The 576,716-nt window shown below is 36.4% G+C and overlaps 26 protein-coding genes, 6 long non-coding RNA genes and 1 pseudogene across 44 annotated transcripts; 15 read left to right on the top strand and 18 right to left on the bottom strand.

Annotated features, from left to right (window-relative positions):
- Positions 1-1,700: 1,700 nt before the first annotated feature.
- On the bottom strand, positions 1,701-2,096 carry LOC123702264 (tigger transposable element-derived protein 2-like). Its single transcript, XM_045649956.1, has one exon. It carries the CDS (start codon positions 2,094-2,096, stop codon positions 1,701-1,703), a length of 396 nt encoding a protein of 131 aa, XP_045505912.1.
- An 18,848-nt stretch (positions 2,097-20,944) lies between these two features.
- LOC123702195 (piggyBac transposable element-derived protein 3-like) lies at positions 20,945-23,486 on the bottom strand. The gene is made up of 2 exons (XM_045649878.1): positions 23,291-23,486; positions 20,945-23,025 (listed from the first exon to the last, which is right to left on the bottom strand). The coding sequence occupies exons 1-2, from the start codon at positions 23,322-23,324 to the stop codon at positions 21,107-21,109; spliced, it is 1,953 nt and encodes a 650-aa protein (XP_045505834.1). The 5' UTR covers positions 23,325-23,486; the 3' UTR covers positions 20,945-21,106.
- Positions 23,487-28,502: 5,016 nt separating this feature from the next.
- On the top strand, positions 28,503-29,278 carry LOC123702206. Of its 2 annotated transcripts, none has more exons than XR_006752835.1 (2): positions 28,503-28,793; positions 29,179-29,278. It is a non-coding gene; the product is annotated as an uncharacterized LOC123702206 (long non-coding RNA). The 2 variants fall into 2 exon arrangements; XR_006752836.1 differs by having other exon boundaries at positions 28,503-28,862.
- Positions 29,279-39,746: 10,468 nt separating this feature from the next.
- On the bottom strand, positions 39,747-40,390 carry LOC123702201. The gene is made up of 2 exons (XR_006752830.1): positions 39,916-40,390; positions 39,747-39,820 (listed from the first exon to the last, which is right to left on the bottom strand). It is a non-coding gene; the product is annotated as an uncharacterized LOC123702201 (long non-coding RNA).
- A 788-nt stretch (positions 40,391-41,178) lies between these two features.
- LOC123702263 lies at positions 41,179-42,723 on the bottom strand. Its single transcript, XM_045649955.1, has 2 exons — positions 42,513-42,723; positions 41,179-42,417 (listed from the first exon to the last, which is right to left on the bottom strand). The coding sequence occupies exon 2, from the start codon at positions 42,304-42,306 to the stop codon at positions 41,179-41,181; it is 1,128 nt and encodes a 375-aa protein (XP_045505911.1). The 5' UTR covers positions 42,307-42,417; positions 42,513-42,723.
- Positions 42,724-43,872: 1,149 nt separating this feature from the next.
- On the top strand, positions 43,873-52,549 carry LOC123702196 (protein ALP1-like). Of its 2 annotated transcripts, none has more exons than XM_045649879.1 (2): positions 43,873-44,398; positions 51,256-52,549. In XM_045649879.1, the coding sequence occupies exons 1-2, from the start codon at positions 44,079-44,081 to the stop codon at positions 52,175-52,177; spliced, it is 1,242 nt and encodes a 413-aa protein (XP_045505835.1). In that variant the 5' UTR covers positions 43,873-44,078; the 3' UTR covers positions 52,178-52,549. The 2 variants fall into 2 exon arrangements, with proteins under 2 accessions (XP_045505835.1, XP_045505837.1); XM_045649881.1 differs by lacking the exon at positions 51,256-52,549 and adding an exon at positions 50,974-51,070.
- Positions 44,395-51,059, bottom strand: LOC123702199. 2 transcript variants are annotated; one of them, XM_045649885.1, is made up of 2 exons: positions 50,942-51,059; positions 44,395-45,130 (listed from the first exon to the last, which is right to left on the bottom strand). In XM_045649885.1, the coding sequence occupies exon 2, from the start codon at positions 45,077-45,079 to the stop codon at positions 44,486-44,488; it is 594 nt and encodes a 197-aa protein (XP_045505841.1). In that variant the 5' UTR covers positions 45,080-45,130; positions 50,942-51,059; the 3' UTR covers positions 44,395-44,485. The 2 variants fall into 2 exon arrangements, with proteins under 2 accessions (XP_045505841.1, XP_045505840.1); XM_045649884.1 differs by having other exon boundaries at positions 50,939-51,044.
- LOC123702197 lies at positions 45,485-47,487 on the bottom strand. Its single transcript, XM_045649882.1, has one exon. It carries the CDS (start codon positions 47,370-47,372, stop codon positions 46,263-46,265), a length of 1,110 nt encoding a protein of 369 aa, XP_045505838.1. The 5' UTR covers positions 47,373-47,487; the 3' UTR covers positions 45,485-46,262.
- An 81-nt stretch (positions 52,550-52,630) lies between the features above and the next one.
- LOC123702262 lies at positions 52,631-57,303 on the bottom strand (annotated as a pseudogene).
- Positions 57,304-80,476: 23,173 nt separating this feature from the next.
- Positions 80,477-82,102, bottom strand: LOC123702448. Its single transcript, XR_006752875.1, has 2 exons — positions 81,112-82,102; positions 80,477-80,870 (listed from the first exon to the last, which is right to left on the bottom strand). It is a non-coding gene; the product is annotated as an uncharacterized LOC123702448 (long non-coding RNA).
- On the top strand, positions 81,983-82,525 carry LOC123702447. Of its 2 annotated transcripts, XR_006752874.1 has the most exons (3): positions 81,983-82,047; positions 82,184-82,318; positions 82,455-82,525. It is a non-coding gene; the product is annotated as an uncharacterized LOC123702447 (long non-coding RNA). The 2 variants fall into 2 exon arrangements; XR_006752873.1 differs by lacking the exon at positions 81,983-82,047 and having other exon boundaries at positions 82,178-82,318.
- Positions 82,526-129,981: 47,456 nt separating this feature from the next.
- On the top strand, positions 129,982-131,041 carry LOC123702261. The gene is made up of 3 exons (XM_045649954.1): positions 129,982-130,229; positions 130,310-130,566; positions 131,030-131,041. Exons 1-3 carry the CDS (start codon positions 130,184-130,186, stop codon positions 131,039-131,041), a joined length of 315 nt encoding a protein of 104 aa, XP_045505910.1. The 5' UTR covers positions 129,982-130,183.
- A 10,159-nt stretch (positions 131,042-141,200) lies between these two features.
- On the top strand, positions 141,201-144,100 carry LOC123702260. Its single transcript, XM_045649953.1, has 4 exons — positions 141,201-142,293; positions 142,911-143,022; positions 143,335-143,456; positions 143,647-144,100. The coding sequence occupies exons 2-4, from the start codon at positions 142,912-142,914 to the stop codon at positions 144,098-144,100; spliced, it is 687 nt and encodes a 228-aa protein (XP_045505909.1). The 5' UTR covers positions 141,201-142,293; position 142,911.
- Positions 144,101-149,255: 5,155 nt separating this feature from the next.
- LOC123702259 lies at positions 149,256-154,078 on the top strand. The gene is made up of 2 exons (XM_045649952.1): positions 149,256-149,881; positions 153,943-154,078. Exons 1-2 carry the CDS (start codon positions 149,256-149,258, stop codon positions 154,076-154,078), a joined length of 762 nt encoding a protein of 253 aa, XP_045505908.1.
- A 9,341-nt stretch (positions 154,079-163,419) lies between these two features.
- Positions 163,420-164,127, top strand: LOC123702258 (piggyBac transposable element-derived protein 4-like). The gene has a single exon (XM_045649951.1). It carries the CDS (start codon positions 163,420-163,422, stop codon positions 164,125-164,127), a length of 708 nt encoding a protein of 235 aa, XP_045505907.1.
- Positions 164,128-168,053: 3,926 nt separating this feature from the next.
- LOC123702320 lies at positions 168,054-168,890 on the bottom strand. Its single transcript, XR_006752853.1, has 2 exons — positions 168,543-168,890; positions 168,054-168,122 (listed from the first exon to the last, which is right to left on the bottom strand). It is a non-coding gene; the product is annotated as an uncharacterized LOC123702320 (long non-coding RNA).
- A 6,689-nt stretch (positions 168,891-175,579) lies between these two features.
- On the bottom strand, positions 175,580-180,544 carry LOC123702425. Its single transcript, XM_045650174.1, has 3 exons — positions 180,092-180,544; positions 179,619-179,817; positions 175,580-175,967 (listed from the first exon to the last, which is right to left on the bottom strand). Exons 2-3 carry the CDS (start codon positions 179,668-179,670, stop codon positions 175,597-175,599), a joined length of 423 nt encoding a protein of 140 aa, XP_045506130.1. The 5' UTR covers positions 179,671-179,817; positions 180,092-180,544; the 3' UTR covers positions 175,580-175,596.
- A 6,681-nt stretch (positions 180,545-187,225) lies between these two features.
- On the bottom strand, positions 187,226-382,622 carry LOC123702232 (protein slit). The gene is made up of 38 exons (XM_045649928.1): positions 382,521-382,622; positions 313,228-313,384; positions 254,952-255,023; positions 254,628-254,699; positions 254,391-254,462; positions 227,653-227,796; positions 226,609-226,770; positions 225,878-225,948; positions 224,430-224,574; positions 223,118-223,261; positions 222,783-222,854; positions 222,497-222,568; positions 222,267-222,338; positions 221,025-221,188; positions 220,006-220,162; positions 219,431-219,522; positions 218,454-218,580; positions 218,063-218,134; positions 215,405-215,565; positions 214,501-214,630; positions 213,613-213,790; positions 212,902-213,011; positions 211,548-211,714; positions 210,462-210,675; positions 209,810-209,949; positions 209,097-209,266; positions 208,259-208,426; positions 205,957-206,032; positions 205,104-205,205; positions 204,233-204,365; positions 203,604-203,713; positions 195,050-195,163; positions 192,397-192,542; positions 190,701-190,830; positions 189,326-189,400; positions 188,685-188,749; positions 187,834-188,061; positions 187,226-187,618 (listed from the first exon to the last, which is right to left on the bottom strand). Exons 2-38 carry the CDS (start codon positions 313,371-313,373, stop codon positions 187,514-187,516), a joined length of 4,578 nt encoding a protein of 1,525 aa, XP_045505884.1. The 5' UTR covers positions 313,374-313,384; positions 382,521-382,622; the 3' UTR covers positions 187,226-187,513.
- Positions 278,611-304,669, top strand: LOC123702234. Of its 4 annotated transcripts, none has more exons than XR_006752842.1 (4): positions 278,611-279,083; positions 302,611-303,051; positions 303,658-303,797; positions 304,194-304,669. It is a non-coding gene; the product is annotated as an uncharacterized LOC123702234 (long non-coding RNA). The 4 variants fall into 4 exon arrangements; XR_006752844.1 differs by lacking the exon at positions 278,611-279,083 and adding an exon at positions 302,213-302,534; XR_006752841.1 differs by lacking the exon at positions 278,611-279,083 and having other exon boundaries at positions 302,229-303,051.
- LOC123702257 lies at positions 325,293-327,038 on the top strand. Its single transcript, XM_045649950.1, has one exon. It carries the CDS (start codon positions 325,293-325,295, stop codon positions 327,036-327,038), a length of 1,746 nt encoding a protein of 581 aa, XP_045505906.1.
- On the top strand, positions 327,152-331,355 carry LOC123702256. Its single transcript, XM_045649949.1, has 4 exons — positions 327,152-329,090; positions 329,355-330,532; positions 330,954-331,039; positions 331,232-331,355. The coding sequence occupies exons 1-4, from the start codon at positions 327,152-327,154 to the stop codon at positions 331,353-331,355; spliced, it is 3,327 nt and encodes a 1,108-aa protein (XP_045505905.1).
- Positions 346,011-347,520, top strand: LOC123702231. Its single transcript, XM_045649927.1, has 2 exons — positions 346,011-346,729; positions 347,154-347,520. Exons 1-2 carry the CDS (start codon positions 346,276-346,278, stop codon positions 347,207-347,209), a joined length of 510 nt encoding a protein of 169 aa, XP_045505883.1. The 5' UTR covers positions 346,011-346,275; the 3' UTR covers positions 347,210-347,520.
- Positions 382,623-396,884: 14,262 nt separating the features above from the next.
- Positions 396,885-446,065, bottom strand: LOC123702141 (insulin-degrading enzyme). 3 transcript variants are annotated; one of them, XM_045649800.1, is made up of 26 exons: positions 445,806-446,065; positions 443,809-444,030; positions 443,496-443,584; positions 443,042-443,127; positions 442,274-442,395; positions 441,445-441,614; positions 440,726-440,848; positions 439,677-439,879; positions 438,604-438,689; positions 437,995-438,109; positions 435,005-435,142; positions 433,814-433,935; positions 433,015-433,099; positions 432,404-432,532; positions 431,480-431,562; positions 429,002-429,146; positions 427,982-428,137; positions 427,481-427,556; positions 412,894-413,020; positions 407,106-407,176; positions 406,584-406,741; positions 405,823-405,957; positions 403,658-403,786; positions 402,739-402,819; positions 397,706-397,861; positions 396,885-397,013 (listed from the first exon to the last, which is right to left on the bottom strand). In XM_045649800.1, exons 2-26 carry the CDS (start codon positions 444,003-444,005, stop codon positions 396,906-396,908), a joined length of 3,090 nt encoding a protein of 1,029 aa, XP_045505756.1. In that variant the 5' UTR covers positions 444,006-444,030; positions 445,806-446,065; the 3' UTR covers positions 396,885-396,905. The 3 variants fall into 3 exon arrangements, with proteins under 3 accessions (XP_045505756.1, XP_045505757.1, XP_045505759.1); XM_045649801.1 differs by having other exon boundaries at positions 445,928-446,065; XM_045649803.1 differs by having other exon boundaries at positions 443,809-444,027; positions 445,928-446,065.
- A 9,396-nt stretch (positions 446,066-455,461) lies between these two features.
- LOC123702230 (suppressor of cytokine signaling 5-like) lies at positions 455,462-465,117 on the bottom strand. Its single transcript, XM_045649926.1, has 12 exons — positions 464,833-465,117; positions 462,734-462,807; positions 462,253-462,349; positions 461,447-461,548; positions 460,212-460,282; positions 459,373-459,442; positions 458,827-458,902; positions 458,216-458,311; positions 457,749-457,863; positions 456,937-457,115; positions 456,116-456,233; positions 455,462-455,696 (listed from the first exon to the last, which is right to left on the bottom strand). The coding sequence occupies exons 2-12, from the start codon at positions 462,756-462,758 to the stop codon at positions 455,590-455,592; spliced, it is 1,056 nt and encodes a 351-aa protein (XP_045505882.1). The 5' UTR covers positions 462,759-462,807; positions 464,833-465,117; the 3' UTR covers positions 455,462-455,589.
- Positions 465,118-466,695: 1,578 nt separating this feature from the next.
- On the top strand, positions 466,696-477,775 carry LOC123702267 (putative pre-mRNA-splicing factor ATP-dependent RNA helicase PRP1). Its single transcript, XM_045649959.1, has 10 exons — positions 466,696-466,849; positions 468,914-469,041; positions 469,677-470,829; positions 471,318-471,454; positions 471,792-471,929; positions 472,879-473,001; positions 473,655-473,754; positions 474,822-474,912; positions 475,567-475,729; positions 476,521-477,775. The coding sequence occupies exons 1-10, from the start codon at positions 466,800-466,802 to the stop codon at positions 476,646-476,648; spliced, it is 2,211 nt and encodes a 736-aa protein (XP_045505915.1). The 5' UTR covers positions 466,696-466,799; the 3' UTR covers positions 476,649-477,775.
- A 2,678-nt stretch (positions 477,776-480,453) lies between these two features.
- Positions 480,454-487,237, bottom strand: LOC123702446 (grpE protein homolog, mitochondrial). 2 transcript variants are annotated; one of them, XR_006752872.1, is made up of 7 exons: positions 487,082-487,237; positions 486,230-486,395; positions 485,759-485,872; positions 485,025-485,153; positions 481,860-481,943; positions 481,200-481,401; positions 480,454-480,806 (listed from the first exon to the last, which is right to left on the bottom strand). XR_006752872.1 is itself a non-coding variant. In XM_045650197.1 (6 exons), exons 1-6 carry the CDS (start codon positions 487,168-487,170, stop codon positions 481,297-481,299), a joined length of 687 nt encoding a protein of 228 aa, XP_045506153.1. In that variant the 5' UTR covers positions 487,171-487,237; the 3' UTR covers positions 481,109-481,296. The 2 variants fall into 2 exon arrangements, 1 of the variants encoding a protein (XP_045506153.1); XM_045650197.1 differs by lacking the exon at positions 480,454-480,806 and having other exon boundaries at positions 481,109-481,401.
- Positions 487,238-487,579: 342 nt separating this feature from the next.
- Positions 487,580-494,902, top strand: LOC123702491 (pyridoxal phosphate phosphatase PHOSPHO2-like). Its single transcript, XM_045650267.1, has 4 exons — positions 487,580-487,904; positions 491,201-491,389; positions 494,030-494,248; positions 494,729-494,902. Exons 1-4 carry the CDS (start codon positions 487,761-487,763, stop codon positions 494,870-494,872), a joined length of 696 nt encoding a protein of 231 aa, XP_045506223.1. The 5' UTR covers positions 487,580-487,760; the 3' UTR covers positions 494,873-494,902.
- Positions 494,903-499,857: 4,955 nt separating this feature from the next.
- Positions 499,858-509,072, bottom strand: LOC123702470 (sorting nexin-30-like). The gene is made up of 10 exons (XM_045650230.1): positions 508,707-509,072; positions 507,594-507,732; positions 506,797-506,916; positions 505,365-505,506; positions 504,883-504,965; positions 503,940-504,031; positions 503,309-503,437; positions 501,706-501,905; positions 500,626-500,671; positions 499,858-500,481 (listed from the first exon to the last, which is right to left on the bottom strand). Exons 2-10 carry the CDS (start codon positions 507,726-507,728, stop codon positions 499,947-499,949), a joined length of 1,482 nt encoding a protein of 493 aa, XP_045506186.1. The 5' UTR covers positions 507,729-507,732; positions 508,707-509,072; the 3' UTR covers positions 499,858-499,946.
- A 1,186-nt stretch (positions 509,073-510,258) lies between these two features.
- On the top strand, positions 510,259-515,288 carry LOC123702309 (cyclin-dependent kinase 9). The gene is made up of 5 exons (XM_045650021.1): positions 510,259-511,144; positions 511,772-511,857; positions 512,540-512,677; positions 513,341-513,420; positions 514,332-515,288. Exons 1-5 carry the CDS (start codon positions 510,463-510,465, stop codon positions 514,549-514,551), a joined length of 1,206 nt encoding a protein of 401 aa, XP_045505977.1. The 5' UTR covers positions 510,259-510,462; the 3' UTR covers positions 514,552-515,288.
- A 1,540-nt stretch (positions 515,289-516,828) lies between these two features.
- On the bottom strand, positions 516,829-518,965 carry LOC123702308 (zinc finger protein 436-like). Its single transcript, XM_045650020.1, has 2 exons — positions 518,650-518,965; positions 516,829-517,922 (listed from the first exon to the last, which is right to left on the bottom strand). Exons 1-2 carry the CDS (start codon positions 518,856-518,858, stop codon positions 516,875-516,877), a joined length of 1,257 nt encoding a protein of 418 aa, XP_045505976.1. The 5' UTR covers positions 518,859-518,965; the 3' UTR covers positions 516,829-516,874.
- Positions 518,966-523,409: 4,444 nt separating this feature from the next.
- Positions 523,410-528,194, top strand: LOC123702473 (zinc finger Y-chromosomal protein 1-like). Its single transcript, XM_045650235.1, has 6 exons — positions 523,410-523,494; positions 524,098-524,266; positions 524,663-524,928; positions 525,700-525,887; positions 526,514-526,661; positions 527,376-528,194. Exons 1-6 carry the CDS (start codon positions 523,433-523,435, stop codon positions 528,049-528,051), a joined length of 1,509 nt encoding a protein of 502 aa, XP_045506191.1. The 5' UTR covers positions 523,410-523,432; the 3' UTR covers positions 528,052-528,194.
- Positions 528,195-531,154: 2,960 nt separating this feature from the next.
- Positions 531,155-544,377, bottom strand: LOC123702311 (gamma-interferon-inducible lysosomal thiol reductase-like). Of its 2 annotated transcripts, none has more exons than XM_045650025.1 (7): positions 544,221-544,377; positions 536,400-536,483; positions 533,450-533,581; positions 532,822-532,890; positions 532,260-532,364; positions 531,742-531,894; positions 531,155-531,273 (listed from the first exon to the last, which is right to left on the bottom strand). In XM_045650025.1, exons 2-7 carry the CDS (start codon positions 536,475-536,477, stop codon positions 531,181-531,183), a joined length of 630 nt encoding a protein of 209 aa, XP_045505981.1. In that variant the 5' UTR covers positions 536,478-536,483; positions 544,221-544,377; the 3' UTR covers positions 531,155-531,180. The 2 variants fall into 2 exon arrangements, with proteins under 2 accessions (XP_045505981.1, XP_045505980.1); XM_045650024.1 differs by lacking the exon at positions 544,221-544,377 and adding an exon at positions 540,684-540,742.
- Positions 544,378-545,709: 1,332 nt separating this feature from the next.
- On the bottom strand, positions 545,710-556,474 carry LOC123702310 (probable proline--tRNA ligase, mitochondrial). 2 transcript variants are annotated; one of them, XM_045650022.1, is made up of 9 exons: positions 556,281-556,474; positions 555,368-555,619; positions 554,573-554,653; positions 553,856-554,036; positions 548,803-548,972; positions 548,229-548,347; positions 547,206-547,302; positions 546,112-546,251; positions 545,710-545,891 (listed from the first exon to the last, which is right to left on the bottom strand). In XM_045650022.1, the coding sequence occupies exons 1-9, from the start codon at positions 556,371-556,373 to the stop codon at positions 545,723-545,725; spliced, it is 1,302 nt and encodes a 433-aa protein (XP_045505978.1). In that variant the 5' UTR covers positions 556,374-556,474; the 3' UTR covers positions 545,710-545,722. The 2 variants fall into 2 exon arrangements, with proteins under 2 accessions (XP_045505978.1, XP_045505979.1); XM_045650023.1 differs by lacking the exon at positions 555,368-555,619 and having other exon boundaries at positions 556,281-556,471.
- Positions 556,475-576,716: the final 20,242 nt, after the last annotated feature.

Genomic DNA, 576,716 nt, shown 5'->3' with positions numbered 1-576,716 from the left:
GCAAAATGTCGTTACTAGCGTTATTTTCCTTTGCCCAGCGAATACTGACATCTATTGATTTCAGGCCATCTTCAGCCTTCACTGAGGGGCTCGTGGGACTAAGCAAGGTCATTTCCAAATCATCTTGTTCAGTGCTAGAAACAGTATCATTTATTATTTCTTCATCGGTCATTGCAGGCAAAGAATCCGAGTTTTCAGCAAACCATTCCTCAACATCTTGTTCAGTCAACTCTGTCTGATTTTTTGGGAACAACATTTGCTTTAGTTCTGCAAGAGTTAATTCATCTTCTGATTTCCACTCTTCTTCTTCCTCAGGATTGTGGTTTAGTGAAGGCCATAATTTTTTCCAGGACGATTGAATCGCTTTTTGAGGTACCATGTGCCACGCTTCAGTTACGTTAAAGACCGCATCTTTAAGGTTCATGTCCTTCAGTGTTTTAGTGGCATCATCATCCCGGATAACAGCATTCAATAACAGTTTCTTATCATCTGAATTACATTCTGGTCCATAGGTTGAAGTAACGGTGTGCAATTTTATATACAGGGTGGCCCGTTTTCAGTGGTCCAAAAATTTTTTTCAGCTTGAGAGCATCATGAGTAATCATTTAAAACAAACTTTAGTTAAGCGAAAACTTATGGTTTAGAAATTATGAATTTTTTTTTAAATAATCTGAAGTTTCAATGTTTTTGACACAAAACTACTCTGTTATGAAAACTACTGGACCGAATTGAATGAAATTTGGTATAGATATAGCGCAATAACCTACCTATCGCGCTATAGGCTCATCTTGTGTAAATAATTACACTGAATTTTTTTAATTTAACTTTTTCTGTAGTTTTTTGAATTTCTCGGCAAAATGTCGATTTTTCGAAAAAATCCTGTGAAAAAAAAAATGTACCACCAAGGTTTTGCTGGTATTGCTAAAAACTTCCTTAACATAAGGTTATTCTTTACACAAAAAATCATAGTTGTCCTTCGATTGTAACATCTTCAAAAACAATATCATGTGCATTCAACACATGAAAATCGAAAAATTACGAAATTTACCATAATTCAATTTTAATCATTTGGAACGGCCAATTTTTGGTTAAAGAACCATTTATTGCCATAAAAGTCGTTACAAATCAGTATTCACATGGCTATAAAAGTTAAAATGAATGAAATAAATTTTTTACCTGCTAGCCAAGATAACTTTACTTTATTCTAATGTCAATTTATAGAGTTTTTTTTTGTTATTTAGTTTTTAGGTTTAAATCTTAATAAAAGGTTTGGAGAATCAATAAAACAACATAAATATTAATTAACATATTGTTTATTTTTTACAAAAGGTTTTCGAAATGCCGTCCGCCTTTCGCTAAACATAATCTGCATCTGCGTAAGAAATTTCTTCGCAGCCTATTAAATGGCTGCCGGCTTTCTTTAATGGCTGTTATAGCCACTTGAATTTTCCTTTAAGTGCCACTAGCATTTGCACAGGGCATAATAGTGACCCTGTCTTTTGACACTTTCCTACCTGGAGCTTCTGACTCCTTTCTATAAACATAAGTTTTGTTAGGTAAAACTCTCCAAAACAGGCCGCTTTCGTCAGCGTTATAAACTTGGTCTGGTGTTAAACCAAGATCGTCAACTTTTTTCTTAAATTTCTCAACTAATGGAGCGACGGTTGATGTGTCACCGGATAATTTTTCGCCGGTTATAGTCATCTTGACTTGAAACTCTGGAACCATCCATCACTAGCTTTGAAGTTGGCATTCTTGTATATTTTTTCATAAAAAGTTAAAGCTTTTTGACGAATAATATCTCCAGTAAGAGGCGTATGACGAGCTTGTTCTTGAAGAAACCACGTATACAACGCGTCCTCCATAACAGGATACTCTCCAATCTTCACAGTCTGTCGTGAACTCGTCCCGGCATCAGCAGTGTTGGCGAAGTTTTCAATCTTCTCACGATTCTTTTTTATATCATAAATTATTGCACGGCCTACACCATATTCACCAGCCAACTTCATCTGATTTTCACCACTATTCAACTTTCGCAAAATTTCCATCTTTTTAACTAAACTCAATGTTTCGTGTTTACGTTTTTTGTCCGCCATTTTGTCAAAGCGACGCTGCGCTACGAGTAAAACAAACAGGTGGCTTCACTATTGAGGTTAGGCCCGGACTGCCGAGCGAAAGAAACTACTGGAACACCGCCGGCCGCGCCGCTCAGTAGGCCGGCGTTCAGCTATGTAAAATGCCGGATTATAGACCGGGCTGTCTGAGTCCCGAAGTGCCGGACTACTGAGTGTGCCGGATCGGCGAGCGCCGGATTATCGAGCGCCTACTGTATTTAAATTATAGTTATTAGTTTTATATTTAAAACTGCTTACCTAGGGCCTGAGGACTTGACTGCGATCAAAATTTGCACAACAAAGTTGGCGATCGCACTAATAACAAGATGGCTACCGCGGCTTGGGTTGTGTTTGCAACTAACTTTACGTCGATGCTATCGTATTGAATGAGTTATGAAAAAGCCATACGATTGGATTGTATTTATGAATTTCGTAAGTGACTAGGGCCTGATATTTTTTATCGCTTACACTTTTTGACTTGAAATATTATAATGTGATGAAATAATATGTCATTTTAAATTAAATTGTAATGACAATGTTAGTAAAGTATTATACAAGTATAAAGTGTAGTTCAATCAAATTATTCTTAAATAATTATAATTACACTGATATTAATACTAAATTCGGGATATCTTACATGGCTGTAGTTCTCGTATGTTTGGAGTAAGATGTGGCAATTTTTGGAAATAAATAATATTATGATATATATCAAAATGAGTAACCGAATTTAAAATTGGAGCTAACACCAAGTTAACCAAATTTCAAATAATTACTCATATTATCTTGTTGTTATGGTCGTGGGATAAACGAGATCGAGTCATAAAACGGATGATAATCTTTATCAATCACACTTTTTAACTCTTGCAAATATTTGTATTTGCTTTCTGTGATTTTGAGGGGCTGTTGATATAGTTGCTTTGGTAGTAAAGGTCCCAGACTAGCTCTTGTGGTAAGATGGTCCATTCATCAGGATGTCGCAATTTACACAAAACAGATCCATCTGGCAAGTATTTCAGTCCTCGTATATCGACCACAACTGGATCACCTTTTTTCTTCCCTGGTCTAATAGACTTGAAGTTGGATTCTAGTTCTTCATAATTAAGAAAGAAGTTGTGGTGGATTGATTTTACATCGTAAGAATTTCTTCATCGAGCTTGCTGCATTCAAGCTACATAGTCACTCGGTGCATAAATAGGGGGTTTAATGTACTGTTCAATTGTTGAATGGACACTATCAACTTCCATCATGGTATGGCCTTTTTCGAAGTACAACTGTTCAACACTAAGATTCATTCTTTGCGAGAGATCGCTAAAAGCACCTGACAAAATCCGGTTTCGATTTTGATGGCCACATTCATCAGAAAGGCGCTTGAACTCAATGGGCGGCCCTTCCCTCTTTTTGAGGTGGTCTTAATAAATGGGGATGTAAAAACCCCTGTGCCATCTTCTGTGTCGGAACCAGAACAGCTGGTGTCCAGTGTCCGCTTCCGCTACAGCCTGTCTTTTACATCCATTTCTATAATGCTGTTGACAGAGCTGGAGCTTGAACGCAGCACAGCCCTGCCCCGCCTTGTCTCGACACGCGCCGGAGACATACTTCCGTCATTATCTTCCAAATCGTAAAAGTTTTCAGTGTCCATAATTGTGTGTTTGCCAGAGTCGTCGTTGATCAGTTCGGAGTTTAAAGACATGACATTTTTGTTCCCACGAGTATGGGGGATATAAAACGTCCATCCGGGCGGTGCCCCCTGCACCCGGATAACCCTTTTACACCATGGAGGTCGGGCGGTATCCATGGGTGACAGGAAATCCACGCCGCTGGACTACAACGCGGATTTGAGGGTTTTTGATGAGGTGTCCTTCCTCTCAGGCCAGCCGATTAAGGCAAGCCTCATTATAAATGCGAAGGGGACAGCGGGTATGCAGTTAACAATGTGCTACTGACACCATTTTTATCACCCAATTCAACTCCCCAAGAAAATGATAACAAAAGCCAAATTAAAACTAGAAATACTGTGGAAAGATGTTTTGGTATTTGGAAGAGAAGATTGTCTTCAAGTGGGAATGGGTATCAAGGTGGATACAGTTGTGGCTGTCATATGTGCATGTGCATCACTGCATAACATCGCATTATTAGTAGACGATTTGGTGAAAATGATGATGTTGTACCAATTAGTGAAAACTCTAACAGCACTGGCTTTATGGTGCGACAATCTTTGGTTTTTCTCTTAAAATTATTTTTTAATAAATAAAAATCCATAAAAAAAAACAATACTTTTATTTTAATTCTTGTAGAGACTAATCAAATCAATCAGTTAAAACTTGTTTTGCAACAACTTTCTTTACTTCCTCTAATTCTATTTTCGCTTTTTCTAATAAACATAGTTTTATTTGTTCCTCAACCAATGCTGCCCTTTTAGCTTTTTCGAACAAACATTTGTTTGTCTCTTCCTGTATCAACGCTGCCCTTTTTTTTATTTGTTTAGCTTCCAACTGCAAAGAAATGGTATATAAGTTAATCTGGCTATAAACTAAAAAAACAAAGTTACAAACTATTACATTGATACTAGTTTTTAATATTTGTATTTCAATCTTTTTCTTATTGTCTAATTTTCGTAGCATCTCTCCCGAATATATTCTATAGGTCTACGCACTTGTTCTGTTGTGGTTTTGATTACTGCATCATTTTTCTTATCACTTAAATCTGAAAGGTAAATAAAAGATATTAGTATATTACAGCAAATAAAACAATATAGTTTATATAATAAAACAATACATATAAAGGTACATTTTATGATATCTAATATCTATGCTATTTTGTTCATGTTCAATTTGAGGGCTGTTCATTTGATTAGTCTCCCTGACTTCAACTTATGTTGTTGAGTCCATTTTGTACTACTCCAAAATATCTGAAAACAACAGGTTGATTTGTAGACACCATAGAAAAGCTGTATATGTAGTTTATTGATTGTTTCTTACTTTAACACAAAATGGCTATGTGCCAATTACATTATTTAAAGAAAATAAGTACACAATTCAGACATTCATCTCACAAAACTCCAAACATGCTGACATGATCTTCTTCCAGTCATTCACAATCACAGCACAGTCAAAATTCCCTTCTAAGAAAGTGTTGAGTGCAGAGGGTGCGATAAGCATATAAGTTTATGGATCATTGGTTCTTAATTACATACTTCCCAAGTTATTATTTGATTCAGTTATAATTGGTTCGTCATTCAAGCCAAGGTTTTGATTGCTATCAATAGCCAGTAAAATGGCACCGTCACTATCAGTACCCAGTACCCAAAAAAAAGAATTACTGATTTCAGTTATAACCACAGGTGCAGCCTGATAAACAAAAAAAAAAAAAAAATGTAAATTAGAGGAGAGTACAGAAATAATTAGTATGAGACAACCCATACAGTGGTTACCAATGATTTCAGAGGATATTATTATACAAACCTCTTCAACCATGCTTATTACGGCTCCATGTTGAGGTAGCGGAGGTGCATGTCACCACAAGTTCTGATCAAATTTCTCCTTTTTGTAGCACGAGCTTTCCATGTAACGGCTTTCGTGTTGTCCCTCACCCTTTTTAAAGTGATAGTTTCACGCTGAAATAACAAGTATATAACACAGTAAGTATGTAAGTTATCATAACAAATCATGCACTAATAGTGGCCATAATACCTTGTGTACATTTGCATAACAATCGCCATCTCAAATTGTTCCTGAACTTTGCCAAGCCTTCATTGATGTTTTGAAGGATACTATTAAGGTAATTAAATGAAACATTCACATATTTTTATTAATTTTTAATTACACAAAAATTGGTTATGAAACATATAAGATAGCATATATTTAAAAAAAAAATTCTGGTTTATCACAAACTGCTCTAAAATGCTTTACGCAAAATTGGATTGAGTTGTGTCGCATCAATGACTCATCAGATAAAATTTGGACTTGATTAGTTGGTTGGTCAAATGTTGGTTGTTGTTGCTGTTTCTGTTGTGGTGTCATCATGTCAATATCATGTTTTAAGAAAATATATGATTTTGCTGTGGCATATTATGTGACAGTGGATAACAGCTATGAGACGAACATGGCCTTTGTGGTATTTGTACAGGTGAATCCGGAAGAACATAAAAAGTTTGAGAGGAAGAAGGACGATGCATTTCAGCCGGTGATGTACTATGAAAAGTACCACTAGAGCTCATCAAGCTAAATGATGAAGTGGGAAGTTGTTCGAGGCGGTGACTAATTGTTTTTGAATAATGACTAATTTTTTTTTTCTCGCATAGATCCCGTTTCCGTGGGATTTCTGGGATAAAGCCGGATGTCCTTCCAATGTCCTTCCTCACGTCTCAAGCTATCTCTGTATCAAATTTGAAGTGAAAACATTTTGTTTTTAAAAGGAACTATTTCAGTTGGTACTAGTTTTACATTAATGAATATTAGAAATTGTAACCGGGGGGCGAGGGTTAACGGAAAATGCAGGCTTGTCTCGACAGTGTTTATTTAGTAAACGTACTACAGACTATTTGACAATAATTGTGAAACAGGAATTTTTATTGGTCAGGCGAGTGACTGGTTCGGCAATCTTAGCGAAAGCAGGAATGAACGAACAAAACTTATTATGTCTTTGACTGGCCTACCATTGACAAGGAAAATTTTAATATCTCTTACATCGATCGATTATATTGATGTGTTTGGGAAGAGATTACTCTCGAATTCACTTAGATCATTGTCTTCATAATAATGCTGCAGATTCGTCGTTGCATCTGCGTAAATTGCATCTAAAAATGTAGAAGATCCTCCAGGGGACTCATCGAAGCGTCTTTTCTTAGGAGGGGGTGTCGGAATGGCTAATTTTATCAAAGGATCATATGGGCATGCAGTCTTCGGTGTTACTTTTTTCGTGTAACGAGGGCAGGGTTGTGAGGATTGTGCGGTCATTAATTTTTATTGGACTGTGTTACTAAAACGTTTTGCCTTTTATGGACACCATCAGCCAACGTTATTCCAACTCCTTACTCCTTGAACACATATATATCCTTTCCTCCTAAGCTCGCAATACAACTAGTAGGACGCTATGCTGGATTTGGCACAGCTATCAAGAAAAAGAGCGCCGGTGATGCCGTCAATGTCGAGTGTCGACATATACTACTGTCGGCCAGTAGTATATGTCGACACTCGACATTGACATTCCCCTGGTGTCAGCAGAGGTAGTTGTGGCGCAGAATCCAACATTCTGGTAGGGGCGTTGAGCTTTACTGGCATGGCACGTCGGACAGTTGCTTCGCACCACTCCGGGAGCACCACAGCCATACCATTTGAATTTGAGTGGTGAAGGAAACGGGGTAACTGCTTCAATGGTATCTTCTCTTCGGGCACTCAACTTTTTACAGTTCTCTGTAGTATGGCGAAATTTTTGCAGAACCTGCATTTCGTTTTACGCATGGGGACTAGTCGGGCATCTAGCTTGTGTTAGCTAGGTTTAAATTCATTTGAACGAGAAACACCGACTTTCTCCTCAAGTACATGTTCAAGCGCTTTAAAGTTGATTGAAGTTTTGGACTTCAGCTCGAGGGATCTTTTCATGAATATCAAGGCGTAGCAAATGATAAATCATATCCAACTGCTGAGATTTTGGATGGCCTGGACTAGGTAATTGAGAAAAGAGCAGCCGCTTGCGTCGCACCGCAATTTTTGTGTTCAGAAAAACATGTCGATTGAGTAGATATCAGTAGGTCGTACGGCGGAGATATGTCTCACGAAAATGAATTTTATTTCAGTCCTGGAACTTCTCTCTTTTGTTTTTATTTATACTATATCTCTAAAACAGTGCGTCGCATGACATCAATCGATGAAATCGAATTTTTTACTCATCTGGCTTTCCTCTAGCCATTTTCGCTTTGTTTTTTTTTTCTGTTTGGACTATTTTTTTAATTCCTATAACTCGATAACGGAGTGTCTGACGACATCGATCTATAGGACATTTTTAACGCATCTTGCACTCCTCTAGTCATTCCCGTTAAAAAAAGTAACCTTATGAGGAATGAAAAAACGCCTTGTTTTTTTTTTAAATTAACGAGATATCACAAGTATGAAAGTAAAGCCCAGCGGCGCAATTGTCAAGCCAAAGATACAGTGTACAGATCACGATTTTGTAAAAAAATCATCTAAAGCAACTTAAAAAATATGATGAAATCACAATGATAATTATGTTCAGACATTTTCTCACAGACTTCTGTACAATTTTTATAAGGTGACGGTAAATTTTCTTTATTTTCGATCATAGTCACATCAACTGCTGAACATTGTTTCAAATCATGTTGTTCAATGTTGTTGCTAATTAGCGGAAAACCACCTCTGATGTTTCTATTCTGCATTTGACTCAGTGGTATCCATTCGTGGTCTGATTGATCTACTTCAGTTTCAACACAATTTGGTGTATTTGAATCTGGACCATGTGTTACCGTAGTTGTCGTATTCAATAAATTTAAATCGAACGAACAATGGAACACGTAAAAATGATGTAATTAATTAACAGCGATGACAAAAATAAATACGTAACATTCCTTATTTTACGTACGTTCGATGAACCAGGAGTGTGAGGGCGCGCGGCATGACGCGCCATGGGCGGTACTGAATTGAGTATTTGAATAAAAAATTTTTTTGTGCTAAATGGATAGATTATATCGAGGGTATTCTGGGAGAATCGGATAAGTAGCGATACTGTTATATTGAAAAAAACTCATTTAAAATTTTGGATGATTATAGGTCAACGACGAAGCATAAAGACAGAAAATTTTCATTACTTGTACTTAGAAACATTATTTAAGTTTATTTTGATACATTAATTTATGCAATAATTGTCGAAATAAGTAAAAAAATGGGGAAAGTTGGCGTGAAGGTATCGCAGTTATTTTGTTTTACCTGAAATACGTAAATAAGCTGTAAATCTCTTAAACACACATTAATCTTTACGTACTATATTAGGAACAGTTCACTGTCTCGTATTGAATAAGTTGATGTTAAAATTAATTGAAATAATATTCCAATTCAGGCGGTAGAATAATTTTTTTCTCACTTTTCTGTTTCTACCTGTAAATTTTTTGGGAATTACTGCATTAAAAACAAAATAGGCGATATTTATTTTATTTAATGTAAGCTTTCTTAAGTTTAAACAGTTAAATCCTTTAGATAAAATAGCACTTAAAAATATTATCAGGAAAAATTAACACGAGTAAAGAAAATTACACAATAGTTTCCTCGCAAGACATCTCATCCTCCTCTTCAGCCTCTTCAGGAACACTAACCGTCTTCAGATTTTTATACCAAGGCTCCAATTCTTCTGGTATTATATTTTTTTTAACCAAATTTAGTAAATCCTTTTTTTTTGCTTCGGATATAGGTAATGATTCTTACATTTTTGTCAACTCAGTTGGGAATTCATCCTGTTCCTTTCTTTTTGTTCGTGTAGCTCTAGTTTTTCCTTCTTTACCGGAAACGTCAAAGTAATTAAAAGTCTCACTCATGTCATAATTGAAGTAAATTCTTTTCTCCCCCTTTACAAACCTCAGTCTTTTGATTTTAAGCCACTGTACTTTATTTCCTTCCTTGTCCTTATCTTTGTTATGAATAATCTTAGAAGCCAGATCTTTTAAATCATAAAACTCATGGTATTTAAACTCTTTTGTTTTGTATGGCTCCTTGACTATCTTCTTCTGTTGAACAGTTTGTATTTTCCTACGCCTTGCACGTTCGCATATTGAAATCCAGTCTTGCATTGAATATACTGATGTTTCTTTCTTTTGTGATTCAATAGCACTGTGCATAGAATCGGCCTCCATGTATGTATGTCCGGATTCTAAAAATTTTTGTTCTATAATTTGTAAATGTTCAATATTCTGAACAGCCCACATAAGAATTGCTGCCACATATTGATTCCTATTTTGACCTGAGCAAGTATCAGAAAAAAGGCTTATTTCAGTTACATTTGCTGAAATACATTTAGTTAAATAATGTAATAAAATCGTTCCAATTTCGCAACTACCTTTTTTACCGTTCAGTTCAGACCATAGAAAACAGTATGCATTATTGGGCAAACTTGCTTCATAAACAGTGAGATTAAACACGCACAGCTTTCGAGAATAATATAACAGGCTCACTTTGCAGTGAGGGATCTGAAGTACAGCCTGCAGATCGAATGAAACCGAAAGAAACTTAGGATCTTTGTTAGCTCTTTCCTTGTCTTTTTCCTTTTCCGCATTACAAACATTTTTCCTGTGGATATGTTCTTTATAATTTTCTTCTAATAATCCTTTTTTCTCTTCGTCAGACTTTTCGTAATTTGTACAAATTGCACATTGATCTTTTTTCGGCACAAAAAAACTAAAATTGTATTCCATAGCAAATACTCTTCGATAAGTGAGCTCATTTGCTGCCTCTTGGTTTTTTTCTTGGCATAACTCTTTGTACAATATGTACATTTTTCTTATATTAAGATCTGCGCTCAAATACTTTCTGTTAGTATCTTTTCTTGTATAGTGAGATTCCATACACGGGAATGATTCTATGTGGCGACGAATTCCTTCCAAGATTTAGTTTTGTTAGCTGGCTCGTGTTTTCCTCTACTGTCAATTGCATCAAAAGCACCAATATTATTGCGTTTGTTTACAGCGTCAAAGATCACAGATGGCCCTATGTTAAGAGTTTTCGTAAAAAACTTTTGACAAACTTGTACTTTTGCGTCATTGTTTCTAAAGTAGCATTTTTTTTGTGTAAGCTCTTTTTTCACGTTTATTTCTTACAGCAAGTACTCGCTTAGGACGGTTTACTTCTATATGGGATAGAATGAAATTTTTTCTACCGACGAAATCAAGCTGCCAATCTTCAGACAAACATTTTCTTGCGATTGCAAGTCTACGCTGAAATGATAATTCGGACATATGGAAAACACTACTTAAACGTAGGTTTGAATCACCTGTTCTGTATTTAGCCAAGAGGATTCCTAAGCATGTTTCAGGGCGTGAACGACTTCTCAAACGAGGAGTTTGTTGCAAAATTGAATCAAACTGCACTTGAGACAAACCAGTCCAGTAATAAAAGTCTGTTTCGTTTATTAACGTAGGATTATCAAAGTCTAAGAATCGCTGTCTTTCATCTTTGAATAAATTGATAATACCATCAAGGAATGCTCCACTGATGTCTGACCGCAGATTTGGTGCCTCCATCAACTGCTCCCAACTATTGCTTGATAAGTGATCACTGCAGATTCGAACATCTCGTTGTAAATACACGCTGTACTTGCACAAAATGTTACCTCGTAATGACTTTGTTATTCGACGACGATCATCATTTGGGCAATGGAGAAACAAACAGTTTGAACTCGTATTAGGAAGACGCTTATTATATTGGTTACTGAAGACATTATTTGCCAGGGCTCTATTATGAATATGGCTATAATATATGAAGTGTTAACGGATTACACTGTTATGCCTCTCATAGATCAGCCTGGGTTATATTTTTTGAAAAAGATCTTTGAATTCATTGAGATAACGTCCATTACACATTACTTTCAAATCGGCAGATTTTGTGAAATTCCGGCGATCCCAAATACGTTAAAGAATTTTTTTCGAAAAAAAAAAAAAATATTCCTTATAATGTAAACTTTTAACATACTAAGAATCAGATGTGGCCGCAGATTTTTTAATTTAGCCCGAAAGTGGGTGATGTCCTTTGTTCGTAGGGAATTATTTTTTTTCTTTACTTCTCTCGTGCTATTTGGTTTGATTTTTTTATAAATATCGAGCAACTTATCAAGCGTATTATTTTTCTTAACTGTATCGCGATATGATTTGCAGGATGTATTCCATAATTCTGGATAAGTTTCCCATGTTTTAATAAATAAATAAATAAATTACTATTTCGGGACAATTTTCACACACGGCACGATCTGATCCCATACTAAGCTTTCGCTTGTGTTATGGAAACCAGATGGCTGATAAACATACATATATAATTTTAAATAAATACTTATATAGATAATTAACACCCAGACACAGAGCAAACATCTATGTTCACCACACAAATATTTGCCCTGAGGGGGGATCGAACCCACGACCTCTGGTTTGGAAGGCAGGGCCACTACCAACCAAGCCATCCGGCCAGTCGAATAAACATTGACAAATAGTGTTTTTCCGTGAGACTGCTATCATCAACAATATTAACATTATTTTCGCCTTGGATACTGTTTTCGTCCTCCATTTTGAACAAAAAACACGAACGTCCGCCTGCCTTGAAGTCTTTTTCTCAACTAAAATATTGCCGCGCGCCCGCGCACGTCAATATTATTGTCAATACCCCTGCCTCCCCCCGATATTGACGTGACAAAATCTGAATTTCTGGATAATCCACAATAATATTGAACAATACCGCAATACAGGCCGCACACACACAATAATATTGACAAATGACAATACGTACTTTATTGTCAATATTATTTTGTGTGTGCGGCTAGCCTAATGAAGTATTATTTCAGCTCCTGATCTTACAGTAAATACAAAATAAAAAGAAATATACAGTGGTAATGTAGATTCTAAACAAACTACTACCAAAATACAATTAGATCAAAAATCATTTGATATGAATTGTTGATTATTTTCACCCTCTGCCTTGAAACTTCCTGTCTTGAAACCACTGCCACAGTTGGTGATTGGTGCTGCAAAGAAAACATACTAAGTATATTTGTTACTTTTTGACAAATATTCTTTGCCATTCATTTCAAAATGCTAGTACCGTCAATTTCCAAAGTTGCTCTAAAATAAAAATCGACTTCTATTCTTTGCTCGAATTTTCAATTGATGTTGCAGGAGCATTTTTCACTGTGTAAGTGTTGTGTACATACCATTCAAACTATCTATACATTTCGCATTTTTTGAACGCGTTTCAGTATTATTTCAGGCAGAATACAGTTTTTAAAAAAATCTGATTATTTGGGTGTCATATTACTGATAAATTCGTTATCTCGACAAACAACAGCTATAACAGTCGAAATTTTAGTGACTGAAATAAAGCATATGAAGTAGGACTTATCCATTTTGCATCTTTTTTCAGGCCAAGTACAAACACGCGTTTGTTCTTGGCCTGAAATAAAATTTGAATATAGTAAGCAATGTTCACATTATACCTATTACAGTGTCTTGTTTAGAATTTTAATGTGTCATGTAATAGAATTCATGTAATAGAAAGTTCTTCTTTTCTAGCGCAGCTGCTTCTAAGCTTTGATCGGTCCTAGCTAATGAAAGGAATGCACTTGATCTCAACAACAGCTCTGTCATTTTCAATTATACCTGTAACACATTTCTAGTACCGTTTTTTTTTCTCGCAATTATAACTACATAGTTATTATGTTTGGCCAACTTTGCTAAACACGAAGTTTAAATTGAAGTTTGATAAATAAAAACATACCATCTGGACTGCCCGCTAAAAATTCAAATTCTTCACCAATAAAAAGACCTGAAGGTCTGATAATTTTATAATATTGTTGCATGAACATGCTTTTTGCTACATTCCCATATTGCTGCGCATATAACATATCTTTCGTGCAAATATTATTATTATACAGAATATCCTTTACCTGATTGTGGCATGGGGTGGTGGTACGACGTTTGCAAATCTGTGAAGAGAAAAAGTCCAGATAAACTAAATGCATGTTATGGTTTGCTTTACAAATGTTTATTCTCCAAATTGACTAGCAGTGAAACGGTCAATCTTATGAGTATATAAATCATTATCATACAGATTTCAATCAAATTCTGTTAGCCGTTCTTGACACTGTATTTTCAACTGTGCTTCGTCAATAGGATCACAAGCTTCGTGTCCATAGTGCTTATTCGGTTGGGATTTCTCTCTTGGAGCAAATAATCGTTTGCGTGTCAAAGATTGCTGTCGTATTCTGCTCTGTTCCTTCCGTTTTATGTACTTTTTAAAATGTATCCCTGGGCTCTGTGTGGTTTGTTTTTTCCATGCAGTTTCATGACAGTTTATCAGGGAATAAAAAAAAGTTAAATTTTATTTTATCAGCAAAAATTACAACAAAGTCCTTATAAACAACTTAAAACCTAGTGTTACCCCCCTAGCCCTGATGACTGCTTCCATGCGTTCTGTCATGGACCTAATTAATGTGACAACAGTCTCTTGAGGAATGTTGTCCCATTCTGCAACGACGGCATCTTGGAGGTCTTGGAGAGTGGTAGGGGCAGGATCACGTGCCCGTACTCGCCGTTTCAATTCATCCCAAAGGTGCTCAATAGGGTTCAGGGCTGGACTTCGCGCCGGCCAGCGCATAACAGGGATCCCAACTTCTTGCAGGTAGTCTGTTACAATTAAAGCGGTGTGACAGCGGGCGTTATCGTGCATTAACGTGAACCCACTGCCAACAAAACCCGCATAAGGGACAACCTGCTCCTCTAAGATCTCTGTTATGTACCGAGGAGCAGTCAGCGACCCTTGCCCGCGAGCACTTCCAGTCCGAGAAACACAGACAAGGTTCGTTTTGCCGTCGATTGACATGCCGCCCCAGAACATGCACGAGCCACCCCCGTATTCCGCTGTCTCTTGAATACAGGCTTGTGCATATATTTTGTGTCGCTTATTTTTATTGTATTGACTAAAAATAACGCGGCCACGAAATTTAATTAGACTTTCGTCAACACACATTTCTGGATTAGGTGTATAATGACATTTAAAATTAGCATTTAGCATGTCTAATAAGTGTCTAACTTTAAACAATCGGTCGTCCATATTGTGTATTATTTCATTATTGGCAAAGTGCATCATCCTCAAAATGAGTTCAAATCGATTTCGGCTCATAATGGACTTGACAAATTGCTGTTCAAAACATTTGTTAGTGCTCCAGTACGAAGATAGTTGAGGTAGTTTCACTATCCCCATCCAAATTAAAATGCCAAAGAACCGTTTAATTTCATGGCAATTTGTTGGCATCCATTTCTGCATTCGGTATGATTTTGTTGCACTTTTGTTCAAGGTTTGTAAAGCAAAGCGATTTGTTTCTTCGGCTATGTACTCGAATATACTATCAGGTACTAGCAATGAATAAAATTCTGCTGGTTTAGCTGAACTCATGCTGGAGCGCAATGAAAATGGCTTAAATGTTATATTTCAAAAAAGAAATGTTGCATATTGCATGTAAAATTGGAATAAATAAAGGCTGGAGAATGATGATATTCCATAGCCACAATCAAAGAATTTCTTACTGTTTCTAATAATTTCTGACTGTTAGTACTGTATATTTACGTGCCACAGGAACAAGCCCCGCTGGTAAGAACCCCCTTGTCCTAAATTTATTCGTTTTCCACGGATGAAGTTATTATTACGCTAATATAAAGTTTTTTGCCACATTTGTTGTGTCATTAGACAAACAAAGCCTTCAAACTAATATTTTCATTGGCTGCATAAATTTTTGAGTCATGACTCATGGGGCAAGAGACAATGCAAAGTTTACATCTTCATCAACATTAGTCTCTCGTTTGTCTCACATTGCTTTTAATAATGCTTCAGACAAATCCGTATTCTTCGAAACACCAGTTTTTTTTCTGGCGAGAAGGTGCGGAAGCGGATGGAGCACTTTCTTCATCATCTTCCTCATTTCCTGAAGTATCCTAGCCTCGTAACGCCCAAGTTTTAAAAGCAAAGATCAGATAAACGCCCAATGTTAAAAGTAATATACCAATATATTTTCACATAGTATCCGCCCACGGAGCAAACAGGTTAATTTTTTGTATTAAATAGTTCTAGGATTTTTTAAACTATTTTTTGCGTTATTAGCAGATAAAAAGGAATAGGATGCATCTTATGTTCTGTTGAATACATGATGTCAATTTTATTATACATTGGGCGTTTACATGACCATAAAATATATGAAACAAATTATTTATTGAAAAATTATTTCTATTGAAATATAAAGTATATTACAAACTTCTTACACTAAGTGAGATCAGTTGTTAAGTACTATAAATTCTTAACCATTTATTAATTATAGACTACTTTTAGTCTACGTACTGCTTTAAATAATCAACTTTGGTATATTCTGTAGAGTCAATCAATAAATATGATGGCTGTAATAATTCTGGAAATCGAGGATCAAACTCTCTCACACTCCAATTTCCTGATGATACGGATCCCGCAGTAGAGGGATTGTCTTCATTATCAACGCTTGTTTGGTTATATGGCCTGATAGTTGTTTTGTACGGTACAATTTATCATGCGTAAATGCTGGTGTATGTCACAATAGCGGGTGTATGAGTATAAAATTTCTTACCAAACGATTCTGACATCAGGTTGGCGACTCACTTATCATTGTAAATAACTCCGATTTTAAAGAGGTACATTGAATTTATTTACAGGTACTAACTAGTACATTAAAGGTATATTTATAATATAATTACTGAATCTATTTTTATACTCATACACCCGCCATTCTGACGTACACAAATGCTGGCTGTAAAATAATAATCTGAAACTGAAACCATAACTCTTCACATCTGATGATTAAATAAACTTACATTCAGAATATTTTCATTACCTAATTCTTTCTTACACTTTATTAGAAAAGCAAGTAAATAATTTAAAACCAAAACAAAATACCACACCAGTAAAGTAAGTAGACTTAGACCACACCAACCTTTAATATTATTCTTATGCATAATAGATTCCGCATGCTTTGTCAAAACTCTTTTACCTCCACCACATTTCAAGTCACACTTGCAGACATTACAATAACAATAGTAATCTCCTTTGTTACTTTTTTTAATCCAACTGGAATAATTTTTGTCTTTTTCCCATAATTGTAAGTATTTTTGTTCATAATGCAGCTTTCTTTTTTTAGTAGGAGTAACATTCTGCTCTTCCTCACTGTCACTGCTTATTTCCATAATTGAATCCAATTAAATTGAGCAGGAAGTTGAAAAATAATATTTTTTTAGGTTATGAAGATTCACTTTGACACTTTGACGGTCACGCGGGTCACGTCACATTTCATTTTTTTTTTAATTTATGGCTCCTCCGTTTCAAATGAATGGCGCGACGTGTTGAGTGACGAGGCGAGGGGTGTGCGTTAGTATGAAACGGAACGTTTATTAATTTTTTTTTGCGAAAGTAAAGGTAATTATGCCCATTCAGTCTATTTTGCAAATTTGAACAATTTTGATAGAAAATACGTAGATTCTGGGACTAAAATTCGTAGGTTTGCAAGAAAGGTTTAAAGTACGTAGATCTACGTAAAAAGACGTAGAGTTGGTACCACTGTTTGTACCTCTAGCGCTAGATTCCTATTTCTTCCTCGTCCCCTTCCACGTACTCTCCTGCGTCTATTCCCTCTTACTCTCACACTAGTCCTCCCAAGCCTCCTTCCTCTACCACGCACAGGTTCTTCTACTTCACTATCAGTACTGTCCGTTGGTGTCGCCGACCTTTCATTGGGTTGAAATTCTGGGTCACCAACATCTTCATTGGATGGAATGAAGTCTTCTATTTCAGAATGGTCGAGGTATTCCTCTATTTCTCTGTCTGTCACACCTGTAAATTAAAGAGTTTTTATTTACTCATAAATGAATAAGCATAATATGCATAAAAATAGTTGTAAAAATATCTATAATTAACAATGTGTTGAACTTCGTCTTTTTTTTTCAATTTTACTTTCGCTAACGCTAACGCCCAATGTTAATTTGAATTAACACACATTTCTGAGATACAAAATAAAATGGAATTTACTATGATAAATTTAACCTAATTAATTTTCCTGAAGAATTAAACATTGTTTATTGAATTTATCAAATTTTCATAAAGAAACACATAAGGATGTAATGAATTATTTAAGATTTAAACTCACGTGTACGCTCTCTTGATGACATGGTTTACAAAATGGCGGAGTTTGACTGATTTCCTAAATATGTCGGCCACATGTCACCTGTCAAAATCCCTTGATAGAGTTCACCAATCACAACACTCGAAAGAAAAGACAACTAAACTTAAAGATTTTATTCACAACCCGCGCTTTTCAAAAATGTATATTGAAATATACAATGGGCGTTTTAATATGAGATGTACATTTTTAAATGTCTATTCTGTTCCTTAAAACTTAAAAAGATAGGTAATTTTATTGCAATGGTTTTAATTGAAACTCAAAAATAAAACAAAATCGTACTTATTTATTTAAACAAAATGCTCGAAATGTCTACCACCATCATAAATACACGCCCTACATCGTTTTAAAAATGAGCGGGAGATATGGCGGGCAAATCTTCTATTGTTTATTGATTCCGCGGCCTCTGTAATCCTCGCCCTCAAGTCAGCCAAGTCCCTGATGGGTTTTCCGTAAACTTTTTCTTTTATAGCACCCCAGTAAAAAAAGTCTAACGGGTTTAAGTCCAGTGAACGAGCTGGCCACGCTATAGCACCGGCCCTTCCCATCCGCCTACCAGGGTATTCTTCATCTAGGAAATCCCTTACAGGACGTGCATAATGTGCTGGGCACCCATCATGCTGGAACCACATATTCCTCATTGTTTCTAGCGGCACATCTTCCAATAGATTTGGTAATTCGTTTTGTAAGAAGTGTAAGTTTCCAGTCAGTGCCTCAGGTAGCTCAAAGGGTCCTATTATTTTACCATTTAGTATTCCGGTCCACATGTTCACTTTAAAACGATATTGGGACCGATCTTCTCTAAGTAGGTGGGGATTTTCTACGTGCCAGTCGTGCAAATTGTGTAGGTTCATGTATCCGTCCTTTTTAAAAGTAGACTCGTCGGACCACAGTATTTTATTAAAAAATTGAGGGTCCTCCTATGCATGCGCAACATCCTACGACAAAATGCAAGTCTCGCAGGATAATCGCGTGGTAACAGACCCTGTACGCGTTGCACGTGGTACGGGTGAAATTTCTCAGCTTTTAATATGCGATGAGCAGTACTTTTTGGTACACCTGTACTTGCTTCAATTGCCCGAACTGAAATACTCGGATCGTCTGCGACGGCTTGAAACACTTCATCTTCGACATCGAACCGAGGTCTGCCTTCATTAACCGCTTGATGTGGAAATCGACCCTCAGACAATAGTCGGTGGATATTGACGAAAACACGGCTATCCGGGTGACGTGCGGCGTTCGGATATCTTTCGCGATAGAGTCTTGCTGCAGCACCGGCATTACATCTACATTCGCCGTAAATGAGATGCATGTTCGCATATTCTTGTGCAGTGTACGTGGGTGGCATGGTGGTACAGTATCACACACTTAAGTCCTTGAGAAAGCCGGGTCGTTGGAAGAAATCACAAACAATGTTCAAATCACAAAGAAATAATCAAGTCCAGAAAGCGAAGCAAAGTTGTTAGTACAAAATGAACACAAACGAATACAAAGGATGCGCAGTAAACGTGAGAGCGTAATGTACTGACCGACTAACGCTCGCTGCCCGCGGTGCCATAAAACAGTGGAAGCAGGACGCAATGATGCGCTCTCTGTTGCACTTACGGGGCTTACGGGCGACCATAGTGACATTTTGCTAATGTAATTACCTATTGCGCGCTAGCGCACTATTCTGGATTCTTTTAGGAATCGATAAGAGGTTATCGATAAGTGACGCACACCACGCGTCCGTCCCTAGCGCACCGATGATTTATGTCACCGAGCGTTTGATTTGAGTTATAACCAGAGATGGCATACCTACTTTTTCTCTTTCTTAATGTATCTCCTGTCTCTCTCACTCACCAAACGTGTTTAATTGGTTACATTGTTATTGGTATGTTTTGTTCTGCTGGGGTATTGTTCCCGAAAATTATCTTTACATATCCTAATAAGAATTTTTCAAGTAAGTGTTATACCATTTTGGAATTGCAATAAAATTATCTATCTTTTTAAGTTACTCGCCGGAGTTGCATAGTACTTTTTTTTTTCAGTAAACTTAGAGGAAGTTGAGTGAAATCGTAATTACTAAGTCCTTGATTGGACAACAACTTAACTTTCTTTAAAATATTGGTTAGATATGTATTGTTTTTCTTATTTCAATTTGAAAAAGGGTTATTGACGATAGCATAACAGCAATTTTTTTTTAATATACCAATAATTGTAGGTCATCGGGGGCAAAATCGCCTCACAAGGTATAAAATTTTAATTTTTTTTTTTATAAATGCCTTTTATTTTTTTAATACCCATTTTTTTTTTCTGGTGACTCTCATGACCACCCCTATCACCCCTCTTCCTAGCTACGTAACCTTTTGGGACACCCTGTATATGTATATTTTTATAAAGCCTATTTATTAGGCTATAGGTAAGATTATTATATTATTCTTATGTTTTATAACAAAAAAATTTTTTTGCGAAAATAAAATTTTATTTATAAAAAGACAAAAGGTGAAGTAATGGCAAAACTAACGACGTATGTGTTTTTTGAGAAAAAAAGTTAAAAGTAAAGAAAATTATGCCAGTTTTTGCAATAATTCAGAAAATCAATAACCCTTTACAACCGGGAGCAAAAATTTTGTCAAAACCAGTTAAAATCTTATTCTGTCCTTTCCTTATGGTCCTTATAATGTAAGAAAAATATTTAAAAAAATCCTGTTCGTGCTGGTCTCCAGCAATCAGACCCTCACAATCGTGAGTCTCAGGAATAATTTGTAAGTAGCATGATCGTGAGTGTTTCTTCTCATCGATTTATTTACATTTATTTATAGATTAATAAAAGAAAATTTCATATTTTAATATATTTATTTTAATAAAAAAACACATATTCAACATACTTTTATAATTTTAATCAGTCTTCAAGACTCAATAACGAGTAAAATCAAACTTAATAATAAATATTAACTTCTAGGAGATCAAAGTATGTAATTGTAATGTCAAGTACAGACAGTACAGTAGGAACCATAATTATAACAATAATCAGCCTTAGTAGATACTAATAAAGATAAAGACTACATATTTTTAACATGATAGGACATAAAACAATTTTTGTCACGAGACAAACATAAATACCCATCACATTTGGCACATTTAATTTTAGAGCGACTTCCACAACCTTCCATTCGACAACATCTGGGTGCTTTTATGTCATCAAAGACAGGATAGTGTTCATATCCGTCATACCTCTTTGCTTCTGATGGAGCATTAGCTGGTCTGAATATTTTATAATGCCGGCGAGGGACAGATGGTAAATCATCCTCATTTTCTTCTCTACGAAGACGATCTGGTATGCAGGATAAGCTATCGGCAACATTCAAACGAAAATCAAGCAGAGCCAGTGATTCTTTTCTAGGTAACTTATTGGCTAAACAATCGTTTCTGTAAAGCCTCCAAGAGTTGACCAGCGCAAGATCCAAGAAGTGTATGAGAACTTTCAACGTCCACTTTTTGGTTTTAATAAAAGCTCGGTAATATTCCATCTGCTGATCAAGTACGTCGACTCCACCCATGTATTGATTATAATTTCTCACAACTTTTGGGGCTGGAACATCGACGTATGTTTTTTGTTGTTTATTCCATCTCTTAACGTTTGATTGGTCTTCGCCAGCAGTACAGTTTGACGCTAGTAAAACGGATTTATTATCTTTCCATTTTACTATTGCGGTGGGCTCACAAACAAATTGCTGTGTCTCTCCTCGTTGCATCTCCGAATCTTTTTTAAATTTTAGTGTTGTTCGATCGGGAATCCGGTTCTGCATTATAGTTCCAGTTGAATGCAGACCTAACCTGTCCATTTCCTCAATCAAAGCAACAGTGGTGAAATATCGGTCATGGTACACACAACTGCCGGGAGGAATCTTTTGTACTAAGTGTAAGATCACAGAGGGACCGAGGCCGAGACTTGAATCACCAATTGTAGATCTAGCACCTCTGTAGATCTCAAAATCTAACATGAGTCCTTCAGATGTAGTCAAAACAAAGTTTTTCAGGCCTACAGGTCGCGGCTTATTTTTTACCACTTGACGTAGTTGACAGCGCCCTGTAAACGGGATCATTTGTTCGTCAATAGAGTAAAATCCCGGCACTCTTTCCAACTTGTTACAGGTTTGTTTTACCTTGTCGATCATAGGTTGTACCTTCCATAGCGGATTACCTGTATCATTTGCAGCCGGAATGTCAGAATCAATAACATGGAGTGCATTACGAAGGACAAGGAACCTGTCTCGTGACATAAGACGAGATACCAGCTCTAACCTAGTACCAGCTCTCCAATACATCGGCAGTCGAGGAAAAGAAATGCAGCCCATGATGATATGTGCTGCAAATAATTTAGCGATCTCTGCACTTGTACATTTGAGTTCACGGCCTGTAGTGCGTAGGAAATATACGTTTGTGCAACGCGATACCTCTTCTAGAAACTCAGTGTCAAAATAGTCATTAAAATAATCAATTGGACGCCTTACCGGCTTTATTTGCAGAGCAGGATAGTCGTGCGCTTTCTCTGCGAATGTAGTCTGCTTCCAGACTCTCTTTCTCGTTGCCCTGGGTGCTGATGCTGAAACTCTTCCTCGAACAGCTTCCGGAACAACTTCTGATAAGCTGGATCTATCATGTGTAGCAGAAGTTGAATTGCCTTGGCGTGATCTTTTAGATGCCCGAACAGTGTTTCTTGGTGTCGGCGGGATTTGTATCTCATTCAACGGAGAAGGTTGTGGCACTACTGGAGTAGCTGACGTCGAAGGAGACATAAAGGAACTCTCAGGGACAACTTCATCGACCTGCTCCCCTTCAAAGTGATTTTCATCATTAGTTTGCCTAAATAAGACATCTTGATCGAATAATTCCAGGTCGTCTTCGTCAAAATCTTCTAACTCTGAATTATTTCCATCATTTAAAAGGTCTGCTATCATGTCATCAGTAAGCTTAAGCCCTAAAATAAAAAATAAAACCATATTTAGGAAGCATAATACTCAAAACCAACTTAAAAATGCACCACAACAAAACAGATTAATTGTACGTACTACGACCGGTATCACACGACCGTGAGTGTTTAAATTTCGAAGAAGATTCTAATAAAACTATCGATGTAAAGTACAAAAAACGCTTGATATACTTTACAGAAACTCATAAACAAACGATACACATAGAAAGTTGTTTAAATATCTGTTTAAATTACGTAAATATTAGGTACTTACGCGAGCGGGAATCGTTGTCGAAGAAAGCAGCCATCCTTCCTGCGGCCTCTGGGCTACTGACAAGTTATGACTTGTGTCTACACTAATAAACCAGTTTTTCGCGCGCTCTCAGATAGACTCACTAACGATCGGCACAGGTTGCGTTCGCAAAAGTTGATTTGATTTTGGTCCAGATTTTTTTAAAGTCAAGACTCACGATCTTATCAGACCGGTTGTAAAGGGATAAACAGTAAAACCACCCATGACGTTAACAACCGTCCAAATAACTTCGACCGTATTCCGTATAAATAACGGTTTTTCATGCTTTGAATCAAGTTGTCAAAGTCATGCTGTGGGATATTGTCCCAGGTCCTGCTAAGATGTAAAAAAAGTTGCTCCTCAGTCACAGTGTTTTCAGGAAAATGCCTCAAATGCCTTAACTTTTTTGTAACAACACCGTATGACTTTCAAACTTGTTATTTAAACTAAAACACTAAAAAAGAATGGAAACAAACAAATTTAATCCACTTCAGGAAAATCTGCCTGACTCAGAATGTTTTAATTTTTTATAATAGGTGTGGAATTCCTGTGGAATCCACTGCGAAAGACTCATCAAATCATTGTATTTCGCCGTTGATATGGGCTTTTCAGTTTGACACTAAGTAAATATTCAGAGAACTGAATTCGCTTAGAAGCATTTCGGATGAAAGATATTTTGGTAAAATCTTCTTCAAATGTATTTTTATAATATAACATTTCGGGCTGGTCTTGTTTAACCTGAAGCCAAACACATTCTGAAAGGAGATTTGCCATTATTATTATGCCGACCCCAGCTCAAGTACTAGACATTCGTCATAACATGGGCACAGCAACCTAATGTTCGATTGCCCACTACGTTACAATAGTATACTGAAATAGCATTTAATTCGGTTTCATTTCTTTTCATTAAAATATGTGTAAAGTATTTTCGACTACTAACGTGGCGAGATTGTATTCTGCCACGGAGAAGATATACATGAACACCCAAAAATAATTGGTATGTCGTCAGCTATAATATTGCATATTCCTGCTTCATATAATCCGTTTGTTCTTATATGTTCCTCATATCATCGTGCCTCTTTTAATTGGTACGTTCCAACAGCCAACCTCCTCAAATCATCTATAATTAACCTCGGAAAGTCATTCAGGTCAGGGTGGTCCTCATCGATATTTTTGAAAGCCGAATAACGTCTGTTTAAATTCTGAGCTTCCACTACGCCCGCCAAATGATTTGGCATACTTACATCGTTGCCTCGCTATTTCCAAATATTCAAAATATTCTACTTTGTCCTCAATAACAGGATGAAACTCATTAATTAAAGCACAACCTATTCTAAAATCGGCCATCAGATGCCTGGCAGATCTATTGATATATTCCTGCCTGAATAATTTATAGTCACGCTTTAGACGACCATTTACGATTTCAACCAACCATCTGCACATTGTGACACATCTGGACCGATTTGCTTGTTCAGTTGTTAACTGGTGGTGGTCTTCTAATAAGGATTCAGGCATGTGAGTATCATAGCCATATCCGTGTAGCTCATTGACTACATCCCTGAATCCTCTGCCGGGGATAAACACATCTCCGCGTCGGAAATATGACTGCATAGCACCATCTGACCTATTAAATTCCTTACTCATAATAGTGGCATCATTCATTGTAGCTTTGTAAGGCCCCAAGCAGTCTAAAATATGTCCCTCACAACATACTATCATGAAAGTTTTCACTAAATTGGCATGTTTATGTAAGCTATATGTTTGTTTTTGGAATATCACTACTTGCGAAGAGATCAAGAGTCCTCTCATAGGTTGACTTCCCCGGGATCATTCGATGCCAAGGCTGAAGGAACGGGCGATGGCGGCTGGATACAGGAATGTCATCAATGCTACCTATTCAAGCTATTCCACGGCGAGGGCCAACAGATACACATTTATTACAAATGGAGCAATTGCTTGGCAGAATAATTATTATCAGTAAATAATCACTTCTTCATGTAAAGAATCTTGCGTATTTCATGGGTGGTTTCTTAAGCCCAGGAAACTGAAAGCTATATAGGCGTAGGTACCAATGTGATTTATATATGTCACCACGACCTGTCATATCATTGTTTTTATTTTTCAAATATAAAAAAAAAATTTAGAGTGTATGTTCATAGTCTATAGTTTTCTCTGTCTACGATCCAAAGTGTGGTCGGCTAAATACACTGAAGTGTAGTTTAAATTAAAGGCATTAACGTAATAATAAACATAAACATACCTGATCCTGTGATACGGCTTTTCTTTTCACGTGACCTTTCCCGCCTATAGGATCCTAACAAAGACTCATTAAGTCATTTATTGGAATGTTCATTTCCCGGTTTATATTTCTCCACGCATCTTCTCTTAGTCTCCTGTTGGTATAATCAGGACATAGCGCATCCCAGAGTTGTCTAAATTCGCCATATAATTGTATTAATTTGAGACACTGTTCTTTATTCATGGTGTTCTTCGAAGAAGCGAGGCAAAACACAACCGTATAGTGCGCATCGCAAAGTTACTGAGACGCTTAGGAGCATGGACGAAAACGGCAGTGTTTGGCTCGGACCGCGGCACGCTCGGGCGAGGCAGCGCGTGGGTTTGCATCGGGCGAGGCTCGTGTTGACCGACTGAGGATTTGCCTCACACGGCTGCCTCACGAGTCTGCTCGCTCAGTCAGTACGCGGCTAATAAGGAAGACTTTTTTTAAATGACAGCAATACTAGTGCTATTACTATTATAATATAGGTACCTACCTAAGTACAATAAAAATGAAACTTACCGTCAGGCAATTCACATTCCCTAGTCACCTCTCTATATGCTGCTTCTTTCAAATCATTTAGTTTGTACTAGGTTTCCGCCCGCGGCTTCGCCCGCGCAGTCAAAGAAACTCCCGCATAGTTCCCGTTCCCGTGGGATTGTGTCATTTTCCCGGGATAAAAAGTAGCCTATGTCCTTTCTCGGGTCATCAAAATATCTCTTTACCAAATTTCATGCAAATTAGTTCAGTAGTTAAGGCGTGATTGAGTAACAGACAGACAGACAGAGTTACTTTCGCATTTATAATACTAGTATGTATTCCTCCGAGTCAATTTTCCACAAACAAGGGTATTTGCGGACGCTTTCTATTAAACGCGCCATTGTTCAACTTCCTTGAGCATGGACGTTACGAGCGACCATCTGGCGGGTGACAGCGTGGATAACTAGCTTAGACAGAGAACAACTATCGTGTGAAATTTCCTCCTCTTTCCTTTGGATGGAGCACCCCGCACAGCCAGGGCCGTCTTAGACTATGCCGGGGCCCTTGGGCACACAAGAATTGGGGGCCCCTTTGAAATATAAAGAAATCAAACTAGGTACGCAAATTTTTTCCCACAATTATATATGTTTTTGCCCTAAATTGAAACTTAAAGAAGTAATAAGAAAACTTAAAGAAAATTTCTATGTAAAATTTTTGCTCCATTTTTTTATACATTTTACAAAAAAGTTACTTATGACCAATCTTGTATTATAATATGGTCTTTTGAGGAAACTTTTTTTCCTTATTTTTTTTTATATAATTCATTTGAAACGCTGCTGCTGTAATGGCGCTCCAAAGTTGACTTTAATTAAATTTAATTAAGAAATATTTTAAGAATTACTTTTTCAAATTACCTTTCTCTTTGAATTTATATTTTAGGTTTTATGGCAGTCAAATGCTTTATAAATAAAATATAAATTCAACAAAAAAGGTCGTGTTCCATCGTTACAATATTGTATTCACTGAAAAGTGCTTCATATTGGTTGAGATGGTTGTTAAATCATCTCAATAGATGGCGTGCGGTGTGTCCCTTAAGACACATAAAACTGAACGAATAGAATAAATTCGGTTGCTCCGGCGGGTCACGAGTGGCTGAGTTGGTCAAGCATCCGCCCCGGAATGGCGCGAAGGATGCGGGTTCGAGTCCCGCCTCGTGATCGAATTTTTTCTATTTTTTATAAATTTATAACTTTCTCTTTTTCAAATTTATCTTTTTAATTTGCATCTGGATTTTTTCTTTCGTAGCCGTTTCATATTGATCAAAATTATTGCGTGCGTTATTAACATAATTTATTCAAAGCCTAGGCAAATGGCAAAAGTCAAAACGCTTGTCATCTATTCGTATAGAAATGGTCCGGTGTGAACAGAGTTCACTAAATTCTAGGACCTTCAAAACTACAAAATTTCATATCCAGCAGAAAATTAGTAAAATTGTTCAAAGGAATAAGGATTACTAAAAATAAAATTCAAAATTAACTGTCATTCCGGTACGTGAATTAAAAAACATAATCCAGGTTATAAATAAATAAAAAAATAGGTGATTTCGCGATTTATACTGAAACGATAAGTTTTATCATAAAATCATTTAGGTGTGAAGTGATTTAAGAAACGTGTGCATATTATAAGGATGGGATGAGTTTATAAATCGTTATATCTTAGAAAATGGTAGGAAGCTACATCTTAGGAAAATAATGTATTGATTCTTTTGTATAGATAATTTTATGATCTACAATTTGGGTAAAAGTGGTTATATGATAAAACTTACCGTTTCGGTAAAAATCACGAAAAACCTATATCTGTTGACTTTTAGGAAAAAATTTTTTCGTAGTAATAGAAGGTCGGGAAATTTTAATATATTTTTGAAGTGAAACTTCTTTAGGCGCGTTGAGAGTAAAATTTCAAGGTCGCATCATAACAATACCGTAACGTCATGGAGTAATTCAACGATTTTGGTATCTTATAATCTTGCCAAAGAAGTGGGCTATTTAGCACCGAAATAATTTTTCAAATCGGACCAGTAGTTCCCGAGATTAGCGCGTTCAAACAAAAAAACAAACTCTTCAGCTTTATTATATTAAGTATAGATTGTGTTTTTAATAATTTCACCAAATTTCGACTGGATGGGAATTTTGGTCGTGGTCGTCGTCGTCCTCGGTAATGTGACCGAAACATTAGCAAAACGTCATAAGCTTATATCAATTAGTATCAATAGTCGATTCTATTCTCTAGCGTTTCTGCCACTTGTCTAGAGGCCCAGAGATTAAAGTTTTGTCACAACGCCCTTGTATGCTATTCTGTAAACTTAGACTTGTTAGTAATTTTCATAAATCTCAAAATAATTCAAGTACAGTGCGACATAAAAGAGATGAAATTAATTAATTTGGAACTAATTTTTTTTTCATTATCTGGCAACCCTAAATTTTCAATGCAGCTGTCAAATTGAATAAAAATTTGTTGTTTTTTTGGTGAAGTTGAGAATTCTTAAGATAAAATTGTAATTTTGAACAAGAAATTTACTCAAAAAAGGAGAAATCATGAAAAAGGTTAAACGTAGCGGTGTCCGTGATGCCATGTATAAAGTTTTAATTCGGTGTTTCTCATAATTTCAAGCTGAAAAACGAGAAAAATATTTGGAAAACGTTTTAAAACGTACAGCAGATTATACCGGTGAGATTCCATTTGTTTTTGCTCAGTACTACGTAAAATAGAATATTCTATTAGTGACGAGTGTTTAATGTACGTATCTAGGGCGATTATTACGTTTTTGAAATTTAATTTGAGGTTATTTGTATGTAAACAAAAACTAGTTTTTATAGTGCGACCAGCACAATTTGAGTCAAGAAGTTATATCCAATCCAACCAGCCTTAAATAGTATAGTGATAACTATTTTCATACAACTACCTATGAATCCTTACTTACTACTCTAGAGTGGCGCAGGGACCCAAAGTGACTCTTGGCCTCCGACATAAAAAAAATATTTTTAAGCTACTAAATAAATATGTTCAATGCACTATGTATTTGATTTTATTCATCTTAATTCGTTTGTTATAGGGGTTTCTGAAAGCACAGTACGCAGGATAGTGGAGCAATGGAGTAAAAATGAGTGAGAATATCTACAAAAAATAAATAAAAATATGTAGTTTTCAAATCACCTTGTTTTTTTTTTACCTGACGGACCCAGAAGGAGGGTAATGTGTTTGAGCCTAAGGTTTGAGCTGTATGTATGTATGTTTGTTTGTTCGTATGTTTGATTCTATGTGCGCCTCTGCAGTCTAAATGGCTTGACCGATTTCTATAAACTAATTCCAAATACATTTAAGTAAAATTTGACCTAGGTAGGTTATTTAAAATACTAATGTATTTTTGTCTTAAATTTACACGATGATCAATGAAACAACTTTAAATCGCGGTATTTATTACTTTTAATATTTTGATTTTTATTCTATAGTATCAAGATCGCTTGCGTCGCAGTATCAGTGTTGCTATATGAGCGACGGTGGCGCCCTCATTTTTTTTCATCTCTTTTGTGTCGCACTGTAAAAATATATTATATTACGTTAATAAGTAAATAAATAATTCGAGTAAATGTCTGATAAGTTAATTATAATGGTGTTCGAATCACTCGAATTATTCCATGCCTTGTAATAACATAGATGTTTTGATTCGAATAAATCTGAAAATGATCTGACGTTCTGGCAATAAAAAGCTGTATTGCTTTTTAATAAAATATTTTGAGATTTATGTGAGAAAAATTGTCAGTCCTACATCTCCTCCAGGGGGGCCCCCTGACGATGGGGGGCCCTGGGCACTGGCCCCCTGTGCCCCTATGGTAAAGACGGCACTGCGCACAGCCCGACACAAAAACACCATGTATTTATTTTAAGATGTGTATGTTAAATATGTACCTACTACTATTATAAAGGTGAAAGTTTGTAAGTATGGAAGTATGGATGTTTGTTACTCTTTCACGTAAAAACTACTGAACCGATTACAATGAAATTTAGCACACATATAGAGGGTAACTTGGATTAACACATAGGATAGGTTTTATCCCGGAAATCCCACGGGAACGGGAACTATACGGGTTTTTCTTTGAAAACGCGGGCGAAGCCGCGGGCGGAAAGCTAGTATATACATATATCGCTCGGTATCTTTAGATATTGAAGGTAAAATATATATTTAGGAACAGTGGGAATAAAAAAAAAACACAACGTTACAATTATTATCAAAACTCGTTAATTACTTTATTAACAATAATATGGTTTAAATTTAAACCCGAGAACACGAAACACGAAATACAAAATAATGACATAATTTCACACTAAACATTACAATTAAAAAAAATTATATGAAGGAAAATAATAAGCCAGTTGACTCCACAAACGGGCAGAATTGTAGTGTGTCAATTGACTCGTGACGAATGATTTCAAGATGTTTTAATTCTTTCTTTTCGTTTTAACTTTTTTTATATTTGGCAGCGCCAGTTTTTGGGGACTTATACATCTTTGGTACATATTTATCTTCAATGCTCCCTATGAAAATCTTGTTAATAATGTTGTAACAATTGTGCACCTAGAGCCTTATTAAAAATTTGAAAAACAAAGATTTTACAATATGTCTATGTTTCTCGCATCCCTGCCAAGTATAAATTAATTTTGTTTTCATGTGGTGACACAAATTATGACCAACGCCTGATGTATGACAATACATATTATTTAAATAATCATGAATAACATGAGCACCATCCCTGTACAATATAACAAATTTTGATGTTGGATAGCACAAATTACTGTAAATTAAAAGCTTATATTCGCTTAGTTTAATATAATTATGAATGTTACTGTGGTCTGGACTGGTAATTAATGAATTTAAGCAATTTTTGCATTTTACACCATTGGAAAGTTTTTAAGTTTTCTACATCACTTGCTCTGCTAATGTCTCTTTCTCTTGTGATGAGGTCGATGGGAGACTGACATTTAATGTTGGAATATTTTCCTTATTTGAAAAATTTTCTTGAAAAAGAAAATTCAGGTCTAGACATGTCTCCCCATTGTCCTCTTCGCAATTTAAAAATTTTGGTTGAGAACTTAAAACATTTGACAAGAGAAGAGACTTGAAAGCATGAATAAAATATGTATTTGGATCCGGGTCCACATTTCTAGAGGTTATAGTTAATTGCTCTGACCCTCCCAAAAAAGTTTTCAAGAGGGTCTTGATTTAAGATATTTCACAATAAATAAACATAGACTGACCTTGTTCTTTTCTTTCATTTACACTGAGTTCTGCCCAATTGCTTATTAAAACTTCGCAGACTTCCTCCCATAATCTTTTCTTAACATTTGTATCAGAGTATTGTTTCAAGTCTTTTTTGTACAACGCTGGCCTTTTTTGAACTTCGTCTATGAGCTCTTCTATTTTTTTCGTTTGCAACAAGCGATCGGAAGGTAGACGTTGTACCCGTTAACGAAGATGCGAGCGCCGGGAAATCACGCGCACGCGTGTGGTCGTCTTGCATCCTGACGTGCGACTGCCCAACAAAGTTGGATAGTCTACGAACTTGCATACGGTAACCGTGGTAACTCGCAGTTGACCAATAGTTGGACAACTTTTTAATTGTGCGTAATCGGAAGGGAATCTCGTTTATGATACGATTGGTATCCAATAAGTTAGATGGACGATTTAGTTGGACAAGATGTGGGGGCTTGCATATGTCATTATACTATTGGTATTGTGAGGGACTGTAAGACTCACATTCGGTGGAGGCTTCCACCCTATAATGATGCCGGGGTTGGTGAAGAAAGAAGCCAGAATGCCGCTTATTACTATACGAAGTTTTCCACCGCGATGTGTACTATGTGGTTATGCGAGCGTGCGTCCGTGTTTTGGCGCGAAAAAGTGGTTATATTTGTGTGTCGACTATGGGTGTTAGTGCGTGCGGTAGGTAAACTCCCGTGTAGTACTCGTTTATTTCTCATAATCTCTCTTATATCTATCACATTACATTATTTACTTATATCTATTACATTATATACTATTTATTTATGCTATTTAAATAACAACACCAATAATCATAAACTTTATTTGTTAAACAATCTATAAAGTATATGAATTATACGAACACTATTCTTACTATTTGCTATGTATCACACGGTTTTTTCTTATATATTATTACAATTTACGAACATAACATATTTAAATCAGTCTTAAAACATTCTATACAGGTTTCTACAACTAATTACACTTAAAAGAACATTACACATACATTATAAACGACCAAACTTGCTATGTAAAACAAATGAACTTATAACACGATTAAACTATTATGAAACGAAATAAACATTTTATATAAATGAAACTTAACTCAATAATTTTACATACACTTTTATATCGTCGCGAACAGGTATACTCTGCGATTTAGTCGGCCAACTTATAATTATTGTATGTCTGCGAGCTCTCTTAATAGTCCGACCAACTCCTTTTTAACAGTTAACTGTCAGCCACCACTCCATTGCGTAGCAACCACTCTAGTATTTCACCTTCAATTGTTGCTGGTAGGTGGTTTGTTCATTTGAGCAGAATGGTCTGGGGCGTCGTCCATCCAAATAAGATGGAGCTCATGTAAATTCTCTAATAGTTTCATGAACCATTTCTTAAAGTTTTCAACATTGATTTTCGATGAACAAGAGATCAATCTCTTCGTGATAATTTGGATCGATTTCACTGATTTGAAGGCCCACAATTAGGCACGAAACCTTTGGCTGTATCAGATAATCAAAGGCATGCCCTTGCCTTCCGAAGATTTGGTACAGGATTTCTCTGTATTGCCTGTCCATGCTTTGGGCACAGTATGATTGGCGTTAAGCCACGTTTCGTCGAGGAAGAAAATCACACCTCATCAATGATATATCCATACGCTCCATTAATACTTTTCTTTTATCACACTTCCCATATAGAGATCGGCATTTTATGACTACGCTGAGGGAAGTCATACCACCATTGTTAATGTAAATTTCACCTCGTAAGTAGTAAACTGCTGACGGGAATGGACCTGCATTACCTAGTTTATCGAGATTTCCAGTAGCAATTGCAAAACTTCGAGTTCTTCCACGCTCAAGCTTCAAATCCTCTTTATCAAATATTATCAAAGTTACATTTTTCATTAATATCCAGTTATTTTGTAGGAATGAGGAAAGTAAATTTCTCCCGATTACATCCATCGGAAGATCAACTGAAACAGTATTTCTTAATAAAAAAAATTAATTGGTTTCTTATAAAAAAGAATACTAGTAGTTTAGAGTGTAAACAGCTATTTTTTATCTATGTAGGCACCTACATATTGTAAACGACGTTGCAAAAAAATTTGGTACAGGCGACCACACATCACGTGTCTCCATCTATTAATTCCAAAATAAATAATTCACTAATTTATACTTATAGTCGAATCATTCTCGCCAAAGTCCGAAATGTTAGATCGCGGGCTGCGAGGAATATCTTGATCTCCAATACAATCAAATAATTATTCAAAGTACCACAGTGTTGGTTTATAAATGTCATCAGATGATGCTCCAGACTTCACAGATTCATCGTTTTTTTTTCTCTCGTCTAACATTACTGCGCAACGTATTATTTTTTTTAATCACATCATCTTTTGTGGCAGTTGGCTCTTATTCCACGAGCTTAGTTATCATTTTCTCGTATGGTGTCGATCGTTTGTCTCTGTCGTGATATTCTTTGCTCTTGACGCTCCAAAGATAAGGCTCCGACTTATAAATTTCTATAAATTCTTCTAATGTGGGATTGCACTTGTGACTCGCCATTTTCGCGATGATGTGCGCGCGCGAACTTCCGTCGTCGCAAACAATTAAAAACTGAGAACTGTGGCAGGCAAGCTCGCGGAACGCCACACACGCTCGGTTATACTCCCGCGCAAACATAACCGAACGGCATAAAATATCAAATTTGATAATTGCTCGGTTGCAACTTGCATGTACATGCACTTAATAACATAAGATAACTGTGCAGTTTAATCACATACACGCTAGGGCTTGCCTGTCGGCTATGCATGCACGGCTAAAAACATCATGCAAAACCTAGCGTGTATGGCCTCCATAAGTCGCGGGCAAAACATCACAGTTTTGAACTCTTCCATTCGGTAACATTATTATTTTATCTAGATCTACGGCAAAAATTAGAGTGTCTGTGTCATTTTCTTCTGTGTTTGATTATTAGCATGATTTTCATATTTTTGACGATAATGTACAGGGTGGCCCGTTTACAGTGTTATTTATTAATTTTACGAGAGAACCCTCGTATCATCAAATACAGGGAAAGTTGCGTGGGGATGGCCGTTAAAATATTCAATCATCTGCCAAATAACTTATAGACGTGTAATGATTATAAATTTAGAAAACATCTTCTTATTTGGCTTAATGAAAAAAACTTCTATACCATAAAGGAGTTCATGGAAAGTTCAACCCGAACGGACCACTAACTCCTTTATGGTAATTATTTTTGCATGCTTGTATTGGCTGAACATGTTTGTGCTTTATTAATATAAATTTATAAAGAATAGAAAAAATTCATAAAGCATTTGAATGCCATAAAACCAAAAAATATAAATTCAACAAAATAGGTCGTGTTCCACCGTTACAATATTGTATTTACTTAAAAATGCTTCATATTGGTTGAAATGGTTGTTAATCATCTCAATAGTTGGCGCGCGGTGTGTACCTTCAGACACATAAAACTGAAAGAATAGAATAAATTCGATCGCTCGGGCGGGTCACGAGTGGCTGAGTTGGTGAGGCATCCGCCCCAGAATGGCGCGAAAGGATGCGGGTTCGAGTCCCGCGTCGTGATCGAATTTTTTCTATTCTTTATAAATTTATAAACATAAATATTAATTAACATATTGTTTATTTTTTACAAAAGGTTTTCGAAATGTCGTCCGCCTTTCGCTAAACATAATCTGCATCTGCGTAAGAAATTTCTTCGCAGCCTATTAAATGGCTGCCGGTTTTCTTTAATGGCTGTTATAGCCACTTGATTTTTCCTCCTTAATTCTTGCTCCGATGTGCTCTCCCGCGCGATGTATCTCCTTAAAGTATCCCCAAATGAAAAAATCAACGGGAATCACGTCGGGTGAACGGGCTGGCCAGTGGATGGTGCCACCGCGACCGATCCACCTCTCCGGATAGGTAACGTTTAATTGATTTCTTACCCGTAGAGCAAAGTGGCAGGTGGCTCCGTCGTGTTGTAGCCCCATGCGCTCCCTTAAATTTTCTGACAGATTTCTCAACAGACCGGGCAATTCATTTTGAATGGAATTTAAATAAATGTCAGTATTTTCTTGAACCGCTTTACAGTCATAACTTAAGCTATCTCATCAACTCTGAAACCAGGGTCAGATGACTTATGAAGATCAATGGACGGAAGAATATTGTATCCCACAACTATTATAATCCCTAAGACGCATTTTAGTTCCTTTTTGTCCAAGGCTGTAAATCCTTCCGCATTGCTTTGCTCGAATCACAAATCCGATAGCTTCTTTTATTTATTTTTTTACATTGGCAATTATATTGTTTTAAAAATATTCCCTCTGCCTTGGTTATCTGCTGACTCAACATCTAATGTCACATATATCATAAGAACATCAAATAGCGCTCTTTTAGCCTGTAATTTCTGTAAAGGTTTCATTTTTCGTAAAACTGCTTTAACGTGTTCGGAAAAAGTCGACAAATCATCATCATCATTATTTCTTAAAAAAAAAAACTTTTTGGCGAGATACTGCAGGTACGTTCCGTACGTACGCCTCTTTTCTGCAGGTACGTTAGAATATAATCTTTTTTGTACGTGTTTTGTTACTCTTTGGAAAAGATGATGAAGCTGGTGAGGATGTTCGTGAAACATTACTTAGGGATACTGACGAATCATAAATGAAGTTTGTTTCAGTTTGTAAAAGGGAGCTTTCTTGGGTACGTTTGACTACTTTTAGACTCTTGTGAAGTGATGTCAGTGGGGTCAACAGTGCAAATGCTCGATCATTTTTTAGGTACCGAATCCAAAAAGAACATCAACTTAACATACGCGTTAAATTTAGACCTTGAATTTTTAGGTGCTGCAGATCCAGTTCCGCTCTTGTTTTAGCGCTTCTGACGTAAATATGCGTCTTTTAGGTTTTCCAGTGCTTTTTGCAGCTGTCACCAGCAAGTAAATTTAAATGTATTAAATGTATTTTTTTTTCGGGTCAGCACTGACTTGCCTCGAATTTGTAGTCAGTTACTGAACCTGTGTAAATCAGCTTTCATGTCAGACTTGTAAATTAGAGGCGCAATCACATTTCTCTGCTTATTAAGTTTACATATATCACATTCAATGGTTATTTTAACGCTCGGCGTTTGTTGAAATGTTTTCGTTACGATTGTTTCGACATTTGTGACACATTCCAATAAAATTGAACCATCAGGTTGTTTTCTGTGTTCAATAAAGTCGCACGATTTCTATAAGTAGCTATAGTAATTAATACCTTTTTCTAATGTCTTCAGAGCAAAATTAAACATTATGTTTGATTTTATTTGTTGCTGAATCTGTCGGAAACGAGTTTATATTAGAATTTTTTTTAATTACATAACCTTCAATTCAACACTTACTTTATATCGGAGCTCCGATCAATCAAAAATCGAGGCAACTACTATTTGATAAACGCTATCGAAGGGACAAGAATTATGTTTCACACAGCCGGAGGCCCCAAAAAAAACTACGAATTCACTTAGAAATACTTTAATATAAAATTATTACAATGTGTCTTGCTCGATGCAAGTCTTAAAAATTAATGAATATAATGCTAATTGAATTTAAAAGGAAAACTTAAAATTACGTTGCGCTAAAGGAATTCGCCTCGTTCGTACAACACGTTCCCGTGCGAACCGTCGACTCAGCGATATCTTAGGGATCCGTTGGCGTAACTCTTCCCCCCGAATACCAGCAACTATTTGAGCACGGTGTGATAAAATGTTGCTGGAAACTGTGGTCCTGGCGAAGATTCAGCACAATTTTGGCTGTCCTGATCTTCCGTCTTTGTATGAGGGTCGTCTTGATTCTTACAGCACGTAACGCTCTTATAACGGATTACTTTGTAAGTTTCGAAAAGTAACAAAGTGCCCAAAAGTAATGTATAAATTGGGACAGTTGTATGGTATATCGTCGATGTATCCTTTTCTAGTTCAATCGGTGTTTGCATCAGTACCTTAGTATGAATCTTATGCAGATCTTCCAAATTTATTGAATTCAACTTTACATGATTTTCAGGGCTGAGGTTGAAGTGTCATTTAAGTCGATATTACTTATTTTCAGTGGTTGTCCTCGAATTCTATCTTGAACGTTATTGACCTTAAATTTATCTGATTCCAGGATACAATTTTCAGGAACGGTTATGAGGAAGCTGCCATTCATTCATCATCAGCCCATATACGTTCCCACTGCTGGGACACGGGCCTCCTATGAGGGTACAGGCCATAATCCACCACGCTGGCCAAGTGCGTGTTGGCGGATGACACATGTCGTCGAACTTTTTAATTCTTCGACATGTCGGTTTCCTCACGATGTTTTCCTTCACCGTTCGAGCAGTGGTGATGTTACAACATGCGCAGATAAATTGAAAAATCAATTTAATTCCTGCGCGCTCGCCTGGTCTCGAACCCCCGGACTTATCGATTCGAAGTCCGAGGTCTCACCACTGAGCCACCACTTAACAGTCATGAAATCGTCCTGTTTGCATTTTAAATGTATTTTCGTCTGGTGTGGCATAGATGTAGTGTCTGTCATCCAGTCCCAGTATCATTTCTTGAGAAAGGATTACTTCCGTCATCCAGCATCCTTGGCCCAAGACTTGACTTTGAATAAAATCCTGTATGCAGTCTGCTTTCGTCTGAATCTGATTCGTTTTTATCTCACAAAGATACCCGTTACCGTACTTCGGGCATTCAGCCTCCATGTACAAGAAAGACTGTGTACTTGTGGCGATGAAAGTATAAGGAGGGATGAGAGCCTGCATGAACTTATTAGGAAAAACAGCTAATTTATAAAAAGTAAATGAATCCTTAGACACTATCGGAAATTTAAGAACAATTATAATTTTTTCCCATTAAAATAATATCCTGGTTTTATTATATCGTAATATTGTCTTAAGTCTAACTCTAAAATTCTATCCTTACCATATATAGTATTTAATTTTATTAATATATCCTTTAACACATTTGAACTTAACATAGAATGATGTGTTGAGGACGTACGAATGAAAGCTAATGTATTTTCAATTCTAATCAATTCTTGCAATATATCATCTAAATTTTCTGTCATTATGCTAAGAATTTGGGCAAATTTAGCATATTTTATCAAACGGGATATTTTATAGTCTTGTTGCGTCATAAAAAATAATAAAGTAGAATTTATCTTTACCTGATTTTCGACAATTTTGGATATAAGTTCAGAATGACGTTTCATCCATTCTTTGCTTATACTAATATGACTATTGGATTCATTAACTATTTATTGCGTCTGTATAATCTAAATTACCAGTTATGCCTTTTATTACCGATCCTAGCCCATCAATGTCTCTTTTTACACGGCTTGGCTCAAGCGATTTAAGCTGTTCTAAAACTTGCACTAATTTAGAAGAAAGGTGCTCAATTTGATTTTCGTACAAACTTAAAGCTTCACTGTCTAGAGTCTTTTTATAGTGTATAAGTTGGTCCTGTAATGTCCTTAATTTAATGTCAATGTCATTAAGTTCTATGTATTCTAAAAACGTATGATAATGCTTCAAAAGTCTCGTTTGCCCAAATTTAAACGGCAGAAGTCCTGGTCCATTTCCTAAGTCGTCAAGTTTTATCTCCTGTGTCATTACTACGGGGATCGTGAGAAGCATCAGTATCCTGTAACAATTTGGCGGTCTTAGGCACACGTTTAAGTCTGTGTTTTGTAACGGGGTCCTTTTTACGAGAGGTATATAATATATATAAAGGCAAGTTAGTTAAAACATTCGGGTTCCCGTCGAATTCGGGAACCGGGCGTAAGGCCTTATATATAACGTCAGGGTCATGAACAGCCATCTCTTCAAAAATACTTTCTAAGCTACTTAAATTCCTACAATTATTATCTAAATACGATCTACGAGATAACCTACTCGATGCAGGCTCCCGGGAAAATAAAAAACAAAATGGTTGCCAGACCTATTTATTAACACCAGTGCTTCGGACTACAACAGTGCAGGAAGAAAATTATAACAAATCTCACATTAAAACAAGAAACACTGTTGTAAGAACTATAGGAGTTTCGAAAAGAATGTTTTCTTGCTTATAAAAAAAAAAAAATGTCAACCAAGTTAACAACCACATGTCACGTCATAGTAGCTACTAGCAGTAGCTACTATGACGTACTAGTAGTATTATAATATAATATTTGTAGACACCATGGCATTCCTGATTCTACTGATGCAGAAAGAAGCTACGGGCAGTTACATCACTCAACTCAAAGGAGACAACACTACATGATTGTTGTTTAGAAGAATGTATATAATACGTCACTTGAAATGAAATAAAACATAATTATGTACATAAACATATAATGTTCTTATTTAATTTAGGTGGTAATGACTACCTGATGATGAAAAGAAAAACAATAGAAGCGTGTTGCTCTGAAAGAGAGAATTTTTTATTACATCAATATTACAGTTACATATTATAGTTTAAAATTACACTTCTAAGACTTTAATCTTAAAAATAAACTCACCTGAAAGAGAGAAACAACATTTAAAGCTATTGTTTTACAATTTTAATTCAATTGGTATAACCTCCTTATTTCTTAGTCGCACGTGACGCAGCAAGTGATCTTTTTAATTATAGAGTAATGTCAAACCATAGTGTACAAACACCCACAGAGTAAGTAATGACAATTGACAGCCAATTTTAAAGGAAGTCTCACATGAGAACTTCATTTACATCTCCCCCCCCGAATCGAATAAATGAAATTTAAAAGGTTTGCTTGTTTTATTCTACTACTGGAATAAGCTTTGTAATATGAAAATAATTCGACTCTAACTTTTTGTGACCCGTATTTACTTTGTAAATTGAATTTGAAATTTTGTCTATAATTTGATATGGTCCTATTTTCAATTCATGCAGTTTTTTTCGATTTAGCCTATTTCCGTTTTCTACATATACAGAATCTCCGACTTTTAGTTCACAATGTTTTCTATTTTTATCTAATTTTTGTTTATTATAGTTGTGCGACTCCTCGATTAAATTTTTTTCTAGTAATTTGGAAATTTGTATTTCTATTTCTTTCATATCTTCAATGGAGCACCTATATGGTCTCTTACTACAGTATTTATCTATGATCAAATCTATATGAGCTTCATAACCTTTTACAGTGCCTACGTCATATTTGTCTCTAGCAAAAATTGAACTATATTTGGATATAAGATTATGAATAGCTGATTTTTCCTGATGTTGTAAATTATTTACTGAAATATCAAAATTATCTACTGGCATATTTTCATTAAAGTTTATTTTATATTCATCAATAGTTTCTTTTTTATCTTTATAATATAATGTATTATCTTGATTTTTCCCTATGTCACTACCCAAATATCCAGCAATTTTTTTGTGTTTATAGATTGGTTTTCTTTATCTTTTATGTATTTTTTATAATGGTTATTTTGGGTGATATCTAAATTTTCATTTTGGGTTAAGTGAAATTTTTGTATACAGTCTAGTCCAAGTAGGAAGTTATAATCAAAGTTTTCTTCGTCTATAACAAAAATGTTAACATATTTTTCAATTTCAAAAATTTTAATTTTTAATTTTACCATTCCTAATGTTTTTTTTACGCCATTAATTGTTTTTAAACCTGTATTTGTATTATAAGTAGGTATTTTTTTTATAGATAATAATCTAGAATTTATTAAGGACACATTAGAACCTGAATCATAGATTCCTGATGTTTCCAAAGTGTCATTAATTAGTAATTTAACTTTTATTAATGGCGGCACAATCAGTTTTTTGGGTTAATTTCATTTAATTCGGTCTCTAATTCTGAATTATTAACGCTCCTTATATAATCTTTCTTTGGCCTGTCATTATTTTTAATTTTGAACCAACATTGGGATTCAGGGTGGTAACGTATGCCTTTATTCTCTTTTTCACAAATTTTACATGGACTAATCATAGGTTTTACATTTTTCTCTTTTAGTTTATTTTCCAGAGGTCCTATCTTTTTATCAAATGATTTTATGTTTACCTTATTGTCTAATCTTCTTATACTATTAAATAGGTCTTTAATTTCTTTTAAACTATTCCTATCAATATTATCCGCAATAAAACTAGGTGATCCAGTGGCAATCAGATCAATTAGAGTGATTTTATCTATGGATTTATTTATTTCTAACAGTAGTTTTTCTTTTTTTAACGCATATTCCAGTAACGAGCCCTGCCTGTATTTATATAACATTGCATACCTGATCGGTGACCAACCCCTATCTGCAAAAGTATCACAAAAGTTTATTTTCCACACTGCCCATTCTGAATTTATGGTGTGCTTTATAAGCATGGAACTATACCAGTCTAAACAAGAATCTTCTATAAATAACCTAAAAATTTCAATTTTTCTGCTATCTTCTATTTCCATTCGTGCACATTCCGCTTCAAAAGTATTCATCCACTGAGACACATTAGTTATTTTGCTATTGAATTTTTCAATAACAAATTTTTCTGCCAATCTGTTAACTGGTTTTGGTTTATCTTTTTTCATTTCAGCGAAGCCCTCAATGATCCTTGATAGTGATTCTTCGGAAATTCCTGATGTAGCAGATGGTGGTTCTGTTTGCTCCTCCAGTAAATATCCCATAAATTGTTTATTACCATCTTCATCACAATAAACCATCTTCATCTCCGGTTTCATGGATACCCATACTTGTCGTTTCTCATGTCGTCTTTGTAATGTAGCCTTCACTTTTTGAAATATTTGGGTCTGTGCTATAGCCTCATGCAGTCTAACAGGTTGTAATTTATCTGGGATGGCAAAGGTTCTGCCCTCTAAATCCGTTATTTTCGTTACACAAATTATATTTGTTTTAATATCTTCACTGGCCTTGACCATGAATTCAAATTTTAATTTATCCATTATTTATGATTGAACACTAGCTGTACAAATGTTGTTTTATAATGTTCTTATTTAATTTAGGTGGTAATGACTACCTGATGATGAAAAGAAAAACAATAGAAGCGTGTTGCTCTGAAAGAGAGAATTTTTTATTACATCAATATTACAGTTACATATTATAGTTTAAAATTACACTTCTAAGACTTTAATCTTAAAAATAAACTCACCTGAAAGAGAGAAACAACATTTAAAGCTATTGTTTTACAATTTTAATTCAATTGGTATAACCTCCTTATTTCTTAGTCGCACGTGACGCAGCAAGTGATCTTTTTAATTATAGAGTAATGTCAAACCATAGTGTACAAACACCCACAGAGTAAGTAATGACAATTGACAGCCAATTTTAAAGGAAGTCTCACATGAGAACTTCATTTACAAACATTTTATTGCTTTTGTTTCAAATTACTTATTTCTAACTCTAATTTCTCTATTTGCAACTTATGCATAAAGCCACAGACATGTATCAAGATAGACTAAGCGAGTGTATGTACTTCCCGTGTCCAAACTAAGCTTATGAATCTTACTTGACGCTGGCCTACACTCAGTCCGCGCTTGCAGTTCGCCAAGGAAAGACGTGAAGCTGAATAAAGTAAAATGCCGAATTGCGCCGTTATAAACTGTAGAAACTCCACAGCTGTGAGTTGCCGAGTTAGCAGAGATGTTTCCTTCCACCGGTAAGTAATTTTCTAATCAGAATATGCACTATTTATTTTAAAATCAAATAAAGAATATCTGTGGAAAACGATCGTGACAAACACGGATACCAAATCATACGAAAAGATTCGGAATACATTGCGGCTTTTACTTGGCACGGTAAAGATCGCGTCGTATGATAACAAGCAATGAATAGCGTTTTCTCATTTTTCTGTTCTCATTTTTCTGTCCAATTTTGTGGTTAGTGATGTTCATTTGATGCAACAGTTCTCGATTCTAATCGATTTTATAATCGGACAGAAAAATGATAATTTGAAGGAGCAATTTTTCAGAAAAAAAGGCATAGATTTTTTTTGTCATTTAATACGACTTGACCTAGAACTTTTAAGTATTTTAATACAAAGGTACTAAAAATAAATATGGACATGGACGCCATTAGTTAAAGTGTCATCTTGGGAGTTTTTTAAGAAAACTCCTTATTGCTTAGACTATGTTTGTTTTTTCAGTTTTCCAAGTAACCCGAACATAAAAGAAAAATGGATCGATGCAACGGGACATAAAGATTGGTTTCCAACAAAATATAGCACAATTTGCTCTAAACATTTTAATGAAGCCAGCTTTGTTGAAGTAAAAAAGCTTCGACTATTGACAAAAACAGCCTATCCGACAATTGATATACTGAAAACGATATATACTAGAATCGCCGCGCGAGTGTCGTCCCTAATCGATTTAGCGTAAAATGAAATTCCCATCACTAAAAAGCACTCGTGACGTCATAACGCGTCAAGGTCAGTACAAAAAATATGACACGCTTGGTTTTCATACAGATCGCGGTACTTGCGTTGTCTACTTAATATACATGTCTGTGCATAAAGCGCTTCACACACAGCAGCTATAATGTATATTAATGTACATTACATCCCGGGATGTATAGCTTTAAATTATCTTAATGTATCACACACACAACAGGTAATGTAATGTATCTTTCCCTTCATTTCATTGGCATACGTCCCGATTGACATACTCTCCAGCTGCTAAAGTGTTATAAAGGGTGTTCTTATTTTTAATGTTATAATACTATGGACCCGTCGAGTTACTTACTATTAGATCTACTAGATAGTTCATCAGAAGATGATTTGGATTGTGATTTTGACGCGCGTATTGCCACATGTGCCAAAAACAGAACGATGTGGATTGAAGATCACATAAAGTATAAGGAAATTTCCGGAGAGTTTAAAATATTTGATGAATTATCTGACGGAAAATTTTGTGATTATTTCCGGGAGTCAAGATCAACCTTTTCCGAACTTCATGATCTAATTAAAGAAGATATTAAGAAAAATGATACCCACATGCGAAAAAGTATATCTTCTGAAGAACGACTTGCTGTGTGCTTAAGGTAAGAATGAAATGAAAGTATAAAATATTCATTAAATTTTTAATCGCTTATTCCAATGACAGTAAAGTGCTTATTGTAATCATTACACTATTGATTATATTTTGTCAACTCAAAGTTCACAAGATAGGAACGGATGTCTTCATGAGTAGAAATGTCAGTTGTGTTCTGCGGTGTCATTAAAGAATTAGATTCCGGTGATGGATTTTGTACTGAATAAACATGATGTCCAGAAGAATGTGCGTCGGTAGACATATCTGTGTTTTGTTGTGAAAACTGACGAATCAAGTCCGAATCATTAGTGTTTGGTGGCATCATTGGAGTACTGGATTCCGTCGGTGGACTTTGTAATGAATAATGGACAGGCGAATTTAAATAATCAGAGGTTGCTGAGTTCGAGCGCAATGAACTAGGGCTAACAGCACGCATCGGCAAATTCACAGAGCTGGCCGGCGACATATTGTAATTAGTAGCATGTCCTGGACTCGGGTAACTTGGTGTTTGCATCAAATGTTGCTCTCGAGCTTCCATTACTATATTGAATAGTTGTCTCTGAATCCTCATTTGAAGATGCTCAGGTAGCTCACATGTGGCATCACACATGCTCATGAAAAACTTTTCCATGCTTTTGTTGCTCGATGATACATTTTTATAATTACTCTCCAGGATTTGTTTTCTCAACATATCTCTCTCAACTGCTCTTTTTTCTCTTCTCTTTATGTCCTGTTCTAATATCGTCGCAGGAAAATTTACTGAAGCTCCAAATGGCCATTTCGAGAAAAAGCCGTTTTAATTTTTTTTTTCGTTTTTAATTCATAACTTTTTTCCCCGCACACGAATTTCGATGACGTCAAGGTAAACTTTTATTAATTTGTCATTTTCTATGTCCAGAAGTACAAACTATAATAATTGGACTGCTGGTTTGTGATATAGTGGCGCTTAAGTAAAAATGACTTCAATTTACAGTAAAGCAAAATTTCTTAACCGCCATTTGATTCAAATATTTATAGCAATCAAAATTACTTATAACTCTTACGTATATATTTTGGAAAACGACAAATTTTCTGGAACTATATCAATAATGTTATGTTCGTAATCTTAAATTACTGAAAGGACTTTTACAAGTCTGGTTTCATCGTGTTAAAACAACTTAAAAAGTGATCGGCTCATTATGTTGAATCAGTAAAAATCCTTAGAGGTAGGTTATTGTTATAGTTTTTTCGAGTAAAAAGACGTAAGGGATAATTAATTTTATCTAATCACACCTTTAACTACTTATAACTTCAGTTAATACACAATACATAAATACTGTAGTGCCGAAAATTAAAGTTACTTGAACCATAAATAATAACGTATACTCCATTACTAATGTGTAAGAGTAAAGTCTTAATTGCTTATGATTATGAAAATTCCTATCTTTTTTTTTTAATAAATAATCTTACGTAATTAGTCTGGCATTGAGATGGGCTTGAGCTGGGCTGCCTCCTCTGATTAGAGCTCAGCTCTTAAATTGGATAGATAGCTGGGCAAAGGCCTCCTATTTGAATTAAGAGGGAAATTGTTTCGAGAAATAAATTAAAATACAGCTGTTAATTTTTATTTTATTTAATCCTATTATTAAGTTATAAACTTTAGGTATAATTCTACTCCTTTTAAACAAAAAGTCTCTTTGGCAAAAATAATAATAGTAATAAGCTTACGAAATAAAAAAAATGAGAATCAACGTTTCTTTCAGTCTTTGACATTTAAAAATAAAATAAATTTGTAATCAAAACAATCTTCATTAACTAACACGTCATGTTTTCGACGGTATTTAAAAAAAAAACGAGTATAAAATAGCAAAAGGTGCGTTGGATCCACTTCTATCTTAGGCCAATACATCATCATCTTCCTCGTCTGTTTCAGCCAAGCAGTTTTGAACTTTGGGATCATTATTCATATTTTGATATTCCGTATGATACACAGTAATTGGTATCACATTATTGGAGCACAATTTGTTCAGATCCGTGTATTTCTTCTTGCAAATAGGCAGCATCGCTTTGTAGCATCGTTTAAGCTGTGGGTTATTAATTTTCTTCACTACCTCGATTTGTTCCGTTTGCGCATCCGGATTCATGGAGCATTTCACCAAAGCCATATTTGCCACCGATTTTTTAAATGTAACTGTTCTTAAATTGCTAATTTTTCCGGCTAAATTAGCTTTGAAATATTTTTCAGCAACTGTGTCCCATTTGTTAAAATCTGCATAATTAAGGACCTCTACTTCATATGGTCTTGGTGACTTCCTAGACATAGTAAAAATTGTGCTCCACTGCGACGGTGCCCACACTATAATGCCTTTTAAGCTTTTATCTATAACGGAGTGCATGGAGTCAACCGGCATATAGGTATGCCCTGGGAGCAAATAATTTATTTGAATTGATAGGAGAGTGTTACACTTCTTAAGTATTTCATTTAAACATGTTAATACTATCTTATTTTTATTTTGCCCCGGACATGAGTCACAATATAGTAATAAATGTTTCACTGTACCCCTTAGATCCACATTTTTGATGTACTTCTCCAAAATTGATGATATCTCATTGGCACCCCTTTTTCCATTATTTTCTGACCATGTGTAGCAGAACCCGTTTCTAGTGCCTGATTCATAGAATGTTAAATTATATACAGCCACTTTGCGCGAATAATACAGCATCATGTTTTCACCGTGGGGCGTATTCAACACCTTTTGAAGGTCAAATGATGTGCATAAAACACTATTGTCTTTATTGTAAATACTTTGATGTGCTTTAAACCTTTCAGCAGATTCTTCTTTGTCAATTAAGTGCTTCCGTTTTGCTTCTTCATCAAAACTCTTATTATTCTCATATTGTGTACATTTCAGACACTTATCCTTGCGGGGGAAATGGAATCCAATATTAAATTCAGTGTTGAATATTTTTTTTGAAAAGTTTTTCTCCAGCGTAGACGTTGCCATTTGCAAGCTGAGTCTCTTTATAAATTCTATACAAATTTGAAATATTACGAAATTCTGTCGGTAAATATGTTCTTGTGCTATTTTTTCTGCAGTAGTGTGAAGGCAAAGCTGGTAATTCCTTTATGTATGTTCGTACCTTTTCGGTTATTAAATTTGGGGTTTTATTTCGGGGTTCGTGTTTTCCACGCATATCTTCTTTTGCACTGCCAAATGATGCGTTGTTTACTGTATTGTACAATGTTTTTTGCTTGAGATCTAGTGTACAAGTCAAAAATTGTTGACACACTTGGGCTTGCCCTTCATTATCGTTAATAAAGTAATTAAAAGTGTTGGTACGCTTAGCCGTATCTGCTCGCTTTCTTTTTATACCCATCTTTTTAGAATGGCTTACCAACCAGTCTTTACGTCTTTCAGACGATAAACCCCAAAAATGTAAAAATATAGCTTTTCTCTTTTCATCGGTTATTTCGTAACATGCGTTAGAGCAATTTTGTGGCTTACAGGGATTTTGTTTCATTTCGTTGGCTGGAATAACTTTTCCTTTAGAATTTACATACTCATGCCCGGAATCTTTTTTTGCTTTGTTTTCTTTTCTTTTGTTCTTCTGTTTCTTCTTTTCTCTACCATCAACTTCAAAAACTTCATTCTCTTCTTCTTGAACCTTCGATTTCATAGTCTTCTCAGATCTCTCATTTTTCTTCTTTGATTTCTTACTTTTCTTAGTTTTCTTCGTACCATCGGATACCGATCCAGATGATGAATGTTCCCATGATGAAGAACTCCAAACAAAATCTTCATTATCTGACAAAAAGTCTACGTACTTCTCTCTTGTTTGTTGTCTCAACCGCTTAATTTTTATGTAATCATCACGATCATTTTTTGTAACATTTTCATGCTTCTCTTGGTTACCTTTATCATTGTCAGTTCTTATCTCTTCTTTTTCATCTCCACTTATCTTACTACCCAAATTGACGTTTTTGCTTATATGCATTCATTTTGCACCGATTCATTTATTTCAGGTATTTTCTTATCATTACAAATCTCTCCTTCATAGCTTTTTTGGTCTTCCTGTATATTCATTCCTATGTTAGTAAAATTAATTTCAGCGGATACTTTTTCATTTTCCTGTAAATTAATATCTATTTCTTTGAAATCTTTCATGCATTTAAAATCTATGTCATTGTTGTGCTCCATGTTGTTTCGAAGACATAACAATATGCCATCGGTAGCATCATTTTCAGATTCTATATTTTCATTAGTAAATTTTACAATTTCTCCTTTGCTTTCTTCTGTCTCAAAAAACTGCTTGCTATCACATCGCTTCAGTATGCTGTCTGGTACTATCTCAGGTGTTTCAGTGTTGTAATCTTCCATTATAATTTTACTGTCTGTCAGTTCAAGTTGTTTAGATTCAATTTGTACAAATTTTGATCCTGTCTTCAAAGTGTTCTCGTCGGATTTGTTCACAAGCCTCCTCAATTTCGTGTTGTCGTTCAATTTCTCTGAAAATGTCTAATTCTTTTTGTATTACTTTTTCTGTAAGATTTTGTTCCTGGTATGGTTCTCTTATGTCATCTGTCAAATCGCAAACTGTTAAATCAATGGATGGTGATTCAGCTTCTGTATTTTCACTGCGCATAACAACTGGTTTTGATATCAATAGCTTCTTGTTCAAGTTTTTTGATTTGTACTTCTGTGTTTCTTTTTTAGATGTTTTAAATATCAGTCTTTTAACTACTGCTGGCTTTGAGACTGTTTCCATCAGTGGTGTCTTTGATGTTCCAGCTACAGGTTCCTGTTCATCCTTCAGTCTTGCTGCGTACCTTTTGTAAAAACTCTGTTTCTTACTTTCCATTATGAGCTGAAAATATAGAAAGGAATAGTAAGTCTCATGTAAATTAAAAAAAAAAACGTTTAGTATACCAGTTTTTAAAATTATAATATAAAGAATGCCCATTCTTGTATTAGACACCTTCCTTGAAGACTGGCCGGATTGTTCACTAGATCATAAAGAGTGGATGAATTTTGGGGAGACCTTTGCCCAGCCGTGGGATATTATAGGTTAAAAAATAAGTCTTGACCACAATTTTGCCCAAAGGAATCAACTGAGGTCGGCATGTGGTTGTCCACACGGTCAGTTTTGTAAATGGGGTGGTACTACTTCTCGGCCGACACCACGAGGTAACAAGCCAGTCTCGACCAAAACCAACATTATACACTCTTCAAAAAAAAAGGTATCTAGAGATTTAATATGAGAGAGTGCAAGTTTCATAATAATCGGTTAAGTAAATAATTTATACTAGGTATATTACTCAAGCTAGATGGCAGGCTAAAATATCCGACACAAATTGGGAACTTATGGCTCGTGCCGAATATCTGCCGTGCTGGTCTAGACCTGACAAACCTGTTAAAAACTATTTAGAATTCTAAAATGCCTTGCTCAATCTAAAACAATAACGTACATACTCGTATCTAAAGATTAGGTATACACAAAAACAGAACCAGCGTCAAATGACATTTCGGTATATTTCTTTATAAATTATTAGGTACTAGTGGTCCGCCCCGGCTTCGCCCGTGGTACATATTTTGCAATAAAAGGTAGCCTATGTCCTTTCTCGGGTATCAAAATATCTCCATACCAAATTTCATGCAAATTGGTTCAGTAGTTTAAGCGTGATTGAGTAACAGACAGACAGACAGAGTTACTTTAGCATTTATAATATTAGTATGGATTTAGGTACTTACCGAAGCTGACTTTACTAATAATTATTGCTTCTTATGTAAATTATTATAATTTTTATACTAATAAATAGCTAACTTACCGATTGAGGAGTCCGTTATTGCATTATTATCATTTATCACCAATATTCCCTTATTTTCTCGATCTATTTGAGCGGCAACAAATACCGACACACGTGTACTCTCAGTGGCTCTGTCGAGCAGACTGACTGATACGCGGCGTACGCGCGGGTTATAATCAGGTTTTGCAGTATTGCAGCTCCATATTTATTACTTTAGCGACGTAAATGACGTATTGACCAGCTTTCAATTTTACTTCTATTACTTTTGCTAAAATATTACTTCATAGTAAAGATACTGAAAGTCAAAAACTTGCTCAATAACAGTAAGGCAAAATTACTTATACGCCATTTCCGGCATAAAAATCGAAAGACTAATTTTCTTACAAGCCTAACTTATTATAAATACTTCAATTCAAAATTACTTATACCAACTTTTATGTTTGTTTCGAGTAGTCCAAAAATGCTTATAAACTATTAGCTTTTAAATTGCCGGATGCCAAATTTACTTAAAATTTACTTGTAATTTATTGCAGGAAAACAAAATTACATAAGTGACAGGCACGAATAAAATGCCAAAAAAGTGTCGCTTAAGGACTCTGTCTGATGAAAACTCCCCTTTTTTCCATTTACTGAAACGCCAAAATAGTGCTCGTATCTCCGTGGAACCCAGACTGATCGACGCAGAAAAAAACGCTGATTCCGAATATCTATATAACTCAATATGCCTATTTTGGCGCTTTAGTAATTTTGCCTTTCTTGCGACGATATGTTTACAATAGATTTGTTATTTCTTTTTCTAGGCTGAGAATTTTCATTGCCAATGAGAGAAGCAGTTTGCTGTTCTCCACTGGTTGATGCATTAAGTAGTTCCGAGTCATTACTTGCTTCACTACCTTCTCTTGGTAGTGAAGCAAGGTCTCTCTGGTCTTCATATTTCCATTTTGAGGTGCTATTTGACGCTTGACCTGAAGTTGTTTTCTTTCTAGTACCCGTGGCTTGACGATGTCCATCCCTAAGCTTCTTCCATAAAGTTTTTGCTTCTTTAACTGCAACAAAAGTAAATAGAATTGTTTGTGTTACAGGTACTTGTCAACTGGAGAATCATTCAGGAATATAGCCTTCAGTTACAGAATTGGAGAATCTACTGTGGCTAATATTATAACAGAAGTATGCGATGCTTTATGGAAGTACCTTCAGCCCAAAGTCTTATCAGAGTCAACGCAAGAAACATGGAAAGATATCGCAACCGACTTTAAAGAAATGTGTCAATTCGATCATTGTTGCGGCGCGATCGATGGGAAGCATGTGACTGTGAAGGCCCCACCTAATTCTGGATCTGATTATTTTAATTACAAAAAAACTTTTTCAATAGTGCTACTCGCAGTAGCCGACGCAAGGCGAAAATTTACAATTATAGATGTGGGATCCAAGGGACGATTCAGCGACGGTGGAATTTTTTCGCAAAGCGAATTTGGAAAAAGATTACATAATGGTCAATTACGATTGCCTGAAGAGGAGCCCTTGACTTCTGGCGGACTAAATATGCCTTACGTTTTTATTGGCGACGAAGCTTTTCCGCTGTTGCCGAATTTAATGCGCGTATATCCTAAAGATATGCTGTCAAAGAGTCGTAGAATTTTTAACTACAGACTTTGTAGAGCACGTAGGATTGTAGAAAACGCATTTGGTGTGCTATCATCTCGTTGGAGAGTATACAAGAGACCATTAGAAGGTAAGATTGATATGGTTGATAAAATCATTAAAGCAACTTGTGTCCTACATAACTACTTTATCGAAAAACGAATAGATAGGTATTTCAATGTTTCAACAGACAGGAACTTAAGACAAGTGGCAAACAATCAGTTAACGCTATTAGAGTCAACTGAAATGACGTATTTAAATGAAAGTTTCTTTATTAGAGAAGAATTTTGCAGATACTTTAATACAGTTGGAGCCGTCTCTTGGCAAGATACACGAATTGAAAACAGATTAAATGTAAGATAATTAATATAAGAAACTTAGGTTAAAAAAACGTGTTTTATTGCCTACCTACGAGACATTCGCCTAAATATTGCCGCTCTCTTCTAACGCGTAAAAACTATTCTTAATTTCTTCAAATCTCCTAAGTGCGTAAACCGATTAACATGATTCAAACGGATAAAATAGTTTTAGACCTAGACCTTTCATTTAGTACCAAATCCGTTAAATAATCTCAACAAACAAAAAGTCACATTTTCAAGTTGCTCTCGTAATTATAAAAAATCAAATTCCTTAATTCAGACATGAGGCCATATTGTTAGTATGAACAAAGTAACTAATTAGTGTTAGTAATATGTGAAGGTTTATAGTTTCATAGTTTTTAAATGATAAAGTGTATAATAATATATTTACAGACAATGTGAATCGTTTGAAATAAAATTGGTAGGTACTTACTGTTTGGCAAATCACAATCCTTTATTACTTCTCGCCACGCAGCTTCTTTTAACTCATTGTCTTTGTAATCACGTGAATCCACTTTCCATAAGCATGGATACTTACGCACGCTTTCTATTAAATGTTCCATGATTTTACGACACGTCCGCTCTTCGAAGGCTCTGGATGGGAACAGTACCCTATATATTATATTACTTTGCTCTGTGGGGAACAGGCAACTGTCAATCAACAGACTTATTGACTGAGTGACTGAAACAGACTATACTGTGTGTGTCTCTGTCTAACTTTTTGAACATCCTTTTCAAAGAGAGATATAATGGAAATGTATTGGGATGTATTGCGATGTATTAGGATGTATCGAAATATAAATGTATATTTTCGTATCGCTCTGTATTTTAAGATTCGAAGATGTAAAAATATACATTATAGCTGTCGTGTGTGGTCTCCTGACGATTTCTATGGAAACATGTAATGAGATGTATCGTGCTATAATGTACATCTTTACATTATAGCTGTCGTGTGTGGTCTCCTGACGATTTCTATGGAAAGATGTAATGAGATGTATCGTGCTATAATGTACATCTTTACATTATAGCTGCTGTGTGTGAAGACCTTAATATTTTCAAATTCAAGTGTGTTCTTTTCTCGTTGAATCAAAATTCTTTCTCTCTCCAAGCGCTGCTCAAATAATGCCTGGTCATGTTGGATGTTGATTTCTGTTCTTGTTATCCGAGCCTGTGTTTCAGACATTATTTTTTTACTACCTGAAATATAAATAAAAATAGGTAAGTTCTTACCTATAATAAAATACCATAGTATATATGTATATACTAAAAAAATAAAATATTTTGGGACATCTGATCCCAAACTAAGCTTTCATTTTTGCTATGGTAACCAGACAGCCAAAAAATATAAGTACATAAATATTTTTCAAAACATACTTATATTAAGTGACAACACCCAGGTCCCAGACACAGAACAAACATCCAAATTAATCACACAAATGCTCAAACATTCAATCAGGTCAACCTGGGTGGGAATCAAACTCTGGCTTGGCAGTCAACATCACTAACCGCTACTTCACCAAGCCAGTATGAATTACATATTACTCACTTGATGGTCTGAAGTGGTTAATATTCTGTCTTTGTAGAGAACGGAGATCATTTTGCTCTTCATTACTTGTAATGTCTTCCACCATACTTTCTTTGCAATTCTTTTTACGTAGAACATACATATAGTACATGAATATCAATCAAATCAAGTAAACATAACAAGTAACATTTAGAGGAGACTAGTAGACTGGTTTTTTGATTCTTACTTGTGCCATCCATGTCGTTTAATTTCCTTTTTAATGAAGGCGGAATGTTTTCACTCTTCAAACACCACAGTCAAAATATCTGCAACAAAACATTTTTTTGACTATAAAAATACCTATACCCGGCGCGGCCTAAGATGATCCCTATGACAGTTCGTCTTAGTGATTGCTCGTATGATGGATCGTGTCGATACTTTACTATTTTATAGGCAAAGGCGTGGTTTGCATTCAGCCACCTCGGTAAACATGTTTTTACAAATACTATAAAATGAATTTTTAACGTCTATTATGTAAACGAAACGGTAAGTAAAACGAAAGTTTTCCAAAACATAAAAATACACCTTATCATTTTCTCGTAATTTTTAACCCGTTTAACACAGTGTATATTATTTTATCATGAAAATGGAATCCCCCATTTAATTTTTCTAAAAAACTTATATTATCATAGGTAAGTAAATTAACGCGAACGGTAATTATTAATTAAGTATGCTGCGAGCTTCTGTTCCATTCAATAGTGAATGAACTATAGCTTAAGCATGGAAAAAATGTGAACTCGTTTCCATTATCGAAATTTGTTTATCGATACTTTCCGCACTAGTCGATAAATGCCAACGATGTAAGTTTTGAAGGACGTAAACGTAAAGTCAGATTGATATAATTTCTCGTAAATGATAAGGATTGTTATAATTCCAACGGAATATCATTGTAATAGGATAAAGCTACGTAAAAATTAATAAATGCCATTTTTAGACGCCTCCATTAAGTTTCTAATTTAATGGTGACGCCATTACAAGTTTGTCTCTTGAGAATAACTGTCAGTGTCATAGGGATCATCTTAGGCCGCGCCGGGTATAGCTACAAATCACACACTTGCTGTGTAAATGCTGTGTGTTTAAAACTGTTATCTTGGCTGTTAGGTACGTAGAATGTACCTGTACAGTAGCACAGTGTTATCACACAGATACATGACATATCTGCTGCCCTAGACAATATGATTATGAAAACAAAAAGTAAAAGATTACATACCATGTTGAGACATGTTTTCTATCTCTACATTCAAGTCGCTCAATACTGAATTCGTAGAACAAATGTTGTTACATATGATGTTAGCTATCTTGTCCTGCGAGGTTGCTGGTGTTTTACAAGTAACCCTGTATAGTGAGGATTTATTAAAGAAATATTGGTAGTATTTCCATACAAAAGTGTTTTAACAGAATATTGCCCGAAAATATAAATCAAATACATATGTTTATTTACACACTATTTGTTATATACATTTTTGATTGATTAAGCAGATGACCAGAAAAGATTGGTTAAGCAGGTTAGCCATTTAAATCGAAACAATGTTTATTACAATGGCAATAGGTTATGTAGGTAAATATTGTGGCATAAATAAATATATACAGTCTTATAATAATTTTAAAGTAAACTTACTTTCAATAGAATTGGAGTCGATGACATTTGGTACTTTTAAATCTATAAAGGGATAGATGATGTCAATTGTCAACCAAGTTGTCAGAATTTGGTCCTGCATCAGGAGGCCCACCCCCGGTAAGTCGCATGCTTGAAGCTTCTTGGTTAAGCTCCTTCTTTCTGAGGGTTTTTATGTTTTCCCTGCATCTCTTCAACTGAATGTTATTTCTTTGTGAAACATAATATGGCTGTGAGTTGAAGGCAGCAGTCAAGTCGTCCCAAGCTTGCTTTTTTAATTCAATATTTTTGAATTAGTACGCTTGTCTTCAATAATGGGTCGGTCTCGTACTAGAGCCACGATTAGTTCCCTTTCCGATGGTGATTGGTATTTTCTTAGAACTGGAATACAATTAGGTATATACGTCACTCTAAATTTTCGTTTAAGTTTTCCTTAGTTTGCCCGTCAATATGCCATATCAAACCAAGTTAAAATTACATACATAATAGCAAAGTAATAACATAACAATGTTTATACTTAGATAATTTGTAGGGATGGGCCGAAGTTCGGCACATTAAACCGAATTTCGTCAATCGGCCGAAATTCGTTACATCATCGTCATAGTAGTAGGTGGACCAGCATACATACATATCACGCCGATATCCCTTGCGAGAGAGAATGAGCATCGATAGTAATTATGTTCAATTAAAATAATTTATTTAATTATAGGTTTAGTTAGGTGAAATGTATTATGAAGTCACAAACTTTATAATTTCTTGAGTATTCAAAGTCAATGAAATTATATTATTTTAATGAAATAAAGCGCAGAATTAGGTATGAAAAGGAAATAATTATTTATTTTTAATCATACATAATGTTAGGTAATCATAACATGTTACCAAATCCATCATTTATTTTTAACATAGGGAACACGAAAAATAATCATAAGAGCGACTAGGTATATCTGTAGGTAGGTTAAATTAAATTGAAAACGTTGAAAAAGTTGTCATATTAGTTGTTACTATGAGTAGCAGTCTTAGTATTGGAAATTAACTTTAGGCAAATTATGATGCATGAACACTAGCGCCTCTGCTCTTTCTGGCAAAAGACGGTTTCTCTTTTTTCATACAAATTACCACCCTCAGAAAACAATCGTTCAGAGTAAACAGAACTTCCAAGGAAAGACAAAACTATACGTGTTAGGATGCCAAGACTTGGATATTTTTCTTTGTTCTTTCACCACTCATCGTAAGGGCATTGTTCTATAGGAAGCAAAGATTCGCTAAGATATCTGTCCAGTAAGATATCTGTCCAGTAAGATATCTGTATCTGAGATTATTATCTGACATATCTTCATTATGAGATGTTGTTTTTTCGTGAATTTCTGTACATCCATCTTTTACAGCGTTTTGTTCTGCTGCAATTAAATCTACATCACTAAATATGTTTTTATTTAATGGCCAAAGTCCTGTAACACGAAATCCATTAGATGCAATTTCACCAGTTTGAACTTTCATATAAGCTCTCCCAAATAGCTCCATAATGTCAAAAGGACTCAGTGTTCTGTTGTTGTTCCTGATCCACATTCGTATTTCTTCACTATAATATGCTCTTAATGGTCCCATAAATGTTTTGTCTAGTGGCTGCATCTTGTGCGTTGTGCGTTGTATGAGGTGGTAAAGATATAATGTCAACGTTATTGTCTCTAGCTGGGTCTATTACATCAATGTTCCTGGTATGGCTGAAGTGTCCATCTAAAATCAGTAAAACTCTTGATTCTGGTGTTGGATTTGTGTGGATTATAAAATGTTTGAACCAATCGGTAAATATATTCATTTGAATCCAGCCCGATGGATGGGCAACTCCTTCTGCTCCAGGAGGGCCTCCATCATTTAATAAATAAATTTCTAACTCCTCTCCAGGAACCCCAACATCAAAAGTCTCCATGGACCTCCATACTGCAGTGCCCATTTTTACTCTACCACCTCTTTTTCTGTTTCTTTACCACTTCTTTATCTGTTGGTGTATTTCCTCCAGTGTTGCAGTTAAGCCATTCACTATCTGCTGTAGATTTTTGCCTCCTGAGCCAACAACCCGCCTCTTCTCGATATGTTCGAAGAAGTCTTCCCCGAATGTCTGAACTCTAGGTCCGCTAAAACAGGGAAGACAGCTAACTTGGTTGTACACTCCAGACAACATTCCTGTTTGATTAGCACAAGACATCTTAGCGTACATGGTCTGGAAAGGGAGTTTAAGCATCACAGCATTTCCTAATGTCATCCCGCGGTATGCGTTGCCCGTTTCCTCCCTCGTATACCAATTCCCTGTCTTAGTTATTTGGGATAAGATGCTTAGATCCTCTTTATAGGTTCCAAATATACTATGATAGGCTATTTGGGACGCAACTTCTTCAGTCATTTGGCCTTAAATTATCCAGCTTCTTTTCATGCATAGTTTGTACAACATCCATCCTCCTGAACCGGTATATGTATAATAATAATAAGCTTTATTTATTTCCACCTTACAATCCATACTAATATTATAAATGCGAAAGTAACTCTGTCTGTCTGTCTGTCTGTTACTCAATCACGCCTAAACTACTGAACCAATTTGCATGAAATTTGGTATCTCCATATTTTGATACTCGAGAATGGACATAGGCTACTTTTTATTGCGAAATATGTACCACGGGCGAAGCCGGGGCGGACCACTAGTTATTAATAAATACATATTCATATGACATTTCAGTTATTTTTTCCTTTTATTATTATAATAAGTATATATACATATACATTTTTTTTATTTTTATTTTTTATTTATCTATTCCTTGTTAGGTGGCCCCTTATGGGTAAAAGCCTCCTCCATCTTGTACCAAAGATCCCTATCTTGGGCCATACGCATCCAGTTTTTGCCTGCTATGTTCTCTATATCGTCCACCCACCTCTTCTTCTGCCTACCCACTTTCCTTTTGCCGATTGGGCCCTTCCATTTAGTGGTATGGTATGTCCACCTGCCATCTTTATATCTAGAGAGGTGTCCTGCCCATTTCCACTTTTGTTTTAAACCAAAATTAAGTGCGTCTGTTAGTTTGGTTTTCTTGCGAATGTCCACGTTCCTTTGTTTTTCTATTCTTCTTAGTTTCAGTATACTTCGTTCCATAGCATGTTGGCATGATGAAATTTTGTTTTTGACTTGTTTTGTGAAGACCCATGTCTGGCTTGCATAAGTAAGGCTTGGGAGAATATAGGAATCCATTATTGTCTTTTTTATTTTAAGACAATAATTACCTTTTAGATATATGTATAGCTGCATGTAAATATTCATGAACCTCGATCTCATATATTCTTGCAAAAAAGAAAGTTCTGTTGTGAGAGCTATTTGAAACACACTGTCATGCGAGAGGAATGTTGTTCAACACGATATTGATCTTGCAGTACATAATGCGAAGATAGAATAAGGAAATTGGATTCTCGGCCAATTCGAGAAATATATGTGGGAATAGGATAAAATATTAAGATGTATTTCATGATTACTAGTTTTATTTTTAATTTTTTTTTTTTCTATTATTTAATCTGTGGATATGTTATCTGTAGACTGTAGATTTTTGGTTGTCTATGACTTGACTGTGTTTTTTGGTACGATGTAATTGTAATGGAGGATTGTTGAAATGTATTTTTGACATGTAACCGGTGTCTGGGAAATAAATCGATTGGGCGATTTTGGCTTTTTATTTACACCATCCCCACATATATGATAAATATTTTTGTCCCTTAACACGTTAAACGCTTTAAGAAAAATCGAGTATTTCCATTCAGGCCACAAGGCTCATCGGTGAGCCTTATCATACCGGACCATTCGAGCCATGGTGGTCACCCGTGAGCCGCGTGACAGGTCCAACGTAAACGCTTCCCACAAGCCACAGACTGCAGCTATGAAACAAAACGCGTATGGAAGTGAGCCGCGAGGCCCAGTAGCCGGTACGGACTGCGTGGTTTTCAAATCCGATGGAAACTTACTAGTTTATCCGGGTTTTTGTAAGAATGCTAGGGTTGTTGTTGTTTGCGATGCTTTCTAACTGCGTTAGCTCCTCTTGAGTTAGTTCAAAATCATCAAAATCATCCATTTTTAGGGTTCCGTACCTCAAAAGGAAAAAACGGAACCCTTATAGGATCACTTTGTTGTCCGTCCGTCCGTCTGTCAAGACCCTTTTTCTCAGGAACGCGTGGAGGTATGAAGCTGAAATTTATATCAATTACTCAGGTCTACTGTCCCTTGAAGCTGTGAAAAAATCAAACTTCTAAGCCAACGCAATCAAAAGATACAGCCGTTTATGCCGCAAATTTTCGACACTTGCAAGGGAATCAAAACCTACAGGGTGCTTCCCATGAACACAGAATCTTGAAATTTAGTACGAAGCAACGTCTTATAGCATAGATAAAGGAAAAATTACGAAAACCATAAATTTTTAGTTACATCACATAATATATTTTTTTTAATAATTTTAAACTTACTACCCATTTCCTCATAAACGCTTAGAGGTATTAAATTGAAATTCATACCAAATACTCAGGTCTATAATACCTTTAAGCTGTAACAAAATCAAACTTCTATGTCAACGCAATCAAAAGAAACAGCAATTTAAGCTGCATATTTTGAAACTCGCAAGTACTCGCAAGGGAATCAAAACCTAAAGGGGCAAATCCAGTCGACCTAGAATCTTGAAATTTGGCATGAAGCAACGTTTTATAGCACACATAAAAGAAAAATTCCGAAAACCTTAAATGTTACGGAACCCTCGATGCGCGAGTCGACTCGCACTTGGCCGGTTTTGAAGAAAAAAGCGTAACCGATCCTCACTACTCGACGTAGCGTGCGGCGCCGTGGGCCGTGCGGTGACCCCGCGGCCCCCCGCCAACGGAAAATACAAAATCCTTTGCATGAGGCCACGGGACTCACCCGTGAGCCTTTTACAATATCTTAAAAACTAGACGGTAAAAGTCGCTAGTTTTGATTTATCATACGAATTACTTAATTTTATGAACATTGGGATTAAAATTTTAAGTTGATGAAAATTACCGATTATCTGATTAAGGCTTGGCTCGAATGGAAAAGTAAGCTGGGCTCACCGGTGGGTCGTAAAGCGTGCAACGTGTTAAAGAACAAATGAATAGATTTGACGGCAAAGGTACCATCACTGAAATCACTAAAAAGTGCGTTATACAAAGTTAAGAATGAAACTGCAGATGTTCCGAAAATGTGCTTTGGTAAAGTGAATGAAGTTGAAACTCCTAAATCACATTTGGACTTCGTCATGTTTGATTATCTAAATGTTCATGAATCGGAAAAACCGTCGCCTCGTATAATAATTTTCTGTTTAAACGAAAACAAAGAAATGTTATCTGCAATAAAACATATATTTTGTGATGGAACCTTCCAGTGTTGCCCTCCACCCTTTGACCAATTATATGTGATGTACGGAGATGTTGGCAGCTCTCAAAGTACAACAAATGTAGTGCCTTGTACTGCCCTGCCTGTACAACAAACTTTACGCATTGTTGAGTGATAGAGAAACGGAAACATATGATTTATTTTGCAAATTAGTTTCATCTCAAATAGATAACTTTTGCTCGAAAAAAATAACAATGGATATGGAGCAAGTGGCTGTTAATGCTTTCAAGAACAACTTCCCTGATGCTGAAATAAAACTATGCTATTTCCATGTCAAGCGGAATATTCGTAAAAAGGGGAAAAAAAACGTAATTTACTTAACAACAAATTTACTATTAGAGTGGTTGTGCTGTGCGGTGCTATGGCATTGTTATCTACGGAATATATGACTGAAGGGTGGAACTACATTTTAAAAAACGTATTAAGTATGAGTAAAGATTATCCAAACATGCTGAAGTTAGTAAATTACATGAAATACTGTCTTAAAAATGACGATACCAGAAAAATGATGTCAGTTTTCAGCGAAAGACATCGCACCAATAATTGTTGCGAATGTTGGAACTCGGGTTTATTAAAAATGTTTGGTCGAAATCGCCCTAACCCTCTATAACTCAATAACATGTTTTTTATTTTTTTAGTTGTTATTGGGTAATTAAACCAAAATAAAAATACACGTGTTTCATAGTTTTTATTTATTGTAATTATTTTCCGAAAAAAATGGAAAAATAGGGAGCGTTGCCTAGGGGCAACACTGAGTTGTAATCTTAAAAACTATACATATAAAAGGAAGTTATGAGAGATGGAAGTTCCTGAAGCAGTTCATGGTTTTGGTATAGCATAGAGCAACCCCGCATTTTTCGCATGTATTGTGAGTAAATCCAGTACACTTTGGAAACTTGCACCTAATTTTTTTGTCAGACCATTGGGGCCAGTGCCCAATCTGGTCTTGCCGTACTGCCATAGGAGGTGCATGCTGTGCAGGTCCTTTATGTTTTTTGGCTTGTATCTCGTTTTCCAGCGAACGGCGACTAGACATACTAGGCTTTGTACCCAATTTACAAAGAGTAACTGCAACATCTAGACGAAAATCTGCTGATGATAAACGACACGAAAGGCCGTTGTCTTTACAGACTCTTTTATAAAGCAACCATGCGTTTGCCATTGTGAGATCCAAGTAATGATAAAATAGACGAATTTGCCATCGTTTGTTACGCAACTGTATCTTGTATATCGCCATGATGCTGTCAATGAGGTCAACACCACCCATGTGGCGATTGTACTCTCCTACAACGTTCAGACGTTTTATGCTCACGTACCTAGAGTTTTGTTTGTCCCATCTGCGAACATCAGTTTCAGGCTGTATTCCAGCAAAAGTAGAAACCAGAGTGAAAATTTTGTTATCTTTCCATGCCACATTAGAAATGTCGGTGCCATTGACGTCAGCTACATATTCTTCTGAATGTCCTCTGGGTTTTTTCAATAGTATCTTTTCTGGTTGAAACTTACAGTCTGGGATTCTATTTCTTCTAATCGTACCAAGACTGTGAATGCCTTCTTTGGCCAAATATTCCAACAGACGAAGAGAGGTACAGTAATTGTCAAAATACAATTGGTAATTTTGATGCCTTGGAATTAAACGCGCTAACCTCATGACGACGTTGTATGCTGCGCCCAAATCTGGCTCTTCTGGAAGAGTAATGTTTTCCTTACCAGTTTCAATTTCTGTTTTATAGGCATAACCAGAAACGCCACTCAACACATAAATTTTATAACCCCATTTATGTGGCTTTTGAGGGTTGTATCGCTTCAACACATTCCGTGCCTTAGTGGAACACATTTGCTCGTCAACACAGAGGTGTTCTTCCAAAGGAACCTTTTTGTAAGCTGCATTTAGAGATTCAACCACTGGTCTTATTTTGAAAATTCTATCATAACCAGGATCGTTTCTAGGTAGATTTTTACTATGGTACAGAGAGATGTCAAAATATTTCGATTGTTCATCATGTTTTGCTTAGTCTAAAGCATGCAAATACTGTCTCAATTTATATTAAATACAATATTGAAATTAATCACTTTGCAATTGACAAATATCATTCCACAATAATTACATTTAAAGGCTATACATACAATTATAATAATTAACATTTATGGTCAAAAAATTCTTTTAAGCTATAAAAACAATTTAAGATCAACCATTTCTTTAGTTTATTTTTATATACATTAAATGTTTGGTTTCGTATACATTTAGGAATACGGTTAAATATTTTTATGAGCATGATAGGCCCACTTTTAGAGTAAAGCGCAGTTTTACAACGTGGCATACTAAGTTTATCAGGGTCTCTAGAGGGAATAATGCTCACGTTAGCCGCCCTTGTGAAATATTGGGGGTGTTTTTTTACGAAGATACAGCTCTCCAGTATGTACATGGAAGTCAGAGTCAGGACGTTTAATTTTCGAAATAGTGGCCGACAGCTTTCTAACGGTCCAACCCCGCAAATGGCTCTAATACATTTTTTTTGAGCTAGGAATGCTCTGTTAACACTTGTCGAATTGCCCCATAATATTAGTCCATATCTTAAAATAGATGACACATAACCATGGTATGCAGTAAGAGCAGTTTTTTCAGAACTTATGGCCCTTAAACGACGTAAGGCGAACACAAATTTGTTGATACGCGAACATAAATGATTTATATGGGATTTCCAATTGCAACTGCTGTCTAACATTATACCTAAAAATTTTATTTCATCGACTTCTCCCAATATAATGTCTTTGTAAATTAAATTAATGTTATACTTTCTTTGTTTATAATTATGAAACTGCATTACTTTCGTCTTTGCTAAGTTAGCCGTCAAGTTGTTTATTTTTAGCCAGTCAATTATTCTATTCAATGTCAAATTTAAATTATAATTACATGTCAGATCCGAAGTCACATTAGGTATAGTCACAGAAATGTCATCAGCATAAAGTGTGCATTTGTAGTTTGTTACGTTTGGTAAGTCGTTAATATAGAGTAAGAAGAGAAGCGGTCCAAGCACGCTTCCCTGAGGGACACCTGTACTGTTGAGCCTGGAGTTTGATCGTACAGTTTTTATGTCAGAACCATGTCCACTATATGCAATCTCGACGCACTGCACACGATTGGCGAGGTAGGATTTTATCCAATTTAATGATGGTCCTCTTATTCCATACATATCACACTTATTTAGAAGGATATTATGGTTTACACAATCAAAGGCTCTACTCATATCAAAGAATATGACCGTTGCGCTAGTACCACTATCAATATTTTCTAAAATGCTCCGTATAAGTTGGTATGCTGCTAGTGTTGTAGACTTTCCCTTTTGAAAGCCGTTTTGTTCATGCTTCAATATCGAGAACTTACATAAATAATAATTTAGATAAAATAAATAAATAAATAATAATTAGATAAGAGACATTAGATAAACCACGCCCATAAATTGCCTGATATCCATTTCTGTCACACGAAAAGTGCTATTAGGATCATTCTGAACTTGGTAAAGATTGGTCTCTTCTGATATCATCTTGATAAGCTCTTGTGGAAAGAGGTAAAAGAAAAACTGGATAGGGGTTTCTAGTTCTAAAAGTTCAGTGCCTAAGTTCATGTTACCCTTGAATCTAAGCTGCTCAGAATTTACCTGTAGGCTCTACTTCTTCCAGCGTAAATTCAATTTAGTAGGTTTCGTTGCAGTTTTATTTGATTGATTGCTTTGAGCTGATGAAGGAAGAGGACCGTGTGATGCAGTTTCAGCGCTTGGAGGTGATGGAACTGAGCTTTCGTGGTTACTTTCTAAGGTTTCTATTATAGAATCAACGTCGATATCTAAGGTGGAAGTATTGTCTTCAAAAGTTTCTAATTCGGGGGAAAAATCTGGGTCGGCGAGGCTGTCATCGTCGAAATCCAAACCGTCCTCACTGTCATCATCATCCTGCAGCATCGAGGTAATATCCTCTTCTAAAAGGACTCGATGAGGACGCTTACGAGCTGCCCTGAAACATGATATCGAGTGATCATGATATAATCTATACACACACAAAATAATACCCCTATCTGTCAATGTAGCTTACGGGCAACAAACACAAATTCAAAAAAAAAGATCAATACACCACTATTTTTTAATCAGTACAAAAACTTTAAGGACATGTTAGCGAATACTTTATTATCATATATATGATGTAAGAATTACATAATATCGATAAATAGCAAAGATATAATCATTTGTTTATTTATGAAAGTCTCACTAAAATCATAGACACATTGCAGAGTTCATTCACTTATTCACTGATAGTATTACCTAACCTTGGGCAATAGAATGAAACAAGAGATGTAGTTACTAACTTTATTTATTTTAATTTCCTAAATTCAAATCTCCCCTTCATACTTCATCCGGGCTTAGGACCGGCATAATTACTTTTTTACAATAAAATATTAGGTACGTAGGTATGTAATTACAAAACAAACAATATCAAAATCGAATTTTGGCGTATTTAAGAAGTTAGAATCAGCTGTTTTTACAATACCTAATCTGTATGAGAGAAAAAACGATTTTGGCGTGTTTAAGAAGTTAGAATCAGCTGTTTTTACAATACCTAACCTGTATTGAAAGAAAAAACGATTTTAGCGTATTTAAGAAGTTAGCATCAGCTGGTATTTATAATTATCTTAACTAACCTTACAAGTATTTCAATAATTGTCCTTCAAAATTTCCACCACCATTATCAATACACAGACGTGCACGTTTTATTAAATTGTTTTTAACGAGAGAAGTTGGTACGTTTTTTTGTCTTTTCACCTCATCCAATATGCGCTGTTTTAATTGTTCGACACTAACCGGCTCACTTTTGTTCACTTAATTTCACTCCACAAAAAGAAGTCCAAGGGTGTGAGATCAGGTGAGCGAGGAGGCTAAGCAGCAGGCCCGCCTCGACCGATCCACTGACTTCCAAACTCCGCTGTGAGAAATTCATGAACCGCAGCGTTATTTGACATTCGTACTACGTCGAGTCGAGGATCCTCTTCAAAATACGCTAGTACATTACACGTTAACATTTTGTGACAACGCCTGCTGGTAAGCATTTACCACGGTTCGTACATTTGGCGATCGAGCATTCGGGACTCAGGTACTCTTTAACTGTACATACGTACTGCTGCACTCGCATTTTCTCCACTCAAAAAGAACGCACGAAGCATAAGTACATAATCCCGTGATATGAATTGATATGATATTGTACCGGGAAAAACGTAAACAAACGCGACGAAAAAAAGCAAGTTTTCACTTCCGCTAACAATTAGGCTCTGTTTAGTGTTTGTCGCAACGCGTTCGGCCTTCGGCGTTGGGGTGCGAAGTGCGAACTGCGACGCGGGCGCAGGCAACAGAGGGAAAGGGGGTGGCGGGGTGAAGGATGGCGAGCTTCGACGCGAGTTTGCCGGAATTTATCAATGGAGCTGTGCAGCGGACCTATTCGAAATCGTACGCTAGAAAATTACAACACAATACCTAGTGTGGGTCATTGACTAAGAATAGGTTTAACAATTTTTACGTATTTATGTGGACAATTTTGGGACATTTCTGTTTGTTAGTGTTTTTAATTATTTCTTACACAAATATGATTGGTTAAAGGTACTTAACACCCTGTAAAATTTTTTGTACTGATTAAAAAATAGTGGTGTATAATGAAAATAAATGTTATTGATAACGTCAAATATTAAATATTCAAACACTTACCTGTTCATGTTATTGAAAATAAAGCCTCGAAATAACTATATGGAGGAATCCCACCTTCCTTCCTCCACAATATATTGACAAGTGGTCTCTTTTTGCATATACAATGTCTATTGAGGGTGGCATGTATTTCAACAAAATGGTTGTTTTCGTTAACCCTATTTTATAAGACTCATCTTTTTCATCCACTAGTTTGTATAGCCCTTTACAATTGTTTTTGTTACACACGTACCCAGATTTTCCCATTTTTCAAAATGAAATTAAAAGGAAAGTCAACGACGGTAAGCATAGACCGCCTGAAGCCAGCCTATTTACTGTCGTCTTCTCCTGAAAACCTTCCTTCTCCCGCTCTTCCACCTCCCAGTCCTCCCCTACCTCTTCCCAGTGCTCCTGTGGCATATACCACTCGCGCTGGGAGGAGAGTTCACTTCCCAGACTTTTATCGCCCTTAACCCGGTCTCTGGAGGGGAGTGATGTGGCTAACACACAATATTTTAGTGTATGTATTTTATCATACGTATTTATTACACACAACAAGTATTTAAATATTTTATTTCATATTTATATTCGTATTTAATTATAACACAAACATTCATCACACAAAAACACAAGAAATACAGACATGCATTACACTTATACAAAATAATTATAATATTTATTATTTCATGACATAGTCGCGGTATTTGCGTAGTATGCGTGCCGCGACTAAATTATCACGGTCCCAGCGGGTAGATCGGAATACTTCTTCAAGTTTCTTCACAATTGTAATATTAACAGTTCGATCTTAGTTACCGAATGCGCATCTAGTCAGTGTCTTTTTTGTTCTTGTATTTTCATGTCCAAAGTTTTGCTTGTATCTGATAATTGTCTCTCTCCTTCTATGTGGAGTAATAAACGTTAAAACTGTGAGTGTGTGGTTATTTGTGCATCACCCAAAGGTACTGTACCTAGTGTAATTAACCTTCATTATCACGCACCCCACACTATATTTAAATAATTTTCAATTCGGAGCACGCGCGCACTTGTTCAAACCACTAACGACTTTGTAAAAAAACTTCAATTGGTGACAAGTAACGCCATCTAGTGATTAGTTTTTAAACTTGTTCGTTACTTCTGTTTGTAGACTACAGTATACAGTGCGATGTATTGTCAGAAAACAAGTTGTATGGATGTAGTGATAGATCGGACGGTATGTTGCTTACAGTCTACATCATAATATAGAGGGCTAACATTCTACAGTTATTGAACGCATTAAAAAGAGATTCTGAACAAAAGCGAAGGCAACAAAAAAAATACGTAAGGTAGATCAAATAGCAACTGATAAGTTTATACAAGAAACACAAATGGAATTAATAAGCAGCGGCATGGGTTTAGAGCAACAGGAATATCCCTTTGCAGATGATCTGTTTGACGAAACTGAGTTTGCGCCCTCTTCTGTAACAGATCAAAATGAGTCCACGACATCAAATGACAACGCAATTACTTTAAAACATCAAGATATGATTAGGGAACCATCAGCCTTCCAAGTACAATTACTACCTATGACGAAGACATAGACCAAGTAGTTCTTTCGGGTGCTACAACTGAAACGACCAAATAGATTTCGTTACCCGCAAGTCCATCTATACAGGGTTACAGGAAAAGTCGACCTAGATCCGTTAAGGGCGTGTAGTATACATCATTTCTGAATGATTTCACTATGCAACCCCCCCTCCTAAGCTTAACCGTTTTCGAGATATTCGAGTTTCAATTTTTTTTTATGAAAATGCCCAATTTTTCGGCTATTCAATTGAATATTTTGAATTTTTTTGACTCTTATGATTATTTATTTGGTTTTTTACATGAAGAATGAGATGCTTAATGACCTCAATGACTAAAATTGCACGTAAGTTAACTAAATAGGTCATTGTAGACGATCGAAACTTAAGAAAATAAGTACAAATTATAAAAAAATATTTTTCTTTTCTGGATATCTCAAAAAATTATTATGGCACTTGCTCTGCAGATGTGCTTAAAAACATCTACATTTTATCAGCTATCCAACGAGGTATAACACTCTAGGGTATTTATTAACCTCAAAGGTGAAACTTAGTTTCTAAGGCTACATGGCAGTCAGAATAAATAGCGCTTATTTAATCTAATTAATTTGACTTATGTTCAGCATCATCATTTCAGCCTACTGGCTTCCACTATTGAACATAGGCCTCCCTTGGCTAGCTACTACCTTCATGCATCCATCGATATCCCGCTATCCTGACCTAGGATCATTCAGTTTTATAGCATTTTTTTTGTTCAGATCGTCGATCGTACAAATAATGACCGTACGCCAACTATTACTTGAGCGTAAAAAGTGACTAGTTACTGGCTTTTGTTTGGAAAATAACGTTTTTGAATACCTACTACTAGATGATCTCCCATTACAATTACTGCGAGACATGTGGTTTCAACATGATGGCTGCCTTGCTCATTTCAGAAAAAGCGTTAGGGAATGGTTGGACACTAACTATCCTAACAAATGGATTGGTCGAGGTGGGCCTTTACCCTGGCCAGCCAGATGTCCCGACCTGACCCCCATGGATTTTTATGTATGGGGGCACATGAAGAGCCTCGTTTACAGTGAGCCCAACCCCATATCGTCAGTGGAAATTCTCAAAGAAAGGATAATTAATGCTGCTAACGACATAAGAAGAACATTAACCACTGGTGTAGTGAAAAGTGGACTACTTACGTGAAAGAATGAGAAAATGTGTGTGAAATAGAGGTGGACACGTAGAACATGAACTATAAAGTTTTATTCAAAAACGTTATTCTCCTACAAAAGCCAGTAACTAGTCACTTACGCTCAAGTAATAGTTGGCGTACGGTCATTATTTGTACGATCGACGATCTGAACAAAAAAAATGCTATAAAACTGAATGATCCTAGGTCAGGATAGCAGGATATCGATGGATGCATGAAGGTAGTAGCTAGCCGAGGGAGGCCTATGTTCAATAGTGGAAGCCAGTAGGCTGAAATGATGATGTTGAACTTAAGTCAAATTAATTAGATTAAATAAGCGCTATTTATTTTGACTGCCATGTAGCCTTAGAAACTAAGTTTCACCTTTGAGGTCAATAAATACCCTAGAGTGTTATACCTCGTTGGATAGGTGATAAAATGTAGATGTTTTTAAGCACATCTGCAGAGCAAGTGCCATAATAATTTTTTGAGATATCCAGAAAAGAAAAATATTTTTTTATAATTTGTACTTATTTTCTTAAGTTTCGATCGTCTACAATGACAATGACCTATTATTCTAGGAGGTAGCAACGTTGACAAGTGAGCATTTTAGTATAGTTGGTTCTTTGATATGCTGTTCCTCTTGCTATTTCGGTTACAGTCCGGGCTGTCTGGCTGGCCGCATTGGTTGCGTTTATTAGTGCGCATCTTATCTGCACAGGAAAATATCCTTAATTTAAAGTCATTTTTTAACGCGTAATTTTTAATCGTTTGCCTTTAGATAGATCCATTAGACATACTTTTTTTATTGCAAGACGTTTTTTTCGTTGTTAAATAGGTGCCAGACGCAATTTTTATTTCAAAATAATTAAAATATCATCGAAATAAGTGAAATTACATCAACATGAGTCCCAGTGAAGGATAAGTAATCACTGTGTTACTTATACTATATATAATATTCATTTTACTATTTACAGTTTTTTTGCAACAATCTACCATATCGCCTCGTTTTTCCCAACGAACCTCAAATAGGACGTTAATGTAAACTTGATAAAAACCAAATATCATCAAGAAATTAAAGACTTTTTAACGGATTTTAAACGCGATTTATTCATTGTATTATTTTCCCAAGTCTTTAATTTCAAAATGTATAATACTCGCGTAAAATCAAACACTAGAAAATACAAATATCATCAAATTCATATTTATACCCAAAAGTGTAATAAATATGAAACCATCTATTAAAAATATTAGTTTACTAATTATTCAATATAAGTATTAAAAAAGGATAATATAATATAAATAATAAAGTTATTACTTACCTTTTAAGCGGACTCATGTTGATGTAATTTCACTTATTTCGATGACATTTTAGTTATTTTGAAATAAAAATTGCGTATGGCACCTATTTTACAACGAAAAAAACGTCTTGCAATAAAAAATTATGTCTGATGGATCTATCTAAAGGCAAAAGATTAAAAATTACGCGTTAAAAAATGACTTTAAATTAAGGATATTTTCCTGTGCAGATAAGATGCGCACTAATAAACGCAACCACTGCGGCCAGCCAGACAGCCCGGACTCTAACCGAAATAGCAAGAGAAACAGTATATCAAAAACCCAACTATACTAAAATGACTTTTTTTTAAACGTTGCTAGCTCCCGTACTATATTTAGTTAACTTACGTGCAATTTTAGTCATTGAGGTCATTAAGCATCTCATTCTTCATGTAAAAAACCATAAAAATAATCATAAGAGTCAAAAAAATTCAAAATATTCAATTGAATAGCCGAAAAATTGGGCATTTTTATAAAAAAAATTAAAACTCGAATATCTCCAAAACGGTTAAGTTTAGGAGGGGGGGTTTCATAGTGAAATCATTCAGAAATGATGTGTACTACACGCCCTTAACGGATCTAGGTCGACTTTTCCTGTAACCCTGTATTTACCATCTGTGATGAAATTGGAAACCTAACTGATTCTGATGCTACTAATATTGATAGTGACTTGAAGATACCGCTGCAATCGACAAAGAAAACATATCTGTAAATAAAGACTTGGCTGAAAAAGCTTCAGATAAACAATTAATGATCTCACCACACGATAACTTAATTTGTCCAAATGTAATAACGGATGACTCTGCAGAAAAAAAGAAAATCATGCAAAATTTTCATGTATCTAAATCAGCTCATTCATCACAAATTTATGAAAAACCAGTTGCTTTTCCAAATACCAAACCTTTTCCGCCAGAAGATCAAATTATAACGGTAGCCCAGCTAAGCTCATTTCCAAAAATTACTCAGAGGAAATAAAGAACAAGACCTAGGAAATCTGAAGTTATAACTTCTAGCCCTTACATGACACAGTTAGAAGAGAAACAAAAAATAGAAGAACAAAAGCGACTGAAAAATAGCAAGAAAGTCAGTAAGAAAATGTCGTTTGACCCAAAACCGGGACCATCTAACAAAAAATGCAAGAAACCAAAAAAGAAACGGGATGAAAAGAATAGCGAAAAGGATCAATTAATAAACAGTTCAATTTATGGCGAAAGAAACGAAGAACCACTAAAAGAAGATTGGATCCAATGTTCAATTTGCGATGACTGGTTTCATGAGTACAAGAAAATAAAACGAATAAATAAAATTACATAAAATGACCGTTTATTCATAAGAACAATAGTAGATATGCAATAAAAATTACGCTCAGTTATACCTAGGTTCACGTTATAGAATTAATCTTCTGATTTTGGAGTAGGGGAGGTGAGAGTCATAGCTGCTTTCCACACTTCAAGTTCTGCTTTGACGACAGATGTACTTTTTTCAGGCAGCACTTCCGAATACATACAAAATGCCTCTTCAATTACACAACCGTTCGCAAAAGACGGTAACACACCAGACGGTGACTTTACGGTGTTTTGTAAATCTCTCAATTAATTGTTGAAATGTATGGTCGAGAAAAGGGATGAATAAATTTATTTTGTAATATGTGGATATATCCGACGCAGGAATGTTAGAGCGATTTAACTGCCTCCCGACGATACGTGGCATAAGCAGTATACCACCATTTTCTTCTATTGAAAATGCACCTTTGCTTTCTCATAGAGATTTTAATTTCATCTTCGTCAACTTTATCTCTCAAAAGTTGCAAAGCATTAATAACATTATCCACGTGGCTGAATGCTGTTATGAGGTCTGTGTTAATTGCTTGCAGTTGCTTTGATAGCGACAATGTATAGCTCATGACTTTTTGAAGAATCACTAGGCACATAACGAAATTCTAAGATCGAAGTGTGTTTAGACCCAACCCCCAAAACCCTCCACCTGGCTACGCCCGTGGTACCTTTACCCCGTGTGCGTAATTATACTCTAATGCATGCGCAATTTACATATCGGGTCAAGAGAACGCATTCGGCTTTTTTTTTCCATTCAATCGTGTTTTTAGCACAAACTTAAGCTGAATTTGATGAAAAATTTGCTTTAATAGTGTAAGTATATTAAATATTCTACCAATTTTATATATAAGGTCAGAAATTTTATTTCGAATAGACTTTAACGCTGTCAAAAATAAAGTGCGTCCTCTTGACCCGAATGACTCGATGATATATTTACCTATTATTTTACTTTTTACCTGCTTCTACTATTTCATATTATTAAATCGTACAGTGTTATTATTACGTATTAACTTCTCACCTCAAATTCTTTTATTGTTCTTACTGTCACATTACTTACGACTTATTCCGAGACATTTGCTAATTTCCTCCCATGCATTGTCTTTCATTACCCGATCGCTATATGATGACTTGGTTAAGTCAAATAAACACTCATATTTTGACACGAGTATTATTAATTTTTCTTCACTCATGTTTTCGTACAAGTGCACACAACTGTTCCCTTTTAAATTGTGCTATCAAAATAATGGTCGGTGTGGGGCGACGCGCACGCAATCGAAGCCACTTGGTACTTTCTTCGCACGGGTCAACGACAACACTTCCTGCTTTATCCAGATTAGAAATTTTGGGATCCTGGCCAGTATACACTTTGTATTTCCAAGCATATCCGTCATCAGTTGTGTCCTTGTAAATCTTTAGGCCGTACTTGTGGATTTTGTTGGGGTTATACTGACGAAACAGTATTCGCCCTTGAAAGGGTACCATTGACTCATCCACTACAAGAAGGTCTGTTGGCGTAAGTAGTTTTCTTCAGTTTCTCATTGCAATGTCTACAATTGGTTTGAATTTATACAAGCGAACATTTCTTTCCGCCGTATTGTCTGCAAAATGCCAGCAACGCAATATTGAAACAAAACAATTGTATGACACTTTTATCATGTGCATCAGTGGATAATAATAAATAGGGTCTCGTTTCCAGTAACTTTCTTATGTTGGAAATCTAATTATGCCTGTCTCCAAGTAAATGCCCATAAATTTGTCAATATCTTCCCTTTCCCTATAAATATAAATTTATAAAGAATAGAAAAAATTCGATCACGATATGGGACTCGAACCCGCATCCTTTCGCGCCATTCCGGGGCAGTTGCCTGACCAACTCAGCCACTCGTGACCCGCCAGAGCGATCGAATTTATTCTATTCTTTCAGTTTTATGTGTCTAAGGGACACACCGCGCGCCATCTATTGGGATGATTAACAACCACCTCAACCAGTATGAAACACGTTCCAGTGAATACAATACTGTAATGATGGAACGCGACCTGGTGCACGTAGCAGTTATTTCCGCAATAACTGCAACGTGCACCAACCACTGCGCCATGAGTCCTGAGCTCTCGCACAGTGGTTGATATTCGCTTGCAAACATCGTAGAGCCATCTTAAGTGAGATGTTCTGTATCCATCTCCGCATCCAACTGCGGCATTATCAAAGGAAGGGATTGTGGGTCTTTTATTAACATAGTCGGGTCAGACTTCTTCATTCTCACTGTTGCTATTCTTATGATGTGCTCTCTGAACCGAGGAGACTTCATTAGGGTCTTCACCATGTGTAGAGAACACGTGAGAGGATCCTGTACAGCCCTAGTACAAAAATTAGGGAACAATGTTATAGGCCAGCCACCGAGAGTACGAGGTACCATGAGCAGACATACCAAGTATTCGACGGGATACCTCCTAAGCATCGGGAACCTGTCATGGGCCATTATGGACGCCTCTAAGATGGTGCACCAGTAGGATGGTATGGGAATGTGGTCCTTCTGTGCAGCCCCCGTACCAGCTGAATACTCCTTATATATAATAACTCCAGCTATGTCCCCATTGAAAGACGGTATAGTCTGGTTGGCCTCGCTTGCCATTCGAGACACTCGTTTGAGAGAGGAGCTGACTTGAGCCCCCTTAAAAAATAAATTTCTCCCGTAGTCCAAGAGAGAGTTTGAGACCCAAGTCTCCTCCAACTTCAAGGTTATACCAGCCTTTGTACACAAATCTAGCAGGGTCTCTTGGAACCAGCAAATGTACTGCTTCCTCGTCATCCTGAAACCCTCCAGTGTTACCTTGTTGGGTAGTCTGAGGTATATAACCTGGTTGTCTCCCTGGTCTGTGAGGGTTGCAATGGTTCCACATCTCCATGAAGCCACTAGTTCTAGTATTAGCAGCAAGGTAGCCAGAGTCCACCCTTTCTGCCGCAGACCCTACATCCAGGCTTCAGGACCATGGAAGCAACGAGGTCTGCTGGTTGGCATTCCGTCCAGGCCCTGTTTAAGAGGACAGAACCTGTCCTGGAATAAAAGTATTGACTCCAATGGGAATTTCTGGGTATAGGAGAACACATTTTCTATTCCTAGTAACCGATCTAGCTCTTCAAACAGAGGTGTTACTCCTTCATACCGGAAGCTGGTGCACCAGCTGGAGAAGTCCATAGACATGAACACGGCCCCTCCTTTCTCTATAGAGGAAGTCTCTGATATCTTTAGTAGGTGCTTAAAGAGGTCGTCCTAGGACTTGGTCATTGTCTGATGGGGTATATACTTGAAGATGTGTTTGATGTTGTTCTCGGTGGCCACCTGGAAGAGTCGCATCGCCAATACCAACTTACCAAAGAATCGGGCTTTCCTCTTCTTCATTTCCCGTTCTTTGGCAACTCCTACAGTTACTTTCCAGTTAGAGGGGTTTCTACCAGAGGATATTGTCTGGATAATATCTCTAACATTTACCTCTTCTCTGCTGATGTACTGCATAATTACGTTGTTGCTCTCACGGGGAGGTGCCAAAGGGAATCTTCCGTACAGGGTCCTATGTGCTTGCCCATCATACTCTTAGGGCCAATGGTCCAGTCCAGGGATTATAGCCTTGTCGGCTAGGAGATCTGCTGTATATATCTGATACTCAAATTCAGAGTTTCATACTGGTTGAGGTGGTTGTTAATCATCCCAATAGATGGCGCGCGGTGTGTCCCTTAGACACATAAAACTGAAAGAATAGATTAAATCCGATCGCTCTGGCGGGTCACGAGTGGCTGAGTTGGTCAGGCATCCGCCCCGGAATGGCGCGAAAGGATGCGGGTTCGAGTCCCGCCTCGTGATCGAATTTTTTCTATTCTTTATAAATTTATAGCAATAGATTGTTCAGTGTACAAGTTTGTCTGTTGTACCATCAAGTCTAAGACTTCTTCTCTTAACTCACGAGGTGATTATTACCGTTCTGGAAGCGCTACGAGTCCACAGACCATATTATGTGGTCTGTGTAACAAAAATCTTTTTCAGGAGAGTATAAATATTTTTTAACACACAAATATACATTTTAACCACAAATATAGCTAATTTTAATAAAAACACAACTGGACTTATGGACCATTCCCACTCTGGAATTTGGACAGAGAACCTGTTAAAGAATTAATGATAAAGATTACATGAATATAAACTATAAAAAATAACAAGAACTATTTAAAATAATTTTAATGTACTTATATATTTATGTATATCTTCCTGTATATTGGTTAGTGAAACAGCAAATTTTTCTACAGCAGCTGTACGCTTTTCCTCAACAGCCAATCGCTTCCTTTCCAACTAAACCCCAACAAGGCACTCTCATCTTGGCTTACTGAAATAACAATAGCATAATAATTCACTTTCATGTTCAAAATTAGGTACTGTACTCAGTAGTTTCTTTGAGCAACTAGAGCAACTTGGTTCATTTTCAAACTTGGTTCATTAGATCCATAGATTATCCTGTACGACCTCACAAACCAACAAACATTAGTACAGACGAAAAAAAAATTTACTTCCCTTTTTGGTCTTCCTCTTTTGTGCTTTTTCGCAAATGGTCTGCTGCTGCTCCTCTGAAATATGACGAATAATATTAAAACCTTTTTCATACCATAAATTACAAACAAATAAAATACCTACTTTCTTCAAAAAATCTTACCTCCAAAGACAAGTTTTGAATGTTCCGGGGTGGCTCGTAGATCCCACATATGTCCTTTCAAATTTTGAATTTTGTAAGGAGGGAGTACTGCTGTCATTTCTGTGTGGTCTTTGCTGACATATCTCGGTACTACTGCAGAATGTTTGCTTGCAAAAAGGTCGATTTCTGATTTGCCCATTTTTAGAAAAATTGACTTCTGCGCCGAGTAATCGAGATGCCATTCCTGAAGAGTTTTCAAGCGTGATGAGCTGTCTGCCCGGGAGGTATTTCGGGATTGTAGTGATTCTGTGTTGCTGTGCAAGATTTAGAATCTTATTGGTATTAATGTGCCATCTCAGCTGTTGAGAATATCTATGGTTACCAGATTGCTTGTTCGGCTAGTCTATCAGCCTTTTGATTCATTAGCAAGAAATCGTCTAAGTAGTTAGTAGACAATTACCCTGACCCCTTTATCACGCAATAGTAAATAAATAAATAAATAAATAAATAACTTTATTGAAATTAAAAATAGGTACAGCTTATATATATGAATCCATAGGCTCCTGAATTAGTAAAATACTGTGTCTCAGGAGCCAGTGGCTTCTCCCATTAATTTCGAAACAGTATACCTACGTTATACAAAAGAAACGAAAGATAGTGACGCTACCCAGTTAGTAACTTTACTGAAAATTGAAGGAACACTAGATAACCCAAAAGGTAAGCAGTTCATATTGTATATTTGCCCATTAAATGTGGAAATAGGCATTTGAGATATCAATTTTTACTAAGTAATCCCCCTGTCTTTTTGAAGTTGCTGTTTGAGCTGAGCATATGTTCGTCGATTTCTGCTCTGATTTTAAGGTCCATTTTCTCCATTTTCGCAGACTATGAAAAACCGAGAGTATTGGTGGAGGGGAGTGTTTCTCGAAGATAGCTCGGTTTCCAGTTAAATATACTAGATGGCGCTGATGTTCAAGAGGGTTATCTCACAGTGAGTCAAGCCAAAAGGCTCGAACATCTAAATATTAATATATTTTGTTTTATAAAAATTTCAAAATATTTACCCGGCGCCATTGATCTGGTGTTTTAGTAGAACCTTCGGCAAGTGAATTGAGTTTGACCGCTACCTCTTGCCAAGCTTGTCTCGTTGCCTGATGGTTGAAAGCTATTTCACGATGAGACTGCAAATTCTCCTACTATTTCTACTTGCCTGGGTGAAAGCTTTCTACGTGCAGGCATCTAAAGTTTATAGACAGGTAAAACACATTATTAATACAAGCATATTTAAAAATAATATTTATTTTAATGGGAATTAAATAATATTGAATTCTCCTCAATTACTGTTTCCCGACAAATCTATCTAATTTAGAAGCGCTCATGAATAGTCATTATCAAAAAAAGATTAGTTAAAGATATAAAAATCATATTTGTGCTTGAAATAAATAAGCTACATTTTATTATTTAAAATGCTCATATTTATATTAGTTAAATTAAATAATTAGTATAAGACTTACCTCAGTTTTATCTATTTGTTACTGCTTCTAACTTTCAAATACACTTGCGGGGTATAGAATCAAAGTCCGCTAAATCCATACCAAATCAAATTCTAAGTAACGAATGCCATTTTAATCATTGAGCAAATTTGAAATTGATTCCAAAGACATTCAGTATCATGCTTAACTAGATCCCTAGAAAATCCACTTCAAAATACTGTATTAGTATAGCTATATCCGATATGGTTGGAAAAAAAACAGCTAAAATCGCGACCAGCCAATTACAGCGTCCTGTTTTTTCAAGATTCAAGATGGTTTCCATAGTAAAGAGCGTGTCCGCATCATCAGTTTTCGTTAAGTTTTTATGGTAAGTAAGCTGATTATATATTTGCAGACTAGTGCTGTACAGATGACTCAAATTTTCAATGAAAGTATGGCGCGAACCGCTGCTTGTCTTTTTTTCTTTTTACATATACAGACGATACGAGTACAGATACTCGCCAAAGTCATTGCCTGAAGCAGTTTCATGTAATCATGATAATAAAACATACGCCTGTAAAAAATTAAAAATACGCGATTTGCTGAATTTTCATCGTTCGTTTTACGCAACACCCATAGAGTAACTTATATAGGGGGGGAGGAGGGGGTAAAAAGTCTTCAGCTTTGTCTGGGTAGAGCCCCATGCCTAGGGTTTGGGAATTCTCGACAATTTCAACGTCCCGGGACACGAGACAGGCTACGATCAAAGTCCCGGGACTTCCCGGGACTTCGAGACTTTTTTTAATTATAAAATTTGAACTTTGATTTCTGGTGAAACGTATTAATAAATAGGGATTTTTTTTAAAATCAACATTAATTATCGGTTAAATCAACATTTATTAAACATAAAATATAATCACAATAGTTTTAACTTTAATATGTCAAATAATTGGTATGTTTATTCCTATAATCACAGATTAACTTTTAATTTAAAACAATTATTAAATATTAATATAATAAAAGAAACTTAGTAACAATCATACTAACTTTAATATCATGTCATAATCATATTAATCATAATTTGGTAATTTTTATAATCACAGATTTGTTTCCTTATCTGTAAAACGGACTTTTGAATCAGTCTTTCAAATTATTAATCAGTTAAAAAAATAAAATTACTTTGATTTTATAAAATAGGCTTTTAAAAAAATCAGAGCATTAACAGCTTTGTCCGACAATCTGCTTCTGATTTTTGTAATAACGCCACCGGACAAGGAAAACACTCTCTCATTTTCAACAGAAGTCGGTTTAATTGAGTTTAAGCCTTAAACTCAATTAAACCGGCATGGGCCATGCCCCATGGTACAATATTTTCCCATATGCATAGGTATAATATACTCGTATGTATATTTATACCTCCCTAGGTTAGGATCAGTATAGTTTGATTCAGTTGAGTAGAAATAAATAAAACGACAATAACTTAATGTAGTCATTTCTTTAAAATATAAAATATAAATTAGGTACATGTCAAAATTACAATCTAAATAAATAAAATTATAACCTTAATATTAACATAAATAATAACAAATAATTAAGGGGAATTCTAACCACTGACTTTGGCGATAAATTCACATTTTTCTTATCCTTATCAATTGGAAATAGTGTCCCGGCAATCGGACATTTTCTTCTACGAATCCCATAACAATTTGTCTAAAATAACTTGATGTGATATGTCCTTGAAAATGTGTTGGAAATAAAAATGCATAAGGATTAGAATTGAATCCGTTAATGACGAAAAACCTCTAAAAAATTAAATTAGGCGCCGCATTGGTCAGCAATCACCTTATGTAAATGCCAATTACAATAAAACTGAATAATATGAAATAATAATTGTCCAAGTGTGAGTCTGGTTCTGTTTGTTTTGTGAATATCACATTGAATAAAATTCGTATTCATATTCACATACAAAATAGTTTTCATATAGGTACATTTTTAAATTATCAATGCTACTTTTATACCTTAGTATATTATGTGCAGAGTATCTTGTATATCAGAGCAATATCTTGTCAATTCTTCGCTAGGGTACCAGCTAGATAAACCATCGTTTTCCAGTAACATTCTGGCTAAAAAGCTGCGAAGCATATTTTACTTTCATTTTAAGTATTTTATCTTTGTCGCATTGATATTCCGTTAAGTTTTTTATTGAAAAATAGAAAAAGTCTTTATTGAAAAAGTTTAATAATTGTAGCGGGTTTGGAGGAGTATTTAGGTATAGTTTGGTAATTATAAATGAAGAGCACAGGTTAGGTCGACACGTCTTTAATAGTGAATAAACACCTTACAAAAAAGAGTAGCAAACATGCTAAACATGAAATATTATTTTAACCCTTTAATGCGCAAACAATTTGTTTCTTTAACTTCAATATTTTATTCACTAAAATGGTTTATTGGTGATCTAAATACCCCAGGAAAAATAAATAAAAAAATCTGAAAATTACAGTTTTCGCGAAAATATATGTCAGTGAGGAACAACACTGCGAAACTCTGAGCAAATTACGTGACGAAAATAATGTTGTTCACAGATAACACAGCGCCTTAAGGGGGTAAAAATCATAAGGCACAAAAAGTTTAGAACATGCTCCCCGCGTTGAAAGATATTCTTTCAAGATCCATCAACAACCTCAGGAAGTGGACATATTCTGGAGAAGGAACGCCGAAGCACGCGCGCCGGTGGACGTCTTCACATCAGCAACTCGATTGATTCCATCAGAGCCTGGATGCACAGCCACAATCCTCCCAAGTCTCCACTTAAAACAAACAGAACAAAAAAAGAACACATTAAAAAAGGGACTTCTATTTCGTAGCGATAAATAAAACCTGCATTTAAAAAAAAAACACGTTTTTATTAAAAACTGAACAAGAATTTGAAACCATCAGGCTGACATGACATGGTAGTTATAAAAACAATTTCTTTTAACGTTTCGTTTTTTCTTAAAACAAATATTTTGCTTAGCCATCGATATGCTTTCGGTCCAACTTTATACATACTCAGTGCCATAATATTCTCCTCTTTGGTGAATCTACGTCCCATTTTTGGTTTATTTATTTCACGAAATTGCATCACAGTGAAGATAGCAGCCAAGGTTTTGAATTTATTTAGTGTTTGTTGAAATGCAGAATTTGTGGAGTTTCTTGGCTGTCTTCAATCTTTGTTTGAAAGAGTCATTTTCGTTTTTCAAGAAATCTTTCCTTTTTTAACAATTAATCTTCGCATTTTGTTATAAGTATTATACATATTATAAATTATCCAGGCGTTCAGAACAGAAGTACCAAATAAAAATTTTGTCATAACTTTTCGATACCATTTTAGTCCCCGTTTTAAAGTCGTGTAATAAGATGACATTTAGTCACTGTAGTCAATACCTTTCTTGTTTTCATTATACAAGAGAACGCATGAAGGTTTTTTAATGTCTTCGTAAGTGGTATTGCTTGTGTTTACTAAAATAGCATTGTGTCCTTTGCAGGTATTAAAACTTGGCGTTTATCACACCATTTTTTTTTTTCGCCATTAAGATTCATTTTTCCTGTAGTCTGACCTTTTTAATTTTGTACCTATAATTTTCTTAGGAAGTCCTCTACGGTTGGATCGGAGGGTACCACAATAAAATTTTTCTTTACTAAAATGCTCTACTGTCACAGTCATCCTCACCTAAAACGGCTTCGAATTTGAAATTTCGTATTGTAAAAACTGTGATAATGGAGAGGTAGGACGTCAATCCTCCAAAGACTTGATGGGTCTTCGTGTATAGCTTTAGAAATTGGAACTGGACCGTTATAAGCTGGCTGCAATGTCACGTCATCAGCGATAGACGAAGTTGCTGCGGTAGAGGCAGATTTTCGTTTTCTAGTGTTTTTAGTAGTAGTTGACCTCCGGGAAGTTGGCACCGCACTTTGAAGTTAGAAACATTTTAAAGGTTGTTCCAGGTTGTTCTAGGTTTGTTCTACATTGTTCCAGAATTTCATACAGCTGAGATTAAAACTTTTCGAGAAAAGTCAAAAAACCCGATTTTTGAGCTGGCACCGCACTTTTTAGATATCGCGATTCTGGCGGTTGTTCCAGGTTGTTCTAGGTTTGTTCTATATTGTTCCAAAATATCGCGTCCGAAAAAAATTTATTTTCCACAAAATTCGTAAAAAACCAAAAAGAAGTTGGCACCGCACTTTGAAGTTAGAAAAATTTTAAAGGTTGTTCCAGGTTGTTCTAGGTTTGTTCTACATTGTTCCAGAATTTCATACAGCTGAGATTAAAACTTTTCGAGAAAAGTCAAAAAACCCGATTTTTGAGCTGGCATCGCACTTTTTAGATATCGCGATTCTGGCGGTTGTTCCAGGTTGTTCTAGGTTTGTTCTATATTGTTCCAAAATATCGCGTCCGAAAAAAATTTATTTTCCACAAAATTCGTAAAAAACCAAAAAGAAGTTGGCACCGCACTTTGAAGTTAGAAAAATTTTAAAGGTTGTTCTAGGTTTGTTCTACATTGTTGTTTGTTGATTTTGCCACTTTCAACTCAGGGCACGCATCTAAGTACACTCTTTTCGGTTTTTTCGGGTCATTTTTATTGCGCCAGTTATGTTCCGTACCCAGTTCATTGTTCTTGTCAAGAGTATAATCTTTGTCGGTGTCAGATTCAACTATGTGACTTTCCTGTAGTGAATTTTCCTCCGTTTGGTCTGGTGATATTGGTGGTGATTTTTTTTCAGCGGACAACACATTGTCAATTTCCACTCGAGCTTCTGTTTCAGATGTTTGTATGGGAGCCACGCTGTTTGAAATTTCCAGGGTTTCATTTTCCCAAAAGCCCAATTTTTAAAGATATTACTGTCACTGTCTCTGCCAAAAGCACCCACGTCAATAGCTATGAACCGTAGGTCTGAGTCTACTACTGCCATCAAAACAATAGAGAAATAGTTTTTATAGTTATAAAAAGCAGACCCACTGCGCTGCGGAGAAATCAAACAAATATGTTCCCCATCTACTGCCCCTACACAATTTGGGAAGTTGGCATTTCTATAATAATTGTTCGCAATTTCCATCCAACGTTCTGTTGATGACGGTGGTCTCATTTCTAAACGTTGGTGCACCTCCCAAATAGCTTCACAGGTTTCTTTAACTAGTGCAGACACAGTTCGGCTTCCCACCAGAAAATCTGTTTTTATTACTTCAAAATTGCAACCAGTTGCCAGAAATCTGAAATAAAAAGCAATATAGTTTTATTTTTAACTTAATTCAGGTGCCGAATTGAAGAAAAAATGAAACAACATTCGAGACTATTATCGCAAAGAAATACAGAAAACCAAAAATCTTCCTGCTGGCAGTGATGCCAAAAAGCCCAAAACTTATGTTGCAAGCCCTGTACAGGACAATTTATTTCACCTATCTTTACAGTTCTAAAACCAAACGGAACGCATAGGTTTATTTTAAATTTAAAGGAGTTAAATAGATTCGTTGAAAAATAACATTTTAAAATGGAAGACTACCGCACGGCATTAAAACTATTAAATAAAAATTATTTTATGGCGCCGATAGATCTGAAAGATGCATACTTTTTAGTTTCAATTCGTTCACAAGATCGCAAAAGGTTTCGTTTTCAATGGCAGTCACAAACTTACGAATTTAATGTGCTTCCTTTTGGTTTATGTACTGCTCCTTATCTTTTTACAAAAATATTAAAGCCCGTTCTGCATTCCCTCAGGGAAATGGGTTATATTTCAGTTAATTATTAAGATGATTTTCTTTGCATAGGCGCCTCTTATAAGGAATGTGCTGATAACGTTAAAGCGACACAGGATTTACTTTTGTCCTTAGGCTTTATAATAAATTGGGAGAAAAGTCAATGCATACCTAATAAACGCTGCAAATTTCTGGGTTTCGTATTTAATACCATTGATATGAGCTTGGATCTCCCACAAGAAAAGAAATATCGTATAAAGAGCATGGCTGAATCGTTTTTAAAGATTATAATACTTGTACTGTTAGGAAACTAGCGGAGTTTATTGGACTTCTTACTTCAGCATGTCCAGCCGTAAGTTACGGTTGGATGTACACTAAATTATTTGATAGGGAAAAATTTTTAGCGCTTAATTACTCGTTAAATTATAACAAGAGAATGAATTTAGGCGCGCACCTGAAAAAAGATTTTAAATGGTGGATAGATAAAATTGATTCTAGTTCATCACCAATTAATAGGCAAGACTATGTTTTAGAAATTTATAGTGACGCTTCAGGTACTGGTTGGGGTGTAGCATGCAACGATAGAACTGCTAGTGGTAACTGGAACTCTTTCGAGTTACGTAAGCACATAAACTTTCTTGAACTTAAGGTATCTTTCTATGGCCTAAAAATCTTTGCACGTCATCTATCTAATTGTAGTGTTTTATTGCGAATAGATAATACCACTGCTATATCCTATATTAACAGAATGGGAGGCATACAAATTGTACATTTAAATGAACTTTCACGTGAGATATCCTCGATCCAACAATTAGGTGATACTCTTGGTTTGGAAACTCGAATAAACGAATCAGAGATACGTGACATATATCGTTTAAAATCAGAGGCTGTAGTTGTTGAGTTCACTACTAGTAATAGGAAAGAATCAATTTTGTACAAATTCAAATCTCTGAATAAATCTTGGCCCTTGTACAACATCCCATGATTGTATTTCACGATTGTTAAAAGGGGCTTATAGAACTACTTCTTGGAAAATACTGGAAGTTGTTTGATTTGAAACAATTATGCAAGGTCTATAAAAAAGTACCTGAAATTAGAAATTTAAAAAGAATACGCATTTATAAAGAATTAAAAGAAACTCGAGCTGGGCAAAGAATAGTTTACTTGACCAAATTATTTGAAAAATTTAAATATGAGATTGACAACGACACCGGAGTAATATTAGGTACTGAAAAAAGGTAAAAATCATCCTAAACTGCTGCCACTTAGAGATAGGTTTTCCATTAGTCCGCAGAGATCAGTATGCACAATATGTAGCAACTCAGTACTAAATGGGCGTTTTTCCATTACCCGGCCCGGCTCCGGCACGGCAACGGCATGGTCGGGGACCGGTACCGGCACCGGGACTTCGTTTTTCCATTGCGCCGGTGTCGATGCCGGTTTACGCCCGGTGAGTGGTACAGTACTGATATGACAATTCATATAAATATGCAATACATATGCAATTTTGCCGGCCGGCACAAGTGGGAAGCTTGCTACCCCGGCGACGGCGACGGCGCCGGCAGGACTCAATGCCGTGCCGGCGCCGGCGCCGGTAAATGAAAAAGCGAGCCATACATTTTCATACATTTTTGCTTCCCCGGCAACGGCACGGCGCCGGCGCCGGCGCCGGTGCCGGTGCCGGGCCGGGTAATGGAAAAACGCCCAATCAGAGTTTATGGGTCTATCTGAAGCATGTAGAGAAGCATTATATCTTAAGGAATTACAATATGAAATAACCAATAAGATGTACACTATTAGCATATTTAATGATAACCAAGGTGCGCAGAAGCTGTGTGCAAACCCAGCATTTCATAAACGTACAAAGCATATCGATATTAAATATCATTTTTGTTGTGATCTAGTAAGAGATAAAATTGTTAAGGTGCTGTATTTGCCAACAGCTGATATGCCAGCTGATATTCTTACTAAAAGTTTATGTTCAGCAAAACATTATAAATTTATCTTGCTTTTTGGCATAGTTTGTTTTAGTGAATATTGCGATAAGTAGGGGTGTTATTTTATGTCAATTTTGTATCGACAATATCACTCATTACGAACTAGTAGCAACATCTAGGGAGAAGTGTGTAAGGCTCAGGTATTTTAAAAAATAAAGTTTAGTTCTAATAATAATAATAATAGATATTTATTTCAGATACCAGAATCCATATTTATGTATTAAAATTACATTTAAAATTTTGAATATTTTAGGAACACTTAAAAACTGTTTCATTTTAAAAACAAAAAAAAACATCAAAATACAACTATTTACGGTTCTTATTCAGATGGACACATAACCAATACTTAAGAATGGGACTGTTCAAGTACTCTGACAGCGTATATATAATTTTGTTATTAGAGGAGCGTATACGCGACCAAAAAGATGCTATTCGCAATCTAATAGTTGCGAAGAAGTCATTGATGCCGCCATCTGCAAACATGCTAGACGCACTGCAGTACCTAGGCAATTTCATTAGGATGCGGTATGCATCATTATACTGCACCCTAATGGTGCTTAAAGCTTTTCTAGAGAAATTTGACCATAATTGACAGGTATACAAATTTTGACAGTATGTTTTGAATAGAATGGATTTTACATTACATTTAGAAAATCTGCGTGCTAGCATGTTGCATCTGACGGCAAGCGCTCGACGCTCACGTTCAATATCCTCATCATCATTCAGATTTTCTGTGAGAAAGTGTCCCAGGTACTTGAACCGTCCCACCCGTTCAACGGGTGTGCTATTCAAGCAAACGTTAGGAACCATATCCGGCCCGCGACCTGCCTTAAAAACCATCACTTGTGATTTCCCAACATTATACTTCAGACCATGCTCAAGCGCATAGCGCTCACAGATTGAGAGCATGCGCCTCAGACCATTGATTGAGAAGAACCATGTCGTCGGCGTAGCTGAGGTTGTGAACACAAGTACTGCCAATATATAGCTGCTTCCCTGGTGTATCGAAAACTTGTTTTGAAAATGTGAAAAAAAAATTGAACATTCTTCAATTAAAGAGAAAGCATGAGTGGTTTGTTTTGATGAGATGTCCATAATGACATGTTTGGAGTTTAATGAAGAACACGACCAAAGAGGGGGGTTAAAAGATTATGGGAAAGGCCACAGGACCGATAAAAAGGCTAAAAAGTGTTTTAATTTTTGTGGCCAGGGGATTATTCGAATTATGATATGAAAGCACGGACAATCCCGTCAAAGTATTAATTATTTATTAGAAGAAGTAAGCTGATTGCAGTAGAAAATTCTATGATTCTTGATAATGAGGATGGGTGGTCAAACACTACGATACCAATTCCTGATTTCAATTTTGATGAGTCTTCAGCAGGAACAAAATTTGACAACTCTTATTCACTCACCATTAGATATGTTCAAATTGTTTTTTCCTGAAAGGCTTATTGAACACATGGTGAATTGTACTAACAAATACGGAAAAAATCTCGTAAATCAAAACAGACCACTTACAAGCAATAGTCGACACCGCAGCTTTCGACCCGTTATAGGCCTATGTATGAAATTATAATATATGTATAAGGTTTATGCCTTCTTCAAGGACAAAGAATTTTCCTGTAAGACGTAACTGTTTTTCCAATTTATCCGTTCTTCCAATACGTAATATCTGGAAATTGGTTCGAGCAAATCATAAGATGTCTTTGTGTAGCAGATGATCAAGCAAAAGGTGAACACAAAGTTCTTGATTTCATAAAAATATTGAATACTAACTTTCAGCATATTTACAGTCCGCCAAAAGAACTTTCAATCGATGAATCCCTTATTTTGTTTCGAGGTAGGATTTACTTTCGGCAAAAAACCAGGAATAGATATCTTATTGTTTTTTTTTTTCTCCTGAATAAAGCGATTAATAATTTCTAAATATTGTTTACTTACCTTCATGTATAAATATTTATCACTAAATAAATATATTTCGATGTTTCCGGGATAATTATACCCAGACATTGAGGAGAAATTCCTGTAGGAAATTTTAAATCCTCAAAGCTTTGTCCTGTTACCAAATACTGCTATTAGTCTCTCTTCTGCGCTTATAGACTGACGCATTTTTGTATTCATTTTGCTGATGTATGGTTTAACCAAGGTCAATAACATGTGAAACACACACAGTGTGTGTGTGTCTCTGAACACATTCGCAAGTAATTAAATATATCTTCCTGATGCGATTGCCTCAGTTCACGTACTAACGTCATATGAGATTTTGATTCTCTTCCACGCAACCACTTTTTCATCCAATATCTTCTTTCTGATGATGATAATAAACGAAATATTAAAATAGCACATCGTTTTTACGTAACATTATCACTTGATGTTTTCAAAACAGCTGTCAACAACTAAAAAATTACAGAAAATAAAGTTACATCTTTCGCTCTTTCTATGCTTACCAAATCTATGATTAAAGAGATGTTTGAATTAACCGGACCCAGAGCAGTATTTTCAAAAAACTTAGAGGTTTATAAATCTAGCATGCGTCCTTATGTAAACAATCATAGGTTAAGTTATAGTTATAAAAATAATTAAGCGTATTTGTGTTTTGGTCCTTTACAAGCTTCCTTTTATTTTATGTATGGTTTGCTTGCAGTTTGGTGATGAGTTTTCTATAGGTGACCTACTAACCTTCCGCTTGATGACAACTCTTTGAGTTTTAGTTCGGAAAATAGACATCACACACCACACCACACAAGCACTGACTGGACACGGTGGATTCGCCTTCTACTTGAACAGATTCAAGCTGAAGGAGAATCCATCGTGTCTGTGTCAGCCTGGATTCGACGAGACGGTTTCTCACCTGCTACTCGAGTGTCCGATTTTTGCAAGAGCAAATTATTGAACAAAAATTGCGCATCGCGATACGTGTGAGAATCTGCCTGCGGCCCTGGGGGATAAGACGAGGAAATTTTGTAAATATATTGTTGGGGTGGTGAACAAAAGACACTGTGATATTAGGGTTAAGTTTTATTGTTGTGCCATGTTGATCTGTATTGTTTTATTTTTATTGTAATGTTTTAAATAATGTAAATTTTAAATGTGATCTATAATTATTGTATTTTATTATTATTTTGAGAATTTTATTGGAATCTGTATTGTATTTGTAGGTTTAATTATTGTATTTTAATTTAGGCCCAAATTGAAATTTAAGAATGTTTTGTTTTATTATGATTGAAAATAAAGGTCTCTGGACAATACTCCAGAGGAAAGCAGACAACACCCTGTGATGGCGGGTTTAAAAAAAACCCTTTGAGTTTCAAAGCATTTACGCCTAGCACTTCTGCTGCAAGTTCATCGGTCACTATTCCTGACTCACCGGTCACTATTTCTATCTCTCCGGTCATTAAGTTACCTAAAGAATCGACGTCCTTAGAAATAAGTGTTTGTATCTTTTTATTTTGCGTGCTTGTATGTATTACGTATAATAATCTATGTATCTTTTTCTCTTAAACTTAAATATACCTATTGTCGTATTTCAGGACTTACGGTTGCTGTTGAACAGTACTTTAGAAGGGAAAAGACTGTTGAATCTGGATAAAACTATTCCACTAAATAATGTGGTACGTCTATCTTTAGTGAGAATTATCGGAACCTGTATCAAAACCACTTGTCAGATCTTCTGTTTATGCGAATTGGGCGCGTGCCAACGTGCTTATTTCCCCAAGAAAAATCATCTGCATATTTTCACACCAAAATCGTTGAATCTACACGTGGCATTATAACGAGATTGGCTGGTAAATTACCAGACTTAATTCATAACCTAAAACCAAAAAAAAAGGGATACTGGCGTAGTGGAGAAACGCAGAACTTCAAAATCAGGGTTTTCACCTCAACAATCTTCAAATCTTCGTTTGCCTAACGGACTTCAGTTAGAAGAGAAAGATGCAGAAGACAAACTATTATGGCTCAAAAACTCCTCTGGGCCATGGACAGCCGTAGAACTAAAGTGGCAAGAAACTACAGAGACGAGGCTAAGAGGCGAGGCGAGTTAGGCATTGATGGTTACCTATTACTTTAATTTGTAAATAACATTAGGTACGATATAGTTCCGATATAATATCTACACATCAAACATGTCTATGATCCTAGATGTTGACAATTTTTTCGATAAAAATCATTTTCAGTTACTGGAATACTTAAAATGGCCTTGGGTGACACATTTCATTTTATCTAAAAAGTGTTTTGGGTGTGGTTTTGCACCAACAACGAAGCTCAACCAGAACACTTTATAATAGAAAACGAAACATAAGTAAAGAGCTTATTGTACTTTATTTTTTTGGTGCAAAAAATGTTTAAGTTCATTTATGATCATTTTCCCGACGACGAATGTGAATTATGTTTCAATTAGATTCAATTCAAATGTAGTTACAGCCATGAGAAAATTTCACGTTTTTAACCAAAATTACAACGTCGCTAGAAAGTCCCGATTTATATCGGGGACTTCGTGAACGAAAAGTGCAGTGTTGTGTGTGTTGGTGAGACGAGTGTTTCTGTGAATTTTCGGATTTTTTTGGACCAAAAATAAAAAGTAAACAACAAGATTTTTAGTTAAGCCGGGCGATGACAATTTATATTTACTCAGTCTATAGTGCAGTGTCATACATGAATAGAAGCGTCTTTTCAAAATAAAGCCCCTGGTTTTTGTTTGGTGGAAATCGGTGAAAAATTGGCGAAGATATCGACCAAATCGACCAAAAAATGTTTTAACCAACAAACTGGAACTTTCTTCGCCAAAACCTTACTCTCCCCTTTCCCCCCACCCTGTTTCCTACTAAATCGAGTGCCAAGCCGCTTCATACACCTTCCTTCACAAAAACAATAACTTCATATAATAATTCGTTTTTGATGTATAAAAGCTAAGTAGGTCACGGGTGAAACAACGAACACGTGGTGGTGAATGAACTTTATCTAATTTAATTTATACTCTGGCTCTTTATAATAGTAAATTGTAATTGACCAGCTACATCATTTTTGGTGTATCTGTTAGACTAAGCTATATACTGAGTGCTTAGGGACCCCTACACACAACACACTATACCTAATATTATTATAAATTAGTACATATTCATTTGTATTATTGAATATTATTTTATTGACTTGACTATTTAAACTGTAAACAATTATTGATAGGACACTCCCCTATTGGGAGGAAATTGTATTAACAATTTGAAAATATATTGAAATTATGTAATACATATAATTTATAGAGTGTAGACTGATTACACTGTAAATTATCAATAGGACACTTCCCTATTGGGAGTATTGACTACTGACTAGCTTTAAAAGCATAAGTAGCTGAAATTATTAAAAATTTAAAAGTTGAATTTTGAAACTTAACCTAAATCTATAGTTTAAACAATCATAACTATTATAAAAATTCAATACATATTAATGCCTATCTGCGTCTCTGCTAATAAATTTGCTAGGCGCAGTAAAATTATACTTTGCTAGTTTAAACAATTTTATAATTATTATTATTTTATATTCAATTCTATTAGTACTTATTATTTTATATTTTATAGATTTGACTTTTTAAATTAAAACTTGATAGGACACTCCCCTATTGGGAGGCAATAATTTTAGGTAGGTAATTGATATTTTAATATTTTTATGTTGATATCATTCTCTATTGGGGTTAGAGAGATTTTAGTTGAAAGTACTGAAAATTTATAATTTAAATTTTAAAACGTTAATAATTGTCTTATTGAGTGGGCACTCCTCTATTGGAAGACAATGGTAAAACTTATTTGATTGAAAAAAAGGTCTCTGGGCTATATTCCAGAGGAAATCAGACAACACCTTGCGATGGCGGGTTTTTTTTTTAAAATAGTATGTACTTGCCTTTTAAAACAATGACGGTTTTACTTGTTAATTATTTTTTTTATTAGTGCCACCTCATATTTTTCGTTATAATTAATTCTACTCACATGGATAAATAATTCAAATGTTTAGCGTGATATAAATTTCGTTGGTAACCTATAATGGACCTTTCGTCGGTGTTATTTTTAAACGAATGCTCTGGCGCTGGTTTCAAAAGGAGCGTTTTTTTATTGGAGCGATTGTTAGTGTTTTGGCACGGTCTGTCGTCTCATTGGTTTTATTGAATTGCAATGACATTTTTATATTGATTTCAGTCTCCTGTCATGGTGTTAGGTTAGATGTCAGGTGGTTATTACATAAGTAGAAAAATAAAACAACTTAATTTTATCACAACATTTTATATATAAAGGTCAGTATTAAAAAAATAGAAAGTAAAATTCAATTACATGAATAATTATACCTACAATTAATGAATGTGACAATCAATTTCAGGATAAAACAACATGCACAACATAAAAACAGATTTAAAGTACCTAATTAAAATGCTTCATAAATGGTTGAAAAATTGTTTTTAATTGTTTCAACATGTAAATACTGAAATGATTATTAGTCTAAGTATTCGATTCCGAGGGTATGCACAAATTTCGCCACACGTTAAAGGGTTACCTGTGCTACCTAAGTTGGGGGAAGGGGTCTAATTTATGGACGAGTCCTAGTTCACAATTCCTGAAAATCTAAATACCGCGAACAAGTAGGCAGATTTACGTCTTCATCTTCCGCAATCTCCACGTTTAATTGGAGGTCAATTTTTTATTTTATTTTTTCTTTACATAATATTGCTTCTTCAATGTATGGAGGATTCCTTATTTGCATTACTCTCGGATAGCGGGGATCCACCAATTCAGGTAACAGGCAATCTATATAAAAAGCCGAAAGTTTCATCTTCATTTTCTGTTCCCAGAATATTTCATCTCTCAAAATATACTCAGTTTTCAGTTTTGTTTCCGTGTTCGACCAAACAGCAAATAAGCACTTCGCTCTTTTGGTAATATGCAGTTGCCCCTGCACTTGGTAAAACCATTTATGATTCTTATTTATTTCCAGTCCTTTGGTGGTTTTCTTCCAAAAGGTAACTTTTTTTTGCAATGGCTTTGTCTAAACCGGATTTGTAAGCTGATAAAGGGCATTTTATTTCAACAACTGCACTATCGCCATGCAAACCGTCGGGAGTGGCTCCTAAAAAAGGCAACTCTTCGTTAATAAAAAGCCCACAAGCTTCAATTTTTATCCCTTCTTGATTTTCAAGTTGTTTGATGGCAATTTTCTCATTATCTTTGCCATGTTTTATGGCCAAAACGTGGTCTTTATTATTTTTATATATTATATCTCTCACGATGTTGGGACAACTTGTATTATTTCGCCTCGCACTAACTCTCCCAAAATTTGATGCAGTTAATATTGACCTACGCAGCTCGAGCCACTCACTGCATTCGCTTTGCAGCACGGTAGATCTTTCAATTAAAAGCCGTTCCTCATCTGTTTTTTAAGGTTTTCTATAAAGTGTTTTTTTTTTAAGAATGTCCTCATTGTACTCAGCGTATGCAAAACGATTTGTGATAGACTATAATATATAAGTCAGTAAAATAATTAATAAACTAAGTATGATTAATACTATTTTGTTTCAGACATCCTAAACTATGAAAAAATTGTAATAGTTTTCGGTTTTTTTTTTCAGTAAAAAATATATACTGTAGGGGTAAACACTATCGGTCTGTGACACCGTGCGCGAGTATAGGTGTTACAAAAATTGGCGCGAGTATAGGAAGGTTAAGTGCGCCAATAATGGACTATGGTACCGTAATGGACTACCTACGTTTCTCGAAAACCATCAGTCGTAAGTAGGTGTCGGTCTCCGCACACAAAATTCCACCCCACCCACTCCTCGCTTATCGTTTGCCGGTCGGTAGAGAGCGCGCACACATTAACGGCGATTTTGCGTTTTTGTCATCGCGCGATGTAATTTTTTACCTAACTTCGTAAGCTCATAACTTCAGCAAATATTACTTGTTATTATAGATGAGATATATCTAATAGTTTAAATATTTTTCATAGCAACAATATTAACCTAAAAAGGTATGTGTATTATAATATGGCAAGTTTTGAATATGGACTAAGGGCCACTTGCAGCAAATTTTTAAAAATCTTGATTCTATTAACGCTAGATTTAGTTCTTAAACCCGGTTTAACTTAATTTTTTTTTTTAATAATTTATTCATAACCATGGATACAAGTCCTTCAGTCGCAATCTTAAAGTAATATACATTTCAATATAATATAAAACATACATTATACAAAAATAAAATAATTTTATTAAGATACAGAACTAACATTAATATTTTAACTTATTTACTGAGTTTACAATACAATTATACATATTATATATTCGATCGTTTTTCAAAACAATATTAGAAATTAAATTTTTTCTGCAGTATTAACAATCTATATACATATATAAAACTCAAAGGTGACTGATATAGTGATCTATCAACGCACAGCCCAAACCACTGGACGTATCGGGCTGAAATTTGGCATGCAGGTAGATGTTAGGACGTAGGCATCCGCTAAGAAAGGATTTCCCGAAATTCTTGCGGGAACGGGGATGCACGTACAAAGTCGTGGGCGGAAGCTAGTGTAATTATATAACGGAATGAAATAATCTTTGTTAGATAATAAATCTTCGACCCGGCGGGGAACACTAATTGAATGTCCTTGGGCGATATCACTTAATTCACTGACAAGTGTCAATCTTTGAATACCAAACGTTCGACACTGTAAAATAATATGGTTTATGTCTGCATTTTCCTGGGAACAATAGGTACAATTACTGTTTTCTGTAATTATTTTTATCCTATAAAGATGCGCTGGTACCAAGCAATGTCCAAACCGCAAACGGTTAATGATCGTTATAAACTTTCGACTAGTGTATCTGAAATCATTATACAAAAAGCAAGGAACCTAACTGGTATACCTAAAGTTGGAAATTTTGAAAAAACTTCATTTTGGCGGCAAGAGATGAAACATGTGCCAATCGATAGTACATCAAAATACAAATAGGAAATACTCTTTGGTAAAATGTCGTAATTGATACGGTTTCGAAATAAATAAGGGTTAAAAAAAATTTTTTTTTTTTCATTTTTTTGAATTATTTGTTACTTCTTACACTTAAAGGTTAAGACAAAGCAAATAAAACTTCTAATTTGTAAAAAAAGGGTTTTAAAATGTTGCATTACTATCTAAACCAAAGTAATAAACCAACTTTGGGCTAGGGATACGCACGTGCGGTGCGTCACTTATCGACAACCGTTATCGATATGGTTAGTTACGATGAAGATTAGTTTAGTTTCAGTTTCGGATGCAAATAAATTATTGAGTATTGAGTATTGGAGTAAATAAGTTTTTTTTTTTACTTTTTAATGTTTCTTACTTAAATGTTAAGGTAAACATTATAAAACTTAGAATTTGTAATAAAAGGTTTTTAAAAATGCTACATTACCATCAAAAGCAAAGTAATAAAAATTAAACTCGAACCATTATCAAGCCCGCTTTGATTTTCAGGTGTCAGATCCATCATGATTCATCCCAAAGATATTATCAACGATGGAAAATCCTTATTCCATAGCATAAGCATGAATCTGACGCATTTCAAAACGGCCCTATAAAAGTAACTCAAGCTTCAAGCATTCATATGTTTGTTATTCGGCCGCACTATGATCATAACAACTTACCACTGATAAATGAACGATTTTGTGACAGGTAGAAAGAAACAAATAATCATACATATTATTCAGATCTTTATTTATCAACTTACAATCTAAGTAAATAATACAAGCTTTAAAAAAATATATGGAAGCAAAGCATCCGTTTGGTCTGCGGCAAAATAACTTAAGCTTTTTTGACTTTGTATACTTATTTATTGTAATTTATTGATTATTGATTTCCAATTAGGAGGCTCTTATTGTCGGAGGCCAAGACTCACTTTGGGTCCCTGCGCCACTCCAGTAAGTAAGTAAGTAATTGATTTCCAATATGACATGTTTGCTCGTCAAATATTTTTTTAAAGCAATCATAGAATTCTCATTTGTTGAAAACTTCAGACACATTTAAAATAATGTTGTCTTATCAAAGTAGCACAGTAATAGTAGTAGTACTGCAATAATAAAAGTAGTAGTAATTGCAGTGCTACTTTGATTAGACAACATTAGAATGAGAAAAAAGTAAAGAACATAACACAAACTTAAAAATATCTACATAGCTTTTAGGAAGGTGCTCGGTATGGATTAAAATTCGTCATTAGCTTCATTTTCTACGTCATGTCGTACAATAATTGTATCCAAAAATAATGCTGGTGGCAGCGGAAAAACATTTTGGTGACGGGCCCATCCCAAGAACCATATAACGCTCATGATATGGGAACAACATCCCAGAGTTCTCTTCCCTACTATGCAAGAGCAATAATGGCCTTCGAGTTTGTCCCTTCTTTGCATGCTATTGTTTATTAAAATATAAACAAAATATGTCCGGTTTCCGGCATGCCGTGAATCAATTTTGGCTCGTAATAGCTACGAGTTCTTTTATATAAAAAGTTTAAAATCCAGTTTAAAATATGTCTTGGTAATTCCAACTCTTGCAATACATTTATCAAGCTCTCAATATTAACATTATCAAATGCACCTTTAACATCTAAAAAGACACATATAACATTACTGTGACTCAATTTTGCCTTTTTAAGGTCTGATATAAGAGATACAAAGCTTTCAGAGCAACTTCTTCCTTTTCTGAATCCGAACTGTATGTCTGGTAATTTTTGCTGTGTCTCAGCAAAGTAATCTAAACGTAATTTTAACATATTTTCAAAAAGTTTGCCCAAGCATGATGACAGAGAAATAGGTCTATATGATAGAGGATTGTTCGCAGGTTTATTTGGCTTTAAAATCGGGATTACACATTGAGTTTTCCTTGAGTCTGGTATTACTAAATTTAACCAAAGTTTATTGTATATATTTAATAAAATTTCTTGCGCATTGGGGTGTAACTTTTTAATTAATAAGTATGGAATACTATCTAACCCTGGTGTTGTATCTTTCCTACTTTTAATTGAAATGTACAGTTCATTGATGGTAAATTTGCTATTGAGAGGCATATAACCTATCTTCATTTAACTGTGTTGAATCTGATATGTTATCTAAAAAGCTTGGAATCCAGTTATCATTGAAATTCTTATTATGGCAAGAACCTATTCTTTTAAATCTTTTTACATAACTCCATATTTGAGAAACAGGTGTCATTCTATTAAAACTAGTACATAAGTTGTTCCATGAATTAATACTTTCCTCTTTTAATATCCTTTTCTTTTGAGCATCAAGTTTTTTATACTTAATAAAATTAGGAATACTTGGTGACTATATTCTATATTCTCTAAGAGCTAACTTAGAATTTTTGACTGCATCCTCACATTTATTATTCCACCAAGGTGCAGGTTTCCTCATTACTTTTAAAGATTGTTGGGATTTTTGTTTTGGAACAGTTGACATTCTAATATCATACAAAATATTTACAAAACTATTATACAAATCAATTGGTTCTGTGTTATCTATATCTAAATTTGAAAAACAGGTTTCTGATAATTCATGATATTTAGACCAGTCTGCCTTGCTATTAATATATTTTTCATCCACAGGACGTACTTCATATATAGATGGTTTCACATTCATAACAACCATAGTTGGATAGTGATAACTACCCATTGGATCATCGTGGACATGCCATTCACACAGAGGAGCCAATGAGGGAGTGACCAGGGATAAATCGATTGCAGAAGCATTTCTATTGGGATATTGAACAGTTGTTGCCTGACCATCATTTAGAATACACATATCAAATTCATCAATAAGATTATATAAACTGTTACCTCTATTATTATTAGTCGCACATCCAAATAAAATGTGATGTGCATTTAAATCACCCATGACAAGACACGGCTTAGGAGTTTCGAGTAAGACCTTTCTCATTTTGTTGGTGGCAAATCTGTTACTATTTGGAGGAGCATATACACAAAAATATGTAATTTACCTATAGATGTATCAATTGATATGCAAATGTTTTGAATGCTTTCATAAAAAGTTGTTTGTACAATATTGTATTTTAAATTTTGTTTAATTAATGTACCTACTCCATTATGCGTATTTACTGAGTTTTTATATATAAGGTTATATGGTGTAAAATTAGGAATAATACAAGTACTTTTAAGCCAGGTTTCGTTCAATAAACAAATATCTATATCATGCTCCGAGAGAAATGTTTTTAATAAGGCTTTTTTGCTTTGTAAGCTTTGTATATTAAATTGTAAAATCTTTAAATATGACGTATCCATTATGTTATTAAATTACTTAATAAAATATCTTTAATTGTTTTATTTGTTACTGGAGTACTGTTTTTGCTATTACCAAGCATTATGAGAGACTTGACTAATGCATTTATAATTATTTCATTATCTACAATTTGCTCAAGGTTGAGTGATTTTAAATTAGTGCCAGTAGCTGTGTTAATCGGCTTAACCCCTTTATTAAGAGCTGGGAATCTTTTATCAGGGATAGTGGGTACGGTACTCACCACAGTGGCATATAATCGACTGAGGTTCATGTATTTACTTTTCTTTTCTTCTATATTTTTTTTGTTTTACTGGGCAGTCTCTCGAGATTGCTAAGTGATGACCGCTGCAGTTGATGCATATAATTTCTTCAACATCGCATTCCTTGTATGAGTGCTGTCCAGCACATGAAGATCACATTTGAGTACCTCTGCAAGCTTTTGCTGAGTGATTAAACTTAAGGCATTTATAACATTGTAACAGGGGTGGGATGTACAACTGGATCGGGTATCTGAACATTTGTATATAAGCATATTGTGGCAGTGTCGTAGTCGCAAAGGTTACTGCAATAGTACCTAATGGTGTCAGTTTTCCATCTACTTTTCTCTGGAATCGTTTTATTGAAATCACTTCCGCATCACAAGTGATAATCTTGTATATCTCTTCATTTGTTAAATCTGTGGGGACATGCCTAATGACCCCAGTGGATTCTGTTAAGTGCGCTGGCACAAATGCTTTTAATTTATTTTTTAAAAGAAATTTCTCCATTTTTAAGAAATTGTTAGCTGATACTGCTTTTTTAAATGTAACACCAAGTTTGAAAGCATTGACTCTGTGCACACCAGCAACACCTTTAACATGCTCAGTGAAGAGTTTAGTAAGCGCTATTGGATTTTTATAACGAATTTTTTCACTGTCGAGAGATTCTACGTATACTTTACAGTCTGTGCTATGATTATCTGGGAACTGTCTCGTATAATTCGGTTTGGTAAAAATTTTGAAATCGAGATCTTTCTTCGTCGTAGTCAATTTTCTTTTTTTAGTTTCTTTTTCAACGGGGCTTTAGCCACCGTCAGAATCGACTCCCATAATATTTAAAATATATTTTGGTGTGTATTAATTAACTATATATTAATTATTTACAGTATTTATAATATTTATAAAATTTAATCGCAGAAAAAATTAAACCTCCCGCTTAGTTTGACTCCCGCCAAAAAGTCCGGTTTAACTTAACTTAACTTAACGGTGTTGTCTTGCACGTCCTAAAATTACGTTCGATTTAACTAAATCAAGATTAAGCCCATCATTCACTCACCATTTATTCCTTACGTTCCGTTGTTATGTCATCATAACATTAAGCGTGATTTTGGGTACAAAAAAAACGTGTTTCCTTTCAGTGTCAGTTTTGTTTTAACGTTCCCGACATTCTGTGTTGTGTTTCCGAATATACATAGTAGTCTTTGTTTCCGAGTTTGTTTGCGATTGTGCGGTGTGCGTGTTATTTTTTAGGTTCTAATTCATATTATATCATATTGTGCAGCATAATGCACAATATGATGAAGAAATCCAGGGGACCTAATTTTTCCACTGCAGAAAAAATGCATCTTTTGAAGTTGTTAGAAAAATACCCAATAATAGAAAACAAAAGAACAGATGGGACTACAGCAAAAGAGAAACAAATAGCTTGGCAAAGGTTAACTACTGAGTACAACTCACAAACGAATTTCTCCCCCCGAACGGCAGACAAACTTTTGTCTTGTTATAAAAATCAAATAAATATTATTTTATTTTTTATTTTATTTTTTAAAAAGTAAAAGTGAAAAAGATGCACTCTAATGAAAAAATGGATATCAGAGGTAAGATATTAATTAGTTGTACCTACCAATTAATTCCATAATACACTTAAAAAATAAACAATTTAAAATTAATCTATCCTTTTTTTTAGCTCCTTTGCTACTGAATGCAGAGGAAAAGTATGGGCAGGACTGGGACCAGATTGCACAGGCAACAGAAGCAAGTAGTTTAGATTGTAAAAATACATTTGAGGAAATGGTAAAGGATTTTTGGGGGCCGAGTCACCTTCGTCCGTAGGAGTATACCCGGAGTATGGATTCCCTACACGTGGCCCCTGGGTGGTGCTAAACAGGTGACATGGTGGGAGACTATTGTCGCGGCTATAATGACCACCCATCAGCTGAAGCCGTGTCGCCAAGCGTCCGCGTTCCGACACGATGATGCTGATGTAGCCCCAGTGGAGACGGGTCGAATCAGTTGCGCTTATACAATCTGGACGATTTGACGCACACTTATGTTGTTGCACCTGGAGACTAGTCATGGAGGGTAGCGGGATCCGAGGCACGGTTCACCGCTGGCCGACCGCTAGTCAGTAGGGGGCCCAAGTAGCGTGCTAGCCACATGTGAAAGGCTGCCCCGCCAACTAGCGAAAAATCCCAAGATGCGCCATAGTGCCGGTTGGCGACCGGATGAGAGGGCCCTATGGACATCCTTGGGGGGGCTCGGGCGTCCCCGCAGTCTCCAGACTAGTCCCCATCAGTGTAGCTGATGAGTGTGTGTCTCAGGTCTAGAAGTATAACGCCTCGATTCACTGCCGTCTTCACACCTACTTCACTCTCTAAAACAAACATGAAAAAAGCAAGGTACAGGAATAAAGTTGTACAGCGGCAGCACTCCCTCTCACTGAAAGTAGACCTCACTAACATCAGAGGTCTACACTCCAATCTCGCTGCAGTCCACTACCACCTCGAGACTCAAACTCCTTGTATCTTGTTCCTCACGGAGACGCAGATAAGATGTCCGTCTGATCAGGCGTACCTAACTTATCCCGGCTACACCCTGGAGCATAACTTTAAAGCTCGGTCTGGTGTGTGCGCGTACGTACGAGACGACATCTGCTGTCGGCGTCTCCGTTACCTTGAAGACCCCCATCTCTCTGTACTATGGATGCTGGTGGACACAGGCTTAGAGAAACTCATCTATGCTTGTGTCTACCGAGCGCACAGCGGAGACCAGGAGACAATCAGGCTCACAGAGTATCTAAGTGAGGCGGCGGATACTGCTCAACACAAATACCCTTCCGCTCAGCTAGTGCTTCTGGGGGATTTTAATGCCCACCACCAGGAGTGGCTATACCCATACCAGTGCACTGACCTAGCTGGGAGAGAGACGCGTAAACTCGCTATAGCGTTAAATCTCACCCAGCTGGTTCAAGGAGCGACGCGGGTTCCTGATGTTGAGAGTCATACAGCCAATTGCTTGGACCTTCTGCTGACAACAGATCCAGACCGTTACTCGGTGGCGATTTCATCGCCGCTTGGCAGCTCCGATCACTGTCTGGTGAAATCTGTATCCGTCTACTCGCCGCCCGATCCCAGTCCCAGGGGCTCTCGGCGCGTGTGGCGATACAAGTCGGCAGATTGGGACGAGATGCGTTCCTTTTTTGCATCTTATCCCTGGCGGCCTGTCTGCTTTTCTTCTGAAGACCCTTCAACCTGTGCGGATGCTGTGACTGATGTGCTGCGGCAGGGAATGGAGTACTTTATTCCATTCTCCGATGTAGCCACCTCCAGCAAAGCTCAACCCTGGTTCAGAGCCGATTGCAGACGCGCTGAAGCGCTTAAGCATGAAGCATATCTGGCTTGGGTTGATGCTCGACACCGCAAGGCCAAGGACTTGTCAGAGAAGAAGAAAGCCTTCAACCGGGCCGCCAAGTCCTGCAAAAAGGCTCTACGGAAAGCTCGATTTGACCATGTCAGCCGTATAGGGAACAAACTGGCTTCTTACCCCTCTGGTAGCAAAGCGTTTTGGTCCCTGGCTAAGGCGGTTGAATCGAATTTCTGCCGCCCCTCACTTCCTCCACTGCTGAAACCGGATGGGTCGCTGGCTCACACCGCCGTAGAGAAAGCGAACCTTTTTGCTTCTCTTTTCGCGGAAAATTCTCGTCTTGATCCCGCAAATGCGAAACCTCCCAGTCTACCTGGATGCGAGGTGAACATGCCGGAAATTCACATCCGTCAGACTGAGGTTCTTAAAACGCTGCGGAATCTTGACGTGAATAAAGCCAGTGGCCCTGATGGAATTCCAGCCATAGTTCTTAAAACCTGTGCACCTGAACTTGCTCCTGTTTTGACGCGCCTCTTTCGCCTCTCGATAACGACTGGAATAGTACCGAAATCTTGGAAACTTGCCAACGTGCAGCCCGTGCCCAAAAAAGGCAGTCGTGCCGACCCCTCCAACTACAGGCCAATTTCAGTCACGTCCATACTCTGTAAGACTATGGAGCGTGTACTGAACAGCCGGCTCCTGGCACACCTAGAAGCGAACGACCTCCTCAGTGACCGACAATACGGGTTCCGCCGAAACCGGTCCACTGGGGATCTTCTAGCGTACGCCACCTACATCTGGAGCGAGGCCATCGAGAATCATGGTGAAGCACTTGCTGTCTCCCTTGATATCTCGAAGGCCTTCGATAGGGTCTGGCATGATAGTCTTATTGGCAAGCTTCCATCCTACGGTCTGCCTGCTGGTCTCTGCGCCTGGATCTCAGATTTCCTGAGAGACCGGTCGATTCGAGTAGTCGTCGACGGCTGCTCGTCCGACCAATTGGCTATTAATGCCGGGGTCCCTCAGGGATCAGTTCTCTCCGCAACACTCTTCCTGCTACACATTAACGATCTGCTGAGACCCGGTATCTATGGGTACGCAGACGATAGCACTGTTGTGGAGAGATATGCATCTAGCGCGCGAGCCAGTGCGGCACAAATCCAGTCGCTACGGGAGGCGATGGTCCAACGCATGAACTTGTCCTTACAGGCTGTCTCCGAGTTTTCTCCGCTGAGGCCAATCTGGTCAAGTTCAATGCGTCCAAGACCCAGGCGTGTCTATTCTCCGCAAAACGGAGTCCATTCAACCTGACTCCATCCTTCCAAAGTGTATCCGTGCCGATTACTGACCGCCTCGAGCTTCTTGGAATCACCTTAACGCCTACTCTTAATTTTGGTTCATACATTGAATCCAAAGCCCAAGTAGCCTCGAAAAAGCTCGGTATACTGGCGAAGGTGAGGCAGTATTTCAGCCCGGGACAGTTGCTCAATCTCTACCAAGCACAAGTCCGTTCGTGCATGGAATACTGCTCTCACCTCTGGGATGGATCTGCCAAGTACCAGCTGGAGTCGCTTGAGGCGATTGAGAGGCGTGCCAAGAGGCTCATAAACGACGATGTGCTAGTAGGCAAAAAACTCCAGAGCCTCGCTCATCATCGCAGAGTGGCAAGTCTATCGGTTTTTTACCGGATACACTTTGGAGAGTGCGCTGCGGAATTGCACGACTTAGTTCCGCCATCCCCATTTTACCATCGTTCGTCGAGGCGCACAGATTCTAGGCATCGCCACATGGTTGACGTTCCATGTACCCGGACTAAGCGGTTCGGATCGACATTCTTTATTCGAACCGCTAGGGACTGGAACATGCTTCCTGAATCTGTGTTCCCCGATGAGTACAATATGGGGGTCTTCAAGAGGAGAGTGAACAGGTACATTCTAGGGAAGCACGCTCCATCTTATGCCACATCTCAGCTTACCATCAGGCGAGATCGTGGCCAAGCGCTCCCCTATCGCAGCATAAAAAAAAAAAAAAAAAAAAAAAAGGATGCAAAAAGAGAAGAAACTTTACATAAAAAAGAAATTAAGCGAACAGGTAAGTGTTCAGAATACTGTTAGCAGTGATGCATACTGCTTTGTTTGTTGACAGATAATTTCAAAAAGATGTTGTTTACAGGAGGAGGTCCACCTCCAGAGTCATCTGGTAGCCGTGACCCAATAAGTGAAAAGGTCAAGACATTAATTGGACCCTCACTGGAAGGGCTATTCACAATCTATGACGGAGATGCAGAGTTTATAAAGGAGCAGCAAGAGTCAGCATCCATTAATACAGAGATGCAACCGATAGACATGATTGTAGTTGACTCACCACAGGTAGAAAATGGTAAGGTTCTTTGATATTATCACTTTGCATCAACCCTGGTTAATAGATTTGCAGTGTGCAAATAATTTTAACACACATAACATGAAGTGAATTGAATACACACATAACTTTAAAAGAATTTAAAAATATGTAATATTTTTTCAGGCAATGACGACAAAAGGTTGAATATAATGAAAAGGAAGGTAGACCCAAGTCTGGAGTCATTAAGAGGACTACAAGAGCTAGCTGAACTTGAGTGACTCGCGCACACATTAACACAATCGACGACGGCTGATGGAGATCACGCCGGAGTATTGTACTAGATGGCGCCACAGCGACGTGAAAATAAGCTATACAGCTAAGAAACAATTCTAGAGGAGACAATTTGTTTATTTTTGATTTGTTGTATTACTTGGATAATAAGGATATGGGTGATTAAGTAAAACTAAATCAATGATACTTATATTTTTTTTATTATTTGAAATATGCGGTCGAAAAAAAAACATATTTTAATCGTATTATATACTTTGAAAATTACCTGTGTACTATTTATATGCTTATTCTAGTACTTGCTTAGATGAATTTGGACTTGAATCAATAACTTCACATATATTTGTCTGAGATTTTTTACTACAGTTAATCATATACTTTAAAGCATTATAAAACTCGAGTTTTGCCTCGTTTAGCTCTTCTAAGCCCCTTAAGAAAAGGTAAAATTACAGAATAATTATTGTTATAACACTCATTAAAGTCAGTTTTTCTATGAGAGTGTTTTGTTAACAATTTTCACAAGTCTTTTTAACTTTACAGGAAAGAAGCAAAACGTATCTCATTCTTTCAAAGAGTTGGCAGAGGAGAAGAAGGACCTGGTGAAAGCCCAAAAAGCACTGGCTGAACTTCAAATTGAACATCAGAAGATATTAATTAAGTTAGCTCAAGAAAAACTGCAATTTGAAGAGAAAAAAAAATAAAATGGAGCTGGAATTTCTCAAAGAAAAATATAACAGAGTTAAATAAAAAACAATGAACTTATTTATTTTTTATTTTGTTTTGTATTTATACAATCTAATCTAATCTTGCAAAATATTCATTAATTAATAATGTTCGTTCAATGTTGCCGGCTATACTTCTGGACACAGTTTTGGAGTTTGTTGGTATTGGTATATCAGGTATATGTGGTATATCTTCATCTGTACATGGTTCTTGATCCTTTTTGTAAAATTGCAATATTATGTAGAACTGCAGTAGCTACAATGATACCTGTAAAATAATAAGTGAGATATTTTATAAACAAAGGTCAAAAAATGTATACCAAGGTAACATAGATGCAGCACAGACTGCAATTACAAATGTATAGAACTCGGCTAAGCAAACCAAGCTGATTTGATTTTAGCTCTTGGTCTGCAACCCGATCAGCCCCCCTAGTCAAGTGGCTTTCTATTGGCGTAACGTTTGATAGAATAGATTATGAATGTATGAGATTGACGTAAGCTGTCGATACATTTATCTACAGCTTGGGCCTTAGACAAACGTACGTAACGCCATGGAATAGAAACTGCTAACGCTAATTATTGACATAAGCTCATGACATTTTGGTAATGGTTCGATCACACTACCAACGACGCAGACGACCACGACCAAAGTTCCAATCTTGCCGAAATTTGTTCAAAATCAATATTAAAATCTCCCGTCATTCTGGTACTCAGGAATAAAAAAAATCGAGGTCAATTAATAAAAAGAAATAGGGTTTTTTGCGATTTTCGCCGAGACGGTAAGTTTATCATACAATCACCTGAACCAAAATTGTATATAATCTAATTATCTATAAAAAAGGTTAAATACATTTTTTTCTAGGAGCCACCGTTTCTATGAAAAACCTGTTTGTTTATCCATTGATCTCAATTTTTTTTTTCCAAACACCAATACGACAGGAAATTCTTAAATTTCATTTTTAATTGTGTTTTGCACAATTTTATTTAATTGCGACTCGATGAAAATTTTGTTCGTGGTCGTCGTTGTCGTTGGTAGGGTGACCGAATCCTTATGCAAAACATCATACGCTTATGTCAATTTCTATCGATAGCGTATTCTATTCCTTGGCGTTTTGCCGTTTGGCTAAGGCCCCTTATGTCAATCTCATACATTCATAATCTATTCTATCAAACGTTACGTTAAACAAAAGCCACTTGTCTAACCCCTAAGGTATGGAAAGAGTTTTACCTGGCACTCTTCGTAATTTAACATTTATTCCTTTTGAAAGAATAGGGAATCTTCTCTTCCAAATACCAAATGTTCTCTCTATTACATTTCGAGTTCTTATTTGAGACTCCTGGTATAATTTTTCACCTCTAGTACTAGGTGTATTTTCAGGCAGTGGTTTCATCATATATCTGGTCTGAGAATAACCACTATCCCCAACCAATAATTTTTCATTGTAAACTCCCTGAAAAGTAGTAAGCAATATGATTGTTAAGGATGACATCTACAAATACTCCTACTACCATAGAAAAGACCAGACAAACATGGGATAAAGAGGCAATAACTAATGCAATTGAAACTACACGAAATAAGCAAATGGGTTTCTTAAAATCATCTTAAACATACGGAGTACCCAAAACTACGCTAGTAAAGCAAAGCAAAAGCTTGCACTTAATTTTAAAATAAATAATAAGACATTTATTTTAAAATTAAGTGCAAGCTCCATTATGCGAATTCCAGTGAAGTAATAGTGTTAAATCATTAGCCAAAGAAAAAGGTTATCAATACACCTGGATGCGTGTTTTGTTTTTTCGCTGGGCAATGATTGTTATTATTGTGTTAATTAAATATTACTACATATTTCAACTATTGATATTTAATATTGTGAACAGTTAACACCTATTTTGTGACGGTGATAAAACACTAACCAAGCAAAGTGTTTTCAATTAATAATAGTAATATGGAACGATTAAAGAACATACTTAGCGGTATTATAGATGAATTTGAAGTCGTAAAATACGATGGAGAAGATGGTAATTACCAATGTAAAATTCGATGCCATTTACCTTGTGAAGGCGATTATGACAAAAGGTGTGGTGATTTCGTTGAAAAATTTTCGACGTCAACTCAAACAAATTGGATAATGTTGAGACGATATTCACAAAACATACAGTATGATTTCAGAAAAGTATTTGTTCGTCATCTTTCGGAAAGGAACAAAACTAATGATAAAAAGAAAGGTGTGACTAGAAACTAATATAATTGCAAAGCAAATATTGGAATAAAATTTAAAAAAATCACCACTAATGAAACGGGGATTGAATGTTTTAATAGAGATAAACTTTAATCATTCCCACCGAGTCTATGTCGCCCAAGCATTGAGCCTGCTGCGTTGTTCCGAAAACACGATAAAGCGATTTGAATCGTATTTTGAAAGTGGGATGTCAGCTGCAGAAGCAAAATTGTATCATGAAATAGCTATCGTTGAAGAATGTGATACAAATGCTTACATTACTTTATCTGATACATTGAAAAAGGATTCAAATGCTGCATATACGAAAATTCTAACAAAGTTTGGATCTGATTTGTCGAAGCTAGAAACTCCATCGAGTATTATATCATTTATTGTTGAAAAGAATGCCCAACGAAGATCTCGAAAATTTCAAGTCCAACCAACATCAATCGCTCGCCGCAAAAAAGAGGTCTACCAAGCAGTAGAAGGATTCAGTCAGGAAGACCATCCAAATCAGAAATTGAATTTATAAAACGAAAGTACTTTTAATATTACCTCTTGTATTATTGTTTTTTTTTTTTAATCAAGGAAATATGTTGATTGCCTTACATTATCATATCTTTCTCTATCTTTGAATGTCTATTTTTTTGTCCCAATCCAAAATTAAAGACTTTGTTCGAGTTTTCTTGCCTATTATTCAAACACTTCATGAATTTTCACGTTCATTTTCTTCAAGTTCCTCAACCAAACGTGGATTCCGTACGCATCTAAATACAAGCACTGCCTCTTATTGAACACGGAAATAAATAGGCTAATCAGGCCGCTTGCTCTTCGCAAACCCGTGCGCGATTGGAGGACGCCCGCCTCGAATTGTACACTTGTTTGTTAAGAGAGTTAGCCCAACAAACCCGTGCGGGTTTCGAGGCAGTGCTGCCTCCTATTGAACACGGAAACGGAAACACGCCACCTCTTGGATGGCAGTATGATCAATGTAATCAATTAAGCTTAGAATGGCTAAGCTTCCGAAATCTGAGATAAAATATTCAACCAACTCAACTTCAGCACACAGATTTGTATTAACCTCTCTTGGCAAGGCAACAAAACAATCATTTTACTGTGCGCCAATCACCTGGTATGATTTCTCCGTTATCATTTTAAGAATCCTATTCGTTTCGCTGTATATTTTTTTTATATAATTAAACAAATGTACTCAGGCCAATGTATCAATAGCAGTTTTTGTGGACATAGCTGAATAGGTCTCTTGAATATTTGAAATTTGCTGGTTAACTGCCCAAACACATTTTCAACTACTCTTCGTCCTCGATATATACGAGAAGTGAGAATAATTTTGCCCATCAAGAAGCTGAGTGCAATCTTTATGGCAGAATGTTAGCGAAGAAACTAATTAAATTTCCAGAATACGAAAGAGTGAATATCATGTATGAACTCGATGGGACGATTATTCGTCTACTTTCACGCATTACTTCACATAGACATGTTACAACCTTCAACCTTCACCACTTTCTGCTCATAGTACTTACTCTGAACCTATTTTTTCAACTAAAATGAACCGACACACTCCAGTCCGATTTCGTATTCAGAACCTGCTGAGCGTTATTATGTCACCGTCTCAAACACAACAACATCTGCCACAACAACAATAGTCTCAACATCTACCACAGCAATTATTTTTAAATGTTATTCCTGGCAAATATTGCAATTAAAATTCACGACTTCATAGATGCACTTGATAAAAAAAGAAATTCATTTTTCTAATGATATCAAAAAACAATATTTGCCATCGTCGTTATTGTAAAAATATATGAAATGTTTTTGAGCTGGACGCCAGAAATGGCGGACAGAATTAACTATCAGTTTTTTTGGCAACATTTAAATCAGAATTTTGAATTATCTCTTGCCTCAAATTGACGGTTTCAATAAGTGTGAAGAACTGAATATTAAGCTAAGGGTTCCTCATTTTATTGATGGCGCTAAATGAACAGCAGAAGCAGAATTAACAATACACAAGAGTCGTGCTGGTAAATTTTATAAAAAAGTGAAAGAAATACATGAAAAATGTGCCAGTAATCAAGGTTTTAGGATTATCTTTCGATTACATGCTAAATTTACCTTTAAAAGGTCCCAACGAAGTGTCGTCTTTCCTAAATCATTACATGAATATGTATATTTCAAATACGATACCTGATCTTCATCTTTTTTGTGACGTTTGCCCAGGACGAAACAAGAATAAGACGGTGACGGTGATAGCTGCATGATTCAAAAATTTTATTGAACAAAATCCAGAGCTTTCTATTAGACAAGCTGAAGGTTTATCTGTGGCTAGAGCCAAGGGCCTGAGTAGAGAATTAAATAACTTCTTTGATCTTTTGATTAAAGTCTTGACCGAAAATGATCTGTTGGACAAACCGGAAAGATTATACAATATGGATGAATCTGAAATCCAATTGAATAATAAACCCGGAAAAGTCATAGCAAAAAAAGGCGCCAAAGTCGTCAATTCAGTCATATCTGCCGAGAAAGGTGAAACAATGACAATCGTTGGATGTTGCAATGCAATTGGTAATTTTCTTCACTTCACAACGCGAAGTTGTGTTTTAAGAGTAACCTTGCGGTTGAGTACCTTTTGTAGCACGAAGTCGCGATGTACGAGCCACCGCGACGCTATAATAGTACAAAATGGTAAATCGTGTACATTTTAATTTAGCAGCAAACTCGCGTTTAGCTCTACTAGTCACCTTCAGACGAGGTATTTCAACGTGAGGCAAGATTTTAGAAGGTGAAGTGTGGGGGGCCGTTCGCGTGACTCGCGCTCCTCGCGTCGTTTGTTTTTCGTAACGTTAGCGCTATGCCACAGTGTAAAATATATCAGAAGTGAATTGTGATCAATTTTTATTATGAAAGCAATGTAAAAGTGTTTGTGTCAGATTGTAAATATAAAAGTAAATAAAGCATATACAACTTTATAAACTGGGATAAGTAGGTACTAGGAATTTATTAATTAGCATAACATAATTATGGAAGTACTTGGTGTAACTAATAAATATTACTTGCTGCTACCAGTAGAAGGTAGTCATTTCAATGCAATAAATTGCAATCTAATTTCAATTTCAATGCGATGTTCTGTGCCTGGGTGTTAAAATATGTCTATGATATGTATATACAGGGTGGCCCGTTTACAGTAGTTACTTTTAACCAAATTATCTTTTTACCAATGGAATAATGAAAGATAAATACTCACCTATTAAATTGCACTGACATTACCATTACTAACCTTCATTTTCTTGTTTTAGGTAGAATGTTACTTAAATGAAAAATGCCTTCAAAATATATAAGAAAGTCGAATCGAGCTACTTCATACACTAAAGAAGACTTAGAAACTGCTATAAGAAGGGTAAGGAATAAAGAACTTACCAGTTATGCTGCTTCTCAATTATATGGTATACCAACTTCTACTCTAAATGACAGAGTGCGTGAACGAACAGGAGTCTTGAGTCAGACCTTGGGTAGACCACCAGTGATTGAAGCTAGTTCAGAGGCCAGACTGGCAAATTGTCTCCGAGTTCTTGAGAAATGGGGCTGGGGTCTATCTAAAGAAGAAGTTTTGGATTTTGTTGCTGAATTTATAAAAAGTAATGGAATCCAAACTCCATTTAAAAATGATAGACCGGGAGATGATTGGTTTGTCGCATTTCGCAAAAGGCACAAGTTATCGGTGAAAAAACCTCAGCCTGTTGAATATCTAAGAAAAAAAATGACAGACCCCTTTGTTATACATGCATATTTTAATCTATTAGAAGAGGAACTCACAAGGCTAAATCTGCACAACCAACCTCATAGAATATGGAATTTGGATGAAACATACGTGTCATTGGATCCTACCAAAACAAAAGTGGTAGGGGGAACTGGTTTGCCGTGTACGGGAACCACAGCTGGAACAGGCAAGGAAAATATAACAGTTTTGACTACAGTAAATGCTATAGGAGAAAAAATGGATGCTTTAATCGTTTTTAAGGGCAAAACGTTTATGAACAATGGATGGCTGAAGAAAATGAAAATTATGATTTTAAATTGGCCTATGCTGCCAGTAAAAAGGGATGGATGGAGACTGACATCTTCTTCAATTATATGAAAAATATTGTTATTCCGAATTTAGGCGATGAAAGACCAGTACTTATGATTCACGACGGCCATGTTACTCACGTCGATAACAGAGTTGTGGGTTTAGCTCTTGAACACTCCATAACAATTTTGAAATTGCCCGCACACACATCCCACTTACTGCATCCTTTAGATTTGGCAGTATTTAAATCGTTCAAGAGTATTTGGGATAAAAAACTGGTTAGATGGCAACGGGAGAACATTGGGTCGAAAGTACGGAAACAAGCGTTTGCTGATATGTTCGCTAAAGCATAGCATGACACTTCATCACAAGTGATACGCAACGGGTTCAAAAAGGGCGGTATCCATCCCTTAAACCCAACAGTCATTCCTAAGGAAAAATTTGACCCGTCGGCATACAAAAGATGGCAGCAGATGCTTGAACAAAAAAAGGCATGTCAGCCCAAACCACTTGGACAACTATGCATTCAAGAAATTCATAAACAGATGTTTCATATTTCATCGGCTCAGCCACAAATTAAAGGATGTAGTAAAACAAGTGCCGACTGCAAATCTTTTGAAGAATTATTTCTGGAGAGTATTCAAAAATCTAACAACAGCAATACTAAGACTGCAAGAAAATTAAAAAAAGTTGCATCGCTGATGAAAAACGAACTGTCAATCCCAGCAGATGACTGGATAAGTACGCCTTGTGTGGTAAAAAGGCGTGGCTTAACATACAGCCACGCACATCAGGAAATTATCGCAATGGAACATAAAAGCGATACAGAAGATCAAGACAATCAATCACAACAAAAATCGACAGTGAAAAATTACAGTGGCAGCAGTTTTCAATGCGATTTAAACGAGCTAATTGAGCAATGTATTGGGGTATTTTTTTTTTCTCTAGCCTGTGCTGTCTCACTGCTGGGCAAAGGCCTCCCCTCTCTTCCACCTCGGCCAGATCCAGCCACTCCCTACAAAAACGCTCCAGCTCATCCCGCATCTCCTTAGTCTCCCGTGGCCTCGACGACCTTATCTGGCATCCATTCATTCATCCACCTATCCAGGTGCATGCGGTAGACGTGCCCCGTTCAGTCCTATTAGGCAGCTTTCTTTCCTAAATAAGAGATAAGTAGTTCAAATAAATAATTCTCAAAAATAAATTGTACAGTCACGCTGTGCATACTTTCTCGCATATGTATGTCTTTTTACCATCTGGAATACACCGTTACGTCATATCTAAACATAAATCAACAAGAAATCTTTGTAATAAGAGGTTGAGGATGTTGCCCAATTATTACCAGTAAGGAGACTAATGCTTCTACGAATAAATGAAAGGATGAATGTTGCACTTCGTTGACCAACACATTAAATGCAAAAAGTTTTCAAATACTCGGAAAACTTTTTTATTTTCAGTAAAAAAATTCAAACATAATAAGGATGACGGACGGCTCGAACTCAATTTGGCAATGGACAAATATTATGAAAAAAAAAACAGAGAAATTAGATGTAGAAATTGATATACTGAAATAAGAATTAGCTATTAAGGAAAATAATTGCAATAACTAATTAATTTTTGTATATTGGTAAGCAATGTATCTAGACACGCGGGTAGAAAAAGTGTTTAGTAGTGCTAAATTTAAAACTTATGTAAAAAATGTATTACTTCAGAGAGCCGTTAGGGAACATCAATTTTCCAGAATTAAGTTTAAGCATGATCTGAATGAAAAGGCATCAAATATTTTAAGCGCTTTTAAAAGTACTGGTATATATCCATTTAATCCAGACAAAGTTATCAACAAACTGCCTGACTCTAAATTATGCCTGGAAACCTACAGCATTGATAATGAATTTTTACAGTTTTTAAAAGAAAATCGCGCCCCAGATCCCATGAAAAAAGTGCGCAATAAAAAATTCAGGTTGAACCTGGGAAATCTGTGACCAGTTTAGATTTCAAGCCGACACCGGCAATGTTCAACAAGCGAATTCGTCGAAAACAGTTTCAGCTGTGAGAACTCGAAGGAAGAGTTGCATAGTCCCAAAAGATTCGCCACCTTCAACCGAGTGCAGCAGTGACGATAACATTAGCCTCGCTTCCTCGACTGAAGACTTGATCCTTGCAAGTGAAGATGATTTTCCGTTGTCGATTCTATCTAAGACCCAAAAGCTCGATAGAAACCAACCTGTCTTTAATCAACTTTCTCACGCTTATAAAAAAATTCAAACTACATATTATTTGCATGTTAGATATTTTCATTAGACATGTGATAGTAAAGTCTGTGGTAAAGTATACAACATTATATTATATTCTAAGAAAGAATTCTTAACAATATCAACTATTTATCTATTGATTTTAAATAAAATCCATTTGATATGAATAATCCATTATATCATCATTATAGATAATCAATTAACTAGTTTTCCTGTTGTTTTATATAATTTCGTTATTAAAGTGCATAAATTGACTGATTTCGTGTTGAAAAAAGTACGTTTTGGGTATTTTAATGTTGCGGCGGTAACCACTGTGAGACATGTAACATTTTTTTGCGAAGATTTGATCAAAAATAATAAACTGATTATTTTTACAGGAAATGCCTAAAAACAAGGTTTCAGACTGGGATATTGAAAACGAGCTGTTTGAAGAGATACCTTCAGTCACTGATAGCTGTGCTGGTGGTGATGGCTGAGACACAGAAAATCTACTCGAAATTGAAGGGCACTTTTTGTTGTTTATTTCCCATACTTCAAGGGTTGCCTGGTAGATATCGCTACTTAGCGACAAGGCCGCCTTGATTTATGTGTGTTGTGTGCTTTTGTATTTGTATTTATTTATTTTGTAAGCAATAATCCATGAGTTAATTTCTTTTTATATTCTTTATATCCGCACTGAAAAATCAATTTCGTTGACTAAGTTGTGATGACCACCTTGAGACGTTTTTTATATTATATAAATTAATAAATTATATGGGAAAGGAACTGATATCTTTAATACAGCCCCCCTAGACAAGTGGCTTTCTATTAGCGTAACGTTTGATAGATTATGAATGTATGAGATTGACGTAAGCTGTCGATACATTTATCTACAGCTTATGTCAATCTCATACATTCATAATCTATTGACTATTCTATCAAACGTTACGCTAAACGAAAGCCACTTGGCTAGGGGGGAGCTGGTTACCTTCTCGGTAACTTAGCAAAGATGCCAGTCTCGAACCGTTAATTGAATATATACCTATCATTATACAGTTACCACCTCAATGTATTTAGCTCTAAGGTTGGGTTAAGTTTGATTAAATAAACGAATTTGAATTTGAATAAAGAATTTCATTCATTCATTCGAAGGCCACATGATTCGCAAGAAATTACACTTGGTGAGAGTTTTTTGCCACCTGATGAGGAGTTTGATACTGACGATGAGATTTCCCAAGCTCAACTGGTACAGAATAGACAGCCCGCTGACGTCGCTGTTACGCCGTCAGTCCCTGCCATAAGACCTCCGAAACGGAAACGAGATTACACAATTTTAGCTCCCGGCGACTATACACCATCAGTCCATTTGCCTGAAGAAATATCTCGTTTACAGCATGCCAACAGTTGAGAACTCTTAGAATTTTTCAATTACTTTGGACAGATGACGTCATACAGCACATAACATTTCACACGAATTTATATGCTGAACAAAAAGGAAATATCTGTAAACCAGTTACTACGGATGAAATGTTCATTGTTCTGAACTTATTAGTTAAGAAATTCAAAAAAATTACAGATATGACTTATTTTAGGCCTAGAGCCTACATTTTTCTGAAAATTGTTTTACTTTTATCGATAACGAAAATCTTTGCCGCAAAGAGTTAAGCTAAAATTAAAATTTTAGGTTTGCAAGTCAATACCTACTTAAGTTAATCTGTTATCATATTACGTTTCAGTGGAGTTTGCGTCTGCCTACCAAAATGCCTCCAGGAATATAAAATGTACGTGCCAGTTACATGGGTCAGTAAACTTCGTTTTCTTCATACGTAAACAAAATTGATGCCGTCTCTGGATCCCCCGACGGTTAGCGAATTGCAATTACGGTTAACTAAAATGAAATCAATGTCTGGTAGGTTCGATGACATTCAGCTTGCATTGGAATGTGATTCTGATAATATGCAGACTCAGTTAAAGGAAAGAATGGATTTTGAATCCCATTATTTCAACGCCATGTCTCACGCTCATATGTTAATTCATCAGTTGAATAAAAAGGATGAGTCAAAATGATCTTCAAACCGCAGTCATTCTTATCACGTCGTTGAGTTACCAACCATTCAATTACCCAAATATTGCACCAAAATGCAAAACTGGCTTTTAGGTAAATATATAGTGTGTAATAATTGACATGATACCTGCCTTTCATGAAATTAACAGGTGTTCTAGGAGACTCAGGATATCCTCAACGGCCTTGGATAGTGACACCAAAATTAGATGCTACTCCTGGTACACCAGAAGCTAATTATAATGAGAAGCATATGAAAGCCAGAGTAGTTATCGAAAATACATTTTTAAGCTCAAAAATCATCGGCGTTGTTTATACAAGGATAGAGTTAAAATAGTTTTAGACTGCTAAGTGTTACATAATGTAATAATTAACTTTGGTTAGTGTATTGTGTAAATGGAAGGTTATAATGTTTGTGTAAATTAAACGAAAACATGCTGATTACATTAAAAAATAAGTTTACCTAGTCAGTTATCATCAACGGAACAAAGTAAAAGGAGAAAGCAATGGCGGGAGGCAAATGAAAGAAGAAAAAATAAAACAGGTGGAAACGTGTAAAATTGTTCGTCATTTTTCAATGCGCCGCCGAATTCAGGTTTTGAAAGCAGGTATAGGGCAGTGTTAAAAAAATTAGCACTGATGAAAGAATCCATTGAGAAATTGAAGCGAGAAAATAACACATTTAAAAAAAGACCAGTCTCGTCGCAGCGTTCGTGCGAGTTGGACGCGCTCGAGCGCGACGGTGGACACTGTGCGACGCACGACGACGTGTAAAGATGGAGCAAGGCACTTTTGGAAGTTGGTTTATTATTCTAGATATCTTCCGCAAGAATTGCAGAGTGTTGTTGATCCTGTACTAAGGCGAAATGCTTTTTTTGCGCACCCAGAGAACTTGCTCCTGTCTATTTTATCTGATGAACAAAAACATGTAAGAGAACTTGCCGCTAGACGCATTTTAAAGGCGAGGAAACCATCAGAACCCCGTCAGCTTCGAGTTTTTGAAGTGCCAAAGATAAATTTAAACGCTTCGACATACATCGATTTGATAGACTGGCAGCAATCTTACTCGCAACCACCTATACTGACCAATGTCCCGGATGAGACTCTTCATTCCCTAGTTGAGTCAGGTGGTGATGATGAAGTCCTTTTCCTGCGGCTACCATGTCATACTCAAGCTGTGGAGCGAGCTGTTAAAACAGTGACCGAGGCATCTATGCAGCTTTGCCATAAAAAAGCAAGAGAAGCTTTAATTAAAAATAAAATTAGATCACGAAAACTTATGCCTAAGTTCGAAAGTAAAAAAGATTTTATCGTGATTTGAACATGTTTTATTATTATTTTGTCATATTATTTGTTGATTTTTCTTTCTTAATAATAAAAATTAGTCCAAAAGCACTTTATTTTATTGGTTTACTTAGTTGTTTTTCCTATAGGTCACGAGAAATTAATTTTCAAATAAATTAAAAAAATTTCAAAAATTTCAGTTTTTCAAACTCAATGCGCGGGTAGAAGGGGTTAACCTAGAATTTTTTTTCGTTATTTTTCCATTAATGTATGTGGGGTCACGTTTTTTTTGCTATTACAAAACTTATTGGACAACTTTATTTTTTTCCATACAAAAGCGACCCACCCTAGTGCACATCGCACGGCGCCATGCCAGCATGTCGCATGCGGATAGTGTGTGTGTGAGTGAATATATATAGTGATAAAAATATTGCTACGTTTAGTTTATTTGTGATCCAATATAGATAGATATTTTTAGAGGAAATTTATCGAGGAACTCGATTATACTATCAGCTTTGTGTATTTTGTTGATGTTAGCCGAAAATACAAAGATGGCGCGACATACATAAACATACCTATAATACAGAACACAATTTGAAAGTACAGTTGGGAACAAAATACATTTACCAATTTTTACCCGTGATTGCCTTTAATTAGGAAAGATTTTCAGGGCCAATCCCAGGGGCTATCAAAGACTACGATACGCCCTATGAAGCCTTTACAGATATCTGGAGTAGAGACATAATGGAGCTTATCTGTAAGGAAACCAATAGATATGCTAAGCAAGTTGTCGATACTAAAACTGCAGCTGGCACTTTGAAAGCATCATCTCGTTTACATCGTTGGGTTGACACCGATGTAGACGAGTTGTATTTGTTTTTTGCTATTTATACATTCATGGGGATTGATCCGCGTACTTCTCAGCACGAATCTTGGAAGATCAACAGCTATCTAGAAATGCCAAAGTTCAGACAGTTGATGACTTATAACCGCTTCATATTGTTAAGCAAATTTCTGCATTTTACAGACAATTTTGATGTAAGTCAGGATTTGCCGGGAATACAGCTTTCAGCAAAGTTGCGGAAACTCGCACCAGTTATTTCCCATTTAATGATGTGTTAATCGATGACGTAGCTAGATCGAATATGAATAATACGATGCAGGAAAGTGTGGAATGTATTGATGTGGAACAAAACAGAAAGAGGACTAGGACAGTTGAGGGGAGTGATACTTCAGAGGAGGGGTGGAATGTGGTCTCGCGATCTCGGAAGGCGGTACGGAGGTTGAGCGGAACTTCAGAGGAAAGAGTGTATGTGTGCGTAACTAGCACTAAGCAACTTCCTAAACAATTACCTAACACTAGCAAAATTATTTAAAGATAATATAAAGGAAGTTAAGCGAGTCAAATATGCGCATAGTTATAAAATGATAATAACCTTTGACGAGAACATTAACGCTCAATCTCTGATCGAGTGCAAAACATTTAGGCTCACGAAGCGGTTTTCACCGGTGCCCGCCCCGGTGGTAGGTATATCAATAATTGATATACAGTGAGTGACAGAAGACCGTACGCACCGTAACTTCAAAATGAATCGTCGACGAAAGGTAAGTATGGTCTTTCTGTATTGAGAGAAGAAGGACATGTGATGCATTTATATTGAAACTTTGGTAATTGATTCGAAAATAATAAATAATAATTCGATGACTAAAAAAGGCACATCGTGCCGACCGCGTATCGCGCGTCACCATCCCTGCTAGCAATTTACCCATCGTGCCAAGAAAATGACCAGAGCAAATGTCTAAAGGAATATTTACATAAGAGAATTTTATAATTTCAAAGAATGAATGAAGTGGTCAGACGATGAGTCAGGCCTGGGACCATTGAACCGGTAGCGGGTCGTTGTATGAAATGCGAACACGATATGCCATTACTACCCGGTTACATTATCTCTGGACCTCGCTGGAATGTGAAGCCCCTCCCCGTTCCCCTTTCACCACCTCGCGCTCGCCCCGGCGCGTCAGTACGGTTAGCAATTTCGTTGCCGATACGCGTCTTGATATTTTCGTGCTATCATTGCTTTATTTTTGAACATTTTTGTGTTACGTTTGGACTTTTTGTTATATTTGAACTGTTGTTGTTGTTACGTTTGGACATTTACGGTTAAGTTTGGACTTTATTTAGTTATTAGTTTGACGTGCACTTCTACTCCAAAAATATGGGAAAAACTATTCACAGTGAAGCAAGGAATTTAATCCTTAAGGTGATGAAATTTTTCGAATTAGAGAAAGCTAACAAGCAATTCGCCATACCTGTAGATCAAGTTGTCAAACGAACCTGTGCTGCAACTGGAATATCAAAATCAACTTTGATGAATATAAAAAAGGAGGTAAAAGAATCACGTCATGCACCGCCGACTGCTTCATCGAGTACTAGCCCAAGTACGAGCAACGACAATCCAAGCAGGGAGATAAAATTGTCAACACCGGGTAAGAAGCGAAAGCGATACAACAAGAAAATTGAAATTGATAATTTCGACATCTGTGCTATAAGGAATATTATTATCAGTTTTTATACTGTCCGAAAAGAAATCCCTACATTAAAGAAAATCCTGGCAGTCGCTAAAAGAGATTTAAATTTTAAGGGCGAAAAATCTTTCTTAAGAAAAATATTAATAGACCAGTTGGGATATAAATTCAAAAAATGCAAAAATGCCCGTACGGTGCTTATTCAAAAGCCAGATATTGCCGCTTGGAGGGCTCGCTACCTGCGCCGAATGAAAGAAAATAATAATCTTGGTGCAGATAAAAAACCTGTTACCTACCTTGACGAAACGTGGATCCATTCACACTATACGGTAAATAAATGTTGGCAAAACAGTACCGACAGCAGCGTGAAAAAAAATTTTAATCCCGGACAAAGATGGATTCTTGTGCATGCTGGGGGAGAAAACGGCTTCATTCCGGGTGCAGAGTTGCTATATAAATGCAAACAAACAACTGGCGACTATCATCATGAGATGGATACAGATAACTTTGTAAAATGGCTGAAAGAAAAGTTAATACCTAACTTACCGCCGAACGGTATAGTTGTCATTGACAATGCGCCTTACCACTCAAGGCAATCAATAAAGGCACCCACAAGCGCGTCTCTAAAAGCTGATATGCAAAACTGGTTGCGTGATAATAACATTCCTTTCGACGAAAAGATGACGAAAAAGGAATTGTATCCTATTATCTTAAGGACAAAGCCGCCAAAAAAATATGTTGTCGATGAACTGATGCAAGAGCATGGTCAAGAAATAGTACGTCTGCCACCCTATCACTGTGATTTAAATCCTATAGAATACATTTGGAATCTAGTGAAACAAAGGGTGGCAGACAAAAATGTTAATCAATCAGAGAAAGAAATAGAAAAACTGACAAGAGATGCACTTAGTTCTATTACACCTTCCGACTGGAAAAAGGAAGTAAAACACATTGAACGACTTCAGCGAGAGTATTGGGAAAAAGACCATCTCGAAGAAAATAATGTACGAGAAATTATTATATCCCTAGGGGAAGAAAGTTCGGACAGTGACATAAGTGATGGGGATAGCGACAATGAAGAAGAAGATTCAATGACTGGCATAGAACCAATCGTATATTCTGACGATGATTTATAATATTTCTGTCAGATAAATAAATACTTTTTGTACTTAAACAACATTCTTTCATTTATTGTCATCATTCTATAATCATCATCACAACACAACACAACACAAGTTATAAAAAAAAATGTAATTTATAATTATTAAAATAATATTGTGATGCTTATTTTGCACACTGTACCAGAACGCCGTTGCAACGTGACGTCATCGACGCCAGGTCCAGAGATAATGTAACCGAGTAGTATCTTGAAAGCAACGCGAGTTTAAGTATTTTTCTAAGAAGTGAATGCACAAACAATAACAATAACACGTATTTGGTTCATGCAATATAATTTTACGACATGTTTCTGATTTAGAATCGTAAGACTTTTATGCGTTTGTTTACATTGGCGATTGGTCTACGTTAAAAAACTAGATCTTGTACATACTGCAAGATTAGTTTTGTCAATGAAATGGATTGCCTTGCAATGGATAAATAATAGAGGGACTAATGTACTGAAACCGTCCAGAATGGATAGAAGATGTGCTTTCTGGACTGCACTTACTGCAAAAGACTCTTATGTTTTTTGGCACACAAACATCGTGGTATTATGCTATCGTGCTATCGTATTATGGACCGTAGGTTTCCCACAGATGGTCGATGGTTTTATTGATTAAAATCACACTAATTCAAACACTAATTTTAAGATCCCATGCAACTTTGTCATTAAGAAAGTCATTAACTTTGTAATAACCGCGACTCAGTAAGTGAGTTTTCACGCGTTATTGTTATTAATTTTAGTAAATATGTTTTAACTGATATAAATATTATAAAATTTAAGATAATAAAAGGTATTTTTTAAATTAATTATTATTGTTTACCTCAGAATAACAGCCAGTCGTTGTACAGGTGGTATCGCCAAACGCATGTTGGTATCTTGAAGTTTTATTTGAGGCTCCACTATTTCCAACAATTCGTCAAAAGTTGTTATAGACATTCGAAAATAATTAAAAAAAATTCCGGGGTATTGCCTTAACTCTTCGTACAGTGTCACAAACTGCCCTTTTAAGTATCTCTGTTCATTCAGAGGATGTACCCAGAATGCCTTTTGTTTTCTTTTTCGTCTTTTAATAACACAAATCGCTAGTGCCATTAATTTAGCAGAAACCATTTCCACGTCTTACTGAAGCCAGAGACGAGACATGAGTGATTTTAAAGCGTTAGTATGAACAACCACAGAGAGAACGTTTAAAAAGCGCCAACGCCGGGTTTTAACGCAACGCTTTTTTAACTCTCGTGTGAATTAGACCTTACTGCCTTTTTTTTTCTGAAGTACCCTTTAATGATATGACGTCTAAAGTGTTTACGTAGTTAGGAAATTGGACCATGACCATGCGACTCACAGTAATGGTCTATTCTCTTACTAGTTCAATTTTCAAACATGTGATTGATTTTTAGGGACTCAAGTTACACGAGAGCTTTTCAGTCATCGATTTTTTTTTTTTATAGGTACTCAGTTATTAAAGTTTCGATGTTAATACATCACTTGTCGCTCTATTCTCAGTACAGAAGCATAAGACTTGCGGTCTATCGGCATCTACTGTACCTACCTGCTTTTCATGAAATTAACATGAATTTGTGTCCTAGGAGACTCAGGATATCCTCAACGGCCTTGGATAATGACACCAATAATTAAAAAATTGGCTCGGAAATTAAAATCTTTTGCGATTTTTAACGCCGGAAAGCGAAGAAATAGAAACTGAAATAGCGGAGGAAGAGGTGATAGAAGAGGTGATCGAAGAGTTTGTTGTTATAGATGGAGTTTTGCAACATGAACAAGAAGAAGAAAGTATGCTCTTATCTAAACCTTCCACTTCAAAATATGTTGACTTCTCACCTGGAACTACAGTTATATTTAAAAATAGAAGGCTCACTGTTTCCAGGAAAAGTGCTAAGTTCAACATTCCCGTATTTATACACTTGTTGTCATGAGTAAATCAACACAAGGTGAGAAATTATTAAAATTAAATATAATGATGTTGTGTCTACAGTAGATAACACTAAATTCAAAATAAAACAGCCTGGGCTCTACAAAATTGATGACAATTTGCTCTATATGGAGTGGGGGAATAGACAATTTATGCTCAAGATTTTACAAAATTTTTGTTTCTTTTAATTATTTTTGCTTGTTTTCTTTTTAAATTGCCTAAATATATTTAATTACAGGAGTTTTTACAGCGTTTTTGACGCTATTCAAAAATGTGTGTAACAATGGCAAATGCTGTAGACTGATTCTTCATTACTTTTTTAAATATGTATAAGACAAAACTGCAAAATGGTCGTTTTATTGCGTCACATACATCCAGTAGTTAATAAAAACATAAACCAATGTTACCCAGATTGATAAAAACAACACTTATTACTACTTTTTTAGGCATGGTTCTGTGTGTGTCAAAGTTACCCATGTTATGAAGGTAACTTTGACAGGGCACAAAATAAAGATTTTCTACTATATTGGTATGTTTTATAAACTTTCTGTGAATGTCTATGGATGGAAAGTAATACGAGAGCACTGATAAAATAAAAACACTCGAGTGATAGGCGTAAAATTTTTAAATATAGTGTAAGATATCGCCCTTATCTGTCAAAGTTACCCAGATTGATTGTACATGTTACATTATGATTTATTTACAGGTCAGTCGCTTCGAGGAAGTGGAAAAATATAAGAAGCTGCTTCGCTCGAGAAATACGAAGACTAAAAAATACCAAAAGCGGATCTGCTACTTCTCATAAAACTCCCTATATTTATTTTAACCAGCTGTTGTTTTTAAAGAATAGTGTTCGTAATTTAAACACGCAGAATAGCCTTACGGAAGAAGAAAACTCGATAGCTGATCAAGAACCTTTAGGACCTTACTCGAGAGAACATAATATACCAAATGTATTTATACAACTACTATGGCTATGGCTAAAATATGCCCTGTCTTTAAAAAGGAGAAAAAAGTCAGGGAACTGATGACTGAATTTAATTGTACTTACAAGCGTGCACTTACTTTATATGTGGTTCCATCACCTATTGATTTGGACTTAGAAAAGGACTCAGCAATAATTGCAAACAAGTCAAGCACTGACAGTTCTAGTTAAAGGTACAAGTCCGAGACGGGCCGCAGACCGCAAACTGCAACAGCAAACTGCAAGCGACACCACTTGTTTCTATGAACATCGTTATTTATTTGTATAATGTGTGTACAAAAGTTGGAAATAATTACACTAGAACACATTAGCCGAAATAGGAAAATTAAGACATGTTTACACTGGTTGAAAATATGAAAAATAATTCACTAGCCTATATTTTGTTTTTATTTTACATATTTAAGCCCAACAGCCGCATAAGAAAATGGAAAGAAACAAATGTGGCTGAATTATGGACATTTTTGGGCATAGGCATATAGAATAGATTGTGAATGTATGAGATTGACGTAAGCTGGAGATACGTTTATCTACAGCTTACGTCAATCTCATTCTATTGAACTTTACGCTAATAGAAAGCCACTTGTCTAGGGGGGCTGGGCAGAGGAGAATCCGAGACGAAAGCATGAACGACCTCTGCACAGTTCAAAGGTCGTTGTTTGGGCCGCAATGTCTGCCAGCGGCATAATCGGTCCTTATTTTCATGAAGATCGACGAGGCCGGCCACTCAATGTGAATAGTGACCGTTTTTGTGACATGTTGCAAAATTTTTTGGGTCCACAGTTACACGAGTTTCAGGGCTTTCAAAAACGTGGTTCCAACAAGATGGGGCCCCTTGCCATACATCTAATCAAGCAATGGAAGCTGTAAACAAATTATTCCCTAATAAGGTCATTTCGCGTAGGGGTAACATCAACCGGCCCGCCAGAAGCTCCGACTTAAGCTCACTCGACTATTTTATAGGGGGATACCTTAGAAGCAAGGTCTACGAGGATGATCCGAGGAATTTAACCCAATTGAAGCAAAACATCAGGTCAGCGTGTTATTGCTAATCTCCGTTCCCGATTAGAAGACAGCAGCGCAACGGTCACCATTTGGATAACATCATCTTTTCCAAATAAATTTCCATTTTATAGTCGAAAAAAAACAATAAACATGTTTGTTTATTTCAAGTAGTATTTGTTTTATTTAACTAACGTTATCAAGCAAAGTAAAATTTATGCAATTGATTTAGCGGTTCACGGGTAATTATGTATATATAAAATATAAATTTTATATTTTACAGATGAACAAATTACTAGAATTATGTTGGTGAGAGATGATGGTTATAAGCCAAATTTTCAACTACGCTATTTTAAATTGTTATTTCATTTTAATTGCAATAACATTAAATAAGAGAAAAAAATGCGTTAAATCGTGTAGCATCGAAAGTGTGAAATATCTTTATATTACAAAATTATAATAATCTATAATTTCTCATATTGATATTATCTACCGTATCTACAAACCGACACAAACCGTATGTTATCGAGATCTTGTCGAGATCATGAAAGTCGGTATCATAACGATTGACAATGTCAAAGAATAATTTGTTTTGACAATATTCGAATGTGTTGCAAAGAAATGATATCCCAAATCCATGAAATCTATATTTTATTTATTTTTCATATATCTACGGAATTGAAATAATGATGTTATTAATTATTTAGACAAAAATGCAATACTACAAGGCTATTATTCAATAAATATTTTGACGTATTATTACGGAAAGTTTTTGAAAGTGAAGAATAAAAATTATAAACAAATTTTACCCATTGTAAACTTCCATCAAATTAGGGAGAGACATCATTTTCATTGCTGAAGACGGGACTATGAATTAGTTTATCAATAAATACCGACAAATGTCCAGACTACGGACCCAGGGCCCATTTACAGCCCTGATCAGTACATAGCTTTAATCAAAAAAAAGTAAACCAGGTACACGAATTAACTTTGATTCCTTTGTTGATACAAAATTATTACAGGGAAAATGGGGTTACAGTTATAACACAAATATAGACGGACAAACAGTTATTTGGAACAAGATAAAAGTATTGATGATGCAAAAAGAGAAACCATTCAGTACTTTTTACAAAACTTCCTATAAAGATGATTGTTTCCAAGATATAAATGTAAGAAATAAAAGGAAGAAAATGAAGCTTATAACAGAAATAACACTAAAAAAGGCGTATAAGGAAAGGCAAGATATGTCTTAATAAAAAGAAGGATTTAATAGATCTCGTCAATAAAGGACTCATTCTCCTTTTTACGCAAATTTTTATAATTCCATCATTAACTAGAATTACTTCATTGATCTCATACGATATTTTTATAAACATCGTTTTTTTTTTTGTTTGTTTTTAAGAAGAAGTAGCTAATTATATCATGTATCAATATGTACATTTTAAACAGCTTATTTTTGTCGCCTCCATTCCATCGACAATTTAATACTTCGTCTTCTAATAATAATTAATCATTATGAAGCTCCACTCTCAGCTCAGTCATGTTACTCAAATGTAACGTCACACGAATTTAATATTGACACACATATGCTTGAGGATAGTCCGGAGCCATAACAAATTAATGTTTGATTTTCCATTATAAAGTTGATTCCATAAATATTTATTTACCTTACTATCTCAGATAGAAAACCAACCATATCACATTCGTTACGACTACTACTTTAGTTATAACTACTCTATTATCAATTATGGTATTCTACTTCTCATTCATTTTTTAACCGACACAAAAAATGAGGATGTTATCAATTCGGCCGGTATATTTTTTTATAAATTATATCGCTGTTTCTGTAACTCTCGAACTCGACGAAATTCTAAATGCTGTGTGCAAATATTAATAATCTTGACCACAAAAGATCAACAACAGCTATGGATCAAGAACAACACATTTAGAAATGAATGAAATATCTGATGACACAATCATTATTTCACACAACCACCTAAGCTACGGAAGGGTCAGATCTACCGGCTTGGCCTGTGAGAAGTACCATTACCGCGAGGGGTGCAGGTGACGATTCCCTATTGGATTGAAGTGTGCTTCCAACTTCACAAGGTTCAACTGCAGCCAACGTTCTACAAAAATACTTAACAGGAAAGGAACAAAGTAGAAATCTGAGTGATCCTCTGTTGGATTTTTCCATCAATATGAAACAAGACTTTTTTCTTCACGAAACAAAATTCAAATTTAAATCTCAATTTAATTTGAATTTTGTTCTGTCTCGCCCGTCTGTTCGGTACGTGTGACCCGCGCATTCTTGCCTCTCGTGGTAAGACTATATCTGATCTATAGAGTTTTGTCTCATTAATCTCTCTCATTATTGTTATTAACTGACATAATTTTCGCTCATCAGCGTAACGCAGCAGAATCTACTGAACGCGATCCAGAATATACAACGCCGATTATATCATCTACATATCAATTAGAGCCGATGCCAGCTACACCAGGGACTAATAACGAAAAGCTACATATTCTGAAACCCCTCCACAGTATCATTCACCGACCGGAAAACGTCTTTGCTAAAGAATATTGGACACAACAACAATAACTTCTGAATGCGCTACAGTAAATTCAAGTCCGATATTGTCATCATTTTTACAAGGTGAACCGATATCAAATACACCAAAAGTTAATAAACAAAAAGTTCCTGACCCTGAAACTCCTTCACAGTTTCGTTCACCAACTAAAAAACGTCTTTACCGACGTATTTTAGATTTAGAAAATATAGTTACTTATAAAAATGCAACGATAAAGGTGGCACGAGACAAAGTGCGTTACTTTAAAAAGAGAGTAGAAACTTTGAAAGTCATACATACATAAATAAAACTCTATTTTACAACATACGCCCTTGTTGCACCCAATGCTTCAATTAGTAAATAAGTTATAACAGTAGTCATTAATTGTTATTGTTCATTATCAATAATGGATTGCGAAATCGTAAGTACCTTTTTGTTATTTCAGAAGGTGACGCTGTTATGCTCCCAACTTACGCTCAATTTCGCGCCTAAATCTTCTTACAAAAGAGGAATCGAAGTTTTTGCTTGACCTAATAGAAGGCAGTACAATTATAACAACAAAAACAACGAACGCCACCAACAACAAAATGAAAAAAGAAGAGTGGGTTCGATTGACCGAGCAGTTCAATGCTCAGGCTATGAATTGTCCTAGGACACCTCAGCAGCTGCGATTGAAATGGGAAAATTTAAAAAAGGATTCACGCAAACGCAGCATGAAAATAAATTAAGGTTAGCTAGTCGTGTTAGTTACTGGACTTCAGAATGAAGTGACATATTACTTCTATTTACCTACATTGACTTTTTAGACTGGTGGTGGTCCTGCTGATTATATACCCTCAGATGACATACTGGACCGAATTTCTAGTTTGCTTGGAAGTACTGTGCCATTTGGGGGTGATAACGAAACAGTAGGTATCGATATTGGTGGCATGAGTGGAGATGGTGGAACTAGTGTTGACGGTATTGGTGATGGGTTTGCTAGGGTTTCTGCTGAAATAAGTAGTGTTGCAGATTTGATGCCTACATCAATTAACCATGGCATTGAGATTGTTGTATGCCGCTCTTCACCCCCTCGAGTAAACAGGACAATAGATATAATTCATCTCACCTGGCAGGCATCACTCTATTACTGCGTCCATACGTCATACGATAAGGATGAGTCTACAAAGAACGCCACCTCTCGATAATGTAAAAAGCGGTAGTGGAAGTGGTTCATTTCCTGATCTACGCAAATTACAACTGGAGGAAAATTATAGTAAGCAGAGATTGAAGAGAAAAATAATTGATACTGATTCAGAAATTAGACAAGATATATCAAATTTTAGAACCGAAAAGATGAATTTTCTTCAAAAATTTACCGAAAAGCAGGATGAAAGGGCAGAAAATCTGGTTGAGACAATATCCGAATTTAAAAAGGACTTAAATAACATAAAAAGTACTACCGAAACATTATTATTGGAACAAAATAAAATGAAAAATGAAATTGAAAAATTAAAAACTCAAGTGCAGGTGCAAGAGCCTTAAGAAAGACACGTGTAACAAATGTGATATTTATGAAATGACATTGAAAAATTCTACTACCTCAGCTGAAAGAGCAAATGCCCAAAGAGAAAAAGAAGAACACCAAAAAATTGCCGAAGATTTAAGGAAGAAGCTGAAGGAAGATTTTGAACAGGCTAAAACTTGTGAAGAAACTGAATGTCTGACTTACGATTTGGAGAAAACCTTGCCTTTACCTAGAATACCGACCAATATAGTTTTCTACAAAAGGCAGTTATGGGTATACAACTGCGGTATACACTCGGCTTCCAACGGTGTTGGGAATTGTTTTGTTTGGGCTGAAGGCGAGGCAGGCAGAGGGGCCCAAGAAGTGGGTTCATGTTTGAGGAAATATATTAAGTGCGTGCTACCTCCTACAGTAAAAAAATTGATTTTGTGGAGTGACTGTTGCGGAGGGCAAAACAGGAATATCAAAATCGTTTTGATTTTAAAGGCTTTATTAAATAGACACCCCACTCTCGAGACAATCAGCTTCCGTTACCTAGAATCAGGACACACTTTCCTACCAAATGACAACGACTTCGCTAAAATTGAGACTCGACTCAAGCAATATGAAAGGATATACTCCGTGGATGATTATATTGCCATTATGAAACAATGCAAAAACAAAAATCCTTTACAGGTCCATAAAATGGAAAGTTGTGATTTTGTTGGATCTCAAATTCTAGAAAAGAAAATAGTTAATAGAAAAATATTTAATGATAAGAGCAAAGTAAACTGGCTCAAAACAAAAGAAATTTTAATCACAAAAAAGACTCAACATTCTTTGTTCATGAGAACTTCCTTTAATGAGGACTACAAAGAACTGAATATTAAAAAGAAATTAAAAGGCGTTGATTTGGGTGTCATAGAAGAAGATTTGCAAGAATTATGGCCTTCAGGAAAACTGATTAACAAAAAGAAGTTAAACGATTTGAAATCGTTATTCCATCTCATACCAAATGATTGCATTGGTTATTGTTGTTGTAATTAAAACACGGTTTTACAAGTTATTAGAAACTTTAGAATTAGAAACTGTTTTAATTAAATCAGACACAATTAGGTACAGTTACAGTCACAGACGACGCGAAAAAGAGGAACAAGGAAGACAACCACAGATTATAGCTATAAAATAAATGACATTGACAATGCATCACAGATCTAGTACAATGCACAATGGAGGCCGTCAGCGCAAAAGTGGCCTAACCCACAATTTTTCATATTCGTACGTTGTTATCTATTGCAATTCATTTAAAATATAATAAATTTTCATACAAAACCGGCCTATCCCTAGTTTCATCCATGGATAGCAGATGGCGTTGTAAACATTCTTTTTGCGCCTAATTTTTTTGCCTACGACGCAGTGTAAAAGTGGCCTAACCGAGCTTAGGCCACTTTTGCCTTCTGGCAACATTTGGTGTTTTGGCGGGTTAGGCTGACAGCTGTCGTCGAACGAAGTTTCATATTATAATTTTCCTGCTCAAACCGCTAAAAAAACTTTGTTGAAAAGTTTTAGAAAACTTAAAGTACCTACTATGAACGACTTGGAAAATTCAGAAGATGTGGAAGAAAATATGCGATGTAAGTACCTACATCAAATAAAGATTTACTCAGTTAATTTTGGCGCGAAAATGTTTACTTCAATGAAAGTTTTGTTTCAGCGCTATTTGGTTCTGATTACCATGGTTCAGGGTCAGAATATTGTCCGTCAGAACAGCACTCTTCATCCGATTTGGAAGATGTTTTGCAAGAGGGACTTGAAAGTTCAAGATTAGAAGAAGACAGAATCGCAAGGAAACCAAAGAAGAGAATTAGAAAAACTGAGAATTGGGCCAGGAATGTGAAGAAATCAAAACGTAATAAAGGAGAGGAATATACCAACTACAAGGGGGTAACTGTACCAGCTAAGACACCTAAGGTAGGGGTGTTCTCCTGTCCAAACAAATGTAACGTAAAAATAAATTGTGACCAACAACATAAAATATTCAAAGAATTCTATTCTTTGGCGAATTTCGACTTGCAAACATCTTATTTGTTTTCGCTTATCAAAGTTGTTTCAAAGTCTCGTACTTACACCAGTAATGAAAACTCAAGAAGACAAATGACAAGACATTACTACTTGAGTGACTCTAAAGGAATAGAAGTTTTAGTATGCAAAAAGTTCTTTAAAGATACATTATGTGTCTCAGATGGTCGTATTAGTAGACTACTTAAAAGCAAAAGTTCTGTGTCAACTCCACCTCTGGATCGCCGAGGTCATTCAGTATCAGCCAATAAAACACCCAGTGATAAGATCAATGAAAACAAAGATTTCATCAACTCGATTCCTTCATATGAGTCTCATTATTCATTGCATAAATCAATAAACCGCAAATTTTTAGCACCAGATTTAAACATGAATATTTTATATGGTCTTTATAAAGCAAAAGTTTGTAACCCTACTTCAAAGTTTATTTTTAGTAAAATTTTTAATGAAGAGTTTAACTTGAGTTTTCATGCCCCTATTACTGACTCTTGTAAGCGTTGTGATTCATTAGATATCAAAATAAAAGTTTGTGACAATTCTAATGATGAACTGAGATTGAAAAATGAAAAAAAGTTACATCTACTCAAAGCAAGTTCAGCAAGAGAGGGCATAAAAAAGGATGTATAAATGTATAAGAATGATGAAAATGTATGTATAATTTCATTTGATCTGATGAAGACCCTACCAACTCCGGTAATAAGTACAGGAATATGCTATTACAAACGGCAACTGTGGACATACTGTCTCGGTATACATAATATGAAAACAAATGATGTGTATATGTTTATGTGGGATGAAAGCATAGCTTCTCGTGGCCCACAAGAAATAGGTTCTTGCATAATGTATTTCCTTAAAAACATTGCCAAGTGTGAGCATTTGATTATGTACTCTGACCAATGTGGCGGCCAGAACCGCAACATTAAAATGGCAGTTCTATGCCAATACATTGTTTCCAATCCTCAGTTCACAACAAAGAAAATTGACCACAAATTTTTAGTAAGTGGACATTCGTACATGACTTGCGATCAAGATTTCGGTCTAGTAGAAAAACAAAAACGTTTTTTTAAAAACATTTATGTTCCTCAAGATTGGAACCAAGTGATTTTGGCTGCCCGGAAAAAAAACCATTCATAATCATTAATATGACAAAAGATAATTTTTTTTCCACTCAGTCACTTGAAAGAAACATAACAAACAGAAAAGTTTCTGTAAGCAAGGGTAAAGTTGAGTGGCTAAAAATGCAATGGTTAATGTTTCATGAAATGCATCCATTCAAGTTTTTTTTTAAGTACTCCAATAATATTGATGTTCTCTTTGAAGAGGTTGATTTGAAGAAACGCAATTCTGTTTTCATCCAGAACCTAAATATTTTATATCCTTATGGTCATGCCGTAAGTGATAAGAAAAAGAAAGATTTAATGGACTTATTACATTTTATACCACCTGTAAATCATTGTTTTTACAATGAGTTAAAGACATCAGCAGCTGAAATTGATATAATTTTCAATGATGAACCTATCGATGACTAGTATAAATTCCATTTAAGTACTGTTTAAATTAAAATGTAATTTTCTATTAATTTGAAAAATAAAAAGGTGATTTCATTTACATATTCATTTTATTGTTGGCCTAACCTTCTAGATAGTAGTGAAAATATATAGTTTCTTTAAATGCAAAGGTGGCCTATGCCACAAAAAAATATTAATTTGTGATTATTTTCCAAAAAAATCTTCTTCATCACAAAGAATGTACCATAGTAACTAAATAAAACACACCTGCAAACTAAATTCAAATATAATATAATTACTATGTGTTCAATTTAAATTCATTAAAATTCAAACCTCATTATCTCCATACTATGTTGAGCTTAGGCCACTTTTGCGCTGACGGCCTAATTATTTATTAATTTATTATGTAAATGTAAGAAGGCTGCAATTTCAAATTTTAACACACCCACCAAATTAAAGCCTTCTTCAGTCTAAACTACAATTTACTTTACATATTCCTTTACATATAAACACAGATCAAAACAAAAAATTATCAAAAAATGACATACATAGTCATACACACAGTTTGTAACAGTGTACTGATACATTAATATGTATTACAACAAAACAAAAAATTACATCTTTAATTTTACACCTATTTTATCTCTTAAATATTGAAATCTCACTCGAGGAAGGGGTTTAGTAAATATATCTGCACACTGTTCATTAGTACATATATAGCTTAAATCTATTTCATTCTCTTGAAACTTCTCCTTTACAAATTTATACTTTACATCAATGTGCTTACACCTTTTATGAAAATCTACATTTTTAATTACTGAAATTGCACTTTGATTGTCTACATTTAAGCAAATTGAATCCTGATTATACTCACTAATATCACAAAGTAATCTTTTAATCCATAAAGCTTCTTTTGTGGCCGAACACGCAGCCATGAATTCTGCCTCTGTAGTGCTCAGTGCAATGCTCTGTTGCCGTTGACTCGACCAAGTGACAGCTGCACCATTTTTTATGAAAACATACCCAGAAGTAGATCTTCTAGAGTCGGTGTCTGTGGCATAGTCTGAATCACTATACCCTTCTACTATATTATTGTCTGTTGAAGAATAATTTATACCATATTCTTTAGTTTCTTTTAAATATTTAAGTATCTTTTTAACAACAACCCAGTGAGTGTCATCATAGCAATCAAGATACCTACTAACTAAGCTGACTCCAAACATGATGTCAGGCCTACTCACAATAGCCAAGTGCATAAGAGAACCTACAGCCTCTCTATATGGTATTCTCTCTTCAAGAGTCACCTTTTTCTTTATTAGGGAAGTATGAGGATCAATAGGTATACTACATCCATTAGCATTGCTCATGTTAAATTTTATCAATAATTTTTCAATATATTTTGTTTGATGAATGAATAAGTGTCTTTTAGACCTCTCTATTTGCAAACCAACTAAATTTCTTGGCTCCATAGTTTTAACTTCAAAATTTTCTTTTAGCTGACTTATAACTTTATCAATTACAGATATATCCTTTGATATTATTAATCCATCGTCAACATATAACAACAAATAAACTTTAATACGATTTACATGACCTGTATAGACACATTGATCTGAGTGACTGTTATTAAAACCAAAACTGTTCAGAACAGTTTTGAACTTAGAGTTCCAACACCTTGGAGCTTGTTTTAATCCATAAAGAGATTTTTTTAATTTACAAATATAGTTTGATGGAACATCTAATCCTTCAGGTGGATACATATATATATTTTCTGTTATGTCTCCATACAGAAAAGCAGTTTTAATATCAAACTGTATCATTTCAAGATTGTGTTGACATACTTCAGTTAGTATAATTCGGACTGAGTCATATCTCACCGTTGGAGAAAATGTTTCTGTATAATCAATTTGATAGCTTTGTGAACATCCCTTGGCACATAATCTAGATTTATAAATCATACCTGTTGGCTCATCTTTGATACGAAAGACCCACTTGCATCCAATAGTCTTGACATTTGGAGGCTTCTCTACCAACGTCCAGGTTTCATTTTGTTTGTGTGCCTTAAGCTCCTCCTGAATTGATTGTTTCCATTTGTCTCCATCCCGGCATGACACAGCTTCAGAGTATGTCTGCGGCACATCAGGTAATGTAACTCCATTTCTATTTTCTTTAGGAATATGCACCATCGCAGGACATCCAAATATTCTCATGTGACTCAAATTTGGCCTTTTTCCAGTCCATACTTCATATGGTGTTGCATCTGATAAACTGCGGGTGGGAGAGCGATTCACTATGTAAGCTGCTGTAGTTACTGCTTCAGCCCAAAAATCTTTCTTGCTCCTCCTATTGATGTCTGCTGCATCGGTCCACACACATCAGTGTGGATAAGTTCTAGCAAGCTGGTTGCTCGGGAACCTTCAGCAGGGAACGGTTTTCTCGTTTGCTTGCCTTCAAGACAGGTAACACAGATGGAATTTTCCATACCTGTATTGAATCGGTGCTGCCATCATGTGCCTTTACCTTAATACATACATTACCGCAGCATTCAACTTTTAATTCTTTGTTGTTAGCAATCCTTATGCTCGGTACAGGTGAAACGGTGATGTCAGTGAGCCAGTCCCGGTGCATAGTCATATGCATGGATGCTCCTGAGTCAACATGCCAAGAATTAGAGTCATTTGCTGTGGATGCTGAAAAAGCTGCAACATAACCTGTGTCTTTATCTGTTTTTTTACTGGTTGTCTTCTTATGCCAACAATTTTTGCTGAGATGTCCGTACTTATACTTATTATGCCTTCGATCGGGTCTGGCACAAGGCACTTCTAGCGAAATTACCATCTTTCGGACTTCCTGCGAGGTTATGCGATTGGGTTGCCAGCTTCCTGGAAGAGAGGAGCATTAAGGTCGTTATCGACGGTTCTTGCTCTAAGCCTCTTCATGTGAACGCTGGTGTCCCACAAGGCTGCGTGCTATCTCCTACACTGTTTCTTCTGCATATCAATGATTTGTTACAAATCAGTAACATTCATTGCTATGCAGACGACAGTACGGGGGATGCTCTTTATCCCGGCCGTGCAAACACCTCAAAGGAAAGCCTCAATGAGAGTCGAAACAAACTTGTGTCTGAAGTCGAGTCTTCTCTCCAAGAAGTCTCGGATTGGGGCGAACTTAATCTTGTCGAGTTCAATCCCCTAAAGACACAGGTTTGCGCGTTCACCGCTAAAAAGACCCCATTTGTCGTAGAACCTCGGTTTAAGAGTACTCCCCTTAGTATATCGCCGAAAATCGGAATCCTCGGAGTTGAAATCTCGAGTGACGTTCAATTCCGCAGTCATTTGGAAGCGAAGGCTAAACTAGCTTCGAAAAAACTTGGTGTGCTCAGTAGATCGAGACAGTACTTCAAGCCGGCCCACCGACTTCAGCTGTACAAGGCTCAGGTGCGACCGCATATGGAGTACTGTTCTCATCTCTGGGCCGGAGCCCCACAGTATCAACTCCTTCCTCTTGACCGCATCCAACGTCGAGCAGCTCGAATTGTCGATGACCGTAGGCTTTCCGATAGGCTCGATCCACTGTCAGTGCGGAGAGACGTTGCGTCTCTGTGTATACTGTACAGAATCTACTATGGGGAGTGCTCTGAGGAATTGTTCCACCTTTTACCAGCCGCACAGTTCCACCACCGGACCTCACGCCGTAAAAACCAGTTCCATCCGCACCATCTGGATGGTTGGCGCTCCACCACTGTCCGCTTCACCCGCAACTTCCTTCCGCGTACGGTGAAACTGTGGAACGATCTGCCACCTGCGGTGTTCCCGAACAACTACGACATTGGGGCCTTCAAGAAAAGAGCGTATTTGTCCATTAAAGGCCGGCAAAGCACCTGTAACACTTCTTGTGTTACAAGTGTTTATGGGCGGTGGTGACCACTTAACATCAGGTGGCCCACCTGCTCCTTTGCTTGCTCTGACATAAAAAAAAAAAAAAAAAAACTTATTACAATTAAAACATCTAGGGCCTTTCTTATCACTTTTGGGCAAGTATTTTTTTGTGTTTGTATAAAGTGCAGTAGTGTCTAACATTTTCACTTCCTGTAGTAATTTATTTTTTACTAAGTCAGCACTAATCTTCATACCGGAACTTTCTAAGCCCATAATCATAGGCTTATACATATCTGGCAGCCCTGCCAGCATTAATGTGCCCAACCACTCATCATCGACATGAAATTTTATATTCCTTAATTTGTGCGCGGCTGTCATAATTTTATTTCCATAGTCTTCCACTGACAAGCTGCTTTCTAAATCGGTGTTAATCAGTTCTTTTAATAAGCCAACTTTCCGTGTCAGTCCTTGGTCTTCAAACGCCTTTGTCAAATTGTCCCACACCTGTTTTGCATTTTGTGCATCCTGTATGTGCACATATAAAATTGGGTCGATCAACAATATAAGCTTTGATTTTGCTTTGGTGTCTTGCTTCATTGCGTTGGGATCGGAAGCATCTGGTGCTTTCAAAATACAGTTATGCAAATCTTCATGTTGGAGGTATGCCGTAACTGCAAAACTCCAATTTGCCCAATTGTCACGTCCCCTCAACTTCTCGATTGACATTATAGAGTTAGTTCCAGCCATATTTGTAATTTTTATATAAATCTGAAAAAAAAAAACTTAGTCGCGAGCCGTTACCGTGAGGTTATGCACGCGGTAAGTTTGACGAACTGATTATTATTTATTATTCGACTGTAATCTGTACTACGGCAGGTTGGCCTGGGTCCATAACCTGTTGTTGTAATTAAAACACGGTTTTACAAGTTATTAGAAACTTTAGAATTAGAAACTGTTTTAATTAAATCAGACACAATTAGGTACAGTTACAGTCACAGACGACGCGAAAAAGAGGAACAAGGAAGTCAACCACAGATTATAGCTATAAAATAAATGACATTGACAATGCATCACAGATCTAGTACAATGCACAATGTAAATGTAAGAAGGCTGCAATTTCAAATTTTAACAGTTATTATAAAAAACTGAAGGGAGACGATGCAATAATAGACGACATAGATGGTTAATGTGATGAACCCGACTTTGATTTGGATGAGGAGTAGGGTAACATTTGTGTTTTTTTAAATAAAATAAAAATAATAAACATTTTTAAGCTTTTATTTTTGTCATAGTTTGGAACATTTTTGCATTTTTCTTTCCGCAGCCTACACAGCTACTTCCATACAAAATGTATTATGTAATAATGATCCACGCGCAAGTTTTCTTGAATATCTACGAAACTATTAAAATTTATTTACTAAATACATGCATGTAAATTAGTTTAGAACACTTAGAATAACATAAAATTAAAAACATAACATTTAGAACTACAAAGCCAGAGAAATACCGAAATAAACTTTAAACTCTATTATTTCGAAATGAGGTTAGTGTGGACTGAATCATTTTTGCTTAAATCGGTCCAAATGAATTTGAGAAGAAATCTCTTATTAACGCAGAACACGCAGATGTTTTAAAAAAAATTGGTGTGCTTAATAAAGAAATCGTAAAACGTCAGATTTTAAGAAGTAAAACGGGTAAAGTTGTAAGGAAGAAATATTCGCCTGAATTGCGCAGTTTCGTTCTCACGTTCAATTTTTATTCAACGAAGACATATACATACGTCAGAAATACATTCAGCACATGTTTAATTATAAAGTAATTAGGAAGAAATTATAAAGAAAATTTAGTTAAGTCAAATTATAAGTATTAAAATAATGTAAGGCATTACAACGTTCACTATAATTTTTCTCGAAACTCTATTTTACAACATACGCCCTGTTTGCACCCAATGCTTCAATTAGTAAATAAGTAATAATAGTAGTCATTATTTATTGTTCATTAACAATAATGGATTGCGAATTCGTAGAAGGTGATGCTGTTATGCTCCCAACTTACGCTCAATTTCGCGCCTAAATCTCATTTTTTTTTTGTTTCTAGACAAAAGGCAAGCCTCTTACAAAAGAGGAATCGAAGTTTTTGCTTGACCTAATTAATAGAAAGTACAATTATTAGAACTAAAACCACGAACGCCACCAACAACAAAATGAAAAAAGAAGAGTGGGTTCGATTGACCGAGCAGTTCAATGCTCAGGCTACGAATTGTCCTAGGACACCTCAGCAGCTGCGTTTGAAATGGGAAAATTTAAAAAAGGATTCACGCAAACGCAGCATGAAAATAAATTAAGGTTAGCTAGTCGTGTTAGTTACTGGACTTCAGAATGAAGTGACATATTACTTCTATTTACCTACATTGACTTTTTAGACTGGTGGTGGTCCTGCTGATTATATACCCTCAGATGACATACTGGACCGAATTTCTAGTTTGCTTGGAAGTACTGTGCCATTTGGGGGTGATAACGAAACAGTAGGTATCGATATTGGTGGCATGAGTGGAGATGGTGGAACTAGTGTTGACGGTATTGGTGATGGGTTTGCTAGGGTTTCTGCTGAAATAAGTAGTGTTGCAGATTTGATGCCTACATCAATTAACCATGGCATTGAGATTGTTGAATGCAACGATGAGGGTGATAGTGTCACAATCAGGTTTTGGAGAGTGTTGGCCAAAATGTGTTAACACTAAATAAGCCAAAGAGATTTACTCTTAGTACACCGAGGACAGGTAATTTTTGTTTTTCAAACCCTATTCTTAATGCATTTATTACCTCATGTGTCCTAGGTCCATCATTATAGTCAGTGTGCTGTCTATCAATCAGTCACAGCAGACAAAACCTATTATTTTGTAAAAACATTTTAAAATAGTATATCTCAGGAAGCAGAAGAACAGCTTTTACCAGTATATGGTTTGAGGTAATAAGAAAACATCGAGGCGATCCTCGCTGGACACCCCGGGAATGAAGCTTTATATGCTCCAAGCTTATATGCTATACAGGGTTACTTGTAAAACACCGGCAACCTCGCAGGACAAGATAGCTAACATCATAAGCTATATATTATATATTATATTATACATATATTATATTATAACATTTGTTCTACGACTTTTGATAATTTGTTAGATTTTATTTTCATACAAAAATAAATATTCATTTAATTTTCCGTTTGAATATTATAAACTCTACGCCTCCCGAAAATTACGTAAACTAGAAGCGAACGAGAGGGGGAAGGGGGCGTCGCGTCGTCCATCCGTTAGTGAATAGAACATAGACTTACAAATGTTAGGAGAGTACAATAAAAGTTTAAAAAATCATTTAAAAATAATTTATTGCGTTATGCCAAAAGTCATAGAACAAATGTTGTTACTTATGATGTTAGCTATCTTGTCCTGCGAGGTTGCTGGTGTTTTACAAGTAACCCTGTATATACATAACAAAGGGCGGACGAAGAGGGCTTCTTGCAGGAGCCATACCATGTTTGCAGGTATTTATAAAATTTTAAAAAATTGTTTGATATTATGAAAACATGATTGTTTTGGTTTTACTAATCCTATTTGTTTTGATAACAAATTTTTAAATAAGATGAAAGAGTACATTTGTTCCTTGAAAATCTATGTCAAGAGGAGATGGAGACATAGACGTTCAGTGACAATGACAATTACACAATGAAAGCTCGTGTTGTCTGCATAGAGTGAATTTATTATTTGCATAGAGGGTTTAAAAACATTTTAAAATAGTATATCTCAGGAAGCAGTAGAACAGCTTTCAAAAAAGAATGGTAGAAATAGAGCCATGTGGTTTATTTATACACGAAGAAATACCATATTTAGGAGCTACCCGAGATGGGATCCGCAAGGATAAAAGTAATTGAAATGAAATGCCCTTTCTTTAATGTCTGCGTATAAATTACCATTTAAAGAAGCAGTAAGAAAAAGTCCCGTTTTACAAAATTCAAAAAGATAAAACTATTGAAATACACAAAAACCACAACTGGTATTTTCAAATTCAAGGGCAGGTTCATATAGCGCAAAAATCAAAACGCCTTTTTGGTCTATGGCTGGGTGAAAATATTCCGATGAAAACAGAAATAATAGAAAAGGACGATAACTTTAAGAAGGAGAAAATAGAGCCTAAACTATCAAAATTTTATTTAAACTGCGTGTTACCTGAATTAGTAGACCCTCGGTTTACGAGAAAAATGCCCATTCGCGACCCTGTATATAATATTTAAAAGTCAATAGAAGCAAAGATTTGTAAAAAATACTTCAAAGATAAAGGCAAAAGAAAAAATAAATAAACAAGAGGCAATTTGATTTGAAAGCATACATGAAATCTCAGAAACGAACGTGATCGAGAAGAATGTACAAAATCCTGTGTATTCCTATTATTAAAAAAAAAATAAAACAACATGTGTATCTGATTGCGAACAAGAGGCAAGTATCTTTAGTGAGCAAGAACGAATGAACCGATACATCAATACAATTCATACAGTCACAAAAGTAATACATTCTTCACTCTCTTACTCACTAGATGACGTAGGTTTCATTTGATGTACATAGATTAAAAACAACAAAATTATTACCTAATAAGGTCATAACGCATAGGGGTAATATCAACCGGCCCGCCAGAAGCCCCGACTTAAGCCCACTCGACTATTTGTATGGGGATACCTCATAAGTAAGGTCTACGAGGATAATCCGAGAAACTGAACCCAATTGAAGCAAAACATCAGGTTTGAAATTGCAGCAATATCGAGAGCTTTGTTTTAGCGTTGAGCGTGTTATTGCTAATCTCCGTTCCCGATCAACGATGACTTAAATATAATATCTAGTTGGGCCGACTCTTAACTCTCTAGTTCTCAATCCAATGAAGTCCAAATTTATGGTGTTGGGAACAAAAACGATGATCCAGAAAGTTTTATCGTATAACCCAGTTTTGCACATTAAATTTGGACCGATTGAGAGAGTTGTGTCGACGCGAAACTTAGGAGTCATACTGGATGATGGTATGCGTTTTGAGGACCACGTTCACGAAATAGCGAGGAACTGTTTTTACAGGCTTAAAATTCTGTATCAAGTGCGTGATTTTCTAAGTGAAGATTTACGTGTGAGGCTTTGTGAAACTTTGATCTTATCAAAATTTAATTATGCAGATGCACTATATGGGACAAGATTATTGGCAAGAACCGAACGCGTAATTAGGAGAGTCCATAATGCTTGTGCGCGTTTTTGCTATTGTATCCCTCGAAGAGCGCATATCTCTCCATTTCTTAACAAATCCAACTCGCTATTTATGACTTTCAGGAGAGAACTACATTTTAGCGTACTTTTGTTCGGTGTTGTTAAGAACGGTAAACCTGCGTACTTGCATCATAAACTTGACTGGGCCAAAAATGATTATAATACTAGGTTCGCTAATTCCGGAAGCATTAAGTTATCGCAACATTTCTCTTCGTCATTTCGTGGTAGTTTCCGTTATGCTGCTTCAAAGTGCTGGAATAATTTACCTCCCCCTTTACGAAATCTTTCTTCAGTGCCATGTTTTAAAAAACGTCTGAGGTTTTTGTTGCTCCAGCATCAGAAGCAATTACCGATAGGAGTTCGGCCCGTCCGCGTCGCCACATATTTGAGACATTGATCATTTTAAGGTATTTTATTGTGTATTTATATAATATCTAACACTCTCCCACTGTTCGCAAAATAAAATTAACCTCTTGATCGCCGCTAGCCCCGATCGGGGCGCGCTATGACGTAATACGCCATTCTGTTCAATACCGAAAGCCCCGATCGGGGCGCGCTTCCTCATCGACTTTAACCCAAAATATAATATATTTAGAGTCTACTTTTGTTTGAACAAGTTTAGTCATAGACAAACATTGATAAATATGCCATCGAGTCAAACGAAGAAATACAGTGAACTATGGACGCTTCTATATTTTTTATCTACGTTTAGAGGCCTCTTTGTTTGAAGTGTCATTGTGCAACTCGTGCGTGTTTATTCGATTTTTGTAAGGTAAGTACTATAAAATATCGGATAACTGTTACTAAACTGTGTTATTGTGCATATATTGAAGCTCTGTAGATAATTGGTTATAAAAAATACATTGTAATATCAGTGATTTTCAAGTTCAAAAGTGACTACCTATAGTCGCATATTTCCGGAGAATTCATTGCGATTTAGGTTCGTGAATACTATAAAATTACGAAAACACTCAATTGAAACTAGTTTGCATTCAGATTTGACCTTTTTTCTAATCATTTTTATTAGAAATTTTGTTATAAAAATACGAGAATTTCTGTATTCGATGTATCAAAATAACGGTTTTCTTGATAAATTCCCAGCACGCCATTTTGATCCCTATTTGTATGAACGTACGGTATTGAATGACTTGCAACTTTTTTTTACGACGCATTTGAATAGTTACTGAAGGTGTCGATAGCTTTATCGATAGATCGACAGATGATTATGGTTGGATGTATATTTGTATATTATATTGATATGTATTTGTAAATATGAAAGTTTGTGTATTCGCAAGAATAAAGTAAATAAAATTTATTAGTTACGTCTTGATTCTTAACTACTTCAAAAAAGGGAGTTTGTTGATTTGATTGGTATGTATGTGATATTGTGAGAATTGCAGTTTTTGTGTATGTTTGTCTGTATCAGTTTCTAAGAGTGTATAGTTTCATAATTGTAAGTATATTTTTAAAATTGTTTGTATGTTTGTCCGCTATCTGTAAAAAAAATACTATTGATGATTTTAAATTGGTTTAATTGTTATTTATTTATCCTTGTAGAATGTCGCGGTCGTGGAACGTAAACAGCGAAGCCCCAGCCGATTTTTTAAACTTACTCTATGCTGATGAAGAGGAGGAGTATCTGAGTGACGTGGGCAATAGTGACGTGGAGGTAAAACACAATTTGCTTTGGAACTTGAATTATGTGTTTTGTTTTGGAACTTGTATTATGTGCGTATATAAGATAAAAATGTTTAATTTTTTCGGTACTTGAAAAGGTATTTGTATACTTGCTTGGGTGTGGGGTGGGCTGGGTGTGTTTTTTTTTTATGGAACACCAGTCATTTTGGGGAAAGGTTTTATAGATCTGATATCTGCATATTGTTTATATTATGGTGTAATGTTCTAATATTGGCTAATATTATTTCTTCTTCCTTTATTTTTTTTATTACGATTGGGGTAGATAGCATGTTGTATGTTTTAGGATGACGATGAAAGGAGCCCGCCGCAGTCGCCAGATGCTCCTCCTTATTCGCCACTTACCTCGCCAGAAGGGAGCGACAGAGCGAGGTCGAGGTCCCCAATTTGGCATCAGCCATCTGAATCGTAAGTTGTATTTAAATTAATCTATACAGGATGAAATATGTTTCTCTGTCATAAAAGTTCGGCAATTTTTTTTTGTTTATGTTTTACGATGTCTTATGTCTTCTGTGTAAAATCAAATTAGCATATCTCTTGTTACTTTTTTATTTCGGTTTGTCTTTTATTTGTCTAATAATGGCAATTATTTTTGCAGAGCACCAAGAGTGATCGCAATTTTTGCTGAAGACGGCACGCCATTGGAGGCCGAGCATATTGAAGAGAGAGAAGAGGACACCACATTTTTAGCCACTGACGCCCACACTATTTTTGTTTACCCGAGAGAAAGAGGAAGGAGTGAACGAAGGAGTGGACGAAGGGGTGGACGCCGAGGCGATCGGGGTGGACGAGTAAGGAATGTACGTAGGCGTGGGCAAGGCCGTAGGGGTCCTCAGTGGGAGGTGGGACACCCATTGAATGAGATTTGGGTGACAGATGACGATGTGCCTGATGAATTGAGGAATATGGTGATGGATGTGATAAATAGAAGGATTGCATCCTTCTATTTATCATATAATATATATATATATCCTTCTATAATACTGAATCATTGCATCTGTACAGTCACGTGGTCTTCTCTGAAAATCAGTGCAGCAATACATTTTAAATAATGGTTGCTGCTTTGCTGACGGGGAGTCCTTTTTGCCTCCATTACTATCTTTTTTTTTCTATTTTGTGTATTAATTACTAAGAGTTACATGGTGGCAAAGAAAATGATTTCTACACACTACTTGAAACATACTTTGCGTATCTTTTGATTTACAGAAAGTTCTGAATACGCCGTATGGCCAAAGTATGTTACTGTATTACAGTCGCAAATTGGCTGTATATAATCTAACTTTTTACGAATCTGGAACTAGAGAAGGCTACTGTTACACTTGGACGGAAACAGAAGGAAAACGCGGAGCTAACGAAGTGTGCACTGTCTTAGAAAAATACATCAAGATGGTGGACGGTCGTGGCTCTATCAAACATCTTCTGTTTTACAGTGATGCCTGCCCCGGACAAAATAAAAACAAAATCGTCCTTGCTTGTATCCATATTTGTCTACAAAAATGCAAGAATATAACTAGCATCCAAATGAATTATCTCTTGCCCGGACACACTTATATGCCAGTGGACTCAATGCATTCTGTTTAAGAAAAAAGTGTTACAAACACAATTGTTTGGGCACCATCTCAATGGCCGACAGTGTTTAATTTAGCCCGAAAGAATCCTAAGCCCTATCATGTGAATGTCTTAACATTTAAGGATTTTTGCGGCTGGGATATTGTCGCAGATAAATACTTTAAGGGAAATCTGACGGGAAAAATATCGAAAGTAGGTAACTCAATCGTTGTCTTTTCATAATTACACTTAGGAGACTATTTTGATATAAATATTATAACTTTAAAAATATTACAGGTGCGTACAGCGACATTTAAAAAAGCTGAACCACAGAAGATGACAGTTAAATATACAATGGCGACGGATGAAGCAAAGGAAAACATTGAAATAATTAATAAAAACAAAAATCTACAACCGAAAAATATTTACAAGAGTCGCCTACCTATATCAAAAAAGAAATACGAAGATTTATGGAAACTTTGTACAACAAAAATAATTCCTGAAAACTACCATCATCATCATCATCATCATCAGCCCATATACGTTCCCACTGCTGGGACACGGGCCTCCTATGAGGGTACAGGCCATAATCCACCACGCTGGCCAAGTGCGTGTTGGCGGATGACACATGTCGTCGAACTTTTTAATTCTTCGACATGTCGGTTTCCTCACGATGTTTTCCTTCACCGTTCGAGCAGTGGTGATGTTACAACATGCGCAGATAAATTGAAAAATCAATTTATTTCCTGCGCGCTCGCCTGGTCTCGAACCCCGGACTTATCGATTCAAAGTCCGAGGTCTCACCACTGAGCCACCACTGCTCTAAAACTACCATCAAGAATATGCAAATTTTCCAAATGCCATGAATATCCAGGACAGCCTTCAAGAAACGGATGTCGAAGACAACGTTTAATTACAAAAAATGGCAACAAATTAAAATTCTAATTATTATTAAGTTAAATAATATTTTTTATACCTAAAATTTTATAACTATGATTATTTCAAAATACTACATAAATACATATTCTTCATACGGGTATGAAGGATCTAATTATGCATCCTAATTGATTGATCTTTTCGTAAATGATACCAAATAAAGCTAACATTTGTGATTATTATATTTTACTTTAAATGACATTGTTTAAGTTTTTTTTTTTATCAAGTAATAATTATTTAATAAGAAGTTTAAGACAAGACTGATTAAAATAACGTTTTTTTTTTTTCAATAAAGATTATTACGAAACTGTGTACATTTTGTTTTAAAACCATTATATTTTTTTGCGATATTATGTGATTAACCTATTATGGTTTTTTTAGCGTAGATATACCTAGAACTACCTGGATGAGACCTCGCGCGACTGCTAATAAACAGGATTGAGTTATTTTGTTGCCACTTGTCTAATTTACTTAATGTCAACTGCGCCATAAGTAAAATAGATTTAAATTTAAATCATATTTTCATACATTAGTTTTTTTTATGACACAATAGTACTAACTTACTATAATATAAATCGTTTTAACGTACGGTATAAGTGACATATTAGAACGTTCAGTAATAATACCCTCAGACATTATTAATCCGCAATGCACGTTAGTAATATTTGCGTTAGTACAATTTAACAAACCTGCGCTGTTAGTATTTTTTGACACCGCACCCCAAATATATTTCACAGATTAAGTACTTTCTGTTTACTAACTTCATAAAGTAAAAGTACTAAAGCGACAGCTATTTCCTGAATTAAAATAAGTATGCAGAAGGTTTTATTTTTATTAGATGCGTAATAATGTCACAAAACTTTTTCTCCTTAAGCATTTTTCGATGCATAAATCAGAAAAAAAGTTATGTCTGGTTTTGTGGAAAAAAAAAACTTTGAATTGATCTACTGTAAAAAGGCCTTTTGGCGCTTCAGTAGTATTGGCTTTCCAGTGACGATAAGAAGGTTCCTACATTTTAACAATAACGAAAATCATAAACATACAGACTACATAAGATAAGACCAGTAATAGAGCACCTAAATGAAAGATTTTCATCTTTACCTTTAGACCAACGTCTGTCTATCGACGAACAGATGTGTTCTACAAAAATTGGTCCCTTTTTAAAACAATATTTACCCAATAAGCCGCATAAATGGGGCTACAAACTTTTTGTATTGTGTAGTCTAATGGGTTATGCCTATCGCTTTGAAGTATACTCCGGTCAAAACGATGGCACAACCCTGGTGAACCCGATTTTGGCGTAACCAATAATGTTGTTATTCGTTTAGCCCGCGTGATACCTCGTATGGTAAATCATATAGTATTCTTTGATAATTTTTACACATCCCTGCCTTTAGTATATTATCTGTCGAAACAAGGAATCCACTGCGTTGGAACTGTACAGCAAAATAGGTTACCTAAGTGCTGATTTACACAGGATCAGTAACTGACTACAAATTCGAGGCAAATCAGCGCTGACCCGAAAAAAAAACCCTGTGAAAACAGATTTGAAGTCAGTACAGAGGCTTGAAGTCTATGTAAACAGTTAAAGTCAGCCGCGGCGCCGAAATTGGCGCCGCGACTGACTTGTCTACTGACCCTGTGTAAATCAGCACTAACTGCAGACTACCAGATAAAAAAGCTTTGATGAAGACATCAGTTCCTCGAGGTACCTATGAGGAACGAGTCGCTCATCACGACGGAGTTGACTTTTCCGCTACTGTCTGGAAAGACAATAAAGTGGTTACTCTTTTATCTACATACGTAGGATCACAACCCGAAGGAAAAGTTAGCCGTTATGACAAAAGGGTGAAGCAAAAAATCGATATTCCTTGTCCCAAAATTGTTCAGGAATATAATATGCATATGGGGGGAGTGGATCTGATGGATAGCTTCTTAGGGCGGTACAGAATAAGAGTCAAAAGCCGCAAGTGGTACCTAAGGCTATTTTATCACTTGCTGGATTTAGCGATAATAAACTCTTGGGTGCTAATGAAAAAAAATAGCACTGCAAAGGGCGTTGCTAAAAAAGATCTGTTGAATTTAGGCGAATTCCGTAATGAGTTGGCAGATGCCCTTTAGGTTACGCTAATGGATCCAAAAGAGGACGGCCTAGTAATAGTTTGATTGAACAAGCGTACCAAGCTAAAAAGCTACGAGGCCCGACACATCCACTCACCTCAACGGATGTGAGGAAGGACGGGGTAGACCACTGGCCGGCGTTTTCTTCTAGACTCAGATGCAAAATGCCGGCTTGTAAAGGTACAACGCCGTGGTCTTGTACCAAATGTCAGGTACCACTGTGCCTAAACGCAAAAAACAACTGTTTCACAAATTTTCATACTCAGTAATACAGAGCGTATTACAGTATTACTAAGCATCTATAAAAATTTGTGAAACAGTTCTTTACTTTACTTTGACCAATTACCTATAAAAAATAAGGTAGCTAAGTGCATACTGATGTATTTCTACATCGTAGGTATTTTATATAAAAAATAAAAATATTAAAATTGATATCGATTTTTTATTATGATTTTCGTAATTCTGACTTATTTTCCCATCCTATATATTTATTTCATTTTTTTACATTAAATCATGCAGGTAAGGGTTAAGACCAGACGATAGCAAGAATGCCAAGAATAATGTCATAGCCAAATATTTCTCAGCTAAAAAACAGTGCTTGGATGCGAAATTGAGTAATATTCATTTAGAAAATGAAAATTATAAATTCAAAATGGCCCAACTTTTGTTTGAAATTGAAAAATTAAAAATAGAATTAGAGAAATTAAAAAAGTAGGTAATAGGCTTAAGGAAGTATGATTTTGTAGTTTTTTTTCTAAATAATTTAAGGCATTATACATTAAGATATTGCTCAGGCTCATATTTAAATTCATTAATAACATCAATATCAATCAATATCAATAACATCAACATCTATCAAGAAAATTCTAATGATGTCAACACCTTCAGGGGCAATGAAGAGGAACTACTCCACCCATATCAGGACCAGAAAACAAGCAAAGCTCGAGTATGTGGATACAGATGCTCTTGTAGATTATCCATCTCAATGGTTCGAGAGGAATCCTGGAAATAAGCCTCAGGCAATTGTACCAACGACCTCTCTCTCTCTTGAAGAGGTTTTAAGTTCGGCTAGAGGCGGCATCTTAGCTTCAGCCCTTACACTGCCGACAGCTAAGTTGGCATTATATCTTTACGGAAAGCAATTGGTTGATAAAACAGATGATGTCTGGGAGAGCTTTCAAGTAAAGATATGTGACAAGGATGAGGATGTGACCCCATGGAGCATTGTATCCATAGTCCCCGGTTCTGAGTATCAGCCTACTGAGAAGACTGCAATCCCTAGTTAAGATTAGATCAGGTAACTCAAGTTGATCCATCATCATGGCCAGGGAGAGCAGTTGTCTTGTATATACTATGTATTAACAGACTACTGAGGGTTACGAACGTTGAATACTCAGCCTTACTTCTCAAGAGAATGGAACAACAACTAGCTGCGGAGGGAGGCCAAGGGATGTCTCTAAATGGGGCCACTGGGGTCTATGGCAGCTGGTTAAGTGACAGAAACTTCTTAAAGTTGGTTGCTGCTTATGATATGTTTCTATATCGGTTCAATAATCATGAAGATGAAGAACACGTTTTAGGGACTGTGCAGGGTTGTTATCCATGGGATTTGCTATGGGAATATTGAATGTAGATGCTGGGAGCCTTATGGATTGGGTATTCATCCCTACAATGGGTGATGAAGTACTAAGGCTGACTCATCCTGGACAAGAATCTGGAGACAAATATTCATATTTCCCATATCAGTCTGATTTGAATCTAGTAAGCAGAAGTGCATATTCATCCAATGCGAATCCTTACCTCTTCCATTGGATCCAAATTTTCGGATCCCTTATTGGGCACAAAAGATCGATAAATGCCAGAATGAACTTCGAGGGAAACCTGGCAGATGTAGGGTTAAATGCCATAGTCCTAGTATGGGCATTTGCTAGAGGAGGTGGCCTGGCACCACAATTTGAGAAGGAAGGGGTCAATTATTTCGCCGATCCTCAACTAGGGAAGACAGGAGGTGATGATGATGATGATTATGATGATAATGCACCTGAAGGAGAGGCTAAATCAACTAAGAGTAAAGAAGATTGGCTATGGATCGAGACCCAAGGAAGAGATCCGTCGACTTGGTATATGCTTCTGAAATCAGGAGGGTTTAGAGTTCCTCCAGTTGTTTCTAATTCCATACGCCGTCAGAGGAGCCGAATAGGAGAAGTAAGAGAAAACTCTGTAGGAGAGTATGTGAAAGAGAAATTGGTTTACTAATTAATTAATTAATTTCTTTCCAGATTCTAAAATAAATTATATTATACCCGGAATATTTGGGTGCATTGATTGTACCCAAGTAGCTATCATCAGACCGGTACAACATGAGGAACGTTTTTACTGTAGGAAGCATTATCAAGCTTTAAATGTTCAATTAGTAAGTACCAAGGCAACAATAAAAAAAACATTTATTAATCAAAAATCTTTATTCAGTCTTGTTTCTTTACTTACAAACTAAATTATTTTTCCAGCACTTTGATTAAATTTAAATAAAAGTAATAATATAATCAAGTCATTTTTAATTATCAACAAATTATTAAACAACTTCTATTATTTTTATAATCACAGCCACTTAAAAGTATTTACAGATTAAAAAAAAAACTCCAATAGATAAAGTAAAATGAATAGACTCCGGCCGTCTGGCCACTCGGCTCTTCTTTCAGCACCACCGCGAGGCGAAATAAACCCCCCCCCCCCCCCCCCCCAAACTGAATAGCATTCAACGGCAGCATGTATGAATATTTTACAATAAAATTAAAAAAAAAATTATATATATTTTGCTTTAGTATAACAGTCAACGTTAAAACTGTTTTCTTTTATATTTTCAAAATTTGTGATGCAGAACAGAATATTTTAGAATTTAGGTGATGACGCTAGCCATGGTGGTGCCTCCCACGACTCCTTTGTATGAAATAGTCCTCCGTTATAAAATTATATAGAAAATATATGGTTTCTTGGTATGTATGTACAAATTTGAATGTAAAATAATTTCAGAACATACAATAATGATTTTTTTATTATTATTAGGTGATTCTGGGTATGCATTAAGAAAAACAATGATGACACCAATATTGGACACAGTTCCAGACTCACCAGAAGGACACTACACGAACTTGCATATCCGGGCAAGAAACATAATAGAACGGACAATTGGGCTACTGAAAGCACGTTTTTGTTGCTTGTTTGTTCATAGGGTGATGCTTGGGTGATGGGTATTCACCTGAAGCAGCGGAGTTTGTGGAGTGCAAGACAGCAGTAATCGACCTAAAAATTAATAAGAAAATATCACATCGCTTTTATAAACATTGTGTTAGTTTTCGTTTTATATTTAATTGTATTAAAAATTGTAGTTTTCTTACGATTATATTTTGTTTTATTTCTTTACAAGACTGACATAATTTGTATTATACTACTTGTATACTATTTTCATGGACCTATAAAAAAAGACGGACGGAATATCGCTTTTGGGAGAATGAAATTTTGAAATAATGACAACAGAATGGCAACAGCTGTCCTGACGACAATGGCGGCTGTATTTTTTCTATAAATTTTGCCATTAAAACAAAAGAAATAACTTGCTTTCCTGTGGAATGTGACCAGAATGGTCTGATAAAATAATCAGATTCTAGTTTCCAAAGTGTGCTGGATTCACTCACAATTTATGCGAAAAATGTAGAGTCGCGTGTTACACTAAAACCAAGACTTGCTTCAGAAACGTAAAAAAATTTCTTTGATTTATCAAACAAAAGAACAACTTTAGTTGTCCAAAGAAGTTGACGTTAAAGTTAAAGAAAACGATAGATAGCTAAGGAGAGAAGTTTTAAAGCACGTCTTGCCAATCCTGAAAAATTAGTTGTAAATCACTAATTCCGTAAAGTCACATCTAAAATGTCAGAAGCTGGAATTTTTTTACTTGAATACAATATAAACAAGCACTAAAAAACCTAAAGGGAGGCGGTATACCTGAAGAACTGAAGAAAAAGGAGGAGGAGGGAATTTAAAAGAAGCCCTAAATTATACACACTTGTACAAATATTTCACATTGCCATCTTCGAAATCACTGCGAAACCTGCTGGCTCAAATAAAAATTTCGCAAGGGATTAATGAAAATAATTTTCAAAATTTTAAAAGACTGTCAGAGGAATGAATGAGGATAACTATGCACACTCATCTTTGATGAAATGTCTCTCACACCGAACATCCAATATGATGCAGCAAATGATGCAACTGCAAGGCTTTAAAGTCATAATAACGAAATGAAAATTGCTAATCATGTTGTAGTGTTCATGATCAAGGGCATCAAAAAGAACTTTAAGCAACCAGTAGCTTACTTTAGCCTGCAGAAGTTAGAGTTAAAAAATATAATCAAAGATGTGATCAGGCATGTTCACTTGACTGGCTTAAAAATAAAATAAAATATTGTGTTCCGTCTGTGACCTTGAAACTAATGTCAATGCACTAAGTAGCTTAGTACTGGACACAAAGAGAAATATTTAAGAAATGAAAAAGAATAGCGTTATGAAATGTATGAAGTGGATTCAAAGCTAACAATTCCTTTTTTTGATGTTCCACATCTAATAAAAGGCTTAAGAAATAATCTTTTAACAAAAGACATGCAGATTATCGATTTTAGGGATGAGACTAAGAAAAATGTATAAAATGGGAATACTTCCAGTTGTTATATGAAGCAGACAAAAGTTACGGAGAGCTTAATGTGTAATAATATATTGTGACTTTTTCGGCTCATGCCTTTATGTGTCTTGCAGGTTCTTGAGCTCATACTTGGTACAGTCGATCAGGGTTTTGCAGTCTAATTTAAACTCTTTTTGTTATGTAAAGGTGGAACTAGATTCTCCGTTTATCATAGAGACAGGGATAGTACATTTGAGTTTTTTTTTTTTTTACTTTTCAGGTATGTTCACAAAATCACAGAAGAGCATATACACCCAGAAAAAGAATGATAGTGAAAATGCTACCCTAATATTCAACCTTGCTACAGAACACGTGACAGTAGTGCTTCTACTAGATAAACTATTTGATAGTTTAAACGCGGGAAGCTTTCATATAATGAATGGAAAAATTTATAGAGGTGGAGTGAAAAAAAAATTCACCCCACCATAAGTTATGGCAAGACAGCTTAACGTTAAAAAAAATGCTAAATATTTAGTTAAGAAAAAAGACGGTAAAAAATACGCATTGTTGAAACATCTGCGCCATCGATCGCAATATTTCTTGTTCGAACCCGGATTTTGGATTTTTGGAGACGCAATCGGTGAAGAAGTCGCAAAGTTAGAACCCTGCTTATATCGCTTCTGTATTAATATATTATTATATTCTGGGGTAACTCAACAGACGCCACAAAAGTATTTTTTCGTAAAAAGCATTACAATGTGTTCAATAGTGTAGGGAACTGCTGTCAACTAGGCCAGAGAGACCCGACCAAGTTAATAATACCAAAGTACAGTAAAATTCAACTATTGTGAAACCTAGTGAATATGAAGACATTTTTCGCCAGTTTAGCACAGTCACAACTAACAGTGATGTCTTAAAGACCCTGTTAGTGACTGGAATTCAGCAACATCAACTATCTCGAAATTGTCAGCCACAATGTACATAGGTATTACAGTGTAATAATGCTACACGTACATATGGCAACTGAATGTGTAATCTTCAATGGAAATCCATCAAGAAAATCTATCCACAAGTACTCGGAGGGCATCTGCCGTGTTAGGGGTTTCAAGAATGAAAGTTTGGCGTACATTAAGGAATGATAACCAGCATCCGTATTATTATAAAAGGACGCAAGAACTAGCAGCTGATTGTCTCCCTAGATTTACATTGTGTGAGTGGTAAGGCAGCCAAATAATAGTCAATCCAGATTTACCATCACGAATTTTATGAACTGATGAGACTACATTTACGCGATGCGGGCTGTCGAACATTCACAATGAGCATGTATGGGCACAAACGAATCCGCATGCGATGAGACAGGATAAATTTCAACATAGATGGACTATTAACGTGTGGGCTGGTATTGTTGGAGATAAATTAATCGGCCCTGTGTTCCTGCCGAAAGCTCACAGCCGACAACAATCTCGACTTTTTAATGACTACTTTACAGGACCATTTGGAGGATTTACCATTGCATACATATTGGGACTTAATTTTCCAGCATGACAGTGCTCCTGTCCATTATGGACGTTGTGTTTGAAATTATTTCAATACAACTTTCAATGGTCTCCGAAATCTCCAGAGCTAACCTTGAATCGGACTATGATGACTCATGTGGTTCATTTGCTGAAGAAGACGACGATAGCGATTGTGAGATTCAAGAAGAAAATTTCAGTTATCATATAGGAGACTACGACTATTTTAGACAGAAGCCGTAAATAAATTAAAAGAATTAAAATTTGAAGACACATTAGCAAAATAGCTTTACAATCAGGAAAACCTCGTCTTTTACGGGTGTCATCTGTAGATCCAACCGGAACGGAACCGGTCTGTTGTAAAATATTATTATACTCGAAATATTAACCAAGACCCACTGGAAAAGTTTTTTGGACGGACTCTAAATTGTCGCAACATTTACCCAGATGCTAATACTTTTACTACGCATTTAAGTCCTTATTATTTTCAAATCTGTGGAGCCCACGTTCCAAATTTGACCCCTTATGACTTCTTTCTGTTTCATAATTTGAAAAAATCACTCGCTGGGAATAGATATGGATCAAATGAGGAGGTCATCGCCACCACGGCGGCCTATTTTGCAGTTTGACAAAACCTTTTTTTCGGACGGGTTAAAAAAATTGCGAGCATCGCTAGGCTACTTTCTGGATTCCAGAAAAACACACACATCTATTATGAGTTACCAACGTCGAGAACCTGACCGCCGGAGTGACCGCCGTCAGGCACCTCCCCCTTCATCATCATTCAACAAGTAGCGAGAGCCGGATGAACCAAGAGGTTTAGAAACGCGTGCCGCTAGGGCGCGCGGTAAAACGAACAATAGAAGAGGCAGCAGGTTGCCGGTTAGAGGGGGTTCAAGTCAAGTGTCCCTCCCCGGTCAGATGAGGCGCGGACCTCTACTCCCCTCCCTCCACCACCAGCGTCCCGGTGTTTTTGCTCCGCTAAATGGCACGGAAACGGCAGCTGCTCACGGAAACGGTAGCTGCTCTAGACCTTAAGGAGGCCTCAGATGTGATCCGCGAGGCAGCCGAACATTGCAGGAGCGCACAATGTCAGAAGAAACCTGCCGCCTTCAAGCTGCGAACGACTGGTTACAGGCAGAGTTGGACGGCCTGCGCAAAGAAGTAGCCGAGCTAAAAGCGGCCCAAACCGCCGACCTGATAAAAGAAATAATGCGCCAGGTCGGTGAAATGGTGAGTGCCAGGCTAGAAGGTGCCAGAGACCGGCTGCTACCGGAAAAACGTCTCCGACCTCCGCTAGCAGTGGACCGTAGAGCATAAGAGCGGGAAAAAGACGATTAGCTAAAATTATTGACGTAATTTTGCCAATAATAGGTGATTATACATTGGAAAATAATTTGATTAACTTAACCGTAGAAGAGTTGCCCTTGAACGACTTCGAAGTCATAACCGAGTTTGAAGTGATTGACCAAAAGCATGAAATTCAAAATACACAGAAGTCTGAAAGGACTGATTCTAATGCAACACAGGATGGTGACTGCGATAAACAATTCCCCGCTAATAACACCGGAAGGAAGTTATTGCGGAAAGTTTTTAGTTTTATTTTTTTATTATTAATATCTCAATTGCTCCTTAAATGCTCCATCAGAATCAGTAATTGCTCCACTTCTATAATTATTAGTTAATTAATTTAATAAAAATATCCAAATACTGACTATATATAACTTGATTTCCCTATACAATGAAAAATATTCAATTTTCATATTTTTTTTATTTAATTCAAAAAAAAATGCTCCCGATTTGCTCTATCAATTACAAAAAAAAACAATTTTCATAACTTTTACAATAATTAACTGAAAAACTATGTTTGCATAGTGCTGCGCTGCGCTGTTAAGTCATCAATTGTCGTTGCGACGCATAAGGACCATATTTACATGTATCAGCACTGCAGCGATATCTATAGACCTTAATGTTTCTGTTTTCTTATTTATCCCTTAAGCAAATGCTCCGGAAGTTGAACATTTTCCACAACTGACAATTGAAGACTTAACTAAATTCTCAATTGACACCTATCACGTGAGGTTAGCACGGTCATACTGCAGTGAACATTTGAAAGCCACGGGAGTATTTAATATGGAAATATATAGAATATCTTGCGGCAGTAGAGGGCAGAAACAATAATACTTTAATCAGGTGCAGAATTCAGTCACGACATGTTACGACAAAAATGTATTATAGGTACTTATATTATGTTTGATGAGACCATAAATGGGATAAACGCAATATCAGAATATTACTGCTCGTGCTACCATGGCAAAAGGACATTAGGCAGTTGCGCACACATTATTAGTGTTATCTATTATTTAGGGTGGGCTAGATATCAAGATCACTTTGACCACCCCGCATTGGGTATGGATTATGTTTTAAGGGACATAGAAATTCAATAAAGTTTTTTTTGACACATTAGTTTTATTTTATTGTTAAAAAGCCCCAAATGATATGTACCTAAATCTCTGATCTGCAATGTATCATCGAATATGACAATTTTAATGAATCTTAAGTTGATTGTTGTACTAGAACTTCAAAAATTATTTAATCCAGCTGCATCTCCAGGGCACCTAGATACATCCCATAGCTACTGCATCGTTATCAAGTTGCATATATTTACGAATTTTGTAGATAAATAGGCATTTTGACAAAAACATAAGGCAATATTTGGGTGTTAGCCATTGATTTCGAATATAAAAACTATATAATTTAGTTATATAAAAAATAACTAAAAAACTGATATAATATGTCTCGTTTCTGTCGGGTCTGGGTTTTTTTTCTATGGGTAGAGACCGTTCTCCTTTAATCGTAAATACATACTGTATGGTTTAGAATTTGCAAACTCTGTGTATCCAAACGTAGATATGTGACACTGACAGCCATTCGAGTTTCGTCGCTCCGTTATAGACGTGTTTTTGAGTGACTGTGGTAGTAAGGACAACATTTTTTAAAATTGTCGACCTTCAAACGTTGCAGATTCTGCAGTACACGCAACCAAGAAAAACGTTCAAAATACGTATGCGAAATTTGTAATGTTGCATTATGCGTTGATCCATGTATGAAATCGTTCCACCAATCTCATTCTGGGGATTAAAACTATTTCATAATAAACAACATAAATAATAAATAAGTGATTCAATAAAAATAATTTGTTTTACTTCCCACAAAATAACCTCTACCTGAATTTAAAAAAATAAATATAATTGTTTTTAAAACAAATTAGCCAGATGGGACTCACACCCAGAGGATTGAAATTTTAAACGAATGTTCGCCAAGGACCAATATAAAGTAAAATTCACAAACTGGAAAGGGTCAAACGGGACCTATTTTACCCTTCGGAAGAAACGGATTCATGATGGAAACAAAGGAAAAATTTTACTTCTTGTTGACAACTAACCTGCCCTACCGTTTTGTATCAAACCTTCAAAACATAGAGTTGGTCCTCCAAATACGACTAGTATCTTACAGTCAACGGACCCAAGTGTGAAACTAAAAGCCTAAGGAACTACACAAGGAAATTATTGATGGAGCTAGTCCAATCTGAAGGTAAAACTCTGTTAATATAGCAGCAAGCAGGGATATAACACAGAAGTGATAGTAAAAATGCTTTTCTACCTAGTTACTACCTATATGGTGGTCCTAGTTATTGCTGATATCAGTTTCGGTACATAACGGGATTATCAGAGCTACTGGGTACAATAAATGTACCTTTGAAAATGATGAGGGACCCCGTCATTACCAATCACAGAAGAAAATGGGCATATTGTAACAACAACCTCATACTTTGGGTTTATTAAAATGGCAATGCGACAATGTGAACAAGGGGACAGTAGTATCATTCTTCACTTGTGCAGAGCACATACTGTGTATACAACCAGTATATTGACAAGTGCAAGTCCTACCTTGCCAGTAATTATAGGCATGACTATGTCTTTTGTCTTGATGATGATAACAGTTATATTATCACTAACCATATTTAAAAAGAAGATTAAGTACATATTTGTTGAAACTATGATGTTCTTTATAATGTCATCTGATAAAAAACGTGCAAGGGAAATCAAAAGGTATAATAAAATAACTGGAAACAATATTGAAATAAAGTTCAGGCCAATACATTACAAAAATAAGTTTATAATGGAAGAAATTATTGCCAGACATCTTACCCTAACTGGACACTCAAAGTCTGATGAAGCAATATACTCTGAGATTGTTTACAATAGATCTACAGAAGCAAGAGAAATAAATAACATTTGTAAAAATATTAAAAACGTTTTCATATACGCCGATGATTTCATTTTGTATGTAGCTGACAATAACATAGAAAGAGGTAGTAGACTATTACAAAGTGCTGTGAATGATTTTTCTGAGATGCTGTTCAGACTGGGATTAGAAATCTCTCCGAGTAAAAGTAAAGTCTGTTTGTTTCGGATATGTGCGTGAATCGTATTGTTTATCGTGACTAAGTTTCTCAAGAAAAAGCTTATTTGCTGAATGACAGACTAAAGTACGAATGCAAGTATACACCTTCAAGGAAGATAGTTCAACAGCAATATTAGCAGCAATATCAGCAAACACTGTTCATTCATGTGATCAGATCCTTTATCGTAAAGCAATGGAAGAGTTTGTTACAATGATAAATGCTATGATTTGTCAACTTACTCATTGCTGTTATCTGATGGCCAAAGTGCATGTTTCCATGATTTAGAAGACAACAAATTAATAATTAAACTTAACAATATACATACAGGGTTACAGGTTAAGTCGACCTATTCCTGTTAAGAGCGTGTAGTAGGGATCAAAACAAACTGATTTGATCTTATAATACCATATCCAAAAGTTAGCCGTTGAAGAGTTATTGCAATTTTATTTTTTTTTTTTTAAATGCCACTTTATCTTCGCATTTAGCGTTTAGCGTATATCATCTTGATAGACACTCACATTTATATGATACTGCTAACTATGATATTACAAAATCTATGATATGCAATTGATATGGATCAGGCTTATATAACTGAAAATTTACACATAAATGACAATGAAAAAGAACCAAATAGGAACTCACCGGAATACGATAAAATGTACAAGTTGAGACCAATGATTCAAGAGCTTAATAAATTGTTCCAGCAGGAAACAGGTAATTCAAGTAAACAATCAATAGATGAATGCATGGTGAAGTTTAAAGGAAGATCATCTTTAAAGCAGTATATGCCAAAGAAGCCAATCAAGCGATTCTGTAACCGGCTATCTGTACCAGTTCGAAATTTATACCGGGAAAAGAGACAGTATGGGAGGGACTGGGGTACAATGTGGTTAAAAAGCTGTCAGCCGGCCTTCCTGAGAACACTCTGATAGCGTTTGATAACTTTTTCGCCAGCTGTAACCTAATGGAAGATTTGTACGAAAATCAAATTTTTGCTGTTGGTACAGTTAGAGTAAATAGAAAAGACCTTCCGGAAATTTTTAAAAAGTCTCAACCAAAACATTTAAGACTTGAAAGGAACCAATTTGCAGCTGTAACTGCTAAACCAATTACAGCAATCAAGTGGCTTGATACAAGGGATGTTAATATTCTTACAACAGCTCACCATCCAACTGACACAGTATTTGTAAAGAGAACTCAGAAAGATGGTACTAAAAAAAAAGTTCTCATCCCCACAGCTATCGCTCAGTATACGCTCACCATGGGAGGCGTCGATCACTTTGATCATTTCAGATCATCATATCCGATCAATAGAAAATGCAGGAAATTTTGTATGAGATTGTTTTTCTTTATGTTTGATGCGGCAATCATAAACAGCTATATAACCTACAACACTGTGCATGTAGCAAGTACTCATTCTCATAGAAATTTTCAATTGCGATTGGCTCGTGAGCTGATATCAAATTACTCTAACAAGGTAAAACGCCAGGTTGTTTTCAAAAACAAAAAGGGCTCCAACTTTTGAGTTCCAGATGCGATACGTTTACTCAATGTCGGCGTCCATCTTCCAGATGAAGGAAATACTTACAAAAGATGCCGATTTTGTAGCACAAAAAAAGAGGAGAGAAGAACAAAAATAGTATGTTCCACGTGCCAAGTTGCACTATGTGCAAAGAAATGTTTTAAATTATTCCACGAGGCTTCACCCCAAGAATAATTATATTTTTAACACGCTTTTAGCTTACTTGTAATTAGCTATATTAATTATTAGAATAAAAATGCGATTGCAATACCGCTTTTTATTTAGCATTCATAGGTAAATAAAATAAAAGTTCGTAACGCATAAAAAAAATTAAAAAATAAATGAAATGAAAAAAGCGAAACCAGGTGAAATACTAGTATATGAATAACAACAAAATTCCTTTTGCCTAAATAGATGAAGGGAATTATTTTCCCACTTCGAGACACAGTGCACATACATAATCGGGCAAAGGGATATTATTTCCCACCCAAAAAAGGGGGTAAAAAATACTTTTTTTTTAATTCTCTAGTATCTATTTACACTATTTCCACTGTAACTTACTTTCTAGCCGTAACACAGGCGCGAGCCTTATTAAGGGTTAAAATTAATTATTTTGTGCTAAAATAGTAAATATTAGTAATTATTAACTATTTTATTGATGTACAAGTGAAAATAATTGTTTTGTATAACGCGGAGGTCAACGTGTCAACGGTTATCCGAATTCAAACATCTTCTCCAATAAACCAGGGGAGTACTAGTTTTATAATTTCATATTTAATTAAAAACAAAACCTACATTCATTTGTAATACTAACACCGCTCATATTTAATGAGCTACGTCACAATAAATACATTCGCACAAAAGTTACCGTCTCACTTTGCCTGACAAGTTGGAAGCAATTTAGAAGACAAAAACTTATCGCCCCAGACAATGTTATTCTTTACTCTTTACTACATCATACCGTTAATCATTAATCAACTTTCAGTACTATCATAATTGTATTCAGTTATTATCTCTTACATTTCTTTTCATCTGTTTCATAATCTTAAAAGTACAACATGATGACCCGCAAGGCAGTAGCTAAGGACATGGAGAATAAATTAAAAGCTACACTCCATGATTTGAAAGCTTCACAATCTTTATGTGAAAAACTCATACAAGAGCGGGATGGAAGTGAATTAGAGATTCAAGAAATAATAAACAAGAAAAAGGCTTCATGTCCTATCATATTATAAATAAAATTTTAAAGGGAGATATTGAAGAGAAATATGGTAAAACAATGGAAGAAATTCATAAAATTATTCTTTTTTTATTTGTAATAATTGCGCAGTACGAGGCTTTTATCATATGAAATCTGTGTTCGTCGTAAATTGTTTTATAAAATAATTAATGGTTTGCCCCGAACTCTTTTCACGGGTCCAAATAGAAATTCCTCGTCCCAGTAGCCATTTGTTAAATCGAAATAGTTTTCAATTATCACAATGTAGAACAAAAAATAGGGCAACACTCTCCACTATAATATGGGTCTTGTTCATATTACAACAGTATAAATTGAAAAATTTGATGTATTTCCACTTCTCCAGCCTCTGCTAGGAAAATTATTTGTGAAGAATGCAAAATTTATTGTGTATCTGTTGTGTACCAAAATATTGACGAACTAGCGCCACCTATGTACTTTTCTAAAAATGAGAACATGTCTGTCAGCAACCATATCTGAATTTTATTAAGTAATGGGCCCAGCAAATTAAAAAATAGTCATTTTGAGTAAATTATTGCAGTTAAAATGGCAGGACATTATTCGTTGAACGTTCTAAGTTGAAAGGACGTGATAACTATGACGATTGGGCATTTCGCCGTAGAAAACTTCTTAATCCTTTAAGGCATCGACATTACGAACAATGCTAACCTAAGTGAGCAAGATGATCGGTAAGCTAAGGCAAAGATGGTGATGACTATCGACCCATCGCTCTACGAACACATCAAGAATGAAACTACAGTGCATAACTTGTGGGCCAAGTTAAAGGCGTTATTTGCCACTTCTGGATTTAAGCGTCGCATCAGGTGACTCATATCATTAATTTCGTCTTGAAAACTCGGATTCAATGACTGCGTATGTGACCCAAGTAGTGGTAAGTGGATACTGCTCAAAACCTGAAAGGTATATACTATACACCTTTACCTATATACTATATAGCATATAATAGTCACGCGGTCACTGAGTACTATTGTAGTTGCATACATGGACGTATCGCACTTTATGTAGTTGCGCCCATATTATAAGCATCATATACTATCTTGTATGGGCGAGGCACAAAAGTGATTTGATTCAACCTGCGGTTTTTAGACCTTAGTATGTTTGGCCTTCAGAAATACATGTTGCTACTTACACAGAAACATGATGAGGGTACAGAAATTCATGCTGACTTCTGGAAAACTTATGATTGCCTTCCTCAATATGAATATATTAATAAAAATTACACAGTGACCCACAGAACAGATTTGTGGCACCAGATGGGACTCACACCCAAAGGATTGAGAGCCACGGATGTTCGCCAAGGACCAATATAAAGGAAAATTCACAAACTGGAAAAGATCAAACGGGACCTGTTTTACCCTTCCAAAATACAAGAAACGGATTCATGATGGAAACAAAGGCAAAATTTTACTTCTTGTTGACAGCTTCCCTGTCCACCTGTTTTATATCAAACCTTCAAAACATAGAGTTGGTCCTCCAAATACGACAAGTATCTTACAGTCAACGGATCAAAGTGCGAATAAAACTATAAGCCTCAGGGAACTACAAAAGGAAATTATTGATGGAGCTAGTCTAATCTGAAGGTAAAACTTCTGTTAATATAATGCATGAAGTAATTTTTTTATCTAAATCCTGGGAAAGTGACACCCACAACTATACAGCACTCTTTTCGAAATGCTGGCCTTTGTACCAATTCTACGATTGATGAGGTGGTGCGGGCTGAAGACACAGCTATACAAAACCTTGTATATGATGACTGTTTTCAATTTGACTGGAAGAAAGACATGACTGTGTTCAAAAGTCGAAGCGAGGAGTTTTCCGGGACGTGACAGACTCGACTCCAAGTGACGTATTTGGTAGGATATTTGACGTCGAGTTCATTGACTTCTTCCTTTCAATTCAATCCTTTGTTTTATAAAATGCTAATAACGTTAATAATATAAAATAATAATATTAATGTAGTTATATATTTTGCAAAATTTATTTGTAATAATAAATAATAATTTTATTTAAATCACCTCATCTGATTAAAGTCTTACGACTGATTGCAGATCACAATAAAAAAAGAAAAAAAATCAACAACACCAACAGAAATTGCTCGACAGAGGGAAAAATATAAGCGGGATAGGCCAGCCAATAACATTGAAGAACTCTAAACACACTGAGTGGTTGGCCTAATTATGGCATACGTATATTTTTAAGCTCCTTTTTTTAACTAAATTGTATATTTTTTTTGCACATGACCATAATAAACTTATTTTCATTTCATTTCATTTCAAGAAAAAAATTACGGCCCGCCGAATTCCACTGTTCGCCCATCGTTTGTTGAAGACACTAACATGACGGAAATCAAAGCTTTGTTCGGGCTTTATTATCTTTGTGGAGTTCTCAACATGAATCATGTGACAACCAAAGAACTCTTCGACAAAAACTCAGGCATAGGCTATTTTCGTGCTAAAATATCGGAAGCCCGATTTGAATTCCTGACAAACTGTTTGAGGTTCGATAATCGTGCCACCAGAGAAGAGCGTCGTGAGAATGATAGACTGGCACCAATAAGACAAGTATTTGATGACATAGTCAAAGTCTCGAGTGAATTATACAGCCCGTCTGAATACTGTACATTAGACGAAATGTTACTGGGGTTCAGAGGAAGATGCGTCTTCAAAATGTATATTCCCAGTAAGCCTGACAAATATGGAATAAAGATTGTAATGTTATGTGACTCTAAAACTGCTTACATGATCAATGCTTTTGTTTATTTGGGCAAGGACTCCACTCCAAGAAATGTTCCATGTGCAGAGTTTTTCACCATGAAATTGACTGAACCAATCCATGGATCCAACCGCAACCTGGCATGTGACAACTTGTTCACTTCTTTACTAGTGGCAAACCAGTTATTTCAAAAACAAGTAACTATCGTAGGAACGCTACGAAAAAATAAGAGAGAAATACCACCTCTTTTTCTTGAGCTGCGAAACCGCGATAAGAACACTGCACAATTCGCCTTTTCCAAAGAACTCACTCTCTTGTCTTACTGCCAGTAAAAAGTGGTAATGCTGTTGTCGACGATTCATGCAACACCAGATAAAGATGCTGTTAACAGGCTACCCGAAATAGTCGAGTACTATAATAAAAGCAAATGCGGCGTCGACCTGATGGACCAACTGTATCATAGATACAGTGTATCTAGAAAAACCAAGAGATGGCCAATGGCTATTTTTTATGGCCTTCTAAATATAGTAGGTGTAAATTCTTATGTCCTGCTCAAGATGACCACAAACAGAGTTCAAAAACGGCGACATTTGTTGAAGAATCTTGCCATGGCCCTAATAAAGCCGCAAATGGAGGAACGTTTTACTTATAAAACTTTGTCTACCAAACTCCGTGTACTGCTAAGCGATATCTTGCAGAAAGAGGTGCCGTCATTGCAAGAAGTTCCTGTTCTTGCTACCAAGAAAAGGTGTGCTGTGTGTCCTAGAGGCAAAGACCGTAAAACTAAGGTCACATGTTGCATGTGTCGAATTCCATTGTGCGGCGAACACTCTCAGGCTATTTGTCAACCATGTGTTTCTAAGAGTGTTTGAACCTATTTTTGTATCCTACTGAAGTTCCTAAATAAGAATAAATAAAAACATTAAAATAAACTGCAGTTGTTTTTTTTTTTTTAAATCATTAGTAGTAAATGGGGTACCAGGGACGCATGGGTAGGGATAAAGTTAGTTTTAGAATGGGTAGGGATTGAGGGTTAAAAGAGAAACTATGGAGTTTCTTGTCGGTTCTTCTCCATAGATACTGCTTTCCGAATCGGTAGTATGTTAAAAATATGTAATGACGTTTCAAAAGTGCTTCTAGAAGAAGCCTAATTGAATAAATAAATGTTTGAGTTTTGAGTTTGAATATAAAATCATTTGTTGGAAATTCTGAAACAAATAAATAAACCCACATCAAAGTAGACGACTGCCTCCTTGCCACTGCTACGCTAGACATCGAAATTTTGGACCCAGAATAACTGATGATTAAAAAAAGGAGGTGAAGAAACAAGAAATAGGATTTTTAACCATAATAAATTAAAATTAAAGATTACCAGATAAGCACTGAGGCGATGGTATGTAAAAAACAGTTTAGATATACTTGGCTATGTAGATGCAGATTGGGCCTCCGATTTGAAGATAGGAGATCCCATACTGAATATTGATTTGTGTTTTCTGGTTGTGTTGTAAAGTAGGAAGCAGCAGACGGTAGCCTCATCAAGTACAAAAGCCGAATACATGGCTGTCTGTCAGGCCAGTAAAGAGGCAAACTTAAAAAAATTATTGTGAACTCACAAGTAGACAAAACTTATCTGTTATACTATGTAATGACAATCAAGTGCCGAAAAACTATAACAAAATTGTATGTATCATAAAAGAAGAAAGCATATAGATTTCATTTTATTAGAGAAGCAGTTGCAAATAATTTAGTAAAGATTCAACATTTAAAAACATCAGATATGCCAGCTATGTTTACAAATAGTATGTAAAAACATTATAATTTCATGAAGAAAATATGTGTAGAAGAGACATAAGACCTTGTGTATTGTGCTGACTTATATACCCAGCTGTTTATATTTAGTATATGGCAATGTGATCTATTTTTCGATTATTTTGTTAAGTGGTGGTATTGTAATTTGAGTTGGTAACAAAATATTATACATTGTCGCACCATCTACAAATGGAATTTATATCTTACTCAATTTTCTTTGTCACATGTTTTTTTTATAATAATTCTATTAACGGAATTCCTTTTCATTGGCGTATTGTTCTATTATTATGTAATTATTGTATGAATAGCTGTAAGGGATCAGAAATAAATAAATACATGTGTTTACCCCCTACCTATTGAATGACAATAAACATCAGTCTGTTTGAAACAATAACCATGTTTTATTATTTTATGTACATAACTACTAACACTAGGCTGAAATAAACTTTCTATCCAAACCGCGAGGGACTGGAACATGCTTCCTGAATCTGTGTTCCCCGACGAGTACAATATGGGGGTCTTCAAGCGTAGAGTTATCAGGTACCTTAGAGGTACCAGGTTCCCTAGAGGGAAGCGCGTTCCATCTTAGACCACATCTCAGCTTAACATCAGGCGAGATTGTGGTCAAGCGCTTCCCTATTGACAATAAAAAAAATACTTTCTCTTTCTAACCAACATCATTCTAATTCTGATTTTTCTTCTCTATTTAATGACCACTCTCTAATGCCAGAAAAGCACAGTTCAGTGTTGTTATGTAGAGACATAGTTTCCACTGTATTTTCAGTAAAATCCACACTGCATACACAGCTGAAACAAAAAAATGTACTTATCTACATATTGTTTCATGTGTTTAAAAACAAAACAAAGTAGGTACCTAGCTGATCTATACTGATATTTTAAAGCTGAAGTTAGTTTGTTCATTTGATCGCACTAATCTCAGGAACTACTGGTTCCACTTGAATAATTCTTTGGTGATAAATATCCATTTATCAAGGAAGGCTATATATCATCAGGCTAAGAGTAACAGGAGCGGAGAACTGCTGGTAAAACCACAGAACACATCTAGTATTATTACTAGCTGTGCTTTGCAGTTTTACCGGCGGGCAAAAGCCAGTATTTTAACAGTTTACCTATGTATTATCTGACACATAAGCTACATCACTGCTTAGAATCATCAATATTTGTTCAGTGGTTTGAGTAAACATGCATACACCCTTACAAATGTTTGCGTTAGTAATATTAGTAGGATAAAATGAAGACTTACCCAAGTTAGGTACCGTGAAGATTTTCAGTTAGGTATTTACGCTTGCTCTGTGTCGCGTACAAGGCTCGATCAAACATTGTATAGGTACTTTATGTATGAAGTGCCGGGCCGTGCTCAGACAGGGCGTTAAAAAGTGTATGGATGATGTTTTGTTTCGACTCCGGCAAGGCCCGGCCCCGGCACGGTGTAGCGTGACGAATCATGCTTTATTCTGAAAACGCCACATGGAAGTTATCTGCAATATAAACAAAACAGTATTATTACTAACCATAATATATCAAATCGAAAAAGTAATGAGAGAGCGAAAAAGTAATGCGTAGAAATAAAATAATGTACTTACGGTCTCCATTTTGTTTCACATTCGTTGAAAACTGTAGCCACTAGCCATGGACTGTAGCTAGGTATGTTTTTCAAGACTTTAATAAATATATACATGACAAATTCGTAAGTAAACTAAATCTGATGATATGTAAATACAAAGAAATCATTTTGAATAATATCAAAAATGAAAAACGTTCAAATGATGAGAAGAACAGAGAGAATATTTCAGATTAGTAAAATGACAGTTCTCCTCATATACAGTATTATCTATGGTTCTCCTTTAAAATTGAAAACCGTGGTGCAGTCGTAGACTGAGAAACTAATAGACAAAGGTACTCTGTAACCGCGACTGAGACAAAGATAGTTTGTCAATGTATAAGTTGAATGTTGCCACAGTATCCGAGCTCCCGGATGTTTTGGAAAGGGTAAATATTTTTAGGAGCAATTAAATAAAACCAGTTATGAGATTTTTCTTTTGTCTTTATAATCAATTTAGTAGATACAAAAAATATAAGCAGATTGATTATTGATGACGAAACACATTTCTTACTTTTTCATTGGCTTGTTCATATTTTACACCTCCTCCACACTACTCGCGAAGTTGAACGAGGTTAGACGAATAGAATAGTGTAGAGGGGCACTTCGGCTTACTTCGTCCAACTTTACCTCGCCTCGGCCGACTTCCGTTTGTTGTCGGTTTTTGCGCCCGAGTCAAAGGGCACGAAGTTACCTGAAGTTCGTTCTGAATATGAACGTATGCATTCCTCGCGAAGTTGAACGAGTGTGTAGTGTAGCACCGCGGACTTCAGTCAACTTCGGCCGAGTACTTCGCCGAGGAACTTCGCGAGTAGTGTGGAGGAGGCATTACAATATTTTGTGAGAATCCAATCTTTTCTACCACTTCGATCCATTAATTACGTAGGTCTGGATCATCTGGAAACAAATCGATAAACATAGGTTAATAATAATTAATGCTCGCAGGTAGTTCAGGTTCTCTAAAATTATAAGTGTAATTTTATGTCAATCACAATTATTACTATGAGAAATAATAAATTAAAATATGTTTTCGATGCCGAAGTCTTCCCGAAACACTGGGTTATTATGGGATTTCATATTCATTTACTTTCGAGTTTCGCCATATTGTCAAATCAATATTTTTTTATTGATGATCGGGGTATTATTTTTCCCGACACTGGCAACACTTACTTGTTGATGTTTATAGGTTATTGAATGTAAAAATCGATATTACGCTAATATTTTCCTTGTTTTAACGCGACTTGTTGTTACTTTAGGCTAAAGTATAAATAATCATCACTGAGAAACTATAAATAAGGACAATAAAGTCGTACTTACGCGTGAAAAGACACACCGGCAATTTTCTTCTCACTATCGCTTATACATGCAATAACACGACAACGCACCATTCTATTTACTTCGATGTCTATATTTAGATAATTTCACCGTCTTTTCAATGTACTCGTATCGATTTTTTACTAAATAATATCCAAAATTCGAACACCAAACACGATGAAGGCACGAACTGTCAAAGTTTGTTTCGCAACTCAAGTTGCGGATCTTGAAAAACAGGTTACACACTAAGGGACAAAAAATTGGGTATTTGTGTCTTTGTCTTATGCATTTGTTATGGTATTTTCGCTCTCTTTCTTGTGTAAGTGAGAAAGGTATCGTCATTGGGTCTATTAGTTAGGCCGCGTTTCCACCTGCAAGAAAACTTCCGCGAGAAGTGTCCGACAGTCTGTCTGACAGCAACTTGCAAGTCTACTTGCAGGTGGAAACGCCGAGTTTACACATGCAAGCTGCTGTCAGACAGACTGTCGGACAGTTCTTGCAGAAGTTTACTTGCAGGTGGAAACGGGGCCTTACTCTGTCTACGGGTGCAGTGTTGCCACTTGCCAGTTGCCGCTTGCCAGAGGCCAAACCTATCAAAACATTTGCCCATCATTTTTTTTTTAATAATTTATTCATAACTATGGATACAAGTCCTTCAGATTTGCCTATTATGCCTCCTCCACACTACTCGCGAAGTTCCTCGGCGAAGTACTCTGCCGAAGTTGACTGAAGTCCGCGGTGCTACACTACACACTCGTTCAACTTCGCGAGGAGCGCATACGTTCCTATTCAGAACGAACTTCAGGTAACTTCGTGCCCTTTGACTCGGGCGCAAAAACCGACAACAAATGGAAGTCGGCCGAGGCGAGGTAAAGTTGGACGAAGTAACCCGAAGTGCCTCTCTACATTATTCTATTCGTCTAACCTCGTTCAACTTCGCGAGTAATGTGGAGGAGGCATAAAGGTTGTTGAAATTGCCCTTTTCGACAAAAAATTGTCCGTATTTATGCAAAATGGAACCACTCGACAAATTTGCTTTTTTACGTTTTTTGAAGAATACTCATTTAAAAGTGGTCTAAATTCTTATACAAACAAGAACCACATGATTTTTACCTTGGAAACAAGGTATACTAAAAGCAGAAAGGATCCACCAGCAACAACGAATAATACATAATATGAAGCAAAACCGAACCACAGCACCACGGGACTGCTTTGTTCAAACAAATAAACGATATTACTATCATGTCATTTTATACAAAACAATCCGCACATACTTGGTACCATTATACATTACACATATTTCTATTAACAACAATAATTTTTAATACACAAAATGGAACCAGGTTTCTGTGGTATGGATAGGCGTAAAATAAATTCATAATTTTATTGTAATTTTTTATTGCAAAATAAAACCACAAGCATTCGGTTCTATCATGCATAAATAAATATTGTAAAACAACCTGAAACCCATCTTCGCTATACGGAACCCAATGCCTTGACTTGTGCACAATGCAGAATGCTTCTCATCTATAGACAACGTATTTCATGATTCCATAATCATTGATTTCATTACGTCATATATAGCTCAAAGTCTCAAAGTGCAAAACTCCAATTTTTAAAGGCCCTACTCACGGTTCAACACAACCAACAATCTGCTGAAACAATTTGTTGCAGTCGCGATTGAGCGTTCTCTACTCACGATTCATCCAACCCTCAATCTGATGACCAGTGTTGCCAACTCAGTGGAATTTCCACTAGATCTGGGTGGTTTAGCTCCCCCATTTAGCGGACAAATATTGGTTTTAGTGGCTGGTGGATTTTCCTAGTGGTTTAGATGAGTTCAATTAGTGGTAAGGTACGACATTCAACCACTAGGAAGATTTATTTTGTGTCATGTTGGTTCAACGAACATTCGGGAATTCTCCGTTGTTTGTCTATTTCTTGAATATTTTTGATTATAAACTTTATTACTATTGATATAAAGTATGATTTGATGATTCAAAAGGTTATATGTTTATTCTGTATTTGTGTACAAAAACAATAATTGTCAGTACCTACGTATTGGCAACGCTTTACGCTGCGGCCGCGGCGGGTAGCTTCTAGCTTGACGTATTTTAATTAATTTTGTGAAGTAATATGGTTTTACATTAAATATGCCCAAACCACAATACACACCAAAATTTCTATCACAGAAATTTATTCTTCACATAGGTACTGAAACTCTAGAAGAAGCAGATTTTTCTAGATGATCTTTAAATGTAACAAAAATAAAAATAATTGGTTGCCTGTAAAGTCGGTATACGGGCGAAAGTTTTACGTGACAACGACTTTTTATGTCTGTCTCTCTCGCTCTTAGGCGGGCTAACCATGCCCGCGTGCCTCTTTCGGTGACTCATCGTAACGTTACCGAGCGTTACACTTTTTCATAAGTGACTCCCAGCCGCAACCTAATTTAAGACGTTGTCACGTCAATTACTTACTTCAAAATTGTTGTTATTTACAAATAACTCGCAAAAAATTAACCAACGGGCACTCAATATTTACATGTCTCTGGATATTTTTTAGTGTTTTTTCTGGTGGTTTTAAAGACCGATTACTTTAGTGGATTTCTGGTGGGCCACGAGGCTCCAATATGTGGGTTCGGAAAAAAAAAGTTGGCAACACTGCTGATGACACAATTTCATTCCGCGATTGCTTGCCACAACGTGTGCACCATTATACATCCTTCCTCTATGGTGTGCACGTAACGTTGATGCCTGGCCTGACGCTAAACCTCAACGCAATAATACGCATTATTAATGGATATACAATTTATGAAATATAAGATAATTATCTTTGTAAAGCTTGTATTTTTTCCAATTTTATTGATAGATTTCAAGGGCTATAAAGTATAAACGGCTATAAAATATAAACATCTTCCTCAAATATGTAAAAATGTCTTTCCCGCGTTTATCTCAAAACCGCCATTTTGCGATTAACGCGGCTGCGCGATTGAGCCTAGATTGCACGGTTCCCAACTTAGGGGTTTTCCCCCAGATTTAGGGGGTAAATAAGTGAGATAGGAATTTTTTAGGGGTCTGAAATTTTTAGGGGTATTTTTAGGGATTTTTTTTTGACTGTTTAATATTTTTAAATTGATAATTACATAACTAGTTTTAATATTTATTTCTTGACCTAGCGACTCATAGCGACATCCAGTACGTAATTAAATAAAATTTTGCAAAGCATCATGATGGTCCGATTTACATTAAATCGAAATGGTGGATCTTGTACAACATATTTTAAACCATCCAATAAAATGTTAAATTTATGCAACATGTATGATTTCAAAAACGCTGAATCTTCAGATGAAGACGAAATATTTTATGTATTAAATAACTTGTAATAAAAAGACTTTTGAAACATATTACAGCATATTATTTCTAAATCATCATGAATTTATATTTGTATGTTTTTTTAGGGGGACAACTGAATAATTTAGGCGTTTTTAGGGGTTTTTGACACAAACTTTAGGGATAAATATTTTTGAGAGTTGGTAACACTGCGAGATTGGAGCAATCACAATACTCACGTTTCAACACGCACACAATCTGCTGAGACAATTTGTCGGGTTGCTTCCGCGCCGATCCAATACACAACATGTTGGGTTACGCCCCCAACGTGCCCTCAACTATACTATTCACGACACAATCTGTCAGCTCACTGCAGATTGTGTCAGCAGATTGTTACTGAAATTGAATCGTGAGTAGGCTACTTTAAAGTAAAACGTCGAACATCTGTCATTATAGGTGACATTCAGCCTATGCATTCAGCGAAGCATCAGCGAAGTATTTCGAATACGTGAGTACGTGACGGCCGTTTTTTTTCTCCGCGAAGTAAGTTCTATTGTTTTTGTTAATTACCTAAAATTAAATGTGAAAATGTTTAGTAATAAATAAATAAGGAAGCAATTGGTAAGAAAATCATTGGAGACGAACACCGAAGATAATAATGAAGATACAACGGGTAAGTTGTTTTATTAAATGCATTTAAGTACTTATTGAATCTATGAGATGCAGGTATGTACGCTTTATCCACTTTTGATTCATTCCCGATTGTGGAGTGATTTTAAAAAGATAGTTCATTAATTAGTAAGTACAAGAGGAATCCTGTGTGGATTTACGTATTTTAACGACACTGTTGTTGTTCACGAAGGCGAGTCGAAAGAGTCATTTTGTTACGATTCATCTGTCATTGTGAGATGAAACTACTAAACCCTGTTTTAAAAACAACTGTAGATTATCTAGGTACCTTCCTACTATTTTGGTAAAATACGTTCCTTTAGATTCAGATTCAGTACAGTACATTCAGCGCATATAATTATTTGTTTGATTTTAAAAGTCGCGCTGCCACTGTTTTGACCGGAACAAGGCCATAGCCCGCGAAATTGAAAATTTTAACAAGTTTATTAATTAATTTTTTGCTAGGTTTGGTCACTGTTGTGTGTGATTTTTAGGGTTCCATACCCAAAAGGTAAAACGAGACCCTATTACCAAGGCCCAGATTCACAATCGTGACTTTACTTTAGAGCAAAGGAGTCTTCACAAAGTAAACTTTGTATGACCGAAGTTTACTTTTAACATATTTAATTTCAGAGACAATTGCTTGACTTTCCTTAGCAAAGTAAAGTACAGGGTAAAGACGTGTAACTGTTACGTTATACGCATAATTTATGTTTTTGTGAACATATTATTAAATTAAGTTATATTTCCATAAAAAAGATATATAATAATAACATTATTAATTATTATTTTATATTAAAAATTAAATGTTTAGAAAAAAAAATCATTATGTTGGTGGAATGAAACGAAACATCGTTGACGACCTTTTGACGACTGACTGACGTTCTCGGTTCTTGTTTTTTCTCGACTTTGAAGTTCTGTTTGCTGCTTGCACAAATAAGTTTAATATTAATTACCTACATCTTTAATTTACTTTCGACCTACGCATTACTTTTGGACTCCCGATACCTGCTCACCTCTTGTTTACTTTCGACTTACGCATTAATTTTGGACTCCCGATACCTACCTGCTCACCTGATAACGAGTTTACATTCGACCTACGCATTAATTTTGGACTCCCGATATCGGCTCAACTTGTTGCTTTCTTGCTGCTCGATATGCAAAACGTTGAAAGGATTGACCAACTTTTCGATTTTCGATCGAATTGAAAATATTGGAGCTGCGGTAGAGGCTGCTGATAATCGTGCACGAAGACTCGCCAAACCCCGAGTGTATTTTAGAAATATGTACAATCAAGATCCCTTTGATTACTATGGAGCTGATGAGTTCAAGGGTAGATATAGGTTCACCAAGCACACCGTGGAAAATGTTATCTTACCGCAAATTGAAGGAGACATCCACTCGTCTGTTGGCAACAGAGGACTTCCACTAACAGCTAGAATAAAATTATTGATAGCTTTACGATTTTATGCTACTGGGAGCTTCCAGGTACATAATTGTTTTATTTTTTATAAAATCTCTTTTTTATCTATTTCATGAAATCCTCTTTGATCTTTCCTATTTTACTTGTACCTACTTAGTTCACTGAAAGGATTATCTATTATGTAGGCAATATAAGTTCTTTTATACCTGGCTTTATGTTTAACATACAAATACCAAGAGATTTCTGTATAAACATTATATTACTGTTAAAATATTAATGTCTCTCTTTTTCTTGTTTTCAGACTGTGTGTGGAGAATGGAGATATTATAAGCATAAGCCAGCCTACGGTTTGTAGAGTTATAGCCCAAGTATCTTTGGCATTAGCTAAACAGTTACCAAGATACATACATTTCCCAAATACAGAACAACAACAAAATATAAAAAATCAATTTGAACAACTAGGCAGAAGTCCTACCCGTCGTGGATTGAATAATATTATCGCGGCAATTGACTGCACCCATATAAAAATTAATAGACCTAGAAATGTCAATCACTCGGAGGCCTATAGGAACAGGAAAGGTATATTTTCTATTAACACTCAAGTGATAACAGGCCCAAATATGGAGATTTTTGATATTGTAGTACGATGGCCAGGGAGCTCCCATGACAGTAGAATTTTTAGAAATTCCCGTGCCTTCAGACAATTTTCCAGAGGTGAGATAAATGGCATTATTGTTGGTGACAGTGGATACCCTTCCTTTACATTTATGCTAACACCACTTCTGCAAGCAACTACTAGAGCAGAAATTAATTACAATTATGCTCAAGTAAGGACCAGAAACATAATTGAAAGGTTTTTTGGTGTATGGAAAAGGAAGTTTCCATGTCTACAACTGGGGCTCCGCACCAAGCTGAGGACTTCAACAAATATAATCATAGCCTGCGCTGTTCTTCATAACATTGGTATTGCCTATGGGGACAATTATGAGGAAAATCAAAATCTGATTCCACCACAGCAAATGGAAATAAGACCAGTGATCCCTTCTTCTGCTCAAGGTCTCGCCATGAGGCAAGCTGTTATAGCCCAATTTAATTAGTTTAAAAAACAAAGAGATTGTGTATTGATTGATAGTTTAAAAAACTAAAAGAGATTGTCTAGAATTGTAATTTTATTGAATAAAATATATTTTCTTGAATAATGTGATGTGTTTTGATTGTTCTGTGTGCCTAGTGCGAGTTTTCATCGAGTACGAAACGTTACTATCGCGTCTGCGTCACAGCGAAATTTGTATGGGGAATCAAAGCTTCCCCATACGTCCGCTAGGGGCGCTGTTCGATTTCCCATACTAATTCGGCTGTGACGCAAACGAGATAGTAATGTTTCGTACTCGATGAAAACTCGCACTAGGCACACTGTGCAGAATTGCATCTATTTTTTCTTTAAATTTATGAATACTTAGTTGTTATATTATTATTTTATTTATTAGATTTCATGGGTTTGTAGAATTTTATAACAAAAAAAAGAATTCATGTACTTACATGTAAAGTTTACTTGAATGATAGTGTCAAAATTTATAAGGTTTAGGTGGTTTATGTAAAAAAAAACAAAATAACCATAATTTTCAAGAAATAATTATTTATTTAATTCCTTTAGTGCTATAAGCTTTTTTATTTCTAGGATTTCAATTTCCTTATGATGTTTTTCTAATAACAATTTCTTCTCCAACTCAAATCTCTCTTCCATATGCTGGAGCTCCCTCTTGTAAATTTTTTTTCTTACATCATCAAGAGTTTCCGCTTCCTCATGTCCTTTCCTTTTGCTTGACCCTCTTATGTGTTGTGTTGCAATAGTCGAGGAAGCAGGCTCTTGACTTGAGGCCGATGGCTGTTCGACATTGTTTTGGCTAGACTGTGCTGGGATAACTTCCAGCTCTGTCACCCTGTTTTTTATGGGAAGCCAAGCAGAACTGTCATCGTCTGCTTCAGTTTCATGGTCTTCCACATCTATTAAGCAGAAGATTTTAAATAATTAGGTATTTTACTTTAAATAATAAATAAAGTGTTTCTCCAACCAAGTATGTGTCAAAATGGATTCAATAACTATGTAATTACTAATTAGGTAGTTATGAAAATAGTTTCTTTTAATATTATGTACAGCAAATATTTTATATGACCTGATCAAATGATATTGCTATGGACTGATGCATTAGTAAGCCACAAACAGTGTGTATGACTGCTGTTCATGAGGTATTTGTTGGGTTCAATTAGGTATGTATTAGGTTTCCTCCAAAGAAATTATTTATCAATAACTCATTCTCTCCTTACAATAACTAAACAATGCTATGAATATCTAAATTTTTAACAATAACTAAAGGAGAATGCCCATTTTTGGTACTGGTTTTTCTGGTACATGCATCAAGACAACAATACTATTAAAAAAATCTCGGCAATTTAGAGGCCTTCTTACCATCGGAAAATATATTTTGAACAGGGAATGTTTTGTAAAATCTAATAAGACATGTAATTGTTTAGATCCGTTATTATAGATTTAGTGTCCATTACCGTTCACATTTTTGGTACAGGAATTTCTCATGTATCAAGATAACAATACTTTTAAAAAAAATCTCGGCAATTTAGAGGCCTTCTTACTATCGGAAAATATATTTTGATCAGAGAATGTTTTGTAAAATCTAATTAGACATGTAATTGTTTAGATCCGTTACCATAGATTTAGTATCCATTACCGGTTGGCGGTTACCACGGTAACCAAGCGGTAACTATTATGACATTTACTATGGTAAATAGCTATAGTCCTTTCCACCTAAGATGATTCCTGTGACCAAGAAGCTTATATCTAATACACTGGAGATTGCACTATGACCATTGACTTGTCACAAGAAAATATAACCTTGAATGACGTCAGTGTTGTTTTTTGTCTCTTTCTGTGGGTGACCACACTGGTTTGTATATTCAGGATTTTTCGAAATAGAAAAAACTAAAAATCATGGTCTATAAATAATAAACGACATATATTTTTAACAGTATTATATTATAATATTACTGGCCATACTTTATAGGTACATACAATTTTAATTGGTATAGAATGATAGTTTTAAATAACTCTTGGCTACAAAGCCTGGATATGAACCGATATATAGCATTAACATCCTTTGTAAATAGAGGAAAGTTGTGTTTTGCATCAGATGCTGTTTACCAAATTGTAAGCTACTCAGATCTTCTTTTTAAACGCGTTGCTTCGACGGGTCAATTTCAAGCTAAAATCATCAAAGAAAAACTGTTATAATAAACGCCTTGCACAAATTTCAGCTAACTTTACAAAGTTTATTTTTCAAAAGGTATTTTTTTCTGGGTCGTAATCCTCAGTAATTTTACCCTTGATGGGCACATATATTTCTTTTTATTTTACTTTTTGGAAAGCTGAAATACCTAAAACAAAAAATATATAGTTCTATGTGATGTAAATAAATAAATAAATATGAGGTAAGTTAAAAAAGTATAAATTTCAATGTAAAAACGAACAATCTTATAACTACATGTGAGTGCAATACCGATGTCGAGTGTTGTTTCATTACTAGTAAAAATCTTGAAAATGGTGTTCTAAATTTCATCATAATATTGTTATTACAATATATTCTCTTCACTATCCATAAAAACTCGTCATCATGGTTACCTTACTTGTTAATTTTGTTTATTGAAAAATTGTTGAAAAATGATAAAGTATTAGGAAAATAACAAATTTAACATGACTGCTTTCTAAAATGATGCAAAATTTTACAATTTTTGCCATTGAAATGATTCTAAACAGGTAAATGCAGGAGTATTGAGGAATATTGTAAATAACGTAAATATACACTTGCCTGTGAAATTCTATGCCAGAATTTGGTGTCCAAACACTTCTGCAATTTTTCACAATGCAATACATTATTTATATTCGGAAAATATTTATTAAATACGCAACAATATTAACTTAAATATTCGAAGCGACGCAATTTTTTTGACACTTATGCCATATTGTCAAAGTGAGAGTTGCTACAATTTTATTTTATTTTACAATTTTATTATGGTAACTAGGTACCCATAATCAGGGAGTATCGCTTTTTAATAATTGGTCCAGATACTTATTTTATTTAGCATAAATAATAATTGTCTAATCCAACAATGCTTCTGAATGACGTTGTTGGCAATTTATCAACAAACTCATGTACAAAAACTAACCTTTTGCACAGAATATTACGGCATACATAGTAGCCTTGGGAAAACTTCGTATTAACAGTGGCAATACCAAGTTAGGTGTGAAAGTGATAAAACACAACAATTTTCTTGTTACACGTCAAATGTTCATACCGAAATCTCCAGTGTATAAGATATAAGCTTCTTGCCTGTGACACATCGATTTTTGACACGTGTAGAGATGTCTTTACTGAAATCATATCAATTGTTTCCGTTAATCGATAATATTTTGTATGGAAATGAAATCGATTTGAATAAAGTACCAAAATTAGTTTTTTCGGCATTTCGCCGAAAATTAACTAAGGATACTTAGCTAACAACAGCAACAAAAAGTCAACAATAACAATTAGTAACAATGAAAGAATACTATGTAAAGTATCAATATAAAAATGCAACTTGTATACAAGGCTGACGCACTCGTACATACGATTGACTCGATTGACAAACGAACACAAGATGGGCGCCGATTATATGATTTTCCAACTCTATGATTTTTCAACGATCCATTTCATGTACACGAATTGCGTATGTATTATATTTTTGTGTTATTTTATTTTACTTTTCATTATATTATACTAAACAATACTGTTTTTGATTTATAAGCTTAAGATGTTTCATTTTTATATTTTTGGTAATATTTACGCTATAAAATAAAAATATTATGCACTAAAATTTTTTTGGCGTTTTAAACATAAAATACGTAATTCGGAACACGATGAAGTGTCACAGGAATCATCATAGCTGAAAAGGACTATAAATGTATTAATGTCAATTATTGTTTACATTGAATTACAAAAAAATCAATTAACATAAAATCACTTTTTAAGGTATTGTTTATACACTGTAGGTTGTTTTAACATAGATAGTGAAGTAAAATAATAGAAATATATATAAAAAAAATATTATTATGACATATAGCTTGTTAGGTAACCAGTTATTTCTTATTTTTATCTTTCTTCGAATATGTAGTGAAAAAAAGATTCAAACAACAACAACAACATGTAAACCGAATAAAAACTCTATTGGCATTTTTTAAATATATATTTAGGTTTTCTTGAAATCCGTCCCGGAAGATTTCTGGTGCCTACCTACACTAGACGATGAACAGGTAGACTTTGTCTGAAAGTATAAGCTCTACGCATAGATTAAATATGTTGAAACGAAAAATAATCTTCGGGCGATAAAATACTACTTATATAACAGATAAACCTAACTAAATCGGGGTTATTTAAGTTTTGAGGTTATTTCACATTTTTCTCAATATCTTGAAAACCCCTGTTTTTATCACAAAAAAATCAATTGGTAAAAATCTTTTGAATATCGAAGAACCCTCCAAAACCACTCCGGCATTGACGCAACACTATACTGTGGTCCATACTTTCATGGGCATTCTCCTTTACTTACACATCATGTCGCTATCAATATCCACAGCGATTGTTGGCATGAAATTTGGCATAACGGCCAAAACTTGACTTTCTAGTGCCCCTATTTCAGGTGGTTGTGGGCCTCCTCCAGTATTTTGGGACTAGTTGGCAATTGTTTTTGCATCTCTTGCTTTTGATTTCAGATGTTGCCACATCTTCTTAAGTTGTTTTGAAGTAACCTAAAATAATGCAATTAAACATATATATAAGTCATTTAAGTTAATAGACAGTTTTATACGTACATTATTAGAGAAAAATATTTATGAATTTCCAACAAAGCATATTATAGATATTATCTTACATGGCTTATTATTAAATACATGGTCTAATGTACCTTTAATAATAGGAATGTATAGTTGTACATTTAAAATTACATACAATATGTCAATTTGCTTAAATTTAAAAAAAAACATACAATACGATAAATCTACATAAATATATTAAACTACTTACCGGATGGGTTATATTACGAGAGCTATTGAATTCTACTGTGAGTTTCTCCCAAGCCTCATGCTTCTTCTTCACAGTAACGCCGTCAGTCTTTCTACAATCTAGTGTTGTTACAAGTGGTTGCACCAACTCTATTAAGAGTTGCTTTTCGTATTCGGTGTGGGGAGGCTTTTTTTTTCTATTCTAGCGCAGTCGGGGTCCATAAACAGGCAAGGGTCGAAAACAAAGGCAGGATCGGTAAACAGGTAGAATTTGCAAAAGGTAATTGTCAGTCAGGTAGCAGTATCAAGTCCGTTATAACAAGCCAGGGTCGAGAAGATTATTGTAGAAATATCAAAAACCGGTAGACAGCAAAATTCGTCAGAAAAATATAATAATGGTATAAAACAAAGTACAAACGAAACGATGCAACGATCAACCAACACATCAAAAAAAAAATGTCACTCAAATCGACATGACGTTTCGATATTACCACCATACCAACCATATTAAAATGTGTTTCTGTCCTAGGAAATTGGTTTAAAATGAAGGCCTACATGATTTATACGCATAGTCATGTAAAGTTTACTTTGAGACCAAAGTCATGATTATCGGCTCCTTAGCCTTTACTAAGTAAAGTATAGTTTCTGGAAAGTAAAGATGAGCTTGACACGACTAAGAAATATATTTTTGGGGGAAAGTAGATCTTTCCATCAAAGTAAAGTTAAAGTGCGATCTATGAATCTCGGCCTAAGACTCCGCTGTCCGTCTGTCTGTCTGTCCCTCTGTCTCATGAACTGTGATAGTTAGACAATCGAAATTTTCATAGATGATGTATTTCTGATGCCGCTGTAACAACAAATACTAAAAAAACAGAATAAAATAAATATTTAAGAGGTTCCCATACAATAAACCGTGATTTTTTTTGCCGTTTTTATAGATAATGGTACGGAACTCTTCGTTGCGCGTGTGCGACTCGCACCTAGCCAGTTTTTTGTACATGGCGCATGTACCATACGACATACTTAGTCGTCTAGTAGGGACACGGCTTTATAAGAACTAATAATATTTTGCTGTTGTCATATATCTACGTATAAAAGCCACGCGGCTTTATTGTTTTAATTAAAAGCTTTTTTCTTTTTATTACAGAAGATAACGAAGAACCTTATACGTCGATGCCTCTTGAGAAGCTTTCTTCACCTTCAAGCGATATTCAGGCCATATTACATCTCATTCCACAATATGCACAGAGTTTTTATAACAATCTTATTAGTGATAGTGCAATAGATGAACTAGACACGGTGGATTTCGAAATCCAATTTGATGATAACGTCGAATAAACATACTCTATATGTATTATTTTATATATCTTTTAAATTAAAGCTTTATTACGATATTATAAATACATAGTTTCATTTATATCATTAAATCCCTGGGTTGTGGTTCTTTTTTGTATAAGAGAAAACCTATCAATTGATAAATGTTAAAAGGAACCACATGCACATTTTCTTAATTATCTAGAAAGTTTAAGAGTATTCAGAGCAAATTTATATACACATACTTAAATAAGTAATTTATCAATGAATTTAAATAAAATAAATATTAATTTTACTTCATCTAACAGAGCTGCAAATGTTTTTGTAAATCCTTTGATATCTCAGAAGTGCGTGTTTGCTGGGTGGTTCCTTTTTGCTTAAATACGGACAATTGATAACACCATAGAGTTGTATCTAACCTTCAGATGGAGCATGACAACCGCCCGTCGCCCTTGTCAAAGAAAATACGAAATCAAAAGCAAATACGTCGCTGCACCAGTGCTATATCGCCTATAGTATCATGCAAAACGTCAAAAATGGTTTGCAATTTTAGTAAAAAAATGCTGTCTTGTGATAATAAAACGCTGTAAAATTTGTTCCCGAAAACAAAAAAAAAGATGAAACATCGTTTCACAGGTTTTCTGTAGATTATTTGCCTGATTTATTTCTTTATACGAATAATAATTTTACAGATATGAAGGAATACAAAACTTCAACGTATGTTGCCAGTATTTTGAAAATGAATTTGCCATTTTTATTGGTAAAACGGTGAAATGGTTAAAAATCCAACAGCATTACCCTGGTAATGCTGTTGGATTTTTCGATCGTGAATGTGATTATTTGTATAGTGCACTAAAGGTTCATGATCATTATTAGATTATTTTAATAAGCATAATACATTATTTTGTTACTTTAAAAAGCTTAAAAACGTCATAGTCGTTTCGCTAGTAATTTAATTTATGTGAACTCCATGATGGATATGATGAAAATAAAATGTCCCGTATTCTCGACTAAAAACAACCACTATTCGCATTCATATATTTTGAAAAATAACAAATAATATAATTATTATAGTTAATATTGAAACTATTTTTATGTAATCTATTTAATTGAAAACTGAATACAATTATTTTGTCCATAACTTAAGTAGGCAGGTACTTTATGTAATAAAATAATATTTACAATATTATAAAAAAATATCATTAACCCGCAATTATATTATATATTAAAATAAAAATTAAAACTTGACTGCTAATTTATGTATATAGCCTACGTCACTACCGCCACTAACATAATATTTCAGATTATTGCAATGAAACCTCACAACTCAAAATCGGTCCAACGGTTTATACTGCAGGGCGTGTCAAATAAATATTATACATACATACATAAACTCGAAAAACATAACCCTCTTTTTTCCGTTGTAGGGCAAAAATTTGGGAAATTATTCAATATCTGGTAACATTACACGCACACAGAAGCACCGTGTACGTACAGTGCAGCGGCGAAATGACAGCACACATAGCTTTATTGAAAATGACGATAAATCATTCGGTTTAATTCGGCAACGCTCCATCTGAATCTAAGTATCTAACTATCTAGTGAACCTTAACCTGTCACTCTCATAATAATGCGTTAGGTATTTTGTTTTCACTTTAAAATATTATGTATATCAGAATAATGCTTTATTTATTATTTTTTGAGCGTTTTCAGATTATCTGATACGATATCGGTGTCGGACGCCGATAGCCAATATCCGATTCCTTTTCCCTTTGCAGAGTCAGAATCAAGTTTCAATATTCAACTCGGTAGAGTCTGGCCAGCCAAAGCTGAACCCAGTAAAAGGCGGCAAATTTAAAAAATATGGACCTGGTAACATTTTGTTACTTTTGATATTCTTAGAGGTGATCATAGTATATGGGTACATTAGGTACACAACAAATCAGGGTTTAATATTTATTTAAGGATTTGGTAGCCCTGTCAATTAAACATTTGACTTACCTACATTATTTTTTTTTTTGTATTTACTTATCATTGTAACTCTTTGTGTTTACCTACTAATTAATTATTAGAACTAAAAGCTGCCGCACAGCATTCCTTATAGTTTTACCCATATTTCAACACTAAAACCTAATTGAATTCGCAAATAATTTGAACCTTTTTCAACAAAACTGACAACTAACTACGCAGAAACGCCATGATATGTGATAACTTTCCAGATAGTGTGGCCGCTACAAAAAACACTGGGTTCAGCTTTGGATGGCCAAACTCTATCCTACTAATATTATAAATGCGAGAGTGTGAGGATGGATCTATGTGTGTATGTGTAGATATGTATGTTTTTTACTCTTTCACGCAAATACTACTGAACCGATTACAATGAAATTTAGCACACATATAGAGGGTAACTTGAAACTTGGATTAACACATAGGATAGGTTTCATCCCGGAAATCAGACGGGAACGGTAACTATGAAGGTTTTTCTTTACGCGGGCGAAGCCGCGGGTGGAAAGCACATAATTTTCTCACATTAAATCGCCACTATCCTAATAGCCGAGCTAGCTATCTTGCCCTCCCGAAGATACGAACCAGTATTACTTTACTCTATGATACGAACGAATTATGGAAGGTGAACGGCAACATACGAGGGGGCACATTTCTTTAACGGATTGCCAAGCAAATTGAAAAGTGTAAACTAATTCGTTGTATTAAAAAACAATTATCGAAAAGAGCGAAACACATAATGGAAGACCACACGCTCAAATTTTGAATGCAATGAATGAGTACTTATGTAAATAACCTAAACTTTACCTAACAAATGATATCTTATTTTTATTTATAAGTAACTAGGTACCTAGTTATGTTTAAAATTAAGTTTCTCGTGTAAGTGATTTCATATCTTATTGAGAATAAATGTCTTTAAACCTAATAAGTTTGTTTGTTTGAACGCGCTATCTCGGGAATTATATACGACTGATTTCGAAAATACCTACTAATATTATAAAACTGAAGATTTTGTTTGAATGAAATGCCAGGAACTACTGGTCCGATTAAAAAAAATCGGGTTTAGATAGTCCATTTATCGTGGAAGGCTATTAAATAGATATGCTATATAATATTATGATCACGCTAAGACCAAAAGGATCAGAGCGGGTGAAACCGCGGGGCGTAGCTAGTATTATACAAGTAAATTTAGGTAAGGGAAAATAACAACACACTTTATCTAACATCGTCTTTATTACATCAATAAATTATAAAGTTCATACACAATATTACCTTATGTTAAATTTTAAAAAGCGTCTGCCGCCACGTGACTGCAGAATAGGTACCAGCTTAAAGCTTATCTTAAGTCAACTTCTACTAAAAATCCGCTTAAAAATGCTTCTAATAAACCGATTTTTAATAGATTCAAATAACATACTAATACTGACGATACACAAAATGCGAAGAATACCTTGACGAAAGCTACCATTCCAAATACCTATATCACAGTATTACAATATTATTTCCTATTGTAATACTGTGCCTTTATTATAAGTAAAAAGTGTCTAAGATAGGTTACTAGCGCTCCGGGATTGGCTCGTCGAAATATGGTAATTAACCACAATTTACAGTTGTCTCTTTCGCTCACGATGGTTGAATCATGCCATCTCACTTTGACGTCTAATCGTGTGTGCGTTAGTTTGCCGTGGATCGAATGTTGTGTAGGTAACCTACCTACACCTTGAATTTTATATTTTTGTTTTTATGGCACTCAAATCTATATCACTACATAGTATAAAACAAAGTCGCTTTAACTGTCCCTATGTTCCTTTGTATGCTTAAATCTTTAAAACTACGCAACAGATTTTGATGCGGTTTTTTAATAGATAGAGTGATTCAAGAGGAAGGTTTAAGTAAATAATTTATTAGGTTTCAGACAAAGCGGGCGAAATGTATAAAAATGAATCCCAAAATGTGTTGGTAAGCGCATAACTTTAGAACAGCTGAACCGATTTCTTTAATTCTTTTTTTATTATATTCCTTGAAGAACGAGGATGGTATTTATGCAGAGCAAACGTAAATATGTACCACGGGCGAAGCCGGGGCGGACCGCTAGTAAGATATCAATTTATATATCTAAGTACACCTTTTTACTTACAATATCTGATCGGTAGAAATGGTAGTGAATAAATAAATACGGAATGCATTGTCTACGATACCTATGATAACTACATTTACAATAAGCCTTAATAAGCAACAAAACAGTAATAAATAATCAATATTTTTTATACAAAATCCCGTATAATTCGATTTTATTGGCAAGACTAAAAATGTTCGATATTACTTAAGTTTCAAAACGACGTGTAAAAAATATTTTATAAATATTATACGATATTTCAATGTAATGAAACCTTTTTTTATATCTAGAAACATAATAATATGTTCGTAAAAACGTATTTCTTTTTAAAAAAAAATCTTCAAATTTTATGTTTCAAGTCTAAAAGTTTTAACAAAAAAAAAATACCGTTAACTCTAATAAGAAGCCTCAATCTGTCTATAGCAAATAGTAGGTATTTAAATCTCTGAATACAACTTATTTCTACTGGGGTATATTTTATAGTCTAATTATAATACTATGATATACAAGATGAGGTCTAAATATAAAATTTATTCGTGTATACAGGGTGTAATCGTTAAGTGTGCACAGGCGATTATTCCGTAACTATTGCAGATATAAAAAAACTTTAAACTGATATCGAAAGTACTTAACCTAATGAGTAAAATTACCATAATAAATTTTTAAAAATAAAACGAGAAATATCTAAAAAATTAACTTGAAACCCTCCCATACATTAGTATGAGATATGAATATCCCAAAGATTTTAGCATTTTCTTTCTTTTTTTGGTTTTCTGCTTTAATTACTTTGCAAATTTTAAGGGAAATTTATTTAGAAACTATAGGTAAATAGACCTCCTCATTGTATTGCACAACTTCACTCGTCACTTCGAAAATCTGCTATGAATACAAAATACATGAAAAATAAATTTTATGGGAGCGTTTAATGTAACATTTTTGGATATTTCTAGTTTTATTTTTAAAAATTTATTATTGCCATTCTACTCATTAGGTTAAGTACTTTCAATATCAGTTTAAAGTTTTTTGATATCTGCTATAGTTACGGAATAATCGCTTGTGCACACTTAACGATTACACCCTGTATAATATTTCCGCCGTTGTATTTATAAATTAAAAAATAATGTACAATCTAAAATAATTTGTACGGGTTAAAATTAATTCTACTAGGGTATATCAGACGATATTTAATATTTTAACTTATAATAAATATTACGTATTTAATAGTTATCCGATAATGCCTCTTGTTTAAATTAATATTTTAGGCCGTGTAACAAGCTGTATAATAGAAATACTATGACAATATATTATAGTAACTTTAAAATATGTAAAAAAGGCATAAATAGGTTAACCTTTCAGTATGTTTTGCAAAATAAAACATACACAAAATAATACGTAATTTACAAAAATAGTGAATCAATATTTTTTATGTGTTTGAGGATAGAAAATGATAGCATGATAAATAGACATAAGAAAGAAAAGGACAAATCTAATCTAATATATATTATAAAGGCGAAAGTTTGTAAGGATGTATGGATGTATGGATGTTTGTTACTCTTTCACGTAAAAACTACTGAACCGATTACAATGAAATTTAGCACACATATAGAGGGTAACTTGGAATAACACATAGGATAGTTTTTATCCCGGAAATCCCACGGGAACGGGAACTATGCGGGTTTTCCTTTGCAAACGCGGGCGAAGCCGCGGGCGGATATCTAGTACATTATATTTTTACTTCACCAAAATGGCGTCTAAGTTTTAACCTATTTATGCCTTTTACGTACATATTAAAATCATAGCATTCACAATTTGTAACATTTGAGGCAGTGTTCTAGATATGATTCAAGATTAATAAATAAACATTATTAAGGGCAGTGTTGTTTAAGTTTATTCGTTTAAAAATTGTTTCGATCTTACGAAAAATTCAATGATCTTTCTAATTCGTGTAGTTAAAACCAAATACTCGATTTTGAACCATATTGCAATGGGATAGAGTTGAAGTTAGTGTGTCTAGTGGAGGAAGGTATTTCGCGCACACTTTTTGCCGCAAGCACACTTGCGCACTATCTCTATGTCTTTGGTGTAACGAGTGCCGTCCGCGCACACGAGCCGAATCTGAAACACATAAATAATATTTTAAACAATCTAATGAATCTATATCTATACTAATATTATAAAGCTAAAGAGTTTGTTTGTTTGAACGCGCTTAGCTCAAGAACTATTGATCCGATTTGAAAAATTCTTTCAGTGTTAAATAGTCCATTTATCGTAGAAGGCTATATATCACCACGCTAAGACCATCGGGAGCACAGCTAGTGAGAAATTGCTACCTTTCTCTTCTTAGTCTTCCGTGGCGCGCAGCACTGGGCCTTGCCGCACGCTCCGGGTCCGGATCCCGACCCAGATACTCCGGATCCGAATCCGGATGTTCCGGGTGCTCCGGATCCGAACCCGGATGTTCCGGATACTCCGGATCTAACGGGTCCGACACATCTCGCGCCGCGCACCGCGCGTCGGGAACGACACGAACCTTCCGTTATGAACTCGCGAGTCGCTTCCTGGAAACCACAGTGGTCTTTTTATAACGATTATATTTCAATCAATAGGCGGCTTTATTATTTAACAGCAATCTCTGTTACGCAACCTGGTAGGAAAGGAATGTAAGAAGATTCGCATAAAGGCTATCTATTATTGGGAAACCATAAAATATATAGTTGAAAATCATAACAATTTCAATCCACAATAACATTGGCCCAAATAATCCTACTAATATTATAAATGCGAAAGTTTGTATGGATGTATGTTGGATGGTTGTTACTCTTTCGCGTAAAAACTACTGAACCGATTACAATGAAATTTAGCACACATATAGAGGGTAACTTGGATTAACACATAGGATAGTTTTTATCCCGGAAATCCCACGGGAACGGAAACTATGCGGGTTTTCCTTTGCAAACGTGGGCGAAGCCGCGGGCGGAAATCTAGTCTATTTAAAGCTGAAGAGTTTGTTTGTTTGAACGCGCTAATCTCGGGAACTACTGGTCCGATTTGAAAAATTCTTTCGGTGTTAGATAGTCCATTTATCGAGGAAGGCTATAGGCTATACATCATCACGCTAAGACCAACAGGAGCAGAGCAATGCGGGTGAAAGCGCGGGGAACAGCTAGTATGTTATATGTACCTTTCTACACGCAGTCTGTGGTGGTGAAGCTGCCGGAGCTCGCTCGGGGGCCGCGGCGGGAGCAGCTATAAAAATATATTCCAATAATCAAAAGAATATTGATATTTAAATAAAATAAATAAATAAATATCTCAGGACAATTTTCACACACGGCACGATCTGATCCCATACTAAGCTTTCGCTTGTGTTATGGAAACCAGATGGCTGATAAACATACATGTATAATTTTAAATTTTATATAAATACTTAAATAGATAATTAACACCCAGACACAGAGCAAACGTCTATATTTTTCACACAAATATATGCCCCGGGTGGGAATCGAACCTACGTCCTCTGGCTTGGAAGGCAGGGCCACTATCAACCAAGCCAACCGGTCAGTCTAGAAATATGTACTCATAAATTTTTTGGTAATGTTAGCAGTCTGCAGAACACAGGCTTACCGACACTTTTTATTTGATTAATCATGTGATTGTTTTTTTTCTTAATTTTATTAACTTAAACTAATATTAAACCATCGTATCGTATGCTTAACAGATGAAAAGTGCTAAATAGTATTACCTACAGGATTATTATTTAAGTCTACCATTACATTTAATAATATTAGTATAGTATTCGTGATAAAAACAGTATTTACTTACCGGGTGAAGCTTGTACGTTGCTGATGGCTTGCTTCCGAGCTGGCAACTTATTCTGCGTGATCACGGGAGCGCCTCCTGCAAGGAAATTATATTTTGTTATCACTACATAGTATAAAACAAAGTTGCTTTCTCTGTCCCTATGTCCTTATGTCCCTTTGTATGCTTAAATCTTTAAAACAACGCAACTGATTTTGATGCGGTTTTTTTTTAATAGATAGTGATTCAAGAGGAAGGTTTTAGTATAATATAATTTATTAGGTTTCAGACAAAGCGGGCGAAGCCGCGGGCGGTAAGCTAGTATATAATAATATGTGAAATATCGGGGGAGGTTAGAGATGAGTTATGGATTACACTATTAAATAATGTTGTGAATTAAGTGTATACCGTAATATCCCTGATTTACGCGACACATGGGACTGAGCGATGGCCGCGTAAGATGAATTCGCGTAAGTCGCGGCACATCGGGGTCTATACTTTCGTTAAAAGATTACTTTATATAATGCTTCAAAATTTGATATTGGAAGGTGGAACTGTGCGAATTCACAAATGTTGACATTCCAAATATGGTATTTTTCCTGTTACGTATTAGGTTCAAATGACTCGTTATTTTCCATTTATAGACTGAGCTACTGTGAGCAGCGTACTAGCGGTGTGTGTGTATTGTGTGCGTATGTACTGAATATATGTACACGAGTGTGTGTATATCTATACTAGCGGTCCGCCCCGGCTTCGCCCGTGGTACATATTTTGCAATAAAAGGTAGCCTTTGTTCTTTCTCATGGTCTAAAGATTGTCTGTGCCAAATATCATCAAAATCGGTCCAGTAGTTTATCTTGATCTTATGTAGAGAAAATGTAAACATGTACCACGGGAGAAGCCGGGGCGGACCGCTAGTATACCTATATAAAAGAAAGTCGTGTATGTTCGAACACTTATAACTCGAGTTCTGCTGAACCAATTTTCATGGCTTTAGATTCGTTGGATTTGTCTCCGTCCAGAATAGCAGAATAAATCATAAAAACAACAAAAACTAGACGAATAAATATTTGCCCAAAATTTTGATTTTCGTACATGACAATCATTAGTTGTCAATCCTGTCAAATACGGAAAATAATGTTTGACATTCATGCGTTCAAAAATGTACTTATGTGTAAGATCATTAAAAAGTAAAAAGGGTGAATTAATATTGTTTGTATTTATTTTAAAACCATTTATTAGATTTTAAAAAGTGCAATAAAAGCAGATACATAAAAATTCCTCAAATGTTTGTGTTTACGTGTTTTCAGAAATTAATAAGGTATTTTGGTGGGGAAACTAACCAAGAAGGTTGGTTTGATTAATTTTTGAAACAATAAATAAATAAATAAACACGTACCGAGCGAGGTGAGCAGCTCGCACTGCGCGCCGGCGGTGCCGGGCCGGCAGCGGCACGTGTAGTCCGAGCTGGAGCCGTCCTCGCGCGCGCACCGCCCGCCGCGCCGGCACGGGTTCGGCACGCACGGGTCCTGCCACACGATCACATAAGTAACAAGTGATAACTGCGTTAAAAACAACCGACTTCAAACTTGCACTTGCAAAATTTACAAATACCTACAGACAAAAATGCTCATAAAATAAAAACTACTGGGCCTATCCGAATAAAATTTTTATGGGACCGATTCGACACCATCCCGCATCGAACAAAAAAAGAATCACGTAAATCGGTTCAGAAACCTCGGAGTAATCGGTGTACATACATAAAAAAAAAAAAATATACCGGCCGAATTGATAACCTCCTCCTTTTTTTGAAGTCGGTTAAAAATTGGTTGCCTGTAAAGTCGGTATACGGGCGAAAGTTTTACGTGACGACGACTTTTTATGTCTGTCTCTCTCGCTCTTAGGCGGGCTAACCATGCCCGCGTGCCTCTTTCGGTGACTCATCGTAACGTTACCGAGCGTTACACTTTTTCATAAGTGACTCCCAGCCGCAACCTAATTTAAGACGTTGTCACGTCAAAAAACGTGTGCGTGTATAAGTGTACACACGTGGGAAGTGAAACTTAGGGATAAGAAAAAGTTAGCGCGTAACGCAAAAATGTCACGCCTACGAAGTAACTCAAAAATGTCACGCCTACAGCGTAACGCAAAAATGTTACACTAAATTTTTGTCCAACCCCGATAAAGAAGTTTCAGTTCAATAAAAATACATATGTGCGTGTACTAGAGTACACACGAAAGAAGTGAAACTTCTTTATGACCATATTTTTCAAAAAATAATTTACTATATGCAACTTTACAGAAATACGTCGAATCACGCGTGGTAGGGATAAAAAAAAGATGGCGCGTAACGGAAAAATGTTACACTCAATTTTTTTCCAACCCCGATAAAGAAGTTTCACTTCAATAAATATTTGACAATTTTTCACACACGGCACAATTCCATACTAAGCTTTCAATAGTTGATAATATTTAGATAGATAGATTAAATAGATTAAACGTTTATTCATTGAACACAATCACAATTATAATTTTGCGATATTGCAGCGCATCAGGGATGTTTGCAGAAGCTCGTATAGACTGTTTTTACGCTACAATGCGAAAGAGATGCAGATCCATGTGCGCCGTGTAAAGGACAGCCCCAATGTAAACATGCGCTGTATCGTCGGCTCGACTGCTGGTATATAAACCACTGCCGCAAATTGTTTGCATTCTTGATAGCTTTCTACAAAGTTAACAAAGAAGCAAACGCTAAAGCTAACTTATTATTCTAGAATAGAATAGAATAGAAACACATTTATTTCCAAAAAAGATGATACAGTAGAATACTATAAAATTCAGACAACACTTATTACTAAAAAAAAGGTATAACATTACATGTATTCTGGCACTTTTATTTATTTTGCACCACCATATTATGGACTCATTTATTTTCCTCGTCTTTTCTGGGTTGCCTGGTAGAGATCGCTGCCAGCGATAAGGCCGCCTACTGTACATTGTTGTATTATATTTTTAAGTTTATAAAATGTATTCTATAAAGTGTACAATAAAGTATTTTTCATTCATTCATTCATTCATTGTAGCGTGTGACTCACGGGTCGGTGCGCGCCGTCCTCCTGCGGCGCGTCGTGGTGCGGCGTTGCCGGCCCGTCGCCCGCACACCCCGCCCCAGTGCGCACTAAACGCGCCGCGTTCACGAAGTCCACGCGCTTGTGGTTTATCCACGCTTCTTTTAGACAACCTGTATATGCATTTTCATTTAGTTGAAAAAACAATAAAAAATTTAATGAAATGAAATGAAATGAAAATTTATTTGTTTGAATTGTGGTTACAAAGTCCTTACAATAAATTTCATGTCCGCACAATTCGCCAAGAAATTGGCATACAAATATTTATATTATGCTTATTTAATTTTATAATTAAACTAATTAACGTAAATTATTATTTAAACAATATATTATTTACATTAGTTCATTAGATCATTTTAAATTATACCTAGTATAGCAATATCACAATTTTATTAATTATTACAAGTTGATTATTATTATTATTATTTTTTTACTACAAATCAATTAAATTTAGACAAATAATTACAATATTAAGTCATAATAACATTTTTCAATTAGCCAGGCTTTTAAACGCTTTTTAAAAATATTAAATGGCAAGTCCCTCAAAGATTTGGGAATTTCGTTGAATATATGTATACACATAACAGATGCATTTTTTTGGTATAAGGCCGTACGGCATTTAGGCATCAGCAGCCTTATAGGGTCTCTATTGCCAAGTTGATATCCTTCTTTTGCAGATCTAAACAAATCCTTATGCTTCTTAGCAAAAATACAAGATTTTAGGATGTACAAACCAGTTAATGTTAATAGTTTGCATTTTTTGAAGAGTGGTCGGCAAGAGTCCATTGGGGACGCATTACAGAGAGCCCTAACACATTTCTTTTGTCCAATAAAGACACCCTTTACATTCGTTGAGTTTCCCCAAAACAGTATACCATATCTTAGCACGGACGCAACGTAAGCATGATATGCTGTCAGGGCAGCTTCATACGAAATCGTTTTTCTTAGTTTTCTTAGGGCAAATACGAACTGGTTAATTTTAGTACAGATTATTTCACAGTGTAACTTCCAGTTTAAATGCTCGTCAATTAGTACCCCGAGAAACTTTGTACTATCTACTTGCTTTATTTGTTTGTCATTGTATTCTAGATTTATGCTAATTTTATTTGTCTGATAATTAGAAAATTGTATAAATTTTGTTTTCGTCATATTGGGTGTCAAATCATTACTCTCAAGCCATGTCATAATAGAATTTAATGTATTGTTCAATGTCATGTTAAAGTCAGAATCTTTTTGATTGTCAGGAATTGTCAGACATATGTCATCAGCAAATAATGCACAATTATAATTCGTCACGTTTGGTAAATCATTAATATAAATTAGAAATAGTAAAGGTCCTAACCTGCTTCCTTGTGGTACACCACACATATTATACTCATAAGCTGATTTATACTGCGTCATTTCATGTTTTTGATTTAAATTTGAGATTTCTACACACTGTTTTCTTCCGGATAAGTAACTCTTGATTAAGTCATAGGCAATGCCTCTGATTCCATATTGTTCGCACTTATTCAATAATATGTCATGGTTAACCACATCGAATGCCTTTGTCAAATCAAAAAATATTGATATTACAGACGTCTTTTTATCAATGCTCTCAGTTATACTTTTTAACACGGAAAATATAGACATCTTTGTGGATTTGTTTTTTTGGAAACCACTTTGTTGTGAACTTATAACATTATTTTTTAGAAAGAACGTTGATAATCTTTTGTATATAGCCTTTTCAAAGTTCATTGTTAATTGTTAGTAGTTCTTATAAACACTGTATAATATAATTATAAAGGCGAAAGTTTGTATGTATGGATGTATGGATGTTTGTTACTCTTTCACGTAAAAACTACTGAATGGATTTGAATGAAATTTAGCACACATATAGAGGGTAACTTGGATTAACACATAGGATAGGTTTCATAGGTAGGAAATCCCACGGGCACGGGAACTATGCGGGTTTTTCTTTGAAAACGCGGGCGAAGCCGCGGGCAGTTAATTTAGACACCCTGTAAATGCAATTTCCAATAATTATTCGTGCTATAGCTTGTGTGCAGTGGCTATAGGGCTGTTTGTGTATGTGCGCGGCGAGGCGGGGGAGAGTACCGACCGTTCCGTTTCTTTCTAATTTCTAATTCGTGCTCTTTCTTACCCGCTCCCCGCCCCCCCCCCCCCTCCCTCGCCGCACATAACTACACCGCGGTGTAGCTACTGCGTTTAAGCTGTAATAGTTTATTTAAACACCCTGTGTGTACACTGTACAGGGTATTTATTATCTTTTCATAGACAAAATGCTCACATTAGCGAAGCGGTACATGCAGGACACGTGAAGCTAGAGAAGAAGACTGAAGATATGGATTTTAAGGAAAAATTTAGCAAACAATTTTTGACGTAAAATTGTTTCAGTATTTTTACATAATCAGTCAGTATGCAAAACTACAAGTCCCTTCGCGCTCGTAGCAAGTATACGATAGTGAACAGTTGTAGTTGATACGTGAAGGTGCTAAATGTTAAAAATATGTAATGACGATTCGAAAGTCCTTTTAAAAGAAGTCTAATTGAATAAATAAATGTTTGAGTTTCGTATGTAGTCGCTACGGATAGAATAAAAAGTAAAACAGATAAATACCCTTAAAGCTGGTAATATTCCTGAGGTGCCACTTGGCGAACGCGTCTCGCGCCACGTCACGGGGGACTCCGCCCACGTACAGCGGCCGCTCCAGGCGCAGGTACTCCTTGCTGCCTGCACACAATAATATTATATAATATTTATGAGCAATTTTTCAATCTTTGGATAAAACTTATCCGTCCAATGACCTCTGCATAGTACAGTAGTTGACGCGTGAGCGTAGAACCACTAGTCCTGGGTTCGATTCCCGGTGGGGACGAAAAAAAAAAATGTCTCGGTCTGGCAGGACACAGAAGCCTGATCTCCTACTTGTTTCTAAAGAAAATCGATCAATGAAACAGATGTATAATGCATCTGGTCCTTACCCCACTTGGGGACATGGGACCTCACTTTTTATCAGTCCAATAAAGTATTACACGATCATATTAAAATCTCATTCGTAAAATGTGGAAATTCGAGCAGGATACATGTTTGAAATGGTTGTTCGATATGTTATTAATATATGAATATTAATTTAATTTAATTGTATTTTTATGTGTAATTTTCGTAATTGTTTAAATGTATTTTAATTTGAATTATTCGACGAATAAATTTCACCTACGGATTGAAAATTGGGCCCTTAGTTTTATAGAATTCAAATGCTTTATAGAAAAAAATGAAAAATAGAAAACATTTTATCACCGAGCGGGATTCGAACCCGCGTCTTTGCTTTGCCGAGCCAATATCTAGGTGTCGTGTTTGAGTGTCGTGTTTGAGTGTCGTGTGTGAAGTGTCGTGTGTGAAGTGTCGTGTTTGAGTGTCGTGTGTGAAGTATCGAGTGTGAAGTGTCGTGTATGAAGTGTCGTGTGTTAAGTGTCGTGTGTGAAGTGTCGTGTTTGAGTGTCGTGTGTGAAGTGTCGTGTGTGTTTGAGTGTCGTGTGTGAAGTGTCGTGTGTGAAGTGTCGTGTGTGAAGTGTCGTGTGTGAAGTGTGGTGTAACAAGTGTCGTGTGTGAAGTGTCGTGTGTGAAGTGTCGTGTGTGAAGTGTCGTGTGTGAAGTGTCGTGTGTGAAGTGTCGTGTTTGAGTGTCGTGTGTGATGTGTCGTGTGTGAAGTGTCGTGTTTGAGTGTCGTGTGTGAAGTGTCGTGTTTGAGTGTCGTGTGTGATGTGTCGTGTGTGAAATGTCGTGTTTCAAGTGTCGTGTGTGAAGTGTCGTGTGTGAAGTGTCGTGTGTGAAGTGTCGTGTGTGAAGTGTCGTGTTTGAGTGTCGTGTGTGAAGTGTCGTGTGTGAAGTGTCGTGTTTGAGTGTCGTGTGTGAAGTGTCGTGTTTGAGTGTCGTGTTTGAGTGTCGTGTGTGAAGTGTCGTGTGTGAAGTTTCGTGTGTGAAGTGTCGTGTGTGAAGTGTCGTGTGTGAAGTGTCGTGTTTGAGTGTCGTGTTTGAGTGTCGTGTGTGAAGTGTCGTGTGTGAAGTGTCGTGTGTGAAGTGTCGTGTGTGAAGTGTCGTGTGTGAAGTGTCGTGTGTGAAGTGTCGTGTGTGAAGTGTCGTCTTTGAAGTGTCGTCTTGGAAGTGTCGTGTTTGAGTGTCGTGTGTGATGTGTCGTGTGTGAAGTGTCGTGTTTGAGTGTCGTGTGTGAAGTGTCGTGTTTGAGTGTCGTGTGTGATGTGTCGTGTGTGAAATGTCGTGTTTCAAGTGTCGTGTGTGAAGTGTCGTGTGTGAAGTGTCGTGTGTGAAGTGTCGTGTGTGAAGTGTCGTGTGTGAAGTGTCGTGTTTGAGTGTCGTGTGTGAAGTGTCGTGTGTGAAGTGTCGTGTTTGAGTGTCGTGTGTGAAGTGTCGTGTTTGAGTGTCGTGTTTGAGTGTCGTGTGTGATGTGTCGTGTGTGAAGTGTCGTGTTTGAGTGTCGTGTGTGAAGTGTCGTGTTTGAGTGTCGTGTGTGATGTGTCGTGTGTGAAATGTCGTGTTTCAAGTGTCGTGTGTGAAGTGTCGTGTGTGAAGTGTCGTGTGTGAAGTGTCGTGTGTGAAGTGTCGTGTTTGAGTGTCGTGTGTGAAGTGTCGTGTGTGAAGTGTCGTGTTTGAGTGTCGTGTGTGAAGTGTCGTGTGTGAAGTGTCGTGTTTGAGTGTCGTGTGTGAAATGTCGTGTGTGAAGTGTCGTGTTGTGTGAAGTGTCGTGTGTGAAGTGTCGTGTGTGAAGTGTCGTGTTTGAGTGTCGTGTGTGAAATGTCGTGTGTGAAGTGTCGTGTGTGAAGTGTCGTGTTTGAGTGTCGTGTGTTTGAGTGTCGTGTGTGAAATGTCGTGTGTGAAGTGTCGTGTGTGAAGTGTCGTGTGTGAAGTGTCGTGTGTGAAGTGTCGTGTGTGAAGTGTCGTCTTTGAAGTGTCGTCTTGGAAGTGTCGTGTTTGAGTGTCGTGTGTGATGTGTCGTGTGTGAAGTGTCGTGTTTGAGTGTCGTGTGTGAAGTGTCGTGTTTGAGTGTCGTGTGTGATGTGTCGTGTGTGAAATGTCGTGTTTCAAGTGTCGTGTGTGAAGTGTCGTGTGTGAAGTGTCGTGTGTGAAGTGTCGTGTGTGAAGTGTCGTGTGTGAAGTGTCGTGTTTGAGTGTCGTGTGTGAAGTGTCGTGTGTGAAGTGTCGTGTTTGAGTGTCGTGTGTGAAGTGTCGTGTTTGAGTGTCGTGTTTGAGTGTCGTGTGTGATGTGTCGTGTGTGAAGTGTCGTGTTTGAGTGTCGTGTGTGAAGTGTCGTGTTTGAGTGTCGTGTGTGATGTGTCGTGTGTGAAATGTCGTGTTTCAAGTGTCGTGTGTGAAGTGTCGTGTGTGAAGTGTCGTGTGTGAAGTGTCGTGTGTGAAGTGTCGTGTTTGAGTGTCGTGTGTGAAGTGTCGTGTGTGAAGTGTCGTGTTTGAGTGTCGTGTGTGAAGTGTCGTGTGTGAAGTGTCGTGTTTGAGTGTCGTGTGTGAAATGTCGTGTGTGAAGTGTCGTGTTGTGTGAAGTGTCGTGTGTGAAGTGTCGTGTGTGAAGTGTCGTGTTTGAGTGTCGTGTGTGAAATGTCGTGTGTGAAGTGTCGTGTGTGAAGTGTCGTGTTTGAGTGTCGTGTGTTTGAGTGTCGTGTGTGAAATGTCGTGTGTGAAGTGTCGTGTTGTGTGAAGTGTCGTGTGTGAAGTTTCGTGTTTGAGTGTCGTGTGTGAAGTGTCGTGTTTGAGTGTCGTTTGTGAAGTGTCGTGTGTGAAGTGTCGTGTTTGAGTGTCGTGTGTGAAGTGTCGTGTGTGAAGTGTCGTGTTTGAGTGTCGTGTGTGAAATGTCATGTTTGAATTGTCGTGTGTGAAGTGTCGTGTTTGAGTGTCGTGTGTGAAGTGTCGTGTTTGAGTGTCGTGTGTGAAGTGTCGTGTTTGAGTGTCGTGTGTGAAGTGTCGTGTGTGAAGTGTCGTGTTTGAGTGTCGTGTGTGAAGTGTCGTGTTTGAGTGTCGTGTGTGAAATGTCATGTTTGAAGTGTCGTGTTTGAGTGTCGTGTGTGAAGTGTCGTGTGTGAAGTGTCGTGTTTGAGTGTCGTGTGTGAAGTGTCGTGTGTGAAATGTCATGTTTGAATTGTTGTGTGTGAAGTGTCGTGTTTGAGTGTCGTGTGTGAAGTGTCGTGTGTGAAGTGTCGTGTTTGAGTGTCGTGTGTGAAGTGTCGTGTTTGAGTGTCGTGTGTGAAGTGTCGTGTGTGAAGTGTCGTGTGTGAAGTGTCGTGTCTGAGTGTCGTGTGTGAAATGTCGTGTGTGAAGTGTCATGTTGTGTGAAGTGTCGTGTTTGAGTGTCGTGTGTGAAGTGTCGTGTTTGAGTGTCGTGTGTGAAGTGTCGTGTTTGAGTATCGTGTGTGAAGTGTCGTGTGTGAAGTGTCGTGTTTGAGTGTCGTGTGTGAAGTGTCGTGTTTGAGTGTCGTGTGTGAAGTGTCGTGTTTGAGTGTCGTGTCTGAAATGTCGTGTGTGAAGTGTCGTGTTTGGGTGTCGTATTTATAGTGTCTGGATGGAGTGTCGTGTGTGAACTGTCGTGTTTGAGTGTCGTGTTTGAGTGTCGTGTGTGAAGTGTCGTGTTTGAGTGTCGTGTCTGAAGTGTCGTGTTTGAGTGTCGTGTGTGAAGTGTCGTGTTTGAGTGTCGTGTGTGAAGTGTCGTGTTTGAGTGTCGTGTCTGAAATGTCGTGTGTGAAGTGTCGTGTTTGGGTGTCGTATTTATAGTGTCTGGATGGAGTGTCGTGTGTGAACTGTCGTGTTTGAGTGTCGTGTTTAAGTGTCGTGTTTGAGTGTCGTATGTGAAGTGTTGTGTTTGAGTGTCGTGTGTGAAGTGTCGTGTTTGAGTGTCGTGTCTGAAGTGTCGTGTGTGAAGTGTCGTGTTTGAGTGTCGTGTTTGAGTGTCGTGTTTGAGTGTCGTGTGTGAAGTGTCGTGTGTGAAGTGTCGTGTGTGAAGTGTCGTGTGTGAAGTGTCGAGTGTGAAGTGTCGTGTTTGAGTGTCGTGTGTGAAGTGTCGTGTGTGAAGTGTCGTGTTTGAAGTGTCGTGTGTGAAGTGTCGTGTGTGAAGTGTCGTGTGTGAAGTGTCGTGTGTGAAGTGTATGAAGTGTCGTGTTTGAAATGTCATGTTTGAAGTGTCGTGTGTGAAGTGTCGTGTGTGAAGTGTCGTGTTTGAGTGTCGTGTGTGAAGTGTCGTGTTTGAGTGTCGTGTGTGAAGTGTCGTGTATCAAGTGTCGTGTGTGAAGTGTCGTGTGTGAAGTGTCGTGTGTGTAGTGTCGTGTGTGAAGTGTCGTGTGTGAAGTGTCGTGTTTGAAATGTCATGTTTGAAGTGTCGTGTGTGAAGTTTCGTGTTTGAGTGTCGTGTGTGAAGTGTCGTGTTTGAGTGTCGTGTTTAATGTCGTGTGTGAAGTGTCGTGTGTGAAGTGTCACGTTTGAGTGTCGTGTGTGAAGTGTCGTGTTTGAGTGTCGTATGTGAAGTGTCGTGTTTGAGTGTCGTGTGTGAAGTGTCGTGTGTGAAGTGTCGTGTATCAAGTGTCGTGTGTGAAGTGTCGTGTGTGAAGTGTCGTGTGTGAAGTGTCGTGTTTGAGTGTCGTGTGTGAAGTGTCGTGTGTGAAGTGTCGTGTTTGAGTGTCGTGTTTGAGTGTCGTGTCTGAAGTGTCGTGTGTGAAGTGTCGTGTTTGAGTGTCGTGTCTGAAGTGTCGTGTGTGAAGTGTCGTGTTTGAGAGTCGTGTCTGAAGTGTCGTGTGTGAAATGTCATGCTTGAAGTGTCGTGTGTGAAGTGTCGTGTTTGAGTGTCGTGTATGAAGTGTCGTGTGTGAAGTGTCGTGTTTGAGTGTCGTGTGTGAAGTGTCGTGTGTGAAATGTCATGTTTGAATTGTCGTGTGTGAAGTGTCGTGTGTGAAGTGTCGTGTGTGAAGTGTCGTGTTTGAGTGTCGTGTGTGAAGTGTCGTGTTTGAGTGTCGTATGTGAAGTGTCGTTTTTGAGTGTCGTGTGTGAAGTGTCGTGTTTGAGTGTCGTGTCTGAAGTGTCGTGTGTGAAGTGTCGTGTTTGAGTGTCGTGTTTGAGTGTCGTGTTTGAGTGTCGTGTGTGAAGTGTCGTGTGTGAAGTGTCGTGTTTGAAGTGTCGAGTGTGAAGTGTCGAGTGTGAAGTGTCGTGTTTGAGTGTCGTGTGTCAAGTGTCGTGTGTGAAGTGTCGTGTGTGAAGTGTCGTGTGTGAAGTGTCGTGTTTGAAGTGTCGAGTGTGAAGTGTCGAGTGTGAAGTGTCGAGTGTGAAGTGTCGTGTTTGAGTGTCGTGTGTCAAGTGTCGTGTTTGAAGTGTCGTCTTTGAAGTGTCGCCTTGGAAGTGTCGTGTTTGAGTGTCGTGTGTGAAGTGTCGTGTGTGAAGTGTCGTGTGTGAAGTGTCGTGTTTGAAGTGTCGTGTGTGTAGTGTCGTGTGTGAAGTGTCGTGTGTGAAATGTCATGTTTGAATTGTCGTGTGTGAAGTGTCGTGTTTGAGTGTCGTGTGTGAAGTGTCGTGTGTGAAGTGTCGTGTTTGAGTGTCGTGTGTGAAGTGTCGTGTTTGAGTGTCGTGTGTGAATTGTCGTGTGTGAAGTGTCGTGTTTGAGTGTCGTGTGTGAAGTGTCGTGTTTGAGTGTCGTGTGTGAAGTGTCGTGTGTGAAGTGTCGTGTGTGAAGTGTCGTGTTTGAGTGTCGTGTCTGAAGTGTCGTGTGTGAAATGTCATGTTTGAAGTGTCGTGTGTGAAGTGTCGTGTTTGAGTGTCGTGTGTGAAGTGTCGTGTGTGAAGTGTCGTGTTTGAGTGTCGTGTGTGAAGTGTCGTGTGTGAAATGTCATGTTTGAATTGTTGTGTGTGAAGTGTCGTGTTTGAGTGTCGTGTGTGAAGTGTCGTGTGTGAAGTGTCGTGTTTGAGTGTCGTGTGTGAAGTGTCGTGTTTGAGTGTCGTGTGTGAAGTGTCGTGTGTGAAGTGTCGTGTGTGAAGTGTCGTGTCTGAGTGTCGTGTGTGAAATGTCGTGTGTGAAGTGTCATGTTGTGTGAAGTGTCGTGTTTGAGTGTCGTGTGTGAAGTGTCGTGTTTGAGTGTCGTGTGTGAAGTGTCGTGTTTGAGTGTCGTATGTGAAGTGTCGTGTTTGAGTGTCGTGTGTGAAGTGTCGTGTTTGAGTGTCGTGTCTGAAGTGTCGTGTGTGAAGTGTCGTGTTTGAGTGTCGTGTTTGAGTGTCGTGTTTGAGTGTCGTGTGTGAAGTGTCGTGTGTGAAGTGTCGTGTGTGAAGTGTCGTGTGTGAAGTGTCGAGTGTGAAGTGTCGTGTTTGAGTGTCGTGTGTCAAGTGTCGTGTTTGAAGTGTCGTGTGTGAAGTGTCGTGTTTGAGTGTCGTGTGTGAAGTGTCGTGTGTGAAGTGTCGTGTTTGAAGTGTCGTGTTTGAGTGTCGTGTCTGAAGTGTCGTGTGTGAAATGTCATGTTTGAAGTGTCGTGTGTGAAGTGTCGTGTTTGAGTGTCGTGTGTGAAGTGTCGTGTGTGAAGTGTCGTGTTTGAGTGTCGTGTGTGAAGTGTCGTGTGTGAAATGTCATGTTTGAATTGTCGTGTGTGAAGTGTCGTGTGTGAAGTGTCGTGTGTGAAGAGTCGTGTGTGAAGTGTCGTGTGTGAAGTGTCGTCTTTGAAGTGTCGTCTTGGAAGTGTCGTGTTTGAGTGTCGTGTGTGATGTGTCGTGTGTGAAGTGTCGTGTGTGAAGTGACGTATTTGAGTGTCGTGTGTGATGTGTCGTGTTTGAGTGTCGTGTGTGATGTGTCGTGTGTGAAGTGTCGTGTATCAAGTGTCGTGTGTGAAGTGTCGTCTTTGAAGTGTCGTCTTTGAAGTGTCGTGTGTGAAGTGTCGTGTTTGAAGTGTCGTGTGTGAGGTGTCGTGTGTGAAGTGTCGTGTTTGAGTGTCGTGTGTGAAGTGTCGTGTGTGAAGTGTTGTGTGTGAAGTGTCGTGTATGAAGAGTCGTGTGTGAAGTGTCGTGTTTGAGTGTCGTGTGTGAAGTGTCGTGTATGAAATGTCGTGTATGAAGTGTCGTGTGTGAAGTGTCGTGTATGAAGTGTATTTACAGTGTCTGGATGGACATCACGATCGATGTTTTTCAATTATTAAAAAATTTCCCATTAATAAGCATTTAATTGCTATAAAACTAAATATTTAACCATATCATACATTAATATAATACTGATGGAATAATTGTATTTTCACTAATCCATACTAATATTATAAATGCGAAAGTAACTCTGTCTTTCTGTTACTCAATCACGCCTGAAGTACTGAACCAATTTGCATGAAATTTGGTATAGAGATATTTTAATACCCGAGAAAGAACATACTTTTTACCCCGGAAAATAGGATAGGTTTTATCCCGGAAATCCTACGGGAACGGGAACTATGCGGGTTTTTCTTTGACTGCGCGGACGAAGCTGCGTGGAAAGCTAGTCTTTAATAAGTTTACAATGCTCGAAATCTGTACGTTTGAGGTGGAACGAATTTAGACGTCGATTACTTACAAACATACAGGTGAAGCTAGATCAGCTATGTCAGGTGCGAGTCGTACACACGACACTAACGTGTTCCATACAAATAAACCAAACAGCAAGTACAAAAAAATATTTGACCCATCCAATTTATGACCGCACCAACCGTTGATTAATCTCGATTTTTTTATGTTTACAATTGAATTTTTAAAATCGGTGCAGTAGATCAATACAATAATACAATACAAAAAAAAAAGAGATCAATTTGGTGATTTAAATAAACAAACACATTCTTTAGTTTAATCAATATAATGTTTTTCATTTCCATAATACTCGGGTACCACCAGAAGGACGGTACCCGGACCTTTGGAAGGCTTACATGGGGCACGGATCCAACACGCAGAGGCCTTTTCGGGAATTTTAATCAAATAAAAAAAGACGTGTGTCGCTCGGGGAGTGGGGCGGTTGCGCTATTGCATGCTATGCCTTCAAGCCACACCTCCGCCCGTCGGAGTGGGGAGCGTTAGGTTTTTTCGTTACGGCATTTCTCGATTCGGTCCCCGCTCTCAAGGCCCGCGATAGAAGCTATGCAATAGCTTAAAAATATTATTATTATTAGTATACCTTCATTGATGATGGATCGTGCGGGTCCGTCGTCGACTCTGAGCGTAAAGTTCTTGTTGACAGCGAGCAATTCCGCCTTGTGATACGCGCCATCAGACACCATCTCGAAACTACGAGTTATTTATATATTTTAAAATGTTAAAAAAGGAAGGAAAACGAAAAAAGAGCGTGTGACCGGAGCACATATTGTGTCAGGAAAATAGAGCACATATGATACAAAAATCGTCGCCTTTCTCCGTGACGTAACGGTATTGCCATGACGCGACTTCGAAATTCCTCTCTATTCTTCTCTATTTCACTTCTGACACGTGTGCTCAGCACACACACTCTTTTTGTTTTGTTTCTTTCTTATGTTTTTTTTTTGTTTTTGGTTAATGGTTTATGTTTACACTAGCTGCGCTCCGCGGTTTCACCCGCTTGGCTCCGTACTTGTTGGTCTTAGCGTGATGATATATGTATAGCCTATAACCTTCCTCGATGAACTCCAGGCTATCTGACACGGAAAGAATATTTCAAATCGGTCCAGTAGCTCCTGAGATTAGCGCGTTTAAACAAACAAACAAAGACAAAGAAGTTTCACTTCTGACACATTTTTTCAAATCTTTCTTTTTACATAAATGTCATTGTACCTGTACATAGTAGAAGTGGGATGGTTGCCGACATCGTAGCTGATCCGAATGCGTCCGTTGAACAGTTCCACCGCGAGGTGCTCGCTAGCGCCGAAGTACATCAACACACCGTGCTGCTGCTTTGTGCTGAACACTGCAATGTATCTTACTTTTATAGCATTCAATTGCATTATAACTATGATATATAAAAAAAGCTAGATACGTTACCCGCTCTCTATTTTGGCAAGAAAAAACTCAGCTAAGTGCCCGAGTTTCACTTAGTCACGCACCATTCGGCGTCGTGGCTGGACGTTCTTTTTATATTTTAATCGGCAGTTGTTATTACGAAGTACATGAGTGAGACATGTATTATGTCTCGTGCGTGAGAGTGAAAGAGAGAACAACTGTATTGGTGATAATGCGTTAGTAAGTAGGTATGTATTAATTACGCTGTTATTTAGTGCAATGATGTTGGCGTATGCCGCGTCTACTAGTATAATAGGTCATTGCATTATAAATATAAAGTTTTAGAGAATAGATGAATATTGAATAGAATAATGAATAGAATGCGCTTTTATTTCAAGCCTCAATCTTCAACTCAAGTTTTTCCTCTTTTTATTTTGTAAAATTAAAATGTAATAATGACATGATTTTAAAAGTGCAACTATGGAGTTTCTTGCCGGTACTTCACCATAAATACTGCTTTCCGAATCGGTGGTAAATGGTAAAACTGTGATGACGATTCAAAAGTGCGTTTAGAAAAAGTCTAATTGAATAAATAAATGTTTGAGTGAATCTTTTTTTAAATAATAATCAGTAGTTACTTAAATATTATATATATTATTTTTTAAATAATAATTTGTTAGTAATTAGTAAGATGCAATAAGCTCACCCAGTGTGACGTTGGCCTGCGGGCTGGTGCGGAGCGGCTCGAGCTCGACCAACGAGTCGTTGTGGTTGAAGCTGAGCGACGTGAGGTACTCGCACAGACGACCTGCATACACACCATGTTATAAATAAATTAATAAATATAAATTTATAAATAATAGAAATAATTTCAATCACGAGGCGGGACTCGAACCCGCATCCTTTCGCGTCAATCCGGGGCGGATGCCCTACCGGATGTCATAATCTCTACATCAATACATAGTATAAAACAAAGTCGCTTTTTCTGTCCCTATACACCTGTGTATGTTTAAATCTTTTAAACTACGCAACTCATTTTGATCAGTTTTTTTTAAAATAGATAGACTGATTAAAGAGGAAAGTTTCAGTATATAATTTATTAGGTTTCAGAAAAGCGGGCGTAGCCGCGGGCGGTAATCTAGTATTATAAATAAAATTAATATTTAATCCCTATTTCCCTTGGTCACGGGCCACGGCATCAACTTGAACGGGTGGACCGATTCGATAATTTTCGATAAATTCGAATATAAAAAATAAATTCCGAACTTTAGCAGTAACTCTGTATATATTTTTATTGTGCCATGAAAATTTAAATACAGAATTGCCGTATGCGAATCAGTTATTTTACCAGTTATTCTGTAATCGTATTTAAAAGAATTTCTGTTTTCAACTTTTTGTATTCATGTGAGTACCTAAAATTCAATAACATAAAATTGCGTCTTTGTCAGAGTCAATAGATAAACAATTTTTATTTTTTATTTATTTTTTATGTTCGTAATATAAAGTAGGAATTTTTACCTTTTAACACTTAAAAAATTTGTATTTAAAATAATAATTACCTGAATATCCGGGGGCACACTTGCACAGGTAGTCGTTGGCGGGCGCCAGCAGCGGTCGCTCCATCATAATGTCATCCTGGAAACCAACCACTGCGCACGTTATACTATTGTCTTTGTTTATTAACTGATTAAACAGTTATTTTTAATTTGTCATTGCTAAAATATAGAAGTATGGAAACAGTTTTGAACTTGTTTTGACAAAGGAATAACTAATAATACGATCGGATAATATTTAAAAGTAATAATAATTGTTTATATTAAGTACTCTGAGTTGGTTCATGAGTAAACAAAACTGCTTCAGGTATTGTTTTCTATTCATTTTAAAGGCTTACGGCCTTACTAATTAAAAGTTAAACAATGGATAAATTTCTACCATTTTATACAATAGCTGTGTCCTGCTCTTGCACACATGAAACGTCAATCATAAAAACAAGACAGATTATTGCAATGACTAATCCATTGCATAGCGAATGGGTAACATTTTATTAGTAAGGCCGTTAGTGAAAACTGTGTAATAGTGTATAAAGGAAACCCATATCTAACAGCGATATCTTAAATTGCCTTCATAGTGTAGCAATATTTGACGTTGTGCTCTATGTCTCGTGCCCCACGCTGTGTTCGCTGTACCCTGTGCCGCTATGTCCCTAAACCTTATGCTGATGAACCCTGTACCGATGTATTATGTGCCAATGTACCCTATGCCCCATATACCCTATGCCCTGCCCCGTGCTCCCGCTATGTACCCCTTGCCCCGTGCCCCCGCTATGTGCCCCTTTCCACGTGCCCCCACTTTGTGCCCCTTGTCCCGTGTCCCCGCTATGTGCCCCTAGCCCCTTGCCCCCACAATGTGCCCCTAACCCCGTGCCCCCGCTACGTGCCCCTATCCCCATGCCCCGCTATGTGCCCCTTGCCCCATGCCCCCCACTACGTGCCCCTAGCCCCATGCCCCCGCTATGTGCCCCTTGCCCCCCGCTATGTGCCCCTTGCTCCCGCTATGTGCCCCTTGCCCCCGCTATGTGCCCCTTGCCCCACTACGTGCCCCTTGACACCGCTACGTGCCCCTAACCCCGTGCCCCCACTACGTGCCCCTAGCCCCATGCCCCCGCTATGTGCCCCGTGCCCCCACTACGTGCCCCTAGCCCCCGCTATGTGCCCCTTGTCCCTTGCCCCCGCTATGTGCCCCTTGCCTCTTGCCCCCGCTATGTGTCCCTTGCCCCGTGCCCCCGCTACGCTATGTGCCCCCTGCTCGCGCTATGTGCCCCTTGCCCCGTGCCCCACTACGTATCCCTTGCCCCGTGCCGGGGAAGTGAAGTTTTCGATAACTTCAAACATTTCAAGGCAATGGTGGAGAACCAAACCAATAGAAAAATAAAATTGTTGAGGACGGATAATGGAGGCGAATATGTCAATTCTATATTCCAGGAATATTAGAAGGATAACGGCATCATTCACCAGACGACCATACCGCACTCGCCTCAGCAGAACGGCGTTGCTGAGCGGGCCAACAGGACAATCGTTGAGAAGGCTCGCAGCATGTTACGAGACGCAGGCTTAGATGGGCAGTTTTGGGCAGAAGCGGTCAATACCGCTGTTTATTTGAAGAACCGGTCCCCTACAAAAGCAGTCTACAGTAGCACGCCAGAGGAAAAACGGACTGTGTGCCCCTTGCCCCCGCTATGTGCACCTTTCCCCTTGCCCCCACTACGTGCCCCTTGCCCCGTGCCCCACTACGTGCCTCTTGCCCCGTGCCCCTGCTATGTGCCCCTTGCCCCCGCTAAGTGCCCCTTGCCCCCCCTTAGTGCCCCTTGCCCCGTGCCCCACTACGTGCCTCTTGCCCCGTGCCCCCGCTATGTGCCCCTTGCCCTTTGCTCCCGCTAAGTGCCCCTTGCTCCCGCTTAGTGCCCCTTGCCCCGTGCCCCACTACGTGTCTCTTGCCCCGTGCCCCCGCTATGTGCCCCTTGCCCCGTGCCCCACTACGTGCCTCTTGCCCCGGGCCCCCGCTATGTGCCCCTTGCCCCTTGCCCCCGCTATGTGCCCCTTGCCCCGCTACGTGCCTCTTGCCCCGTGCCCCCGCTACGTGCCTCTTGCCCCATGCCCCCGCTACGTGCCTCTTGCCCCATGCCCCCGCTATGTGCCCTTTGCCCCATGCCCCCGCTATGTGCCCCTTGCCCCCGCTATGTGCCCCTTGCCCCTTGCCCCCGCTATGTGCCCCTTGCCTCTTGCCCCCACTATGTGCTATGTGCCCCTTGCCCCCACTATGTGCCCCTTGCCCCGTGCCCCACTACGTGCCCCTTGCCCGTACCTGCAGCGCGAGCGCGGGCAGGTAGCACACGCCATGCACGCAGTCGTGGTGCGCGCAGGGCGAGGTGCCGAGCGCGGCGTGCGGCGCCGCCTCGCAGTAGCGCCCCGCGTAGCCGGCCGCGCACGTGCAGCGGTACTCGTCCAGGCCGTCCACGCATGTCGCGCCGTTCTGGACACGGTGTACACAGTATTAGAGAGAGAGAAAACATTTATATCGAGGACATTAAAATGTTGTGTTGTATTTTATTGTATTCTTTTATAATTTCCACTATATCTAAAAATATGTTTTTATTTTATTTTACAACATATTGCGCTTCTTTGCCTTTCTCCCCATGGTTGCCTGGCAAAGATCACTGCATAGTGATAAGGCCGCCCTTTGTGCTTTACGTATATTACATAACCTTTATGTATATTTTGTTTCTTGCACAATAAAGTGTTAATAAATGAAAATCTAAAAAAAATACAACATTTGAACGGTAGTAGTACAACCGTATACGTCATACGATAATAATACGTATAAAAAGCTACTAGCTCCCGCCCGCAGCTCCACCCACGTATAAAAAAGAAGTTTTAAACGAACTCTTAACAAAAATCTATATTATGTACAAACAAAAACCAAACATTTTTCGTACATTAAATATTTTTTAAAAAGAACAATGAACAGAATCCAAAATATATTGTTATGTATGTTATGTATAAAATAGTTATTTCAAAAAACTTAAAAATCTAGTCATTTTATACAATATAGAATCGTTCCGTTGGGATGAAAAGAAACACAAACGAATAAAAAAAATATTTTTATGTCCGAATTTAACTGAAAACTAGCAAAATAAAATTACCTGACACATGTGATTGATACAGTCGTCGACATTGACAGTGCAGTTCTGCCCCGAGTAACCCCGCGGGCAGGAGCACGTGTAGTGGCTGGTGTGGTCGACGCACGTGCCGCCGTTCGCGCACGGGTTGAACTCCGCGGTGCAGAACGGGATCTTCTTTTCGCAGAACTCGCCTGGAAAATTTTTCAATTAATTAGTTTTTTTATAGTATTTTAAAAGATTTATTGTGTCGTAGACACATAAAACCGCAAGAATAGAATATATTCGATTATACTGGCCGGATAATGGCTATCTATTCTTTAAAAATTTATAATATTTTTTTTCACGCTCATCATTCTTTCGCGCCATATTTTTATATGCCCTTTAGTTATGGTCGACTGGAAGGGATTGCATTTTAGCAATAATGCCGAATGTTGTACATTTACCTTGTTATTGTTTTCATTACATTATTTATGAAACTCCTGTTTTTGGTATTGTAGTGTTATATATTTCGTGACGAATACTTTAACGTAATGATTAAAATTATAAGTGTATGTCTCAATAAATCAATAATTGAAAGGCTACTATATATTGCGTAGGCCGTAGGGTACACACACGTACCCATAAAACCTGGGACACACTTTTACGTGTAGTTCCAGTCATACCTTTACAATTGCTAATATTTTTTTATCCCGTACCAAATGCTACTACAGGTAAAGTAGGGTACACACACGTACCCATGAACCCTGGGGCACACTTGCACGTATAACTCTCGAGGTGGTCGACACACGTGGCGTTGTTCTGGCAGCGATGCGACACGCAGTCGTCGATGTTCGCCTCGCAGCGAACGCCCGTGTAGCCCGCGAGGCACGCGCAACTGAAACGGGAAATTTAATTATGTCAATTTTATATTAATACTAGCTTATCGCCCGCTTTGTCTAAAACCTAATAAATTATATACTAAAACCTTCCTCTTGAATCACTCTATCTATTAAAAAAACCGCATCAAAATCCGTTGCGTAGTTTTAAAGATTTAAGCATACAAAGGGACATAGGGACAGAGAAAGCGACTTTGTTTTATACTATGTAGTTACAGTGATACCTAAATTAAGAAAAGCGTGTGTGGCGAGTACGCGTGTCAGAAGTAAAACTTATTTGGCATGACGTGACGGTGTTGTCATGACGCGACCTAAATTTAACTCGGAGGCGCGTTCACGTCAAAAAATTAATTTTAAAATTTAGTTATAATTTGAATATATGTATTTTGGGTGGTATTTGAGGGTAGATGTATGTCAAGTTTGTTTTAAATATCTTTTTTTTTATATTATTGTTTGCTGCTGCTGCTAGCTCGTTGCCATAGCAACCATTCTTAAAACTCTAACAACTCACTGAAACCGTCCTTCTTCGAGCAGTTGGCACGTCCCAAACGCACATGGAGACCCATAGCACGCGTCTATCTGGTGTTGACACGTGTCGCCATGGTAACCGCGCGCACACGAACACTGGAAGCCGCCGCCCGCGGTCGGCGCGCACGAGCCGCCGTTAGCGCACGGGTTGCGGTAGCACTTGTTGCATTTGGACACTATGTCCGCGGGCGGGTCGCCTGGAAATATTGTAATGGGGTTTTAATCTACTATAATAATAGCGTTCAAATTACATGTAGAATCAAGTGCCTAAAACATTAAGTGACATTTGAAAATATGCTCATAAAACGGATACTGTAACAATCAATTATATTATGCGTTTTATTGAGTCAGAACGTGTTCTGTGTTTTTTTTTTAGTTTAAATTAATAAAACATTGTTTGCGTATAAGTTACGAGTGTGAAATATGACGATTTCAATTCATTTAGGACCGTTGTTAGGATCAGAAGTGTGGAGTCAGGAGAACCAACTTTGATTAGTTTTTCTTTTAATTTTTCTTCAGTCCTGACCATACTTCTTCATTCTATTATATTTTTCAATACATCTCTTGTGCGACAGACCTGTGTTTATGTAAAAAAAGGAGCGAGTGTGTCACACGTGTCAGAAGTGAAACTCCTTGGGCAAGATTCAAAGGTACCAAAATCGTCGTCTTACTCCATGACGTGGCTGTATTGGCATGACGCGACCCTGAACTTTTACTCGACGCGCCTAAAGATTCACTTAAAAAAAACAATAACACTTCAATATGACGACGCGGTTGGCGCAGTGGTAAAGTAACTGCTTACTGAGCCGACGGTCCCGGGTTCGATCCCCGGTCAGGGCAAATATTTGTGTGATGAACTCAATTATTTGTTCTTGGGTCTGGGTGTTATTATCTATATATGTATTTATTAAATATTATATTTATCGTCGCCTAGTACCCACAACACAAGCCTTAATTGAGCTTACTGTGGGACTAGGTCGATTTGTGTAATAATGTCCTATAATATTTATTTATTTATTATTTATTTATTGAATATATTGTGTCGCTACACATAGAGCACGCGACTGACCATTGCAGGCGAAGGCAGCGGGGTGCGTGCTGAGCAGCAGCTTGTCGCGCATGCGCGCGGGCGCGTTGCAGCGCGCGATGCCCGGCTCCACGAGCTCGCCGCGCTGCACCCAGCGCGCCAGCCAGCGCAGCGCGCAGTCGCAGTACAGCGGGTTGGAGCCCAGCGCGCTGCACACGACAACAACCGTCAAACAACGAGTGTGTGTACTTAATACTTATGTACACGCGTTAGAAGTTATACTTCTATTTATTATTTATTTATTTTATTCTTTATTGTACATAATACACCAACATAAATAAGCTAAACTATAATTAAATACAATGAAAACACACGGCAAATATACGTACTAAAGTACTTCTTTGGCGTATGGAAAAAAAATGCTAGAATATACAACTTGAACATAGTTATCAATTTTCATACCACCTAGAACTTCATGCTGTTAAATTTAGGTGTCGGTGTGCGCGCGCATCGTAAAAATTCACTCTCATCATTTTTCTCCATCGCGCCAAAAGAAGTATAACTTCAATAAAAAAATAAAACGACGTGTGTCACTCGGTGACTGCCGCGGTTGCGCTATTGCATGCTATGCCTTCAAGCCACACCTCCGCCCGTCGGAGTGGGGAGCGTTAGGTTTTTTCGTTACGGAATTTCTCGATTCGGTCCCCGCGCTTAAGGCCCGCGATAGAAGCTATGCAATAGTTTAAAATTGTGTACGTGTATTAGTGTACACACGTAAGAAGTGAAACTTCTTTATGACCTTATTTTTCAAAAAATAATTTACTATATGCAACTTTACAGAAATACGTCGAATCACGCGTGGTAGGGATAAGATAAAGATGGCGCGTAACGGAATAATGTCACACGTAACTAAAAAATGTTACACTCAATTTTTTTCCAACCCCAATAAAGAAGTTTCACTTAAAAAAATCTTTATTAGCAAACAGGCCAGGTACATTAAAATTAACAATCTATGTACTTAATAACTACTAAATAATTATTAAACCGACAAGCTAAAAGGAATGCCACTCAGCATTTTACAGTGGAAGCATATAGACTTTCACTGCAAAGCTGATTTTCAGTGACACCTTATTTCATATGACATTACATATTATTTATACTAATATTATAAAGCTGAAGAGTTTGATTGTTTGTTTGTTTGTTTGAACGCGCTAATCTCGGGAACTACTGGTCCGATTTGAAAAATTCTTTCGGTGTTAGATAGACCATTTATAGAGGAAGGCTATAGGCTATATATTATCATCACGCTAAGATACACGGAGCAATGCGGGTGAAACCGCGGGGAACAGCTAGTCTAATTATAAAAAAAATGCAATTTAAATTCAGATTTACTTACACATGAGATATCGACTCCAAGTCGCGGAACACACCATCAGCCAACATCGATATGTTGTTCCCGTGAAGAGAGAGCACTCGTAACTGCGTGAGACCCTTTAGGGCGTCGCGCTGAAAACAAATATATATGCAATTTTAAGAAACACTTAAGTTACTTTTTATAGACATAAAGTGAAGTCCCATATCCCATAGTGGAGTAAGGGGCAGATGCATTATACATCTGTTTCACTGATCGATTTTCTTTAAATAAATATATAAATAAATAAATAAAATCTTTATTTTGCTTTAAACATGGTATTCAATGGTGATACAATTAGGGACAAGTAGGTGATCAGCCTTCTGTATCCTACCAGAGCGAGACATTTTTTCTTCGTCTCCACCGGGAATCGAATCCAGGACCCCACGGTGCTAAGCAAAAAACCCTATTTTTTATATAATTCAGAAATTCCAAGTTTTCAATGATCCTTCCAAATAAATCAATTATTTTTATTTCTGCGTATCTATACTTAATATTATAGGTAAAGCTGAAAGTTTATTTATTTGTTTGTTTGAACGCGTTAATATCAGGAACTACTGGTCTGATTTGAATAATTCTTTCGGTGTTCGATACCCCATTTATCGAGGAAGGCTATAATATAATCACGGTAAGACCAACAGGAGCGGAGCCAGGCGGGTGAAACCGCGCGGCGCAGCTATCTTGTGTTTATCTTACCTGCACGCATCTCAGTCTATTGTAACTGACTATCAGCGTGGACAGCTTGCTGAGACCCTCAAAGGTATTGTTAGAGAGGACGCTGATCTTGTTATTAGAGAGATCGAGTCGAGTCAACTGCGTAAGGTGGTTGATCTGCTCTGGGGATATGCTGGTTATCTCGTTCGATTCTAGGTACCTGGAATAAATATATAATTTGTTAGTTAAATAAATGTTACAGATAATAGTGGTAAATAATAGGTTCTGATATTTTTACTGATCTCTACCTCGGCAGCGCGTGTCCCCCTATCGGTATACTAAGCGCGAAGGGACTTGTAGTTTTGCATACACTGATCACGTAAAAAATACTTAAACAAAAACTTTAACAACAACTAAAAGCGTATGCAAAACTATAACCTCTTTTCAGCTTAGTATACCAACGGTGGGACACCCGGTATAGATGTCAGCATGTTTAAAATATTATTCATTGAATAAGCATAGAATTTACAAGTAAAAGTATAGTTTTAGAACTTCTTTCTATGGGTACTATTCTGACGCGTCGAGCGTTGCTTAGCGTCGCTCAGTCGTCCTATATCTGGTACCACCGACGAATAATTTGTTTATGTATTTGAAGAAAAATAATTTGAAATCTATACTAATATATTACAAAGCTGAAGAGTTTGTTTGTTTGAACGTGCTAATCTTGGGAACTACTGGTCCGATTTCAAAAATATTTCGGTGTTAGATAGCCCATGTATCGAGGAAGGCTTCATCATCACGCTAAGACCAACAGGAGCGCAGCAATGCGTGTGAAACCGAGGGGAACAGCTAGTAAAATATATATTTGATTTCTGCACTTAAATAGTATCTTTCCAATTAAGTTTTATGAATGACATCATCAACACTCACAGCTCAGTAGTGTAAGGCGGGATGCGTTCGGGCAGCGCGTCGAGCCGTGCGCGCGCACAGCGCACCACGCTGCCCGCGCACGTGCAGCGCTGCGGGCAGTAGTCCGCCGGCAGGCAGCCTGTGTCCTCCGCTACAATCATAGTTCAAAAAATCAAAATCAAAATATTTAGTCTGTATATACCAATATGATTACAATTTTACAGAAATTGAGACATCCTTTTAAGCAATTAAATTAATTTATATTAATTTTAATATTATTAAATCATTGTTTTGCTCACATATAATTCTACGTTTTTGAACGAAAAACTTGACCGCGTTCTAATTGATGTACAGTTTTTTATAGCATTGAATTTTTTTATATTATAAGAAGAATCGTTCGCGGGCGATCCGAATTTTTTCTATTTTAAAAAAAATATATTTATAACGCATTCAAATTCTAAACAAAACTTCAAAAGGTACCCAAAAGGTACCATTCGATTTTGTCATCATGAGTTTATTAAAGCGTTTTTTGAAGCTATACTTCTTTTGGCGCGATGGAGAAAAATGATGAGAGTGAATTTTTACGATGCGCGCGCACACCGACACCTAAATTTAACAGCATGAAGTTCTAGGTGGTATGAAAATTGATAACTATGTTCAAGTTGTATATTCTAGTATTTTTTTTCCATACGCCAAAGAAGTATAACTTCTAACGCGTGTACGTACACACATTCTTTTTTTTTAATTCTATGGCATGCATATTTTTGTAAGTCTATCCTTGAATAGTGTGCTGGGGAGCTTGGATAGTGTGCAAGGGGGCTTGGATAGTGTGCTGGGAGCTTGGATAGTGTGCTGAGGGGTTGGATACTGTGCTTGGAGCTTGGATAGTGTGCTGGGGGTGGATATCCTGGCTACACACACTCACCCGCACACTTGAACTCCGCGACATCAGCCTGCGCGAGCTCGGTGCCGGCGAGCGGCGCGGGGCGCGCGCAGCTGGCGGCGGGCGCGAGGCGGCGCGTGCGGAGCCAGCCCGCCAGCCATGCTGTGTGGCATGTGCACTCCAGCGGGTTGCCGGATAACGTCCTGAATAAAACGTTAAAAACGGACTTCAAAACGGAAAAGTATTTAAGAGTATAACGGATAACATGAAGTAAATTTTTTGAAAAAAAAACAAAAACCGACTTCAAGACTATACCTATATTATGTACAAATTTAAACTACAAAGTAGAATCACATTCAAATTCGATGGTATTACACAATTTTGTTACAGAGATCCCATTCATCATCAGCTCAGCAACATCAGATGGTGATCATTAGATGCAAAAATCTACATATATTAAGATAATTTCTGATAAACAGTGTATATGCCTACAAAATTTGAGGGATTCCCTCGATTTCCCCAGGATCCCATCATCAGATCCTGACCTGGTGACAATGGGACCACGTCTGACGTATGACCTACCAAATATAAAAAGAATTATTCAAATCGGTTTATAATTGCCGGAGTAATCGCGTAACAAATATACAAAAAAATACAGTCGAATTGATAACCTCCTCCTTTTTTTGAAGTCGGTTAAAAAGTATAAAAGATTTGATATTATTTAGATGTGCTATTTACTAAATACCTGTTTTATTTATTTATAATTATTAGGCACACCAACAATAAATACATATCAGATTCATACAATAAACATTATAAATTCATTAATACTATAGATAGGGAGGCGAGGTAGCTAAATGGCGTAATTCAACGGCGTCGTCGAGACTTATCAAAATCGAAAGAGAAAATAATTTCGAAAAGAAAAGCTTCTATGGTAAAAACCATTTTAGCGGTGGGTTTGGCGTGTACGGATTTTCAAAAATGTAAAAAAAAAAAACAGTTACTTGGGCATTCTCGAGCGCGTCAGATATTCATACTACGTACGCCCCAAGTCCCTCTGATAACAACGGTATACTAATCTGCCGGTTTGCGTGGTGGGGCTAGGCATATAAATTCGTCAAAAATGCACAAAAAAAAAATTTACTCGAGCGCGTCAGATTTTCGGAAGGGGTGTTAAGTAGGCCCCAAGGAAGCTCCCCTTAAAAAAACTGACGATTACGACATGACGATAAGTTATGATGAATTTTTGAAAATGCAGAAAAAAAGAGTCCTTTTGAAATACTCGAGCGCGTCAGATTTTCATAGGGGAGGTTTATCTCGGTATCCTGAAAGCATATTTTCTTAATCTGACAAAAATGTTGGTGGGTTCTCTTAATCTGACCGAAAAAGGTTTGTGGGTTTCTTTTTTTTAATCATCCTTATTTCATATCAATTTTTCTTAACTCCCTCAGTTTTCGAGATATACACAAAAAACCGGGAGTTTGAGTTTTTACGATGCATCAAGTAAAAAAAGTTTTAACTTTGGACAAAAATGAAAAGAGACCTTTTTTTGTAAAATAAAATTACCTTTTTTGTTTATTTAAACTTTTTTTTTGTAAAAAGTAAAGTTTGCGACTTATATGCTGCAACGCGTTTTTCGGAAGATGAAATGGCTCCTTCAGACTTCCGGTCATGCGGAAACCGGTAGATTTTGTATTTTTAATAAGTTTTAGATTATATTCTTCAAAATAAAAATAAAAACAATCACGCTCGAGAATGCCGGATTAACGTTTTTTTTTTACAAGTTCGCGACCCTATAACTCGGCGGCGTCAAGGACTTATGGTCAGATTAGTTAAATTTAGTCTTAAAACACTAAAATCTACCCCCAATATCTTAATCTGACGCGCTCGAGTATTTCAGACTATCCATTTTTTTTTACTAATCTGATCGTCTATCCTAGGCGCGCGTCACTACATATAGAGCTAAATAGTTAACAAGGTTGTTCTATTAGGTCTAAGGTATCTCTCATATCTTAAACTGCCACGCTCGAGTATTACAGAAAATTCCCCTCTTCGCCTCCCTATCTACTATGCATTTATCAATAACAGGTGTACACAGCATTCACAACAGTTCTCGAAATTATATAGAATTATTTAAGTACATTAACAAATTATTTAATGACAATAACAATATTTTATTTTTATTAATTTTAATGTTAATAATTATTTTTACAATTATTATTGATTAAGCAATGAATAACTTTAGGTTTGTATTGTGCTAGGTATCAAAAGAATGAATATGTCAAGGTCCGGAAATGAAGTTACAAATTGATTGTAAGCTGCGCACATCCGAGACAATGGTGCTAGTCGTACCAAATTAGTTCTGTTGAATTGATAACCTTCTCCTTTTTGAAGTCGGTTAAAAATAAAATTCAAATTTGATTAACTTTTTAATTACCTAATTATCCTCGTAATCTATACTAATAATATAAAGCTGAAGAGTTTGTTTGTTTGTTTGTGAGCGCTAATCTCGGGAGACGGGAACTACTGGTCCGATTTGAAAAATTATTTCGGTGTTAGATAGCCCATTTATCGAGGAATGCTATAGGCTACATATCATCACGTTAAGACAAACAGGAGCGGAACACTGCAGGTAAAACCGCTGAGCGCAGCAAGTCTTTTATATGTATATATAGAACATAGCAATAGATTTGTACTCACAGTGTGGACAGCATGCTGAGATGGTCGAAGGATCCTGGAGCGATGCATCGTATTTTATTATCTGCTAGAGATCTGTAAACAAATGTGTTAATAAATTAAAAAATCAAAACTAAAAAAGAGCCTGGTTCCCATTTTTCTGATATGTTCCTAATAATAACATAAATAAACTTTGTAATTATAATTTCTATACAATATGATAGTGATGAATGAAGCTGTGAACTCGCATTTAAATTTATTTTTTTTAAGACAAGTAAGCTATTGCCAAACATCTGCTTGTATAGGTACTACTAATCGTTCGGATTATTATATATTCTATTTTTTTACGAAAATCATAGAAATAGCTTTAAAAAATTGACTGTTCTCTGCTTCTGTAAAACCATAAATTACTTACAATATAGTCAAGCTATGAAGCCCAAAGAACATTTTATCAGTCACTGTCTCGAGCAGGTTGGAGTCTAACAGTAGTTCCTGGATGTTGGCAGCGCCGTCAAACGCGTTGTCTTCTATTATGGTGATACCTGGGGAAGTAACATTAAAAGGGCTATAAAAAACTGAAATGCAGATGAAGATTCTAGTTAGTTTGATAGAAAATTGAACAAGATTTATAAATTTATAAAGACTAGAAAAAATTCGATCACGACGCGGGACTCAAACCCGCATCCTTTCACGACAATCCGGGGCGGATGCCTGACCAACTAAGCCACTCGTGACCCGCCAGAGCGATCGAATTTATTCTATTCTTTCAGTTTTATGTGGCTAAGGGACACACCGCGAACAAGATTTGACGAAATTTGTGGTATTCGTCATCGTCAGCATCAATATAATATACGTTTCCACTGCTGGGACACGCCTCCTTGGCGGGTTGACGCGTGAGCGTAACACCGAGGGGTCCTGGGTTAGATTCCCGGTAGAGACTAAGAAAAAATAATGTCTCGGTCTGTCAGGACACAGAAGGCTGATCACCTACTTGTATCTAAAGAAAAACGATCAGTGAAACAGATGTATCATCTGCTCCTTACCCCACTATGTGAAGTCCCATATCCCCATATGGGACTTCACACTGCTGGGAAACGGGCTTCTTATGATGAATGTGGTATATCTGCCTGTAGATACAGGTGCCAGCGTGGTAGATTTATAGCCTGTACTAGATAGTACAGGCTATAAATCTACCACGCTGGCCAAGTGCTGGTTGAAAAGTCATCGTCACAGTTAATATAATTTATGACAAAATAATGAAATTGGATAAATATTAACGGTAATAAGCAGGATTACAACATAAATTACTATTTTAAGAAATAAGGCACATAACTCATAGAGAGTTTAGAGACAAGCTTCGCAAAAATAATTAAAATCAACATGAAATCTTACCATTGTTTCTAAAATCTAACTTGGTGAGATCTGGCAGACGACCGAGGAAGCCGTCAGACTTGATCTGACCAAGATTGTTGTCTGGCATTATGCTGCAACAAAAAGAGACTTTTAACAGTTTTCAATATTATTTTAGATCACGAAGAGACAGGAAACATCGTTTTTCTCTTCTTCAGTGTACATAATAATTATTTTTATTAAACAGGCTAGTGAGAAAAATATAAGAGACAAAAATATCGTATAGTTATGATTTATGAATGTACGAAATTCTTGTGGTATTCTAATGTCATGTACAGAACACATAAGTTGTTATTGAAAAGTAAAATGTTTAGTTTTAAGCTATTGCATAGCTTCTATCGCGGGCCTTGAGCGCGGGGACCGAATCGAGAAATTCAGTAACGAAAAAACCTCACGCTTCCCACTCCGACGGGCGGAGGTGTGGCTTGCATAGCTTTACCGCGGCAGTCCCCGAGTAACACACGTCTTTTTTTCTTGTTTGACACGGTATAAAATATACCAACACGTCAAATACGACAATAATTTCAAAATCTGTTAAAATACAAAGCTATACTTACAGAGCATGTGTATCCATCGGCAGGTCGCGTGGTATATCCGATAGTGCAGCTCGCGCACACGCGACGCGCAGCCCGCGGCCCGAGCTGCCGCGCGAGCACGCGCACTGCGCGGGGCACGGGGGCTCGTCCCCACACGCTTCTAGTGTGTCCTCACCCGCTAACAAACATCATCATCACTTTTGGGATTGGGCTTAAGGGATAAGGGCATATCCTACTAATATTATCAATGCGAAAGTCTGTGAGGATGTGTATGTGTGTCTTTGTTACTCCTTCACGCAAATACTACTGAACCGATTACAATGAAATTTAGCACACATATAAAGAGTAACTTGGATTAACACATAGGATAGGTTTTATAGAGGAAATCCCACGGGAACGGGAACTATGCGGGTTTTTCTTTGAAAACGCGGGCGAAGCCGCGGGCGGAAAGCTAGTTATTTATAAATTAAAGACTTTTTAACGTATAACGCAAGTTTCATTGTCTCTTATCTCTTCTCTTCTTATAATATCAACCAGACCAACGTTTTGAACACTTTACAGCGAGCGTGGCCACGCAGAGTCCTCAAAGGGTAATAATACCTAAACTAACCTTTCAGAAAATTCAAGCCGAAATTTTCTGAAAGGTTAGTTTAGGTATTACCCTTTGAGGTCTCTGCGTGACCACGCGGCGTCGACTTCTGGGACATCCTGTATAATAATCCGGTCAACAGTCATTTTTATAAATGCATAATACTGGCATAAATAAAACAAAAATATACTACAAGTACATATTTATAATCTTTACATTGATGTAATAAACGACTACAAAGACACAATATTGCTAAAAATCGTACGAAACGAAACTCTACCTCCGCAAATATCAGGCAGTGTTTTCTTTGAACTTTCTTTTTTAATAAAAAATTGGATTAGGTTGGGTTAGGATTAGGGTTATTTTCACCATCTTTCATTGAAAAATTGTTGTAAAAACGGCAAAATATTTTTTTTATAAATCTCTAAATACAAATTAAAAAACAACTCACGTTTGCACTTAAAGTTGTCCTCCCGCAGCGCGTCTATACGCTTGCGACTGACCCGCTTGGGCGCGTCGCACTTGGCGCCGGACGTCTCGATCGGGTTGCGGCGCAAGTAGCGCGCCAGCCAGCGGAGCGAACAGTCGCACGAGAACGGGTTCCGTCCGAGGTGTCTGGTATTGAAGCAGTTAGTTTAATAGTTTTAACTGCTACTATTAATTCTTAAATTGTTCAAGTCATAAGACAACGGGTTCCGTCCGAGGTGTCTGGTATTGAAGATATGGGTGTTAATACAGTTAGTTTAATAGTTTTAACTGCTACTAATTCTCTATTAAATTGTTTAAGTCGTAAGACAACGGGTTCCGTCCGAGGTGTCTGGTATTGAAGATTTGGGTTTTAATTCAGTTAGTTTAATAGTTTTAACTGCTACTATTAATTCTCTATTAAATTGTTTAAGTCGTAAGACAACGGGTTCCGTCCGAGGTGTCTGGTATTGAAGATATGGGTGTTAATTCAGTTAGTTTAATAGTTTTAACTGCTACTATTAATTCTCTATTAAATTGTTTAAGTCGTAAGACAACGGGTTCCGTCCGAGGTGTCTGGTATTGAAGATATGGGTGTTAATTCAGTTAGTTTAATAGTTTTAACTGCTACTATTAATTCTCTATTAAATTGTTTAAGTCGTAAGACAACGGGTTACGTCCGAGGTGTCTGGTGTGGGAATAAATAAATGATTTATTGAATGAAATAAAAAATAAAATAATATTTATTTGCTTAAAACACGGTACAGAGAGATGTCAAAATATTTCGATTGTTCATCATGTTTTGCTTAGTCTAAAGCATGCAAATACTGTCTCAATTTAAATTAAAATTAAAATTAATCACTTTGCAATTAAAATATTGAATAACTGGAATTAGAAGATACTTTATACGAAAAAGTTTTATTTAATTCTTTATTAAACTGTTAAAAGTCGCAAGACAACGTATTCCACCCGAGCCGTTAGAAGATATTATGTAATAAGAAAATCTTTATAAAAGTGATAAAGAGTGTGGAGGTATTGAATAGTTTTTAATTTATTATTTATTAAACTGTTTAAGTCGTCATTTGAATAAAATTAATATGTATTTGATTTCAAAGGTACATAACATGATATAATCTCGACTATCATGGTTTCGAAATGAAACGCTGAGATTGTTCAAATATTAATATGGCTGTGAAATATAATATTTAATATTTTTTCATTTACTCACAGCGTCTGTATGCCTGTCAATGCGTCAAAAGTGCCGTTTGGTAGAGTTCGAATGTTGTTGTCGTAGAGCGATCTGAAATTAATAAAAATTGGTTAAGTGCGAGTCGGACTCGCGACAGTAAGGGTTCCGTACAAATAAGCATTTTTTTTTTCTTTAATGAACCCTTTGAATAGCTATGTTGTAGTATTAATAATATTTTAAAGTACATCTTGTAACATCTGGCTACTTACAACAATTTTAAGCTCTGCAGATCTCTAAATGTGTCCTTCCGGACGCAAGAAATTTCGTTCGAATTGAGTAACCTGGAACATAGCAAATATAGAATTAATTATCCAATAAAGTGGTCGAATAATACCTATTTAACAATAATAATCCGCATTTATTTTTTATAAATTATCGTAGAAGACTTTGTTATAAGCGTGTTTATATTATACGGGCATGTTCTGTTTCTTGAAACATTATTAAATTATTATTTCTACTCACGTTTTAAAAATTACTAAAAATAATAATACTTACAATAACTGCAATGATGTGAGTCCATGGAAAATCCCGGATGGTAAGTCCTTTATCTTATTTCCATACAGTACTCTGAAAAAGAAGAACAATACTGTGCTTGTTAAAAAAACAGGGCCCTATGAAGAAAATTATAAATTTATTGAATAGGCGTTGACTAGAAAAAAATATTAAAGTACGGTGTGGACTACGAAGAATTTCGTACATAGCATACAATGGTCACAAACATTATAGTAATTTTTTGTCAAAGTTTATTAGAGGTCCATAGGTCCGAAAAATACACATTCTAGGCACAAATAATTTGTGTTTTACTCAATTTTTTTTAAACTTATACTTACAAAGACGTCAAATGCACCAGACCATTGAAAGCGTCTCCCGCGATCTTAGTTATCTTATTGTTCGACAGGTCAATACGCGCGACTCGTTTGACAGACGCGAACGCGCCCGCGCCCACTTCTGTTATCTCGTTCTGTTCTAAGCGTCTGAAAGGGATACGTAAAAAATTTTAATAATTTTAACTGGAAAGTTTCTGATGCAATAGCGCAATGATCGGACTGTCACTTAGGGTTGCTTCTAAGAATGAAACATACGTGGTAAAAAAAAATGTGTGCGTGTACTAGAGTACACACGTAAGAAGTGAAACTTAGGGATAAGAAAAAGTTACGCCTACGGGGCTACGGCGTAACGCAAAAATTTCACGCCTATGGCGTAACGCAAAAATGTCACGCCTACAGCGTAACGCAAAAATGTAACACTAACTTTTTGTCCAACCCCGATAAAGAAGTTTCACTTCAAAAATATTATACACAATTTGAAAAAGTTTATAATATTTATAAATGTTTTAATATTCTGAATCGGGGTATAATTGAATTGGTAAGCAATATAACTTACTTAATAAATTATTTGAAAGTATAACATATATTAAATCATAGTGCAATAAATATAAGAAATCACACGTCGCATAAGATCCTAAAATAGGTAAGAATATTTGTATGTGTGTGTGTGAATAATTTGTGTAACGTACAAAAGTAACAATGGATTATTTTATTTTACTTTACATCTTTATTTCTTTCCACTATTCAAAGGGATTTTATATGTCATTGGCTTAATTTTTGTAGTGAAATTTCTTCAGGCGCGTTGAGCGTAGTTCGTAACTAAAGAAGTTTCACTTCTGACACGTGTGCTCAGCATACATGTTTTTGAAGTGAAACTTCTTTATCGGGGTTGGAAAAAAATTTAGTGTAACATTTTTTTGTTACGCGTGACATTTTTCCGTTACGCGCCATCTTTTTCATCCCTACCACGCGTGAATCGACGTATTCCTGTAAAGTTGCATATAGTAAATTATTTTTTGAAAAATTAAGTCATAAAGAAGTTTCACTTCTTACGTGTGTACACTAATAAACGCAAAAATTTTTTGAAGTTATACTTCTTTTAGCGCGATGGAAAAAATGATGAGAGTGAATTTTTACGATGCGCGCACAACGACACCTAAATTTAACAGCATGAAGTTAGTTCTAGGTATGAAAATTGATAACTATACCTATTCAAGTTGTATATTCTAGTATTTTTTCCATACGCCAAAGAAGTACTATAACTTCTAACGCGTGTACATAAGTACACGCACACATTTTTTGTGTAGTGACTCACATCTCAGTGGCCCGGTGCGGTATGGCGGCGGGCAGGGCGGCGAGCAGCCGCTCCCGGCAGTCGACGGTGCCGTCGGGCGAGCAGCGGCACGGCGGCGGGCAGCGCGCCTCCGCGGAACACTCCGCTGTTGTGGCTGTGTTGGGGCCTGGGAATGCGACCTTAGGGTCAACTCACACCAAAAGAGCGTCGAAGCGCGGCGAAGCGGAGCGCAGTTTCCGTGTCATATGAATTTTAACTTTATTTTCATTAATATAATACTCATTATCGCATGAGAAGCTCGAACGAGTCGCGCGGATGCCCGCGGCGCCGCTGGAATTCCGTGTAATTCCAGCGGACGGACCGTGCGACTGCGCGAGAAGTCGCGGGAATTCCAGAGAATGCTCGAGCATTCGCGAGCGGCCGCTGGCAATATCCCGCCCCTCGCGCCCGCTCCCCGCACGCGTCTGTGCGCGCGAGCATTCGAACTGCGCAAAGAGCGACCCGTGAATTCATCGCGGGAAGGCGCGCGGATTCCCGCGACTGCTCGAGAAGTCGCTGGAATGCTCGAGAAGTGGCGGGCCTCCGCTACTCCGCGCTTCGCCGCGCTGCGCTGCGCTTCGCCGCTCTTTTGGTGTGAGTTGACCCTTATTGTGTAGGTGATAGGGTTCAGATTGTTTTCGAAGTTATGGATACGCTGTACGCGTTCCAGAATGACGATAGGAAAGTCTGAGTTTGGAAATGCGACTTTGTTGTGTAGGTGATAGGGTTCAGATTGTTTTTGAAGTTATGGATACGCTGTACGCGTTCTAGAATGACAATAGGAAAGTCTGGGTTTGGAAATGCGACTTTGTTGTGTGGGTGATAGGGTTCAGATTGTTTTTGAAGTTATGGATACGCTGTACGCGTTCTAGAATGACGATAGGAAAGTCTTTGGAAATGCGACTTTGTTGTGTGGGTGATAGGGTTCAGATTGTTTTGAATTTGTAAATAAGCTGGTTATGCTACAGATTAGCAATATGAACATCTGTGCTTGGAAATACGATCTTATTGTTTAGGTGATAAGGTTCAGATATTTTCACAGCTATAGTAGGTAGGTTGTACGCGCTACAGAATATCGATAGAATAGACTGAGGTGATTGCCTGACTCTTGTAGGTAAACCAACTTGCTATTGCGCCGCCTGCTATTGTAATTTACAAAATCAAGTAAAAAAATTCTTGCTGACCGACGCCTCTACGTCTTCTCTCAAAAGGGATTTTAAATTGCTGATACGCTTCTTCAATGTTTCAGAATTACTGAATTAATGACTTTAATTTATGGGACAAAGGTGCATCAGAATTTTAATTCTGTTGGTACTCTATTTTGTACAGTACAATTTAAATAGTATAACACGTCTTTAGATGAAATCTGTCATTTGTCTTATCTCTGTTCATATTAATTATCCTTATAGCATGGATGAAGGTATCCTTACCGTTACAAACTAGCTCATGAGGTTCTATCTCGCTGAGGAAGGCTCCGCGCAGTGCAGCTGGCGCCTGACATCTGCCACATAGAGATTTCGTAAGAGTCAAATGATTGAAAAAAATAACACTTTTTTCCCTGATTCGAGTAAGTCGTAAGTTGTGCTATTCGATAGTCATTTAATAATGGCCCCTTAGTGCGTTCCTACACTATAAAAGGAACTATGGTGTAAAAGTTAAACTTTCTAATCCAACCACTCCTTTTATGATGCTTTCGTACACTAATCGTTTTTGTGTTCATATCATAGACAGTCTAGCTGTGCCCCGCGGTTTTACCCGCATTGCTCCGCTCCTGTTGGTCTTAGCGTGATGATATACAGCCTATAGCCTTCCTCGATAAATGGGCTATCTAACACCGAAAAATTCTTTCAAATTGGAGTAGTAGTTCCTGAGTAGTATATACTACTAGCGGTCCGCCCCGACTTCGCCCGTGGTACATATTTCGCAATAAAAGGTAGCCTTCTTTCTCAGGGTCTAAAGATTGTCTGTGCCAAATTTCATCAAAATCGGTTCAGTAGTTTATGCGTGAAAACCATACATACATACAAACCTTTCCTCTTTATAATATTAGTATAGATAATATTAGTATAGATAATATTAGTATAGATAATATTAGTATAGATAATATTAGTATAGAAAATATTAGTATAGATAATACTAGTATAGATAATGTTGCACCCACCTCGCCCCGACGCCGAGCAGGCCGGCCGCGCGCACGGCCGCGCTGAGCCGCGCCACTCGGCAGTCGCACACCACGGGGTTGTCGAACAGACGCAGAGCGTGCAGCCGCGCTACCATCGCCGCGTCCAGAGACAGGTAGGTTAGGTTGTTGTTGTTTAACGTCCTGGAAGGTGGAAAACAACTATGTTATTATATGACTGTCTAGCTTACCACCCGCGGCTTCGCCCGCTTTGTCTAAAGCCTAATAAATTATATACTAAAACCTTCCTGGTGAATCACTCTATCTATTAAAAAAAAACGCATCAAAATCCGTTGCGTAGTTTTAAAGATTTAAGCATACAAAGGGACATAGGGACAGAGAAAGCGACTTTGTTTTATACTATGTAGCAGTGCCTATGTCCAGCAGTGGACAAATATAGGCTGATAATGATGATGAAGATGCTTTTATTTGGCATCGGGAGGCAAACGAACAGACTGCCTGGTGGTAAGCATGTTGCGTCGCCAATAGATGACTATAACCGAGGTTATTGTGTTGCTTACTAGAATAGGATAAGGGGAGTTGTACCTAAAATCTATAAAATATGAGCATTTTACAACATTTTTCATCGCTGCTATGCAACTACAATAATTGCAACGAATTTTCCACAATAATTTACGGTATTTTAAGTTACGTTAATTATTAACGAAATAAATCCTGACAACTCAACTATAGGTTTCGAAACGAGAATAGAATAAACGGGTAGTCGGTTGGTATAACACGATGTCTTAAAGCAGTACTATTTCCACTGCAGTAAAGTGCATTGTATATTCTTGTGGTTGATTTTACGCGAGTATTATGCAGTCAGAAGAGAGAGTCTGTCTGTTTATAATAAATCGCGTTTAAAATCCGTTAAAGTCTTTAATTAGAGCTGTCATTTTTCCTACCATGAAAATAATACTGCTTTAAGACATGGCATATCCCCTGAATTGAAAACTACAACGAACATTTTTTGAATTGGTTTTGTCAAAATTTTATGACCAGATTTTTTCATTGTTTCATACTTACAGATACTGCAAGCTCTTCAAATGTTCCAGGGCCTTATCGTCAATACATTTGATCTGGTTCCAGCCGAGGTGGAGCGACTTGAGTGCCGTGAGGCCGCGGAAGGTGCGCCGGCTGATGGCGGTTAAGTCGTTCCGGCTGAGGTCTCTGGAAGGATGGGTGCGCAACGTTAGATGTAGCGTTGTTTTTTGGGAGGACGGGCATTGCCTTGTGCGGGATTTTGTTATTGTATTTTAACATTAAAGATTAATAACCTGTAGGATGTACTATGTAAAAATATTAAATGTGTGTGTATCTTAAAGTAATAAAGATGTATTTTTCTATAAGTATCTATTGTAGATGTTATTTGAGATTAATGTATTTTAGTAAATAGAGATTATATACATTTATAAAGAATAGGAAAATATCGATCACGAAGCGGGATTCGAATACGCGTCTTTCACCGTGATCGAATATTTCTATTCTTTAAAAATTTATCATTTATAATAACATTGGAATAATTTTTGTTTTTTATGATTAAGTAATTATAGAAATAAAATAAATGTGAAGGAAATGTTTTATTTTATTGTATTTTTTTCATAATTATCATAATGTCCTTGTTTTAGCACATTTAATTTCTGTAAAAAGATTACGAATGCCCCATTTCCCTAAGTTACGCTTACAGCAGTTTTTCAGAGTTTTTTCATAAAAAAACGTCCATACGTATGTGTTTTTATTAACTTACGTCCTATAGCCACAGTCGGGCTCTCAACATAGTTACAAACTCAATATCCCAAAAAATTAAAAACACAAGTTACTTAAAACTAAGCACTCTTGATATCTTCATCAATCTAAGTTAATATTTAAGTTGCATTATGTATGCATTCCCCCATCGGCCATTTTCACGCAACTTAGGCTCCGATCGCACTTGGCACGCGACTGCCGACTCAGCAGACGTTTTGCTAATAACATGTGGATATACCCTTATTTTTTTAATGAGAATTGAATATGAAGTCATGTAAGTATGAGATGTGCGGATATATCCTTATTATTTTTTTATTAAGAATATTTAAGCATGTGTTTTTATTTATATCTATACATATATACTTATACCTATAAATATAAAGAACAGCTTTTTCTTGATATTTGATAGTGAATAGACATACAAACATACAATTTTTATGATTTTAGAGCATTTTTAATTGAAATAATGTAGAGGCCATAGTAACATGGTATACTTACATAATAATTTTGTATTACATTCGAATCAAAATAGCGATTCAATTCGTTAAAAGCGTTCAAATATGTTCTATTTTATTTGAAAACTAGCTTTCCACCCGCGGCTTCACCCGCTTTGTGTAAAACCTAATAAATTATATACCAAAACCTTCCTCTTGAATCACTCTATCTATAAAAAACCGCATCAAAATCCGTTGCTTAGTTTTAAAGATTTAAGCATACAAAGGGACATAGGGACAGAGAAAGCGACTTTGTTTTATACTATGTAGTGATAACAAACCGACTCCTAGCTAATAGAAAATAGGCAAGTTTAACGACGGAATAAATGAACATTATTAATTAACATTTAACAGCTCTGTAACGGCTCAATTGATTTTCATTTCTGGTTCAATTATCGCAAACAATACGCGTATAATTTTACGTGCCTTTGTTATTGTAACAATAAAACATTATAACACACCGTGACATGGTTTTTCTTATAATTTATTATGTACTAAAATCTTAATATTAATTTGTAAAATCTTGATCCTACACTATACATAGTATAAAATAAAGTCGCTTTCTCTGTCCCTAATCCCTATGTCCCTTAATTAATCTTCTTGTATGCTTAAACCTTTAAAACTACGCAACGGATTTTGATGCGTTTTTTTAATAGATAGAGTGAAGTCAAGGGGAAGGTTTTAGTATATAATTTAAGAGGGCGAAGCCGCGGGCGGTAAGTTAGTAATATTATAAATGCGAAAGTTTGTGAGGATGTGTGTGTGTTTGTAACTCTTTCACGCAAATACTACAGAACCAATTACAATGAAATTTAGCACACATATAGAGGGTAACTTGGATTAACACATAGGTGTTATCCCGGAAATCCCACGGGAACGGGAACTATGCGGGTTTTCCTTTGAAAACGCGAGCGAATCCGCGGGCGGAAATCTAGTATATTATATTTAAGTAAGGAGAAGAGAATGGAGTATTCATGCTTACTTTTTAAAATTAAAGATATTTGATTATTTTTTTACTCTACGCCCATCTATCGGAGAAGGTTATAGGCTATATATCATCTCGCTAAGACCAACAGGAGCTGAGTACTGCGGGTAAAACCGCAGATCACCGCTAGTATAATATACTAAATGTAATATGAATATGAAATAAAAAGCCATATCCATACAATGACAACGCTATCACTTCGCGAAATTACGAAATATCTGCCAGTGAATAATAGATGGAGCCGCCACCTGACTGTGTGTGAAAATTTGGAGAAGGCATTTTTATAATAATATAATATTTCATTACCTTTTAATTATTTTAAGTATGGATTTATCTTTAAATAGAAAACTATTGATGTGTAGTCATCCACTTTAATGTTAGTTGACAGTTGTTATCGAATATCTAACTTTATGAAGCCGGTGTTCAAAGTTTAAATTATGTGGCTCTCCTATTTAATAATAATTAATATAAATATATTATGTGGCTCTCCTAATTATTATTAGGAAGAAAGGCACTCGCTCCTCGCATAAAGCTCTGGTAGAGGGAATATAATATAAATTATCTTAAATTTAGCTAATGTAAACACATTTTATAAATTAATTATTATAAGGGTCAGTTACACCACTTGCTTTACCTTTGAATAACTAATTCTTTTTGTGATATATTTTCACACATTTGTCATTTTATCTGACAGAAAAGTTAGACAGAGCAATATATACAGAAAATGTTTAATCACATTTATAGGACTTTCCATTATCTTTATAATAATCATTGAAGTATTAATAATAATAATACGTTTAGAACAGATGAAAATTATTATTTTTTTGTTTGAGGGTTTATCCATTTATTATAGCTCGGTCTTTGTCTGATATCCACAGTTTGGGATATTGGGTGTAGAATTAATAATACATTAGTTGAAGGAACCCGGAGGAAATGTGCGAATGTTTGACGGAAAATGTGTTTGGGAATTCAAATTAAACATATTAAATTTTATAATTGATACATAGAATATATTATATTATGATACTAGCCACTGGTCCCGGCTTCGCCACAAAAAAAAAACAAGTTTATTTCACTATGTATAATATAGATTTCTACTTGTATTTTTTATATTTTTAATTGGCTAATTACGAATTATAATAAACATCACTGCACGTTTTCCTCACTGCATTCAATGTTTAAAAATTCTATACTAATATTATACAGTTGATGAGTTTTATTGTTTTCTTTAACGCGTTAATCTCAGGAACTGCTGGTCCAATTTTAAATATGCTTTCGGTGTTAGATAACCCATTTATCGGTTATGATTATTGGCTATATAATTATCATCACGCTAAGACTAACATCAGGAGCGGGGCAATGCCGGTAAAACCGCAGGGCACAGATAGTACATAATAATACAATATTTGTATGTAAATTGTAAGATTTTTATGTGTAAGTGCCTTCTAAAAGGTACTTTGGAGATTTGCTAAGTTTCGGTTTAAAGGTCTTTAACCACGCTCAGAATACTCTAAAGCGTTTCATTTTAATAACTGGATTAAAAAGTGCTGTGTTTTTATTATTTTCTTCGAGTAAAGCCGGTTACTCACGTACCTGCCGAAGGGGCAATATTGGAATTACATCCTTAATTGGCTTCTTAATTGTGATGTGTATAGGCAAGCTGGGGCAATTTAGAGTACAGTTGAAATTGCTCCGACCGTGGTGCAACCGTGATTGTTCCAATATTGGCCCAGCGGCAGGATACGTGAGTAACCGGCTTAAGCTTAAGCACTTGCTCTAAGAGTCAATAAAACGTTCATAACCATAAACCTTTGCATTTATAATATTAGTAAGATTTGTCTGGCAGAGACACGTTGAAGTAATAATAGGGCTGAAAGATAGAAAATCTATAATAGTCAAAGATATAGATCAAACTTGATAATACCCGTGTAATGAACATCGCTTTGAGGGGTGAATATTGGATGTCAGTATACAGGGTGTAATCGTTAAGTGTGCACAAGCGATTATTCCGTAACTATTGCAGATACCAAAAAAACTTTAAACTGATATCGAAAGTACTTAACCTAATGAGTAAAATGGCCATAATAACTTTTTAAAAATAAAACGAGAAATATCCAAAAATGTTACATTAAACGCTCCCATACATTTTGTATTCATAGCAGATTTTCGAAGTGATGTTCTCATTGTGCAATACAATGAGGAGCTATATTTACAGTTTCTAAATGAACTTATTTTCAAATTTGCGAAGTAATTAAAGCAGAAAACCAAAAAAAGAAAGAAAAAGCTAAAATCTTTCATATTAAATGTACTAGGTTGAACCAAAAGTAATGATAATTGGGTATTTCCTGTGCACATAAAAATATAAAATAAATGTTTTTTGCTTGCTCATGTATTCACTAAGTAATCACAAAAAAATCATATCAACAGGCCACGTTTCCAATTATTTACATTAATTTGAATGTGAACCGTGCGTGCCAGAATGTTTCCCGACGAAAAGAAGAAACAACGATTCGACATGTAGAGGGTAAATTTCTAAATTTTTAATGATATCAGGATAATTTTTTGTCACGTTTTGTGATCATTGACGTTACCCGCGTTCACCATGTTTTTGCTGAAACCAAAAAACAATCAATGTCCTGGATGCGAGCTTCCAATGTGACGATGAAGAAATTCAAAGTGAAAATCAGTAGGTTAGATTAAAGCGGTAGTTTTTTGGGACGCTGAAGGAATAATTATGGTAGAATATTTTAAAAAGGTAGCCACTTTATTGGGCTCTTACTAAACAGACCAAATTAAAAGATTGCGGTAGGTTAGTAAGGAAAAGAGACATGGCAAACTGCGGACCTGAACGCTGTTTCACCAAGCAACGCACCAGATCACAAAGCGTCAGTTGCGATGGCTGCCATTCAAAAATCGGCATTCCAAATGCTTGAACACCTACCCTAATTTTTAGATCTAGCTCCTATTTACTTTTATCTCTTTCCTCGGCACAAGAAACACTTTCTTAGCAATAAATTATTTTAAGACGACAGCGAAGTGATGGCCGCGTGGAGGGGTTTTTGTGGATGAAGTCCAAGTTTTTTTTTTAAGTTTAGGAAAAAACATATTGAAGTATATTTTCTAGTTAGAAGACTATCTAGAGAACTATAACATAATTATTATAACAGTTATAATAATAACTGTTACTGTAATGACCTTGTTTAATATTGATTATCATTACTTTTGGATCAACCCATATACGTGGGCCACACTGAAAGTTTTGCGTAACTAATAAACAAAACAATTTATTTGTCCAATATTATATTTACTACTTTTTAAAGTATTCTCCGCTACATTTAAAACACTTTTTCATCCGTTCAAACCATTTCTGGAAACATGAGGACCATTGGTCCGAGGGTATGTTTTCTGCGTGCTGTTTGAAAGCAACCACGGCCTCTTCTGGCCTCGTAAATGTCGAACCACTCATTGAATCATAGATTTTTGGGAAAAGGAAGAAATCGCAAGGTGCTAGGTTAGGACTGCGTGCGGCATGAGTCACGTGCTCTATTTTTTCAGTAGCCAAAAATGACTTTGTTTTGTTCGCGGTGTGCGCCGAAGAACTGTCATGGTGCAACAAGATGCGACTTCTAGGTCGCTTTTCTCTTATTTTTTTTAAGACATTGGGCAAAAAAATAGTGGTGTACCACTCGGCATTAACAGTCTTTTGTTACTCAAGTGGGATAGTGCAGACAGGATTCGTCTTAGAGAAAAATAATGCAATCATTTGTTTGCCAACCCTTCTCGCCTGCCTCAATTTGGTTGGTTTGCTGTCACTTTCAAACACCCACAAATAATATTGGTGTTTTCTTTCTGGAATATAACCATATATACATATTTCATATCCTGTCACGATATTATACACGGCATTAGAATGTCCGTAATTGTATTTTAATAGCATTTCTTAACACCAATCTACTCGATGTCGTTTTTGTTCTGGAGTGAGTTTGGGAGCAATTCACCGGCAACCAATCTTCCCAACTTTGAAATGTTCATGTAAAATTTTCTGAATTTGTCTCATACCAATCCCCAAATGTCCTCGAATATCCTAATAAGTGATATGGCAATTTTCTTAAATTAGTCGTCTGATGGTAGCCATATTTTCCTCCGTGATCGCAGTTGAGGGTCGACCTTCACGAATTTCATCATGAAGAGAAACACGGCCGCGATGAAATTCAGCATATCAATGCCTTACAGTGCTCAAATAATGTGCTTCCCTCCCAAAAGTATTTTGAAGACGAGCAGTGCAAGCTTTCGGAGAAAGCGAACTTTTAAAATCATCAAAAATCATCGCCCTAAAATTGTTTCGTGTTAGTTCCGTTTTTGCTACGGACAACGAACTTCAACTTGAGATAAAAAAAAATTGACACGAGCTTCCAGCCAAATTTTTTTTTTCCTCAACTTATGAGACTTCATAGGTTAAAAAAATATAACATTCAAAATTCAAACATTTATGGGTGGCTAGAAACGCAAAACTTTTAGTGTGCACTAGGTACATGGGATATTCGTATCTCATACTAAATGTATGGGAGGGTTTCAAGTTAATTTCTTAGATATTTCTCGTTTTATTTTTAAAAATTTATTATGGCCATTTTACTCATTAGGTTAAGTACTTTCGATATTAGTTTAAAGTTTTTTTTATATCTGTAGTAGTTACGGAATAATCGCCTGTGCACACTTAACGATTACACCCTGTATACTGGTTTTTACTGATTTCGGTTTGTATTTAATATATCTTTTTATTCTGTCTTTAACTACCGTAAAATCTCTTTCTATATTCTCTCTCTATATTGCATTATGCATATCAAGAAAATTTTGCTTTACCTGACTCATACTTTACAAAATATAAGTGCTTAGAATTACTTAGATTATTAATTAGTTAGGATTAGTTTAAGTTATAACATAACAAAATGGCGGTTCATTAGTTGAGCCAAAATATTAACTAGGTAGTCGATTCAGCACATGAATCTCTCATCAAGAGTTACCATATAAAGCAGTATTTCTTCCACTGTGGAAGAGGGACAGCGCTATATAGGTCGTCTAGCGCCATCTCTTTCACACTGGAAGTAACACTGCTTTACATGGTATGCCAGGTGTATGAAGCCCTCGAAGCATTGTGTTAAGGGCGCTATTAGCCTTTTGTTCAGAGTGTTCACAAAATGCTGTTGAGCTGCCCTTGCGTTTGTATCGAAGGTGCAGGGCTTTATTATACATATAATTGTGAGGGGTAGTTTTTGAGGAAAATAGTTGTAGGGAAAACTAAGGGTTTTGAAACATTACAATCGTCTAAATTATGAATAGGTACTTAGATATACTTTGATTTTAAGGAAAATGCCATAGTATTGTGTCCAAGCTGAACGCGCTAATCTCGGGAACTACTGGTCCGATTTGAAAAAATCTTTCGGTGTTAGTTAGCCCATTTATCGAGGAAGGCTATATGCTATACAGGGTTAGTTTTCAATGACCAGCCAAAATTTAAAATTAAGATCTAGATATTAAACCAAAGGTAGGTACATTTTAAATATTATTGTTGAATACAAAAAAAAATAAAAGCATTCATTTGAAAATGTCTTAAAAATTTCCTAAATCGTAAACACGCGATAATCAATGCACTTGTGTGCGTGCGCGCATCGCCAAATTTATGTGTGTGCTAGGTAGAAGCCAATCTAGGTTGTTGAACTGAATTGTGCTTTTGTAATGTCCACACGTTCGCTTTTTAGTGACGGACAGGAATGAAATCTTATTTAAAAAAACCGTTTTTTTTTTCATTAGATCGAAAATGTTATCGATTCTGAACCATTTCTGAAAATTTGGCCGGTCATTGAAACTAACCCTGTATATCATCTCGCTAAAACCAACAGGAGCTGAGAACTGCGGGTAAAACCGCGGAGCACAGCTAGTTTGTATTATTCTGCACTACATCACGGAAATATAAACGAAATGGAGTTAATCAAATTATTAACAACGTTACATAACATACATTTAAATCAAATATTAAATATGATAGATAATTGACTTCCGCCACACAAAATGGCGGCACTTCCGCTCTATTACTGCGACACTCTGTGTAATTGCTTATTAATTGACGTCACTTCCCAAAACGTGAAACGAGAATTAATTTAGGTTATAATTAAGATCCATTTGAAACTTTTAAGATGTATTTTGACATGATAACTACATAACTAGTACCTTTTAAACAAAGTCGCTTTCTCTGTCCCTATGTCCCTAAGTACCTATGCTTTAGAAGTGTTTAAAACTACGCAACGGATTTTAATGCGGTTTTTAATAGATAGTGGTGAAGGAAGATTATAGTTTATAATTTATTGTTTTACGCAATGCGGGTGAAGCCGCGGGCGGAAAGCTAGTATATTATAATCCATATCTAAAATTTTATATGTATATTTAAAAAACACGCTTAAATTCATGAAATTATTGTATTATCACTGATTCTTGATAAGTGTACAAAGTTTGAATTAAATCTGTCCGTTTGAAGTGGGTCAAAATCTATATTATATTCGACATTTTAAAAAATAAATAATGAAATAGGATATTTTTGTTCAAGTTAAATTTTAAATTCAAACTTTATTACTATCTACAATCCCTACTAATATTATAAATGCGAAAGTAACTCTGTCTGTCTGTTACGCTTTCCCGCTTAAACCTCTCAACCGATTTTGATGAAATTTGGCACAGACAACCTTTAGATCCTAAGAAAGAAATTTTATTGCGAAATATGTACCACGGGCGAAGCGGGGGCGGACTGCTAGGATTCACATAATATTTTTTTCAGCATCAAAGGCGAATATATAACGAATTTCAGCAGCGCCTACAAATTAAATTTGCTTGAAATTCAGTGAGGCGCCATTTTCCGAGTTTAATTTAATTTTACCAAAACTTCATGTGATGAAAATTTGTGAATTTTCCAATATTTTTTAAATTATTTTATGTAACAGCTTTCCGCCCGCGGCTTCGCCTGCTTTGCCTAAAACCTAATAAATTATATACTAAAACCATCCTCTTGAATCACTGTATCTATTAAAAACCGCATCAAAATCCGTTTCCGTTTAAAGATTTAAGCATACAAAGGGACTTAGGGACAGAGAAAGCGACTTTGTTTTATACTATATAGTGATAATCTTTGTATTTAAATTTTTCCTAATTGTTCAAATCGTAGGTACCTAACAGTAGTTCCTGAGATTAGCGCGTTCAAACAAACAAACTCTTTCTGCTTTATAATTATATATTAAGTATAGATTTTCGTTACCAAGGCAACGTGAAAAAGAAAATGTACAAAATTTCGTTTTTTCACGTAAATATAAAGTACCAATAAACTCGACCGGAAAGAGGGTAGACGACAGGAGCCGGAAGCGCGGCCATCTTACCGGAAGTGAGCGCCGTTAATGAGCTTTGTTTGAAGTTTATTCTATTTGAGAATAAAAGAAAATTACTCTAATGCGTTTTTAACTTTAACATAATTGTAATGAAGTGCTTTTTGTATTTTTCATGATTTAATTAAAGAATTTCTAAACTAACATTATAAAAAGGAGTTTTTCTTCGTTTCGAAACCCAAAAAAATATAAATTTTTTACGAATTATACAGTGAAGCAAATCTCTATAATATTATAAAGCTGAAGAGTTTGTTTGTTTAGTTGAACAGGCTATTCTCAGGAACTACGGTTACGATTTGAGTAGAGAGATTTCTTTGTAGAGTCCCGCCGCGGTCGGTATACTAACTACTAAGCTTAAAGGAGGTTATAGTTTTGCATACGCTGAGTACGTAAAAAATACGTATAAAATTCCAGATGCATTTTTTTTTCAAATAGATGAATTCTTAAAACTCTATGTGTACAGTGTACACCTCTAACAAGCAACACGCCCCATTTTGCCACCAGCACGTGAGCTATCGTTAAAGATTATGTTTTCATAGACCAACGGCTCACATTAGAGATGCGGTATATGCCGGCTGCGCGAAGCTAAAGAAGAAAACATGAATTTTCAGGCAAATTTAGCAAAAAAAATTTTGACGTAATTTTGTTGTTTAATTATTTTTTACGTGATCAGTGTATGCAAAACTACAAGTCCCTTCGCGCTTAGTATACCGATAGTGGGACACCCTGTATAGTAATAGTGCATTTATCGAAGGAGGCTATTAATAGGCTACTGGCTATACAGATTATATTATCATAACGCTAAGACCAATAGGATCGGAGCAATGCGGGTAAAACCGCGGGACACAGCTACTTATACAATTTATGTAAAATGTTCTTGTAAATGTACACATTTCTTAATTGCATAAAATTTTCAAGCATTCATAAAAAACCCCAAAGAAGTTATAATAAAAAAGAATTCACTTACAAATTCGGAAGCCCCCGAGTTACAAAGGATACAGTTACGCCCCCATGGCCCCCGGGGACAAATTGCATCGGAATTATTCATGCAAGAACGATGGGGTATGGGGCGTTGTATGTTTTTACAACGACCTGGTTCTATACTTAATATTATAAAGATGAAGAGTTTGTTTGTTTGAACGCGCTAATCTCAGGAACTACTGGTCTGATTTGAAAAATTCTTCCGTTTTAGATATCCCATTTATCGAGGAAGGATTTAGGCTATATAATTATCATTTCGCTGAAACCAACAGGTGCAGAGCACTGCGGGTAAAACCGCGGAGCTCAGCTATAAAGAAGCGATTTTAAGGCAACTACCGAGTTTGCCGGATAGACTCTGCAGAAACTGCTTTCCAAATCGGTGGTAAATGGTAAAACTATGTCATGAGTCATGACGATTAAAAAGTGCTTCTAGAAGAAGTCTAATTGAATAAATAAATCTTTGAGTTTGTGTTTGCCTTCCTCCCGTCTTTAAACTATACTGGGAAAGTGATAGTGCTACCTAGACGATTTGTATATCGCTGTCATTATTCCACACTGGAAGTAATATTGCTCTAAGGGATCGTCGTACAGTATAGTTTGAACTACTTTTTTAGCAGGGGAGGTAATAGGGATCTATATTAATTATCAACTCAAACTCAAACATTTATTAATTCAATTGGACTTCTTCTAGCACTTTTGAATCGTCATTATATATTTTTACCATTTACCACCGAAAGCAGTACGAAGAAGAAAAACTCCGTAGTTGCTCTTTTAAAATCATGTCAATATAGATTTATAACAATTTTTATTTGATGCATATTTTCAAAAAGCACTTTTTTTAACGTAAACATGTATCACTTAAAACCGACTTCAAGAAAAGAATAAATGGATGGAATTCAGGAAAAATTAACTAAAACATTTTTGTGGTATTTAATAAATTTAACATTTCTTCACATTTAAGATAATACAATCTTAACCTTTAAATTCTCACGGGACATTAAAGTCGTTCTATTGTTTCAACGATATCTTTCAAAATGGCCGCCGAAATGTCACGGGGGCGGGAAATTGAAAATAAATGGATCCTATCATAATGATGTAAATTCGAAGGATTATGTCTCTTAAGATATTTTATCAAGACATTTGATGCAAAAATACTTATTGAAATCAAAGTAAAGTATAAAAATAAAAATAATATAATTTTAAGCAATTCAGTTCAGTGTAGTTCCATCCCCGAACGAACCCGCGGGTAAAGCGAATATTTCATTAGTTCATGTGTTCATATCCTATGTCACGGTAAAGTTTCATTCAAATTCGACCAGCAGTTTTTCGTGTAAGAGTAACAAACATACGTACATATATCCATCCTCACAAACATTCGCATTTATAATAAAAAAATAAAAAATAAAAAAAATAAAATAAATCTTTATTTCACCTTTAAAATATACAATATTGATTATGAGGCTCTGGCTCTCTTGCTAGGCATAGCCTGTGTTAAGAAAGCCAGTCCCTTCCCTTAATACATTGTGGTCTAGATAAAGGTTAAAACAAAAAGAAAATTTATACAAAGGCAAAAATTTAAAATAAAAGGGGGATAGCCAACCCAATGAATGTGTGGTGTGAGTGTTTGTGTGTGTGTGTGTGTGTGTGTGTGTGTGTGTGTGTGTGTTTGTGTGTGTATACGTGTGTGTGTATGTGCATGTATGTGAGTGAGTGTGGGTGGATGTGTGTTTGAGTAGTTTTTGTGGGAGTGTGTGTTTAACTTATTTGGGTAACGAGTGAACATGTTGTGTAATCTGTATTATTACGGTGAGTTGAGTTACATTAATAATTTATTTAACTTGTGAGATAAGGAGATTTTCTATGCCATCGTAATCATAGTCGTCTAGATAATATTAGTGGTGTAGGTAAAAATAGATTTTAAAACATAGCATTCCTAGCTTTGCCTGGTAGAGATAACTGTACAGTAATAAGGCCGTTCATTGTGCTGTCATTACTTTAACAAAAATTGTATTTTCAAACTAGCTGCGCTCCGCGGTTTCACCCGCGTGGCTCCGCTTCTGTTGGTCTTTGCGTTGTCGATAAATGGGCTATTAAACCCCGAAATAATTTACAAATCGGACCAGTAGTTCCCGAGATTAGCGCGTTCAAACAAACAAACAAAATCTTCAGCTTTATAATATTAAGTATAGACTATAGAGTATTAGATAAAGTTTTAAATAAATAATTCCCTTATCCAACTGAAAAATTTAATAAATCTACTTATATGCTAAAGTCATTTAAATTTCGCTATACGCCATTTCAAAGTTTCGAGTTTTCAAATTCACTCCGCGTCCGCCATTTGCAATTCTAAAGGTGAGTATCGACTTCGCGCTCCAGCCGCGTGAAATGGATACCAGTTTGGAACGCGCGCCATAATGTTCGTTGGAGCGGTCGAACGCGGAGCGGTCCGTTCCGTCGGGTGTCGGTTTTTTACCGCGCATCAATCGTGGCGCGCGCGCCAATGGAGACGGGTTTGTCGTATTTTTTGTGTTTGTTGCGCTCCGAGTAATAATTATGGATAACCAAAGTGAAGTGAATTTTTTTATTGTGTCTCCTATCACTTCGAACTGCATATCTCTTATAAGTGGCACTCCATACTGCATTCTTTTTCGGTACAGATCTTTTATCTCCAACGCACTTTTTGTTTTCTGTTTTTTCTTTCTTATTATGCTGTGTATAATTACAAAAGCTGCTGCTGCTCGTACACGACTGGCTTCCATGATGAACGGTCAAACACTGGAACGGTTGCCACGCGCGCCAGGCGCGCTTAGTTGATATACTTCAATTATTTGGAACGCGCTCCGCGGAACGCACTCTCGGCGCGGTCATTCATGGCGCGCGCGCCAGGAGCGCGAAGTCGATACCCAGCTTAACACCACTGTATTGGAAATGAAAAACTGCATTGTACTTACACGCGCCATTTTCGGAGTAATCGAATTTTCTTGATGTTAACGTTGTTTTCTTGAAGAAAGGTAAGTATATTTTATTTAATCTATTCTTACTTGAAATAATAATACAAAGATCAAGTGTTGTTTGTTTGTTTGAACGCGCTAATATCAGGAACTACTGGACCAATGTCAAAAACTATATCACACTAGGTGAAGCTGGAGCGGACCACTAATCTATCTTATATATAAAAATGAATCCCAAAATGTGTTGGTAAGCGCATAACTTGAGAACGGCTGAACCGATTTCGTTAATTCTTTTTTTATTACATATATTCCTTGAAGTACGAGGATGGTTCTTATGTAGAGAAAACGTAAATATGTACCACGGGCGAAGCCGGGGCGGACTGCTAGTAATATAAAAAAAAACGGATCGCAAAATTGTTGGTAAACGCATAACTCGAGAACGGCTAAACCGATTTCGTTAATTATTTTTTTATAATTTTTTTTAAAAGATTGTCTTAGAAACTGCTGAACCAATTTTAATAAAATTATCACTGAATGCATGATTTCATATAACATAATATTAGCAGCTATATACGTAGATATATAAAAGGATATAACGCAGACAAAGTCGCGGGCATCAGCTAGTAAAGTCTAGAAAAATCTTTTAAGTTATAATGTATTCAGCGGCACGCTCAAGTTCATACATAATGTACACTTAAGTTATACATAAGTAGGTACATCTTCGTACTTTTAAAAGGTTTTCACCGACTTCAAAAAGAATGAAAATCTATACACGTTTTGTGGTAGTGTTAACATTATTGAAATCCATACTAATATTATAAATGCGAAAGTAACTCTGTCTGTCTGTCTGTTACTCAATCACGCCTTAAGAACGCGAATAAAGTCAAATCACCAATCAACATTTAGTTGATACGTGTAATATTCAAGACCAAATATAAAAAATAAAATATATGTAAAACTTGATGATATTTTCGATTATACTGTCAGATCAAAAACATAAAATATTGAAATTGACTCGATAGAAAAAATTCACGAAGTTACCTCTAAATTTCACACTTTTACGTTTTTTACTTGACATGGTAATGCCTATTATGTTCTTTTTTTCATAAACAATTATATTGAAACATTTGTGAGAACTTTGTCCGACCACTTTTTTGTAATTACTTATAGTTTTGGTTTAATCACGATAAAACACTTTTGGCGCTTACTATATTTTTAATTACGCAAGAAATCATCTTGCATCGCACGTTCCGGGAGCTAAAAACATAATTCTATTTCATACATCAGACGCTATCGCTCCGTTGAGACGAGTAGACCATGCTCAAATTGCTGTGCCACGCGCCGATTTTTTAATAATATTGTTTCAATATTGTTTTTTTGAAAATGGTACACAACAAAAGAACATTGAAACTTCAGAAACGAGAACTAAAAGAGATTCATATTTAAATGATATCTAACTAATTTTCGAAGATAAGTTAATATAGTATTGTAATCATATTATTAATAAATAATTATTAGGTATTTATAATAAATAATAAATTATTATTTATTAATATGTATTAATAAAAAATACGACTTTCGATTCATTTCAGAAACTTTATGCAGGTGAGTTTAGATATTACATAAATATGTAATATCTAATCACACTCACACGAATTTATGCATAAATTCGTTTCCGTGGGCTGAGTATTGACGCGACGATCTTAGGTATACAAACATATATATATATATATATATATATATATATATATTATATGGATACAAATATTTCATTCATAGTGTTACATCAATAAAATCAAGAAAGATTTATGGTATATTTTTTTATGAATTATTATATTATTACTTATTACCATTACTACTATGATTACCTACTACCTATTTGTAGATTCCTATGGTTGTTCCAGTAAATAACGTAAATAGGTTGTGAATAGTAGGTATATATAATATAATATATTCACAATCTGTATTACTAATCACTGGTGCAGTGATGAGTGAACTCCCATAAATAATTATTATAATCCATACTTATATTATAAATGCGAAAGTAACTCTGTCTGTCTGTCTGTTACTCAATCACGCCTAAACTACTGAACCAATTTGCATGAAATTTGGTATGGAGATATTTTGATACCCGAGAAAGCACATAGGCTACCTTTTATTGCGAAATATGTACCACGGGCGAAGCCGGGGCGGACCTCTAGTAAATTATAAAGTTATACCTGCTCATTATTTGAAATCTATCGTAAAATTAGTGTCAATAAAATTTCGTGTTTCGCGTTGTCACGTTATCACGTGTTTTTTCAATTCTTTTTTTATTGTATCCCTTGAAGTACAAGGATGGTTCTCATGTAGAGAAAACGTAAATATGTACGGGCGAAGCCGGGTCGGACCGCTAATTACAAATAAAATACATATCATTCACTAGCTTTCCGCCTGCGGCTTCGCCCGCGTTTTCAAAGAAAAACCCGCATAGTTCCCGTTCCCGTGGGATTTCCGGGATAAAACCTAGCCTATGTTACTCGTGGATAATGTAGCTTTCGAATGGTGAAAGAATTTTTAAAATCGGTCTAGTAGTTTATGAGCCTATTCATTACAATCAAACAAACAAACAAACAAACAAAGTTTTCCTCTTTATAATATTAGTGTATGTATAAATAATTATAAAGTTATACCTGCTCATTATTTGAAATCTATCGTAAAATTAGTGTCAATAAAATTTCGCGTTTCGCGTTGTCACGTTATCACGTGTTTTTTCAATTCTTTTTTTATTGTATCCCTTGAAGTACAAGGATGGTTCTCATGTAGAGAAAACGTAAATATGTACGGGCGAAGCCGGGTCGGACCGCTAGTTACAAATAAAATACATATCATTCACTAGCTTTCCGCCTGCGGCTTCGCCCGCGTTTTCAAAGAAAAACCCGCATAGTTCCCGTTCCCGTGGGATTTCCGGGATAAAACCTAGCCTATGTTACTCGTGGATAATGTAGCTTTCGAATGGTGAAAGAATTTTTAAAATCGGTCAAGTAGTTTATGAGCCTATTCATTACAATCAAACAAACAAACAAACAAACAAAGTTTTCCTCTTTATAATATTAGTGTATGTATAAATAATTATAAAGTTATACCTGCTCATTATTTGAAATCTATCGTAAAATTAGTGTCAATAAAATTTCGCGTTTCGCGTTGTCACGTTATCACGTGTTTTTTCAATTCTTTTTTTATTGTATCCCTTGAAGTACAAGGATGGTTCTCATGTAGAGAAAACGTAAATATGTACGGGCGAAGCCGGGTCGGACCGCTAGTTACAAATAAAATACATATCATTCACTAGCTTTCCGCCTGCGGCTTCGCCCGCGTTTTCAAAGAAAAACCCGCATAGTTCCCGTTCCCGTGGGATTTCCGGGATAAAACCTAGCCTATGTTACTCGTGGATAATGTAGCTTTCGAATGGTGAAAGAATTTTTAAAATCGGTCTAGTAGTTTATGAGCCTATTCATTACAATCAAACAAACAAACAAACAAAGTTTTCCTCTTTATAATATTAGTGTAGATTAGTGTAGACAAACACTATGAATAGGGTTGCCAACTTTTTTGCCAACAAGAAATAAAGTACGTATATTCATAATTCATTATTCAGGTCTATGAAGATTATTAAACAGTATTTTAGCAAAACAAACATTATTTATTGTAGTGTGTGCCCTCTGACTAAATAAAAAAAATTGTGAGCGTCTAAATGTAACACATAATAATGTGTCTGCACTTTGATGCTGAAAACAGTCTTTTGTATATAAGTACTTTTTTTTTGTTAAGCAGTAAAAAGTATAATTTAGTGAAAAACAGTAGAATACTGTTTGGCAACCCTAAGTATGAATACACTCGCGAATGCAAATTCTGGTTTTGTGCGTGTTTCCACTTTCAACTATCAAGTGACGATTTATTTATTTGTTTTGTTTCGTAATTATTATGGTCAAATATTAATAACGAAACAAATTATTATGGACTCGATATTTTATTGCGGTAGTCGTCTTGTCGTTTGCTCAAGAACGTGAAATTGAATGATAATTATTTTTTTTTTATAAAGTCAAAACCATTTTCTTTCAAATAAAAACTTGTTTTTATTGAAAACAAAAATCAGAGTGTTGCTAGGAATAAGTATAACATTAAATAGTAATGTTAGGATATCGAAACATTTTTGTATAGGCCTGAACGTTATAGTGGAAACGCGCTCTAAGATCTGAGTAATATACATGTCGTGGCCATATCGTAGATTTGCTCATTTCATGAAATGGCCAATTTAGTTTGGCCAGATCGTTAAATTGCCAACGTTTCACGATTTGGTCATCCACATTTGGCCAGATCGTCGATCTGGCCAAACGTGGATGGCCATTTCACGAAATTCGACCATTTTTGTTAAAGCGATTCGCTTCTGGCACTCGCCGGCCGCTGCCGCGGCACGCTCGCTTTGCTCGCTCGGCTCGTGCGTTGTTTATTAAAGTCTAACCTAACCTATATTTTATACGTTCTGGCCAAATGTCGATGACCAAATCGTGAAACGTTGACGATTTAACGATCTGACCAAACTATGTTGGCCATTTCATGAAATGAGCAAATCTACAATATGACCACGACATACACACCACTAGATATGCAAATATTTCTCCAAGCTAATTTACCTTGTACTAATATTATACTAATGTTGTACAGTGTACTAATATTGTAAATGTGAAAGTAACTCTGTCTGTCTGTCTGTTACTCAATCACTCCTACTGAACCAATTTTCATGTAATTTGGTATAGAGATATTTTGATACCCGAGAAAGGACATAGGATAGGTTTTATCCCGGAAATCCCACGGGAACGGGAATTATGCGGGTTTTTCTTTGACTGCGCGGGCGATGCCGCGGGCGGAAAGCTAGTATATAATAAATATAATATAAACACAACAATATAACATTCATTCAAATCATACAAACAAACAGACATAAACACACAGGCAGAATTTTTTTACGGATTCGTGCTCTATACTGTTTCCCTAATATTGTTTTTTTGAATATATTACATAGGTACATACTTACACTTTTTTACTGTTTTATTATATACGTACATATAGATTATCATCAATAATTATAAATAAAAAATAATAATAAATTATCATATTACATAATTTGCCATGATTTCAACTTCACTGTTTTATATAATTATTTCATTAATATACTAACTACCGAAAATACGCGTAGAACGAGCGAAGAATATTGTGTTTAATTTAGCGTCCGATGAACTTTACGTAAGTACGATGAGCCGGGTGCGGAGTGTATGATGGAAGAAAGATTGCGCGCGGCATGGCGCGCTAGGGCGGGGCCCATAACTTTAGAAATTCTCTGCCTTTATGCCCACTCTTAACTACTGAACCAATTTGCATGAAATTTGGTATGGAGATATTTTGATACCCGAGAAAGGACATAGGCTACCTTTTATTGAGAAATATGTACCACGGGCAAAGCCGGGGCGGACCACTAGTACTTTATAAAAAAAAAAGTATAGATTTTCATGCAAAGAAGATTCGTTTGATAATAATAGACGACTTGGTTTATGTAACTGCTTTTTAAAAATTATTTACTTACTTCTATCAAGCCTAAAATGTAAGCTTTATTAGATTACAAATTAAGTGCTTCAGTGTAACGACGACACCACCTATTCAAGTATAAATGTACATTTTACACGTATACAGACGTCGATAAATGCCCTGATTAACACAGCGTTATGCATAAAGCAAGTAGTTCCATCAGCCTCCGATATCCGACACAAAGAGCAGCGCTTAGCGTACAGTGGTTCGCTAAGTGTGCACCGCGGGACATGGGGAAAGGAACACCTTTTAGTTTTAATTTTAGTGTACGCAAAATATTTAATACGTAATACATTTTTAACTTAGAAAAATCGACATCGACATCAAGTTGTCCATCAATCTCTGTAAGATGGAGATAAATAAGAATTAAGAAGTAATTAATGCGAATAACAAAAATACTTCTTGTCAAATCGCTTTCACGTAGGTAAATTAAGAATCTCCAAAGTTAGCTTAACTAAAAACTTTATGTATTTTAATGTTATACATCCGCACGACATAATAGACGAATTAAGATACTAAACTTATGTATCCGAGTGGGACATAGGTATCAATCAATCAATACCCGCTATATATACAGATTCATAGCTGAAGTTTATAATTAGGTTTAGTTCACATGTAACTGTCTCCTATGCTTTGTTTTGATAATTTATCACTGATTTCAATTTTAATAAAGCCTTAACAGTTAACTTCTAAAAATGCGTAGGACTTTTTCGACGATTTTCGAAAAAAAATCCTTCTGAACAAAAATTTAAAAAGCTGTTCCCTCATCATGTTTCGCGGTGTAAGTAGCAAGCGCGTGTATGGGGTCGTTGGAGACACTCGACAGTGCACTCCCTCGGGACACGCACTGTACAGGTTACAGCGTTGCTTCAAGTTTGTGCCAACTTTTACGTCTTCAGGTGTAATGCTTGTTTTAATGGCACGCTTTTATTGGTTGTTTCTTTCTGTATTATAGTTGGTTGGTTTTGATATTTGGATAGAATTTTCTAGAAAATTCAATTAGCCCACGCCTCTTGATGGCATTCATCCTTAACTATGTTAAGAGGAAGTATTTCGACGTTAGTTTAATTATTTAAAATAATCAAATACCAAAGTGATCATCTGATTCTATCATCAGGAAAATAGCTAAACGTTCCTGAACGATATCACATTATTAATGCAATCGTAAATGTATTCGAATCCCTCCTCGTGATCAAATTTGTTTTATTCTTTAAAAAAAACATCTTAAATGTATTTCTTCAACTACTGGCTTTGCCATCTATCTAAGCTATCAAGAAACTCTTTAGTTGCAATCCTGTCCTATCCTATCATTCCTACTAATATTATAAATGCGAAAGTTTGTGACGATGGATGTGTATGTGTATGTATGTATGTTTGTTACTTTTTTCACACAAATACTAAAACCGATTACAATGATATTTAGCACACATATAGAGGGTAACTTGGATTAACATATAGGGTAGGTTTTATCCCGGAAGTACCACGGGAACGGGGAACGGTTTTTCTTTGAAAACGCGGGCGAAGCCGCTGGCGGAAAACTAGTTCACAATATACGACTAACTAATAAGCTTGGCTCAAAAGAGAAAAGGAGACATATTTTTCAAGAAATTCATAGAATTATATGATTGGGATCCTTAGCTTCCTGCGTCATAAAGTGTATGTTTGATTGTCGGTGTTGACACACCTCCGGAACGCGTGGACCGGGGCCAGTTCACAGGAACATAAATCATTTCTGTCACTGCTAGGGCAAGATTTGGTCAACGTGTAGTGATGTGGTGATGTTATCGATAAAGGTGATTAGTTATCGATATTTTCTGAAATCTCTAATGATTTTTTATTTATTTATTTGTACTAAAACGTAACATTTGTTTAAAATGTCTTATTAATATAACATATAATGCGAAGATATACAAACAAATGACTCGATAAATGAGTGATGACTAATTAAAATGGAAAATCAGTTTATGCTGTGATGTTCTGTAATTTTTAGCCATATTCGATTTCATAGTATTTAATCAATACTTATAGAATTTATGACCAAATATTTTTTCGCGTAATTGGCTCAAGTTAAAATTTGTACTTCAAAGTACTAAAAATAACACTTTTCTTTATTTATTTTCAAGAAACAAATACCAGAGAAAAACTCGCCGAATAACCCAAAAAATAACCCTTTTTAAAAACGTACTAAAAGCTTCAAAATACATAGTTATTAAATAAATTTAACCGTTAATTAAAATGAAATCATGTCAAGTAGAAATTTCATAGAACTAAGAAAAGTTTATAAAAGCGTTTCGTGAAAGTTTTAGTCTGCGAGAATTTATTACAACTGTAAAGATAGTCTAGGATTAAACGGTTTGAGCTCGGTTTTAATTTTGATTAATTACTTTGTTCTTTAAATTTTATATTGTTTTTCAAACACAATTATTTTCTAAATATCACAAATTGTGGTAGATTACAATATTTTTTTAGTTATATTTTATTTGATAAAAATAACATGTTATTCTCTAAAATGTGACTTAATTTATCTCTAAATATGAAATACTGGGGTAATATCCAATACAATAAAATAGTAAAATTATATAAGTAACTAAGGTAAACGCAGCTATCAACGACCCATCGAAAATCTGAAGGTATTACCGACCTATAAAAGTAATTCGAAATTTAAACGTTTCCAGAACTATTCTAGCTATAGGTAGGCAAAGTTATACACGAATGTATTAATTGAGCATCGTATACTTTAACGTTAGAGTGAGTAACTGAGCAAAAAAGAGTTAAAATGCGTAAGTTGCTGCGGGGTAGCGTGGAAGCAGGACGTGTCGTACTGTTCCGTTGTTCCTTCGGGTAAGTACTGTGAGTATCTTTTTAAGACATTTACAAACAAATGACATCTATACTTTAATTTATATTACTAAATGTCAATGCATTTAAGTGTCAACTTTTCATTTCTTACAACATTTTATTAATAAAAAGTAATTTGAAACGATAAAACTTAAAATTAAAATGGGACGGTGTTAGCTTCACCAGTTTAAGTCGTGGCAGGTATCAACGACCCGTAAGTCGGCAATGGCAGCAACGTAACTTTTTGTTTTATTTTCTTTTATGTTATTATATCACACTAACACAAGTGGTCTTATGGACCAGTTTAAATCTAAGCTATGAGTCTTCATAAAAATCTATTAGCGACTAAACTTTTTTGTCTAGTGTTGTGTCTTTTAGCGTTGTCAATTTATACAAAGTTATGATATTTTCGAGGATCCCTATCGAATAGTTACAGTAGTAAATCATTGTTTTTTTTGTTTAAACAATATGCATTTGTTCATATTTTGTATGACATTAATCAATTATAATCTATTTTATAGTCTGATGGTCAAATGAATTAAAATAACCATTTTTTTATGGGTCGGTAATACAATTTAGGTTTATACTTACATACTTTAATACCGACCCATGTGGGTCGGCAATAGCAACTATAGGAAGCTATTACCGATCGAATATAGATTGTTTAGTTTCTCATCTACAAATTCAAATTCAAATTGCTTTATTTGCAGAATGTAGAATAAAGATGTTTGTATATGCAGATAATATTGATCCTTAAACATTCCGCTCGTAATTGAGCGTGCAAATATATTTTTATTACTTTTATGACATAATAGGTGCCTATTAAAAATTATATTTTTTTTAGGTTCAATTAACATAAAACATATAATTAGGTATATTTTTTCCAGAAATATGGAGCCACGAAAGCGGCGAAAAGTATTCAGTAAAACACAACTCGCCGAAGCAATCAATCAAATAGCATAACGAAATATCCTAGAGTTTGAAATCCTTAATTTAATATATGTACATATATTAATAGTATTATGTTGATTAATTTAAAAGTTTGTAATTATTTAGTTCATTACTAAAAAGTACTCATTTGTTTTATTAAAAATAACTACAATAAAAAAATACGAATATATTTGCATTTTTATTTCATTTTATTAAGATCGGTAATCATCATCATCACTAGCTTCTATACATTCCATTGCTGGAAAAAGGCTTCCTCTCACATACGATCGGGAATAGCTGCATAAAAATCGTTAATAGCTTCACAGCCGTTTTTATGGGTCGGTAATAGCAACAATCGACTAAGTCACATTGTAAATTATTTTTTACAAGATAATCCTTTATTAGAATGTATTTGCTTCAATAAATACATTTTTTATACATAACACTAGCATATAAAATGAAATTATAAATCTTTAGAAGAACCAGTATACTTAAAAAATATGGTTGATTTTGAAATTGCCTTAGAGGGGTCGTTAATACCTGCGTTTACCCTATAGCTGTTAGCTAGTTTACTATTTGTGCCTGCGGTTTTACCCGCAGTGCTCTGCTCCTGTTGGTCTTAGCGTGATGATATAATATAGCCTAAAGCCTTCCTCGATAAATGGGCTATCTAACACCGAAATCATTTTTCAAATGGGACCAAGTAGTTTCTGAGATTAGCGCGTCCAAACAAACAAATCTCAGCTTTATAATATTAAGTAACTATAGATTGTGCCTGTATGATTAAAATAGAGCAAAATATGTTTAATTTATTTATTTATTATTTATTATATTATACTTATGTCATTTGAAAATTCATTTGAGTTTCTTTAAGTCTTTCCCATCACAACATAATATACTGTTAAAGAATTATATTTAAACAAAAGAATATATCCAATTTATCAATCATTCAAACTAAATACGTGACAAGCAAATAAAACACAACTACTTATGAGCCGAAAATCTCCTGTACAAAGGAGTCGATAAAAAAGATCGACAAAAGCTAATCCGGTAGCCCAAACATCGACACACGATCGCTTGATCCCATCACTAGCGCGGACAGCACGTAGGTCATTGAAGCTAGGTTTTGGTACAGTCGCGGAGAAAGGTCGTTTTGTTATTTTTTTTTTTTTGTTAGTAATTTTAAGTTTCAGCCTAGCCTGATTAGAGACAATAGGATTTATTTAAGAGCAGAAATCAATATCTAAAAAAATTGATCTATTCGCAGAAATCAATCTATTTGTACAAGAAGTGGATTATATTATGTCATATTCTAATGATTTAGTAAAATAACAGTTTTAGTAAGTTTTTTAAACTTTATTTAAAAACGTAATAATTTTTGATTAATTGATAACAAACTATTATACAAATATAAAAAATTTACTCATCAGGAAACACATTATCACTTTACAATTAACACCAATAGGATATATCTATGGATATATCACATAACATAAATCCACATCTCTCAACATACGAAGTTAATCCTATAAAAACCTAATTCCTTCTAGCACAGTCGGTTAACTTCTGCACTCGACAGTACCCCATCCGGTCGGAGTACTCGAATCGAATGAGATGGTATTGTACTTACTATAATGTGATTTAATATGAGAGAATTAGGACAATTTACGAACTAGGAAGCTTACGATGTTTAAGTATTTGTATCTATCTTCACAACATAGTATAAAACAAAGTCGCTTTCTCTGTCCCTTAGCTTACCGCCCGCGGCTACGCCCGCTTTGTCTAAAACCCAATAAATTATATACTAAAACCATCCTCTTGAATCACTCTATCTATTAAAAAAACCGCAATCCAAATCTGTTGCGTAGTTTAAAAGATTTAAGCATACAAAGGGACATAGGGACAGAAAAAGCGACTTTGTTTTATACCATGTAGTGATCTGTTGAAAGTACATATTTATAAGGCAACTAGCTGTGCCCCGCTGTTTTACCCGCGTTGCTCCGCTCCTGTTGGTCTTAGCGTGATGATAATCGCCTCGCGATGATCCTCGATTAATGGGCTATCTAATGCCGGAAGAATTTTTCAAATCGGAACAGTAGTTCCTAAGATTAGCGCGTTCAAACAAACTCCTCAATTTTATATTATTAGTATAGATATACATATATGTATAGTTGAAAGCTGCAATTTATCATAATATTAGAATACTGTAGTTCCTTAGCATAATGATAATATTTAGCCTATTAATCTCCTTCTTACAGTTGGTTAAGGAATTTGTACCCGTGACTTATGGGATTATGTGCGGGATTACACATTAAGGCCACTTACAAACCTCAGAGATCATATTTAATCTATTATTTCAATTTAAGTTTTTAACGGTAGTTTATGTTATTTATATAGAATTCTAGATGCAAATAATAGTCTGAACAATGTATTATTATAACTATTTAAATTTATAATTATTATAACGTCTTATTTCATAATGTTAAATAGCACATATATAATAAAAAATAAGGATTTTCAAAAAGAGAGGTACCTAGTATTAAAATTTATGTGCAGTATAATTAATAGATATTTTTAGAAATCTGAAAAATATAGATAAAAAATAACACTCCTTATTAAAGCACTTTGTTCTACCCCTATCGATGAGAGAGTCACTTATAATCATACACAGAGTGAACTTACACAAAAATGATTACTTTAATACTTATAATGGCTATACAAGACAATAATTAGTATCACTTTTATCACATATTTTATAACCTTAAAACAGAGATGTTCTTTCCCCGCTATTCACACTAAGACACTTCAAATCAATAACTTAACTTAATAATAACTAATATGTACAGGCTCTAGGATTAGCACGACATGACCGTACACCACTGAAAGCCCGGTTGGGACCTGGGAAAATTAGATTATGATTTGATGAAGACGCAACGTGAATGGGTGGCTTTATTTTAAGAGAGGATGCGTTCATAAACAAGTTAAGGGAGAGGTTGTTTTATTTGACTCCTAAAATTGTGTTCTTAATCATCTTCTGAGTTGTTTATACCGATATAGCTTCTACGACACAACCTTAACATTTTTTGCGTATTTTTTGAGTCAAATAAAACAAATAATTTCGGAAATCTTTAATCATCCACTAGTACAAGTAATAACAACCGCTACATATAATATTCAAAAGTTACAAAAAATAACCGCCAAAATTGTTAATAAAGCGCCCATTCACGGCACGCTAGATGGTTGTCAGTTCTGACAGGTGTCACTTTGACAGATGAGTCGTTCGGAAACCGGGTAAGCGGGGTCTCGCTCAAGCAGGGGATGAGAATCAAGCACCAGTATAATGAAGAAGGTACTCAGGTATGAGTAAAGATGTGTCGACGCTGACTGGCATGCTTACTGTATTCTCTTTTTGACATATTATATAGTTATACGTGTTTAATTAGTATTATATCAAGTTATTAATAGTAGTTAGCACTGGGATATAATATAATTATTTTAATATTGATATTGTGCGTTGCTTTAATAGGTACAAGTACTTACATTTACAGTAATCATTACTTATTTACAATAACGTTTTTGTACACAGTATCTTGTATAATTTTGCATTTGACTACTTTTAATTGTTCATATAAAAATTTATTTAAAAATGTGTAACACATTTTGCCAGAGTCGAAAATATTCTCTTTAAGTTAGTACTGTTTTGAAGACAAGAAAATACAGTAACAGCACAATCAGCGCAAAGGGTAGAAGGGACCACACCATCGGGGCCAGCCCATACCAAATAAACACTCACAAACGTTGTAGATGCCTCAATCTCACAAAAAGACCATCTGGCAAGTGGCTCAGCCGATTATTGTTTAGTTTCCTGCAAATTTACAAAAGACGCTGTTACAAAGTCACCTCACGCGCGGTTATCCACCATGGGGAGGAGACATTGCGCGGTTATCAACCAATAGGGAGATATAATTTTGAATTTGGTTCGTTTATATTTTGTTTGGCGGTAGACGTGACCTTGTAATGCGGTACTTACAGGTTTTCTAACGCTGTCAGCTCGACGAAGGCGTCTCGTTCTATCGTGTGGATTTGGTTTTCTTGTAATTGCCTGTGAGAGGAAATAACGTATCAGAAAATAGTATTCGAGGTACATATTTAGGAAGATTTAAAAATTAGTAGCAATTAATAACGGACATTGCCGCCCTTTTTGCCCGCTAAATTGTTTTTCAAGACTATGGGTGAATGAGTTATTTTCTTTTTCTTTCAATTTAATGCTTTATTTTTTAAGATAATCTAGATTATAGTAGTTCTTTATAAGTTTATACCCATTAATTAAATGATAAGTTACAAAGGTACTTACAGTGTTTTCATATCCTTCAGTTTTTGAAAGTCGCTTTGGAATATTATGCTTATGTTGTTGCCTTGCAGATCTCTGTAACAAGAAAGTAAATTAATATAATATTATATTTTGCTGTTTTAATGTATTCTACGTTAAAGATAATTCAGGTATGTAACTGAAGTCATGTGCAAAGATAAGGAATTACATTCACAATACTGTAAAATCTTATGAAAATTGTTATTGAAGTGAAACTTCGTTGGGCCCGTTGAAAATTTTAAGGTCGCGTCATGGCAATACCGTCGCGTCATGAAGTAAGGCGATGATTTTGGTATCATTGAATATTGCTAAAAAGTTTCATTTCTGACACGTGTGCTTGGCACACACGGGTTTTTTTTTCTTATTGTTGAATTAATAAATTACCTATTTATTTTTTATGGTTATTATATATGTATATATGTAGGGTATTTGTAGTATTTTATGATATGAATTAAATTTTTGGTTTGATAATAGTCGGGAATATTCATTGTAAAATGTCAAAGAATATTGAAAATATCATTCTGAGGCATTTTACTTTCACAAGCTCTTTTATTTATCGAACTTCAACTTTTGGATTCTTGTACATGCCGGTGACCTCTTGATGTTTTTTTTTATTCGATCTGTGGTATTGTGGAATTGAAAATTTTTATGTAATTTCTGAGTTCTGACCACAAAAGCCTTGACCATGAAATTATCCATAGTCCATTATAATCATCATGATCATTATAATAAACTAGCAGCGCTCCGCGGTTTCACCCGCGTGGCTCCGCTTCTGTTGGTCTTAGCGTGATGATATATAGCCTATAGCCTTCCTCGATAAATGGGCTGTCCAACACCGAAATATTTTTTTCCAAATCGGACCAGTAGTTCTTGATATTAGCGCGAACAAACAAACGAACAAACAAACTCTTCAGCTTTATAATATTATAGTATAAATAAAAAACAATAAATTTAATGTGTCCCAAAACGCATTAAATTCTGTGTGTTAGATCTCTGTCCCCACGTAAGCCTTCCAATTTCCAAAGGACCAGGGGCCGCATCTCTTATTTCCAGGCAGTTTACGCCCTGAATTGAACTTACTGGCAAATTCATCTGACTGGGAATAAGAGGTCATAAACGGCCCCAGGTATCTTCCTTCTGGTGTATTATGGAGAGAAACATAATAATAAAAAAATTGTTTATATATAGTTTCTGACCACAAAAGCCTTGACCACCGAATTATCTACCTATTATCATACTCCTAATGATAATAAACATAAATGTAATAAAAAACAAGTGTTAATTCGAATTAAACTATCAATGTAATTGAGATGTAGACGCATTGGATTGTCGTTCCCACAAACTCGGCTCAATTATGATTTACACTGGCTAATTACGGTCGTAATTACTTGTTTTATAAACATCGACTAGTGATGTTAGGCGAGGGTTCCTTGTCGATAAATTTATTTTTACACTAATCTATACTAATATTATGAAGCTAAAGAGTTTGCTTGTTTGTTTGAACGCGCTAATCGGGAACTACTGGTTCGATTGGAAAAATTCTTTCGGTGTTAGATAGCCCATTTATCGAGAAAGGCTATTTATCATCTCGCTAAGACAAACAGGAGCGGAGCACTGCGGGTAAAACCGCGGAACACAGCTAGTTTTATGTAAAAATGCGATTGCGTTAAATTTTTGTAATGTAACTTAGAAACTGCGTGTAATATAAAATTATTTTATCACATCATTGATCACCTTGCTCTAAATATAACTTGTTCTAATAAGAATCAGTGAGACAAAATGACATATTAATTGATTACATGATTTTTTTTGTCCTAAACACAAGTCCCCCGTCTTTATAAATTTGTATGTTCGTTGTTTTGGTAAATCTCCGAGTATTGTGTACTGTTACTTATTATTTATTCAGATGGCAAATTCTCCTCAACTCATTGAACTAATAATTTGCATTTAAAGCGATTTATTGTTGCATACACAGTTCAAACATAGATTTATGTGTAAATTGCATACATATAAAACAATCCTTAAAAATGAAATTGAAACCAAACGAACGATAAAGTACCAACAGAACATCAGTAGATAACATTCATAAATGCTTCGACAATTCAACTAAACTATCGAATAAAATTATCGATAATCGCGCATCCCTAGCCGGGCACTTCATGTCGAGATGTCGGTCGAGTATAATTATATAATTTCGTTTGATTGCTCGCAATATCACATTATTGGCTAATCATTATAGGATGTGGTTTGCGAGTGAATGGAGTCATTTCAGATTAAGGATCGGTGCTTGGAATGTATTCATTTAATGATGTGCATACTTATATTATAAACTAGCTGTTCCGCGCGGCTTCATCCGCATTGCTCCGCTCCTGTTGGTCTTAGCGTGATGATAATATATAGCCTATAGCCTGCCTCGATAAATGGGCTATCCAACACCGAAAGAATTTTTCAGTTTTTTTTGTCTATAACCGTACGGACGATAAATTACGCTAAAGCCCAGACGGAGTCAGGGTAAGAAACTAGTGTTAGTGCAATGAACTATTGTAATTATACCGAGATCAAAATAACATTGTTTAAAGTGTTTAAACATATGTAATTGATACTTATTGTTTATTAAACAAATTATTTATGAAGATCCTGTTAGTTCAGTGGTTAGTGGTTTGGATTGGTGTAAATTTAGGATTGGAAAATTTGTGTAATTTATACTAATATTACTAATATTATAAAGCTGAAGAGTTCGTTTGTTTGAACGCGCTAATCAACAATTTAATAAAAAGGAACTACTGGTCCGTTTTGAAAAATTCTTTCGGTGTTAGATAGCCCATTCATCGAGGAAGGCTATAGGCTATATTATATAATCACGCTAAGACCAACAGGAGCGGAGCTAGTATTAAATATGTAGCGTAAAACTCAAATTATTTTTTTGCAATTTATTTCATAACCTGCTAGAACGATTTTGATAATACTCTAATCAGTAGAAAATTACATTATTTCTGTTCGTCAAAGACATATTTTATTTTTACATCGCGTCAACTCCGGCGTAACTAATATAATATTAGTATTTACTGTACTCTATCTCAAGTTAAATCTTCATTACTTTTTATCGGTTCTGTAATGTTCGTGTTCTTTGTACACAAGTTAAATTATTAGGATCAAAATCCATTAAAGCCGGGACCACGCAGGGCGCGTGTCGTGTTACGGGGTCGCCCACCGGAGAGGCGCTTGTCATAGATTATGGTATAGATGTGACAAATTTAAAGTGAAACTTCTTTAGGCGCGTTGAAAGTAAAATTTGGAAATTAAAAACTACATTGTACCCGCCATTTTCGGAGTAATCGAATTTTCTCGATGCTTACGTTGTTTTTTTAAAGAGAAGTAAGTAACTAAGTATATGTAAGTATAGGTATATTGAATTGAAAATTTTTAAGTGAAACTTTTTTAAACGCGTTGAGAACTTCTAGATCACGTCATGTAGAATATCGTCGCCTTACTCAATACCTTCAGGTATTGGTATCTTTGAATCCGGCCAAAGAAGTTTCACTTCTGACACATGCTCTTTTTCATTATTTCAAGTCTATCGATTTACCGTATCTAAAGGCAGAAGTTCTGTATTAAATATTTAATAATACGCGCTCTATTGACCTAACTTTAGCTGTATGAATCCGTATTTTCTGTGAATTAGTTAAATATTCAGAGAGCCCGCCAATTATATAATTTAAACCGGCTTTAGAAATTTTCGTTTATTTCGTCATTAATAACGAATTTATTTTGAATACTAGCTGTGCCCGCGACTTCGTCCGCGTGGAATAGTGACTGCATAGTAGTTACTGGTATAATAAATGGATGAACCGATTTTGATAAAATATGTCTAATTATACTTTACACGTCATGCCCTTTCATTTGATATGTCACTTAAGTATATTTGACAAAATTCATTTTTTTATTACCACTTTTATACCTATATCAAATAAATGGATGAACCGATTTTGATAAAATTTGACTTATTGTTACTTTCATTTGGTCGTTCACTTTCATTTCACTTTTACCCCTATATACCTAGATATAATAAATGGATGAACCTATTTTGATAAGTACACTTTATCTAAGAACCAGCGTCTGAAAATATGCTGCCTAACAAAAAAAACCTGTGCTAGAATGTAACATCTAAAATGAAAAAAAAGAAAATAGAAAAAATAAATAAATTAAGTATTAGTAATTAAAATTAAAGTTTTAGTGTAATTTTTATATTGAAAACAGCTATAAGTATGAAAACTATCTGTATCAAAACTTTTCTTGTGGATTGGAAATAAACGGGCTTTTTATTTATTTATTATTTATTAACAAAAAAAACCGCATCAAATTCGGATTACCTGTTAGCGAGCTACGGTAGCACAAACATGTATTATACACATATAGTTGTCAGACACTCATCACCCATCTTTTTGCGTCGGGAGTTAAATATATAATACGACAATCGACATAATTTAAAGGACATTTTATGTATAAAAACCTAGAAAAAACATAATTCTAATTTGACCCCTTCCCCCCTACTACTTCAGCTTACCCCTCTCCCTCCCACCCTTGGGGACTTTCGATATGATCACCTGGACATTTATAGGAATAACTGTAACAGATAACTTATATCGTACACTGTACAGTGTACAATATAAATAGAATGCCTTAGCAAATGTTCGCCGTGAATACTTAAATGGTTATAACTTTTTTGTTTACGAACCGATTGACATGAAATAAACACTAAATGTTAAATGAAGATTACTCCAATATATTAGTGAAAACCGCATCTAAATCGGATAAGCCGTTTCTGAGATTAGCGTGCACGAACATACAGACAAACAGACAAACAGACAAAAATTTTTTTAACTACAGTTTTGGGTTTGGGATCGATTTAGTAATAACACCTGCTAATTTTTTTTTCCATATTTTCATTGTACAGACACCGCTTTTCTAGAATTTTATTATATGTATTGATGATGATTGATGATGATGATGACTAGCTTTCCTCCCGCGGCATCGCCCGCGCAGTCAAAGAAAAACCTGCATAGTACCCGTTCCCGTGGGATTTCCGGGATTAAATCCATCCTATGTCCTTTCTCGGGTATCAAAATATCTCCATACCAAATTTCATGAAAATTGGTTCAGTAGTTAAAGCGTGATTGAGTAACAGACAGACAGAGTTACTTTCGCATTTATAATATTAGTATGGATTATTTATTAATATAAAAGAGAAAAATATTGAACCACGGATACCAAAGGTAGCTAACATTAAAAAAATCCGGTTTAAGTGCACACTCAAGTTGTAAAACTTCACGATATACACCTACATCTTACTCTTTATTTACTTAATATAAAAGATAAAATGATACGTCTGTTCCTACATAATCTTTGACAAAAATATCCCCGATACATACATTACAGGCGAAGTACAGCCGGTTCTGTTCCAGGCGGTGGTATCATTTGTTTTTGATATTGTTTTTGCTTATTAATATAACTTATTTATATTAGTTGGTGCAATCATGCAATGCTTTTGCTTTTATTTCAGAGTGTAGCTGTATGTTCGATTTTTGGTCCTGGCAAAATATTATGTTATTAAAACGTGTTTTTCTCGTGTTGATGTGCTTATTTCCTGTGTGTATTATTTCATAAATTTAATACATATGTAAATATATGAATATATAGTGTCAACAGTTTATCTATGTACTGCATCTGTTCTCAAAAATATTTTTCCATATAAAACAGTCTGTAGTTCTGCAACGGTTGGTTGTAAATGAATCACTTTACTTGACTGTAGGCTGTATAATATTGTATTGAACTGGCATTAAAACTGCACTTAAACTCAAGAATCACAGGACTATATAGTTCTAGGTTTCCGCCCGCGGCTTCGCCCGCGCAGTCAAAGAAAAACCCTCATAGTTCCCATTTTCCCGGGATAAAAAGTAGCCTATGTCCTCTCTCGGGTATCAAAATATCTCCATACCAAATTTCATGCAAATTGGTTCAGTAGTTTAGGCGTGATTGAGTAACAGACAAACAGACAGAGTTACTTTCGCATTTATAATATTATTATATTAGTACGGATTATAAAATAATAAACATCAAAAAATCAGTTCACTTAGTCGAAAGTTCTGAGGTATCAAATCCAAAACATACATAACACAACAAACATAGGTATATACAGTCAAATTGAGAACCTTCTCTCTTATTTGAAGGCTCTTAAAAAAGGAAAAGTTTCCAGTTACCAAATATTTAGTGTCACCAACTATAGTTTACTACTATTACTAGCTGTGCCCCGCGGCTTAACGCACATTGTTCCGCTCCTATTGTGTTAGCGTGTGACAGCCTATAATATAATATGTTGACCCGATCTGTTGGTAATATTCATTCATGCAGAAGTAAATCCATGCACTAATTTTTAGTTTAGCCCGCACAAACAAATATTATAAAACTATATTTTTGGCTTCGATATCGATTGTAAATCACACCACAAGTATTATTTAAAAAATTCAATGTAAACTATAGTTTTGACTTTCCTACGATTTTATTATATGTATCTAGATTATGTTTCTATAATATACATCTCTCTCTCTCTCTCTCTCTCTTGGGAATGTTATTGAAATTCCCTCAATTCGTGAAACTATGTTCCAACTCTCAAGTCTTCGTCAGCCGTATAGCTCCGTGTTATTAATTCGGTACAGTCGGCAACACAAGTGATTTGATTATTTATTTATTTTAATAAATAAAATTTCTGAAGTCCTATTATCAGCTAAAATATTTTATAGCGTTGAATTTTCGTTGTCTTTTAAAAAACCAATGAGTTTACTTATAAGTTATAATTATTGATTTTTTGAATAATTTCATATCGTTTTAACAGACATAATATTATGTGGCACTGTATGATTGTGAAGTGTAGGTTTTTTATGTTTTACGTATAAAATAAAAAGTTGGTATATTATTATCAATATTTAGCGGGTAACAAGAAAGTGTGCGACGGATAACCAAATCTAAGAAGAAAACTTATGTATTTTTTATAGTCAACAAAAAAAAAATATTTTTTAAATAAACGCTAGGTGTTAACAGAATTCAAGGCACGCCTGGTAACAAGTTAAGCGTTGCACCTTAGTGCATCTGACTTGAATATTAAGTTATACAACATACCTGACGTTCCTCGCTTCTTTCTCTTACGTATTATGTAAATATCTATTTTAAATACGTGTTATATTTAAACAATCTTAATACCTAAATAACAATTAATTGGATCAACTATAAAGTAGTTTTGAAGTGAAACTTCTTTAGGCGCGTTGAGAGTAAAATTTCAAGGTCGCGTCATGGCAATACTATCGCGTCATGGAGTAAGGCGACGATTTTGGTATCTTTGAATCTTGCCATAGAAGTTTCACTTCTGACACGTTTCGGCACAGACGCTCTCTTTTTAAACCATAATTTTTTTTTAATTTATTCATAAATTTATTATTTAATCTGTGATAGAGTTGTGAATTTCATACATTTGAATATTGTATTCATAATCATGTTAATTATTATCCTAACGTATTAGCCCCCTAAGGGCTCATTCATTACTTAAGGTATGAATGAAAATTCCTCTTGAATATTATATTTTGAAACCGGTTTGAAAACTCTTGTTTGCTGAATTAATCAATATCTTAATATATTTTTTTCTACATACTGGGTTCCACCCGCGGCTTCACCCGCGTTTTCAAAGAAAAATCAGCATAGTTCCCGTTCCCGTAACTATTCCGGGATAAAACCTATCCTATGTGCTAATCCAAGTTACCCTCTATATGTGTGCTAAATTTCATTGTAATCGGTTCAGGAGTATTTGCGTGAAAGAATAACAAACACACACATACACATCCTCACTTTCGAATTTATAATATTAAGTTAGGATTTAGTTTAAAGCATAATTAAGAAAACTCTACAATACAAAAAAACTGACAAAAATTTTCAATAAAAAAATATTATTTAAATAAAAGACATTTCGCCTTGACTGTACTTTTAGTTTCCCCGCTCCTAATTACTTGCCCCGCGGCGTCGTCCGCTAATTATAAGTTAAAACGCTGTTATTGATTTTTAAGCTCTACCGAGTTTTAATTGATACATATTGTTTGAGAATAAATTTGTATGTTTGTTTTATGGAATGGTAGAGTGAACTTCAAGCGTAGAGTGAACAGGTACCTTCTAGGGAAGCGCGTTCCATCTTAGACCACATCTCAGCTTAACATCAGGCGAGATTGTTTTAAAGCGCTTCCCTAATACCAATAAAAAAAAAACAAAAAAGGTTGTTTTTGATTTAGTTTATGTTTATCCAACGAAGACAAAGATATGTTTTTAATAGTTAATTGGGGGGCAAGTATCTCGCCTTGCGGCGGTGTTGAAAAGAACTCCGGCTGAGTGGCCAGACGGCCGGAGTCTAGGGCGACTGAGTGAGGAACCTACGGACTATCCGAGCGTTATCCAGAAGGACTGCTCGCTGTATCCCCACTGTCATGGGCTTAACCATATTGTTTTAAGGAGGTAGGAACCAGCCCATGGGTGGACACAACTATGGGAATTATCTCGGCAGACACACAATCCCACATCTCGACAACCTCGTGCGCCAGATCCAGATATTTGAGCCATAGTTAATTATTGTTGTTCTTACTAATATTATAAATGTTGAAGTTTGTAGGGATGTATGTTTGTAAGTCTTTCACACAAAAACAGCTATAGAAAGATAGATCATAGTCTTGATTAGCACGTCATACTAGTTTGATTTTTTCACAACTTTCTTATTATCATGGTAATTTTTGTTTTATCGATAAATAATAATCACATATTAAAAATAATCATCCATTTTCATAAGTCCTATATCAAACGTAATTATTAAACGAGCGAACCGATCATAACTTTTAGTATTACCTCAGCAGTTAGCAAATTCAAAATTGTTACTTTGGAACTCAAAACCTCACCCTCTACGTCACACTAAGCGTTATTGATATGAATGTCGGATCAGCTTGCAACTTATGAGCGCCTGGTACTTAAGTATGATATATTTTGGGGGAAAGGCTGTTTATGCAATTATTATGGATAATATCATAATGATTTTGGGATTTTACCGAATTTATACGTACCTTTTTTTATTCAATTAGATTAAAATAGGTTCAGCAAATATTCACTTCTAAGTATCTACCAGTGTACACACGTAAGAAGTGAAACTTCTTTATGACCTTATTTTTCAAAAAATAATTTATTATACAAGAACTACAGAAATACGTCGAATCACGCGTGGTAGGGATAAAAAAAAAAGCGCGTAACGGGTTACGGGAAAATGACACGCGTAACTAACATTTTTTTCCAACCCCGATAAAGGAGTTTCACTTCAAAAATGTATCGTGTGGGCGCTCTACACGCAATAAGTCGAACCACTGAACCTCTATATCCATGCATTTAATACATTTCCAAGTACAGGCTTGCATAGAATGTTCTCGAACAAAATCGACCAAAAAATCATAGCTGATATCTTCTCCCTACTAACAATTTTCAACTCTATTCTGTAGGTTTACGGTTCAAAATAGCTAATTTATGATATTAGTTCGTGCCGCATCTTTGCATTCATGCCAGCCTAGTACTTTAGTTTGATGAATGGCATGTTTTAAATTCCCTTGAAGCCTCCATTTTATTATTTAAACGTAAATGGCGCGTTAAGTTTATGTAAATATGCAGTAAACGCAAACTATAGATGTTTTGCAGTTTAATATAACAACCTTAGATTATGGATTGAACCGTAGCGCGCGCGAAGACCAATCCTTAATCTAAGATAACAACATTAAAAAAATAGTAACAATAATGGATTATCAGCCATTTGCTTTCCATAACTATATATAATTTGATTATTAGATATTCCATAACTATAATTTGATTGGTTTATTTCAGCTACTTTCATAGCATTATGTCCTATGGAAATTGGAATTCTACTGTGGGGCAAGGCTGCAGATATAGAAACTATATTTATCTTACAGAAAAGAGCCATTCGCTCTATATATAATTTACGTGCTCGGGACTCACTAAAGAGATCATTTTAAGAATACTGGTATCCTTACTGTACCATCACAGTATATATTTGATAATATTTTGCATGTTCACAAAAACGCCGACTTACACACAAGAGTAGGAGATAGACACGATTATGGCACAAGGAACAGGAATAGAATTGAAATGCCATTTTTCCGATTAGCTAAAGTTAAAAATTCATTTATGGGTCAAGGTATACGCTTATACAATAGAATTCCTCTCAATATTAAAGAGTTTAGTAGTTCTAAATTTAAAACTTATATAAAAAATGTACTAGTTCAGAGAGCGTACTACAGTATTCAGGAATATATGGACGATAAAGACCCATGGAGGGTTGTCGCGTAAAAACCACAGGACAGTTCTTTGGCATATTATGATATATTATGTTTAAGTTAGATATAAGTTACATATTATGTAATATTGACATGATTTTAAAAGAGCAACTATGGAGTTTCTTGCCGATTCTTCTCCATAGATACTGCTTTCCGAATCGGTGGTAAATGTTAAAAATACTTATGTAATGACGATTCGAAAGTGCTACTAAATAGTAGTCTAATTGAATAAATGAATGTTTGAGTTTGAGTTTGAGTTTAACATAAGCGAAAGCTTAGTATCGGTCGTGCCGTGTTAAAACTAAAAATGTCCCAAAATATTTTAAGGCGCGTTAGAGCAAAATTTCAAGCGTCATGTCAACACCGTCACATAATGGGGCGACGATTTCGGTATCATTGAATCTTGCCAAAGAATTTTCACTTCTGACACGTGTGCTCATGACATCCATTTTTTTTTTTTTTGTATTTTTTTTTTTTTGCTCGTATATGGTCATACAAAGGTGTTAATATACAATATTTATATCACATATACTGCAATTGTAAATGGCGTGCAAAAATTTTTGAAAGTATAAATAAAATTATTATTATTAATTTATGTACACATTAATACATTCAATCAACAAAAAAAAAGATAATAAATTACAAAATTACAATACCATACTAATATTATAAATGCGAAAGTAACTCTGTCTGTCTGTATGTCTGTTACTCAATCACGCCTAAACTACTGAACCAATTTTCATGAAATATGAAGATAATTTGATACCCGAGAAAGGACATAGGCTACTTTTTATCCCGGGAAAATGACGCATTCCCGGAAATCCTATGGGAACAGGAACTATGCGGGTTTTTTTTTGACTGCGCGGGCGAAGCCGCGGGCGGAAACCTAGTATTTTATAACTGTATTTAATACTATATTGATAGCAATAAGTCAGAGCACGTATTACTAATTTGCGTTGACAAGCCAGGCGCATTGCAGGTTGGCTGTACTCCAAACGCATCTGCAGGATCCACAAATGCTACGTAAGGATTCAATTATTTCACTAGTATAAGGATGGAAAAGCTGCATAGACTTTATGAAAGTACAGAATTATCTACAGAGCCTGGTTTAATAAATTATTCATCCAATAAGTATACACAGAGTGTAATCGTTAAGTGAGCACAGACGATTATTCCGTAACTATTGCAGATATCAAAAAACTTTAAACTGATATCGAAAGCCCCCCTAATGCATAAAATTACAATAATAACATTTTAAAAATAAAACGGGAAATATCGCTTCAATATTTAAAACAACGCAACGGATTTTGATGCGGCTTTTTAATAGATACAGTGATTCAAGAGAAAAGTTTTAGTATATAACTAGCTTCCGCCCGCGACTCCGTCCGCGCGGAAAAATTATGATTTATTTTTTTCTACGTATTTTTCCGGGATAAAAATGTCCTATTTAATGCCCAGGATAATAAGGTATAATTATACCAAGTTTCGTCGAAATCGAACCGTTAGTTTTCACGTGATGCCTGAACATACAGACAGACAGACAGACAGACAGACAAAAATTTTTTTAATCACATATTTGGGTTTGGTATCGATCTAGTAACACCCCCTGCTATTTATTTTTTCAATATTTTCAATGTACAGAATTGACCCTTCTACAGATTTATTATATGTATAGATTTAATAGGTTTTAGACAAAGCGGGCGAAGCTGCGAAGCTGAAGAGCAGTGGTGGCTCAGTGGTGAGACCTTAGACTTCGAATCGATAAGTCCATGGTTCGAGACCAGGCGAGCGCGCAGGAAATAAATTGATTTTTTCAATTTATCTGCGCATGTTGTAACATCACCACTGCTCGAACGGTGAAGGAAAACATCGTGAGGAAACCGACATGTCGAAGAATTAAAAAGTTCGACGACATGTGTCATCCGCCAACACGCACTTGGCCAGCGTGGTGGATTATGGCCTGTGCCCTCATAGGAGGCCCGTGTCCCAGCAGTGGGAACGTATATGGGCTGATGATGATGATGATGGGCGAAGCTGCGGCGGAAAGCTAGTATCATAATAAAAGCTAGTCTATAAATTAATGCACCCATCCAGAAACACACCACAACAACATACGTTTACCCCAATTGAACGATTGTAGGGAAATTAAATTTCTATGAAATAAGTATTGAGGGTTCGTTCGTTTTATTTCGAAGCAATAACACAGAGTAATGTGAGGATAGAGACTGCGATAAAGTGTTTTATAAGGTGTTATTTTTAGAGTAAAAATTATATTATCCTAAACATAGGTACATGTGTTACATTTGCAATCAGGATTGTAACTCGGGATTGAGTAAGTATGCAATAGATAACGCTATATTTTAATAAATTAGGACCCTTTACGCGTTTGACTGTTCATATTCGTAACTGACATAGTCCATAGTACAAATTCATATTCGTAAGATTTGGACAGCGTCTCTCGGATCAGCTAGTTCAAATAAAAAAAATGTAGAGAATAATTATTATCAATAATAAATACTACTAATTAACTACAAGTCGCTATTGTTCCACAACGTTACGTAAATTAAAATGATACTAGACAAGATGAATTTCAAAATGCGCACCTACGGAGCGTGTTTTCAACACCATCTGAATATGAAAAGGCTCTGTACATCGCTGTATTACTCTGTGCACACCCTCACAAGGCAATAACAGTTTTTATGTTCAAGTATTATTGACGCTGAATGTAAGGCTTTGTGGATTGTTCGCGCGGAAGCCTTGCTCCGAGCGACACGACCCTGTTTTTAGTCACTTTGACGATTCAATAGTGGCTTTTAGACGTAGAATTGGATGGAAAATGAAAAATAACTGATTGAATTGTATTCCTACTATTCCCCATATATTTATAATATGATATTATGAATGCAAAAGTAATGTCTGTATGTCGCTTCTTCACGCTGAAATCACGGAACCGATTTCCATCAATCATCAAATACAGTATAATGATTGAAACCTTATTTAAAAGACATTGCATTTTTTTTTCTCTTGGAAATCCCTCGGGAATAGAAACTATGCGAGTTTTCCTTCGACTATGTAGGCGAAACCGCGGACGGAAAACTGTGAAATGGACGATCAGGAAATTTTTCAACACTCCATAAAATCGGTTTGTGTTGTATTTGTTTTCATTGTATCAAATAAGCTCAGGAATTACTATATTCAATTTGAAATGTTTTCTATCAGAAAGCTACAAAATACATAATTGTTGAGTTAAAAAGACTACATTTTATAGGCGGAGCCGGAGCAATTGGCTAGTCTTATATAATTAAACACCAACACTTAATTATTTAAGTATTAGTTTTACTGCACATAATTACTCTTATACCCTTTTATTACTACTTATACCGATACAATTAAATTGTTACAACTTACAAAGTAATTTTAATTATTTTAGCCGCATTTATTGCAGTAAATACATATTAAAATTATGGATTTGGATCGTTCATCGAAATCAGTTTAGAATGGACTATCGGTTTAAGGATAATAACAGACAGGAAAGTTGGTCCTGGTGCATAACGCTTTCTTTAAAATATATAAAAACAAGCATTCTCTAAAATGTATTGTCACCGATTCTTCATAATTGTACAAATTTTTCATTTATCCGTTTAAAGTGGCTCTAAAGTGAAGCTAAAGTAAATCTACACTTATATTATAAAGCTGAAGAGTTCATTTGTTTGTTTTAGACAGCCCCAGTCTTTAATAATTTACTCTGTGGATAGCCCATTTATCGAGGAAGGCTGTAGGCTTTATATCATTACGCTAAGATCAACAGGAGCGAGCCACGCAGATGAAACCGCGAAGCGCAGCTAGTATGTTATAATCAAGCGCACATAACTTCCAAACGAATGAACCAAATTTGATCATTTTTGTCTTCTAATAAGAACAAGGTTTACTTTTTTCCATAAGTTACACGTTTCTACACAAGTCTGTAAAAACTTAATAAATATTACGAAACAAAAAGAAACCTACACCGATGGGTATTCAATACACAGAGCTCCCTTGTGTATTATTTAGGAAAAGCCCATAACAGTGCGTCGTGTATTGGACTTCTACCCTACAATATTTTCTTATAAGCACAGAGTAGGGAACTAATAGAGCCGTATTAAAATTTATTAACTGTGGTTTTTAAGTTTATATAATTTTAAAAATAATAGGTGTAGGAGATAGATTATACTATGTAGTTAAATCGTGATAACTCATACTTTCGGGGTTTGATTGAAATTAGCGCAATGAAAATAGAACATGAGCATTAGGTATAATTTGTGCAACCTTTTAAAATACAAGGTTTTTAGATTACCTAATTATTATTATCCCATCCAATAACAATGCCTTTAGATTTTATGTAAACATGTCTCAAACATGCCGATAACACATAGTTTCTCGCCGAAAATATAGCTTTTGTGGTGGTGTTTCTCAAGACCCAGAAACAGATAGTCACTTTCGCATTTTAATATTAGTAGGAATAAGAATATTTAAATTAGTTCCTAACATCTGTCTAAAGCTCTATCAAATCTATTGTTTAAATAAACAGAAATGTCACAGTCTCTATGTCCAGCTACACTGTGCACACCCCATTCTAATAAAGTGTAATATAGGAAAATGGAAACTTATCGCGCGGGAACTTATGGACCTTTGACGGGAGTGTTCTGTGGCTTCGGTAATATCGGGGCAAGCGACACACCGAGCTGCCATAATTTGGATGGGTTACCGTAATAAAGTAAAACTTAAAAAGTGTCTAGGTATCAATTTACAATTGTACAAGAATAGAAGATTACTAAATTAGCTTATTCATACCTAGTCATATATATATAAAGCTACACTACCACTCACTCACTGACTGACTGACATCGGGTTTCTCGGAAACTACGGGGAAAGTTGGGGGGATTTTGACGTGATCGTATAGAGGTGCGGCGAGTGACCACCGGAAAAATATTGACATCTCCAACACCCTGGACAAGAGAGTGGACCCCTGGAGGTGCGCAAAAACGGTGATACCTGGAGGGGGGGTGTCTGAACAAAAAATGCTCGGAACTGGTGGCGATTACCAGGGGTGGTGGAAAAATGGGGATTTTCGCGAAAACAAGATGGCCGCCGTACTTTGCCAAAATCGCCGTTTATGAATCCTTACGTCTCAAATTTGGCACACGTGCTCTGTGCGAGCCGGCGAATCGATCGGTGCCCCGTTCGAGTGGCTCCGGGCCCCCGTTTCCAACTTCCATACAACGTTAACTCCAACGGCCCGCGGAAACGGTGCGAGTTGGGTGGGGGGTCCCGGAACTAAAAATGATCACCACCCTGGGACGCTACCAGGGAGCCACAGTGGGACGCTTGATTTTGGAATTTTTCCATTTTTGGCGCAAACATAAAAACGTAAATTTAGACGAGGTGGCGCATCGCGGAAATACACTCACACCATGTTCGTACTCGCCCAGCTCCCAGGATATCCAGAAAAATCCGAAATCTTAAACTTTCCCACATCTCGCGAAGACGGTCAACGGCCCGCGCAAACGGTAGCAGCTGCATCTGGGGTGCTCAAACTAAACTTGTAGTAGACCTCGAGCAATTACCACAGAGTGTGAAAAATATTCAAAATGGCGGAAAAAATGGCCGCCGCCATACAAATTCTAAAATGGCCGTCGCTGGTCCGATCGCGCTGAAACTTGGCACAGGGGCTTTAATCAAGCCGCACATTAAGGTGGGATACTCATAATTGAGTTTCCACCGCTGGTTTCCGAGTTTCATACAACGCGAAATTCGACGGCTCTCCGAAACGGCACTAGATAGCCGGGGGGTGTAGAACTAAAAATTGATCAGGAAGATGGGGCGCTCCCAGGGCAATCGAGAAATTTCAAATTGGACGCCATTTTTTTTTCAAAAATGGCCAATTTTTCAAAGCAAGATGGTGGCGCCGGTTACTTCACGATCGGTCTGAAAATTGACTTCTGTGCTCTAATCGGCCAGATTTACAAAACTGCATACTCAGAATATCTCTCCGACCCCCGGTTTCCATTTTCCATACATCACGAAATTCAACGGCTCTCTGAACTGGTGGCACTTAGGTCGGGGTTGCCGAAGTAAAAAATGTTCAAAAACTTGGTCCGCTTCCAGGCACATAAAAATTTTTGCTAAAAAGCGAAATTTTTTTTTTCGAAAATTTTGTATGGAAATTTCCATAGTAGGAAGGGTAATTGAATACCATCGGCAAAAGACGGCACCGCGGGCTGCTTGCTGCCCGCGCACCGCGCAACTTCGAGGGTTGACAGCCTCCCGGAGTAGAAAATATTTATTAACTTTTGAACTACCTACCACACGAGCCAAGCGAGCGAAGCGAGCGAGTCACGGCAGCGGCCAGCATAAATATTCAAATAGGTAGCGAGGAGCGAAGCGACGAGCGTGTTAGGTTAACTTTTGAACTACTTACCGCACGAGCCAAGCGAGCGAAGCGAGCGAGTCGCGTCAACGGCCGGCCTAAATATTCAAATAGGTAGCGAGGAGCGAAGCGACGAGCGTGTTAGGTTAACTCTTGAACAGTTTATTATGAAAAGTCACTGCCCGCTATCGATAAGACGTTTCAAAAATTTTACCAATATTTGAATAAGTAATATATAAGCAGTTTAGGTAGCGAGGAGCGAAGCGACGAGCGTGTAAGGTTAACTTTTGAACTACCAAACGAGCCATGCGAGCGAAGCGAGCGAGTCACGGCAGCGGCCGGCCTAAATATTCAAATAGGTAGCGAGGAGCGAAGCGACGAGCGTGTTAGGTTAACTTTTGAACTACCTATCGCACGAGCCAAGCGAGCGAAGCGAGCGAGTCTTGGCAGCGGCCGGCCTAAATATTCTAATAGGTAGCGAGGAGCGAAGCGACGAGCGTGAGTTTAACTCTTGAACAGTTTATTATGAAAAGTCACTGCCCGCTATCGATAAGACGTTTCAAAAATTTAACAATATTTGAATAAGTAATTTATAAGCAGTTTCGACTGACTGTAGAATCGCTGTTAGCAGATGTTACAAATGGAAAGGAAATTCGAATGCATTTTCAAATGACTGAAGATTTCTGCCCTGCGATGAGCCGCGAGCTGCTTGCAGCTCGCGCACCACGCAACCTCGAAGGTGGACAGCCCCCCGGAATAGAAAATATTTGAATGGGGAATTTATAAGCATTACCGACTGACTGTAGAATCGCTGTTAGGAGATGTAACAAATGGATAGGAAATTCGAATGCATTTTCAAATGACTGAATATTTCTGCCCTGGGATGCTTCGCGGGCTGCTTGCAGCCCGCGCACTACGCTCCCTCGAAGGTGGACAGCCTCCCGGAGTGGAAAATACTTGAATGGGGAATTTATAAGCATTAACGACTGACTGTAGAATCGCTGTTAGCAGATGTAACAAATGGACAGAAAATTCGAATATATTTTCAAATGACTGCCCTATTGCTTCAACCCAGGGGCAAAAGGAGCTCGCGGGCTGCTTGCAGCCCGCGCACCACGCGCCCTCGAAGGTCGACGGCATTCCAGAATAGAAAATATTTGAATTGGTAATTTATAAGCACTTCCGATTGACTGTGGAATCGCTGTTAGCAGAAAATTACAAATGGACTGGGAATTCTAACACATTTTCTAATGACTGCCCTATTGCTTCAACCCAGGGGCAAAAGGGACTCGCGGGCTGCTTGCAGCCCGCGCACAACGCACCAGCTAGTTATAATATATAAAGCTACACTACCACTCACTCACTGACTGACTGACATCGGGTTTCTCGGAAACTACGGGGAAAGTTGGGGGGATTTTGACGTGGTCGTGTAGAGGTGCTTCCAGTGACCACCGGAAAAATATAGCGATCTCGATCATCTTCGAAAACCAAGTGGACCCCTGGAGGTGCGCAAAAACGGTGGTACCTGGAGGGGGGGTGTCTGAACAAAAAATGCTCGGAACTGGTGGCAATTACCAGGGGTGGTGGAAAAATGGGGATTTTCGCGAAAACAAGATGGCCGCCGTACTTTGCCAAAATCGCCGTTTATGAATCCTTACGTCTCAAATTTGGCACACGTGCTCTGTTCAAGCCGGCGAATCGATCGGTGCCCCGTTCAAGTGGCTCCGGGCCCCCGTTTCCAACTTCCATACAACGTAAAATCCAACGGCCCGCGGAAACGGTGCGAGTTGGGTTGGGGGTGTCGGAACTAAAAATGATCACCACCCTGGGACGCTACCAGGGAGCCATAGTGGGATGCTCGATTTTGGAATTTTTCCATTTTTGGCGCAAACATAAAAACGTAAATTTAGCCAAGGTGGCACGACGGAGAAACATACAAATGACGCATTCATACTCACCCAGCTCCCAGGATATCCAGAAAAATCCGAAATCCTGAACTTTCTCACAGCCCGCGGAGACGGTCAACGGCCCGCGCAAACGGTAGCAGCTACATCTGGGGTGCTCAAACTAAACTTGTAGTAGACCTCGAGCAATTACCACAGATAGTGAAAAAAATTCAAAATGGCGGAAAAAATGGCCGCCGCCATACAAATGCTAAAACGGCCATCGCTGGTCCGATCGCGCTGAAACTTGGCACAGGGGCTTTAATTGAGCCTCACATTACGTTGGCATACTCATAATCGAGTTTCCACCGCTGGTTTCCAAGTTTCATACAACGCAAAATTCGACAGCTCTCCGAAACGGCGCCAGATAGCCGGGGGGTGTAGAACTAAAAAATGATCAGGAAGATGGGGCGCTCTCAGGGCAATCGAGAAATTTCAAATTGGACGTAATTTTTTTTTCAAAAATGGCCGATTTTTCGAGGCAAGATGGTGGCGCCGGTTACTTGACGATCGGTTTGAAAATTGACTTCTGTGCTCTTATCGGCCAGATTTACAAAACTGCATACTCAGAATCTCACTCCGACCCCTGGTTTCCATTTTCCATACATCACGAAATTCAACGGTTCTCTGAATCGGTGACAGGTAGGTCGGGGTCGCCGAAGTAAAAAATACTTCAAAACTTTGTCCGCTGCCAGGCATATAAATTTTTTTGATAAAAAGCGAAATTTTTTTTTCGAAAATTTTGTATGGAAATTTCCATAGTAGGAAGGGTAATTGAAGAGCAACGGCAAAAGACGGCACCGCGGGCTGCTTGCTGCCCGCGCACCGCGCAACTTCGAAGGCGACAGCCTCCCGTGGTAGAAAATATTTGAAGTATCTAATTTATAAGCAGTTTCGACTGGCTGTGGAATCGCTGTTAGCAGTTAATAACAAATGGATAGGGAATTCTAATGCATTTTCAAATGACTGAAGTTTTCTGCCCTGGGACGCGCCGCGGGCTGCTTGCTGCCCGCGCACCACGCAACTTCGGTGGAAGACGGCCTACTGGAGCAAAAAAAAACTTGAATGGGGAATTTATATGCATTTCCGACCGACTGTGGAATCGCTGTTAGCAGATAGTAACAAATGGACAGGGTATTACAATTATTCATTTTCAAATGACTGAAGATGTCTGCCCTGGGATGCGCCGCGGGCTGCTTGCTGCCGGCGCACCACGCAACTTCGGTGGGAGATGGCATCCCGGAGTAGAAAATACTTGAATGGGGAATTTATAAGCATTTCCGACTGACTGTGAAATCGCTGTAGGCAGATAACAACAAATGGACTGGGAATTACAATTAATTTTCAAATGACTGCCGCTTTCTGCCGCGGGCTGCTTGCAGCTTTGTTACTATCGTTTTTCTAAGTTACCTACAATTAACAGGTTATGGCAATGCATTATGAAGTGACTGAAAATTATTATGCACTTAACATGCTGACTTTGTCATCTTTTTTGCAGTAGGTTACTAAACAACCTAAAACATTAACATTCACATTAACAAACTAAAACATTAATTAGAATAAATTAATGTATTATTAAATGAATATCACATTTTTTTGAACGATTTTAAGTAATTGTAATTCAATAAAATGATATCAAATTATAGAACTCCGCTGCGGTAAGTTCGGTAATATTTTAATCATAAACCTGCTGGATTCTTTCGTTTTCGCTATCCAAGTGGAACGAGCTGGGATTCGAAAATGGACATGTAGTCGAACTTTTGACTCTTCGGTATTAGGTACCTCACGATCTTCTCTGGCTGGATCAGTGGTCGTGTGAATATAGTGGTATTTTATTAGCAAAGCAATTGCTCTTTCTAAAAAATATTTAATGTGCAGCTCAAATGGACTGTTTACTTTTTATTTTATGTTAAGTAGGTGTATATTAAAAAAAATGCGCCAAGTGCGAGTTGGACTCAAAACACTAAGGTTTCCGTCTAAGGTTTCCGTATAAATATGAAACTGAAAAAATGAAAAAAAAATGGTCACCCATTCAATATAAAACCTTGACAACATTGCTTAACTACATGAACCTGGTTGCAGATGAACAGACAGAAAGAAAAGTCAGTAATAGCATAGTATAACCTTTTATAGTAATAGGGTCCCCCTTTTACCATTTGAGTACAGAACCCTAAAATAAAACAAATTCAACATTTAGGTATACATTTTTAAATCATTAAGAGCAAACAAAAGAGTCGTTTTTCCATACAAACGTAGTCCCCTGTTTCCTCGCTGGATTGTGCCACTAGATGACTAGAGCAATATATTTTTTATACTATTAATCTATGGTAACTTTAGCCATGTTTCTATGTTATCCTTTTTGTCATATTATCTTAATTATTTAAAGAGATATGAATCTTTGAAAACGTAAGAAATAGGGCGGATTTATGTTCCGTCTTCCATAAAACTAATTTTTGAACATTATAACTATAAAAAAAAGCAAAACGTAGGAACATAGCCTATACTTTTCTCTACTAAATTATGGAAAAAGTATGTAATTAAATCGGTCCAGTATTGGAGGAGGAAACAGGGGACTACGGAACTCGAATTTGCGTAACAATTTTAATAGGTATTTTCGGCCCGAGCTGTAGTTGTCCCTGTCGCGCTCTACGGGGGAGGCTTGAGGCATAGCGTGACAACAATAAATAATAGGAAAATCTAATTTTTAATTCTCTCTCTCATTTTGTTGGCTCTTAATAATAAAATATCTAAAATATAATATATACTAAGTATATCATTAAACATGTCTAATATTATTATTATAACAGATTTTTATTTTATTAATTTATTTCATCAATATAAACAATGAATGAAATGAAGTGTGCTGTGTGCATAAAGTATACCTACCTACTCACTTCAAATAAGTATAATATATATATATATATGATTTCAAATTGGAATAATATTAAAATTATAAATTATGAAACATTCAATGAGAATTTCATACTTAAATTATTAATACTTTAACATGTGCTATAAACAATGGTAATGGTAGCAATATATATTATAAATACTTAATAAAAAAAAAACATTTGTTTTTACTTTATGAATATTTAACTAACTAATAAAACTAGATTAATAAGAAAATGAAACACATGAAAAAGTTTTATCATTATATATTTACACTGAAAACATAATATACAACAGTGGTATTTATTTAATTTAAAATTGGTACATATATCATATTGGCATAATTATTAACATGACTTGGTATATATATCATGTTTTAATTGCTATTTAAATGACATAGTAACTTTTATTACATATTTTTGTCAAGACTTCTGGGATCCCAAGTTACATTGTTCTTGCAAGACATTTTTTGGATGGTGAATTTAAATTGATAAAGAGGACGGCCACATTACTGGACTGGGCTCGTTTTTTTGAAAGCAAACAATGATGTTCAAAATGTAGACGGCTTCTACTTATTAGGTATTTCCTTTATATTATATTAAGAACTAAGAAGTACAGTAACAATAGTTATAAAGTTTTCAGACATATCACGGTTATTCAAATTGAAATTTATACACTTTATTATTATTTTTTCATCTATAATTATGATTTACATTTATTACCAATGGGTCAATCAGTCTGTGTCATTCAATATTGATAATACAAATAACTTTCTGGAATTTTCAATAAATGTAACAATATGTGAGCATCTGCAAATCATAAAACATTTCCTTTAAAGTTTGGTAAATTCAACTTTTATTTTTCTTCATTCTCATACTCTGATCTTATTAGATTTCACTTGTTTTACACTTGGCATTGTAGTCTTCTTTCATCACAAAAATATAGGTTTTAATTCATTGTTAATCGTTGTTTTATTTTTATTACTTATTAGAATTAGACGATATAACTACTATCGATACTTATGACATGAAAACTTCTTATCCTCTTATCTTTTGGAGTGATTACAAAACATATTAATTTTGTTATGCTTAGAAAAACATATGTAATATTTTAAATTTTACACAAGCCGTTTTCTTATTTGTTTTCGGGAAGTTGTTTGTTGACATACCTATTAATTTGACGTTACAATTGACATTTATATTTTGACAACTAATGTTTTAATAGCATCTATAGTAAAAAGAGTGCATTAAATTAACAAATGAGAGACTTGAATTAATTAAATCTTTAAAAAAAATATAATGACATACAAAAAAAAAAACAGATTTAATGAAATAAAAAATTACGAGCACGTATAACTTTTTTCCAAGTGCATTTAAATTAAAACATTGCTATTATGACCAAAAAATATATACTTAATGTTGGCAGCATTGGATATATTTTTCTCAAATCAGAATAAACTTGATTAAAATTAATTAATTTGCAATTTAATTACGACGATACGTTTTTTGTTTACTTTAGAATAATTTCATAAATATTTTAGTTGTGTTTAATAATTATGAAAATATTGATTTCTTAGTTATGTTTATAAAAAGCATAATTTGACTTTTATATTTAAAAACAATAATATTCAAGGTATTCATAGACACAGTCTTCTATAATTATTGTGTAATAATAAAAATAAATTAAACATTAGTTACTTGTTATTATTATTAAATAAAATATATTTGTATTTAATATATTCAATATAGCATATCTTCAAAAAATAATTAAATATGAAAATAATGAAACATAAATTATTAGACCCCTTAGATAACAGTTGGATATTATAAACTTACATAATATTATGTTTCTAAATTATTTCATTATTAAATTGATATATTTTTAAGATTAGATTACGTATTTTAAATATCTCTTATTAATTAAAATATTATATTTTAATTAAGAAAAAATTACAAAACTGTGAAATTGTCTATTCCCAGTTTTTTCGTAATGTTTGCAATTATTTCTACTTCCGGTGGGAAATTAAGAATAAAACGCCCCGCGCCCGCGCCATTTCTCTTCCATTAACATTTCGTCTGTTCTCAGGGTAAGTCGATTTACATTTATTATTAATTATTGGTCTCGTATTGTACTTGAGTGAATAATGATTTGAATTTTATTGTTTTCTTTATATAGGTATTTTACAAACTTACAATTAAATATATTACTTTACGTAATTACAAAAAGTACCGGTGACTTCATATTCATGACGATTTATTCTTTTGTTTTTTTTCAACGATTTGTTTTAATGAAAAAAGTTATGTCTGATGTTTAATGCTTTGTTTTTTTTTAATGTTCATTCATCGTTTTCAGTAACTTTTCGATAACTCCGAGATTCTACGTGACTTCGTGCCTCTCAACATGTTCCAAGCATCTTCTAGCAACAACGGCGGCAGCTCAGCGGCAATGGCGTGCATCGCTACCGGTAAGCTTTATTAAATTTATTGATTAATAAATAAATATTAATATACATATTTTCCTAAGGCTCTATTAGGTAATCAATTAGTTTTATCGTTTTTTTTCTGCAAATTGAAATGTTCTGAATAAGTTGTACTTTTATTTATTTTGTAATCTAAGTACTTTTAATAATTATTCAAAGATTTTTTTTATAAAATTGGTATCTAATGCTTAACATCATAATACGTACCTAATTGCCGTTGTTGTCATGTAGTGTTAAACATTTTTTATTAGGTAGTGCCTATGTACCTAATAAATACGATTACAGAATAAAGTCATTTTCTTTAACATAAAATAGAATAGAATATTTGGATGTATAAATATAATAAGGGAGAGTCAGTAAATTTTTTTTTGTTCCTATTTTATTGTACCTAAATCGAAATGCGCGGGAATCGCGAACCGGCAAATCGCGCGATGAGCGGGCGCACCGCGTGCGGCGTCGGTCGCCATTTTGTGTGATAGGTAGGTATATTAATTATTATGAAAATGAAAATAAATTAAATACATATTAGGTAATTATTCAATATTATATTCAAAAAATCATAAAGATCCCTAAATGGTAAAAATAATAGGGTCATTGCGCCTGTTCGCGTCCACCTGCCTATTCGCGTCCATTTTGCGGATATCTTTTAGAAAATTCACGAAAATAAGTATACTTTATGTAAAATTGTAATAAGAAAAATTTCCGATAATTACCTCAATGTATAAGAGACATGCACACATATTCAAATTATGCCTGCGCACCGCCTATCCTATTTAAAAAAAATATTTAAGTTTGGCTATTAAACGAGAGAGCTAAAACGCGCGGGATTTTGAGAAAAAAATAGTGCGCAGCGTCGCGTTTGACGGTAAGTATCTTATTGTTAAATGTGAATTTTTGAATATGTAACTGTTTCTTTGCTTTGCTAACAAAACATGGAATAGTATGATTATAAATAAGCTTATTTCTCTTACAATTAATAGCTAAAATAAGGTGGACGCGAATTACTACACCGAATTTGTACAACTTCCATTTTGCGTCCACGGTGGGCGCAAACTATACCTGTAGTGCATAACAATAGAACATATTGCGTCCACATTGTTTTTCATTACGTAGCAATGAATTGTTTGTTAAAATATGTAATTTAAAATAGATTGTAAATTTTTGACTAAGACCACAAGTTGTTAATTTAAATTTTCATTCAAATTAGCAAATTTTTATGCTATTTTTTCATTTTAAAATGGGTATTCTAAGAATGAGACCAGTTTTTTTAGAATGAGAGTCAATAAGTCTGTGGTTAAGAAAATAATATAAACAAAAAGGAAATTTAATTCATTAGAAACTAAAAAATAGGGTAGGTACTAGATAGGTAATCTTAATAGAACTGATTATTATTTATTTACATAACGTAACTTTGTTTTTTGTTAATTTTTGGTTCTAATAATGATGAGAAGATAAATATAATTAAGTTTTTCCAGTTTCCTTACACAGTGAATTATATTAATAATAATGTTGATTTTAGGGTTCCGAACCTCAAAAGGAAAAACCGGAATCCTTGTAGGATCACTTTGATATCCGTCCGTCTGTATGTCCGTCTGCCGGTCTGTCTTTCTGTCAAGACCCTTTTTCTCAGTAACGCGTAGAGGTATAAAGCTGAAATTTATTTTGAATACTCAAGTCTACGGTCCCTTGAAGCAGTGAAAAAATTAAACTTATAAGCCAAAGCAATCAAAAGATACAGCCGTTTATGCTGCAAATTTTCGCAAATTTCGACATTCGCAAGGGAATCAAAACCTACAGGGTACTTTACGTACCTAAACACAGACACTTGAAGTTTGGTACGAAGCAACGTCTTATAGCACAAATAAGGGAAACATTGAAAAAATAATCATTTACAGTTAAAACATATGAAAAAAGACAGATTAATACGGAACCCTCGGTAAGCGAGTCCCACTCGCATTTGGCCGGTTTTTATTAAATAACTATATTCGTAAATAAATAATTTATTAAAATCTAATTTTTATTTGCATTTATCTGATAAAATATCACCCAATACACTCTTAATTCCTTTTCTAAGCTGGTGGACGCGAACTGGTCCACGGGTGGACGCAAAAAGGAATTTTTGGACGCGAACTGGGTAAAACGCCAAATTCTGCTATTTGTCTAGATAAATAAAAACCACATGATATTTCCAACACAATTGAAAGGAAATCATAAAATAGACTATTTAAGGAACACGTTACATAAATTTTGCGTTGAAATTTGTTCTGGAACATTTTTATTTTCTCCTTCAAACTTTCCAACTGCACTAAGTGGACGCGAACTGGCGCAATTACCCTAATTATTGTAAATCATGATAATATTGTCTCTGATGTTCCGTATTAACCTATTTTCTTTCAATGAAAGCTTTCTATCAGTGAGTAGTTAAAATTGGTCTATATAATATGTATTATTATTTAACTACATATTATTTTGTATGTAATTGAATCCATATTATATTAATTATTTTGTAAAGCATAGGTATCTGTATAGATAAACTATTGATATTTTCGTTCTAATTTCAATTCAATATTCACATTTTGTAGCGAAGTTAATTTACACTTAGATTAATTATTGTAGGTAGGTACCTACTTTAAACGTTAAAGCGACATGTAACCAGGTTTTAAATTAGTATTAGAGACGGAAGAACGACTTTAAGATGTATCATATAGGTACCTACTAGAATTTTACTTGAAATTCATTTTGATTTAATATTATGAATATAAATTATACGTAGGTATATTATTTTTATGACTTAATAATTGCCAATAACAGTAAAGTATTTCCATGTTATCCATAAAAGATTAATAATAGGTAAATCATATTACGTAAGTACATAGTTTTGATAGGATTAAAATAAACATGTTAAATAATTCTAGATACCTATGTTTGATTATACGAGTATGTTTAATATTATACTGAGGTCTGAGACGTAGATCGTTGCGAATATTTTTTTATAGATTACACTAGATACCTATTACCTACCTACCCATTTCGTAGCGAGTTTAGTATTTTTTTTTAAGAGTAGTTTCGACTCCTTGCACATTTTATCTCAACCGATATATAATCGACTTGATATTTTTCTGTTACGAAATTTTAGAAAGGGAATGGTAATTTCACTAAGGATACTTTTTTTAACATATTTCATACGAATTTTTATTTTTTAATCATACAATCACACATACAATTCTTTGTTTGGAACATTTCAATTTGCTTAACATTTTAGGTATAAATAAATTGTGCGGCATTATAAATATGTTTCTTCTGACTTAATAAAGTATCATTTTATTTGTATTATTATTTTAATCGGTCAAATTATTATTAAAGGGTCAACGCATCAAGCCGATCCTCGGTTTAAGGGTAACAACGCACAATGTGTCGCGATGGCAACATGCGCGGCTGTTTATTCTTCCATTCTAAATAGGGCCGTATTTTCTCAGGAAAATATAGACACTATTTTAGATTTTGGTGATATGTTATATATTCAAATTAGACCACTTGGGGTTGCGCACAATCATCCTCATTTATATCCTGAAGAATTGCCTTCTGATATACGTGTAGGGACCTATTTGGCTAAAATTAAATCGATGGCAGACAACGATAGTTGGATCGACAACGGGCTGTTTCCCACATGTGACAGCGACATAGCCACTTACACTTTACAATTAAAATTAATCCTAAAAAATAAAATATTTCACACTACACACAACGACTCCACACATAGCTACCTTTTCACCGGCGCTAATAATACGATATCTTTTTGGAGGTCAAATAATACATATTTTATCTTTAATAGCCATAAAGTAGACGCGAATAATAAATACGTTCATAACTCGCATTCGGTAGGAGCCGCACGTCTCTTTCAGTGCAATAATTTAGATACTCTTGCAAAGTTTTTGTTTTGGAATCCGGCGTTTGGTAGTCAATATCAAATTCATAAAATTGTTTTAAATCATTTTCATAGTGTAAACATTATTAATGAATTAGTTAGTGTAGACAACCAATTAGTTAATGTAGACGACCAATTAGTTATTGTAGACGACCCTAAATTGTCTAATTTAAAACCGATAGTTTTAGTTAATAAAGGTATACCTCCAAAATATGACCCTAAATTAAATTCCCTAAAACCAAAAGTTTTAATTCAAAATATTCGCGACCCTAAATTAACAACACTGACACCCGTTGTCTGCATAACAAAATTACCCGACATTAGGATCGTAGGTAAAAAACGCGGTAGACCGGCTAAATATAATAAATCTAAAGCACACAAACAAAACAATATAAACGTAGATTCAGATAGTTCATCAGTAAATTCAGTAGAAGTAGAACGTAAGAGGGGACGACCAGGTAGGCGATCTATAGATGCAAATTCTCATTTAAAAGCGGTCACAAAATATAATGAAAAACATCCCGAAGTTCATAGGCAGGCAGTTAAAAAATATAACGAGAGCAATCCCGATATTCATAGGCAGGCCAGTCAAAAGTTCAGTCAAAGTAATCCAGAAGTTAATAGGCAAGCCGTTCAAAAGTATAGTCAAAGTAACCCAGAGGTTAATAGGCAAGCGGTTCAAAAGTATAGTCAAAGTAACCCAGAGGTTAATAAGCAAGCAGTAGATAGGTACAATGAAGTGAATCGAAATTTAGACGTTGAATTACGGAATTCAAACAATTTAATAGGTACAAAGAGTGGCGACGGCTTAACTGTCGTCAAATTGTATAGTTTTAAAAACATTTCATTATTAGATAGGGAAGCGTTTTTGTGTAGGTACTGTAATGCTAGATTGTTCTTTGAGGAAAAGAATCGTATCAAGTGGTGCTGTGGGGCTGGCACTTATAACGTTCAAAATTTCCCGCCTTTAAATGAACCATTTTATAGCTTTCCTTCTTTTTTGCATAAACCTAGGGCTTATAATAATTTATTTGCTTTTAGTGCGTTAGGAGTTTCACACGGATTTCAACATCCGACAACGGGGGTATCATTTTTAAAAATTCAAGGGAGGGTTTATCACAGAGTTTTCGATCTTGCGTACTCAGAAACTACTAACCCGGCTGGACTTTACATCTATGATAACAGTGAGCGAGAGAGCCTCGCTACAAATTTAAATTTAGATTTAACTGTCATTCGATCGATTACAAATTTCTTGCATAATCACAACCCTTATATAGAGTGCTTCAAGCGGCTGAGCCAAGAACCATCCGACCACGCACACCTCATTTTTGAGCACACCACACGACGCACACATGGCAACATTCTCGGTGATATGCCTTTAGGCAACGAGATTGCTGCCATTATAAGCAATGAGCAGGAACGTTACATTCCTCGCGCCATTGCAATCTGGAAAATTGGAGACAAAAAGCCTCACACAGTAGATATAATGCACCCCTTATATGAAACTTTTCAATATCCATTATTGTATCCGCACGGTAACCCTGGATGGTTTCCTAACAAAACGGACAATAATGGAGCAAAACTAACCCAGAACAAATATGTTAGATGTCTCCTTCTGAGCGAACCCCGTTTCAACGATTTTAATCGTTTGTCTGAAGAGTGGTTAGTTGATATGCAATGTAGGATTTTAGAAGAAAGACTTCGTTACCTGTATAACATCCAAAAAGGTAACACGGATAATGCTCTCCGTTCCGCTCCATTAAGAGAAGTAGAGTCAGTTTTACAGCAGATAAGTGTAGATGAGACTATTCGAGGAGAGGGTGGGGTTGTGCCTGGTAGAGTCTACTTGCCAAGTAGTTACACGGGGGGGCCTAGATATATGAAGCAAAAGTATATGGATGCTATGGCAGTAGTTAACAGATTAGGATTGCCATCTTTTCTTTTAACTTTAACTTGCAATCCCAAATGGCCTGAAATACAAAATTCAACAACAGGTCATCATAATACTCCTTCAATTTGTGCTAGAGTTTTTAACATTAAATTACAGCAACTTTTGAGGGATCTTCGCACAGGGGTTTGGTTTGGTAAAATTGTTTATATTTTATATGTAATAGAGTTCCAAAAACGGGGATTACCACACGCTCATATCTGTTTTGCAGTCGAGGGTGGTGGCCCCGTTCACGGTACTGATGTAGATAAATTTATTAGAGCAGATATTCCTGACGCTTCAGAAGTTGATGGAAAATTAAGGAAAGCAGTTTTAGATTACATGGTACATGGTCCGTGCGGTCCGCCGCATAGGACAGATTTAAAATGTTGGGATAGTGAAAAAAAAAAATGTACAAGCTATTTCCCAAAACCAGAGACAGAAGTCACATATTGTAATGATAAAGGGTTTATTAACTTAAAGCGTAACAGTAAGAATACAGCCACTATTAAATACAGAGGGAGGGATATAGAAATTAGTGATTTGTGGATAGTACCATACAACGCTGCACTTCTTCTTAGATATGATTGCCATTTAAATTTAGAATCAGTGTCTACTCGAACAGTCATTAAATATCTCTTTAAATATATGACTAAAGGTCCAGACGAGGCTCGAGTCGCCATTGTTCCGGAAGAACTAAAAAATAACGAAATAGAACAGTACGTCACAAAACGATACATCGGTTCTGGTGAGGCTGCTTGGAGAGTTTTTGAGTTTGACGTCACGGGACGTGAGCCCACTGTAAAGATGTTAGACGTTCACTTAGAAAATCACCAATCTATTTTTTTTAAGGCGGGAAATGAAGCGCGTGCCGTTCAAAATTCGGGTTCGGATCTCGTCACGTACTTTAATCGTCCCCTCGGTGAAGAATTCGATAGTTTAACATATTTAGATTTTTACGAGAGGTACATCGTTCATTCCAGCCGCCCCTCAACAAAAAATACAACCATTTATAATATGACCAACGGTAAATTTTTGACGAAAAGACAGAGGGGAGAAATAGTGACGCGTTTATTTTGGGTCGCGCCCAACAGAGGTGAACAATTTTATTTAAGATTACTGTTAGCTTCACACCCCTGCCGTAGTTACAGGGATCTTTATAACTTGGGTGGTCCAAATTGTAACACATTCCAGGAGGCCGCTAAAGCCGTTGGTATCGCCAACGATGAAGCCGAATACGAGATAGCTATGCAGGAAGCTTCATGTTTTTTGACCGGACCACGCCTGCGTAACTTTTTCGTATTATTGGCTGTTAATGGGGTGGCAGTAGCGACACTGTGGGAAAAATTTAAAAATGAGTTAGCTGAAGATATACTTAACCGCGTAAATAACGATACGGATAGAGCGTACACCCAGGCCTTGGTTCAAATTGACCGTCTATTGCGAAAACATGGTTCGTGTTTGTTAGAGCAAGGTTTGCCTGACGCGCACGATGACACCACCGAACTAGGTCGTGAGAAGGCTCTACACGATGCAGACGGGTTACGCGAATTTGTGGATGTTTGGACGCCCAAGCTGTCTCATGACCAGCGGCAAGTGTTCGAATATGTGCAAAATTTGCTCACTGATGATGGTTTTCGCAATAGTAACGAAAGTGCTATTTATATAGACGGTCCGGCAGGCACTGGTAAAACGTTGCTATTAAATACGATAGCAGCGTACGTGAGGGGCGTACTCAATGGTGTAGTTTTGTGCACAGCGAGTTCCGGTATTGCCGCGCAGAACTATGACGGCGGTATGACTGCGCATAGTATGTTTAGGTATCCATTAAGCGCTATTGACGATTTAGGGTATTGGTACGTAACAAACGGAACCCAGAGAGCTGAACTCATACTACACTCCGATTTAATTATTTACGACGAAGCGCCGATGGTACACAAGTACCTCATTCATTTGTTAGATAGGTCTTTGCAAGACTTGACAAAGTCTAATAAAAGTTTCGGGGGAAAGGTTATCATTTTTGCTGGAGACTTTCGTCAGATTCCGCCCGTAGTTACCAACGCCAAGTGTCATTCAGACATATTTAATGCCTCAGTAAAATCATCGCCCTTATGGCAGAGTTTAAAGACGTTTTCACTAACTACACCTCAGAGGTGTAGTGAAGATAGTGTATTTTCCGATTTTTTACTTCAAATAGGTTCAAATAATTTGCCTTTACATTCGGTAAAGGTCGGTAGATCTTGTCAAAATTTAATAGACCTTTCACTTTTATCATTTACTACTGATTTAAATGAGTTAATTAATTTTGTATTTTCGGATTTCCTTTTAGAAAATGAGCCAGAAGTTTGTATAGGTAGGGCCATTCTTTCCACTCATAATTCTAATATTAGAGAAATAAATAGGACTGTATTAGACCGTTTGTCAGGCGACCTTTTACATTTCTATTCAGTAGATAAAACGGCTACGGATGACACTGACGAATTGTATTTAGGCGTAGACGTGTTGAATAGTATGCACCCTAAAGGTATACCAGAACACGATCTTACATTAAAAGTAGGATGCATTTGCATGATAATTCGTAACTGTTCGAGCAGCGAACAAATATTTTATTTTAAATTACTTATTATCCATAGTTACATTACATATTACAATAATTGAGCAATAACGTAAATGAGGTCAAGCTGCCTCAGCAGTATTATCGTGCGACGGCCGAGCCGGCCGAAAAGCGCAGTTCACCCTTAGCAGCGCCCGAGTGCTCTATCCGCTCGAATCCGCGTAAATCATATATAATTATTAGCAGCCATTAAGGTGTTCCCAGTGGTCCCATAATATCATAGCATCATTAGCAGCATTTATAGCGACCTAAATACAGTCCACTTTCGATGTAATACGTAAACCGTACATTTTCGAGCCGGATCACCGTATAAAAAGTGTGCCGCGTCGCGAGTGTAAAGTGTGACGTGGAACCGGAAATCCACGTGTCCCTTCTTCCCCCGTGATATTTATTCAGCATATGATCTTATAACTAGCATACTAGCAACAAGCAAGCAGCATATAATTCAACAGCAGCCAAAATTAGTATTTTTACGAGACAAAATCCAGCATTTTCAAGCTATAAAAGAGCTTGCGTCAGCTCCACGTGTCGCCACGTATATCGCCCCGAGCAAAGTACAGCCATCCAGCAGCAAAACTCCTACCAGAATATCTAGCAGCAGCATTCGAGCGGGATAGAAATTAACAGTATAGCAGAATTAGCAATTATCTATCAGCGACCAGCATACAGCAAGTAGCAATCAGCAATCATCATTCAGCGACCAGCGTACAGCAAGTAGCAATCAGCATCCGTGAACTGCAAAAGGCATCTAGCATCTAGCATCTAGCAACCAGCAATTAGCATCTAGCACCTAGCATCTAGCATCTAGCACCTGGCATCTAGCATCTAGCATCAAGCATCTAGCAATCAGCATTAAGCGACCAGCAATTGGCATCGAGCATTCAGCAATCAGCATCTAGCAATCAGCAACTATCAATTAGCAACAGACAAGCAGCGACCGAAAATTAGCATCTAGCAATCAGCAAGCAGCAAATAGCCATCAGCAATTAGCAACAAGGAATCAACAACCAGCGAGACGTAAGCCAGCTGCTTACGTCACCAGCACGTGCCGCCACGCGTCAACCGCCACGTCAGCCAGCAGCAGCAAGCAACCTAAGGTATCCGGGGACGTAGCCACGACAGCCACGTCGACCGTATCCGAGACAGCCAAGTAAGAATTTTCCATTTTATTTTTTATTTCTACCGTTTGATTATTTTATATTAAAATGGAAGCTTTATATACGGTCCAACTAGAGATCAAGGACAAAATAAAGAGGTTATTAGCGAATTTTAAAAAAGATAGTGCAGAGCGTAAGAGTATCGACTATTGCAGACAGCGTTTAGATATATTAGAATCTTTATGGGATGAATGCCAGAAAAATCATGAAAAGCTTTTAAAATATGAATCGACACAGCATCAATATTTTATGCGGGAAGAATTTATTAACATTCACGACATTTATATTAGAACAAAGGAAGCCATCAGTGAAGCATATGATAATTTTTTATTACAAAAGCAAGCCCATCTAGAGCCGAAAGCGGGAGGATCCGCTTTAGAAGCGCAAGCGACGCCTAAGTCTACAACATTTCAATCACAGGGGACCAACAGCAAATTAGATGACTTATCACGGAAGCAGGAAGTCAATTTTAAAGCATTCATCAGAGCAGTAAGCAATATTGACGTGAATAATTTGGAGGAGAAGTGGGAATATGAAGACTCTCTTCGTATTCTCCACAATCGATGGACAGCGGTGGAAAATCTACATTGGGAGATAGTCGGTGAACTTGGAGAGGAAGATGAAACATACGAAATTAATTTTACTAAACATGAGAAAATATATATCAATACAAAGAGAGCTATAAATTCGAAAATGTGTGCAACAAGTCATAGAAATAAATCAACTCCGCAGATGGATATACCGACATTTTCTGGCAATTATCATCAGTGGGTATCATTCAAAGACCTTTTTAATGAAACTATACATAAAAATACATCAATATCGAACGCGCAAAAAATGCAATTTTTGAAAGCTAAAGTAAGCGGGGAAGCCGAGCGCCTTATACAGCATTTGCCTATCAGCTCCGACAATTATTTAGTTTGTTGGAACATCCTAAATCATCGATTTAATAACAAGAAGCTAATTTTTACATCGCACGTTAACATATTTCTCAATTTACCTAATATACAGCAGCAATCATATATAGCAATCAAGAAATTACATGACGTCACATTAGAAAGCTTACACGCTATAAAGAACTTAGGCGTAGATATAACTACTTGGGATCCGCTATTGGTACATTTATTATCGCAAAAATTAGACAGCGAAACTTATTCTGAATACGTAGAATCATTAAAAAGCACTCGAGAGCTCCCTATACTACAAGAATTTTTGGATTTTCTTGAGAACAAATTTACATCTCTTGAATCATCACGAAGAAACCAAAATTCAGCATCAGAACAAAGATATTACAGAACATCAAACCAATTATTAGCAACGAACAGACAACCTATACATATTAATTCAAATAGAATTAATATTAATAACCAAGTAAAGAGGTCACTGACGTCAATGCACACCTCAGCGAAAAAATGCCCCTTATGCAATTTCGAACACGCGCTCACTAACTGTCCACAATTTATTAAATTACCTTTTATGAATAAACTTCAAACGGTTAAGCAATTACGTTTCTGCATTAATTGCATTTTTGATCACAATGGGAATCAATGTACTTCGAATAAACGGTGTCATGTGTGTGCAGGCCCACATCACACGTTATTGCACGAATGTTTTAAGCAGCAAGCTAGCGAGAATTTTAGAAATAAAAAATTGATGAGTAGCAACACCCAAAGACAGGTGTATTACAGCCCCAAAAATCAAACGAATACGTCTCAACAAGATGATTCTGAAGTACTTTTAGCCACCGCATTGGTAAAGGTAACAGCTGAAGATGGCAAACAGCACATAATGCGAGCACTGATCGACCAAGGGTCTCAAATTAGCATCATAACCGAACGAGCAGCACAGCAACTGGGCTTAAAACGCCAACAAAGCAAAGGGATCGTCCTTGGCGTAGGGGGCCAAGAAAACAACTGTCGTGGAAAACTCAAGATTAATTGCCAATCTATATATAACAATTTTACCTTCAACGTCGATACATTCATCATGACTAATCTTATAAAAAATCTACCTAATAGATCGTTTGAAAAACCCGGCTGGTCGAAATGTATAGCGCACTTAAACTTAGCAGATCCAGAATTTAACAAAAGCCGAGCAGTAGATATTTTATTTGGAGCAGATATTTATTCATACATTATGTTAGATGGGATCATTCGAGGCCGCGAAATCTCACAACCACTAGCACAGCAGACGCAATTGGGTTGGTTATTATGTGGAGGCAGCATAAATACCTTCCATTGCAACGTTATTTTGAATCACATACAAGAGATTCAAGATTTTTGGAAAATAGAGGATATACAGGAGCAAAATGATATGTCAGCGAAAGATAAGCAATGTTTAGATTATTACTTAGCAACTACAAAGCGATTAAAAAACGGGCGTTATGAAGTAAGCATACCTATGGAGGATCAAGCGTTACAAAAATTGGGATCGTCTGAAAAACTTGCATTAGCACAATTTATGAATTTAGAAAATAAACTTAATAAGCAGCATGAATTATCAGAGCAATACAAGCAATTTATGAGCGAATATATACAACTGGGACACATGAAAATAGCAGCATTAAATTCAAGCGTACAATGTTTTTTACCACATCATGGGGTACAGCGAGCAGCATCCAGCACCACTAAACTACGAGTCGTATTTAACGGATCAGCTAAAACCACGACAGGCTACAGCTTAAACGACCTTATGCACAAGGGACCCAATATGCAAAAGGATTTACAAAGTATCATTATCAATTGGAGACTATACCGTTACGCCTATACATCTGATATTGAAAAAATGTATCGACAAATATTAGTAAAAGAAGAAGACCAAAAACTTCAACAGATATGGTGGAGATCAAGCCCAGACCAGCCTATAAAAGCACATCAATTAACAACTATCACTTACGGAACGAAAGCAGCACCTTTCTTAGCAATTATGACGTTGAATCAGCTAGCACAAGATGAGCAAAATAATTTCCCAAAAGCAGCAAAAAGCATTAAAGAAGAGTTTTATATGGATGACTACATCTCGGGAGCACACACAATTAGCGAAGGTCAGCAAAAAATAGCGGAGGTGAATCATGTACTTAGCGGAGCAGGGTTCCTTTTGAGAAAATGGATTGCAAACGATAAGAGCCTTATTGAAAACATTATCAGCGAAGAACGAGACGAGCAATCAACATTTATGTTTAAAACGGAAAACACGCCGAAAACCTTAGGCCTACGATGGGACCCGATTAGTGACGTATTTGTATTTGACTATGATAGCGTAATAAATGAATACTCAGCAAAGTTAACGAAAAGAAAATTATTATCGGAAATGTCTAAGCTATTTGACCCATTAGGATGGTTGACGCCACTTACAACAAAAATTAAGATTTTATTTCAAAAAGTATGGTTACAAGCAGATCTTGAATGGCGTGATCCAGTCTCCCAAGATATAAAAAGCGAATGGATAAAAATAAAAAAGGAGCTAAACACGTTAAAATGTATTAAAATTCCCAGATGGTATAAATGTGATGAGAATAGCACAATTGAATTACATGGGTTCTGCGATGCCTCAATAAAAGCCTATGCATGCGTCGTATATGCCAGAGTCGTAAAAAATAGCTCAATCTCAACTATAATAATAGCAGCAAAATCCAGATTAGTACCGAATAAAAAAGAAGTATCGTTACCTAGATTAGAATTATGTGCCATGGAGTTATTAACAAAGTTAATGAATAAAATAAAAAATAGCATCAGCAGCACAAAAGTTGAAATTTATGGTTGGAGCGATTCCATGGTAGCTCTTGGTTGGATCAACGGAAACCCCGACCGTTGGAAGCCCTTTGTAGCAAATCGGGTAAAGAAAATTCACGAAACAATGCAACCTCAATCATGGCGCTATGTAAAAACGAAGGAAAATCCAGCTGACGCAGCGAGTCGAGGTCAAACAGCATTACAATTAAAAGAAAACTTATTATGGTGGCGAGGTCCGGGATGGTTATTAAGTTCAGATTTTAAAAATAAGCAGCAGCACACTAATTATATACGACAAATTTAGAAATAAGAAAACAAGTTAATATTATTCAAAAAGCATACACATCAAGCATAATAGATCATTTATTATACAAATATAGTTCATTATTAAAAATAGTACGAGTATTAGCATGGATATTACGAGCGATTACACCGTCATTAAAACAAAGGCCGACGTATCTCACATTACAAGACGTGAGAAAAGCTAAAACAGCAATTATTAAATATGTTCAATCGACTGAATTCTCAGCTGATTTAGAGCAATTAAAAAAGGACAATAAATTACGATCTAATAGTGCATTATTAAGCTTAAATCCATTTTTAGATGAAAATGGTATTTTAAGAGTTGGAGGACGTTTAAAAAATTCAAACATCAGCGAAGATATGAAACATCCAATAATTATTCCATATAGCGGGCGTTTAACGGAACTACTTATAAATGAAGCACACGAACTTTCTTTTCACGGTGGAGCAAAAATTACTATTTCAATTTTAAGGCAAAAGTACTGGATAATCAAAGGATATCGAGCAACAAAAAAGCAACTTCGGACCTGTATCACATGTAAGAAGCGAGAACCTACAAAATTACATCAACTAATGGGAGATATGCCTAGCTATCGTGTCAATCCAGCTCCTCCGTTTTATCACACAGGAGTTGATTTTACGGGATTCGTCAACGTCAAGATTAATAAAGGTCGAGGAGTAAAAACCACAAAAGGTTACATAGCGTTATTCATATGCATGGTTACGAAAGCAGTACATATAGAGATAGTTTCCGACCTCAGCAGCACAACTTTCATAGCGGCTCTGCGACGCATGGCAGCACGACGCGGAACCCCAAAGCATATATATTCAGATAATGGCACGAACTTTGTCGGTGCAAATAAAATTATACAACAAGAATATAATGAATTAATAAGCAATTTTAGCGATAGTTTTTACAAAGAAATCACTGAAATGGAGATAGAATGGCACTGGAATTGTCCATCGTGGCCTAGCGCAGGAGGAATTTGGGAAAGATCGATAAGAAGCCTAAAACAGCATATAAAAGGAGTAGTGGGAGAGCAAGCTTTAACCTTTGAAGAATACAGCACAATCCTTGCACAGATAGAAGGATGCCTTAATTCAAGGCCTTTATGTTCAATTACGGAAGACGTAGAAGATTTAGATTTCTTAACACCTTCACATTTCTTAAATCAGCGAGCGGAGAATACTCTCATAGAAACAGCACATGATGCCAGGACTAGATGGTACTTAGTAGATAAAACTTTTAATGATATTTGGAAACGGTGGAAAAATGAATATCTCAGCCAGTTGACGGTTCGAAGCAAATGGTTAGAACCTCAAAGGAACCTTAAAATAGGGGATTTAGTGACCATTCACGATGATATTATGCCAGCCGGGAAGTGGCCAGTGGGCCGAGTAGTAGAAACCCATCCAGGAAGTGACGGGTTAGTAAGAGTCGTTACATTAAAAACAAAAAATGGGATCTTAAAGCGGCCAGTAGTAAAGTTATCATTATTACCACTCGAAGAAAAAAGCAATTTTCAGCAAAATAATAATATATACATTCAAAACAACAGCAGCGAATTGAAAAGCGAAAGAAAGGAAAGTCCAATCATTCAAAACAGCAGCAGCGAATTGAAAAGCGAAAGAAAGAAATGTCGAATCAGACAAAATATTCCTTCAAAACTTGTAAGCTTGTAAACTTACAAGTTTTGAAGGAATACTACTGTAAGCTTGTAAGCTTCAAAACTTGTAAACTTAGTTTTTCAGATCATTTAGTTAATGGTACAAAAGTTATAATCGTAGCGACTTCACCTCGATTGATAACAGTTCGCAAACCGGGAATAGCCGAATTGTTTTTTATACCGCGAATCATGTTTAAGGCCCCCATTGATCATAATAGTCCAATAGAAATGTGTCGATTGCAATTTCCCCTTCAGGTGTGTTATGCAATGACTATTCACAAGAGTCAAGGCCAAACCATTAATAGGGTCGGCATAGATTTAAGATCGGACGTCTTTAGTCACGGACAGTTGTACGTGGCATTAGGTCGCGTACGGGATAGGAACGATTTAATGCTTCTTGTACATAGGGAAAAATTAATCGATGGTAAACCTTACGTGAATAACGTCGTCATTCCACAGTTACTTTAGGGATTTCCCACCATGCATTACACTATTCATTTTGCTTGGTAGATTGACGAGTTACACTTGCAAGCATTACACACTCGGCTTCCTGGAATGAAATTGTTCACCTCCGTTCTATATCAGAAATCAATTATTAAAATTAAATCATGTTGCCAACGTTTACATTGTGCGTATTTTTTTATGAACTCTTATCATCATGACGCTAATATTAAAAAACGAATTGATTCTACGTTAAAGTTGAAACACTGTGTAACAAATTATTTGTATTAAAGTAAAATGCGAGAGCGAATGTATAAGTTTGTTATTGGTTTTAAGGTTGTATGCGCATTGTCGAGTATTTATATGTCAGTGGCGGTGACAGTAATTTATAAAATTGACTGAACTTTTCTTATATTTAATAATGCCATGGATATGTAAGTCATAGCAGTTGCTTGGTTCATAGGAATTTAAATGGATTTGATTGGACCTTATCGGCTCGGTGACAGGTGGAAATGCGTGTCGAGAGTCCTCTGCAAGGCGGTAGGTCGTGAGTTCCGGAGCCGGCGGCCGGCCGTGGGAGGCGCAGGAGCGACTCTGTCGCAGAGGTGAGTGCGGTGCCCTAAGTCGCTTTGCATTGGCGCTGCATCGCGCCTGCAGTGATGGTGGTGGCTAGATGTAGACAGTGTCGAAACAATAGAATATTACGATTGATAATGCGGGGCGTTTCTCTCAAGTTGTATGTATTAATATTTATATTACATCTCATATAATATGTCATAATTGTGCTAACCTAACCAAAATATTTGCGTATTTGAAAAAAAATGGACAGATCACGGATACACAAAATAAAAACAATTTTATGTTCCTATAAATAATTGTTATTTATTCTAAGTATCAAATTTGATAAATGTTGAGTGAATTTTATCACTATCATGTAAACAAAATTTAAATGGATATGTTTATTAATATTATTTTATTAATATACCGTGAAATATTCACAAAACGAAAAATGTCATTTACTTTAAAAGTCAAAGCAGTATCATGAAAGGTCGGGAACCTTCAGAGGCTGGGAAATGTTACCCAGGCATTTTTTTTCTCTTTTTCATATAAATCGCATTTTACTTTTCCAAAAAGCTGGTACATCTCAGTAAAATGAGCATTCTTTCGATTTCTTTTGCTGCAAAGATTTCGTAGTGGGATTATGTTGTAGGCAATAAAAAGACAAAAAAAGCAAAACAGAATATTGTTCATTGACAATTAAATAAAAATAATCATATTTTTACATTTAAGTTGTGCTTAAAATTCAGTGATTTAACTTTATTTACCATGGTTATTTCCGAGATACCAAATTAGGTTTATTTTTCCGAAATTAACCGAATAGAAATAATATTTATTAACTATCAAATTATGTGGTAATATAAAATGTGCTAACCCTAAGCTTCTTTTGATGCTGAGCAATGTTGTAAAATATAGATCGCTACATTATTAGGTAATTTTGCCCACCATTGTAACTTTTGTTTAAAACAACCTTCAGTGGTAGTTATAATATTTCAAACGTTATTTAATAACATATTATGAGTAAAAGTAACCTGTGTTTTCGCCATCATGCACAAACTATCAACTTGAATTTTCACCATTTTTTTTTTCCGCGAAATGACACATGATATTCAATGAGTTACAACAAGTTGCTGATTTAAATTAGCGACACACACAATAGGCAGTGTTGACAGACAAATTAACCAACTATTTTACACCAAATACTTTGAATGTTGCCAAAGTATGAAGGTATTTTAGCAATTTAAAAATTTGCATGAAGTGTTCTTCAAAGCAAAGCTGATGACCCATTGTACGCCAATGATCAAATTTTCAGTACCCAACCACTATATTAATTTACCTATGAATATTTTTTTAGTATTATTATTTATCAAAATACAATCTCGATGCCATAAAGCATTGGTAGCACCTCTCGTCTCTCTTTGCTTGAAGTGTTCTTCAAAGCAAAGCTGATGACCCATTGTACGCCAATCATCACATTTTCAGTACCCAATCACTTTATTAATTTATCTATGAATATTTTATTAGTATTAATTTATTATTTATCAAAATACAAACTCGATGCCATAAAGCATTGGTAGCACATCTTGTCTCTCTTTGCTTGAAGTGTTCTTCAAAGCAAAGCTGATGACCCATTGTACGCCAATCATCACATTTTCAGTACCCAATCACTTTATTAATTTATCTATGAATATTTTATTAGTATTAATTTATTATTTATCAAAATACAAACTCGATGCCATAAAGCATTGGTAGCACATCTTGTCTCTCTTTGCTTGAAGTGTTCTTCAAAGTAAAGCTGATGACCCATTGTACGCCAATCATCACATTTTCAGTACCCAACCACTATATTAATTTACCTATGAATATTTTTTTTAGTATTAATTTATTAACTATTTATCAAAATACAAACTCGATACCATAAAGCATTGGTAGCACATCTTTTCTCTCTTTGCTTGAAGTGTTCTTCAAAGCAAAGCTGATGACCCATTGTACGCCAATCATCGCATTTTCAGTACCCAATCACTTTATTAATTTATCTATGAATATTTTATTAGTATTATTATTTATCAAAATACAAACTCGATGCCATAAAGCATTGGTAGCACATCTCGTCTCTCTTTGCTTGAAGTGTTCTTCAAAGCAAAGCTGATGACCCATTGTACGCCAATCATCACATTTTCAGTACCCAATCACTTTATTAACATACCTATGAATATTTGATTAGTATTATTATTAATTATTTATCAAAATGCAAACTCGATGCCGTAAAGGATTGGTAGCACATCTCGTCTCTCTTTGCTTGAAGTGTTCTTCAAAGCAAAGCTGATGACCCATTGTACGCCAATCATCACATTTTCAGTACCCAACCACTTTATTAATTTATCTATGAATATTTTATTAGTATTAATTTATTATTTATCTACTGAATGAACTATATACTGAAGCCCTATGCTTCTCGAGGTGATAAAGGAACAATCATCAACATTATTTTATTATAAGTATCGAAATATAAACTCAGCACCATAAAACATAAGAGGTACATCTTGTCTCCTCTTTTCTATTCAAAGCAAAGCTTATGATTGGGTATAATAATATACAACATTTTCAGTACTTAAATTGTAAATTATACCCGAATCCTCATAAATTGAAACTTTGATTACAGATTATGTATTATAATAATCACACCTGCGCAAAAAGCATGCATATGCATTTACGAGTATTTTATGTAAAAAATATTGTAACAAGAATATGGTTATTCATCACATCGAATAAATTCAAGCATTTGTTACTAACGTAAATAATATAAAGGGTGGCAGTTTCACTTCTTAGATTATTTCGTATGCCTTTAATTTGCATAAATTAAAATATATTTTTAATTATTCTATTTAAAACAGCAAATTGTTTAATAGCTACCAAAAAAAATACATAAAAAATATCAGAAAAAAAGAAATATACAAAAAAAAACAAAAAAAAACACAAAAAAGAACAAAAACAAAAAAAAAATCAGAAAAAAAGAAATATACAAAAAAAAACACAAAAAAAACACAAAAAGAACAAAAACAAAAAAAATATCAGAAAAAAAGAAATATACAAAAAAGACAAAAAAAACACACAAAAAAGAACAAAACCAAAAAAAAAAATAACAATAAAAAAAACGAAAAAATAATAATGATAGAACATCAAGAATATATTTGCCGCATCAACGAAACAAGAAACAAATACTGGAATTACATACGTTATCTAATTAAAATAGCCATTTTACTATTATAATAAACAGTCATAGCCATTTTACTATTATAGAAAGCAATGAAAACATTGGTCAGACGCAATAGCCAAACAAACATGAGTGACATGATGACTTTTTCTCACTCCAAAAATGTCTCGAAGCTGACAAAAGAAATTTTCTGTTCACCAAAGGAAACGTCGTAAGTGGACAAAATCCTTGATAACAGCCATTGTAATCAAAACATAAGAAAATTGACTATCACAGTGAAAGTTCAAGGTAAATATAATATATGTAATTAAAAAAAATGGCATTAAGATCCAGTTGCCGTCGTACCTTTGTGAGGTCACAAAGTTTTGGAACTAAACTGAAGTGCAAATTATAACCGAACGAACATGAAACTAAAATCCTAATATTAACGACATCAAATACAACACTGAAGGCTATGCTTTTATGATTTATTTGTATGATAATATTTTCTGAAACGACATCCAAACAAGAACATGAATTCTATCCGGTTGCTGATCGCACTCGCTGGGCTTCCCAAAAGGGTCTCACCCGGTGGGGTTGATCGCACGGATCCTGCAAGCGAGTGGAGTTAATGAATTTTAATTTACATAAAAATACTTAATTGTATTCAGTATTGAAGTATGGTGGAATAGTTCGATATATTGTATGTGAATAGCGTATAATTAGTAATTCCAGTATTTTGAATCACCTCAATCAAGCAAGATCAAGATTTATTTTATAATTAAGTATAAAAAAATGTATTCGTATTAATTTATTCTTTTATCTCGTTTTAAATGGAACTAAAGTTTAAAACAAATGTTGGTTGTCGATTATTATGTACTTATGAAAAAAAAAAATTAACATACACGTTACGTTGTCAACAGTTATTTTACAATAATTAAAGTTATAATATTGTAATTCGTATTGCAAAAATAAAAACTTTCTTCCTTACTTTTACTCTGCCTTCTCTTCTTCGAGAGAAACTTTATTGAATTAAAGTATCAGGCAACTCTTCTATTTTTTCGCTATACCTTCTTATGTAACTCGCCCTTTTCGTTTCGTGTTAATTAATTACACCACTGTGCCTATTCTTCTTTCTCTTCTTTATATCTTCTCTAAATTCTTCTTAATACGTTATAGTTTATACTATATGTAATTTAAAAAAAGTTAACGTTAACCTGTAATATTAAGAACTCATTGTATATAAAGTACATACTATCATTATGTAAAATACATTTTATCTTAATGTACCTAATGTTGGAATACAGCTGGTCGACTGGTTATTTATTTTGTAATTTGAAACATTTCATTGCTTGCTTGCTTGAAATAATTAAAGTGACTATGTAGTAAGTACGGTTATCGTACAAACTCCAAACCTAAATCGAGAACTGAAGAATTGTTATACTAACTACAATCAATTGCTTTTTTCACATGCATATATAATATATCTATAAAATATATTTTTTGTTTTTACTAGATACATAAGTAGAACATTTATGTTTACGTATCACCTATAAGTTTTTGTTATTTACAATATTTTAGTAAGACAATGTAAAATGTATGAAACACTCTAAGAGTTGAAAACATCTTTTGTTAGTATGATAACCATATTCTTGAATATTTTCCAACGCAAAAAAAAACTACATTATCAAAAACAATTAATCAATATCATAATTACTTCGAAAATGCATAGTGTCTTATTGTGATTTTTTTACCAAGGATATCTTTGCCCGAAGATCAATTCATAAGTAAATTTTTAAATTGCAAAAATACCGCAACATTCAAAGTATTTGGTGTAAAATAGGTTCTATGTCTGACAACACTGCCGTATGTGTCGCTAACTTAAATTAGCAACTTGTTGTAACTCGTCGAATATCATGTGTGATTTCGCGGGCAAAAATGGTGAAAATTCAAGTTGATAGTTTGTGCATGATGGCGAAAACACAGGTTACTTTTACTCATAATATGTTATTAAATAACGTTTGAAATATTATAACTACCACTGAAGGTTGTTTTAAACAAAAGTTACAATGGTGGGCAAAATTACCTAATAATGTAGCGATCTATATTTTACAACATTGCTCAGCATCAAAAGAAGCTTAGGGTTAGCACATTTTATATTACCACATAATTTGATAGTTAATAAATATTATTTCTATTCGGTTAATTTCGGAAAAATAAACCTAATTTGGTATCCCGGAAATAACCATGGTAAATAAAGTTAAATCACTGAATTTTAAGCACAACTTAAATGAAAAATATGATTATTTTTATTTAATTGTCAATGAACGATATTCTGTTTTGCTTTTTTTGTCTTTTTATTGCCTACAACATAATCCCACTACGAAATCTTTGCAGCAAAAGAAATCGAAAGAATGCTCATTTTACTGAGATGTACCAGCTTTTTGGAAAAATAAAATGCGATTTATATGAAAAAGAGAAAAAAAAATGCCTGGGTAACATTTCCCAGCCTCTGAAGGTTCCCGACCTTTCATGATATTGCTTTGACTTTTAAAGTAAACGACATCTTTCGTTTTGTGAATATTTCACGGTATATTAATAAAATAATATTAATAATCATATCCATTTAAATTTTGTTTACATGATAGTGATAACATTCACTCAACATTTATCAAATTTGATAGTTAGAATAAATAACAATTATTTATAGGAACTTAAAATTGTTTTTATTTTGTGTATCCGTGATCTGTCCATTTTTTTTTCAAATACGCAAATATTTTGGTTAGGTTAGCATAATTATTATGACATATTATATGAGATGTAATATAAAATAATATTAATACATACTTATAACTTGAGAGAAACGCCCCGCATTATCAATCGTAATATTCTATTGTTTCGACACTGTCTACATCTAGCCACCACCATCACTGCAGGCGCGACGCAGCGCCAATGCAAAGCGACTTGGGGCACCGCACTCACCTCTGCGCCAGAGCCGCTCCTGCGCCCGCCGCGGCGCGCTGCCGGCCCGGCCACGTCTCACCGCCGAGCGAGGCCGCTCGCGCGCAGCTCCGCCCGACACCGGCCCGGTACCGTCCGCGGATCCATTCCTTCCGTTGGACTAAAAGCGCCCGCTATCGTCTTTCATGATCCATCGTTATTCTATATTCGAAGGGCTATCATTTCATTTTTATAAATTGCATCACGTCCGACGTATATTTACAGTACAACGCGCTACATCATTACTTCTAATATCGTACTTTTACATTCGCTGAGCGCATTTTACAGTAATATTTAAATATTTTGTCTCGCTATGCTTCAATTTTCTATATAGATCAATCAATTTTGTTTTTTAACATATACTTACATGCACAACACAAACTATATTTTTGTGTACATAAAATCAATTAAGTTTAGTTTATAGGTATATAGACTAGAGTAAACTAGAGTAAATTAATTTAGATCGTGTAAATTATTGATGTAGAATGTAGATATTTTATTCATACATTTTATTTACGTGTATACCTAAGTATGTATTTTTGATAGAATCATGGTTATATTTATTTAATTTTATTTTATTACACGCATAACGCTTTACTTAAACACGTGTCAATCATAACACACTTTACAATTTTTATTTCTTTTATAGTTAAGTATAATAGTAGTAATTAGTGTATATCGAGTACTTAGACGGTAGTTAGGTAACTCCGCCTGTGTTTGAGGGTGAATAGAATAAATTTTATAAGATTATTTTATTCTACCTCATCGCAGCCAGTCCCAAGCCTGGATAAAGGAGGAGGTGGTAGTTTTGCATTAATACAGAAAGTTTCAGATATAATTTGCTCAGTATGATGTGAAACACCTCGCTGCCAGTCAAAAAAATTGAAAACAGTGTTACTTTTTGCGGATATTTGTCATAGGTTTATATTATCTTTTATAATCTTCTTATTATCTTTCTAAATTTATGATACAACTTATATATTTCATATTTTCCAGATCGCAGAAGACGGACAAACAACACAAAATAATAGGTTTAATATGACAACATTAAATCACAAGTTAAGTATATTATATTTGTTTGGCATAATTCCTGTTTGTCTAAAAAGGAGCATTAAAAAAACATTATATCCTGATTAAGTTTAGATAACAAAAGTATGGATGCAAAACTCTCAATAAATTTAAAAAAGTGTATTAAAACGTTTAAAATGATTGCCAGTGATAAAAAATGAGGATAATCAAATATTTTATAAATGTTTTTTTTTTCAGAAACGCCACAATTGATTCCCAGTAGAAATAGGAAAATATAAAAGACCAGTTTCATCCATAGGAAGAAAGATACTACTTATTTTACCAATAAAAGGACTTGAGGGCAAAATATTTTACATATTAGGTACATATAAAGTTTTGATGAAGAATTTTGATGAGAAAAAATATCAAGTTAAGTACATAATATTCTTATTACATACATTACATATATTCTTACATAATTATTGTTTCTCTAATCGTAACAATGTCTAGGGGCCACTGAAAACCAGCTCTGTGTGTGCATAATTGCAGCATAGATTATGCTGAGTTGGCTTCCCTTTTTCAAGGACACTGTTTTATAATTGATTTTCTTTATTTTTATTTTTTTTTTCTCATGTTCTTTTTTTTACTTTTTTTCTTGTGTGTAAATTTTATGTGATTTTATGTGATTTTCTTTTTTTTGTACCTATTGATGTTATTTATTGATGTCCTTGAATTAAATGTTTTTTCTTTCTTTTCTTATAATATATTTATTGACCTAATTCCTGTTTGTGAAACATTTAAACTGCATAAATATAATAAATAACACATCATGATTAAATTTACATTTTAATCGACTTCGAAATTGGACTTAATCTCTTTTTCGCTTTGTTAAATCATAATTTTTCACTGGGAAAACCGATTTTGAGAATTCTTTTTCTTTTTATTTGAAAGCTGCCTGCAATGTGGTGGTCCCAATTATTTGATTTAGTTTTGACAAATTGAAGGTTTTCATTAAATGTGGATTTTTTTTTTCAGAAATGCCACAAATTACTCTATAACATAAAGACAGTTTCATCAGGAGGAGGAATGACACAACCAATAAAAGGAATAATTGAAGTCAAAATAATTAAACATATATAAAACAGGCTTTGTATCAGTACAAAATGGAATCACCAGTTAAGTATATTAATTATATTTTTGGCCTAATTTTTGTTTATGAAACGATCAAACTACATAAAGTATTGATAAAAAATAGTTTCCTCAATGCGACCTTTGTTACTATTAGAACAAAATATAATTTTTTATAAATTTATGCTATATATTTGTAGTAAAATACATTAAAATTTTTAATTTCTAACTATAAAACTCTCGTCACAAACAATAAGTTTTATAATAAACATCACTGATAAAAACCAAAGTTGTGACTTGCAAGAATTCATATTAAGTATATCTATTCATAAATTGAATTTCAATCGACTATTCTTGACTACTATTCTTGATTTTTTATTGATACTCATACTTATGCATATAAAAAAGGATAGCAAAAATATTCATATTTTAAACAATTTCAGCCAGACGCGCCAGGTGCTCAAAGCAGCGTTACTAAGAAGAAACACGTGAAAGCACTAAACAGACCACCATCGTGCTCCGTGGCTTTATCCGCATTGCTAGGCTCCTATTGGTCTTAGCACGATGTTATCTAATATGTATGTTTAGCCTATAAGATGTTAATCCGACCGGTTAATATATTATATATTCAAAATTTTATGTTTATCTATGCACTATTGTTTGCGTCTAGCCCGGGGTGGGGTAGCATATTTTTTGCTTCGATTATTATTTTGTAAATTGCACCCAAAAAATATTCAAGTGTATTTTCCTACGTTTTTTTATGTATAGATTTTATTTAAGTTGTATGTTATTCGTTTTTTTGTTATTTTGATTTTGTATAAATTTATACCTATAGATTTTCTTTAAAAATGAAAAAATGTATTACTGTTACCATAAGTTGAATAATATAGTCATGTTAATAAAATCATTTTAGTTTAAATTATTGTTGTTTTATTCGCAATTCAAAAATAATTATTAACATTGATTTTATGAAACTTTATTTTGATAAATGTAATTAATCTATGTAGATAGCTGTTTTATTATTGAAATAATTAAAGTTTTGATTAGATAAATTGCCTACCATCTACTACACAAGACAATGTTTAGTACTTATTACCTACTTAAAATTAGCTTTTTCTTATGCCATTTACTTTATGATCTAAGTATGCCATAGAAACACATAGAAATGAACCTACTAAAATCATTTTTCACATGTTCGATTCAATAAACACAGTGTATGAAGAACTTAACAAATTAATCATTGCAAACCGACAGATGGAACTGATATTTATAACTACCTATATTTTTTTATAATAAACGTAGGTATAACTTCCTAACACTTAATTCAGTAGGTACATATAAATTAAAAAAAGGCACTATATGTACATACCTTATCATATAAAAATTAAAAATATATTATTTGAAAGAGGATTATAAAATGATAGAATTAAGAAAAACGCTGATGAATGCATATATGAAAATTTTAACTAATTAACTCCTAACTATTACATATTTAAATTGTTGGCTTGCAGCTAAATTACTAAAATACCTAAGAGACTAGAAATATTGAGAAAACAACTTCAATAAAAAATCTTGTTGATTTTTTATTGAAGTTGTTTTCTCTTGTTCTTCTTGTTCTCTACTTGTTGTAGTCAATTTAATGTAACTAGATAAGAAAAAATAACGATAGGTAACAAACTAGATATTATTTCGAGGTTTTACATAACGAACTAACAACTTAACATTTAATTTTAATATCAGCTACACTCGACAGGGGGACTTGATTATATAATTCAGTTTTTTGTTAGTTTATAAACAAGACAAGAGGTAACCATTATTATTCAAGTAGGTATATCTTAAGGTATATGAATATGTTCAATGAAATTAAAACACCATTATTTAGATATCTTATTTTGTATTGTAGGTATCTTTCAAAAACACGTTTTGCAAATTTCGAGATCATTTTTTCATTATATAATTTCAATCTTCTATTTTCATTATTGCTTCTGTTAAAAACAATCGCTTTCTATATTATCGAAGTCGTTCAAAACTGAAAGAGAAATCAGTGATATTTAAATTTTGTATTATTATTATAATGTATAATACTATATTTAAAGACAAGTAATTTATCGGCTGGGATCTTAGAGACTGGGCTGCTCGAAAACTGAGCATTGATTTATTTATTTTTTCATAAATTTCGCTCTTTTATACTTTTAATTAAATAAGAAGAATATATAGTTTAGGATTAATGAATATCGATCAAATTATGAAGTATGGTGGTGTAAGATTTTTGAACATTAATTTTTCAATTATTTATTCTTCAATATATAATACATATATATATCATAATAACAATATTATCTAGATTGATGTAACACAATATAAGTATACAGGTTATTATATTTATGTTAAAAAATGTGTCAGTTTGCTATTTTCTTTTTAGTTGGTACAACTATAGGTATGTACAACAAAAATACACAAATTACATCGCAAATTACATTCTGTTGTTGAAACATGGATTGATGATTATAATAGAAAAAAAAAACATACAATTTCAGTGTATTTTTTTTACATCAAAGATCTCTTCTTAGCGTATTTTGTCATAATATACCCTATATATTTTTTATGATTATGAAACGATTAATTGCGATCAAGTACTTGTATTGAGTAAGTGTTGTCTTGGACTTTTTTTTCTGACAAAATAAAAATTAATGATTTATTATTAGAAATTATACCTATTGCTATAGTCCAAGAGCTGATGATAGCTAGAAAAATTATAAATAAAAAAAAACAACATCGTTTGTTAAAACTCTCAGAGCACACGGAAGCTCGCGGGCTGCTTGCAGCCCGCGCACAACGCACCAGCTAGTCATATATATATAAAGCTACACTACCACTCACTCACTGACTGACTGACATCGGGTTTCTCGGAAACTACGGGGAAAGTTGGGGGGATTTTGACGTGATCGTATAGAGGTGCGGCGAGTGACCACCGGAAAAATATTGACATCTCCAACACCCTGGACAAGAGAGTGGACCCCTGGAGGTGCGCAAAAACGGTGATACCTGGAGGGGGGGTGTCTGAACAAAAAATGCTCGGAACTGGTGGCGATTACCAGGGGTGGTGGAAAAATGGGGATTTTCGCGAAAACAAGATGGCCGCCGTACTTTGCCAAAATCGCCGTTTATGAATCCTTACGTCTCAAATTTGGCACACGTGCTCTGTGCGAGCCGGCGAATCGATCGGTGCCCCGTTCGAGTGGCTCCGGGCCCCCGTTTCCAACTTCCATACAACGTTAACTCCAACGGCCCGCGGAAACGGTGCGAGTTGGGTGGGGGGTCCCGGAACTAAAAATGATCACCACCCTGGGACGCTACCAGGGAGCCACAGTGGGACGCTTGATTTTGGAATTTTTCCATTTTTGGCGCAAACATAAAAACGTAAATTTAGACGAGGTGGCGCATCGCGGAAATACACTCACACCATGTTCGTACTCGCCCAGCTCCCAGGATATCCAGAAAAATCCGAAATCTTAAACTTTCCCACATCTCGCGAAGACGGTCAACGGCCCGCGCAAACGGTAGCAGCTGCATCTGGGGTGCTCAAACTAAACTTGTAGTAGACCTCGAGCAATTACCACAGAGTGTGAAAAATATTCAAAATGGCGGAAAAAATGGCCGCCGCCATACAAATTCTAAAATGGCCGTCGCTGGTCCGATCGCGCTGAAACTTGGCACAGGGGCTTTAATCAAGCCGCACATTAAGGTGGGATACTCATAATTGAGTTTCCACCGCTGGTTTCCGAGTTTCATACAACGCGAAATTCGACGGCTCTCCGAAACGGCACTAGATAGCCGGGGGGTGTAGAACTAAAAATTGATCAGGAAGATGGGGCGCTCCCAGGGCAATCGAGAAATTTCAAATTGGACGCCATTTTTTTTTCAAAAATGGCCAATTTTTCAAAGCAAGATGGTGGCGCCGGTTACTTCACGATCGGTCTGAAAATTGACTTCTGTGCTCTAATCGGCCAGATTTACAAAACTGCATACTCAGAATATCTCTCCGACCCCCGGTTTCCATTTTCCATACATCACGAAATTCAACGGCTCTCTGAACTGGTGGCACTTAGGTCGGGGTTGCCGAAGTAAAAAATGTTCAAAAACTTGGTCCGCTTCCAGGCACATAAAAATTTTTGCTAAAAAGCGAAATTTTTTTTTTCGAAAATTTTGTATGGAAATTTCCATAGTAGGAAGGGTAATTGAATACCATCGGCAAAAGACGGCACCGCGGGCTGCTTGCTGCCCGCGCACCGCGCAACTTCGAGGGTTGACAGCCTCCCGGAGTAGAAAATATTTATTAACTTTTGAACTACCTACCACACGAGCCAAGCGAGCGAAGCGAGCGAGTCACGGCAGCGGCCAGCATAAATATTCAAATAGGTAGCGAGGAGCGAAGCGACGAGCGTGTTAGGTTAACTTTTGAACTACTTACCGCACGAGCCAAGCGAGCGAAGCGAGCGAGTCGCGTCAACGGCCGGCCTAAATATTCAAATAGGTAGCGAGGAGCGAAGCGACGAGCGTGTTAGGTTAACTCTTGAACAGTTTATTATGAAAAGTCACTGCCCGCTATCGATAAGACGTTTCAAAAATTTTACCAATATTTGAATAAGTAATATATAAGCAGTTTAGGTAGCGAGGAGCGAAGCGACGAGCGTGTAAGGTTAACTTTTGAACTACCAAACGAGCCATGCGAGCGAAGCGAGCGAGTCACGGCAGCGGCCGGCCTAAATATTCAAATAGGTAGCGAGGAGCGAAGCGACGAGCGTGTTAGGTTAACTTTTGAACTACCTATCGCACGAGCCAAGCGAGCGAAGCGAGCGAGTCTTGGCAGCGGCCGGCCTAAATATTCTAATAGGTAGCGAGGAGCGAAGCGACGAGCGTGAGTTTAACTCTTGAACAGTTTATTATGAAAAGTCACTGCCCGCTATCGATAAGACGTTTCAAAAATTTAACAATATTTGAATAAGTAATTTATAAGCAGTTTCGACTGACTGTAGAATCGCTGTTAGCAGATGTTACAAATGGAAAGGAAATTCGAATGCATTTTCAAATGACTGAAGATTTCTGCCCTGCGATGAGCCGCGAGCTGCTTGCAGCTCGCGCACCACGCAACCTCGAAGGTGGACAGCCCCCCGGAATAGAAAATATTTGAATGGGGAATTTATAAGCATTACCGACTGACTGTAGAATCGCTGTTAGGAGATGTAACAAATGGATAGGAAATTCGAATGCATTTTCAAATGACTGAATATTTCTGCCCTGGGATGCTTCGCGGGCTGCTTGCAGCCCGCGCACTACGCTCCCTCGAAGGTGGACAGCCTCCCGGAGTGGAAAATACTTGAATGGGGAATTTATAAGCATTAACGACTGACTGTAGAATCGCTGTTAGCAGATGTAACAAATGGACAGAAAATTCGAATATATTTTCAAATGACTGCCCTATTGCTTCAACCCAGGGGCAAAAGGAGCTCGCGGGCTGCTTGCAGCCCGCGCACCACGCGCCCTCGAAGGTCGACGGCATTCCAGAATAGAAAATATTTGAATTGGTAATTTATAAGCACTTCCGATTGACTGTGGAATCGCTGTTAGCAGAAAATTACAAATGGACTGGGAATTCTAACACATTTTCTAATGACTGCCCTATTGCTTCAACCCAGGGGCAAAAGGGACTCGCGGGCTGCTTGCAGCCCGCGCACAACGCACCAGCTAGTTATTATAATATATAAAGCTACACTACCACTGACTGACTGACATCGGGTTTCTCGGAAACTACGCGGAAAGTTGGGGGGATTTCGACGTGATCGTGTAGAGGTGCGCCGAGTGACCACCGGAAAAATATTGACATCTCCAACACCCTGGACAAGAGAGTGGACCCCTGGAGGTGCGCAAAAACGGTGATACCTGGAGGGGGGGTGTCTGAACAAAAAATGCTCAGAACTGGTGGCGATTACCAGGGGTGGTGGAAAAATGGGGATTTTCGCGAAAACAAGATGGCCGCCGTACTTTGCCAAAATCGCCGTTTATGAATCCTTACGTCTCAAATTTGGCACACGTACTCTGTTCGAGCCGGCAAATCGATCGGTGCCCCCTTCGAGTGGCTCCGGGCTCCCGTTTCCAACTTCCATACAACGTAAAATCCAACGGCCCGCGGAAACGGTGCGAGTTGGGTGGGGGGTCCCGGAACTAAAAATGATCACCACCCTGGGACGCTACCAGGGAGCCGTAGTGGGACGCTCGATTTTGGAATTTTTCCATTTTTGGCGCAAACATAAAAACGTAAATTTAGCCGAGGTGGTGCAATGGAGAAATACACCAATGATGCATTCGTACTCGCCCAGCTCCCAGGATATCCAGAAAAATCCGAAATCTTAAACTTTCCCTCATCTCTCGAAGACGGTCAACGGCCCGCGCAAACGGTAGCAGCTACATCTGGGGTGCTCCAACTAAACTTGGAGTAGACCTCGAGCAATTACCACAGAGTGCAAAAAAAATTCAAAATGGCGGAAAAAATGGCCGCTGCCATACAAATTCTAAAACGGCCATCGCTGGTGTGATCGCGCTGAAACTTGGCACAGGGGCTTTAATCGAGCCGCATATTAAGTTGGCATACTCATAATCGAGTTTCCATAGCTGGTTTCCGAGTTTCATACAACGCGAAATTCGACGGCTCTCCGAAACGGCGCAAGATAGGTGGGGGGTGTAGAACTAAAAAATGATCAGGAAGATGGGGTGCTACCAGGGCAATCGAGAAATTTCAAATTGGACGTAATTTTTTTTCAAAAAATGGCCAATTTTTCAAAGCAAGATGGTGGCGCCGGTTACTTTAGGATCGGTCTGAAAATTGACTTCTGTGCTCTAATTGGCCAGATTTACAAAACTGCATACTCAGAATTTCTCTCCGACCCCCGGTTTCCATTTTCCATACATCACGAAATTCAACGGCTCTCTGAACTGGTGGCACTTAGGTTGGGGTCACCAAGGTAAAAAATGTTTAAAAACTTGGTCCGCTTCCAGGCACATAAAAATTTTTGCTAAAAAGCGAATTTTTTTTTTTCGAAAATTTTGTATGGAAATTTCCATAGTAGGAAGGGTATTTGAATAGCATCGGCAAAAGACGGCACCGACGGGCTGCTTGCTGCCCGCGCACCGCGCAACTTCGAGGGTTGACAGCCTCCCGGAGTAGAAAATATTTATTAACTTTTGAACTACCGCACGAGCCAAGCGAGCGAAGCGAGCGAGTCACGGCAGCGGCCAGCGTAAATATTCAAATAGGTAGCGAGGAGCGAAGCGACGAGCGTGTTAGGTTAACTTTTGAACTACTTACCGCACGAGCCAAGCGAGCGAAGCGAGCGAGTCGCGTCAACGGCCGGCCTAAATATTCAAATAGGTAGCGAGGAGCGAAGCGACGAGCGTGTTAGGTTAACTTATGAACTACCTACCGCACGAGCCAAGCGAGCGAAGCGAGCGAGTTGCGGCAGCGGCCGGCCTAAATATTCAAATAGGTAGCGAGGAGCGAAGCGACGAGCGTGTTAGGTTAACTCTTGAACAGTTTATTATGAAAAGTCACTGCCCGCTATCGATAAGACGTTTCAAAAATTTTACCAATATTTGAATAAGTAATTTATAAGCAGTTTAGGTAGCGAGGAGCGAAGCGACGAGCGTGTAAGGTTAACTTTTGAACTATCACACGAGCCATGCGAGCGAAGCGAGCGAGTCACGGCAGCGGCCGGCCTAAATATTCAAATAGGTAGCGAGGAGCGAAGCGACGAGCGTGTAAGGTTAACTTTTGAACTACCTATCGCACGAGCCAAGCGAGCGAAGCGAGCGAGTCGCGGCAGCGGCCGGCCTAAATATTCAAATAGGTAGCGAGGAGCGAAGCGACGAGCGTGTTAGGTTAACTCTTGAACAGTTTATTATGAAAAGTCACTGCCCGCTATCGATAAGACGTTTCAAAAATTTAACAATATTTGAATAAGTAATTTATAAGCAGTTTCGACTGAGTGTAGAATCGCTGTTAGCAGATGTTTACAAATGGAAAGGAAATTCGAATGCATTTTCAAATGACTGAAGATTTCTGCCCTGGGATGAGCCGCGAGCTGCTTGCAGCTCGCGCACCACGCACCCTCGAAGGTGGACAGCCCCCCGGAATATAAAATATTTGAATAGGGAATTTATAAGCATTTCAGATTGACTGTAGAATCGCTGTTAGCAGATGTAACAAATGGACAGGAAATTCGAATGCATTTTCAAATGACTGAAGATTTCTGCCCTGGGATGAGCCGCGAGCTGCTTGCAGCTCGCGCACCACGCACCCTCGATGGTGGATAGCCCCCCGGAATAGAAAATATTTGAATGAGAAATTTATAAGCACTTCCGATTGACTGTGGAATCGCTGTTAGCAGATGTTACAAATGGAAAGGAAATTCGAATGCATTTTCAAATGACTGAAGATTTCTGCCTTGGGATGAGCCGCGAGCTGCTTGCAGCTCGCGCACCACGCACCCTCGAAGGTGAACCGCCCCCCGGAATAGAAAATATTTGAATTTGAAATTTATAAGCACTTCCGATTTACTGTGGAATCGCTGTTAGCAGATAAAAGCAAATTGACGGGGAATCTTAACGCATTTTCAAACGACTGAAGATTTCTGCCCTGGGATGAGCCGCGAGCTGCTTGCAGCTCGCGCACCACGCACCCTCGAAGGTAAACCGCCCCCCGGAATAGAAAATACTTGAATGGGGAATTTATAAGCATTACCGACTGACTGTAGAATCGCTGTTAGCAGATGTAACAAATGGACAGAAAATTCGAATTTATTTTCAAATGCCTGCCCTTTTGCTTCAATTCAGGGCCAAAAGAGGCTCGCGGGCTGCTTGCAGCCCGCGCACAACGCACCCTCGAAGGTCGACAGCATTCCAGAATAGAAAATATTTGAATTGGGAATTTATAAGCACTTCCGATTGACTCTGGAATCGCTGTTAGCAGAAAATTACAAATGGACTGGGAATTCTAACACATTTTCTAATGACTGCCCTATTGCTTCAACCCAGGGGCAAAAGGGGCTCGCGGGCTGCTTGCAGCCCGCGCACAACGCACCAGCTAGTACATTATTATAAACTCGTAAATAATTTAGTTAACTTTTATATTAATATGACGATTAAAAGTACTTAAAAATAAGTTTTAATAAAAAGATATTAAATGTGTTTATGTACGTAAGCGTAATTAGAATGAGAAAAAGAACAGAGAAGAGAAATATTTTTTATCGTCATGTCTATTTATTGGTGTGTGTTGACTGTTGTGTCAATGTCACTCTAAATTTCTATCTGTGAGTGTCACTCTCAAGTGAGAGGTCAGCGTCACTCTCACGCTATGTGTTGTTCAAGAAGGTGTTGTTAATTGTGAGTGTCATTATGTCAGATAGTATGTGTGTGTATACTCACAGGCGCAGCGTGTCAGCGGGCAGGGGTCGGGGCGCATGCAGCAGGTCGCGGTGCGCGCAGTCGACGGCGGCGGGGCGGCAGGCGCACGCCCAGGGGCACGCCGCGCCCGCGCGCCCCAGCGCAGCCAGCAAGATCAGTAACAGCATTGTTACGTCATCTGGAAACAATGTTTATGTTAGATATTGCTGTTCAGAGGAAAGGAACAAGGAAACATCTCGGCTTCACAAACTCAAACAAACTCAAACTCAAACATTTATTTATTTAATTAGACTACTTTTAGTGGCACTTTCAAATCGTCATTACATAAGTATTTTTAACATTTACCACCGATTCGGAAAGCAGTATCTATGGAGAAGAACCGGCAACTCCATAAAGGCCCTACTCACGGTTCAACACAACCAACAATCTGCTGAAACAATTTGTTGCAGTCGCGATTGAGCGTTCTCTACTCACGATTCATCCAACCCTCAATCTGATGACACAATTTCATTCCGCGATTGCTTGCCACAACGTGCGCACGTCACGTTGATGCCTGGCCTGATGCTAAACCTCAACGCAATAATACGCATTATTAATGGATATACTAATTTATGAAATATAAGATAATTATCTTTGTAAAGCTTGTATTTTTTCCAATTTTATTGATAGATTTCAAGGGCTATAAAGTATAAACGGCTATAAAATATAAACATCTTCCTCAAATATGTAAAAATGTCTTTCCCGCGTTTATCTCAAAACCGCCATTTTGCGATTAACGCGGCAGCGCGATTGAGCCGAGATTGGAGCAATCACAATACTCACGTTTCAACACGCACACAATCTGCTGAGACAATTTGTCGGGTTGCTTCCGCGCCGATCCAATACACAACATGTTGGGTTACGCCCCCAACGTGCCCTCAACTATACTATTCACGACACAATCTGTCAGCTCACTGCAGATTGTGTCAACAGATTGTTACTGAAATTGAATCGTGAGTAGGCTACTATAGTTGCATAAATGAAGAAACTCCATAGTTGCTCTTTTAAATTCATGTCAGTATTAAATAATATGTAACTTATATCTAACTACAAAATATATCATAATATGCCAAAGAACTGTCCTGTGGTTCTTACGCGACAACCCACTCACTCAACGACACATTCACTCTATTGGCGCTAGAGCCGCGCGAGACACATAGTATTGGTCTTACCACAAAACAATTTAAACACAGTCTAACTTTAAACCAGCGATCTGTCACTTTAATAGTTGTCTATGTGAAAGACGACAATACCAGATTAAAGAGAAGACGCGCTTAATGTTTCGATGGAGCAAGCACGAAGTCAATAATTAGGAGCAGGCAAGATGGGTCACCTGCTTGTTAACAGTTGATAATAATATTAAGTGGTCACCACTGCCCGCACTTACACAGGCGCAATTCGCTAGCTTTTTAACGATAAAAGTAAGGATAAAAGCCACTCTTTTTTTTAGAAGCCCAAATATCATAAGACATAACTGTTCGAGAATACAGCGTTTATTAATTGTTTGATGAATTACTTAAATTATTTAGGATATTATCATCTTAGTAGTCATGTATGTTAGACATTAAATTATGCAACACTATACTTATAAGTTATACAAAACAGTTACAGTATTGACCCCGGTTCAATCGTTCCAGCTATACCCATAAGCGGATTTACAAAAATAGTCCCGTATTGCCTTCCATTAACCACTCTGATAAACGTGAGTGCACGTCTGTTTTATCACACGAAGTACGGTCAGCAAAAACAATAATATTATAAATATTTTCACATTAATAAACTATTGTATTTTCTAGTGTTTGATTTTACGCGAGTATTATTATACATTTACGGCCTTACTAATAAAAAGTTAAACAATGGATAAATTTCTACCATTTTCTACCATAGCTGTGTCCTGCTCTTGCTCACATGAAACGTCAATCATAAAAACAAGACAGGTTATGGCAAGAACTAATCCATTGAATAGCGAATGGGTAACATTTTATTAGTAAGACCGTTTGAAATTAAAAAAATTTAACGGATTTTATACGCCATTTATAATATGATACTTCGTTGAAGTCTACTAGAATGTATCTCGATTACTCTATATTATATTTTTATAAGAAACTTTGTTTGCTTGTTTTGCTTGTTCGTTCCTTGTTTTATTTATATGTATACTAGCGGTCCGCCCCAGCTTCGTCCGTGTACATGTTTACGTTTTCTCTCCTTATGAACCATCCTCGTGCATTAAGGAACATTATAAAAAAATTAACGAAATCGGTTCGCCGTTCTCGAGTTATGCGTCATTTTGCGATTCATTTATAGACTATAGAATATAAGAAATATGTAGAGTCTCCAAATACAAATTATTTTAGAATTTAATTTACAATTATATTTCGACAAACGCTTATTTGCAGACTCTACCGCAATAGGAAAGCTATGCCGTTTCCGACACTCGAGAGATTGTTACATATAATACGCTTTTAATGTTCGATGAGTAAGCGGTCGCGGGTTCGATTCCTAAATAACTCAAATGAGAGATAATACGGCTATTAAGGTTTTTATTATATGAGATTTATGACGTTTTGTATTTTAATATTTTACGGTTGCAACATTGATAGTGCGGTAGTGTCTGTTTTTATGACTGTATTTAATAAATTCATTTTCGTAGTAAACACTGGATTAAGTGTTGAAATAGAAATAATGAATAGATTTTTAATTCCCGAAAATAGTTGACCTATTTCTATGAAGTTTCAAATTTATTTTGTTCTTCAATAATGGTAAAGTATTTAAAGATAAATCTTGAATTTAAGCTACTTTGTGAGGATGAATGCATCTATGATTGTGACTCTTTCACGAAAAAACTACTGTACGAATTCGGGTGAAACTTTACAGTAATACAAGTAATATCTACATCAGAGTAATACATGAACTTTAGAAATACTTGATTCTGGTCCCAGGTTCGTCCACGGGTGAATGCGCGCGGCACAACTAGTCAAACTTATATAAATAAATGCGAAAGTTTGTATGGTTTTTGGTTTTTGGTTACTCTTTCACGAAAATACTACAGAATTGATTTTCATGAAATTTGATTGGCACACACATAGAGGGTAACTTGAATTAACACATAGGATAATTTATATCTTGGAAATCGTGTAGAAACGGGAACTATGCACGTTTTTCTTTAAAAATGCGGCGGAAAGCTAGTAAGTACATAAAGCACCACATACACAGAAACTAATTTGTCATCCCTATCAAGATCTAAGTAGGCAAAAACATTACTCCTTTTATTACAGTCGGTATAACCATTGCGTCAACTCTTATATTGGGGTCAATAGCTAGCCCCAAACCCCGGTACGTCTTCATTGAGATGCACATATAGTAAATTAATTGACTGACTCGATAAGGGTTGCCACTTAAAAGGAAATAATGTTATCGTTTTATATGACAAATCGGAAGAGTTAAATGTGACAAATGGGAAGTTAAATTGGAAGTGATGGAGCAATTTGGATGTAACTTTTTTGTAAAGATAGTTTTTTTTTTTATTTGACAAATAGGAACTTAAACTGGTTATTGAGTGATAGAGTAATAGTGTAATAATATAAGGTATAATTTTTATTTGGATGAAACTACAATAGACATAGTTAGATCCGTGTAAATTGTGAAAATGTAAAATTCTATACGAATAATATAAAAAGAAAAGATTTGTAGGTTTGTTTGTTTTTTACCTCAGAAACTACAAGACCTATTTTACATATTAATTTAGGTTCTGTTATTACATAATACATATGTATATTTAAGGATTAGAATTTTCTGCTTATTATTATTAAATGCGACGTACTTTAAATATGAATTAGATGAGAGTTATTTTTATCTGATTTTGGTAAATTTCAATTTGATTTTTATTTTATCATTTTTTTAAATACCTACCATTTATTTTCAACAATACTGTACCCTTATATAGGCCAGCCATAAATATATTTTTCTTACCCCAAGCATAAAACCAGTAATAAAACCGTCACAATGGCTTTGTTACCCATTTTCTGGCTACAAAATAAATGTTTTGTTAAAAAACAATGAAATACAGTAGCCATGGCAGTAGTGTAGTAAATAACAGAAACAAAACAAGCTTTATGGTAACACACAAATATTTCAATTTTACGTAAATTGGGATTTTTTTACAATATACTGTAAGGCCGGTTGCAGAGCTTCACCGACCGTCAGTGCGTACCATCGGTCCTGACGATACGCATCAACAATGTGTATGACTAACAATAATACCTATGACTAACTAATACGTATGACAATACGCGTGCGTATGGTCGGTCTAGCTATGAAGGGTTTTATGAATTTCCATACATATGACATGCGCGACTGACGCGACGTACGCACTGATGGTCGGTGAAGCTCTGCAACCGGCCTGAGTGTTTGTATTGAATGCGTATTTTTTCGTTAACGAAGCCACAGATGGAAAGTTAGCAGAGTATAATATCTTTAGCTAGAATAACAATAAATAGCAATGAATATATTTTCTGCAATTTCACATAAATAATTATAATTTACTAGCTTTCCACCCGCAGCTTCGCCCGCAAAGGCAAAGAAAAACCCGCATAGTTCCCGTTCCCGTAGGATTTCCGGGATAAAACCTAAACTATTTCCCGGGGTAAAAAGTAGCCTATGTCCTTTCTCGGGTATAAAAATATTTCTATACCAAATTTCATGCAAATTGGTTCAGTAGTTAAGGCGTGATTGAGTAACAGACAGACAGACAGAGTTACTTTCGCATTTATGTACTTAACAATATTTAATTAGTGTTAAAAAAGCTACGAAAGTAAGAAAAATGACACGAAATATTATTCCAAAAATGGGAATCAACCAACCTTTATGTAAGCTAAATAGTTAAATGTCTCAAGTTAATGTCAGTTTTTACGCCTCTTTTGTTATGTATGTTTATCCGTACATTTCTTCGAAATGGTTAATCCGATTATGACCATTGTGTCGACTATTTCTTCCTTTTGAAGTTGCATTCATCATAGGTGGAGTTGGATTTACTATTATTGTTACCTCGAATATAATATTATAACTACAAAAAACATGAAAGTATTAAATATAAAGATTCTTTGACATACCTACATACTACACAATATAAAGAAATAATAAAAATAATAAATTCATCACACAAAAAGTAAGAACATTCATAAGTAATGGTTTATAATTAATATTCATTAATTTTAATTTAAAATAAGAAAGGGATAAGACAGCCCTCTATTCACCTGTGACGTCATTGAGACCTTTACTGACCTACATCAAAACAAGAGGTTTACCTACTCCGAAATCTTGGCAGTAATTGAAACGTCACACGTCCGAACAATTAAAAAAAAGAACCTCCAACGCATTTTCAACCCTATCACCTGTAATTAGAGTATAGTTTTACTATAAGCAACTGACAGATATAATAAATTATCTTCGTTCATGTCACACAAAAGCGCGGGAGGCGTGAATTCGAAATTCGAACAATGACGTTTGACAGCTGAATAGGTTTTTCTTTTTTTTTTAATTCAAAGGAGTCTGAGATCATGAAGGTTGGTTAATTAAATACTAATGATTTCATATGGGGTGTGAAGTTATGAATATTAAACGTGGGAAAATTGAACATGCTAATTGCTCTCTAATGTGCAGTTGCTCGTGTAAATTGAAAGCTTTGAAATTTATGAGCCGGAAATTTTCTTGAGTGACGATTGATCGAATGTCTTTGTTGATCGACGTTCCCAAGTGAGATTTTATTTTTATTTTTAACGTACTTTTTTAAATATCCTTTGTGAAAATGTTGTTCCTGTTTTTGAAATTTTTAGGATTTCGTGCCTACCTAAAAGGGGACCCTATTACGACTTCGCTGTCTGTCTATCTGTCCGTTTTACATCAGGCGTAATCTACCTATACTAATATTATAAAGCTGAAGAGTTTGTTTGTTAGATTGTTTGAACGCGCTAATCCCAAGAACTACTGGTCCGATTTGAAAAATTCTTTCGGTGTTAGATAGCCTATTTATCTAGGATGGCTATAGGCTATATATTATCACGCTAAGACCAATATGGCGGGTAAAACCGCGGAACACAGTTAGCAAAATATATTTTGTCATAACTCCTAAAATAACATTCGATCAGTTTTACATAGAAAAGTTCAAATCTGCTTTATCCTTTCATATAACGATATTACCATACAGCATACACAGTAAAAGTCCACATGCAAAATACATCAGTATCAACGCTAACAAAGTTAGGCGCGTGGCACACGTCCGATCCACTTAACGTCTCGCGCGCGTTTGATTAATTTCACCACAGACTATATGCCATACAGACTATGTATAGACAATAGAATATATATCTAGAGAGTATATATCTAGGCACGTAGATTTTATGGATTTTAAAGAGAATTTTGGATTGGATTCAAACGCCAGCACAGAATACATAATAGTAGCTAAACGCTACAGAACGGACACTCTCCGCCTCCCGCCAAAATTAAACACTTACCTCACCCCGCACGATCAGACATAAAATGGTCCATATTTTTCTACAGGGACGATACGCAACGAAGATTGACAACATTAATCAAATTGACTTAAAGTAATTTTATTATTTTGGATTTGTGATTATCGTTTTTCGTAGAAAATGGTTAGATATTGTGCTGTTTACGGATGTATTTCATCAGAAAAACGCGAATTTTTTTTTACGCTAGTCAAAAATGTGCCAACCATAAAGCGTTAACACACACATTTGCAGTCTCTACAGTGTGACTGTCAAAACGATAATTTTGTATGGAGTGTCCGGGGTGTGACGCCAGTTCAAATCCTACTATGTTAGGCCTATGTTTTATTTGTTACTTTTTCGCAAAAAAGCGACTGGACGAATTTGGATGAAACTTTACAGCAACATTGATTAATCATCAGAAGAAAAAATGAGCAATAGAAATACTACTTAATTTTCTTTGAATGTAGAAACAAAAATCGAAGTTCTGTGAATATCAAATCAAAAAAATTAAAAATATTTATTCTGTAACAAATATGTTTACAATTTTAACAGTCATTGAGACATAATTTTAAGCATTTAAATGCTTGTGTTAGAACAACGCTCATCCGACATTACTGTACATTATCTGTTATTGTTACACGAATATTATTTTAAAGTTTAATTAGATAATCCAGATAAGATACAGTACCTACTTTTATTGTATGTCAAGGCAGACCAAACTCAAAAGTTGGTTTACCTATGCCTTCAATCAACAGTAAACCCAGACAGAGCCGGGTAGAGCAACTAGTGCTATATAGTTTATGACTCTCCTTTTTATTATTAAGCGAAATGAATATATTAATTATACTAAGGTCGTAAACATTCAATTTCATTAATAGTTCTGCAACTACCGTGTCAGCTAATAATATTGTTTATTACTGTATACAATTATTTATCCAAGCACAAAGGAATAAATAGCATAGGTATACATCGCATTGCTATCGCTTAAGCAATACGTCTGTAGACAATTAATTCGCACGATATTGTCTGTGCTTGCTGTAGGGCTGTCACTTGCGAGTTTTATAGCATTCTAATCTATACTTATAATATAATCTATACTAATATTATAAAGCTGAAGAGATTGTTTGTTTGTTTTTTTGTTTGAACGTGCTAATGTCCGAAACTACTGGTCCGATTTGAAAAATTATTTCGTTGTTAGAAAGCCCATTTATCGAGAAAGGTTCAGGCTATATATCATTACAATAAGACGAACAGAAACGGAACCACGCGGGTGAAACCGCGAAGCGCAGCTAGTATTTAGTAATTTTATAAGCTGTACAATCTACATGTTCTTTTAATTTAACTTTAAATACTTAATTGATTTATACATAACATAACAAAAACAAAGAAAAATAGCAACTTTATGCACAGATGTAATTTGAAACCTGACCGTTGCCAGGGCCCTGGAAAGCAGAAAAATATTATAAATAAGAAAGTTTGTGACGATGGATGTATGTGTATGTATGTTTGTTACTCTTTCACGCAAATACTACTGATACGATTACAATGAAATGTAGCACATATCCATAGGGTAACTTGGATTAACACATAGGATAGGTTTTATCCCGGAAATCTCACGGGAACGAGAAAAAGAAAACACGGGCTTTTTCTTTGAAAACACGCGCGATGCCGGGGGCGGAAAGGTAGTTTCTCTATAATTTTCAAAATAATAAATCAATTAAGACTAGTTGGCAGCCCTATTGACGCGGAACGTTCGGCGCGGCGCCATGACTCGATTAATTTTATTGAATGCCGTTTTTATTGGTGACGTCACGGTTCGCAAACTCCCCCCCTCCCATCCCCCTTCCTCTCCCACTATCTAGATATAGGTAACATGTGACTTGTGAGTGTGAGCTATAGGATATTTAGGCGGGATAAAAGTTAGATTTTGGAAGTGGTTTCTCGTAAAGCTAGTTAATAACACGTCTACGAGATTTTGAACTCTGATAAATTTAATGTTTAGTTTTATAGTATTCAATAGAGCTATATTAATTATAAAAAGAGTGTCAGAAGTGAGACTTCTTTGGCAAGATTCAAAGATACCAAAGTCGTCGCCTTTCCTCCTCGCAGAAAATTTTCGTTCAGGTTTCGTCTTTAGTAAATTTTACGTTCTTATGAGTTGTATTACTCCTAAATAGTAAAAGGTGTTTGTTACATAAGTAGTTTTGTTACAACACTAGCTGCCCCGACAAATGCCCCCTTTTCGTGTTTTCTCTTAACACTTGCCTTAACAAAAACGTAAAAACATTTTGCCGATTTTGTAGAGCCGTTCTCAAGATTTACGATAAGCAGCACATTTGGCGATTTGTTTTTATTATACATTGATAAATTGATATTTTAATAACTGTATAAAATCTTATTTTTGACCATAAAAATACATATTTTTTAACCAAACAATACAATATTTTTTTTTAATTAACCAGTTAAATTTGACTCTAAAACCCACCATGTACCAGGACATCATATATCACCAAGAGATTATCTCATAATCTCTGATGATTGATGGCTTGCTTCACATCCTGCAAGTATTCGGGAGTTTTACGTAATGTCTAAGCCAGATAATGTAATACTAGTACCTAAGCTTTGGCCCAGATGGCACAGGTTAATGACCTTTAGTTGAAATGTTCCAATTGTTTGAAAAAAAAATTAGCCAGCCAGTTATAGCCTTTACATTTCCTCGATAAATAAGCTATCTAATACTGAAGAAATCGGACTCGTAGTTCCAGAGATTAGCGAGTTCAACTTACAAAAAAACAAACCCTTCTGCTTTATAATATCAGTACCTAAGTATACGATACTAGTCGATCGTCCCGGCTCCGCCCGCGCTGATCAGGGATAAAAACGAATTCTTGTGATTCAGGAAAAATAAAGCTTTCTGCCGGTGAAAGATTTTTGCAAAAAAAAAATACAAAATAGAAAGGAACCTAAAATCATTCGTAGTCATAATATTATAGAAAACTTGAAACTTTGTCAGGGTGTTTGTTACTCGATCACGCGAAAACTACTGAACAGATATGTACGAAATTTCCTATAGAGATAGATTATAGTCTGCATCAGCACATAGGCTAGTTTAATACCACGCGAGTGAAGCCACATGCTCCAGCTAGTATACTTCATCGATTTAATTACTTGCATGAAGAAATGTTTGAGTTTGAGTTTGAGTTGTAGCGTCATAATGAAATGAGGAAATAATTAGTATTTGAAGAATTCGATATGACGTGTCACTGTGGGAACTATGCGTTTGTTCAGAATGGACCTAGTCCAGGAGGCAGTGGTGGAATGTAGGAAGGAATGAGATTTATTTATTACATTCAACATTGCACCGTATTTAAATTCTTTTCATGAATTTATTTCTTTTTCAAACTAATTACGTAGATTTAGTACCTATGTTCTATTGTTTTAAAATTTTGTAATAAATATTATATTCGATGATAAATGTAGATATTACCTAAACAGTATGTATGTCGCACATTTGCTCGTATTAATATAAAAAAATAATAAAATATATGTATTACATTACTTGTGAAATGGAGGTCTCTCCTAATAGTAATAAATGATTAAAATCGAAATACACATTATCTTATTATTTTCGATTAATATTTATAATTTTTTTCTAATTCTTATGATATTATCACTTACAAAAAACACAGTCAGCTCTCTGACTAACTCAGTGTTGTGTATTGACTCAAGTGAGTGAGGTGTTTAACTACTTGTTACTATAATTAGTGGAACGTATGTCTTAGTTGTGTTTAGGCTGGTAACTGGTTATACACGAAGTGATACGTAAATAAGGCAGGCAATAAACTATTTTCTTTAATACTAATTTTTAATAGACAACAAAGGTGCTTTTTTTCGTTCGGAAAGCTTTCTGTCTAAGTTGCACAAATATTTTTTTGTTTAGAAATGTGTACAATTAGATATTGAATAAAATAAAATCTTTTTATTGATATTACATCTAGAAATAAACAAAAGATACTATGTCTAATGTCGCCTCTACACATAGGCCAGCGCATTCGCCAGCGCGCTGGCGGTGCGCTTGCAAACGCGCTTGTGAGTAATCCACACATTGGAAGGTCGTTCAGTATGGTTTGGTTCGAGCCAATGTGCGGACGGATTCAAAATGGATGTAACAAACAAAGAAATAAACACACTTTCACATTTATAATATTAAAATAATATTAAAGTAGGATGCTCTTTGTGAAGTAAAACATTGTGAGGAAAACGGCATGTCCAAGAACCTTATTTATTTGGCACTTTTAATACATACAACATTTTTATTTTTATGGTACTTATTTTTTGGGTTCCACAGGCAGTTTTCACTCTGATAGAGCTCAATAAATTTAAATATTTCCTCGTTACTCATATTGTTCGCCATTTTGTCAAGTTAGGTGTTAATTCGCCGCAAGAAAAAAACGTGCACTCCTGATCGCTGCTACAGTCAAACTGATCGCGCGGCCAATGTGTGGATGGTGCGCCAAGCTTGCGACAAGTGTCCTTTGAAGTTTCCGACACCGCACGGCAAGCTCGCAAGCGCGCCGGCCAACGTTCAAATACCTACCGCAAGTGCGCATTTCGTCCGTTCTACACATAGACAAGTGCATGTGCCAGCGCGCTTGCCAACGCGTTGGCCTATGTGTAGTGCCGGCATAAGCCCAAAACTTAAAAGTGTCGTAATAGAGCTTATTATAGCAAAGAAATAAATGGAATATGAAAATCCATGGAGTGTTGTCGCTTAAGAACCACAGCCCCCCTAGCCAAGTGGCTTTCTGTTAGCGTAGCGTTCAATAGAATAGACTATGAATGTATGAGATTGACGTAAGCTGTAGATACCTACGCTAACAGAAAGCCACTTGGCTAGGGGGGCAGGACAGTTCTTTGGCATTGTACGGTGCAACCGTTCAAAGCGCATCATCATCATTTTTTGTATGCCACAGCATTTTCATTTTCATATAGCGTTAGTTCACATTAAAACGTCGCGAGCCGCGTACGTGTGTAACTCAGCATAGCAATAAAGCATATCATTTAGCAGCCTAGTTTTAATTAGCATCAACAGCAGCATCCCCAGGTGTACGAACCCTACATCTTTATGGTCCTTCGAGCTTAACCGTAAGCAGGACCCATTCGCGTATGTTAAAGCGTAACTCGTGTAGTGGGAACTGCCACGTAAGTTCCAGCAGCAGCGGTGAGTCCACAGCTTTTTACTTATAGTTACTATATCTATCGAAGCGAAGTAGCATTTTCATCATGGAAGATCTAGTAGCTAGCCAAAACATGATCATCGAAGCGATAGAAAAGCTCCAAATCAATTTTAAGAAAGACGGTGTCGAACGCAAGACCCCGGCTCATATTAATAAGCGATTAAGTGTGTTAGATTCTTACTGGCAAGAATTTCAATGCAATCATATTAAAATATGTGAATATGACGATAAATCGCATGAATATTTTAGCAACAATATTTATAAGCGAACGGCCGATTTTTATTATGAAACGCGTTCTTACATAATGCGGCACTTGCCAGCGGAGAGCAAGGAAAGCGCTATACCTGCAACACCTGGCTTAATGTCTCAGCCGGGAACAAGTAAGCAGCAACAGGATTTTAATCCTCAGCCATCATTTAAATCGCAAGGTACATCGAGCAAACTTGATGAATTATTACATAAACAAGCAATTAACTTTAAGGCTTTTAAAAGAACTGTAACAAGTATCGATGTTGAAAAAATATGCACTAAGTGGAAATTCGAGGATGCCCTGCAACAGTTAAATTCCCGATGGAGCGTTATTGACTCCCTTCATTGGGAAATCGACAGCATTCTGGACGGGGAAGACGTTGAATACGAGAATTCTTTCACTCGCCACGAAAGCATTTTCAACAACCTTAAAGAAGCGATAAACACAAAGCTCTGGTCAGTCTCTAACAGAGAAAATATCACACCGAAGGTTGACATTCCGGTTTTCAATGGAAACTATCAGCAATGGGTATCTTTTAAAAATTTATTCAACGAAGCTGTTCATCTTAATCCTTCCTTATCAAATTCACAAAAAATGCAGTATCTGAAAAGTAAGATCAAAGGCGAGGCAGAACGCCTCATACAGCATTTATCTATAAGCTCACAAAATTATACTTCCTGTTGGGAAATATTAAATCACAGGTACGAGAATAAAAAGCTTATTTTTACATCTCACATAAATGTAATTTTAGGCCTACCCAACATGCAGCAGCAATCGCTCGGACAAATAAAAAACATGCACGATGCGACAAAGGAATGCCTGAATGCCATTAAAAACCTTGGTGTTGATACAAGCACGTGGGACCCGATGATCGTTCATATCTTAGCGATTAAATTAGATACCGACACTCATAACGATTACATCGAGTCATTGAAAAATCCTAGAGAGCTACCAACACTGCAAGAATTTCTAAGTTTCCTCGAGATGAAATTTACTGCATTAGAATCATCTAAGCGCAAGCAAGAGCCACCTAAAACATTCCAGCACCCTCAAAAACCAACACCAGCAGCATATCCTAAAGCATTCCAGAAATCACATTTATTTAAATCATTCGCTAGCAACTATAATAATTCATCGCAAAACGGAAAAGGTATCAATTACACAACGCAAAATTGTCCAATATGCAACAATAATCATGCAATAATATATTGCAATAAATTCGCGGAATCTCAACCTAAACTGCAATTACAAACAATTACAAGGTTACAGCTATGTCAAAATTGTCTATATAATCATAATGGTAATAAGTGTTTTTCCACTAAAAGATGCCGAGTATGCAATGAGAACCATCATACTTTGGTTCATGAAGCGTTCGCACAGCGAACATCCCAAAGTACAGCTAGCACAGCAAGCCCCGAAAATCAACTGAAAAATAGCTCTCACGTGTCCCTGGATAATACACAGGAAATTTTATTAGCAACAGCTCAAGTTTCAGTTCAAGCTGCAGATGGTTCGTCATTAGTCATGCGTGCTCTCATAGATCAAGGATCACAGACTTCCCTTATAACCGAAAATGCAGCTCAGAGACTCGGTCTGCCGCGTCAGCAGTGTAAGGGAGTGATTTTAGGTTTAGGAGCTAAAGAGAACACGTGTAAAGGCTTTATGAACATACAAATATCTTCTCAATACAGCGACTATTCTTTAAACACAGGAGTTTTTATAATGAATCATGCGGTGAACAATCTACCAAATAAATCATTCAGTAAACCAGCATGGTCATTTATTGACGACATACAATGAAGCGTTCGCACAGCGAACATCATCACGCTCATCACGCTCTAGCCGATCCAGAGTTTTATCGACGCCGGCCGGTCGACTTATTGTTAGGTGCCGATGTCTATTCATCGATTATCATGGAGGGAATTATTAAGCAAAGCGAATCTATTCCTGTAGCGCAGCAAACACGCCTTGGGTGGATTTTATGCGGCAACGTAAAGTCGTTCCAATGTAACGTAGTAATGGTTGACGTGGATAGCCTTCAAAAATTTTGGTCAATCGAAGACATTAACGAAGACATAGATATATCACAAGAGGATTATCAATGTATTCAGCAATACAAATCAACAACAACTCGTCAGTCAGATGGAAAATACGTTGTTCGTCTCCCTTTACATCCAGACGCAGATGAAAAGCTAGGATTATCGAAAACAAAAGCATGCGCTCAATTTTATCAATTAGAACGAAAGCTACAAAAAGACGACAATTTATTTAATAAATATAAATCATTCATAAACGAATACAAAGAATTGGGTCACATGCACTTAACAATAGCGCGTAACATGAAACCTACCTACTACATGCCGCACCACGGTGTACATCGAGCCGATTCGAGTACTACGTCATTACGAGTTGTGTTTAATGCATCCGAAAAAACATCGACGGGTGTAAGCCTTAATGACGTCATGTATAGAGGTCCGAACTTACAGCAGGATATCTTATTATTAATATTAAATTGGAGACAATATCCTTACGCATTTATAGCAGATATCGAAAAAATGTTTCGACAGATTTTAATTTCAAAGCAAGATCAACGTTATCAGCAAATAGTTTGGCGCGAAAATCCGAATCAACCACTCAAGGAATATACTTTGTCAACTGTTACGTATGGTACAAAAGCAGCGCCCTTTTTAGCAATGATGACGCTCAAGCAGTTAGCCAAGGACGAATGCAACCGTTACCCGATAGCAGCGAGGGTGTTAGAAGAACAATTTTACATGGATGATCTTCTTAGCGGTGCATTTGACAACATATCAGCGAAGCAATTGCAAAGAGATCTTATCGATTTACTCAAATCTGGAGGATTTAATCTCCGCAAATGGTCAGCGAATGAGTCATCATTATTAGAAGACGTTGATAAAGCAGAAAACCTAGCAAGCGATACGTACAATTTTAAGCATCAGGAATCAACGAAAGCACTCGGTCTTAGTTGGAATGCCAAAGAAGACAATTTTAAGTTTATGTGCAAACTAACTCCGCAATCCGATTTACGGCCTACGAAGCGAGAACTACTAGGAGAAATATCAAAGATATTCGATCCTCTTGGTTGGTTGGCACCAGCTGTAGTTCAACTAAAACTATTATTTCAAAGCGTATGGTTAACTAAATTAAATTGGGATGACGTCATACCGGACAAGATTAATCTTGAATGGCAAAAATTAAGAGCAGACATAGAAAATATTGGTAATATCGAAATCCCGAGATGGATTTGCAGCGAGAGAGACGACTGCATCGAATTACACGGTTTTTGTGATGCGTCGTTGAAGGCATATGCATGCGTAGTATATGCACGGATAGTGCGTAACGATCAAACGCACATATCACTTTTAGCCGCCAAAACGAAACTTGTCCCCGTCAGCAAAACTAGCCCTTCGTCAAAGACCGACATATCGTTACCGAGACTAGAGTTAAGCGGTGCACTTTTGCTCTCGAAACTTATGATAAAGGTCAAGCAAAGTTTAAGCGATCGCGATGTAAAAATGTTTGCGTGGTGTGACTCAACAGCTGTACTTGGATGGCTACAGGGCGAGCCCAGCCGCTGGAAGCCTTTCGTCGCAAACCGAGTGATTAAAATAACAAAAACTTTACCACCACAGACTTGGCGTTATGTTAAATCTAGCGATAATCCCGCAGACTGTGCTAGCCGTGGCATGAGCATCGCACTTTTAGAAAAACATGACCTATGGTGGAAAGGGCCCACCTGGCTACTCAGTGATCTTAAACATCAACAGCAATTAACGTATGATACTAAATTAGAAGCAAAGAAAATGTTATCAAATGTCGTTACAAAGAATAGTAATATTTCAGCGAACTTTATTAGCGATTTTATTGATAAATACAGCAGTTTTACATATGCGTCACGAGTATTAGCTTGGATATTGCGAATATTCTCGTCCGTAACTAAACAAAATTATCTAACTATACAAGAGTTGCAAAATTCACAATTAAAAATTATAAAAGCTATACAATATTTAGAATTTAGTCAAGAAATAAATGATTTAAATAGTTTAAGTAGAGTAGATTCAAAGAGCAAGTTATTATGTCTTAATCCATTTCTAGACGAACAAGGTTTATTAAGAGTTGGAGGTCGTCTAAAAAACAGCAACATCTCATATAACATGAAACATCCCTACATAATACCACAGAGCAGTCATCTTACTAATTTATTAATTGATTTAGCACATAAGTCAACTTTCCACGGTGGAGCGAGGTTGACGAACTCTTGGCTACGTCAGCGATATTGGATACTCGGCGGAAACAGAGCGGTTAAGAAACGTTTATATAATTGTGTAATATGCAAGCGACATAGCCCGGTAAAACAACTACAAATAATGGGAGATTTACCCGGAGCTAGAACAAACCCTACAAGACCGTTTTATCACACGGGGGTAGACTTCACGGGACATGTAGACGTGAAATCAAGCAAGGGTCGCGGTATCAAAACAAGCAAAGGATATGTGGCTGTATTTATCTGTATGGTCACAAAAGCGGTTCACTTAGAGTTAGTATCAGACTTATCATCATCTACTTTTTTAGCTGCGTTACGTAGGTTAGCAGCAAGAAGAGGAACTCCTCGTCACATATACAGTGACAACGGAACGAATTTCGTAGGAGCCAGCAAAATTTTAGCGAATGAATTTATTGACCAGCAATCTATTTTAACGGAGGATTTATTCACGGAAATTAGCGAGATGCAAATTGAGTGGCACTTCAATGCACCTTCCTGGCCTAGCGCGGGAGGACTTTGGGAAGCCGCGGTTAAAAGCCTAAAATATCATCTACGTAGAGTCCTAGGCGATCAAAAGCTAACGTACGAAGAGTTCGCCACTCTACTTTATCAGCTAGAAGCCTGTCTAAATTCGAGACCCCTATCTCCTCTATCTGAAGATCCTGATGACTTAGCATATCTCACACCTTCCCACTTTTTAGCGAGCGGTCCAATTTTAACAATCATAGAAACCGAGAGAGATGAGAGAACGAGGTGGCAATTGACGCAAAAAATATTTAGTGATATTTGGAAACGGTGGCGAGCTGAATATTTAACGTCATTATCAGCCAGAAGCAAGTGGAAAACATCAAAGCCTAACATCAAGTTGAACGACATCGTGATCATACATGACGCTCTTCTACCTCCAGGAAAATGGGCTTTGGGTCGTGTGATTGAATTACACCCTGGATCAGACGGCTACGTCAGAGTCGTAAGCGTAAAAACTAAGACGGGCATTATCAAGCGACCGGTAATTAAATTATCTATTCTCCCTGTTAACACGGAAGAAACAAATCAGCAAAATCATACCAGCAGTTCATCACCAGCAAGCACCCCGAAAAAAAACGCATTCCAATTAAAACATTCATATACACTTATTATCTATCGTTCATGTTAACATTATTCATTTTAACGCTCACGTCAGCTACAAACAACTACACATAGTAACAACTTCAATATAACAAGAATAAACGTCGACAAACATTTTATATTCTTCAATAAATTAACATAGTTGAAGATGGATAGAAATTAATTAACTACTCCAATAAGCAACCAAATTTATTAATAAATAATTAATTATATCAATCATCTGGAAATCATCAGCTGTATGAAACTTTAAAAAGTAATATCCATTGTAACATCGTATTATACAAATAAGCCACGATTCTAAGCAATTGAAGTTCCATGACCGCATGTTACTGAATCAGCGTTTCCATTCAACGAGGCGCACGCGACCAGGCCTTATCAATGGTGTCAGGTATATTTTTGCGAATACATTGTCTGAGATCAAAGCTAAAATATATTCATGATTAATTCACATAAACAGCACACTTACAAGATAGATATTGAGCCGGAGGTGTATGCACCCGAAATTCAACCGATTCAGCATTTTAAAAACACCGGTACCCATCAAATTTGGAGCTGGGTAAAAAGCTACAATGACTCCCAGCTCTCGGGAAGCGCATTCAGGGGATAGCAGCAGCAGCGGGCCTGTGGTGTGCGTGGCGGCGGCGGCGGCGAGCGCCCTCCGCGGCGGTCGCGCCGCGCACCCGCGCGCAGCGTGCCATCAGTGACCCATGTGTTAGTTTTAGTGAAAAGTGTGTGAGTGTAATGTGCGTGAAACAAAAAGCAGAGCAATGTGTGTGTGCGTCATTCAGTGAATCACTTAATAAAAGAAACAATTCCCTATTTTAGAACAAGTGTAGCCTTAAGATCGATAGCATGATTGTCGGGCATCATTTGTTAATAGCTTTAAGAATATTGTTTTCACCTTGTAATAGATTAGCTCATCGTCATTTCATAGCTTTCATTTCCATCTTGTTGCCCGGGAGCATGTACGGTGCAACCGTTCAAAGCGCATCATCATCATTTTTTGTATGCCACAGCATTTTCATTTTCATATAGCGTTAGTTCACATTAAAACGTCGCGAGCCGCGTACGTGTGTAACTCAGCATAGCAATAAAGCATATCATTTAGCAGCCTAGTTTTAATTAGCATCAACAGCAGCATCCCCAGGTGTACGAACCCTACAGGCATATTATGTAGTTAGATATAAGTTAGATATTATGTAAAATTTAATTGTAATATTGACATGATTTTAAAAGAGCAACTATAGAGTTTCTTGCCGGTTCTTCTCCATAGATGCTGCTTTCCGAATCGGTGGTAAATGTTAAAATATGTTATGACTTATGACGATTCGAAAGTGCTTCTAGAAGAAGTCTAATTGAATAAATAAATGTTTGAGTTTGAGTTTGAGTAAAGTGTAGGTATGTTGTAGTGTTGCAAACTTGCAACGAACTCACATAAGTCAAAATCCGTTTAGCTGTTTAGGCAATGTGTGCCAAAAAACATACACACAAAAAACATAACCCTTCTTTCGCAGTCGGGTAAAACTCCATAGGTGGTTCAACCCTGCTGTGCTGATGATCAAAATATTGAAATTGAATGATAAATACTAACAGTAGTTCGTTTGTCTGTCCGTCATCGTATATTGAATGGATGTACATAAAAACTAACAAGCCTCAGATAGATGCTATCAAAGAGATTGTGTTACACAGGGGAAAGGCACCTTTGGTACACCTAAAAAAATTAAACTCAAAATCAAACATTTATTTTCCAACAAAACTTATTGAGAAGCGCGTTTCAATCATACAGAAAGATTATATTATTCATTTATTATTAATTATTTAAAATATCTAATTACAAGGAATATTTTCTCAAAATATAAAGTATATATTTTCCCATTTTAAGTAAATTTTTCATCGACGCTACGCTTTTCAATTCTTGTAGGGGCTTTCATGTATCGAGGAAAGCTTTGTGCTATAAATATCACACTCCAACCCATAGAACAAAAGATGAAAAATTTAAAATAAGAATAATAATATTAAAACATTTGGCAGTTTACGAGTTTTCCGTCCTCGGCTTCGCTCGCTTGTAAACCTTAACAAAATAATTGTATACTTAACTATTCTATCTATTCAAGAAATAGCATCAAAATTGTAGCGTCGCGTCGTGTCGTTTTGAAAGCAAAAAGCTTTGTTTTGTACTATGATAGTATTATAATATTATTTATGGCAGTAATTAACAATTCTCCTTGTTTGGCTACATATTTTAATTCATGTTTTCAACAAATAGGTACCTACTACATATATTTATTTTTTACTTAAAGTATTGAACCTAGAACCACTCGAAAATTAAACAATTCTTCACGGTTCAACCTTTAATTCAAAAGGTTCATAACACCTGACCCTTGATCAGATGGCATGTGCTTCGTTAGCTGATATTCGTTAACAAACATATGAAATTGTGCTTTATCACAATACAATACGGTTCATTTTCAAACGTTAACGATATCAATGTATTAGGTGATATGCTCTTATAATTTTGAATCGTATTTCTATTGATTTAAAGTCCATTTTCATTGAAATAAATTGATGTATTAATATACCATTATCATGTTAATGTCGTAATTTGAACTTTATTTTTATTGATCTTTGGTCGTTTTTCGATTGTTTTAAAATTATAATTAGGAAAATTCTTGTCCCTAATATTTAGAATTTTACCAAGGAATTTAGAAGACAGGTGTACGATTGTCAGTGTTGATGTATAAACGTATGTTTGCCATTCCATTACCTTGGAACGGATTAACTGGGATGAGGAAATTTGTTTTATAGCTGTAAATATTATAGTATCAATATTATTGGAAGTTACATGAATGCAATTTACTTTTTCAACACTCTATTATTAGATTCCCCTGTATGTTTGTATGTAATAGACTTCTTTTTAGAGGTTCTTCTTTCAGATATAGGTTTACCCTGACTTGGAAGTTGGAAGAGAGAGTAAGTTTAATTCTTATGTCACAACTCAATAATTTATCAAATTAAGGGTTGATTTTTCAATCCTTGGTTAAAACTTTTTCATCGAATAACGAATTAAACTACCATTTCAAAATTATGTATTCTTTTGACAGTTTACAGGTGACATTTTAAAATGTTCGTGAAATACTTTATTGAACGCCTGGGGCCTTAGCCAAACGGCAAAACGCCAAGGAATAGAATACGCTATCGATAGAAATTGACATAAGCGTATGATGTTTTGCATAAGGATTCGGTCACCCTACCAACGACAACGACGACCACGAACAAAATTTTCATCCAGTCGCAATTAAATAAAATTGTGCAAAACACAATTAAAAATGAAATTTAAGAATTTCCTGTCGTATTGGTGTTTGGAAAAAAAAATTTTGAGATCAATGGATAAACAAACAGGTTTTTCATAGAAACGGTGGCTCCTAGAAAAAAATGTATTTAACCTTTTTTATAGATAATTAGATTAAATACAATTTTGGTTCAGGTGATTGTATGATAAACTTACCGTCTCGGCGAAAATCGCAAAAAACCCTATTTCTTTTTATTAATTGACCTCGAATTTTTTTATTCCTGAGTACCAGAATGACGGGAGATTTTAATATTGATTTTGAACAAATTTCGGCAAGATTGGAACTTTGGTCGTGGTCGTCTGCGTCGTTGGTAGTGTGATCGAACCATTACCAAAATGTCATGAGCTTATGTCAATAATTAGCGTTAGCAGTTTCTATTCCATGGCGTTACGTACGTTTGTCTAAGGCCCCTGAACGGATAAATTTTAACCAAGGATTAGAAAATCGGCCCAAAAAACGTTTTTAGTTTTTGATGTGAAATTTCTTTAAGCACGTTGAGAGTAAAATTTCAAGGTCATGGCAATACCGTCACGTCATGGAGTGGCGACGATTTTGGTATCTTTGAATCTTGCCAAAGAAGTTTCACTTCTGACACGTGTGCTCGGTACACAAGCTATTTTTTTAAGTTACTTTAACTAAAAAAGGGGGAAGGGGGGGATATGTACCAGAACCTCATAAATAAGCAATAGTTACGAATAAGTCGACCTAAATAACAAATGAACGCATTCATACCAAGCGATGCAGTACTGCATAATATTATATCCTACTAATATTATAAATGCGAAAGTTTATGTGTGTGTGTGTGTGTGTGTGTTTGTTACCCTTTCACGAAAATACTACGGAACCGATTACACTGAAATTTAGCACATATATAGAGGGTAACTTGGATTAACACATAGGATAGGTTTCATCCCGGAAATCCCACGGGAACGGGAACTATGCGGATTTTGCTTTGAAAACGCGGGCGAAACCGCGGGCGTAAATCTAGTTTTACATAATATAGGTTAAGTTTATTTTTGTGTGGATTTTTCTATATAATCGTAAATATAAGTAGTCTGGAAAACTCTTTATACTATACCTATCTACTTGCGAAAGTTTTATCAAAATTTGTCCAGCAGTTTCATAGATTTACTGTAAACGTTATACATACTTTTCTTATTATATTTTTATTTTTTCTTTCAATATTACTACCATAAAAATACACAATAAACATTTACGACACAACGCACACTTAAATTTCCATTATTTATACCTATCACAAACATAAAACCGCATGTAAATCTGTCAATCCCAAATAAAACAGTTGTATAAAAATATCAACAAAGCTTACCTCAGCGGGGATCGAACCCGCGACCGTCGACAAGCTAACGGTATCGATAAACGTCTCAACGCTAGTACGTCACTCGACAAGTGATTTATCGATACGGGCACATCACTTTCCGTTGTTAAATTTATATGGCGCTTAAATATTTTTATCAATGTATTTAGCCGATTTGGAAAATTATTACTACCTATTTATTTTTGTATGTCGACGTCTTACGTTTTTATAAACTATTATAGACTATCTAAAATTCATATTTCATCATTTTCGATTCAGCTGTTTTTGCGTGATCGTGTAACAGCCGAATTTAATAGAATTAAACTTTTAATAATAACCATAATATAATAAAAAATAGCCTATATTTTTATGTATCAGTCTTTTTGGAATAAGTTCTGAAACGGTTTTATCGAATTTGATGAGACTTTCGACTGATAGCTTACAAATTATACATTTAAATCTTATTTGAAAATGCCTTTTTATTTGTACATTAATTTTCATTTGTGTAAAATGTGGATATAGATAAATATATCATATTTTTTTGAAATCCATTGTATTAAAACAAAGAAGGTAATAAACCGTTGAACAGTTTAAAACTCGTAACTTAAAGTTTCGAAAGTTGAGTCAAGTTAAACAATGTAACATGATATTCTGTTAACTTAAAATGTAATCAGAATTTAATATTTCTTTTAAAATAACTTATTTTTTACTAGCTTTCCACCTGCGGCTTCGCCCGCGCAGTCACAGAAAAACCCGCATAGTTCCCGTTCCCGTGGAATTTCCGGGATAAAACCTATCCTATTTTCCGGGGTAAAAAATAACCTATGTCCTTTCTCGGGTATTAAAATATGTATCTCTATACCAAATTTCATGCAAATTGGTTCAGTAGTTAAGGCGTGCTTGAGTAACAGACAGACTGAGTTACTTTCGCATTTATAATATTAAGTATGGATATCATCACCATCAGCTTATTCAACTGTGAAAATCATATCCTTCCTACTAATATTATAAATGCGAAAGTTTGTGAGGATGGATGTATGTGTTTGTGTGTGTATGTTTGTTACTCTTTCACGCAAATACTACTGAACCGATAACAATGAAATTAAGCACACATATAGAGGGTAACTTGAGTTAACACATAGGATAGGTTTTATCCCGGAAATCCCACGGGAACGGGAACTATGCAGGTTTTTCGTTCAAAACGCGGGCGAAGCCGCGGGCGGAAAGCTAGTATTCTATATACCTATCTATAATCAAAATTAATCTCAAATTTGTTCATCGGTCAAGATATAAAAAACTGACATTTTCGCATTTATAATATTTGAACCCTTATAACTATTCGAAAAAACTTTTCTAAACAAAAAAATTTGACACGTTAATCCCTTTCTAAATAGGTATGAGAGATAGAGATAGCAGATAACCTTTTTCTGCAATAGTTGTGGTTTATCTTTGACCCACTTAAATTTTAGGATCATTTTTATGACCACTAAAAGGGAAGATGTATACCGACTGCAAAAAAATTGGTTATGGGTTTTCGATGTTTTTTTAATAATCATCACTAATCTATCTATACTAATACTATAAAGCTGAAGAGTTTGTTTGTTTGAACGCGTTAATCTCAGGAACTAGAGAAGCGATTTGAAAAATTCTTTTAGTGTATTATAAATGCGAAAGTAACTCTGTCTGTCTGTCTGTTACGCTTTCCCGCTTAAACCTCTCAACCGATTTTTATGAAATTTGGCACAGACATTAGACAATCTTTAGACCCTGAGAAACATAGGCTACCTTTTATTGCGAAATATGTACCACGGGCGAAGCCGGAGCGGACCGCTAGTACATTTATATAAAAAAGACGGGTTGCACTCCGGGAGTGCCGGCAGAAGTGAAAACTTGATTATTAACGTTCAGCATGTTTGATATTTTGGAATGGTATCCGTCTTACGCATGGAATATAAGGGCTAAAAAAAAACATCCGTCACGCTTTTTCGATCAGGCCACGTGTCCTGACGCGAGTTTAAGATTTTATATCCAACGCCGCTAAAGAAGTTTTCACTTCAATAATACTGTTAATTAATAAAACACACGCTTGAAACTCATTAAATTATTGTATTTTCATTGATTCTTGATAAGTGTATAAAGGTACAGTGGGTCAAAATCGTGTGTAAAGGAATCGGCTCCTTACAAACATTAGATGAAGCTTGTAAATAAAAAGTGTGTTAAAAATGTAAATTCTGTAATTACTGTACTTAAGGTACAAGTCCGAGACGGGCCGCAGACCGCAAACTGCAAAAGCAAACTGCAAGCGAAACCACTTGTTTCTATGAACATCTATGAATCGCTGCGCGTTGCGTCTGCAGGCAGCAGTCTCGCCGCGTTTAGAATCAATTTCATAGATGTTCATAGAAACAAGTGGTGTCGCTTGCAGTTTGCTGTTGCAGTTTGCGGTCTGCGGCCCGTCTCGGACTTGTACCTTTACAGTATTTCATAAGAATGAAAGTACCTTAAAGTGTAAATTATTATTATTACTCATAAATAAATTAAAAATGTGACAATGGCTTATTATGACTTTAAATTGTTATGATTTTTTAATTTAAACAGACACAGTCACCAATATAAGTCGAACTTATTTTATATTATACTAGCTTTCCCCTCACGGCTTCGCCCGCTTTGTCTCCTAATAAATTATATACTAAAACCTTCCTCTTGAATCACTCTATCTATTAAAAAACGCATTAAAATCCGTTGCGTATTTTTAAAGATCTAAGCATACATAGGGACAGAGAAAGCGACTTTTTTTATACTATGTAGTGATGTATAAATGTAAAATTACATACTTTCGCGTTTATTATTAAAATAAAGTGGTAGAGAATTTGTTAACATAGCATTATTCATTAATTCATTCATTTTTTATTCAAATTTATTCATTCATCTCTAAAGTACACACAGACCAAAGTACCAGGGCACCATAAATGTATGGAGATGTGCCGAAGGTGCGAGGTCGTTGCTCCCGTTCTAATAAATTTAATAATCTCATACAATGACGTCCTCCGGGACTCGAGTATTATGTTAATTGCATTTAAGGGAATTCCTTATGCTACGGCCACACTACCTTACCGTCTACCGGGCTGTTACCGCAATAATTATGGCATTAAATTACCGTCTAAATTACTGCATGAACTGGTGTGGTTACACTACAGTTTACCTAGATATGTCGGTAATTATTGGCATTTACCGCAGCAAAAAAATATTATTTAATAATTAATATATAATATGGTTTCTGTAATAATTCATCAAGGATTCTTTCTTTTAAAAAGGATTTTTTCTTTTTCAAATCATCTATTGTACAGTTTGGAAATGATAAATTTTGTTTGATCCGACGCCACGCATCATTGTGTACACTGCGATGTTTATAGTTCTTCTGTTGGGTATCCCCAAGATCCCAAAGAGAAGAATTCCAAGAATTCCAAAAATTTGCGCCATCGAGCGCTTTTTCATTTGACCACTCCATGTCGGTCGATACGTGCGTCGCCGGTGAGCTCATATTGCACACTGGACAAACGGTAGTGTGGCCGCATACGCAATAATTACGGCGGTAATCTTCTTTGATGTGCGAAAGAATACCGCCACCGGAGCTATTGCCTACCGCCATTTGTCATATTGATTGGCATTGTAGAATTATGGCCATAAGTCGTGGTTACACCTAGGTGTTGTTAAAGTTGTGGCAATAATTATTGGCATATCACGGTAGTGTGGCCGTAGTATTAGCGATTTGTAAGGGAATTTCGAAGACCCCTTTTGAATTTTTGGAGCGCTTTTTTGACATTGTTTGGTTTAATTTTATTGATTTTGAATAGACTGTGTACATATTATATATCAATATGTATATGATATTCTGAAATTATGGATGTGTGCAGTTTCTACTAAAGTGAAGTCCCATGTCCCCAAGTGCGGTAAGGGGCAGATGCATTATACATCTGTTTCACTGATCGATTTTATTTAGGGACAAGTCACCTACTTGTCCCTAAAGAGCCTCAGCCTTCTGTGTCCTGCCAGACCGAGACATTTTTTTGAAGTGAATCTTCTTTATTTAAAAAAATTGAAACAAATTTAACTGAAAAAAATTTAGTGTAACATTTTTTCGTTACGCGTGACATTTTTCCGTTACGCGCCATCTTTTTCTTACCCCTACCACGTGTGATTCGACGTATTTCTGTAAAGTTGCATAAAGTAAATTATTTTTTGAAAAATAAGGTCATAAAGAAGTTTCACTTCTTACACGCACACATTTTTTAAATCCCCCTTGAAAACGGTTAAAATTGAACGCAGTAGGACAATTAGTGTTGGAATTAAATCCGTTAAGTATTCAGTAAATACTTTAAGCTCTTTCCAGTAGAGGGGCCAAGTCTATTGGTTCTGGGGCTACACACATACATACGTGCGAACAAAATTACTACGTTGATAAAGTTGTACTTTGATACGGGTTATTTTTTTGAAGTGAAACTTCTTTAGGAGCTTAGAGTAAAGTTTCTAGGTCGCGTCATGGCAATACCGTCACGTCATGGAGTAAGGCAACGATTTTGGTATCTTTGAATTTTGCCAAAGAAGTTTCATTTCTGACACGTGTGCTCGATTTTTTTATCTTAGAGATTTCGTGATTATTTGTTACAATAAATCCTTCCATTTTTAACATTAAAGACTAGATTTGAGCCCGCGGCTTCGCCCGCGTTTTCAAAGGAAAACCCGCATAGTTCCCGTTCCCGTGGGATTTCCGGGATAAAACCTATCCTATGTGTTAATCCAAGTTACCCTCTATATGTGTGCTAAATTTCATTGTAATCGGTTCAGTAGAATTTGCGTGAAAGAGTAACAAACACACACACACACACATCCTCACAAACTTTCGCATTTATAATATTAGTAGGATTAAGTATTAAGGACTTTATAAAAGTTAAAACGTTATTTCATATATTATTAGCATTATTTAACAGACCCAGTATCTGTTCGTTGTAAAGTATATGTAATTTACATTTACATAAGCCACAAATAAAAAACTTTGTCATGAAGAACACTGTTTTTAAACCGTTATAGGGTTAAGAAGGCATTAGCCTATATTATTATAATTTATTTCATTCATAATTACAACATAACATATAAGACTAGCTTTCCGCCCGCGGATTCACCCGCTTTATCTTAAAACTAATATATTAAATATTAAAAGCTTCCTCTTGAATCACTCAATCTTTTAAAAAAAACCGCATCATAATCCGTTGCGTAGTTTTAAAGATTTAAGCATACAATGGGACATAGGGACAGGGAAAGCGACTTTGTTTTATACTATGTAGTGATGATGCAGAGAGATAGTTACTTACTGTGTTATTAATGTAACAATATAATATTTGAATTGATTATTTAGGGAACCTACTAGAATAACTACCTATAAATAATATTAACTACTACCTACTACTATTTTGATATCAAAATTTAATTAACTACATCTGTTAATACACTTATCTGAAAAACTTTAACACTCCTTTTTTCCATTCTTTAATTTCTTTCATAACTTATAAACTTACTTCCTAGCTAAATATAAATGTAGCTAACTAGCTGCGCTCCACGGTTTTACCCGCATTGCTTCGCTCCTGTTGCTCTTAGCGAGATATATAGCCTTAGCCTTCCTCGATAAATGGGCTATCTAACACCGAAAGAATTTTTCAAATCGGACCAGTAGTTCCTAAGATTAGCTCGTTCAAACAAACTCTTCAGCTTTATAATATTAGTATAGATTAAATGTATATAGTCCCCACATTCCACTGTACTGGTCAGTCCCCTTTCACGCTGTGACGGTAGAGGGTTGATTTTAGATTTTTAGCGCAAACAACGCACTTTGGGGTCTGAAAGAGGTCACTGAGTAAATGATAAAAACGTGGTTTTCAGTTTTAACACGCTTTTATTAGCTTCACCTGTATTTTTGTATATGTTTTAGACTCGATTTTGATCCACTTTAAACGGTTATATTTTATTTAAAAAACTAGCTGCTCCGCGCGGTTTCACCCTCCTGGCTCCACTCCTGTTGGTCGTAGCGTGATGATATTATAGCCTATAACCTTCCTCGATAAATGGGCTTTCCAACACCGAAAGAATTTTTCGGTTAGACTGATTTTGATGCTACTTTTACTGGTAAAAAGCTACCTATAACTTATCTATACTGATAGCTGAAGGTTTTATTTGTTTGAACGCGCTAATCTCAGGAGCAATGGTCCTGGTCTATGGTCTATGGTCAGATTTGAAAAATACTTTCGGTGTTGGATAGCCCATTTATCGAGGAAGGCTATAGGCTATATATTATCATCACGCTAAAACCAACAGGAGCGGAGCAATGCGGGTAAAACCGCGTAGCACAGCTAGTGACAAAAAATAATGAAGATCCGAACTTCCGTTTGTTTTAAGGAAAAAACGAACATAGGTTTTTTTATAATGATTTTTAAAAACGTCACGCTATAGTATTTAAGTAGAAGCGTGTTCTCTACCGAGGTCCGATCCCTTTACTAATTGCTAGGGGTCAGCAGTAGGGCTGTCACAAGGAGAAATTATTTTAATAAAAGTTTAATACATTACTTATTTTTACTGATCAAACCTTTGCCGACTTACTTAAAAATAGTTATACCTAAGGCCTATTTTTAGACCTAATAGGTACCTACACACAAAAAAATCCTAAAAGTGGTGTAATTATTGTAATTATATATACATAGGTATGTAGTAAAAATAATACGAAAAAAGCTAATTTTGAGACCTTAAATTTAAAATCGATGTTGACTGATTTTTTCCTTCTCTCAGTGAATTTCGAATCCACCAATATTTTATTCTCAGTACTAACTCTAGAGAGCTGGCAACCCTTATATATGGGTTGAAACCGGTTCAAACACTAATCTCATTTCATCTATTTAGCATGAGGGCAACACTGGGGGGACTCGCAGATGTGTTGGCGGCCTTTGTCCATAACACAGGTGCTTTTTTGTGGTCTATCAGTATGGTAAATTTCATCAAAATCGGTTTAGCCGTTTCGTAGTAGCACATGACGTAATAAACATACATTTATATATAATATTGAAATGAAATGAAATGAAATGAAATAAATTTATTTGTCCATTATATGATTTACACTTAATGTTAAATGTACGACAGTGGGTCCCAAACTAAGGATTATAGACGATTACTCTAATGTTGGAAAATAGAAGATCTATTAATTTGGCAATTAATCAAAATAAGTTCAGCCGTTTATAGGGAGCAAGGAAATCAACCTGTTAATAAATTTGACAGCATTAAGTGCAATGTATACAATTTTAAAGAATATTTATAATGTACTAGCTTTCCGCCTGCGGCCTCGCCCGCATAGTTCCCGTTCCCGTGGGATTTCCGGGATAAAACCTAGCCTATGTTGCTCAGTGAAGATGCAGCTTTCTAATGGTGAAAGAATTTTTGAAATCGGTCCAGTAGTTTATGCGTGAAAACCATACATATATACATACATAATTACAAACCTTTCCTCTTTATAATATTAGTATAGATAGAACACAACAGTCGATCGCACCATAATATAAGAAAAAAAAACAGATTTTTTTCATCACAAAGTATCAAATTGAGTTAAAAACATGACAATCAAATACCAAAAAAGGCTCAACTTACATTTTTTCTACACATTCCTCACTGCTTAAGTTACTTAATCCTTAAACTTATTCAAGTGAAAACAACAACTTAACCGACTTGACAGAATGAGTAGGGTCAAATTAAAAAAATATTTTAACTGATAAATAGACAAATTTAAATGTATGGATTTTTTTCAAAATGTCCAAAAAAATCTGACATAACTCAAACAAAACAATTTTGTTGCATTTTACATATTATTTACTTAGATGTACTAAATGAATATAAAAAAAATCGTTTTTAAACCAATTAAACTCCGAAACTATTGTACCGATTTTGAAAAATCTTTCACCGACAGAAATCGCTGAAATGAGCTTTCTGTCGGTGGCGGTGACGATAGCGGACAGACGATGTTATATTTTTGTTTTTGTCTCGTGTCATTGCAAGCGGAGCCAGCATCAATGACAAATATTAAATACTAGCTGTGCCCCGTGGTTTTACCCGCATTGTTGGCTGCTGCGGAGCAAAACCACGGGGCACAGGAGCGGTCCTGTTGGTCTTAGCATGATGATATATAGCCTATAGCCTTCCTCGATAATTGGGCTATCTAACACCGAAAGAATTTATCAAATCGGACCAGTAGTTCCAACGCTTCAGCTGTATAATATTAGTATAGATTCCAGAGCCGCTAGGGCGATGACGTACATAATATCCAACGGTGAAAGAATATTTGAAATCTATCCAGTTCTTTCTAAGATTAGCGCATTTAAACAAACAACTCTAGCTTTATATTCAAGAGAATATAGCTCTATCAATAAAAAAACCGCATCAAAATCCGTTGCATGGTTTTAAAGTTCTAAGCACACAAAGCGAAGCTTTTTATATACTATGTAGTGAAGTAGTACAGAGTGTCGCAAAAACATTTATTGCAAAACCGAAGTTAAAATTAAAAGAATGAATGATTGAACGATACGCCCACCCATCCAAATCGCGTCCGCGCGTATCGCTGCAGCTATTTAACAGTATATCTGTTAACTTAATTATTATCTACTCGATAATTCGTCTCTCGGGAAGCAGTGAGATGTGTACTCTGACAGCTGGGAATTTTGGCTAACCAGGTCAATTAGATGATAGGTAACTGGTTAAAAAAATTAAGTTAAAATAATTAAAATAGTTAAAAAAATTTTAGACATAAAATTTTTAGACTCATGAAATTACTTATTGTCATCGATCCATGATAAGTGTACAAAGTTTGAATTAAATGTAATATGTGAAGTGAAGTGCCATGTCCCCAAGTGGGGTAAGGGGCAGATGCATTATGCATACATCTGTTTCACTGATCAGTTTTCTTTAGAAATGACCACTTTTCGATAGGCAAGCAATTATTATAGGCACATTTGTTTATAAAAAATATTTAATAAGAAATACGTCTCATCTGATTATCAGATCGGTGAAGGACGATCTCCTACAGGCTCTCCTACTATATGGGTTTAATAAATTCTGTTGTATGTTTGGAAAAGAAGCATTTACTCATCTTAAAGAGATCTCTCGTCACTAAGTAGTTCCCGTTTCCTCCCTGTTTAGATATTATATTTAGTTTGGAACAACACACCGCTGCCAGAATAAATAAGCGTATTTTCTTACTGGAGAGTTTTCGGAATTTCAGTTTTTAAAGATAAAACAATTCTATTTTTGCATCTGAAATAAAATAAATAGATAGTGTGATTTTCGTGAGATTACATTTTAACACGCTTTTATTTTAGCTTCACCAATATATTTGTATGTTTGTCTGTAATCGACTAATATAGACTCGATTTTGAGCAACTTTAAATGGACAGATTTAATCAAAACTATACTCACATACTAAGTGTACACTTATCACAAATTAACAGTACAATAATTTCGTTAAAAGCGTGTCTTGGCAAGTATTTATTTAAAATTATATATATGTATGTTTATCAGCCATCTGGTTTCCATAACACAAGCGAAAGCTTAGTATGGGATCAGATCGTGCCGTGTGTAAAAATTGTCCTGAAATATTTATTTATTTATTTTCGTAGTTTAAAGTTTTACACTGTTAACTAGTTGAACAATTAGTAATCATACAACAGAAATAAGTACTTATTTATAGCCAGAAAATGTAAAGATCACAGGTAAAGATATCTTATTTCAATCATCACATCTAATGAAAATATGAATAACCTGGTCAAAGGTATGTACTATGTATGTCCGTCCCACCTCCGGAACGCAAACACCGTCTCAACGGGACTGCCTAATTAGCTGTCAATGCACAGGGCTGCTACCTGGGGTTTTTATTTATGTATAAATAATGGTTTTTGGAAATTAGACATTTTGATCGTAGGGCGGGATTTGAACCCATGTCTTTTCATTAACTAAATCCATACTAATATTATAAATGCGAAAGTAACTCTGTCTGTCTATCTGTCTGTTACTCAATCACGCCTTAACTACTGAACCAATTTGCATGAAATTTGGTATAGAGATATTTTGATACCCGAGAAAGGACATAGGATAGGTTTTATCCCGGAAATCCCACGGGAACGGGAACTATGCGGGTTTTTCTTTGACTGCGCGGGCGATGCCGCGGGTGGAAAGCTAGTAATTATATATATTAAATTATTATAGTAGATATCATTATGCTTTAACGTTCTAAAAAATAATACGATTTTTTCTTTCTTCTCCATAGATACTGCTTTCCGAATCGGTGGAAAATGTTAAAAATATGTAATGAGTAATGACGATTCAAAAGTGCTTCTAGAAGAAGTCTTATTAAAATATGTTAGAGTTTGTTTGATTATAACTGTATATTATCAGTAAATAAACTTGTAAATGAAACACTAATTTATATAAAATATATGTGGGAATAGGATAAATAATTAAGATTGTATTTCATAACTACTTTTATTTTTAGTCTGTGCTTTTCTATTATTTAATCTGTGGATATGTTATCTGTAGACTGTAAAACGATCTATGTTGTCTATGACTTGACTTTGTGTTTTTTGGTACGAGGTAATGGAGGATTGTTGAAATGTATTTTTGTTAAGTAACCGGTGTCTGGGAAATAAATCGATTGGGCGAATTTGGCTTTTCATTTACACCATCCCCACATAATTTGGGGGCTCGTCCGGGATACGGGATGGTGGAATAAAGAAAAAACAGACGAAGACTATGATGCCGGTGATTTAACTTGATTAAGAATTTACGAATTACGAACGAAGACTAAGATTTAAAGAAGCTTATGATTATACGATTACGACTTGAAGACTATAAAACTTTTTATTTACATTATTCAACATGCCGCCGAAACGAGTAAAAGATGATGATGATTGTGGTGAACCATCGCCGCGTATTTCCTTCAATGACTTAGAGAAATCAATGACGCCATTTTCGGGTGATGATGCCTATGGCATCGAAACATTCGTAAAAGATTTTGAAGATATTTCCTCTTTAATGCAATGGGGCGAAATAGAAAAACTCATATTTTCGAAGCGGCTTCTCGCGGGAACCGCCAAGCTATTTTTACGTTCACTAAGTGGGACCACCACGTGGGATACACTTAAGTCTGAGCTCCGTGAGGAATTTGGTAAGAAGTTGAACAGTGCAACTGTTCACAAGAGACTTTCAACTCGCCGGATGAAGATGAATGAGACTCATCAGCAATATTTTTTACATATGAAGGAACTTGCAGTACTTGGGAATGTTGAAGATGAAGCCCTGATGGAATATGTCATCGACGGTATTAAAGACAGTGAGTCCAACAAAAATATTTTATATGGCGCTTGTAACATTAAAGAATTCAGAAAGAAATTAGACATTTATTCAGAAATTAAGAAAAAATCATATTCACCTAATAAGATTCAAAGTAATTCAGTATCAAAGTCCATTGGCATGAAAATTCAAAAAACACTACGAGTAAAGAGATGTTTCAATTGTGGAGATTTAGATCATGAGTCGCCTAATTGTACTAAAGGCATTAAATGTTTTAAATGCAACTTGTTTGGCCATAAATCAACTGAATGTTCTAAAAGTATAAAAAAGAGTTTGGAAATTATGTCAACTAAAAATAATATTGATGTGAGACCTTTCAAGAAGCTGAAAATAAATAATATTGATGTAGAAGCCCTGATTGATACCGGAAGCGATGCTAATTTAATAATTATGTCTTATTTTAGGAAGATTCAAGGTGAAAAATTGTTATCTTATAGTTCAGGAACAACAGAAACTTTAACTGGAATAGCTGAAAGGGAAATTTATACAAAAGGATCTTTCACAGCAAAAATTGAAATTGATGATTGTTATTTTGAAACTTTATTTTATGTTGTTGATGATGGCGCTATCCCTGTCAACATTATATTAGGAAATCCTGTACTGAAAGAAGTAGAAATCAATTTTAAATCTGGAACTATCACTGCAACAAGAATATTACACCTTACAATGCTAGAGAATGAAAATAAAGATATCACAAATATTGAAAATAAAGAATATAAGAATAAAATACAGAATATTATAAAAGAATATAACCCCAAAAGATGTACTAAAGCATCAAATGTAAAACTTAAAATATTATTAACCGATGATGTACCAGTTTATCAGAATCCACGACGATTGTCACCTTTGGAGCTTAACATTGTTGACAAACAGATTAAAGAATGGCTTGATGAAGGAATAATAAAAACAAGTAAGTCTGATTATGCTAGTCCAATAGTGCTTGCAAAAAAGAAGAATGGAATGTTATGGAAGATTAAGGACGGAAATAAATTAATGGTTGTACCTAAGAAAATGCAAAATGAAATTATAAGAAAACATCATGAAAACGGACATTTTGGTTGTGTTAAGACTGAGGAATTAATAAATAGAAATTATTATATGGAGAATTTAAAAGAAAAGATTAAAACAAACATTGATAATTGCGTGGAATGTATACTTAATTCAAATAAAAGAGGAAAGAAGGAAGGATTTCTACATGTAATAGATAAAGGTGATTTACCATTGTCTACTTACCATATTGATCATCTACGACTGTTGACTCATCTGGGACAGATGATTCTGCAGGATGACCGTGTGGGAATAGGATAAATAATTAAGATTGTATTTCATAACTACTTTTATTTTTAGTCTGTGCTTTTCTATTATTTAATCTGTGGATATGTTATCTGTAGACTGTAAAACGATCTATGTTGTCTATGACTTGACTTTGTGTTTTTTGGTACGAGGTAATGGAGGATTGTTGAAATGTATTTTTGTTAAGTAACCGGTGTCTGGGAAATAAATCGATTGGGCGAATTTGGCTTTTCATTTACACCATCCCCACATATATATTTTACATCCCGTAAAAACACACTGATTTAGCCAACACCAAAGCGTTTAACATTTATATTTATAACTACATTACACTCTTACCACGTAAATAACGCAACAAAACAATATACTACATAAATAAATAACTAGTTGGCAGCCCTACATGACATGTTGAATACTACAAGTTTCCTTTGTCTCGCAAAACAATTAAACACAAGCCCCAATCTGCGCAGGGTTTAATGTTATCTTACGACACAATTTTCCTTTTTCAACCGACTTCAAAAAGAAGGTTCTCAATTCAAAGATTTTTTCGGGTGTTAGGTAACTACCTCAGAAGTTACGACTGGACGAACTGATTTTGATAATACTTTTTTATTTGAAAGCTGGTGCTGAATATCATTTAAAATTAATTTAGTTCTGATAATCTTAAGTTTATTGTTAAAAAATATATTTGGGGTAAATATTTTGAACATCTTGTAGTCAGATTGTGCATTTTGAAACAGCGATTAGCGCTTAAGTCTACACAAAAGAGAGGTTTTTAAAATAGGCATTTTCTTTTATTGACAACTGACAAGGCAGGAGGATGAAATTCATAGCACATAAAAAACGATACCAGTTTCAATTTCATTCATTCGTATCAGAGTTATAGAAAATCACCTCTTAAGCAATTCTATCAATCTTTACAAAGATTAAAGTCTCAAAAAACCACACCCAAAAAGATACAATAATATAATATGATAAACACAAACTCCAATAAAACCGCCCATTCATTACTAATCAAATACACGCCGATGAGTTTTTATTATCTTTTAATCAGCATGAAGCAACCTTTACAACTAACCAAACCAATTAAGATACACATCTAATGAAACAAGCATAAATTGTATCAGAACCAAATGTAATTAATAGTATAGGACCAAGAATGTAACCCTGCAGCACCCCTCAGCGATATATCATTAAAAAACATAAAAAGACATGTGACCACAATCAAATGCATCGCTATAAATCTTACACTAAACAGCTTCTACGTAATTAAGGATAAATTATGATTATATTTCCAGATAATTTACTGATTAAAGATGTCGAAGGCTTCTTAAATTCTTTGAGATAAAATCCAATTAAAGGTCCTTGTAAACGAAATACAACTTTCTATTTGGTAAAAATTGATCTTCTGAAATTCATTTTCTGAAATCTTTCATAGTTCACTTAACAATATAAATGCATTTAATTTAAACATTTGTGAATACATTACAGAAAACTTGTTTTTAATATGTCACTCAAATTCAATAACATACACTAACTACATAGTACTTTCACTAACTTAAGTTCTATAACTTGTTATAAATTGTAATTAATATAAATATTTTATTTATTTATAACACATATATACGTATAATAAAATACAAAACAATTTAAGAAATGAAATACAAACTAATAAGGTACAACAATTTTGCACAATAGGCGGCCTTATTGCTACACAGCAATCTCTTCCAGGCAACCTGGTAGGAAAGGAAATATTAAGCAAAGTAATGAAGTAATTTAAAAACTATCACTATCAGCAGTAAGTAAATAAAATACATACTTCTCAAAACCAAAGAAGCATAACTACAATCGAATTTTACCGCGAAAGCACAGATAAATTTATACTTACTTCTCTTTCATAAAAAATTATACAGATTAAAAATTATATTTTTTAATACAACATTGTAGGTAATTAGGTGGAGTATTAATAAAGAACAAGAGCAATAATTTGTAAAATACTAAAAAACACGGATTACAGGCAGCGGAGCACGCGATACTTTGTGTAACGTTTACATTACGACGATACGATAATTTAAATTATTTTGTATCCTTTTTGTAGTCTTTAATCACTACATAGTATAAAACAAAGTCGCTTTCTCTGTACCTATGTATGCTTAAATCTTTAAAACTACGCAACTGATTTTCATGCGGTTTTTTTAAATAGATAGAGATGATTCAAGAGGAAGGTTTTAGTACATAATTTATTAGGTTTTAGACAAAGCGGGCGAAGCCGCGAGCGGTAAGCTAGTAATTAATATATTCAATACAAGTAAAACCAGAAAGCTACTAGTTTACTTCAAAGTATATACGTTATCAAAATTCAATTCAATTCGCAAATAATTACAACTGTTTATTAAAACTTGTACTTGTTCATGTGGTTTTTATTTTGGTCAAGGAATCGATAAATGAATAAATTAAAAACTGTTTAATTCGATAGTTTTTAAAAACCAGTGCCATTAATTTAGGTATAGATATATCTGATACTAAATCATTAATAAATCAATTTATAAATAACTAGGTTTCCGCCCGCGGCTTCGCCCGCGCAGTCAAAGAAAAACCCGCATAGTTCCCGTTCCAGTGGGATTTCCGGGATTGCGTCATTTTCCCGGGATAAAAAGTAGCCTATGTCCTTTCTCGGGTATCAAAATATCTTCATACCAAATTTCATGGCAATTGGTTCAGTAGTTTAGGCGTGATTGAGTAACAGACAGACAGACAGAGTTACTTTCGCATTTATAATATTAAGTATGGATTCAGCTCTCTCATGACACTATATTTTACCAGGGTCACCTGGAAGAGATGGCGCTGTAGCCATAAGGTCGCTTTTTGTGCAATTTATATTGTATTTCATTTTATGTTACGTTAATTTGGTGTGTACAAACTAAACTAAAGTTTCCATTAATTCACTATACTACACGACATTTTATCGTATATGAGATATAGTGTCGCATCCGTGTGAACGTGTCGTGATATCGTTGACCAGATTTATGGGATATTAAACTAATGGGTTTACTCGCTGTTCCAGTTAACCTTTTTGTGGTTAAATCATTGGGGTCAAGTATTACCATGTGTCTAATTATGACAAATTTTTATATTTTACTAGTGGTCCGCCCCGGCTTCGCCCGTGGTACGTATTTAGTATCCTATATCCTTCTCCTGGCTCTAAACTACCTCCCTGCCAATTTTCAGCTAAATCGGTTCAGCCGTTCTTGAGTTAAAAGTGGAGTAACTAACACGACTTTCTTTTATATATATAGATATTATTCACTAGCTGCTCCGCGCGGTTTCACCCCCGTGGCTTCTCTCCTGTTGGTCGTAGCGTGATGATATATAGCCTATAGCCTTCCTCGATAAATGAGCTATTTAACACTGAAAGAATTTTTCAAATCGGACCAATAGTTCCCGAGATTAGCGCGTTCAAACAAAGAAACTCTTCACCTTTATAATATTAGTATAGATTCAGAGAGCAGAAGAATAACTATAAAAATATTAATAAAATAATTTTATAAAAAATCGCCTTCACCTTATCAAAGCTAGACTAAATTTAAAAAGGAACACATGGGAGGAATCACCTTAAAAAGGATCATCAGGATCGGTTCACCCAGTCGAAAGGTATCTAGTCGAACACAGAAAATTACTCAACACTAAATAAACAAAAATCAATTAAAAACAGCGTGTGGGCCGAGCACACGTGTCAGAAGTGAAACGTCTTTAGCAAGATTCAAAGATACCAAAATCGCTTATATCCATGACGTGACGGTATTGCCATAACGCGACTTGAAATTTTACTCTCAACGCGCATAAAGAAATATCACTTCAAAAATCTCCAAAAAAGCTTTTCATATATACCATCTTATAAAGTGTGCTTCATTTCCATATAACACGACATACTAACAAACATAAAATTCGACGACAATATACAAATATTTACGCATCAGATAACTCCGACCTTCAACGTAGCTGTCGATAAACACATCTATCGATATGCAAACAACACTATCGGGACATCACTAGCTGTCGATAATGCATGACTGTTAACTAGCTTTCCACCCGCGGCTTCGCCCGCGCAGTAAAAGAAAAACCCGCATAGTTCCTGTTCCCGTGGGATTTCCGGGATAAACCCTATCCTATGTCCCGGGGTAAAAAGTAGCCTATGTCCTTTCTCGGGTATCAAAATATCTCTATACCAAATTTCATGCAAATTGGTTCAGTAGTTAAGCGTAATTGAGTAACAGACAGACAGAGTTACTTTCGCATTTATGATATTAGTATGGATATAAAAATTAACCAAAGATTAAGAATACTATAACTAAAGTTAAACCAAAGTTAAACCAAAGAGCTCTTAATTTTTTTTTAACCGATTTCAAGAAATTATAATGTTATCACCACTATCACTATATTAATTATACTTTGAGGAAAATTATCTCACATTCAGACAGCTACATTATTCCTATAGGATATATTTTTCAATTGTTTTGAGGGATGGCTCCCTAACATAATTTCTGGCACTGACACAGCCGGATTGGCGCGAAAGGATGCGGGTTCGAGACCCGCCTCATGATCAAATTTTTTCTATGGTCCGCCCCGGCTTCGCCCGTGGTACATATTCACGTTTTCTCTACATAAGAACCATCCTCGAACTTCAAGGAATATTATAAAAAAAGAATTAACGAAATCGGTTTAGCCGTTCTCAAGTTATGCGCTTACCAACATATTTTGGGATTCATTTTTATATTATAGACTAGCTGGTGCGTTGTGCGCGGGCTGCAAGCAGCCCGCGAGTCCCTTTTGCCCCTGGGTTGAAGCAATAGGGCAGTCATTAGAAAATGTGTTAGAATTCCCAGTCCATTTGTAATTTTCTGCTAACAGCGATTCCACAGTCAATCGGAAGTGCTTATAAATTACCAATTCAAATATTTTCTATTCTGGAATGCCGTCGACCTTCGAGGGCGCGTTGTGCGCGGGCTGCAAGCAGCCCGCGAGCCCCTTTTGCCCCTGGGTTGAAGCAATAGGGCAGTCATTTGAAAATATATTCGAATTTTCTGTCCATTTGTTACATCTGCTAACAGCGATTCTACAGTCAGTCGTTAATGCTTATAAATTCCCCATTCAAGTATTTTCCACTCCGGGAGGCTGTCCACCTTCGAGGGAGCGTAGTGCGCGGGCTGCAAGCAGCCCGCGAAGCATCCCAGGGCAGAAATCTTCAGTCATTTGAAAATGCATTCGAATTTCCTATCCATTTGTTACATCTCCTAACAGCGATTCTACAGTCAGTCGGTAATGCTTATAAATTCCCCATTCAAATATTTTCTATTCCGGGGGGCTGTCCACCTTCGAGGTTGCGTGGTGCGCGAGCTGCAAGCAGCTCGCGGCTCATCCCAGGGCAGAAATCTTCAGTCATTTGAAAATGCATTCGAATTTCCTTTCCATTTGTAACATCTGCTAACAGCGATTCTACAGTCAGTCGAAACTGCTTATAAATTACTTATTCAAATATTGTTAAATTTTTGAAACGTCTTATCGATAGCGGGCAGTGACTTTTCATAATAAACTGTTCAAGAGTTAACCTCACGCTCGTCGCTTCGCTCCTCGCTACCTATTAGAATATTTAGGCCGGCCGCTGCCAAGACTCGCTCGCTTCGCTCGCTTGGCTCGTGCGATAGGTAGTTCAAAAGTTAACCTAACACGCTCGTCGCTTCGCTCCTCGCTACCTATTTGAATATTTAGGCCGGCCGCTGCCGTGACTCGCTCGCTTCGCTCGCATGGCTCGTGTGGTAGTTCAAAAGTTAACCTTACACGCTCGTCGCTTCGCTCCTCGCTACTTAAACTGCTTATAAATTACTTATTCAAATATTGGTAAAATTTTTGAAACGTCTTATCGATAGCGGGCAGTGACTTTTCATAATAAACTGTTCAAGAGTTAACCTAACACGCTCGTCGCTTCGCTCCTCGCTACCTATTTGAATATTTATGCCGGCCGCTGCCGCGACTCGCTCGCTTCGCTCGCTTGGCTCGTGCGGTAGGTAGTTCATAAGTTAACCTAACACGCTCGTCGCTTCGCTCCTCGCTACCTATTTGAATATTTACGCTGGTCGCTGCCGTGACTCGCTCGCTTCGCTCGCTTGGCTCGTGCGGTAGGTAGTTCAAAAGTTAACCTTACACGCTCGTCGCTTCGCTCCTCGCTACCTATTTGAATATTTACGTCGGCCGCTGCTGTGACTCGCTCGCTTCGCTCGCTTGGTTCGTGCGGTAGTTTAAAAGTTAATAAATATTTTCTACTCCGGGAGGCTGTCGAGCCTCGAGGTTGCGCGGTGCGCGGGCGGCAAGCAGCCCGCAGTGCCGTCTTTTACCGATGCTATTCCTATTACCCTTCCTACTATGGAAATTTCCATACAAAATTTTCGAAAAAAAAAAATTTCGCATTTTACCAAAAATTTTTATATGCCTGGAAGCGGACCAGGTTTTGAAGTATTTTTTACTTCGGCGACCCCGACCTACCTGCCACCAGTTCAGAGAGCCATTGAATTTCATGATGTATGGAAAATGGAAACCGGGAGTCGGAGAGAAATTCTAAGTATGCAGTTTTGTAAATCTGGCCGATTCAAGCACAGAAGTCAATTTTCAGACCGATCGTGAAGTAACCGGCGCCACCATCTTGCTTTGAAAAATTGGCCATTTTTTGAAAAAAAATTGCGTCAAATTTGAAATTTCTCGATTGCCCTGGTAGCACCCCATCTTCCTGATCATTTTTTAGTTCTACACCCCCCACCTATCTCGCGCCGTTTCAGAGAGCCGTCGAATTTTGCGTTGTATGAAACTCGGAAACCAGCGATGGAAACTCAATTATGAGTATGCCAACTTAATATGCGGCTCGATTAAAGCTCTTTTGCCAAGTTTCAGCGCGATCGGACCAGTGGTGGCCATTTTAGAATTTGTATGGCGGCGGCCATTTTTTCCGCCATTTTGAATTTTTTTTGCACTCTGTGGTAATTGCTCGAGGTCTACTACAAGTTTAGTTCGAGCACCCCAGATGTATCTGTTACCGTTTGCGCGGGCAGTTGACCGTCTTCGAGAGATGAGGGAAAGTTTAAGATTTCGGATTTTTCTGGATATCCTGGGAGCTGGGCGAGTACGAATGCGTCATTGGTGTATTTCTCCATTGCACCACCTCGGCTAAATTTACGTTTTTATGTTTGCGCCAAAAATGGAAAAATTCCAAAATCGAGCGTCCCACTACGGCTCCCTGGTAGCGTCCCAGGGTGGTGATCATTTTTAGTTCCGGGACCCCCCACCCAACTCGCACCGTTTCCGCGGGCCGTTGGATTTTCCAATGTATGAAAGTCGGAAACCAGGGCCCGGAGCCACTCGAACGGGGCACCGATCGATTTGCCGGCTCGAACAGAGCACGTGTGCCAAATTTGAGACGTAAGGATTCATAAACGGCGATTTTAGCAAAGTACGGCGGCCATCTTGTTTTCGCGAAAATCCCCATTTTTCCACCACCCCTGGTAATCGCCACCAGTTCCGAGCATTTTTTGTTCAGACACCCCCCCTCCAGGTATCACCGTTTTTGCGCACCTCCAGGGGTCCACCCTCTTGTCCAGGGTGTTGGAGTTCGCTATATTTTTCCTCTGGTCACTCGGCGCACCTCTACACGATCACGTCGAAATCCCCCCCACTTTCCACGTAGTTTCCGAGAAACCCGATGTCAGTGAGTCAGTGAGTCAGTGGTAGTGTAGCTTTATATATTATAATAACTAGCTGGTGCGTTGTGCGCGGGCTGCAAGCAGCCCGCGAGCCCCTTTTGCCCCTGGGTTGAAGCAATAGGGCAGTCATTTGAAAATATATTCGGATTTTCTGTCCATTTGTTACATCTGCTAACAGCGATTCTACAGTCAGTCGGTAATGCTTATAAATTCCCCATTCAAATATTTTCTATTCCGGGGGGCTGTCCACCTTCGAGGGTACGTGGTGCGCGAGCTGCAAGCAGCTCGCGGCTCATCCCAGGGCAGAAATCTTCAGTCATTTGAAAATGCATTCGAATTTCCTTTCCATTTGTTACATCACCTAACAGCGATTCTACAGTCAGTCGGTAATGCTTATAAATTCCCCATTCAAATATTTTCTATTCCGAGGGGCTGTCCACCTTCGAGTGTGCGTTGTGCGCGAGCTGCAAGCAGCTCGCGGCTCATCCCAGGGCAGAAATCTTCAGTCATTTGAAAATGCATTCTTTCCTATCCATTTGTTACATCTCCTAACAGCGATTCTACAGTCAGTCGGTAATGCTTATAAATTCCCCATTCAAAATTTTCTATTCCGGGGGGCTGTCCACCTTCGAGGGTGCGTGGTGCGCGAGCTGCAAGCAGCTCGCGGCTCATCCCAGGGCAGAAATCTTCAGTCATTTGAAAATGCATTCGAATTTCCTTTCCATTTGTAACATCTGCTAACAGCGATTCTACAGTCAGTCGAAACTGCTTATAAATTACATATTCAAATATTGTTAAATTTTTGAAACGTCTTATCGATAGCGGGCAGTGACTTTTCATAATAAACTGTTCAAGAGTTAACCTAACACGCTCGTCGCTTCGCTCCTCGCTACCTATTTGAATATATAGGCCGGCCGCTGCCGCGACTCGCTCGCTTCGCTCGCTTGGCTCGTGCGATAGGTAGTTCAAAAGTTAACCTAACACGCTCGTCGCTTCGCTCCTCGCTACCTATTTGAATATTTAGGCCGGCCGCTGTCGTGACTCGCTCGCTTCGCTCGCATGGCTCGTGTGGTAGTTCAAAAGTTAACCTTACACGCTCGTCGCTTCGCTCCTCGCCACCTAAACTGCTTATAAATTACTTATTCAAATATTGGTAAAATTTTTGAAACGTTTTATCGATAGCGGGCAGTGACTTTTCATAATAAACTGTTCAAGAGTTAACCTAACACGCTCGTCGCTTCGCTCCTCGCTACCTATTTGAATATTTAGGCCGGCCGCTGCCGCAACTCGCTCGCTTCGCTCGCTTGGCTCGTGCGGTAGGTAGTTCATACGTTAACCTAACACGCTCGTCGCTTCGCTCCTCGCTACCTATTTGAATATTTACGCTGGTCGCTGCCGTGACTCGCTCGCTTCGCTCGCTTGGCTCGTGCGGAAGGTAGTTCAAAAGTTAACCTAACACAATCGTCGCTTCGCTCCTCGCTACCTATTTGAATATTTACGCCGGCCGCTGCCGTGACTCGCTCGCTTCGCTCGCTTGGTTCGTGCGGTAGTTTAAAAGTTAATAAATATTTTCTACTCCGGGAGGCTGTCGACCTTCGCGGTTGCGCCGTGTGCGGGCAGCAAGCAGCCCGCGGCGCCGTCTTTTGCTATTGCTATGCGATTACCCTTCCTACTATGGAAATTTCCATACAAAATTTTCGAAAAAAAAAAATTCGCTTTTTACCAAAAATTTTTGCATGTCTGGAAGCGGACCAGGTTTTGAAGCATTTTTTACTTCGATGACCCCAACCTACCTGCCGCCGGTTCAGAGAGCCGTTGAATTTCGTGATGTATGGAAAATGGAAACCAGGGGTCGGAGAGAGATTCTGAGCATGCAGTTTTGTGAATATGGCTGATAAGAGCACAAAAGTCAATTTTTAGACCCATCGTAAAGTAACCGGCGCCACCATCTTGCTTTGAAAAATTGGCCATTTTTGAAAAAAAAATTGCGTCCAATTTGAAATTTCTCCATTGCCCTGGTAGCGCCCCATCTTCCTGATCAATTTTTAGTTCTACACCCCCCGGCTATCTAGTGCCGTTTCGGAGAGCCGTCGAATTTCGCGTTGTATCAAACTCGGAAACCAGCGGTGGAAACTCAATTATGAGTATCCCACCTTAATGTGCGGCTCGATTAAAGCCCCTGTGCCAAGTTTCAGCGCGATCGGACCAGCGATGGCCATTTTAGCATTTGTATGGCGGCGGCCATTTTTTCCGCCATTTTGAATTTTTTTCACTATCTGTGGTAATTGCTCGAGGTCTACTCCAAGTTTAGTTCGAGCACCCCAGATGTAGCTGCTACCGTTTGCGCGGGCCGTTGACCGTCTTCGAGAGATGAGGGAAAGTTTAAGATTTCGGATTTTTCTGGATATCCTGGGAGCTGGGCGACTATGAATGCGTCATTGGTGTATTTCTCCATTGCACCACCTCGTCTAAATTTACGTTTTTATGTTTGCGCCAAAAATGGAAAAATTCCAAAATCGAGCGTCCCACTATGGCTCCCTGGTAGCGTCCCAGGGTGGTGATCATTTTTAGTTCGGGGACCCCCCACCCAACTCACACCGTTTCCGCGGGCCGTTGGAGTTTACGTTGTATGGAAGTTGGAAACGGGGGCCCGGAGCCACTCGAAGGGGGCACCGATCGATTCGCCGGCTCGAACAGAGCACGTGTGCCAAATTTGAGACGTAAGGATTCATAAACGGCGATTTTGGCAAAGTACGGCGGCCATCTTGTTTTCGCGAAAATCCCCATTTTTCCACCACCCCTGGTAATCGCCACCAGTTCCGAGCATTTTTTGTTCAGACACCCCCCCTCCAGGTACCACCGTTTTTGCGCACCTCCAGGGGTCCACTTGGTTTTCGAAGATGATCGAGATCGCTATATTTTTCCGGTGGTCACTGGGAGCACCTCTACACGATCACGTCAAAATCCCCCCAACTTTCCCCGTAGTTTCCGAGAAACCCGATGTCAGTCAGTCAGTGAGTGAGTGGTAGTGTAGCTTTATATATATATGACTAGCTGGTGCGTTGTGCGCGGGCTGCAAGCAGCCCGCGAGCCCCTTTTGCCCCTGGGTTGAAGCAATAGGGCAGTCATTAGAAAATGTGTTAGAATTCCCAGTCCTTTTGTAATTTTCTGCTAACAGCGATTCCACAGTCAATCGGAAGTGCTTATAAATCAAATATTTTCTATTCTGGAATGCTGTCGACCTTCGAAGGTGCGTTGTGCGCGGGCTGCAAGCAGCCCGCGAGCCCCTTTTGCCCCTGGGTTGAAGCAATAGGGCAGTCATTTGAAAATAAATTCGAATTTTCTGTCCATTTGTTACATCTGCTAACAGCGATTCTACAGTCAGTCGGTAATGCTTATAAATTCCACATTCAAGTATTTTCCACTCCGGGAGGCTGTCCACCTTCGAGGGAGCGTAGTGCGCGGGCTGCTTGCAGCCCTGGGATGCTTCGCGGGCTGCTTGCAGCCCGCGAAGCATCCCAGGGCAGAAATCTTCAGTCATTTGAAAATGCATTAAAATTCCCCGTCAATTTGCTATTATCTGCAAACAGCGATTCCACAGTCAATCGGAAGTGCTTATAAATTTCAAATTCAAATATTTTCTATTCCGGGGGGCGGTTCACCTTCGAGGGTGCGTGGTGCGCGAGCTACAAGCAGCTCGCGGCTCATCCCAGGGCAGAAATCTTCAGACATTTGAAAATGCATTCGAATTTCCTTTCCATTTGTAACATCTGCTTACAGCGATTCTACAGTCAGTCGAAACTGCTTATAAATTACTTATTCAAATATTGTTAAATTTTTGAAACGTCTTATCGATAGCGGGCAGTGACTTTTCATAATAAACTCAAGAGTTAACCTAACACGCTCGTCGCTTCGCTCCTCGCTACCTATTTGAATATTTAGGCCAGCCGCTGCCGCGACTCGCTCGCTTCGCTCGCTTGGCTCGTGCGATAGGTAGTTCAAAAGTTAACCTAACATGCTCGTCGCTTCGCTCCTTGCTACCTATTTGAATATTTAGGCCAGCCGCTGTCGTGACTCGCTCGCTTCGCTCGCATGGCTCGTGTGGTAGTTCAAAAGTTAACCTTACACGCTTGTCGCTTCGCTCCTCGCTACCTAAACTGCTTATAAATTACTTATTCAAATAATGGTAAAATTTTTGAAACGTCTTATCGATAGCGGGCAGTGACTTTTCATAATAAACTGTTCAAGAGTTAACCTAACACGCTCGTCGCTTCGCTCCTCGCTACCTATTTGAATATTTAGGCCGGCCGCTGCCGCAACTCGCTCGCTTCGCTCGCTTGGCTCGTGCGGTAGGTAGTTCAAAAGGTAACCTAACACGCTCGTCGCTTCGCTCCTCGCTACCTATTTGAATATTTAGGCCGGCCGCTGTCGTGACTCGCTCGCTTCGCTCGCATGGCTCGTGTGGTAGTTCAAAAGTTAACCTTACACGCTCGTCGCTTCGCTCCTCGCTACCTAAACTGCTTATAAATTACTTATTCAAATATTGGTAAAATTTTTGAAACGTCTTATCGATAGCGGGCAGTGACTTTTCATAATAAACTGTTCAAGAGTTAACCTAACACGCTCGTCGCTTCGCTCCTCGCTACCTATTTGAATATTTAGGCCGGCCGTTGACGCGACTCGCTCGCTTCGCTCGCTTGGCTCGTGCGGTAAGTAGTTCAAAAGTTAACCTAACACGCTCGTCGCTTCGCTCCTCGCTACCTATTTGAATATTTACGCTGGCCGCTGCCGTGACTCGCTCGCTTCGCTCGCTTGGCTCGTGCGGTAGTTCAAAAGTTAATAAATATTTTCTACTCCGGGAGGCTGTCAACCCTCGAAGTTGCGCGGTGCGCGGGCAGCAAGCAGCCCGCGGTGCCGTCTTTTGCCGATGCTATTCAATTACCCTTCCTACTATGGAAATTTCCATACAAAATTTTCGAAAAAAAAAATTTCGCTTTTTAGCAAAAATTTTTATGTGCCTGGAAGCGGACCAAGTTTTTAAACATTTTTTACCTTGGTGACCCCAACCTAAGTGCCACCAGTTCAGAGAGCCGTTGAATTTCGTGATGTATGGAAAATGGAAACCGGGGGTCGGAGAGAAATTCTGAGTATGCAGTTTTGTAAATCTGACCAATCAGAGCACAGAAGTCAATTTTCAGACCGATAGTGAAGAAACCGGCGCCACCATCTTGCCTCAAAAAATTGGCCATTTTTGAAAAAAAAAATTGCGTCAAATTTGAAATTTCTCGATTGCCCTGGTAGCACCCCATCTTCCTGATCATTTTTTAGTTCCACACCCCCCACCTATCTCGCGCCGTTTTAGAGAGCCGTCGAATTTTGCGTTGTATGAAACTCGGAAACCAGCGATGGAAACTCGATTATGAGTATGCCAACTTAATATGCGACTCGATTAAAGCCCCTGTGCCAAGTTTCAGCGCGATCAGACCAGCGATGGCCGTTTTAGAATTTGTATGGCGGCGGCCATTTTTTCCGCCATTTTGAATTTTTTCACTATCTGTGGTAATTGCTCGAGGTCTACTACAAGTTTAGTTCGAGCACCCCAGATGTATCTGTTACCGTTTGCGCGGGCAGTTGACCGTCTTCGAGAGATGAGGGAAAGTTTAAGATTTCGGATTTTTCTGGATATCCTGGAAGCTGGGCGAGTACGAATGCGTCATTGGTGTATTTCTCCATTGCACCACCTCGTCTAAATTTACGTTTTTATGTTTGCGCCAAAAATGGAAAAATTCCAAAATCGAGCGTCCCACTATGGCTCCCTGGTAGCGTCCCAGGGTGGTGATCATTTTTAGTTCCGGGACCCCCAACCCAACTCGCACCGTTTCCGCAGGCCGTTGGAGTTTACGTTGTATGAAAGTTGGAAACTGGGGCCCGGAGCCACTCGAACGGGGTACCGATCGATTCGCCAGCTCGAATAGAGCACGTGTGCCAAATTTGAGACGTAAGGATTCATAAACGGCGATTTTGGCAAAGTACGGCGGCCATCTTGTTTTCGCGAAAATCCCCATTTTTCCACCTCCCCTGGTAATCGCCACCAGTTCCGAGCATTTTTTGTTCAGACACCCCCCCTCCAGGTGGCACCGTTTCTGCGCACCTCCAGGGGTCCACTCTCTTGTCCAGGGTGTTGGAGATGTCAATATTTTTCCGGTGGTCACTCGGCGCACCTCTACACGGTCACGTCGAAATCCCCCCAACTTTCCGCGTAGTTTCCGAGAAACCCGATGTCAGTCAGTCAGTGAGTGAGTGGTAGTGTAGCTTTATATATATATGACTAGCTGGTGCGTTGTGCGCGGGCTGCAAGCAGCCCGCGAGCCCCTTTTGCCCCTGGGTTGAAGCAATAGGGCAGTCATTAGAAAATGTGTTAGAATTTTCTGTCCATTTGTTACATCTGCTAACAGCGATTCTACAGTCAGTCGGTAATGCTTATAAATTCCCCATTCAAGTATTTTCCACTCTTGGAGGCTGTCAACCTTCGAGGGAGCGTAGTGCGCGGGCTGCAAGCAGCCCGCGAAGCATCCCAGGGCTTAAATCTTCAGTCATTTGAAAATGCGTTAAAATTCCCCGTCAATTTGCTTTTATCTGCTAACAGCGATTCCACAGTCAATCGGAAGTACTTATAAATTCCCCATTAAAATATTTTCTATTCCGGGGGGCTGTCCACCTTCGAGGGTGCGTGGTGCGCGAGCTGCAAGCAGCTCGCGGCTCATCCCAGGGCAGAAATCTTCAGTCATTTGAAAATGCATTCGAATTTCCTTTCCATTTGTAACATCTGCTAACACTGATTCTACAGTCAGTCGAAACTGCTTATAAATTCCCCATTCAAATATTTTCTATTACGGGGGGCTATCCACCATCGAGGCTGCATGGTGCGCGGGCTGCAAGCAGCCCGCGGTACATCCCAGGGACAAAAATCTTCAGTCATTAGAAAATGCGTTAAAATTCCCCGTCAATTTGCTTTTATCTGCTAACAGCGATTCCACAGTAAATCGGAAGTACTTATAAATTCCCCATTAAAATATTTTCTATTCCGGGGGGCTGTCCACCTTCGAGGGTGCGTGGTGCGCGGGCTGCAAGCAGCCCGCGAAGCATCCCAGGGCAGAAATCTTCAGTCATTTGAAAATGCATTAAAATTCCCTGTCAATTTGCTATTATCTGCTAACAGCGATTCCACAGTCAATCGGAAGTGCTTATAAATTTCAAATACAAATATTTTCTATTCCGGGGGGCGTTTCACCTTCGAGGGTGCGTGGTGCGCGAGCTGCAAGCAGCTCGCGGCTCATCCCAGGGCAGAAATCTTCAGTCATTTGAAAATGCATTCGAATTTCCTTTCCATTTGTAACATCTGTCAGCGATCTAACAGCGATTCTACAGTCAGTCGAAACTGCTTATAAATTACTTATTCAAATATTGGTAAAATTTTTGAAACGTCTTATCGATAGCGGGCAGTGAATTTTTATAATAAACTGTTCAAGAGCTATGCTAACACGCTCGTCGCTTCGCTCCTCGCTACCTATTTGAATATTTACGCCGGCCGCTGCCGCGACTCGCTCGCTTCGCTCGCTTGGCTCGTGCGGTAGGTAGTTCAAAAGTTAACCTTACACGCTCGTCGCTTCGCTCCTCGCTACCTATTTGAATATTTACGCCGGCCTCTGCCGTGATTCCTTCCCTTCGCTCGCTTGGCTCGTGCGGTAGGTAGTTCAAAAGTTAACCTAACACGCTCGTCGCTTCGCTCCTCGCTACCTATTTGAATATTTACGCTGGTCGCTGCCGTGACTCGCTCGCTTCGCTCGCTTGGCTCGTGCGGTAGGTAGTTCAAAAGTTAACCTAACACGCTCGTTGCTTCGCTCCTCGCTACCTATTTGAATATTTACGCCAGCCGCTGCCGTGACTCGCTCGCTTCGCTCGCTTGGCTCGTGCGGTAGGTAGTTCAAAAGTTAAACTAACACGCTCGTCGCTTCGCTCCTCGCTACCTATTTGAATATTTACGCCGGCCGCTGCCGTGACTCGCTCGCTTCGCTCGCTTGGCTCGTGTGGTAGTTCAAAAGTTAACCTTACACGCTCGTCGCTTCGCTCCTCGCTACCTATTTGAATATTTACGCTGGCCGCCGCCGTGACTCGCTCGCTTCGCTCGCTTGGCTCGTGCGGTAGTTCAAAAGTTAATAAATATTTTCTACTCCGGGAGGCTGTCAACCCTCGAAGTAGCGCGGTGCGCGGGCAGCAAGCAGCCCGCGGCGCCGTCCTTTGCCGTTGCTATTCAATCACCCTTCCTACTATGGAAATTTCCATACAAAATTTTCGAAAAAAAAAATTTAGCATTTTACCAAAAAAAATTATATGCCTGGAAGCGGACCAGGTTTTGAAGTATTTTTTACTTCGGCGACCCCGACCTACCTGTCACCGGTTCAGAGAGCCGTTGAATTTCGTGATGTATGGAAAATGGAAACCGGGGGTCGGAGAGAAATTCTAAGTATGCAGTTTTGTAAATCTGGCCGATTCAAGCACAGAAGTCAATTTTCAGACCGATCGTGAAGTAACCGGCGCCACCATCTTGCTTTGAAAAATTGGCCATTTTTGAAAAAAAAAATTGCGTCCAATTAGAAATTTCTCGATTGCCCTGGTAGCCCCCCATCTTCCTGATCATTTTTTAGTTCTACACCCCCCATCCATCTCGCGCCGTTTCGGAGAGCCGTCGAATTTCGCGTTGTATGAAACTCGGAAACCAGCGATGGAAACTCGATTATGAGTATGCCAACTTAATATGCGGCTCGATTAAAGCCTCTGTGCCAAGTTTCAGCGCAATCGGACCAGCGATGGCCGTTTTAGAATTTGTATGGCGGCGGCCATTTTTTCCGCCATTTTGAATTTTTTTCACTATCTGTGGTAATTGCTCGAGGTCTACTCCAAGTTTAGTTCGAGCACCCCAGATGCAGCTGCTACCGTTTGCGCGGGCCGTTGACCGTCTTCGCGAGATGTGGGAAAGTTTAAGATTTCGGATTTTTCTGGATATCCTGGGAGCTGGGCGAGTACGAACATGGTGTGAGTGTATTTCCGCGATGCGCCACCTCGTCTAAATTTACGTTTTTATGTTTGCGCCAAAAATGGAAAAAATCCAAAATCGAGCGACCCACTATGGCTCCCTGGTAGCGTCCCAGGGTGCTGATCATTTTTAGTTCCGGGACCCCCCACCCAACTCGCACCGTTTCCGCGGGCCGTTGGATTTTACGTTGTATGGAAGTTGGAAACGGGGGCCCGGAGCCACTCGAACGGGGCACCGATCGATTCGCCGGCTCGAACAGAGCACGTGTGCCAAATTTGGGACGTAAGGATTCATAAACGGCGATTTTGGCAAAGTACGGCGGCCATCTTGTTTTCGCGAAAATCCCCATTTTTCCACCTCCCCTGGTAATCGCCACCAGTTCTGAGCATTTTTTGTTCAGACACCCCCCCTCCAGGTGGCACCGTTTTTGCGCACCTCCAGGGGTCCACTCGGTATTCGAAGATGATCCAGATCGCTATATTTTTCCTCTGGTCACTCGGCGCACCTCTACACGATCACATCGAAATCCCCCCCACTTTCCACGTAGTTTCCGAGAAAACCGATGTCAGTGAGTGAGTGGTAGTGTAGCTTTATATATAATAAACTAGCTGGTGCGTTGTGCGCGGGCTGCAAGCAGCCCGCGAGTCCCTTTTGCCCCTGGGTTGAAGCAATAGGGCAGTCATTAGAAAATGTGTTAGAATTCCCAGTCCATTTGTAATTTTCTGCTAACAGCGATTCCACAGTCAATCGGAAGTGCTTATAAATTACCAATTCAAATATTTTCTATTCTGGAATGCCGTCGACCTTCGAGGGCGCGTTGTGCGCGGGCTGCAAGCAGCCCGCGAGCCCCTTTTGCCCCTGGGTTGAAGCAATAGGGCAGTCATTTGAAAATATATTCGAATTTTCTGTCCATTTGTTACATCTGCTAACAGCGATTCTACAGTCAGTCGTTAATGCTTATAAATTCCCCATTCAAGTATTTTCCACTCCGGGAGGCTGTCCACCTTCGAGGGAGCGTAGTGCGCGGGCTGCAAGCAGCCCGCGAAGCATCCCAGGGCAGAAATCTTCAGTCATTTGAAAATGCATTCGAATTTCCTATCCATTTGTTACATCTCCTAACAGCGATTCTACAGTCAGTCGGTAATGCTTATAAATTCCCCATTCAAATATTTTCTATTCCGGGGGGCTGTCCACCTTCGAGGTTGCGTGGTGCGCGAGCTGCAAGCAGCTCGCGGCTCATCCCAGGGCAGAAATCTTCAGTCATTTGAAAATGCATTCGAATTTCCTTTCCATTTGTAACATCTGCTAACAGCGATTCTACAGTCAGTCGAAACTGCTTATAAATTACTTATTCAAATATTGTTAAATTTTTGAAACGTCTTATCGATAGCGGGCAGTGACTTTTCATAATAAACTGTTCAAGAGTTAACCTCACGCTCGTCGCTTCGCTCCTCGCTACCTATTAGAATATTTAGGCCGGCCGCTGCCAAGACTCGCTCGCTTCGCTCGCTTGGCTCGTGCGATAGGTAGTTCAAAAGTTAACCTAACACGCTCGTCGCTTCGCTCCTCGCTACCTATTTGAATATTTAGGCCGGCCGCTGCCGTGACTCGCTCGCTTCGCTCGCATGGCTCGTGTGGTAGTTCAAAAGTTAACCTTACACGCTCGTCGCTTCGCTCCTCGCTACTTAAACTGCTTATAAATTACTTATTCAAATATTGGTAAAATTTTTGAAACGTCTTATCGATAGCGGGCAGTGACTTTTCATAATAAACTGTTCAAGAGTTAACCTAACACGCTCGTCGCTTCGCTCCTCGCTACCTATTTGAATATTTATGCCGGCCGCTGCCGCGACTCGCTCGCTTCGCTCGCTTGGCTCGTGCGGTAGGTAGTTCATAAGTTAACCTAACACGCTCGTCGCTTCGCTCCTCGCTACCTATTTGAATATTTACGCTGGTCGCTGCCGTGACTCGCTCGCTTCGCTCGCTTGGCTCGTGCGGTAGGTAGTTCAAAAGTTAACCTTACACGCTCGTCGCTTCGCTCCTCGCTACCTATTTGAATATTTACGTCGGCCGCTGCTGTGACTCGCTCGCTTCGCTCGCTTGGTTCGTGCGGTAGTTTAAAAGTTAATAAATATTTTCTACTCCGGGAGGCTGTCGAGCCTCGAGGTTGCGCGGTGCGCGGGCGGCAAGCAGCCCGCAGTGCCGTCTTTTACCGATGCTATTCCTATTACCCTTCCTACTATGGAAATTTCCATACAAAATTTTCGAAAAAAAAAAATTTCGCATTTTACCAAAAATTTTTATATGCCTGGAAGCGGACCAGGTTTTGAAGTATTTTTTACTTCGGCGACCCCGACCTACCTGCCACCAGTTCAGAGAGCCATTGAATTTCATGATGTATGGAAAATGGAAACCGGGAGTCGGAGAGAAATTCTAAGTATGCAGTTTTGTAAATCTGGCCGATTCAAGCACAGAAGTCAATTTTCAGACCGATCGTGAAGTAACCGGCGCCACCATCTTGCTTTGAAAAATTGGCCATTTTTTGAAAAAAAATTGCGTCAAATTTGAAATTTCTCGATTGCCCTGGTAGCACCCCATCTTCCTGATCATTTTTTAGTTCTACACCCCCCACCTATCTCGCGCCGTTTCAGAGAGCCGTCGAATTTTGCGTTGTATGAAACTCGGAAACCAGCGATGGAAACTCAATTATGAGTATGCCAACTTAATATGCGGCTCGATTAAAGCTCTTTTGCCAAGTTTCAGCGCGATCGGACCAGTGGTGGCCATTTTAGAATTTGTATGGCGGCGGCCATTTTTTCCGCCATTTTGAATTTTTTTTGCACTCTGTGGTAATTGCTCGAGGTCTACTACAAGTTTAGTTCGAGCACCCCAGATGTATCTGTTACCGTTTGCGCGGGCAGTTGACCGTCTTCGAGAGATGAGGGAAAGTTTAAGATTTCGGATTTTTCTGGATATCCTGGGAGCTGGGCGAGTACGAATGCGTCATTGGTGTATTTCTCCATTGCACCACCTCGGCTAAATTTACGTTTTTATGTTTGCGCCAAAAATGGAAAAATTCCAAAATCGAGCGTCCCACTACGGCTCCCTGGTAGCGTCCCAGGGTGGTGATCATTTTTAGTTCCGGGACCCCCCACCCAACTCGCACCGTTTCCGCGGGCCGTTGGATTTTCCAATGTATGAAAGTCGGAAACCAGGGCCCGGAGCCACTCGAACGGGGCACCGATCGATTTGCCGGCTCGAACAGAGCACGTGTGCCAAATTTGAGACGTAAGGATTCATAAACGGCGATTTTAGCAAAGTACGGCGGCCATCTTGTTTTCGCGAAAATCCCCATTTTTCCACCACCCCTGGTAATCGCCACCAGTTCCGAGCATTTTTTGTTCAGACACCCCCCCTCCAGGTATCACCGTTTTTGCGCACCTCCAGGGGTCCACCCTCTTGTCCAGGGTGTTGGAGTTCGCTATATTTTTCCTCTGGTCACTCGGCGCACCTCTACACGATCACGTCGAAATCCCCCCCACTTTCCACGTAGTTTCCGAGAAACCCGATGTCAGTGAGTCAGTGAGTCAGTGGTAGTGTAGCTTTATATATTATAATATAGAATAGATATAAGATATGTCTGAAAATAGGCGGCTAGAGAGTTAATAACCTACTTTTTACAATAGCAAAACAGCTCATTCCTTTAATTTCCTTTAATTTCCTTTAACTACGCGGGCGAAACCGCGGGCGTTTAGCTAGTATATTTTTAGCACATAACTGCTAATGTGTGATGTTTAAAACAAATAACTAATTGTGTGAAATTTTATGATTTATTTGAACATTTGTAAGTGTGTCAGAAAATGTTTATTTTTGTATTTTCCCACGTTAAATCAATAGTAATGTAATAAATTTGAAAGTTATTATTTCCTAAAGTTTATTATATAAATTTGACAAAACATTTAAACGTTTTTAGCTATAAGTATGGTGGTTAAATTGACTTCTTATAAATATTATTATAATTAAAAAAATTGCAATAATTTGATTTTTGAAAATAGATTATTTTGTTGAAAATAGATTATTTGTTGCAAAAAACTTAACTTGATCGAAATCGATCGTGATGAGCATTTTATATACAACTAGCTGCTCCGCGCGGTTTCACCCCCGTGGCTCCACTCCTGTTAGTCGTAGCGTAATTATATATAGCATATAACCTTCCTCGACAAATAGGCTATCTAACACCGAAAGAATTTTTCAAATCCGACCAGTAGTTCCCGAGATTAACGCGTTAAAACAAACAAACTCTTCAGAGAGATATAGAGTCTGTTTTCGCTAAGTTTTTCCAATAGCAATATTACAATGAGCTTTGCTTTACAAATACAATATAATTAAATTTACAAAAAGGCACTTCATAAAGTTATCTCATGAAATGAATGTACTACCAATCTTGGATAAGTATACAAAGTTCGAATTAGATCTGTCCGTTTAAAGTAGGTCAAAATAGAGTCTAACATACAAACATATAGATGAAGCTTTTACAAATAATAAATTAATGAGATAGGAAGAGAAACATATAATACTAGCTGCGCTTCGCGGTTTCACCCGCGTGGCTCCGCTCCTGTTGGTTTTAGCAGGTTATTACTCGATAAATGGGCTATGTAAAATAGAGAGAATTTTTAAAATCGAACCAGTAGTTTCTGAGATTAGCGCGTTTAAACAAACAAACGACTCAGCTTTATAATATTAGTATAGATAAATTAAATAACTTAACAATAAGTTAGGAAGGGAAATATATTATTCAATATAAAGTACAGAGTCGGGTCACGAACACAATTTCGCAACGAGCGACCGGTTTCAAAAGCCACGCTTACTGTAGCTTTGAGCTTATAGGGTAGTACTATTATATACTCTGTGCTTATAGTATCTATACTAAATATAAGCTGAAGCGTTTGTTTGTTTGAACGCGATAATCTTCGGAACTTCTGGTCCGATTTGAAAAATTAGTTGGGTGTTAGATAGCCCATTCATTGAGGAAGGCTACAGGCTACATATATCTCTCGATAAATCCAATAGGAAAACCGCGGGCACAGCTAGTTTAATATAATATAAAGCCACAAATATAGCCCTAGCCCGCGGGTTTGCTTAGAACTGCTAGATTTAAAAAATTATCATTTATTTGCCAATATGTAACTTACAGTTTCATTGCTTTCATTTAACTTCCAAGATTAAAACTGTCGAATAATTGTGATCCGTAAATTAAATAATTTTTAAGTTTTAGACAAAAACGCGTTCGGACAGGTAGTTAATTAATAATTTAATAGTTTATTAACTCAATGACGGACATATCAGCAGTATTATAATTGATAGGATTTTAATAAAGTGTAGGCCACGTTGAAAGCAGCCCACTTTTGTTCGCTCACGAGTGTCGCGCTAATAAGCTTGTCACGGCGTTTATTGGCTCTTCACTTGACTAGTGATGTGACACACGTGGATGTATCGATAGTTTTTATCGACAGTTGTGATTGCTCTAGGTGTAGAGCAAAAAATATTTTTACAATAATATAAGAAATAAAATTTAGGAAGAAAACAAACGTATGGACAACGCAATGGAACTTATTCAACTAGCATTTTTTATTTTATTTTATAAAACTAATTACGGCGATCAAGCATTATTATTAGCTTGGAAGGATGGATGGATGAAAAAAAGCTTCCTGGTGAAAGTATTTAACTAATCAATCTTACAAACACTAAACACAATCAATTCATAACCCTTTAAAAGACAAGTATAATTACCTAAATACGGAAAATTTTAATAAAATTATCGATATAAAAACATCCAAAAAGAAAGTATCGACATAGCACACCACTATCGACAAATATTGACGTATCGATCGGTCTGTTAGGTTGTTTGTTTGAGCGTTCCGTGAACAACCGCCCGTATCGTGGCCGGTACGAGTTAAAATTAAATAAAACTATGCCTGTAGAGTGTAGATGCAGTATTTTATTATAAAGCCGGCTACTCACGTACCGCAGGGGCAATATTGGAACAATCTCGGTTGGTTGGTGGTCGGAGCAATTTCGACTGTTCTCATATTTGCCCCTGCTTGCCTATACACATCACAATTAAGGAGCCAATTAATGCCGGCTACTCACGTATCGCAGGGGCAATATTGGAATAATCTCGGTTGATCGGTGGTCGGAGCAATTTCGACTGTTCTCATATTTGCCCCTGCTTGCCTATACACATCACAATTAAGGAGTCAATTAATGCCGGCTACTCACGTACTGCAGGGGCAATGTTGGAACAATCTCGGTTGGTCGGTGGTCGGAGCAATTTCGACTGTTCTCATAATTGCCCCTGCTTGCCTATACACATCACAATTAAGGGTGCAATTCCAATATTGCCCCTGCGGCAGGTTCATAAGAAGCCGGCATTAGGTCCTATTGGTCTTAGTGTGATGAAATATAGCCTATAGCCTTCCTATAGCCCTATAGCCTTATAAATGGGCTATCTAACACCGAAAGAATTTTTCAAATCGGACCAGTAGTTCCTGAGAATAATGCGTTATAGAATACATAATAGTAGCTAAACGCTACAGAACGGACACTCTCCGCCTCCCGCCAAAATTAAACACTTACCTCACCCCGCACGATCAGCCTGAAAATGGTCCGCATTTTTCTGCAAGGACGATAGAATCATAATTTCAAACAAACAAACAAACTCTACAGCTTTATAATATTAGTGTAGATTTACTGATCATACCTAAAACATATGGTAAAGCTTGCCAATTTGTGAATACATGGAAAGCAAGGAATGAGTATTTAAAAATTGGTTAAAATATCTGCTGAAAAATCATCATCATCATCAGTACAAATAAAATATCCAACTAAAATCTACAGAATAAACAAAGAAACAGTAATAAACATAAAATAATAATAATTGGGGTCTTATATTCGGTCCCCGCGGCTTGGGGTCGGTCATTATCATAAAGAATACTTTCACACAAATAACGGCTCTATTTAATTTTAAATCTAAAAGGACTCTTTCATAACGATATACTTGGAGATTACGAATTTAGCGTATTTTAATTTTGTAATTTAGAAAAATGTTTGTGAATAAACTTTATCCATAACATCATGACCTATTTTATTGTTAATTCAGTTTAAATATAGTTAAAAAACAAACAAAAAAACACTTTAATACGATGAAATCATAAAATTAACGTATTGTCACCGATCCTTGATAAGTTTACAAAGTTTGAATTAAATCTGTCCGTTTAAAGTGGGTCAAATAGTATATAAATCAGTCGTTTACATACAAATATACAGATGAAGGTACAACACTGTGGGTACACTGGATACACTGGATAAAGTATAAATTTTAACTCTACCAAAGATAGATTGTTAATTAAATTGTCTATATTTCATTTTTTCAATCATACGCCAAACTACATAAGATATATTTAATCATAATTATAAATGTAAATTCAATTACACATGTTAAGCGAACACAAACAATAATTAATAAATTTATCAGTTAATTACACATTGCGTGGTGATGACATACCATTCAACTTGCATGAGGCTTGAGGCTTGATACAAAACATTTTTTTATTGCCTGATAGGGAAGTGCTTGACCACGATCTCGCCTGATGAGTGATGGTAAGCTGAGATGTGGCCTAAGATGGAGCGTGCTTCCCTATTTATTATTTCCTAGAAGGTCCCGCGTTTTTGAATAAAAAAACCCGAATAGTTGCCGTTCCTGTGGGATTTTAAAAAGTATGGCTTGATGCCTGAGCCTATTTTCTGAAGTGAAGACAGTCTGCTGATGATAATGATGACGATGATGATGATGAAGACAGTGCTGTTGTAAATTAAAAAGTCAGTCCAACTGAAAGTGTAAACCGTTTGTTTTATTTAATAAAGTGCAACAAATTATTTATTTTAAACAGATAACACTGAAGAAAGAAGAAAGAAAGAAAAAAAGCTTTATTGCCAACAAAAACTTAACTTAAAAGTAAACACATATTAGGCAATCGGAACAGACTCAGCCATGCTGTGGGCTAACACCCCAACAGCGCTGATTTTCAGTCTGCCCGCGTACTTTACGACGTCCTACATTTATATAATTATATACTAATAATAAAATTACATTTATAACTGTTCCTATCAATATAAATAAAAAAAATTAAATACATCTACATATTGTGTACGTATATGCATATAAATATTATAAAATAAACAAGATTAATATACTTACATAGATATTTAAATAATTCAGATAGATAAGTGGGCACATATGATATATGTATATGGATGGGAATATTTGTAATCAAAAATTTTGTTTTACCTGAGTGTTGAGTCTGTTGCCTATTTGTTCAAGAGTATCCTTTTGTATTTAGACTTGAATGATACATAAAACATACTAAGCTTTAAGGGTGGTGGAAGGTCGTTCCAGATCTTTGAAGCAGAATACTTGAATCCACCCTTAAAACCTGACGTGTGGTGTTTCGGTATGATTAAGGCATTGTTGCTTCAACCTCGTGTATTTTTCGTATGGTACTCTTGAGTCCATGTTAGTTTTTTATAGAGGTAGACAGGAGCCCCAGTGTGCACCAGCCTATGTACCAGACCTGCCACTGTTTTAATAATTTATTTATTTTTTACATACATAGATTCCTTACAGCTATTTGTATTACAATATTTTTATTTAACTTTAACAAAACAATACGCCAATAAAAAGGAATACCAATAATAATCAATGTAATATATTTTTATTCTTATTATTTTCATACGTATTAATCTAGATTGTAACAAAAATCTACTGAATACAAGCTAAAATACAAAAGGTAAACTTTTTAATAATTTTACAAGAGTTTATGGCTGTTTTTTTATGTAGTATTCGAATTCCATAGTCGTAGTTTTACGTTATGAAAATTACTATTTATAGGCCAATAAAGTCATCTTTTTATATATAAAAGTTGAGTTTGAGTTTGAGTATAACCAATCAGCAAGATCGTATACAACCAGCAGTATATCGTAATACACAGACAACATGACTGATGGCTTATTAACATACTCTGAACTGCAGATAACTTCGCTAGTGATGTCGATGGAAATATCGATGAAAATTAGGTACTTGATACATCAATAAAGCTGTAATAATTAGGGAGTAGTCGTAGGATTCTAAGAGTAGATATTCTAACCGAGTAAATTTTTGTGTATGAGTTTGTTTTAAATATTAATAAATAAAACTTTATTTTAAACCATTTAAATTTATTCATATACCGGCGAAGTAACTAACACGCTTTAACTTACAAATATGTACTTTATTTTCCAGCGTAGATGTTTAGGCAACATTAGATCACTAATACATAAATGTGTACTCATGTACTCATCACTAAAACAAAAAAAACTGATTTCAAGATGTAACATATCAAGTTATTAAAAAAAAATTATCGATAGTCATAGTACAACTCTAGCCGCGCGCTGCAACACCGCGATAAGCTGCTCAAATAGTGATGCATACAATTTGCATACATTATCGATACTGTGCAAATCCATAGAGCAGATGCGATGAAATGAAAATATTGTTTTTCTTATTGCTTTAGAAGATAAGAGATGATGGATTTGTCTCGTTGGTTGTAATGTTCAAAAAAAATAACTTAGACAATATAAATAATAAAAAAGAGCGTGTGTGCCGAGCACACGTGTCGGAAGTGAAACTTCTTTGGCAAGATTCAAAGATACCACAACTTCTTTATGTGCGTTGAGAGTAAAATTTCAACGTCGCGTCATGGCAATACCATCACGTCATGGAGTAAGACGACGACTGAAGTATCTTTGATTCTTACCAAAGAAGTTTCGCTTCTGACACGTGTGCTCGGCACAGACGCTCTCTTTCATTTACAAAGTCTATACTCTACAGTAAAATAAAATATTATAGAACTAAAGAATTTGTTTGTTTGGTTGGTTGAACGCGCTAATCTCAGGAAATAGCGGTCCGATTTGAAAAATTATTTCAGTGTTAAATAGTTCCTTTATCAAAGAAGGCTATAAGCTATATTATATCATCACGCTAAGACCAACAGAGCAGAGCAATACGGGTATAACCGCTTGACACAGCTAGTATAAGTGTATATGTCGTGGCCATATCTTAGATTTGCTCATTTCATGAAATGGCCATGACACACACATGTTACGGCCTATCGCAGACACCAGTCCTCTTGATTTATGTTTGTTGTACTTTTTTGTAACTGTAGTAGGTAACATGTTTTGAGGAAAATAAATGATTATTTATTTATTATATGATTTTTTATTTATACCTATTCAACACGAGTAAAACCGCTTGGCACAGCCATAACTAGATATTGTAAAAAATATCTAGTATGGCTATACTAATATTATAAAGAGGAAAGGTTTGTAATTATGTATGTATGGTTTTACCTTTTATTGCGAAATATGTACCACGGGCGAAGCCAGGGCGCACCGCTAGTCTTTAAATACAAAAGGTGAGTTATTCTACTATCTTATCTTTTAAGGATAATTTGCGAGAATCCCCGAATCTTTTGCCGTTATTCAACAATTTGATAACTCATTGATATCGTGGGAAAATCAAATAACGTTTATCTTTTATGGATTTTTAATCTTTTTAAAGCTCACTCGTTGGAAATCGTAGTTTTTTACGTGTTGGTTTAGCAGTTTTCTGTTATCATTTTTTCTTAAAAAACTAAGTATTACAAAATTTTATAAACTAATTTTAGAATTCAAGTTTCACCTCTGACATGTGTTCTGCACACATTCATCTTAGAAACCTTTATCGTTAAGTACATCTTAAGTTACGTTTAAGTGTGAGTGTGAAATTGAGTTTGAGTTTAAACGATGTCAAAAATACTAATTATTATTATTGCAATACATTAGCATTTAGCACCTTAGAAAGCTTAGTTATTAAGTAATTGTTAAGTTTAGCTTAAGTTAGGTTTTAAGTGTGAGTGTTTAGTTGAGTTTGAGTAACGATGTCGAAAGCGCTAATTATTACAATACTCTAGTATTCTGTAGCACCTCAAAAAGCTTAATCGTTAAGTTTACTTTAAGTTTGAGTGTGAAATTGAGTTTGAGTTAAAGCGATGTCAAAAATACTAATTATTTCATTACTTTAGCATTCCATAGTACCTTAAGAAGCTTAATCAATAAGTTTACCTTAAGTTAAGTTTGAGTGAGAAATTGAGTTTAAGTACCGATGTCGAAAGCACAAAGTATTGTATTACAGTATACCTAAGTATTTCATAATACCTTATAAAGTCAGGTAAGTTAGGTTTAAGTGTGAGTGTGTAATTGAGTTTGAGTAACGATATCAATAGCACCAATTATTGTATTACTTTTGTATTCCATAATACCTTAGAAAGCTTAATCTAACGATTAACTTAACAGTTATCGTTAACTTTAGCTTAAGTTAGGTTTAAGTTTGTGTGAAATTGAGTTTGAGTACCAATGTCGACACAATACAATATTTATGATAACACAGAGTCTAGACGGGAAATGTGAAAAATTGAAAATCAATGTTTTTCCACTTTCCATAATATTTGTTCTAGACGTTTGTAAATGACTTTTTGATTACTTCCGAAAACTTGTGTTTGAAGTTGGAAAACTTGGACCTAGCTTGTTTTGAGTGGCGTGGTAAAGTTTGGTTATTATTAGGGTATTTTTATGTATATTTTGGGTAATTTTGTCTTGGATATGTCTGTTTAATATGACAGAGAAAGACGACGACTTTGTTTAATAAGTTTTTTAATTTCGTAGGAAATTACTACTATCTTCGTATAAAAACCTCATGAAAATCGTTCAAGCCTTTTCAGATATTATAGAAAACACCCCAGCGAAATATCTAGAATTAGATTTTTGTATAAGCCTATATATTTAAAATTGAGAAAATTGTCCTGGAATATTTATAATAGATGAATTTATGTATGTTTAAGGAAACCTATAAAATGGGAGTGCACGTCTGTCTGTAAACGGATTATGCCAAATATAATCCAAGTTTCTTGTGCGGCTTCCATATTAATTTATTAATAACTTCGCGTAAATATTACTTTCCTTCAAACAATGTCAATGTCGATGAAATAATATATTATACTAGTTTTCCGCCCGCGGCTTCGCACGCGTAGTTAATAACTCAGCCCCCGGAATCACAGACACAATAGAAAATCTATAGTGTCGTGGTCAGATCGAGCCGCTCGGGGCTCAATGGGTTAAAGGAAAACTTGCGTTGGCGTTCCAATGGGATATCCGGGATAAATCTATCATATTATGTCCTTTCCCAGATCTTATACAATATTTTATACAAATCGATTCCATGGTTTAGGTGTAAAGAAAAAAGAGACACAGATGGAGTAATTTTCACACTCAGGTAACTAGGTATACAAAGGTGAAATAAATTATGAAATTCCGTTCAGCAGTTCCTGAGCTTAGCGCGTTCACACAAACAAAATCTTTATATTATTTTTTAAGATGTGGATGTACTTAGATAATTTTCGACATAATATTATGTATTCTCAAATATACGTAGGTAGGTACTTAACAGAAATACAAAAAAATATCATGAAATCGATCAAGCCGTTTCGGGGGAATTTCGATACAGCGTGTCATGACTTCATGAGACGAGTCACATTTTTAACTCACCGGCACGGAATCTTGGCCACTTACAAATTTGGCGATAAAAAAAGTTTGAAGTGTTTCCCACGAATTTTTTGAATGCAGATATGTTAACACATAATTACTTAAAGTTTATGTTAGTAAATAATTAAGTTTGAAAATAAGCTTTTAATGCTTTTTGTGAGTTAGTCGAAATTTGTGATTTGTACGGTTAAGCCGAAGTTGCGTTTTGTTTGTTTTAAACTTTTAACATTTTTGTTTACGCAATTTTAAGATACTGGTATTGTTGTGGTGTAGTTAATGAACCTTAATAACGATAAAAAATGCCGTTAACATCTGAACAAGTTGCACAGGCCATCACAATGATCGACCAGGGACTGACACAACGTGAAGTAGCTAATGCACTGAATGTACCACGTTCTTCGATGCAATATGCATTGAGAAGATACCGGGAGACTGGCAGCTACACACGAAGACCAGGAAGTGGAGGTGTGAGGTGCACATCAGCTCGAGACGATCGATTTATTGTCCTAGAGATACTGAGAAATCGCTTCCTGACGGCTATTGAAATACGCCAGCGGCTCCAAAACGTCCGGAGCATAAATGTGAGTGAGCGTACGGTGAGGAGAAGAATGGAGGAAGTTTATTTGAAGGCTAGCAGACCAGCACGCGGTCCAGAACTCCTCAGACAGCACAGGGTAGCCCGTCTACGTTTTGCGCGAGAACATGAAAACTGGAGTCACGACCAGTGGGCTCGTGTGCTCTTCACAGATGAGTGTCGAATCGCTCTACGAGCTCCCGATGGCCGAGAGCGAGTATGGAGGAGACCAGGAGAGCGGTTTTTACCCATCACCACAACCCAAACAGCGAGTTTTCACGGCGGGTCAATTATGGTATGGGGAGGTATAAGTTCCGATGCTCGTACGGAGTTGGTTTTCGTAGATAACCGGTTAAATGCGATCAGGTATATTGAGGAAATTCTCCAGGAACATGTTCAGCCTTATTCCGGGTTTATTAGTGAGGAACATTTCCTATTAATGCACGATAATGCACGTCCACACATCGCAGGATGCGTACAAGAGTACCTTCAAGAGGTTGGTATTACAAAATTGGAGTGGCCAGCTCGTAGTCCGGATCTTAATCCAATAGAACACATCTGGGACATGATTAAAAGGAAGATTAAGTTCGGTTCCAACCCACCACAAACGCTGGATGAGCTTAGAAGTGCAGCAAGGGCCGCTTGGGACAGTATAGCTCAAGTGGACATCAAAAATGTCATCCAGAGCATGCCAGATAGGATGCTAGCAGTAATTAAGGCAAGAGGTGGAAACACCAAATACTAAAAGGTCAATTTTTTTTATGTAGGGTAAACGCAGGTATTAACGACCCCTCTAAGGCAATTTCAAAATCAACCATATTTTTTAAGTATACTGGTTCTTCTAAAGATTTATAATTTCATTTTATATGCTAGTGTTATGTATAAAAAATGTATTTATTGAAGCAAATACATTCTAATAAAGGATTATCTTGTAAAAAATAATTTACAATGTGACTTAGTCGATTGTTGCTATTACCGACCCATAAAAACGGCTGTGAAGCTATTAACGATTTTTATGCAGCTATTCCCGATCGTATGTGAGAGGAAGCCTTTTTCCAGTAATGGAATGTATAGAAGCTAGTGATGATGATGATTACCGATCTTAATAAAATGAAATAAAAATGCAAATATATTCGTATTTTTTTATTGTAGTTATTTTTAATAAAACAAATGAGTACTTTTTAGTAATGAACTAAATAATTACAAACTTTTAAATTAATCAACATAATACTATTAATATATGTACATATATTAAATTAAGGATTTCAAACTCTAGGATATTTCGTTATGCTATTTGATTGATTGCTTCGGCGAGTTGTGTTTTACTGAATACTTTTCGCCGCTTTCGTGGCTCCATATTTCTGGAAAAAATATACCTAATTATATGTTTTATGTTAATTGAACCTAAAAAAAATATAATTTTTAATAGGCACCTATTATGTCATAAAAGTAATAAAAATATATTTGCACGCTCAATTACGAGCGGAATGTTTAAGGATCAATATTATCTGTATATATAAACATCTTTATTCTACATTCTGCAAATAAAGCAATTTGAATTTGAATTTGTAGATGAGAAACTAAACAATCTATATTCGATCGGTAATAGCTTCCTATAGTTGCTATTGCCGACCCACATGGGTCGGTATTAAAGTATGTAAGTATAAACCTAAATTGTATTACCGACCCATAAAAAAATGGTTATTTTAATTCATTTGACCATCAGACTATAAAATAGATTATAATTGATTAATGTCATACAAAATATGAACAAATGCATATTGTTTAAACAAAAAAAAACAATGATTTACTACTGTAACTATTCGATAGGGATCCTCGAAAATATCATAACTTTGTATAAATTGACAACGCTAAAAGACACAACACTAGACAAAAAAGTTTAGTCGCTAATAGATTTTTATGAAGACTCATAGCTTAGATTTAAACTGGTCCATAAGACCACTTGTGTTAGTGTGATATAATAACATAAAAGAAAATAAAACAAAAAGTTACGTTGCTGCCATTGCCGACTTACGGGTCGTTGATACCTGCCACGACTTAAACTGGTGAAGCTAACACCGTCCCATTTTAATTTTAAGTTTTATCGTTTCAAATTACTTTTTATTAATAAAATGTTGTAAGAAATGAAAAGTTGACACTTAAATGCATTGACATTTAGTAATATAAATTAAAGTATAGATGTCATTTGTTTGTAAATGTCTTAAAAAGATACTCACAGTACTTACCCGAAGGAACAACGGAACAGTACGACACGTCCTGCTTCCACGCTACCCCGCAGCAACTTACGCATTTTAACTCTTTTTTGCTCAGTTACTCACTCTAACGTTAAAGTATACGATGCTCAATTAATACATTCGTGTATAACTTTGCCTACCTATAGCTAGAATAGTTCTGGAAACGTTTAAATTTCGAATTACTTTTATAGGTCGGTAATACCTTCAGATTTTCGATGGGTCGTTGATAGCTGCGTTTACCTTAAACCATTTTTTCAAATTTTTGTGAATTTTTAAAAAACCTGTTGAATTTTCCACAAAAAGTGTACTTTTTTGTTTAGTTCATATTTTTGAGGTTGAACGTCCTATTATCATTAAATTTTTATTAAAAGTTTCGAAAAACATTACGTGTACTAGTTTTAATTACATTTTTATAAATTTTTGTAACAGAAAAGAAATAATGTAATTTTTCGCAAAAATTGATAGTGGCCAAGTTTCCGTGCCGGTGAGTGTATGATTATTTTGCAAGTTCATCAAAATTAGTTCATCAATTTTTGTTTTTAACTAAATATCTCCATATTGACAATTGATATCGCTCTACCTAAACAGCTGCCAAACAAAATAGTTCCTTCAAAATCGATACATTAGTTCCAGAGATTCTATTTCCAACCATACAAACAAACATTTTTATCGTTTATTTTTAGTAAAGCACTTCAACCGAATCCGCCCGCATACTTAACACTCACTTAAACTTAGTCACTTCACTTATTTTAGCTTTTATCAACTTGTCGTTTGAAAGCTAAAAATAAGTTATTATTATTCTGTTATATTTATGGAGGCTATATTTAGAGTGGTTATCTTAATGCGAAATTTCATCATAATCGATTCAGCAATTAAACGTAAAAGAGAGACAGATATATACTTATAGATACTTATAATATGCATTGATAAAAAATAATTATGCACCTATTAATGCAAGCTAGGTAGGTATAAGATGATATGTATATCTATTTCCCAACATCCATATCTATCATAAATCGATGAACAGTTTTGGATGATTTTTGAAATTTCATTTTTTTTAAAGTCATGTTTCTCTGAACCTGTTTCAAATTTCATCCCAATTTGTTCATGCGTTTTCGATATACAAGTATACAAACAGGTTCACAAGCTTTCACATTTGATATGAGAAATATAGTTTACGCGTTGTAGTTAGTTCATTTTAATATTTATAACTATTTTATTGTATTAAAATTATGTTTTCTAAATAACTATTACATACCTACATCACAAGAATTATGACTTTCATAAAAGAAATTAAAAAGGGACTTAATTTTTATGAGCGTTTAAAAAATGAAGTTTTCCGTGTATAAAAATATGTTTAAATTAAAAATACTTATAAAATAAGTATTATTTAAAATTGTGATTCTTTGTAGGTATATCATCACTACATAGTATAAAACATAGTCGTTTTCTCTGTCTCTATGTCCCTTTGTATGCTTAAATGTTTAAAACTACGCAACGGATTTTGATGCGGTTTTTTTTAATAGATAGAGTAATTTAAGAGGAAAATTTTAGTATATAATTTATTATGTTTTAGACAAAGCGGGCGTAGCCGCGGGCGCTAAGCTAGTATTTCTATACAATAAAAAAAATCTTCATGTCTCATAATTTAATGTCTCTCTCATATGATTTCTGGAAGAAACCACTTCAACGATAGAGCGGTTTTAAAAAACATCTTCAAATATAAAGTAAATTAAAAAAAACAGTGATTTTCTAGTAATGAAATAAAAAAATGGAGCAAATCCTTTGTGCTATTGTTAAAATTAAATTACCCACAGGTATTCTGGCAGAGATCGCTCATTAGAGATAAGACTGCCCTTGTCTAACGGAATACATTACAACCTAATTGCTTTTTGTACTATTTAAACCAATAACATTGATTTAAAACTCTACACGACTCTACACATATCGATATTCATTTTTATGTTATTAACATAGTTTTAAGAAATTACTACTTAAGTATAGTAAATTATTATCTGTAAATGTTTTGAAATAAATATAAATAACATCTTTATAAGCAATTTATCAATACGAGCTTTCAATGTAAGCTTTTTCAATATATATTATTGATTACTCATAAACAAAAAAACCCAACTCACCCTTGTCCACAAGTAAACAAATAAACAACACACAGATGCAAAACACAGAAACAGAAACACAGATAAAATTGGCAGAAACTGTGTGACACAACACTTGCTCACAACGGTATAGCGCGGACTGATCGTGGTTCGTTGGGAATTTTGTTTGGTAGCAGTTGATCGCTCTGTGTTGCCGAGTTAGGAATTAAAATTGCCTACTATAATCTCCCCTTTTTGAAGTGAAACTTCTTTAGTTGAGAGTAACATGTCTAGGTCATGACAATACCGTCACGTCATGGAGGACGACGATTTTGGTATCTTTTAATCTTGCCAAAGAAGTTTCACTTCTGACACGTGTGCTCGTTACAAACGCACTTTTTTTATTTTGATAGGTTGTGTTAGTTGCACTAATAGATTGTACATATACGAGTTATGTAGCAATGTCTTAATATAAAATGTTGTTCATGTTATTTTTATTGTGAATATGAAAACTCTATAATTTGAGAGCTTTTAGTAATTTTTTTTTTTTATTTATTTATTTATTTATTTATTTTATTAAAAACTTTTGGTACACATACAGTAAAAATCTTACAAAATTACAATGCAATTTATCTTTCTTAATGCCTTATACATGGTTATATATATTATAAAACGTCTTTTTTAATGATTTATACAGGAAAAATTATTTTTTTGGAGATTACATTAAAACAGATTTTTTTTTATCAATTATCTACCTATGACATTATTAACAAAAGATGTAATTAGAAAATATTAGACATATCCATTTTAATGATGATGATTTCTAGCAAATACATTACTGAGATAACATTTGATGACCTTAAATTATATTACATGATATTAAAACATTGTTACATTTTTTACTAGTTACAGCCAATTATTTTACTAATAACATTAATAAAACATACACTAATGATGTTCATTCGTGGATATTGCTTTTGTAATCTACATAATATTTATTATGAGTCTTGAAACCACAACTAGCAAAAAAATAAATAAATAAATAAAATTCGAGACGACTACTATCGGTCAATTAAGCAAAGCTGGCATTTATATTTTTTGGTTTTTAAGGCATTCAAATGCTTTATAAATATAAATTAGTGCTTCATATTGGTTGAGATGGTTGTTAAATCATCTCAATAGATGGCGCGCGGTGTGTCCCTTAAGACACATAAAACTGAAAGGATAGAATAAATTCGATTGCTCAGGCGGGTCACGAGTGGCTGAGTTGCTTAGGCATCCGCCCCGGAATGGCGCGAAGGATGCGGGTTCAAGTCCCGCCTCGTGATCGAATTTTTTCTATTCTTTATAAATTTATATTTATAAAGCTGGCATGTTCACAGTACTCACACTTATGCAATTTCACCTACAGTATGTTCAAAAATAAATGCGACTCTAGTTTCATTTTAGAAAATATTCAAGTTTTAGACTGGCTTGCATATTCGCTCGTCTTTTAATTCTATTGAATATGCTTAGGATATGTCACAACTAAGCGCTCTAAAAGATTTTCCGCAAAATTTAATTACGGATCAACAACTTTACGAACACTTCCAAAGAACACATACCGCAATAAGACATTGGTATTCAATTTTAAGTAAGAACAACCGATATCGTTTGTAAATTAATGTAAATGGTGATAACTCTGATTATTAATTAGTAATTTGATTTTTGAAAAAAAAAATGCCGATTTTAGTCAAAATTTATCATCCTCCTTTGATTTGATCCTTATTATCCAAATTTCCACCTTGGTGAGAAAAATTGACATTTCTAATGAAAATGAACAAAAAATTAAATGATTTTATTAAATACTGTAAAATAGTATATAATTCTTCCATTTACTGTATCACAAAATTCTTCATAGATTTTTAGATATTCGTACTACACCAATTACATCACCCTGTATTTATAAACAATTGCAAAATATGACACATACATAGGTTAATTACTAGGTTTTCGCCCGCGCAGTCAAAGAAAAGCCCGCATAGTTCCCGTTCCCGTGGGATTTCCGGGATTGCGTCATTTTCCCGGGATAAAAAGTAGCCTATGTCCTTTTTCGGGTATCAAAATATCTCCGTACCAAATTTCATGAAAATTGGTTCAGTACCCCTAGTGTGAGTTTGATCGAGTTCGAAACGTTACTATCGCGTCTGGGTCACAGCCGATCGAATTAGTATGGGAAATCGAACAGCGCCCCTTGCGGACGTATGGGGAAGCTTTGATTCCCCATACAAATTTCGCTGTGACGCAGACGCGATAGTAACGTTTCTTACTCGATGAAAACTCACACTAGCCACACTGTAGTTTAGGCGTGATTGAGTAACAGAAAGACAGAGTTACTTTCGAATTTATAATAATATAATATAATAACTAAATAACAATCTTTTTGTTACAAATATAAGTTTAAGTTCGTGTGTTTCCTATATGGATTAATTTATAAGAATTAAGAATACCTTAAAATACAAAATTTTGTTAGTAATTACTGTAAGAGCAAAAATGTAGAGTTCTAAGTATTCGGTACGTTCAGGTAACGGTAATAAAGGAATTTTATGATGTAATAAAAATATTAGCATACTTTTTATGATTACCGATTAGTCATTTTTACTGTTTATTAAAAAAAAACTATTAAGGCTACGTAATAAAACAAATATTGGTTTCCAGACGTCATTAATGGTCTTTTATTTTTATTGTCCTAATTGCCTTTGCCTAAGCTTTTTCTTTATAAATATCAATTATTAATCACAATAAAATATTAGGTTGTTAATATTATAAGTAAACAAACAATTAATAATACAACTGTAATTGTATTTTATATAAACAAAATTGGTATTTCAAATACATTAAACATTATTACATGTTACATTTTTATTAAAACATTTTTTTTAATTTCACATGAATAGGTCGCTTCACAGACACGTATTGTGCTTAAAACAATATTTATATTATATATTAATAATTAATATCAGAAGATAAATTCTGAACAAAACAGGGGTATATTTCTTCAACGGTATCCCTATTCGCGATACCTGTATCCACGCACACATGCGCGCGCCTTTCACAGGGCTGCGTGTACATACAAGGGGTGGCACACACACACGATCAGACAGAGACGGGGCTACACCCGTCTCTCTCACAAAACTGGTTCCGGGTTCGATTCCCGCGAGTTTCTTATGTAATTTCAGATTGTGGAATTTTAATTATTTTCCAATTTCGAATGATTTATTTGATTGTTGCAAGATTTACATGATTATGGGATTTTGATTAGTTACGTTAAACTAAAAGGTTAGTTTTAACCGACTTCATAAACTGAAGGTTCTACATTGAGTATTATATACTAGCTTTCCGTGCGCGGCTTCGCCCGCTTTGTACAAAACTTAATAAATTATTTACTCAAACCATGGACCCAATAAATATCTAGATTATATTCGTCCATGCTCAAACTCAAACATTTATTTATTTGACTTCTTCTAGAAGCACTTTCGAATCGTCATTACATATTTTTAACATTTACCACCGATTCGGAAAGCAGTATCTACGGAGAAGAACCGGCAAGAAAAAGAAACTCAATAGGTAGTTGCTCGTTTAAATCATGTCAGTTTTACAATTTAATTTTACATAATGAAACATCATAATACTTAAATTATAATGACATGCCAAAGAACTATCCCATGGACAGTTCTTTGTATTGTACTAAAACCTTCTTCAAGAACTACTCCATCTATTAAAAAAACCGCATCAAAATCCGTTGCGGAGTTTTAAAGATTTAAGCATACAAATGGACATAGGGACAGAAAAAGCGACTTTGTTTTATACTGTAGTGATTACCAATGACATTATAAGTAAAAAGGTGTAGATCGGTAACCAACACAATATTCGATCTTCAGAAACTAATGCGCACTAACACACACTAGGCGTCAAAGTGAGATGACATGATTCAATTAATTACAATTTGGCTAATTAGCCACATTTCAACGTACCACTCTCGAAGAGCTTTTACCCTGTTACTTAGTACTTATAATATATGTTTCTATAGACTTGTGTTGTTAATAGGCAAAAGCTTAGAAAGCTTATTTGCTGCTCAAAACTTTTGAGAAATCTTGTAGAGTCAAGCTAGTATTTATGTTCTGTTTGACGCTCTATATTTTGTACATTCATAGTGCCTACTCCGAATCAATGCGTGTACATACAGGCTCTAAATATCACTACATCTATAATACTATTAACCTGAAGAGTTTGTTTGTTTGAACGCGCTAATCTCAGGAACTACTGGTCCGATTTGAAAAATTCTTTCGGTGTTAGATAACCCATATATCGAGGAAGACTATAGGGTATATGCTATATATCATCACGCTAAGACCAACAGGAGCGGAGCAATACGGCTGAAACCGCGTGGCATAGCTAGTTTTTAATAAGCTTTCCACACGTAAAATGTAAAATGGTAGAGCATTTTGTAGAGCGTAGTATGTAAGTATGCTCTACTTTTTTCTTAATAATATGTAAGAATTTTAGGCTTGCATTTATTAATAAATAATAAATGATGCGTGCTAAAATCTAATGTAAAGTGGGGGTTAGTAATTGAAATAATTCAGAAAATACAGTTTGGCAAAAAGTCTAGGAACTATATATACAAAGTGATCAAAATACGAGATTTTTTCTTAAATTTTTTGTCAATCTGTACTGCAGGAAACAAGTTACTGGTAGACAAATACATCGCATAAGAAGATTGGTAAAACTTATATTATACTAGCTTTCCGCCCGCGACTTCCCCGCGTTTTCAAAGAAAAACCCACGTAGTTCCCGTTCCCGTGGGATTTCCAGGATAAAACCTATCCTATGTGTTAATCCAAGTTAGGGTAACTTATATGTGTGCTTAATTTCATTGTTATCGGTTCAGTAGTATTTGCATGAAAGAGTAACAAACAAACACATACACATCCTCCCAAACTTCCGCATTTATAATATTAGTAGGTTGCGTCTCTTAAAATAGGGTTTCATCAGAAAAGCTCGGTTGTAAACAATCAAAAAAAACATTATAATAATAAAAAATAAAAATCTTTATTACTTAACATAATAATTATTAATTATACAGGTCATAGTTGAAAACTGTGTCCCAGGAGCCAAAATTATGAGCCTGGGTAATTAAACATTTGTAAGAAATAATGGTGTAAATAAATGATTTATTATATTATACTAATTTATAAAGATATAACAGCTCGACCTCCTTTTTTTACACATTTTTGTTAAGGCACGAGCAATGTTCTTATTAGAAAATTTTAAAACTTACCTGGAAAATTGTTAACAAACAATTTTTTCCTCGCCAAATGTCAAAAACACGGGTAAAGCCGAGATGAAGGGCTAGTTTCCAATAATATCCGTAAGTTTTATGATATAATATCACTACATACTTAGTATAACGCAAAGTCGTTTTCTCTGTATGCTTAAATCTTAAAAACTACGCAACGGATATTGATGCAGTTTTTTTTAATAGATAGACTGATTCAAGAGGAGGGATTTAGTATATAATTTATTAGGTTTTAGACAAACCGGGCGAAGCCGTGGGCGGTAAGCTAGTAATAGTTATGTATATCATGAAATTTACTGTGGAGAAGCGAAAGAAGTTAAGCTTCTTAAACTTTATTCTTTTTTTTTTTTTTTTTTTTTTATTGGTAATAGGGAAGCGCTTGACCACAATCTCGCCTGATGTTAAGCTGAGATGCGGTCTAAGATGGAACGCGCTTCCCTAGAATTCGATAGTAAGTTACTTAATAACAGGCTACAGCTCGTTACAGCTCGACCTTATAAAATCGCATTAGAATATTAAAATGTTTAAACTATAGACCGTACATAATAATTAATGAGTATCAAGTCATGTTGTACAATTATTTTATCAAAATCTGTTCAGGCGTTTAAAATTTTTGGAAGAATAAAGTCATGGATAGATAACTAGATACATATTTAACACAACTTTATTATTCAAAAATAAATGGTTACAAAAGTGTAACCATGGATAAATAGGAAAAAACTCAGCAAAAGCTTATTATGTGCGAAATTGTAAACAACTGATAAACACAGATTATCAATTTGAATTAAAAAGAAACAAATAACAAACATTACATAAAAGAATACCTATAATATCATGAAAATTTACTTATTCGTAAAAAGGTAACCCACACCCACACCCACAGGAGAAATAAATCGTGAAGTTTTGAAAATCTGTAGATAATCTGGTAAGGAATAGTTGTAGCGATTTTACGGAATTATCTCCGTCGACGTAGACTGCAGCTTCGACGACAGCCGTCGACAGGTGCCGTTCGTCTTAGGCTTAATTTTCTTAGACTCATATACTCACAACTACACCAAAGAAGACATTGAAACGAACAATTAACTTTCTTATTTACCTTTTAAAATAGGTTATCTCATTACTACGTAATAGGTGTATACTGTAGATTGGTAAAAACTAAAAAGGGGTAATTCAAGGAGCACGGAGCAAATGTGGCTAATTACCCAGAATTATCTGGTGTCTCTTTTTCGCTCACGATCTTTGAATCATGCCATCTTATTTTGAGCTCTAATCGCGTGTTTTTGAATAACTCAGTGAAAGTCCCGTCAAAATCGGTTCGCCGTTCCAGAGATTTTCAATTCATTATTCTAACAGACAGACAGGCAGACAAAAATTGTAAAAAATGATATTTTGGCGGGTATACCATATACATATATGCATTTCGTAAAAAGCGGTTATATAATTTAATTTATATGTATGTACCTACTTACACCCAGTAAAATTTACCGCACCTTAATATATGCATTTAAAATACCTACTAGTAGTGAAAACACTTATTTGTATATGACTAACAGACACTCCAATTTAATGTATTTATGTATGTATAATGTAAGTATACCTAAAGATTATAATATGTAACAAGACGCTGACACAATTTGACTCTCGATAAACATATAACAATATTAATTACTCATCAATTAAGATAATTTGCGTCGGGAAATTTATGATGGCGCCTGTGAATAATTATAATAGAGGATTAATTATTTTTGTAGTAAATTTGGATTGAGACCATCTATATAGGATACTATCTGTGCCCCGCGGTTTTACCTACATTACTCGACTGTTAGTCTTAGCGTGACGATATATAACCTAAGTATAGCCTTCCTTGATAAATGGTCTATCTAACACCGAAAGAATTTTTCAAATCGGACTAGTGGTTTCTGAGATTAGCACGTTCAAATAAAGAAGCTCTACAGCTTTATAATATTACTAGCTTACCGCCCGCGGCTTCGCCCGCTTTGTCTAAAACCTAATAAATTATATAATAAAACCTTCCTCTTGAATCACTCTATCTATTTAAAAAAACCGCATCGAAATCCGTTGCGTAGTTTTAAAGATTTAAGCGAACAAAGGGACATAGGGACAGACAAACCAACTTTGTTTTATACTATGTAGTGAAGTATAGATAGATGTTTTAAATAGATGTAGACCGTACACAGTACCTACACACTCGGTATGACTCTGAATAAAAAAGAAAGTTATTATTTTGTTTTTGTCTTTTATTACAAGTTAGATAATTTCTTAGACTAGTTAACCGATTTGAAAATTCATAAAAAATACTAACAGATACCCATTATTTTCCTACTTTTAACATTAGTAAGAATTAATATTTGTCCGTCGTAAAGTCACAGAACAAGCTTCTCTAAGCTCCAATACTACGTAATACGTATGTATTGAGTTCATTGATTTATTACAAATTGATGGCCGTTAATCTTTAACCTAAATACATATGATTAAAAGAAATAGGTTACTATTTTTGATATAGTGCACTGAACGACCATGAAAGTACTATAAGCTATACAAAGGAAATAGAAAATTAAAAGGTTTAAAAATTATAATATCCTAGTGTCATTGCAGTATATCATAATACATAATATACATAATACGGTTTCACCCCCGTGAATCCACTCCTGTTGGTCGTAGCGTGATGATAATATATAGCCTATAACCTTCCTCGATAAAATGGGCTATCTAACACCGAAAGAATTTTTCAAATCGGACCCGAGAATAGCGCGTTCAAACAAACAAACTCTTCAGCTTTATAATATTACTAGTATAGAATATGAAAGTTTGCAAGTATGGATAGGTGGATGTTTATGGATGACCTCTTGCTCGGGAAAACCATTTAACGGATTTTGATGATATTAGGCAGTGGTGTAGCTTATGTACCAGAAATGAGAATAGCATATAAATTATAGAACTACTTGCTTTTGCCTGCGTTTCACCCGTATATAGGTATACAGGATGTAATCGTTAAGTGTGCGCAGGCGATTAATCCGTAACTATTACAGATATCAAAAAACTTTAAACTGTTATCGAAAGAACTTAACCTAATTAGTAAAATGGCTATAATACATTTTTAAAATTAAAACGAGAAATATCTAAAAAATAAACTTAAACCCTCCCATACATTTAGTATGAGATATGAATATCCCATGTACATTTAATATGAAAGATTTCAGCTTTTTCTTTCTTTTTTTGGTTTTCTGCGTTAATTAGAAGTTTCTGCTGAAGCGAAGTTCATTTAGAAACTGTAAATAGAGCGCCTCATTGTGTTACACAATGAGGACGTCACTTCGAAAATCGAATAAATTGTATGGGAGCGTTTAATGTAACATTTTTGGATATTTCTCGTTTTATTTAAAATGGCCGTTTTACTCATTAGGTTAAGTACAGTTTTCGATATCAGTTTAAAGTTTTTTGATATTTGCAATAGTTACGGAATAATCGCTTGTGCACACAGCATTAACGATTACACCCTGTAATAAAAAACGAATATTTAGTAGATATGTACTTACAAACACATTTTTTGTAAAAGAAATTTGATATAAATTTGAAAAAAATTGCTAATAATAACAACTAAAATCTCAAACTGCAACATCTATTCATTATACTAGACTTCTTTCAGAAGAGCTTTTGATTCGAGACAATATTTTTTTACATTTAGCACCGGTTCGGACAGCAGTTTCTACAGAGAAAAGCTAATAACAAACATACATACATACATTTGTCCCATACCCCACTAGGGTACACACTTGTGTAACATGAAGTGTAAAAAGCAATATGCATATCATATGCATACGTAATGTAATCCCTTGAATTTTTAACCGACTTCAAAAAAAGGAGGAGGTTATCAATTCGGCCGGTATGTTTTTTTTTATGTATGTACACCGATTTCTCCGAGGTTTCTGAACCGATTTACGTGATTCTTTTTTTGTTCGATGCGGGATGGTGTCGAATTGGTCCCATAAAAATTTTATTCGGATAGGCCCAGTAGTTTTTATTTTATGAGCATTTTTGTCTGTAGGTATTTCTAAATTTTGCAAGTGCAACTTTGAAGTCGGTTGTTTTTAACGCAGTTATCACTTGTTAACTTTATTACTGGAATGCGCCAAGAAAATGTTCTCTACGAGTATGTATGCAGATTTTTTTGGCACGCTCGTAACAGTTTTATAGATTCAGAGGTGTCGTTATGTTCGTTTTTTTTGAGAAACTCTGTATGTATGGCTTTATAAAAAAGTTGTTTATATTTTACAAGAATATTAAAAATAGAGCACTCTGTATAAACAATGCAGTTTATCATCACTAGGTTCGTGTTATAAAAACTAGGTTCGTGTGTTTGTGTTTCTTTCCGTTGTCTGTCTGTCTGTCCCTATGTATGATCTACATTAACTACAGAATGGTTTTTATGCGGCTTTGTTTAATTGATAGAGTATAAGTTTATTATTTATAATGTTTTAGTCAAAGCCAGCGAAGCAACGGGCGTAAAGCTTGTTAAATATCACTACATAGTATAAAACAAAGTCCCTTTCTCTGTCCCTATGTCCCTCTGTAAGATTAAATCTTTAAAACTACGCAACAGATTTTGGTGTGTTTTTTTAAATAGATAGAGTGATTCAATAGGAAGGTTTTAGTATATAATTTATTAGGTTTGAGACAAAGCGGGCGAAGCCGCGGGCGGTAAGCTAGTATACCTTATACATACGATCTGATCAAAAACAAAAGAGCTGTATTTTCTTTTTAAACTGCCTCAATATTTACTTTTATATCATACCTCGCGAAAATAAAAACGTAATAGTGTTTCGCATTAAATAAATCAGCAACAGAACAGTGCGCGCGACAGCTGACGAGAGGCGGCCATTTTGTATTTATTTATTTGCACAGTAAAAATGCGTTTCTGGCAGATTTACTGTGACAAACAATTTAAGTTTTATTACTGCACTTTATTGTTGTAATTTTTTAGCGTTAATATATTTTGTAGGAGTATTGAATATTTGATATAAAATGTGCTTTGTTTTTGTGGTTAGCGTAATTTTGTTGTGACAAACTGACAAATTAATGGAGATGGATAGCGAAGACAGATTTTGAGGAATTTTATTTGTATGTGTGTGTGTGTGTGTCCACTTTTCACGTCGCATTTGCATTGGTGATTGGAGACGTTTTATGATACGATTTTGGGAGGCTAGAGAATGATATACCTAAGGATATGCCTAGGCTAGTTTTATTCTCATTCTCGTGGTTTTCTTTGACTACACCAGCATAGCCGCAGGCGAAAAGCTGTCTGATTTTTTACCTTTCTTTTACCTTATAGCGAAGCGATTTTGGCATATTTGTTTCAGGAGATAGATTAGCTACGTTATACCACGGTAAAACATTTCATTTGTTAGTCACATTCCTATGGGAAGAAAAACTGTGATTATATAATCGAAGTTGTGAATTGTAATGCGTGTTTAATTACTGAAAAATTTTCATAGATGATGTAGGTAAATGAAAACGGTAAGGTAAACTGTGCCCTGTGGTGTGTTTTCATTACTGCAAAATTCCGATAGATGGTGCTATCCCTGTTAGCAAAGAATATATAGACGAGCTGAAGAGTTTGTTCTCTTACGGTGCATTTACATTTTACATCAAACGAACATAGAGCTAGAACAAGAGCACTATTTCGTGATCTTTTAGTGTAAACAAAAAGTAATCAGTGTTTTTCATTATTCGAACATTTTTTCGAACACACTAAGAACAACGTAAGAATGCTCTACGTCTGTTTACACTAAAAGAATTTGACATAGTGAGTTTAGAATGAGCATTCGCTCGTTTGATGTAGGTAAATGCAAACGGGAAGGTAAACTGTGCCCTGTGCGTAGGCCCTGTGGTGTGTTTTCATTACTGCAAAATTCCGATAGATGGTGCCATCACTGTTTACTAGTAAACTAATATATGGGCTGAAGAGTTTGTTTTCTTAAATCATTAAAGTTAGTTTGAATTTCAGGAATTACTCGAAAATTACGTTTACGTTGGTAGTTGGATAGTCCATCGTAATCGAGGAAAGATAACATACTACCACTAATGGGAGCAGAGATTGAATGGGAAATGATGTACCACCGTGATGAACCTACATGTGATACAAAAATAAGTACTTTTTCTTTTCAGAGCTGCAGCAGAGGCAGTCGCATAATTAATCAGCTAGTGCAATATTTAGTAAATTTTGTTATTATAATAAGAAGGCTCTAGGATATATTATATAATCACGCTAAGACTATAGGAGCGGAACGATGAATTGAGGGGCACAGCTAGTTATCACATAATTTAATACGTTAAGGGCTGATTTTTCAAACCTTGGTTAAAACCTTCATCGAATAACGTATTAAACTACCATTTCAAAAATGCATTCTAATTGTCCGTATTTGACAGTTAATAGGTGATATTTTAATGTTCGTGTAACTTTATTGGACGGATAAATTTTAACCAAGGATTGAAAAATCGGCCCTAAAAGGAATTAAAGCTGGTTATAAAAAATAAAACGCACAAAATGCATGAATCATTTTATTCAATATCCTTAAAACAATCGAACACAAAAAATGTACAAACAAACAAACAAAATACATATAGTATACTGTATATCTCTTTATATACAAAAAATACAAATGACTGAAATTAGGAAAAGCACCGTTTGAAATAAAATAAAACAAAACACGCTTGAAAATATTACAATATTTTTTTTACAGAAATAACCGATTTAAAACAAGTTTAAATACAATAAACACGAAAGATTTGCAAACTTAATTCTAATATTTAAAAAAATACGTGTGTCACTCGAGGAACACCGCGGTAAAGCTATTGCATAGCATCACTGTGCCGGTTGGGGTGGGGAGTGTTAGGTTTTTTCGTTACGGAATTTTTACATTCGATCGCCGCGCTCAGTCTGAGATAAAAGCTATGCAGTAGCTTAAAGTTTTTAAGTTAAATTTAAAATTAACTACTAAAAGTAAATCAATGTATTCAATTTAAAATAACCGACAAAACTCTTTGTGCATATAATAAACTTACAGCAATAGATCTGTAAAATGTAGTCCGCCATTTTGTATTTTTATCCTACTAATATTATAAATGCGAAAGTTTGTGAGGATGTGTGTGTGTGTGTTTGTTACTCTTTCACGCAAATACTACTGAACCGATTGCAATGAAATTTAGCACACATATAGAGGGTAACATGGATTAACACATAGGATAGGTTGTATCCCGGAAATCCCAAGGGAACGCGAACTATGCGGGTTTCCTTTGAAAACGCGGGCGAAGCCGCGGGCGGAAAGCTGGTCTGGTGGAGATACAAAATGGTGGACTACATTTTTTTATTACAAGTACTTAAAAATACATTAAGCATGCTTTTTCTATAAGTATTTTTGAAAATGGCGACATATAATAAAAAAAAATTATAATATACAGTTGTATTGCCATAATTTAAATAAATAAGATATAATAGTTGAAGAAATTTATATTTTTCTATATCTTATGGGTATATATTTATAAATATTCGTTGCTTTGAAATTTTTTATTAAAAGTTATTTTTTTTAGTAAATTAAAAATTAATTACTCTTATATTGAATTTTCTGTCTTTATTGTTATAACACGTTTTCTTGTTTTTAAATATATTAAAACTTATATTGTGTATTGTGTGTAAAAAATACTGTGTATTGAATCGTTTCGATTTCTCTATATTATTTTTTTAAATGAAGTATGGAAATGATTGGCACATATTTGATTTAAATGTATCGTCTAGTTCGATTCTTAAATTCTTTGAATTGAATTGATTGAATGAAAAAATAGAACGTGTGTCGAGCACACGTGTCAGAAGTGAAACTTTGGCAAGATTCAAAGAAACCAAAATCGTCGCCTTACTCCATGACGTGACGGTATTGCCATGTCGCGCCCTTGAAATTTTACTCTCAACGCGCCTAAAGAAGTTTCACTTCAAAAACATTTCCTTGTAATAAATAATATATTAATCACATAAAGTGTAAAAAAAAGCCATAATTAACATTTTTGTCAAAATAGTTAAATGGCGTAGTTTTCTTAAAATCTTATTTATTTACTTACTTAGTTGAAGTTATTTTTACTTTATGGCAAGCTTCATGTACAAAATTGATTTTTCATGTACTCAAAATTAGTGAGGATCGATGTGTGTGTGTGTGTTTGTTACTCTTTCACGCAAATGCTACTGGACCGATTGCAATGAAATTTAGCACACATATAGAGGGTAACTTGGATTAACACATAGTATAGGGTTATCCCGGAAATCCCTTGGGAACGGGAAACGGGTTTTCCTTTCAAAACGCGGGAGAAGCCGCGGGCGGAAAGCTAGTATTATATACTTTTAAACATAAATGAATAATTAATTTCCTATATTTTTTGCGTTTCTTTTTACGGTATAAAATGTACGTTTTAAGCTTATGTAAAAAATAAAACGTTTCTTACTGTAAACTTTATTTTATTTATTATTCCTTAAAATAAATGTTTTTCTTTTTTACATGAATTTATTAATAGTAAATTAGGTAAAAAATGCAATCCATATTCAAGGAAGTTGAATCAATTTTATTTACGTTTCTATGATGGTATATAAAATACTTATGAAAACATTACTTTCATATTCTATCTAGTTTTAATTTTTCAGTATTGTTTTTATCTGCGTGTTAATCTTTGTGTGTATATTTCTGAGTTTTTTTATATATCTGTCGTTGTTTGTGTGTTTGTCTGTATGCGTATACGTATGTCAGTACAATATATGGAACTACATTTAGTGTGCTTTTATATCAACCCACACTCTACGTATGAATGTATGTAGGTATGTCTATTTGTATCTCCTTACTCGACCCACAGTTGTTTATTTCCCCCCTCTGTGAGAAGCTTACACGACTAGCTTTGTCAGCGTGAGTCTCCCCCCCACTTTTACCCGTTTTTCTCCTCTTTCAATCTCTTTCAATTCCCCCCACCCTCCTCCTTCTATTTCTTCTTCCCCCCTTCTTCTATTTCTTCTTTCCCCCTCCTTCATCTCCCCCCTACAGTTTACAGCACCTCCCCTTCCTCGCATAATGGTTGGCCGGTGCGGGAAGTGGGAGTAAACGGCGACGGGCCTTCCATTCCACTAGCTCGGTTATACGCACCGGCTGGAACGAAAACGATGCTGTTTATTATCTATAATCTATACTAAATATTATAAGGCTGAAGAGTTTGTTTGAACGCGCTAATCTCAGGAACTACTGGTTCGGTGTTAGATAGCCCATTTATCGAGGAAGGCTATAGGCTATATAATATCATCTCGCTAAGACCAACAGGAGCGAAGCACTGCCGGTAAAACCAGCACAGCTAGTCTATTATCTATCTTATAATATTAAGGCTCATAAAAAAGAGAGTGTGTGTCAAAAGTGAAACTTCATTGCAAGATTCATTTACTCCATGACGTGACTGTATTGCCGAGCTGCGACTTTGAAATTTTACTCTCAACGCGCCTAAAGAAGTTTCACTTCAATAATTAATGTACTTGAAACAATTATTAGTTTTATTTTAAGTAGTTACAAAACTATATGAATACTAAACTTAACACAAAATATACCGTTAGGGTGCTTTTCCACCAACAATGTGCGACGATGTGTAGCGAGGAATGTGTTTGCAAACAACCAATAGTATCGCTTCCAACTTCAAACTAAATGAAGCGATATGATTGGTTATATACAAACACATTCCTCGCACATTATTAGTGTTAAAGCACCCTTATACTGATAATTTTTACCATATTATTGCGTTTTTAATGTATAAATATAAAATATAATGTATAAAATAATAATAATTCGATCCTCACCTGTCTCTCCCCCTCCCCCTCCTCCCCCTCCTTATCCTTGTTGTCGGTATTACCGGTGTCGGTATTAGTGTCGGTATTGCCGGCCCCACCGGGCGCTACCGACACGACATGCACGGACAGCTTGCGGCGTGTTGGTGACGACGCGTGGATGTGCTTCTGTAAGTTTTTAAAATAGGGGGCGTCCATTATCACGTGATGATTTTTTGGAATTTTTAACCATCCTTCCAATAATGCATAAAATTTTAAATGGCCTAAAATATTTTTTTTCTCGAATACTTATTATCGTAATATTATAATGAAAAGGATTTTTTTTATTTACTTATTATTAAACCCCTAAAATAATATTCAAAAAGTGCAAAATAAGGGAGCGAAATTCAAACTTCCAAAACGCGCCACCACAGGTCGAACGAAATGTGACGTCATCTGACACGACATTGTATTCATCACTCCATAGTAAACACAAGGTAAACACCCACTGGACGTGTCATGTGACGACACGCAAAGCGCGCGCACAATGGCGGCGTTTGAACTGCTTAAATTTTTTAAAAGTTTTGAATTTCATTTTTAAAAATATCTAGAGTATTTTGAAGCCCATTAATATTTTTTTCTACATTTATTATCATATTGGTGATACAAATTGAGGTTTAAAACTTTAAAGCTACCCTCTATACTTAACCCCCGGGGGTAAGAGGACCCTTACGTACCAAAAATATATAATTTTTAAAACATTTAAATGCTATAAAACTAAATATAAAAATAATTTTCTCTTTTGGAAATTTAGAAAATCACTACATAGTATAAAAACAAAGTCGCTTTCTCTGTCCCTATATCTATGTATACTTAAATCTTTAAAACTACGCAACGGATTTTGATACAGTTTTTGACGTGACAACGTCTTATAATTCGATGAAGCCGGCTGCACGCACGAAAAAACATGACTCATGCGGCGTTACCTCGCTCTGACTCATCTGAGGCGTTCCACGTAAGGCTTGAAGTGCGAGCGAGAGCGCGGAACGAGCGGAATATTCGTGATAAATCCATACTAATATTATAAATGCGAAAGTAACTCTGTCTGTCTGTCTGTTACTCAATCACGCCTAAACCAACTTTCATGAAATTTGCTATGGAGATATTTTGATACCCGAGAAAGGACATAGGCTACTTTTTATCCTTGGAAAACGACGCAATCCCGTAAATCCCACGGGAACGGGAACTATGCGGGTTTTTCTTTGACTGCGCGGGCGATGCCGCGGGCGGAATCCTAGTGTATTATAAAACTGAGAAATATTATTATTTGCGAATTAGAACATATATGTGGGAATAGGATAAAATATTAAGATGTATTTCATGATTACTAGTTTTATTTTTAGTCTGTGTTTTTCTATTATTTAATCTGTGGACATGTTATCTGTAGACTGTAGATTTTTGGTTGTCTATGACTTGACTTTGTGTTTTTGGGTACGATGTAATGGAGGATTGTTAAAAATGTATTTTTGATATGTAACCGGTGTCTGGGAAATAAATCGATTGGGCGAATTTGGCTTTTCATTTACACCATCCCCACATAATTTGGGGGCTCGTCCGGGATACGGGATGGTGGAATAAAGAAAAAACAGACGAAGACTATGATGCCGGTGATTTAACCTGATTAAGAATTTACGAATTACGAACGAAGACTAAGATTTAAAGAAGCTTATGATTATACGATTACGACTTGAAGACTATAAAACTTTTTATTTACATTATTCAACATGCCGCCGAAACGAGTAAAAGATGATGATGATTGTGGTGAACCATCGCCGCGTATTTCCTTCAATGACTTAGAGAAATCAATGACGCCATTTTCGGGTGATGATGCCTATGGCATCGAAACATTCGTAAAAGATTTTGAAGATATTTCCTCTTTAATGCAATGGGGCGAAATAGAAAAACTCATATTTTCGAAGCGGCTTCTCGCGGGAACCGCCAAGCTATTTTTACGTTCACTAAGTGGGACCACCACGTGGGATACACTTAAGTCTGAGCTCCGTGAGGAATTTGGTAAGAAGTTGAACAGTGCAACTGTTCACAAGAGACTTTCAACTCGCCGGATGAAGATGAATGAGACTCATCAGCAATATTTTTTACATATGAAGGAACTTGCAGTACTTGGGAATGTTGAAGATGAAGCCCTGATGGAATATGTCATCGACGGTATTAAAGACAGTGAGTCCAACAAAAATATTTTATATGGCGCTTGTAACATTAAAGAATTCAGAAAGAAATTAGACATTTATTCAGAAATTAAGAAAAAATCATATTCACCTAATAAGATTCAAAGTAATTCAGTATCAAAGTCCATTGGCATGAAAATTCAAAAAACACTACGAGTAAAGAGATGTTTCAATTGTGGAGATTTAGATCATGAGTCGCCTAATTGTACTAAAGGCATTAAATGTTTTAAATGCAACTTGTTTGGCCATAAATCAACTGAATGTTCTAAAAGTATAAAAAAGAGTTTGGAAATTATGTCAACTAAAAATAATATTGATGTGAGACCTTTCAAGAAGCTGAAAATAAATAATATTGATGTAGAAGCCCTGATTGATACCGGAAGCGATGCTAATTTAATAATTATGTCTTATTTTAGGAAGATTCAAGGCGAAAAATTGTTATCTTATAGTTCAGGAACAACAGAAACTTTAACTGGAATAGCTGAAAAGGAAATTTATACAAAAGGATCTTTCACAGCAAAAATTGAAATTGATGATTGTTATTTTGAAACTTTATTTTATGTTGTTGATGATGGCGCTATCCCTGTCAACATTATATTAGGAAATCCTGTACTGAAAGAAGTAGAAATCAATTTTAAATCTGGAACTATCACTGCAACAAGAATATTACACCTTACAATGCTAGAGAATGAAAATGAAGATATCACAAATATTGAAAACAAAGAATATAAGAATAAAATACAGAATATTATAAAAGAATATAACCCCAAAAGATGTACTAAAGCATCAAATGTAAAACTTAAAATATTATTAACCGATGATGTACCAGTTTATCAGAATCCACGACGATTGTCACCTTTGGAGCTTAACATTGTTGACAAACAGATTAAAGAATGGCTTGATGAAGGAATAATAAAAACAAGTAAGTCTGATTATGCTAGTCCAATTGTGCTTGCAAAAAAGAAGAATGGAAACTATAGATTGTGTGTTGATTACAGGAAATTGAATAAGAAGATTATTAAAGAAAGATATCCACTACCACTCATTGAAGATCAATTAGACAGATTAACTTATGCAAAAATGTTTACCTCGCTTGATTTAAAAAATGGATTTTTACATGTGAATGTTCATATTAATAGTCAGAAGTATACATCATTTGTAACACCACGAGGTCAATATGAATTCATTAAGATGCCTTTTGGCTTATGCACTGCTCCTTCTGTTTTTCAGAGATTTATTAATGATATTTTTCAGGATCTTATTATGGATGGTATTGTTCTATCATATCTTGACGATCTCATTTTACCATTTCAATCTGCAGAGGAAGGATTTGTTAATTTACAAAAAGTATTTGACAGAGCTGAAGAGTATGGTTTATTATTTAACTGGGATAAATGTTATTTTATGCAAAAAAGTATTAATTACTTGGGTTATATTGTTTCAGAAGGTGAAATTAAACCTTCAGTGGAGAAAATTGCCGCTGTAGAACATTTTCAGACTCCTCACAATATAAAGTCACTTCAAAGTTTCCTCGGACTAACAGGTTATTTTAGAAAGTTTATAAAGGATTATTCTTTAATAGCAAAACCTCTGACTGATTTACTAAAGAAAGGTACTGTTTTTAATTTTAACTTAGACTGTGAAAAAGCATTTCAGAAATTAAAGTTTATTTTATGTCAATCTCCAGTTTTGAAGATTTATGATCCGAATTTAGAAACAGAACTACACACAGATGCAAGTGCTGAAGGATATGGTGCTGTATTATTGCAAAGGAGTTTAACAGATAATAAGATGCATCCCGTTTACTACATGAGCAAGAAGACATCCGCTACTGAAAAAAAGTATCACAGTTATTATTTAGAAATATTAGCTATTGTTGAAGCTGTTAAAAAGTTTAGAGTATACTTGCTAGGTATTAAATTTAAAATTGTTACAGACTGCTCCGCCTTGACTATGACATTGCAGAAAAAAGACTTACCTCCGAGAGTAGCTCGCTGGGCGCTCTTACTTGAAGAATATGACTACACGATTGAACATCGGCCTGCAGCAAGGATGAAACATGCAGATGCTCTCAGCCGACAGCCTATAAAGAATATAATTGTACTTACCGATACCGCAGCACGCCTGCGAAGAGCTCAAGATGATGATCTGCAAATAAAACTAATAAAGAAAGTATTAGAAAAGGAATCTTATGATGACTATGTTTTAGAGAATGGAATGTTATGGAAGATTAAGGATGGAAATAAATTAATGGTTGTACCTAAGAAAATGCAAAATGAAATTATAAGAAAACATCATGAAAACGGACATTTTGGTTGTGTTAAGACTGAGGAATTAATAAATAGAAATTATTATATGGAGAATTTAAAAGAAAAGATTAAAACAAACATTGATAATTGCGTGGAATGTATACTTAATTCAAATAAAAGAGGAAAGAAGGAAGGATTTCTACATGTAATAGATAAAGGTGATTTACCATTGTCTACTTACCATATTGATCATCTACGACTGTTGACTCATCTGGGACAGATGATTCTGCAGGATGACCGTGTGGGAATAGGATAAATAATTAAGATGTATTTCATGATTACTAGTTTTATTTTTAGTCTGTGTTTTTCTATTATTTAATCTGTGGACATGTTATCTGTAGACTGTAGATTTTTGGTTGTCTATGACTTGACTTTGTGTTTTTGGGTACGATGTAATGGAGGATTGTTAAAAATGTATTTTTGATATGTAACCGGTGTCTGGGAAATAAATCGATTGGGCGAATTTGGCTTTTCATTTACACCATCCCCACATATATATATATATAAATACCTTAAAGAACTCGATAAGCTCTTCTTTATTGACAGTGTTGAGTTCCTCCACTTCGAGACGCGCGCGGTCGAAGTTGTACATCTGGAATTGGGAAATAAATATTTGGAAAATTAATACTTTAAACGGATTTTAAATGCGATTTATTTATTTATTTATTTATTTATATAAAACCATTCCTACCATTACAGTTTACCCAATGCGATAGGGAGGTCAAATTTACAATACAATTTATTCACTAATACAAAAAAATATTACATTAATTAACATTATTACATTAATTAATATACAACCGCTACAATTATGTTTGATACTCTAGTCGAATATTATAATGATTAATACATACAATATTATAAAGCTGAAGAGTTTGTTTGTTTGAACGCGCTAATGTCGAGAACTACTGGTCGGATTTGAAAAATTCTTTCGGTGTTAGATAGTCCATTCCATCGCGGAAGGCTATAGGCTATATATCATCTCGCTAAGACCAACAGGAGCGGAGCACTGCGGGTAAAACCGTAGGGCACAGCTAGTGGTCAATAAAATGTACCTTTTCATTTAAGTGCGTTGAGAGCAAAATTTCAAGGTCTTGTCATGGTAATACCGTCACGTCATAGAGTTAGGCGACGATTTTGGTACCTTTGCCAAAGAAGTTACACTTCTGACACGTGTGCTCGGCACATACGCTATTTTTTTAATCAATAGTTACTTTAGCTTAAAAAATGTGTGTGTACACACGTAAGAAGTGAAACTTCTTTATGACCTTATTTTTCAAAAAATAATACATGCAACTTTACAGAAATACGTCGAATCACGCGTGGTAGGGATAAGAAAAAGATGGCGCGTAACGAAAAAATGTTACACTAAATTTTTTTCCAACCCCGATAAAGAAGTTTCACTTCAAAAATATTGGCTTAAAACTTACCTGTGAAGTAATCTCGCTCCACAACTGTGACGCTTTACCAGCAAGTCGCTTCGGTCGCTCGAGTCGCTGCGCCGCGAGCGCTGAACGGTGTTTTAGGAACTCTTCCTCTGACATTTTCTCTAAATAATCCTAGGAAATGGAAAAAAAAATTACTGGTAATACAATCCATACATTAGTATCAAAATATCTCTATACCAAATTTAATGCAAATTGGTTCAGTAGTTAAGGCGTGATTGAGTAACAGACAGACAGACAGAGTTACTTTCGCATTTATAATTAATAATTATAAATGCGGTCTGTTACTCAATCACGCCTTAACTGTTGAACCAATTTGCATGAAATTTGGTATAGAGATATTTTGTTACCCGAGAAAGGACATAGGCTACTTTTTACCCCGGGACATAGGATAGGTTCTATTCCGGAAATCCCACGGGAACGGGAACTATCTATTTATTTATTATTTATTTATAATCTTTGTTGCATACAAAATATAAATACAAATTTCACACACACAGACAGGACATTTGATGCAAAGGGCAGCTTTATTGCTTCAAGCAATTTCTTCCAAGCAACCCGAGCAACCAATGTATTGACAAAAAATGTATTTAACTACGTGGGTTTTTCTTTGAAAACGCGGAAGGCTAGTCAATATATATTTATGTATCTGTTCGTTCCCCTCCCCCTATTTTATCTCTGTCTGTCTGTGCATCTATCTATATATCTGCCTGTATTTCTATCTCTCAGCTCTCTGATTGTCTGCCTGTGTATATTCGTTTATATGTCTACCTGTGTATCCGTCTACAGTGCTACAAACTTAACTGACTCGGTGGCAAAAACTGGAACAACGTGCCGCCATTTTGAAATGTCACATTTTCACAGACTTTTCATACGGAATATTTTGTATAAATAAAAAGTTACTAATTAATGTTAATTTACACCATTGGCAATAACATTATTTTTACCCTTGCATCCGTGAAAATACTATATAGCGGCACTAAAATCGACATCAGTGACACCGACACCGGCGGCCTTATTAGCTAAAAATCAGCAGATAACGACCACCGCGCAACAGCAGCGCGACAGGTTCGCGACTGGTCGCAAAACGTCAAACAAATTCGTATTATGTAAGCAGTTGCGTTGCTGTCGCACAATATCTGCTTTCTTCGACCGATGCACTTGATTTTGTATGGAAAGCAGCGACACTCACAATCAAGTGGCAACTGTTGGTACTACGTATGTTTATAAACAAGCACAGACACTCGTAGTTCTCCCTCTAACATTTATTAATTAATAAACACGTTCTTACCATTGTTTATAAAACCGTAAATTAAGATATTATTAATGTATGCAACGACAAAATTTAATACCTCCTTATTGGTACAATGCTACAATTATGTTCGAAAACTTATCGAAATTTTTAACCTAAAACATTTTGCACACTTACCGCAATATATTTTAATTATATTTATAAATATTTGATGATCTTAGTTAACAATCAATAAAAACACTATATTTGTGAGTAATTTCGCGTTTTTATACACTTTAGTGACGATAACACAAGCAGCAACTAGTCAACAACAAGTATTAGACCTGTCGCATATTTAACAGATGAATTGCTAAGTTGTTGCTGTCGTGTTGCTGTCACAAGTCATAGATAATACCGTTTGCAAAGCAACCTTTGACTTTACATTAGCGACAACTGCATTTTTAGTTTTCCAGTTGCTCGACAGAGGCAGCACTGTTGACGGCAGATTATCTGCTTGTTGTCTGCTTTTACGTAATAAGAAATAGACGATTGACAACAGCTATTGTGCAATTTTTGGTTGTTGCTTATCGTCTGCAAGATCCGTAATAAGGCAGCCGGTCAGTAAAGTTTGTGGCACTGTATACCTGTCATTTTTGTCAGATTGTTTATCTTTTTAACCGACTTCAAAAAAAAAGGAGGAGGTTATCAATTTTTTATTTTATGAGCATTTTTTTCTGTATTTGTAAATGTTGCAAGTGCAAGTTTGAAGTCGGCTGTTTTTAACGCAGTTATCACTTGTCATTAACGTGTTGTTCGTATGTCTGTGTGTATATCCTGTTTGTTATTGCGTACGTATCTGCCCCCCCCCCCGTTGGGGGGGCAAAGGGCCTGTGTGCGTGTCTGTGTGTCTGTCCCTCACCAGCGCGGAGTGCAGGAAGGCATCGACCCTGGTCTCCACATACTGCGGATGTCTATCGCTCTGCACGAGCACGCGCAGTCCCTGCGCCCCGTTGGCTCGGCGCACGCCACTGAACACTATGTAGCCGAGTTGCTCCTGTCACATGTTTCAATTTACCAAATTATTGTATTGTCTCCGATACTTGATAAGTGTTTAGTGAGCTAAGTTTGAATTCAATCTGTCCGCTTAAAGTGGGTCAAAATGGACTCTAAAGGAGTCGGTTAATTAATTTTTACAGCAAAAAAAAATTCGATAGCATAGATTTAATTGACACGGAAAATTTAATCTTAGTTAAATGTGTGTTTAATAACAGAATAGATAGATGTACTTTTGGGAAATCGGTGGATGGTCGTTATAATGACAAATGGTAGTTGTAGTTTGGGGTTCAAATAAATAAATAAATATTTCGGGACTATTTTCACACACGGCACGATCCGATCCCATACTAAGCTTTCGCTTGTGTTATGGAAACCAGATGGCTGATAAACATACATATATAATTTTAAATAAATACTTATATAGATAATTAACACCCAGACACAGAGCAAACATCTATGTTCATCACACAAATATTTGCCCCGAGGGGGGATCGAACCCACGACCTCTGACTTGGACAGCAGGGCTACTACCAACCAAGCCAACCGGCCAGTCAAATGCGACATATTTGTACCTAAGCCACAGATTGTTCCATATATTTTGTGTGTGTGTGTGTGTGTACAGACCTGTGTCCGCAGCACATGGAAGCACGGCTCACTGAGCGCATGCGCAAGCAGCTCTAGAATGACGTTCGGTCGAGCAGCTCGCGAGCCGCACGCTAAGTATAATGACGCGCAAGATGACGCGTGCACTTTGTTCTGTGTCTCGCGTAAGTACCATGCCCCTGTGTATTTTTGATATATTGAGAACAGCTCTAAAAATCATTCATTTGAAATATTGAGATAAGATCTAAGATCTCTAAGGTTCTAACTGGAGTCCAGTTTTATTTTTGGTTTGTATGAATGATTGGTGCCCCTTGTTGTTCGAATGTATGCAGATTATAAATTATACAAAAATATTAGCATCATTGCTGATATAACATTAATACTATTTTATCTGAATCTTAAAACATCTAGACACGAATACAATGAAATCAAACTAAAAGGCAAATATTTTTCTTTACCTATTTTCTACGAAAATCTAAAAACCTCTAGGCATACAATATGACATAATTAAATGCCTTAAAATGATATTTTAAGTAGACTTACCCTTATCCAACTCTACCTCTCGGCACAGCAGTAACTGCTGGGCAAGTAGAGGCACCGCATCCTTTGGGAGCCTGCAAGTTGCATTCACTCATTTTAATTTTAAGAAAGAAAGAAAGAAAATAAATTTATTGCCAAAAAAAAACAGCCAAACACATTATAAAATAGATGGTGGTACACATTATAATGCCTTCCAAGCCAGAGGTCGAGAGTTCGATTCCCACCCGGAGCAAATATTTATGTGATGAACATAGATGTTTGCTCGGGTGTTAATTATCTATATATGAATTTATTTAAAACTAGTGGTCCGCCCCGGCTTCGCCCGTGGTACATATTTTGCAATAAAAGGTCCTATGTCCTTTCTCGGGTATCAAAATATCTCCATACCGAAGTTCATGCAAATTGGTTCAGTAGTTTAGGCGTGATTGAGTAACAGACAGACAGACAGACAGAGTTACTTTCGAATTTATAATATTAGTATGGATTATACAGGGTATGTATGTTTATCAGCCATCTGGTTTCCATAACACAAGCGAAAGCTTAGTATGGGATCAGATCGTGCCGTGTATGAAAGTTGTCCTGAAAAAATATTATTATATTATTTCATGGTTTCAATATGTTGATCTTGATGACGATGATAAGTGATAACCAATGTTTTTTTTTTTTTTTTTTTATTGTACAATAGGGGAGCGCTTGGCCACAATCTCGCCTGATGGTAAGCTGAGATGTGGCCTAAGATGGAGCGCGCTTCCCTAAAATGTACCTGTTCACTCTCCTCTTGAAGACCTCCAAATTGTACTCGTCGGGGAACACAGATTCAGGAAGCATGTTCCAGTCCCTAGCGGTTCGAATAAAGAATGACGATCCGAACCGCTTTGTCCGAGTACATGGAACGTCAACCATGTGGCGATGCCTGGAATCTGTGCGCCTCGACGAACGATGGAAAAATGGGGATGGCGGAATTAGGTCGTGCAATTCCGCAGCGCACTCTCCAAAGTGTATCCGGTAAAAAACCGATAAACTTGCCACTCTGCGACGGTGGGCGAGGCTCTGGAGTTTTTTGCCTACTAGCTCATCGTCGTTTATTAGCCTCTTGGCACGCCTCTCTATCGCCTCAAGTGTCTCCAGCTGGTATTTGGCAGATCCATCCCAGAGGTGAGAGCAGTATTCCATGCACGAACGGACCTGTGCTTGATAGAGGTTGAGCAACTGTCCCGGGCTGAAATACTGCCTCACCTTTGCCAGTATACCAAGCTTTTTTGAGGCTACTTGGGCTTTTGATTCGATGTATGAACCAAAGTTGAGAGTAGGCGTTAAGGTGATACCAAGAAGCTCGAGGTGGTCAGTTATCGGTACGGATACACTTTGGAAGGACGGAGTTAGGTTGAATGGACTCCGTTTAGCGGTGAATAGACACGCCTGGGTCTTGGTCGCATTGAACTTGACCAGATTGGCCTCGCCCCATTCGGAGACTGCCTGTAAGGACAAGTTCATGCGTTCGACCATCGCCTCCCGTAGAGACTGGATTTGTGCCGTACTGGCTCGCGCGCTGGATGCGTATCTCTCCACAACGGTGCTATCGTCTGCGTACCTATAGATACCGGGTTTCAGCAGATCGTTAATGTGTAGCAGGAATAGTGTTGCGGAGAGAACTGATCCTTGAGGGACCCCGGCATTAATAGCCAATTGGTCGGACGAGCAACCGTCGACGACTACTCGAATCGACCGGTCTCTCAAGAAATCTGAGATCCATGCGCAAAAACCAGTAGGCAGACCGTATGATGGAAGCTTGCCAATAAGACTATCATGCCAGACCCTATCGAAGGCCTTCGAGATATCGAGGGAGACTGCGAGTGCCTCACCATGATTCTCGATGGCCTCACTCCAGATATAGGTGGCACACGCTAGAAGATCCCCAGTGGACCGATTTCGGCGAAATCCGTATTGGCGGTCACTGAGTAGATCGTTCGCTTCTAGGTGCGCCATTAGCCTGCTGTTCAGTACACGCTCCATAGTCTTGCAGAGTATGGACGTGACTGAAATTGGCCTATAATTGGAGGGGTCGGCACGACTGCCTTTTTTGGGCACAGGCTGCACGTTGGCAAGTTTCCATGATTTCGGTACTTTTCCAGTCATCATCGAAAGGCGAAAGAGGCGTGTCAAGACAGGAGCGAGCTCAGGCGCACAGGTTTTAAGCACTATGGCTGGTATCCCATCAGGGCCACTAGCTTTGTTCACGTCAAGATTTCGCAGCGTTTTCAGAACCTCAGTCTGACGGATGCGAATTTCTGGCATGCTCACCTCGCATCCAGGCAGACTGGGAGGTTTGGCGCTTGACAGAGTAGCTAGTAGGTTCGCTTTCTCCGTGGCAGTGTGAGCCAGCGACCCATCTGGTTTCAGCAGTGGAGGAAGTGAGGGGCGGCAGAAATTCGATTCAACCGACTTTGCCAGGGACCAAAACGCTTTGCTACCAGAAGGGTAAGAAGCCAGTTTGTTCCCTATACGGCTGACGTGGTCAAATCGAGCTTTCCGTAGAGCCTTTTTGCAGGACTTGGCGGCCCGGTTGAAGGCTTTCTTCTTCTCAGATACGTCCTTGGCTTTGCGGTGTCGAGCATCAGCCCAGGCTAGATATGCCTCATGTTTAAACGCTTCAGCGCGTCTACATTCAGCTCTGAACCAGGGTTGAGCTTTGCTGGACGTGGCTACATCGGAGAATGGAATGTAGTATTCCATTCCCTGCCGCAGCACATCAGTCACAGCATCCGCACAGGTTGAAGGGTCTTCAGAAGAAAAACAAACAGGCCGCCAGGGATAAGATGCAAAGAAAGAACGCATCTCGTCCCAATCTGCTGACTTGTATCGCCACACGCGCCGCGAGCCCCTGGGACTGGGGTCGGGCGGCGAGTAGACAGAAACAGATTTCACCAGACAGTGGTCGGAGCTGCCAAGCGGCGATGAAATCGCTACCGAGTAACGGTCTGGATCGGTTGTCAGCAGAAGATCCAAGCAATTGGCTGTATGGCTCTCAACATCAGGAACCCGCGTCGCTCCTTGAACCAGCTGGGTGAGATTTAACGCTATAGCGAGTTTACGCGTCTCTCTCCCAGCGAGGTCAGTGCACTGGTATGGGTATAGCCACTCCTGGTGGTGGGCATTAAAATCCCCCAGAAGCACTAGCTGAGCGGAAGGGTATTTGTGTTGAGCAGCATCCGCCGCCTCACTTAGGTACTCTGTGAGCCTGATCGTCTCCTGGTCTCCGCTGTGCGCTCGGTAGACACAAGCATAGATGAGTTTCTCTAGGCCTGTGTCCACCAGCATCCAAAGTACAGAGAAATGGGGGTCTTCAAGGTAACGGAGACGCCGACAGCAGATGTCGTCACGTACGTACGCGCACACACCTGACCGAGCTTTAAAGTTATGCTCCAGGGTGTAGCCGGGATACGATAGGTACGCCTGATCAGACGGACATCTAATCTGCGTCTCCGTGAGGAACAAGATACAAGGCTTGCTAGTCTCTAGATGGAAGTGGACTGCAACGAGGTTGGAGTGTAGACCTCTGATGTTAGTGAGGTCTACTTTCAGCGAGAGGGAGTGCTGCCGCTGTACAACGTTTTTCTTGTACCTTGTCTTTTTCATTATTTTAATGGAGAGTGAAGTAGGTGTGAAGACGGCAGTGAATCGAGGCGCTATACTTCTAGACCTGAGACGCACATTCAGAAGCTACACTTATGGGGACTAGTCTGGAGACTGCGGGGACGCCCGAGCCCCCCCAAGGATGTCCATAGGGCCCTCTCGTCCGGTCGCCAACCGGCACTATGGCGCATCTTGGGATTTTTCGCTAGTTGGCGGGGCAGCCTTTCACATGTGGCTAGCACGCTACTTGGGCCCCCTACTGACTAGCGGTCGGCCAGCGGTGAACCGTGCCTCGGATCCCGCTACCCTCCATGACTAGTCCCCAGGTGCAACAACGTAAGTGTGCATCAAATCGTCGAGGTTGTATAGGCGCAACTGATTCGACCCGTCTTCACCAAGGCTACATCAGCTTCATCGTGTCGGAACACGGACGCTTGGCGACACGTCTTCAGCTGATGGGTGGTCATTATAGCCGCGACGACTGTCTCCCACCATGTCACCTGTTTAGCACCACCCAGGGGCCACGTGTAGGGTATCCATACTCCGGGTAAACTCCTACGGACGAAGGTGACTCGGCCCCCAAAATGTGTTCGAGTTTATATGATACTAGGTTTCTGCCCGCGGCTTCGCCCGCGCAGACAAAGAAAAACCCGCATAGTTCTCGTTCCCGTGGGATTTCCGGGATTGCGTCATTTTCCCGGGATAAAAAGTAGCCTATGTCCTTTTTCGGGTATCAAAATATCTCCATACCAAATTTCATGAAAATTGGTTCAGTAGTTTAGGCGTGATTGAGTAACAGACAGACAGACAGTTACTTTCGCATTTATAATATTAGTATGGATTTTCAATGTGTAAAATATGATGATGATGTGGGTGGTGACGATAGTAAATATGACAATAGAGTTGATAATAGCGATTGATTACAACGATTTTGATAGTAAAAATAAATAAGGTAGTAATTGGTAAAACTGTTATGTCATTTCAAAAGTGTTTCTGGAAGGAATTGTATAAATGTTTGAGTTTGTGTTTTATTATGATAACAATGAAGAGACTGATGATAAAATAATATAATAAAAATGTGTGCGTGTACTAGTGTACACACGTAAGAAGTGAAACTTCTTTATGACCTTATTTTTCAAAAAATAATTTACTATATGCAACTTTACAGAAATACGTCGAATCACGCGTGGTAGGGATAAGAAAAAGATGGCGCGTAACGGAAAAATGTCACGCGTAACGAAAAAATGTTACACTCAATTTTTTTTCAACCCCGACAAAAAGTTTCACTTCAAACGGCAAATTAAATTGTAATATCGACATGATGTTAAAGAGCAACTATGGAGTTTCTTGCCGGTTCTTCTCCGTAGATACTGCTTTCTGAATCGGTGGTAAATGTTACAAATATGTAATGACCATTCAAAAGTGCTTCTAGAAGAAGTCTAATCTATACATATAATAAATCTGTAGAAGGGTCAATTCTGTACATTGAAAATATTGAAAAAATAAATACCAGGGGGTGTTACTGGATCGATACCAAACCCAAATATGTGATTAAAAAAAATTTTGTCTGTCTGTCTGTCTGTCTGTCTGTATGTGAAGGCATCACGTGAAAACTAACGGTTCGATTTCGATGAAACTTGGTATAATTATACCTTATTATCCTGGGCGTAAAATAGGATACTTTTTATCCTGGAAAAATACGTAGAAAAAAATTAATTTTAATTTTTCAGTTTTATCCATAGACGTTGTTCTGTAGAACCGCGAACACACGTTGCGTATTATTATAGGCCTAGCCGTATTTGGGTCCAATAGATATTTATAAGATGTCATTGTCAGAGTTAGGTACTCAAAATGGAGAAATTAACCATCCACGCGAAGACCGACATCCGCGCGGACGCAGTCGCGGGCGGAAGCTAGTAATATTATAAATGCGAAAGTTTGTGAGGACGTGTGTGTGTTTGATACTCTTTCACGCAAATACTACTGAACAGATTACAATGAAATTTAGCACACATATAGAGGGTAACTTGGATTAAAACATAGGATAGGTTTTATACCGGAAATCCTACGGGAACAGGAACTATGCGCGTTTTTCTTTAAAAACGCGGACGGAGTCGCGGGCGGAAGCTAGTTAAATAAATAAATGTTTGGCACCAACTTGTCATGCACCATGTCCACAACCCTATCGGCTCTAGTTCTGGTGAGGTTCCCCACGAGCAGGGCCTCCGCGTGCAGCGCGCGACACACGCGACGCACGAACTCGTCTAACATCGCGGGGGTTAGGTCTGGGGGAAACATTTATTTGCATGTATTGGCGACTACACCACCGAAACTAGCGCCACCGAACATTTTATTTTTTTACTCCTTAACCAGATCAAATTTAAAAAATCTAGCTCGGTACTTTGCTAGTATATTACTTGAAGTATTTTTGGTATTACTTTTCATTATTTTGCATTCGGTAAATTAGGAGAACTTTTGATTACCGCCAAAAGTGGCCACTTTTGGCGGTAATCAAAAGTTCTCTAGAATAATGAACAGTTAGAATAGTGAAAAGTAATACCAAAAATACTACAAGTAATATACTAGCAAAGTACCGAGCTAGATTTTTTAAATTTGATCTGGTTTAGGAGTAAAAAAATAAAATGTTCGGTGGCGCTAGTTTCGGTGGTGTAGGCCTCTTAATCTATTTCAGTTTCGAAAATCATGAAGTTTTCGGATAAGCAGGTGATTAGCCCACTATATCCTAGTCCGCTGGTGGGATTGCCACCTTAAAGCCTGCAGACGGGCTCGGTTTAGTTTCGGGTATCCTCCCTGGTTTTAATCTATACTAATACTCGCCCGTGGTACATAATTTACGTTTTTTTTACATAAGAACCATCCTCGTACTTCAAGGAATATAATAAAAAAAGAATTATCGAAATCGGTTCAGCCGTTCTCGAGTTATGCGCTTACCAACACATTTTGCGATTCATTTTTATATTTATTATATATAAAGCTACACTACCACTCACTCACTGACATCGGTTTTCTCGGAAACTACGTGGAAAGTGGGGGGGATTTCGATGTGATCGTGTAGAGGTGCGCCGAGTGACCAGAGGAAAAATATAGCGATCTGGATCATCTTCGAATACCGAGTGGACCCCTGGAGGTGCGCAAAAACGGTGCCACCTGGAGGGGGGGTGTCTGAACAAAAAATGCTCAGAACTGGTGGCGATTACCAGGGGAGGTGGAAAAATGGGGATTTTCGCGAAAACAAGATGGCCGCCGTACTTTGCCAAAATCGCCGTTTATGAATCCTTACGTCCCAAATTTGGCACACGTGCTCTGTTCGAGCCGGCGAATCGATCGGTGCCCCGTTCGAGTGGCTCCGGGCCCCCGTTTCCAACTTCCATACAACGTAAAATCCAACGGCCCGCGGAAACGGTGCGAGTTGGGTGGGGGGTCCCGGAACTAAAAATGATCAGCACCCTGGGACGCTACCAGGGAGCCATAGTGGGTCGCTCGATTTTGGATTTTTTCCATTTTTGGCGCAAACATAAAAACGTAAATTTAGACGAGGTGGCGCATCGCGGAAATACACTCACACCATGTTCGTACTCGCCCAGCTCCCAGGATATCCAGAAAAATCCGAAATCTTAAACTTTCCCACATCTCGCGAAGACGGTCAACGGCCCGCGCAAACGGTAGCAGCTGCATCTGGGGTGCTCGAACTAAACTTGGAGTAGACCTCGAGCAATTACCACAGATAGTGAAAAAAATTCAAAATGGCGGAAAAAATGGCCGCCGCCATACAAATTCTAAAACGGCCATCGCTGGTCCGATTGCGCTGAAACTTGGCACAGAGGCTTTAATCGAGCCGCATATTAAGTTGGCATACTCATAATCGAGTTTCCATCGCTGGTTTCCGAGTTTCATACAACGCGAAATTCGACGGCTCTCCGAAACGGCGCGAGATGGATGGGGGGTGTAGAACTAAAAAATGATCAGGAAGATGGGGGGCTACCAGGGCAATCGAGAAATTTCTAATTGGACGCAATTTTTTTTTTCAAAAATGGCCAATTTTTCAAAGCAAGATGGTGGCGCCGGTTACTTCACGATCGGTCTGAAAATTGACTTCTGTGCTTGAATCGGCCAGATTTACAAAACTGCATACTTAGAATTTCTCTCCGACCCCCGGTTTCCATTTTCCATACATCACGAAATTCAACGGCTCTCTGAACCGGTGACAGGTAGGTCGGGGTCGCCGAAGTAAAAAATACTTCAAAACCTGGTCCGCTTCCAGGCATATAATTTTTTTTGGTAAAATGCTAAATTTTTTTTTTCGAAAATTTTGTATGGAAATTTCCATAGTAGGAAGGGTGATTGAATAGCAACGGCAAAGGACGGCGCCGCGGGCTGCTTGCTGCCCGCGCACCGCGCTACTTCGAGGGTTGACAGCCTCCCGGAGTAGAAAATATTTATTAACTTTTGAACTACCGCACGAGCCAAGCGAGCGAAGCGAGCGAGTCACGGCGGCGGCCAGCGTAAATATTCAAATAGGTAGCGAGGAGCGAAGCGACGAGCGTGTAAGGTTAACTTTTGAACTACCACACGAGCCAAGCGAGCGAAGCGAGCGAGTCACGGCAGCGGCCGGCGTAAATATTCAAATAGGTAGCGAGGAGCGAAGCGACGAGCGTGTTAGTTTAACTTTTGAACTACCTACCGCACGAGCCAAGCGAGCGAAGCGAGCGAGTCACGGCAGCGGCTGGCGTAAATATTCAAATAGGTAGCGAGGAGCGAAGCAACGAGCGTGTTAGGTTAACTTTTGAACTACCTACCGCACGAGCCAAGCGAGCGAAGCGAGCGAGTCACGGCAGCGACCAGCGTAAATATTCAAATAGGTAGCGAGGAGCGAAGCGACGAGCGTGTTATGTTAACTTTTGAACTACCTACCGCACGAGCCAAGCGAGCGAAGGGAAGGAATCACGGCAGAGGCCGGCGTAAATATTCAAATAGGTAGCGAGGAGCGAAGCGACGAGCGTGTAAGGTTAACTTTTGAACTACCTACCGCACGAGCCAAGCGAGCGAAGCGAGCGAGTCGTGGCAGCGGCCGGCGTAAATATTCAAATAGGTAGCGAGGAGCGAAGCGACAAGCGTGTTAGCATAGCTCTTGAACAGTTTATTATAAAAATTCACTGCCCGCTATCGATAAGACGTTTCAAAAATTTTACCAATATTTGAATAAGTAATTTATAAGCAGTTTCGACTGACTGTAGAATCGCTGTTAGATCGCTGACAGATGTTACAAATGGAAAGGAAATTCGAATGCATTTTCAAATGACTGAAGATTTCTGCCCTGGGATGAGCCGCGAGCTGCTTGCAGCTCGCGCACCACGCACCCTCGAAGGTGAAACGCCCCCCGGAATAGAAAATATTTGTATTTGAAATTTATAAGCACTTCCGATTGACTGTGGAATCGCTGTTAGCAGATAATAGCAAATTGACAGGGAATTTTAATGCATTTTCAAATGACTGAAGATTTCTGCCCTGGGATGCTTCGCGGGCTGCTTGCAGCCCGCGCACCACGCACCCTCGAAGGTGGACAGCCCCCCGGAATAGAAAATATTTTAATGGGGAATTTATAAGTACTTCCGATTTACTGTGGAATCGCTGTTAGCAGATAAAAGCAAATTGACGGGGAATTTTAACGCATTTTCTAATGACTGAAGATTTTTGTCCCTGGGATGTACCGCGGGCTGCTTGCAGCCCGCGCACCATGCAGCCTCGATGGTGGATAGCCCCCCGTAATAGAAAATATTTGAATGGGGAATTTATAAGCAGTTTCGACTGACTGTAGAATCAGTGTTAGCAGATGTTACAAATGGAAAGGAAATTCGAATGCATTTTCAAATGACTGAAGATTTCTGCCCTGGGATGAGCCGCGAGCTGCTTGCAGCTCGCGCACCACGCACCCTCGAAGGTGGACAGCCCCCCGGAATAGAAAATATTTTAATGGGGAATTTATAAGTACTTCCGATTGACTGTGGAATCGCTGTTAGCAGATAAAAGCAAATTGACGGGGAATTTTAACGCATTTTCAAATGACTGAAGATTTAAGCCCTGGGATGCTTCGCGGGCTGCTTGCAGCCCGCGCACTACGCTCCCTCGAAGGTTGACAGCCTCCAAGAGTGGAAAATACTTGAATGGGGAATTTATAAGCATTACCGACTGACTGTAGAATCGCTGTTAGCAGATGTAACAAATGGACAGAAAATTCTAACACATTTTCTAATGACTGCCCTATTGCTTCAACCCAGGGGCAAAAGGGGCTCGCGGGCTGCTTGCAGCCCGCGCACAACGCACCAGCTAGTTTATTATATATAAAGCTACACTACCACTCACTCACTGACATCGGTTTTCTCGGAAACTACGTGGAAAGTGGGGGGGATTTCGATGTGATCGTGTAGAGGTGCGCCGAGTGACCAGAGGAAAAATATAGCGATCTGGATCATCTTCGAATACCGAGTGGACCCCTGGAGGTGCGCAAAAACGGTGCCACCTGGAGGGGGGGTGTCTGAACAAAAAATGCTCAGAACTGGTGGCGATTACCAGGGGAGGTGGAAAAATGGGGATTTTCGCGAAAACAAGATGGCCGCCGTACTTTGCCAAAATCGCCGTTTATGAATCCTTACGTCCCAAATTTGGCACACGTGCTCTGTTCGAGCCGGCGAATCGATCGGTGCCCCGTTCGAGTGGCTCCGGGCCCCCGTTTCCAACTTCCATACAACGTAAAATCCAACGGCCCGCGGAAACGGTGCGAGTTGGGTGGGGGGTCCCGGAACTAAAAATGATCAGCACCCTGGGACGCTACCAGGGAGCCATAGTGGGTCGCTCGATTTTGGATTTTTTCCATTTTTGGCGCAAACATAAAAACGTAAATTTAGACGAGGTGGCGCATCGCGGAAATACACTCACACCATGTTCGTACTCGCCCAGCTCCCAGGATATCCAGAAAAATCCGAAATCTTAAACTTTCCCACATCTCGCGAAGACGGTCAACGGCCCGCGCAAACGGTAGCAGCTGCATCTGGGGTGCTCGAACTAAACTTGGAGTAGACCTCGAGCAATTACCACAGATAGTGAAAAAAATTCAAAATGGCGGAAAAAATGGCCGCCGCCATACAAATTCTAAAACGGCCATCGCTGGTCCGATTGCGCTGAAACTTGGCACAGAGGCTTTAATCGAGCCGCATATTAAGTTGGCATACTCATAATCGAGTTTCCATCGCTGGTTTCCGAGTTTCATACAACGCGAAATTCGACGGCTCTCCGAAACGGCGCGAGATGGATGGGGGGTGTAGAACTAAAAAATGATCAGGAAGATGGGGGGCTACCAGGGCAATCGAGAAATTTCTAATTGGACGCAATTTTTTTTTTCAAAAATGGCCAATTTTTCAAAGCAAGATGGTGGCGCCGGTTACTTCACGATCGGTCTGAAAATTGACTTCTGTGCTTGAATCGGCCAGATTTACAAAACTGCATACTTAGAATTTCTCTCCGACCCCCGGTTTCCATTTTCCATACATCACGAAATTCAACGGCTCTCTGAACCGGTGACAGGTAGGTCGGGGTCGCCGAAGTAAAAAATACTTCAAAACCTGGTCCGCTTCCAGGCATATAATTTTTTTTGGTAAAATGCTAAATTTTTTTTTTCGAAAATTTTGTATGGAAATTTCCATAGTAGGAAGGGTGATTGAATAGCAACGGCAAAGGACGGCGCCGCGGGCTGCTTGCTGCCCGCGCACCGCGCTACTTCGAGGGTTGACAGCCTCCCGGAGTAGAAAATATTTATTAACTTTTGAACTACCGCACGAGCCAAGCGAGCGAAGCGAGCGAGTCACGGCGGCGGCCAGCGTAAATATTCAAATAGGTAGCGAGGAGCGAAGCGACGAGCGTGTAAGGTTAACTTTTGAACTACCACACGAGCCAAGCGAGCGAAGCGAGCGAGTCACGGCAGCGGCCGGCGTAAATATTCAAATAGGTAGCGAGGAGCGAAGCGACGAGCGTGTTAGTTTAACTTTTGAACTACCTACCGCACGAGCCAAGCGAGCGAAGCGAGCGAGTCACGGCAGCGGCTGGCGTAAATATTCAAATAGGTAGCGAGGAGCGAAGCGACGAGCGTGTTAGGTTAACTTTTGAACTACCTACCGCACGAGCCAAGCGAGCGAAGCGAGCGAGTCACGGCAGCGACCAGCGTAAATATTCAAATAGGTAGCGAGGAGCGAAGCGACGAGCGTGTTATGTTAACTTTTGAACTACCTACCGCACGAGCCAAGCGAGCGAAGGGAAGGAATCACGGCAGAGGCCGGCGTAAATATTCAAATAGGTAGCGAGGAGCGAAGCGACGAGCGTGTAAGGTTAACTTTTGAACTACCTACCGCACGAGCCAAGCGAGCGAAGCGAGCGAGTCGTGGCAGCGGCCGGCGTAAATATTCAAATAGGTAGCGAGGAGCGAAGCGACGAGCGTGTTAGCATAGCTCTTGAACAGTTTATTATAAAAATTCACTGCCCGCTATCGATAAGACGTTTCAAAAATTTTACCAATATTTGAATAAGTAATTTATAAGCAGTTTCGACTGACTGTAGAATCGCTGTTAGATCGCTGACAGATGTTACAAATGGAAAGGAAATTCGAATGCATTTTCAAATGACTGAAGATTTCTGCCCTGGGATGAGCCGCGAGCTGCTTGCAGCTCGCGCACCACGCACCCTCGAAGGTGAAACGCTCCCCGGAATAGAAAATATTTGTATTTGAAATTTATAAGCACTTCCGATTGACTGTGGAATCGCTGTTAGCAGATAATAGCAAATTGACAGGGAATTTTAATGCATTTTCAAATGACTGAAGATTTCTGCCCTGGGATGCTTCGCGGGCTGCTTGCAGCCCGCGCACCACGCACCCTCGAAGGTGGACAGCCCCCCGGAATAGAAAATATTTTAATGGGGAATTTATAAGTACTTCCGATTTACTGTGGAATCGCTGTTAGCAGATAAAAGCAAATTGACGGGGAATTTTAACGCATTTTCTAATGACTGAAGATTTTTGTCCCTGGGATGTACCGCGGGCTGCAAGCAGCCCGCGGACCATGCAGCCTCGATGGTGGATAGCCCCCCGTAATAGAAAATATTTGAATGGGGAATTTATAAGCAGTTTCGACTGACTGTAGAATCAGTGTTAGCAGATGTTACAAATGGAAAGGAAATTCGAATGCATTTTCAAATGACTGAAGATTTCTGCCCTGGGATGAGCCGCGAGCTGCTTGCAGCTCGCGCACCACGCACCCTCGAAGGTGGACAGCCCCCCGGAATAGAAAATATTTTAATGGGGAATTTATAAGTACTTCCGATTGACTGTGGAATCGCTGTTAGCAGATAAAAGCAAATTGACGGGGAATTTTAACGCATTTTCAAATGACTGAAGATTTAAGCCCTGGGATGCTTCGCGGGCTGCTTGCAGCCCGCGCACTACGCTCCCTCGAAGGTTGACAGCCTCCAAGAGTGGAAAATACTTGAATGGGGAATTTATAAGCATTACCGACTGACTGTAGAATCGCTGTTAGCAGATGTAACAAATGGACAGAAAATTCTAACACATTTTCTAATGACTGCCCTATTGCTTCAACCCAGGGGCAAAAGGGGCTCGCGGGCTGCTTGCAGCCCGCGCACAACGCACCAGCTAGTCATATATATATAAAGCTACACTACCACTCACTCACTGACTGACTGACATCGGGTTTCTCGGAAACTACGCGGAAAGTTGGGGGGATTTCGACGTGACCGTGTAGAGGTGCGCCGAGTGACCACCGGAAAAATATTGACATCTCCAACACCCTGGACAAGAGAGTGGACCCCTGGAGGTGCGCAGAAACGGTGCCACCTGGAGGGGGGGTGTCTGAACAAAAAATGCTCGGAACTGGTGGCGATTACCAGGGGAGGTGGAAAAATGGGGATTTTCGCGAAAACAAGATGGCCGCCGTACTTTGCCAAAATCGCCGTTTATGAATCCTTACGTCTCAAATTTGGCACACGTGCTCTATTCGAGCTGGCGAATCGATCGGTACCCCGTTCGAGTGGCTCCGGGCCCCAGTTTCCAACTTTCATACAACGTAAACTCCAACGGCCTGCGGAAACGGTGCGAGTTGGGTTGGGGGTCCCGGAACTAAAAATGATCACCACCCTGGGACGCTACCAGGGAGCCATAGTGGGACGCTCGATTTTGGAATTTTTCCATTTTTGGCGCAAACATAAAAACGTAAATTTAGACGAGGTGGTGCAATGGAGAAATACACCAATGACGCATTCGTACTCGCCCAGCTTCCAGGATATCCAGAAAAATCCGAAATCTTAAACTTTCCCTCATCTCTCGAAGACGGTCAACTGCCCGCGCAAACGGTAACAGATACATCTGGGGTGCTCGAACTAAACTTGTAGTAGACCTCGAGCAATTACCACAGATAGTGAAAAAATTCAAAATGGCGGAAAAAATGGCCGCCGCCATACAAATTCTAAAACGGCCATCGCTGGTCTGATCGCGCTGAAACTTGGCACAGGGGCTTTAATCGAGTCGCATATTAAGTTGGCATACTCATAATCGAGTTTCCATCGCTGGTTTCCGAGTTTCATACAACGCAAAATTCGACGGCTCTCTAAAACGGCGCGAGATAGGTGGGGGGTGTGGAACTAAAAAATGATCAGGAAGATGGGGTGCTACCAGGGCAATCGAGAAATTTCAAATTTGACGCAATTTTTTTTTTCAAAAATGGCCAATTTTTTGAGGCAAGATGGTGGCGCCGGTTTCTTCACTATCGGTCTGAAAATTGACTTCTGTGCTCTGATTGGTCAGATTTACAAAACTGCATACTCAGAATTTCTCTCCGACCCCCGGTTTCCATTTTCCATACATCACGAAATTCAACGGCTCTCTGAACTGGTGGCACTTAGGTTGGGGTCACCAAGGTAAAAAATGTTTAAAAACTTGGTCCGCTTCCAGGCACATAAAAATTTTTGCTAAAAAGCGAAATTTTTTTTTTCGAAAATTTTGTATGGAAATTTCCATAGTAGGAAGGGTAATTGAATAGCATCGGCAAAAGACGGCACCGCGGGCTGCTTGCTGCCCGCGCACCGCGCAACTTCGAGGGTTGACAGCCTCCCGGAGTAGAAAATATTTATTAACTTTTGAACTACCGCACGAGCCAAGCGAGCGAAGCGAGCGAGTCACGGCAGCGGCCAGCGTAAATATTCAAATAGGTAGCGAGGAGCGAAGCGACGAGCGTGTTAGGTTAACTTTTGAACTACTTACCGCACGAGCCAAGCGAGCGAAGCGAGCGAGTCGCGTCAACGGCCGGCCTAAATATTCAAATAGGTAGCGAGGAGCGAAGCGACGAGCGTGTTAGGTTAACTCTTGAACAGTTTATTATGAAAAGTCACTGCCCGCTATCGATAAGACGTTTCAAAAATTTTACCAATATTTGAATAAGTAATTTATAAGCAGTTTAGGTAGCGAGGAGCGAAGCGACGAGCGTGTAAGGTTAACTTTTGAACTACCACACGAGCCATGCGAGCGAAGCGAGCGAGTCACGACAGCGGCCGGCCTAAATATTCAAATAGGTAGCGAGGAGCGAAGCGACGAGCGTGTTAGGTTACCTTTTGAACTACCTACCGCACGAGCCAAGCGAGCGAAGCGAGCGAGTTGCGGCAGCGGCCGGCCTAAATATTCAAATAGGTAGCGAGGAGCGAAGCGACGAGCGTGTTAGGTTAACTCTTGAACAGTTTATTATGAAAAGTCACTGCCCGCTATCGATAAGACGTTTCAAAAATTTTACCATTATTTGAATAAGTAATTTATAAGCAGTTTAGGTAGCGAGGAGCGAAGCGACAAGCGTGTAAGGTTAACTTTTGAACTACCACACGAGCCATGCGAGCGAAGCGAGCGAGTCACGACAGCGGCTGGCCTAAATATTCAAATAGGTAGCAAGGAGCGAAGCGACGAGCATGTTAGGTTAACTTTTGAACTACCTATCGCACGAGCCAAGCGAGCGAAGCGAGCGAGTCGCGGCAGCGGCTGGCCTAAATATTCAAATAGGTAGCGAGGAGCGAAGCGACGAGCGTGTTAGGTTAACTCTTGAGTTTATTATGAAAAGTCACTGCCCGCTATCGATAAGACGTTTCAAAAATTTAACAATATTTGAATAAGTAATTTATAAGCAGTTTCGACTGACTGTAGAATCGCTGTAAGCAGATGTTACAAATGGAAAGGAAATTCGAATGCATTTTCAAATGTCTGAAGATTTCTGCCCTGGGATGAGCCGCGAGCTGCTTGTAGCTCGCGCACCACGCACCCTCGAAGGTGAACCGCCCCCCGGAATAGAAAATATTTGAATTTGAAATTTATAAGCACTTCCGATTGACTGTGGAATCGCTGTTAGCAGATAATAGCAAATTGACGGGGAATTTTAATGCATTTTCAAATGACTGAAGATTTCTGCCCTGGGATGCTTCGCGGGCTGCAAGCAGCCCGCGAAGCATCCCAGGGCTGCAAGCAGCCCGCGCACTACGCTCCCTCGAAGGTGGACAGCCTCCCGGAGTGGAAAATACTTGAATGTGGAATTTATAAGCATTACCGACTGACTGTAGAATCGCTGTTAGCAGATGTAACAAATGGACAGAAAATTCGAATTTATTTTCAAATGACTGCCCTATTGCTTCAACCCAGGGGCAAAAGGGGCTCGCGGGCTGCTTGCAGCCCGCGCACAACGCACCTTCGAAGGTCGACAGCATTCCAGAATAGAAAATATTTGATTTATAAGCACTTCCGATTGACTGTGGAATCGCTGTTAGCAGAAAATTACAAAAGGACTGGGAATTCTAACACATTTTCTAATGACTGCCCTATTGCTTCAACCCAGGGGCAAAAGGGGCTCGCGGGCTGCTTGCAGCCCGCGCACAACGCACCAGCTAGTTATAATATATAAAGCTACACTACCACTGACTGACTGACTGACATCGGGTTTCTCGGAAACTACGCGGAAAGTTGGGGGGATTTCGACGTGACCGTGTAGAGGTGCGCCGAGTAACCACCGGAAAAATATTGACATCTCCAACACCCTGGACAAGAGAGTGGACCCCTGGAGGTGCGCAAAAACGGTGGCACTTGGAGGGGGGGTGTCTGAACAAAAAATGCTCGGAACTTTGCCAAAATCGCCGTTTATGAATCCTTACGTCTCAAATTTGGCACACGTGCTCTGTTCGAGCCGGCGAATCGATCGGTGCCCCGTTCGAGTGGCTCCGGGCCCCCGTTTCCAACTTCCATACAACATAAACTCCAACGGCCCGCGGAAACGGTGCGAGTTGGGTGGGGGGTCCCGGAACTAAAAATGATCAACACCCTGGGACGCTACCAGGGAGCCATTGTGGGACGCTCGATTTTGGAATTTTTCCATTTTTGGCGCAAACATAAAAACGTAAATTTAGACGAGGTGGTGCAATGGAGAAATACACCAATGATGCATTCGTACTCGCCCAGCTCCCAGGATATCCAGAAAAATCCGAAATCTTAAACTTTCCCTCATCTCTCGAAGACGGTCAACGGCCCGCGCAAACGGTAGCAGCTACATCTGGGGTGCTCAAACTAAACTTGTAGTAGACCTCGAGCAATTACCACAGATAGTGAAAAAAATTCAAAATGGCGGAAAAAATGGCCGCCGCCATACAAATTCTAAAATGGTCATCTCTGGTACGATCGCGCTGAAACTTGGCACAGGGGCTTTAGTCGAGCCGCACATTGAGATGGCATACTCATAATCGAGTTTCCATCGCTGGTTTCCGAGTTTCATACAACGCGAAATTCGACGGCTCTCCAAAACGGCACTAGATAGCCGGGGGGTGTAGAACTAAAAATTGATCAGGAAGATGGGGCGCTCCCAGGGCAATCGAGAAATTTCAAATTGGACGCAATTTTTTTTTCAAAAATGGCCAATTTTTCAAAGCAAGTTGGTGGCGCCGGTTCCGTCACGATCGGTCTCAAAATTGACTTCTGTGCTCTGATTGGTCAGATTTACAAAACTGCATACTCAGAATTTCTCTCCGACCCCCGGTTTCCATTTTCCATACATCACGAAATTCAACGGCTCTCTGAACTGGTGGCACTTAGGTTGGGGTCACCAAGGTAAAAAATGTTTAAAAACTTGGTCCGCTTTCAGGCACATAAAAATTTTTGCTAAAAAGCGAAATTTTTTTTTTCGAAAATTTTGTATGGAAATTTCCATAGTAGGAAGGGTAATTGAATAGCATCGGCAAAAGACGGCACCGCGGGCTGCTTGCTGCCCGCGCACCGCGCAACCTCGAGGGTCGACAGCCTCCCGGAGTAGAAAATATTTATTAACTTTTGAACTACCGCACGAACCAAGCGAGCGAAGCGAGCGAGTCACGGCAGCGGCCGGCGTAAATATTCAAATAGGTAGCGAGGAGCGAAGCGACGAGCGTGTAAGGTTAACTTATGAACTACCTACCACACGAGCCAAGCGAGCGAAGCGAGCGAGTCACGGCAGCGGCCGGCGTAAATATTGAAAGAAGTAGCGAGGAGCGAAGCGACGAGCGAGTTAGGTTAAATTTCGAACTACAGCAGTAGCCAAGCGAGCGAAGCGAGCAAGTCACGTCAGTGGCTGGCGTAAATATTCAAAGAAGTAGCGAGGAGCGAAGCGACGAGCGTGTTAGGTTAACTCTTGAACAGTTTATTATGAAAAGTCACTGCCCGCTATCGATAAGACGTTTAAAAAATTTTACCAATATTTGAATAAGTAATTTATAAGCAGTTTAGGTAGCGAGGAGTGAAGCGACGAGCGTATAATAGCATCGGCAAAAGACGGCACCGCGGGCTGCTTGCTGCCCGCGCACCGCGCAACCTCGAGGGTCGACAGCCTCCCGGAGTAGAAAATATTTATTAACTTTTTGAACTACCACACGAGCCATACGAGCAAAGCGAGCGAGTCACGGCAGCGGCCGGCCTAAATATTCAAATAGGAAGCGACGAGCGTGTTAGGTTAACTTTTGAACTACCTATCGCACGAGCCAAGCGAGCGAAGCGAGCGAGTCGCGGCAGCGGCCGGCCTAAATATTCAAATAGGTAGCGAGGAGCGAAGCGACGAGCGTGTTAGGTTAACTCTTGAACAGTTTATTATGAAAAGTCACTGCCCGCTATCGATAAGACGTTTCAAAAATTTAACAATATTTGAATAAGTAATTTATAAGCAGTTTCGACTGACTGTAGAATCGCTGTTAGCAGATGTTACAAATGGAAAGGAAATTCGAATGCATTTTCAAATGACTGAAGATTTCTGCCCTGGGATGAGCCGCGAGCTGCTTGCAGCTCGCGCACCACGCACCCTCGAAGGTGGACAGCCCCCCGGAATAGAAAATTTTGAATGGGGAATTTATAAGCATTACCGACTGACTGTAGAATCGCTGTTAGGAGATGTAACAAATGGATAGGAAATTTGAATGCATTTTCAAATGACTGAAGATTTCTGCCCTGGGATGAGCCGCGAGCTGCTTGCAGCTCGCGCACCATGCACCCTCGAAGGTAAACCGCCCCCCGGAATAGAAAATATTTGAATTTGAAATTTGTAAGCACTTCCGATTGACTGTGGAATCGCTGTTTGCAGATAATAGCAAATTGACGGGGAATTTTAATGCATTTTCAAATGACTGAAGATTTCTGTCCTGGGATGCTTCGCGGGCTGCTTGCAGCCCGCGCACTACGCTCCCTCGAAGGTGGACAGCCTCCCGGAGTCGAAAATACTTGAATGGGGAATTTATAAGCATTACCGACTGACTGTAGAATCGCTGTTAGCAGATGTAACAAATGGACAGAAAATTCGAATTTATTTTCAAATGACTGCCCTTTTGCTTCAACCCAGGGGCAAAAGGGGCTCCCTCCCTCGAAGGTGGACAGCCTCCCGGAGTGGAAAATACTTGAATGGGGAATTTATAAGCATTAACGACTGACTGTAGAATCGCTGTTAGCAGATGTAACAAATGGACAGAAAATCCGAATATATTTTCAAATGACTGCCCTATTGCTTCAACCCAGGGGCAAAAGGGGCTCGCGGGCTGCTTGCAGCCCGCGCACAACGCACCAGCTAGTATAAGATTATAAAGCTGAAGAGTTTGTTTGTTTGAACGCGCTAATGTCAGGAACTACTCGTCCGATTTGAAAAATTCTTTCGGTGTTAGATAGCCTATTTATCGAGGAAGGCTATAGACTATATATCATCACGCTAAGACCAACAGGAACGGAGCCACGCGGGTGAAACCGCGGGGCGCGGCTAGTAATATTATAAACTAGCTGTTCCCCGCGGTTTCACTCGCATTGCTCCGCTCCTGTTGGTCTTAGCGTGATGATATATAGTCTATAGCCTTCCTCGATAAATAGGCTATCTAACACCGAAAGAATTTTTCAAATCGGACGAGTAGTTAGTTTAGTTAGTTTAGTAGTTAGGACATTAGCGCGTTCAAAAAAACAAACAAACAAACTCTTCAGCAAAACCTTATAAATTATATACTAAAACCTTCCACTCGAATCACTCTATCTATTAAAAAAAAACCGCATCAAAATCCGTTGCATAGTTTTAAAGATTTAAGAATACAAAGTGACATAGGGACAGAGAAAGCGACTTTGTTTTATACTATGTAGTGATTTTTGAACATACCTTGAGCGGCTTCTAATAATTCGCTTCTGGTCCAAACAAATTCGGAGAGACAAAGCGCCTGTTGGTATACTGCGTGCTGAAATTCAAATATGTTAAATTAAAAAAATTCATATTATGCATAAATAGTCGATGAAAAATCAAGTGTGTGCCGAGCACACGTGTCAGAAGTGAAACGTTATTTGGCAAGATTTAAAGATACCAAATCGCCTTAATCCATGACGTGACGTTATTGCCATGACCTTGAAATTTTACTCTCAATGCTCCTAAAGAAGTTTCACGTCAGAAACGCCAAGAACATACGCTCACATCTATACTAATATTATAAAGCTGACGTGTTTTTTTTTTGTTGATTTGAACGCGCTAATCTCGGGAACTACTGGTCCGATTTGAAAAATTCTTTCGGTGTTAGATAGCCCATTTATCGAGGAAGGCTATAGGCTATCATCTCGCTCGCAACAGGAGCGGAGTACTGCGGGTAAAACCGCGGGGCACAGCTAGTACCTGATACGGCTGTTCCGCCTCAAAGTTCTTGATGGCTCTAATGTGGTTCTCCTTCATGATCTCGAACCGTTTGGGATCCGCCGTGAAGTCGATCACACGGGAGAGAACTTTCTCCAGCAGTACCGCTTGCTTGTCGTCGTAGCCTTCTATTGTTATCTGTGTTAAACAAAGAAAATACAATATTTATACATATTATATATATTACACTAGCTTTCCGCCCGCGGCTTCGCCCGCGTTTTCAAAGAAAAACCCATAGTTCCCGTTCCCGTGGGATTTCCGGGATAAAAACTATCCTTTATGTTAATCCAAGTTACCCTCTATATGTGTGCTAAATTTCATTGTAATCGGTTCAGTAGTATTTGCGTGAAAGAGTAACTAATACACACATACACATGCTCACAAACTTTCGCATTTATAATGTTAGTAGGATATTATAGTCGAGCCAATTTAATAGGCAACATTTGACGACTATCAATTTTATCGTAGGGCTTAAAAACATCGATTAAAGTAAATTAATCGACACGGACTTGAAACACATGTCAATTTTAAAATTAATTAGGCGAATCCCTGTCCCAGTAATATACTTTCTTTCGTTAATTTAATAAACGATTATAATGAGCAAAATATGACCAGTACATACAAGCGAATGCTTATTCTAACTCCACTTTGACAAACTATTTTAGTGTAAACAGGTTTAGAGCATTCTTTCAATGTTTTTAGCGCATTCGAATAGATTTTATGCAATGTTCTAATACTGAACAACACTGCAGACTAATGGTGTGTGTAGTGTAGTGCAGTGTAGTGCAGTGCAGTGCAGTGTAGTGTAGTGTACTGTAGTGCAGTGTACTGTAGTGTAGTGTACTGTAGTGCAGTGTGCAGTGCAGTGCAGTGCAGTGCAGTGTGCAGTGCAGTGCAGTGCAGCACAGTGCAGTGTAGTGTACTGTAGTGTACTGTAGTGTAGTGTACTGTAGTGCAGTGTAGTGTAGTGTAATGTACTGTACTGTAGTGTAGTGTACTCACGCTCAGGCCGTGCTTCCCGTTGGCGAGGCTGGCGCGCAGCGAGGCGAGGTCGGCCGCGTACGCGAGCTGCTGCAGCGCGTCGCGGGCGAGCGCCGCCCACAGCGTGCACAGGTTGCACTGCGCGGGCGACGCGTAGCACAGCGGGCTACGAATGTAACCTCACTTGTAGTAATGGACTACAAAACAACTGGCTTAAGCTAGCACAGCGGGCTACAAATGTAACGCCACTTGTAGTAATGGACTACAAAACAACTGGCTTAAGCTAGCACAGCAGGCTTGTTGTATTGGGCTACAAACACGACTCGTTAAAGCTAGTGCTATGTTGTTGTTAGTACTACGTAATTGTACGACAAATCACCACATGCGTGGGTAGCAATGCGGGCTACAAATCACTCGTTGTATTGGGCTACAAACATCTTATAGTATAGCTTGTGCTGTGTGTTATAATGAGCTAAAACACGACTTGCTTTAGCTAGATATACCCTAGCTCTGTCACTCGCACGTAAGAAAATGCTTCCGTTAGCAGAAAAGCAATGACATCCGCGTCCCGTACGAACGGGTAAGATATATGCTAGTATTAATAACTATAGTAGAGCCATTTTAATAGGCAACATTAATTGACAGTTCAACAAAATTCAAAAACGTAACCTAGTAACGACGACATAGAATAACATGATATTTCGTTTTGTTAGAACTGCACATTTGCTTAACTTTTTTAAATTACAATTACATATTTATAATAATAATGACCAATACAAGCAATTTTAAGATTTCATTTTACTGATAAACCATTCTAAACATAATAAACAATTTCTGAATTGAAGAACTGACGTCGCTACAATTATGTGTCAATAAACCTTTTTTCTTTTTAAATACCAGAGACGTTACTCTAAAAATCGAAATCTGACATCTAGAATCGAATGCATTGATTACTTTTGAATAAAAATCATCATAAATTAATAAATTCGATTGACAAATGTTTCAAATCCGTATCGATTAACTCACTTTAATCGATGTTTTCTATGCAGGTTACCTCTTTTCGAAGATAAAATTGATAGACGTCAAATGTTGCCTATTAAGTTGGCTCGACTATAAAATCACAATCACCTGATAAAAGATTGCCAAAAATGTAAAGCGGCGATGAATAGAGCATTCATTGAAATTAATATCTTATTTCGTGGAAGTAATGTTCTAAAGTTTTTTTATCACTCATTAGAAAACTCTGCCTAATACACGCGTAGGCAGAGTTTTGCTTAGGACTATTTTTGATAGTCTAAAGTAAACTTTGTTACGTAACGCGTAACTGCGCTAGTTTATTTAGCTTCCATTTCTTTCACGCATACGGTTAGACAAAATTATTTTAAGCATACTCGTGGTTTTAATTATATTTCTTCATTAGTGTTATGGTATACAAATAGGTTAAAACAGGACCGTCTGCCTGTCTGTCTGTCCGTACTTTTGTCTCCAGGGTATATCTCATGAACCGGGATAATAAGACAGTTAAAATTTTCAAAAGTTTTTTTTTATTGCCGTTATAACAAAAAATAAAAAACTGAGTTAAGCAACGATTGGCGCGGTCATAAATTGGATGGGTGACAAAAAATTGCAGATGCTTATTTTTACTGAAGTTACACAAGCGCCAGACTTACAACTATAAAATACACTGTGGGGTTTTTAATGATTTCAACTTTTAATAGTATTTATGAAAAATCTTGTTTTAAAACTAGCGTCTGTTCAAAATCTCGCCTTCATTAGAATTCTCGCCTGAATTAATCTTCCGACAGATAAAAATAAACGAGGAATGCGATAGAAATTATTTTCACTACACTTACAGTAAGCTCTAAGTTAGTAACCCATATAAAAATGAAACAATATTTTAAAAGTTATCAATAATTTATTTAAAATGAAAAGGACCTAGAATAGAACCTTGTGAAACAACATGCAAAAAAAATCTGTGACAGGTGAGATTTAGCCTTCCAATAAAACTTTTTGCATGCTGTTAGATAAATATAAAACTCAAATCTTGAGCATATTCCATAAAAAGTTAGTTTTCATATAAAAAATATGTGCACGAATGAAAGCTTTAGAAAGATCACAAACGATAATTTTTGCATTTTATTGATGACTCCAAGCTTCATTTATATATTTTAGGAGAACACAGCAGCATCAGTGAATACAAATTATTCCTCACGAAGCAGCCTACTAAATTGTATAAACACTAAGTTGTATAAAAAGAGTTTATGCCCAGCACACGTGTCAGAAGTGAAACTTCTTTCGCAAGATTCAAAGATACCAAAATCATCGCCTTATTCAATGGCGTGACGGTATTGCCATGACGCGACCTTGAAATTTTACTCTCGACGCGCCTAAAGAAGTTTCACTTCAAAAACAATATCGCTTTAAAACTACGAAACGGATATTGATGCGGTTTTTTCAATAGATAAAGGGCAAAATGCTTAGTTTAAAGTAAATATTTACCTGACCAAATCCAGCGTAATGAAGGCTTTGGGCAATTTGAACTCGTTGTCTCGCTTGAACCACGCGCGCATTAGTGGTGTGTCCTATACAAAAAAAAAAAATAATTGAATTATTGTTTAGTGTTGTTTTTTTTAAGCTATTGCATAGCTTCTATCGCGGGCCTTGAGCGCGGGGACCGAATCGAGAAATTCCGTAACGAAAAAACCTCACGCTCCCCACTCCTTGGGGCGGAGGTGTGGCTTGAAGGCATACCATGCAATAGCGCAACCGCCCCAGTCCCCGAGTGACACACGTCGTTTTTTTGTCAAAAATTGTTGCATTTCCAGTATTCTTGCTTATTTTTGACATGCTTTTATCAGATTCACCTGTATGATTGTAAATTTGTATGTAACTGACTCCGTAAGTATCGATTTTCACCCACTTATCTGACAGATAGATAAGACCGCCTCCTTGGTACAGTGGTTGACACGTGAGCGTAGAACCGAGGGGTCCTGGGTTCGATTCCCGGTGAACGAAGAAAAATAAAATGTCTCGGTCTGGCAGGACACAGAAGGCTGATCACCTACTTGTCCCTAAATAAAATCGATCAGTGAAACAGATGTATGAATAATGCATCTGCCCCTTACCCCACTAGGGGACATGGGACTTCATTTTTTTATCAGACAAATATTCATAAAATTATTGTATATTCTTTAAGTGGGTTCGTCTTAATAAAGTGTGTTTTTTTTGTTTCCTAATTGTGTTTATTATAATGTTGTTTATGTTAAGTTAGTACTTGCTTTTTAGTGACTATAAAAATGCCACGGTGAAACTGGTGCAGATAAGGCAGGTCTACAGTATATTTTCTTTTATCTCTTAATGTATGTGTGTGTATATATTTGTATATCTATTCTCTACGTCTTTGTGTGTGTGTGTACATCTCACCCTTATAATTATAGGTGCAACAGCCTCCGCTGTAGGATCAGGTTCGGTCTCCAACTCAAGGCGGCTTGGAATAAACTCATTGGGGGGTGGTAAGTGTAGAGAGGGGGGTGGTTTGGCTTCCCTCCATTCCTGGGGATGTAAGGTTTTTTCATTAATACATTTTATGGAATTAATCAGTTTCTAAAGTAATAATAAAATTTTACTTTAATCAATAAAAATAATATATCATCCTATTTACCTTTTTTTTGTATAAGAATTAAGAAGCTGGCGGAAATTAAATTGTAGGAAAAAAAATCCAAAATTTCCGATCGTTTTTGTCCGAAATATTAATAACTAGGTTCCCGTGGGATTTCCGGGATTGCGTTATTTTCCCGGGATAAAAAAAAATAGCCTATGTCCTTTCTCGGGTATCAAAATATCTCCATACCAAATTTCATGAATATTGGTTCAGTAGTTTAGGCGTGATTGAGTAACAGACAGAGTTACTTTCGCATTTATAATATTAGTATGGATTTATTCAAACTTGACAAATCAAGATATATTTGTCCTATAAAAATGACCAAAAAAACAAAAAAACACGTAAAAAATAAAAAGAAGAGATAGCAATGTACCTTAAGTTTCTCTTCCTCAATGTCCTCTTGCAGATATTTAGTTCCGTACCACGGCTCTGTCTGTGTGCATCTCTCCGCAAAACACCTGCAATTAGCGCCATCAATTATGATATAGCCGTTCATAGGATTTCGGATGCATGCTCCACATGTGGATTTTTTGTGATGGAAGGTGCCTTAGAATTTTTGTTAGAAAGTGCGTGTGAGATTTCTTTTGTATGTAGTTATGTGTCTGTTTGTCTATCGCACTCACATATACATATGTGTAGAGTGCCTAAAATATAGAAATTGTTTTCTATTAGGATCATCATCAGTTTTTTGGCATATTATTATAATATATGATGTTACATACCTACTTATGTATTTTGTAAAATTAAATTGTAAAACTGACATGATTTAAAAGAGCAACTATGGAGTTTCTTGCCGGTTCTTCTCCATAGATACTGCTTTCCGATCCGTGGTAAATGTTAAAAATATGTAATGACGATTCAAAAGTGCTTCCAGAAGAAGTCTAATTGAATAAATAAATGTTTGAGTTTGAGTTTGATTGAGTTTGATTGTTAGTTGATGACCAATTTTATTTATGTAACATGTTCTGTGACATTTTAGAAGAGTGGTCATAGTTAATTTTCTTTGCTGAATAATTATATCATCCCTTTTTTCAATTCTTAAAAATTCGTACCTAAGTACCACCGTTTTCGAAACAAAAAAAGGAAAAATCGCCTGTGCACACTTAACGATTACACCCTGTATATCATCTTCCTTCATGTGTGTGTGTATGTATGTATGTATGTTCACTCACTTGGCAACAACAGCGATCCTCACTCGATCCGGCACGAGCAGCTCGAGCATGTCGCTGATGAGGTCCGGTCTCCATTCCGAAAGGAGATAGTATGCGCTTAAGACGTCTTGTATTGGGAACTCCTGTTAGGTAAATTAGTGTTTTATTACATTTTACACAGACAAACTAATTATTGTATAAAAAAAGTGTACACACGTAAGAAGTGAAACTTCTTTATGCCCTTATTTTTCAAAAAATAATTTACTATATGCAACTTTACAGAAATACGTCGAATCACGCGTGGTAGGGATAAGAAAAAGATGGCGCGTAACGGAAAAATGTCACGCGTAACGAAATGTTACACTCAATTTTTCCCAACCCCGATAAAGAAGTTTCACTTCAATTAAGTTATTTGTGTATTTATTACAGAACTGGCAACAATGTTGATTATTTAAGTTCGTATTCTTATGTGTTTTAATGATATCACACATCTTTAAGTGTTAGTGTCCGTTCACGTTGTAAGTACAATTTTTATAGATTTTGTCCACTTTAAATATTAGTGTAACTTTGAAAGAGTGCAATTTACATGTCAATTTAATTTAAAGTGACGATGCAACTTTACGTGTCAATGCAACTTTACATGTCAATGCAACTTTACGTGTCAATGCAAACATTTCAATGCAACTTTACGTGTCAATGCAATTTTGCGTGTCAATACGACTTAAAGTGATGTCACTTTACCACGAATCAATCTTGCTTTAAGTGTTAGTACTATTAAGTATTAGTGTGTATTTAATGTAAGTGTGTTTGTAACTTATAAGTGCAATTTTACGTTATGGTACCACTTAAAATGTTAACGATACCTTAAGTTTTAGTACAACTTTAATAATTCTAAGTGTAATTGTAGGTGTAAATAAATAAATATCTCAGGACAATTTTCACACACGGCACGATCTGATCCCATATTAAGCTTTCGCTTGTGTTATGGAAACCAGATGGCTGATAAACATACATTATAAATAAATACTTATATAGATAATTAACAGACACAGAGCAATCTATGTTCATCACACAAATATATGCCCCGGGTGGGAATCGAACCCACGACCTCTGGCTTGGAAGGCAGGGCCACTACCAACCAAGCCAACCGGTCAGTCATCGAATGTAAGTGTAGGTGTAGGTGTAAGTGTAAGTGTAAGTGTAGATGGTCACCTGCAGCTGATGCACGTGTGCGAGCGCAAGTGTTCGCGGCTCAAGAGTGTCGCGGAAGCGGAAGTCGAGCGACATCAGCTCGCGCTGCTCCTCCCACACCCAGCGCATCGGGCCCGTTGTACGGAGCAGCGATATGTACTGTGCAGACAGACAGACATACATACAGTCGTACAGTGACAGTATCGTGACAGACATAGATACACACGTACATCGTACAGTGAGACAGACACACACAATCGTACAAGTGCTCTGTACTGTATAAACTGAGAGACATACATACATACAGATTTTGAAAATAACTACGATAAAAAAACAGACTTCAAAAACGGAAAAGTGAAAAAAAATCTTATAAATAACTACATATTATTTAGATGTACTATTTACTAAATAGTTATTTCAAAAATTCTAACTAAGTATCTCTCTCCCTCTTCTCTCTCTCCCTCTCTCCGTCCCTCTTTCAGTCTCTGTCTCCGTCTCTCTCTCCGTGCCTTTATCCGCCCCCCTCTCCGTCACTCTCTCCGTACCTCTCCGCCCCTCTCCGTCACTCTCTCCGTACCTCTCCGTCCCTATCTCCATCTCTACGTCTCTCCATCCCTCTCTCTGTCCCTCTCTCTCCCTCTCTCCGTCCCTCTCTCTCAATCTCTCCGTCCCTCTCTCGCTCTCTCCATCCCTCTCTCTCTCCCTCTCTCCCTCTCTCCGTCCCTCTATCCCTCTGTCCATCCATCTCTCCCTCTCTCCGTACGTCTCTCCGTCCCTCTCTCCCTTTCTCCGTCCTCTCTCCCTCTCTCCGTACCTCTCTCCCTCCCTCTCTCCGTCATCTCTCCCTCTCTCTGTCCGTCTCTCTCTCCGTCTCTCCGTCCTCTCGCCCTCTCTCTGTCCGTCTCTCCCTCCCTCTCTCCGTCCCCCTCTCCCTCTCTCCATCCCTCTCTCCCTCTCTCCGTACCTCTCTCCCCCTCTCCCTCCCTCACTGCCTCCCTCTCTCCCTCCCTCTCTCCCTCCCTCTCTCCGTACCTCTCTCCCCCTCTCCCTCCCTCACTGCCTCCCTCTCTCCCTCCCTCTCTCCGTACCTCTCTCCCCCTCTCCGTCCCTCTCTCTGTCCGTCTCTCTCTCCGTCTCTCCCTCCTCTCTCCCTCTCTCCATCCCTCTCTCCCTCTCTCACTCCCTCTCTCCGTCCCTCTCTCCGTACCTCTCTCCCTCTCTCCGTACCTCTCTCCCTCCCTCTCCCTGTACCTCTCTCCCTCCCTCTCTCCGTTACGCTCTCCCTCTCTAAATCCCTCTCTCCCTCTCTCCGTACCTCTCTCACTCCCTCTCTCCGTCCCTCTCTCCCTCTCTCCGTCCCTCTCTCCCTCCCTCTCTCCGTCCCTCTCTCCCTCTCTCCGTCCTCTCTACCTCTCTCTGTCCGTCTCTCCCTCCCTCTCTCCGTCCCCCTCTCCCTCTATCCGTACCTCTCTCCCTCTCTGTCCCTCTCTTCCTCGCTCTCTCCGTCCCTCTATCCCTCTGTCCAGCCCTCTCTCCGTACCTCTGTCCAGCCCTCTCTCCGTACCTCTCTCCGTCCCTCTCTCCCTCTCTCCGTACTCTCTCCCTCTCTCTTTCCATCTCTCCCTCCCTCTCTCCGTCCCCCTCTCCCTCTCTCCATCCCTCTCTCCCTCTCTCCGTACCTCTCTCCCTCCCTCTCTCCCTCCCCCTCTCCGTCCCTCTCTCCCTCTCTCCATCCCTGTCTCCCTCTCCCCGTACCTCTCTCCGTCCCTCTCTCCGTCCTCTCTCCCTCTCTCCCCCTCTCTCCGTCATCTCTCCCTCTCTCTGTCCGTCTCTCCCTCCCTCTCTCCGTCCCCCTCTCCCTCTCTCCATCCCTCTCTCCCTCTCTCCGTACCTCTCTCCCCCTCTCCCTCCCTCACTGCCTCCCTCTCTCCCTCCCTCTCTCCCTCCCTCTCTCCGTACCTCTCTCCCCCTCTCCCTCCCTCACTGCCTCCCTCTCTCCCTCCCTCTCTCCGTACCTCTCTCCCCCTCTCCGTCCCTCTCTCTGTCCGTCTCTCTCTCCGTCTCTCCCTCCTCTCTCCCTCTCTCCGTCCCTCTCTCCCTCTCTCACTCCCTCTCTCCGTCCCTCTCTCCGTACCTCTCTCCCTCTCTCCGTACCTCTCTCCCTCCCTCTCCCTGTACCTCTCTCCCTCCCTCTCTCCGTTACGCTCTCCCTCTCTACATCCCTCTCTCCCTCTCTCCGTACCTCTCTCACTCCCTCTCTCCGTCCCTCTCTCCCTCTCTCCGTCCCTCTCTCCCTCCCTCTCTCCGTCCCTCTCTCCCTCTCTCCGTCCTCTCTACCTCTCTCTGTCCGTCTCTCCCTCCCTCTCTCCGTCCCCCTCTCCCTCTATCCGTACCTCTCTCCCTCTCTGTCCCTCTCTTCCTCGCTCTCTCCGTCCCTCTATCCCTCTGTCCAGCCCTCTCTCCGTACCTCTGTCCAGCCCTCTCTCCGTACCTCTCTCCGTCCCTCTCTCCCTCTCTCCGTACTCTCTCCCTCTCTCTTTCCATCTCTCCCTCCCTCTCTCCGTCCCCCTCTCCCTCTCTCCATCCCTCTCTCCCTCTCTCCGTACCTCTCTCCCTCCCTCTCTCCCTCCCCCTCTCCGTCCCTCTCTCCCTCTCTCCATCCCTGTCTCCCTCTCCCCGTACCTCTCTCCGTCCCTCTCTCCGTCCTCTCTCCCTCTCTCCCTCCCTCCCTCACTCCGTCCCTCTCTCCCTCTGTCCATCCCTCTCTCCCTCTCTCCGTCCCTCTCTCCCTCTCTCCGTAACTCTCTCCGTCCCTCTCTCCCTCTCTCCGTCCCTCTCTCCCTCTCTCCATCCCTGTCTCCCTCTCCCCGTACCTCTCTCCGTCCCTCTCTCCGTCCTCTCTCCCTCTCTCCCTCCCTCCCTCTCTCCATCCCTCTCTCCCTCTCTCCGTCCCTCTCTCCCTCTCTCCGTAACTCTCTCCGTCCCTCTCTCCCTCTCTCCGTCCCTCTCACCTGAAACACAAGTGTGACGATATCGTCCACATGTTTAACCCCATCCTCAGTGAGGTCCACTTGGACGCCGAAGAAACCGAACCCGCGGGCTCCGAGACGAGTGCCGCCCACTAAACTGTAATAAAATAAATATAAATATATGAATTTGATATTTTTGGGTTGGTCAAATGCTTTTTAATTTTTTTTATACAGTATAGAAATATTCGATTACGAGAACGGGATTCGAACGGAAGGATTAAATAAAACAACAAATTATTAGTTTTTTTTTTTTTTTTTCATTATCATTTAGTTCGATTCCCGGTCAATGCAAGTGAATGTCGAAAATCTTTGTATGCAGTTGTAACATAAAATTACTTATTAGTCTTGTAGGCTAGATTGTAATTTGTATAAGGTGCTATTTTAATTAGCAACCTTATTTAATAAAAAAAAAAAAAAAAAAAAAAAAAAGTTGTATTTATTTTTAAAGATAAAGGAATGTTTCCTTTCAACAATATTTGCTATCTCGAGTATTTTAAGTACTTTCCCTCCAGGGCCCATCGATTTCCACACTGTATATCTCTCTCGTCCGAATAATGTGCTCCAAGTTAATAAATAAATAAATAAACATACCTATTACACCAGCCGCGCGCTTTGAGCTCAGCGAGCAAACTGCCCGGACCCTCGTGCCCCAGGAGGTGGGAGAGATAGTGGCCCGGCTGTAATATACCATATATATGTAAGCGCGTTTAATTTAACGATAAAATTATATTTTAAAAGTAAATCAGTTTAATTATTTAAATAATTATCAATTGGATAAAAGTATTAACAATCATTTAATTATCAAGTAATAATAATATTTCATGTCGTATTCGAAATAATGGGCCATCCATTAATCACGTGATGTTTTTTTTTGGCATTTATTGACTCCCCCTCCCCCTTGGTGATACGTGGTGAGGTTTAAGACTACCCCTCCCCCCTCCCCCCTATATCACGTGTATTTTTTCGTACCTGCAAAGAATCAATTTTTTATTTATAAAAAAATACTGGTAAGTATAAGTATCATCTAATTTTATTTTTAAGACTACTATAGTAAACGTTCAGAGGTAGACAGAAAGGTTGCAGTTTGTTTTTGAATGACATAAAAATAATGAAAGAAATGCGAAAAAGTTGTACGTGTTTGACTAAAAATATGCCGCTTTTCGGTTGAGTATCGCGCGTTTGCCGAAAAAATAAATACACGTGATATATTACTATACCCCCCTCCCCCTTGTGATATTTCGTGATGTTTTGATGAACCCCTCCCCCCCCCTTTCAAGCCTCACGTGATTAATGGACAGCCCCTAACGATAAAAACAACACAAACAACACCTGCGCTGACTCACACAGTCACACCACTCGAGTAGTTGTTTTGATCGTCCTATAAATAACGGTCGCCTGCAGTTGCGAGTCATTCTTGTCTTTTTTCGAGTAAAGATCTCTAAGAAATTTTATATTAGTATTTATTTACGTAATACAATCACGCACTAACATATATGTGATAAATATATTATGTTAAAATAAATATTATACATTTATAAGTGATTAATAATGACAGTATTGTGTCTGTGATTCCGGGGACTGAGTTATTAAGTAATCTACATTCTACTCTACTATACTTAAACAAAATCTCGAAAATACCCTCAAAACCTAAAAATAAAACTCACCCCACTCTTATAATGGTGCCTTGTATCTGGCACGGGGAAGTCAATGGACAGTGACCTTAGATCCTTGACGGGCAGGCAGTAAGCTCGCTTGCGGAGTCTCTCCGGGGGCAAGGGGTGCTCCGCCCAGCGCGGGGCGGAGACCGAGGTATCTCGGACTGCGCTGAATAGTGGGGTTATCAAGTTTTCCAGATCGTCCAGGGATTCTGGAACCGATAATGCTTGGGATGAGCAGATAAAAAGACTATTTCTTTTAACAAAATGTCATTCTGCTTCACGAACACAGTTAACAAAGAAAATTACTGGATGTTTTAGGTAGATCTGGTAACTGAAATATTTGAACTCTATAGTCGTATTTTTTATTAGACGAAGCTATCTGACAGCAGCTAATGTCACTTTGTAAAATAATGTTGCCACATTTAAAGTAATAGTGAGGATTCAGTTCTCATTCAATCAGATGAATGAATAATGAGTGTGAATAGTTAAAAATTTCAAACTATAAAACAACATTATTTCTATTTAAAATATATGAAGCTATATCTATATATATAAAAATGAAACCCGTTTCGAGTTGTTACGGCATCACGTGTGAACGGGTGGACCGATTTCGATAATCCTTTTTTTATTATATTCCTTGAAGTATGAGGATGGTACTTATGTAGAGAAAACATAAATATGTACCACGGGCGAAGACGGGGCGGACCGCTAGTAAGATATATAAGTTACTAGTAGAATGTAATTACAATCTGTATAAAAATTATTTTTGTTGTAATTTTTTTTTCTTAATTGTTCCAATACGTTGTGTTTGTTGTCATTGTTGTGTTTATTTGATGTTATATTGTTACACACTAAATATTCACTAGACGATCGAGGCAATTTAATTCATTCAGGATTTTATAAATCTTTCACTCTGTCACAACACTATTTATATTTCATCAAAAACTGTCTAATTAAAAATGCGACGATAGGATGAATATAAAAAAATAGTTTTTTTTTTTCCGTATGTTAAGCGTTACTATGAGTTAGTGTGAGTCAGTGTGAGTGTCACTCACCACGGCCCACAACAACGAGCGCCATAATATTAGCGGAGTACCACCGCTTGTGGAAGTCGAGCAACGCCGCGCGCACGTCTATACCTCGCTGCGCTGGGATCGTTTCCAGCGTCTCGCGGTTACCTGTAATAACGGTTAAATAAATAGATTAATAATATCTTTTATTTTAACTGAAAATAATACACAAAAATAAAAAAAATGTGTGCACACGTAAGAAGTGAAACTTTTTTATGACAAAAATTATTATCTTCAAAAAACAATTTACTATAATATGCAACTTTACAGAAATACGTCAAATCACGCGTGGTAGGGATAAGAAAAAGATGGCGCGTAACGGAAAAATGTCACGCGTAACGAAAACATGTTACACGAAATTTTTTTCCAACCCCGATAGAGAAGTTTCACTTCAATAACGAATCTATTAAATACTTGCACTCCACGGACGTATATTAAAAAGATAGACTCAATCGGGTTTAAAAAATATCGGTAGTAAAAATCTGCCTACACGTTTATTCGACAGAGTTTAGACCAGAACAATTTATTATTTTACTATCAAGAAATAAGCTGCTAATTTCGATGAATGTGTTAGTAATTTTATATTAAAACGCCGCTCGAACATACACCACGTGTCCTGCTCACCCTCTCACGCACTCATACACCCACTCACTCACTCACCCACTCACTCACCCACCCACTCACTCACCCACCCACTCACTCACCAGTGCCGAACTTGTGATACGGGTGCTTAGGGTCTGCTGTGCTCTTGTGCAACTGTTCCAAACGCCACGTGTCACTCGAGCGGTTCTTCTCGTGCTCAGAGTTCACTGCGCTCAGCTCTCGCCCTGTGGCTGACTCCGTGAAGAGAGGGGAAATGAAGAACTGCGCGAAACTGGAAGAGAAGAGTAGCGAGAGATGTAGGACTCGAAGGATCGACGGAAAAGTATGGCGAGAAAGGATTGTATAATATCAATTTAGCGTAAATTGGTTGTGTAATCTATACTTAACATTATAAAGTTGAAGAATTAGATTTACTGGATAAAGCCAAATGTATGTAAAACGTGCAACATAAATACAATTGTAACTGTGTAAAACATATGGTTTTTAGATAAATATATTTTTCATTTTTTTTTTCAATTCGTTTGTTTGAACGCGCTAATCTCAGAAACCGATGATGGTCCGATTTGAAAAATTCTTCCGGTGTTAGATAGCCCATTTATCGAGGAAGGCTATAGGCTATATATCATAACGCTAAGACCAACAGGAGCGGAGCCACGCGGGTGAAACGGCGAAGCGCAGCTAGAACGAGAATAAGAAGGGAGCGTCCATTAATTACGTGAGGCGTTTTTTTGTAATTTTTAATAAAAGTTTTTACTATAAGATCGTTGTAAGTTCGTGTGTGTACGTGTATGTACGTGCATATACGTGTATGTATGTGCGTGTACGTGTGTGTACGTGCGTATATGTATGTACGTGCATGTACGTGTGTGTACGTGCGTATACGTGTGTGTACGTGTGTGTACGTGCGTGTACGTGTGTGTGTACACTCACATGTCGAGCGCCTTGGGCAGGTGCTGCGGCAGCACGTCGAAGTAGAATGTGGTGTGGTCGGACGATGTGGACGCGTTGGACGAGCCGCCGTGCTCGGAGAGGAACTTGTTGTATTCGTTCTCCTGTTGGATGATATTAGTTTTTCTAAGGGCACGGTATTCATATACAGGGTGTAATCGTTAAGTGTGCACAAGCGATTATTTCGAAACTATTGCAGATATCAAAAAACTTTAAACTGATTTTGAAAGTACTTAACCTAATGAGTAAAATGGCCGTAATAAATTTTTAAAAATAAAACGAGAAATACGCTCCCATACATTTGATTTCCCATACATTTTGTATTCATAGCAGATTTTCGAAATGACGTCCTCATTGTACAATACCATGAGGAGCTCTATTTAAAGTTTTTAAATGAACTTCCCTTCAAATTTGCGAAGTAATTAAAGCAGAAAACCAAAAAAAAGTAAGAGAAAGTTATAATCTCTCATATTAAATGTACATGGGATATTCATATCTCATACTAAATGTATGGGATAATTTTTATGATATTTCCCGTTTTATTTTTAAAAATTTATTACGGCCATTTTACTCATTAGGTAAAGTACTTTCGATATCGGTTTAAAGTTTTTTGTTATCTGTAATAGTTACGGAATAATCGCCTGTGCACACTTAACGATTACACCCTGTATACAGCTTTTAACTTAGTTTGACTTCATCAGTATAAATGTAAAATATTTGATCCATTTTTTAGGTCCACTAAAACATCACCTCTGGATATTTCTCAGTGCCGAGGAACAGCATGTGCTCGCAGAAGTGCGCCAGCCCGGGCAACTCGTCGGGATCGCTCAAATATCCTGGAGGAATTAAATGAAATAAAAGATATTTTTTTAAGAATTCTTCAATAAGCTGGAAAAAATCTTTTTATATATCTCTCTCTAATATATTTTTTTTGTGGCTTTGTTGTCTCAGAACTATCAACTGGCGGCTGCCATGTCCCATTTAAAGGTTAAAGTCGGACAATATGAATTTTTGTTTGTTTTTCTGTTAAAAAAATCATTATTGTATGAAAACATTGTTTTTGGTGAACTTTTATAATATTTGTAGGATTGTAGAAAATTTTGGTGGGATTTGCAACCCATAATTTTCCAGTAAGAGTCCTTTTATAGTCTTCATACAAATATTTATTTCTTCAAATACAAATGTCGAAAGATAGATCACATACCAACATTGACGTCCATAGCAGCGGCCGACTTGTCGGTGCTGGGGTCGCTGACCAGCAACACTTTGAGATTGTTCGACAGTTGCAGACCTCTGGAATGGATACATAAATTTTAATTGAAAAAACAAAGAGACCGTGCGAAGAAATACACAATAAAATACCATATCTACATTAAAAATTATTATCTGTATGTTAGTCTGCGAGCGATTTATTCTATAGGTCTGTACAATTTTTTAATATATATGTAGTTCTTAATTTTTTTGTCACCTGAATTAAATGTAATAAATGATAAAAAAACTAATACAATGACGCTCACCTATAAACGCGGCGATCCTCCGGACTCTTGACGATATCATCGAACCGCTTGAGCACCGCGGCACTAGCTGGCGCTGTGGGGGTCACTGGGGCCCCGGGGGCTGGAGCCCCGGGGGACGCAGGTGCCCCGGGGGTCGCGGGGCTCGCGGGGGCGGGGGGCGCAGCGCCCGGCGACCGTGCGCATCCGCCCGCCGGCATGCTGCTGTGCTGCAGCGATCGACTGCTGTAACGATGTGAAGTGAAACTTCTTTAGGCGCGAGTTTCAAGGTAAAATTACAAGGACACATCATAGAGTGAGGCGACGATTTTGGTATCTTTGAATCTTGTCAAAGTTTCACTTCTAACATGTGCGCTCGGCACGCACGCGCTTTTCTTAATAATTGTGATATAGTTATCTTATGGCATTAATACATCGCGTTAAATATCCGTTATTCTAAATGTGTAATAGCGCAATTTTACATTTAGAATATTTGTGCAAAAAGCGAAGAAAAAATGTATAATAAACAGCACAATCGCTATTTTCCAAGACAAATTCTGTTCCAAACAAAGACAAGTTGCAGACCAAGTCGTAGACCTTAGCTAGTGTTGTATAAATAAATAAATAAAATAAATAAATATTACAGGATCATTTTCACGCACGGGACGATCTGATCCCATACTAAGCTTTCGCTTGTGTTATGGAAACCAGATGGCTGATAAACATACATATATATAATTTTAAATAAATACTTATATAGATAAATAGCCAATATATTATGTTGATTTTACTATATAATATTATCTTTATTCTTTCTAACATACAGTTAAGTGAAACAAAGCAAACGTCCAAGGACAGTAATTACTGTTATCGACACATTTAGTGCAAGGTTAATTATCAAAACAAATGTACCTAGAGTGCATTGTTTAGATTTACTTATAATTAAAGGATTAACTATTGAATTAGGATTTCCTTTGTACATTGATTACTGCATCATTTTAGCACAAAGATTCCCAGATTCAGTTCCCAGTAAAGTGAAGTTCCGTGTCCCCTAGTGGGGTAAGGGGGAGATACATCCTAACCTTCCTACTAATATTATAAATGTGTGTGTGTGTTTGTTACTCTTTCACGCAAATACTACTGAACCGATTACAATAAAATTTAGTACATATATAGAGGTTAACTTGGATTAACACATAGGATAGGTTTTATCCCGGAAATCCCACGGGATCGGGAACTATGCAGGTTTTCTTCATATGCATAAATCTGCTTCACTGATGATTTTCTTTTTTCTTTGTCTACACCGGGAATTGAAACCAGGACCTCTCGGTACTAGGCTCATGTGATTACTTCTGTACCAAAGAGGTGGCCCAGTAAGGTCTAACAAAAAAATGACAACAGACTGATTACCTACTTGTCTATAAAATAGATCGGTCAAACAGATGTATAATGCATCTGCCCCATACTCCACAAGGGGATATGGGACTTCACGAAACAAAGAACTTTTGTATATTGTCAGATTTTTCTATAATCAATCTTCATATTAATCTTGCTACTTAGATTGGATTAACTCCACAAATATTTACACATAAGGATGTGTTATTATGGAATAATAAGTAATATATTTAATTATGTTGCAATAAAATAGTTAATAATTTACAATAAACAAACAAAAATTAATCATATGTTGAATTATTTAGGAAACTTATATGCATTCTAATAAGAACGTAATAAATTCATCGTTTCAACCTTATTATATGAACTGCATTTCAATTTTCCAGTCAAATAACATACCTCTAAGAGTACTGCAAAATACTTTTTTGTTTATGTTGTTTAGTATTCCTATATTTAATAACAAGAACACTCGACAATTTGAGGAATATACAACTTTTTAGTTATCTCTAAATTCTAGCACACTATGTACTTATTTTTTTTTTTAATTGTGCAATGCGACTTCGATTTCAACTACGCAGTCGCGTCGGCAATATGTAACAATGCGAAATATTAAATGAAAAATTTACCGTCCAACCGTTCGCGAGGTTCGCGTTGCAAGTAGACAAACACACGGTCACACACAAATAATCAATCGCACAAAACAGTGATCAAATGAAAACAGAACAAGTATTATGGTAAAGATTATAACCTATTGGAAAAAGCACGATAGCGTAGCGTTGGTGAATAACTGTGGAAACCAACGAGGAGCAACCTTCGCGATGCCAGCTTGAATGAAAAATTATATCAATAATTAATAATCAATTCAATATATTCTGATTCCGATCACTTGTGTTCACTTTGATTCGAAATACTGTCACATCGACGTAATATCATCTGTCAAGTGTCATTAGGAATGACTTGACGTTTTATTTTTTATTTCTTTGAAGATTTAATAGCTTAGCTACGAGACCTTTAAGCCAAGTATTATATTTGATTAAAATTTTCACATTTTTTTCCTTGCTTTGTCCCTATATCGATTTATCCAGACTATTTTTTATGTATTTAAAGAACACTATAATTATAGTGATGAATCTATTAAGGTTCATCCAAATCCTATGATTCTACCTTTAGGCTGGGTTATCGCCACTCTGCTTGTCTTACATCAATTTATTTCATTGTAGTAAATAAATTCGGTTATTATTTTAAGCTGTGATTTTAGGTAAAAAAATAAATGAATAGACTCTCTATTATTCTATCCTATCCTACTTCCTTCCTACTAATATTATAAATGCGAAAGTTCGTGAGGATGGATGTGTATGTATAAAATTGCTGATTTTCGACGGCATGGCAACCATTTGGAACTCTCTGAAAAGTATGGCATGGCGATTTTCATACATGAGCCTACAGGACGATGATTACCTGTGCAAAAATGAACCTGATACAAATGGTTGAATTGTTTTTTTTTTTTTATCAACGCATTCACGTCGGTATGGCGGGCTGTCAGCCGGAAAGAAGTCCGTCCTGTGCACAGGTCCTGTGCAATAGTTAGGGTCGAGAGAGATCTATCATTTCCTGTTTGCCGTTGTCGTTCCATGCTGAAATGCACCTGGATGACGGGGGGTAAAGTTAAAGTGACGGGAGGTAAAGTGACGGGAGTTAAAGTGACGGGAGGTAAGGTGACGGGAGTTAAAGTGACGGGAGGTAAAGTGACGCGAGTTAAAGTGACGCGAGTTAAAGTGGCGGGAGTTAAAGTGACGCGAGTTAAAGTGGCGGGAGTTAAAGTTAAAGTTAAAGTCAAAATTATTTCGACTTAGGGAATAAATAGATACTAATAGATATTAAAGGGAAACTTTAAATGTAGTTTAAAATAACGAATAACAAAAGTGACGGGAGGTAAAGTGACGGAAGTTAAAGTGACAAAAGTTAAAGTGACGGGAGGTAAAGTAAGGGAGCTAAAGTGACGCGAGTTAAAGTGACGGGAGGTAAAGTGACGGGTAGGGCATGCACAACACAGGATCACAACGCAACACAGGACAGGATCATCAAAAACCCGGGTTTACCGATCTTGAGAACCGGGTCTGAATAATATGAAACCCGGTTCTCCCGGTTCCAACCAAAATATTAAAATTATATTTTGCTGCATTATTTTAGCAAATTTATTCTATCTGGCAACGTCAGACTCACTTGCATCGCGAATTTTCGTGCCACGCCTAAAGCTTGGCTCTGATTGGTTGTCTAACCCAAGAAGCTTATATCCTCTAATATAGGTAAACCAGAATCTGATGGCAATTAGGGAAATCAAAATTTTGAGTGTGCAACCCTAGGGAAAATGGACTGAACGATCTTGATACTGCTTATTTTTTAGTTTGTTCTCAATATCATTAGTCACATTATATAAGTGGACAATACTGTACTTAATAATGAGATATCCACTTAATATTATGTAGGTACATACTTACATGTATAATATACATATTACTTTTACACAGGTAATACATATTATTATTTACACATACCTATATTTGTATGTTCATTATCATTATGCCATGTGAAAATATCGATGTTATATCGATAGAAAACTAGACTGCTTATATTTTTTTATAAAATAAAATAAAAGTAAAATAAAACTATGTTTATTTTCGTAAGTATTAACAGATACACACATTATAAAATTGACTTGGACAGCTTGGACTTGACGAATAGCCGTATTGGAAACTCCTGTAATAAGTTTTCATAAAATTATATTCCAATCAACAAACAATATTATAGTTACCTACATATAATATTTTTTAATTAAAAGTATCAAAGCGGGTAAGTCCAATTTACCAATAAAATCTTCTAAATTGAAAATTGTGATGTGTTTGACCCTTCTTCATCAAATATTTTTCTATACACATTATAAACAACACCTCTTGCTTGTGACCACAGCGGCTTTTTCGACATTTTCGAAGATTTTTTAGACAAAATCCTAAAAATTATTTATCAACTGCAAAAAAGACAAATAATTTGACAACCAATTTGATAGTTGTCAAATAAGTTGCCACATGAAAATCTTTTATTTCTTAAATATAAATATGCCATCAGATTCTGGTAGACCTATACACGTCTAACCTTAGATGCTATAGTTTTCCTAGTTAGTTGTATTACCAAAAAAAAAAATTGGCTGCGAAAATGACAAAAATTAAGCTACAGAAATATTTTTATTAGATTTGTAAAGCTGTTGATTTTACTTGTGGCGGCCAGCTTAGCGACTACGCGCCCTTCACCCCGCGCCCGCGCCGGTCGTACACGGGGATTTGTTCGCGACGGCTCGTCAGCGGTCAGCCCCACACTCCGCAGTCCGCGGCGACCGGCATAGACGACGGATGTGCGCTCAGTTTTTATCTAAATTCGAATTATTGTAACGTGCGAATTAAACGCCTCATCGTGGATGTTTTTTGTGATTTAATTTAAACGCCCCATTAAGCATCCCACATACTGTTTCACATAATGATCCAGTCATGTTTATGTTTTTGGTATCAAGCTGAAATTTATATCGAATACTCAAGTCTACGGTCCCTTGATGCTGTGAAAAAGTCAAACTCACAAGCCAACGCATCAAAAGATACAGCTAGATACAGTCGTAAATGCTGAAAATTCGACAATTTCGACATTTACATGGAACTCAAAATCTCATGAACACAGAGCCTTGAAATTTGGTAACGTCTTATAACACAGATAAAGAAAAAATTGCTAGAAACATAAATTTTTAAGTTATAATATTATAACAAAAAATAGGTTTGTTCGGAGCCCTCGGAGCGCGAGTCCGACTCGCGCTTGGCCGGTTTTTTGCTTTACAGTTTACAGTTAATGAAAAAGGTTTAAGTTTATATGTGAAATTATGATAAAAAGGTACTTTTATAAGACTGATAAATAAAGAGAAGTATTGAAATTTTGTTTCTTTGTTAATTAAGACACAAGCCGCGTAAAATAAAAGGCCCATCAGGTACTTTTACAGTTACTTTTGTTTTATTTTGTATTTTTTTCCCAGGTATTATAAAAGAACCGGGTTTCAGAAACTTGGAACCGGACTCGGTTCTGCATGCCCTAAGCATGACACTACCGCCAATGATATTATATATAGAAACAAGAGGTAGATACGTTACCAACGCACTAAAACGTAAACCGTGAATTGGTCCTAATTGGGACCAGTGGAATCAGTCAGATTGTGACTTGTGACAGCGAACGCACATGCTGATATTATAAACGTTAAAATTATCAATAATGCCTTCTTGTGTGTTCAGAAAGTGCACAAATTACGATAGTAAAATAAAGAAAGATAGAGGGATATCATATCACAGGTAAATGTATTAAAATATTATAATTTTAGAGCAAAAATAACAATTTGCAATTATTAATGAATGACACTTGCTTGACACTTGTATTGAAATAATGAAAGGGATAAAACATTGCTTCAATCACTAGTGTGACAAAGCTAGCGCACACTGTGTTCAAAGATTATCATGTAGACACGATTATTGAAAATAGAACGGTTATTTTATTAATTTCGATTTGGGTAAATACTTGATTATTTTTATATTTAAATCCACACAGTGCATGTAATTAACAAATATATCTATTTATTATATACAATGAAATCGTGATGGCAAAAATGTTTGTTTGCAAAAATGATGTTGAATATACGTTTAAATTAAAGAAAAGATTATCGCTACTGACGAAAAATGCTATTTGCTTTTCTGTAAATAGCTATTGAACATAAATTTTATTTGTGTTTTAGATAAAAAAGGCTTATACTTCATCCTTTCTTTTATTTCATACTTTTTTTCATCTAGGCACCACTATTATTATATCCTACAAGTTGGAGTGATGACCTTGTACGGGTTCCGGGAACTGCCTTGAAACGAATAGCGTAAGATCGGTCCGTATGGAGTTCTATAAGGAGGACTATGCTCAGCAGTGGGTGTTTATCGGGTGAAATGATGATGACCGAAAACAAACACCACAGCTAGTAATAAATGCTTAATACAGTTATATCTCCAAAAAAGTTTTTTTCATTTTAATACAACTTCATAATAATAATTAAATAGTAAATGAAATTGTCACATTTGTTTACGTGTGCAGGAAACGAAACATCTATAACATTGAACCTTCTGTGTCGTTAGTCTATGCCAATTGCCATGGCAACTATTTGTTTATTTATATTTAATTGGTGAATTCTTATGACTTTTGCTTACACCTGCGCGGAAGTGACAAACTATCTTTGTCTTTTTTGTTTATATCATTTTATTATAGCCATCTCTCTTATACAGTCTGTCAATGTAATAAATTAAGTAAAATGAAACTTGTATTTGTGTGTGCCTGACACTGCATATGAAGCATTTTTTTTTGGATATATTGTGAGTATATAACGTATCTATACATAAAATATCATTGACTACCGCCTACTTCTTTCTTATGGGCTATCGGTAAATTCTAAAATTTTTGTGTTACAAATCGTTTGACTTTCGCTATTTATCCGACGAGATCGACTAACGCCCACGCGTCTAGTCTGCCGGTACCAGTGTTCTGAACATCATTTTTCTTTTTGTCATTGCGTACTAAGACCCCTGTAGAACCGCCATCCTGTTACAAATGACCCAAAATTTTGTGTCAGTATCTCCCTGCCTATTATATCTTCTTGCCATATCAGAAAAAAAAATTGAAATTTGGGAAAAAGAAATGAAAGACAAAAATCTTTAAAATAAATCTATTATCCATAAAATTTGTACGCTTCGCGCCGATTACACAAGAATACGAGTTATTAATATTAAAATACAATCTATACATAATTTTAATTACATACACTTCTAACTTTCGGCGGGAGACTGCATCCGTCTCTGTCTGGCGCGAGTGAATAACAATAAGTGCAAAAGAGACGGAGATACAACACGATTATCAATAAAAAAACAGCGTATAAAAATTTTTGCAAATTAAAATTTTTATTTTTATTTGGAAACCAAAACATTTACTAAGGTATCTTTCTGGAGGATATAATATTGTATGATTGGTATAACATACCAAGACACAATATTATGTAGCAGTCATTTTGTTAAATTTGCTATTAGATTGAATGACTAGCGCCTTTATTGAATGACAACTTTTAATATAAGTATTTATACAAATCGTTTAAATAACATAAGATTTCCATTTGTTGCCCTTACAATGTTTTTCATACCAAGAACATAGCATACAAAAAGAAATATTTTTTTAAGTTTTTATCAATAATTGTGTTGCATCAGACATATTAACTCCCAATTTCCATAGATTTCAAAACCAGTTACATTTACGCTATTATTGAACAAATTAGACATTATTATTACGAGCACAAATAATAAAAAAATACCCAATATAACAAGATTTTATTTATACGTTTCGTTTTAAATTACAAAAAGAAATATACAATACTCATTCTACTTGGACTGTTTATAAAAAAAAACAATTAAAAATACAGGGTGTCCCAAAAAGTAGTGATGAACTTAACTAACTCCGAAAATACGAAAAATCGCATAACATACATGGGGGTAATTCGGATAGCCCTCTAGGTCCTCTACCTCCCAGCTTCCGCTCATCACTACTTTTTGGGACACCCTGTGTAATGTAAATCATATATTTCGTGGATATACTTTAAGACCATGTTTTTTTTATTGTACGATAGACTTTTTTTATTATATTTCTTTTATGAACAGCCCACGCATCTCATCTTAAACATAATATATTTACAGCATTATTAACAATATTACAGTGAGTGACATAATAATTGGCGCATCATTAACGAAAAAAAATAGTACATTTTTCTACGTCTGTATCATTATCATAACAGGACCATAGTATTTTCCATTTAGAAATTAAACATTTTAACGGATTTTAAACGCGATTTATTAATTATATTATTATCCCCGTGACCACGCTCGCTGCAAAGTGTGCGAAGCGCCAGTATAATAATATAATGAATAAATTGCGTTTAAAATACGTTAAAATCTTTAATTTATAAATAGCAGGACCATTTCAATGCTGTTTTTTTTTCAGAAATAAATAAAATTTACCGAAACACTATAAATTGACAAACACAAATACGATTGCACCAATTATTATGTCCCGCACTGCACCTTATAGCCTATACATAATTTCATACATAAATACACTGTATACTAATATTATTCTAGAAAAAACACATGTTTAAAACTTAGTGACACTAAAGTCGTTTGGTGTTTACACTATAGAGTTTAAAGTGTTCTTTTTACACTAAGCATTGTAATAACAAAAATAATAATCACTTTTGACATTAAGGCCGTGTAAACGGTCCGTGCGCTGTTTGGCTCAAATATGTGATTTTTCAAACCAGATTGTCCATCAACCACTTATCTTACAAACATAAGAATTACTAATAATTTTAGGAAATTTTATTGTCTATATAGTTAGTTAAGAGTTTTTTTCAATTAATACAGTATTTGTGAATACCATCAAGATAACTGAGCCGATGATTACTTGATTTCACATTTAGTGTCAATTTCGAAGCTAAAAATATCTGAAATCGCTGACAGATCTAACACACATTTTTTTTTAACTAACTGCAAAAATCCTTATTAAAATAGTTAGTTAAAAGATTTTTTTATTTTGGACTCCTAACTTACGAAATTAAAATCCGAACAATGTGAATTTTTTTAGAAATTATAGTCGACAAAATGATTATTTTCACCAAGATATTTGACTTAGTTGAATATAATTTATGCATATTGCAATAAAAGAACGTATTACTTATAAGATAAAATTTAAAAAATCAACTAAGGTACCTCTATTATTTTTCTACAATTTTTTTTAAAGTACTATAAAACACTGCGCGCGACCCGATTAAAATCAGTCGGCAGCGAGCCTTTCCAGAGAGAGGACATGTTGCTCGGCGCTCTCCTGTGGACCTATGCTGTTCATAGTAAAAGGATAGCGCAAGCCGCGATCTATCGTAATAGATCGCGGAGATTTTGACTTGCGTTAAATTGAATAAGCCCTCTTAAAATCCTTATTTAAGTTCTCCATATTTAACTTTTTGAAGTGAAACTTCTTTAGGCGTGTTGAGAGTAAAATTTCAAGGTCGCGTCATTGCAATACCGTCACGTCATCGAGTAAGGCTACGATTTTGGTATCTTTGAATCTTGCTAAAGAAGTTTCACTTTTGACACGTGTGCTCGAACATGCTTTTTTTATTTAAGAGTGCATAATAATGTGTTAATTAAAGTGTACTTTACACTAGACGCACTTTAATGTTCACTAAAACACTAACTCTAAGTGTCACTAACTTTAAAACACGTTTCATAACATCGAAATATCAAAAAATGCAATACACAAAATGTATCTTGAGAGAAAAGAAAACTATTTTCATATAAAGACTCGGAAAAATAAGATTTTCTACCATTTTTTAGTAGAATACAGTAGAAATACGCACAGAGTAACAATAAAACGACATTATAGTTTAGTATCACGCGAAATTGTAGTATCACTACTTGCTAATTTATGAATAGATCAACTGGTTCTTTTTAATCATAGTTTTTTCATATTTAAATCGATTTTCTTAATGTTTTATTTGCGTGTATTATTACAAGTTAGAAACGTAGGTTAGTATTAAGTAGTCAGCGTAAGTATGTATAGTCTGTGATATTATGGTAATTTAATTAGAAAATGTCAAAAATGGTCAATTACAGTCAGTTTATAATCGGCTATCATTCCAAGGAGAATACTGAGAGAGGAACGAAGTACCGTCAGTGAGAGTCAGTATTTAGTAGTGCTGGACAACTAGACATTTACCAAAGGACTATATTGCGATACCAGCCCCATATATGCCCATATCGCACCTTCGGTAGAACAAGGGCACAATTACAGTTTTTGCAATTTTACAGGAGAGCCATTTTAAGATATTTGTAGTACTTAATGTGGTCTAGCTATGATAATAATTTTTTTATGGTTGTTCTGCTTTGTATGACATAAACTATATACTATATTCTTTTAGGTGTATCCTTTACAAATATTAAAAACTGCTAGTTTTTTTTTTAATAATATTTTTTTCTTAAGTAGGTGTACATTTGTGCCCTTGTTCCACCAACAAGAAAATTAATTTGTAAATATGGCCATATCTAAAGCTTTAAGTTAATAATTTTGGAATGATAATAACGTGTTTTTTTGTATAAATGTTTTATTTTCTTAAACACTTTAGAAAGCCGCAGTACTTTATCACAAAAATAGAGATCAAAACTTACTAATCAGCCATTACACATCTTCAACAATCTGAAACTATTATGTTTCCTAGCAAAATTCTTTGGAATCGCTTTAAAAATTGGAATAATATTATATTAAGATAACAGAACAAGAAAGAATCATAATTCAATTCCTTGACATTAAATAATTCCTCCTTTTTCGAGGCATTTTTTATAAGGCTTATGTATTCTGCCGGAGTGCATATTGATATTGGGCCAGCTTTTTTTGCACGTTTTACATTCCAGAATGGACGGCATCGGCTTTATGCTGGGTCCCCTAATTTATGTATGATCGATTTTATAGGCAATGTGTTCACAGCAAAATAATACATTCCAAAAACAAATTTGAAAAAGAAAAATAATTATTTACGAATAAATATCTTACTAATATTATTATTTATTATGTAAACTCGAAAGTTTTTGAGGATAGATTTGTGGGTGTTTGTTGTATTTTGATTGGCAGTCCTATCGTTTAAATTTCTAAAAAACTAACTTGTTTTTTTGCTCTCTACAGCAATTATCGGAATAAAATGTTACTTTTAAGACCATGGAGTATAACAAATCTTGGACAGACAAGGGCACAATTGTCTGAACGACTTTGTCCTCCCAATTTTTAAATCGTAAACTAGGCATAAGTGTGACAGATATGGCCTTGTCGTTCCAGAAATCAAAAACATTATAGGGCATATTTACATAAACGACGTTAGCGCTCCAAGTGACAGCTAGCTCAGTCCCCGCCGATGGCACAACTAACCAATGAGACTTTGTCTCGCCAAGAGAGAAACAAAATAGCGCCAAAATGACAACGCCATTATTTCAATCTGGCTGTTTTTTGTAGGAATTAAACGAATGTCTTTGTCCCTCCAGTTGAAAGGGCCTTTTTAAAGCATTTCTGCATATTTAAGTCATTTTGGCAATTTTTGACAATTATGCCCTTGTTCTACCGAAGGTGCGATATAGTCACATATAGTCACGTATAGTCTCTTATAGTCACGTATATACCCATATAGTCACGCATAGTCACGTATAGTCACTTATAGTCATTCATAGTCACGTATAGTCACCGTTAGTCACGTACAGTCACCGTTAGTCAGTGGTACAGGTCGCGCTCGAGGCGTCGCACGCGCACGCGCTGCCTGTAGTGGTACTCCTTGAGGTACGCGCGGAGACGCCCGGGGAGGGGGAGCTGCTCCACACCTGTGGGGGGAGGGGGGGATGGTTAGTACTAATCTATACTAATATTATAAAGCTGATGAGTTTGTTTTTTTGTTTGTTTGAACGCGTTAATCTCAGGAACTACTGGTCCTATTTGAAAAATTATTTCGGTGTTATATAGCCTATTTATCGAGGAAGGCTATAGGTGATCATTACAACCCATGTAACAGGTTTCAATGGGGCTAGATGAAAAGTACCTAAAGGCTAAAATACTTGAGATACCAAATTTTGCTGAAAGGAAACATTCCTCTATTTTTGCATGCGACTATGTGTATAATATATATACTTTTCTCTGTGCGCGTGTGTCTGTATTTTTCTGTCTACATTTATATATGTATGTGTGTGTGTGTGTGTGTGTGTGTGTGTGTGTGCGCGCGTGTGTGTGTGTGTGTACAACTCACCGTCATAGTTGGTGTGCGACACGATGACGGCCCGCGCGAGCTGCTGCAGCGAGAAGGGCGCGGTTCGCGGTAAGGGCGCCGTTAGCATCGGCTCGAAGAACATCACGCACGCGGGGTCCTACACACAAGGGATATAAACATTGAGATATACATATGGAGACGACACCGCCTACATCACTTATGTTCCGCTCAAAATGCGCCATATGGCTTAACTGCACGCTCATTTTTTATTTGTTTTAAAGTGAAACGCATCAAATGTGCCTTCGTGTGTATTACGATATTGCACAAATAATACGGAAATGTGCAAAGGAATAACTTTCATCGGTAAGTACCTAACTAGATAATAATTTTTAAAACTTAGTTAGAGCAAAAAAATGGCGCACAGATTTTGTTCGTGGTGTCTCCTCCATACGTAGCAATATTATCTCAATGGATATAAATTAATTATTAGAGTGAGTACTGCGAATAAGTTTTAAGTTTAAGCAAAATTAGTTGACCTATACGTAAATCTATGTTATTTTAAAATTTGACTGATTTCTTGCAGTGGTTTTGTATGAAATAGTTTAGCCACCCAACACTTGACTGATTATTCCGTCTTAAAATTGAAAAATACACAGTCCGGTCGTCAGAATAGTCTGGTCAAGTGGTCACTAAAGTTTTCGTAATTTTCTTGATTTGTCTGCGGACCTCCAAGGGTCTGCCGGCCCCAGGTTGGGAAAGGCTGGTGGATGTAAGCACTTATGTGTCGGTAGTGTTGTATGTACTTGAAATAAGTATCTGTATATTGTGTAAGTAAGTAAGTAAATAAGTAAGTAATAAACCTTATAGTGCTCGATGAGGCCGGTGACGGTGGGCGCCGCGAACACGGCCGGGTCGTGGCAGTCAAAGCTGAACCGGTGCCGATAGTGTTCTATGCGCGCGTGTAGCGAGCGACCGTACTTGCGGAACGACACAGAGAACAGGTGCTCCTCTTGCGCAGAGTCGCGCAGCAGGAACGTGCCTGAAGAAGAATATAATATTGAGATACTAATCAGGCCAGAGACATAACACACACACACCCCCAAGTGCCTGCTAGAGAATATCATGTGAGATAGACTAGGCAGGCAAGCCAATTTCATCCTTAAAATTAAGATTTTTTAATTTATTTTAAGAAGCATGTGTGTACCGAGCACACAAGCACACAAGAAAAGAAACTACTTTGGCAAAATTCAAACATAAATAATCGTCGCCTTACGTGACGGTATTGCCATGACGCGATCTTGAAATTTAACTTCCAACGCGCCGAACTAATTTTCACTTCAAACAACATTTTTTTTTTTCAATTTATTTACGTTTCAAAACTGAAACCAAACCACTGGTTTCAAGGGTAACAATGTTTACACTAACATCCTGTATATAGAGATTGATCTTATTCTGTGCTAAGATTAATTAAAAAAAATATTAATTTAAAAAAATCGATCACGAGACGGGATTCGAACCCGTGTCTTTCCACCAATCCAGGGCGGACGCTTGACCAATTCGGCCACCCGTGGTCCCATTATAGCATTTTATTCTTCAAATTTATATTTATAAACCATTTGAATGCCTAAAAACCAAAATATCATATTCTGAAACAATCATAATAATGGATTACCTTCGGGTTTATTATCGAGCAAGCGTTCAGCCTCGTAGCGGTCCATCTTGCCCCAGTAGAACGAGCAGGCCGTGATCTCTTGCAGGTCCGGCACTAGACAGTGCTTGTAGTCCACCTGTAAGCGACACATATACTTTATTTATTATTTCTAGTACAAAAAATTTAAAAAATAAGAAATTTGAAGTAAGCTGTTTACTTCAAACTACCTGTTACCTACATTGATTCGCTCCTATTGGTTCTTATAATATACTAGCTTTCCACCCGCGGCATCGCCCGCGCAGTTAAAGAAAAACCCGCATAGTTCCCGTTCCCGTGGGATTTCCGGGATAAAACCTATCCTCCTTTCTCGGGTATCAAAATATCTCCATACCAAATTTCATGAAAATTGGTTCAGTAGTTAAGGCGTGATTAAGTAACAGACAGACAGAGTTACTTTCGCATTTATAATATTAATAAGTATGGATTACCTGTGTATGCACTTTAGTGTGTGCGTTTGCAGGCAACGAGTGCTGTAACGATGGGGCCCGTAAGAGCAGAGCGCGTAGTTCACTGCCGCACACCACCTGCAATTATTCATTCATAAATAAATATATATAACTAGCATTCCGCCCGCGGCTTCGCCCTAGTTTTCAAAGAAAAACCTATGTCCTTTCTCGGGTATCAAAATATCTCTATACCAAATTTCATGCAAATTGATTCAGTAGTTAAGGCGTGATTGAGTAACAGACAGACAGACAGAATTACTTTCGCATTTATAATATTAGTATGGATTTATTAATTTTTCATGTTAGTTATTAAAAAAAATGGAGTATGTAATGTTTTTACAATACTTACTAAATACTTTTTTACATTCACAGTACATAATATTACTATAACACAAGTTTCATACTTTTTCATGGCTTCCGCCTTACCACAATTATTTTTCAAAAGAACAATAATTGCTCTTGTTAAATTATTGTTTGAATAATTTTCTGACCAATAATAAATAAAAAAAACTCTTCCAAATATACAAACAAAATTTATATTTATTTTTTTGTATATTTTATTTTAATCAAAAAAGGAAACACGGGAATCGAACCTGAAACCGCCTGATGGATCCATCATTGCTCTGCACCAATTCATTGCCCCTCGCATCTGGGGGGAGATCGCCTTCACTGAAATTGAGCGTAAAAAAGACATTTAGTGATAAAAAATAATAAAAAACACACACACAAATATAAAAATTAAACTTGAAATAATAAGAATGTAATGGAATAAAAAAAAATGTTGTGTGGTTTTATGAAACCACGGTAAAAGTGAAAATTTTTCACACTATAGACATTTAAAATAAAAATTATCGTATTTGTACGATAATTATCGTACGTATCGTGCGTCACGCGACATGCGCTACACAGACCAAAAAGTTTGAGACGATGTAATAAAAGTTTCACTTTAAAAAGAATATAATATTTTGATTTTTAGCCCAAAAAAACATTTTTATTAGTAGGTATAAAAAACTTTATAAAACTACATTACATATTATAGTTATTTTACAAATATCAAATGCACACATACAAACCATAAACTAAGTTTAAGTGACATATTTAACTTAAATAACTTAATTTAGTTTAAAATGAAAACTCACGTGCGCGGTGCGACGGAGAGCACATAAACCTCAGCCGTCGGTTCCACATCCTCTATATTTGTATCACCATCTGAAAATAATGATCCTAAATAAATTGAAAAACTTGCCGATAAAAAAATGTTTGAAAAATTGACAATTTTTTTGGGAACAGACATGTGAACGGTTGGATATCTATATATATAAAACTCAAAGGTGACTGATATAGTGATCTATCAACGCACAGCCCAAACCACTGGACATATCAGGCTGAAATTTGGCATGCAGGTAGATGTCATAACATAGGCGTCCTCTGAGATAGGATTTTAGAAAATTCATCCTCTAAAGGGGTAAAATAGGGGATGAAAACTTATACCATGAAAATTTATCTTTTCCACGCAAGCGAAGCTGCGGGCAACTTCTAGTTAGACATAATTAAAGAAAGTCGTTTTAAAATGAAAACTCAAAAACATTAGTTCCTCAACTAGACATATTTTTAATCGTCACAATGCATAGATTAATATTTACCACATCAGACTTGTATGGAAAAATACTAATAAAATCTGGATTAGGAAGCTAGGCTTCTTCTAAAAACTAGTTAATCCATACTAATATTATAAATGCGGAAGTAACTCTGTCTGTCTGTTACTCAATCACGCCTTAACTACTGAACCAATTTGCATGAAATTTGGCATAGAGATATTTTGATACCCGAGAAAGGACATAGGCTACTTTTTACCCCGGGAAATAGGTTAGGTTTTATCCCGGAAATCCCACGGGAACGGGAAATATGCGGGTTTCTCTTTGACTGCGCGGGCGATGCCGCGGGCGGAAAGCTAGTTTTAAATAATTACAATATTTACCAGTATTTATGACAATAGATTCCAACTCCCGCCTCAGGTCACGCGCGCCCAGCGTCAATACTGCCGCTAATCTGAAACACGAATAGATTTGAATAATAACATAATAATCTACACATTTTAATCAAATATACAATTAGAATTTGATCACTATTATCAAGTTTTATAATTATAATTACAATATGTATTGGGAAGATTCTTGACTTTATTTATTTTAATAACTCAGGCCCCGGAATCACAGACACAATAGAAAATCTATTGTGTCTTGGATCGATCGGGCCGCTTGGGGCTCAATGGGTTAAATACTCTTTAGATGTTCTCGACAAGTCCACAACGAAATTGTCTAATAAGTTAATAACATAAAACAAAGGATATAATTTTTTTTCTAGTGCTTAAAAATTCCGTACCGAAACAGCAAAACGGGACCCTAATATTGAGACTTTGTTGTCTGTCTGTCTTCAGGCTGTATCTTATAAACCGTGATAGCTAGAAAGCTGAAATTTTCACAAATGATGTATTTCCGTTGCCACTATAACAACAAATACTAAAAATTAAAATATGTTTATTAAGGGGCGTCCTCATAGTACGGAACCTTTCGTGCGCGAGTCCGACTCGAACTTGGCCGGTTTTTAGTCGCGTCACACGCCGAAAACATAGCGTGTGATATTAATTTAGTATTTAAGTAGTTTTAAGTTATATTAAGATCTTTAACTGTAACTACGTATTTTGTAGCCTGAAATAAATCCTACTAATATTGTAAATGCGAAAGTTTGTATGGATGTATGGATGTTTGTTACTCTTTCACGTAAAAACTACGGAACCGATTACAATGAAATTTAGCACACATATAGAGGGTAACTTGGATTAACACATAGGATAGTTTTTATCCCGGAAATCCCACGGGAACGGGAACTATGCGGGTTTTCCTTTGCAAACGCGGGCGAAGCCGCGGGCGGAACTCTAGTAAATAAATTTTTTTTTTTTTTTATGCTATAGGATAGCAACCGAGCAGACGCGTCGCCTGGTGTTAAGCGATACACGCCGCCCATAAGCATCCACTCCACTGGGAAGTGGATGTGTTGCTATCCTCAAAGGGATTTGGAAGGATTTAGGGAGAAGGGGCGAGGATGGGAGGGCATGAGGATAGGGAAGGAGAGGATGGGTAGGGGATGGGAAGGGATGTGGGCCTCCGGACCCCTAGTAAATAAATAAATAAATTAATGAATGTCATCACTGACCGGTCGTCGTTGCACGCGTCGCTAACGCGCCTGTACGCGGTGCACACGCACGCGGCGCGTCGCCAGCGCCGCCGCCGGCACGAGCACTGCCGACCGCTCCATCTGTTATATATAATTATCTGTTTATTTGACACCCTAATGTTCCACACTAAAAACAATTACAATCTATGTATATAAAACTCAAAGGTGACTGATATAGTGATCTATCAACCGGAGCCCAAACCACTGGACGTACCATGAAAATTTATCTTTTCCACGCAAGCGAAGCTGCGGGCAACAGCTAGTTATATAATATGGAGATTACAGTACACAGTACATAACAATATTATATTTGTTGCACAAAAAACTAACACAGATTCACAAAAAGAATATAAACAAGAGAAAAAACGGGGTCTTGTCGCTATGTAGCCCAATCTTCCAGATTACCAATGAAGGATGAAATAAGTTCACTCATGTTAGCAAAAATTAATTCACTCGTGTAAAACATCACCCATCCATTTTACTAACTCATTTTTATTTTTTATGTAATTAAGAACTAAGAAAAGAAAATTATTAATGTAAATAACAATTACAAAATTAATAGATGCTTTATGTCCTGGAGACCATACAGTAAAAAAGTGAAAAGATTTAAGGTCTCTTTCTCGTTCACGACATTGACGTCTAATCGTACGTGCATTAGTGTGCCGTTTTTGAAGTTTGAATGTTATGTTGGTAAACTATCTACATCTTTTCACTTATAAGTTATTACATTGCCTGGAACTATCACACTTTATAAACAAAATACGGGTAGCTAAACCAACCCTCACCTATCGGTAACAGCGCTGACGTATCTGTGCACGCTGCTCGGCGACTCGACGTAGCGTCGCCGCTCCCACGCGCCGCAGCCGCACGTGCATTCGCCGCCTGGAATCGATACATAAATAATATCACTACATAGTATAAACCGTCACTTTCTATAAATTTATAAGGAATAGAAAAAATTCGATCACGAGGTGGGACTCGAACCCGCATCCTGTTTCGTGTTGGTTGAGATGGTTGTTAATCATCCCAATAGATGGCGCGCGGTGTGTACCTTAGACACATAAAACTGAAAGAATAGAATAAATTCGATCGCTATGGCGGGTCACGAGCTGCCGTGTTGGTCAAGCATCTGCCCCGTATTGGTGTGAAATGATGCGGGTTCGAGTCCCGCCTTGTGATCGAATTTTTTCTATTCTTTATAAATTTATATTCTTTTTATACTTTCGTTTTAAAAGCTGATAATATGTAATAACATTATATACTCACTCTTTCTTGATGTCTGCTGCCCCATTGTATCTGTGATCTAGGCACTATGAGCAGTTTGACCAGCAAACTACCATCTGGAAGGGAAAATTGTTATTTAGAGATTCATTCATAAAGTATGGGTTCATTTTTGTTAATTAATGTTTACCAGATATTGATTACATTTTAACCCATTGAGCCCCGAGCGGCCCGATCGGTCCACGACACAATAGATTTCCTATTGTGTCTGTGATTCCGGGGGCTGAGTTATTAAATGATAAATACTGTTTCTTCTAAATCTATCTTCTATCTATAGATATACTACTAATATATGTATGACTGTATCAAAATCATCAAAACGACTAACTATACTAATTACCTGGGTTGCTTAATTAAATTTAAAAAAGCATGCTTCATTTTTCTAATTTACAAGCATGCTTCTAAAAGGATAAATTGCAACATGAATTATTACATATTTGTATAACTACAATTCATGCAGCATTTTCTTTAAGCTGATCTTAAAGGGCTGACAGACGTACGAGTAAGTACGTGAACTTGTGGCTCGACGACCTTTTTCGCTCGTGTGTCACCCCAAGTACGCGTACTTAAAAACCGTCGAGTAAGTTCGTTGACGATCCAACATGTTTGAAATTTTACTCGAAGCCCGCCTTGGCTCGCACGTCTGTCACCGCCGCGAGCCGAGTAAGTACGCGAACTTTAAAACCGCGACTTTAAAGTTCGTACGTCTATCAGCCCTTTTATAATTCTAGCATGCGGTATTATACAGCATATATCCTTCCTCAATAAAAGGACTATCTACACTGAAAATATTTTTCAATTTGAGGTAGTACATATACTTTTTGCAATCATTATGTTTAAACAAACTACATATTTATAATGTAAACAAATATAAATGCATTCAGCCTAACCATTACTTGCACAAAAAAATCTCCCTCTTACAAAACACTTAAAGAAAAAGATTATTCACTTAAACGTAACAAATCTATACTAATATTATAACGCTGAAGAGTTTGTTTGTTTGAAAGCGCTAATCTCAGGAACTACCGGTCCGATTTGAAAAATTTTTACAGTGTTAGATAGCCCATTTATCGAGGAAGGCTATAGCCTATAATATATCATCTCGCTAAGACCAATAGGACTAGAGCACTGTGGGTAAAACCAACAAATATAAATTAAACACAACCATTGCACATACAAACTCTCACAAATTACTCACATTGAAACGTGACTCATAAACTATAAGCATCAATTAAAATGATTCAACGAGACAATGTTTCATTAACTAAAACTGTATCTAATTGTGAGACAAGCGAATTAATGGTTATAAGAGCGGCTATACACTATACAGCGCTTGAAGCAATTGAGGCTGACTGCTTAAAGTCGCAACTGCGTGGTGACCTATTGTTATCCATTTACTACCGTACACATGACTGTTCGAGCAGTCCCGACCACTTCAAGCCATCAACTGCGTGGTTGGTAGCGCAATGCGGTTAAAACCGCGGGGCATAGTTAGTGAGTGATGAGTAGACAATTCATAAAATAATATTACCAACTTTTAGAATTGTAGCTAGGAATAGTACGCTAGAAAATCGTCGAGGAAATTCATAGGTTCTTCTCTCGCTAAAAAATACATAATCATAAGGTAATTAAAATTTAAAAGAAGGTAAGAGCAGTTCTCAAATAAATATATTTGAGCATGACGATAGTAAACACAATACAATCTAAATAAAAGAATGAATGGTAGATAATACCTTATCTGAAAAATTTACCTCATTTTTTTATTTACCTATCAGTTACCTATCTATCTGTCGTGAGCCTCGGAGGAAATAAGAAAACTTCGACAGGTTTTGACAAGTTCATTAACCTTTTGTAAACAAAAAAGGTTTATCCATGACGGGTAAATAAATAATAACAGGCTTCAATTTATAACCATTTACAGTAAAAATAAATAACACTAATGGTTATAGCGGAGAAGCACGGGGGTGTGAAATTGAAATAGAAAAAATAAACAAATCGAGTTATGCGTCCGCCATCTTGAAAAAGTTCCATGCATGATCTAATTCCTACATTTATTAAATTCATTCATTCAAAAAAGTACTCACGTCTAATTAAGTTATATTTTAGTAACTTGTGTCGTTTTCGCAACTATCCCTTGTATCTATTTCGATATTCGGCTAGACATAAACTTTCACTATATGTAAGTTCACTGCACATTTAAAACTTTACGTTTACACACCACATTGCAATCTTATTTACAAAACTTAAAAACAACACTTAACATAACTTATTTACAACAAATTATTTAGTTTTAATATAAATCACACAACCAAAATACGCAATTACTTTGTCGGTGTGACATTTTGTTTTTGATTCTGTCTGATTGTCTGATTCTGTCCATTCTTGATGTCTTCAGTTTCGTTTTACGGCTGACTTTATCCGATAGAAAATTATAAATGAATGCTGAATTCTAATTTTATAATTATTCAAATCAAAAAGAAATTGATAAGCTTAGAAATAATTATTTATAGAATCTGGTTAATATTGGCGCGATATCCGTAGAATTTGTACATGAGGCCTAATTTAAATTACGAAATTATTAACGTGAAGTAAATTTTCAGGAGTAATAGCTGATGTAAACGTACTATTACGTACAGGGTGTAAAAAAAAATAGTAATATACTGAAACTGGGAGGTAGAGGACCTAGAGGGCTATCCGAGTTAATGGCGCAATTTGGAGGAAGTTCAGCAGAAGAACTCATTAAAAATAATAAAGTGAATTCAGGCGTTTTAAAGACAACTCTTTCCGGTGATGTCGCACTTGCATTGAGCAAAAGGGGTCGTTTTAAATTTTTTTTGTAATTGATTTTACTTTGGTTTTATAATCATCAAGGAAATTTGAAATTTTGCATTTACCACATTTAGATTTCAATTTTTCAATTGAAGCCATAAGAATAATAAAATGAAATTTTCAGGGTAGCTACCTGATAGATGGAACAAGTTTTTAAAGCCAAACAGCAATATTTTATGTGATTCTATTTTTTACGGGCCCTTGTAATTGTGACCATACTGGGTATAACCCGAGCAGATAGAGAATAGACCTGAAGATGGCGCCTATTACTTTACTCTTTGAGATGGCGACGGGTACTTTTGGTAGGGTTGGAAACTTAAGTTCTCTAACATCGTTTTTTTGGTTCATCCATTTGTTTTTAAAGCGTGTAACTAAAACTTGACGAAAATAAATAACAATCAAATACATCAAACGATATAACAATCAAACTCGACAATATCAATAAAAGCAACTCGGAGTAGGTACGTCAAGTACCTAGCTTAGAAAGCCAATCCCGTCTGATTATTTTTTTGCAACGTGTAGGTACTTTACTGTGTGAGTATAGACAGCGATATAGAGTGAGCGAGAACGTATGGGGGGGACGCGGGACGCGGAAGATCAAGCACAAAGCATTAGCGCAATAATTCACGTCACCATAAATCAAAAATCAAACGTCACCATAAATAACTTAAAAAAAAATTCATAACTTTGAAAATAAAAATCGTATATTAAGTTATGTTATGCGGCATAACATACATGGGGATGATTCGGATAGCCCTCTGCCTCCCAGCTTCAGTATATCACTACTTCTTTGAACACTCTGTACGTATATATTCTACAATGCCCTGTATTGCTACCAAGATTTTTTTTTATCTACCCACGTTCTTTTGCGTGCTTTTGCTTAAATAATTTTGAGTGAAGGTCGACGCTTTCGCTTTTCTTTGAAACCAAGTTTGAAACAAAAGGTGGGTGTAAACTGTGTGCACTTCTTTCTGTATATATATTGTTTTCTTTCTTTTTTTATATTATTAAAATCGTGTTAAAATCACATTGAAATATGTAGTTATCTTTTATTTACTTCAGTATATAATCTACCTACAAAAGACAATAGTCTATTGTAGAAAGCAATAATTGTCAATCTATGGTTTTTGTGGACGCCATCTTGTAAGTTATCGTATATTATTGAAAATTCGTGGAATTTTCTCGTGTGTTTAATTTATGTGTTTTATGTGTGCATTATAAAATGTCCAAACGGAGAATTGAAGTAATGGATCCTTTTATAAAGAAAAAACGGTGAGTGAAATAGAAATATTTGGCTGAAAACTGAAGTTTCATAGCATGCTTTGGAGGTACATTGTTTTCCGGCAGTACAGCGTGTTTTCCATTCCAAATAAAACAAAGAGGAATGTTTTAAATTCGTAACGTGCGAATTGTTTGTGAAATTTGATTTAAAAAAAGAAACAATGTTTTATATGGCAATACAATTAATTATTTACTGATTCATTAATAAATAATAAATAGCCCGAAATTTATCATACGCACTAGTACAGTTTTTAAATTTTAATTTCTCTTATTAGTTTATTTTAACTAGAATATATTCATTTAAATAAGTATGCAAGTTTATTTTTTACCTAGCTTGTAGTCTGTCTATGATAATATATCCAATTAGTGACTGAAAAACGCGTGCTATACTTTTAACCTAATATTTTATATACCACACTAAATTTCCGCCCGCGGCTTCGCCCGCGCAGTCAAAGAAAACACAGCCTGCACAGTTCCTGTTCCCGTGAGATTTCAGGGATAAAACTTATCCTATGTGTTAATCCAAGTTACCATCTATATGTGTGCTAAATTTCATTGTAATCGGTTCAATAGTATTTGCGTGAAAGAGTAACAAACACACACACATCCTCACAAACTTTCGCTTTCGTGTCCCCTGAAATCTTACAAATTCGAAGAACGAACACCAATACTATTGTTTACTGTTTAATTAGGTACTGTTAAATTTTCGTTTGTTTTAAGTAAGTACGCAACGATACCTCATTAAGATATTTTTGCAAGCATATACAATATATTAACAATTTCAAGCAAGAAAAGCAGGAGTTCAAAAATTATTTTATAAAAGTACTAATAGACAAATGAGATTAAAATCACAATCCAATAATATCAATCATACAAGTGTTAAATTTATGCCAGCGCATATTTTTGCAAATTAACTAATTTATTTTTATATAGGTAGTATTGGAATAAAGAATTGAGTAGTCGGCAACACATCTTTGGACACGTCTGTAGATGCCTATGGCCTGTGGAATTGCTTACCATCAGGCAATCCACATGCTCATTTGCCTTCTTTCATATAAAAAAAAGTACCCAGCAGTAAAACAACATTTCCTTCCGACAATGTTTGCATCAATCATTCATGTTTACATGTTAAATGGGCCTTCTTCACAATGGGCAGTGTTGTGCAAGAGGCTTGCTTGTGTAGAGGCAATTCTGTAGAGAGCCTAAATGTGTATAATCGGCCATCATTGTAGATGTTTATTCATAATCACTGTTATAGCAGCAAACAATTATAATATAATATAATTAACATATTATAATTTGAAAGAAAGAAAATACATTTATGTGTATCACTTTGATACTTTCATTTGACTTTGTATTATGTACCAAAAGCGCAGCACGCTACCTTTGTATGTGACACTTCAAAGTTCCTCAGAGTAAATTATTATTATTTATTTTGAACATTATTGTAATATAGACAATGTCAATAATAGTTTGACAATGAAGAATGTGCTGCGCTCCGCCAAATTTGCACCGGCCCTTAGTTTGTAGAATTTATATAGATATTAGCTGTCCTGGCAAACATTGTACTGCCTTATTCTTATCACTTAGGGGTATGAAAAATAGACGTTGGCCGATTCTCAGATCTACCTGATATGCACAGAAAATTTCATGAGAATCGGTCCAGCCGTTTTGGAGGAGTATGGTAACTAACATTGTGACATGGGAATTTTATATATTAGATGGATTACAATAATAACTGTGAAAAAGTCTACAAATTATACTTTTGGTTTTTATGGCATTAAAATGCTTTAAAAATAGAAAAAATTCGATCACTTCACACATAAAACTGAAAGAATAGAATAAATTTGATTGCTCTGGCGGGTCACGAGTGGCTGAGTTGGTCAGGCATCACCCCGGAATGGCGCGAAAGGATGCGGGTTCGAGTCCCACATCGTGATCGAATTTTTTCTATTCTTTATAAATTTATTAGTCTACAAATTAGTTCATAACTTTTACATACAGCCTTGTAAATTTTACTACTACTGTAATAAATAATAAAATATTATTCAACAGGGAGGAGAAAGCAGCAGCTGCAGCCAAGTCAGGCAGTAGCGGGGAATCGTCGTCGGACACGGTGGCCACGCTCGGCACTGCGATGGCGCCAACGGCTACGAGCACACCAGGGATCAACCCGTATACTGGTAATGTAGCATTCTTAGGATTGTATTAATTTGGTGGTTAGTTTTCTCAATTTTTAACTGACTTCAAAAAAAAGGAAGAGGTTATCACTTAGGCCGGTTTTGTTTTCCAACAATTTGATTTATTTTTGCCATAATAATTTTACAAATCAAAGGGCTCCTAAGATAGTAAAAAACTGTTTTCAGGAGCCTGTGTCCTCCATTAACAATAACATGGACATGAATTTTCATGTGACAATTTAAATAAAATGATGGTTACGTTTTTTAGTTATCTTTTTGTGTGACAAAGTCCTTAAATATTCAATCAGTACTTATAGCAAACCTTTGCACCAACATCAAGAGCCCCAAGACAAGTCAATTTCACGCTTCCGAAATGTAATACCTATTTTGTCAAACGCTTTTATAGTTATAGGGGCCCTTTCCTCTACAATAAGTTTATTAATAGATTAAATGTAAGGAAGGAAAGGACATAGGATAGGTTTTATCCTGGAAATCCCACGGGAACGGGAACTATGCGGGTTTTCTTTGAAAACGCGGGCGAAGCCGCGGGCGGATGCTAGTAAATTATATTTTATAAGTTAAAAGCCCCTTTAAAGTTATAACCGTTAACAAGCTGCCTCCATCCTTACTCTTCACAGGTCTTCCACACTCGCCGCGATACCACGAGCTGCTCCGACGGCGGCTCGGCCTGCCCGTGTGGGAATACAAGAACGACTTCATGCGACAACTGAACACGCACCAGTGTGTTGTGCTCGTCGGAGAGACGGGCTCTGGCAAAACCACACAAATACCACAGTGGTGTGTCGAGTTTGCGTCTATAACACCCGGCAAGTCCAAGGGAGTCGCCTGTACACAGCCCAGAAGGGTAGCCGCTATGTCGGTAGCTCAGAGAGTCGCGGAAGAAATGGACGTAGCGCTCGGACAGCAAGTTGGTTACAGCATCCGTTTCGAAGACTGCTCCGGACCTCAAACAGTGCTGAAATACATGACGGACGGTATGTTGCTGCGAGAGGCCATGTCGGATCCGATGTTGGAACAGTACAGAGTAATTCTACTCGACGAGGCTCACGAGAGGACGCTAGCGACGGATATACTCATGGGTGTGTTGAAAGAAGTGATCAAACAGCGGCCGGACTTGAAGCTAGTTATTATGTCCGCTACGTTGGACGCAGGCAAGTTCCAGCAGTACTTCGACAACGCACCGTTGATGAATGTGCCCGGTAGAACGCATCCCGTAGAGATATTCTACACGCCACAACCGGAGAAAGATTATTTGGAAGCGGCAATACGGACGGTTATACAGATACATTTGTGCGAAGAAGTGGCGGGTGATATACTGCTCTTCCTAACTGGTCAAGAGGAGATAGAAGACGCGTGTAAAAGAATTAAGAGAGAAATTGATAATTTGGGTCCAGATGCTGGTGAATTGAAATGTATTCCTCTATATTCAACGTTACCACCGAACTTGCAACAGCGTATCTTCGAGCCAGCGCCTCCGAATCGTGCGAACGGTGCGATCGGACGGAAAGTCGTTGTCTCAACTAACATAGCGGAAACGTCGCTAACAATAGACGGTGTAGTGTTTGTGATCGATCCCGGTTTCGCGAAGCAAAAAGTGTACAATCCGCGTATTCGTGTGGAATCATTACTAGTGTCTCCGATAAGTAAGGCGTCAGCGCAACAAAGGGCCGGTCGTGCGGGGAGGACCAGGCCAGGGAAGTGCTTCAGGCTGTACACGGAGAAGGCGTACAAGAACGAGATGCAGGATAATACGTATCCGGAGATTTTGAGGTGACTCGGGTGGTGGTTTACGTTTATATTTATCTTAATATCTAGTATTTTGTACTATGGAATCACATTCTATGTCAATATTTATAATCTTATTCCTTTTAACACACTTGCAAGAATTCTTGAAATACTTGAATGTTTTTTGGTCTCTCTAATTTTATTTACTGAGGCATTAACCCATTGAGCCCCGAGCGGCCTGATTGGGCCACGACACAATAGATTTTCTATTGTGTCTGTGATTCCGGGGGTTGAGTTATTACAGCTGGTTCCTAGCAAGTGAGCAACTGAAAATAAGAATTTAACTATCATTTTACTAAAATTTTACTCATAGACCTCTCACTTTAATGATATACCAAATTACTACGTAAATTTAAAGTGTGTCCTTTCCTTTCGAATAACTGACATATACAAACCGGACAAACATACAAACAAGCCAGCCGCCAGTTCCGTTGCTGTAGCCGTACCTAATGCCGCCCGCCTTACCGTTGCAGATCGAACTTAGGATCTGTAGTTTTGCAGTTGAAAAAGCTGGGCATCGATGACCTCGTGCACTTTGACTTCATGGACCCGCCCGCCCCGGAGACCCTCATGCGCGCGCTCGAGCTGCTCAACTACCTCGCAGCGCTCGGTGAGATACACACAGACAGAAAACATATATGAACGCCATACACTATTTAAATAAATTACACACACACACACTCTCACACGCACATACACACACATGCACACGTATTATATTTGTAAACAATTTAGGTCCCATAAATTTTCTGTCGTTGTAAAATAGTGTGTATGAAATAAATACATTTAGAAATTAAAGATTTTTTTAACGGATTTAAAACGTGATTTATTCCTTACATCACGCGTAAACTTCTCTAGAAAATACTAGAAATATTTTTTCATTGTTTTTTTTTCACACACACATTTTAACATAACAACACACATAACGTTATCGCCGCACATTGCAGACGACGACGGCAACCTGACGGACCTGGGCGCGGTGATGGCGGAGTTCCCGCTCGACCCACAACTCGCCAAGATGCTGATCGCCTCGTGCAATCACAACTGCTCCAATGAGATACTGTCCATCACCGCCATGCTGTCTGGTGAGAAGCACATATCATTAATTTGGCACTAATACACAAGTTCATAAAATATTAATAAGCTATTGCATAGCTTCTATCGCGGGCCTTGAGCGCGGGGACCGAATCGAGAAATTCCGTAACGAGAAAACCTCACGCTCCCCACTCCGACGGGCGGAGGTGTGGCTTGAAGGCATAACATGCAATAGCTTTACCGCGGCAGTTTCGAGTGCCACACGTCTTTTTGAATTTTTTATGGACTCTCTATATTATATTCGATCTGGCAAAATGTGGATGGCAAAATCGTGAAACATTATCTAACGATCTGATCAAACTATGTTGGCCACATCATGAAATGCAACCGTTTAATGAAATGAGCAAATCTATGATATGGCCACGACATCAATATTACAATTTAATTTTACATAATATGTAACTTATATCTGACTATGTACATACAATTATCATAATATGCCAAAGAACTCAATAGATTTTCATCTTCCATGTATTCCGTTTTTATTTTTATAATAGTGAGTAATATGAAAAAATGTTTCCTAGTATGTATTCTCAGTGCTACCTCAAAATTCTTTATTCAATTCCCATTTCTACTTATAAATAATATTGTTAGATGTAACTTTTGATTTAATATTTTTGTGGATGAATAGTCAATGTAGTTGTCATTATTTCATGTCCGAACATGCTTAGCTGTCGAATACTATAAATTGCCGCTTTCCTTTGACTCGTAGCGGAATCGTGCCTGTGGGGGGGGGGGGGGGGGCTCGGACGTTGTTTATACGACGTTCGACCCAACTACCCTCACTTTGCTAATATTCGTTGATTTGCCGCGATTTGTTATCAACTGCCTACATCAATTAGGTAGCTGTGTAGAATCGCAGTACGTTCTTTTTACATTCAAACTAATATTTAACCCGGCCTCGCGTATTTCTAATAATATAATTATTTAATATTCCAGTGCCGCAATGCTTCGTCCGGCCGAACGAAGCCCGCAAAGCGGCCGACGAGGCCAAGATGCGGTTCGCGCACATCGACGGCGATCACCTCACGCTGCTCAACGTGTACCACGCTTTCAAGCAGAGTGAGTGCATCTATACTAATATTATAAGAGTTTGTTTGTTTGTTTGAACGCGCTAATCTCGGGAACTACTGGTCCGATTTGAAAAATTGTTTCGGTGTTCGATAGCCCATTTATCGGGGAAGGTTATAGGTTAATCATCACGCTAAGACCAACAGGAGTGGAGCAATGCGGGTCACGGGTGAAACCGCAAAGCACAGCTAGTAAATAATAAAATGGTAGAAATATAACTTATAACTTCGATTAGGGTATTCGCAAAAGGTTATCTATGGTCGTAGTTGAATAATTTCAGCGTCTCCGCCATTAAAACCGGTCGACAGAACACAGTGGAGTTTTTGTGGTAAGAATGCGACATAACCCACAGCTCCTTCTCCAATCTTGCCAGGCAGGCAAGATTTTTCCGCGAAAACGTAGGCGTGTAATATTTAAGTTTCATATAACGTGTGATTGTAACAAGACGTGTGACTGTAACAAGACGTGTAATTATAACAAGACGTGTGATTGTTGACGGCTGGAACGATTTCGATAATTCTTTCTTTATAATATTCCTTGAAGTACGGGGATGGTTCTTATGGAGAGAAAACGTTAACATGTACGACGGGCGAAGCCGGATTGGAACGCTAGTTTAAATATATTTTTTTATATAATATTCGCAGACATGGAGGACCCGCACTGGTGCTACGATAACTTCATCAACTACAGATCTCTGAAATCGGGCGACAACGTGCGGCAACAGCTCAGTAGGATTATGGACAGGTATATAAGAAAAAAAAGAACAAGTGATAACTGCGTTAAAAACAACCGACTTCAAACTTGCACTTGCAACATTTATAAATATAGACAAAAATGCTCATAAAATAAACACTACTGGGCCTATCCGAATAAAATTTTTTATGGGACCAATTCGACACCATCCCGCATCGAACAAAAAAAGAATCACGTAAATCGGTTCAGAGACCTCGGAGTAATCGGTGTACATACATAAAAAAAAAAACATACCGGCCGAATTGATAACCTCCTCCTTTTTTTTTGAAGTCGGTTAAAGAAAGAAAAATATTCATTTTGAACACAAACTCAAACATTTATTTATTCAATGATTAAGACTTCTTCTAGAAGCACTTTTGAATTGTCATTACATATTTTTAACATTTACCACCGATTCGGAAAGCAGTATCTATGGAGAAGAACCGGCAAGAAACTCCATAGTTGCTCTTTTCAAATCATGTCAATATAACAATTTAATTTTACATGTAACTAAAACAAACACTTAAATTTAGTATTTATAAATTTAGAAGCAATTAGTGATGTCATAGATACGATACAACTGAACATAAAAAGAATATACCGGCCGAATTGATGAACCTTTTTTGAAGTCGGTCAAAAATAGGATCGACTGTATGCAATCGACTCATTGAAACTGTATTTTGACCCACTTTAAACGGACAGATTTAATACAAACAATACAATAATTACAGTTTTTGAAGTGAAACTCCTTTATCGGGGTTTGGAAAAAATTCGTTACGCGTGACATTTTTCCGTTACGCGCCATCTTTGATTCGACGTATTTCTGTAAAGTTGCATATAGTAAATAATTTTTTGAAAAATAAGGTCATAAAGAAGTTTCACTTCTTACGTGTGTCCACTAGTACACGCACACATTTTTTTATTATTATATTTATTTTTATAGTTAGATTGCATAGTAGGTTAGTGGAGGGTGGTTTTAAACACTTTTCGAGTTGTTTATTGATAAAAGTCCCGTTAAAAACGGTCTAGTCGTTTTTTATTATTTACTTTAATTAATATAGAATGGTTTAATTTTCCAGATTCGGCTTGAAGAGAACGAGTACGGAGTTTACTAGCAAAGACTATTACATTAATATAAGGAAAGCGCTCGTCAATGGATTCTTTATGCAGGTGATGTTTGTTTTTATTTTACTGAATGAGGACTTTAATAAACGAGGAGTATTATTTTAATTATCCATACTAATATTATAAATGCGAAAGTAACTCTGTCTGTCTGTCTGTCTGTTACTCAATCACGCCATAGTTACTGAACCAATTTGCATGAAATTTGGTATAGAGATATTTTGATACCCGAGAAAGGACATAGGTTTACCGGTTATATTCCGGAAATCCCACGGGAACGGGTCCCATAGTTATGCGGGTTTTGCTTTGACTGCGCGGGCGATGCCGCGGGTGGAAAGCTAGTATATTATAAAGAATAAAAAGTGGGGTGTCCCTTAGACACAAAACTGAAAGAGTAGATTAAATTCGATTGCTCTGGCGGGATAACGGGTGCTTAAGTTAATCAGGCGTTCGCCCCGAAATGGCGGAGGAGGCGGGTTCGAATCCCGCCCCGGGATCGATTTTTTTTTAATTTGTATAATATTACAGACTATAAAACGTCCACTTGTGTGTTACTCGTTTATAACGTTGCTTCTAATGGTGAAAGAATTTTTAAAATCGGTCCAGTAGTTTATGAGCCTATTCATTACAATCAAACAAAGTTTTTTCCTCTTTATAATATTAGTGTAGATAACTACAATTCATCTTATCCATAACTTGCAGGTGGCCCACTTAGAGCGAAGCGGTCACTATCTAACGGTTAAGGACAATCAGATAGTTCAACTGCATCCGTCCACGTGCCTAGATCACAAGCCGGACTGGGTCATATACAACGAGTTTGTGCTCACCACCAAGAATTATATACGCACCGTCACGGATATCAAGCGTGAGTTGGTTTTAGTGAGTGAGTGAGTGAGCAAGGAGTTAGTGAGTGAGTTAGTGGGTAAATCAGATGGTTCAATTGCACCCGTCCACGTGCTTAGACCACAAACCGGACTGGGTCATATACAACGAGTTTGTGCTCACCACCAAGAATTATATACGCACCGTCACGGATATCAAGCGTGAGTTGGTTTTAGTGAGTGAGCGAGTGAGTGAGCGGGTGGGTGGGTTGATGAGTTTGCGCTCAGTATGTAGAAATGGTCAATACTTCAGTATCACTACATATAATATATGTACATAGTCGCTATCTGTGTGTCTGTATGATTAGATTTTTAAAATAACGCAACATATTTTGATGCGGTCTTTTCTAATAGATAGTGATTCAAGAGTATAGTTGTAGTACATTTATAACTTATTAGGCTTTAGATAAAGTGGGCGAAGCCGGGGTGAAAGCAAGTTTATCCTACTAATATGAATGCGAAAGTTTGTGAGGCTGGATGTATGTGTATGTGTGTTTGTTACTCTTTCGCGCAAATACTACTGAACCGATTACAATGAAATCCAGCACACTTATAGAAGGTAACTTGGATTGCTAAATTTCATTGTAATCGGTTCAGTAGTATTTTCACACATACACAACCTCACAAACTTTCGCATTTATAATATTAGAAGGATTAGTTTTTACATTTATTTCTAATATAAAGTTTACACAATTTATAATGCCCGTTTAATTGTTTATTTCTTTTTATTAATTGTTAAGTTCCCAATATAAAGTATATATTTGTATGTTTGCAGCGGAGTGGCTGCTGCGCATCGCCCCGCAGTACTACGAGCTGAACAACTTCCCCGCGTGCGAGGCGCGGCGCCAGCTCGAGCTGCTGCAGGCGCGGCTCGACTCCAAGCCCTACCAGGAGGGCTTCTAGGGCTCCGGGGGCTTCAGGGGCCCGGGCCGTTGAGTGCGGGCCCCAGAGCGGTGGAGTGGATAGTGGAGCGGGCAGTAAAGTGGAGAATAGTAGGCAAGAAAGACTCTAAAAGTAGCAAGCAAGCATGCAAAAGGTCTTGAAAAGCACCAGCAGGGCTTGAAAAGTGGCAAGCAGTGGTGGGCCCTGCTAACAGCGAGTAAATGGGGCTACAAAGCAAGTGATTATTGGCGAGTCTGGGGCCATGTGAATGGGGCATTTGGGGCCCTCTAAATAACGAGTAATTGGAGCTTCAAGAGAATAATGATGTATTGGGGCCCTATAAAAAAAGCTGGCCAACATTGGCTCGAATGAAGTAGCTGCAAAGTAATGTACAGTTGGATTTGAACATGCGAAAAGGCAATAGAGGTGATTCAAAGAGTGTGACTTGCAAACGGCTGGACTGAAAGGAAGGAAACAAAGAGGTTCACATGCATTAAAAAGCACAACATATGATATTATGATACTCTAATGTATATCTGGAGCTTTCCATCTCTAAAACTCCAACATGTTGAGTGTTACAAACGGTACCACCAAAATAAAATCGTGAGGCCCCAAAATGCCGTGTACCCGCCCAGGGCCCCAGGCCCCAATTTTCACTGAACTGTGACTGCTGCGTGTAATGACTGTGCCGCTTTTCTATTGTGTCGGATAACTGTGCTAATTGGAACTGATGTTTGTAGTATGGTCGAGTTTTGAGTATTTGAAGATGTTTGGGGCCTCGGAGTGTAGTTTTAATTTAATGCTAATTACTAGTACTCGCGGTACGGATATGTTAGTATAAATATACAAAATAAAATGTATAAATAATGTGATTTTTTTTAATAAAGCCTTCGTTTAAAATAATTGTATGTGTTTTTAAACCGTTCTCTTAAGAGAAGTTCAGGCCCTAGAAGGTCGAGGCCCCAAATTTGCGATGTTAGAGGCCCCAGTATTTCGCTGCCCTATAAGGGTAAGGCCCGAGGCCCCAAGTGGGGCCCAAATGTTAAATATTTGATAAAAAGTGAAGTGAACAGACAGTGACTTGTGTATCTGTGTAAGAGAAAAAATAATGTTACACAAATTGTGCGTAATATACTTTAATATTGATATTTTTGTGTTTTATTATATCCTCCTCCATTCTTATTCATACAAAAATGAAGTTTTTAAGGTAATTATTAATTAACTAAAGTATTGCTTGAACTCCAGAAGTAAATTTATTTTTAAAATATGCTTGTAAATTGTTTGCTGATTGACTGTAATTTAAAATCTAACTATCTAGATAATCGTGTTAGTTACGTCACTTATGGCTCATAAACGGCTGAACATATATTAATTTTATTTGGTTTATTGGATAGTTAAACGTACAAAAAAGGCAGCTTAAAATATATACTTAGCGACTTTACTCACAGGGTTTATGAAAATTAATTTTCATACAATTTTTAATTAATCACTTTCTAAAAGAATACGCTCTGGGAAATAAGAGTATCTATTCTTAAAAATCAGTTCGCGATAGCTACTGTAGCCCACTTGTAACTAAAACTTGTATTAAGTGTCCCAAACAACAGTTTGGGACACTAAATACAAGTTAAGAAAGAAAATGCACCGCTAACGTAGTATATTATTGTTAGTCTGTGCTGGTACTCTGTGAAATTAAACTACTCCGAGCAAAGTACCTACATGATCCGATCTCACGAACAGTTCGATAAACATTTTATTTTAAATTACCTTTATCTAACATAACTTGTCCAGTTATGTTTTTTGCAATAAGTTTTAAATGCAATAAAAGTTTAATAAAAAAAAACATCTACCTACTATCTATCTTGCGCGCACTAGCGTAAAAAGTTGTTACGGTGTTACTTGTTAACGATCAAATACTAAAATATATCGATAATAATATGTTATAATACATATCTCTGAAATCTTTCTACAATCTGGAAAAAAGTACAAATTTAAAGAAAAAAGTATAAATTTACTGATAATGATGTCAGGCTGGAAGGTAGGTAGTGGATTAGCACCGGCAACTTTAATTATAGATAGGAGTGATTCAAGAGGAAGGTATAGTATATAATCTATTAGGTTTTAGACAAAGCGGATGAAACAGCGGGCTGAAAGCTAGTAGAAAATGAAACACAAAATACATAACAATATTTTATTCAACAATAATCCACGTACACCCTCACAATTACACAATCTAAACTAAACTACATCTAACTCATTTGGAATAAAACAAAATCTTAGTTTCCTACACAACATGTGCGGTTTCAAAACCCCGTTTTTATAGTGAACATTTAGGCCGGTTGCAGAGCTTCACCGACCATCAGTGCGTACGTCAGTCGCGCTTGTCATATGTATGGAAATTCATAAAACCGTTCATAGCTAGACCGACCATACGCACGCGAATTTCCATACATATGACAAGCGCGACTGACGTACGCACTGATGGTCGCGCGGTGAAGCTCTGCAACCGGCCTTAGCAACAATGTTGATCAAAATTTTGCAGTTGTTGTTCTGTAAACTGTGCGTGTTGTAGACTTAATACCTACTACATTCATGATATTATAGCCATTCTTTAGCGTGTTTCTCTTGGTACGAAAAATGTCCTTAAAAATTTTGAGATAAAACATCCTTGAACGGATTTTAAACGCGACTTTTACATTATTTTAACCGACTTTTCGAACACTTTACAGCAAGCTTAAACACAGGGTAAGTTTTCGAAACGTCGGGTTAAATATCTAAATAAAATAGGTTAGGTTAAATATTATAAAGCTGAAGAGTTTGTTTGTTTGAACGCGCTAATCTCAAGAACTACTGGTCCGATTTGAAAAATTCTTTCAGTGTTAGATAGCCCATTTATCGAGGAAGGATATAGACTATATATCATCACGCTACGACCAACAGGAGTGGAGCCACGTGGGTAAAACAACGCGGAGCAGCTAGTAACGAATAAATCGCGTTTAATATCCGTTAAACCCTATTATTTCTAAATGAAAAACGAAAAAAGCCTTATGTACCTACAAGAAATTTTCTTTAAATATACTTCTTTAAAGATGAATGTTGCCGAGTTGCTAGCAACATTGCGTATTGCAAAATTAATAACACTTGTTTTCAAATGAACAGTTCCAACAATGTTTAAGTTTTCAACAACATTGCTGATCAACTGTTGCTCAACAAATGTTTACCATGAATACGGGGCTTTATATTCGGGATCATAAAAATTTATAGACCTGCTTTAGACAGACTAGGCACAAAACCACGGAGTACTTTGAGCTAAATTTATTTTGTATTGCTTTTAAAAAATAAATAAATTATAATATTAAGTATTTGCCATATCATAATTATTATGCAGTTCGAATCAGGTTCGAGGCTTGTGCATAAGTTTAAGGTTTTATAAGCAAGTGAAGCTTTCCAAAATTTACGTGACTTATTTTGACCTCTAAAATTTACTGTTGATATGAAATTTTATTTGTAAAAATAAATATTTATTTGTTTTATATACAAAATCTTGAAAAACAATAAATACCAAATATTATAGAATTCATTGTATTTGTTATTTATTGTTTTGTTGTTGGTCTTTAAAATTGTTCACAAATAATTATTTTTCACATATTTTAACTAAAAAAAGGAAATTAATGAATCGAAATGTTTCTTTAGAAGAATATACATTTTTATACAATACTATATTTGGTATAAATGCATTGCCATTTCTATATTTTTCATTTTCATTATTTTATACAAAACATTACAAATATATTGTGGTGAATAAATTGTAAATTACCTATCTACTCTTTTTTACCACAAAAAACTTTAGACAGGGTTTATCTTTAAGCGCGAGTTCTCTTTAATATGGTTTTATCGTATTTCACATAGACAACTATTAAAGTGACAGATCCCTGGTTTAAAGTTAGACTGTGTTTAAATTGTTTTGTGGTAAGACCATATGGGTTTTGAAAAATGCATGAGCAACTAAAACCAAACACACCGAATGTACTATGAAGTATAGAAAACTTAAGGCCCTATAAACATATAACATTATTACAACTTTAAAATTAAAGAAAATATTAAAACATTTTTCCTCTTACAGCCGTTAAAATACCTTCTTTAACTTCAAATCTTACATAATCTAAATCCCGGAGCGTTATACAGGGTTAGTTTTCAATGACCAGCCAAAATTTAAAATTAAGATCTAGATATTAAACCAAAGGTACATTTGAAACATTATTGTCGAATAAAAAATAAAATAATAGCATTCATTTGAAAATGTCTTAAAAATTTCCTAAATTGTAAACACGCGATAATCAATGCAATTGTGTGCGTGCGCGCATCGCCAAATTTATGTGTGTGCTAACTTCTACCTATCTAGGTTGTTGAACTGAATTGTGCTTTTGTAATGTCCACACGTTCGCTTTTTAGTGGCGGACAGGAATGAAATCTAATAAAAAAAAAAAAACGTTTTTTTTTTTCATTAGATCGAAAATATTATCGATTCTGAACCATTTCTGAAAATTTGGCCGGTCATTGAAAACTAACCCTGTAGATATAAAATCGTGTTTTTTCGTCGCGTGTCTGCTGTTTTTCCATCGCTATAGCTAAGGAACAGCACCGGTCCCAGCGCAGAGCCCTGAGGGACCCCTCACTTGGCCACGCCGACTAGTGCGGGCCGAACACAGCGCTCGTGTAACTTGTAGCCCACTTTGCTAACTGTCACTACTGTGCCGGGTTCCGCACCTTCTACTTCCTGTATTGAAAGAAAGAAAGGTTAGGTCAAGTTATATTGCATGTGATAAAATTATCAAAATTTGACCACGACATATATATTTATTTGTTTTATACAAAATCTGTGGAAACAATAAATATAATGGAATGAAATTCGTATGTTCTTTATAATCTTTATTTGCTTATCTTCGATCTCGCCATGGCTTTGTGTTTTAAAAAAAACTGATACAAAAGAAAATTAATATTTGTTATTAAAATAGTTTATTTAATAAGACTGCTTTGAAAAATTAAACATTTGATTTTGACATTTTGTTTCTTTTTATTTCGTCATGTAGTAAATAATAATTAACCCATTGAGCCCCAAGCGGCCCGATCTGACCACAACACAATAGATTTTTTATTGTGTCTGTGATTCCGGGGGCTGAGTTATTAATAACTAGGCTAGAGCTAGACGAAATCGTAATCTGAAAATAATATTACCTGTTGGAATAAAGCTTCGTGCAGGTTGGGGTCGAATTTCTCCCGGAGCGGCGACACCGCCACCAGACCGTGTCTCGCGAACACCTATAATAATATTTATTCATTTCCATTTTTCTGCAATAGTCCTACATTGGCCGCGGACTGCCCAGGGCTGTATCTCTATAGTGCAGTCATGGGCAGGCTGCGGCTGGTGTCCCACAACACATTAAAATTCTCTAAAGGGCCTCTGCGTGTTGGACCTGTGTCCCCACGTAAGCCTTCCAAAGGACCGGGTATCTTCCTTCTGGTAGTGCCCGTGTATTATGGAGAGAGACATAATAATAATAAAAACATTTATTGACAATAAAACACACCACACAGATACAAAAAACAAACATAATTAAAAAAGAAAACAAAAAAAACCAATAGAACTTAAAAACTAATAAAACTTACTTAAAACAAAACAAATAAAATAATATAAAAAACCTTATAACTAAACTTAAAAAATGTAACTAAAAACAACAACAAAGAACTGTGTGGTAAATGTCCATTATCAAAAGGGACTACTCAGTTAGAAGCTGTAGTGCCCCATAGGAACACTAACAGCACTGATTTTCAGGAGCCCCTATCGATTGCGACGATTGGAGTTACAGCTTATACCTACGTACTTTGCATTGTAGCAAAGTACAAACACAGACTATAATAAATTAATAGATAACAAATCTGAATAATATATATATATGTATATACAACGATGGAATAGTGATACGTGTGATATATATTTATTAATATTAGCACTTACTCTGCTTATATAGTATGAGAAATAAATGTGTAATAAATTAAGAATAATAAATAACTAAAATAACAAGTATTATATTAAATGCGTAGAAATATACAAATACAGCGGGAAACATCAACGACACTAAGGCTGGTACAGCGTATTTAATAAATGTTTTTTATATTTAAAACGAAAGTTTGAGATAGTTTTTACTTCAGACAGGGGTGGTGGAAGGTTGTTCCAGCACTTAGTGGCGCTGTATGTGAAACCGCCTCTAAATGATGCAGTGTGGTGCATGGGAACCGAAAGCTTTATGCTGGCAAATCTGGTTTTGTATTTCAGATCGCTTCGTTGACCTAACCAAGCTAATTTTTCATATAGGTATGATGGTATTTTTTTGTGCATCAACCCAAATAATAAAGTAGCAAAATGTAATTGCCTACGTCCATCCATATTTAAAATACTGGCGTCTTTAAGATAGGGACTGATGTGGCTCCTAGGTGGAACGTTCCAGCAATATCGTGCGCAGGCATTCTGGACGCGTTGTATAGCTGTTTTAGTACGGCTCAGCAGTCTAGGGCCATATACAGTATCCGAGAAGTTGAATTTCGATAAAACAAGAGAATCACATAGACGGATACGTAAATTTAAATTTATATATTTTCTTATTTTATACAAGATTTTTAACCTATAAAAAGAATTAGAAATAGTGTTATTTATATGTTTTTCGAATCTCAAATTCTCGTCAAATAATAAGCCTAAATTCCTTGCCTCGTGCACACGTTCGATTAAATTATTATTAACTACTATTTTGGGATCAAATTGCTCAATCGCTTTTACCATCTTAGGGCTTCCTAGAAGCATAAATTTGGTTTTTGATAAATTTAGAAATAAAGAATTACTTACGGACCACGTAAATACACTATTTAAATCCGAATTAATTAGGTTTATGGCATTTTGTGTTTCGTTAGGATAGCAAGATATGTACAGTTGCATATCGTCAGCATACATCTGGTAATTGCAATGTTTACAAACCTATACAATGTTTACCTATACACAAATTGATACAGTTGATGAGTATGATTCAAGTATTTTTTTGCGCTTAATTGTATATTTTTTCTAATTGTATGACACTATTTCATCCTATCTCCTTTAAAGCTATGAATAGCCATTAAAAATTCAAATAGGAAAAAAAAACAGTTTTCATGTGTGCCAATAAATCATTTTATAAAAAGTGCCTCCTAATTTCCAAAACTCACAACAATTTTAAAACTCATCTTCTATACTCGCTATAACCATAGACTATTTCGCAATCTGATGGAAGGACACAGGTGCTTTATTATTTTAAGTAGTACACTATCCCCCCATCCCCCCACTGTACTTTCACCTTTCCCCTCCTCGCCCACACTACCCCCCCCCCCCCCCACACTAACCCCGATCACTATAAAGTGATAAGGTCGCCATGATAGTTGTACTCGTAATGCGTCTGGCCAAAGAATGGAAAAAACATGAGGAGGACCCGACTATGGGTGAATTAAGAGTTGTACTCTGTTCTAAAGTCCGGTCGCGGAGCAGGAAGAATTTCGTACAATGACCTCTTTACCTACTGACAGTGGTCACAAACATTTTTGAATGAAGTGCAGTTTACATGAAATGTTTGGAGGAGAAAATGTTTTTTACTAACTTATTAAATAAATGTCCTCTATTCATTTACTTTTAATTTTTTCAATAACCACAATATATTATACGATACATTTTGTCGTGACTCAAGGTCAGTAAAAAAACCACATGCAATTAAGAACAAACCTTACGCTCTCAGGTTAAAAGTTTACAATCCCTAAGGACGGCGGTCATTGCATCTGTGCGAGCAAGACACATTATATTTACGCGGGAGTGACAGAGACAGGTAATAACTGGTTAATGTACGAAATTCTTCCTAGTTCGCGTCCGGACTTTATCTGTAAGTAGTTCTAAGGTTTCCTATTTTTACAACTATTAAAGAGTTAAATAAATAATAAATAATTAACCCCCTCCCCCCGCTCACCTGCTGCAGCTGACCTTCCCCTACATTGACTCCCCTCCCTCCACACTGACCCCCCCTCCCCTCCCTCCACACTACTCCCCCTCCCCCCGCTCACCTGCTGCAGCTGACCTTCCCCTACATTGACTCCCCTCCCTCCACACTGACCCCCCCTCCCTTCTCTCCACACTACTCCCCCTCCCCCCGCTCACCTGCTGCAGCTGACCTTCCCCTACATTGACTCCCCTCCCTCCACACTGACCCCCCTCCCCTCCCTCCACACTACTCCCCTATCCCCCCGCTCACCTGCTGCAGCTGACCTTCCCCTACATTGACTCCCCCTCCACACTGACCCCCCCCCTTCCCTCCACACTCCCCCCCCGCTCACCTGCTGCAGCTGCGCGCGCGTGAGCCGCAGCCCGTCGGCGAGCGAGCGCAGCGCGGCGCCGCCCTCCGCCCCGCTGCCCCCGCCCTCCGCCGGCACGCTCTCCGCGGCCACCGACAACGTGTCCGCTACCTACATACCACACGAAATAAGGAAATATGGCTAGAAATACAATGAAATTACGCGGGAGTATTGTAGCATTGTGTCGGTGAAAGAATTATTCAAATTGGTTCAGTAGTTTTAGAGATAAGTTGTTACAAACATGTTATACTTCATACTAAATCGGGATAATGTAAATCACACATAATCTATACTAATATTATAAACCTGAAGAGTTTGTTTGTTTGAACACACTAATCTCAAGAAATACTGGCTATAGGGTAAAACCGCGGAGCGCAGCTAGTATAGAAATAGGGCTAGAAACACAACGAACATAACTAAAAAAAAAATACAATAAATAGTCTAAAAAATATAAGCAATGGAAAACCTTTCACTTCAAAAATTGGGCTAAAAATACAATGAAACATAGCATATTATGTGCAAAAAATAATTCGCCGCCCTCTGCCGGCACATTTTTCACGGCTACGGAGAGGGTGTCCACTACCTAGATAGCCCACTAAATTATAACAAAGAGCTAGAAATACAATAAAAAACAGCCTAAAAAATAATATAACTATGACTACAATACAAAAATATTTTATCATCATATTGGCACAAATAAATCAAGTCTAACTCACATCAAGCAGATCTTTACAGAAGCTCTGAATAGCGAACGACTTGGCGTCCTCAACTTGCTTCATCATCCGACGCCGCACGTTCTCACCGTCGGCAAGTGCTCTCTTATATTTATCCTGGAAAGAAAAAATAGGAACTTTTTTTGTGCTGTGGCTAAAACAATTGTTGTGTAAAATCAAAATATGGTCAACTGATGATATATTATGTAGTTAGATATAAGTTACATACTATGTAATATTGACATGATTATAAAAGAGCAACTATGGAGTTTCTTGCCGATTCTTCTCCATAGATACTGCTTTCCGAATCGGTGGTAAATGTTAAAAATACTTATGTAATGACGATTCGAAAGTGCTACTAAATAGTAGTCTAATTGAATAAATGAATGTTTGAGTTTGAGTTTGAGTTTTGAGTTTGAAACTCACAAACTGTCGCATTTATAATATGTATCAGTAGGAAGGATAGATACTAACTTCATAGTCCTTTGCCTGGTCCTTCAAGGTCTTCAACTCGGAGCTCAACGCTTCAATCTGTTTGTGACATTCCTCCACTGAGCTTGGTAGCTGCTTGCCGTCCTTGTCAACTGGTGCCTCCTTCTCCACTGGCTTCTCTTCTGTGCCATAGCAGCGGACTGAACTCCTGAAAGTGCATGGAAAATATGAGTTTATTAATAACTAGCTGCGCCCCGCGGTTTCACCCGCGTGGCCCCACTCCTGTTGGTCTTAGCGTGATGATATATTGCCTATAGCTTTCCTCGATAAAAGAGCTACCTAACACCAATAGAATTTTTTCAAATCGGACCAGTAGTTCCCGAGATTAGCACATTCTAACAAACTGTTCAGCTTTATAATATTAGTCTAGATTATTGTGATTATATAGATATACATGATTTTTTATTTGAAGATTAAACAATGGGATAGAGTAGATAATAAGTATTGTGAGTCAGAATTTGAACTCAAACTCTTTTTGTTTTATTTAATAGGTCTTTTAACATTTTAAGGATAATTTCAAAATTACACATATTTAACTTTATAGACTCATAGTACAGTTACTTTCAATCGGAAAATCATGTTTTATACATTAATTTTATAGGATTAAACACAATTTATTAAATGATTTCTGTTTTATTTACTTTCTACAAGTGGATGATGAAATTTCCTATAGGAATAAAAATCGAATTTTAATACGTTAAGAGGGGGGAAATATAAAATACATTACGCGAATTTGGAAAATTCATAATATTTCTAATGAAATATTTAAAAAAGTTCGCTAAGAACTGCCGATAACCAAGTTTGAGGTTGGAGCAAAAGTTGCGCAACGTTTACCTGTAATAAGTCGTTCGTAAATTTCTTAACGTAGAATCTGTTATGCATTTCGCTAATCTACCCACTGAATACACTTTTAGCGACGCCATAATATAATTATTTCTAAATTACGAAAAATTAAACGGCACGTAATAGGTTATATCGGAATTCGGAATTCTTTAGATGACATATGTCAATGTTTATCACTAAGAGCAATTAACCTAATTGCTCTTAGGTTTATCACTTTTAATTTTTTGTCATTTTACACAGATAATATAAATATTTGTGTTAAAAAAGTTATCTCTAATGAGAATAATTTTATTGAGTAACATTAATTATACTTGATTTAAGACACCATAATATAACATACACTAAATTATTAATAGACCAAATTCATAATTTTTACGGTTAAATTTATTATAGGTGTGATTATAGGTAACTATTGATGATATTTATTTTATTGATTTATGGGGTCATTGTCATTGTCATTGTCATCTTCATCTGCTCGTACTGTCAAAAATCTAAACTTGAAACTTCCTCACCCTCACGATTTTTTTTACAATGCGAGCTTGCGGAAAATACCTGAAAAATTCCGCGAAGCGAAAATGTTTATATAGCATTACTCAGTCAGATTCATCTAGCATCTAGTCAGTATCAATCGAGTGCCAGTGTGTGATTGTGCGCGCGAGATTTAAAAAAAATGGCAAATTTAGCGGTTTTCGATTTTGATCGTACAATAGTTGATGAGGACTCAGATGCTACTATTATCAATAGATTGAGAGAAAAGAAACCTCCACCTGAATGGGAATCTGGCAACTGTGACTGGACTCCGTATATGAGCGATGTAAGTGTAATGAGTACTTTATTTTATCTTGTGTTTAAAGTTTTATTTTTCAAACTGTTCATGCATTTGACCGCATCATATTTTTTAATTTATCCTGTGAAATTATATCTATACTTCTGTTATAATATTGTCAGAAAATATATATTTAATGAATGATTTTTTTGTAGAACTTGAAATTGTATTTCTATTGATTACTTATAGCGCCCCGCCCCGGCTTCGCTCGTGGTACATGTTTACGTTTTCTCTACATAAGAACCATCCTCGTACTCCAAGGAATATAATAAAAAAAGAATTATCGAAATCGGTTCAGCCGTTCTCGAGTTATGCGCTTATCAACACATTTTGCGATTCATTTTTATATATAAGATTATTAAAAAAATCATATGCATAGTCAGAAAATCTCGGAAAATCTTATTTTCATTTCACCTTTTTTTCTCAATACATATTATATGTAATTATTTGTCATTAATAGCCAATATATAATAAAAATTAGAAGTTTTAATACAAATTTTAATTTAATAACTCTTCACCTTATGATTTTAGAGGTCATAAAAGTTATTATTTCAACACCTTACATCAGCAATGACTTGTAGAAACATAATATTAAGTCATAAATGTATTAATAATTGAGGATAGTTTAACTTATTATAATTATTTTGTGTTTTTCCAATAAGCAAACATTGCATAGCTTGAATTTATTTTTCCTCAATCAATAGTTTTTTTTCCTGAGATTTAATATTTATAAATGAAATAAAAATAAAATTAATATTGCCACCCATAAAGATATTAGATACTTTAAGCATCTGTATGAACTTTTACTTAAATATTTTTTTAAAGATTGATTAAAATTGAATAAACTTAAGTGATTTAGTTTTCAATTTTTGACTACTTAATTGCAATAATTTAGATATTATAGTGAAAAAATGCTTGTCTACTTGAAATTTTTACTTTTTTTTTTGAGTCAGAAGCGTTAACCACTAAGCTGTTAATAACGAAATTCTTATCAGATTTAGATTATATCAACAACTACCGTTTCACTGATAAGCCTCTGAAATCGCTGATGGAGCGATCAAATTGAAACCAGTATCTCATAATAAAAAGCAATCTCATTACCTCTCGATCATTAATTTTCGATTTCCTTTACGTAATATTTAAGTTACGGTTTTATACCGACTTCACATAAAAGGAAAGTTTCAGGCTGAATTTTATGTTATTTTTTGGGGATTAAAAAAAAATATAAGTTATTAATAATGTAAAATGTAAATCCATACTTAAAATTATTATAAATGCGAAAGTAACTCTGTCTGTCTGTCTGTTACTCAATCACGCCTAAACTACTGATCCAATTTTCATGAAATTTGGTATGGAGATATTTTGATACCCGAGAAAGGACATAGGCTATTTTTTATTCCAGGAAAATGACGCAATCCCCGAAAACCCCCGGGAACGGTAACTATGCGGGTTTTTCTTTGACTGCGCGGGCGAAGCCGCGGGCGGAATCCTAGTAATTTATAGTTTAGATTCTAGAATGTATGTTCACAAATTTTTAATTTCGGATAGTAGACGATTTTTTTCAGTTTCAACATAGAATCCACAAGAGCTCTTTTCCTGGTAGAGCCTTATACAAATAGTCTTGGTGGATGGAATCGTTCAAATACATCATACATGTATCCGCTTAACCATTATTATATAGATCACGTGTTCACAATAATTACATGACAATGCATTCATTTTTTTTTTCAATAATTACATCTTTTAATTACTCAAGTACCTGAATTCGCTTCTACCTACGTCATATTTACTAGCTGTCCCCCGTGGTTTTACCCTCGGTCAAACCTGCGGGTAAAAACCATGTATTTATATAGCTCTTGTGTTATTCTGATTGACCTATATTGCTATAAAGTTTCATTCAAATCCGTCCAGTATTTTTTTTACATAGAGTGAACAAACAAGTTTGTCGAGTGCCAGATCGTAAGCGAGACCACTGCCTCTGCAGATGCGTTGCAGACTTACTTTTTAATCCAATTCTTTACAAACATACATATAAATCTCACGATTTTCTTTCGTTTACATAACTAGCTTTGCTCCGCGGTTTCACCCGCATTGCTCCGCTCCTGTTGGTCTTAGCGTGATGATATATAGCTTAACCTTCCTCGATAAATGGGCTATCAAACACCGAAGGAATTTTTCAAATCGGACCAGTAGTTCCTGAGATTAGCGTGTTCAAACAAACAAACTCTTCAGCTTTATAATATTAGTATAGATATGAACTTATATAGCTCACATGTTCACCGATTACATGGCCATGACGTAAGTGTGCGGATATCGTCCCGCGGCAATGGTCGGGGCCAAGGTCACTTGGTGCGGTGCCAAGGCACGTAGCTTGGAGAAATGTTCAAGTGATGTGTGGAAGTGATTTGTTAATACTTTCACAGTGTGTTTAATGATGCATTTACACAATAAGTAAGAATGGCCTGATATTGATCGAAATCAATGTGGGTTCGATTCCCACCCAGGGCAAATATTTGTGTGATGAATATAGATGTTTGTTCCGTGTCTGGATGTTAATTATCTATATAAGTATTTCTTTAAAATAATATAAGTACGTTTAACAGCCATCTGGTTTCCATAGCACAAGCGAAAGCTTAGTATCAGATAGGGATCAGATCGTGCCGCGTGTGAAAATCGTCCTGAAATATTTACTTTTATTATTTGTTATCAAAATGGAAGTAGAAATTGTGTGAATAGTGGTTCACGTTGACCGTGAAGTAAAAAAATATAGTACAAAACTACCGTCATTTTTTGTTAAATTTGAAGGTAGTTAACGGGTTTGGAAATGTTGAGAGTATGTGTGGAAAGGATCTTTTTGATAAGAGATTACTATAACTGGGTTACGTTACTTTAACTATTTGAAAATGGGGTACAAATTGATTAGTACCGTCTTTTTTTGAAAAACTTGAGGGTAGTTGAAGTTTGTACGGTAAACATGGTCAAATAGCTTAATGCTTATCTATCTGTTTTGTAAAGATCTTCAAAATTAGCTTCAGTCATTGTAGCATTCAAAAAAGTATACCCAAGGCAAAGGCAGTGCATTATAATTATTCTTCTTGTTCTTTGTTTATAGCCCCATCTAATAGAGGGACTTGACCTTGTTGATATTTGGCAGGTGTATACGCATTAGCATTGCACATCTAGTTGTCATAAAAAAATAATTGAATACTTGATTCCTAATTTGGAACAATATACCCTAGGAATGGAAAATAAACTACATATATTTCTAATATTGGTTTATCCAGGTATTCGAACACGCGTACTCCGCGGGTTTCCATCCCAATGACATACTAGACAGCATAGCGTCCATGCCCCCCACGCGGGGCATGCCCCAGCTTATCAGAACATTAGCGGATAGAGGCTGGGACGTAGTGTTGTTAACAGATGCTAATACAGTGTTCGTGGGACACTGGCTCAAGACGCATGGGTTGGAGGTACGTGGAAACTGGTTTTTTTTTATTGTGTGATAGGGAAGCGCTTGACCACGATCTCGCCTGATGGTAAGCTGAGATGTGGCCTATGATGGAGCGCGCTTCCCTAGAAGGTATTCGTTCACTCTTCGCTTGAAGGTTATTTGGTAATGAATAAACATTAAAAATACGATAGAAGAATTGTTTTTACGTAATATAAATATGTACTACTCCACCAAAACAACTAGGCACATGGCAAACATGGCTTCACTGGAGCTAGGTCGTATATTCGAGACTCGAAAGTAACTAGGGCGAGCGCGGGGAGGTGAGACGAGGTGCGGGCGCCGAATCCGCATTACTGTCATGCGCCTAAGGCTGGTTGCAGACTCTGTGGTTGCAGAGCTTGAGTCTTGACCGACCGTCAGTGCGTACCGTCGGTCCTGACGATTGCTGACGATACGCATCAACAATTGTATGACTATGACACTAATGCGCATTACAATACGCGTGCGTATGGTCGGTGTAGCTATGAACGGTTTTATGAATATCCATACATATGACAAGCGCGACTGACGTACGCACTGATGGTCGGTCAAGCTCTGCAACCAGCCTTATTGTTTTGGTGAAGTAGTACCAGAAATTTATTATCTGTGCCAATTTTGTAAGTAAGTATGTTTTGAAAAATATACTTACTTACCTTTTTTGTAATAAAAATTGTGATTTTATTAATCATAATTTTATTGTGTATTATGTCCTACATACACAGATCTAGTACCACCTACATAAAAATAGAACACAGTATATTAAAAAGCATACGGCCGGGTTCTGAATTGAGTAGGTACCTGACGTTATGAACTTCCCAAACCATACTTATATGATGCGTAAGTATTTTCTTGTAACTGGCATAAGGTTTTTCAAACCTAAATCAAATAAATTCCCAGTTCACAAACCGGCCTTAAGAATTGAATGAATCTAAATTAAAAAAAAAATGCGCCCTTTTACATTTATCAAGTGTCACTCACTCACCACCCACAAAATGAGCTATTTTGTGAACAACACATCAAACTAAAATGCACGAAGACGTCTACGCTAGAAAGCGTGCCAAAAATAGTATCGAAAAGTCTAACTCGAATATCTAGAATAGTACTACTAGAAAAAAATTAACGTTTTTGTGAATAACTTTTACCTAATATAACATGAAGTAATATTTAGTCCTCCATGTTACCTATTTAAAAAAGAAAAAAAATAATTCGGTTGAAAAGTATTTGTGTGTGAAAACATTGCCAATTTATCTATTATGTACATACAAAAAACAAATGTTTCTACTTTTAACTGTATAATACTGCTTTAACATAGTTGATAATAGTTGCATAGTTGATAGCATAGTTAATAATAATTAATCTATCTATTTTTTCTGTTTTTAACAAAAATTAAATCATTTGTGTCCCCATTTAAAGGGACACAGGATATACGCGTGTTGTGTTATTCGTGCAATCGAAATACGCGAAACAAAACAAAAATTGGCATGTATCTGTTAATAGATCTGTTAACATGGAATTGCTAAATCGAAATAAATGCTATTTGAAACAGAGCGTAAGGTCGTGTGGGCGAAAATTAGAGACCAGATTTATCCGGTTTAAACTTTAATGACGCTTCTGGAAAAGAAAATGGCGTGATTTTGATATTTTTAATTTGCTGACGCAATTTGATGTGACGGCGTTATAGTGAAGGGTTGTTTTAATAAATTGATTTGTCTGGCACGTTTTGTAGCGTAAACGGCTTTAGTTTTAGTTTGAATTTTGTCATGAGTTATTAAATACATAGCTAGTCATTTTACATATAGGTATGTACATGTTAAAAGTACCTACCTAAATCTTTAAATTTCCTATTTGTGTGTCGTGTTTGTTTTTGAAGTGAAACTTTTTTAGGCGCGTTGAGAGTAAAACTTCAAGGTCGCGTCATGGCAATACATGTCATGGAATAAGGCGACGATTGTATCTTTGAATCTTGCCAAAGAAGTTTCACTTCTGACACGTGTGCTCGGCACACACGCTCTTTTTTAATTTAACAATTAGATTTTTATTCGATCATAAAGTTCTTTCACATTTAAGGGAGACAATAATGATTTACGTAGGGCGTAAGGAAATGTTCACAGCTCATCAAACAATTTTTAACAAACGATAAAGCTTCGGATCTCTTGTGCATAATGTTAAATGTACCATGATAAATCTGATTCCGGTGTCTATCTACTAGAAACTTAAAATTCCTCGTCACTTTATGACCGGCATTTTTAAATTTGAGTTGTTTGATCCATTGCCAAACCTATCATAGATATTATATTACTATCTGTCGCCAAACTAACTTTTCCTAAAAGTCTAGCGAACTTGACGAACTGTTAAAGTTGACCTACATTTTTAACAAAAGGTAGGTAATTCGACAACGGATCAAACGACTTAACTTTATTTTTGAAGTGAAAGTTCTTTAGGCGCGTTGAGAGTAAAATTTCAATATCGCGTCATGGCAATACACGTCATGGAGTAAAGCTACGATTTTGGTATCTTATTTGAATCTTGCCAAAGAAGTTTCACTTCTGACACGTGTGCACAAACACTCTTTCTTTTATAAATTGAATGTCAAATTTACCGCCCATGTTTTTCCGACCAGGACGCGGTCAAGACCGTGATCACGAACCGCGCGTTCTGGCAGCACGGGCGCTTGTACATCGAGCCGTGTATGCGCCAGAACACGTGTCGTTCTTGCCCTTCCAACTTGTGCAAGTCACGTGCGCTTGCGCAGTGGTGTGCGGGGAAACAGTATAATAGGGTCGTCTATGCTGGGGACGGGCGGAATGACTTTTGTCCAGCTAGCAGTCTGTCGGAAGATGTGAGTTTACATAGTACATATAAAACAAAGTCGCTTTCTCTGTCCCTATGTCCCTTTGTACGCTTATATCTTTAAAACTACGCAACGGATTTTGATGCGGTTTATTTTAATAGATATGAGTGATATGTAGATAGTGATTCAAGAGAAAGGTTTTAGTATATAATTTATTAGGTTTTAGACAAAGCGGGCGAAGCCGCGGGCGGTAAGCTAGTTCTAGTATATGATGCTGCCAGGTTGTATGATAAAAACTACAATATACTCATGTGAAAATCACGATATTTCTGAAATTTCACCTCCCTTGTTCAAGTGCTATCAACAATAATTATACTAAAATATTTTTGAAATACATATTTTTTAACTTTGAATGTCTCGAATTTGGATTGACCGAACTAAAAAATACATATGAACTCTAAATTCAAAGAAATTTTCATTTTAATTTCCAATTTACGATACATAATTAATTGTGATATTTTTTAACAGGCAATAGTGTTCCCGCGCAAGGGTTACCCGCTCGATGACCTAATCAGGAAGACGCGGGCAACACCAGATCCAAAAGTGAAAGCAAGAGTGGTCCCGTGGGTCGATGCGTTCACAATATTGTCAGAATTATTCCCCACTAGCTAAATTATAGATTAAATATACGTTTTATATGTTTTTGTTATTTATTTTTTGTGTATGGCAACGTTTTTGATTATGTTTGAATTTTATTTCTTATATTTAAAATAATCAAATTAAATGACAGAATTAAAATGATATAAATGCATTTAGTACGAAATGTCCTTTTTTAAATGATTTGCAGAGCAATACCAATTGTGGTTGTAAATCAATGCATGTAAAAATTCAAATATTTTGAAAAAATCTAAATTATGATTTTTGAAGTGAAACTTCTTAATCGGGGTTGGACAAAAATTTAGTGTAACATTTTTTCGTTTCGCGTGACATTTTTCCGTTACGCGCCATCTTTTTCTTATCCCTACCACGCGTGATTCGACGTATTTCTGTAAAGTTGCATATAGTAAATTATTTTTTGAAAAATAAGGTCATAAAGAAGTTTCACTTCTTACGTGTGTACACTAGTACACGCACACATTTTTTTTCTTATCGAAACGTTGCCATAAAGTGGGCTGTGTCTTCATTGTGTTGCATGAATGTGCTAGTGTAATAGTTTTATTAATGTAATAAACGACTTCAATTTTATTAATCACAGTGACAAAATGTAACAAAGTCAATTTTAACTTAAAAAATGCCGCTTCTATTATTTAAATTCCATACGGTCTACACAAAACAAAGAGGGGGCAAATTAAAAAAAATATGTCAGATTCATTTTTTTATACAGGGTTACTTGTAAAACACCAGCAACCTCGCAGGACAAGATAGCTAACATCATAAGTAACAACATTTGTTCTACGACTTAACGCAATTAATTATTTTTAAATGATTTTTTAAACTTTTATTGTACGCTCCTAACATTTGTAAGTCTATGTTCTATTCATTATCGGATGGACGACGCGACGCCCCCTTCCCCCTCTCGTTCGCTTCTTGTTTACAGAATTTTTGGGAGGCGTAGAGTTTATAATATTCAAACGGAATATTAAATGAATATTTATTTTTGTATGAAAATAAAATCTAACAAATTATCAAAAGTCGTAGAACAAATGTTGTTGCTTATGATGTTAGCTATCTTGTCCTGCGAGGTTGCTGGTGTTTTACAAGTAACCCTGTATACAAAAAAATAATATAAAATAAGATAGGTATAAGTCGCGTCAAGTAAAAAGAACGCTGACGGTTAAGCTGCGCATTGGCGATTTATCGGTCTATTTGGTGTTATGAGGTGGTATAAGAATAACAAATAGGTAGTTGAGAAGCCACGATTCGCGAGCCTAGTTCAAAAATAAAATAATCGGCACATAGCTTACGTGCAAAACTCGATCCATGCGCAAACACACCCCATCACTTTCATCCAGCGTTATTTTTACGTGACGCGTACTGTATGTATGTTAACATTGCCAGCTGTAATTTTTCCCGCTGCGCTGCAGGCTGCGAATAAAGAATCATTCTTGTAAGGATGTACTTAGGTAGTAAATAATTATTAATGCACAAATCTTTACGTTGTTTGAAAATATATCGTTAGGTTTATAATCGCGTTCCGCCCAGTTTACTAACAGTATTATTTAACCGCTCATATGCTTCAGAAAAAAAAAATGACCCCTTGCTTTGTTCCGTGCATCCACAGTTGCAATAACACGATCGCAAATCTTGTTTCGTGCAACTGTGGTTGCAAAGCGACTTTCTTATTTCAATTGATTATAAATCTTATTTCATACTCTCAGAGTCTAATTTTGACGTATTTAAACCAAAGACAACTAATTGATTCTTCTATTTCTACCCAATACTACCAACCTTTCAAACAGAATTTTGAGAATATCTTAGTTTGTATCTTACGTGTCTTAGAAGGAAGTGTTAAAATATGCCGTAATTGTTGTATTTTATGGATTTCTACTCGTGTTTACTTACCAAATTATTCTCTAACATGTGTTTTATTGTTATAAAGTAATATTTTAGTGACCTTTGTAATAAATATGTAATAAAGACGACTTTAAAAGTTCAGTAGACTTTAGACGATTTCATTACTTTTAAAGGTATACGGTAATCATATATTGTTAAAATAACACAGATTTGTATAGTATTATTTCAATAGCAATCGATTACAATCAATATATTTGAAGTACTCCTCTCGCGGAAGTCATAAATTAAGTTTTAATAGCGGTGGGTCGAACGCGCGGCGCACGTTCCAGAGCACTAGCAAAGTAGGCTACCTTTATTTTTTTCGGAAGCAATTTAGCGTATTTCATTTTTGCAACTGTGGTTGCACAAAGCATATGAGCGGTTAAGCAAAAAATGTAAACAGATCTTATGAACGGCCATAGTTTCTACGATTAGTTTTTATCCATGGTAGTTACTTTATTAGAAAAAAGCAACAAGAATTCGTGTACTGAAACTAAAACATTTATTTATTCAATTTAGACTTCTTCTAGAAACACTTTTGAATCGTCATTACATATTTTTTACATTTACCACCGATTCAGAGCTTACTAAAATGTATTGTGGTAAAAAGCTAATTTTTTTAGTTCCTCGAGAAACCGCTAGAAGCGCTGTATCAATTGTTAAAATATAAAATTCAAACTTACTGTCGTAAAAAATAAACGCTATGAAAATTAATATTCAATGAATGTATATGTAACTAGCTATGCCCCGCGGTTTCACCCGCATTGCTCCGCTCCTGTTGGTCTTTGGGTAATGATATAGCCTAACCTTCCTCGATAAATGGGCTATCTAACACCGAAAGAATTTTTCAAATCGGACCAGTAGTTCCTGAGATTAGCACGTTCAAACAAACAAACAAACTATTCCGCTTTATAATTGTATTAGTATAGATGATGTTTTTAAATTATTGTAGCCGAGTCTTCCAAATTATTTTTACCAACACTTTAAAATGATGTGCGTTTTTTTATAGAATTAGAGATTTGTTTACATTTTCGTTAAGTTTATTACGCACAAGATAATGCACTGTGTCTAATTATTGTGATGTTATTATAAATAAAAAGATAATGTTCATAAATGTCGTTTTATTATACTGTTTGTTAATCTTGTTCTGAAATACTACACGGATTCAACCGCGGGTAAAAACAAGTATATATTTCTGTAGCCTATGTAATTCTGGTACTGATACATCACTGCCAAGACATATCTTCAAAATCCTTGTCATTTCTTGCCTCGACCCGCACTATTGTAGATCAACCTATGTTCCGAGTTCCCCAACCAGTATGACATGGGAACCTTCAAGAAAAAGCCTTCACCATCCTACTAATATTATAAACTAGATTTCCGCCCGCGGCTACGCCCGCCTTTGCAAAGGAAAACCCCCATAGTTCCCGTTCCCGTGGGATTTCCGGGATAAAAACTATCCTATGTGTTAATCCAAGTTAACCTCTATATGTGTGCTAAATTTCATTGTAATCGGTTCAGTAGTTTTTACGTGAAAGAGTAACAAACATCCATACATCCATAGATCCATACTTACAAACTTTTGCCTTTATAATATATATTAAGATGCAAAGTTTGTTACTATTTTTCGCAAATTCTACTGAACCGATTACAATGAAATTTAGCACACATATAGAGGGTAACTTGGATTAACACATAGGATAGTTTTTATCCCGGAAATCCCACGGGAACGGGAACTATGCGGTATAACTTATCACCTGTATAATTTCAGTATCATGAAATTAGAGTAATTTTATATGTTATCATTACAAAGTATAAGGCAAAGTTGCTTTCTCTATCCCTATCACCTATGTATGCTTAAATCTTTAAAAAAAATGCAACGGATCTTGATGCGGTTTTTTTAATAGATAGGCTTATTCAAGGAGGTTTTAGTACCTATATAATTTATTAGGTTTTGGAAAAGAGGGCGAGGCCGCAAGTGCTCCTTTGCATGAAAATAAAACAAAATTACAGGTTGAAATTTTATTTATATAAATACGCTATATACAATTAGGTACTTAATTATTATGATATGAAAAACCAACCGCCAAAAAATATAAACTCAAATATACATTTAAAAACATGTTTAAAACTTACATTAAATACGATAAAAGATTGATACATTTTTTTATAGTCTTTATACCTACAATTTTAGTAGATATTTTATTATTATAATACTGCATCTAGATTTTTGGCAACTTCCATTTTATAATATTGATTATCTATAGTTACAGTACATTTTCTAACTCCCATTATTATTTTATTGTCTTAAATATTAGAAAACGTTTTATATATTGTCGATTATGCTTTTTGTTAATATTATGTTACTAGCTGCTCCGCGCGGTTTCACCCCCGTGGTTCCACTCCTGTTGGTCGTAGCGTGATGATATATAGCCTATAGCCTTCCTCGATAAATGGGCTATCTAACACCGAAAGAATTTTTCAAATCGGACCAGTAGTTCCCGAGATTAGCGCGTTCAAACAAACAAACTCTTCAGCTTTATAATATTAGTATAGATATGCCTTAAAATAAATTATACAGTAAGATTATTTGTTTCGTGAATTTATTATATGTATAGTTAAGTACGAGTTTATTATTGCTTGAAGATATTTACAAAAACATTATATTATACACAAAAATATCAAATCTAAAATTATTACAATCGGTCTTGCAGTTCGGCTTCAATGAAACAAACTTGAGGATTCCTTTCACATTTATTATTATGGCTATTTATTTTACAGTAAGTAGGTACTTTTATAACAATAAGAAAAAAATAATGTGTGCGTGTACTGTGTACTACACTACACACGTAAGAAGTGAAACTTCTTTATGACCTTATTTTTCAAAAAATAATTTACTATATGCAACTTTACAGAAATACGTCAAATCACGCGTGGTAGGGTTAAGAAAAAGATGGCGCGTAACGTAAAAATGTCACGCGTAACGAAAAAATGTTACACTAAATTTTTTTTCAACCCCGATAAAGAGTCTCGTATTTTTTTGAAGTCGGTTAAAAATTTATGACGTTACAGTCAAATAACTACACTAAAAAAATAAGTTATTGTACACTAAAAATTTGATAATTTATTCAATAATATATACAGTTCAATGTGCAATCTGTCGGAAGACATCACAGAATAGCGTATCGCACAATCAGGACAATTCCACGTCTGTGAAACTTTGCAAAGGGTCGGAAAATTCTGTCGATTTATCATTACTTCTTTCTTCATTACTTCTTTCTTCATTGCTTTTATTATCATTAATTTGATCATGATTATCATTAATGATATTATCATCTTTATCATTAACATCATTAAAATTGGAATACGTTTCGGAATCATTATTTTCATTATCATCATTAATTCCCAGATCTTGCTCATAGCCATTGAAACTTTCTTTTTTATCTGTATCTAGGTCGCTGTCAATTTCACTGTTGTCAAAATCATTGTCTGTAGGACATTTTGAAGGTGATAAATTTTGTACAGCCGTTTTCGATACTGTTTTGAACAGTTCGCTTATGTCTGTTTCATTTGATAGTTTTAAAGCCGCTTCCCAGCCCATGAGGGATTGGGAATGCATGGCCACTTGTCTGTCAGCGAGGTCTAGTAGGAGGGATTTGATTTCTGACCGCGTTTTCGGTATCCAATCTGATAGTTCAGATCTTAACGCTTCGGAGGCTTGCTCTAGTCTGTAAGGAGATTGTGTGATTTTATTGTGATTGTAAATTTAGTAAAGGTATCAGAAACAAATAAATTAATTACATTTGATTTCTAAAGTTTAGAGAGGAAATAAATACAGAAAGATGATTGTAAGAATTTAAATAAATAAATACCTGTTGTGACATTCATCCGTCTGGTTGGTGCCAGAGACGTACGCAGCTGAAAAATAAATTTATCCAATTAATTGATTGAATTGTTTTATGACTTTTACAATGCTGTTTAATTTAAATATAGCACAACTGAGATTTGAATTGCATTAATTTTATTACAGAACTCAGAATTTTATGTTGGAAGACTACAATAAGTGCTGTGTCAACAACGATTTCTAAACGTAAATTAAACATATTTATAAATATTTCACCCTCCCTCTCATCTTGTAGTAGCATGTGGTCTCTGCTACCGTGCAGTGCGATCCTCTCTCCGCTCCCGATATCTCAGTCCTTTCCTTTTTAAAGCCCAAAATGTACATTAGTGTGTGTCCCCGTCCGGCCCAGTACCGCAGCTCTACACCCCACGCCCAGCCCCACTCACCGTGCAGCGCGACCATTTCTCTCCTCTCCGTTGCCGATATTTCACTATGTAGCGGGTCCTTATCTTTTTAAAGCCCAAAATCCACTAAGTGGGTCTCCCATCCGGCCCATTTCCTTTTTGAAACGCCCACATTCAATACTAAGTCCGGCCCAGTACATGTATCGGGTCCTTTACTTGTTCAAGCCCAAAATCCACACTAGTGTATCCCCCCGTCTCGTCCAGTGCCCCAGTCCCACGCCTACGCCCAGCGCCAATCACCGTGCAGCGCGACCCTCTTTGCTCCCGATATCTCACTATGTAGCGGGTCCTAAAGTTCAAAATTCACACTAAGTGTGTCTTAGTGCTTAGTTGAAAGCGATTTCTAAAGGTAAATTAAACATATTAATAAATATTTCACCCTCATTTTGTAGCATGTGGTCTCTGTCACCGTGCAGCGCGACCCACTCCGCTCCCGATGCCTATGTGTCGGGTCCTTACCTTTAGCCCAAAATGAACACTAGTGTGTGTCCCTGCCCGGCCGATTTCCCTTTTTAACCCATTGAGCCCCGAGCGGCCCGATCAGTCCACAGACACAATAGATTTTCTATTGTGTCTGTGGTTCCGGGGCGAATTAAAGCCCAAAATCCCCGCCCACGCCCAGTCCCACGGCCAGCCCCACTCACCGTGCAGCGCGTCCCTCGCGCGGATCTTGTCGAGGTGCGCGCGCGCATACGCGGCGAGCAGCGGCAGCGCGGCGCGGTGCCGCAGCGGGGCGCGCGCCCGGGCCGCCGCTGCACTGCCCCCGCCCGCCCCCAGCGCCCCCGCGGCTCGCGCGCACCGCCCCCCCGCGCATACCGCCCATGCGTCACACGCGCGACGTAAACTAATAACAAGAATGTATAATTAACAAACGGGCTCGAACTCAAACTCAAACATTCATTTATTCAATTAGACTACTATTTAGTAGCACTTTCGAATCGTCATTACATAAGTATTTTTAACATTTACCACCGATTCGGAAAGCAATACTTATGGAGAAGAATCAGCAAGAAACTCCATAGTTGCTCTTTAAAATCATGCCAATATTACATAATATGTAACTTATATCTAACTACATAATATATCATAATATGCCAAAGAACTGTGCTGTGGTTTCTCACTACCCCAAATCCCCACTCTATATACCCCGCTCGCGCTCACCGCCCAAACCAATGTGTCGCACGCGCGACGTAAGCTAATAACAATACAGGGTTAGTTTTCAATGACCGGCCAAATTTTCAGAAATGGTTCAGAATCGATAACATTTTAGATCTAATGAAAAAAAAAAACGTTTTTTTAAATATAGATTTCATTCCTGTCGGCCACTAAAAAGCGAACGTGTGGACATTACAAAAGCACAATTCAGTTCAACAACCTAAATAGGTAGAAGTTAGCACACACATAAATTTGGCGATGCGCGCACGCACACAAGTGCATTGATTCTGGCGGTGTTTACGATTTAGGAAATTTTTAAGACAATTTCAAATGAATGCTATTAATTTTTTTTATTCGACAATAATATTTCTAATGTACCTTTGGTTTAATATCTATATCTTAATTTTAAATTTTGGCTGGTCATTGAAAACTAACCCTGTATATTAATATCATAATATTAACAATATAATTAACGAATAGGCTCGCTACCCCAAATCCCCGCTCTAGTATATATCCCGCTCGTGCAAACCGCGCACGCGTCGCGTCGCACGCACGACGGAGACTAAATGAGAATAAATCCTAATCAATAATCGGTTTACGACCCTAAACCTTCCGATCAAAATCTAAACATATAATAAAGTAAGAAAGTCGAAACTGTACATTGCATACTGCTCATGCGTCGCACGCGCGACGTAGACTGAGAGAATGAGAAAGAGCTATTAAAAGAGCGTGTACGAAACTTCTTTGACTCGAAGATACCTAAAACGTCACCTTACTCGTATTGCCATGACGCGACTTGTAATCTCTCAACGCGCCTAAACAAGTTTCACTTCAAAAACTTATATTTAATCTAACGAGTGAACTTTTGAATAAAAGGCTATGATTGAAAAATGAAAACAACAAAAATTTTCTTTCCAAAATATAAATTTAAATTTCTACTTAATTCCTCCACGCGCTCTTGTGAAAAAAGGTCTTTACAGACAGGCAGACAGACGGATGGACAACAAAGTGATCCTAAATGTATAAGAAAAACAATTTTTTTATTTTGTAAATTTCCCAAAAAAAAAACGTTAATAATATATTCAAACTCACCTAGCATATTCGCCGCTAAGCGACACAGAGCCCTTGTACAGTTTGTTTGTGAGCGTGCACAGAGTAGTTAGCTTCTGCTGCAGAGACTGCATGTAGTCCGCCGCAGCGGTGAACTCTGGGTCTTTTACTCTGTGAAGCCACGAGCCGTGGGTTTAATTTTTTTTATGATTTGTGAGGTACATTTGTGTATTGTTAAATGTTGTCGTATAGTATTCTTCGTCTTTCTAGTGAGTGTTTTGTAAAAATCAGCTTAGCCGTTCTAGATATATAGGCACGGTCTAAGATACAACGGTTTGATAACATATAAAATGTCTGTATAAAAATAGTGTAGGTATAGACAGATGTATACATTTGGCAAGTATCAAACTACCCTACACTACAACTGTACAAAACATACATGACAAAAAAAATCGATTCGCTTAAGAAAAATTGAAAACTACCCTCAAATTCTACAACTTTGTTGGGTTGCCTGGTAGAGATCGCTACCTAGCGCCCTTTGCTATTTCTGTAGTCTTGTCTTTGTTATATTATGTACTTATGTATTTTCAATGCAAGAAAGTATATAATAAATAAAAAATAAATAAATAAATAAACGTTGAATACTAACGAAAATTACGGGAAATATATTTACCTGGCACCATTGTTACTCTTCGCTTCATTATTCCCGTAGAGGGCGCTGCTGAGACCCCATAAATTCAATGCGCTGTTTTCACTTTTAAATACCTGCAAAATTAACAAGAAATAAATTTAATAGCGAAATACATGAACATAGATGTTTTCTCTGCGTCTGGGTGTTGATTTTCTATTCATATATAAGACTAGCTTTCCGCCCGCGGCTTCGCCCGCGTTTTGAATGAAAAACCCATATAGTTCCCGTTACCGTGGGATTTCCGGGATCGCGTCATTTTCCCGGGATAAAAAGTAGCCTATGTCCTTTCTCGGGTATCTCCAAATCAAATTTCATGAAAATTAGTTCAGTAGTTTAGTCGTGATTGAGTAACAGACAGACAGACAGAGCTACTTTCGCATTTATAATATTAAGTATGGATAAGCATTTATTTAAAATTATATATTATGTTTATCTAGTTTCCATAACACAAGCGAAAGCTTAGTATGGGAACAGATCGTGCCGTGTCTGAAAATTGGCCGAAAAAATAAACTTTTGATAAAATCTTTGACTAGTGATGTACATATCGAATTGAAAAAAATGCGTCTGGAATTTTTTGAGTATTTTTTACGTTAACAGTGTATGCAAAACTATAACACCTCTTGAGTTAAGTACTCCGACGGTGGGACAACCTGTATAAATCCACACTAATATTATAAAGAGGAAAACTTTGTTTGTTTGTTTGTAATGAATAGGCTCATAAACTACTGGACCGATTTTGATGAAATTTGGCACAGACAATCTTTAGACCCTGAGAAAGAACATAGGCTATACCTTTTATTGCAAAATATGTACCACGGGCGAAGCCGGGGCGGACCGCTAGTAAGACATATAATTTATCACAGATCAACAAACAGATATTATGTCAAAATTTATAATTACTTTGCGCAGTACGCTAGACAATTACCTTATCAAAATCTTCGTCAGGGGTGATGAGGAAAAGTTTAAAATCCTCACAGTGTGTCAGTATCGGATGTTTTGCGATTCGGTCTGAAAATAGTTCAAGATAGTCGTTTTTAATCAGCACGTATATTATACGCAGTGACAAATAACGAACATTACCAATAAATGAAATAATAATAATCATGTATAAGAAATGACATTTTATCAAATCATGTTGAAGTTTATACTAAAAAAAAGACTGAAATTCACACGAATAAAAAAAATAAGTTGCAAGTTTGAATAACAAATTTGATTTTTTTGAATAACAAATTAAATGTTATATATGCGGGTACATACAGAGCGAGCAGCTTTGCCACGCATTTCCTCGCACGAAAAATGCTTCGCGAGGCTGCTCACTCTGTGTACTGTGTACCCACCTAAAAATGAATAATATTCAATTTAATGTCAATAAAATGATTAAAATACAATAAAAAACGCAAATCTCACCCATAAACGCGTCCAACGCCAGCGCCCGCACAGCAACGAATGTCGGCGAGTACCTGTCGAGTTGCTGCCGCGCGGAGTGCAGCGGCGGGAGGGGCGGGGTGGTGACGAGCGGCTGGCACGCGCTCAGCCGCTTGTGCAGCAGCTAGAGTGGGGATACCCTCATTTTTTGTCTTTTTTTTTTGGTTAAGGGAACTTTTTTTTTTGTTAAGAGCCAACAAAACGAGTGAGAGAATTCAAAAGCAATAGATTTTGGAAAAACTCCTATTATCTATTGCTGTCGCGCTATGCCTCAAGCCTCCCCCTTAGAGCGCGACAGGGGCAACTGCAGCTCGGGCCGAAAATACCTAGGAATATTACGCAAATTCGACGTTCCGTAGTCCCCTGTTTTCTCCTCCAATACTGGACCGATTTAATTACTTTTTTCATAATTTAGTAGAATAAAGTATAGGCTATGTTCCTACATTTTTGCTTTTTTTTATATAATATTCAAAAATTAGTTTTATGGAAGACGGAACATAACTGAAAATCTGTCCTATTTCTTACTTTTTGAAAGATTCATATCTTTTTTAATAATTAAGATATGACAAAAAAGAAAACGTAGGAACGTGGCTAAAGTTACCATAGATTAATCCTACTAATATTATAAATGCGAAAGTTTGTATGGATGTATGGATGTTTGTTACTCTTTCACGTAAAAACTACTGCACCGATTACAATGAAATTTAGCACACATATAGAGGGTAACTTGGATTAACTTGGGAAATCCCACGGGAACGGGAACTATGCGGGTTTTCCTTAACAAACGCGGGCGAAGCCGCGGGCGGAAATCTAGTAGTAAATAATATATTGCTCTAGTGGCACAATCCAGGAAGGAAACAGGGGACTACGTTTGTATGGAAAAACGGCTCTTTTGTTTGCTCTTAAGGGACTCAAGCAGCTTGTTGTAAGGGATTTTTTGTGTATGTCAAGTACACGTGGCGTCCGCAATATGTATTATATTATAGTATGGCAAACAAAAATTTTGCCAATTTCTGTCATTTCTAGTACTCAAACCTAAAATGGGCGCAGAGCCTTTTAGGATGGAGCAACATTTTTTTTTTTCGCATTTTAATTAATGCGTAAAAAAATCTCCCATCGCCCGTCTCAAAAATTCATCCTGAATATCGTCATTGATAAATTATTTAATTTTTTATGTATTGATTGATTGATTTTCATACAATATTTTGTAGAATAAATTGATTTGAAAGAAGATAGAATAATAAAATAGATTTTTTTTTGGCGAAAGCTAATAAAATATTTTGTTGTGCACCCTCAAAATTTTTTTTTGTTTCTATAAACTACTTATTTATATGAAAACCTGACTTAAAGTTCATAATTCATCAGTATACTATGAATTTATGTACTAAAACAACTTACAAACATACAAACTAACCTTAAAATGGTTAAACCTCCGTCTGACATACGGCGGCGTCGGCCACCGTGCGCACACGCAACGCACTCGATACGTCACGTACGTCTCTAGTGTTGAGAGCTGCTTCATCGGCGCATCGACCTGTAAATGAGTTTGTAATCAAACATTTTTTTATAATATTAGTAATTAAGATTTTGAAAATTAAATTTTGAATATATTTGACGGTTGTTGTAATAAAAACTGCCAACACGATTTTCTCAAGAAAAAATCTGTATTAAAATAAATAAAGTCCAATATTTGACTTCACGTATTAACTAGTCCGCGCTTTTGCCTTTCACCCGCGGCTTTGCCCGCTTTGTCTAAAACCTAATACATAAATTATATACCTTCCTCTTGAATCACTCTATCTATTAAAAAAAACCGCATCAAAATCCGTTGCGTACTTTTAAAGATTTAAGCATACAAAGGGACATAGGGACAGAGAAAGCAACTTTGTTTTATACTATGTAGTGATAGTGATGCAAAATTATATGAAGTGGCTGGATATATATATTTATGCTTGTTACTGTTGCACAAAAAACTACTAGACGGATTTGGATGAAAATTTACAGTAACATAGGTTATACACCAGAATTGTTATTCTAAAACAATCACGTAGTCACGAACTATAAAAATACTATACATTTCCCATGGGTTTGTTTGTGTGTGAAACCGCGTGGCACGTAGCATATAATTTAACTCTCTTGCTCGTCGTTAGTCTTCAAGAAATAACTCGCTGTTTACAATTTTGAGATTCTTCAAGAAATAATAATCCATACCTTAACAGCAATATCCAGTCCCGGTTCCATGATGAGCGGCGACCCCTCCCTGTCGTCCGCCACGCTGCACACCTCCGTGTCTGTAGTGTCCACATCGTTGAGATCCAGTACTGCTGAACTGGTCTCGCTCGCCATTTTACTGTTAAATGTTTAGTGGAAGGAATAAATTTGGTAGTAAATGATAAAACTATGTTATTTTATGTATTAAGAGGGCTAGAAGAAGTCTAATTGAATTAATAAATTTCAGTTTGGATAATCTTTGGAAACAATGTGATTTAAAATGATTTGATAGGAATGTTTGCTTAAGTAGAGGTTGTTTGTGTTAAAACAACCTCTACATAAATAAAAGGTCACTTATTTTCAATGACTGATAGAGTACAAATAAGTAAACTCATAGCTGAAAATATTATCACTACATAGTATAAATTTGTTTTATACTATGTATGTTGCTTTCTCTGTCCCTATTTCCCTATGTCCCTTTATATGCTTAAATCTTTAAAACGCAACGGATTTTGATGCGGTATTTTTTTAATAGATAGAGTGATTCAAGAGGAAGGTTTTAGTATATAATTTATTAGGTTTAAGTCGAAGCGGGCGAAGCCGCGGGCGGTACACTAGTACTTATTATATTTTTACAAAACATGTAGAAAGAAAAACTGTGTTTAAAATTGATGTATAGTAATTCCTTTTATAATTACTATAAGGATGATTGCCTGATTAAATATGATTCATTGTACACCTACTTATTATACTCAATAATTAACTACAGGAAATGATATCATACAATTTTAAATTAAGTTTGCGAATCTATTTGATGGTTGTTGTAATACAAACTGCCAATACGATTTTCTCAAGAAAAAATCTGTATTAAAATAAAAATATTGGACTTTATGTATTAACTAGCTTACCGCCCGCGGCTTCGCCCACTTTGTCTAAAACCTAATAAATTATATACTAAAACCTTCCTCTTGAATCACTCACAAACATTTGTTGCGTAGTTTTAAAGATATAAGCATACAAAGGGACATAGGGACAGAGAAAGCGACTTTGTTTTATACTATGTAGTGATGACTGAGTTTACTAATACTTATTAGCAGTAAATTGAACACTTACGATTACTTTTTAAAGTGTTGTAGAAATGAAAGTACGAATGCAGCGACTGGTTTAAAGGAGGCGTAGCCGTTTATCTTGTTTATTTAAACAGTTATCATTTACACCGATAAGGAAAGAAACACTAAATAAAAAGTAGATCAACCTAATTTGCAAATTTTTCGATCAATAACTGCAACTTGCATTGAGTTACACTTCCACACTGAAACTATCGAACAAAAAACCTCAATTTTACTTATTTATACACTAAATTTGATAAGCTATCGCGTAACTTATTAATTAATTGGTAAAAATACACAAATTAATTTGCAACAAAGTACATTTCTAAGCAAAATCCAATTCCCAATTTGAGTTGACAAATTTGACAAATGACACAAGCGAACCTGTGACAGTCCGTGATTGTAATAATTCGTTCAGTACCTAGTAGTAATTTGTACCACCAAGGCTGCTGATACAATATTTTATTTATTTATTGTTTATGAGATCTCTAAGGCCGTGTATCCACCACAAGTGTGTACAAGTTAACTCGCGGAAGTCTTGCATGAGTTACTTGCAATATCGTTTACATGTCCTGCAATAATTTATTGTTGCAATAAATGTCATGCGCGAAGCTCTATCGCGGAGGTGTTTGCACAGATCTTGCGAGTGTCGGGACTTGGGATAGGAATTATTGTCACAATTTTTCTATTCCATTCTGTGAAATAATGCCGTCAAGATGCGCACGTGTAGCAGCTACATAACAATTTGGGTTCGAAACTAGATTTCTAGGAGACGTGAAGCTGGTGCTTACCATAATTTACTACGCGAAATACAACTGGAAGATGGTCAATAAAAAGTAAAAACAAATATATACACGAAAAAAAAAAACACTTCAATGCTTTATTCCATCTTAAGATCTCATTAAATCCTATTGACTTTATAGTTTCTTCACGAGAACATTCACGACTTTGTCGTTGACTCATTGTTTTCAAATAAACAAAATCAAAAGCCGTGCGGGAGATACTTGCAGCTTGCTGCGAGATATACGGAACTAGACCGATATGCTGCGAGATATACGGAACTAGACCGATATGCAGCGAGATGATCGAGATCTGTCGCAAGTAGACGCAGTCATGTGTGGTCATGTTTACACACGCTTTCGCAACTTCATGCAATAAGCGCTTGAAAAGCTGTCGCGACAGAACTTGCTACATGGTTTACACTTGCAAACTGCTGTCAGATATAGACTGTCGGACAGTTCATGCGGAAGTTTACTTGCAGGTGGAAACACGGCCTTATGCAATTTTTTTCTGCTATTGCACTAAATTCTAAGGAGGTTAGATAATTTTGTTTACATTATAAAGACCACAGATCAAGACAGCTATAAATTTACCACTCTTTACCACAGCTATAAATATAGCTGTGGTAAAGAGTTTTCTAAAAGTTATCACCTCAGTTATCACATTTATTTCAGAACATACAATAAGTTATCTGTTTAGGATAAAAAATAACACGCTGACGTTGATAAACGTGAAGGAATTTGTTTTCTATTTTGGCACTGACAGTCATTGGCACTGACACATCCTATTTCGGTATTTCCTCGATTCTCACGTTTGCAAGTTGCATTGTTTTTATCGAAAGAAATTAAGCTGATAATCCACTATTTCAAAGCAAAATAATTAAAAGTTTTGAAGAAAGTGACAATCATTGTTCTAATCGGTGTTTATCCATCTTTTTAACTTATAAAGTTGTTTAGAAAGCCGTCAAAATTGCGTCCAAAATGCAAAACGTTAATGCTCCACGGGAGCCAGCTCCCGTGCTAAGCACGAGTTCTACTATATTAAATATGAGAGAGAAAGAAAAATATATAGAAGAATTCGATTTTCCATTCTGTGACGAGTCATCTAAATACGAAAAAGTAGCAAAGATCGGTCAGGGCACGTTCGGAGAGGTGTTCAAAGCTAGAGCACGAAACAGTAGCAAAAAATTCGTAGCCATGAAAAAAGTTTTAATGGACAATGAAAAAGAAGGTTTCCCGATCACAGCACTACGTGAAATTAAGATACTGCAGCTGTTAAAACACGAAAATGTCGTGAATTTGATCGAAATATGTCGGACAAAAGCAACTTTACATAACAAGTACAGATCGACGTTTTACCTGGTTTTTGATTTCTGTGAGCACGATTTGGCGGGTTTACTATCGAATGTGAACGTTAAATTCAGCTTGGGTGAAATAAAAAAGGTTATGCAACAGTTACTGAACGGGTTATATTACATACACAGCAATAAAATATTACACAGAGATATGAAAGCTGCGAATGTGTTGATAACAAAGAATGGGGTGCTGAAGTTGGCTGACTTTGGTCTAGCGAGAGCCTTCAGTGTAGCAAAGTCTGGACAAGCTAATAAATATACTAACAGAGTTGTGACTCTGTGGTATAGGCCTCCGGAATTGTTGTTGGGTAAGAATAATTTGTGGTAAAATGATGAATCTATATTAATATTATAAAGCTGAAGATTTTGTTTGTTTGTTTGAATGAGCTAATCTCAAGAACTACTGGTCTGATTTTAAAAAATGTTTTGATGTTAGATAGCCCATTCATTGACAAAGGCTACAGGCTATATATCATCATACTAAGACTCACACGAGCGGAGCAACGCGGGTGAAATCGCGGAGCGAAGCTTGTTTGTAATAAAATGTGACCAGATTGTATTGTTATTTATGATTTGCATAAGTTTCTAACGGTATTTTTACAGACAAGTAATAAATGTATACTGCTTCTGTACTGTTCTAAATAGATATACACCTAAAATATTATTGATTTTTTTAAATAAACTAAATCATTTTGCAAGCGTTATCTTCCAAAAACAGTTTCTTAAAATCTGAAGAACACCATTATATTTATATTTATAATTTTTTTTCTTCTGTTTCTCAATTTATTATCTCGCTTCTTTGCCTTCTGCCCGTGGTTGCCTGGCAGAAATCACTGCATAGTGATAAGGCCGCCCTTTGTGCTTTTGTTTATTGTAAATTGTTATTTTATGTACCTGGTTTATTGCACAATAAAGTGTTAAATAAATAATTACAGGTGATCGTAACTACGGGCCGCCAGTGGACATGTGGGGTGCCGGATGCATCATGGCTGAGATGTGGACGCGCTCACCGATCATGCAGGTAGATTTAATATACTACTTACAGTTTTATAGATGTAACAGATGCATTAAGTTAGAAAGTACTTAAGTAAGTAAAACATTTTTATATTTGTGTGTAGAAGGGTATATGCCAGAGCAAATTTCATTCTAAGCATTTCATCATAATTTAGATATGGTTATGAATAAATAAATTGTTTTGATTGTATTATCGGCTTTTTAAAGAGTGGAAGTAATGGTACAAACTTTAATTTTCCCATTTTGTTACATGTTATATTTTTTTGCCTGTCAATTCATCTGTTATATTAAGAGCCTAGCTGCGTCTCCCGGTTTCACCCACGTGCGTGAATGCGATTTTCTTTATAATTCTTCCTGTGGGAATTTCGGTATAGAAAATAGCCTAAGGTACTCCTTGTAACAACAGCTGTCAGTGAAAGTCACTTCAAAATCAGTCCAACCGTTCCTGAGATTAGCCGGAACAAAGATACAAAAATTTTAAAACCACTATTTTGTTACGTACAGTTACATCCATATGCATTTAGTAAAATAGGTTATTTCAATATTAATAACTCAGGCCCCGGAATCACAGACACAATAGAAAATCTATTGTGTCGTGGACCGATCAGGCCGCACGGGGCTCAATGGGTTAAAAACTTACACTCCAATTTAATTATTGGTAGAGATAAAATATAAAATAATGTTTCCAGGGTCCCACAGAACAACAGCAGTTGATCCTCATATCGCAGCTATGCGGTTCGTGCACACCGGACGTGTGGCCGGGCGTGGAGAGCCTCGACCTGTACAATAAGATGGAGCTGCCGAAGGGCCAGAAGAGGAAGGTTAAGGTATGTTATTTTTAATAATTATTTATTTATTAATTTAAATTCTTTATTTAACACACACAAAAAAGAATAAACACAAAGAAAAAAGAAAGAAAATGTTAAATAGGCGGCCTTATCGCTATAAGCGATCTCTGCCAGGCAAGGCAGGCTATTTAATCACGCTTTCATAAAAACCCATGACAAACCGGAAAGATAGATAAATACACCATCAATATTTAATTTTAACGCAACAATGGCCTTTCTATGGCGCGCTCTTTCACTCTCACAACAGATTGCATCTTGCTCGCTCGCCTATACAAGTAAGGCAATTACCTGAGTTTCGTATTTATTACATTCCGGAGCATTTACAACATATCTATAAGCGGAAACCTAGCTGCCCTCGCAGTCAAAGAAAAATCCGCATAGTGGTCCCGTGGGATTTCCGGGATTGCGTCATTTTCCCGGGATAAAAAGTAGCCTATGTCCTTTCTCGGGTATCAAAATATCTCCATACCAAATTTCATGAAAATTGGTTCAGTAGTTTAGGCGTGATTGAGTAACAGACAGACAGAGTTACTTTCGCATTTATAATATTAGTATGGATTTTAATAGCCTGAGTTTATAACTTATTTAAAACATAGGATAACAATGTATGAATGTATGTTTGATTTTTTTTTAATATTATAGGAAAGGCTAAAGCCATATGTAAAGGACCCGTACGGTTGCGACCTGCTCGACAAGCTCCTGCAGTTGGACCCAGCAAAGAGGTAAATACAATATTATTAAAAAAAAACATGTTGTTCATATAAGCTTGTTATTATTGCCTTATAACTGTATTCAGGATAAGAAATTAAATTATTTATTTTATCACTAGCTGTCCCCGCGGTTTCACCCGTATTGCTCCGCTCCTGTTTGTCTTAGGGTGATGATATTATATAGCCTATAACCTTCCTCGATAAATGGGCTATCTAACACTATATAACGAAACAATTTTCCAAATCGGACCAGTAGTTCCTGAGATTAGCGCGTTCAAACAAACAAACTCTTCAGCTTTATAATATTAGTGTAGATTTATACTGACCACTCTTCTATAGCTAATGAGACAGAGTTTTCTATTTTATTTCATACTAGCTTCCGCCCGCGACTCCGTCCGCGCGGATGTCGGTCTTCGCGTGAATGGTTTGTTTCTCCATTTTGAGTAACTCTGACAATGACATCTTATAAATATCTATCTGACCCAAATACGGCTAGGCCTATAATAAATTAATAATACGCAACGTGTGTTCGCGGTTCTACAGAACAACGTCTATGGATAAAACTGAAAAATTAAGATTATTTTTTTTCTACGTATTTTTCCAGGATAAAAAGTATCCTATTTTACGCCCAGGATAATAAGGTATAATTATACCAAGTTTCATCGAAATCGAACCGGTAGTTTTCACGTGATGTCTTCACATACAGACAGACAGACAGACAGACAGACAAAAATTTTTTTAATTACATATTTGGGTTTGGTATCGATCCAGTAACACCCCCTGCTATTTATTTTTTCAATATTTTCAATGTACAGAATTGACCCTTCTACAGATTTATTATATGTATAGATGTTTCGATATTTGTTAAATTTTAATTAAACCTTAAAACATGTGAAAAAACAAATTATACTCACTTTTTACAGATACGATGCGGACACAGCGTTGAACCACGACTTCTTCTGGACGGACCCGATGCCGTGCGACCTGGCCAACATGCTGGCCCAACATACGCAAAGCATGTTCGAATACTTGGCCCCACCAAGACGACCAGGCCACTTACGGCACCATCACCACGTGGCTGGCGCTCAAGCGAAGCCCAACCCACCACCGCAGGACTCGGGGTACCAGGATAGAGTGTTCTAGACCTCGTACAGGTCGAAACGACCTGGTAGACACTGTTAGCGGACTAAGTGATATGATAAAGTGATGGAACAAGTGAAGTGATATTAGTGATGGTTAGGGTGGATTGTGAATTGATAATTTGAGAAAGGTAGAAAGAGGTAACTGTAAACAGTGAGAAATTGCAACAAGGTAGTAAAATTATTGATGTATAATAAACAAAAGCTAGACTCGCAATTGCACTCGAAAAGTGTTGAGATTCGAAACTCTGCTTTCGGCAGAGTTTTCTTAGGTGAGATACAATAGAATTTGAACATAACTGCTACGAAATAAGGTGTTAATTTCAATGAATTTTGCATAGAATGCTGCTCGAAATTTTCTGATTACATTCTGATTGTGAGTCTAGTTGTTTTTTGAGCCTTTTGTGTTCTGCCAGACCGAGACATTTTTTTTAAACATCATGGTAAGTAAGTACTTATAATTCTCATTGGTTAGGAAAAGGTCATTAGAAAGTATACCAATTGTAAATGAAGTAAAATTTAATAAACTAATTTTTGAAAATGTTATTTGAAGAAAAAATTGATATATTATAATAGTTATAACACCAATATCTCACTTTATTATAGTGTTGTTTAGTTTGATGAATACTTGCCCACTGCGTTTTAAAAACTTAATATCATTGATGAGTTTGTTTTTTGTATAACTTTGATTGGAATAATTACATAATTTTTGTATCCAATATACCTACTTATTTAATTTTAAAGTAATTGTAATTGTTTTTTATATTTAACTGATGTTTTTTTTAATTTTTCAATTAAATAACAGTGTAAATTATATCGTTAGGTTACCTTATCTTGTATATATTATATACAATTTAGATTTTAAATTTTAATAAAATACAAAAAAAGCTGGACATGTATGATTAGACAATAATAAATTGTACGTAACCCTCTATGTTTTTAACTTTTAAAGAAATTTGTATACCCCCTTAGAATATTGTACTGTGTAATTCTGTAGACAAGTTCAAAAACTTTTTTTAAAGTAAATGCTTCTTCTGTCTTTGTAACATTAATGTGTTATAAATAAGACTATATGAATACTTTGTATACCTTTTTTATGATGTATATTTAAGATAAATAATATATGTAAAGTTACTTGAACAGTGAAGGAAAACATCGTGAGGAAACCGACATGTCGAAGAATCAAGTGTCGAAGTTCGACGACATGTGACATCCGCCAACCCACACTTGGCCAGCGTGGTGGATTATGGCCTGAACCCTGACGGGAGGCTCGTGTCCCAGCAGTGGGAACATAATTGGCTGATGATGATGATGTAAAAAGTTATATATACTGCAATTAAAAAAAAAGACCCTCAGATATAAGTGTATAGGTACTAAGGTAATGAATGTATGTAATATGTATTCGGATAAAATGTATGAACCTATATTTAAACTAATAATATTAGAAGGTTGTATATAAATACTGCCTATTTTAGCATTAAAAATTAGACATAGTAAACATTAAAAGTGATCTTAGAACTATTTCCTCTGGAATGTCCAAATGGAATTATGGTCATTAACAGACTGGAATTTGGAACACTATCAATTATTGTGGCATATACCTTGGAACTTACTATATCATATACTTACCAGTATCAGGGAGGTTACCAAAGAGTCTTAAAGGAATATTAATTCTAGTGTGGAAAAATGACTATATAGGTCGTCTAGCGCCATCTCTTTCTCACACTGGTAATAATATTGCTTTTAGACATCATGGTAACTTTCCTGGTATATTAGGAAATGTGTAATATTAATAATAATTATAAATATGTATAATGTTCTTATAATGTTGTTCCTTAAATGTGTAAAAATAAACTTTTTATAATTCGAATATATTTTATTTTTTATCACAAAAATTTATAAAAATAATTAATCTCATATCATTATTGGCACGAAGTTCCTTAACGCGCGTTGTGAAAGAGGGCTAGACGGAAAAAAATTCTTACGAAAGGTGGTCACGACACTTTGCTAGAGTTGTAAACCGTGCGGCGTGCGCGCGGTTCTCTGTCTGTCTCTCTCTAACTTAACACTTCGTTCCATCCGAATGTCCCTTGATATGACTCAAGTTTTTTTTTTTGTTTTTACATTAGATAAAGTATGATTCAAACTTAATGGCAGCTCGAAACATCGTACGATCCGATGCGCTGAAAACAATTTTAGGTATTAGCGCGGTGTTAAGGGACCAGTGCGCACCCGCACTCGCACCTGAACCTAACTTCCGCACCACCATTAAGTTTAAATCGAACTGCAGTAGGAATTTGAGGGATTTTACATGAATATAATCAACCTCAACATTCAACCTTAACATTAATAGTATGTTTATACGCCATTTTGTGATGTTCCTTAGTCGCCAAATGTTTCCGATAGTCATTTTTCAGTTTAAAGCTTCTGTTACAAACGTCACATTTAAACCGCTTCTCCTTTAAATGTTTCTTATAGGTATGGAGCGTCAAGTACGTAGACGTATGGAAGCTTTCCGAGCAGAACGGGCATTTGTACGGCTTATAGTTGCTATGTATACGCATGTGTGTTATCAACGACTGTTTGATTGAATACTTCTTACCGCAGTGATCACAATCGAAGCTAGCAGATTTCTTATGTATTGACATGTGTCTGTTGAGATCGGTACATTGTGTGAATGATCGACTGCATTGACTGCACCTGTACGGACGTTCGCCTGTGTGTTTGCGTGTGTGTGTTATCCTTTGTCCGCTAGAAAAGAACCCCTGCCCGCAGTACCAACACTGGTACTTCTTAACACCAGTATGCACATGCATGTGATAACTGTAGAACGATTTTCTGACTTTCTTCCCGCATTCGACGCACGATATTCTATTGTGTTGTTCCATGTGCGACAACATTCTTTTGTGATTGATCATCTTCTTACATACACTGCACTCGGTTTGTATATTATAATGCAAGAATATATGGGATTGAAGCGAAGTCTTCTTTGTGAATTGAAAGTTGCATTCAAAGCATTTGTACGGAGGTTTCAAGTGGCCTATCCTGTGGTTAGTGTAAGATCGGTGATCGGAGAAGGCACATTTACACTTCTTACATAGGTAACAGTCATTGTCGTTGTGCCAGGTTGTTTTGTGTTTTAAAAGGTGTTTGTTTGTGTCGAACGTCTCTTTGCATAAGTCGCATGTATATTCCATGTCTGTTTGATGAATTATCTTGTGGCTGTTGAATGTAGTTTCACTAGTAAATGTATTGTTGCATAAATTACATTTGTAACGGTTCACTGGCTTTTCTCTCTCTTTCTTCTTTGTTTTCTTTTGTTCCGGTACATATTCACGATTACCGTTATCATAGACATCTTCAATGATAATTGTACTGGAAAAGAGATTAAAGAATTAAGACTTTTTACAGATTGTTTCAAACTTAAGTAACAAAAATATTCAATTTGAGATGGTTTTATACTAAGTTTAATAGATAGATCAGCTTACACGGTAGTATTGAGGAAAAAAATAATTTCATATACATACTTCTTACTACAGCTAATGTTCAGTAATTAAAACAACCCTATTTCTTTATATTTAAATACTAGCTGTGCTTCACGGTCTCACCCGCGTGGCTCCGCTCCTGATTCTTAGCATAATAATATATAGCCTTCCTCTATAAATGGGCTATCTAACACCGAAATAATTTTTCAAATCGGACCAGTAGTTCCCGAAATTAGCGCGTTTAAACAAACAACAAACTCTTCAGCTTATATAATATCAGTATAGATTTATAAAAGCTCAAACTTAAACTAGCTTGTCCAGACACCTCCAGGCAAATAAGATCAATGGTCTACACCACTTACAGAGCCGTTAAATATGTTCAATAAATTTCGAGTTTACAAAAATAAACATGATTCGAACTCAAACATTTATATATTCAAGACTTCTCCTAGAAGCACTTTTGAATCGTCATTACATATTTTTTACATTTAATACCCATTCGGAAAGCAGTATCTATGGAGAAGAACCGGCAAGAAACTCCACAGTTGTTTCATTTATCATTTCAGCATGGATATTGTAGAATTGTATTGTTGAATGGATGTGTATTAATTATTTACCGTTTAACTTTACGCAAATTATAATTGCTCAGCAGATCTTGAATAGTATCACTGGAGTCAATTTTTGTATCTTCAATTTCAAATGGTTCATCAACATCAGCATTTTTATTCTCTACTATTATTTGCTCTTCTGTTTTTTCTTCGTCTGAGTTTTCTTTCACTTCGTTGATTTCTGTTATTACATGTGTGGGACTTAATTCCACCGACATGATTAGGTACTTATGTATATTATAATTTTAAATTATAGATTCTTTTCATGTACATATTATAAACACAACTTTTCTGTTGTTGAAAGCGCAAATTCGCAAATCGCAAGACGCAAACTGCTAGGTACTTTGGATGAACTGACAGGCGACAGCCGAGGCGGGGGGCCTTTTAAGATAGGTACCTATAAAATCATTATAAAATATTATTTCCGATTTTTCTTAGAGTGTTTTCACATTATCCGATCCGATATCGGATATCGGACGCCGATAGCCGATATCCGATATCGGATACAATTTGCCCTTTCACATTGTCCGATAAAATCGTTCCGATATCATCATGTGTATTGCCAGAAATTTTTAGAGAAAACTAAACTAAATTGCCAGTTGATAAAAAAGGTATAATTAAAAAAAAATCAAATGATAGATCATAGTTGTACATGATACACATTAAAAATAAATACGTTAAAAATAACAACTTCTAAAAAATAAACGTAAAATGTAAAAAAAATGGTTGTTTGTAAAGTAGGTTTACGATCGAGATGTTTACGTGATAACATAATGCAGTGGCAGCGCTCGAGATGAGACGGGAGATCGGTCCGTCTCTCTCTCGTTATACCTGTGATCGCGCTCGTGAGGTTTTGGTGTGACACAAGTTTCTGAACATGTCACCCGACTAAAACGATTTTAAAGACGTTATCACGTCAAAAGATTTTATATCATTAATTACTGCATATTAATTTAGATGTGCTATTTACTAAATATTATGTAGTTTTGATGTCGGTCATTTGTATAGTATATGTTAACACATTATAAATTTTATAAATTTCTATCAATACCTACTATAACCTAGTATTAGTTATTAGTTTTAGTACCTAATACATATTAGTAAATACTTTTCAAAATCTATTAAATGTATTTTTAGCAAGACGTACCTAGTCATTTAGTCATTTTTTTACTATATAGGTACTATAACAATTTATAAAAGTTCGTGTAGTACCTATGATAAATTTATTAAGTGATACAATCTTTGTTCACATTTTCTTTTCTTTTTCTTATTACACTGTAATAGCCTAAAATAATATTGTCACCCGTTCAAATATATTTGTAATATGATTGTTGTAATTTCCTGTAAGTAAAGATACATAAATTATTTTATTGTCATAAGCAATTATTTTAGAATTAAGAGTTTTCAAACTTTGTATTCTTTGTTGTAAATTCAAAATAAAAATAAAATTGATGTGAAATCTCTTCCTTTTTTTGATGTCTGTTAAGAACAAAGCACTCAATGACAACAATACAATAAACAGCACAACCAACATCCGAGTAGGAGGAGGAGCGAGGCAGAATGAGTTAAAATAAAGATGATAAACACTAATGTTTTCGAAGATAGACATTTGAATTTAAGAACGCAATATATTTTTGTACTTAAGTTCAGCCAATTGCCGTATATTTTAATACGGTAATTAAAATAGCTGCCGTATAAATCGTATTTTTAATGCCTATAATTGATACTTTAATGTGTGTTTTCTTAATAAAAAAAGGTTTCTTTTAATAGAAAGGGTTTTTGGTTAAAGCAAAGAATTTCTTTAAAGATTTAGCGCCCTCTAAGACTGAAAATACACAAACTAGTGCTTTTTTGCTGTTGGTATACTGCCTTTTCAAAAATTGAGTTGGCTACACTGAACATTATCGTCCGATAGCCTCTGGCATATCGGTGTCGGCTCCGATATCCGATATCGGACCGGACAATGTGAAAGACAGGTACATATTTCATATGCCTCCTCCACACTACTCGCGAAGTTCCTCGGCGAAGTACTCTGCCGAAGTTGACTGAAGTCCGCGGTGCTACACTACACACTCGTTCAACTTCGCGAGGAGCGCATACGTTCCTATTCAGAACGAACTTCAGGTAACTTCGTGCCCTTTGACTCGGGCGCAAAAACCGACAACAAACGGAAGTCGGCCGAGGCGAGGTAAAGTTGGACGAAGTAACCCGAAGTGCCTCTCTACATTATTCTATTCGTCTAACCTCGTTCAACTTCGCGAGTAATGTGGAGGAGGCAATACATTTTACTTCCCTCTCGGATAATGTGAAAACGCTCTACAGTCTAATATTATATAAAAAGAATTATAAATTAATTGTGTTGTTACCCAACTGCAATTGTTTTATTTACTAATATCATTATTAGAGTACATCTACTACATACTATAACAATATAATTAAATAAATTTTTCGATGAATTTAGTATCGGTTTTACGTAAAATCGGTAAAGATGAACGAAACAGTTTGCAATCGGTCGCTTTCGTATCCAGCCCTATGGAGAATGGGGAACTGTCAAAAAAGTCAATAAAAACTAGCCTCTGTAAATAATTGAATTTGTTTTCTATGAATAAGTATAGTTATTTATATTAAACACGTAATATAGAATGTGATAATAAAAAATTGGTAGTGAGATTTGCAGGATGTTTATCCACAATAAAGAGTATACGCTCAAAATCTTTGTAAGTATTGAATACATTTTTACAGCTAGTTTGTTTACAAATATTTCGCGCGCTTAAGCCGTGTTCCGCCGCGAAATTTGATTTGAACGTTCTTTTAGCATTCTTAATTCAAATTATATTCTTAATTATTGGCAGTCAATAATTACAATGGTATTATTCTGGAAATTATATCGTAAATGTAAAAGCGATGTTGCGAAGTGATTTTGCGATATAGCTCTTATGACCGTAGTAATAAGGTCGATCATGAAGCGATGCTAATGCGATATTGCGATTCCAGAATACGGACGCTGAACAAGTTATGCGTATACGGGTCGTTCTCTGTTAGAATATAGGCCTTATTGCTTTGTAATAAGGTATATAATATTTTTGACGTTTATTCACGAAAAAATTTTGCGTGTTTGTCTAGTCGTCCCCAATGAATCTATTTACTTGAATGTTAAAAAATATTTTTATTGTAATTATTTGTTTTAATTAATTAATTTTGTACGCAAATATTAAGGCAAATATGAAGAAAATAAGATTGTGTGCGTTTTATACAATAAATTTATTCCTTTTTAAATAAATAATTTTTCAAATGCTTTGAATTTTTACGCGCAATATCTATTGTCCCTTTGCAATCCTATCAACGTTAGTCTGGCCATTTCTCAGCTATAGCATTAATTATAATATTACCTACCTATAACGTACCTATATTGAATAGTAAATGGTCGATATTATAGTTTGAGGACCATTATGTACCTACTTACATATTGAAAGGGTTTAATAAACTAGGCACTCAATTAATTTATTGTTATGTTTTTAGAATATGTATTTCCAACTTCAAACGGCTTAGGGAGGGCTTAGGTAATTGATTTTCGCATATAAAATATTAATGCCGTATTTTCGTAGATCTTATTCTCAATTTAAACTTAAAGCATTAAAAAATTTATTTTTAAAATAACTAGGTACCTAGGTAGGTATACTAAATTGTTTGTATACATAGTAGTTAAAGCGTAGGCATTGTAACTGACAGGTTGTAAGTTCGATTCCGGTATTAGCTAAATACCATATCAAATACCTACCAATCATCATTTTAAAAAATTGAAAAAATATTCTGAAGCGTGACAGATACCTTCTTATAAGTAAATCCATAAAAGTAACTGTCTGTTACTCAATCACGCCTTAACTACTGAACCAATTTGCATGAAATTTGATATATTTGACACCCGAGAAAGGACATAGGCTACTTTTTATCCCGGGAAATAGGATAGGTTTTATTCCGGAAATCCCACGGGAACGGGAACTAGGTATGCGAGTTTTTCTTTGACTGCGCGGGCGAAGCTGCGGGTGGAAAGCTAGTCTATAATATAAAAATGAATCGCAAAATGTGTTGGTAAGCGCAGAACAACTGAACCGATTTCGTTAATTCTTTTTTATTACATTTCTTGAAGTACGCGAGGATGGTTCTTATGGAGAGAAAACGTAAAAATGTACCACGGGCGAAGCCGGGGCGGACCGCTAGTATGATAATATAAAGTTAAACATAAACATAATAAGTGACATGCTTCAACGCCTATCATAATCGTGATTTAAATGCCTTTCGATGAATCGATCGCGATGATGGTCAAAAATGTCAGAGCAGGGTTGTATAAACAATTAGCTGTGCCATGTTTATAGTTTTTCCCGTAGTTTTTCATCCCATAGTTTTTCCCGCTGACAAAATAAAATATTTCTACAGCTCATGTGTTATTCTGATATATAAACACATAAACTTATATTTCTGAAAAGTTAAATCAAAATCTGTTGAGTAGTTTCTTCTTAAAAGAGCAACAAACGTTCATCCCTCATCCTACCTATCCTACCCATCCTATTAACACCTTATTTCATGGTAGTAATGTTCAAAATCGTATCGCTTATTAGAAAATTCTGCCTTATAAACGCGTAAGCAGAGTTTTGTTTCGGACAATTTTGGAATGTGATTATGAGACTAATTTTTTTATCGTAATCAGTTCGGTTTTATAAGAGTAGTAGTAGCTGAAAATTTATGTTTTAAATTTTTATTTGCAGGTCTAATATATGAAATCGAAGAACAAAAAATGGTGGAACAGTGCTGCGTCGATGGTTGCCTCACTGCCAAAGAGGATATTACGTATTTCAAGTTAGTAATTTATTAAAACACTTTAAAATTGTATTTTTTAAGATTAGAAAATATTGTTGCTACTGTACGACAAAATACACGACTTAGAATACCAATTCCCAACTCTTAGTCGAGGTTCTTCATTAATTTTCAATTTTTGAAGTGAAACTTCTTTATCGGGGTTGGAATAAAATTTAGTGTAACATTTTTTTCGTTACGCGTGACATTTTTCCGTTACGCGCCATCTTTTTCTTATCCCTACTACGCGTGATTCGACGTATTTCTGTAAAGTTGCTTATAGTAAATTATTTTTTGAAAAAAAAGGTCATAAAGAAGTTTCACTTCTTACATGTGTACACTAGTACACGCACAATTTATTTTTTAATTTTTTTCTCAACTACATACAATGATACTGAGAAGGTCGGATTACTAACTAGGTATGTACACTAAATTCAACCTCAGCCTTACACTGATTACGAATTACCAATATTACTACAAAAATTAATCAAACCCAAATATTTATTCATTCGATAAGACTTCTAGAAGCAGTTTTGAATCGTCATAGGATAGTTAAACCACCTTTCGGAAAGCGGTTTCCAACTCAAACTCAAACTCAACTCCCAGGTTACCGATAAGCAGGACCTTACGCAAGAAATGGTTAGACGCGATCAACAGTTCTTTCAAACTAACAGACGACGCCGTGGTATGCAGTAGGCATTTTCTGGAGGACAATTATATGATAGTGCGCGGCAAGAGACGGCTGAAACCGAAGGTCGTGCCTTGTGTTTTTGATGTGAGTATAGTGAAAAAGTAGTTAAGAAAAGATTAATCGAACTTCAGGGAAAAAAAAAGATTTTTAATAAATATGAAGTCACTTAATTTCATTTTTAGTGTAAATTTTGACTGTACTTTTTTAAGAAATGTTTAAAAAATTGGGTACTTTCGAAAAAATTGTAAATACCACATTTTATAAACTTATATGTTGATTAAATGTATTGTTTCTGTATTATTAACACTAGTGGCCACGTTTCCCTACGTTGTAGCAAAATATATAAGTTCGAAACCCATTTTTCGATCATTTTTATTTATTATGTCTGTGAATAACTATTATACTAGCATTAATCACATAAATGCTAAATATATATAAAAGTAAATAAATATAAGACTACATAAACATTTCATATTCCAGAACAAAATAGACGATAGCCAAGAAAAAGAAAAAGAATTCACAGACAAAGAAACAAGTAAAAGCATAGACAATAAAGACGAACCTAGTATAGACAACACAGAAGAAACCAGTAATGTAAACCCAAATGAAGTCTTAGACAAGGTTACCAAAAACTCTGATGCCATAGACAATGAAGATAATAGAGTTATAGATGAAGACAAAAAAATTGAAGATGACGACGAAGAAAGTAGTGAACCGCCAAAAAGTCCCCAAAATTGTGTGAAGAGGTATGTGTGAAACAAACAAGTAAATATAAGTGTTAAAAATATGAGTATAAGAGATGATATGAACAAAGATTTTTGAAGTTATACTTCTTTTGGCGCGATGGAAAAAATGATGAGATTGAATTTTTACGATGCGCGCACACCGACACCTAAATTTAACAGCATGAAGTTAGTTCTAGGTGGTATGAAAATTGATAACTATGTTCAAGTTGTATATTCTAATATTTTTTCCATACGCCAAAGAAGTATAACTTCTAACGCGTGTACATAAGTACACACACTCTTTTTTTTAAACAAAATATAATACACAGACATTATTCATTCATAATATTTTAACAAATGATATACTAAAACCTTCCTCTTGATTTACTCTATAAAAATCGCATGAAAATCCATTGCGTAGTTTTGAACATTTAAGCATATAGGTCAACAAACGGACCGATAGCGGGAAGTGACTTTGTTTAATAAGTACTATGTAGTACATCCATACTAATATTATAAATGCGAAAGTAACTCTGTCTGTCTGTCTGTTACTCAATCAAGCCTTAACTACTGGACCTATTTGCATGAAATTTGGTATAGAGATATTTTGATACCCGAGAAAGGACATACTTTTTACCCCGGGACATAGGATAGGTTTTAGGTATTCCGGAAATCCCAAGGGAACGGGAACTATGCGGGTTTTTCTTTGACTGCGCGGGCGATGCCGTGTGTGGAAAACTAGTATATAAAAAATTGACACATTTGAAACCTAATATTTTTTAAATATTTCAGGCCGCAACAAGTAGAATTCTCACCAAACAAAGACATAGAAGACATAATAACGAACTATCAGATAAAACAAACGATACCGCTCTCGCAGATAAACGGAGAGACGAACATACAAACAGAGTTGAGAGACGCGATAGATGTAGAGAGAGATAGCACTACTTATGTGGAGGTGGCCGCGGGGAAGGGAAATGGTGAGAAATTATAAAAAAGAGTGTCAGAAGTGAAACTTCTTCGCTCATTCAAAGATACTAAAATCGTTGCCTTACTCCATGTCGTGACGGTATTGCCATGATGCGAGATTGAAATTTTACTCTCAACGCGACTAAAGAAGTTTCACTTCAAAAAAAAATGTGTAAAAATATGAAAATATGTGAAAAAAATATGTAAAAATTCATCCATTTTGAAATGAGAACTATTTAATAAATGCAGGCTTATAAAAACATTCGATCAAGAGGCGGGATTCGAACCTGTGTCTTTTGGAAATTTTTTTGTTCGAATTCTTTGGTTCAAATCCTGCATGGCGTTCGATATAAAAAAATCTCATTAATATGAAGCATTTGAACGCTATTTAACTAAATATCAAACTCATGTGTTATTCTGATGTTCTTGTAAAATTTACCAAACATATATTCTTGTAAAGTTTCATCCAAACCCGTCCAGTAGTTACATAAAAGACTAAAAACATTCATACGTCAATCCATGCTTACAAACTTTCGCATTTATAATATTAGGATTTCATCCAAATTGGTCCAGTAGTTACATAAAATATCATCCATGAATACAAACTTTCGTCTATAACATTAGTATGATACTCCAGAAAAAGACGAAGACTGCTTGATGCTGCTGGAAGACGTCCAGGTGGAAGTGGACCCTAGTCTCTTTGAACATGAGGACCTGGATCTGAACATCGAGCAGGTAGACCTGGATCTGGACTCCAGCTCTGACGTCATAGATCTGGGAGAGAAGTGAGTATATACAGGGTGATAGGTGGAATAGATTTAAAGGGGTGAAGGTAATAATAATAATATATACATATTTCAGGACAATTTTCACACACGGCACGATCTGACCCCATACTACTCTTGCGCTTGTGGAAACCAGATGGCTGATAAACATTCATATATAATTTTAAATAAATCTTAATATGTATATATAAATCTCGTGTCACAATGTTTGTCCTCAATGGACTCCTAAACCACTTAACCGATTATAATAAAATTCGCACACCATGTGCAGTTCGATCCAACTTGAGAGATATGATAGTTTAAATCTCAAATCGTTTTAGAGAAAGCGGGCGAAGCCGCGGGCGGTAAGCTAGTACTTATATAGATAATTAACACCCAGACAGAGAGCAAACATCTATGTTCATCACACAAATATTTGCCCCGGGTGGCAATCGAACTCACGACCTCTGGCTTAGAAGGCAGGGCCACTACCAACTAAACCAACCGGTCAGTCAAAGTACAGCTTATTTGGAGTAAAAAAAGCAATCATTACTGAGCAGAAATTTTTTAGTTTCAGAAATATATGACATTTTAACTTTTTAAACTGTTTTTATTATTATCGTTTTCCCGACAAATTTTCAAAAAAAGTTTTAAAAAGATCACCAACCACTATACAGCTGTTTGTGTATAACTGTGTGTTTCTTTTCTCAAAATACACAAAATTCCCTATTCCAGAAAAGAACTGCCAATCAGCCTACTGTCATCCAGCGATGAAGATGACGTCATAATCCAAGAGCCAAAAATAGATACAATTGAAGTTTCAGACGCAACAGACGAAGACGACATTCCACTGCTAAAACTGGCGAAAAAACACAAAAAATCCAAGAAAAAGTCCAAAAAGAACCAAAAAAGCAAAGCACTCAGCAAAATAATGAGCTTCTGCAAGTACGAGTGCTACCATTGCAAATTCACCACAAACGATAGAGCCGATTACGAGTACCACATAACCTCACATTCGAACGTCTTGCACTGCTGTGAAAACTGCAGTTACACAACATCTAGTAAACTTCTCCTTTCCAGACATAAAGACAAACATGCGAAAGAAAAGAAAAACAAAGAGAAAAAGTACAAATGTCCACTTTGTAACTATAGGGCAAAACATAACATGAGTTTAGTGTATCACATGAGTACGCATGAGGCGAAAAGTGCTTTTGAGTGCGAAAAATGTGGCTTTTTCACGAACGCAAAAGAAACAGTTTTGGAACATTTGAAGATTTGCGGGAACACGTTTAAATGTAACCATTGTTTATTTAGTACCAAATGGAAAGGGGCTCTAAAAAGGCATTTGGTAAGTGCTCATCAGGATGATAAAGTCGAGGATGGGGATTACGTCCCGCCGGGATGGAGTTAGGAAAGAGAAAAGATTCGGAGACGGAAGATCAGAAAACGATTGCATGGGAAACATAAAAGATTAGAACGTAAGGAAAAGATTGTGAAAGAAGGAAAAGGATTGCAAGGGACAGATAAAATATTAGAACGTAAAGAAAAGATTGTGAGAAAAGGAAAAAGATTGCAAGCAAAAGATAAAATATTAGAACGTAAGGAAAAGACAGTAAGAGATGGAAAAAGATTGCAAGGGAAAGATAAAATTGACAGATTGAAAGAGACAGATGAAATATTAGAACTTAAGGAAAAGATTGTTAGAGAAAGAAAAAGATTGACCGGTAAGGTAACAGGGAGAGTAAAAGTGTTTTAACCTCTCTCCGAAACAAATGGAGAAATAAATTTTTTAGAAAATAATTATATAATCGCAGAAAAAGGTAAAAGATTCGAGGGAAAGATAAAAAATAATGTGTGTTAAGTGAAAAAGATAGAAAAGATGACAGATTTTTTGATAGTACAGTATAAATATTCAGTGAAATATTAGTGAAATAACAATATTTGTAATATGTAGTGATTACTTAAACTCAAACTTAAGCATATATTTACTCAATTCGACTTTTTGGAGCGAAGAATAAAGAGTAAACAGTGCCAAAGTAACAGTGAAGTAATAAAAACTGATTTAGTTAATAAAAATTTGCATTGTGCCGAGCACTGGTGTCAGAAGTGAAACTTCTTTGGCATGATTCGAAGATACCAAAATCGTCGCCTTACTCCATGACGTGAAGGTATTGCCATGACGCGACCTTGAAATTTTACTCTTAACGCGCCTAAAGAAGTTTCACTTCAAAAATATTATTTCATGTATTATTAAAGGGTAGTATGGTTGTTAATGTTAATGACAAGTCTTTAAGAAATTGTAATTATTTTGAACTCAATGTGAAGAAACTATGAAAAATAAATACATTTTCGGAAATTATTAAACCTTATAGAGTAAAGCATCACAACTGTAGGGTTATGAGTTCTGGTTCCCAATGCGAAAATATTGTAAATAAAGTGTATATATTAATTAATAAAATAAAATAATTTAATTTAATGTAACATATAGTTACCGAATATTAATAATAATAAATCATTAAAATGTAATAGAGGAGAATCCGAAATAAACATTATAGTTTAAACTTTTAAAGACATGATGAAATGAAACGTCATGTTATCTATACTTATATTATAAAGCTGAAGAGTTTGTTTGTTTGAGCGCGCTTATCTCAGGAACTACAGACTACTGGTCCGATTTGAAAAATTCTGTCGGTGTTAGATAGCCCATTTATCGAGGAATATATCATCTCGCTAAGACCAACAGGAGCGGAGCAATGCGGTTAAAACCGCAGGGCACAGCTAGTATTCAATATGGCGCCCATTGGAAAAATAAATATCTTTGAGCGGGAAAATGAATTACTGTAAGAATATTTTAATAAAAAAAAATCTTATACATTTTCCTTTTTTTTTATTTAAGGTATTTGAGTACAGATAAATAGGGCTTAGATTTTAATTATATACCTATGTATTTAGTAATAAACTTGTATAAAAGTATTTTACTAATATTGGTACATTGTGCAGTTTTATTTTTTTTGTATTGTATCTTTATTAATAATATTTTATTTTGTAAGTACTTATTCTTATTTGAAATTTTTATTTTTTATCGTGAATGATTGCAACAGAACTGAATGACGTCTACAAATGTATTTTATATTTTATTTATTTCTTTGTACAAAAAATGTATTTACTATGTCTCATATAAATGTACCTAAGCAACATTAAGTTGACTTAATTAAGTTTTCTACTAATTTATAAGTTATAATTGTATAAAATATAACTAAAAAATCATGGTTGTAAATATTTTGACATTTAAGTGTGACTATGTGTAAAAATTAATAAATAATTGAATACATTTTGTTGTTTTATTGCTCTAGCAACATTTAAATTACAATAGCAATATTTTACCACTATTATAATATTATTGTAGTACCTTAGTACAGCGAGTGTGGAACCTAGGGGTCTTGTGTTCATTAAAAAAGTCAGGCCACTAGCGTAATTTCTACAAAATAAATTCATAGATTAAAAAAAAAAATTCAGAATGTTCGGGTTCGATTCCTGAACTAAGAACTAGTTTTTTTATGTATGGACATTGGACATTATGTTTATGTCGTCGCCATATCGTAGATTTGCTAACAAAATTGTGAAACGATTTAACGATCTGTTCTAACTAAGTTGGCCCCATCATGAAATGCGACCATTTCATGAAATGATCGTTCATTTCATGAAGTGAGCAAATCTACGATATGGTCATGTATATATCGGTTTCACTGATCGATTTTCTTTAGGGACAAGTAGGTGATCAGCTTTCTGTGTCCTGCCAGACCGAGACTTTTTTTTCTTCGTCTCCACCGGAAATCGAACCCAGGTCCCCTCGGATCTACGCTCACGCATTACCCACTGTACCATAATTGAAGAGGCGGTCAGACCTCATTAGGGTGCTTTACCACCAATAAATAATGTGCGACGATGTGTAGCAAGGAATGTGTTTGCAAATAACCAATAGTATCGCTTCAAACTTCAAACTAAATGAAGCTATATGATTGGTTATTTACAAACACATTCCTCGCTACGCATCCTCGCACATTATTGGTGGAATAGAACCCTAGGTTTGAATTATGTGAATGATTGTAAGATTTCTTGTAAGGAAGGAAAGGTAAAAGAAACAACAATCATACTAAGTACTTAGTATTTATTTTAGATAAAAACTTAAATTAGAAATACTTCATCAAAATTAAACGCATACAAAAATATTGAGTCCATTTTTATTATTAAAATGTATAATTATAAACATTTCATACAATTATTTACGGTGGATATTAATAAAGATGTTATCAAAATAAATAAAAAAATATGGACACACAAATATAGTTATTAAAAATAACCTTAATATTAAAAACATACAGAATTTATGCAAAAAAATCTTTTAAATTAGTTATCATATTAAGTTTTTACGTTTATGTACTGAACAATAAAACTATCGTTACCTCCATAGATACTAAGTTCAAAATGAGTCATGTTTTAAATCTAATTTGAGGTTATTTTATATTAATTATTAATTATTTTATGAACAGGAAGCTGGCTTGTTTGTAGCGACGCGGCACACTACAGCCTTCAAGTCTTTGATAGCTTCGTCTTGGACAGCTTGATCGAATTTCTGAAAAAAATTTGAAAAAACATAAATATCATTTTTTTTTAATAAAATTGAGTTTATAGAGTACAATAGAACAAAAACTCTATTTAATTTAGAGTGCTTATTCTTTCGATAGATATGGAAAATGAAATAAAAATATTTTAAATCGGTCAAAATATTACAATAGTTACGACATAAAAATTTTGTTTTCTTTATAAACTAGGTAAATATATTTGTGAATATTACAATTTTTGTTAAGTATTTTTCTAAATAAACAGATAAGTAAGTAGTTAATAATATGTATGTGAATATTGAAGGTAAAAAAAAATATACATAACTATTACAAATAATGCAATGTTGTAACTATCTACCGAACGCGGCAATTTCCTGCATTTTTCAACCGATTGCAAAAAAAATTTTACTATTTTTTAGCTTTTTTTAGACTTTTTAACGCAAAAAGAACTCTTTCATTCCATTTTTCAAATAACTCACCTCGTTAATAACCACAGTAGGTACGAACGACAGAGGGCGTTGTACTGTATCGGATTTATCTCCATATGAAGCTAGCAGGTTGTCACCTTGTTCGCCGCTCGCGCACTTCTTGAGTTTGCTCGTTTCCGCTGACTTTTTCATTTGTTCTAGACACTGGAATGTACAGAATGTTTGTTATAGAGATGTTTAAAAAATATTGGCAAATTTTATGTATTTAATTGTCTTCTGAACTTGGTCGGCGGCACGGGAATATATCACATTCTTCGCACATAATTGGTGGAAATCACCCTTCAAATTCAAATTGTCTTTATTTGATGAATGTAGTTACTTCATGTGACGATTAGTGATTTATTATATATGATTTTAATTTTAAAAGTGAAACTTATTTAGGCGGGTTGAGGGTAAAATGGTATCTTTGAATCTTGCCAAAGAAGTTTCACGCCAGGAGAAGAAGAACATTTCTCGAGATTTTTTTTGCGAAATTTAAAAAATCGGATTAGTTTATGGATGAATATTACCGTGTCCAAAGACTTGTCAGGGTTGGCCTGTCCCATGAGGCAGATGACAAGCTCCATCTTGTCTGTGTCCGCGAGGCTCCGGTCTTTCAAGATGCAAGCTTGGACCTGGGAGAAAATATTAAAATAATAATTATTGACAAAAAGAACATCCTGTATTTGCTGTAAAAGTTAAAAAACATGGCCTATAATTAATATTTTATCTGAGTAGAGTTAATTCTTTCCTATTTTTTATTATATTCAGGTCTTAAAGCCAAATAAGTAAGTTCCAAACAAGTTAATTTCTCATCTTAAGTTGTCATAAGGTAACTTGTGTAGCCTTAAGTGAGAATACCTACAATAAATCATCGTTTCGTATTGATTACTCGTTTCAATAGGTACCGCCTTACAATTTTTGTAAACTTTTTACCCGAACCTAAAAGAAAGACTAAAGTTTTTCAGAGAAATTATAAAAGCAGAACAATAGCCAGCTTTCTGACTTAAAAGCTGAAAGTCGTATTATATATTAGTTAAATCTAAATAGTAATTAATTATTAACTTAAACTATATAAGTAAAAAATATTACCTTGTTCCCGTAACATTCGTCATTCCCGTGGTGACAGATGAACTGCCATTTGCCGTTCACTTTATCATGCTGGAATAAGAAAATCTAGATTAATTTTTCTTCCATAAATGTGTGTAAAATTAGGAGTGAATTACTGTGCCTTTTATCTCTATCTCCTATCTCCTCTGAAACGGCTGGACCGATTCTCATGAATTACGTTTTTTTTTAGAAAAAAACACACATTCTCTCCTTCCAATTTTATTTACTTTTAGATTAAATGGTCGCATTTTTATAATACAAATCTAAAAGTAGAAGAAGTGAAAAGTCAATTGTGTGTTTCTTTATAAAAAATTAATAAAATAAAAATCTTATGTACCTACGGTTCACGAACGCAAAAGTATTTTCCGCATAGGGTTGCCACATCAGTGAAAAATCACACGTTCCCACAGCTTGAACCGGACCTCTTATGGGGGTACGTATAAGCCATAAATCATGATCCACCATGCTGGCCAAGTGCGGATTGTTGATTGTTCACATGTCGTTGAACTTTTGATTCTTGAACATATCGGTTTCCTCACGATGTTTTCCTTCACCGTTCGTTCGTGGTGATGTTATCAATAATTATTTTCAAAAACTAAAAATCTCTTACCGTACTCTTCCCATAAGGCACGAGCTTGACTTTGACAGCTCCTCTCAACTCTCTCCACACGGGAGCCAGCTGGTTGGTGATGAATGACTTGCTGTCGGGGCAGAGGGACTCGTAGTACACTGCTATTTTCACCTGCAAGTATTTATTAGGGTATACAAAGTTGTAAGGGTTCATAACCTATGTTTAACCATAACTAGTACCATTGTATAATCTTATCTTACTAATATTATAAATGCGAAACTTTGTGAAGATGTGTGTGTGTGTGTTTGTTACTCTTTCACGCAAATTCTACTGAACCGATTACAATGAAATTTAGCACACATATAGAGGGTAACTTGGATTAACACATAGGATAGGTTTTATCCCGGAAATCCCACGGGATCGGGAACTATGCGGGTTTTTCTTTGAAAACGCGGGTAAAGCCGTGGGCGGAAATCTACTATTATCTATAATATGGGCCAGAACATATACTAACTGCATATCAGTTTATGAGATTCATTTAAAAGAAAGAAAAAAACCTTTCTTTGTCATGATCGACGACCGTGTTACACAAATATCCCTACTTAACTCCTCTACTAATTAATATTATGAATGAAGAAAAATATGAATTTACGCTTTGTTGTTTGTTTGTAGATACTATAGTTCTTCTACTACTACTTTCACGATAGAACTTCTAAAACGATTTGGATTAAGTTTTTCACAAAGATAGTTTGAACCTAGAAAAGCAATTTTATCCCTTTAACTACGCGGGCGAAGCCGCGAGCGGAACGCTGTTATCCTACTAATAATGCGAAAGTTTGTGAGGATGGATATTTGTTACTCTTTCACGCAAATACTACGGAATCGATTACAATGTTTGGTATGCAGATAGCTGAAGACCCAAAATAAGACAGGCTGTTTTTTTTAAATAACAAATATAGGAAGAACATACATACAAAAAATCGTGCACGTAACATAAAACTTGTAATATCAATACTAATTTGCTATATTACAAGCTCAAAAACATTATTATATTTATGCGAACTTTCCATTCGTCAAGTGCTAACTGCAAGTACAGTATGGTAGTTGTAATAAAGTCGAACATACGGGACCCTAATTCACGAAACAAAAGAATCGGACTCAGCTAAGTGACCTCGTTCCCAGGTGCGTGCGAAGGCTGCATGATCGTTCTCAGGTGTTGTTAGGGCTGCCAACTCATAGTTTTTAGTTGTTAATTAAATATATATAAACTAATATTACGCTTTGGATTGCATAAAAATACATTTAAATTTCTATATTGTGATGGGTTTCAGAGTAGCCAACTCATAGTTTTAGATGTTTTTATACATTACATTGATTTATTTATATTTGAAAGTAATGGAGTCGCTTAACAGTAACAAAATGTTGTGTTACCATGGCAACTACCATATCCTACAAAGTCCTGAAGTAGTTAGTTAATTTATTTGTTTATTATTTATACTGCAAATACAAGTTCGTTATCAGTAATTACTTAGTTAATGGGTAGAGGCGGTTTAATTTAACAAATTGAGGACCATAAAATTAGTTTATCCATTCAAGAATAATAAAATACATAAAAAAGATCTTAACGGAGGCAGCCCTATCAAAATTTTCCTAGATTTTTTGACCCACTCAAGCTTTTGATCGACAAGTTGCTTTATGTTTTTTAAACGTGTATGTTCTCATTTATCTCTGTAATTACTGCAATTAAATTCAATTTAGATGTTTTCAAATATGAGATTTATGTGCATACTGATTTTTTTAATTTAATTTTCAATTAGCAGTGCGTGATCAATAAACATACATACAGACAATGATATTAAAGGTAAATAATAAGGTGTAGACAATGACTATATCATAGGGTGTAGGTAGATAGGTTACCAACACAACATTCGATCCACGGCACACTAACGCACACACGATTAGATGAAAGTGAGATGGCATGATTCAATTATCGTGAGCGAAAAAGAGGCTGAAATAAAATCTGGTCAATTAGCCACATTTCGTTGCACTCCCACAGCGGTAATAATCTATATTATACGACTTTTTAATTAATTATAATTTAATAACTTTACACCCGCGGCTTCGCCCGCGTTTTTAAAGAAAAACCCGCATTATTCCCGTTCACGTGGGATTTCCGGAATAAAACCTATCCTATGTGTTAATTCAAGTTACCCTCTATATGTGTGCTAAATTTCATTGTAATCGGTGCAGTAGTATCAACGTGAAAGAGTAACAAACATATAGTACCTATACACATACATCCATCCTCAGAAACTTTAGCATTTATAATATTAGTAGGATAGGATAGGATAATGTCATTTTGTATAGATATACAAATTACTTTAAATTACTGCAATCCCTTCTCAACATCATACCACAGTTTTGCAATAAAAACTTCATATGAGATTTATGCAACAGTAGGTATACCATCTAATTATGTTCGCTCAGCTAACATTATAAATAAATAAATATTCAGGACAATTTTCACACACGGCACGATCTGATCCCATACTAAGCTTTCGCTTGTGTTATGGATAAACCAGATGGCTGATAAACATACATATATAATTTTAAATATATACTTATATAGATAATTAACACCCAGACACAGAGCAAACATCTATGTTCATCACACAAATATTTGCCCCGGGTGGGAATCGAACCCACGACCTCTGGCTTAGAAGGCAGGCCCACTACCAACCAAGCCAACCGGTCAGTCCTAAAATAATATATTAGATTACTTAAATATTACAATCGATTTATAAATTACTTTTCTATAAGCACAGATAACATTATAGATAATGGCTTAGCTTTCAGACAGGCGAGGTTGTGGTCAAGCGCTTCCCTAACTACAATAAAAAAACAATTGTATACCTTGAATTCAATTGTTATTTATTACAAGTCAACTGTATCAAAATTACACACAACTAAGGGAATCGAACACACATACCTTATTATCCTCTTTCCTATTCTTCGCCAGCGCACCACACAGGAATGCGACTGCGCAGATCGCGAGCAGTGATCTCATCTTGTACTGAAATAAGTATATTATGTTATGTACTTTATCTATTTAAGTGTACTACACTACAAGCTAGCTGTGGCTTTACTTGTGTAAGTTTATGGAAGAAATTTTTTTTATTATAAATAAGTACGAGCTGTAATCTTTGTATCAAACATACAGGTAATCGGTTCAGTAGTATTTACGTGAAAGAGAACCTAACAATTAACAAACACACACACATCCTCACAAAATTTCGCATTTATATTAGTAGGATTAGTAGGATACCCTGACCCGTAAAGAATCTATCTAAATAATGTCCATTGTCCGGGTCACACATGAATGGACAATTGAGAAAGTTTGGATCGTTGACCGCTAAATCGATCAATATAGTTCTAAGTGTATTTCTTAACCAGTATCATCTAGTACTTATATTAAGAAGTGAGAACTCTTCTCAATTACAAGTACCTATGAGTATATTTTTATGTACATATCTGTACTACTCATTTTTAATTTTTAATAATAAAAACCTGAAGAGTTTGATTGTTTGAACGCGCTTATCTCAGGAACTACTGGTCCGATTTGAACCGATGTTCGGTGTTAGATAGCCCATTTATCGAGGAAGGCTGTAGGTTATATATCATAACGCCTAGACCAACAGGAGCGGAGCAATACGGGTAAAACCGCGGGGCACAGCTAGTAAGTTATAACTGGACCACGCGAGCAAAAGCATAGTCTGAAGCTAATACCAGTAGGTACAATTTCAATAATATTTCTTATTATTCTACTAATATTCTACTACCACTATTCTTCTACTATTATAAACGCAAAAGAAGAAAGAAGTAAGAATGGATAATATCTTTGTAACTCTTTCACGTGATAACCACTGAATGTATTTTGATGATATTTGGTATGTTCTACCAGAATAACACATAAGATAATAGCTATAGAAACTGAGTCAGTCTATTCATGCATGAATCTACTGATCACCTTTTCGCAGTCGGTTAAAAACAATCTAAACAATAAACAAATTTCTAATCGCGTAACGCTTTCCAAACCACAGACTATGGACAAACGGATAACTGTCAAATTGTTTTCTAAAATGATTTCTCTATATTTCTCGGCAACATAAAGTGACCGTTACTTGCGTCTAAGTGTAAGTTAAACACCGGTCAAGTGTGAAGCGTTCATAGTATTTAAAATAAAAAGTAATTCTTTAGAAATAAAACTACTATTTTTATTCTGTGGTAGAGTCGACTTTTCGTATGCAAATATTAAATTTATTATAGACTAGCTTTCCGCGCGCGTTGTCGAAATCCTAATAAATTATATACTGATACCTTCCTATTCAATCACTCTATCTATTAAAAAAACTGCATCAAAATCCGTTGCGTAGTTATAAAGATTTAAGCATACAAAGAGACATACGGACAGAGAAAGCGACTTTGTTTTATACTATGTAGTATGTAGTGGTGAAGTATAGATATATTAGATAGCAATGATATTATTAGGTAAAAAGGTGCAGATAGGTTACCAACGCAACATTAGATCTTCAAAACACACATGATACACGATTAGACGGCAAAGTGAGCAGGCATGATCAATTATCGTGAACAATAAAGAGACAACTGAAGTAAAATAGAGCTTACTTTTACTCTACAGGGTGTCCCACTGTTGGTATACTAAGCTCAAAGGAGTTTATAGTTTTGCAATTTGCATACGCTGAGTACGTAAAAAATACTTATAAAATTCCAAACGCATTTTTTTTTCAAATACTCAGATGAATTCTCAAAACTCTATATTATGTACACCCCTGACAAGTAACCCGCCCAACTTTGCCACCCGCACTTGAGAGTTGAGCTATCGTTTAAGATTATGTTTTCATAGACCTATATTACTTGCTCTGTGTCATAGACAAAATGCTCACATTAGCGACGGGATATATGCCTGCTGCGCGAAGCTAGAGAAGAAAAAATTTCTTGTCCTGCGAGTTTGCCGGTGTTTTATAAATAACCCTGTATAGAGTAAAAGTAAACAGTGAGAAAAAAAATCTTATTAGAATATTTGACGTAACCTAAGAACAGAATCAAGTACAATAAATGCACACGTCCTTGATAATAATTATGAATTATAATTTATTATGTAATTTATGTTTATACTGTTTTGCCACGGTATAAAGATGAATTATTGTTGTTTTGTGTTGCACGTGATTAGATTTTTATGAATCAAAAGGCTATTTAGCAGTATATTAGTATTTTGAAGTACTCATAAATTATGATTAATGTCTACAAATAAATTTAATTTGTATCTCTTTGTTATGTCAAATTAGTTTATTATTGATTACTTCTTGAAGTAAATACTTATATATTATAATAATGATAACTAAGTATGTAGTTAATGTCAATGGCCATCTTAATATATATAAATCTCGTGTCACAATGTTTGTCCTCAATGGACTCCTAAACCACTTAACCGATTATAATAAAATTCGCACACCATGTGCAGTTCGATCCAACTTGAGAGATAGGATAGGTTTTATCTCGGAGGTCCCACGGGAAAGGGAACTATGCGGGGTTTTCTCTGAAAACGCGGGCGAAGCCGCGGGCGGAAAGCTAGTAATAATATAATATTTTTAAATGCCCAAATTAACGGGGCACAGATAAATCTATCTAATTAGTATCTATACATATAATAAATCTGTAGAAGGGTCAATTCTGTACATTGAAAATATTGAAAAAATAAATAGCAGGGGGTGTTACTGGATCGATACCAAGCCCAAATATGTGATTAAAAAATTTTTTGTCTGTTTGTCTGTCTGTCTGTCTGTCTGTCTGTCTGTATGTTCAGGCATCACGTGAAAACTAACGGTTCGATTTCGATGAAACTTGGTATAATTATACCTTATTATCTTGGGCATAAAATAGGATACTTTCTATCCCGGAAAAATACGAAGAAAAAAAAATAAATCTTAATTTTTCTTAATTTTTCCGCGCGGACGGAGTCGCGGGCGGAAGCTAGTACTTACTATAATCTGATTATAATCTGAGGCTAAAGAGTAAAAATAATAAAAGAAATTCACTCAGTAATAATGCATCTTTGAGATCTTTCTACTCGTGAAATCATTTCCAAAACCACTCCGTAGTTTTTGAGCTTTTTTACGAACTTGTATGTTTCAAGTACTCTCTTAGAATCGATGTTGACCCACTTTAAACGGACAGATTTAATTCAAACTTTGCACACTTATCAGGAATCGGTGACAATACAATAATTTTATGAGATACAAGGGTAGAGTGAACTAGCGTACTGTCTATCAGTTCTCAGTACTCTACCAGTTTAGAAATTTTAGTACTCTACTCTACCAATGGTGTGTCTACATTGTGACTGTGTCTACATTAGTGTCGTAAGTAGGATAGTTATTACTCTACCACTCTACCGTTTACTCTACCCGTGTTCAGCGGCCATTAAGCGTGTTTTTAGACGCTTTATATTAGCTTCACCTGTATGTTTGTATGTTTGTAACCGACTTCTTTGGGCGCGATTTTGACCCACTTTAAACGGCCAGATTTCGTTCAAACTTTGTAGATTTACTGAGGACCGATGACAATACACTAATTTGATAAAATTTTCTATTTTTTAGTTCGGTTTTCTATAAAAAGCGTGTTTTTTAGTTTTTTTAAACTATTATTATTTTAGTTTTTTAAACATATTAATTAAATACTTATACTTGCTTTCCGCCCGCGTTTTCAAAGAAAAACCCGCATAGTTGCCGTTCCCGCTATTTCCGGGATAAGACCTATCCTATGTGTTAATTCAAGTTACTGGCCGGTTGGCTTGGTTGGTAGTGGCCCTGCCTTCAAAACCAGAGGTCGTGGGTTCGATCCCCACCCGGGGCAAATATTTGTGTGATGAACATAGATGTTTGCTCTGTGTCTGGGTGTTAATAATTATCTATATAAGTATTTATTTAAAATAATATATGTATGTTTATCAGCCATCTGGTTTCCATAACACAAGCGAAAGCTTAGTATGGGATCAGATCGTGCCGTGTGTGAAAATTGTCCCGAAATATTTATTATATTTGTTATTATTAAGTTACCTCTATACATGTGCCTCTACCCTCTCTTTCATTGTAATCGGTTCAGTAGTATTTGCGTGAAAGAGGAACAAACACACACACATCCAAACAAACTTTCGCATTTATAATATTAGTAGGATATTAATATATAATATTCTTACCCTCCAAACAACACAATAGCAACGTTTAAAACGCATATATAAAGATTTTAACAATACGTGTTACGATGCACTGTTGTTAACATCAACTAAGATAATAAATGACTTACTTGAACTTTGCTATCTGTTTTCTTTATAAATAAACAATTCGTTGATCATTATTTGAGACCATTTCTCTGGGTTATACCTACAGTATATTCAAAATGTTAAAATGTTGTGGCATAATAATTAAGTAGACTAAGTACTTACTAGTTACTTAGGATCTTAAGTTACAAGACAGACATAATATCCTACTAATATTATAAATGCGAAAGTTTGTGAGGATGTGTGTGTGTGTTTTTTAATCTTTCACGCAAATTATAATGCACCGATTACAATGCAATTTAGCACACATAATATAGAGGGTAGCTTGGATTAACACATAGGATAGATTTTATCCCGGAAATCCCAAGGGAACGGGAACTGTTCGGGTTTTCCTTTGAAAACGCGGGCGAAGCCGCGGGCGGAAATCTAGTCTATTATATAGTTTGTAATATGATATTAATGTAAATAGATTGAACCGCAGACGAAACCACAGGCAAATAGTTTACATGTAATGAATTTTGTCTTAAAAATACTTTTAATCGTTTCTATATTACTGTGTAAGTACTATTTTATACAAGCAATCCGCCATCGCCCGTTGTACATGTTTACGTTCTATCTCTATAAGAACCATCTTCTCAAGGAACATTATAAAAAAAAAGAATCAACGAAGTCGATTCAGCCGTTCTCGAGTTATGAGCTTACCAACATATTATATTGCGATGCATGATTTTGACTGAATAATTAAAAAAAACTCAGTTACAAGGGCATTAATTCAAAAAATCCTTGCCCAACAGGAGCGGAGCAATGCGGGACGTGAAACCGCGGAGAACAGCTAGTAATGAATAAATCGCGTATAAAATCCGTTAAAATCTTTAATTTCTAGTCTAATTGTCTAGAAACCCTTGCGGCTTGAAAATACTTTCGGCACTTGGCAGGGTCAATGGTATTGGCTGATAATATTATGTATAAATATTATAAAAAGGTCACGGAAGTCTCTGGCGCCAAGATAATATTATAAATTGCAAATTATTATTAAATACTTGATAAAATGGGATAAAGGTTATTAGATATTATTTGGGGGAATGTCCATTTAATGTTTAACAGGGTCATGACCAGGAAAAATGTAGTCTGTAATCGGCAAACGATCCGCCAGAAGCCCCTTTTCACTTAACCAGATACCTATACCGAATACACAACAAATTGCATTAATTAGTAGATCAATTTTTTAATAAAATAAATCTATCCGTTTCGATGGAGATTACAAACAGTGAGGCATTATGGTGATAATTTTCTTTAGATGTAGGTACATTGTATAAATGATTATCTGTTTGGCCCGACTCTATCCATATTAATTCCAGAAAAAACCTGCCCATGTCACTGAGGCATTTTGATTGTTGTTGCATAAGAAGGAATGATATACATAAGTCGACGCTATATTGATGTTCCCTGTCGTGGGATCAAATTATCACTACATAGTATAAAACAAAGTCGCTTTCTCTGTCCCTATCTCCCTATGTATGCTTATATCTTTAAAATTCTGATGCGGTTTTTTTAATAGATAGTGTGATTCAAGAGGATGGTTTTAGTATATAATTTATTAGGTTTTAGACAAAGCGGGCGCAGCTAAGGAAGATATGCTAGTAGATAATATTATAAAAAAATATATTGTAAATTTACACGTAGGTTCTCGTAATTTTTCGGTTTTGATAAAAATTTCTTCTTAGGAATACTTGATCTTATAGGAACATTATACTTAGTTGTATACGTAGTATATTATTATTAGTCTGTGATTATAGTTTATATAATAAACAGTAGGTATTATAAAAACTTTTCTCATTTGTGTATCACTTATTATTTAATAATCGTTACAATAATAATGATTAAAGAGATATCTAGTGGTTAAGGCGGTTAAGGAAAATCAAAGTTAAATTCAGACGTATTTTTTACACACTTGGCAGCAAATTTTAATTTTTGAATCCAGATAGTAAAAAATATTATATTTTTTTAATAATATTATAAATGCGAAAGTTTGTGAGGATGGATGTATGCGTATGTATATATGGTTGTAACGCAAATACTACTGAACCGATTAAAATGAAATTTGGTGTGTAGGTAGCTGAAGACCCAGAATAACACAAAGGCTACTTTTTATCCCGGAAATCTCACGGGAACGAGATGTATGCGGGTTTTTCTTTGACTACGCAGACGAAGCCGCGTGCGTAAAGCTAGTTTTATTATAAACTTGAATTGTGAAAAGGAAGGAAATAACTAACTTTAACGTAACTATATTTTCTATAATAGATAAAAATAATTAATTATCCAACGGCTACAACACAATGATATTTACGCAAAAACATAAAAAAAGAATATTCAGAAGCAGATCTAAGGTACCTAACTATATATAAAACTTCAAGTAGGTATCTAGATATTTAAGTACTTGCTCTGTCATCTGTGTCTTTTAATAACTTAGAAATTACATTTAAACAACTTACAAAAAAAAACTACAGCATTATTATAATATCACCTAAAAATGTTATCTACGAATCGAGAACTTCTGATAAAAGTCGATGAAATTAAAAAAGGTTTACAGTATGGATTTTTTTGTGATTTTTATATTATAGACTAGATTCCATCCGCGGCTTCGCTCGCGTGGCGTTTTGATAAATCATAAAAGGTAGCCTATGTTCTTTCTTAGGGTCTAAAGATTGTCTGTGCCAAATTTCATAAAAATCGGACGGAAAAGCGTAACAGACAGACAGACAGACAGACAGACAGTTACTTTCGCATTTATAATATTAGTAGTGATTTTAAAGTAATTATCTGTTTGCCTATTTCTGAAATAGGTAGTTTTTATTATTTGACACAAATCTAAGCCTGCGTATTTTTTTCATAGTCTTGTTGCATGATTTCGAAGAAACAGATGTTAAATAAATAACAAATAGAAGCATGAAGTCTACACAATGACAAATAAATTTTAGCGAAGTAATGAGAAATATGATCTCAGCATGTTTAAAGTTTAAACATTTATTTAGATTTTAACATTAGGTATGTTTTTATATTAAATAAATTCACCTAATAAATTCACTGTGTAGGACTCTATGGAAAGGTAATTTTTTTCCAAGTCGGTAAAACTTAAAAGTTGTTTTTATAAAAAAAACAATTGTTTATATTTTATTATTATTTAATATTTTTGAACGCAGCTATATCGCACCTTTTTATCATGAACTAACCAGTATCTAGCACAGAGCAAGTAATATATTATTAGGCTGTGAGTACAAAAAAGACTGGATCATTATACATACATATTTTATTCAAGCAGTGCAACTTGCTAACAATTCAAGTTCACTAACAAATCCTGTTTTTAACTTTTTAGTTTTTACATTATCTATAAAGTACAGCGTACACGATTAAAACCTGTTTCGTTGACCATTAACAAAAATTAAAAAAAAAACTCACTTGCAGTTCCGCGGGTAACAATAGCGCCAAAATTGACAATTACTTTTTTTTTTCGTATTTGAATTTGGAACGCGTGAAGCGATTGCCAGCGTCGCGGATACTGAGGTTAATATTCTCAAGTGAACGGTGTACGGTATTATCCCTGTAAATTGAGTATGTACGTCCTTTGTACTTGTTTTATGGCGGTAATTACTGTTTGGAATTGTTCGAAGTACATTAAATTTGGTAGAGTTGTACCTCTTTATTTTTGTTTACGTTATAAGATTGATGTTTGTTCAAACTTCGAAATATTGTTTGAACATAGACTTTTTCAATTAATTATTATCAGCAAATGAAGGTTGGATATATTTTTTAGATGTATTTACTAATAAGACGGTTTATAGCTTCAAATGTATGTTTGTATGTAACCGACTCTATAGACTCGATTTTGACCCACTTTACGGACAGATTTAATTCGAAGTGCACACTTAAGCGCGTCACACACGGTGAAGATACTAAAATATTTTATGTTAAGATTCTCTTATATAAAACATTATAGTATCTTAAGGTAGGTATCCGGTATCAGCGTTCTGAACATCATTTTTCTTTTTGTCATTGCGTACTAAGACCCCTGTAGAACCGCCATCCTGTTACAAATGACCCACAAAATTTCGGGTCCGGATAATGTAAACCGCGAAGCGCAGCTAGTGATAAATATGACTGGATTTTTAGTGGTATTTATGAGAGTAATTTTTTAGATATTTATTTTTTGTTAACAAATTATTGTAATTACTGTTATTACAATAATTTTATAATGGTTCGTGTAATTGTGTATTGAATAGCATGTGCGTACGAACAGTTTGAATATTTATTGGTGAAAGGCATTTCGTGGTAGAAAACGTGAATTTTAATGCAATCCCCGTATTATAGTATAAGTAATATTGTGCCTAGTTACTTGTACTAGTATTTTAGAGCTGTAGTTTGTTTGAACGCGGTAATCTCAGAAACTACGGGTCCGATTTAAAAAATTCTAAGGGATAGAAAGCCCATTTATCGAGGAAAGCTGTAGGCTAAAAATAACATCACGCGAAGACCAATATAGGGTCAGAGAATGCAGAGCAATGATGGTTAAGCAACTGTTATCAGGGTCATAAATTAGATGGGCGACCTTTTTTTAGCAGTTACTCTTAAATAAATAAATAAATAGATTGCTTTTTTGTTTGTCTTTCCGACTCGCACTTAACACATTTTTATTTGTAACTCCGAACTACTGGTCCGATTTGAAAAATTCTTTCGGTGTTAGATAGCCCATTTATCGAGGAAGGCTATAGGCTATATATCATCACGCTAAGACCAACAGGATCGGAGCAATGCGGCTTAAACCGCGGGGAACAGCTAGTGGTAAAATAATTTCAAAATCGTTTCAGTTATTCTGGATAAAATTATGTATATATAAACTTCTTCAAAGTAACAAATACTTCTTAAAACTAGATGGAAATAAAACAAAAAAATCTCTTAATCATTTAATTAGCACACTCAACAACATTATTTGAGCTATCATTTCGCAAGAACTGCATCAGTTCGTTCATATCCAGTAGGAGGGGAGTTTTTGCGTTGTTCGCGTATAATTCATATTTTGGCGGGTTTTCTATTGAATTCCGGCCACAGACAATAATATTTGGGTAGCCCATTCTGAAAAATAAACAAAAAAATAAATAAAAAGAGTGTGCCAAACATTCGTGTCAGAAGTGAAACTTCTTTGGCAAGATTCAAAGATACCAAAATCAACGCCTTACTCCATGACGTGACGGTATTGTCATGACGCGACCTTGAAATTTTACTTTCAACGCACCTAAAGAATTTTCACTTCAAAAAATCACAAAAAATCGCAAAAAAACACAAAAAATCTCACCTATCAGCCATCATCATCCTCTTCCCAATAGTGAGTGTGTGTCTATCATCTAAAAGTACATCACCAACCACATCACCTATACAACGCGCTACACCCTGCGTCGCTTGGATTCCATGCAACGACCATTCTTTTGAACCTTCCTGTATATGAAAAGATAAAAAAATATTTAAAATAACACCTCATAGGACTTTTATATTATTTAAAATCAAAATGGACCATACTTTGTTTCACCATTTTTTGCCTTTGCCTTAGACTTATGAGACTCTGAATTTCAAATTAAAACGGGCAAAAATCAGAATTAAAAAAATATCTTATGCCTAAGTAGACTTTTTATTACATAACTAGCTTCCGCCCGTCACTCCGTCCGCGCGGATGTCGGTCTTCGCGTGGATGGTTTATTTCTCCATTTTGAGTAACTGTGACAATGACATCTTATAAAAAAAAAATTTAATCACATATTTGGGTTTGGTATCGATCCAGTAACACGCTCTGCTATTTATTTTTTCAATATTTTCAATGTACAGAATTGACCCTTCTACAGATTTATTATATGTATAGAAAAGAAGGTGCAAATTTTAAAGCTATCCATCGTTTAAATACTTAATCATTTAAATTTATACTAATACTAGCGGTCCGCCCCGGCTTCGCCCGTGGTACATATTAACGTTTTCTCTACATAAGAACCATCCTCGTACTTCAAGGAATATAATAAAAAAAGAATTATCGAAATCGGTTCAGCCGTTCTCGAGTTATGGAATTACAACGAAAAGTGGCATTGATTTTTATATATTAGAATAATAATTTATAAAGCTGAAGAGTTTGTTTGTTTAAACGCGCTAATCTCAGGAACTACTGGTCCGATTTGAAAAATTCTATCAATGTTAGATAGCGCATTTATCGAGGACAGCTAGGCTATAAATAAATAAATAAATAAATAACGCTAAGACCAAAAGCCTCGAAACACTGGGGGTAAAACCGCGAAGCGCAGCTAGTTTGAAATAAAAACAAATTCTCACAGGAAATTGGATCTTTTTTTCTTTATAAATCATGAAATTTAACGTTTTTATAAGTACAAAATTAAAGTTATTGCTTACCTTAGGTCCAATTACTATAGTTGAAAAAGGTGCAATGGCGGCTGGCCAGCGGATACACGAGTCGGTGGATAGGGCTTCTATACTCGCTGCTAATAACCTAGAAATATATAAGTTTTATTACAATACTAGCTGTTGCCCGTAGCTTCGCCTGCGTGGAAAAGATAAATAAACATGATACAAATTTTCATCCCCTTGAGGGTAGAATTGAACAAAATCCTTTCTTAGGGGACGCCTACGTCCTAACATCTACCTGCATGCCAAATTTCAGCCCGATACGTTCAGTGGTTTGGGCTGTGCGTTGATAGATCACTATATCTTTGAGTTTTATATAAGTATACTAGCTTACCGCCCGCGGCTTCGCCCGCTTTCTCTAAAACGATTTGAGATTTAAACTATCCTATCTCTCAAGTTGGATCGAACTGCACATGGTGTGCGAATTTTTTTATAATCGGTAAGTGGTTTAGGAGTCCATTGAGGACAAACAGTGTGACACGAGATTTATATATATTAAGATAGATTAACTTGAAAGTAAATTAAATCTACCTTCGCATTAGTATATTGCTGTTATATCGCTTCTTTAGCTGAAAATATAAACAACTAGCTTTCCGGCTTCGCCCGCTTTTTCAAAGAAAAAGCCACATAGTTCCCGTTCCCGTGGGATTTCCGAAATAAAAATTATCATATATCCTTTCTTAGGTCTCTAGCTATCTATGTATCAAATTTTATTCAAATCGGTTGAGTCTTTGAGGCGTGAAGACTGACAGACAGAGTCACAGAGGGAATGGGATACCTAATTAATTCTTATCTAATACTAGCTTACCACCCGCGGCTTCGCTCGCTTTGTCTAAAACCTAATAAATTATATACTAAAACCTTCCTCTTGAATCACTCTATCTATTAAAAAAACCGCATCAAAATCCGTTGCGTAGTTTTAAAGATTTAAGCATACAAAGGGACATAGGGACAGAGAAAGCGACTTTGTTTTATACTATGTAGTGATGGGATTGTATAATTATTTCTTACCTAGTAATGCCGATCCCATAACAAGACATAATCAAAGGTGTGGGATTCGAGGCTTGTGTGATGCACTTTGCTTGTAACGGCTCACTGTATTTTGTGCCCAGTATGAATGTATGTCCGACCTGAAAGGTTGATGGGATAAGAATAAATTGAGGGTAGTTTAAAAATTAAAAACATATAGTGATAGCTAATTCACATTATTAAACACATTTTTATATTGTAATAGAAAAAGGTGGGGGATTTTACATTTATTTTTCGATTAAAGCACAAAAATGTTCGGTTTTTTATTTATTTCATACATAAGAAACTAAAATCGAGTAGACAATATATAATATTTAAATTATAAAATAAGTAAGTATATAATATTAAAAAAAAAACTCAAAAATTATGTAGTTAGTTGGCTTGATCCACTTCCACCAAAAACTTCAAAAATCTTTAGGCGTAACAACAAACGTGCACAATACGAACATAATTTATGTTCTGTTTAGATTATCTGTCATTTAAAAGATCAATTTATGAAAATAAACTAGTTATTACTGAAACTCGCCCTAACTATCAAATTATAAAATGCACCTACCTCAACACTCCCACATACATCTGTCTCTTTCCCACACTCGCTACACTTCCCACTAGTGAGACTAGTGTGCGAGCAGGACGGACATATCGCTATCGAGTCCTCCCCCGCGGTGGCGGGGAGCTGCCACTCGTGGGATAGTGTCCCACCCATATCACCAGATGGTGCTACCACTAAAATATATAAATTAAATGATATTATCTATTCTAATATTATAAAGAAGTGTTTGTCTGTTTGAAACAAAGAGAGAAACATTTATTTTGCCAAAAATCCATATACTTATTATAAATGAGAAAGTAACTCTGTCTGTCTGTCTGTTACTCAATCAAGCCTAAACAACTGAACCAATTTTCATGAAATTTGGTATGGAGATATTTTGATACCCGAGAAAGGACACTCTTTATCCCGGGAAAATGACGCGATCCCGGAAATCCCACGGGAACGGGAACTATGCGGGTTTTTCTTTGACTGCGCGTGCGAAGCCGCGGGCAGAAACCTAGTATACAATAAAAGAGCATGTGTGCCGAGCACACGTGTCAGAAGTAAAACTTCTTTGGCAAGATTGAAAGATATCAAAATCGTCACCTTACTCCATGACGGTACTACCATGATGCGACATTGTTATTCTCAACGCGCCTAAAAAAGTTTTACTTCAATAATCTTAAATATAAATATGTATAACTAGCTTTCCGCCTGCGGCTTCGCCCGCGTTTTCATAGAAAAACCCGCATAGTTCCCGTTCCCGTGGGATTTCCGGGATAAAACCTAGCCTATGTTGCTCAGTGAAGATGCAGCTTTCTAATGGTGAAAGAATTTTTGAAATCGGTCCAGTAGTTTATGCGTGAAAACCTAACATACATACAAACATAATTACAAACCTTTCCTCTTTATAATATTAGTATAGAAGTATAGATATCATTGAATGAAACTACTTAAGGTGATTGCTACGATCTGTTCCCAGCCAATGTCCCGCTAGATGGCGCTGAATTCTACATTTCTAGTTTATTTGAGTTTTTGCGTAATTGGAAAAGATTAAGGTCGTAGGAATAGTCATGGCGATTACTGAATATTATATTTTATTTAAATATGTCATATCATTGCCTTAAAATCCACCCAATTCGGTAAAACCATGCGTTTTAACATCTGTCATTGCATACAGGGTCGTTTACACACACAGACGTATACAAAAATGATAAAGATTGAACTCTAGATGGCGTGAATGTAAAACAAGTTTGGCGTGTATGTATTTGAGTAGTTAGTAGCATATTATATTCTGAATTTCTGATCCATGCCTATTCACTCAAAACTACCTAATAACACTAATGATTTGTAACAGTAAATTATTTCAATAGGTAGGTATTTGAACATTTCCCAACAAGACGTAAGAATAATTATTCGTAGGTATACAAGATACAATAACAAATCTAATACACTATTTATTATTTTATTATTTACTAGCGGTCCGCCCCGGCTTCGCCCGTGGTACATGTTTACGTTTTCTCTCCATAAGAAGTAAGAACCATCCTCGTACTTCAAGGAATATAATAAAAAAAGAATTATCGAAATCGGTTCAGCCGTTCTCGAGTTATGCGCTTACCAACACATTTTGCGATTCATTTTTATATTAGACTAGCGGTCCGCCCCGGCTTCGCCCGTGGTACATGTTTACGTTTTCTTTACATAAGAACCATCCTCGTACTTCAAGGAATATAATAAAAAAAGAATTATCGAAATCGGTTCAGCCGTTCTCGAGTTATGCGCTTACCAACACATTTTGCGATTCATTTATATATATATAAGGTTATGTGAATATAACCAGGAAGGTGAAAAACATATTTACGAAAACATAGTAACATATGGCTGCCGCTACAATAATTATATTTCAATTTTATCTTTTTATACCTAGTAGAACTGGCCGACGAATAAAAAAAATCGTATTAGAATACAATATATTACGGAACAAAAAAAGGATTGTAACTGAATTAGGTAGGTATGTTTGTTTCTGGGCGCACCGTTTTCGACGACGCGACGCGACGCGCGACGTAAGCGTATAGGTATAGGTACCTACTTTGCTAAAACAAACTAATAAAATTGTGTGTCTGTCTGAAAATTCGGAAAAGCATATTTTGCAAGTTTGTGATTACTTTGATAGTTTACCGATTTATAATAATTGTAATTGTAATTGTATAATATATAATTTGCAATGTGGTGAAATTTCATAAAAATCACGGGCCAATTTTTTGTTTTGAATCCCACCGAAAATATAATTGCGTTATTAGAATAATTAATTACTATACCTACCCACGATCAATTATTACAATATAGTCTCAAATGCACAGAAATATTGCAATTTGATTCAATTAAAATGCATAGCATACAAAAATAAATTCACAACACAAGAAATTCCGCGCGCAAATCATAGCGCGTGTCAATGAAATCAAGAATGTTTTATATCAAGCCGACGCGACGCCGAACAAAAGTACCTACGACGGACGACCACGCTTCGAGTTGCCAAACACACAGCCAAACAACAATAATGAGTAATAAATTGTTTACAAAAAAAACAAGTTATCCATTTTTCTGTATGAGTAGACAGAACTTCAAAACACCACCTGCTACGGTTTATATTATGAACGATGGTTATAAAAATAAAAGTTATATTTGTTGGTGTAAACTATTTTATTGATCAATAATTTTGGAATTTAAAACTGTCAACATTGATTACAATAAAACGCAGTTTTATTTTATTACACTATTGTTTTTTTATCAAAACATGTATTTGAAGTACCATATAATATTATGCTGATCCAAGCATTTTCACTCAAAACTAATATCACTAATGATTTGTAAAAGTAAATTATTTCAATATACATTTCATAACCAACAAGTAAGAATAATTATTATTATTCCTACCTACAACAACAAACCTAAAACACTATTTACTATGGGAAAATAACCAGGAAGGTGAAAAACATTATATTATTATTTACGATTTCGACGCACTCGACTTTTAGTAAAATACATATAGTAGGTAAACATAATATTATGGTTTTGATTTTTGCTACTAGTATAAGAAAACTGCGTGTTCAAACTACTTGTTTGTCTGTCTGAAAATTCGGAAGTACTTTGGTAGTTTACCGATTTATAATAATATTGTATATATCGTTGTTTAAAAAATATTCAAACACAATAAAATATGATATACTGATTTATCACTGGTTTCAGTGATGAACTGATGAGTCAATGTTAGCCACTATACTTTCGTCATACGTGTGTTATGTGTATGATTGATGTGATTTGCAACGTGGTGATATTTCAGAAAAATCACGGGTCAAATTGTCCCACCGAAAATATAACTGCGTTATAAGAATAACTATACCTACGATAAATTATACATAATACAATATAGTCTCAAATGCATACTAGTGAAATATTTTATTTGAATCAATAAAATAAAAAAAAAATAAAAAATAATAATAATACAAAAATAAATTCACAACACAAGAAAATCCGCGCGCAAATCATAGCGCGTGACAATGAAATCAAGAACTTTCGAGCCGACGCGGACGCGACGCGGACGACGAAGGAGCCTAACAAAAGTACCTACAATCATAGGCGGCTCGTGACAAAATTGTATGGCCGTGTTCACTTGAAATAAAACAACGAAAATAGGTACCTACAATAGCGTTAGCAGTACAAAAAAAATGAGCACCACATTATAAATGTCTATTTAATATTTATAAACTAAAAATTATAGAGTATTTCAAAACGAATTCAATTATTATTTAGCAATAATTAGAAAATCCCCGAATTTGCATTCGTGATCGTATTCATAGTGTTTGTCTACACTAATATTATAAAGAGGAAAACTTTGTTTGTTTGTTTGATTGTAATGAATAGGCTCATAAACTACTGGACATTTTACCAATGTTTGCAAGTTTGTGATTACTTTTATAGTTTACCGATTTATAATAATTGTATACTTATATCATTGTTTAAAAATATTCAAACACAATAATATGATATAGGTACTGATTTATCACTGGTTTCAGTGATGAACTGATGAGTCAATGTTAGCCACAATACTAATCACTTTCGTCATACATGTGTATGAACTATGATTGATGTGATTTGCAATGTGGTGAAATTTCATAAAAATCACGGGCCAATTTTTTGTTTTGAATCCCACCGAAAATACATATATTACTAATTGCGTTATTAGAATAATTAATTACTATACCCACGATCAATTATTACAATTTACAATATAGTCTCAAATGCATACTAGAGAAACATTGCAATTTGAATCAATTAAAATGCATAGCATACAAAAATAAATTCACAACACAAGAAATTCCGCGCGCAAATCATAGCGCGTGTCAATGAAATCAAGAATGTAATTTATATCAAGCCGACAACGACGCCGAACTAAAGTACCTACAGTACCATTTACCTTCAGTGTACAATACAGTTTACAGACCTACGACGGACGAACAATAATGAGTAATAAATTGTTTACAAAAAAAAACATAGTTTCTAAGGTCATTAGTTTTATTTTATTTTATTGTTATTTTCTTTGAACGATTGGAAATGAAATTACTCAATTTTTACACAGAACTTTGATTTATTAGAATTATGCTCATTATGTATAAGATAACGAACGCGAATGCACGACATCTAGCGCGTCTTATGTCTAAACATCGCCTTTCGTTTAGACATTGACGCGCTAGATCTGTAATAAGTATATAGTCTATGCGCTAGATGTCGTGCTTTATGTCGTGTTTCGCTTGGCAAAAGTCACGCACACTACTGTAGAAGTGTCAAATTTTTCCGGTATTTTACTGTTGTTTTTCTAAGTAAATATTGTAAATTATTGATTAAAAAGGTCGAACGCGCACACATTTCATTATAGAGAAGTGATAAAATGATTAGTTTTAAAGAAATAGTGTCTGTGTTAAGTGTTTAGAGGTAATCAAAAATGTATGGAGGGACGGTCGGAACATCCACCTTAAATATGAAAAATTCTATAGAAAAAAAAAATTAATAACAACTTTACCTCTATACACAGGAAGATTCAGGATTTTAAATAACTTTTTATATACATTATTAACATTATTATAAGTATTTTCTGCACACTTTTGATCTGTATGAAAACCGTATAGGTCCATCATTTGGAACTCTCTAGATCTCAATAGACCATGTTTCGGCCGTAATTCATCTCTGTACTTATTTGTTATCTGAAAAATAAACAATAAAAATATATAAAAACATAAAAAATATAACCTCCCCCTTTTTTGAAGTTGTTTAAAAAAAGGATTGTCTCAAGAAATAAATATTAAATATACATAATATATTATATAATATTGAAATCAGACTTTAACAAAATGTAAAATAAATTAAATGTTACTTTAAAGTAAAATAAAAAAGATTTTCATTCTTAAATTTATTTTTAGTCTACAGGCCCATGTTTAAAAAAATATGGGACATTTGAACCACCAGGTGACCTATCTAGAACGATATAAGAGCATAAAATAAAATAATAAATCCCGTCACTTGTAAGCTGTCCACCTGAGTGCAGATGAGAATTCGAAAGTGCAGGTAGAGATTTTTTCCCTTTGTTTCCATGATTTTTTTACGGCGTTGCAGAATAATGGATTAAAAGCAGTATTGAAACACAGATGCCTATGACTACTTTTCATAAAAACTTACAAATTTAATTCACTTATTTCTAAACTACAGTAACATTATCATGTAGATAAATAATATTTATTACCTGATAAATGAGCAAAGGCAATTGTTTATAAGATATTGGTCCAACATCAGCCATGAGGTCAGCCACTGCTTCTTCATGGGTCTGGAATATAAAAAAAGCTTTTCGTATTATGTTTATTCTAACTTATGTAAATTTGTAAAAAAAAAAAACTATCTGACCAGGTAAATTCTCTTCTGATAGGATATATTTATTTATTTATTTAATTCTTAATTTTACCACACCATTTTATATTCAAATACTTGAAACATTAAAATATATTGGACATAATGTATTTTTAAAACCTCTAGGAAAACAACATAACTAGTTTATGAAATATTCTTATCATCATCATCATCATCATCAGCCCATATACGTTCCCACTGCTGGGACACGGGCCTCCTATGAGGGTACAGGCCATAATCCACCACGCTGGCCAAGTGCGTGTTGGCGGAAATATTCTTATACTTACAGCATATTGTTATAAAAATTGCCATTTACATCGGACAATTGTTTCAAAACAATTAAGTTACCAACAAAAGAAAAAGTGCTATTCAACCTACATTTATTACATATTCTACTTTACCTATTAATTTTCAGTCTCTGGAACACAACAACAAACAATTTGACTGTCAAATTAACAAAAAAAAAAGTATACTTTGTATTGTTACCTCTGATGGAACAGCACTATTGTATAAAATATTAAACATACCAGATGATGAATCAAAGCCCTTTTTTTAAAAATAAAAATTGAAATAAAAGTCGAACTAGTGAATTGTGTTTCTTTAAAAGATCTTAACTAAATAAAATAATACTCACAGGGGCCAACAAATACCGTTTATCATGTCTATCCTCTACTTGAAATAATTCCGAACCAACATCCTCCAGCCTCCCCGATCGTTCCCATAACCGAGATGATGTTAAACATGGTAGCGATATTCTTTGAGCGTTCACATCTTTTAAACATTTGTGGATTAAATCTTCAAGTTTGGTGATAGCTCGTCTCGCTAGCGGCAGTATCGTGAAGAAACCCGCACTGGTGGGACGGATTAGACCGCATTCTAGTAAGAGCTGTAATGTCATCAATCATCCTATTAAATAAATGAGAAGGTATGTGACAATGAATGTGTGTTGGTCGTTCACTGAAAGTCTACTAGACGGATTTGGATGAAATTTTATAGTAATACAAGTAACACATCAGAATAACACATGAGCTAAGAAATCTATACTAATTATAAGGCAGAAGAGTTTGTTTGTTTGTTTGAACGCACTAATCTCAGGAACTACTGGTCCGATTTGAAAAATTCTTTAGGTGTTAGATAGCCCATTTATCGAGGAAGGCTATATATAATTACGCTAAGACCAACAGGAGTGGAGCAATGCGGGTGAAACCGCAGAGCACAGCTAGTACTTGATATATTGGTGAAACAGCGCGGGAAAGCTAGTATTTTATGTATGTAAGTTAATTAATGGACTGTTAGGCTTTTGTTTATGTACTAGCCACTTGCCCCGGGATGACCAGGGATAAAGAATAGCCTAAGCTTTGTAGCTCTAGTGAAACAATTTTAATGATCGGATAAATACTTCCGATTACTTCTACAAACATACAATATTACAGGCTTTATCCCTCTACGATATTAGTATAGATAAAGTTTTACGTAAAAAAAGGTGTAAGAAACACATTAGAAGAATTTTAATGTTCTTTTCAAAGTAAAAACATCTATTTACTTACTTTTTGGCTTTTACATGTTATTTCAGTGTTTTTAATCTTGGCTCCTTTCGGTATTATGATGATTGGTTGAAATATTTGAGACAGTAACCTCATAATACTGTATTTATGTTTAAAAACTGATTTTTATCTTATAAATAAGCTTTATTTTTATTTTCACTTTCGAGGTTATATCAGCTGATCGGTAATGTCACTTGAGACAGATGACAGTTGTTTTATTTATAGCATATTTTTATAGTATTAAATACAAGGTATTTGGGATATGTACAAAAATCATAAGAAATTTCGTTGCTAGAAAGGTTTCGTTCTTAACTTTTGAACTATAAGCCATTACTATTATCTCAGATATTGATGGACATTGCGTTATAGTAGCTTGGATCCTTTATTTCTAAATTGTAATAATAATTAATTCGCTCGCGAAGTCTCCTCTCGTGCGAGCACTACGCATTCTCAATGACCTCCATAGCAAAGTGGACATTTTTACATGCCCGTTGGGTGAATTAGCAAAGGTTCTTTTGTATATTATTAGCTAATAATTGTATTATTATTGTGTTAATTTATTTCTTAGATTACTATCTGGTTTGTTAGTTTAAGTTGTTTTATTATTAGTTTAGTTTTTGTGTAAATTTTTAGTGTAAGTCAATACCGCATTAGGTTAAGCCTATACAGGTAATTGATGTAATGATAAATAAATAAATAAATAAATACCTATTTTTGCATACCGCGCGCGGCTTCGACTGCTTTGTATAAAAAAAAGTTAGTGTACACACGTATTTAAGAAGTGAAACTTCTTTATAACCAACATCTTCTTTATTTTTCAAAAAATAATTTACCTACTTTATGCAACTTTAAAGAATTTATACGTTGAATCACGCGTGGTAACTGGTAGGGATAAGAAAAAGATGGCGAGTAACGGAAAAATGTCACGCGTAACGAAAAAATGTTACACTCAACTTTTTTCCAACCCCGATAGAGAAGTTTCACTTCAAAACTTGTGGTTACCATAACAATGAACATTAATAATTATGCTTTCTGGAATACATTATACAGCTATAATAGTAAGCTTTTGCCCGGCATTTAGCTGAAACCGCTTCATATGGATGAATGCATTATGCTTTAACAGTTTACTACAGTCATTTGGAAGATTAGTGCATACGAAAAATAGGTACATTGATTTTTATTCATTTTGATACGAAGGTAGAAGGCAAGTAGCGCAGTATTTTCCCACCTACCCTACAACCGAAGTCAGGTTACAAATATGTACTAGTAAATATGAATATCATCCGGATAACACAGCCATTCGAAGTGATGTCGCAACAAATCATTTAACCCCGAGATAAGCGGAATAGAAAACCAGCGGCTCGTTCACTGAAATGGTGAAATGAAAAGGGTGCGGACATGTTTTTTAAGAGAGCGATTTTACTATTGGCTTTGCTAGCCCCGGATTTGCTTTGATTTACTTGAGATAGTGAGTTTGAAAAACTATAAAACACGCTTTTTTAAATATTATTAAGGTAGGTACTTGATAAGTGTACAAAGTTTGAATTAAATCTCTCCGTTTAAAGTACATAGGTCAAAATCCAATCTTAAGGAATAGGTTGTTAAATGCAAACATATGGGTGATAGGGTGAAGCTATTATTTTTAAGCGTGTTAATTAAGCCTATTTTACTCGGTTAAGATTGTTAAGATTGTGTGTGGTGAAATAAATACAATTAGTTCAGTAGTTTTTTAAGTGTGAACATTAGGAACATAGTATGTACCCAATCTACGTAAGTATACAAAAACACAAATATTTCTTCTATAGAATATTATTTTATAGGGTTGATGTACCACTAGTTGACCATTTAAGCGGTTTTATCTTTAGCTATATATAAAAAACGGGTTATTTGTTTTACGTTCAATGTTATTTTTGGGACACAGATAATTGAAAAGTCACTGCAACTATTGTTCTTAGTATCAATTTGATAACCTTTAAAGGTTTTATGAAAACTACTCTGAAAGTTACTTCTGCTAAAAATACCATTACCTGACCACTGATCACCAATATCTGACCATCATTGCTCTAAAAGTTGACCATTTTCAAAATGGACAAAATGTCCTTCTTCGAACATTAGTTTTGTTTAATAAATAAAAAAAGTCTGTATTTAAATTGAAGTTTTTTTTATTAAATGTTATAAATCATTCTTACAATACTGTTATTAATCCTTAATGACTATACCAACGTACCATACAATCTTTTCTTCTTTCTCTTTTTCCTTCGACACCCAGTAGTCTTGCCATTTCTTGGAAGTTGTAGCAAAGGGCAAGCGTTCAGTCTTCTTTTTTAACGGAGAATCAGAAGGCCATATTAAATGTTTGCCAAAAGCTGGGCTTATTTGCTGTTGCTTTTTAGTTATTAAATCTACTAATTTGGGCGAAGGAGGTTCAAGGAAATGGCTGACTGAAGTTGATGTTGATTCGAGATGCATTGTTGGTGTTGGAATAGGACCTAGACGGCTTATATGGTTTGTTAAATTAGGTATAAGCACAAAACAAAGCAAATCTTTCTTAGCAAAATATAAAGAACCAAGAGCTGACCATACTGGTCAACAATAGGCGAAAAATTGGTTTCGTTGCTCCAAAAGATAACCAGGCCGCTAAAAATCATGAAAAACTGTTCATGCCAAAAATGAAGCCGAAAGTCTATAACAGAATGGTTCAACATTATGCCTATTAACAAGACATATAAAGAGTAATCGATTGCATTCAAGATAAATTAAGATTTCCCAATCAACTCCCGATAAAAAACTCTTAGTAAAAAATGTGATTACTTACGGGGCACCTACTTAATAACATCTTCGTCTTAGATTAAGGATTGGTCTCCGCGCGCGCGCTACGACTAGATACCGCTCCACCTAAAAACAATAGCTCCGTGAGTGCGGCAACTCAGTTCTGTAGTGTGTGTAAGGCGATTTGTAAGGACGCTAGTGTGTGTGAAGAATTGTACTGCCAGATACATAAATTTTACCCCATAAATGGGAAATGGGCTATCTTGGAAAGAAGTTTGAAAAATATTTTCATTTCATTTTGGCCTTGCCGGGAATCGAACCCATGAACATGTGACTCAAATCCACTTGCGATGCCACTATACTATCACAAAGGTTTTTTAAAAGTAAAAAAGCGGTAATAAAAAAATAACATAATATATTATATGAGTCAGTTAAACAAGGTTAAACAGAAATAAATTATTGTTATTATCATTTTTTTTATAATATGCGTTAGTAATAGTATTGAAAAAAAACATTATGAATAAAATAAGTTCAAATTAAAAGTGTGTTTTTGGGATATGCAGTACGGCAACACTAAATGGCGTCGTATTTTCGTAAACAACATTTTCAAAGTACAGGTGAAATATCGAATAATACGATTATTTCTGATGGTACGTGATCCCAGTGTCTTTCTTATTATTTGTTGTATTTTTTTTAAACAGTTTTATGGCACAAACAGGCATTTTACTTCAGGTTTTGTCCAAAATCTTTAGAAACTATCGGTACGCCCTCTCCACACAATGCTTGTGACACGACTGGCTCGGGTACGCCGATTTCGGCGTACTTTTAGTTGCCGCATTTTTCGAGTACGCCGGCGGTATCTAGTCGTAGCGCGCGCGGAGACCAATCCTTAATCTAAGATCTTCGTGTTGAAAAAATGTCAATATTTCTGACCAATGGCACCAAGGTTTGTTTTTATTTTATAGATGATGTTGCTTTATAGAAAAAACAATAAACTATCATCTGGGGCTGCCGTATTTTCTTAATTGGCGCGTATATTTGAATTTTGGTCATGTATTGGTGCTTGGTCAGCTAGTGGTACATTGACCCTAGTTTAAAAGAGCAGTCCACTCCGACCTCACCGGTGGTAACTGTTTTCTTAAATTTCCAAGTTTGATAATATATAATTTTTGAAAGCACATAAAGTTAACCAATTAGGTAATTAAAGTTGTATTCATCACATTTCCAATTTTTTCTATAAACTAAATTTTTGACATTTTGCCAAAACCGCGCGCTCGTGCCGCAAGTTTTTCCCGCCGTTATCAGTTCACACGTCATTTGCCGCGGCCATTTGTAAAATGGCACTGAATGCAAAGCGCGGGAAACTCGCACCGGGTAATTATAAAGGTTCGTCGCTTGTTTATTTTGTTCACTTCCTGAAGGGAAATTCGTTTATCTATTAGAGGTCTTTTAATAGTTCTCTGTGGGGTATGGAAAGGGTATATAAAAAAGTTAATAATAAGGGTTGTAATTTTTTTATTCAAGAAATTGACTGGCTACTCTCGCACTGTTTTATGTAGCAAAAACAGTCATATTATGAATGCGAAGATGAATAATAGAATCCCAATTACATTTAACAGCAGTTCCTGAGATTAGCGCTTTCAAACAAACAAACATACTCTTCAGCTTTATATACTAATAGCTGCGCCCCGCGGTTTCACCCGCGTGGCTCCGCTCATGTTAGTCTTAGCGTGATGATAGCCTTCCTAAAGTGGTCTATCTTACTGCTTACACCGAAAGAATTTTTCAAATCGGTCCAGTAGTTCCTGAATTAGCGCGTTCAAACAAACAAACTCTTCAGTTTTATAATATTAAGTTAAGATATATGTATTAGTAGAATGTAGTGAGCATTGTACATCTAAAAGCAAGATTAATATTAATCTAATAACGTATACAAATGGGCAACATGACGGAACACCTGCGGGCTGTGAGTTATTGCGCCTGAATTAGGATTTAGACGGACTGGGCTATATAATCATAGCTATGAATATTTTGGTGTGTAATTAGAAGATAACAAATTTTAGAAAAATATACAGCGCAATAGTCGGAAGAAAAAATTATATGATGTAATATTATACTAACTTCGAATCATTTCCTAAAATAATAAAATTTTAGAGATTTAAAGAAACATTATTATTTTAATTTTAAACTAGCGGTCCACCCCGGCTTCGCCCGTGGTACATTTTTACGTTTTCTCTCCATAAGAACCATCCTCGTACTTCAAGAAATGTAATAAAAAAAGAATTAACGAAATCGGTTCAGTTGTTCTCGAGTTATGAGCTTACCAACACATTTTGCGATTAATTTTTATATTTTTTCCTATAACCTCGATTTTGATTATTACCAATATATATAATATATATTTAGATCATTGATTTTCTATAACCTCGTTAAAATTTCTTCAATAATAACTTATTTCAAGAAACTGTTACGAAAAAAAGATATAATCATTACATAGTGACGTTATTATGGTAATTTCTATGCGTATTCCTGAAATAAATAACGGTAAATGATTCCTACAGGCTACAGCATATCTTTTTATTAAGAAAATAACAAAATTACCTTTTTATTTCATGTCTTTACTTAGTGAAGGACTAAAAAACCTTGCTTTTTTATTATATTAGATGGATTAATAAAAAGACTCGGTTTTCCATTGACTAAATGAGCTAGTTGTCTGCAGACTGCAACATACCTATATGGGAAGCAATGCATGTTTAATTTTTTTTCTGCACATCAATTTTACGAATCGCGAAAACATATTAAGTAATTCGAAATAAAAATACACCCGGTATGCCTTGTGCCATTAAAAATGTGAAAAAGTAAAAATTTATACTCTGTGCACGTTTCCCGTGTTTGTTTTAAACTTTTTCTAAACAATGTTGTAATTGCGGCGGGTGTTAGCGGTTTTTAATAATTTTAAATGTCCCCGCGCGATGCGGGTTGCGTGTTTCCAATGTTGGACGGTAATGTGACGTACCGTTGATTATATTTCAGTTTTGGAACGTCCAATTAAAAAAAAAAGAATGTTTTTTAATAATTTTAAACCCACATAAGAATATTATAATCTCTCTAAATTTTTTTGTTTCTCTACAACCATTAATTAAAATAGTCAAGCTGTAAAATACAAATTTATCACTTATCTCAGATAAAATTAAATATAATACTGAAATGTAGTCGAGTTAAAAGTACACTTAGAAAATGTGTTTTAAAAGAATTATTGTAATCAAGCTACTGTGATAAATTTCTTATCATAAAAAAATAATTAGGTAGGCAGTCATGTTTTGCTCGAAGTTATAATAAATAGTTTTATTCCAAATTTGATCAGACAATGGAAACAAACTCCACCGCCAACACATTCGCAATTTTGCCCCGTTTTGGCGCGACGCGTGTATTAATGGCAACACAGATTTGAATTATTCCCACCGTGTACGGATACGGAATGCGCTTTGATTTTTTAGGAGGAAAGCCTGCGAAAAATTCGTTAAATAATATTGTCATTATTTTGAGGTTATGTTAGACATTTTTGGGGGAAATTTGTGGATTCCGGCTCTTTGAAGCTTTATCGTATGTATTTGGTTATGTAGGTATTTTGTTATCTGATATTATTACTTATCTATACTTACTTCTATACTAATACTACTAATATTCTAAACCGGAAGAGTTTGTTTGTTTGCTCCAACGCGCTAATCTCAGGAACTACTGGTCCGATTCGAAAAATTCTTTCGGTGTTAGATAGCCCATTCATCGAGGAAGACTATAGGCTATATATCATCTCGCTAAGACCAACAGGAGCGGAGTACTGCGGGTAAAACCGCGGAGCACAGCTAGTATTCAATACTATTGGGGTCGTATTATGACCTCTTATTTAATATTTCCAGTCAGTTTACGCCGTGAATTGAACTGACTGCTAAATTCATATTATCCTACTATTTAACCATGGCTGGTTATTGCGTTCATAATCTGGTTACTAAATTGTATTGTATTTTGGATTAGCTTATCATATAATTATAATTATAGAAGATGGATTTCAACGCACTGAGAATGTCCCCGGCATTGCTTGTGCATATGGGCGACGCAGTACCTACACTTACCATCAGGTGACGCGTCTACTCTGTTGCCTCCTCTTATATAAAAAAAATATTATGTGTAAATTAAACTACCGTATGTACACATAAAACATCTAAAGAACATGATGATCGCTATAATATATCTAATATGGAAGATGAAAATCCATATGTCGCGTAAAAACCACAGGACAGTAATTCTTTGGCTTATTATGATAATATACTTATTACCTTTATATTACGTACTTAGTTACATATTGTGTTAAATTAATTTTGTAATATTGACATGATTTTAAATATGGAGTTTCTTGCCAGTTCTTCTCCATAGATACCTACTGGTTTCCGAATCGGTGGTTCCAATGGTAAAATATGATAAGACGATTCAAAAGAGCTTCTAGAAGAATTCTAATTGAAAAAATACATGTTTGAGTTTTCCTTAAAACAAATGTGGTTATTCGTATTTTTTCAATAATAGGTAACATGTTTAACAGAATGAAAAGTGAGCACGTAACGTTTGTCAACCGCAGATGTCATTCGTGCGAATAATTCGACGTCACGAACAAAGAATTGGGAAGTTGAATTGTGTGCAAATCAATGAGTTGATAATATTTTTGAAGTGAAACTTCTTTATCGGGGTTGGAAAAAAATTTAGTATAACATTTTTCCGTTACGCGCCATCTTTTTCTTATCCCTACCACGCGTGATTCGACGTATTTCTGTAAAGTTTCATATACTTAGTAGGTTAATTATTTTTTGAATAATACGGTCATAAAGAAGTTTCACTTCTTACGTGTGTACACTAGTGCATGCAAACCGCTGTTGTTCTTAGCGAGATGACATACTTATTATATCCTAATAGCCTTCCTCGATAAATGGGCTATCTAACACTGTAATAATTTTTCTAATCGGACCAGTAGTTCCTGAGCTTTGCGCGTTCAAACACACAAACTCTGCAGCCTTATAATATTAGTATAGATATTAATTTAAATAAAAATCCTAACTGGCTAGTTTCAATCTTTAGGGTTTTGAATTTTAGTAGGATTCTGCTAAGATTATAATTCCTGTAATAGAGAGACAAATTACCGCTAAAGCCTACCCTTAACTCATTATTAAATAATATGATGAATTTTGAGAACAAGGAACAAGGGTTTTGAAGAATTAATTTTTTTCAATTATTTTCAGCATTTTGGATGTCTATGGATATCATCATCACTACTTAGTATAAAACAAAGTCGCTTTCACTGTCCATATATATTTAAGTCCCAGCTATGGAATGGATGCTATTTTGATTTCCGCCTGCGGCTTCGACCGCATTTAAAACAAAAAAAAGACGGGTTGCACTCCGGGAGTGCCGGCAGAAGTGAAAACTTGATTATTAACGTTCAGCATGTTTGATATTTTGGAATGGTATCCGTCTTACGCATGGAATCTAGGGGCTTAAAAAAAAACATCCGTCTTACGCTTTTTCGATCAGGCCACGTGTCCTGACGCGAGTTTGATTTTATACCCAACGCCGCTAAAGAAGTTTTCACTTCAAAAAAACACGTAACATGGTACAAGTTACCCTCTAAAGGTGTGCTAAATTTTATTGTAATCGGTTCAGTAGTATTCGCGTGAAAGAGTTAAAGGTACAAGTCCGAGACGGGCCGCAGACCGCAAACTGCAACAGCAAACTGCAAGCGACAACACTTGTTTCTATGAACATCTATGAATCGCTGTGCGTTGCGTCTGCAGGCAGCAGTGTCGCCGCGCTTAGAATCAATTTCATAGATGTTCATAGAAACAAGTGGTGTCGCTTGCAGTTTGCTGTTGCAGTTAGCGGTCTGCGGCCCGTCTCGGACTTGTACCTTTACAAACATATTTAAAATATTAGTAGGAAGGATAGGATTAGTCTATGATTAGTCTACTTATCTACTATAATGTTATACTTGAATCTGCTTTCCGTTGTGACATATCGTATAAATGACAATAGATGGCGCTTTCATAAACACCCGTACTTGTAGTCTCGACACATTAATCGACATCGATGTCGACCGAAATCGGTCGGTAACTAACGATTTTCAGTATCTATAGTATGGACCTAAAAAATTTAGTGTTGTTTTTCCAAGAAATTTACCTTGATATTATGGAATATATAGTAAATTAAAATTAGTTACATAAATTTTTCGCATTATTACAAATACAATTGCATATGAAAAAAGCACATGTTATGCACAAAAAACATGGCAGTTAATTTAATTTTAATCAAATTCGATATTTTTTTATATCAATCGTTTAATTAATGTTCTATTTATTACATATTCATGGAATCCAAAATTCCATCTATGGCAATCTCTATATTTACTTTTTTGACATTTGACATCAATCAATCAAAATAAATATAAATTTTGTATTTTCAAGAGGATTTAATTTTTAATTATATTCTTAAAAATCCTATAAATCTATTAGATAACAAATGTCCTAAGAAAATATCAATCTGCGTTATGTTTTTATATAGTTAAAGCTATTAGTTTTAGTTTAGTAATATTTCGTTATTTGTGAAGTGCAATAACATTCTAATCAAAAGACTCTAAAAGCTCTACAAGATAATTTTGCTCATAGATAGGGAGGCGAAGAGGGGAATTTTCTGCAATACTCGAGCGTGGCAGTTTAAGATATGAGAGATACCTTAGACCTAATAGAACAACCTTGTTAACTATTTAGCTCTTTAAGTAGTGACGCGCGCCCAGGATAGACGATCAGATTAGTAAAAAAAAATCGATAGTCTGAAATACTCGAGCGCGTCAGATTAAGATATTGGGGGTTGATTTTAGTGTTTTAAGACTAAATTTAACTAATCTGACGATAAGTCCTTGACGCCGCCAAGTTATAGGGTCGTGAACTTGTAAAAAAAAAACGTTAATCCGGCATTCGCGAGCGCGATTGTTTTTATTTTTATTTTGAAGAATATAATCTAAAACTTACTAAAAATACAAAATCTGCCGGTTTCCGCGTGACCGGAAGTCTGGAGGAGCCATTTCGTCTTCCGAAAAACGCGTTGCAGTATATAAGTCGCGAACGATACATTTTACAAAAAAAAAGTTTGAATAAACAAAAAAGGTAATTTTATTTTACACAAAAAAGGTCTCTTTACATTTTTGTCCAAAGGTAAAACTTTTTGACTTGAAGCATCATAAAAACTCAAACTCCCGGTTTTTTGAGTATATCTCGAAAACTGAGGGTGTTAAGAAAAATTGATATGAAATAACGATGATTAAAAAAAAGAAACTCTCAAACCTTTTTCGGTCAGATTAAGAGAACCCACCAACATTTTTGACAGATTAAGAAAATATGCTTTCAGGAGACCGAGATAAACCTCCCCTATGAAAATCTGACGCGCTCGAGTATTTCAAAAGGACTTTTTTTTTCTGCATTTTCAAAAATTCATCGTAACTTATCGTCACGCCGAAATCGTCAGTTTTTTTAAGGGGAGCTTCCTTGGGGCCTACTTAACACCCCTTCCGAAAATCTGACGCGCTCGAGTAAATTTTTTTTTTGTGCATTTTTGACGAATTAATATGCCTAGCCCCACCACGCAAACCGGCAGATTAGTATACCGTTGTTATCAGAGGCACTTGGGGCATACGTAGTATGAATATCTGACGCGCTCGAGAATGCCCAAGTAACTATTTTTTTTTACATTTTTGAAAATCCCTACACGCCAAACCCACCGCTAAAATGGTTTTTACCATAGAAGCTTTTCTTTTCGAAATTATTTTATCTATCGATTTTGATAAGTCTCGACGGCGCCGTTTAATTACGCCATTTAGCTACCTCGCCTCCCTATCTATCAATTCGAAGCCTTTCGAAAAATCTTTAAGACATCATATAAACGGACGGAACTAAAACTAAAGACGGAACGGATAATTTGTATCACTTGTATTTTTAGCTTGTCTTATTATACAATAATATTATGTGCATCATTGTAGGTATATTTTATTACGGTTAATAAGCAAAGGATGAATATACGCAATTGATTTACTTAAATATAAATATTAATTTTTATTAAACATAAATATTTATCTATAAATTTTATATTTTACAGATGTACAAGTTACTAGAATTATGTTGGTGAGAGATGATGGTTTTGAGCCAAATTTTCAACTACGCTATTATAAACTATTAAATTAAATTTTTCTAATAAAATTGGATCGTTTTTAATTTATTTGTATTCATCTGTATAATTTTATTATCTTAGAAGTTCAGAAAGAAATTTATCGAATATTTTGGCTGAATAAATGCAGATAGCAGTAAACTATTCTAATATTTATATAATATAAGTAATATAAGAGGCTTCTTAACATCTATAATATAAAAATGAATCCCAAAATGTGTTGGTAAGCGCATAACTTTAGAACAGCTGAACCTATTTCTTTAATTCTTTTTTTATTATATTCCTTGAAGTACGAGGATGGTTCTTATGTAAAGAAAACGTGAATATGTACCACGGGCGAAGCCGGGGCGGACCGCTAGTTTTCAATAAAATTTTGAAACCATCTTAAAAATAAAACATTATTTGTGTATTTTATTTTAATTGCAATAACATTTAATAAGAGAAAAAATTATTGCGTTTAATCATATAGCATCGGAAGTGTGAAATATCTTTTTTATTATAAAACTAGCTTCCGCCCGCGATTCCGTCCGCGCGGAAAAATTAAGAAAAATTAAGATTTCTTTTTTCTACGTATTTTTCCGGGATAAAAAGTATCCTATTTTATGTCCAGGATAATAAGGTATAATTATACCAAATTTCATCGAAATCGAACCGTTAGTTTTTATGTGATGCCTTCACATACAGACAGACAGACAGAAAGACAGACAAATATTTTTTTTAATCACATATTTGGGTTTGGTATCGATCCAGTAACACCCCCTGCTATTTATTTTTTCAATATTTGCAATGTACAGAATTGACCCTTCTACAGATTTATTATATGTATATAGATTATAATAATCTATAATTTTTCCGATATTTTCAACCGTATCTACAAACCCACACAAACCGTAAGGCCCTTCTCCCATTACAATACGCACAGGCGATTCAAGTATCCTGCAAGTCTCGGAGACTAGTCGCCGCGGACTAACTCACATTATCACATACATTTGTATGTAGGCTCGCACACTACGCTATCGGTATCCTACACGTCCGCGACTAGCATCGCACGACTCACCGTGTTGGTCGCTTTTGCGTCACGTCTCCCGCGTATCTCTTCGGTAGAAAAATAAAAATTTCTAATCATCATGAGTTGTAGTTCTCGTGCGGCTACAAATCTCTACAATTTATTTTTATTTCAATATATGGATGAATCCAGTACTTCCTACTCTTATGTTGCCGTCTTCTATTTCTATAAAAAAGAAAAACTGCAAGAGCTTCTTCGTCACTGGAATCGCTGATTTCTCGACATAACGACCTAACTGTTGTTACAATAAATAAATGAATTATTATTATTATTATATAACGTCCGCCCACAAAAACGAGGCGCAATAACGATGTCATTTTTCAGTCGCATAATATGCGATCATCGGGTAGCGAGCAAATCTAGTATTCTACTCGAGTATCGTACCTATTCTAGAATTATCGTAATGGGAGAAGGGCTTTAGTTATCGAGATCTTGTCGAGATCAAAACGTCGGTATCATAACGATTGACAATGTCAAAGTATAATTTGTTTTGACAACATTCGAATGTGTTGCAAAGAAATGATTTTCCAAATCCATGAAATCTATATTTTATTTATTGTTCATATATCTACGGAATTGAAATAATGATGTTATTAATTTAGATAAAAATGCATTACTACACTGCTATTATTATATAAATATTTTGACGCATAACGGAAAGTTTTGTGAAGAATAAAAATTATAAACAAATATGTATCTATTGTATGCTTCCATCAAATTGGGGAGAGGTATTAAGCGACATCATTTTCATTGCTGAAGACGGGTCTATAAATTAGTTGTCGGTAATTACCGACTAATGTGTCGAGACTACAGGGGCTGTACTCGAAGCACAAATCCCTACTAAGAAGTAGCGCGCACGAGCAACTTTGTCTCCGCAAGTATATTGTCTCTCCCACCCATTGGCTAGTGAAAGTGCGCGCACGTAGCGACGCAACTCCCCATAGAGTTAATGGGAGAGACAAAATAGTTGCGGAGACAAAAGCTGCTCTTGCGCGCTAGCTCTAATATTATAAATGCGAATAAGTGCGAAAGTAACTCTCTCTGTCTGTTACGCTTTCCCGCTAACCTCTCAACCGATTTTGATGAAATTTGGCACAGACAGTCTTTAGACCCTGAGAAAGAACATAGGCTACCTTTTATTGCGAAATATGTACCACGGGCGAAGCCGGGTCGGACCGCTAGTGACATATATATTATCCTTTGTAAGTACCTAGGTATATTCTTAACACAATAAGACGTGATAAGCATTATCATTGATAGTTTCAGTTACATAAATCATATATTATGACAAGAATTATAAAGAATAGAAAAAATAACGATTGCTCTTGCCTTGCGTTATATTAAAAAAAAATAAGTAAGTACATACCTAACTAGGTGCGTATATGCCATACCTACATACGTTTAGGCAAGCTGATAAATTTTATTTTAAGTAATTCTAGTAGTCTGTAGAACCTTTACCTTAACAGTTTAGAAGACCTACCTACTATGATACCACTTGTAGAAGCTAAGGCATTTTCATGACGAATTCTTATTAGTAAGGTACTTTGTATTCAAATATTTTTTCTGATCATAGCTGAATAATCTTCAGTTCATCAGGCATAATTTAAAAAGTGGCCGTCGGGTTTTTATAAAAATAGCAATAGAAATGAACTTTTAACAAACTTTATTAAAATCGATACAGCCGTTTTTGAGTTACAATAATTGCGGACTTTTTTTTATTGTTTAACGTTTTATTATTTCAGGTCAATAGGTTTGCTACATAATAATTATAGATTATAAATTCAATGAAAAGTAGTTAAATTAATAACGTAGATTACGTAACAATATTAATTCTATGAATGAATTCATAATATGCACTTCCTCTATAATTATGAAACACTAGCGGTCCGCCCCGGCTTCGCCCGTGGTACATGTTTACGTTTTCACTACATAAGAACCATCCTCGTACTTCAAGGAATATAATAAAAAAAGAATTATCGAAATCGGTTCAGCCGTTCTGGAGTTATGCGCTTACCAACACATTTTGCGATTCATTTTTATATAGTATAAGATAAGATAGGAAAGCGAAAGCATTTTATCTATGCGGCAACACTATTTCAGGAAGGATGTCTTCAGAAATATAATTTGGTAGGTACGAGGACTATTTTATGCGCTTGGGTTATGAGGAATCATTTGTTTATTTATTTATTTAATTTAGCAACACAGACAATCAACATGAGGCAGTTGGCAGTTGCTCGCAACACTGCGTGTTGCAGAAATTCTGCATTCTGCAGCAGAATTGCTTACGCATACGTTGGGAAGTTCTCGCTCGAGAAGCGTCAAGTTTCAAGTTTTAACGTTTTAAAATGTTGCTCAACTAATAACTACTTAATACTTACAACAATAATGTACAGTAAGTACATAATAATAATTATTCGATTGAAAAATGAAAATAAGCCGAATTTCCCGACATAACCTCTGAATAACAGATAACGCTATCCGGACGCTATAGAAGTCAAACTCCTTTTTCCTTCGTTCAACGTTTATAGGGTGAAATAAAACACAATTCAGAATTTAAACAGATATATTTCATAACCATTTCGATAAGATGCGTCCATTCCAGACTATCAGTGACTACCGACTATTACTGGCGTCATTGTTTTTTGTGATGTGTTTTAACTGTGTGGTGTGTATTGTAAAAATGAGACTAAGATACTGTATACTATTTAATTAATTTTTTCAATGTCTAAAAAGAATACGACAAATCTTGTGATTAACAGAAGGTGTAGGGTGTTTGGATAATTTTAATGTATCCTATGAATAGTAGCTCCTTCCATCGATAATGTATAAGAGCTAGCGCGCAAGAGCAACTTTTGTCTCCGCAACTATTTTGTCTCTCCCATGAACTCTATGGGTTGGTAAGAAAGTGCGCGCACGTAGCGACGCAACCTCCTATAGAGTTGATGGGAGAGACAAAATAGTTGCGGAGACAAAAGTTGCTCTTGCGCGGTAGCTCTAAATGTTATCATTTGTACTTCTTCTGCTGTCTTTCTTCATCTTCATCTTTCGATCATTTATATATTATGACCATATTAAAATCGCAAAAAACAATGACGCCGCATTATGGCAACAGTCTCAACAACACCGATTGAGCATAGGCAATTTGTTTCAAACCCGGTTAAAAGAGCAATGTTGCCACAATCGTGAGATATGTCGTAAAAAATCTATACATTCAATTGCGAATTACAAACTTCCAACTACGTCTAATATAAATATGTATAGATATAGAAATATGATAATTTTGATTATGAGCTTATTTTAACAAATTCGTGGGGCACTTTTGTATCAATTCAAATACTAATATACTGGGTAGGAGCGACTGGTGGTAAAATTTTATCAGTGAAACATATTAAGGTTTCTTCTAATATAAATTTAGAGAAAAAGCTTGAAATAACCCCTTATTTTATAGGATAACTTATTTAACATTGTAAACACCAAATTCGCTGCTTACCCACATAATAGATGACCAAAACTACATCAAATAGAAACTATGATTTAAAAATTTCAAAGAGAGAAAGACCTATACTATATCAAGAAGTACATCAAAATACACACACAGTATTTTAAATAACAATCTTAACTATAATATTTACAGTTAATCAACTAATAAATGTATACGCGACCCCTTAAATTTTGAGGGTAGTTTTAAAGAAATGCTATTATTAGCGCTATTTCAAACTGTAAAGTTAGTATGTTATTATATTGTCGTACGTTACAGCATTAGGATGTGTACTTAGTGCATGATAACCTAACTAGTATCCAAATGTAGTTGTGAATTAAAAAAAAAAGTCTTCAAAAATGTTTATGGCACTGTGATTTCTTTTCCAAATAAAGTATAAAATAACCAAACGGGGTCGCGCGTACCAAAACTCACTGTAAAAACTTAATTACAAAAAAATAACAATCTGTTGACTAGAATAATTACGGCTCGAGCTCAAGTGTGGGTTTTACTGACACCAATGAATGCTTCTTCTGTATGTAGGTACTGTTTCCTTGATTACCACTTGGTACCTATGTGTTTCAACTCTTATATTCGTTGATATCCCGTATCTATAAAGGTAGACTTGTCGAAAAAGGAACTCTGACAAATATCAGAGTTTAAAATAAGCTTTGTCCCCGCTATTACTTACTTTAATTCATTAGAGTACAATTTTATAAAAGTTATAATGTCAATGGACATAATATGCCAGTAAAATCCACACAGAGTTCTTGCCCTAACTAAAAAGAACAATATATCGCAAATATCGCTCTATATTACAGGTTAATACAAAATAATGAGGAATTTATCATTAATGAGTGTGATGATATTATATTGTCACACAATGAGGCACTCAGCTTAATTTTACAGGATCTCTACTGAACACTCTGATTCTTAACTACACGGAAATAAAAAAGCACTTGTTCAGACTGATACCGAATAAAAAAAAAAGTCGTTAATTTGAACGAAATTTTAGCGCGAAACCATAGACGCAGCTGTCAAACTGACAGCTGCCACAGATATAAACAAGTGCCCTTACAGATTGTACAAAACAAATTCTAGTGCATCCCAGCCAAACGGGATTTCATAAAATTTAACGGGTGACTATTCAGTCTATAAATTGTCAAGGAAGACATTATCGAGTCACAATACAGATTATAAATACTTTGTACTACGAGGGGTACTAGCTCCATTATTTGTCAATCACAATATTTTCATCTAAATTACACTACCAAAGTTCTAATTCGTCGGGCGCGACGGCCCACATCACAATTTCAACGGTTCAAAAAAAATTGTACAAAAAATATTGTCTCCATTTTCCAAACTAATTTGGTCCGTTGTCTACATCTATGTCTAGCCTTTTAACCAAAGCGAATTTAAAAATAAAACAAACTAATAAGGCACAATGCATGTGTCTCCGGGTTCAATCTGATATGCCTCCATTCTACATCTACGATTTCTACCTCAAAAAAAGGTTCTAAGCGAGTCGTCTCCAAATTACATTTCAATAAAAAAACTAAACTATCAAACTACGTATGTACTCTGAAAAACCCAGCACCCAAAAACCATCACTATTGCTACAAGTCTATATACTGGGATGCACTTTACTAGAGGGTAGTAAAAATAAATGAAGCATAAATAACAGCTGCGGGTGGAGACAATACTCGGAGTCCGGTATTGTCTATGGAATGGTCTTCGCTCTTCGTCGCCGCTCCGCCGGGCCTGATCATGCAATCTTCTAACTCCGCCGCGCTCATGCAAGTGTTCGGATATTCACACTATACTCAAACTATCCTCCAAATCTAATGACGCCATGTCCGGAAAAGCTTCTACGTAGTAAAATTAGGTACGGAAAAAGCGATAAATGAAAGATCGACTGTGTTTTGTTACCATTTATTTCTAATAATCAACTAAGTGAAGATGATCCATTAGGCTTTGATGGAGGCGCGCGGCCCTCTAACCCGCTAGCAACGTACCATCCTAAGACGCCACGTCACGAGGCGTACACTACACAATATAGTAGACTGTTTAACTATCAAATATAAACTTATCCAAATAAAGCATAATTAGAGCCATGACATCCACTCACATAGACTTGAATCTCGTTACTTAAGGTACCAATCATTTCATTCCACTTTAAACACGCTTACTTAAAAACTTTAATAATCTGTATCTTTGCTCATCACTGTTTCATCACATTCCCTTAATATAGAGTGAAAGAGACAAAACAATCATTGGAGCGACCATAGACTAAGAAAGTTTACAAGTAAGACCTCAGTAAGTCTATGTTTTGGATCAATTTCGATATTATTTACCATAATTATCTACACAACTAAACCCAATTGTCCCGCTACTCGCAGATAATACATAATCATCAGTATTGCACAATTTATTCTAGTAGCAGTCTGTGATGAGAAAACAGCCCATGTCTACACTATAGTACATACTTTATATATTTTTATATAATTCTACCACAAAATGCCTTTTAAATAAATAAAGGAATGTCGTTTAATACAGCCACTATTCTAGTTATACTCATATACTGTCAGAGTTTTAAAACTAGCTACGAACTACAAATAATATGACTAAATACTGATAAAATAAGTTACGAAATAAATAAAAATCATCAATCAATCTTAATCGTGGGCAAGAAACAGTATTTCACAATCAATTAGTCGACAATATATTTCTAGATACGTATCAAAATTACAACTTCCAAGCTGTGAATATGCTAAAAATATTTCTCTGACAGTGAAAATATTCAAATTTTAAATTATCAATAGCGATAACACTCTCGTTGCCTTACAAGAACGCGCAGTGCACTAGGAGAGTGAATACAGCGCACGATTCGTTGAGCGAACACGACCGCACGCCCCAAGCGGCGAACGACTACTGAACCTTAACACGTGTCAGGTAAAAATACATATACCCGCTACTGAATACATCGACCTATATTACAAAAATATTATAATATGCAGGTGTATAATAATTCATCTACGCTCTGTGTCCTGCCACCAGTGCCTTGCGATGTCTTATCATACACAGCGGTTATCATAATTATTGCTTTCGAGTTATTCTTACACCATATATTATTATGTAAATCTTCAAAATCACTACTCTACACACTACACTAGCATCTGCCGAAAACACACAACGTAATTTAAGATATTTCTTGTAACATTATTATATTATACTGATCAAAAAGTTGTATATTAAACCATTTATGTATAACCTTAACGAATATAACATTGGTCCAGAGTAACTGGATACGCGTAAGCATAGACACCACCGTAGTGATGTCCTGTGCACGTGCTGTGGCACGTCACTACTGCGCAAGCGGTCGATACGATACGAGTCAGGCGAGAAGTTGAGCAAGATAAAGACTCTAGGATTCCGTCCAAATCGTCGCCACCTCGAGGAACCTAATTAAAATGACTAGAAAATTAACGTTTCGTCATGGCAACAAGTCAGTGGCAATCCATTCTCATTATTGTCTTAATCTTATTCTACTCTGAATTTTGGCAAACTGGCAACACATTGAGTTTTACATTTGAAAAGAGTCGCCTCCGCCCTTGAGCAAAATGCGTTTGGCCCGTTTTTGGCAAATCAGATTCAACGGAAGACTGAAGGCCTCAAGCGAAGCGCACTACATAGGTCTACGCTACGTGGCTACGTCGCCGCAATAGCACGGTTCACAACCAAAGTGTGGCAAACGCCTGTAACAATTGACAGTGACATTGGAAGATGCAAGTCCTCGCGCACTCCATGCCGACCCGAGCTCAGTGTTAGTCACGAGATACTACGGTACCATGCTATCGACAAGACCCCACTCCTTCACGGCGAAGGTGTCGCACTACATGATCATCTACTGCTGAACCCAACGTGCATAAGCTATAGGTAACCCGTGAAAACCCTCGGATCTATGAAATAAAACACACAATTCTAATATTATTCAATGTAATGACACAATCTAGGTGCTCAATTACAGGTTACTCACGAGCAGACTAAATAAACACTACTTCTAACATACCTCAAAACTCCACTGTTACCTAACTAATACAGGTGTATTAAAAAAATATAAATAAACTATGTTAGGCTGTGGGGTTGCCACATTTCGTGGGAACCTCATACATATTAAAAAAAAAAATTAAGTACATAAAATTTTATGGGCAAACCGCCAGTGTGGCTTTTGGCGACACTCGACGGTTGACCGCGGAGGGGTCAGTGACGTCACAATTCAAAACCGTCTAATACTGAGAAATTTGGGAAAAATAATAATATACAAAAGGTTACCATTACGACCGCCGCGATTTCGTGTTTAAGAGTTAATTATCAATCGAAATCTAACATTTAACACCAAAATTTGTGACCACACACGTCAAGTTATAATATCATTTTAGAGTAATTTTATATCGACACAAAACCGCGGCGGCGCGTCAAATCTCAGAAGGTTCTAACCTACTTATAATAATAAGAATACTGCTAATAATAAGGGTATGTGTATACATGTGAATTTATAGCTATTGTAGCCCCGATTTGTGGAATTATTAAAACAGTAGCAACACTCAATTTATAATCCAAGATGACACAAAAAATCACTGGTATGTATATAAATGTACCTATATTGTAAGAAATTTTGAATTTGACTCGATTTTATTATGTATGCAACTGTCATTAAGTCAAGCAAACCAGGGCTACGTTATAAGTGAATCGACCTAATATAGGAATGTGGTCGAAAAGCTGCCGCATGCATTGGCTCTACATAACCACCTGTCTTTGCCTGGTGATAGTCTGGCAAGACCAATTTTATTGCTAGGGGTTGCCATTAACA

The sequence above is a fragment of the Colias croceus genome, chromosome 23 (genome assembly GCF_905220415.1).
Source record: "Colias croceus chromosome 23, ilColCroc2.1".
Taxonomy (NCBI): domain Eukaryota; kingdom Metazoa; phylum Arthropoda; class Insecta; order Lepidoptera; family Pieridae; genus Colias; species Colias croceus.
This window is presented reverse-complemented; position numbering and strand designations above follow the sequence as displayed.

Bases quoted from the DNA above. Each gene is read 5' to 3' on its own strand.
- LOC123702264 (XM_045649956.1), bottom strand. From the start codon at position 2,096: ATGGCGGACAAAAAACGTAAACACGAAACATTGAGTTTAGTTAAAAAG.
- LOC123702195 (XM_045649878.1), bottom strand. From the start codon at position 23,324: ATGGCTGCTTTCTTCGACAACGATTCCCGCTCGC. The intron at 23,026-23,290 runs GTAAGTACCTAA...TTTTTATTTTAG, and splicing joins CGACAACGATTCCCGCTCGC to GGCTTAAGCTTACTGATGAC.
- LOC123702263 (XM_045649955.1), bottom strand. From the start codon at position 42,306: ATGGATAAATTAAAATTTGAATTCATGGTCAAGGCCAGTGAAGATATT.
- LOC123702196 (XM_045649879.1), top strand. From the start codon at position 44,079: ATGGACCCGTCGAGTTACTTACTATTAGATCTACTAGATAGTTCATCA. The intron at 44,399-51,255 runs GTAAGAATGAAA...TTTGTGTTACAG, and splicing joins CGACTTGCTGTGTGCTTAAG to GTACTTGTCAACTGGAGAAT.
- LOC123702199 (XM_045649885.1), bottom strand. From the start codon at position 45,079: ATGTTGAGAAAACAAATCCTGGAGAGTAATTATAAAAATGTATCATCG.
- LOC123702197 (XM_045649882.1), bottom strand. From the start codon at position 47,372: ATGGCAACGTCTACGCTGGAGAAAAACTTTTCAAAAAAAATATTCAAC.
- LOC123702261 (XM_045649954.1), top strand. From the start codon at position 130,184: ATGAACGACTTGGAAAATTCAGAAGATGTGGAAGAAAATATGCGAT. The intron at 130,230-130,309 runs GTAAGTACCTAC...GTTTTGTTTCAG, and splicing joins TGTGGAAGAAAATATGCGAT to CGCTATTTGGTTCTGATTAC.
- LOC123702260 (XM_045649953.1), top strand. From the start codon at position 142,912: ATGTCGCGGTCGTGGAACGTAAACAGCGAAGCCCCAGCCGATTTTTTA. The intron at 143,023-143,334 runs GTAAAACACAAT...TGTATGTTTTAG, and splicing joins TGGGCAATAGTGACGTGGAG to GATGACGATGAAAGGAGCCC. The intron at 143,457-143,646 runs GTAAGTTGTATT...TTATTTTTGCAG, and splicing joins TGGCATCAGCCATCTGAATC to AGCACCAAGAGTGATCGCAA.
- LOC123702259 (XM_045649952.1), top strand. From the start codon at position 149,256: ATGGGATTTGCTATGGGAATATTGAATGTAGATGCTGGGAGCCTTATG. The intron at 149,882-153,942 runs GTATGTGAAAGA...CGAAATCTCCAG, and splicing joins AGAGAAAACTCTGTAGGAGA to AGCTAACCTTGAATCGGACT.
- LOC123702258 (XM_045649951.1), top strand. From the start codon at position 163,420: ATGACGGAAATCAAAGCTTTGTTCGGGCTTTATTATCTTTGTGGAGTT.
- LOC123702425 (XM_045650174.1), bottom strand. From the start codon at position 179,670: ATGCCAAATTTCATGCCAACAATCGCTGTGGATATTGATAGCGACATG. The intron at 175,968-179,618 runs GTAAGTAAAGGA...TCTGCTTAATAG, and splicing joins TATTGATAGCGACATGATGT to ATGTGGAAGACCATGAAACT.
- LOC123702232 (XM_045649928.1), bottom strand. From the start codon at position 313,373: ATGCTGTTACTGATCTTGCTGGCTGCGCTGGGGCGCGCGGGCGCGGCG. The intron at 218,581-219,430 runs GTAAGATTTCAT...TTACTTCCCCAG, and splicing joins GTTAGATTTTAGAAACAATG to GTATCACCATAATAGAAGAC. The intron at 209,267-209,809 runs GTACGTGTGTGT...AAAATTTTCCAG, and splicing joins GTGTGCCCCAGGGTTCATGG to GCGAGTTCTGCGAAAAGAAG.
- LOC123702257 (XM_045649950.1), top strand. From the start codon at position 325,293: ATGCGGCACTTGCCAGCGGAGAGCAAGGAAAGCGCTATACCTGCAACA.
- LOC123702256 (XM_045649949.1), top strand. From the start codon at position 327,152: ATGGAGGGAATTATTAAGCAAAGCGAATCTATTCCTGTAGCGCAGCAA. The intron at 329,091-329,354 runs GTAATATTTCAG...ATCCATTTCTAG, and splicing joins AAATGTCGTTACAAAGAATA to ACGAACAAGGTTTATTAAGA. The intron at 330,533-330,953 runs GTAATTAAATTA...CACGATTCTAAG, and splicing joins CGGGCATTATCAAGCGACCG to CAATTGAAGTTCCATGACCG.
- LOC123702231 (XM_045649927.1), top strand. From the start codon at position 346,276: ATGCCGCCGAAACGAGTAAAAGATGATGATGATTGTGGTGAACCATCG. The intron at 346,730-347,153 runs GTGAGTCCAACA...GTCTTATTTTAG, and splicing joins CATCGACGGTATTAAAGACA to GAAGATTCAAGGTGAAAAAT.
- LOC123702141 (XM_045649800.1), bottom strand. From the start codon at position 444,005: ATGCCGGCGGGCGGATGCGCACGGTCGCCGGGCGCTGCGCCCCCCGCC. The intron at 433,936-435,004 runs GTGACCATCTAC...TTTACCTAACAG, and splicing joins CACACGTGCATCAGCTGCAG to GAGTTCCCAATACAAGACGT. The intron at 397,862-402,738 runs GTATTTATATAT...AAAAACTTACAG, and splicing joins AGCTTATCGAGTTCTTTAAG to AAGCACATCCACGCGTCGTC.
- LOC123702230 (XM_045649926.1), bottom strand. From the start codon at position 462,758: ATGGGGCAGCAGACATCAAGAAAGA. The intron at 461,549-462,252 runs GTGAGGGTTGGT...TATATATAACAG, and splicing joins GTCAGCGCTGTTACCGATAG to ATGGAGCGGTCGGCAGTGCT. The intron at 457,864-458,215 runs GTAATCCATACT...TGTCGCTTACAG, and splicing joins ACACTAAAGTGCATACACAG to GTGGACTACAAGCACTGTCT.
- LOC123702267 (XM_045649959.1), top strand. From the start codon at position 466,800: ATGTCCAAACGGAGAATTGAAGTAATGGATCCTTTTATAAAGAAAAAA. The intron at 471,930-472,878 runs GTGAGAAGCACA...TTAATATTCCAG, and splicing joins CATCACCGCCATGCTGTCTG to TGCCGCAATGCTTCGTCCGG. The intron at 474,913-475,566 runs GTGATGTTTGTT...CATAACTTGCAG, and splicing joins TCAATGGATTCTTTATGCAG to GTGGCCCACTTAGAGCGAAG.
- LOC123702446 (XM_045650197.1), bottom strand. From the start codon at position 487,170: ATGGCGTCGCTAAAAGTGTATTCAGTGGGTAGATTAGCGAAATGCATA. The intron at 485,154-485,758 runs GTGAGTTAGACT...TGTGGTATGTAG, and splicing joins TCTGTAAAGATCTGCTTGAT to GTAGCGGACACGTTGTCGGT. The intron at 481,402-481,859 runs GTAATATTATTT...CTTTCAATACAG, and splicing joins ACGAAGCTTTATTCCAACAG to GAAGTAGAAGGTGCGGAACC.
- LOC123702491 (XM_045650267.1), top strand. From the start codon at position 487,761: ATGGCAAATTTAGCGGTTTTCGATTTTGATCGTACAATAGTTGATGAG. The intron at 491,390-494,029 runs GTACGTGGAAAC...TTTTCCGACCAG, and splicing joins TCAAGACGCATGGGTTGGAG to GACGCGGTCAAGACCGTGAT. The intron at 494,249-494,728 runs GTGAGTTTACAT...ATTTTTTAACAG, and splicing joins CTAGCAGTCTGTCGGAAGAT to GCAATAGTGTTCCCGCGCAA.
- LOC123702470 (XM_045650230.1), bottom strand. From the start codon at position 507,728: ATGGCGAGCGAGACCAGTTCAGCAGTACTGGATCTCAACGATGTGGAC. The intron at 504,032-504,882 runs GTAATTGTCTAG...TTAATTTTGCAG, and splicing joins CTGACGAAGATTTTGATAAG to GTATTTAAAAGTGAAAACAG. The intron at 501,906-503,308 runs GTGAGTTTGAAT...TCTTGTTATTAG, and splicing joins CTTAGCGGCGAATATGCTAG to TTTACGTCGCGCGTGTGACG.
- LOC123702309 (XM_045650021.1), top strand. From the start codon at position 510,463: ATGCAAAACGTTAATGCTCCACGGGAGCCAGCTCCCGTGCTAAGCACG. The intron at 511,145-511,771 runs GTAAGAATAATT...AAATAATTACAG, and splicing joins GCCTCCGGAATTGTTGTTGG to GTGATCGTAACTACGGGCCG. The intron at 511,858-512,539 runs GTAGATTTAATA...TAATGTTTCCAG, and splicing joins CGCGCTCACCGATCATGCAG to GGTCCCACAGAACAACAGCA.
- LOC123702308 (XM_045650020.1), bottom strand. From the start codon at position 518,858: ATGTCGGTGGAATTAAGTCCCACACATGTAATAACAGAAATCAACGAA. The intron at 517,923-518,649 runs GTAAATAATTAA...TCTCTTTTCCAG, and splicing joins AATTTGCGTAAAGTTAAACG to TACAATTATCATTGAAGATG.
- LOC123702473 (XM_045650235.1), top strand. From the start codon at position 523,433: ATGGTGGAACAGTGCTGCGTCGATGGTTGCCTCACTGCCAAAGAGGAT. The intron at 524,929-525,699 runs GTATGTGTGAAA...TAAATATTTCAG, and splicing joins CCCCAAAATTGTGTGAAGAG to GCCGCAACAAGTAGAATTCT. The intron at 526,662-527,375 runs GTGAGTATATAC...TCCCTATTCCAG, and splicing joins GTCATAGATCTGGGAGAGAA to AAAAGAACTGCCAATCAGCC.
- LOC123702311 (XM_045650024.1), bottom strand. From the start codon at position 540,719: ATGCGTTTTAAACGTTGCTATTGTGTTGTTTGGAGG. The intron at 532,365-532,821 runs GTAATATTTTTT...ATTTTCTCCCAG, and splicing joins ACGAATGTTACGGGAACAAG to GTCCAAGCTTGCATCTTGAA. The intron at 531,895-532,259 runs GTAATATTCATC...TGTACATTCCAG, and splicing joins CTGACAAGTCTTTGGACACG to TGTCTAGAACAAATGAAAAA.
- LOC123702310 (XM_045650022.1), bottom strand. From the start codon at position 556,373: ATGAGGTTACTGTCTCAAATATTTCAACCAATCATCATAATACCGAAA. The intron at 548,973-553,855 runs GTAAAGTTGTTA...TATATATTTTAG, and splicing joins GAATCTTCCTGTGTATAGAG to TGGTAGCACCATCTGGTGAT. The intron at 545,892-546,111 runs GTGAGATTTTTT...TTTATTTTTCAG, and splicing joins AGGATGATGATGGCTGATAG to AATGGGCTACCCAAATATTA.